Source organism: Bos taurus, chromosome 7, assembly GCF_002263795.3.
Source record: "Bos taurus isolate L1 Dominette 01449 registration number 42190680 breed Hereford chromosome 7, ARS-UCD2.0, whole genome shotgun sequence".
NCBI lineage: Eukaryota > Metazoa > Chordata > Mammalia > Artiodactyla > Bovidae > Bos > Bos taurus.
The window spans coordinates 49,055,531-49,542,078 of record NC_037334.1 but is presented as its reverse complement, the minus strand read 5'-3'; the positions used below and the strand labels follow the sequence as shown (position 1 = coordinate 49,542,078).

Here is a 486,548-nt window from a genome sequence, read left to right as displayed (position 1 = left end):
CTATTCATTATACCAAGAGCCTCTGGAGAAGAACCACTTGAAAATATTATCGTCATAAGCAGTTAAAAACCTCCACTTGCTGTCTTATTTGTGGTAGTAATTTAATAGTAAATCCCTGTAAAATATAATGTACAAAGAAGCTTCTGTCTGCACAGAATTCAAATTAGTAAAATCTAATCATAAGACTCTATGTACATGAAGAACATTTGACTGTTGGCTATTTTATAGGCTATCTGTTTCTAGAAACCAGAAGGTATTCTAATTTATTCTGTATGGCAATTGGTATGGGACATCTTATGAAGACCAGAACTGTCAGAATAGAGAAATTTAGAGGCTAGAAATAAAATTTTAGAATTTGAAAAAAAAAATTCATGAAAATCTAATCAAATTCCCTTCTTTTTTATAGTAAAGATTTTGAAACAGAGAAAGTGGCATAGCTTTACAGTAAAATCTGTGGCAAAATTAGCATCACTTTTCTCACAATACTGAATTACCTCTCTTGGTTACCTCAAAATTAAATTGTGTTGATTGTCATAGAAAATTGCAGGAATAAATCCTTTTGGAAAAATGTAAGACAACCTTCATGCAACTAAAATTAAACATTACCTTAATCTCTTTTGGAACACAAACCCCATTATTATTCAGGCAACTTCATTGCAAGTGCAGATTTTCTTGGCTTTTTGATAGTCCTTATGTATTACTGGTAGAATTGATTTTTCACCAGAAATATCAGAATTCAGAAAAAGAGAAAATGGAATTATTTCAGCTAAACAAGAACTTTGAAAATCTCCTGATGTGATGTATTCCAAAGTGGCCTCAATTTTTCAGCAACTTCTGAACATGGAGAGGAATCAGAATGGGAATCATCTCTAAGAGAATCAATAGTTCTTTTCTAACATCTTAGCCCTAGAGACAACAAAAATGTCTGGCTGTTCATTAGAACTTTAACAAAAATTTCATCCTTGCTATTTTCTTTAGGTTGTGGAGTGAGTAGGTATACCTATCGGAGCCCAGAATTTGAGAGAAATTTTGTATTATTGTTAATTTTTAAATAAAATTTCATTCTTCCCAGTTTATGCTCCTATAGATTCCTGCCTGGTTTTTTTTTTCCCCTCTCACACCATGCCACCCAGTCTGGATATGAGAAATCAGGATGAGAAGATGACAGTCAGCATATGACACAAGGGGGAAATGCATCCATACCCTCAGCTCAGCCCTACCCTTCAAATTCTGGAGATTGTTTAGAGTCAACCCCAGGACACTGGTGAATGTGGGAAGCTCTTGAGGGGCAAGAGGTGGGAGGGTGCCAGGGGCCTGAAAGATCATATGGAGCTCCCTGCCAAGCTGGCCTAGGATTAACCCGTGGTTTCCCAGCCAGAGCTAATCCAGCTGTTTTGCTTTCCTGGGGTCTCTCATCTTAATCTATGAAATTGACCAACTGAGTTTGACCGTGACTGGCTTTGTTTTGCAAAACAAAATTGGTAAGGCAGGCCTCACGCTGACTGACTGAATGGTGTCATCAGCCCAATTCAAGGGGTGCCACAAAAGCAAGGAAATGAAACTTCAATTTCCTCCTCATGTTAAATGATAGCTTATCATACCGATTATGACCCTTATGCAGCTCAGGGTTAAGTATTTTATTGCTTTTTTTTTTCCCCCCGCGAACAGCCATAAACCACTCTCTCCTTCCACTTTTTCCTCTAACCCCTGCCCCCAACAACACACCTGACTGAGGCTCATTGGAAAGGACTGCTCTCTGTTGTCAAAGGACAGACAACCCAAACATCCTTTCTTAACCCTACCAACCTGTCACGATTTTATCTTGATTCTAGGAAGTACAAGATATGTTTTAAGGCAAAACAGAAACAAGCCAACAACCAGGGTGGGAGGAAGTCTATCTGGCTTAAGAGTACCTTTATAATGTTCAGTTCCTCTCACTAGGATGAGCTCTCTTCAGTTCTGGGCCAGGCAGAGATGGCTTGCTTTCATCTCTATGTTCCTACTGTCCCAAATAAAAGTATACACTTTTATTTGCCTGTTTATCACACCACATTATTATAGGCACAGGTGTGCTTTCCTTTTTGATCAGGAAGAACTGTGTCCCTTCTTGTGTACCTCCTAGACAGGCACCTGGCACAGTCCATAGAAGACGTTCACTGAATGAACAGATGGATGGAGGCTCCCCACAAAGATTAGGTCATCTATTTCTCTACCTGCCAGCAAACCTGTACCTATCTATTCCCCAAATCAAAAAGAGGTTCAGTTGCTCAGGTTACTCACTGGGCACGTGTAGACAGCAATGGGAGAGGTGTGGTGTTTCTTTGGACTTAGACCTGTGCCCTCTTCCCTTCACTTCCTACTCCTTTTAGGAAATCTCATTTACTCCCATGGCTTCAGTATTGGTGACTCCAGAATTTGGATCTCCTTCTCAGAGTTCTTCTCTAGTTTATTTAGCCATTTTCCCCAGACTTAATAGCCAATTGCCTGCTTAATATTTCCACTTGAATGTCTCAGAAAAAATGTAAAGTTAATGTGTTTGAAATGGAACACTTGATCTGCATCTTCCCATTATCCCTAACCTGGTCCTCATTTTGCCTGTATCTGTAAATGGCACCACCTGCCACTCAGTTACTAAAGCTAGGAAACTGAAGGTCATCCTAGATCCTTCTTCTCTCACCCATCACATCTAGTCCATCAGCAACTTTATTGGTGCTACCTCTTTTATCTGTACTGTCCATGTTTCTTCTTGCCTCTGTTCACTTTATCCCTGCCTTAGTCTACTTCACTATCAGCTCTTGCCTGGCTTAATACAACTGCCTCCTTGTCTTCAGGCTTCCACCCTTGACCATCTCTGGTTCATTTTCCATACAGTAGCCAGCATGAGTTTTCTTACAAGGTAAATAGGAGCCTATCACACCCTAACTTAAAATCTTTCAATGGCTTTCAATTTCTCTGGAACAAAATTCAAACATTTTACTGTGACCAGCTGGGTCTTGGATGATCTGGACCCTGCTTACTTTTCTAAGTTCATCTCATGTCACCACATGCAAAGCATTCTCCAGTTATATCAAACTTTTTATCAGTTCTCAGAATTTCCCAAGCTCTTTTCTGCTTTGGGCCTTGCTGCTTGTTAATGCTTCTCTCTGAAATATGTTTTCTTAAAGCTCTTACAATTAATTCCTTTGGGTATGAGTTTAAATGTCAACTTCACAGAGCTCTGACCAGTTTTTCTTAAAATGTTGCTGCCTTATTGTAAGAGCCCTACAATTTCCATCATGACACTTATCTCAATCTGTGATAGCCTATTTTTTTTTAACTTATTCATTGTATGTGTCATCCATGAAAATGCTAGTTCCATGAAGGCAGAGACTTTGTCAGTGTCATGAACTTCTTTATCCCTCGCATTAGTGCTATGCCTATAACAGAGTATGTGACCAAGAAATGTTTATTGAATGCATGAAGTGAGTTATAAATAAGAGCACTATATAATTGCCATCAAACAGTACACTTTCTGGAATGAAAGGAGGCACAATTACAATTATACTTGGAATAGCATGTATAAACTATGAGACAATAGAAAGAGCACTGGATTTCTAGAGATGTCAGCATTCAAGGTGACTCTGATTTTGTGTCCTTCAACATTTTTATCTAGGTGAAGCCAATTTAAGGTGAATATGAAGGAGAGGAGAAGGGGTACGTACCATGAAGCTTAATGTAGCTGGGAGAATAGGCTGACCTTTTCCTTTGTCTTGGGCTCAAGTGATAACGGTATGTTTGAGAACCTCAAATGTTCTCTTTCATTCTCTTTAGACTTAACATTTTCTTTTTAAATATCACATACCATATACAGGGGCTTCCCAGGTGGTACTAATGATAATCTGCCTGCCAAAGCAGGAGATACAAGAGGCACAGGTTCAATCCCTGGGTCGGGAAGATCCTCTGGAATAGAGGCAACACACTCCAGTATTCTTGCCTGGATAATGTACAGAGGAGCCTGGCAGGCTATTCCATGAAACTGCCAAGAGTCATACATGACTGAGTGACTGAGCACACACATACCATATGCAAGCCCTCCCCCCATCAGTTAACCAGTCTAAAGTTACTGCCCCACTGATTGGTCCTGAGAGTAGTTTGGACCACTAACCCCAACTCCAAGAGCAGAGGACCTAGAAATTGATTACATTTGAAATTAGAAGACCTGAGGTCTATCCTCAGCTTGACATTTAACTAGGCAAATGACCTTGGGTGAATTTCTTTCCTCTTCTGTGAAGTGAGAGGTTTACAGGAGATGACTGCTAAGGTCTCTTTCGTCTCTGAAATTCCATGTCCTGTACAAATCACCCAGCAAAGGCAGAGTGTCATGAGAGGCTGGCAGAGCCACCAAGAGGGGTAACAAGGCCCTACTTCCAAAGAGGAGACTTGACAGCTCTATCACTGAGGCATAGAAAAGTACATAATGTCTAGATATCATAGGCGGTAAAATTTAGTTTGTATCAAATACAAGGCAGGCAATTTCAAAGAGCAGATAGACCTTAAAGAAGAAAATGGTTTTAACTGAGATATGGAAGTTGCATGGAAATGGTGTATACAAGAATTGTCATAACCTAGTCTAGCTGAAACTGAGGAAACAAGAGATAAAATTGAAAAAGCAAAATAGGCGTTACCTCTGGGAAGGGTGGTAAGCCGGCAGGAGAAGGGAGTGTAGGTATTACTATTACTCACTTTTTGGTCTGTGTATTTCTAAATTTTTTGGATTTTCATGAGATTATGTTCATGGGAATTTTTTTTTCAATATTTACAATAAGATTGTGTCAAATTTAGGAGACTTGAGATGTCAAGCCAGAGAATTGGGACTATATTCACTAGGATAGTGGTCCCCAACCTTTCTGGCAACAAGGACTGGTTTTGTGGAAGAGTTTTTCCGTGGATTGTAGGTGTGGTGGATGGTTTCAGGGTGATTCAAGTACATTACCTTTATTGTGTACTTTATTATTATTACATCAGCCCCACCTGAGATCATCAAGCATTAGCCTAGAGGCTGGAGACCTCTGCTCTAGGACACTGGTGGTTTTCTTTTTAAGTCAGGTTATGATGAAGATAGTGTCTTAGTAAGAAAGTATGATAGCATTGTGTTGGGTAGAGAGTTGAGCACAATATCAGTTATTGAGTTAGCACAAAATTCAGGTGCAATATGACAAGCTGAGCAGAGGGAGAAGTCGAGGATGATGCGTTAGTTAAGCCTTAGTCACTCAAAGTGTCATTAGGTTACTGATGGAAGTAGAGGACTCATTTCTGTCACTCAAATAGAAATGGCTTGTGGAATATTAGAGCTGTGGTGCCTGGAGCTTGCACAGAAACAGAGATTTTGGAATCATCAGCACAGAAATAAAACTGGGATTTTAAAGTAGCTAAATGCTTCACAGGTGAGAACAGAGAAGGAAGCGTGTCCTGACTGTCAGCTTCATGTTCTTGTCCCTGCGCTGCCTGCAGGCCCCTAGGACAGGAGGATCTTGTTGATTGAGGTTCTGGCTGAAGTGGAGGGGTTAGAAATGAACTTGAGCCATGGAGAAACACAAGTGGGGCCTGATGGGACAATCAAAGTTCTGTGACAGCCAAGAATAGGTAGATTCTTCAGATTCTTGAGGGCAAAGGTGAATGCAGTTGGGGTTTAAGAAGTGTATCTGGCTTACACCCTACCTACCTCCTCACCAAAACCCAAAGCTGGTGCATTTGAATAAGGTCAAGGAAAAAATAGTGTAAGAGAGAACTAGTGAAAAACTGAAGTAATTCAGTTATTCAGGTTGGATAAAAGGAATGCTTGAAGGCCAGAATCCATGATGAGGGGTCCTAGAAGATTTGGTAGACTTAAAACACAGCAGTGCTGATTCAGGTTAGGCATGCGGCAAATGTCCTGATAGGCACTTTATCCTAGTAAGGAAGTATTAGCTTCTCCCTCTATCCCTGATAGTCTTTGAAAACAGAGTAGAAGATGTGCTCCTCTTCACTAGGCCTTTGATTGGGAGCTCTCTTGTTAAGAAGCAGATAGCTGAATCAAGTGATCTCTTATAGATTGCCAAGAAATGTCAAGGGACCATCTCACCATCCCCTAGATCTGTCATAGGTATACTCTGGTACCTGGGAATCTGAGGGGAATGTGTACCACCTTTCCCTTACCCACATCCCACCCATCCCCTACCATATTCCACCTCACTTACCCACTGCCTACCTCCTCCCTCCCTGACCAAATGCAGTCTGAGGCTTCCCAGAGCCTTGGCCTAATTTCCTCAATGCTTTCATTGGTCATCATACATTCATTTTTTGATAAAAAGGGCAGCCTGGCAGGGTGGGCAGAATACCAGCCATGGAGAGTGTTCAGGACCTTGGAATCTAATGTTCAGCTATCTCGCTTGGTGATACTGGGGGTTGGGAAGCAGGGGGAACTTTCCTCCTCCAAACCTAACTTTCCTTCTGTGGTGTGAGTGTGCTCGCTCGGTTGTATCGACTCTTTGTGACTCCACAGACTGCAGCCTGACAGGCTTCTCTGTCCATGGGATTTTGCAGGCAAGAATACTGGAGCAGGTTTCCATTTCCTTCTCCAGGGGATCTTCCTGACGCAAGGATCGAACCCGGGTTTCTTGCATCTCCACTTTGGCAGGCAGGTTCTTTACCACTGTGTCACCTGGGAGTCCCTATCTCCTGTGGTAGGGAATGCAGTAGAATTAGAAGGATGTAGAGCACTAGTCTCACCCAGAGGTCTTTAACTTCTTCTAGAAGTCTTTGCTCTGATCTTTGTTTTCATCCCCCTCCCACCCACCCAAACATCTTTATCTAGGCCCTTGATCACTATTTTGAGATCAGTTATATGAGTACTTTGTGATCTGGGGCTAGAAATTTGTCTTTCTCTGGAGCCTGTATTTTTTCCCTCTAGCCTCTAAAGTAAACACCCCTCTTTTGACTTTTCCTTTGAAACTTTGACCTCTACTGTAGACCACACTGGTTAGCCTCTTTCTTTGAGTACCCCCTGGAGAACCAGGATTCTGCCCTCCCAAGTCAGCGGGAGCCAGGCTATCTGCTTTATCATTCCAAGGAAGGCCTTTGCAAGTCAAAAGTTAGGTTTCTTCTCTCTGGAGAAGGGCTGAGAAATGTGACTCTCCTACTTGTAGAAGAGGGAGGAAAAGGACACCTTTCACTGCATATAAATGGAGTCCTTCTACAAAGCTGTCATGACAGTTAAGAATGTTGCCAGGGATCCCTGGGGTCCCAGAGTGTAAGTGGTGTAAAGGAAGAATATAAAGTCATATGGTAGGAAGTCTGAATTCAAATCTACCTCCTTATGTTTAAGGTTGGTTGCTTAACTTCTCTGAGCCACACTTTCCTCAGTAGTAAGGGAAATAATTGTAACTCTAACTGGATTGTTCTGAGGATTGGAGATACATATTAAACATCTGACACTTAGTAGATGCCCAATTACTTCCTTTCCGCCCTTACGACCACACACCAGCAAGCCCTAAGGAGATTGGCAGGAGACCATGGGAAACTGGGAATAGGCCTTAGGGTTTTCTTGTTGTTGTTCAGTTGCTAAATCGTGTCCGACTCTTTGCTACCCTGTGGACTGCAGCATGTCAGGCTTCTCTGTCCTTCACTATCTCCCGGAGTTTGCTCAAGCTCATGTCCATTGAGTTCTTAGGAGTCATTAATTCTGCTCATGGCAAAGATGGGGAGAAGAGGGAGAAGGAAGAAGAGGTGAAGGAGGAAGAGGAGGAGAAAAAGCTTTGTAAGGGCCTGGCAAGCCTAGACTGAAAAAACAGAAGCTTCTATTCTCCAGGCAATGTGGAGCAGTGCCTGAATTTACTGAAATATGGGACTTGGCTCATGGACAGGTTTCCCTCATCGAGTTGATTCCTTTTTCAGCAGTTTTTCAAGATCCACTATCAGATTGTGACTGCCAACCTGCCTGTCTTGGGCCCTGAACCTATCAAACATGAGTTTTTACTGTTCTGTCACCTTAGTGATAGCCAGCTTGTTAAGGATGAGCCAAAAGGGTAGGAGTGTAGGGTTGTAACTATTGAATCTGAATGCCACTGTAATGCCTAGAAATGACCCCCTGACAGGAAGGTGATGGATGCAGAGAAATCCAAATTCCTTTAGTTTGTAGCCCAGGGTCCATGTGGGAAGATTGGTTGATTGCCATGAGGGTAAAATGAATGAGGTTGGAAGAAGCTTGGAAGGATTGGGACTATGCGCTTTGAGGGGAAGTAGGCAAACTGTTCATGGAATTCTCAGTTTCATTAGTGAAAATCTCAAATATAAACCCCTAGAAAACATAAGGCATGTTCTCCATGATTGACAGTTGGGTTGGGAAGATCTGCTGGAGAAGGGATAAGCTACCCACTTCAGTATTCTTGGGCTTTCCTTGTGGCTCAGATGGTAAAGAATCCGCCTGCAATGTAGGAGACCTCGGTTTGATCCCTGGGTTGGGAAGATCCCCTGGAGAAGAGAAAGGCTATCCACTCCAGTATTCTGGCCTGGAGAATTTCCACAGAGTGTATGATCCATGGGGTTGCAAAGAGTCGGACATGACTGACTTTCACTTCACCAGGCATCAGGAATGGTTTTATTTCTGAAAATCTCCCCTAAGGTCATTTGGGAATGTCAACAAGGTCCTGGAGAAAATGTCAAAGCATCAGATACCTGGGGTCTTTGGATGGAGATTCAGTTATGGATAAAGAGAAAAGTCTAGTTTGTTCAATTCCTTAGCAGTTTCATAACTCAGGTTTCATGATGAGTAATTTGGCATCTATATTTATTGAGGGTTTAACCTCAAAGTCAGATAACTGTTTTCCCTCTGAGCCCCAGGAAAATAATCTTTTCTTTTGGTTGCCTATTACTTCACCACAATTTTTGTACTTAGATGATATCTCTTACATCCCCCCCTTCTACTACCACCTCTCTCTCTCTCTCTCACACACACACACTTCTTTGTTGCTAACTGTAGTGTGTGTGTGTGTGTGTGTGTTTACCTTCCTTGAAGTGAGGTAGAGGAAATCTTCCATTTCCTTGACATAGGCTACTTTTATGGATTTCTTCTTGTCTCTGGTGTCTGACATCTGTGATAGTTGGTAGTTTTAAGTGCACAAATGATTGAGGGCAGGAGAAGGGGATGACTGAGGATGAGATGGTTGGATAGGATCACCAACTCAATGGACATGAATTTGAGCAAACTCCGGGAGACAGTAAGGACGGGAAGACTGATGTGCTGCAGTCCATGGAATCAGAAAGAGTCGGACATGACTTAGCAACTAAACAACAACAACAAAATAGAGATAAGTGTAGACTTGCAAAGCACCTGCTTATGGTTTTTCTTGAGATGCCAACTTCCTTAATAAATATTTTACCTTCTTTTTCACTTAAACAAAAACAATGGATTGGTTATTCCCTGTTGGCATTAAAAATTAATGTTCTATTAATTCTTTTTGAAGACAAAAAATTTGTTTATTGTGGACAAATATAAAAATACAGAAAAACACAAAAAGGAAAACAAACCACTCTATTTTGGTATTACATGACAGCTAAAATTTTTCTCTTTTTAAAACAAAATTGAATTCATTCTGAACATGCTGTTTTGTAACTTTATTTGCTTAATTGTATCATGCATGTTTTTCATGTTACCAAATATTTTTCCAGAATATTATTTTAATGGCTAATATTCCATTGTGCAGCCATGAGTTAATTAGTGTGCCCCAATGTTGAACATTTAAATTTTTTTTTTTTTTAATTTAAAACATTAAGAATGTTTCCCTACTCTTGGTGATCAGCCACTTTACTTATTTATTTAACATAGCTGAATATCTCTTCCCTGTGGGGTGTTTGGCCTTTGCAGAGAGGGAAGACTCTAAAGGCTGAGATGCTCAGATTTAGGAGACCAGTGGCTGAGCCCCTAGGGCTCTCCCCCCACAGATTACCAGTGGAAGATGTAGAAGTGCAAATGAGGAAGGGAGAATCCACAACTTTCCCAGTCTCTTGCCTTGGAGCCCAGCTCCTCCGTGTACAGACACCCCAGGAAGCCTAAGTTGAGAGAGCAAACACACTTTGAATATGGTTCAAGTTCAAAGGGCTTGCTTGTTCCTCAAGTTGCTTAGGTTGCATTAAAATAATACCTTCTAAATAGAGAAATCTGGGTTATTTTCCTATAGGCCAGTGCTTGCGTCTGAATTTTATTATCTGATATCTAACACTAATATCAAGGGGTTGGTATTTCCAGTTTCTCTTTTAGACTTGTACATCATTGGAATATAGAAGTGGGGTTTCTCATTCCATTTCTGATCCTAAGGTTTCCAAGGAGAGAAACAAAAAGTCTCAAATATGTATACTAGAAGGATTTATTGCAAAATGAAGTTGAGTTCCCAATTTGGGAAAATAACAAAAGAGAGTTGTTCTATAGCTCTTTTGGGAAAAATCCCTCTTGGGAGGCTTTGACTGGATAAGTTGTAGTCACCTGTCCACTTACTGTGCCAATCCCTTCTCCATGGCTCCAGAAATGGTTTCTGAGTTGGAAAAGTTGTCAGGTTATATGGACTGGTTTCCCCAGGAATGGGTAGGGAGAACTTTTCAAAAATGTGCATTGAGTTAAAAAACCCAATACCAAAAATACGTCGCTATAGGCAGGTGTGTAGTCTCTGCCTCACTTATCTCTGTGAACTTATAGTTGATCTTTCCGGAGCTAGCTAGAGTAGGGGAAGGTTACTCCTTCAGGAGTCTGGACAGAACTCTTCCATTTTTGGCTTCCATTCCCTCTGATTCTTAGCCATACAGCTGGGTTAGATGTGGTCTGAAACTCCAGGGGCAAGTATTTTGAAGGTCTTTCTGGATACAGACCCCAAATCAAGCTTCCCCTTTAGCAAGCTATAGAATTATAGGCAGGAAGACCAGGAAGTAACTTGCAGAAAAGATGAAATGGGGTCTACCCAAATTAGGAGGCCCAGATTCCCATTTCAGCTCTGTCAAGAACATGCTGTATCATCTCGGGCCTCCACTATCCCATGTACAGCAGATATCAAGAGGACAACAGATCAACCCTGTGGTTTTCCAATTGTTTTCCTTACCTCTTCTCTCCAGGAGAGAAGCTGTGCCCCCTCCACTGTCATACAACTGAGCAGTAAGTTCCTGGGGGGTGCTGTCAGGCACTGCCCTTGCCCCAGGACTGAGCACTGCCTGGGGAGCTCGTGCAGTAGTACTTGTTCACCACATGCCGACACTGCTCACACTTGACAGTGCAGCACCACTGGAATTTGCAGTTACAGCTGCTGATAGCCTCGGTTCTTCTCTCTTCCACCTGCAGGCCACATTCTGTGCACAGGCGCCCACAGCTGCATTGCTCCCATCTGGATGTGTTGCGGCTGTTCTGCAGACATTCCCGACCTTCTGTGCCATAGATGCCCAAGCTGGAATTGCGGGTACAGTAATCAGGTGATTCCTCTAAAAAGATCAGCTCAGCTTCTGCACTAGGAAGGAAGGCCTCGGTGGGTATCCAGTGGCCCTCGGCACTGTTCCCAGCCCTTAGCTGCTGTTTATCCATCTCAATTTTCAGTGCCCGTTCGTACTTGGCCTTTAGGTAGTTGCCCAACTCCCTGAAGTTAGCTAGCTGTAGCCAGCATGTCTGGATGCTACAGCTGCCTGAGATGCCGTGACATTTGCAAGTTCTCTTCATGGTGGCTCTCACTGCCTTCAGAGAAAGAAAGAGAGAGGGAGGACAAAAGGAGATTGGCTCTGGGTAGAGAAGATCAAAGGCTAGCAATTAATGGAATATTTTAGAGTTGTATTTCTTAACTTTAGAGTACATCAGAATTATGAGGGAGGCCTGTGAAAAATACTTATTCCTGGGCCCTACCTCAGATCTTCTCAATTAGGAAGTTCAGGGGTTTAAAGGCTTTGATATTGGTGATTTTAATGCTCTTCTGCGTGATTCTTATGGAAAAAGCCAGGCAAGTGTTGAGAAGGTGACTGGAGAGAGGAAACCTAGGCTTAAGGCCCAACTATATCGCTTGTGAGCTTGTTTCTCTTTCTGCCCATAAGATTAAGAATGATCAAGAAAGTACTTTGTTAAAAAGAAGATGAAGAAGAAAGTACTCTGTAAACTAAAAATGAAAAATATGATAATTGGTACTAAGTGTTATAGCTGGGGGCTTGAGTGTTTGTGTGTGTTTGGATTTGTTTTTTGGGCTGTCTTCCAGAGGGAAGGAAACCTGAAGTCTGAAGCCCTATCCCCAAGGTGATTACATTATTGTCGCTTTGAAAACCTCTTCTCTACACTGGGCAGCCAGGGCATCTAGGTATAGGTTCAAAGCAAAATTTTTATGCTCTTAGCTCCAAATACAACTAGAATCCAGATTTGAGTTCAGAACACTCCAAGGATTTCCATGCACCCCAGAAGTCTTTGGGGCAGTTGATCTTCCAGAGAAGCTTAGATCAGTCCCAACCTCTCCAGACCCAGAAAGACATTAGGACATAAGTTGTATGATAAACCCTTGTTAGTTTCCAGTTGAAATGGTTAAAATTTTAAGCCATGGAAGCAGGGCCTTGGATCTGTATTGTTATATGTTCTCAGAAACCTGCCTGTAGAAGGAGTTAGCATATAAGGTTTAGTGATAAAAGGACTAGATTGGAAGATCTGTGTTCATTGCCTGGTTCTGATGCTAATTGGTTGTATTGCCTTGGCCAAGTGATAGCTCTGCCTTAACTGGTTTTGTCATCCAGAGAACAGGACTAGCTATCCTAGTCCTGCTGGGTGGTAAGGGATGAAACATGTTTGAGACAGCTCTTGATAAGTTGTGAAGGTCTGTACAGATGTGAGACTGTTGTAAATGCTCAGCCTGTTGGCTCACTGGTCAACTCTTATACGTACCAGCCTGCCTGCTCTGTTGTTATGAAGATTCATCAGGGCTCTGGCATCCTTCCCTTTCTCCAGGCTGTCCACAAAGAGTTTGGAGATTCTTTCCCCAAATTCAACATTGTCACTACAACCTCCCCAGATCCAGCCATGGCCTCCTGCACATAAGGAAAGAGTAAGTTCTGTGTGTAGCTTCCAGCTGAGTCCTAGAAGAAGACTCACGGTCATTTTAGCTGACATAGCCAAACCATCCCCAAGAGTTGTAGAAGTGTGTAAAGCTATAGCTAAAAGTGTGACAGGGAGGGAATTCCCTGGCAGTCCAGTGATTAGGATTCCGTGCTATCACTGCCATGGCCTGGGTTCAATCCCTGGTCAGGGAATTAGGATCCCACAAACTGTGCAGTATGGTCAAAAAAAGAAAAAAAAAAGTAGGACAGGGAAATGGAGGTATTTAGGGTGGGAATGGGGGTAGGGGACAGTCCTATTTCTAAAGTCAACTGCCCACCCTCCAGGTACTCCCCAGCTCTAGACAATTCAACTCCATACCCAAAGTAAAATTAAGATGCTGGGGCTGGCCCAGATGATCTCAAAGGTTCATTGCTGTTCATTTTAGAATTCTGTACCATTACTGTACAGTAGTCTTATTAGACTATCTCCTCCCTCATTCGGAGAAGGCAATGGCACCCCACTCCAGTACTCTTGCCTGGAAAATCCCATGGACGGAGGAGCCTGGTAGGCTGCAGTCCATGGGGTCGCTAAGAAGTCAACTGAGCGACTTCACTTTCACGTTTCACTTTCATGTATTGGAGAAGGAAATGGCAATCCACTCCAGCGTTCTTGCCTGGAGAATCCCAGGGACGGGGGAGCCTGGTGGGTTGCCGTCTATGGGGTCGCACAGAGTCGGACATGACTGAAGTGACTTAGCAGCAGCCTCCCTCATTAGTGACAAATCTGAATAAGGATTTTCCAGGCAAGAATCCTGGAGTGGGTTTCCATTTCCTTCTTTAGAGGATCTTCCCAACCCAGGGATCAAACCCAGGTCTCCCACATTGCATGCAGACTCTTTACTGTCTGAGCCATCAGGGAAGGCCTATAAGTCTCTTAGGCTATCTGCAAATAATTTGATATCTATGGATTATGGACAAGCCATTCTAAGCCTGAAATACGAGGGTTAGCTTTAAACTCTCTTTGTCTTCCTCCTTCCTAGATGCCTTGTTGATTTTAGAGCTTGGTGCTACTTGCTTATCCTCTAATCATCTTAGCAGAGTCTTGATCTAGGAGTGGCCACCATGGAAATTTCTGCTGGGGTTTAGGGGTTTGAAGAAGCTGTGTCTCTCAGGCTTTCTCTGGAAGACTTTAGCTTATGCTCAGCTCTAAATCCCTTACCTTTTCCCACACCCATCAGAGGGCACAACTTACCTGTTTTACCATTTTTTGACTCATCACAGCCACAGTTTTCAAAGTCACCCATGCTACAGTTCTTGGTAATGGTGTACATGACTCCAGCAGAGCTGATAGCGTGAATGAAAGAAGTCTCCCTGGTAGCTTTGAAAAGAAAGAGGGAACTAGAAACTAGGACCCTGATGACCCAAAGCAGGCAATGCCATTTCATGTCTCTCTCCTATCCCCCTCCCTCTATGGGTTTATTAAGAGGATGTTACTCTGCTTGAGAGAACAGTACATGATTTCCCAGCATCCTTACTTCATACAGGCAGGAATGAGCATCCCCATGCTACAGATGGGGAAAGTAAAACCCAGAGAGAAAGTGATGAAACTGAGGCCACTGTCCTCACCAGTTATGGCATTGGGACCAGGACCCAGTTCCCCTGATAATCCAGCCTAGGCCTCTGTTCATTAGCCATTGCTTCTGGTCCTCAGGCATTAAGGATTCAGGGCTATGAGGCTGGCTTATGAAAGAGAGAAGGGCATTTTTCTTCTTTCTGAGGTGGAGCTGGAGCCATGTAATAATTATAATGATAGTACCTACCACTTACTGAGCTTGTATCTGACTAAGGCCTTATAAACATTGTCCCATGTTTTTCTCACCCTGTTTGTTGTATACGCCACAGGAAGATACTTTCCCCCTCATTTTCTTTACCCCATTCCTCTCAACTTTCCTCAGGAAACTCTTCATTAATCATTTCTACATAAATGACTTTCTTGCAAACTACTATACATAGTTGTAAACAGCTGCACAGGTACATCATGCACACACACACACACTCCACACACACACACACACTTCACATGAGGCATAGCTCAGTGTGATCTCTCAGCTTCTCTGTCGTTGGGATTTTATGACAGTTGAAATTCCCTCAGGGGCTACGAACACTGACTCTTTCCCTCATTTTTATTTCATGCAAATATAAGTGTGTACAAACACAAATACAACATGAATTGGAAAACAGAGTAATTACACTTGTATATAAATACTTTTGTATTCACCTCATTCAACCCTTACGACACTCCTGGTGAACTAAACAGCTGACCTTATTGACCCCAGGGATAACACTGAGGTTCAGAGAAGGGGAAATAACCCACAACAAGGAAGTGGCAGATCACCGATAACTTTTTCATTTCACTGCACACATACATGTTACACATACATACATACTGCACGCCCAACTTCATGGACATATACACCCTTGTACAGGTTGCACAAACTTACCACTTCTTAGCCTGTTGTGAGTGGAGAGCTGGAGAGCATTTTCAGGGCAGTTCCAACGTTCCCAAGCAAATTGGAATTTGCACTCCTCGATGCCACTCTGGGCGCCCAGGGCCACACTGGTGGTATAGGTCAGATAGGCCTGGCAAAGGGAAAAGGGTGCGAGCTTCAGCCCTGCCTCTCATCAGGTCGTCTGGGTCAAAAGGTACAGACAGGAATCAAATGGGTTAGCTCTCCATTAGGGAATGATTGGTCATAGGTTCCTCTGCGTGTCTGACTTCTGACACTGTCTCCCCTCCCGTCTTTTCTTTCCCCAGAAGAGTTCCCTCAGGAACATGAATGGGTAAAAACAGGAGCAGGAGACCATCCTACCTTGGGCCCTGTTATCAGGAAATTGTTCACTGACCTACCAAAAAGAGAAAAAGTGAGGCAGTTGGTGAATGGGGATGAGATAGTGGAAGCTTCCTTGGTGAGGAGTGAACAGTGGGAGGGAAGGACTTACCAAGCAGAGGCACTGAAGGTTACATAGCATATGCCCACAGCCACTCTGAGAATAAGTAGGTCCCCCATGGCCCTTCCCACCCCCAGAAGACCAAGTCTAGCCCAGGGCCAAGTCCAGAGAAGTGAGGAGAGGGCAGGGTCTTTCTCAGTATTTATGTAGGGAAATGCTGCATGGCCAAGGGGTGAAAAATCAACAGCTCTTCTCATTTGTCCCTCACTGGCAGGGCTGCAGGAGCCACTAACCCAATGAGGGGCCAGGGAGGAGGGATTCAGCCCAAAGCCTGCAAGGGAAACCCCGCCCTGCCCCGCCCTGCCAACTCTTCTTCCCTCCCAGGCTGACAGAGGAGCTGAAACCTTTCCCTACTCAGGAGGTTTCTACCCTCTATAAGTCAGACTTCTTTCTCTTCCTGCTTGAGGGCTCATTAATTGGAATTTTGTAGCCCAGAGAAGACAAGTTTCCTTGTCTCTGCAGAATTAACTCTGCTAATTCTGAAGACAGGTCACCTCTCCCTCAAAGTTATGGGGTTCTCACTCATTAATGAGACCCCACTCCTTACCTTGCCTCCCTCCTCAGGGTGTTAACAATTATAGAGGAACTCTATCTGGAGCTCTCTCCCACTTGTTCTACCCAAGTAATCAAGTGCACCATTCTTGCCTCCTCCCTTGGTGACTGTAAAGTGGTGTGGGACCCAGGAGCAGACACCTCTGCAACAGTCCCTTTTACCATATTCTACCAGAATAAGTGCAAGTAAATTTCCTTCATTCCTAGTAGGTCTGCTACCCACTCCAGTGTTCTTGCCTGGAGAATCACAGGGATAGGGGAGCCTGGTGGGCTGCCGTCTATGTGGTCACACAGAGTCAGACACGACTGAAGTGACTTAGCAGCAGCAGTAGGTCTGCAATTTTGTATTTGTTAGAACTCCAGTTTGTTATTGTTGTTCAGTCACTAAGTTGTGTCCAACTCTGAGACCCCATGGACTGCAGTTCACCAGACTTCCCTGTCCTTCACCATCTCCTGGAGCTTGCTCAAACTCATGTCCATTGAGTCAGTGATGCCATCCAACCATCTCATCCTCTGTTGTCCCCTTCTCCTCCTGCCTTCAATCTTTCCCAGCATCAGGGTCTTTTCTAATGAGTTGACTCTTCCCATCTTGTGGCCAAAGTATTGCACTTTCAGCTTTAGCATCAGTCCTTCCAATGGATATTCAGTGTTGATTTCTTTAGACGGGAACGGCTACCCACTCCAGTATTCTGGCCTGGAGAATTCCAGTATAGTCCATGGGCTCACAAAGAGTCGGGCACGACTGAGTGACTCTCACTCACTTCACTTCCTTTAGGATTGACTGGTGTGATCTCTTTGCAGTCCAAGGGCACAAGAGTCTTCCAGTTTGTTAACTGCCTGTATATGTAAGAATCAACCTTTGGGCCACCCAGGGCTATATTTGAAAAGACAGATGCCTTTCTTTCTGATACCACTTTGTTGCCTTCATAAGCTCAGCCTTAGGCAGGAATCTGTCTTTAAGATTCACTTTGCATTCTTAGTACTGAAGAAGATGCCTTGATGAATGAATAAATGAGTGAAGAAATAAACGAATGAAAGAACTTGTGACCCCTAGGAGAACCCGAGGCATTATTAGGTGGGGCTGGGTACTGCAGTGAAGGGATGGAGATCTTCCTTGCTTGGTGAAACTCTTTCCTGAGGCTGAGGAAGGCAGGCTAAAGGGATGCAGAGAAGTACGAACAGGAAGTTACTGTCCTGACTCAGTACTCTGTGACCATAATCCAAATCACTTCACCGCACCCTGGACTGGATTTGGATGAGAAAGGGAGGTCAGAAATCACCCACCAAAAATAGAAAGATCCCCCATCAAAGGAGTTCCGGGGGCCAAGACGTCCCAGAGCCTTTTTAGTGCGGTGTACTCGAAGTATGAACTGGGATTAGCGTCAGCCTGCAAACTGACAAGATAAGTACAGAAATGAGAATGTTTAGAGATTTTTGTAGCAATTTGACAGAGTGATTTTATATATGTTGAAGTCTAATAATAAGAAATTTGGGCTTCTATTCTGTCTTTTTTTCTATTTCATTTCTCTAGGAGGATGAGTGTGAATATCTCAAATGCAAAATGTCCTTAATGCACTAAAGCTCTGGCTCTTAACCCAGCATGTTCTCTTCTTTTGCTTGCTTGTAGGATTCTCTCCTTGGGGAAAAGAGATGTCCCACACTGGGTCACTTGGGAAAAGCTCACCAAATTTGCCTCAGTGGGCTCTTCTCTGTTTTTTACCTTTCCCAATCAAGAATCTAATGTTCATACCTGACACTGATATAATATTGTAAGTCAATGATACTTAAAAAAAAAAAAGAATCTATTGTGTAACTCTCACTTAAGACAGTGAGGTTGGTTTCCATGCCACTGTCTATGTGGTCAGAACAGGGGTCACATTAGACCTGAGGAATCCCACATTCCCCTTGAAAGAGTTTTAGGAGTGATTCCACATTCACTTCCTGCGTATGAGTAACTGAATCTTATTCTTCTGTGCTCCCCATAGCACTTGGCATTTCGTTGGTACTCTATAAGGATATTCTTTAATTTTCTAGGAAGGAAGGTGGTGGTGAGCCTTTTGTGTGTAAACTTTGTGCTTGTCCCTGCTCACATTTTCTGAAGATCGTATGATTTCTCTAAGTGGAATTCCTAAATGGAATGTTTAAGAAAGGTTAAAGAAAGGTCTTTCCTTCAGGTATTAGGAACTTTGGACATTGGCCATTAACTTGTTATGTGACCTTGGGCAAGCCATTTACTATCACGTGAACTCAGTTACTTCGTCTGTAAAATGGGGCAGTTGGGAAGATGTTGAATGTTGAATGACCTCTAAGGATTTTACCAGCTCTCTTCCATGCTATTATCCTAGTTTTAAGATTTACGAGATTTATTAATCTTGGAGGTGATTTTACGCCAGAGATGGGAAAGTCTTGTCTTCTGTGTCAACATGGTACTCTTATACATCTTTAAATCCTTCAGTTGGCCAGCTAGATAACACTGTAAGATAGATACCTAGAGGGCAACCAATGTCTTCTTCAGAGTCCTTTGGGACCCTGTCTACATAAGACCTCTGTGCTAGACTGAGCAATAGTCATTCACTGTGGTAGAAGGTCTCCTGGAAGGAGAGAAAGCCAGAGGTAGATACTCCACACTGAAGTCTACTTGCAGCCAAGTCTACTTACAGCCAACCTGTGCATCCATTTCCTTAAACTCAGCTTTATTATCTCATTAGGCTTTTGGGTTTTTTTTTTTTTTTTTATGTGAACCATTTAAAAAATCTTTATTGAACTTGTTACAACATTGCTTCTACTTCCCCTACCAGGGATTAAACCCATACCCCGTGCATTGAAAGGCAAAGTCTTAACCACTGGACCATCAGGGAAGTCCCTCATTAGTTTTTTTTTTTTTTTTTTTCTCCCTTTTTTAATATTTTATTTATGTATTTTTGCCTGCGCTGGGTCTTTGTTGCTTTGCATGGGCTTTCCTCTAGTTGCAGGGAGTGGGGGCTACTCTCTGTTGCAGCACATGGGCTTCCCATTGCAGTGGCTTCTCTTGTTGCGGAGCACAGGCTCTAGGCACTCAAGCTTCAGCAGTTGTAGCTCTTGGGCTCAGTAGTTGTGGCACACGAGCTTAGTTGCTCTGTGGCATGTGGAATCTTCCTGGACCCGGGATCAAACCTGTATCCCTTGCACTGGCAGGTGAATTCTTACCCCCTGAGCCACCAGGGAAGTACCCTCATTAGCTTTTAAATGATGATTCAATTCTTGGTTTCTCTCTTAGGAATGGAAATCAGGAACTGAAAAAGTGGAAACAGTGACAGATTTTATTTTCTTGGGCTCCAAAATCACTGTGGATGGTGACAGCAGCTACGAAATTAAAAGAAACTTGCTCCTTGGAAGGAAAACTCTGACAAACCTAGACAGTGTATTAAAAAGCAGAAACATCACTTTGCCAAAAAAGGTCCATATAGTCAAAGCTGTGGTTTTTCCAGTAGTCATGTACAGATGTGGGAGTTTGACCATAAAGAAGGCTAGGTTCCAAAGAATTGATGTTTTTAAACTGATGTGTTGGAGAAGACCCTTGAGAGTCCCTTGGACAGCAAGAAGATCAAACCAGTCAATCTTAAAGGAAATCAACCCTGAACATTCAATAGCAGGACTGATGCTGAAGCTCTAATACTTTGGCCACCTGATGCAAAGAGCCAACTCATTGGAAAACACCCGGAGGCTGGGGAAAATTGAGGGCAAGAGAAGAAGAGGTGACAGAGGATGAGATGATCGGATGGCATCGCTGACTCAATGGACATGAGTTTGAGCAAAGTCTGGAAGATAGTGAAGGACAGGGAAGCCTGGTGTGCTGCAGTCCATGGGGTCTCAAAGAGTCCGACACAACTTAGTGACTGAACAACAATGACCAGACAAACATGATAGTGGTATCTCTGAACTAGTGGTGTGCTGGTAGATATTCAGCAGCCAGTTTCAGCATGACAGGAGCCATGACTGGTAGTGTTTGCTGATTTGCATGGAATACATACTCCTACCATGGCCGACTTCAAACTGCCAATGTGGACTTAGAAAGAGATGAATAGTTGCACATTGTTATATAGTTATTTTTATCATAGGTATAATAGATGTAAATAACCTTACCAGTATAGATAATAGTGAAGCCTAGTAAAATAACTAGGAAATGATAAATTTTGAGTACTTATCTTTGTCTTTGTTTTTTTGGCTGTGCAATGTGACTTATGGAATTTTACTTCCCTGACCAGGGATCAAACCCTGGGCCCCAGCAGTGAGAGCACTGAGTCCTAATCACCAGACTACCAGTGAATTCCCCTTTTTCCCTTTGCTTTTACTATAATTTATTTATAAATTAATTATAAACAATTAATTTGTTTTTGTTATATATAATATATAAGTAAGTAAGTGTTAGTCGCCCAGTTGTGCCCAATTCTTTGCGACCCCATGGACTGCAGCCCACCAGGCTCCTCTGTCCATAAGATTTTCCAGGCAAGGATACTGGAGTGGGTTGCCATTTCCTTCTCCAGGGGATCTTCCCAACCCAGGGATCGAACCCAGGTCTCCTGCACTGCAGGCAGATTCTTTACTGACTGAGCTACAAAGGAAGCCCTATAATATATAATTTATTTATAAATATATATTATTATATAAATAATTTTATAAATAAATTAATCAGTCGTGTCTGACTCCTTGCCACTCCATGGACTGTACAGTCCATGGAATTCTCCAAGCCAGAATACTGATGTTGGTAGCCTTTCCCTTCTCCAGGGGATCTTCCCAGTCCAGGGATCAAGCCCAGGTCTCCCACCTTACAGGTGGATTCTTTACCAGCTGAGCCACAAGGAAAGCCCATTTATTTATAAGCTTAACTGTAAGTTTATATACTTTAACTTTAATAACAACTGTGTTTAACAAGCAGTTTGCAAAATTCTGGTCTGTGTTGTTGTTTAATCACTAAGTCGTGTCTGACTCTTTATGACCCCATGGACTGTAGCCCTCCAGGTTCCTCTGTCCATGGTATTTCCCAGGCAAGAATACTGGAGTGGGTTTCCATTTCCTTCTCCAGGGGCTCTTCCCCAACCAGGGATTGAAACTGCATCTTCTGCATTGACTGGTGAGTTCATTACCATTGAGTCTCCAGGGAAGCCCATATCTGACTATACTGTAGAACATCAAGCGGTAAGTGGGATGCAATTAGTAAATGCACTGTATTCCACTGGAATGGTATTCATAGAGCTAGAGAGGAGTAGGACAGGATAATCCTGAAGGCCCCTTCCACCTCACGTTCCAGGATGTTGAGATTCCAGGAGTCTCAGGGGAGCACTGGGGGCAGTAATCAATGAGGAGTAAACCAGAGTCACCCTTGCTGTGCCCAGCTTTCAGGAAATCTAGAGACTATTTATAGAGCCACAGAGTGTCTAAGCTATAGGGCCCCATTTTTACAAGGATATAACTGAGGCCCAGAGAAAGAGAGAGAATTTACTCAGGGTTACAGAGTGAATTGGAGCAAAGAGACCTTGAGGGTACCATCCTGGATTGCCCAGGATTGAGGTGTTTGCAATGGTGTGGGACTTTCAATGCTTAAACCAGAACAATCGTGGGTAAACCAGGACGGTTGTTCACCCTTTGGTGACTATAGTATGTATCCTAAATTAATGCTTTCTCTTAATGTGCTTTCTCACTAAACTCCCCAAATCCCTAGTTCCCCCTCATTTCTTTTCCGGGCTCCTTTGCCAGGACTCTGAGATTAGAGGGGCTGTTTAGACTGTGGAGCAAGTTGTGGGGTGTATGTGTGGGAGTTGAGTGAGAGGGTGGAGGTGGTTGGAGAATACCAGAAGAGAAAGAGATAGGATTTCTGACTTTTAACACTCTTCTGCTAATTAGATAAGGGGCGGAGGTGGGGGTGTGGAGAGAATGAGCCTCCATGCATATTCTTCTGAGCAGTGACACTGAGCAGACCTCAGGAATTTTTAATCTCTGATCTCCACCCCTTCTCTCTGGAAGCTTGTCTCTTCCCACCCCCTGGTGACTCCCAGTCCAAATGCCACAGCTGCTTGACCCTCCCTTTTAGCTCCTGATCCCCCAGTTTAGCCTCAATGACTTGCAAAGTTCCTCAACAATATGCCCAGGGAAGGAAGAGGAGAATATTTCAGTTTTCCCTTTGAGATCTCGGGTTCCAGGTGTGGGGAAGAAAACAGGCCTTCCTGTGTGGAAAATGGGAGCAGTTGCTGGAACACATGGGCCTGTGAGGGCTGGGACATGTGAGAGAGGATAAATCTGCAAGCCGTTACTGGATGTTTCTAGCCTGAAGATGTATTTCTTTCATCACTTGGGAAGCTCCTTAGGACTTAGCATTGTCAATCCCAACCATATAGGAATCTCTTCAAGGATAGTAGCACATTCTCCTGTCAAACTGAGGTGCCCAGATGGCAGAAGCTGCATCACCTCAGTTCAGTTCAGTCGCTCAGTTGTGTCTGACTCTCTGTGACCCCATGGACTGCAGCATACGAGGCTTCCCAGGCACCAACTCCCAGAGCTTACTCAAACTCACTGAGTCAGTAATGCCATCCAACCATCTCATCCTTTGCCGTCCCCTTCTCCTCTCTCCTTCAATCTTTTCTAGAATATGGGTCTTTTCCAATGAGTCAGTTCTTCGCATCAGGTGGCCAAAGTATTGGAGTTTCAACTTCAGCATCAGTCCTTCCAATGAATATTCAGGACTGATTTCCTTTAGGATGGACTGGTTGGAACTCCTTGCAGGCCAAGGGACTCTCAAGAGTCTTCTCCAACACCACAGTTTAAAATAATCAGTTCTTCGGCACTCAGCTTTCTGTGTAGTCCAACTCTCACATCCATATATGACTACTGGAAAACCATAGCTTTGACTAGACAGACATTTGTTGGTAAAGTAACGTCTCTGCTTTTTAATATGCTGTCTAGTTTGGTCATAGCTTTTCTTCCAAGGAGCAAGTATCTTTTAATTTCATGGCTGCAGTCACCATCTGCAGGGATTAGCCTGAAAAGATTTGAAATTGGAGGGGCTCATCCTAGGAGAGATTTCAGTTTATTATATCTTGTATTATCTCACTGTTCAAAATGCCCATCTCTGGACATTGGATAAAACACAGAAATTCCCAGTTAATGTTTCTTGATTGATTGTTGGGGAAGAAAGTATGGAGATGATTGGGGGATTTTATTAGTTTTCTGAGAATATACATCCATCTGTTTATTCTAAAGATAACTGCCTACTTAGTTCTGGCTAATATTCCACAGTTATGGTCTAAGATGAATTATCATTACTTGTTTTTTATCCTGGGGGAGCTCTTAGTGTGGTCTGAGAGAGAGGGGTTTAAACAATTCATACTAATACAGTGAGATAAAGTACTCTGGAAAGGTTTGCAGGGAGTAGGGATAATCAGTTAACGCCATAGACAAGGACTTCTGATAGAGACCTGCCATCTGGTGGCAATGAATGGTATAACATGGCTTTGCTGCTCTGATGAGGGATCAATTCAGTTCAGTTCAGTTCAGCTGCTCAGTCGTGTCCGATTCTTTGCGATCCCATGAATTGCAGCACGCCAGGCCTCCCTGTCCATCACCAACTCCCGGAGTTCACTCAAACTCACGTTCATCGAATCGGTGATATAGGACCTCAATTTCAACCTTTACTGAGCACCTGCTTAATGGGTAGCCAGCCCAATGGTTGGCAGTGTGAGGCATATACATATGCATATTGTTTCTAAGATGACATTGGTCTTTAAAAAATTTGCAGTGTGCTTGTTGATATAAAGTATAATTGAAAATGTTGTCACTCAAATAGCATTTTTATACATGTATAACACTTGATATACACACATGAACAAATGTACTTTAAATAATATATGTGATTAATACTTGTTACCAAAAAGATAAACAAAATGGAAATATGTAATGTAAAAAATGAGAGTCTCCCTGTCCCACTTCCTGTGAGTAACCATTATCAACAGTTTAGTATGGATTCTTTTCTCTGCGTATACAATGTTTATAAATACATACAAATTTAAAAATAGAATTGTGCTATAATTCCTCAATTTGGTTTTTAAGCCTTTTTAATGTTTATTTATTTGGCTGCACCAGATCTTAGTTGCAGCATGTGAGATCTTCATCTTCATTGTGTCAGGCGGGATCTTTGCTTGCGGCATGTGCAATCTAGTTCCCTGACCAGGGATTGAATCCAGGCCCCCTGCCTTGGGAGTGCAGAGTCTTAACCACTGGACCATCAGAGAAGTCCTGGTTTTTAAACTTTTACGTCATGGACCTTTTTCTGTGATACTACATATCAATCTAACTTGTTTTCCCTTAATTTTTATATTAAATCAAAAATTAAGCATGTTATAATGAGTAAATACTCTATAAGGTTTGTTAAGAAAAGCAGTGAAAGTGAAGTCGCTCAGTCGTGTCTGACTCTTTGCGACCCCATGAACTGTAGCCTATCAGGCTCTTGTGTCCATGGGAGTCTCCAGGCAAGAATACAGGAGTAGGTTGCCATTTCCTTCTCCAGTGGATCTTCCCGACCCAGGGATCGAATGCGGGTCTCCCGCATTGCAGGCAGTTGCTTTACCCTCTGAGCCACCATACCCCCATTGTCCTCTCAAAGAGCTACAACTTTCAATTCTTTTATCTGGTGCTATTAGCATTATCTCCATATTTCTAAAACAAACCTATTTGTGTCCTATTTATTGATTATTTTTCGGTTTTAAGTATTATTTGTTGTCTTCCCACCATGGATGATGAGAATTGGCCTCTGTTAACTTTTTGCACTTATCAAATCCAAATGCATCTTTCTCATCTTTTCTTACCCCATGGACTACTGTAGTCTACCAGGCGCCTCTGTCCATGGAATTCTCCAAGCAAGAATATTGGAGTGGGTTGCCATTTCCTTCTCCAGGAGATCTTCCTGACCCAGGAATTGAACCTGGGTCTCCTACATTGCAAGCAGTTTCTTTACTGACTGAGTCATCAGGGAAGCCCTCATCTTTTCTAGTTTAGTTAAATTGACTTAGGTCAGTATTGAGTTATTTACATTGTGATCATGTATACTATTTAGAGGAGAGTCATGTAACGAATCAGGCTTGCTGTTCTTTCTCTATATGTCTTTTTATTTTCCCTGGAATTAACAATACCATTTTTTGTTGTTGTTTGCTTAGTTTTCTATGTAGTTGTCAGCACTTTAGGCCCAAATTCTGCCCTTAGCTAAAAGACCTCTTGTTTAGCTCCTGGACTTGCTCTAATCTGGCTTAGTTACTTCTCTATATATTGCATAGCTATCACCTTAGTGTCTTCTTTCACCATCAGGATGAAGGTTCAGTATATTTCTTCACTTTGTTGCACATCTTGTTTCTTAAATTTTGTGTCTTTCTACTTTTGTTTACTCCCTCATTTTGGTGGATAACATTTTGGTAGCTTCCTGAGAAAGGGTCATAGGAAGCAAATTTTTTGAGAACCCACATACCTGAAAAATCTACTCTCACTTGATTGATATTTAAAATCTTTAAACTACTATTTTGGTAGAGTTTAGAATTATAGATTGGAAATATTTTCCTATAGAATGTTGAGGTAATTGTTCTAACGTCTTCTAGTTTTCAGTGTTGCTGTTGAGAAATCTTGTCTTGGATGCTAGTCTTTTGTAGCTTACCTGTTCTTCTCCCCTCCCCTACCCCTTTAGAAGCTTTTAGAAACGCTTTGTTTAGCCCCAGCACAGTGAAATTTCCCAATGATGTGGCTTTGGTTTAGAACTTTTTAGTTTCTCGTGTTTAGTACCCCTGGACTCTTCCAGTCTATAAAAATATCTCTGTGGCCTGATAAACTTTCTGCATCTGGGGTGGACTGAGTAAGATCGATTCCTGCAGTTGCTTAGCAGAGACCATCTTCCAGCAGGTGACCTCAGGTCCTCCTGCCCAACTCGGGAAGTAGAACCAAGGACAAATCAAGGCAAATAACGAAAGGACCATTCTTAAATACTTGAAAGTATTGAAAAATGGAGTAGATAAAATATTTTGGTATTAACATTATAGTGAACAATGCTTATATCTAAATGTTTACAAACTTCTCTTAACTTTTTCTTTCACCCTCACCCTCCCATTGAAACTGCTTTGGATTACCAGTGATCTCCATATTGTCAAATCCAGATTGATGTAGATGATGTAGATGATTCAGTCTCCAACTTGTAACTTCTTTTTCTTGCAGCTTCCAGGACTTCAGAGATGATTGGTTTTCCTTTTACCTCTGGGTGCTCTGTTTCCATCTGCTTGTTACTCATCATTTCTCTGACCTACTAATGTTGGAAAGTCTTGAGGCTCCTTCCTCAGACATTCTCTATTTTTTATCTGTATTTACTCCCACATGGTGACCATCCCAAAATTATATCTTTTTTTTTTTTCTTAAATTATCCCCTTTTGCCTTCAAGAGTTAGCCCTATTCTTAGGGCAGACCTCCTGAGAGGGAGATTGATGCATGTCCTGCCAGACTCCAGAGTTAAATCTTTATACCTCACCTAAGTTATATGTTTATAGCAGACCTCATCTAAGCTCTAAACTTTTTTTTTTAGCTCCAAACTTACAAAAAAATTTTGTTTATTTATTTTTGTCTGTGTCAGGTCTTTGTTGCAGCACTGCCATGTGAGGGCTTCTCTCTAGTTGGGGCTCTCTCTGTGGGCTCCAGAGAGCATACAGTTTGTGGCATGTGGGCTCTCTAGCTGAGATATGTGGGCTCAGTAGTTGTGGTGCGTGGGTTAGTTGCCTCGAGTCATGTGGGATGTTAGTTCCCTGACCAGGGATTGAAACCCCACATTGGAAAGCAGATTCTTAACCACTGGACCACCAGGGAAGTCCCTTTAAACTTGTATATCCAACTGCCTACTGGACATCCCCCTGGCTATCGAGCAGGCATTTCAAATGTGACATGTCCAAAACAGAGCTTCCTGTTCTCTTCCTCCTCACTCTCAATCTGATCCTCTAACAAGTCTTCCCATCTCGGTAAATGGCAACTTTATCCTTCAGTAGTTAAGGGCAATTCTAGACTCTTTTTCCTCACACCCAACATCTACCCGGATAGCAAATCTCAGCACTAACAGGCTAGATATTTTACATGCTAATCTTTATTGTCTGTTTCCTCTAACAGAATGTAAACATCATGAAAACAGAATTTTGTCTATTTTAGTCATGGTTGTATCCTCAGGGCCTACAATAGTGCTGGGAACATAGTTGACATTCAGTAGATATTTGTTCAATGAATTTTAAAAGATACACATTCTTAGGAATGTTTAAAAGTCAAGTTTAGTAAGGCATAACTTACACACAGTAAACTTTATCCTGTTTAAGTATTGCTATATAAAAAGTTCTGACAAATATACACGGTTATGTAGTAACCATCACAATCAACACACAGAACATTTCCATTACTCCAAATTCTTCTGTGCTCTTTATAATCAACCCCTCCCCCATCATAGTCCCTGGCAACCACTGATCTTATTTCTGTGTGCATTTACATATACACATATGTAATATTTTTTAAAGACTTAATTTTCTTAGGGCAGTTTTAGATTTACAAAAAAATTGAGAGAAAAGTACAGAGATTTCCCATATATCCCCTGTCCCTGTACACATGTAACTTCTGTTATCAGTATTGCTTACCACAATGATACATTTCTACTTACACTGACCCTTTGTAATCACTCAAAGTCCATAGTTTACATTAGGGTTCACTCTTGATGTTGTTCATTCTATGGGTTCAAACAAATATATAAGGACATGCATCCATCATTATGGTAGCAAACAGTATTATTATTGTCCTAAAAATAACCCACAAGAGACTGACCCAGACTTGCCGGTGAGTGTCCAGGAGTCTCCAGTGGAGGCAAGGGTTAGTGGTGGCCTGCTGCAGGATTAGGGGCACTGAGTGTAGCAGTGCATGCCTGGGATCTTTTGAAGGAGGCCGCCATTATCTTCATTATCTCCACCATAGTTTGGCCCCAGATAAATAGCAGGGAGGGAACACAGCTCCACCCATCAAAAGATCTTTGGATTAAAGATTTACTGAGCACAGTCCTGCCCATCAGAACAAGACCCAGTTTTCCCCTCAGTCTCTCCCATCAGGAAGCTTCCATAAGCCTCTTATCCTTCTCCATCAGAGGGCAGACAGACTGAAAACCACAATCACAGAAAACTAACCAATCTGATCACATGGACCACAGCCTTGTCTAATTCAATGAGACTATGAGCCATGCCATGTAGGGCCACCCAAGACGGACAGGTCATGGTGGAGAGTTCTGACAAAATGTGGTCCACTGGAGAAGGGAGTGGCAAACCATTTCAGTATTCTTGCCTTGAGAACCCCATGAACAGTATGAAGAGGCAAAAAGATAGGAGACTGAAAGATGAACTCCCCAGGTCAGTAGGTGCCCAATATGCTACTGGAGATCAATTCAGTTCAATTGCTCAGTTGTGTCTGACTCTTTGTGACCCCATGGACTGCAGCACGCCAGGCCTCCCTGTCCATCACCAACTCCTAGAGTTTACTCAGACTCATGTCCATTGAGTTGGTGATGCCATCCAACAATCTCATCCTCTGTCATCCCCTTCTCCTCCTGCCTTCCATCTTTCCCAACATCAGGGTCTTTTCAAATGAGTCAGCTCTTAGCATCAGGTGGCCAAACTGTTGGAGTTTCAGCTTCAACATCAGTCTTTACAATGAACATTCAGGACTCATTTCCTTTAGGATGTACTAGTTGGATCTCCTTGTAGTCCAAGGGACTCTCAAGAGTCTTCTCTTTGAACATCACAGTTCAAAAGCATCAATTCTTCAGCGCTCAGCTTTCTTTATAGTCCAACTCTCATGTCCATACATGACTACTGGAAAAACTATAGCCTTGACTAGACAGACCTTTGTTGGCAAAGTAATGTCTCTGCTTTTTAATATGCTGTTTAGGTTGATCATAACTTGTCTTCAAAGAAGTAAGCGTCTTTTAATTTCATGGCTGCAGTCACCATCTGCAGTGATTTTGGAGCCCCCCAAAATAAAGTCTGCCACTGTTTCCACTGTTTCTCCATCTATTTGCCAGGAAGTGATGGGATGGGATGCCGTGATCTTTGTTTTCTGAATGTTGAGCTTTAAGCCAATTTTTTCCACTCTCCTCTTTCACTTTCATCAAGAGGCTCTTTAGTTCTTTGCTTTCTTCCATAAGGGTGGTGTCATCTGCATATCTGAGGTTATTGATATTTCTCCCAGAAATCTTGATTCTGCTTGTGCTTCATCCATCTCCACTGGAGATCAGTGGAGAAATAACTCCAGAAGGAATGAAGAGATGGAGCCAAAGCAAAAACAATACCCAATTGTGGATGTGACTGGGGATAGAAGCAAAGTTTGATGCTGTAAAGAGCAATAGTGCATAGGAACCTGGAATGTTAGGTCCATGAATCAAGGCAAATTGGAAGTGGTCAAACAGGAGATGGCAAGAGTGAACATTGACATTCTAGGGATCAGCGAACTAAGATGGACTGGAATGGGTGAATTTAACTCAGATGACGATTATATCTACTACTGTGGGCAGGAATCCCTTAGAAGAAATGGAGTAGTCATCATAGTCAAATAAAGAGTCTGAAATGCAGTACTTGGATGCAATCTCAAAAATGACAGAATGATCTCTGTTCATTTCCAAGGCAAACCATCCAATATCATGGTAATCGAAGTCTATGCCCTGATCAGTATGCTGAAGACGCTGATGTTGAAAGGTTCTATGAAGACCTACAAGACCTTCTAGAACTTACACCCAAAAAAGATGTCCTTTTCATTATAGGGGACTGGAATGCAAAAGTAGGAAGTCAAGAGATACCTGGAGTAACAGGCAAATCTGGCCTTGGAGTACAGAACGAAGCAGGGCAAAGGCTAATAGAGTTTTGCCAAGAGAATACACTGGTCATAGCAAACACCCTCTTCCAACAACACAAGAGAAGACTCTACACATGGACTTCACCAGATGGTCAACACCGAAATCAGATTGATTATATTCTTTGCAGCCAAAGATGGAGAAGCTCTATACATTCAGCAAAAACAAGACTGGGAGCTGACTGTGGCTCAGATCATGAACTCCTTATTGTCAAATTCAGACTTAAATTGAAGAAAGTAGGGAAAACCACTGGAGAAGGCAATGGCACCCCACTCCAGCACTCTTGCCTGGAAAATCCCATGGATGGAGGAGCCTGGTGGGCTGCAGACCATGGGGTCGCTAAGAGTCGGACACGACTGAGCGACTTCACTTTCACTTTTTCACTTTCATGCATTGGAAATGCATGAAATTCCTTTCATGAGAAGGAAATGGCAACCCACTCCAGTGTTCTTGCCTGGAGAATCCCAGGGGCAGGAGAGCCTGGTGGGCTGATGTCTATGGGGTCACACAGAGTCGGACACAACTGAAGTGACTTAGCAGTAGCCGCAGGGAAAACCACTGGCCCATTCAGGTATGACCTAAATCAAATCCCTTATGATTATACAGTGGAAGTGAGAAATAGATTCAAGGGATTAGATCTGATAGACAGAGTGCTTGATGAACTATGGATGGAGGTTCATGACATTGTATAGGAGACAGGGATCAAGACCATCACCAAGAAAAAAAAATGCAAAAAGGCAAAATGGCTGTTTGAGGAGGCCTTACAAACAGCTGTGAAAAGAAGAGAAGCAAAAAGCAAAGGAAAGATATACCCATTTGAATGCAGAGTTCCAAAGAATAACAAGGAGAGATAAGAAAGCCTTCCTCAGTGATCATTGCAAAGAAATAGAGGAAAACAATAGAATGGGAAAGATGAGAGGTCTCTTCAAGAAAATTAGAGATACCAAGGGAACATTTCATGCAAAGATGGGCTCAATAAAGGACGGAAATGGTATGGACCTAAGAGAAGCAGAAGATATTAAGAAGATGTGGCAAGAATACACAGATGAACTATAGAAAAAGATCTTCGTGACCCAGATAATCACGATGGTATGATCACTCACCTAGAGCCAGACATCCTAGAATGCGAGGTCAAGTGGGCCTTAGGAAGTATCACTACAAACAAAGCTAGTGGAGGTGATGGAATTCCAGTTGAGCTATTTCAAATCCTAAAAGATGATGCTGTGAAAGTGCTGTGGCCACAGGACTGGAAAAGGCCAGTTTTCATTCCAATACCAAAGAAAGGCAATGCCAAAGAATTCTCAAACTACCACACAATTGCACTCATCTCACACTCTAGTAAAGTAATGCTCAAAATTCTCCAAGCCAGGCTTCAACAGTATGTGAAGCGTGAACTTCCAGATGTTCAAGCTGGTTTTAGAAAAGGCAGAGGAACCAGAGATCAAATTGCCAAAATCTGTTGGATTATTGAAAAAGCAAGAGAGTTCCAGAAAGACATTTACTTCTGCTTTATTGACTATGCCAAAACCTTTGACTGTGTGGATCACCACAAACTGTGGAAAATTCTTCAAGAAATGGGAATACCAGACCACCTGACCTGCCTCTTGAGAAATCTGTATGCTTGTCAGGAAGCAACAGTTAGAACTGGACATGGAACAACAGGCTGGTTCCAAATAGGGAAAGGGGTACGTCAAGACTGTATATTGTCACCCTGCTTATTTAACTTCTATGCAGAGTACATCATGAGAAATGCTGGGATGGATGAAGTACAAGCTGGAATCAAGATTGCTGGGAGAAATATCACTAACCTCAGATATGCAGATGATACCACCCTTATGGCAGAAAGTGAAGAACTAAAGAGCCTCTTGATGAAAGTGAAAGAGGAGAGTGAAAAAGTTGGCTTAAAGTTCAACATTCAGAAAACTAAGATCATGGCATATGGTCCCATCACTTCATGGCAAATGGGGAAACAATGGAAAGAGTGGCAGACTTTATTTTGGGGGGCTCCAAAATCACTGCAGATGGTGACTGCAGCCATGAAATTAAAAGACCCTTACTCCTTGGAAGAAAAGTTAGTTTGACCAACCTAGACAGCATATTAAAAAGCCGAGACATTAGTTTGCCAACATAGTCAAAGCTATGGTTTTTCCAGTAGTTATGCATGAATGTGAGAGTTGGACTGTAAAGAAAGCTGACCACCGAAGAACTGATGCTTTTGAACTGTGGTGCTGGAGAAGACTCTTGAGAGTCCCTTGGACTGCAAGGAGATCCAACCAGTCCATCCTAAAGGAAATGTTCATTGTAAGAACTGATGCTAATGCTGAAGCTCCACTACTTTGGCCACCTGATTCAAAGAGCTGATTCAATGGAAAAGACCCTGATGCTGGGGAAGATTGAAGGTGGGAGGAGAAGGGGATGACAGAGGATGAAATGATTGGATGGCATCACCAATGCCATGATGGACATGAGTTTGAGTAGGCTCTGGGAGTTGGTGATAGACAGGGAGGCCTGGCATGCTGCAGTCCATGGGGTCGCAAAGAGTCGGACACAAATGAATGACTGAACTGAACTGAACTGAATAGTCACTTAGGTACATTAAAACCCCAAAAGGGATTCAGGATGAAGATTAGGATGAGGCATTCTGTGCTCTGGGAAAAGTGACGTAACAGGCTTTAGATGGTTAGATATTTTCAGGATACATTTTTTATGAACCTGGATTCTTGGTTCTTCCCATATTTAGAAAAGTACTAAAACTACTAAGATATCTGTTCCTGTTACCTAGCAGCAATCTTCCACCAGACTTGTGTGCTTGCTTAGAGGTGACTTTTGCCTGTCCTGTATATACTAACTGCATCCCTTATTCTTTGAAACAGTCCTCGGAACTCTCTGAGAAACTCTCTCCCAGGTTATAATCCTCAATTTGACTCAAATAAAATTTTCCATTTCTTTCTTAGATTGCCTATTAATTTTTTATTGTTGTTGATAGTGCTTACCCTGGTCCCTCATCCTTGATCCCCACCTCAGTGTCAGCATTTCCCACCCTTTGTGACTGGGGAGAGGCTGACGGTGTCAACCTGGGAAGTCAGGGCTTCACTTGATGAGAAAGGTGATGGCAGCAGAGCCCCATGGAAATGTTTCTTTGGTAGGTGGAAATTTGGTTAGCAGCTGGGGAGAGAGTACAAAATTTTGAAGGTCTTGATTTGGGAGTCATCTGTGGGGAGGACATAGCTGAAGCTCTGAGACTGTGTGAGGCATCTCAGAGACGGAAGGAACTGAGACAAAAGAGCAGAAGGCCAAGGACCAGCTCTCAGCGAAGTGACACTAGCAAAGGAAGCAAGAAAATGAATAGGGAGTAAGGTTGGGCTACCAGGGCAGTATGGAATCCCAGGACAATTTAAGTTGAGGGGTGGAATGCCAGCTGAACGATGAATGTCGTAGCTGTGTCACAGGGAGGAGCCATGGTGAGCTGCAGTACTCAGGAAGGCTTGTGGCAGAAATAGGACTTGAAAGATAGATAGACTAAGTGGGTGGAGAAGAAAGTGGGGGAGCCATCACTGGCTGTGAAATCCCACCTTTGCAGGAACTGTCTACCTATACAGAGGCCAGTTCTTACCTTCCATGGGCTGTGAGGGACGCTATTTCACTCGCTGGATATCATTTGGACCAGTCAGGTTTTCTTGGATTTCTAGAGATGAAATTATTCTCTCTTAGTTCCTAAACGACCATCATCCTACTTGCCCTGCAAACTCTGCTTTCCCAGAGAAAAGAAGAGAGAGGGCATGAAGAGGAATGGGCAATATAGTAGGAGGATTCAGTCTTAACAATTCTGTGTGAAACTTGAAAGGGAAGTCAAAGGAAACAGACGAAGGTTTTTCCTGAGGCTGGGGCCAGGAGGGAATGATGCAGCATCGTGAAAATATTTTAAGAAGCAGTGGATAGCCAGAACTAAGAGTCAGAGTGACCAACTCACCCTGCTTCTCCCTCAGCTTGCCCTATGTTACACCAGAAGTCCCACATTTTGGGAAATTTGGGACAGTTGATCATCCCGTCAGGAGACCTCGGCTTTAGCTTTGTATCTGCCATTAACTTCATTCCCCTCTGAGCCTCAGTTTCCTCCTCAAGTGTAAAGTAAGGTACCTGGGCAAAATGATATCAAAGAGCCCCTCCAATCCTGATGGAGGAATCTGAAAATTTGCCCAAGCTGCCTTGTCATCCAGACTTTCTCTTGGAACCTGCCTTGAGTTTAGGCAGAAACATTCTCACCACAGAGGGTGCACCTGAAGGCTCCAGGTACAGCAAATTCCTATACAGACTCCAGATCCTTCTGTTAGTGACATAAGTTAATGTCAGCATACAAAGTACATCCCCAGCTGGTTCAACTTAAGATTTTTCGACTTTACAATGATGTGAAAGCAATATGCATTCAGTGGAAACTGTACTTTGAATTTTGCTCTTTCCCCAGGCTACTGATCATACTTCTTATGATGCTGGGCAGCGGCAGCGAGCCATAGCCCTGAGTCAGTCACATGATCTCAAGGGTAAACAACTTACAACCATTCTATACCCATACATCTGTTCACTTTCAGTATGATCGTCAATACACTACAAGAAATATTCAACACTTTATAAAATAGGCTTTATGTTGGATAATTTTGCTCAACTCTAGGCTCATGTTAAGTGTACTGAGCGCGTTTGGGTAGGCTAGGCTAAGCTATGATGTTCAGTAGGAAGATCCATATTATAATTGTTAGTTGTCACCTACAAAATAAACTGAAGGTGATTATTCCAGTTGTCAGATTTTCTCAAGGAATGTAAACTATATATAAACCCAAAATAAGAAACTTAGTAAGAAAAAGAAATTTCTTAACGCTCCCAACTGGTACTATATTATTGAAATTGTACCCTATACAATCATGCTGGAATGAAATGTGGTTATCATTTCTATTTAGAATTTAACTTGGCTACTAAAAGAATGTTTCTGTCTTTTGATTTCTATGAATATAAAACAGAAAATGTTTCTCTGTGTTGTAAATCTTCTCAGTACGTACTGTTCTGAAAGTAGCGTTTTATGTTAGCTTTACAAGGTCATCATCTTTTGGCAAGAATTTTGAAACCAATAAATTTGAAAATAGTTACCTTGGACTTTTCCAGAGTCAGTGGCGGCACAACATAAGAGCCTAGACCTTGAAACCAGAATGCCTGGGTTTGTATCACAGGTTTGTATCAAGCACAATTTGGTGTTTCTACGCCTCTATCTTCAGCTGTAAAATGGGAATGATGTTAATAGTACCTACCTCATAGAGCTGTCACGAGGATTAAATGAGTTGATATATCTACAAGTGCTCAGACCTCTTCTTGGCACAAGGTAAGCACTAAGTAAGTGTCCCAGTGCAACGCCAGATCCTTCAATTCAGAGATTTTCATCTGTTTTGTTCACTTATATATCCCCAGAACTATGTGTTCTATATGTGCCTAGAAGTATGCTTGGCTTGCAACAAGCATTCAATAATAATTTGTTGAATGAAAGTATGTGTCTTGGTAATAGGTATTCAACTTGTGGCTATTCATGAGGTTTTTTAAAGTCCATAGGATTTATCTATTTTAAACCTTTGATTTTTACAAAGGAAAACTGAGGCCCAGAGAGAATGAATCTTTTCAATGTCACATGAGCTTTGCTGGCAATAAAATTAAACACCAAATACTTGTCATAAGAGAAACACACTAGATAGAACCTCTGTTTTCCCTCTTCATCTTTTTTTTACCAGGTGCTCCTGTCTCAGTAGTTATCAGAACGTCTTACATAGAGACACTCAGCTTTTATCTGAAAGGATGCCATGGTACCTGAAGGCACAAGATCTGTTGCAGCAGGCAGAATCAGTTTATCCCACGAGAACAAAGTGCCTTGCACTGAAAGGATAAGGGTAACTATGTCCATGCTGTGTTCTTGGCTCCTACCTGCTCCTCTTTCCTTCCTCAACAAGCTTGGGACTCACATGTGTAGCTGAAACTCCCACAGCCAAGCCAGAAGCAAGCATGACACTGGTTTTGTACTAATCCTGGTTTCAAATCCCATTTCTGCTACTTACTACCTGTTGTGCTACTTGTGACCTTGTTGTGTAAGTTATTTCACTTCTGTAGTCTGTGCATCTCTAAAATGGGTATGTCAACATACAGTGGAGGTAAATGTTAGCAAGAATACAGGGCCTACTGATTTGTTCAACATGATGGATGCAAACAAGACCCACAGCAAGGCTTGTTGTAGTTGCACGTTGGGTCCTCTGGGAGGAAACTCTCTGATGAAGGGCAGGACACTTAGGAGAGTGCTCTTGGGATCATTGTCTGTGGAAGGAAGGGGAAGGAGAGGGCAGAGGAAGCAGTTGGGCTGTGGTTCAGGCCCAGTGAAGACCTTAGCTGACCTCTCACAGGGAGCTCTACAGCTGGGATGGGTCTGCAGAATTGTCGCCAGTTGAGGTGAGAAAGCTGGACCGTCACCCTTCCCCTGACTGTGTTGTCAGTTATTTGATACAGTCTGGTCCTGGACATTTTCTTCAGCCAAGGGATTCTCCAAAGAGGGCTGAAAGCTGAGGATCATGGCAGCATTCCCAGAAATTTGGGCAATAACTGTATTCTGAAGGGGTATCTGGTTAGTGCTACCCAGCTTCCATCACTTCCAAACTCCAGAACCAGGCATAAAGAAGAGATCCTGAAAGCTTCTAGATGGGAAACACAGGGCATCCACAAAGGAACAAGAATAAGAATGACATCAGAAGCTTTAAGAGCACATTAGAAGAGGCAATAGAGAAATGCCTTCAGACACTGCATAGAAATAAGTTTCTAAACTAGAATTCAATTCTGAGCCGAACTATCAAATTTGAGGATACAATAAAGACATTTCAGACATGCAGTTTTGACTTTTGACTTCCCATGCACTGTTCCTTAAGACGGAATTGAATAAGGGATTCAGGAAGAAGAGGATCTTCCAAGAAGACTTGAAGGGAAGTCTGAGTAGAAGTGTTGAGCCACAGCCTAGAGACAACAGGAGAGCCTGGAGTGGGAGGCTGGGCCCTGGAGGGAAGCTGTTAGTAGTCAAAACCACATTTTTCTTATGAGTGTCAATAGTTGGTAAATCTGTAAAGAAAAATAAAGAAATGATGATTATAAAAGTCAAGATAGAGTTCACCTCTAGAAAGGAAAGTGAGGGGAGGAAGAGCTTCCAAGGTGGTGATGTTTTGTTTTTTGATCTGAGTGATGGTGATATTTGCTTTATTTGCTTTATTAGTGGTGGTATAACAACACACACACACACACACACATATATATATACATACACACATATATGTGTGTGTTTTATGCCATTTTCTATGTATATATTTTACAATAAATTATTTTAAAATATTAGAAGAATATAAATAATAAGGGTAGCCCTCAGCACAGTTCCTGTTGGAGCTGTGTTCCTGGCCTCGAGCACATAGTACAAGTCCAGTAAGTGTTAGCTGAATATCATCATTATCATCATTATCCTGCTATCCATTCCTGAACAAGTACTTTCAGTTTTTGGTTTCTATAAGGGTGTGAGACATATTCCAAAAGAGCATGCAAAAGAGGGGACGATTAACACTTGGCCAGGAAATACTTTTATGTTTGCACTAACAAAGAAACAGGGCTTCCTGTTCTGAAAATGTATCACTAGCAGAGACAAAATTAAGATATTTTCTATTTCCCCTGCTTCTTCTACAGCTGTCAAATGGACAGGAGGATGGGAAGAGTTACCTCCTGTTTCCCCAACAACAGCCTCTGACCTTTGGTGGGCACATCCTTTGCCTCTGAGCAAATGTGAACCCCAACATGCAAACTTATTATGGGGCAGATGTGTCTTGGACTCACTGTCGCCTCCTCTTACACTCATCTATTAGGAAATCAGGCTGATTGGATAGAGAGAGCTCTCCATCAGGAGTCTGGGGGCCTGGGCTCCAGCTTAAGCAGTGTGCATCTTCTTTATCTGTAAAGCCAGAGTTCTGGGGCTAGGTCACCCCTGAGATTCCTTCCAGCTCTGATAGTCTATGATTGTAATATCCTTCAAAGGTAGTGAAAGAGGAGAGAGGTAGCATAGCTAAGAGGAAGAGCATGTGAGTTTTGAGTCAGGCAGACCTAGGTTTAGATCCCAGCGCCACCACCTACTACTTATGTGAACTTTGTACATCAGCCTCAACTCCCAGATCTATAAAATTGGAATAGTGCCTGCAATGCAGAAATGTGAAGATGAAGTGAAATGGTGTATGTCCATGGTTCCCAAACTGTATGTTGAAGCTCCCTAAGGCAATGCAGTGAACTTACATGGGTACCACCACTGGATATTTAAAAAACTAAGGGAAACACAGTGATACATGTTGGGTACCAGAAGAAAGAGCTTAAAAATTAGGTTGGCTACATTCTCTGATGTCTTATGTTGTACCCTCGCAAAGCTGGGTTTTCAGTGTGATAAAAATCAAGTGCCATGTAAAAATCAGCGTGGAACACTAAGTACGAGTGGTGGTGTCCCATCTGACTAAGACGTTGAACAGTGTGAAATAGGTGCACACGTCTCACTAATAACTAGGTGTGGTTATTTAAGAAGGAAATATAGACAACAGTTTCCTTTCAATTTTCACGTATCATTTTTTCAAACAACTTCTTAATTATTAGCATATAAATGCCTCTTTGCTTCTTTTGATGGAATTGTTTAGTAAATGGAGCTATTAGGTACTTCTTTTGGCCTAAGGGAATGGTGGAAAGCTTCCTGAGACACTGTGGGCTCTGGGAAAAGAGAAAGTTTGGGGACCTCTGAACATCATTCTCAGTGAATGATATACATTCATAAAAAGCAATATAATGTTCGTATATAATAACATAACTATACATTCTTACGGAGAAGGCAATGGCACCCCACTCCAGTACTTTTGCCTGGAAAAGCCCATGGATGGAGGAGCCTGGTAGGCTGCAGTCTATGAGGTCGCTAAGAGTCGGACATGACTGAGCGACTTCACTTTGACTTTTCACTTTCATGCATTGGAGAAGGACATGGCAACCCACTCCAGTGTTCTTGCCTGGAGAATCCCAGGGACGGGAAGCCTGGTGGGCTGCCGTCTATGGGGTCGCACAGAGTCGGACACGACTGAAGCGACTTAGCAGCAGCAGCATACATTCTTAAAGCAGTTCATAGTATCTCTTGATATTACTTCAAAAACACAGTTTTTACAACCACATTCTTATCTTTAGAAATTCACCCAAATAAATAATTTTTAAGGAATCAAAATTTGTATATATCAAATTTAATGAGAAAAGCAAGGCTAATTAAACAGTAATGCCTCTACAGCAGTTTACTTACAGGAGTGTGTCTTTGTTGTGATGGCCAGTTTGCCCCTTTTTCCTTTCCTTCATCTTATTTTGAGCAGATTTTGGTATCAATCATACACTTATTAATTTATTTATGTACCTACTCCCATAAAATAATTTCAGACAATTTATATTATTCCCAAGAATTGATGCTTTTGAACTGTGGTGTTGGAGAAGACTCTTGAGAGTCCCTTGGACTGCAAGGAGATCCAACTAGTCCATCCTAAAGGAGATCAGTCCTGGGTGTTCATTGGAAGGACTGATGTTGAAGCTGAAACTCCAATACTTTGGCCACCTCATGTGAAGAGTTGACTCATTGGAAAAGACTCTGATGCTGGGAGGGATTGAGGGCAAGAGGAGAAGGGGACGACAGAGGATGAGATGGCTGGATGGCATCACCGACTCCATGGACATGAGTTTGAGTGAACTCCAGGAGTTGGTGTTGGACAGGGAGGCCTGGCGTGCTGCAATTCATGGGGTCACAAAGAGTCGGACACAACTGAGCGACTGAACTGAACTGAACTGATGTATGGAAAAGTATTTGGTACACAGTAGGTGCTCAATAGATAGTAGAAATTATTAAGGAATCTTGCATAAAGGAACACTGAGTTGTCTTTTATAGTTTATGTAGTAGTGATGGGAGCCAAACTTGAATCAAGAGAAGTTGAAACATTTTTATAATAATAGCACATAGAAGACATTGATTAAAGGTCAGCTGAATGAGTGAAGATGTCAGATAAAAGGTTTTACAAGGCACCTGAGACATGACTATCAAAGAGAATAACCCATTTTTTTCAGAGTCCTTTTGTGTCCTCGTCATGGCCTATACATGAATAATTTGTCCCCGAATCAGAATCCATTCTCTCCAGAGGATTTTGGTCTTTAGTCCCATTTTAAACATGGGTAAATTGCTGGTATAGAATTCCAGTGTGAAGACTTTGCCACAGATTTCAACATGTTTGGAACCTGCTGATTACAGTCTAGTCTGGGCTCAAAGTAGGACTGGCTACAAAGCAGAAGAAATCTTGAGTGTGAATTACGTCATAGGTATGGTAAACTAGTCACTGGTTCAGACTACTTCACTAAAAAATAGCTGTTTTAAAGCCCCCAGGAAAACAACTACAAACCACAACAAATCTGCCCCTTACAGTCCATCAATTTTAAGTCTAAATCAGTTTAGAATAAAAGATTTAATTATGTTCCCAAACAGTCTGCCTAAGAGCTTCCCCGGTGGCTCAGCCTGCAATGCAGGCAACATCCACAGTTCGATCCCTGGGTGGGAAGATGCCCTGGAGGAGGAAATGGCAACCCACTCCAGTTTTCTTGCCTGGTAAATCCCATGGGCAGAGAAGCCTGGTGGGCTACACTCCGTAGGGGTCGCAGAGTCGGACATGACTGAGCACACATACGCAGCAATAATATGGAAACAGAACTCCCTTCTCAAATAGTCAACTCTCAATATTTGAAATTAGACTTGTTTTCATGGCATTCTTTATAGATCAGTTCTTAGGTGACAGCTAACTTTTATGTGATAGAAACAAATCTTAGATGTGCCTTCCTTTCCCTTTAACCACTAAATGCAAACAGTTTCTGAAGCACACATAAAACAAACTTTTGTTCTTGGTTCTGTTGAATATGGGATTTTGATAGTGGGAAGACAGGTCTACTGAGAGGTTTATTTATTACTGGATTTAAATCACAAACTAGAACTTTTGCTACTAATATTTATTTGCTTTAACAAAAAAACCAGGATAACTTTTGGCAGTTTTCATTAAAAATGCAAATTGTAGCTATGAGGATAACTGTAAAAATAAGTTGCAAAACAAGTCAGTGTCTTGTCAGTCTGCTCCAAGGTGTTTCAATTTTCCTTTTTCTTTTTGTTTCTTTGTCCCTCTGACAGCTCCCTTTCAGGTTCAGAACACAACTGATAATTCACTCTCTTTGCCGCCTCCTCTCCCACGCTCTCTTACCAATCTGTTGCAGGTGCCCCCCTCCCTTTTTTGTGTGTCCAAAAGGCACTGAATAATAATTTTGGGGGAGAGAAGAACTAAACCTTCTCATAACCATTGAATGCTTATGAAACATGTATGCTTATGAAACATGTTAGGCAAAGGTCTGTTCCCCATCTACCCCTTTTCTTACTTTTAAAATAAGAAGCAATAGGGAAGGAAAAGGGTCCCCAGTGGGGTTTGAGTTTCCGACAAGGGTTAATTTACTCCCATGAAAGCTTTGCCAATAGTAATTTCAGCCAATGGGAACTCACCCTGATGAGGTAATGCTTTCAACCCACACTTGATTGGTTGGTCTCTTTCTTACTTGGTGTACTCCCAGAGGCTGAAAAGTGAGGCTGGTTTGTTTTAGGAATAATGTGAGCTTTTTCCTCTGGCCATTCACTCAGCTCCACTAAATCTTTCTGTAGCATGGCTGGTGCAGGGAGCTGCTGAAAACAGGTGGTGCTTACAGAAATGCTTCGAGCCACTGGGGAAAATCTCAGGTTCTCCTTCTCAAGCAATTAGATATCCTGCAACTTGAGCTAGCTCTTTTACCTGGGGCTATAGGGGTGTCTTCTAGTCTGGCCCTTTATCCCCATCTTGTCAGTGACTAGAGTTCTCAACAATGAGAATGTGAGTGAGATGAGGCTGATGCTAGACTGTGAGGAGCTGAGAGAAAAGTCAGCCCATCCTGGGACAAATATATCCCATAATGCTTGTCACACACCAACTGTGGAGCGCAGCAGTGCTTCACTTCTTAATGTTCTTTGGCTTGGGAGCAGTAGTGCTGTCTGTGAGTCAGGCTGATTGCCTCTTTAGCTCCCCCACAATGCTAAAGGGGTGAGATTAGGGAAACTGGGGCTTCTTTCCAGCCATCTCACCTCTGTCTGTTGCTTTTTACTATGTTTAGCTCCAGAAACAGACCACTCTTGGGTTTCCCTTATGGTTCAGATGGTAAAGCATCTACCTGCAATGCAGGAGACCTGGGTTCGATCCCTGGGTGGGGAAGATCTCCTAGAGAAGGGAATGGCAGCTCAAACTCCAGTATCCTGGAGTATTCCATGGACAGTGAGGCCTGGTGGGCCACAGTCCTTGGGGTCATAGAGTCGGATATGACTGAGCGACTAAGGTGCGCATATCAAGTATGGCTAAGCTCTCTGAAATTTTTCAGGGCTAACTGGTTAAGAGGAAGACATTTGTACACATGAATAGGACCCTAAAACCACATGGGGAGAAATTAGTGGGGAGAAACTTTTAAAAGAGAATTGAATCAGAACACATTCTGTGGATTTTCAGAACTGAGGCTAACAGCATTCCAAAGGTAAATGTATTACTTGGAGAGCTCTGTGGAGAGGGTAATCAATCTGATTTGAAACATAATTTTGATATAAGCATCAGTCCTCTGCTCTTTGTATTTGAGCTTCATGGAATAAGATTCTAGAGTCAGAAGGAATGAAATTTTACTCCATTTTGTTATCTAATCCTGGGAGAGTAGCTCTTTTTCTGTGACCCACTTTAACAGTCTTCAAAAAGGAGTAACAACCTGAATTCAAGGGAAGATTTTTTGAGTGAAAGGTTCCCCCTAAGTGTTTAAAAGGGTGGAGACGGCACATAAGATTCTGATAATATTCTCTGAAACACCCTGAAACTAACTCCACCTACGTCCTTATCCACAGGATAAAGGTCTTTTCCTTATCTTGCTCACCCCTCCCACCCCCAGCCATTATCCATCTTGTTAGAGACCGGACCCTCTAGATTAGATTTATCCCAGAGAACAAAGACCAGGAAGAAAAGGAAGTATAAAAAGTAGGAGACTTCCAGGTTCAATTTGCAATTATAGTATGTTTACAGAATAAAGCAGCTAACACACATGAAAGTTAACATGGTAATGGGAAGGATTACTGTTCTCAGAAGAATAGGAGCTATGTTCTATTCATTGCTAGATATTCAGTGCCAAGCCCAATGTCTGACACATAGGTTTCTTTTCTTTTTAATTTTTTTAATATTGCAAACTTTTAGTTACACAAAGTGAGACAGAATGGTTTACTGCATTTCCCTGTGGCCAGTTTCAAACTGTTACCAAGTCATTAGATAAACATTTAATTAATGTTTTTTGAAGGAAGGGATTGTTGAAATTTCTTAGATTTAATTTACCCCATCCTCCTTTTCTTTAGAAGATTATGGTCAGTATCAGAATGAACAGTAATATCAGAAAATCATATTTCCTATAGTAGTTCTCATTATGTTAATCACATCTAAGAAAAAAAAGGGCAAAAGTCTTAGGGATACTTTTCCTTCTAGGTTATTTGATTAAGGAATTAAAAAATAAACATCTTGATTTTATAAAGCACAGAGCCTCAAGCTACCTGCTACTCATGCTTATTATTAATAGTTCATCCAGCTTCAGAGTTTTAAAAATGTTTTGGCATGGGAGGTGACTGAAAATTAAACCAGGGCTGACTTGTAGGGCGATCAGCTCTCTGCTTTGACTGTGATATGGATGGAATGGGGCCAAGGTCTCCACGTTTCTTAGTGTTTCTATTTTATTTATCTTCAACCCTTGTCCTGTGGGTTCTTTATCCTTAAGGACACAGATAACAAGCTGCTGAGTCTAACATGTTTGCTTGAACAGCCTTTTGGCAGTCTTCAACTTAATTTTCCAGGAAGACCAGTAAAAAGCCCACCAGTGATCTGAATTGAGGTGATCATCCAAGATACAAGACTGTGAGTGTTTGGGTAAGTTGCTTCCCTTAGGGGTTTCTATGTTTCAGTAAAATGAGGCTTTTTGGTATAGTGATATAGCGCAGAAGGTGCAGCCTTTAGAGTAAGAGAGACCAGTGTTTGAATTTCCTCTTCATGTTTTTCATACTCTTCATCTGTAAAATGGATTATTTCAAGAAAAATATTTATTTGAAAGCACCTACTACAGTGGCTGGTACATAGCCAAGTACTCAATGTATATACTCTTATGATCAAAATGAAGAAGTTGCAAGCAGAAAAATAGGAAATGGAAATGGATAGGTAATTCACTCAATAAGAAATACAACTGGGCAGGAAGCATATAGTACTTCAACCTCACTAGTACTGTTTTTGCTCATCAAATTGAACAGAATAAGAATATATACAATGTCCATTGTTGGTGAAATTTTAAGCAAATAAGCATTTTCCTATATGTTCATAAAACCTCTTCTGAGGTACTTTTGGTAATACCTATCAAAATCTAAATGCATTACTCTTCATCTCAGCAAGTTTGTTTCTTGGTATCTGTTATATACAAATATACATGTGAGTATACAAATCTTTATTGCACTATTGTTTTTAATAGAGAAAACTGGAACAGCTTAAATTTACTAATATGGACAGATTTCTATGGAATATTATGTGCAAATATTTATATATAAAATGTATTATAGAACATTATAGTATGATCTTATTTATGTAAAGAAAAGAATGTGTGTATTTAATAAATGTGTAAAAAGAGGTCTGGGAGGATATACTTCATAAGGTTTACCTTCAGGGAAGGAAGTAAGATTAGGGAACAAAGAAAAAATTTTACTTTCTATTCTTCTACATGTTTTGAATTTTCCCAATGACTATATATTATTTTTTATTTGAAAAAATAATCTGAAAAAAGGGCAATGGTATGAATTAGACCGTCCCTCAGCCCCATGGTGAGTACTTGTTTGGATCCAACTTTAGAGATGGGTAGAGTCAAGCACTTCTTAGATCTGGAAGGGTGGGCAGAACTTGTATTTAAGAAGCAAAACTTTCTCTTTATGGTTTGGGGTTTGGATTATTGAACCACTGAACCCAAGTGACCCTTTCTGAAGACAGTAGGACTGCATGGGAGTGAGGAGACATGTTTCAGGAAACTTGTATCCTACTCAAGGTGCTCTATTAAAAAAAAAAAAAAGATAAAAAGAAACAAAGAAAGGTCTTGGGCTTCTTTGGAAGAGCTCAGCCCCTCAGAGTCCAAGACTCCTGGGCTGGCACAGAACCTTCCAAGTTCATCTGTCTTTCTGCTTCTTCACAGGTCAGCATGTCAGGCATGCCAGTTCCCTAATGATGAAATTTCTCTTCAGGTCTTAGGGAGCTTTCTGGGATTACTGGAGCCCACCAATGTCACTGTGGTTGCATGTTTAGTTCCTACCACTGTGTACAATACCTGGGTGAGAAAACGGATAGGGATAGGAGGGGTTTCTCTGGTGGCTCAATGGTAAAGAATCCACCTGACAATGTAGGAGACATGGGTTAGATCCCCGATCCAGGAAGAACCCACGTGGAGTAACTAAGTCCATGCACCACAACCACTGAGCCAACTCACTAGAACAGACCCTGATGCTGGGAAAGATTGAGGGCAGGAGGAGAAGGGGGCAACGGAGGATGAGGTGGTTGGATGGCACCACCGACTCAATGGACATGAGTTTGAGCCAACTTCAGGAGACAATGAAGGACAGGGAAGCCTGGTGTGCTGCAGTTCATGGGGTTGCAAAGTTGGACACGACTGAGTGAACAACAACAAACCTTCACCCCGCTTAAGAAGTAGAATATTATAAAAGTTGGGAAGGTCCATGGTGGGGCTGCCAGCACTGTGGTACGAACTGAGCACTGCACAAAGGTCTTTGCCAAGGTGGGGTAGATTCCTCCTGGAGGATGGGACCTTTGCCTTGGGTGTAAAGGCTCTGCTGCTGCTAGGCTGTGGGCCCACAGAGAATGATCCTTTTTCTAGTTCCCAAAGAGACCACTTGCAGGCTTCTGCAGCCCTGTTCTGGGGAATGTTCTGCCTGTGTGCTCCATATCCTCTACTAGAAGCAACAGTTATACTGAATTTTGGAGTAGTTATTCTCTTATTTTTATTTAGCATTTTATCATATGTGTATGTGGGAGTTCCCAGGTGGTGCTAGTGGTAAAGAACCCGCTTGCCAATGGAGCAGACATAAGAGACGAGGGTTCGATCCCTGGGTTGGGAAGATCCCCTGGAGGAGGGCATGGCAACCCACTCTAGGATTCTTGCCTGGAGAATTCCATGGACAGAGGAGCCTGGTGGTCTATGGTCAATAGGGTCTCAAAGAGTGGGACATGACTGAAGTGGAAGCGTGCAGTCTTACCCACTGGACAGCCAGGGAAGTCCAAAAGTATATGTATTTTTAAAAAGGCATTAACTAGTAGCATAAGGGGAGCTGAGAACCCTCTGTTCAGTCTTTGTAATTTTTTATGTAAATCTAAAATTAAAAATACTATCTTATAGTTCTGTGGCAACCAGTATCTTACAGTTCTGTGGCTCCTGGTGGCTCAGAGGTTAAAGCGTCTGCCTGCAATGCGGGAGACCTGGGTTCGATCCCTGGGTTGGGAAGATCCCCTGGAGAAGGAAATGGCAACCCACTCCAGTATTTTTGCCTGGAGAATCCCATGGATGGAGGAGCCTGGTCGGCTACAGTCCACGGGGTTGCAAAGAGTCAGACACAACTGAACGACTTCACACACACACATCTTACAGTTCTGTGGGTCCAAAAGTGTAACTTGGGTCATGCTGGGCTAAAATCATGACTCTAGGGGAAAATCTAGGAGTCTCTAGAGGAGAGTTAGACTTTGGTGGCTCAGTGGTATAGAATCTGCCTACTAAGCAGGAGATGCAGTTTCGATCCCTGGGTTGGGAAGATCCCCCTAAGGAGGGCATGGCAACCCAATCCAATATTCTTGCCTGGAGAATCCCAAGGACAGAGGAACCTGGTGGACTACAGTCCATGGGGTCACAAAAAGTTGAATGCAACTGAACAACTAAACAAGCAGAAGCAGAGGAGAATTATTTTCCTTGCCTTGCTTTGCTCCTAGAAGCTGCCCAAATTCCTTGGCTCAAGGTCCCCTTCTTCCTCAAAGCCAGCTGCTAATGTTGAGTTGAGTCAGTCCCACATCTAATCACTCCAACCTCTCTCTTCTGCCTTCCTCTTCCATTTAAATGTAAAGACCCAGATAATCCAGGATAATCTCCACATTTCTCAGTCTGTTGATTAGATACCTTTTCTCTCCTTTGCCATGTAACCTAATATATAGGTTCCAGGGAGTAAACTGTGAATACCTTTGAGGCATTGTTATTCTGCCTCCTACAACCATCTTTGTGTGCTCCTTTGTCACATGCTTGTTCTGCCCACCATCTAAAAGACTATTATTCTTTTGTTTCTTTTTTACAAATAGCTCGTTCCATATTTGTCTGAGTTGTTTTCTGAACAAGCGAAGAGAATAAATACTCTTATTGTGATATATTGACAGTGTTTGGACACAAAATGTCATTAAATATACTCTCTGGATGTTAAACTCTGGGCATTTATCAATACCTTCAAGTCTGAACTTGAAAAGCAAGTAAGGTAATTCAGATACTACCAGTTAAGCCCCCTGTTGTTTCCAACTTTTTAAGTTGCAAAATGAATACATGTAAATAAATTTTAAAAAGAGTGGAAACCATAAATGTACAGTGTGAAAAGAATTCTAAAGCAAACACATGTAGCCAGCACCCAGTTTAAGAAATAAGACATAGACAACACCTCTTCCCCAAAGTTGCCCTTGTGATTCTTGTTTATCCCTTACCACCTCCTCTCTTCTTAGAGATAAACCACTACCCACTTTTATGGTAATAAATTGCTTGCCTTTTTTTTTGTAGTTTTACCACCAAAGTATGTACCTCCAAACAATATACAGTAGTTGAGTTTTGTCTCATTTTAAACTGTATAAAAGAGTCATACTCTGTTTCTTTTGTGGTTTATTTACCTTATATATTATAAAATTCAGCCATGTTGTTATCTGTAGGTTTAAGTCTGATTCATTCATTTTTCATTGCTGTATGTATTTCATTGCATGGTCCATTCTTCTGTGGCTGATGTTTTGTGTTGTTTCTATTGGGGCTATCACAATCACTATAGCTGTGAATATTTTTTGCATATATATTCTGATATCTATATGCACATAGTTATCCAGGGTGTGCATTCAGGAGTAGAAATGCTGAGTCAGAGTTTTTTGGTCTTCAACTTTAGTGGATAATGTTAAATTTTTTTCCTGCTATCAGTGAATGACAGATTCTGTTGCTCTACGTCCTTGCCAAAACTTGGTATTATCAAACTTACTAATTTTAGCCATTCTGGTGGCTGTATTGTTGTGGCTGTATAGTTGTATTTCATTTCAATTTGCTTTCCCCTCATTATTAATATCATTAACTATTACTCATATTTATTGGCCATTTAGATTTTCTTATATGTGCAGAACCTATAAAAATATTTCTTCTGGTATAATTTTATATTGGATTGTCTGTATTTAAAATTTATTTGATTTCTAGGAGTTCTTTATATAACATGGATAATACTCCTTTTTGGGTTGAATGCTTTGTAATTAACTTTTCCAGTTCTTTGGCTTGTGTTTTCACTCTTTTTATGGGGTCACATATAATGTAGTTGAATTTATTATGCCTTTCTCTATGGTGAGAGAATTTGTCTTTAAACAATTGTGAAGACATTCTTGTATAATTATCTTTTTTGAATATTGTTTTAAAATGTTTTTATTGTGAAATATTCATATAAAAAATGCCCCAAAGATATATACAGCTTAATAATAATTTATTACAAACACCCATGTAACTACCACTCAAATCAAGAAATAAAACATTGTTGACAACCCAGACAACTCATTCTTGCTCCTCCCTTCCAAAGGAGCCATTATCATGACTTCTATGTTAGTCACTTTTTGGCCTTTTTTTTTGCTGTGCTGGGTCTTTGGTGCTGTGCGTTTGTGGCGAGTGGGGGATATTCTCTAGCTGTGTTATGTGGGCTTCGCATTGTGGTGGTTTCCTCTGTAGTGGAGCCTGGGCACTAGGGTGCTTGGGCATCATTGTCTGCGCTCTTGGGCTCAGTAGTTGTGGCACGTGGGCTTAGTTGCCCTGCAGCATGTGGAATCTTCATGGACCAGGGATTGAACCGTGTCCCCTGCATTGGCAGGCAGGTTCTTAACTAGTGGACCACCAGGGAAGTCCTAGTCTTCTTTTTTAAAAAACCTTTTTCTATCTTAGTATGTACCCTTAAAAATGATGATCCTCTAGCTTTAATTTTAAAAAATGTAGGGAGCTAATTTTTATTTAAAAAATCTTTGAAGTATAAAATACATACAGAAAAGCATTAAAATCATGACAGCTGAATAAACTGTCTCTAAGCAAATATACTTGTATGATCGCCTCCTAAATTAAGACATAGAGTATTTCCTTATGACTCCTCTCCCAATCATTGACTCTCATCCTTGAAATGTTGTTTCACTGAATTTGAAGTTGATGGCAGTTTTCTCTTAATATCTTGAAGATACATTCCAATGTCTTCTGACTTCTGCTGTTACTATTGAAAAATCAGCTGTTGGCCAAAATGTCATTTCTCTGAATATTAATTTATCTTTTCATCTGCTTAATTTTAATATCTCCTCTTTCTCTGATATCAGGAATTTTCACTATAAGATGACTTAGTATGGATTTCATTTAAATTTTTTGGCATTGAAGTTTTTCATCTTTCAGAATTTAGAATATTTATCATCAATTCTGGAGAAGGCAATGGCAACCCACTCCAGTACTCTTGCCTGGAAAATCCAACGGATGGAGGAGCCTGGTAGGCTACAGTCCATGAGGTTGCAAAGAGTCAGACATGACTGAGCAACTTCACTTTCACTTTTCACTTTCATGCACTGGAGAAGGAAATGGCAACCCACTCCAGTATTCTTGCCTGGAGAATCCCAGGGATGGGAGCCTGGTGGGCTGCTGTCTATGGGGGTCGCACAGAGTCAGACACGACTAATGTGACTTAGCAGCAGCAGCAGAATCATCAATTCTGGAAAATGTTCAGCCATTTATTTCTTTGAATACTGCCTTCCTCCATTCTATTATCTCCTTCTTGAATTTTAATTAGACATTTGTTGAATCTTACCCTATAGGGCCTAGATCTGATAGACAGAATGCCTGATAAACTATGGAATGAGGTTCGTGACATTGTACAGGAGACAGGGATCAAGACCTTCCCCATGGAAAAGAAATGCAAAAAAGCAAAATGGCTGTCTGGGGAGGTCTTACAAATAGCTGTGAAAAGAAGAGAAGCGAAAAGCAAAGAGAAAAGGAAAGATATAAGCATCTGAATGCAGAGTTCCAAAGAATAGCAAGAAGAGATAAGAAAGCCTTCCTCAGCGATTAATGCAAAGAAATAGAGGAAAACAACAGAATGGGAAAGACTAGAGATCTCTTCAAGAAAATCAGAGATACCAAGGGAACATTTCATGCAAAGATGGGCTCGATAAAGGACAGAAATGGTATGGATCTAACAGAAGCAGAAGATATTAAGAAGAGGTGGCAAGAATACACAGAAGAACTGTACAAAAAAGATCTTCATGACCCAGATAATCACGATGGTGTGATCACTCACCTAGAGCCAGACATGCTGGAATGTGAAGTCAAGTGGGCCTTAGAAAGCATCACTATGAACAAAGCTAGTGGCGGTGATGGAATTCCAGTTGAGCTATTTCAAATCCTGAAAGATGATGCTGTGAAAGTGCTGCTCTCAATATGCCAGCAAATTTGGAAAACTCAGCAGTGGCCACAGGACTGGAAAAGGTCAGTTTTCATTCCAATCCCAAAGAAAGGCAATGCCAAAGAATGCTCAAACTACCGCACAATTGCACTCATCTCACATGCTAGTAAAGTAATGCTCAAAATTCTCCAAGCCAGGCTTCAGCTATACGTGAACCATGAACTTCCTGATGTTCAAGCTGGTTTTAGAAAAGGCAGAAGAACCAGAGATCAAATTTCCAACATCCGCTGGATCATGGAAAAAGCAAGAGAGTTCCAGAAAAACATCTATTTCTGCTTTATTGACTATGCCAAAGCCTTTGACTGTGTGGATCACCACAAACTGTGGAAAATTCTGAAAGAGATGGGAATACCAGACCACCTGACCTGCCTCTTGAGAAATCTGTATGCAGGTCAGGAAGCAACAGTTAGAACTGGACATGGAACAACAGACTGGTTCCAAATAGGAAAAGGAGTACGTCAAGGCTGTATATTGTCACCCTGCTTATTTAACTTATATGCAGAGTACATCATGAGAAACCCTGGACTGGAAGAAACACAAGCTGGAATCAAGATTGCCGGGAGAAATATCAATAACCTCAGGTATGCAGATGACACCACCCTTATGACAGAAAGTGAAGAGGAACTCAAAAGCCTCTTGATGAAAGTGAAAGTGGAGAGTGAAAAAGTTGGCTTAAAGCTCAACATTCAGAAAACAAAGATCATGGCATCCGGTCCCATCACTTCATGGGAAATAGATGGGGAAACAGTGGAAACAGTGTCAGACTTTATTTTTTGGGGCTCCAAAATCACTGCAGATGGTGACTGCAGCCATGAAGTTAAAAGACGCTTACTCCTTGGAAGGAAAGTTATGTCCAACCTAGATAGCATATTCAAAAGCAGAGACATTACTTTGCCAACAAAGGTCTGTCTAGACAAGGCTATGGTTTTTCCTGTGGTCATGTATGGATGTGAGAGTTGGACTGTGAAGAAGGCTGAGCGCTGAAGAATTGATGCTTTTGAACTGTGGTGTGGAGAAGACTCTTGAGAGTCCCTTGGACTGCAAGGAGATCCAACCAGTCCATTCTGAAGGAGATCAGCCCTGGGATTTCTTTGGAAGGAATGATGCTAAAGCTGAAACTCCAGTACTTTGGCCACCTCATGCGAAGAGTTGACTCATTGGAAAAGACTCTGATGCTGGGAGGGATTGGGGGCAGGAGAAGGGGACGACAGAGGATGAGATGGCTGGATGGCATCACTGACTCGATGGAGGTGAGTCTGAGTGAACTCCAGGAGTTGGTGATGGAAGGGAAGGCCTGGCGTGCTGCGATTCATGGGGTTGCAAAGAGTCAGACACGACTAACCAACGGAACTGAACTGAACCCTATCCTTCACGCATCTTAACTTCTTATATTTTCCATTTCTTTGCTTCTCTGTGTTATATTTTGAAATTCTTCAGACGTATTCTTTGGATCCCGTAATCTTCCAGAAAACAAATTCTTCCTTCAGCTGTCAAATCTGATAGTCAAGTTGTCCTTTGAGTTTCTGCTTCAATTGCCATTTAAAAAAAATTTCTGTAGGTTCATTTGGCTCTTTTCAAATCTGCCTGATCAAGTTTGATAGCTTATTATTGCCTCATTATCTTTATTTCATTTAATTCCTTTAACAATATTAATAAAGGAAAAACTTTCTCTACTCTTAACACTTTTGACACTAAACATATGGGTTTTCTGCACAAAATAATTCTTCAGTTCTCAGCAGACATCAACTGGGTATCCTATTAACACTACCTGGAGTTAACACAAACTTCATAGGTTAAAGGCTCAGTCCCACAAGATTGCTCACCTCCCTTCAGATACCAGTCACAAGTAGTGGCTCCTCAAGTTACCCACACTTTTGTCTGAATTGGCTACAAATGAGCGGTTCCCATGACCCGCTTCTCAAGTTTAATAATTTTCTGCAATGGCTCATGTAAACCAGGGAAACACTTTATTTTCTATTACTGGTTTCTTATCAGGGATATTTTAAAGGATGCACATGAACAGCCAAATGAGGTACATAGGGTGAGATCCAGAAAGCTCTTGAACTTAAGAGATTTTGTTCCTGGGGAGTTGGCAGTATACCATTATCCCAGCTCATTAATGCATCCACCAACCCAGAACTTCACCAAATCTTGTTCAAGAGTTTTTATAGAGCTTAATTTCCAGCTCCCCTCCCTCACAGGAGGTCAGCTGTAGGGTTGAAAGTTCCAACACTCTAATCATTTGGTCTTTCTGGCATCAGCCCCATCCTGAGGCTATAGGGGCCCACCATAAGTCATGTAATTAGCATAAACTCAGAGATGATGAAAAGGGAGTTGTTACAAATAACACGGAGGCTTCCCTGGTGGCTTAGACAGTAAAGAATCTGCCTACAATGCAGGAGACCCAGGTTCGATCTCTGGGTCGAGAAGACCCCTTGGAGAAGAGAACGGTTACCCACTCCAGTATTCTGGCCTGGAGAATTTCATGGATTTCACAGCCTCTTTGACCTCGTCTAGGCTGAGTAACACATCCCCATTCTCCTTAAGGGGGGATACCCCATCGTCTTGCCCTTATATCACATTGGAAACCTCCCCTAAACTAACACCTCCACAAAACTGAAGAGCTATGTCCTCAACGGGAGGTGATTTTCTGGGTCACACAGGTAGTTTGAAATTCTCACCCCCACCTCCCACAACAGTATGCTTGCAAACTTGTTCAGGAATATCCAGAGGAGAGTTCTTTTTTCCTATTCCATGCACAGTTAAAGTGGAGACAGTCAGGTATCCTTTCCCTTTCCCTCTGTGAAAGTGAAAGTCGCTCAGTTGTGTCCGACTCTTTGCGACCCCACAGACTATACAGTATGGAATTCTCCAGGCCAGAATACTGAAGTGGGTAGCCTTTCCCTTCTCCAGGAGATCTTTCCAACCCAGGGATCAAACCCAGGTCTCCCACACTAGGTCAGGTTTTCTCCCTCAATCTCCCATCGAGGACATAGTTCTTCAATTTTGTGGAGGTGTTAGTTTAGGGGAGGTTGCACTCCAGTACCCTTGCCTGAAAAATCCCATGGATGGAGGAGCCTGGTGGGCTGCAGTCCATGGGGTCGCTAAGAGTCAGACACGACTGAGCGACTTCACTTTCACTTTTCACTTTCATGCATTGGAGAAGGAAATGGCAACCCACTCCAGTGTTCTTGCCTGGAGAATCCCAGGGACAGGGGTGCCTCGTGGGCTGCCGTCAATGGGGTTGCACAGAGTCGGACACGACTGAAGCGACTTAGCAGCAGCAGCAGCACTATAACACTTCTCCCCTGCTTACACAATTTAGTTTCTCTCTCACTAGGAAAGGCTAAAATAAGGGTATAAGGCAAATCGTTACTCCCTTGTCTTTAATGGAAAAGACCAGTCAGGTGTAAACTATAAAAATGTGGTTGCAGTTTGATTGCAATGTGCAAATATTTGGGCTATCAGTTTGCCACAGAAGGTGTGGTCCTCATGAAAGGAGTTTGAGGAGCCAGGCTGGTCAGATGGTATGAAGGCTCAAAAATGTAAGGCCTCTAAGGAAGAGGTAGGGTATGCAGTATGGGAAGACCTTCCTACTTGAGTTTCTGGCTAAAGGGGCAACAGAAGGCCCCCGGTATTGTAAAGGCCCCAGTCTTTTTTCTTTCCTTTATGTGGATGTAGGGAGAGGGAAGAGGAGAAAGGAATATTCTTTATTTTTTCCTTTTTAAACAATGAAAGTTCCAATTGTGGAAAGAAAATCTAGTTGACTATAGGAATTTAATCAAGAAACCAAAACAATGTAGTCTTATAGATGATGATCTCAGTGACTTATACAACTGTCATATACTGAACTCTGAGATATCAGGCCAAAAATGTGGACTTGGCAAAGATGAGAGTTACTGTCAATTGTTCCAGCTCCCCAAACTGGATGGCATCAGTGGCTGTGTGAGTGATACAGAAGTTCAAATCAACATCATGCTAACTTCGGTTCTATTCTGAAAACATTCTATTTCAGATATATGTAAAAGGAAGCTTTTTCAGGGCAGAGATCATGGTTATATCCCGCAACACAGTGCCTGGTCTTTAATAGTTGCTCAGGAAATATGTGGTGAATAAATAAATGCACAAAGGTTACTCTGGGTTGCTAAGATCAGAACAGTATTTGCCATTATTTTGGATTTGGCGTGGGATTCGTACACCCTGGAACAGTTTCTTCTTTTTTCAGCTAGTAACATTTTTTTTTGTTTATGAAGAACAAGCATACTTGCACACTGGCACAGTGGTCCTGGGGAAAGGGGCACAGACAGACTTCCACTGTATTCTTTAGACGACCCAGCAATACCACTCTCTAATGGTGAGTGCTTCTTTATCAGAAGATTTAAATTTTCTTGGGGGAGAGGGGAGAGGTTTAGCCTTTTCTTTTTTTCCCAGCAGAGATGAATACTTCAAGAACAAAAGAATGAATTGGCCAAGTTTGATTGAATTTGATGGCATTTTACTGCTCTGGGGGAGTCAGGGTAGTTACAACCTCATCTCCCTGTGCAGTAGCTGTTCCCACACACAAAACTGCAAGTATCTTCTCATTCTTATCTACATGTATGTCTAATTCTCTTAGTGGGCACTGTAAATATGCTTTTAATTAGGGAGGAGGTGTGCTTGTATTTATTGTAATTCTCAAGGTACAAAAGATGTAAAAACAGTATCAAGAGTTTGGGAGTTTTGGGTGGTGCTTGGTTTTCATTTAAAAATAAACAGACAAGTATTTAGCGACTTCTGCTAAGGAAAATTTCCACAGAGGGCCTCATCCCTGACAATAAAAACCCAGATATGGTGGCAAAACATTTCCAGACACTTCTTTAGGTCTCTGAAAACAGTATAGGAGAGAGGAGTCAAAAACCTGTAGTATACGCTTTTATGTATGCCAATTTATTTCAGTATTCTTCTTCCTGTTCTACCAATGGGGCTGTAAGGTACGTTTAGGTTAAGCACCTTGACCAGAGTCACATGACTAGTAAGGACAGGGCTAGAACTCAAATGTAGGTTTTCTTATTACAAGGTCAATGGTGTTATTCCAAGGCCAACATTCGTAAGTATTCAATGTTTGTTGTGTCCATTTATAAATAATATCACTGGTAGGGGAGAAGATGATTGGACATGTCTCCCTGGGTCTTGCTGGCTAGTGTGGCTCAGTTTCTTAAGACCATTGTACTAAAAAAGATGATAGCAGCCTTGACTGAACAAATGTTAATTGATATGATAGTACTCAAATAGCCTTGGTCAAAGATGAGATCAGTAAGGGTGAGGAGGGCACCTGAATAATGAACGTTTCCTTATTGATAGCACAAGAGATGGACTCAACATCTTGCTACATCTAAAAGAGCCAAATTTAATCAAACTAATCCAGGTAGGGTTGGAACGGTAGGCAGGAAAGAAGACCATTTGCATTCGCTTTGAGTAATAAGGGTATCTGTTGTAAAGTGACTACAGAGAGCTACTCCCTGACTTCAAGTCTCATCTCAGTGACACTGGTGACATGGGGGAGGCACACATGCTGAAGTCTTCCTGCGTATCTAGGACATGGTCTGGGGTTGCAGGAAATATATTTCTTTTATAGGGATGTGACCCATGACTTGACTTCTGAGAAGCATAAAGCCTCTGATTAGACCAGCTGGGTAAAATGTTTGATTCCTTGGGCTATAAAAGTCATCTTGCAAAGAAATAACTAAAAAAACAAAAAAACCCCCCAAAACTCAACTCAAGTAATAATTTTCCTGGCAGGCCTAACCTTCAGGAGAAATCTTGGAAATATACCAGTCACTTCTTATCTTGGCCAAACAGCTATCTGAAATGCTGTTTCTAACACTAGTTATATATTAAATTGTGACCTCTACCCCTACCAGTAAAGCATTTGTAGGAGAAATGAAGAAAAAGTGATATAATCTTAAAGTAGTCTCTTAGTGACTGCCAAATGTAGACATTCTATTTGTTATAAGATATTAAATCTGAAGTTATGTTATCAGTCAGATGATTCTTTGTTGTGGAGAAGGCTGTCCTGTGTGTGGTTAGGATGTTCAGCAGCATCCTTGACCCCCATCCACTGGATGCCAAAAGTACTTCCCAGGTTTTTTCCCCCCAATAATTTATTTATTTATTTATTTATTTTATTTATTTTTCCCCCCAATAATTAATTTATTTATTTATTTTGTGCTGGGTCTTCGTTGCTACTCCCACGCTTTCTCTGGCTGCAGTGAGTGGGGCTACTCTTTATTGGGGTGCATGGGCTTCTCTCTCTGGTGGTTTTTCTTGTTGGGGAGCATGAGCTCTAGAGCATGGGCTCAGTAGTTGTGGTGCAAGGACTTAGTTGCTTCACAACATGTGGAATCTTCCCAGGCTAGGGACTGAATCTGTGTCCCCTACATTGGCAGGATTCTTATCCACTCACCACCAAGTAAGTCTGAGTACCTCCTGAGTTTTGACAACCAAAAACATCTTCAGACATGGCCATAAAAATTATCCCCAGTTGAGCACTACTGCTTTAACCAAAGCACTGGAGCTTGTGGTAAAGAATCTGCCTGCCATTGCAGGAGACTCAGGAGACATGGGTTTGATCCCTGAGTTGGGATCCTTTGGGAGTAGGAAGTGGCAACCCATTCCAGTATTCTTGCCAGGAAAATCCCATGGACAGAGGAGCCTGGTGGGTTACAGTCCATGGGGTTGCAAGGAGTCAGGCATGACTGAGCATGCTTGCACCAAGGTATTGCAGAGAAAAAAAACCTCTTTCCTCCCCTCCAAAAAAACTCTAAAGTGAATTCTGAAATGGACTATCCCTAGAAATGAGAGGATTCAGACAAAATTACGAGATGAATCTAAAAACTCACAAGTTGTGAAAGGTCAGGGGAGACTTACTGAGTGTTGTTTTGGAGACTGTTGCTGGTATGCTATGACTCTTAGCATAGATGCCTGCCTGCCTCTTACCTCAAGCTAAGTGAGAGGGATCTTCAGTGGAACTACTCAAAGTACTTGAGCTGTGTCTCTAGCGGTTAAAGGAAGCATGGTAGACTTGTGGTTGTCTCCTGCCTGAAAAATAGAGGACAAGAGACAGGCTGGGCTGACAGCTGGGCTGGTAGCTGTTCTGGCAGCAAAGAGGAACGCTGAAACTGCACTGGAATTAGCCTATTTTTCCAAGTTTGTTTGGGCAAGAAGTACGTGAGAGCTTCATGTGGACCAGGTGTGTGGACCTTACAAAGTTGGACTAGCCTAAACAGTGCCATCAGAAAAAAGCTCCCCCTCCTCCAGACACCTTACTTCTATTTGAATGGAAAATACTCCCACTAATTTGGTTTGGACCAAACACTTTACTGCCACCTACTGGAAAATTGTCAAAATAAATATACAAATCCACAAGGATGATGTGAATGGCATTCCCTCCGGTAAGAAGTGTATAACCTTGCACAATGTGGGGTGGTCCCAGAGCCACTTACAAATGGGCCAGTGTAAGAGCTACCTTAGATCCTACCTGACAGGGTCCTAACTGAGAAAAACAGTTTCAAGAGACAAGAAGTTGGAGGTGGGCTTCCATGGTGGCTTAGATGGTAAAGAATCTGCCTGCAATGTGGAGACCCAGGTTCGCTTCCTGGGTCAGGAAGATCCCTTGGAGAAGAGAATGGCTACCCACTCCAGTATTCTTGCCTGGAGAATTCCATGGACAGAGGAGTCTGGCAGACTACAGTGCATGGGGTCCAAAGAGTGGGACACGACTGAGTGACTAACATTCACTTTTACCAGATTCTTAGGGATGGAAAGAGAGAGTAAAGAACTGCCAGAATAAAACGCTTTTGTTCAGATCAAGGTTACTGTGATAACCACCAAAGAATGGAGATGGTAGTGGTTTCTGAAAACCATCAAGCATCCATTAGAAAAAAAGGCAGCTTTAATCACCTGCCAGGCCCAGAGTGTGAAACCACCACATGGAAGTAAAAGTTACAGATTTTCCTGCTACCCAATCTTTCCTCTCTCTTCTTCCCTTTCTTGGTTTGTAAGCTGGGAGAGAACAAGAAAGACCAGGCATAATGCCTCTGCAGGGCAAGCAGTGAGCCAGCTATCCTAAGACCGAAAAGATTCACTCTTTTGTGACTCAATGACCACAAGACTTTCTATTCCTAATAGGAACCACAGAACTCATGGAATCTGAGTCAGGTATATGACAGATCGACTCCACTGCACAGGTTTAAAGGGATGATGAAATTTAAAAAGAAAGCTCTTTTGTTCTGTTTTTTAAAGTTATACCCCTAAACTCTGTATGTTGAACATATTGATTACTTAAAGTAGGATCTGGAAAAGATATCTTCCAAGGACATGCTCTTGAGTTTTATGGGGAAAATGGTCTTTGAATCAGTTCATTTGTTGACAGCCCATACTTTGGGAGTAGGGCACATGAGCATGCAAGGGACTCTCTGTCATCTGGGAGCTTGCAGTCTTGGGTTTCATACTCAGAGTAATGTAACTATTAATGTCAGTTATGTCAACAAGAGCCTGTGTTGCATAGGCAGAGCAGGTTCAGGAGGGTTTTTACTCTAATGATTTCCTCTCCTATGAATTTTTTACTCACTTATGATTAAGCTTTAGAAGCAATCATGTTGCCCCCGTTCTTCAAGCATGGAATCACAGGTAAAGCTTCCATTTAAGATATTTAAAGAGAGGTGCAAGACTGAATGCATATAGGCTGCATCTTGATTGGGCTGCTTTGAAACCAGAATCTGCCTGGCCCTCAATTTGGCAGATTCAGACACTTATATTTCAATTTACTCAGGCTAAATTAGGCTCTGGGAATTTAATTTGGATAAGACAACTTCATAATTCACCCCAATGAATGGAAGTTGATTTATGAACCATGATGTGAATATACTGAGAAAAACTGTATTGCTAGTGTCACTAGTACCAGTCATGTGCTTTGGACAATTGCTTCTTACTGGGTTTGTTGATTTAGTTGAGATTTCCTAAGTGATGGGAAGATTACCTGATGAGTGTGGAATCAGAGCATGGGTATTTGTGTGTTCTTAAAGGCTAGCTTTAACTTGTTTATTAGGATACAAACTCAATGACAGGGCTCTTATTTTCTGATGTATTCTAAGAGACTAGAATATAATAAGCATTCAGTATTTGTTGAGTGAGTGACTGAATCTGACCTAAGTTTTTTTAAACTGTTCTGTTAATGGATGGGTTATTGGTCCTGGTCATTAAAATCATAGCCTCTCTCCTAGACAGAGAGCCCACTGCTGCTGCTGCTGCTAAGTCACTTCAGTCGTGTCAGACTCTGTGCGACCCCATAGACGGCAGCCCACCAGGCTCCCCCGTCCCTGGGATTCTCCAGGCAAGAACACTGGAGTGGGTTGCCATTTTCTTCTCCAATGCATGAAAGTGAAAAGTGAAAGTGAAGTCGCTCAGTCGTGTCCAACTCCTAGCGACCGCATGGACTGCAGCCCACCAGGCTCCTCTGTCCATGGGATTTTCCAGGCAAGAGTGCTGGAGTGGGGTGCCATTGCCTTCTCCCAGAGAGCCCACAATACATTCTTATTCAGATTCTGCAGGTTCTAGACTCTTTATGGACCCCACCCCTCTCTTATGACAGCATCAGTTGGGCATGTGACACTTAGGTGACAGATGGTTTATTTTACTCTAATGAAATTTGGGAGCCACCCTGTTCTTTATAACACATTTACAGATCATCTCACAGAGTGACTTTTCTTTTTTGTTGTTCCTTTTTTTTTCTTGGCCAATCTTGTTCCAAGTTCTAAGAGGTTTCTTCTTTTACATTTTCTGGGTTTCTGACTTCCAGCTCAGGCAGGTAGGGTAAAACTGAATTGTAGTGGTTTATATTTTCACAGGGGCCTCTCAGATGGCTCAGTGGTAAAGAATCTACCTGCCAATGCAGGAGATGCAGATTTGATCCCTGGATCAGGAAGATCCCCTGGAGAAAGAAATGGCAACCCACTCCAGTATTCTTGCCTGGGAAATCCCATGGACAGAGGAGCCTGGTGGGCTACAGTGCATGGGGTCGCAGAGTCCGACACGACTTAGCGACTAAACATTTTTACTGACACCCAGAGTTCTTTGTGCAGGCGTGGATCTACCTACCGGCTATCAAGGAATCTAAAGGCAGAAAACTGCGTTTTACTCAAAGCCCTTAACAGACTAAAGCAAAAAAAAAGAGAGAGAGAGAGACCGGCTGAATATTCATACCTTTGTGAAGGCGGTATGAAGGAAGGAACTGCACGGTCGATCTGGGTGGCTATGCAAGCAAGTCCAGATTCCCTAGGCTCAGAGAGCTCCTCATTCTTTCTGCCTTTCAGCTTTGCCTCTCAAATTCTGGATCAGTATAGGAAACTCTATGTAAGCATATGGTCTCTCGACTTTCATATTCCCCGATGCTTTCGGCACCAAAGGCATCTATATTATCTCTGGAGTCTAGGTCGTGTCCTTAGGTGAAGAGAAAGGGTGCGGGCGGACAAAGTCCCCAGTTTAATCTCCATCGCTGAGAAAGAGAACGTGAGTCACCGCTTCAATTTGCCCGGAGGTTTTCTGTTCAAGACTCCGCGCTCCTCACCTAGATAAGGGTACCCGGGTTTTTCTGGTTTCCTGCAAAGTGGCATGTTCCCTCTGCAGAGACCAGGAGTGACCTCGGGCTGCGGAATTTGCCCTTCATGACTCCTACGTCCCCTCCCCACTTTCCTCTTCTTTCCAACCTCTCCAGACTGAGGACCCCTAGACATCTCCCTCGGGTCCGCGCCCTGCTTCTCAACTCTTAACTCAGGGCCCAAATTTGGAGTGAGGGAACCCCCTTCACCCCCTACCCGGGCTCTTAAGTGCACAGACTTCAGAACTGCACCCAGCGTCTGTGGGGGGGGGGGTCCCCAGCTTTCACTGCGCACTCGCCCCGCCCCCGCCCGCGGGCCCGCCCCGCCCCCTCCCACGCACGTCACGTCCGGCCCGGCCCCAGCCCGCCCTGCGCCCTGCGCCCTCCGCCCTCCGCTCTCCTCCGCTTGCTGTTAGGGAGGCTCTGCGCCTCAGTCGCTGCCTCCGTGGCCGCTCCCGCCCCGTCTTCCGCGTCTCCGCCGCCGCCACGGCCGGGGGCATCCGGGGGTCGCCTACCGGGCTGGCCCCGAGCCACAGTCGTCGCCTCAGCCTCCCGCCAGTGGCCGCCACAGGAAGAGGCTCGCCGGTCGCGGAGTCACTTGGGGCCTCAGTTCTCGCCCTCTTGCAGTCGCCGCAGGTCCTGGAGAAGCGGCCGCGGCCGGGGAACGGGGCGTCGCGGTTCCAAGGGTAGGTGAACGGGCGGGTACCCCTATCTGCGCATGCGCCGGTCCCGTAGCCGCGGCCCTCACCCCTCTGCCGCCCCCCGGCGCCGTGTCCCACTCGCGCTGGGTTCTAGGGCTTTGCCCCTCTTGGTGCGTGGGAGACCGGGCAGAGCCCTAAAGGTGCGTCATTCGTAGAGAGGGCCCCCTTTCTCCTCTAGCAAAATACGGTGAAGCTGTGCCCCTGGCTTCCAGGGGGTGTGGCAGTCTTCGATATTTTCAGCCGCTGCGGTGCGCGTGAGCGGGTGTGAGTTCTCACCTCCTAGCTCCCGCTAAGTGGAAGCCACAGCTACCTACGCTTGTTTGCTAGCCTCCCCTGCACACCGGACCTGCGCCGCCTCCCTACCCTTTTCCTTCGTGCTGGGCAGTGAAGTTGATGCAGAAAAAAAAAAAGTGTGGTTTAATCCGGGCTCTATTGCGCCCCTTTTTAAGATCACGTGAGATGAGTGGTTGCTTACTTCCTTAAATCGTTCGAGAATATAGCCAAAATTGGGCTGTTGGTGCACTGGGGACTTGTCTAGAATGCACTCTGCATAGACCAGGCTAGGGAGGGTATAGCACTGTCTCAGGGCGCCTGGTTTCCTAGATAAGGTAGTGGGAAATTCAGTCAGTTGACACACTTGCCCAGTGGGAAGTTGGTATACTTCAATTAAATGTCAATTAAAAACCAAACTGACATTTCATTCGGCTCCCCATTATGCCGTCTGATCATTGAAAAAAGTACCTACGATTGGGCACTTACCTTATTTTCAAGTTGATGATAATCTAAAAATGGCAACTGGGACCTCAGTAATGCAGATTACGAAGGCTAAATAACTGAGGTGCACTTACCTTAAAAGGCGGGCATTAAAGGGTGGTGTTGAATTACTGACTTTCTGGGTTAATGTGGGGCTGTGTCTTCAACTTTCGTTTTTGTAACCTTGCATGCAATACTTGATGGCCTGGGTGTCTCTCAGGTACTGTGCTTTTAGTAAGTGCCCGTACTTGTTGAATGGAATTAATGAACTGCTTCTCATTTGTATATCTGTCGGTAGCTTCTTACTTTCTTAATCTCTGCTTCTTCTAAAATTTGGGCCGTATTTTCGACGATTTAATTGTGTTACCGGTTAGGGATCTGGGACACTTCTTAAATTCTGGGAAAGATGTAGAAAGGTTTATCAGTGTCGTAAAATTCTTCCTTAGGTGAAGTAAATGTTACGTTGTATATGTGTTTTAAACTACATATATACTGTTTTATTTTTTGGTATTAATATGAGTATAGAATTCTCGCATTTTCTATGTCTTTAAAATTTTATTTATTTAAAAAATTAGTAGGCTATTTTTAGAGAAGTTTTAGGTTCACAAAAAAATTGATCATAAAGTACAATTTTGCTATATATATCTTTTCTCCTGAACACAGTTTTCCCTACTCTTTATTGTTTTTATTAGAATGCCGTTTGTTTTAGGACAGAGATAATGACTGAAATGAGTGTATTGTGCCATGTCAGTTTCCCCCACCAATAAAAGAGCTATTTTTATTATCATCTATGAATAACCTCAGTCTGAGCATGGCTTCCCTTGTTTAGTTGCTAAGTCATGTCTGACTCTTTCGACCCTATGGACTGTAGCCCACCAGGCTCTTCTGTCCTTGGGATTTCTTAGGCAGGAATACTGGAGTGGGTTGCCAAAGCCCCTCCCTCTTTGTTGTACCCTGACTTTAATATTGGAGAACATAATAATATAAATTGTAGCTATATTTTGAAAAAAATTGTAATAAATGTGTATAATGTAAAATTTACCATTTCAACCATTTTTAAGTGTACAATTCAGTGGCATTAAGTACATTCTCAGTGTTGTACAACCATTGCCTTCATGGGTGCTCAGTTGTGTCCAATTGTTTGTGACCCCATGGACTGTAGCCCTACAGGCTCCTTTGTTCATGGGATTTCCCTGGCAGGAATCCTGGAGTGGGTTTCCTCCTCCAGGGGATCTTTTAAACCCAGGGATTGAACCTGTGTCTTCTGTACTGAAGGCTGATTCTTTACATTGTAGGCTGAGCCACTGGGGAAGCCTTTGTGCAACCATTGTTAGTTTCCATTTCTAGTGCTTTTTCATCATTCCAAACAAACTGTAGGCAGTAATTCCCCATTCCCGCTTCCTTCTAGCCCCTGGTAACTGCTCTTCTTCTTTTTGTCTCTATAATTTGCCTATTCTAGGTACCTTACATAGGTGGAATCAAATAGCATTTGTCCTTTTTTTGTGTTTGGCATATTTCATTTAGTACGTTTTTCAAGGTTCATTCATATTGTAGTGTGTATCAGAATTTCCTTCCTGTTTAAGATTGGATAATATATTCCATCGTGTGTATGTATACAACATTTCGTTTATCCATTCATCTCTTGATCAGTATTTCGATTGTTTCTACTTTTTGGCTTTTGTGAGTAATGCTGCTATGAACATTGGTGTACAAGTATCTGTTTAAGTTCTTGCATTTGTCACTCCTAGGTATATACCTAGGAGTGAAGTTGCTGATAATTCTGTGTTTAACTTTTTGAGGAACATCTAAACTGTTTTCCAGAACTGCTGCACCATTTTACATTCCCATTTAGCAATGCACAAGGGTTCCAGCTTCTCTCCATCTCTTCAGCAGTTGTTACTTCCCTTTCTTTGTTTGTTGGTTTATTTGGTAATAGCCATCCTAATGGGGGTGAACAGGTATCTCATTGTGGTTTTGATTTGCGTGTCCCTAAGACTGATGCTGAACATTTTTCATCTGTGTATCTTTGGAGAAATATGTTTAAGCCCTTTGCTCAATTTTTAAAATTGACTTTGTTTCTTTGTTTGAATTACTTTGAAAAAGTCATTTTGTAAATGATTTAAATATTTTATCTGAAAACTTTAATGGTTCTTAAAAATGAAGTACTGAAATTAAAAAAAATAGAAATTGGGGAATTCCCTGGTGGTCCAGTGATTAGGACTCTGTGCTTCCACTGCAGGAGGCATTGGTTCGATTCCTGGGTGGGAAACTAACATCCTACATGCCACAAGGCACGGCCAAAAAAAAAAAAAAAGGAGGGGGGAGAATTTCTGTTTACAGATGGATAAACAGGGAAGAGATTTTTCATCTGAAAAAGGTTTCCAATTATTTAGTAAGTCACACTGCATTAAAAAGATCTCAGTTAGGTATATATCAAGATGGAGAACTTACTTGTATAACCTCAGCATTACAAAAGTGATGCATTAAATGAAGATCCTGTCCTCTCCAGTGAGTAGGGTTAATGCTCTTAAACTTTCCTTTCTTTATATTCTGTTAACACAGCTAGGAGCAGAGGAGGGGATTACTGGGTGGAGAAAAAGAAAGTGTAGTATGTACACATGAACTTGACCTGAAACAATGTTCTCCAAGTGATGCAGTAGGCTCCTATGTGGGGTGGTTCACTTTGGGACGTAATAGAAGAGCTGACTTTGATTGGAAATGGGAATAATGAAGGATTTTTAAAATAGAATGTAATAAAGGTGGGTTTAATGCACCAACTCCCAATCACATAGTACACTGTAACTGTACTGTAAGTCACTTCAGTTGTGTCCGACTCTGTGTGACCCCATAAACGGCAACCCACCAGGCTCCCCTGTCCCTGGGATTCTCCAGGCTAGAACACTGGAGTGGGTTGCCATTTCCTTCTCCAGTGCGTGAAAGTGAAGTCGCTCAGTCATGTCCGACTCTTAGCGACCCCATGGACTGCAGCCTACCAGGCTCCTCTGTCCATGGGATTTTCCAGGCAAGAGTACTGGAGTGGGGTGCCATTGCCTTCTCCACATAGTACACTAGATAGGTACGAATTGTAATGGTATGAAGGATAATTCATTATCAGATTTATTTATTCACTCACTGGATATTTTTCTTTTTCTAAATGTAAGCTACATGAAGGAGCAAAACCAGAGCAGTTACTTGATCATAGTTGTATAACCGTACATTTATTAAACATTGAATTATGCACTTGAAAAGAGTGAATTTTATGATATGTAAATTATACCTTAATAAAGCTGTTTTTTTAAAAAAGCAACCCACCAGTGGACTCTAAGGAACTTATATATTCTCTTGGGGGAAAGAGACTTTAAACAGACACGGAAGGGGATATATAATAAAACTTATGATGATTGTTTTAGAGCCGAGGAATAACGTGCCCTAAGAAAATTAACAGGGGATATCATTAGGTTAGATGGGTTGGAGAACCCCCTCCAAGAATGAGACTTGAGTAAGAGTGGAAGATGAGAAAGAGGAAGTAAGGGACAGTGTTTGGGGTAAATGAACCAGCATGTATAAAAGTCTTAGGTTGAGGGATATGCAGTGGGTTGACAAGATAATTTAATGAAATTTATTAGATTTCTACTAGAGAAGTAAATACCCTAAATCTTTTTGGTTGGGTTTTTACCTAACTTCAGTATATTTTTTCTTTTGTATATGATGTGTAATAATTCTATTCTCTGTGGTTTTAAGCATTTTTCAGAGAAATGTATGTCTGGTTTCTATTATTGCCCTTTTCTGAAATGGAAAAATAGAAAAACTTGAATTGTTTACTTAAAATATGTATTTTTGTTTTTGTGTAGCAGGCTGCTGTTCCTTGTAATTGAAAAGGAAAAGTGAAAATAAAGCTCATATCACTTGCTGATTGACATAGTAGGTGCTTCATATTTGGGGGAAAGACTAGGGGGAGGTCTTTTGGATACCAGTCAATCCGCCTGCCAATGCAGGAGACTCAGGAGATGTGGTTCGATCTCTTGAGTCGGAAGATTCCCTGGAGGAGGAAATGGCAACCCGCTTCAGTTTTCTTGCCTGGAAAATTCCATGGACAGAGGAGCCTGGTGGGCTATAGTCCATGGGGTCACAAAGAGTTGAACTCAACGAGCACCACACACACACAGTGGATGAAAAATTTGGAAAAGTGAAGGAGGGCAAATTAAGGATCAGATAAGAAAATATTTTTATGTTAAAAGCAGACTATATTGTGGTTCATTGTAGAACCACTTTTGAAACTAATAATTTCGAAAGATATATATACAAGTGTTGGCATAATGGTTTTTGAATAGCAAGTACAGAATATTTGCTTTATGAATTACCTTTATGAAGTATCATTTCATACATTTCAGTAAAACTTCAGACAGTATTTTCAGTGTTGGCTGCAGTCATTGTTGTCTAACAGCGCGTTAACTAAAAGGCAGCAGACTAGAGCTTTACTGACTATTTTAGTGACCTACTCACTAGTCAAGTGACTTTAAACCAGTTTCTTAAGCTCTGAAATTTTTTTTTTGTTATTCTTTTGAGAAAGAAAACGATAATCTACTATGCTTATTTCACAGGGAATGGTTGTGAAGATTCAGTTGGATAGTGAACTGGAAAGTATACCAGAAATGATAGCATCATTTCAGATATTAGAATTCTGCTGTTGTATAATATTCACAACCTGGGAAACAAAGTTGAAATCTTTTTTTTTTCCTCTCCAAGTTCATAATTAAGTGGAAAAGACGTATACAGAAAATAAGTATAATCAGTGCTTTTTTGTTTGTATGTCACTCTTGCCCCATATCCCCCCAGCAATTTTTACACAGGTCTGTGCAAAAAGAGAGAAATGTTCTGCTCTCAAGGGATCCATTTGGTTAGAACAAGTTGTGGAATTACTTCCAATGGTTTAAAAAAAAAAAAAGAAGTATATTGTAGTTTGTTATTAAAGAGCAGCAAGAAATGATATGCTAGTCTTAAGATCATACTCATTAGTAGGCCCAAGGTGAGCATGTTTTCAGTGGAGGAACATGAAAGGTGAAAAGTTACTAGAACAGAGGAGTCTTGAAGAGTCAACATTTGTCACAGTTGAGATCATATGCATGATGTGATTGACTAGAATGTGTTCTCTTTAATGCATATATGCTTTCTCAGATATTTTGTGTCATCTTCTAAATTGTAGAGCAATTTTTTTTTTTTTTTTGAAAGGCTCAGTCATGTTGGTACTTAGTCAGAAGAACTAATTTAACATTTACTCAGTTTGACTTAGTAGAAAATCATGCTAAAGTAGTAACCAGTGACCTCGGAGTGCACGTAAAGGAATATTTTGGGAGCCAGCTTGCTCTAGCACACACTTAAACCGTTTCATGAGGAAACGTCATTTAAAGTGTCACATTTTCTCATACGTTAGGATTAAACATCACTCCAGCACTCTAACCTGTTTTTCATGCACTGTTATGTGAACTTTATAAAACTCAAGATCTGACTCCTGATAAATATCTTAAAAGGTCATCCTTTGAGGAAATTTCTTCATCTATCTTGGAGACTAACTTCAGGTACCTTATGGGTTCCTTGGCTTTTAAAATCAGATTTGTGGCTTATTTCCAAGTAGATGTGAGAGTAAATCTTTTTGCCTGTATAATACTGCTCATTTTCGTGTTCTAGTTTCTTAAGACTTAAATTACTTCTATTAGATTTGGAGTTAGATCCAGCAGCACATTCTAGCATCATTTACAAATTTTGAAGTTGAGCTCAGTGCCTTGAGGCTCAGTACCTGTAAAAGGGGAATAGTGCCTTTTATATTAAAAAAAATAGCATTTTTTAGGTATGAGAAATAACTTATGAAGTGCTTATAGATATAAATCAGAGTTTCTTTTCATTCTTTTAAAAAATTATAACTGATTTACAGTATTATTAGTTTCAGATATACAATAGTGATTGTTTCGTAGTTTTATATATTATACTCTAAAGTTATTATAAAGTGCTTTTCTTTCTTGCTTTGATTATCTTTGTTGCTGGAAGGAAATACGGCAGCCACTTTTGATGTTTTATTTAGTTTTTAATCACTTAAGGAGATGTTCAGTTCTTATTTATCTTCTTTGTGTAGCCAGTGTTATTCTTATTTATGTTTCTTATTTATGTCTTTATTCAACATATATTTTAAACTTTAGATTATGTGTTAGGGATTGTATGAGGCTATACAAAGATGAAATGACAGGGTCGCTACCTACAAGGTCCTCTCTTGAAAAAAAGAGACAGACGTATTTTTAGATTCTATGGAATCATTGCTAAAAAGGTAAGAAACACAATAGGAGTAAAAGAGAAGGAGAACTGTCTGCCTCAGGAAGTCACGGAGGGTTTGACAGAGGAAGTAAAGTTGAGACTTGATGGTGAATTGGAAGTTTGATGTACAAGATGAAATTTGTCATGGTGTTGAGTTAGGGCTCCAAGACAGAAAACAGAACGCACTCACAGCTTGGGAGGTGTGGTTTGTGAATTTCAAGTATTTAAATATTGTTGGAGAGTAGAGTGAGGTGGTGGAGAAGGCAATGGCACCCCACTCCAGTACTCTTGCCTGGAAAATCCCATGGACAGAGGAGCCTGGTGGGCTGCAGTCCATGGGGTCGCTAAGAGTCAGACACGACTGAGCGACTTCACTTTCCCTTCTCACTTTCATGCATTGGAGAAGGAAATGGCAACCCACTCCAGTGTTCTTGCCTGGAGAATCCCAGGGACGGGGAGCCTTGTGGGCTGCCGTTTATGGGGTCGCATAGAGTCGGACACGACTGAAGCGACTTAGCAGCAGCAGCAGCAGTGAGGTGGAGGAATGTCAGGAAAGGAGATTTTAGGTGAAGTACTTGTAGGCCGTGCAATAGAGTTTGCAGTCTATGGTGTATGTCAGAGGTTCATAAAACTTTGTATGTATTACAGTCCCTCAAAGAGCTGATTAAACATACAGAGGCCCTGGCCAGGTTCTCATGGATGCTAGGTTGGGGTTGTGGCTGTATACTGAATATCTGTATATTGAACAAACCCTTCCCCATCCCCAGATGAAGTTAGGAAAGCAATGCTGTAGGTCGCTGGTCTCAAAAGTGAGGTGCTGGCACTTTGAATGGGCAGGATGATCTGTTAAAATGTGTGTGGAGGTGGAGGAATACAGTTTACATTTCTGTTTATTTTTAATGTTAATTTTTTTTTTCCTTTTGCTGAGTCGTGCTGCAAGCAGAATTTTAGTTCCCTGATCAGGAATCAAGCTAGTGCCTCTTGGGTGGAAGTGCAGAGCCCTGACTACTAAACTGCCAGAGAATTACCTTTAAAAATGTTATTAGAGTGTTATGTTTATTATGTTCATAATATCTTAGGGTATTCAGTATTTTACCTTAGATATACATATGTATGAGAGGTATGGTTGTGATCTTTTTCCTGATTGAAAAATTTGGAGCCCAGGGCTCTAGGCATTGGAAAACAATTGAGGAATTTTGTGCAGGGAATTTAGTAGATTTGAGTATTGAGGATATCAGTAAGGAGAATAGATGAGGGGACTTAGTCACAGGGGATTTTATCTCCCTTTGTCTTTATTACTTTTCTTCTGATTTAAAAGTTTGAAATCATGTAGATTATAAAATAGTTGACTGTGGCCATGAAACCTTTTTGAGAGTTACTCAGAATGAATCAGGCTATTTACTAATAGATTTTCTCTAGGGGCAACCAGTTTTTAAAAGAGGGGTAAATGAGCTGTCTTAAGGTGAAATGTTTTGTTTAGTGGGTTGCAGTTAGTAAAATATATGTGTTGCATCTAGCTCCATGATTTAGCGAGTGTGGTTATACAAAATATACTCGATTTCATTGCTCATTGTAGTTCTGAAATCACAGAGGAGGGTTGGTTGGTTATTAGATGTCTTGTCCCTGAAGTTAATCTCTCTAAAAGATCTTACATAACTTTGAAGTCGTTTTTCATGTAAGAGACTACATGTTTTAGCAGGCATTTCAGGATGTTTTAGAAGTAATCGTCTACTAAACATTTGTTGTGGGAATGTGGTTTTCCTTCCCCTCCGTTTTTAATGTTCCTCCTGGAGGTATGTGTTACTATTAACACGTTTTTGAAAACCACACTGTATGATAATACTCTTCTGCTTACCTGAACCCTCTTGAGCAGGGACCTGCAGTGTACTGAGCTTATTAGAAGATTTTACATAGATTATTAGAATTTATAGAAGATGATGAGACCAAATATTAAACACATTGCCAACAGGTTTTCCCTGCCCTTCTGTCTCTCCACAGCCTCTTTTGCTGGCCTTTTAACAGTATGTAAAGAAAAGAAAGAAATTGATTTTCTTTCTAATGCATGCATGGATTTTCTCAGTAAAATGTAACATGTGTAGGTATTTTTTATATAAGGAAACCTAGGCTTAGCAACATGGAAGCTGTTCAGCATCACATCTACAGAGCTAATATTTGAATATGCACCTTTCTAGTGCTGTGTATACACGTTGCATATGCACTTTCTAGTTCTAGTTGGAAAACTCCTCTTTTCCAACATGCACTATTGCCTCTTCAAATTAGAAGGTGCGTACTGCTGTGTTCTGGATAACAGAATGTATCTTGTATACAAAGTAAAGTATGTAAGTGTGGTACCAAGCTCAAACTCATGTCTTTCACTCTGATGTAAAAGTGCTTCCATGTTTAGTTCTGAGTATATGAGTAAGGATGGAATAGGACTGGGTGGGATGTGTGTGGGTGTGTGCACAAATGAAGGGTCCATTGAGGAAAAATGTATTATGAGAATGGTGTAATCCCTGAAAATGTGTGCTGTCAAAGATTATCCTGTGCAATGCGTTTGTTTATCTTTAGCAGAAAGATTCATACCCAGGTTAGCCATCATAATTTGAAACCTTGTGTAAGATTTTGCCTCTTGTTCTCAGATTTTTTTAAAAATTATTCATCTATGTGGCTGCATCAGGTCTTAGTTGCGGTGTGTGGGATCTAATTCCCTGACCAGGGACTGAATCCAGGCTCCCTGCATTGGGAGCTTGGAGTCTTAGCCACTGGACCACCAGGGAAATCCCTCTCAGACAGATTTTTTTTAGGCAGAAGAATGCTTTTTGTTTTAGTCACCTTCCTGAATAGATTCACTGCTTATTCTAGTCTCTTCTCACAGTTAAAGATGTTATAGGAAATTAAAAGAATTTTTTTTTTTTCTTCTAGATTAACTGCTGAAGTACTGATCGAGTTCTGCGTTTCTTCAATGAGGAACTATAGGCTGATCTTCTGCCATAATCTCAAACAGCCATAAATGACAAAAGAATGCTTGCTCAGTGAGGGTAGCTGGTGCAGAAACCATTTTTTAAACTTAGGTGTTTAAGTACTCAAAGGTAAGTTTTCACAATAGTAATTATCCCATGCTTATATATCCACAGAGATTTTGGAATTAATTTCCTATTGCTGCTATTGACTAATTAACAGGTTTTGTAGTTATTAGCTGACATCAGATGTGTTAAAGAATGGATTTTGCTTGTCTGAAACTGTTTACATTTATGGCATTTTGCTGTCCCTAAGTTAATTTTTACTATTTATATAAGTTTCATTTGTTCTCCAGTGGGTTTACCTTTTGTACATATGGACATATACATATACATTTATTTGTGTAAACTTTTAGAATATTGAGCTTTTTTTTTGTTTTGCTCTTATCTTTCTCTTGTAGTGTGAAAGGAATTTTGTCTCTGGGGTGATGAAAAAAGCTCAGTTGGTGTCTTTTTGTTCATTATCAATTTTTGAAAAAGGTTTTTCTTTCCTTTATCCATATAAATTAATAAATTTTTATTTCATTTTTATTTTTTATTCCTTTGGCCATGCTACATGGGTTGTGGGATCTTAGTTTCCGGACCAAGGATTGAAACCACGCCCTCAGCAATGAAAGCACAGAGTAGTAACCACTGGACCACCAGGGAATTCCCATAAATGATTATTTTAGAAAATGAATATTTATTGAGATTATTTGTTCTTTGATGATTCAGAAATTGGAAACATTGTTTTTGCCCACTGATTCTTTATTGATCACAAGTCCTACAGAGTTAAGATGAATTATTTATTTCTTCTGGACTAGACAGACTGTGGAAGTTTTTCTTTTGAATAATTATGAAGCAGCAGGATTGATAAAAGAACATTCTCATTAAAGGTAGATGCCTAGAAGAAGAAGTGAAGTCACTCAGTCGTGTCTCACTCTTTGTGAACCCATGGACTGTAGGCTATCAGGCTCTTCCGTCCATGGGATTTTCCAGGCAAGAGTGCTGGAGTGGATTGATATTTCCTTCTCCAGGGGACCTTCCCAACCCAGGAATCGAACCCAGGTCTCCCGCATTGCAGGCAGACGCTTTACCGTCTGAGCCACCAGGATGCCTAGAGCTGAAGAATTTCCTTTGTTTATAAAAACATGGCTGCTCTGTCATGTAGAAGTAAGAACTAGTTAATCTTGTTCTTATTAGCCTATCATTTTAAAAAAAGATTCTCTCCTGTTAGGTTGCTTATGAATTGAGTGGTTAGATGAGCTTCATATACCAGAGTCCAGAAATGATTAGGTTTGACCTTTTACTTGTGTCATTATTAAGCTTGGTCAGTAAGGTCTTATTGGTGCAAAATTTGCCCCTTAATTTGTCATTGAGACATTAATATCCATTGCGAAGTTCAGTGATCAGTTTTGCCATTGTTTGATAAATAGGCAGTCATGGCATGGCATTAGTATTGGCTTCCCTGATGGCTCGGCTGGTAAAGAATCTACCTGCAGTGCATGAGATCCCAGTTTGATTTCTAGATTGGGAAGATCTGCTGGAGAAGGGGTAGGCTACCCTCGCCAGTATTCTTGGGCTACCCTGGTGACTCACCTGGTAAAGAAGTCTGCCTGCAATGTGAGAGACCTGGGTTCGATCCCTAGGTTGGGAGGATCGCCTGGAGAAGGGAAAGGCTACCTGCCCCAGTATTCTGGCCTGGAGAATTCCATGGACTATACAGTCCATGGAATCGCAACGAGTCAGACACGAGTGAGCAATGTTCACTAAAGGGAGCATTCAGAACTGACTTCACATAGTAGAGAAAATGTTTAGATGATTGTATTGAGCTTTAATTGTAGAACACACTTTGGGCCTGGTAACTGGAACATATTTAATAGATAAGAACACGTTCATGTGTAAAGCCTTCTTCTTTAATGTATGTAGTCATATTGCCACCAGTTAATCATTATAGTCTTTTTTTTTTTTTTCCTTTCATTTGGCAGAAAAGACAGCTTTGATTTCTGGCTGCAAAAAAGATATGAGGAAGAGCTCCTCCCCTTCCTTGAGTAACTGCAACTCCGTTCTTGCTAACAAAATATTTGGAATTCCACTTGATGAGCTGCAGCAGGGAGGACATCCAGACAATGAGGTTCCGTTCATAGTCCGCCATGTAGTGGACTATATTGAGGAACATGGTATATATTTCTTTACTTTGAGGGCTAGCCTCTGTTTTAATAGACACAGCTTATCCCTTTTGGACCTTGGATTATTTTTTTCCTCAGTACTCCATGTCTACAATATTGTGAGGAAAACTGATGGAAATTATTTTTTTTTAGTGTATCTTTCATTTAAAGTTATATGTTCAGATATGCCTGATTTAGAGCATATTTTAGTGGGAGGGATGATAAGAATATTTTTTAACGAATATAAAAGGGTGGGATAAAGTACAATATCCCTCTAGACAGAGACAGTGTGTGTTTTTAGATGTGTGATTTGAAGGTGTTCAGCCCAATCGGGAGACAAGAATGGCTTTCTGAAAGTATGAATATTTTAAGTTCACTGGAGAATGAATATATATAGTAGTTGAAACTTACTTAATTTTTGCCTTGAACTAATTAATGTAGGAGGTCTGGAGCAACAAGGACTTTTTCAAGTCAATGGAAATGCTGAGACAGTGGAGTGGCTTCGGCAGAGATACGACAGTGGAGAAGAGGTGGATTTGGTTAAGGAAGCAGATGTTCCCTCAGCTATTAGTCTTCTTAGGTTTTTCCTTCAAGAACTTCCTGAACCTGTTATCCCTGGAAGTTTGCATATTCACTTGATGCAACTTTCTCAAGGTAACATAATCTGAATCTTACCAATCAATCCCTTAACATTTAATTTCAAAATCTTTATCTTTTAGAAATCTTGACATGTAAGCAGTAACTATAGTAATTCTGAGAATAATTTCTTAAGTTCCCATTTGAATACATATGCTCTTTGGAGCTGTATTGTCTAGTTAAAGGAATGGCAACCTCTTAGATTCCTGTAGTAATGTTTACTTTTTATGATTGGTCTTAGTGAGCCTAAGATATAAGATGAGAAGGAGGAAAAGCAGGAGATAAGAACAAAGAGAAAAGAAGGAACAACAACAAAAAAAGATGTGTGGCAGAAGGTCCCATAATAGCCAGTGATGTTGGTTAGTGGTGATGTTACTATGTTTATCCTTGGTTTGATTGAATATTCTAGCAAAAGCCAGAAGATAGCTTTGATTCTAAGTTTGGACTATACCTAAAACTTGTTCTTGGACTCCTGAAGGAAAGTGAAAGTCTCTCGGTTGTGTCCGATTCTTTGCTACCCCATGATAAAATATCAAATTGGACATCAGATTGCAGACCAAGTCAAGAAATTCATTGGTCTCTGTTGGGTTAATTTTTTGGTGGTGACTGAAAGTAGGGCTTAGCTGGGATGGATAAGAAAAATAAAAGTGAAGTATGCAGAAAGGTAAAAGAACCAAGAAGCGATGAGGTGCTTCTGTTTCTTGAGCCAAATGGTATTCATGTGTGTATAATAGTGTGACATGTTTCATTACATAGGAAAATTTATGAAGTTGACATGTAATACAGTTGACTCTTGAGCAACATGGGTTTGAACTTACATTTTTTGTCAAAAAATTTGTACTACGAAAAAAAAAAATTTGTACTACGGTACTACATGATCTACGGTTGGTTGAATCGACACATGAAGAACTGTGGACTTGGTGGACCTGCTATAACGTTACACACGACTTTTCAGTCATGTGAAGGGTTGGCACCCCAACCCCTGTGTTGTTCAGGGATCAACTGTATTATCCATTTCCTTAGATTTTTTTTTAAATTTATTTATTTTAGTTGGTGGCTAATTACTTTACATTATTGTAGTGGTTTTTGCCATACATTGATATGAATCAACCATGGGTTTACATGTGTTCCCCATCCTGAACCCCCCTCCCTCCTGCATCCCCATCCCATCCCTCTGGGTCATCCCAGTGCATCAGTCCTGAGCACCCTGTCTCATGCATCAAACCTGGACTGGCGATCTATTTCACATATGATAATGTACATGTTTCAATGCTATTCTCTCAGATCATTCCACCCTCGCTTTCTCCCACAGAGTCCAAAAGACTTTTCTATACATCTGTGTCTCTTTTGCTGTCTCACATATGGGATTATCGTTACCATCTTTCTAAATTCCATATATATGCGTTAGTATACTGCATTGGTGTTTTCTTTCTGGCTTACTTCACTCTGTATATTTTTTTGGCTTTTCTTTGTATTGTGGAATCTCTCTAAAATTTTTTTCGAAATGGAACTTCTAGAGAAATTCAGTGATAGTAAGAAATTATAACTGCTTCCTTAATTCCTACTTGCTGTGAGAGCTGGATATTTTGTTTTATATCCTTAAGTTGTATATGGTTAGAAGAGGAGGATTTCTTTTTGAGAGTATTTTTCCATTTTATTTTTTTCTTAAATTTATTATTTTTTTTAAATTTAAAAGCAAGCCTAAGTTAATAGATGCCTCTTATTTATGTGTTAAAAGTCAATACAACGATAATTTATGATCCTGTTATGTATGTTTTTCTCTATACAGCTAGATGATTGAGCTCATTTTATACTTGATTTATTCAGGAATGGTTAGCCTGATTCAGTTTTGTTTCTTTATTGTGCCACCGGGATCAAAGAACAGGTTTCAGAATAAAGTATCAATATCGTCACCTTTTTTCAAAGTGTAATTTTCTTTTTTTGTCCCAAGAAATATTATTTTTGTTTTGAATTTCTGAATCTATTTCAAATTTCTTTTCTTGGAAGTAGGTATTTTTTCAAATGTTTATATTGAGTCATCTAATAAGCATTTTTGCACCCATTAAATATATATAATGAAAATGATGTGTTAGAGTTTTTGGAGCTTTTTTTATGTCTTTAGAGCCATTCATTTTGTTTTTATAATGATAGGATTCCATTTTCCCTGTGTTATAGAATTGTAAACAGGTCTTTTAAAGTTCTACGAATCTGATAATCTTTCAGTTTTGACTGAAAATTTATAAATGAATAAGTGGAATGAGATTTAGTGATAAAAAAGTTACTGCCTCTCACTGATGCTACCAGTCAGAAGCTGTTCTGTCAGTGAGATTGTCATTTTCACTGTTACTCATTTAAAAGTACGACAGTATCATGTACTGTGTTACTGATGGAGTTACAATATATATCTTACTAATTATTCTGTGTCAGTATTCACTTGTGAAGGAATTTAAGATGTGCAGAAATGCTTTTGGCCTGTTTTCAGAAAACCACCATTCGCCTCCATTGCCCATGTATATAACCATTAGCACACACACCCATATACACACACACATGCATGCACACACACCCATATACGACACCCATTTCTTTAATAGGTATGCAGGTAGGTGTGGCGGTACTTGAGGTGATATTTGTAATTCTGTTGTAATAAAATCTATTCGTTCATCCTTTAATCATTCATTTGGGAAGGTGTCTGGGTCTCTGGACAGAATTCTCTCCATTTATCATAGGTAACTCTTATGTTAATATTTTAATATTTCACAACCTTGGTACTCCTAATATTTTGGGCTAGGTAATTCTTTAGTATAGGGGCTATCCTTGAATTTTAAGATATTCAGTAGAATCCCTGGACTCTGTCTACTAGATCCACTGGTACCCCTTTCCCCCAGGTTATGACAATCATTCCACTCATTGGCAATGTTATCAGCCATTGGTTTAGCTCATGATAGTTTGTCCAATTGTTTATACATCATATTTTGGTAGAAAACACAATTCACAATTCTGTGAATTTGTTGTTACATTAAAAAAAAAACTGTTAACAATGGTTAAAAGATTTCCTAGTCAGGGGAATCTTCTTTGATATGTACATATATTTTTCTTGGTTATGATTTAACTAGGTAGTAGGCTTAAAATGGGGGAAGGCGGTGGCACCCCACTCCAGTACTCTTGCCTGGAAATCCCATGGACGGAGGAGCCTGGTGGGCCGCAGTCCATGGGGTCAGTAAGAGTCTGACATGACTGAGCGACTTCACTTTCATTTTTCACTTTCATGCATTGGAGAAGGAAATGGCAACCCACTCCAATGTTCTTGCCTGGAGAATCCCAGGGACGGGGGAGCCTGGTGGGCTGCCGTCTGTGGGGTCGCACAAAGTCGGACACGACTGAAGCGACTTAGCAGCAGCAGCAGCAGGCTTAAAATGGCACCCCACTCCGGTACTGTGGCCTGGAAAATCCCATGGATGGAGGAGCCTGGTAGGCTGCGGTCCATGGGGTCACTAAGAGTCAGATATGACTGAGCAACTTCGTTTTCACTTTTCCTTTCATGCATTGGAGAAGGAAATGGCAACCCACTCCAGTGTTCTTGCCTGGAGAATCTCAGGGACAGGGGAGCCTGGTGGACTGCCATCTGTGGCGTCACACAGAGTCGGACACGGCTGAAGCGACTTGGCAGCAGTAGAAGCAGAAGTTTAGAAGAAAACAGAAATTCAAAAAAACATTCATTCAGGGACTGTTTCAACCAATTATAAAGACAGAGTACCTGGGCAGTCGATAATGTTATGTAATGTAGAAGAATTGTTACTGGTTGCATTTTAAATTTTAAGTAAAACTCATATGACCATAGCCGTTTCTGGTAACTTCTTAGAGTTGTGTTATTTTGTAGAGATGACCAATATCATGGTCATAACCTTTTACCAATAATTTTTCCCCCCAATAATTATTTTTAAATTAATTTTAAGGACCTCAAGAAAAATACAGAATGAAAGATAATTGGGTTAATTTTCCCTATTAGAGCAATTAATTACTTCATTTTGAGGTACCTCTGAGAAATTACTTCTCCTCTTTGGGACCCTCACCAGTCAGTGGGTTGATACAGACCTAATTTCTGTTAATGAAAACTTATTGACGTAAACACAGGACCTGTCTTCTGGTAGCTGAAAATTCACTTGGTAAACCGAGAAGAGGAATTTGGGTTTTGTTTTTTTTTTTTGCTGCATCATGCAGCATGTAGGATCTTAGTTCCCTGACCAGAGATTGAACCTCCTGCATTGGAAGCCTAGAGTCTTAACCACTGGATTGCCAGGGAAGTCCTGGAATGCATCCTAATTTATTGATAGTTCTGTTGATATTGCTGAATTTAATTGTCCTTTTCAGAATGTTAAAAGAAGAAAGTGTTTTTTTACTCTGTTTCTTCCTTGTTTTTTTTTTTTCAGATACTGTTAGCTGGTTAAATTGCTTCTCATTTTTGCTTACTAGTGGTTGGTGTTGAATGGTATTGACGAGTACGTTTTGACTTCTTAGAGTTGGCACTAATTTGGAAACACATGTGCAGTCATGCAAAAGACAGTATTTTGAGAATTAAAATAAGCTCTAGGATTGGAGCCAGTGAATAATAGATGAAGAAAACATTCTCTAACAGTTGAGGGGTTGCATTCCTTCTCCAGTTCTTCCACTTAATAAGTGAAATGCAGAGCCCTAAGGCATTTGGCCTCTAGTAGAGGAAGTGAAGAGGTTTTGAATTGTTATAGTAAACTGGTGATGAAGGTGGAGTAATGTGAATCTGGCAAAATATCTGAGCTTTGCTTTTGCTTCATTAAGAAAAAACCCTGTCATTATGTTTTATAGATTATAATAATGAAGATGAATTTGGAAGAAAGTTGAGGTTCCTCTTGCAACAGCTTCCACCTGTTAATTACAGTTTGTTAAAGTTCCTGTGTAGATTTTTAGCCAATGTAGCATCACATCATGAAGAAATTTGGTCAGCAAACTCTTTGGCTGCTGTCTTTGGTCCAGATGTCTTCCAGTAAGTTTTTCACAAATTTTTGTTTTATTAAATAACATTGTATTTGTGAAATAGAATCATCATACTATCTCCCAAGGGTCATAGGTTGCTTGATGAACCATCATTTTTTATAGTAGATCTGATTAATCCTCCCAGTATTTCTGTGAACAAGGTACAAATTAGGTTGGCTTTACAGATGTTAAAACTGTGGCACAGAATGGTGGCATAAATCACTCAGGTCTATAAAGTGACTCAGTTTCTTCAGACTTTATCTGTGATGGATTTAAGGACTCTCAATTCAGTTTGGACTTTTCTTTTAGTATTTACACAGATGTGGAAGATCTGAAAGAACAAGAAATAGTAAGCAGGATAATGGCTGGACTTCTGGAAAATTACTATGAGTTTTTTGAGAATGAAGAGGAAGATTTTTCATCTAATGATTTGAGTTCAATTACTGAACAGGTGAGACTATTTTAAATATTCTACTTGGAGGGAGGTTTTTTTCATTTGGTAAAGAATATGCTCTTAAAGGTTTGGCCCAAAGTTATGTGGACTTTTTAAGTACTAAAAGTTTAGGACGTAATTTTCTTGGTTATTATACATTATCATAGGTGGTATTTCCATGTAGTATATGAATGTGATTTTTTTTCTGAACAACTTCTTGTCGTCAGTTTGGATAATATGGAAAAGGAATCGAAACCAGAGATACGCTAGAGCTTTTGTGGGTTTTCTTGTGTTTTTCTTTTGTTAAATTAAGCATTGTTTATTTTGTAAGAGTAGTGTGTTTTTGTTTTTGCAAAGAAATTGCTAGCATAGAGGAATGTAGGCAAAGGTTGAGAATTAGAAGGTAGAGGGAAAGGTGGTATATAAAATTGACACAAACTTTTAAAAATGTTTTTTTGATTGAAGTAGCAAGTCAGTGCAGCAGTGTAACCATCATCATATTAATTCCCATTAGGGAAGCATCAGGAGAGTAATAGTTTAGGTTGCAGATGTTTTAAATTTTGTGGCTCTTGAATATTAAAACCCATTTCTCAACAGTGTATTTTGTTGTTACTGTTATGCCTTAATGGTTGAGACTATAAAAGGGTCCTCATTCATTTCTTCTTTATGAAGTGAGAATATTGATTCTGAGTAATTGTTTTTGACTGTAAAGCCACATTAATCCAGACTTCTCAGGTTTAGAATTCATGCTTTAGGTCTGTCTGGAAGTTTTTCTTGTGTACTTAAGTGAAATGATTTGTCAAGCAAACTTGTATATTAAAACCTATAATGTTATTTATATTTTGAGTGTGGGGTGGGGCTGCTACCTTTTTAAAAATAATAATTCACCTGGTTAAAAATAAATAAGGTAAAATATATAGTAAAATGTCCTATTCGTACCTGTGCCCATCCTCTCCCTCTCATTGGTTTTTGAATGTGTTTTTCCAGAATTTCTTTATGCAAATGTAAGTAAATATTTCTTAGAATTTTTAATATTTTTAATTTAATATTTTAATTTTTATGGAAAGTAGCATACTTTACATAGTATTCTACACATTGTTCTTTTTTAATCATTTGACAATGTATCTTGGAGATCTTTTATTGGAATGTAAAGAACGTAGTCTTTTTTTTTTTTAATATCTGTGTGAGTAAGTTCTCTATTGTATGAATATAGCATATAATTTATCTGATTCATAGTATCTGTATCCACTTGAAATGGTGATAGCACATCCCAGTTTTCTCAGAGGCATCGTAGTTTATATCTGCTTTCTAATGTAATTATTAGAAAGAAATAATAAAAAATTATAATATAATATAATCAAATAATAAAAATTATTGTTATTTTAGTAGCTTCCCTTTTCACTTTCAAATGTATCCAAGTTTAGATGATAAATTATATGGTTATGCTGTTTATTGATGGACAATGGATTATTTCCCTTCATTTGTTCTTAAACTATAAAGCAGCATCTCTTGAATGTTTATCATACATATTTTCATTCATTCTTATAGGTGTTGGCTTTGATTATGTGAGGTAGGAGTTTTATTTCCTAGGTAGCCCAGCTTTTATTTAAAAGGGTTTCTATACCGTTGTGAACTTTTATAGATAAGTCTTTTTAATAATTGGGAATTATACTTTGCTTAGGTTTGTTTTGTGTTTTTAAATGAAGTTTAGTTAATTTACAGCATTGTGTTAGTTTCGAGTGTACAACATAGTGATTCAGTTATACATGTTACACATTCAGTTATGTAGCTAACTTTTTTCAGGTTCTTTTCTCCTTTTTCAGGTTCTTTTCTCTTATAAATCATTATGAAGTATTGAGTATAGTTTCCTGTGCTATATAGTAGTGGTACACAGTTGTCTCAAACTCCTAATGTATCCCCCCCCCCCCACCACCTTTGGTAACCATAAGTTTGTTTTCTATGTCTGTGGATCTATTCTATAAATATTTATTTTTTTTAAGATTCCACGTATAAGTGATATCACATGATATTTGTCTTTCTCTTTCTGGCTTACTTCACTTAGTATGATAATCTTTAAGTCCATCCATATTGCTGCACATGGTATTATTTTGTTCTTTTTTATGGCTGAGTAATATTCCATTGTGTGTGTGTGTATGTATCAGTTACATGTGTATATATGTATCAATCACATCTTCTTTATCCATTCATCTGTCAGTGAACATTTAGATTGCTTCCATATTTTGGCTGTTGTAAATGGTGCTGCTGGGAACACTGGGGTGCGTGTATTTTTTCAAATTAGAGTTTTTGTCTTTTTCAGATACATGCCCAAGAGTGGGACTGCTGGATCATATGGGACTCTATTGTTAATTTTGTAAGGAACCTCCATACTGTTTTCCATAGTGGCTGCACCAGTTTACATCCCCACCAAGAGTGTAGGAGGGTTGCTTTTTCTCTACACCCTCTCGAGCATTTATTTTTTGTAGACTTTTTGATACTGATCATTCTGACTGGAGTGAGGTTAATACCTCATTGTGATTTTGATTTGCATTTCTCTAATAATTAGCGATGTTGAACAGTTTTTCATGTGCCTTTTGGCCATCACATGTCCTCTTTGGAGAAATGTCTGTTTAGATCTTCTGCCCATTGTTTTTGTTTTTTTTTTTAATTTTTATTGTACTGTATGAGCTGTTTGTGAATTTTGGAAATTAATCCCTTGTGAGTTGCATTGGTTGTATTCCACCCCCCGCCCCCATTCTGTAGGTTTACTTTTTGTTTTGTTTATAGTAAGTTTAATTAGGTCTCATTTATTTTTGTTTTTACTCTCAGAAATGAAGCCAAAAAGCTATTATTACAATATGTGTTAGAGAGTGTTCTGCCTCTGCTTTCCTCTAAGAGTTTTATGGTATCCAGTCTTATATTTAGGTCTTTAATCCATTTTGAGTTTATTTTTGTGTGTGGTGTTAGAGAATGTTCTAATTTCATTCTTTTACACGTTGCTGTCTGGTTTTCTCAACACAACTTATTGGAGAATTTGCCTTTTCTCCATTGTTTAGTCTTGTCTCATTTGTCATTGATTAGTTAGCTGTAGGTCGGTTCCTTAAATTTTTTATATTTTCTTCATGTAACCATTTTTACCATTGTCTGACTTTCCTTCCCTCTTTTTCTTCTTCCTTTCCTTTCTTCCTCTCCTCTCTGTTTTCCAGTATCAGAAACTATTAAGAAGACAGTAATAGATATCAAATTATAATTTACCATGTATAAACTGAGGATGAATACATATGTATACACACACACATATATATATGTTATATATGTATTTGTGAGATAAATCAAGTCCGTAGAATTTGTAGCCTGAAACAGTGCTCCATGGAACTTCTGGCATATTTTTTTGAAGGTTTCCAACTATACAGTATGTGACATAAGAAACTTGATTAAAATAAAGAACTGACACAGCTGTTCAGAATTATTTTTGCTGAAAAGAAAATGACAAGAAGAGGACAAGTGAATATATGTGCCTTAAATGTTTAATGCTTTTTGATATCCATATGAACTCTCACCTTTGGGGGATTCTGTGTGCCACCTTTCTTTTCATTTTAGTTCAGTAGTTAATTTTTTAAAATAAAGTTAATGGCTGCTGAAAATGAAACAACATACACACATTTGTGTTACTCATTTTCTACTTTTCTGAGATGATTTGACTTATAAGAAACTGATGATGCCAATTTGATCTAAAGTTTGTATCTTGACTCTTCTAAAGTCTGCAGGGTATATTTTGATTATGTTTTACATTGTGGTATAATTCTCTGATATTTCTATTATCCTGCAGCTTTCTTACGTAAACTGAAATATATTCATAGCTCACATATATTGCATTTATATTTCTGTATTTTTTTAAGCACTATAAAAACTGACTCAAAATATATTGTGCTTTACATTAAATAGTTGTGGTCAATTAACACCTGTAAATAATGTTGAATTCTGCAGATTTGACTGTGAATAGAAAAGAGGATATTAGCATATTGAACAGAATATGCTCAAAAAACAGGGTAGTGTAATGAGTCCTGAGAGACAGCAAGGTATATCACTTATCTTGGCTCATGTTGCTAATCACCAGAATCTATTGTCTACTTTTCTTACAGTTTGAATTATAACTGGATTTCAATAGTACAGATTTCTGAAATTTCTTTTTTAAGGTAGATTTCATATCTTTCATATTTGACTTGTGAAGCTGAATTGATCAGATACTGAGTGAAAGTAAAATCTCCTCAAACTCAGCACCGTTTGGTTGCATTTTAAAGTTGTTATAACTTAAATGCTGCTAATTTGTTATCCACATACATAAAGAGGTGGGCAGACCCGGCCTGTCCTGGCAGTGCATTGGTTTTCCCCCTGATTTTGATATTTGAGGAAAGCAAAACTTATTTAGCACTCTCTACTTTCAGAGTTTTATCCCATTAATGCAAGTATTTGGCCATTAGGTCCTTTTCAAGGTAGTAGATTTTTTTTTTTAATAGTATGAGAGGTCTCCTTTGATTGGAGATGTTGAATAGGAAGTGTTTGAGTAATGACTCAGAGTCAGAGAACAGATTCTGTGTATGGGATCCTTAAATGATTGCAAATCCAGTAGAGTGGTTTGAAGATGTAGGTGATAATTATGTTTCTTTATACGTTTGAGAAGGCAGGTAGCAGCGTTCTCCACAAGCTGGAGTCTGGAGAGCAGGCATTTCACGAGGTCCTAGAGAAGGGAATTACAGCAGTCAAAGAAGGAAGAGATGTAAGTATGGCTGAGGGTTTTCCATAAGTGAAGTTGAGTCAGGTGCCTATATAGGGTAGGTTCAGAATAACTTATGAACAGAATATTGATAAGCAGAAGGTCAAGTTGATAAGAGGATCAAGAAGAACTTTTGAAGCTAAGTTGTGGAGTGATGGAGCATTTTTATCTAATTTTTACTCTTACCCAAACCAATTTAATGAATTTTTACTGCAAGAAATTACACTAGAAGGCCTGGGGTGAGGGGTGGGGGAGTGAGAAGAAAGACCCATAGGCAATTGATTGTGTTCATGTCCTATCTTAGTTGATGGTTACTGGTGAAAATGTTAGGAAATATCTATTAGTTTACATAAAGCTTATTGAATCAAATATATATTCATTATAATTGAGTGTAAAGTTTTAATGGAAAGAGCTATTGACCGTAGACAAACTGATTTTAAAATCGGTGATGTAACATTAAAATTGCAGTCCTTCTGAACCAAAAATGTGTGTACTGAATAGTTATCTATTCTCAGTTTAAATAGTCACGTTACTTTTTTTTTTTTTTTTTTGCAGTCATCTAATCTTGTACTCAAACCTAAGAACAGTATTTTCTTGCCAGTTTTTTTCCTTGGATTATCAAGTAGATATTAATTAAATACATTCTTGATTTTAAGTAATTTATTAAATACATAGATAGAGAAAGAGAGTAACTTTCCATTTCATCCAGTTTAAAAACTGACCTGTCATTTGAAATTTTCACCTTTATGTATAAATCTAACTTCTCAGTTAATCATTTCTGTGTCTGTGTTAGTCGCTCAGTCGTGTCCGACTCTTTGCGATCCTATGGACTGTAGCCCACCAGGCTCCTTTGTCCAAGGGATTCTCCAGGCAAGAATACTGGAGTGGGTTGCCATGCCCTCCTCCAGTAACCACTTAGGCCAATGATTTTCAGTACTTGTTAATTAGGAGTTGGTAGAGTATCAAAGTATAATTACCCTCTGATTCAAATTTTCATTTCTGAGAATCTTGTAGCAATTGTTGTATTTGCCTGTCAGGAAAAACACTAGTGTTACATGTAGCAGTAATCATTCTAGGTATTGTCAGCCCATTTGGCTAGAATGGATAGAACTATTTATGTTTACTGTTTAATGTTTTTAATGACTAGTATTAATTTATAAAAAATGGTGTGATTTTATGGCTAGTTTCTTCTATGGGATAGCTTAATAAATGTTTTTCATTTGAAAATATTTTGTTCGTTTTCCTTCTTAGATATTTGTGTCTTTTTAATTAGAATGATTATTTACTTATGTAGCCAGTTTGATAATAGAAAATGTTTTACAGCCCCTGACAGAAAGAGAATTATAACCTTGAGTTGTGCTTCATGGTAAAAATAGTGAGTTCTTCCTTGTTGTAAGGTCCAGTTTCTGCATGAAGAGCTGAGTCTGAACCATTTAGAAGTTAGCCATCATTTTCTAAAACATAGTTAAGACCTTAAGGCAAAATTTCTGTGCCCTTTTTTTTTCTACACTTATTCTGTGTTAAAATCACTTGTTCAGTGCACTTGGAAATTGGAGAGGTCAGTTGAAATCTTCATTGTAGCTCTTAGATTTACAAATCTGATTGGTTAGGAAATGAAGCTTTTTAAATGTTATAGTGTGCATGCTTTTTCATAGTTTGCAGTCTTATTCGTATTCCTAGTGATATACTAATATAATCATTACCTTCTGCTTTAAAAATATTATGTTTGGTTTGAAATTTTACTCTAATGTGGAGAAGTTGGCAGATACTTTGTAAGGGAAATTAGTCTTAAGGAAATGAAGCTGAAAATGAGTTGTGTTTAAATTTTTCTTAGAATAGTATGTTTTAGATATCAGTTAACAGTTTCATTAAATTTTAATTCTCGGTTTCCTCTTACTTATATAGGTTAATGAACTTTCTGAGGAAGAAGAAGAAGATGAAAAGCTGGAACATATAGAAGAACTTCCAGAAGAGGGTGCAGGAAAATCAGATGACATGCCAGAGGTGGTACAATTAAGGATGACTGAAAACATCCTGGAACCAAATAGTGTTACAGCATCAACAAGGTAGTATTTCATTTGAAAGGACTAATTTTTGAGCACTTCATTCTGGTTGTAAATTTACTCAAGCACTAAATTACACAGATTATAATGATATATGAAAGATTAATTTGTATATGAAAAAGAACAATAAGAATGTTTTAAAGAAATAAACTGGTTAAGGCGTTTTCAGCTATTAATACCTTCTAAAAAATAATCTCTTATGTATATTTTCTCTTAAAGTTAATTTGTTTTTGTATTATTAGTGTATTAGTTGGGTTGTGTAAAATTTCAGAACCTTTGAAAGTAGAATTGCTAGAGAAACATATAGTGGTTGAGTTGACTATATTTCCAGCTCCTAGGCACTAGATTGAACTAGGCTTTGAGAAGAGGACTCTGTGATTCTTTAAGATGGTGCTTTCCAATCCTTTCATGTGTAAAGTGCTATTAAAGATGGTAGGCTGGAGGCACTATCGTAGCACATGGGTAGGACCATTGGACACAATGTTTAGGAAGCATTAGAGAATTCAAGAACGCCCCATTCATAGCTCTAGGTTTGGTAAATTCTGTCCTAGTTCTCTGTAAAGCTCCATGGTTTTCTAATTAGGGGGACGGTTACTTGTTTAGGCCACTAGATGTTTTTCATTAAATTTGTGTTCAATAAAATAGTGATTTAAAAAGTAGAGAAAATAATTTGATTAAACAAATATTTAATTATTAATTTAAATATTTAATTACTAATTAATTCATTTAAATAGTAATTTAAGAGACAACAAAATATTTAAAAAATAACTAGTAATTTAATGAAAGAACTATTCATTGTCATCTAGAAAAATTATAAAGTAGTTTAAAGTGTATACTTGTAAACTTTTGTTTAGTTGCTAGGTCATATTTGACTCTTGTGATCCCATAGACTGTAGCCCGTCAGGCTTCTGTGTCCATGATATTTCCCAGGCAAGAATACTGGAGCAGTTTGCCATTTTCTTCTCTAGAGGATCTTCCCAACCCAGGGATAGAGCCCATGTCTTCTTTATTACAGGCAGATTCTTTATCACTGAGCCACCAGGGAAGCCCATACTTCTAAATACAACTATTAAATGTCTCTTTGGGACTCTATATTTTTATATTAGTTATAGTTTCTTCAGACAGGAAGATAATTTTGGTATATTAACATGTTTATTCACCTTTTTGGTTGTGGTTTAGTTGCTAAGTCGTGTCCAACTCTTAAGACCCCATGGACTGTATGTAGCCTGCCAAGCTCCTCTGTCCTTGGAATTTGGAATTTCTCAGGCAAGAATACTGGAGTAGGTTGCCATTTTCTCCTCCAGTTCACCTTTTTGCCCCTGGTATAATTTTTTGTTTGTACTTTTCTGTTTACATGATATTCTTAATTCTATGTTAGATATATATGAAAATACTTATAAGCTATATGCTAAAGTATTTAGCTATGTCTTAATTATGTATTTACTTTAATTCTTTTTTCTGATCTTTGAGTTATTCCAGCTTACTCTACAGCTTTTGTTCTTAGGTCCTTTTATCCTTCTTTTGGCTTTTTCCAAATAAATTTGGAAAATTCATTAGGCTCAAAGAGAAAATTTTCCTGTGACTTTTGATAAGTATTTCCAGACTGCTTAAAATACTTGTCTCAGTTTTCATTACTGTTAGCAGTATTTTCTTGAGCACCTGAAAACAATAGATTTAAACTGGTGTTCTTTATTTTCTTTGAGTTATGCTTGCCGATAATGTAACCTCTAGCTACATGTGGCTATTTAAATTTAAACTTAATTAAATAAAATTTAAAAAATTTCCACAGTTGTGCTAGTCACATTTCAAGTGCTCAATAGCCGTATGTGATGAGTGGCTAGCATAGTGGACAGTGCAGATATAGAGCAGTTCTATCACTGTAAAAATTTCTTTTGGATAGTGCTCATTTAGAGAGGTGAATTCGTTAGCCATATTATTTGTTTACCAGCAAGGTTAAATATTGTTTGAAATGCATGCTGCTAATAGTTTCTTTTTTTGGATCATCTGTCTAGCTTTATAGAGGATCCTCCTTCCTTCCAGCACAGCCATTTTTAGATGGAGTCATTGGAGATTTGAGGGTAGTCAGGATTCCTTAATTGCAAATCATAGAAACAGATCTTGGCTAATGGAAAGAAAAAAGATAATTTATTAGAAGAATGCTGGATAGGTACCAGATTTGAAAGGAAAAGCAGAGAGAAGAACATGAGAGCTCTAGAGAATTTAGTATAAAAGGGTCATGGAAGAATCTCTTCAGCATGTGGCTGTTGCTGTGAGATTTCAAACTACTTCCTTGCATCTGTCATTCTGCTCAAGATCAGATTCCTGTCGGGTAACAGGGGAGAGGATCTGGCATAAATTGGATTGTGTGTCCATTCCCCAACCAGGGTAGAGGTGAGTCATTGTAAATTATGCATGTATCAAGAGCATTGGATGGAGGGAAGAACTAGTTTGCCACTGAAAAATGGGGCTAATACCAAAAGAAAGGGGTCAGGGTATCAGGCAATACAAATAGATGTATCTGTCACAGTGGTCTTCTAGATTTAGTGCTGACCCCTATAAATTTCAGTTAGTATTTATACATTAAATTTTAGGTTTGGCTGATTGAGAGCATAAAGGCAAAGAACACATTCATCTTAAAAAATTTTTTTTTTAAAATTTTGTATTGGGGTATAGCCGATTAACAATATTGTGATAGTTACAGGTGAACAGCAAAGGGACACAGCCATACATATACAAAAATACATTCACCTTTGATGAAAGAAAGGTAGGCAAGAAATATCCTAGAATGCATAGGACCTAGAAAATAGGGAGCTCTTAATAAATTCATTTTAGGGAATTAATGGATACTGTGTTGCATGAAGCTAGTGATTGAACTTTTGCTAACTAAATGTCTTGTCTTTTTTTTTTCTTCTGTATTTTATGTATTTTGACTTTGCTGGGTCTTTGTTGCTGCACATGGGCTTTCTCTAGTTGTGTGCAGGGGCTACTCTTTATTGTGATGTGTAGTCTTCTCATTGCAATGGCTTCTCTTATGCAGAGCACGGACTCTAGGCTTGTGGGCTCAGTAGTTGAGGTCTGTGGGCTCAGTAGTAGTGGTTTGAGGGCCCATGGGCTTAGTTGCTCCATGGCATGTGGGATCTTCCTGGATCAAGCATCAAAGCTGGGTCCCCTGCATTGACAGATGGATTCTTAACCAGTAGACCACCGGTGAAGCCCATTAAAGTTTTGTCTCTTTGAGTTTTCCTCTGAGGTAGCTTACAAATATTTTATGGAAGTATTAGATAGCCTACTTTGTATTTCTGTGGGAAGATATGTTAGAAACCTCAGGGAAATAAACATTAAGTGACAATTGAGCAATTCTTAAACATTTTGGTCTCAGATGTTATACTCTTACAAATCATTAAGGACTCCAAAGACTTTTGTTAATGTTGATTTTATACCTTTGGATATTTACCATATTATAAATTAAAATAGCATAAACTGCTGGGTGTATTCTTTGTTGAGTTGTACTTTGAAAGATGCTTAGGATTTGTAGCTGAAGTACAGCTATTTATGATCCAACAGGTTTTGTTGTTGTTGTTGATAGATTTCTCCTCCTTTGTTAGTTTTAAGTCATTGATTCTCAGACTTTTTGGTTTAGTTTGTGGACCACAAAGAATTGTTACTATGGGTTATAGCTATTGGCATTTACTCTTTTGGGAACCCAAACTGACAAATTTCTTAAAGTAGTAATGAACTCATTACATGTTAATGTAAAACTTTTTAATCAAAAGTAGCTTTTTCAGAATCTTCCAAGAATCTTTAGTGAGAAATTTTTTAGTGGCATTGTTTACATTTTTACAAATCTTTTTCATGTCTAAGTTGATAGATGGTAGCTAGATTCTCACATTTTCTTTGGCATTTAATTTGTTGCCATCTGTTATTTTGGTTTAAGTATGTGAAGAAAATCTAGCATTATATAAGTAGGTAGCTGGAAAAAGGTAGAGAATTTTTATAGTCTTTTCAGATAATTGTGGATATTCTTTGACAGTACACCAAAACTCAATAAGTTGTAGTTTATTAAAGGTTATTTGTAATGTGGAACCCGAAAGCATATCTGAATTTTTCATACTCTGATCCATTGGTCTCTCCTGTACTTTGAGAGAATCTTTTAGCCATGCTTGATTTTGTAATATGGTATATTGGTATTTTGAAAAATACTGCCTTACTGAGTTATTCAGAGTTTCCAAATAGTGATATTATATCAAAATATATATTCTTTAATATCACCACTGATTATATCAAAAGTATCTTTAAGTATTAGTATGCTATTAAGCTTCTGGTGGAGGATACAGATTTTCCAGAATTCTAATTTTTGTTGGAAAACCCAAATTTTAGTAGTTCTGTCTTGCTTATTTTTGAGAAAATTTCTACCAGATATTCAAATTGGAGTGACTATAATCTGTCAGTCTATCTTTCAAGTAAAAATGAGTGTTTCATGCTAAAAGTTAAGCTCTCAACTCAAACAAGACAAGCATCATTGCAAGCTGTGCAGCAGAATTTGCTTTGTGTGTACTTCCTATTTGTCACACCACATATTGAAGTATGTTCAAGGGCTGAGATAAAATTAATAATATGTATTACTTCTTCATCAAGGACTTGTTCCTTTTAAAAAAAGATTGCAACTGAGTAGTGTTGAGGAATGCACTGGGCATGGTTTGTTTGGTACCACTTGCCTGAACCTTATGCTAAGACCCAAAGCAGTGTTCTTCTACCATTGATTTTGCATCATCATGCAAATATCAGCACAGTGAAATGTTATGAAAAAACAGTTTTGATCTTTGGTTCACAGACCACTCTTACAGAACCAGTTTAAATATTTTCTACTACTTGGTTTAAATATTTGTGTATGGGTTGTACTGAGTGACTTATTTATGCATCTGTTATTTCTATACATTGTTTGCCATTAGCCGTATTTTGTTAAGATTGAGCCAAGTGCAGAGTGGAAAAAATGGTGGGATTTAGGGTATGGGTAACCTAGGTTACACAAAAAAGCAGAAGTTTTGGTTACTTCTGAGGCTCAGTCTTACTCAAGAAGTACAAGGAAATCCCAAGCTTGTTTCTAAAGTGTGTTGTATCTGTTTAGATGAAAAATGATTGCTTTATATTCACACGTTTATATACGACTTGGCTTTATTTAGATATTCAAATGTTAGGGGACTCTTTACCTTTTAATAGAAAATAGAGAGTTCTGTAAGAGTTCTTTATTTTCACTGTGCTTTTCACAGTCTGTTTCCTAGACTGTATTGAAAAGGTTTATTTTGGCTTGAGGTTAGTTAACTTTTAATTTATATTGCTTCTAGAACTACAGATCAAAACCCCAGCTAATTGGCATTATTGTAAAGTTCATTTAAAATTGTACTTTTAATGCCTTGCTAAAACTTGGAATTTATAAAGAATAAAAAGTTTGATGCTCTTTTTCATGTGCTGTTGCTGCTAGGGCTTCATTTTTGTGAGCTCAATAGTTTATGATGGTTTGATTTTAGGTGTAATGCAGGAAAGAAGATGTAGTGGTTAAGGAAGAATTCCAAGTTGAGGAGTTTGAGACTGGTTTGCACTTCATTCTGTGGGTACCTTATATGTTGAAATCCCATGGACAGAGAAGCCTGGCAGGTTGCAGTACATGGGGTCGCAAAAGTCAAACACAGCTTAGCAACTAGCACTTTCCTATTGTTGAAGAAATGTCCCTTCAGCTGATTATAGGTGCACAAGAAATGTAGTAGTTACTTTTTCCTTTAAGCCCAGTAACTAAGCAGTTTGCAGAATATTTCAATTGGTAATCATTTCACCACATTTTCGCTAGCTAGGTTCCACTTAAAAGGGAAAAGAGGAAGAAAATGTACTTGGTGGGAGTGTCAGAAATGTTGGGTGGAAAAAAGTAAAATTTATGCTTTGGGTCAATAAGATAAATTGTTAAAGTAAAACAATTTTTGAAGTTTCAGAGCATAATAAGAACCAGACAGGTTCTCTTCCTCCTTCCTATTGCCCCGAAAATGATACATGGTATTTTAAAGACTTGTGGTTGTTATAACTTACTAACTTTCTAATAGTGAGGAATCTTTTCAATTTACTGTTGTCATAGGTATAGGGTATTCCCAGATTGATGGGGAAAGTGAAGAAATGGATTTTGCTTTTGATTGGAAAGGAATATGTGGCTTTTGTTTTGTTTTATATATTTACTTTCCAAAACTATAGTTTTTGAAATAGTCATTTAGTGGGGCTCTGGCATAAATTATCTGGAAATCATCCTTATTTTAGATTGTAAAAATTAACCATTAATGCCTTTCTGATTTGGATAATGAGTAGTAATAGTTCTCTATTGTTCATCTGTTTTAGCAATGTCATATTTGTCATAATTTATAGCTCTTGATATAGTAGTGATTAATGAAAACAAACAGACTTTTTTCCTTTATAGTAGGTTATGCTTAAATATTTTTATAGAATAAGCCAGATTCAGAATTTTGTCCCCCTTTCCCTACCTCCCACCGAGTTGCATAGTACTTGGGAAAAAATTTGTGGACTGTTGATTGGGTCCTTGTCAATAGTGACCTCATGTTGCAGCCTGCTTCCGTTTAGACTGCAGCTCTGATGGCTCAGCAATTTTTGTAAGCCCATCACCATCGTTTATGGTATTTGAAGTTGCTTTACTTGATGTTTTTGTTAGGAGTTCCACCGTGTTCAGAATGGCTTGCAAGGCTCTGTTACCCAGGTAAAGTGATCTTTTATCAGATTTAATTGAAACAGAGCTTCAATACTTTTATTGAAGTATTATTTGTAATATTAAATATTTACAGTTGGGAAATTAAAATAGTAGTAGTTCCCTATGATAATTGTATTTGATTACAAAAAATTAGTAATTGGAATAAATGGCTGCAAGATTGATTTTATATTCTCAAGAAGGTCCTGTGATTCTAGGCAGATTTTAAAATAGAGTTCACAGCAGAAGGGAGAAAAAAGGTCAGAGAATCACTATAGTCTTCAGCGTTACACTTAGTTGTAGCCTGAAATAACGTGTGACCCTTGTGATTTATTGTTTGTCCTTTTTGTCTGATATTCCTTGTCTGGTGGTTTAATAAAAAGAGATTTTTAAGTGGTCTTTATGGCATCTGTCTATAGTACCTGAGTAATTTGACCTTGAATTTGTCAGCATTTATTCTTTGTGTATCTTTACTAATCAGAATTCACCTACTTAACATTATTTTGCTTCGGCTGCAGATGCATAGCCATATTGATAAATCTTTTTTTTTTTTTTTTAGCCATAGGTTTGTGTTAGCTTTGGTTTGTACATAAGTACTTTATTCCCCACAGAACGTGGCAAAAATCTGAAAATAAAGAATAATTAAATTCTTTGAAATATGAAAACTAAGTCAGTCCTTTGCTCTTGAGGAATTTTGAAAACAGTTTTACAGTCAACTTTGTAGCCTCAATCTGACTCATTCAGTACAAAATCTATGTATTTGATTTGTTTACTATAGCTTTTTGGGGGTAGGGAGAAGGTTCCTATTGAAAATAGCTATTTATTTGATTGTTCTAGCTTGTTCTTCAGGGCCAAAGAATCTTTACTTTCATTCTAATAATCTGGCTTGCTGATGAATACTTTTACATATATTTTAATTCCAATAGCGTTTAAAAAGGAAAGGAAACTGAAAGATCAAATCCTCTGGCTGCCCTCCAAATTTAAGACCATTAGAACTTTTTTTCTGTTTGACTTCTTTGGATAGGTGGAAAATATGATTAAAGTTTAATCTTTTGGGAGGCTAGATAGCTCTTGGCCAGTGTTTCTTACATTTATTAGTATGGATAAGAATCATCACTGATGCTTCTTAAAAATGTAAACTCTGAGGTCCTACCTTAGGTTTGGAGAGGAACTGAGGAATCTCCTTTCCTTTTTTTTTGGAATCTCCTTTCTTAAAGCTTTTTTTTTTTTTTTAACTGAGAAAGAAATCAAAGTTACAGAAATGGGTGTAAAACAAATGTATATCAAAACACGTTAGTAAGAGCAAGTATTCAAATATTCTAGAGTTGGAAATAAACACTGAAAGCACCCCAATAGCTCTCACAATCCTGATCTCCTTACTTTTATGGCAATCACTTTTTTCTATATTTTGGAGCTTCATGAAAATTATATCTTGCTATATATGTTTTCTTGATCCAGCTTCTTTCACTGAACATTTTATGAGAGATTTCTCTATGTGGTCACATGTCACTGTGGTTTATTCATTTCATTTGTAAAGTATTCCATTTTATGATTACACCATAGTGATTCAGTTTACTGTTGCTGGGCAATTAGATTATTTTTATTTTTGACAATTGTGAGTAACATGCTATGTACATTGTTGTACACATCTTCTGGTACTCACATGCATGCACATTTACTGTCTTTATACTTGAGTAACTATTGATGAATTGTTTTTCATGGTGCTTCTCCAGTTCACATTCCCATTAACAGTGTGTGAGCATTCCCATTGCTTCACATTGAGTATTTCATTGTCATTTTAATAAGATTAATCCCCTTTTCATATTTGTGAGGTGCCTGGTCAAGCCTGTTTCCTATTTTTTATTGGGTTTTCTTTCTTATTGAAAAAGGAGCCCTTTTTAGGAGCCCTTAAAAAATAAGTGTTGTATTTTTCTCATTGTGTTATACCTTTTCCTTCTCATATTGTGCCTTCTGATGAATAATTCCCAATTATCTGCTAAACTGCTGCTGCTGCTAAGTCGCTTCAGTCGTGTCCGACTCTGTGCGACCCCATAGACGACAGCCCACCAGCGTCCCTGGGATTCTCCAGGCAAGAACACTGGAGTGGGTTGCCATTTCCTTCTCCAATGCAGGAAAGTGAAAAGTGAAAGTGAAGCCGCTCAGTCGTGTCCTACTTTTAGCGATCCCATGGACTGCAGCCTACCAGGCTCCTCCATCCATGAGATTTTCCATGCAAGAGTACTGGAGTGGGGTACCATTGCCCAATTATAATTGTAGATAAAAAATTCTGGCAGAATTCTGTTCTTTATTTTATGGCTGAGTAAGATTCCATTATATATATATGTGTGTATGTATGTATACATGTACCACACCTTCTTTATCCATTCTTTTCCCTTTGTGGTTAATGCTTTTTGTTCCCTGTTTAAGAAGTCTTTTCCTAACTATATACTCCTGTCTTGTAAAAGTTGCATCTTTAATCTTCCTTGTTTAGGTCTGAAATCTACCTGGGATTGATTTGTCTGCAGTGTGTGGCAGATGCCAAGTTACCTTTTTCATCTAGATACTGTTTTTTCCCTGCTTTCTATAGTGGCACCTTTGTTCTAAATCAGGCATGGGTCTGTTTATATTCCGTATGTCTGTTCTTGTGCCAGTGCTATACTGTCTTATTTACTTTGGTTTTATGGTTATTTGAAGTCTAGAATAGGGTCCAAATCTCCAATAAAATAACATTGTCACTTCAGGAGAGTCTGATATAAGAGGCCCATGGATTACATCCCTGTTTAAGGGGTAGTTAGAAAGCTTCCATATTCTAGTTTAATCTTTTATTAGTGTATGTGTATAATTATAAATAATTATAATTATAATTATAAAAGCATTTATTAAATATAAGCATTTTGATACATGGTTGCACACATACTTTATGTACTTTCTCATGTTATGTTTCCAAATTTTATGAACATTAGTAGTTTAAAAATGATACATTGACTCTGTGTAGCCTAGTCCATTTTATATATTTGCTGATATTTCTTAAAAATAATTATGCAAATATAGTAAAATTTTAAAAAGTTTTTTATTGACATATAGTTGATTTATAATATGGTGTTTCAAGTGTACAGCAAAATGATTCAGTTATATGTATATATATTTTTGTCCAGATTTTTTCCTGGTTATTACAAGACATTGAATATAGTTCTCTGTGCTATACAGTAAATCCTTGTCTGTTCTATATGTAGGGTTGTGTATCTGTTAATCCCATACTCCTAATTTATCTGTCCGTTCTCCCCTTTCCCCTTTCATAACCATAAGTTTGTTTTCTGTCTGTGAGTCTGTTTTTATTTTATATATATATTCTTTTGTATTATTTTTTATATTCCACATATAAGCGATATCATAATAGTATTTGTCTTTGTCTATATGACTTATTTCACTTAGCCTGATGCCCTCCTAATCTATCCATGTGCTGCAAATGGCAAAATTCTTTTCTTTTTTTATGGCTAACTAGGATTCTATGTGTGTATGTATGTATACATGTACCACATCTTCTTTATCCATTCATCTGTTCATGAACCTTTAGGTTTCTTCCATATCTTGACAATTGTAGATAATGCTGTTATGAATATTGGGGTTCTTGTATCTTTTGAAATCAGGGGTTTTTTGTTTTGGATATGTACCCAGGAGTGGAATTGCTGGGTCATATGGTAGTTCTGACTTTTAGTTTTTTTGGCATCCTCCATACTGTTTTCCATAGTGGCTGCACAAATTTACATTCCCACCAGCAGCGAGCTGTTGTTGTTTAATCACGTAGTTGTGTCCAACTCTTCTGCATTCTCATAGACTGTATCCTGCCAGGCTCCTCTGTCTGTGGGATTTCCCAAGCAGGAATACACGAGTGGGTTGCCATTTCCTTCTTCAGGGGATCTTCCCAACACAGGGATCGAACCCACATCTCCTGCATTGACAGGCAGATTCTTTACCACTGAGCCTCCAGGGAAGCCCTAATAGTATACTTGGGTTCCCTTTTCTCCTCATCCTCACCAATATTTGTTCATTTGTATTCTTTTTTTGTAAATTAATGTATTTTTTATTGAAGGATAATTAATTTGTATTCTTTTTGATGATAGCCATACTGACAGGTATGAGGTTTCTCTTTGTGGTTTTGATTTGCATTTTGATCAGTGACATTTTACTGAGTGATTGTTTATCTTTTATTTGATTCTTTGTGAAGTGTCTGTTGTGCACATATCCACTAGTATTCCATTGATAACCTAACCTAATAAAAAAGAGGAAGAAAATCTTTCTGGGAGGATGAATAGATAGCTAACAGTGGCAAATTTGGAAAAATACAGGAATGTAAGCCCTATGAAAAATTAAAACATGGCACAAGGCTTTAGTAACAGATTGATGGAGTAAGCAGTTGAGAATTAGAACTTTTGGAGAATTTGTTGTAATATAAAGAAGGAGCTCACCAGAAATCACAAATTAAATGGCAACAAGAATGATGTTAGATTTATAAATTTTCTTCACATCAACATATATCAACATGTCAGTTGATATATGTTGGTATTAAAAGGTATTAAAAGTAAAACGAGTGTTTCTAGATAGGTCAAAAATTTACTAAACTTAGAGACTGCTCATCTTACTGAGAAAAATATACCAGATTTAACTTTATGAAACAGCAACTCATAATCAATGAAAAATCAACACATCATTGTAGTGGAATGTCAGAAAAGTATCTGATATCCTAGTTGACATTTAAACACTCTTTGGGGAAAGCTTGATTTGCCATATTTGGTTTTTTTTTTTTTTCCCTGTAAGTCACTAACTTTCAGCTCATCTGAAACTGCTAGGAAGAAACTGATGGCTACACTGTTCTTTGTGCACATATATGTGATTCCCACCCCCCACCCCAGCTTTTCCTGATTTCAGAAATGAAAATGATGAAATGATTTCATTTAAATATAAAAAAAAATTAGTTACTTTACTTGAGGGTATCAGCATGAAAGCATTTTGCTAAAAATAATTCATTCATGAATAATAGATTCAAGGGATTAGATCTGATAGACAGAGTGCCTAAAGAATAATGGATGAAGGTTCGTGACACTGTACAGGAGGCAGAGACCAAAACCATCCCCAAGAAAAAGAAATGCAAAAAGGCAAAAGGTTGTCTGAGGAGGCCTTACAATTAGCTGAGAAAACAAAAGTGAAAGGGAAAGGAGAAAAGGGAACATATACCCATCTGAATGCAGAGTTCCAAAGAATAGCAAGGAGAGAGAAGAAAGTCTTCCTATAAGTGATCAACGCAAAGAAATAGAGGAAAACAATAGAATGGGAAAGACTAGAGATCTCTTCAAGAAAATTAGAGATACCAAGGGAACATTTCATGCAAAGATGGGCACAATAAAGGACAGAAACGGTATGGACCTAAAAGAAGTGGAAGAGATTAAGAAGAGGTGGCAAGAATACACAACTATACAAAAAAGATCTTCATGACCCAAATAACATTGATGGTGTGATCACTCACCTAGAGCCAGACATCCTGGAATGTGAAGTCAAGTGGGTCTTAGGAAGCATCACTATGAACAAAGCTAGTGAAGGTGAAGGAATTCCAGTTGAGCTATTTCAGATCCTAAAAGATGATGCTGTGAAAGTGCTACACTCAATATGCCAGCAAATTTGGAACTCTCATCAGTGGCCGTAGGACTGGAAAAGGTCAGTTATCATTCCAATCCCAAAGAAAAGCAATGCCAAAGAATGTTCAGACTATGACACAGTTGCACTCATCTCACATGCTAGTAAAGTAATGCTCAAAATTCTCCAAGCCAGGCTTCAACAATACATGAACCGAGAGCTTCGAGATGTTCCAGCTGGATTTAAATAAGGCAGAGGAACCAGAGATCAAATTGCCAACATCCAGTGGATCGTTGAAAAAGTAACAGAGTTCCAGAAAAGCATTTACTTCTGCTTTATTGACTACGTGAAAGCCTTTGACTGTGTGGATCACAGCAAACTGGAAAATTGTGAAAGAGATGGGAATACCAGTCCACCTTACCTGCCTTCCGAGAAATCTGTATGCAGGTCAAGAAGCAACAGAGAACTGGACATGGACCAACGGACTGGTTCAAAATTGGAAAAGGAGTACGTCAAGGCTGTACAATGTCACTGTTCATATTTAACTTATATGCAAAGTACATCATGTGAAATGCCCGGCTGGATGAAGCATAATCTGGAATCAAGATTGCCAGGAGAAATAAGAATAACCTCAGATATGCAGGTAACACCGCCCTTATGGCAGAAAGTGAAGAGGAACTACAGAGCCTCCTGATGAAAGTGAAAGAGAGTGAAAAAGCTGGCTTAAAACTCAACATTAAAAAAACGAAGATCATGGCATCTAGTCCCATCACTTCATGGCAAATAAGATGGGAAAACAGTGGAAACAGTGAGAGACTTTAATTTTTTGGGCTCCAAAATCACTGCAGATGGTGACTGCAGCCATGAAATTAAAAGACACTTGCTCCTTGGAAGAAGAGCTATGACAAATCTAGGCAGCATATTAAAAAGCAGAGACATTATTTTGCCAACAAAGGTCTATCTAGTCAAAGCTGTGGTTTTTCTAGTAATCATGTACTAGAAATGTGATGATGTGAGAGTTGGACCATAAAGAAGGCTGAGCACTGAAGAATTGATGCCTTTGAACTCTGATGTTGGAGAAGACTCTTGAGAGTCCCTTGGACTTCAGGGATATCCAACCAATCAGTGCTAAAGGGGAACAATCCTGAATATTCATTGGAAGGACTGATGCTGAAGCTCCCGTACTTTGGCCACCTGATGCGAAGTCTCATTAGAAAAGACCCTGATGCTGGGCAGGATTGAAGGCAGGAGGAGAAGGGGACGACAGAGGATGAGATGGTTGGATGGTATCACTCACTCGATGGACATGAGTTTGAACAGGGTCTGGGAGATGGCAAAGAACAGGAAAGCCTGGTGTGCTGCAGTCCATGGGGTCACAATGAGTCGGACATGGCTGATCAACTGAACTGAACTGAATTCACTCATGAAAAATAGCATAATATTGGCAGTTAAAAAAAACTTTTTTTTTAAACTAGAGAGGTTATGTGTGCCAAACCAGGTTGGTTAGTGTTGTCTGATAAAGCAGTTGTGCAATTTGCTATTAATGTGTTTAAGGGAGACCTGAAGATTATTGGATGAATGGTAAATGGTGTTCATTTCGTTTCCTACAGACAATCCTGATAATATTAACCTCTGATAGACCTTCTTTCTTCCTCATGTTGGTTAGAGTTTGTGTTGGCACATTTTACAGAGTATTTTCATAGAACTGATTTAAATTTACTTTTAAAAATGATTCTTTTCATTAAGGAATCACATGCATACAGAAAAGTTCACAAATCATAAGGTCATTGAATTACCAGAATGAACTCAACTTGTATAATCATAGCATGGGTTCTTGCTTCTGTCCCTTCTCAAGTGCTACCAATCTCTCTTCTCCCACAGTAGCCACTATCTAACTTTGATTATTGTACATTAGTTTTTTTCCTCTTACTGACTTTTTTCCTTAGAAAATTGACTTTACTGAGACATATTTTTCATACAGTAAAATGTATTCATTTTATAAGTGCTGATAGTTGCTCAGTCATGTCCGACTCTTTGCGATCCTATGAACTGTAGCCCACCAGACTCTTCTGTCCGTGGAATTCTCCAGGTAAGAATACTGGATTGGGTAGCCGTTCCCTTCACCAGAGGATCTTGGATCTTCTCGACCCACGGATCAAGCCCAGATCTTTTGCTTTGTAGGCAGATTCTTTACCATATGTGCCATGGATGTATCTATTAACAACCATAGCATTCAAGATAGAGACTGTTTCTGTCTCTTCCCTTACTTCTTTATAATTGTACTCCCCCTGCTCCCTGCAATTTCTGGCCCCAGGCAATTACTGATCTGCATTCTATCACTACATAGATGAATTTTGCCTGTTTTAGAATTTCATATAAATAGAATCTCACAGAGTAGGTACTCTTGTGTCTGGCTCTTTTTGCTTTGTATAATGTTTTTTGAGATTCATGTTAATGCATGTGTCAGTTATTCAAGACTGAATTCAAGACTAGAATTAAAAAAAATTCTAAGTATATTCCATTGTAGGGATATTCCACACTTTGTTTATGCATTTACCTATAGGTTGTTTATGCAATCAACCTATAATAGGATTGATGACTATTTTTGGCTCTTTTGAATAAAGCTGCTATGCTTTATTCATATATGTAGATATGAATAAATATATATATATGTATATGTATATTTACATATACATATATTTATTTATATGTAGAAGTCTTTGTGTGGACTTAAACTTTCATTTCTTTTGAGTAAATACCCAAAAGTACAATTGCTGTGTCACATAGTAGGGGTTTTTTTTTTTTTTTTTTTTAGTTAATTAATTAATTTTAATTGGAGGCTAATTACTTTACAATATTGTAGTGGTTTTTGCCGAACATTGACATGAATCAGCCAGCCACAGGCACACATGTGTTCCCATCCAGAACACCCCTCCCACCTCCCTCCCCATCCCATCCCCCAGGGTCATCCCAGTGCACCAGCCCTGAGCACCCTGTCTCATGCATTGAATCTGGACCAGTGATCCACCTCACAATATGATAATATACACATTTCAATGCTACCCTCTCAAATGATCCCACCCTGGCCTTCTCCCACAGAGTGCAAAAGACTGTTCTTTACATCTGTGTCTCTTTTGCTGTCTTGCATATAGGGTCATTGTTACCATCTTTTTAAATTCCATATATATGCATTTGTATACTGTATTAGTGTTTTTCTTTCTGACTTACTTTGCTGTATATAATAGGCTCCAGTTTCATCCATCCCATTAGAACTGATTCAAATGCATTCTTTTTAATGGCTGAGTAATCCATTGTGTATATGTACCACAGCTTTAGTATCCATTTGTCTGCCGATGGACATCTGGGTTGCTTCCGTGTCCTGGCTATTGTAAGCAGTGCTGCACTGAACATTGGGGTACATGTGTCTCTTTCAGTTCTGGTTTCCTTGGTGTGTATGCCTAGCAGTGGGATTGCTGGGTCATATGGCCGTTCTATTTCCAGTTTTTTAAGGAATCTTCACACTGATCTCCATAGTGGCTGTACTAGTTTGCATTCCCACCAACAGTGTAAGAGGGTTCCTTTTTCTCCACACCCTCTCCAACATTTATTGTTTGTAGACTTTTTGATAGCAGCCATTCTGACTGGCATGAGATGGAACCTCGTTGTGGTTTTGATTTGCATTTCTCTGATAAAGAGTGATGTTGAGCGTCTTTTCATGTGTTTGTTGGCCATCTGTATGTCTTCTTTGGAGAAATGTCTGTTTAGTTCTTTGCCCCATTTTTTGATTGGGTCGTTTATTTTTCTGGAATTGAGCTGCAGGAGCTGCTTGTATATTTTTGAGATTAATTCTTTGTCAGTTGCTTTGTTTGCTATTATTTCTCCCATTCTGAAGGCTGTCTTTTCACCTTGCTTGTAGTTTCCTTTGTTGTGCAGAAGCTTTTAATTTTAATTAGGTCCCATTTGTTTATTTTTGCTTTTATTTCCATTACTCTGGGAGGTGGGTCATAGAAGATCCTGCTGTGATTTATGTCAGAGAGTGTTTTGCTTATGTTTTCCTCTAGGAGTTTTATAGTTTCTGGTCTTAGGTTTAGATCTTTAATCCATTTTGAGTTTATTTTTGTGTATGGTGTTAGAAAGTGTTCCAGTTTCATTCTTTTACAAGTGGTTGACCATTTTTCCCAGCACCACTTGTTAAAGAGATTCTCTTTTCTCCATTGTATATTCTTGCCTCTTTTGTCAAAGATAAGGTGTCCATAGGTGTTTGGGTTTATCTCTGGGCTTTGTATTTTGTTCCATTGATCTATATTTCTGTCTTTGTGCCAGTACCATACTGTCTTGATGACTGTAGCTTTGTAGTATAGTCTGAAGTCAGGCAGGTTGATTCCTCCAGTTCCATTCTTCTTTCTCAAGATTGCTTTGGCTATTTGATGTCTTTTTGTATTTCCATACAAATTGTGAAATTATTTGTTCTAGTTCTGTGAAAAATACCATTGGTAGCTTGACAGGGATTGCATTGAATCTATAGATTGCTTTGGGTAGTATACTCATTTTCACTATATTGATTCTTCTGATCCATGAACATGGTATATTTCTCCATCTATTTGTGTCCTTTTTGATTTCTTTCATCAGTGTTTTATAGTTTTCTATATATAGGTCTTTTGTTTAGGTAGGTTTATTCCTAAGTATTTTATTCTTTTCATTGCAATGGTGAATGGAATTGTTTCCTTAGTTTCTGTTTCTGTTTTCTCATTGTTAGTGCATAGGAATGCAAGGGATTTCTGTGTGTTAATTTTATGTCCTGCAACTTTACTATATTCATTGACTAGCTCTAGTAATTTTCTGGTGGAGTCTTAGGATTTTCTATGTAGAGGATCTTGTCATCTGTAAACAGTGAGTTTTATACTTCTTCTTCTTTTCCAATCTGGATTCCTTTTATTTCTTTTTCTTCTATGATTTCTGTGGCTAAAACTTCCAGAACTATGTTGAATAGTAGCCGTGACAGTGGGCACCCTTGTCTTGTTCTTGACTTTAGGGGAAATGCTTTCAGTTTTTCGCCTTTGAGGATAGTGTTTTCTGTGGGTTTATCATATATGGCTTTTATTATGTTGAGATATATTCCTTCTGTTCCTGCTTTCTGGAGGTTTTTTATCATAAATGGATGTTGAATTTTGTCAAAGGCTTTCTCTGCATCTATTGAGGTAATGATACAGTTTTTATCTTTCAATTTGTTAATGTGGTGCATCACGTTGATCAGTTTGCGGATATTAAAGAATTCTTGCATCCCTGGCGTAAAGCCCACTTGGTCATGATGTATGATCTTTTTAATATGTTGTTGGATTCTGTTTGCTAGAATTTTGTTAAGGATTTTTTGCATCTATGTTCATCAGTGATATTGGCTTGTAGTTTTCTTTTTTTGTGGCATCTTTGTCTGGTGTTGGTATTAGGGTGAAGGTGGCCTCATAGAATGAGTTTGGAAGTTTACCTTCCTCTGCAATTTTCTGGAAGAGTTTGAGTAGGATAGATGTTAGCTCTTCTTTAAATTTTTGGTAGAATTCAGCTGTGAAGCTGTCTGGTCCTGGGCTTTTGTTTGCTGGAAGATTCCTGATTACAGTTTCAATTTCTGTGCTTGTGATGGGTCTGTTAAGATTTTCTATGTATTCCTGGTTCAGTTTTGGAAAGTTATACTTTTCTAAGAATTTGTCCATTTCGTCCAGGTTGTCCATTTTATTGGCATATAGTTGCTGATAGTAATCTCTTATGATCCTTTGTATTTCTGTGTTGTCTGTTGTGATTTCTCCATTTTCATTTCTAATATTGTTGATTTGATTCTTCTCCCTTTTTTTCTTGATGTGTCTGGCTAATGTTTTGTTTATTTTATTTATCAACCAGCTTTTAGCTTTGTTGATTTTTGCTATGGTCTCCTTTGTTTCTTTTTCATTTATTCCTGCCCTAATTTTTATGATTTCTTTCCTTCTACTAACTGTGGGGTTCTTCATTTCTTCCCTTTCTAGTTGCTTTAGGTGTAGAGTTAGGTTATTTATTTGACTTTTGTCTTGTATCTTGAGGTATGCCTGTATTGCTATGAACCTTCCCCTTAGCACTGCTTTTACTGAGTCCATAGGTTTTGGGTTATTGTGTACATAGTAGGTTTTATAAGAAGGCTGCCCAACTGGCTTCCAGGGTGGTTGAAACATTTTACATTCCCATCAGCATTATGTGAATGTTCTATTTGCTTCACATCCTTACCTACACTTTAATTTTCAGTATTTTAGTAGTATATATATATCTCATTGTGGGTTTTAAGTTGTATGTTTGATAGCTGTGGTAAAAATGAGTCTATTATCTAGGTTTTTATAGGTATCAGTAGATACTGTGGTATAAAATTTGCTAAGGAAAATGTTACCAGCACAGTGAATGATGTGGCCTGAATTTTTGTTTCTAATTTGCCTTTTCATTTTGTAGCTTGAGAATATCCTCTGAGTAGTAGTGTGTACTATTACTTTTGGCACGGAGCACAGGCCAGCATTGAGGCCTCCATACTGTCCTAGGTGAATACTTTTGTTTGGCCCAGAAGTCAGTTTTTTTTTTCCTTCAGGCTTAGAATAGGTCAGTGTTTTTCCAGGTTAAGCACCAGGTGAAGTAGTTGCATGCCCCTCCCCTCCACCCCCACCCCCCCCCAACACAAATGAACCAACACACACAGACAATACGTATTTTAAGGGTCTTCTGTGAGAGTTTCTTTGGAGAATTAGAAAAGTAAAACTTAGTGCACACTCTCCTGGGTGTATCAAGGTAGTGTAAATGTGGAGTTTTTACCACATTTTGTAGTCATTTAGTATTGAAAATTTTACAGCTAATTTTTTTCTTTGATTACAGTGCCCATACATCACCCATCAGCATGTTACCAGCCTCTGCAGAGTAAGTAGTATACTTATAGAAGACAGCTTAAAAAGCTTTTAAAAATATTAATAAGCTGTAGAAATTAAAAGCATGTATTTATTGTAAATACTTACTTTAGAGGAAAGATTGTACATAAGGTAGTGAAACTGGTTAGTATTTTATGTACTTTAGTCAGAACAAATGAAGAAGGAATGCATTGCACTGATACACAAAGATGAACTTTTTTTCAGATGATTTTTTTTTAATCTTCTGAAATGACTGAACAATGCCAATAGAGCTTTTTTTTCTAGTAAAGGTTCCATGCCCCACCCACTCCCCCCACAAATGGCTGCTTTATTAATACTGGCTATGGTGCATGGCATGTGGCATCTTAGTTCTCCAACCAGGGATTGAACCTGTGCCCCCTGCAGTGGAAATGCAGAGTCCTAACCACTGGACCACTGGGGAATTCCCTGAGAAGTCTTTTTAAATGGCTTTGTTATGTTGTAGGGAGGAATGAATTACTGGGACAAGTGATCATTCCTGCGTCAGTAGTAGTATTGACATGATTGATTTGTGTAATGTCTGGGCAAATTTCATTTTAAAATTTAAGCAATTATCATGTATTCCTTTTCTGTATTTCTTTTTCCACTCTAGCCTATTCATTTGAATACCATTGTATATTTTTTTAAACTGGTTGTACATTTTAAAGTTTGTGTTTATGTGACCAAATAACCTAGTTAGGGTGACTGCTTCTCACTAAAATGTGTTCTGTTTTATAGCATTTTAGAAAGAACAATTAGAGCAGCTGTGGAACAGCACCTTTTTGATCTGCAGAGCAGCATAGATCATGATCTTAAGAACTTACAGCAGCAAAGTCTCGTGTGTAATAATGAAGCAGGAAGTGTTAATTGTGATGGGGAAGGATCTAATAACCAGTAAGAAACTTTTAAAACATTTGACTATTTTTTATTGAATTATAAAATTGTTTCACCTTTTAAAAAACAGTTTTTTCTTTAATGATAGTGTCTGATCTTACTTGACCATTTCTGAAAGTCAGTGTGAAAAGTGACTTTGTATATACTTGCTTATAAATTGTATATACTTCTTCACATTAAAAATCTCATAAGTCTTCTGTTAAGATAGTAGACATTGAGTCCAGCAAAGTCTGTGAACACCAGATGAAGTAGCGGGCTTATATAATTACCTTTAGGATCTATGTTATGTGAAAAATAACTTTAAAAAGAGTAGACCTATATTCTGTTTTCCAGATGGTCACACCATGGCATGTAGTTTTCCAGATAGATAGGTACTGGGACAGCAGATTGACATCACTCCTAGTGCACATGGTCATTGAATGAATTGGTGAATGGAATCATCCTTTGCTATTTAACTTGTTTTCCTGTCTCCAGGCTTTGCCTTCCCTACCCTCTGTTGTTTTAGGTTAGCTGTTAATAATTGGATTTGTGCAAGTTAAAAGTACCCCATGTACTGTGTGGTGTGTGATGTTACTCCACTCTTCATCTGACTTGTTATCTTTAGGAGACGAAAGCTTCATATCCTTTCCTGTTACCTCAGCCCTAGAGGTGCTTTCTTCTGAGTCTACAGATGATTTTTATAGTTTGCATTGGTCAGTTTTTGTTTTGGGGACAAATCTATAGAGCAGCATAGATCATGATCTTAAGAAAGACGTACCCAAATTTGGAGAATTCATAGGAAGGCCAAAAAAAAAAAAAATAGATGACTAGGTAGAATTTTGTTTTTGTGTTAAGAATTAGATTTTTAAAGGCCAAATATGTCAAATACACCAGACTAGCTATCACATGTGGAATGAAACTGAGAAATTAATAGCTATAAATACCAATGCTGGGACTATGTTTATGGAATACCGGATTGTACAACTGCAGGTGTGCCATATAATCTGCATGGATGGCATCACCGCCAGCCTGTGCAGTGATGTGATGGCCCCGATTTTTGTGCTTTGAAGGCATTATTTGAACTATACAGGTGGATCTGTAGGAAGTATTTGAGTTGAATATGAAGGAAAGAAGCAGTATCCAAATGGTAGAAAGAGAAAAATGTTTCAAAGGATATAATATAAGCAGATTTCTTGGAGTTTGCCCTTTTGGCTTAGCTAGAGATCCTGAAAACCTATGTCTATGCTCAGATATTATTATAGAAATAACTCATATTCTCATGGTAGAATTCTCATATTGTCTGGTTGGGGTATCATCTTTATAAACAACCTGCAGTGTTTTACATATTCTAAATTATGTAAGATGAAAAAATCTGCAGTAGGAAGCTATTCCTGTTGTACTTGAAAAGGTGTTAAACACTGTTGCCCAGTGCTAGACTTGGGTTTTAATCTGCAAACAGGTCGTTACTATGATTTAGCATGTGCATTTGTAAGGGAGATCACTGTTTTGACACATAAATTATTTTTAAAGCCATTCATTTGCTGTGAAAATATTCAAAGTGGATAATAAATTAAGGTCCTTACAACATCCCATGGAGGGACAGAAATAAACTTTGAATCCTTTATAATCTAACTTGACATGCTAAATAAACTGGATCTTTATGAAAAAGATATGTTTTCTACTATGAGAAAAAGTTTCAGATTGTTACTTTTATTTATTTATTTTAAAGGCATTACATATTCAACATGTGGCTTGATCTGACTTTTTAATCTTCATTACTAGGGTTGATATTGCTGATGGTATTATTAATGCCAGTGAACATAACAGAGACTGTTCAGAACCTGTGGCTAGCACTAATTTAGACAATGAAGTTATGCAGCAAGATTTTGTATTTGAGGATGAAGAAAATAACCAGGTAAGAAATGTAGAGACTTAAAAATCTCTGTGTTAAGTGTACTAGATCAACAGTCCCCCACCTTCTTGGCACTAGGGACTAGTTTCATGGAAGACAGTTTTTCCATGGATTTGGTGGGGGGTGCTGGTTCCGGTGGTAATGAGAGCAGTGGCAGATGAAGTATTGCTCGCTTGCCTGCCTGCCTCTCACCTCTGCTGTGGGCTGATCCTCACAGGCCAGGATCCTAACAGACCGCAGCCCAGGTGGTGGGAACCCATGTATGTACTAGATTACAATTCTGATTGCTTTATGTGTTCCTTTGGTACCAGAAGCCTTAGTTCACTTTCTTTGCTGATACATGTGTTTGTCTTGATTCCAAGTCCCAAGAACATACATTGTTTCAGTGGAGATCAGGAACCATCATTGAATAGAGAAGTAGATGCAGAATACCTTATTTTTAAATACTTTTCTGGAAGGAAACAAATTACAGTGTCAGCTGAGGTGATTGTTGGTTTTATGGTTGAATTTTGTTCTTTTTAAAAGCCATGTATGTCCCAGATATTTTCTGAAGAACATGGACTCTTTTCATAATTATGGAAAGCCCATGAACATCATTTAAGAAGTAAATTATTTTCACTGTCAACATTTTTTAGTAATAACATTTAAAAAATAATTTCAGTGAGTGTACAAAGCATTTTTCTAAGACGTGTTTCAAAGTTTTGTTAACACTTTTTAAAATAAGATATTTAATGGATGAAGAAATTTTCTTCAGCATGTTTTCATTCTAAATCATATGCTAACATACATATTGTAACGAATCAAAGATTTGTGTTTAGGCTTTCCCTCTTAATAGCAGTATAACTTTGACTAGTTACCTAACTTTTCTGAATTTTTGTTTTTTGTTTTTCTTTATATAAGTGGGAGGTAATACCCACTCTAGAGGTTTGTTATAAAGATACAAAGAAGTAAAAGTACAAACCTATTTTATGAACTGGAAAACATTTCACAGAATTTAAGCTGCTCCTGGACTTAGTTTTATTGGACTCGTATGTAACTAATATTCTTACTTTCTTTCACTGGCATATTAATCTTTTTTCATCTGTTCATGGTTATTGATTCTGTTCTTGTCTCTTTGCTCCACTGATACACTTTCTTCACTTAGCTTTCAGGATATCTCACTCCTCTGTTGTTTTTTTCCCTCCTTGACTGGCTGTTGTATCCCTTTGCTGATTGCTTTTTGTGTTCTGAAATTTAATATGGCCCAGGGCCCAGTTTTCTCAAGTCACTAATTTTCATTACTCCAGTGGTAATCTCATTTAGTCTAATGGTTTTAAATACCATCTCTCAGCTAAAGGCTCCCAAGTTTATACTCTAGTCCAGATCTCTCTCTTAACTTTAGATTCCTATACCTAGAAGCTCTGCTCAGCGTTGAATATCTTTGTTGTTGTTCAGTCGCTAAGTCGTGTCCAACTCTTTGCAACCCTATGGACTGCAGCACACCAGGCTTCCCTGTCCTTCACTGTCTCCCTGAGTTTGCTCAAACTCACATCCATTGAGTCAGTGATGCCATTCAATCATCTCATCCTCTGTTGCCCTCTTCTCTTCTTGCTCTCAATCTTTTCCCAGCATCAGGGTCTTTTCAAATGAGTTGGCTCTTCATATCAGGTGGCCGAAGTATTAGAGCTTCACCTTCAGCATCAGTCCTTCCAATGAATATTCAGGGTTGATTTCCTTTAGGATTGACTGGTTTGATCTCCTTGAAGTCCACAGAACTCTCAAGAGTCCTTTCCAACACCACAATTCAAAAGTATCAATTCTTCAGCGCTCAGCCTTCTTTATTGTCCACCTCTCACATCTATATATGACTACTGGAAAAATCATTGCTTTGACTATATGGATCTTTATTGGCAAAGTGGTATCTCTGCTTTTTAATACGCTGTCTAGGTTTGTCATACCTTTCCTTCAAAGGAGCAAGTGTCTTTTAATTTTGTGGCTGCAGTCACCATCTACAGTGATTTTGAAGCTGAAGAAAATGAAATGTCACCATTTCTACTTTTCCTCCATCTATTTGCCATGAAGCAATGGGACCGAATGCCGTGATCTTCTCTTTTTCAATGTTGAGTTTTAAGCCAGCTTTTTCACTCTCCTCTCACTTTCATCAAGAGACCACATTCTGCCATTAGAGTGGTATCTCTATATCTGAGGTTGTTGATATTTCTCCTGGCAATCTTGAATATCTTAACATCTTAATTAAACATCTTAATATCTTAAAACATCTTTTTTTTTTTTAAAAAAAACTCATTTATTTGTTTATTTTGGCTGTACTGGGTCTTTGTTGCTGTGCAGGCTTTTCTCTAGTTACCAAGTGGGGACTGCTCTCCAGTTGTGGTGTGTAGGCTTCTGCTTGCGGTGGCTTCTCTTGCTGCAGAGCATGGATTCTAGGGTGCACAGGCTCCAGTAGTTTCCATGTGTGGGCTCAGTAGTTGTGGCTCTCAGGCTCTAGAGCTTGGGCTCATGGGCTCAGTTGCCCTGAAGCATGTGGCCTCTTCCTGGAGCAGGGATTTTATCTGGACCACCAGGGACCACTAGACCACCAGGGAATCCCTGATAAACATCTTATAAACATTTTATAATAAGCATCTTAACATGCTTAAACAAGCTGCATGGCAAGGTTTAAAAAAAAAATTCTATACCTTTATTATAAGCTAAATGCTTGCATAAATTTTATTATAAACTAAATGCTTGCATAAATTTGGCTGTTTCTCTTTCCTTCATCAACTGTGAATGATCCTTGCCAGTGTTTGGGATTTTGGCCATGCTAATAGGTATCTAGTGTTATCTCGTTGATACAGTTTACAATTCCCTCATGACATAGGGTTCAGCATCTTTTCTGAAAATATGCTTATTTTGCCATCTGAATATCTTGGCTGAGTTCAGGTCTCTTGTTCATTTTTTGATTGAGTTGTTTACTGAGTTTTAAAAGTTCTTTACTATTTTGAGTAAGTCTCTTATCAGATATAAAATATCAGGTCTTAGGAAATCTTAAGGATTTTTATATTGATATGATGAGATTGATCTCTTAAGTTTTTAGTTATAACAAGTTCTATAGTAATTTGTACTGTTTGAGGGTGGAAAGTGTCGGTAAATCAGTAGCCTGATTTGAGTTCATATCAAAATATCTGATGTTATCAGTAAATTTCTCATATCGTGCCGTGCCAAGATGCTTCAGTCATGTCCGACTCTTTGCGACCCTGTGGACTGTAGCCTACCAGGCTCCTCTGTCCGTGGGATTTTCCAGGCAGGAATACTGGAGTGGGTCTCTGTGCAGAGGATGTTCCTGACCCAGGGATTGAACCCACATCTGTGGCTCCCACAGTATAGGCGAATTCTTTACTGGTGAGCCACTGGGGAAGCCCAAATTTCTCATAAAAGCAGTTCATTTCCGGATTAGCAGACCTTCATGGCTGGCACCTTGCCAAATTTGCAATTATTTATATCTTCTGAACCCTATTTATATCTTCTGAACCCTGAGAAATTGCTGGAATTTAAGTACCTCCTTTCAGAAGTGAAGGCCAGAAGTATTTGGGAAGCTCTAGCAGACAACCAAGAGGAAGAAATAGCTATCAGTTTGACTTGAATTGTTATGAGACTCCACTTTCTTTTTTTAAACAGAAATACTCAATACCTCTGACAGGCAACAACCATTCAATAATGTGTTGTTTTTTAAATCAGTCTCTCTTTTTAAAACAGTCTCTCTTTTAAAATTAAAAAAATTGAGGTATAGTTGACATATTACGGTAGTTTCAAGTGCATAACATTGAGTACCTGTATATATTGTGAAATGATCACAAGTCTAGTTATTAGTATCTATTACCACACAGTTAAATTTTTTTTCTTGTGATGAGTCTTTTAAGATCTACTCTCAGTAGCTTTCAGATATGCAATATAGTATTATTAACTATAGTTATGATGATGTATGTTATAGTTCTATATCTTACTTATTTTTTATCTAGAAAGTTTGTACCTTTTGATTACCTTCACCCATTTTCCCCACTACCAACCCTCACCTCTGGCAACCACCAGATATGTTTTCTATATAGATGTTTGACTTTATCTTAAAATTCCATATAAAAGTGAGATCATATGGTATTTGTCTTTGTCTAACTTATTTCACTTAGTCATAATGCCTTCAAGGTCCATCCATGTTATTGCAAGTGGGGATGCTGGGTTTTTTTTTTTAATGGCAGAATAATATTGCATTGTGTGTGTGTTACATGTATACACACCCACACAGAAAATTATTCAGCTGTTTATCTATTGAGGGACACTTAGGTTGTTTCTGTATCTTGACTATTGTAAATAATCCTGCAGTAAACATGGAGGTGCACCTGTCTTTTTGAGGCAGCATTTTTCTTTGCTTCACATAAACATCCGGAAATGGAATTGCTAGTAAGCATGGTAGTTCTATTTTTGATTCTTTGAGGAGCCTCCATACCATTTTCCTTAGTGGCTGTACCAATTTACATTTCCATCTCCAAAACACGAGGTTTCCTTTTTATCCACATCCTCACTGGCACTTACTTTGTGTTGTCTTTTTGGTGATAGCCATTCTAATGGGTGTGAGGTAGTATCTCACTGTGGGTTTGATTTGCATTTTCCTGATAGTGATGTTGAGCACCTTTTCATGTACTTGTTGGCCATCTGTACTTCGTTTTTGGGAAAATGTCTATTTAGATGTTCTGCCCATTTTTTAATTGTATTATTTATTTTTTGCTATTGAGTTTTATGAGTTCTGTTTATATTTTGGAGATTAACTCCTTATCCAGATACATGATTTTGCAAGTATTTTCTCCCATTCTGTAGGTAATTTTTTCATTTTGTTGATGATTCATCTGCTGTGGAGACCTCATCAGTTTTGCCCACATTAATTCAGTGAAAGAAATTGGGCTAGATTGAAGAATATTTAATGTATTTTTATAAAACCTTTAAAAATTGTGGATCATTGTGCTATATATATGAAACTTATATAATATTGTATATAAACTATACCTCGATTAAAACATTTTTTTTAAGTCTTCATAACCTAACTGATGGGGCTTCCCAGGTGGCGCAGTGGTAAAGAATCTGCCTGTCAATGCAGGAGACATAAGAGACACAGGTTTGCTCTCTGAGTCGGGAAGATCCCCTAGAGTAGGAAGTGGCAACCCACTCCAGTACTCTTGCCAGGGAAATTCTATGGGCAGAAGAGCCTGGCGGGTTACAGTCCATGGGGTTGCAAAAAATTGGACATGACTGAGCACATACCTTTCACATTTAATCTAACTGACAGAAAAATATAATGAGTTGGCACTCATTTAAATGGAAAGTTGTTGTTAATTAAAAAGTTTTTTTCTGCTTAACACACAGCAGATTTTTGCTCCAATGTGTTTTTATATCTGTTGAACTATAAAATCAAGTTGGAGACTACAGTTTTAAGTTTTTCTGGGTAATCCAAATTTTTAGATTCTAAAGTTCTGTAGCTTTATTTCTGCCATCTGGTGGTTGAAAATGCTTTAGTAAGTTTTCTTATAAGCAGATGAAATGTGTAGAATAAAGCAGGGATAGTTAGCTTATCTAAAAGAAGTAGCTGCCGTACTTGAGCAAAACTAGGTCAGCGGAGATGGAAGGATGAGCGACTAAGCCATGTGGAAGTATCGTTGTGGATGGCTAAGGAATGGATGGAGACCAAGGAAATTACTGGTCTTTAATTAGCTCCTGTCAGGAAGTCCTGACAGCCCCTAATACCTTGGCAATATGATTGTGCTGTAGCTGCTGCTCCCACTGTTGCTGCCATTGCCACCACCTTTTTTCACCAAAGGGCTCTAGCTTTCCTGAATTGAGACCAGCGTGCCTTAGATGTCCTTTATGAGGACTCTGATGTTTGTGGAGAAGGGAGGGAAGACAGCACAGGCTGCTTTGTCATCTGATATTTTAGAAAAAAGAGCTTTTTTCTTCTTGTGTATAAAGGATTAAATATTTTATTTGGAATGAATTCTGAGAAAGTAAAATTTTTCTAAGTGATGAAGTATATTTTAGTTTCTAAGGAAAGTATTGCATATTTCCTGTATGTTAAATGAAGACTGGCTGTATTCTAACATGACTAATAACTTTTATTTTTCTTTGTCCTGAGATATTGTGTAGAGCACAGTTCTGCACTCGACTCTGAATTTCATCTGTCTTTTCCACTGCTGGGCTGTCAGCTTTTGCTGTTGTCACTACATTTTTTTATATTATCCCTAATTGAGATCTTGTTTAATACTTTTCACTATTTAAGAATTATGTTGCCTAAATCTGGGTGGAGGATATGTGGATATTAGTTATATCAGTGATCATATTTTATTTCAGTTATTTCATAGTAAAAAGAATTATAGGTTAAGTTAGGGTTGGTCATGTAATAGTATGCTTTATAATAGAGCTTTACAGTTTTTCTTATAAGCTCTTTCTTTTGATTCTCTGACAACAACCATAAGATAGGCACATAAGTGATTGTTACTGTCTTATTTTCCATCAGAAGGAAAGAACTGGGACTTGAATTTGGTGGAGTAAAGCAAAAAGGCTCGTTTTAAATATTGAATCTGTATAATGGTTTTTCACGGTTCCCGAAACCCTCATATTTAAGAATGTAAAGCTATATTCCAGAGCATGGAGGTTGTTGAAGTCTGATTTTTAGATCAGTGGTTCTATACACTTTGGGTCCCAAGGACCTCTTTATACTCTAGAACTCTAAATTATTCAGGGTCCCAAAAAACTTTTGTGTACCTAGGTATGTCTATTAGTATTTAGTATATTAGAAATTAAAACTGAGCAATTAAAATATTTATTAATTCACTTAACATAATAAACTCACTCAAGGTGACATAAATAAGATTGCTTTTTTTTCTTAATAAAAAGCAGCTATTTTTAAAAGAAGTTATTTTGAGGCATGGCATTGTTATACATACTTAGCGATCTTGCTACTGTCTGACTTAGAAGTCAGCTGGATTCCCATATGTGCTTCTGCATTCTCTCTGTTGCTATAGATTCTTTTGTTTCAAGTGCATGAGGCTAGTTAGCTTCACAGAGATACATTCAAAAAGAGAGTATTTTAATAACTTTTTACAGACTGTCTTTCACATTAAACAAAACTGCACAAGTAGTAGTTTCTTAATCTAGGAAGATCAAATCTTGATTTCTGAGGTGATCATCAAAAACACTAAAAGGTTTACATAGTTTGAAGTATGCACAGGACATTTGTATTAGACTTGATAGGTATTTATTTTAGAGAGGAGTAGGCATGGAATGGTATCTCAGAGCCCATTGGAAAATTAGGGAGCATTCTCATGTGCTTTTGAGTTTCAGAGTTGTTATTTCAAATATATGTCATAAAGGGATCTGGTGAACTGTGTGACTCCTCTGCTACCTGTTAGGAAGTTAACCAACTTGTATGTTCATTGCTGACGAGAAAGAGTAGTAACTGACCATCATTTTTAGAGGAGAAAATTCTAAGGAAGGAAAAAGAATGTGATAGTAGTAGCAGTAGCTCTTGCCCAGTAGGGTAGTAAGAAAAACAGGGTCCTCATTTTATACACATGCACCCCCATACACACAACTCAAATTTTGAGGAAGGTCAATTACTCTCTAAAAAAGGACATTAACACCTGCAGACTATTTTAAGTAGTAGTTAAAAGAGGGGCATTTGACTAATTTATAATCTAATATCCTAATTTGGATTGGAAACTTCTCAACTTTAAGGGGATGGGAACTCCTTAATAAGTGGTGTTCTTTTTGTCAGTGTGTAGGTATATTGTTAGAGCCATGCAGTGACCATGGTGATGGTGAAGATGACTGTCTTGAGAGGTAAGCATTTTTTCTTGTTGTTGCTAATTAACTATTCATTTTGAAAATTGGAGTTCTTTACAGATTCTGGGGTGAATTTTTTAGATGAAGCTTTCTGTTACAACATATATTTTAGGTGAGCAAACAAAACCAAACATCTTATTTTGATGATAAGTATAAAGCATATTAGAGCTTCCCAGACGGCTCAGTGGTAAAGAATCCACCTGCCAAAGCAGGATACTCAGTTTGGACCCCTGGGTTGGGAAGATCCCTGGAGAAGGAAATGGCAACCCACTCCAGTATTCTTGCCTGGGAAATCCCGTGGACAGAGGAGCCTGGTGGGTTACAGTCCATGGCGTCACAGAGAGTCAGATATGACTGAGCTACTGAGCAGCAGCAGCAGCATAAGGCATACTAAATGTCCATAAATATTCAGAGTAGATACAGGTTAAGACAGGTGTTATAAATTGGAAAACATTCAGAAATTAGAACACTGCCTTCTTGGAAACACTTCAAACTTTTCACTTGATTTGTAGAACAGTTTGGGAGTTTATTGATACTCTGAATACATGCTTCAGTGAGTTAATTCAGAAGTCTTGGAACTGTCTACAGCTAACTGAAAGATTGTAACATATTTGCCTGGACAAACATATAGGGATTTTTTACTCCTATTCCAGTTCCTCTGTGTGTCCTAGTACAGTCCGACGCAGTTAGTGCTTGTTTATGTCCTTGGCTTGCAGTAATGGAAGGGGGCATTCCCTAGGCAATAAGTCTTTTACGAAAATGGCAACCCACTCCAGTACTCTTGCCTGGAGAATCCCATGGACGGAGGAGCCTGGTGGGCTACAGTCCACAGGGTTGCAAAGAGTCGGACACAACTGAGCGAATCCTTAGTCACCATAGATACTTGATAGAGTCCCTTTGAACAGAAGCTTTCTAGAATGTTTTAAAGTTTTGGATATCATTACTCTTTTTATGATTTGTTAAGACATTGCTAAAAAATGTGGATAATTTTCTTAAGAATGACGGTTTGATCTTCTGAAAACATCAGTAATGAAGTTGCAGATTAGACTGTTAATACCGAGAAATCCCATACAACGTTACTGATTTGGTGGTAGCCTGTTGGCAAGGGTAAACTTGCATTAATGTTGTTATCTCTCTTAATTGTGAGTAGAAAACCTGTTCTCTTAGGGCAAGTAAATTCTTTGGAGCCGTATCTCTGAAGCATCCCCCTACACTGAAGGTCCACAGATTGCCTGCTTACAGCAGCTCCTTGTGCTTCCTTTCAGGAGGCAGGAATGATTCTCTTCCAGCCCAGGGAATATTGGAGCTATGGGCTGAAGATAAAAGATTAACAGCATTAACAGGCATCCCCAAAATGATGACATCTGGATTTGATAGAACAATAAGGATCCAACTAGTGAGGACTCAAGCTTTATCGAGAAAGCTCTTTCCTCTTCAACTTACGTGTAGATTAGCAAGCTGCTTTTTAGACCAAAAGATTTTCTTGGTTAGGTAGATTACATTTTGCTTGTTTAACCCTCATGTTTCTAAAATTTAGATGATTAGGTCTTTTAATCTGTTAGGCTAGAATTTAACTCATTCCCTCATTTGTTCCCACTCTAAGCAAAAGAGAGCCTTTGCTTGCCAGGGAATTTAGTTTGTTTTTCATGTTTAGCAGACAAGGTAATTATATATATATGAGGAGCTGACTTGCCACATTTAGATCAAGACCTGTCTTCTGAGTGCACACTTTTATGGCAGGGGAGGAGCAGCACCTATGAGTATCACTGTAGATTGCATTATCACAGTGTCTTTGGGGAGGAGAACATTCCTACAGTCAGCATATTGATAACTTACTGTGATACTAGATATTCTGTTGAGGTCAAGTAGGTAGAGATGATTTGTGACAGCTTGCTTTAACACTTGTTCTACATAGGGATTAGTTTTTATAGGGAAATAAATGAATTGAAATTTTATAAAATTTCCTTTTTATGTTGTTACCATTATGTTTTGAAGAAGGAGAGGTTTAGAAGTAGTAACTTTGTTTTGATTGTAATAGAATACCATCAGATTTAAAATTTAGGACATAGCTATACTTTAAAAAAAAATCTTTAAATGGAAAAAGATGTCCCAGAATATGGAAAAATGAAGTAAATTGGTTAAAACTATTACTTATTTTATAGAATCTTTTCCATTATATATTCATTTCTTTTGTTTTTTATTTATTGTGAATTATATTTTTCCTTTTAAAGTGTTTTTCATTTTGGGGAGTAGATGTGTAAGGGAGTGGTGAATGTACTTAATTTTTCTGAACATGAACTGATTCTCTGGATATTTTCAGTAGTGTGTGTTTTTCAGATATAGGGCTCCAAAGAATGGGCATATGTGCAGGTGTCGTTTTCTTTTCTCACACTGTAAATGCTAACTGTATGAGGAAGAGAGGAATCTAGATAAGAAATATGCAGTGATAGTAACCAATTTATTCTTAAAAGACTAATAACTTTACTTGATTTTTAGGAAAGAATATTTGTCATTTGACAGTGATAAATTGTCACACTTGATTCTGGTAAGAATTACTTTTCTTTATGGTTCTTTGAAGTTTGACTGGGTTTAACCTACCAGTTATGGTATCTGGCCTTTGACTCTTGTGTTTAACAGGTTTAAAGGAGATTTAAATGCAAATACTCTTACCAGTTGTTTTACAATCAAGCAGCAACTTGATTTGCCACTTTTGGTTTGTTTTTGCTTTTGTTTTCTAATTTGCCACTTTTGATTGCAAGAACAATTTCCTCAGTTTGGGATCCAAACTTTGTCTTGAATGGTGGGACTGGGACAGTTGCCTATGTAGGCACAGTAAACTCATGAGGACCACGCAAGAACATAAGCTGGTTGTTTTTAAATAGGGCATGGAAAGCTTCTTGTTTGTGAAATGTATTCTTTATTTTAAAATACAGGATTCTAGTAGCAAGATATGTGATTTGAATGCCAACACTGAATCAGAAGTGCCAGGAAGTCAAAGTGTTGGTGTTCAAGGGGAAGCAGCATGTGTCCAAATTCCACATTTAGATCTGAAGAATGTTTCTGATGGTGATAAATGGGAAGGTAATTTTACCCACACACATTATTTTCCTGATAATGTTATTTGTAACTGAAATTACCCAAGGCAGTAATGAGATTACTGCCCTTTTCTGAGCAACCTTATTCGTTTTTATTTGATTCATGTAAGAGTGAGTGACTATTTTTACTCAAATGCGCTAATGAAATTATGGGGCAGTTATCTCATTTGAATTAATTTTTATCCATTAGCTCTGAGGATGGATGTTAAAATATAAAGAAAATAAAATCAAGGGTAGGCTGTTGTTAATTGTTAAACCAAATCAGGTGCTATCTCCCAGTTTTTGAAAGTCCAGTATGCTAGGGTTTAGGGATCTCACCACTTTAAATAGAGAGCCTAGAATACAGCTACCTTTTCTTTATAATCATCAGAAATACATTTAAAAAGAAATTATCTTCAGAGGTATTTGTAAGCAAATATTGTACTATGTCCCTGTATCTCTGTTAGGTTTTGAAGGTATGGGAGCAGGGTCCTAACAAGTTTTACAAAGGAGAGTAATTTTAACTTAAAAGGCAAAACCACATGGGTTAAAACTCACAGATGTGTATTTAAGACCTTCATTTCATTGTATGTAAGTTTTTTTTTTTTAATCAAAAGGAGCAAAAACTATAAATAAATACCAAACTTCAGTGAATGATCAGCATGCAGAAGGGTTTATGGAGGAGTATATGAATATCTACTGTTTACTTTGAAATCCATGAAGAAAACAAGATGGTTAATGGAATGGAAATGTTATGAAGCAAGTATAGTGAAATGTTGGTAGTAGAATCTAGGGGATTGGTATATGGATGTCCTTTGTAAAATTCTCTAAAAACTTTGCTGTGTATTTGTAAACTTTGAAGTAAAATGTTGCAGTTGAGAAGTAGAAATAAGAAGCATATTTGGATCCAGGGGGGCTTCTGGATCATATCCTGTCCTATGTAAAGAGATAAGGAGACCACTCAGAAATCTTAAAGTTACATATTTGTTCTCTTGAATGAAGATCCCTTCGTAATCTCACCTTTGGCAAGTTAGCCAATGACATATGAGGAATTGCAATGCCAATATCATGTGCTCCTTTTGCCACCTCAAGTCTGCACACCTGATCACAGTTGGAGCATTTTTATTTATTTTTAAGGTATAGCCAATATTTTAAAAGCCCCAGCCAAGTCATTCTGCCAATCTTTACTGCTGTCTTTCAATCCCTACTCCTCCTCCCTTTTTGGTCTAGATGTTTGGCAGGCCCAGCGGTGTATTATGTGTCATAACTTGGACTAAATCAGGAAGTTATCTTCCATTTACTTTGTTCTGGGTTATTCAGGATGTTTGGGATTTATGAAGATGCTCCCCCAGGGTTAGAGATATATTAGCATTCTGGTGGCAATGAAGATCAAATGTCCCTTTAAGTTACTCATCCTGGCGTAGTTACTGAGAAGGAGTGGTGGTCATCAGAGCATCCTTTGAGCTGAAAGTTAGGAAAGGAGTCTCTGAAAGATGAAGCTGGGCTTCTGACAGAGTATTTAATGCTGTTGCTTTTTGGAGGATGCAGATAAATAGCCCTTTATAGTCCTTGGCCTGAGGGTCCTGATCTTAAGTTTTAAGCATAGAAGACCATTTGTTTTCCATTGTCTGAGGAGATAGGACATTCTCTGTCCAGCTTCAGCTTTCTGAGGGCTTCCCTAAAGAGAGCCTGATGCTAGGCTCTCTTTTGTTGCCTTGTTGGAATCCACTGACTCTTTACAAATTGTTGTGGTAGGGAAGGGAAGGTCACTATGTACTCCTGATCCCTGATTTTCAGTGTCTGAGCTGCCCTGGCTCAACAGCTGTGACAAGTCCACATAGACCTCCTCCTGGCTTTTCCAGGAATACGGGTCAGTGACTTGCAGAGAGCCAACAGCAGTCGACACCTGAGTGAACTTCTCAGCCATGAACTCTGCATGTGCTTGGGAGAGTGGCTGTTAGCAGACCATGTTGCTCCTTCCACTTGTGCCCACAATACAGAGACTGATTTTCCATAACTGGGAGTTTAGGATATTCTAAAATAATAGTCTTCCTCAAGAAACCAAATTACTTTAGATCTGCATACCTTGGAAAAAGAGATGTACCCCATTTGAAATGACTCTTAACAGAGAAGTAGGGTGACTTCAAATGGAGGACCATCTCATTCTTCCTAAGTATATGGGTCTTGGGTTTTTGTATTGTTCCAAGGGTAGTCAGCAAAATGCAGTTAGTGAATGGGTAGCACATGTCTGCCACCAGTATGCATTTGTAGCCATCCAAAGGTCTTGGTTTTTAATGGAAGTGGACATCTTCAGATTCTTACCTGCTGGCTCTTGTATGAGATAACAGTAGAATCTTTTTGTAGAGCAAACTAAGGGAAATATTTTTCTGTCAAATTGTTTATACTGAAAAGCTTCCACAGTACCTGATTAAGTTTCCATTTCTTCAGTTTTATGTTTGAGTTTTAATAGAACAGCACTACTTTAATTTTTTTGCCTTGCTTGCTGAAATGGAAATGTATGTTTGTGTTTGTTTTTAAAGTTTGGTTAGTAGTAATTTCTTTGAATAAAGTTTTTGAGCAGAATGCCTAACAGGTTTTAGGGAAATGTTTTTGGTATCTTTGGCTTTGTGTTAGTTATGTGTATGGTTTGTTCTGACTGTGCTGTGTGTTCACTTTAGTATTTTTTGCCATTTTTTCCATTTTATTAGCGTCATGCCCTATCACTTTTCCCCTCATTGATTTCAAAACAATGCATCTGCAGAGAGATGGGGAGGGTAAGTATGGTTCACCATAGTTTAGCTTTTTTGCCTTTTTATGGTTCACTTTGTTTGCCTTTTTATTAGCCCTTCTCCTGCTGTCCCCAAATATTAGGAAAACTGTTCTGGGTTAAAAATGATACCCAGAAAATACTGTTTTTTGTTAGTTCCCTCTTTTTCTTAAAACAGGAGATTTCTCATAAAATGTTTATTACCAGTTACTTATTTTCTGGGAAGCAGGTACAAGGGTTGCTTTGAAAATCACTTTATTGCTGGGTTTATTACGGGATTGCACGCTATGTACCCAATTTTTAGTTATCAGATAGATCTGGGCTTTAAAAAACGAAGTTGATTATGTTCTTATTATCCTGAAAAAATGTAATGCTTTAAATTGCTAATGCATAAAGTTAAACTAAATTAGTAGCAGTTCATAGGTATTGTGCAAAAAAAAAAAGTCATTCTTGCTTTTTGACACTGTCAAGCCAATTTTTGCATCCTAAAATATTTAACTCATTTTTGCTATTAAAAGCCATAGCATCAAAATTTACACTATAGTCATATATTAAGTTAATGTGTAGATGGAAAAGTCCCTATCCCCTCCCCAAATCAAGGGGGATACTTGAAGATAATTATGTATTTGGAGTATATTTGTGGGTTGTGTGTTTATCTGTATGTGTTCTGTATGTAATCAAGCCTTATTTGTGCAGAGACATCAGATACCTCAATATGGCTTCATATGAGAACTTATAGGATAACTCCAATAAAATAAATGTACTTAAGAAGGAGTACTGCTGTTAAATTTTGTGTTGTTAATACTTTTGGGTTTAATTATTAAAATATGTATTATACACAGAAATCCTGTAGCAGAAAATAACCACCTCTGTTTAATGTTAGAGTCCTGGTATTGTCAGGTGAATTAGCTGCTTGTTTATAAATCTAACAATTCTTTTGTTGGAGTCCAAGAGCCATTTGCTGAGTATTCTGAATAGCATGGGGAATAGCTTCCACTTCTTAACATAGTCACTTGACAGTGAGGGACAATTTATTCATCTGGCAGCATTTGGCTCAGTTAAATTCCCAATTAAGGACTGTTAAATGTTTACTGTTTCTAAATGAAGACTTTTCCCTACTGGAAAAATAGCATTTAGTATAATTTTGAAGAGCTTGACAGTGTCCCTTCTTGCTTTGTGACTGGGTTCAGAAATTTAAAGTGTAACTCCTTATGTGAAATTAGGACTGAAGTAAAAAGTGAAGCTCAGACAACTTTAAACAATAGTAGGCTGTATGAAGATCCTAGGAGCCCATAAATATTATATTATATGAACCACTACAGAATGATATGGTTTAAAGAACATATAGCTGATACTGTGTGACTTTTTTTCATACAGAACCAAGAGACCCATGGTACTATTCTTTATGTTTGTTTTCCAGAGCCATTTCCTGCTTTTAAGTCTTGGCAGGAAGACTCTGAGTCTGGAGAAGCTCAGCTGTCTCCACAAGCTGGAAGAATGAATCATCACCCCCTGGAAGAAGACTGTCCTCCAGTGTTATCACATCGGAGTTTAGATTTTGGGCAAAGCCAGCGTTTCCTACATGATCCAGAAATGTTGGATTCCTCATCTAAAGCACTTTCTTTTGCTAGGTAAGTGATGTTTATGTTTTTATGGGCAGTGAATCCTATCACATACCCAGGTCCTTTGAGAGATTTTAATCCTCTAGGCCTATAGTTGAAAGCTTTCTTCCCAATTTCATGAAGCATGCTTTTGTGGTTTATTATTTTGAGTGCCCCCAAATTGAGTTCTTTGAGCGTCTGTTAAGGTTTGCTCTCTAATAGACATCTTTCCGTGATGTATTTATTTATTCATTCATGACTGAAATTGATCCTGAAAGTTAAAACGTTTCCTTTACAGTTTGGACACCAAAAGAGCTCTAAGCTGCTTGGTGTCTTTGTGTTTTATCTGCATTTGCCCAAGCGCCTTTTGAATAATTCCAGATTGTTTTCATTGCTACTGTGTTAGCTTTTTGTGGTCTCTAGCGTAGTTCAAGTTTCTTTCTACCATTTGTCCTTCAGTGTTAGGGGTTTAATTGCACTTAAAAAATTTACTTCTTGATAATAGTGTGATGTTTTATCAGGGTAATAGGAGAGATGGTGTTGATAACTTGAAAATTTAACTACAGTGTTCACCTCTTGTTTTAATTCAGGATTCGAAGATCATCCTTTAGTTCAAAAGATGAAAAAAGAGAGGACAGAACACCATATCAATTAGTCAAGAAACTTCAGAAAAAAATCAGACAATTTGAGGAACAATTTGAAAGGGAAAGAAATGGCAAGGTGAGTTTGTAACACTGCCCATTGTAAAGTAGATCTGTTGGAACTTAGAGGACATTCTCCCATCTCTTACCTGGGAGAGAGAACTAATCTAAGACGTCCAGAAAAATAGCGCTTATATAGATCTGAGATTATATAGTTCCTTGTCACCCCACTCCAGTACTCTTGCCTGGAAAATCCCATGGATGGAGGAGCCTGGTGGGCTGCAGTCCATGGGGTCTCGAGGAGTTGGACATGACTGAGCAACGTCACTTTTCACTTTTCACTTTCCTGCATTGGAGAAGGAAATGGCAACCCACTCCAGTATTCTTGCCTGGAGAATCCCAGGGATGGCGGAGCCTGGTGGGCTGCCGTCTATGGGGTCGCACAGAGACTAAAGCGACTTAGCAGCAGCAGCAGCAGCAGCAGCAGCAGCAGCAGCAGCCGCCTTCTGATTCCGGACTAGTATTCTTGCCATTGTACCACTGAATTTTTGTATTCCTGTTGGAAAAGAGCTTGTTGAATTTTAAGGCAAATACTTTACATTGACAAATTATATTAATGCTATTTCTGCTCCCTCAAAAACCACAGGTAGCCAGGGGAGGTGGGCGTGAAGGGGTGAGATATTTAATCGTTAGAACATGTGAAGTAGGTAAAGTCTTATACTTGAAGTCAGAAGACGTTTAGTTAGATCTGCTTTCTGCCAGTTGCTAGACCCTCCTCTGAGAGAGCTTTACTTAATATCTTGCCCTGTCTACTTAAAGTAAGATAAATGAAGATTGAGTGAACTCTCTGCTGTGAACACTGTCAAATACTATTTGAGCAGAAATTAAAATAACCTTTGGGACTTCCTGGTGGTCCAGTGGTTAAGACTCCACACTTCCATGTAAGGAGGTGAGGGTTCCATTCCTGGTGAGGGGACTAAGATCCTGTATGCCACACTGCATGCTGCAAAAAAAACTCAAAAAAACACCCCAACAATAACAACAACAAAAAACCCCACGTTGCATACCCACAAAGATTTTAATGATTGTTTCTTATATTTTTTTTAGGATCTCATTTATTAATTTTACTGAGGTATTAACAGATTTCTTAAAAACATTATCTTTATGAAGAAACAGTGTCAATCTATGAGTAGATTTATAGTCGTAGAGTTGTTGTAGGTTGGATTATCTAGGAAGCATGCTGCGACAGAGATATCAGTGCATGCCATTTCCAAGGGAGTGTTTAGGGAGAATTGCAGCTGTAAGGAGTAAGGCAGCATGGTTGAGAGGAGAATGTAGACCTGGGATATAGTTGCATTCATGGCCTCAGCCTGATTCCACAGTGTTTCCAACTAGGATGGCTGAATTAATATGATTCAGGATTGACTGAATTAAGATGAAGAAGTCAGGCCTTTTTAATCCTATATAACCAGTCATGGATATGAGCTGCTCTGGAGGAGGGGTTTGTAACCTTGGGCCAGGCAGCTCATGTGGGCAAAGGCAATTCCTAGAGAGGGACTTAGCACAGACAGGGGTTGATGAGTGCATAATCTGTGATTCTGTTTTTCTAATTTTTCAGCCCTCCTACAGTGATATAGCAGCCAATCCAAAGGTATTAAAATGGATGACAGAGCTCACCAAACTGCGAAAGCAAATTAAAGGTATAAAATGGGCATTTTTTCAATATAATTGCATTTTAAAATATTCTTTATAATAATATCTGAGCATTATAGTTATAATTTTTGATAACTTTAAATCTTGAACACTGGCAAAATAAAAGTTCTCTTATTTTTTTTATTAGTTATAATCAAAGTTTAAATACTATATTGTATTCTTCCAAATGTCTTTCCTCTTCTTTGATTAATAATAGTCTTTTGATGGGTGCTCTAGATGGTATTGTATTGTGAAGTTTGTATGAGTATTTCAAATATTAAGCAGTTTTGAGTTTGGGTAGGTATTAAGAATTTTTGATGGGTATTTCATCTAAGATTGAGAATATCTAATCATCAATCATTTATACTACAAAGACTAAATTATAAGTTGTGTTGAATCAAAAACTGGGTCTTGTGTTACTGGGTGTCAGCCCAGTATAGCAGTTGCTAAGATATATTTACTTTGTGGGTATTTAGTGAATATGCTTTTTAATGATTGTTAGTACTTAAAGAATTATCTGTACCAAGTGTGGATGTATAAGATGGAGTATCACATTTGGTTTACTCATTTGAATTTATAAAACAAAAATTTTAATGTCTATAAGTACCAAGTACTTGAAGACATCTGAGGTTGTAGCGGTGAACAAGACTGAGTCCCTGTTGTCATTTAAGTTTATTTACATTCTTATGGTTAATTAAGTTCTCCTACCTATTTAGAATTTTCCTTTACAATTCTGTAAAAAATTTTCTCATTTAACACCAGTTTCCAACCATAAATGAAAATCACTACTTTTAATGTATTACTAATGAGTGTTATTAAATTATTAGCCTCCTAATTTCCCAGTTTTCTTTCACTCTTACTGTCCTACAGTAAGTGCATTCTCTGCATCCAGAATTATTTTTTATTAAAAAACTATGTACTGTCTTATTTATAGCTCTTCAGTGGGCTTCCTTTTCCACTTAGAACAAAGTTCAAACCCTTTGCTGGCTTTCAAGGCTTTTTATACTCTGCCCTTTCCCCCCATTTTATCACTTTTCCTTATTTTCTGTTTTTTAAAATATGTCATGGTTTAAGAACATTGGCTTGGCTGTTGCCTCAACTGAGCAGAAATGTTCTTCCCCTAAATCTTCTATACTAGGTTAGTCCCTTTTTATTCCTTGTTCAGCTAGGATGTCACCATCTCAGAAAGGCCTTCTTTATCAGTTCCATCCAAAGGAGCTGCTCTTTCAAAAAGCATGTCTCTTTAACATTGTGACATCATTCTGTTTTATCTTCTTTATAGCACTTAGCACTCACTGAAATTATTTTATGAATCTAATTACTTAGTTTTTATTTTTTACTTCCTGAGTATATGACAACAGAGACCATGTCTGTTTGTTTACTGCTGTTACGCTCATCAGAGCATCTTACTCTAGTAGGCATTGTATGAATATTGGTTGAAAGAAAAATCATACAGTTCTCCTGGTATATATATAATTTAAATATTTCATGTGATCTTGAAATACCTGAGCCTGTGTGTTGTCGATGTATACTTTCCTCTTGTATGTCTTGCGTCTCTTTTGATTTAGTTGAATTTTAGCTAAAATCAGTGGTACTGATTTATCCTCTTGATTTTAAAACGTAGATGCAAAACACAAAACTTCTGATGGAGAATTTGTACCTCAGACACGTCCACGTAGTAACACTCTTCCAAAAAGCTTTGGCTCTTCTCTAGACCATGAAGATGAAGAGAATGAAGATGACTCCAAGGTCATTCACAAGGAGAAGAAGCCATCTAAGGAAGCAACACTTGAACTTATTCTGAAAAGACTCAAAGAAAAACGTGTCGAGAGGTGTCTTCCAGAAGATATCAAAGTAATCTTGAGCTGTGGTTTTTGCCCAGGCTAGCCTTTAGAATCACTGAAATAAAATAATTGAGATAGAGGCATAATGATGTCTAGGTAATCTGCTGCCCTGAGTCAACAAGTTTGCAGTTAAGAAAAATGTTTTTATCAGCACAACATAAGTGCCTGAGTCACAATAATAAAACTAAAAAAACTTGAATGTGATCTGTTCACTTACATTGGAATCAGTTAGCAAGATGAGTGTGTTTGATATACCTGAGTTTGAATCTTGGTCTTGTATCTTAGTAGTTGCATGTATTAAACTCTTAGCTTATTATGCCAGTTTCTGACTGTGCATTCTTCCAGTGAATCCCTTCAGTAGCCATGTGACTGTGATTATGTCCATTAAAATGACACAGTATACAAAACGCATTGCCTAGGGTAGTCCTGGTCAAGGCACTTGGCACCCAAGATCATTTATCAGATGAAGTTTGCTGAAAGAGTGCAGAGGTAGATTGCTTGAGGTGAACTTTTAGTGATGAATCTTGATGTGCACCCCTCTTGACAACAGAGTACACCTCATGGTCTCAATATTAGAGTCTTTCTCCCTTCAAACAGAGCTGGCTTAGAAATTCTAGTAGCTGCCCTCCCCAGTTTTTCTTGGTTTTGCTTTTATGTTATACCAACCTCCTCTCCTCCCCACTCCCTTTCCTATAAATGATTTTGATTGGAGAAGGAAATGGCAACCCACTCCAGTGTTTTTGCCTGGAGAATCCCAGGGACAAGGGAGCCTGGTGGGCTGCCGTCTGTGGGGTTGCACAGAGTTGGACACAACTGAAGTGACTTAGCAGTAGCAGCAGGAGCTTTATTCAGATTCATTCTCCTAGGTTTAAGATTTAAACTTGAGGTTGTAATCAGTGTTTTACAAAGTTTACGCTACTCAATGTACTTAATATAAAATTCTTGTTATAGAAAGTACGTATCCTCTGAATTTTTTATTTTTACCTCTTATTTTCATTCTGGTGGTAAACAGGGTCGATGTAACCACTCCTGGTAGTAACTGGAAGGCTTCCCTGGTGGCTCAGTGATAAAAAAAATCTGCCTGCAATGCAGGAGATGTGGGTTTGATCCCCGGGTTGGGAAGATCTGTGGAGGAGGACTTGGCAACCCACTCCAGTATTCTTGCCTGGAAAATCCCATGGACAGAGGAGCCTGGTGGGCTACAGTCCATGGGTCACAAGAGAGTCAGACATGGCTTAGCGGCTAAACAACAACAGAGAGTAACTGGAGAGTTTGTTTGATTTAAAGTATAGTCTGTGGAACATTGGTTCATTGGTATGTTAAAGGTCATGCTGTCAAACAGAGGGAGAGGGGGTTATGGACAGATAAATTTGGGGCTCCTGCCTACTACCATTGGAGTACTAAAAAATGTCAGAAGAGTATCTTATTTTCAGTATTAAAAAAATGCCGGGTGAAGGGGAGCAGAAATCATAGCGTAGAAGTCTAGGGTCACAAATCGATATTGTTGAGCTCTTTTCAGGAGCTTTCCACTATACTAGTACCAAATTTTCTTAATAGTTTAGGAGAAATACCAAGTTATAAGATCTATACTTGTGTATGCATGCATTTTGAATATGTGCTCACACACAACAAAATTATAATGCTAATAAAAGATTATGTGCAAAATTAAGATAATAGGCATTTATTTTGTTTATTGTATGCTGAGAAGGCACTGTGTAAATGCCTTTACAATGTATTAACTTGTTTAGTCCTCATTGGAATTCTATGAGGTAGGTGAAAGTGAGAGAGGTGAAAGTGAAAGTTGCTCAGTCGTGTCCGACTCTTGGAGACCCCATGGGCTATACAGTCCATGGAATTCTCCAGGCCAGAATACTGGAGTGGATAGCCTTTCCCTTTTCCAGGGTATATTCCCAACCCAGGGATTGAACCCAGGTCTCCCACATTGCAGGCAGTTTCTTTATCAGCTAAGCCACATGGGAAGCCCTATGAGATAGGTGATGTTATCCCCATTTACAGATTAGGATATTGAACGAAAAGAAGGTAACTAACCCAAGGTCACTAAGCTCTTGTGTTCATAACTTATTCAGATAAAATATAAATCAAACCACCAGAGGGAATTGGTACCTAGTTACTAGAAGATCAGATTCTCTAGGAGACTGAAAAGCGTTGCCTACAAATCCATAAGGAAAAGATGTGTTCTTATTAACCTAAGGGCTGATCCTTTCAACCAAATTACTTACATTGCTGAAGGGAATGATGTGGCTAATGGGAGGGTTTTTTTTTTTTTAATTCTAGAAAATGACAAAAGATCATTTGGTAGAAGAGAAAACTTCTCTCCAGAAAAGTCTTCTTTATTATGAAAGTCAACATGGAAGGCCGGTAATGTTTCTCTTGATGAAAAGATTTGATTTCCTGTCTTAAAAGAACATGAATCACTTTTGTGGCCCACATCTTCGAGCTGTTTCATAGAGCATTGTTTCCTACATTTGGATGATTACCTGCCTATTTAAAATAACTTTTTAAAAATTGGAGGGAAAGTCATATTGCCTAATATTTTAGAAATTTTAGATTTCAGATAACTAGGTGATTTCCGTTTTTCTTGCTTCAGGTGACCAGGGAAGAAAGGCATATTGTTAAACCTCTCTATGATAGATACAGACTTGTAAAACAGATGCTGACAAGAGCTAGCATCACTCCTGTCCTTGTAAGTAAAACATGCGAGTATTTATCTAGTTCATTTTACCAAGACCCACTCTTTGCAAAAAAGTCCATACAGTAGTATATTGGAGAAATACACAGCCAAGATAACAAGGATTGTGTATGTAAGGTGAGGTTACTGTTTTTAAAATAACAGGAAATTAATAAGTGCCTACTACTATCTCCCAGGCACTCTTACAAGCATTTTAATCTATGATTATGTTATTAAGTCCTGACAAGTTAAGTTACAACAGATAGAGGATGGTAACCTCATTTCACAGGTGATGAAATTGAGACTCAGGAGTGATGTGCCCAAGGTCATCTACTTATAGAATTAAAAACTCAATATTTCAGACCCTTGCCTAATTTCTTTCCATTTAAATTCAAGTCTTTGAAAATACATCACTCTTGTGATGGCCATCAGTTCCCTTAACTGCAGAATAATATAAACCTATTTGTTCATCTTTTTAAATAAAAAAGTCTATTAAAATAATACGTATTCATATATGTGTGCATTTTTTTTAAAAGAAAATTCTTAATAACTTCGTGCATATTGAGTGCTATCTCCAAGTTAACCATTAGATGGTAGGGCTCTAGCTGTGTCTCAGGCTCAAATAGAAGACAGCATGTAGCCCATTCTGCATCAGTGAATTCATTCTTCGGAGCTTATAGTTTATGTAAACTTGCTGGCCATTTTTATGTTGATGGCCTCTTGAATAGCGGTTCCCTTTAGGCTTTTATATTTAACCCTTACAGAAACATTCTTTTTTAAACTGGCCATTTTTTTAGTTGGCTGTCACTCAACAGAACTTTATTTAGATATAAGCAGTTTTCTTTGAACAATGAATCATGTATAGTGTATACTCTTTTTCACACATAGCTAGTTTATTTAATACTGGTTTTATCTTTTGATTACAAAGTGTTTCTGTGTGTCTCTGATGTTTTCATAATTCCCTAATAGTATAAGTAGTCTTTGAATTTATTTATGAAAATCACCTTAGAATTCCACAGGTTTGTCTTTAAAAACTGAGTCTATAGGAAGCATTTCTAGATCTTATGGACTCCTAAATTTGACTATCATAAAGAGAAATTTGGAGTCTAAAAGTTAAGCCAAGAGAATAGGAGAGAATCGTTTTTCCAACAAATGGTGCTGGCAGTTCCTCAAAAGTTTAAACATTGAGTTACTGTATAACATAGCAGTTCTCTTCCTTGGATATACCCAGGAGAATTGAAAACATTTGTCCACATAAAAATTTGTAGGCATGTCTTAAAAGTAGCATTATTCATAATAGCTAAAGTGTAAAAAACTGTCTAGATGTGCAGCCAACTGATAGATAAACATGATGAGGTATGTCTGTATGGTGGAATATTATTTGCTATGCAAAGGGATGAAGTACTGGTACACACTATAACATGGATAAATCTTGAAAAACACTTAGGTTAAGTGAAAAAAGCTGGACACAAAGGCCACTTAGTATATGATTCCGTTTGTATGAAATATCTAGAATAGACCAGCCCACTGAGACAGAAAATAGATTGTTGTTTGCCATGGGCTAGGGAGAGAGGGCTAATGAATACAGTTTCCTTTTAAGGTGATGAAATGTTCTAGAAACAGATAGTGGTGATGGTTGCACAACTTTGTGAATATACCAAACACCACTAAATTGTATACTGTAAAAGAGTGAATTTTATGGTATATGAATTACATCTTAATGAACTGTTATTTTTTTAAAAAGAAATATAAAGGGGTCCTCAGACCAAGAAAATTGACCACTTTGTTAAAAAGAAAAAATGTTCCCAATTAAATTATCAGTGACACTTCTTTAGTTAGAATTTTAAAAGCATTTATTGAATGAGCTCTTTAGAATTACCTAGACATAAATTATCATTTATCACTCTTATGCATGCATAACAAGTAAAAAGCAAAAATATAGTTAGAAATTCCTACAAACTTTTAAAGCATATGGTTAGGATTTTGAAAATAAAGTTTAAGATCTGTTAAAATAAAGTTTAAGATCTGTTATACTTTATCTGTAATAGCAAAGTGAATTTTCCTTGAATAATAAAAATGTGTATGTTTATTGTCACAGGGATCTCCATCCACCAAGCGAAGAGGTCAGATGTTACAGCCGATCATAGAGGGAGAAACTGCACATTTTTTTGAGGAAATCAAGGTAGTCCTTAAGAGAAATAATTCTGTGATCTTTTTCCTAAAGGAAAAGTTGAAACCATGGCATATTTGATTCTCTGTTTGCATATATATATTTAGGAAGAAGAAGAAGATGGTGTTTGTCTGTCCTCTGAGTTAAATGATATCTTGAAAACTGCTGTACAGGCACAGTCATCATTGGAAAACTCAGAATCTGATGTTGAAGAAAATCAGGAAAAACTGGCTCTAGATCTCCGATTGTCAAGTACTCGAGCAGCTTCTATGTATGTATCCTGGTTTGTGATTTTAGTCTATTTATGTAAGAAATACTCAAAAATTTAGATGCAAAGAAATTTCAGTGTTAAATAATTGAATACTTGGAGAGAATGAATGTAGTGCTCAAGAAATAAAATGATTTTAGAAAGTGTGCTTTACAAAATGTGTTGTCATTCACATTTTCTGAATTGAAAATTAGTGTGTGATAAAAATTGAAAGAAACTAAAGTCCTGCATTTGCTGTATGACAAAGTGCTGGAACCAGCTGAGAGTTATCTGTTCATTTATGCTCTGTCAGCTTCTTTACCTGATGCGGCCTTGGATTCTAATTCTTAGCCCTGGCATTACTTTAGGATCGTGTGGGAAGTTGTTTTGTGTTTGTTTTAAGTACTTATGCTGAGCCCTACAAGCAGCTATTCTGATTTAATTGTTCTAAGGTGAATCTTAGACATTGGTTATTCCAGAAGCCCACCAGCTGAGTTGATTTTGCAGCCAGGGTTAGAAACACTGTTAAGAACATGGTGAATTTAAAGTACCCTTTCAGATGTTTTCTTCCTGTTTGAATTTTAGGCCGGAATTGCTGGAACAACTTTGGAAAGCCAGAGCTGAAAAAAAGAAACTACGTAAAACATTACGGGACTTTGAAGAAGCATTTTATCAACAAAATGGAAGGTTTGTTTGAGCATCACAAAATTTAATCCTCTTTCTTCTTAAGTCACATGTCCTGCCCATATGTTGAAATAAATAGATAAGAATAGAAATAAATTGTGCATATAAGGATGCTAGCATTGAAAATAAAAGTAAAAAACCTTCCTTTATTCCTTGCGGCCCTGCTGTTGATGGCAGAAAAAGCTAGAGCTGGAATAAACAACATCTGACAAAACAAATCAGTATTGTCCTAGAGAGGTGTGGTTGAGTGGCAGTTATTTTAGGTTTCTTAATTCAGTATCCACCCTTTTGGATGGAGAAGGCAATGGCACCCCACTCCAGTACTCTTGCCTGGAAAATCCCGTGGATGGAGGAGCCTGGTGGGCTGCAGTCCACGGGGTCCCTAAGAGTTGGACACGACTGAGCGACTTCCCTTTCACTTTTCACTTTCATGCATTGGAGAAGGAAATGGCAACCCACTCCAGTACTCTTGCCTGGAGAATCCCAGGGACGGGGAAGCCTGGTGGCCTTTCATCTATGGGGTCGCATAGAGTCAGACACGACTGAAGCGACTTAGCAGCTTACCCTTTTGGAAGTGTTTGTGAATGAGATCTCCTTTTAGAAAGGGTCCCAAATGTGTGTGTTGTTCTCAATTAGTTTGGATTCTTCTATTGAGACCATGGCTGCTTAGGTTGTGTGTTGTCTCTTTCTAGGACACATACTTCCAAGGTGTGTATTACTGTGGCAGTCTTGTGGCTCCTGTAATACAGTATGGCCAGTGCCTTTATCTAACTGGGTAATGCACAGTTGACCCAGTGGGACTTTTTTAAAAGTAAGGGAAATACATTCTAATTCAGATTATGGCCAGAAGTGACAATTAATTTATCTCAGGGCTCAGAAGAGACAATTTATCTCAGGGCTCAGAAGAGTTGTTCCATGTTACCAGATGATCTTACCAAGCCATTAACTCTATAGTAGTTCTCCCACATCAGTTTTATGTCTGTTTCAGTTACACCATGATTAACTGTGGTCCAGAAATATTAAATGGAATGTTCTAGAAATGAACAATTCGTAAAGTGTAAATCATGTACTGTTTTGAGTAGTGTGATGAAATCTTGTGCTGGCCCACCCAAGACGTGAATCATCCTTTTGATCAGCATATCCTGCCCCTTAGTCCTCAGTATCCATTTCGTTTATCAGATTAGCCAACACAGTATCTCAGTTCTTGTATTCAGTTAATCCTTATTTAACTTAATGTGTCCTAAAGCACAAGAGTAGATGTGTTAGCAATTCGGATATGCCAAAGAGAAGCCATAGAGTACTTCAAGTGAAAAGAGGGAAAGAAAAGTGAAAAGAGGGGTGAAGATACGGAAAGAAAAAGAAAATTCTTAACTCAGTCAAGGAAAAAAAAAAATCATATGCTGAGGTTGCTAAGAACTATAGTAAGAACATCTATCCATGAAATTGTGAAGAAGGAAAAATAAATTCGTACTAATTTTGCTATCATACCTCAGACTGTAAAAGTTATGGCCCAATGCATGATAAATGTTTAGTTATTAATAATATGAAAAAGGCTTTAAATTTGTACAATAAGATGTTTGAGAGAGACCACATTCGCATAACTTTTATTAGAGTGTATTGTTATAGTTATTCTGTTTTATTATTAGTTATTGTTAATCTCTTACTGTGTCTTAATTTATAAATTAAAATTTATTATAGGTATGAATGTAAAGTATATATAGGATTTGGTTTCAGGCATCCACGGGGGTCTTGGAATGTATTCCCATGAATAAGAGGAAACTACCATATTAGAGAGTCTTCTTTGTAGGGTGGCATATATGGTTAAAAAAAAATCTCAAGTGCATTTTCCAAGTGCTTTCTAATTCTTTGTCTTATTGGGAAAAAAACCTTTGCTTATAATTAGTATAATTCAATGTTTTACCTGATTATTAAACTGAATTGCATTGGATCCCTAATATAAAGTGAGAAAGACGACTTTTTTGCTGCCAGTAAGATGTTTTACATCTTAATTCACTGAAGCCAGAAACGACTCACTGTAATTCTCTAGAACTTACAATACACTTACAGACCTGACAGAGTCTAGCAATGCATGTCTTATTAAAATATTTGATTATGTTATAACCTCCAATTATCATTGATACTGATAATATCCATTAATGTATCAACACATTATATCCAAACACATTAATGGATATTATCAGTATCAATGATCAGAATTCGAAGTGTTTTAGGACTATTCTGTTGGGTTGAAGGGAAATAGTCCAATAATCTTTTCTTCTTGCAGAGCAGTTTTTTATTTGAGCTTATATTGGGTAATATTCTGCCTCACATTATGACAGCTTGTGGGATTTTATTTTCCAGATGATCTCTAAGTTTTATTTTCTCCCCTAGGAATGCCCAGAAAGAGGATCGTGTTCCAGTGCTTGAGGAGTACAGGGAGTACAAGAAAATTAAAGCCAAGCTTAGGCTTCTTGAAGTTCTTATCAGCAAACAAGATTCTTCAAAATCCATATAAAATATGGTCCTTGAAAACATCATAAAATCAGTTGTATTCCCTGAAGCTATCATCGTGTGTACTTGGCTGGTTCTTAAGTTCATTCTGTCAGGCACTCAAGAGAGTTTCATTTTATACTTGCTGGTGGTGCCACTAGAGAAATGATGGGAGGGTAAGTAGACCTTATCTAGGGAGTGCGATGTTCCATATTAACCACAGACTGTCCTCTCTACCTTTAGCAAACATCCACTTTTCTTCATTGTTTTGTACTGCAGATACATCGTGTTATTAAAAGACTAATATTTTATCTTTTCAACTTTAAGAACTTTGAAGATAGAAGCTTTTTGTTATTACCAACTTTATTATTTTGTTTCTCATTACTCAAGAAAATTGAGAGGAAAATCTTCACATTGAATTCTTCTTCGGTTGCCTTTTTCTTACAGAATGACTGAAAATTTGAAAGAAAAGCCTATAAATGTGCACATATGCAACTATGTTCTATGTTTTCTTAAAAAACCAAAATCAACTGAAATTTCAAGTCCTACAGTGGAACATATTTCTGTTAAATGCCCAAAGTGACGCTTTCTCATCCATAGTATGTTAGCAAAATTTTGCAGTTCAGTGGTCACACAGCTCCTGGATGAAGATAACAATGGCTAGACCAAAAAGTGACCTTGCTTATTAGTGTAGTGAAAATACACACCACACATCACACACAGAACTGAATTATATCACATGCTGCCTTTGGGACTTAAGTTACTCTTTGTTTCCTCAGTTGCAGTTTATCAGTTGGTGATGATGTGATTTGTCTGGATTAGATCCTTCATTTTTTTCCCCCTACCCACCTCCAGATAATGTGAGAAAATAGCCTTGTCAGCATGTAGGAACTGATGGTGCTCAGATTTGTGTGTTCAATCAAATGGGCTTAAATTGGCAAAAGAATCATTATGCCTGAAGTGACTCTCTTCTTAACAAGGGCTATACCACTGCATTTTTTCTTGTACCTTTGTGGGGAGGGTTGCATCTTTTTTTTTTTTAAATTAGCAAAATCCATAAAGAAAACATCCTCTAAAGGGATTTGCTCAGTCACATGCTATTTAAAGCACCTGGCTATGTGATTATTGTGGTATGCCCCTTGTCATACACTCTAAGCATATCTTTTTTTCTTTGGGTTTGCATGGCTTTTCTTCAGGTTCTTTCCTGATATAATTCTCTAATTAATTTCACACAACAGTGACTTTATTTGTGCTAACAATGTAATAGTCATTAACAGCATATTCTGATCAGGCTTGATCTAAGTGTTAATTTTTTTCCTGGTGCTTTTTTGGATTGATGTGTGTCTCACTTTGTGCCCATGTTTTGCATGCAATGACTCATGCATGGTTTTCTTAACTAGCTAATATTCGTAATTTGTTTCATACAAACACAGACTTTTGCAACATCCTTTAATAAGGTGAGGGAAGCATGAACCTCAGACTCCTGGCACTATTACATAGCACATGAAGTAGCTTGATAATAAGTAGCATTTCTAGTACTTCACATTTCACCTGTGTGTGCAATGCATTTTTTGGGGGGAGGGAATGTTCCTTGGTAGTGAACACGTTGGGGAATAAAGCACTAAATCCAGCCCTTTTCATGTGGTTTCCTTTTGATACAGCTTGGTTATTCATAATGTACACCTAGAATCGTGAAATTGAAAATACCAAAAGATGTTATCACTTTGATTTTGAATTCATCATGCAGTGTGCATTTAGTTAATGTTTTTTAGTCTCCACACAGGAGTATATCCAAACATCTTATTTAATGTGCACTGTGTATTGTTTTATATGAATGTTTTATTTTATATACCACATGCAAAAATGTCCATATGCACTATTTAAATGTTTTAAATAATATATTCCTTCTTTATAATGCTAAATCTATATTAGTACCATATTTTTATAAGTCATTGGCCTGACTGGTTTCATTTTAGAATTAACAGCTGCTTCATGATGTTGGTTATTCACTGTTAGTGTTTGGCTGTGAGTAGAATAGATAAAAAGTAGCATAGCAGCACGCATGCTGTGTGACAGTACTGTGTGTCATAGTTCAGCAGTAAGTGGTAGAATTAGGCGGTTTGTGATAATTTTACTTTGGTACAAGTAAAAACTGTATATCTATATACAAATAATATATAGATATATATGACTGTAAGTATCATTGCATTGCTGTGTCTGGCACCTCATTGTATAGACTTTTGTAATAAAAGAACTTTAATGTTCTAAGTCTCTGTAAATGTTTTTTGTTTTTTTCACTAGATGTTAAAAAAGAAAAAAATAGAAACCTCAGGTATTCCCTTGCCTTAATGTTCTTAGGCTCTGTTTGAATGACCCCAACCAGAAACCGTGTGGAGAGACTGCAGGGTTACTAAACCACGTGACTGACTATAGCTCTAGGGAGTGGTAAGACAAAGAAGAGCCATGTTGTTGATTCTCTTTGGAAATCTAGGGAGAAGATGCAGAGAGAATAGTCTTCATTTCTTGTTGCAGTCAGTTATCTTATTAAGAAAATTTGAAATACAGTGTTTAAGAGAAGAGCTTGGTTTGAGGAAGGTGAGTATATTTAATTCCTTGGAGTTTCACAGTCCAGGGACTGTTGAGCACAACGTGGGAGTCTATGGTCAAACAGTGTTGCTTAGGTTAAGAGAACATGTGGCTCTTCTAGGAGGGCTTAGGTAACCTCTATTAGAAAAGTTTCCTTGCAGTTTCCCAATGCCAGCCATTCACAATTTCCCAACCATCCAAACAGTGCTTTTGCAGCACCTTTATTTATACTTTCCAAACATGACTTGCATTTTTATAACCCTAAAGCTCCTGCTTTGCTCTTTTCTTTTCTTTTTCAAGGATATTTTGCTTTATAAAGTAATTGATGAAGCACTTTTGAGAAATTTCAAATGTGTTACTTTAGACTGTCTAGATGAATTTGTCATTTGAAGATATTAGTGAAATTTCTGTAGGTGGTTGGGATGTTTGTTCTGCACTTTGCCTTTTTCCAGGAGACTTCCAGCTAGGAAGAATGGAGGTGAGATTATTTTACCTGGGGTCTTATATATTGGTTTTTTAGGATTCTAAACGTTTATTGGCCCATGAAGTTAGAACATGGTGTGTGATGAGAATACCAGCAGTTCTTATACTCTGTGTAACACTGTGAAAAGTGTCTTTACTTACTAAACCATTTACTTAGAGACCTGCCCCAAGAACTAAAAGCAATATTATTTTATACTTTGCATTTTCATTCCTAGAATTTAATAATAAATCTCATTATAAAAGTCTTTACCTGTACCTGTGTGTATGTATTGTGGAGGCATATTGTAATGTGCATAGATTGTATATTGTGTCCCATTCCTAGAAATAATTTGATGATTATCTCATTGACCCTGATGATAGTTTGATGGTGGCTGGTTTTGTGCTTTTAAAATGTACCCGAAATGGGGACAAATTTAGGAACTGACTCAGTTCAGGAATAAATTGTGAGAAATGCGCCATGATTGTACCACAGATTCTCACCTCCACTTTTTTTCAGTATTGTAGAGCTGAAACCTTCCTCATCACTCGGTTTAGTTTTAAACTGACATAGTGTAATTCTTTCTCCAGCTCCACAGCATATAAAAAGAGGCTAGAGGATAATTTAGAAGGAGATAGAGAATGAGTCAGTAACATTTTTGTACCTAAGGAGACAGTAGATTATTAGTGCCTATTGTGAAATACTTTGGGAGGATAGTATTTTAAGGTCCCAAAACATGCCTAGTATGGTCAGTTACAGATCTAATATTCTAAAGCTGTGTGGAGCACAGTATTTGCTATGCATGTCAAGTATAAATGGCATTTCCTGTTATTTAGATATGTTAAGGACAAAAGCAATTGGTCTTCCTCTCACCTTCCATTTAAATAAATGGAGTCTTATGCTTTCTATGTTACTTTAAAATTGGGTAAAACTGGGGAAAAATGTGGCGTCTTAATAGAATAAGATTCTGGGTTCAGGAAAATTATGGGATGTCCCCAGTCCTCATATCGTGATATTCCATAGTACCCTGGTTAGAACAAATGCTTACTCTCGGAATTCTTGTTGAGTGACAGTCTGGTAGTCATCTTGAATTTCTGTAGAATAATACTTTTTCTCAAGCCTCTCTTTCCATTTTTTCATCTGCTCTGCACTTTGAATCTCCTGTAAAGTTAGAGGAAAAGCATGTGCTGCAACCTTTATATTTTTCTCTATTTCAGGCCTATGGCACATAAGCATCACAGGGTTGAGAATCTTAAACTTTACTCTCCAGGGCTGTGATTTTTGAGCTGCTCTGGCTTTTTTTGCCCTGCCTGGTTTTGAGGTTTATGCATAAGCAGAGTCACCAAGAGAACTTGGTGTTAAAACTGGTTAGCAGGGTTAGGGGTTTTTAAAATTATGAATATTGGCTTATTCCCATTCCACTTCCTGGTGAAATATACATCCTTCAAATCCTTCAAAAAACCCATCTCAACCATCAGTTTTCTATGAAGCTTTCCTTGACATTCATAGATAAATAATACATTTCCTCATAGAGCAGCAACTAGGTGGGGGCATTTGCACAAGCTCCTAGGTTCTAGTCACTCCACCTCTTCCCTGTAGGTGATAACTGCTTAGAATTGTTTGTGGATTAATTGGGCGTTCCACAATGGTTCTTGCAGTTCTTTCATGCTCAGAAATGAATTCTGTGATGTAACCCCTCTTTTTGAACTACGTAACATGTTTCTGTTTTTCGGACTGGACCCTAACTGATGACTGGTTGGTAACTGAGAAGGTCTAAAGAAACAGACCCTTGTAGATTGTGTACCTCCACCAAGGGACACAGTTGACTTGAGTTTTAGATCACCACCCGGCTATTTGGGATTCCTCAGGCTACTGAATGAGCAGGCAAAGAAGTCACTGAGGTGACTCATCCCAGTTACCAAGGAGAAATTGGTGTTGCTACAAAATGAGCTGAGAGGGCTGTGTTTGGAAGCCAGGGAATTCTTTGAGCAGTGCCTCTTAATACTTCCATGTCTAAAAATAAACTCGTTTAGTTTACACATTGAGTTCTTAAGGAATTGTGATCCGAGTTGAAAAGATCTTAATGTCATCCAGAGGTGGCCACAGTTACTCTTGGTACTTTGCTTCTCCCCTTCTGGGGAAAAAATAAGAGTGCTTTCATTTGTATATAGGATAGTTCCATCTTATTAGATGGAAACTAGAAATATTGTCATTTTATGGAAGTTCAAGTGTGTACTAAATTGCCAAAGGGGTGAATTGGGCTGACCATTCATCTAATATCTCTCAACTGAAAATTTGCCCTCTTATACTCTTACATATGCTCTTTTATATGCTTTGATGCTGGGTCTCATGCTTTGCAAACCTCATTCCCCAGACTCTCTTGCTACCAGATTTATTAGGTTCTGCCTTATTGGATGATGGCAGGGAGAAGGTTCTTGTTTTCTATCAGCATTGCTTCTGCATGTGATAGTATGGTTATCTCCAGCAGTGTTTGGCTCCAGGCTGCAATGGTCCAGCTTCTTTTGGCTTCCCCAGAATTAGATTCATCACACTCCCTAAGAAGTATCAGGAGCAGTAGAGGTGGGGTGGAGGTGACCCCAGAGGCCTGAACAACAGCTCCAGGCCCCTTCTTAAGTGTCTTAGGTTCTGATAAACCCACCTTTTGTAACCTTAGCCCTGGGAGTGGTAGTATCCTTCTACAGTTATTATTTGTGAGTTGCTTCAGTGTTTTTTACTGTTTCTGTCTTCCAGTACCTGTGTAACCAATTCTCTGTAATTTTCTCTGTTTGAAATACATAGTATCATTTCCATTTTCCTGACTAGGTCCTCACTCATACATGTAGTATGTCATTTGGTAAGGTGTTTTTTGTTTTTAAGGAATGTTTTCAATTTTTCCTTATCTTGGTTTTTAAATGTTTAAAAATTAATCCCTGGGCATTTTTATTTTGTTGCTCTTATAGATTCTTCTATTATTTAATGAACTGATTGATGTTTGCATATATGACATGACGACTGTATTTATGTAAATTATTTTTTCCTACTACTTAATGATTTTGTCATAATTTTTCAGTTCATTGTATACCTGAAAAAGAGAATCATATCTCAAATAGAGGTAGTTTTTACTTTTTCCTTTTCAACTCTTGTACTCCTCGTGTAATTCTCCTGCTTAATTCTTCTGACTGATCCTTCTAATACATCTTTGTCTTGTCCTTGACATGTCCAGTGTTTCCCTGTTAGGTAAGGTGCTAGCTTTGGGGTGAGGTAAATTTGTTTTTATCATGTTAAGTAAGAGTCCGTTGATTCCTGTTTTGTTTTCCCGCTCAAAACTGATGTTGAATCTTATCAAATACCCAGCATCTATGGAAAATAATAATGTGATTTTCCTGTTTTGATTTATAAATAGAATGAATTATGTTACTTAGTTGATTATATAGTTTTAAATCATCTTTACATTCTTAGAATAAATCCTATCTGAGTCATATGGTATTCTGTTGGATTCTGTTTGCTAATACTTATCTAGGATTTTTGCTTTATGATATATGTGATATTTTTTTTTCTGTTTTGTTTTTTGAAGAATACAACCTTTACCAGTTCTTAGAATCACTATATAGTTGCTTTATAAAAATAGTTTAGAAGTTTTCAGTTTTCTCTTCACTCTGAACAAATCAAATAACTTGAAATTATTTATTCCTTAAAAATTTGGTAAAATTCCCTTGTGAAACCATCTGGGCCTGAATTACTTTATTTATTTATTTATTTTTAAATTTTATTTTATTTTTAAACTTTACAGTATTGTATTAGTTTTGCCAAATATCGAAATGAATCCGCCACAGGTATATGTGTGTTACTTTATGTGTGTTACTTTAGAAGTAGTTCTTTGATGACTTTATTTCTTCTATAGAATGGATTTAAAAGTCTCTTTTGGGCTCAGTTTTGATAAATTTTCAATTTATTGAGGTTTTCTCTATGGCCCAAAGTATCTATTTTCATGAGTGGATTTTTGAAAAACCAGGTATATCTTCTGAGAGTACACAGGTTAATACATAACTGTACAATCACTTTATTCATCACATACGTATCTTTAAATCCTTTCATTTTTTTTTTCTTGATCTATTCTCTACTTTTAGTGCATTCTTAAGTGTTTTCCATTTTCTTAAGTCTAGTAGTCTTTATGGAAGTTGATGCCATATTATTTGGTGCATAGATAATCATGACTATTAAAGTTGATCTTAGCCTTATAAAGTGCCCTTTGTCTCATTTAGAACTTTTGGTTTAGAATTCTACCTTGACTTATATTATGTTGTATCTGCTGATAATTTTGCTTGCCTTTTTACCTTGGCTCATGCTTTTATACTTAACTATTCTAAGTCACTTTGTTTTAGGTATATATTTTAGGCTATAACATAGAATTAGGTGTTGCTCTGTGATTCAATCTGAAAACATTTTCTTTTAAAGTAAATTAAGCTTATTTGTCTTTACTGATACATCAGATATATCTGGTCACAGTTATATTGTTTTAAGGTATATTTAAAATCTTACCATGTGATGTATCTTCAGTTTCGGTACTGCTTCCTTTTAGGAATGTATGTATTTTTGTTTTTGTGGTCATGTATCTTTTCATACATCCTAGGTCATCCCTTTCTTGTTTTGGTTCCCTCCACAAGAACCAAAGAAGTTCAACAAAAATTGGGTTGTAATTTCTTCCTCTTCATTTCTTTCCTCTCTACTTCCCAGATATATTTAATCATATTACCATATTTTGTTGTATCTAAGAGATGGAGTCTATCATAAAACCCATTACACCATTCTATGTGCTATTTAGGAAAAATATTGCCACCAGCTAAAATATGGCACGTTATCAATTATAAGGTACATCCTAATTTCAAAGATATTAAAATATGGAAAAATGTTTTAAAATTAATAAAACAATATCGTATTTACTACTATACTCTTAAATATGTAAAGCTTCTTCTTTTTGGTTATTAACTCTAAATGAGAATTCTTCAGCATTTTAGCTATTACATATGAAATAAGTAGTCAGCTTTTTCTGTGTTGTATCTTCTCCCTTCTTTTTCTAAAATATCTCAATCATCTCTTGTTTGGCTGAAGATGATCCTCACATAGAATCCTCAGGAATACAGTGGTTTTCCCCAAGTTTTTACATTTCAAAACTGTTGGAGCCTTTCTACTTGAAGCACAGCTTTGCTGGATATAAAAAAATCCTGGCTTACATTTTCTTTCCTTGCATATATTGTAGGTGTTTTGTTGATTTATGGTGCTGAATGATGTGCTAATCTAATTTTCTTAGATTTCTAAGTAAATCTAAGTTTACTTGGATAAGTCTCATGTTCATTTTAGGTATTTTTTCCCAGGTACACAGTAGATGTCTTTTAAAAGTTTATGTTGTCTTTTATTTCCGAAATGGCTTGCTGAATGATAGTTTTGTTTTTTAAAAGAATCTCAAACTTACAGAAAAGTTGTAAGAACAACACAAATACTTTTTATCCTTTGAAGTATTTAACGTTGCCAACACAAATGCCTTATTACCTCTGAATACTTGAGTGTGTATTTTCCTCATATAAGGACATTCTTCTTTAGGCACACAGTATAAGCATCAGAGTCAGAAAATGAATAGTGATGGATTATTACCATCTAAATCCTCAGTTCCCCATTCAAATTCCCCAGTTGTGCCAGTGATGGCCTTTATAGTAAAAGGATCCGGTCCAGGATTATGCACTGTGTTTACCTGTTTTTTAATCTCAGTCTGGTGTAGATCCTCAGCTTTACCTTGACTTTCATGACCTTGACACTTCTGAAGAAGATACGCCAGTATTTTCTAGAAATGTCCCTCAGTTTCTTTTATGTAGTGTTTTGTCATGTTATGCATCTCTGAAAATTTTGTAGAAGAGATTGTGTTTTCTCTCAGTGTTTTATCAGGTGGCATGTGATTTTAGTTTAGTTCTGGTACTGTTAATGGTACTGATTCCAGACTTCTCTACCCTAACATTATTCCTTTTCTTTTGGTACTAAGTATTTTGTGGAGAGGTATGGAAATGTACTGTTCTTCCTCAGACTTTTATTCATGTAAATATTTAGATCAGTGTGGACTCATGGAATCCTCTTTTATTCATTACAGTGCTTAAATAGTCCCAGACTTGGCCAGTGGGAGCCCCATCCACATTGACTTTTTGTGTCCTTTTATGAAATCTCCATCATTCTATGTGGAGTATATAGTACAAAGCACCTGTACTTTCCAGTCCTGGAATTAACTGTATTTCCAAGGAGCACTGGTTCCTTTTAGAGGAGCATGGTATTTGGAAACCCAAGGTCTGGACACTTGTGTCATCGCTACTAGGATGTCACTCTAGCTTTCTCAATGTACAGAACTAGAAGATACATTCACATATAGACAGACACTCCTGCGATTCTAATCCAACATAACGTTCATTTTAACCTTCAACCTTTCCATTTGTGCAATTCCATTGTCTGATAATGAGAACCCTCACTCTAGCAGTGTACATACTTATCTCTCAATCTTGCTGTTCTCTTTCTCAGTATATTGGAGAGTGGGAAGCATCCAGAAGTAGAGCAGTGTTCTATTTTTTCACTTGGGTGGTAGTGGTATGTGAAGATTTGCTTGATAATTATTTAGTAAACATATATATGTTGTCATTTGTTGAATAGATACGTTACAACTTTGAAACACAGCAAAAATCATTGAAGTGATTCATCACATTAATGATTATAAGAGAATGATTACATAATTATCTCAATAGAATATACTCATTAAACTCTGTGTGCTAATCCCACAGTGAAGGGTACAGCTATAGGATGAGGGTGTCTGGCAAAGAGCACCGATAAGGGAGAAGGAATATCTGGAATCCAAACAATTTGTCCTAAATAAAAAAGGATCTAGATCCTGGGAAAAATCTGGAGGTAGCAACTGCTGCTCTGAAGAAAGCAAATCATTCAGTTCTTAATAAGAACTTTTTCTAATAAAGCTATCACTTCTTTATGAAAAAATTAAAATCTTACTTTTTCATCAAAACCTTCTCTTCTGGCTTTTTCGGCCAAATCTTTGTTTTCCATACTGAGAATATGAAATAAAAAACAGAGGCATATGTTAGTAAAAAGGAAAATGACAGTATAAAATACTGCCAGATCTATATTAAGGGTGAATTACATTTCTGTTCTTTCTGATAACACTAATTATTTAGACAGTGTTGTCATTAATAAGTTCTCTAAAGTATCATATCTCTGGCTGTAAAAACATGTTTATATTATGTCCCACTTCCAGAGATCTGTATTTGGGAAGCATTTTGACACCAAAATGATGAAATAAATGTAAGTATATTCTTAAATATTTTGTGTAAAAATTTCTTTACTTCAGTAGCTAAAAACGTGTTAATGTGCATGTACTAAAATAATTTCTTACCTTTTTAAGAGGAACATTACTTTCCTATTAAAGGTGTTAAATCCTGTTGCTATCTGTTAAAGCTTTCTCTGAGTGGCATGGCATGCCTTATATTCATTTTAAATTAGTTTAGAGTTTCATGACACTCAGAAATTATGAGGTGCTACTGATGTCTTAACAACTTATTTAGAATCAGCACATCAAATGGTGGTTGATAATCAAAACCTTACTCTCACTGTAAGTTTCTAATATAGAGCTTTAAAGTGGTAAGTTAAAAATTGAAGAAAAGTCATCTTACCGTTTCTTGTCTTCATCTGTTTCAGGTTTTTTTAGTTTGAGTTTTTCAAGAGCATTGTTGTAACTCTGGGCATAATTTAAAATAGTTTAAAAGTTCATAAGAAATATATTCTGTAGTTTTAATTTTTGTCTAAGGTAAAAGAAAGAGGGAATGCTTGCCTTTAGGGGCTTGCTGCCCTAAGAAATGTAGAGGCAAAGACTATGGTTATCCTTCTTTCACCTTGTCACTACTTACAGTTTCTGCCTCTGGTGAAAAAGTTGGCATCACACTTGAATTTTGGGGAAAATCTTTTAAAAATACTATTGTTTATTGCATTGATGATATTAATACTTTAGTGCACATAACCAACATCATAATCAAGAGATAAAAGATAAAAACCCCACAGTTAAGCTCACTGAAATGAAGTGAAGTGAAGTGAAAGTCTCTCAATCATGTTTGACTCTTTGCCACCCCATGGACTATAGTCCATGGAATTCTCTAGGCCAGAATACTGGAGTGGATAGCCTTTCCCTTCTCCAGGGGATCTTCCCAACCCAGGGATTGAATCCAGGTCTCCCGCATTGCAGGTGGATTCTTTACCAGCTGAGCCACATGGGAATCTCATTGGGGAACATATTAATAGATTACTTTCACAGATAAGTTCTTGGACAGAGTTCTTAAGCGCCCCTGAACCCCACAGCTAATAGGACATTTTGAATGTGAAATGCTATGGTTAGAGCTGAGGATGTGCAGAGATAGAATGGTATACACATGACTCTGCTACAATTCATAATACATGTTGAGAGGAAAAGGAAGATTCCTCTCTGACAGGGAGAATAGAATGTCAGTGAGAGAGCAGAGGGAATATTCCTGCAATGTCAGGGAATGACATGAGCAGAGGCCCAGAGGACACAATGAGAGCAAGCATGTGCTCAAAATATTAGCTGGCGCATGCAGTGCTGTAAATGGAAGCATAGAAAGTAAAAATTGTATACTTAAATGATAATGAATAAAGATACATTGACACTTTGAGACTAGAGAAGTCCCTTGAATGTTTGAATAAAGAATTTGAACTTAATTTTGACAAGCCCAGGGAAACTTTGAAGAATTTTGAGCAGAGAAGTGATATGATCCAAACTGGGCTGGCAAGGAAAGAGGCTAGAACTGATAAGAAGATATTTCCATACAGAAAATAGCGCTTTGCATTTAGTGATCAATAGCTTTTTGATATACTTGAACTCTGAAATACTTTCTGGTCACATTTTTAAAGCCAGAGAACATTTCTCCTGGTAGTGAAACAGTACAAATATGAGTAACACTGCTGCTGCTGCGTCGCTTTAGTCGTGTCCAACTCTGTGCGACCCCATAGACGGCAGCCACCAGGCTTCTCGTCCCTGGGATTCTCCAGGCAAGAACACTGGAGTGGGTTGCCATTTCCTTCTCCAATGCATGAAAGTGAAAAGTGAAAGTGAAGTTGCTCAGTCGTGTCCAACTCCAGCGACGCCATGGACTGCAGCCTACCAGGCTCCTCCGTCCATGGGATTTTCCAGGCAAAAGTACTGGAGTGGGGTGCCATTGCCTTCCAAAGCAAAAACCCAAAACCCCTCCCTGCACTACCACTTGGGGTATCAACCAAACAAGATTGGCCTCAGAATTCTGATGAGGAGCATTTGATATACATACCTTTTTAATCATTTTACCAAGTTGAAAATCTGGCCTTCTGCCTATTGAATAGTCAGCTTTCACTTCAGAATAGGTATCATTAATTATTGCCAAGAACATGTTCTGAGGAGAAATAGTCAAATGAAGTATTTCAGTAAAAATTTAGTTTAAAAGTTAATGGCTTAGACAGGTGCTGGGATTTGTAAAATTAGATTTAAATTTTAAAAGTAACATGCTCAGTAAGAGAGATGGCTCTCAGACTATATATAAAAAATGTAGTGGAATGGGAAATATTTAGTGTGTGGATATGGGCAAGTATGTTTATGATAAATGGGAAAAACAATGTAAAATAGTGCATATAAACTGGTTAATATATAGAAATTTATTAATGTTAGATATCAGAAGAAAACTTAGAATAATATGTGTTCATAGGGTTTTTTTTTTTTTTCCTTTAAAATTCTGTAGAGTGTTTAAATGTACAGTTTTACTAGGGCTCTTAAAACTACCAGTGTGCAGATTAACACAGAATTGTGGAGAGAGTATTCTTAATCTCAAGCCCACCTCTCCACATTTCTCTGTGGCCCAGATCTGTTGCTTTGAGGACTCCTGCCCACCATCAGGGTATAACTGCTGTGCATGACCAAAAAAAAAAAGTTGTCATGGAGGACAGTAGCAGTGCTTTGAGTAGAAAAGCAAGTTCCTTGATTAAGAAGGCCAAATAGGTTTGTCCCCAGCACATGTGAGAGACTCATAAATTCTGGGGACTCATAAAAATGACAGAGGTGTGAGCTTTCAGCCATAAGGGCCAAAAGCTGTTGTGATGGGCAGAATATGAATGACCTGATTCATACTTACTGGTGTGAAATATCCCAGGCTGGAGAGACCTGGGACATTCAAGTTATATGTGTAAAAGATTTAGGAACTCTTGGCATACAGTAAACACTCAGATGGTAACTATTATGGTCACATTCTCCATTGGACAACTTAAAATCACTTAGACTTGCTGGATTACTAGAAATCTACACAGTTCTTAATAAATGTAAGTGTTCTGACAACTAAGGAGTGATACTGTAATTTCTTCTAAATTAGTAATTATGTTTTTTATTCTGAAAAATATAAGCAAAACAAGGGAGTATATTCGATCTTTCTTACCAGCAGGACAAAGAACACGAAAAAGATGAAAGTGATGAAGTAAATGGGTCCCAAGATACGATTGGCTTGCTGAATGCCAGCAAAATTAAAATCTCCAAGAACTATACGAAATTGCGTGAATCTTTTATGGGGATAAAGAAAAGCATTAGAAAATATTATATCTCTTCATACATACATGACAACTAATGGTTACTAATGTGTCTAGGAAAAATACCTAACTGCATAAATAGTATGTGCTTTCTGGCTTTAGTTTTGTTAGCATACAATTGGGTGTAGAAAATTCCCCTGAAGGCAAGACTTAATAGCTGAACAGATAGTTTAGGAAATGATGGGGCTTCAATTTATTTAACCAATGTGAACCCAGTGTTCACCTCCAAGATTTGAACCTTGAGATTCCTCCTTACCAGCTTGTCTTGACAGTTACCTCCTTAGCCATTCCTGTGCCCTTATAAAACTTAGGATACTTTGACCTTCCCCAAAAGTGACTTTCATCTTGGAAATAGACCCGAGAACCCTACAACTTCTTTTATCAATGATACGCTTAATTTCTGCTGCTCCTCTACTGAAGTGTAAGGATGCCAACAATTTATCACTTGTCGAGTCTCAAGCAAGTGCTGGTAATGATCCTCAAACATGACCCTGAGTTTTGTTTTATTTTCTCCAATAAATATAAAAACTTGGCTTTGATGTGAAATAGCATTGAAAATGTTATAAAGCTTCATTTTATAGATGGAAAAATTAAGAAATTAAGGCCTCAAATGAACAGTAGTAGGAGAGGTAGAATTAGGATTTCATAACCTGAAGTCTTATTTTCTCATCGTTAATTTGCAGTGGTATTGCCAGACATACCAGAGATACGTTAAAAATTATAAAAATGTAATATATATGTTAATATATATGTATTTTAAGGGGAAACCTGGAAAGGAGTTTTTACTAGTATGTAGACACTTTACTATCGTTTTTCCAGTAGTCATGTACAGATGCAAGAGTTGGACCATACAGAAGGCCAAAGGATTGATGCTTTCCAATTGTGGTAATGGAGAAGACTCTAGACAGTCCCTTGGACTGCAAGGAGATCAAACCAGTCAATCCTAAAGGAAATCAACCCTGAATATTCATTGGAAGGACTGAAGCTGAGGCTCCAATACTTTGGCCACCTAATGTGAAGAGCCAACTCATTAGAAAAGACGCTGATGCTGGGAAAGATTGAAGGCAGGAGGAGAAGGGACGACAGAGGGTGAGATATTTGGATGGCATCACTGACTCAGTGAACATGAGTTTGAGCAAACTTCAAGAGACAGTGAAAGACAGGGAAGCTTGGAGTGCTATAGTCCATGAGGTTCCAAAGAGTTGGACAAAACTTAGTGATTGAACAACAGACACTTTGCATGATTTTTTTCAGTCAAAGGACTGAAAAAGAATGTTTCTTGTTTTTTAAGCCAATCACATGAAGGGAACCATAGCACCGTGTACAATAAAGGAAGAAAATGTATTCAAAGAAATCAGCTATTTGGAGTCCTAGGACTCGAGTTTTCTGGAATTTCATCCTTGGTACCTGAGACCTGACTAAATCATATGTAAAGTATTTATCTAGTTTCTAATACTGAATTCAAATGCTTTTTACATATGACAGAGAAATGCTGAATTAGGAGACCAAAGTTTCTTAGCAAATCAAACTTTTTTCTCTCTGGCATAGGAGAATATGAGGTTTTATTTAAGTGTTTTTAATTTGATTTTTTAATGCTTAAGTTGTATTTAAGAAATGATAAGTATTTGATACTTTTTCAAATATGCCACTTTTTACACTATCCTGTTCTCTAAAGATATTTTCTGACTTGTGTTTTATTTCTCTAAATATATTACTATTACTATATTTGAAGTCTATGAGTTTGTTTCTGTTGTCTGTTGTATCTGTTAGTTCTTATGATTTTTTCCTCCTTTTATATGAGGTTATCTTTGACCATGAGCAGAAAATTATACTTGAAGGACTTGGGATGAAGATACTATTTCCAGAGAGATTTGTATATGTGTCTGCAGGTGTATATGGACATTCTAGCTTGGGGCTATCTTAAACCAAGTTCAAGATAATGAGCTTCCCTGGATAGGTGAAGCTCATTTAATCCCTGGGTGATTAAACCCCGACTTCAAGTCACTGAGGGATTTATTTTTAACTTGAGGCTGTAGCACTTCAGATCCCTGCTTTATGTGTGGCGAGGTTATCACACACTGCTCTTCTCCCCCTGCCCCACTTTCCAACACACACACAAAGGCTCTGGGTTTCTCTTCTGTCTCCTCCTTGAGAAGTAACTAGGGACACAATTTCTTAACTTTCTCCTGGATCAGCAAAAATGCCTTCACAATGGAGATTTTGGGGAAGATGGAGTAAGGAGCACTAGGAATCTGTCTCACCACCTTGACAACAGTCTCACTGGCACAATCTGATGTAACATTTGAAATGAACTCTGTAGAGTCTGTTGGCTTGCAACATCTAGGAAAGGACTGGACAATTTGAGTAAATTTAAACTTTTAGTTTGACAGCAGCTACCCACCTCCTAGGCTTCCCAGGTGACTCAGTGGTAGAGAATCCATCTCCCAATGCAGGAGACTCTGGTTTGATCCCTGAGTTGGGAAGATAACCCTCGGGGAAGAATTGGCAACCCACTCCATCATTCTTGCCAGAAAAATTCCATGGACAGAGGAGCCTGGTGTATAGCCACGGATTATAGTCCATGGGGTCGTAAAGAGTTGGACGTGACTGAGTGAGCATGTGTGCGCGTGCACGTGCACTTCCAATCCCTCAGCCCGTGGCAGGTGGCCCTGCGTGTATTCCTGGAGCAGCTTGTGCATGGCTTGTGGGAGCCAGGGTGGGCAAGAAGGATTGGATTGTCCAAACATCAGGGGTCTGTGTTCTGATTGCTGCTGCTGATGAGGCAGGTATCTCACTACATTGGTTGCAAGTCCCTCCCTCTCTGGCCGAAGCAATGTCCTTGGGATTTAGAGGCTCAATGCCCTTTCCTTCTTCATTTTTTTCTTTCTTCCCTTTGGGAACCAGACATTAAAGACTAGGACACTGAAAAAATAAACACAAAACCCCCTGCATATGTGGAGGAAATTAGAAAATCACTATGCATGCCCAAGGAATGGCACAGGTTCAGAAGAGATCTGAGAAGACCTTTTAAGTTTACACCTCAGGCTGATCCTCAGCATGGAGACAGTCAACAATGAAAAACCACAGCAGAAAACATAGCAGGCCCTGGGGAAGGGAAATCAACTGATTTCCAAAATTATCACATTGTTAGACTTAAATGTTTCAGTTCAGTTCAGTTCAGTCAGTCGTGTCTGACTCTTTGTGACCCCATGAGCAGCACGCCAGGCCTCCCTGCCCATCACCAACTACCGGAGTTCACTCAAACTCAGGTCCATTGAGTCGGTGATGCCATCCAGCCATCTCATCCTCTGTCGTCCCCTTCTCCTGCTGCCAATCCCTCCCAGCATCAGGGTCTTTTCCAATGAGTCAACTCTTCACATGAGGTGGCCAAAGTATTGGGAGTTTCAGCTTTAGCATCAATCCTTGCAATCAACACCCAGGACTGATCTCCTTTAGGATGGACTGGCTGGATCTCCTTGCAGTCCAAGGACTCTCAAAAGTCTTTTCCTATACCACAGTTCAAAAGCCAGAAGGAAAAACATAAATACAGTATACTAACGCATATATATGGAATTTAGAAAGATGGTAACAATAACCCTGTGTACGAGACAGCAAAAGAGACACTGATGTATAGAACAATCTTATGGACTCTGTGGGAGAGGGAGAGGGTGGGAAGATTTGGGAGAATGACATTGAAACATGTAAAATATCATGTAAGAAACGAGTTGCCAGTCCAGGTTCGATGCACGATACTGGATGCTTGGGGCTAGTGCACTGGGACGACCCAGAGGGATGGTATGGGGAGGGAGGAGGGAGGAGGGTTCAGGATGGGGAACACATGTATACCTGTGGCGGATTCATTTTGATATTTGGCAAAACTAATACAATTATGTAAAATTAAAAAAAAAAAAAAAAAAAAGCATCAATTCTTCAGCACTCAGCTTTCTTCACAGTCCCAACTCTCACATCCATACACGACCACTAGAAAAACTGTAGCCTTGACTAGACAGACCTTTGTTGGCAAAGTAATATCTCTGCTTTTTAATATGCTATCTAGGTTGGTCATAACTTTCCTTCCAAGGAGTAAGCCTCTTTTAATTTCATGGCTGCAGTCACCCATCTGCAGTGATTCTGGCACCCAAAAAAATAAAGTGACAGTTTCCCCATCTATTTCCCACGAAGTGATGGGACCAGATGCCATGATCTTTGTTTTCTGAATGTTGAGCTTTAAGCCAACTTTTTCACTCTCCTCTTTGACTTTCATCAAGAGGCTTTTTAGTTCCTCTTCACTTTCTGCCATGAGGGTGGTGTCATCTGCATATCTGAAGTTATTGATATTTCTCCTGGCAGTCTTGATTCCAGCTTGTGCTTCTTCCAGCCCAGCGTTTCTCATGATGTACTCTGTATAAGATAAATAAGCAGGGTGACAATATACAGCCTTGACGTACTTTTCCTATTTGGAACCAATCTGTTGTTCCATGTTGCTTCCTGACCTGCATATAGGTTTCTCAAGAGGCAGGTCAAGTGGCCCATCTCTTTCAGAATTGTCCACAGTTTATTGTGATCCACACAGTCAAAAGCTTTGGCATAGTCAATAAGGCAGAAATAGATGTTTTTCTGGAACTCTCTTGCTTTTTCCATGATCCAGCGGATGTTGGCAATTTGATCTCTGGTTCCTCTGCCTTTTCTAAAACCAGCTTGAACATCTGGAAGTTCACGGTTCACATATTGCTGAAGCCTGGCTTGGAGAATTTTGAGAATTGTGCAGTAGTTTGAGCATTCTTTGGCATTGCCTTTCTTTGGGATTGGAATGAAAACTGACCTTTTCCAGTCCTGTGGCCATTGCTGAATTTTCCAAATTTGCTGGCATATTGAGTGCAGCACTTTGACAGTGTCGTCTTTCAGGATTTGAAATAGCTCATCTGGAATTCCATCCCCTCCACTAGCTTTGTTTGTAGTGATGCTTTCTAAGGCCCACTTGACTTCACATTCCAGGATGTCTGGCTCTAGGTGAGTGATCACACCATCGTGATTATCTGGTTTACAACAAAAAATGACAAGGCATACAAAGAAAGGAGAGTATGGCCTATTCAAAGGGAAAAAGTGAATCAACAAAAACTATCCCTGAGTGAGACCACATGGTAGACTCCTAGACCTAACCATTTTAAAGATTCTCAAAGAACTAAAACAAGTTGGAGAAAGTCAAGAAAACTAAGTATGAACAAAATGGAAATATCAGGAAAAAGAAAACCTCAAACCAAAAAGAAATTCTAGAGCTGCAAAGTACAATAACTGAAATGAAAATTCATTAGCAGGATTCAAAGGTAGATTTGCAGGCAGAAAAAAAAATTAGTGAATTTGAAGGTAGGGCCATTGAAATAACTGAGTCTGAGGAACAGAAAGAGAAGAGTTTACAGAAACAGTGAACAGGGCCTTAAGGGACTTAGGTGACATCATCAAGTGGGCCAACATATGCATAAGCATATGAAAATGCTCAGTATTGTAATTAGTAGAGAAATGCAAATCCAAGACACAATGAGATACTATACCTCACACCCATTAGGATGGCTACCATCAAAACAAAATAATTTTTGATAAGGCTGTGGAGAAAGTGAAACCTCTATGCACCGTTAGAAGAAATGTAAAATTCAGTGTCCACTGTGGACAACAGTATAGCAGTTCCTCAGAAAATTCAAAATTACCATATGATCCAAAATTCTACTTCTGGGTATATACCCAAAAGAATTCAAAGTAGGATCTCAAATCGATTTGTACACCATGTTCTCACCGTAACATTATTCAGAAGAATGAAAACATGGAAGCAGCTCAAGTGTCATTGACAGATTAATGGAAAGCAAAATGTGATGTGTGTGTAACACACAGTGGAATATTATTCAGCCTCAGAAAGGAAGGAAATCCTGACACATTCTACAACATTGTTGACGATATTATGCTAAGTGGAATAAATTAGAAATGGACAAATAGTGTATGATTCTATGAGAATTACCTCAAGTAATCAAAATGAGAGACAAAAAGTACACTAATGGTTGCAGGGGCTGGAGTAGGGGGAGAAATGGAGAATTCCTGTTTAATGAATATGAGAGTTTCAGTTTTGCAAGATAGATTTCTGGAGGTGAATGATGGTGATGATTGAACAATACGAATGTACTTCACTCTTAGAAATTGTTTTAAAAGTAGTTAAGATGGTAAATTTTATAACAGCTTAAAATCTTTATCAGCTTTAAAAAAGCCTTCAGGGAAGAATAGCTTTGGATGCTGGAGCTACTTCTCTGGGTTCTTGCTTTCTGATTTTGGACACTCATAAATTGTGAAGAGATTGATTTGAATAGCCTTGCACATCATTACCAAAAGCAGAAGTTCCCTCAATCCATTCTGAACCTTTCTGTCTGCTTAATTTGTGTCTTATACTTTCTTTCCTCCCATTATCCAAGGTAAGACACATTTCCAACCTGTAGATTATTACATTCATATTTAATGTCCAGTATTAATTAGTTTTATTACTACACTTAAGATCCTAGGAAGGGACCAAGAAGTTGTTGAAACTGCAAACATTGACTCAGGGTAAACTAGTTACACTTCTCATTTGTAGTTGGAAGGGACCTCTGGGAGAGATTTAGTTCAGCCCATTCATTTACAGACAAAGAAATTAAGATCTAGAAAAATTAAATAGCTAGTGGCAGACGTAGAAAGTAGAATTCTATCCTCTTTTTTAGTAAAGGATTATTTCAGAAAAAATGTTATTAAATTTCAAACAGTGGTACTTCAATTATTTACATGTGGATAATGAGATTTTCCCGACTAAATTCAGTTGCTCAGTCTTGTCTGACTCTTTGTGATCCCATGGAATGCACTAAAATTTACTCCCAATTGAGTAAAAGGACCATGGACAATTTGAGGAATTCTGAACTGAAGAAAGTAGTACAGTTTTTCTCAGAGCCCTATGTTACCATGGACTACAAATTTCCAAGAGTGATGGGAAATTTCTTAAACTTTCTTAAATATTAAACTATTTCCCCCAGAAAATCTTAGTCTAGATTGTACAGAACACATTTTTGAGACCTGATATTTTAGACCAGCAGAGCCCAAAGTATTTGGCACCAGGGACTGGTTTCGTGCAAGACAATTCTTCCATGGACTGCAGAAGCAGGGGTGGCTTCAGGAGGATTTAAGCACCTGGCATTTATTGTGCATTTTTTTTCTATTATTACATTAGCTCCATCAGATCAGAGGTTGGGGACCCCTGTGTTAGACAATCTCTCTCTCTCTCTCTCTCTCACACACACACACACACATATAATTATTTTTATACAGACAACTTGTTTTACCTACTCAAAAATGGAAGTCAATTTATTAAAATTACTCACTTCTAAAGAAGAGCCTGAATACTTTTCTAGGCATTCTACCTAGTCAGTTCTATAAGTTAGTTATCTGCTAATTGCTTTATGTGTATAAAGCTATTTTTAAAATTCAGCTTTACCAGATCAGCAAAGGACAATCAAGTCAATATCAATGAAAGGATTCTAAAGATGCCCTCTAAAGGAAACACTTCTTTTGCCCAGAGAATAGATACTATGGAGAAATGGAGCCAATATTTTTTAACTTAGATAAAACTTTCACTTCTAGAATAGTAAAAAATTATTTTTCTAACTTGACCTAGTGAAGAGTGGATAACACCTTCAATTTGGATCTTTCAATGTCTAACTGCACTTTGAGTATAACAGATATTTAGCCATCAGTGAAAATATCAAACCATTTTAAAATTTATTAAAGCTTATGTCACTACTTATAGGCATATTCATGATTTTTTGTTATAAACTGGAAAATATATTTATACTAAGAGCTTACATGGCATTTTGAAAAGTGGAAAAGTCGTCAACCTGTGATCCAAAAACAAGAAATCCTAACTGAGCGTAAGCAAAGAATATTATAAAAAACATGATAGCAAATCCTATTATGTCTTTGATACATCGTGACAAGGTTGATGACAGCTGAGACATTGTCTTATTAAAGCTTATGAATTTGAATATCTGAAAAAGAACAAAATTAATTGAGATAGAATACTAAAGATTATACTTAGAGTAAGTTAATTTCAGAAGAAATCTGCTTCAAATTAAGAGAGATGCTTAATGATGGTCAAGGATGTTTGAGGATTTGCCAGCAATCATCACAAAGCCAAACTACTTTTAAAAATTACTGTATAGTTAAGAGTATCTTTTTTTTTTCCCATAACTTTGTAGTTTGAGTTCTTATTATCTAATGTAATAAAGTGAAGTCGCTCAGTCATGACCAACTCTTTGCAACCCCATGGACTGTAGCTGCCAGGCTCCTCCATCCATGGGATTTTCCAGGAAAGAATACTGGAGTGGGTTGCCATTTCCTTCTCCAGGGGATCTTCCCAAGCCAGGGATCGAACCTGGGTCTCCCACACTGCAGGCAGACTCTTTACCATCTGAGCCACCAGGGAAGGCTTTTATCTAATGTAATAAAACATATCTAATCTGTTATATCTGATAAAATATAAATACCTTTATCCATGCAAAGAAGATGGTTATGGCAATTATGTTGTTGTAATAAATGTGCCAGTATGCAAGAAAATAGAAATCTGAATATTTTTCAGTATTTCTTAACAGTCGTCCAATCATGCGATAAATTTGCATATTAGAGTATAAGCTGAAGAAAACAGTCGAAAAACATAACTAAATGGGAAAATAAGAAGAGTTAGATATCATTTCTACCTCTAAATGTGTAGCCTATAAACAAATACATGAAAAACTTCATCAGAAGTTCAACCAAAAGGAAAGGATAAGACAACTTTATTTATTTATTTATTTATTTTTTAACCCCATGGACTGTAGCCCTCCAGGCTCCTCCATCCATGGGATTTTCCAGGCAAGAGTACTGGAGTGGGTTTCCATTTCCTTCTCCAAAGACATAACTTTAATGTAGCATAATTATCATAAAAGTAACAAAATATTGGCTATATATATTGGAAAATCTATATGCCTTTTTGTTTCTTTGAGGCATAAAACACAAATATATAAAATGATTATATAATTCTGACTAGGCTATAAGAGTTTTTGCTCCATTTAACTACATGATACCTAAGAGTTTAATTTTTTTCACTCTTAAGAAAAATTTTTTTACAGTTCCAAAAAAATAACCCCCTTTAGGACTCTTTAACAATGTTTTAAAAATTAAGGTTTTATTGAAGGATAATTGCTTTACAGACTTTTGTTGTTTTCTGTCAAACCTCAAAAAGAATCAGCCATAGGTATACATATCAGTTCAGTTCAGTCCCTCAGTCGTGTCCAACTCTTTGCGACCCCATGGACTGCAGCATGCCAGGCCTCCCTGCCCATTACCAACTCCCAGAGTTTACTCAAACTAATGTACATCGAGTCAGTGATGCCATCCAACGATCTCATCCTCTGTTGTCCCCTTCTCCCGCCTTCAGTCTTTCCCAGCATCAGGATCTTTTCAAATGAGTCAGTTCTTCGCTTCAGGTGGTCAAAGTATTGGAGCTTCAGCTTCAGCATCAGTCCTTCCAATGAATATTCAGGACTGATTTCCTTTAGGATGGACTTGTTGGATCTCCTTGCAATCCAAGGGACTCTCAAGAGTCTTCTCCAACACCACAGTTCAAAAGCATCAATTCTTCGGTGCTCAGCTTTCTTTACAGTCCAACTCTGACATCCATACATGACTACTGGAAAAACTATAGCTCTGACTAGATTGACTTTTGTTGGCAAAGTAATGTCTGCTTTTTAATATGCTGTCTAGGTTGGTCATAACTTTTCTTCCAAGGAGCAAGCATTTTTAAATTTCATGGCTGCAGTCACCATCTGCAGTGATTTTGGAGCACCCCAAGAATAAAGTCGCTCACTGTTTCCATTGCTTCCCCATTTATTTGCCATGAAGTGATGGGACCAGATGCCATGATCTTAGTTTTTTGAATGTTGAGTTTTAAGCCAACTTTTTCACTTTGATCAAGAGGCTCTTTAGTTCTTCCCTTTCTGCAATAAGTGTGATGTCATCTGCATATCTGAGGTTATTGATATTTTTCCCGGCCATCTTGATTCCAGCTTGTGCTTCATCCAGCCCAGCATTTCTCATGATGTACTCTGCATGTAAGTTAAATAAACACGGTGACAATATACAGCCTTGATGTACTCCTTTCCCAACTTGGAACCAGTCTGTTGTTCCATGTCCAGTTCTAACTGTTGCTTCTTGACCTGCATATAGATTTCTCAGGAGGCAGGTAAGGTGGTCTGATATTCCCATCTCTTGAAGAATTTCCCACAGTTTGTTGTGATCCACACAGTCAAAGGCTTTGGCGTAGTCAATAAAGCAGAAGTAAATGTTTTTCAGGAACTACTTTGCTTTTTCCATGATCCAACAGATGTTGGCAATTTGATCTCTGTTTCCTCTGCCTTTTTAAAATCCAGGTTGACCATCTGGAAGTTCACGGTTCATGTACTATTGAGGCCTGGCTTGGAGGATTTTGAGCATTATTTTGCTTGTGTGTGAGATGGGTGCAGTTGTGCACAGTTTGAGCATTCTTTGGCATCGCCTTTCTTTGGGATTGGAATGAAAACTGACCTTTTCCAGTCCTGTGGCCACTGCTGAGTTTTCCAAATTTGCTGGCATATTGAGTGCAGCACTTTTATAGCATCATCTTTTAGGATTTGAAATAGCTCAACTGGAAATCCATCACCTCCACTAGCTTTGTTCGTAGTGATGCTTCCTAAAGATCACTTGACTTCACATTCCAGGATGTCTGGCTCTAGGTGAGTGACCACACCATTGTGATTATCTGGGTCGTGAACATCTTTTTTGTGTAGTTCTGTGTATTCTTGCCATCTCTTGTTAATATCTTCTGCTTCTGTTAGGTCTGTACCATTTCTGTCCTTTATTGTGCCCATCTTTGCATGAAATGTTCCCTTGGTATCTCTAATTTTCTTGAAGAGATCTCTAATCTTTCCCATTCAATTGTTTTCCTCTATTTCTTTTCATTGATCACTGAGGAAAGCTTTCATATTTCTCCTTTCTATTCTTTGGAACTTTGCATTCAAATGAATATAGATTTCCTTTTCTCCTTTGCCTTTCACTTCTCTTCTTTTCACAGCTATATAAATAAGACCTCCTCAGACAGCCATTTTGCCTTTTTGCATTTCGTTTTCTTGGGGATAGTCTTGATCCCTGTCTTCCTGTATATCACAAGCCTCCATCCATAGTTCTTCAGGCACTCTGTCAGATCTAATCCCTTGAATCTATTTCTCACTTCTGCTGTATAATCATAAGGATTTGATTTAGGTCATACCTGAATGGTCTAGTTGTTTTCCCTACTTTCTTCAATTTCAGTCTGAATTTGGCAATAAAGAGTTCATGATCTGAGCCACAGTCAGCTCCCAGTCTTGTTTTTGCTGACTGTATAGAGCTTCTCCATCTTTGGCTGCAAAGAATATAATCAATCTGATTTTGGTGTTGACCATCTGGTGATGTCCCTGTGTAGAGTCCTCTCTTGTGTTGTTGGAAGAGGGTGTTTGCTATGACCACTGTGTTCTCTTGGCAAAGTTCTATTAGCCTTTGCCCTACTTCATTCTGTACTCCCAAGGCCAAATTTGCCTTTTACTCCAGGTATCTCTTGACTTCCTACTTTTGCATTCCAGTCCCCTATAATGAAAAGGACATCTTTTTTGGGTGTTAGTTCTAGAAGGTCTTGTAGGTCTTCATAGAACCGTTCAGCTTCAGCTTCTTCAGCACTTCTGGGCAGGGCATAGACTTGGATTACTGTGATATTGAATGGTTTGCCTTGGAAACAAACAGAGATCATTCTGTCGTTTTTGAGATTGCATCCAAGTACTGCATTTCAGACTCTTTTGTTGACTATGATGGCTACTCCATTTCTTCTAAGGGATTCTTGCCCATAATAGTAGATATAATGGTCATCTGAGTTGAATTTACCCATTCCAGTCCATTTTACTTCACTGATTCCTAAAATGTCGATGTTCACTCTTACCATGTCCTGTTTGACCACTTCCAATTTGCCTTGATTCATGGACCTAACATTCCAGGTTCCTATGCAATATTGCTCTTTACAGCATTGAACTTTACTTCCATCACTAGTCACATCCACAGCTGCGTGTTGTTTCTGCTTTGGCTCCGTCTCATTCTTTGTGGAGTTATTTCTCCACTGATCTCCAGTAGCATATTGGGCACCTGCTGACCTGGGGGGTTCATCTTTCAGTGTCCTATCTTTTTGCCTTTTCATACTGTTCATGGGGTTCTCACGGCAGGAATACTGAAGTGGTTTGCCATTCCCTTCTCCAGTGGTATACATATATTCCACCCTTTTGAAACTCCCTCCCACCTCCTTCCCCATCTCACCCCTCTAGGTTAATACAGAGCCCCTGTTTGAGTTTCCCTAGCCATATAGCAAATTCTTGTTGGCTATTTAATTTACATATGGTAATGTAAGTTTCCATATTACTCTCTCCATACATCTCACCCTCTCCTCCCCTCTCCCCATGTCTATAAATCTATTCTCTATGTCTTTTTCTCCACTTCTGCCCTGTAAATAAATTCTTCAGTACCATTTTCTAGATTCTGTATATATGCATTAGAATACAATATTTATCTTTCCCTTTCTGACTACTTCACTCTGTATAATAGGTTCTTGGTTCATTCACCTCATTAGAACTGACTCAAATGCATTCCTTTTTATGGCTAAGTAAGATTCTATTGTGTATTTGTACCAAAACTTCTCCATCCATTCATCTGTCGATGGACATCTAGGTTGCTTCCATGTTCTAACTATTGTAAATAGTGATGCAATTAACAATGGGACACATGTTTCTTTTTCAGTTTTGGTTTCCTCAGGGTATATGCCTAGGAGTGGGATTGCTGGGTCATATGGTGGTTTTATTCCTAGCTTTTTAAGGAATCTCCATACCGTCTTCCATAGTGGCTGTATCAGTTTACATTCCCACCAACAGTGCAAGAGTGTTCCCTTTTCTCCACACCCTCTCCAGCATTTATTGTTTGTAGACTTTTTGATGATGGCCATTCTGACCGCTGTGAGGTGATATCTCATTGTAGTTTTGATTTGCATTTCTCTAATAATGAGCGATGTTGAGCATCTTTTCATGTATTTGTTAGTTATCTGTATGTCTTCTTTGGAGAAATGTCTATTTACGTCTTTCTCCCACTTTTTGATTGGGTGGGTTGTTCTTCTGGCATTGTGTTGTATGAGCTGCTTGTGTATTTTGGAAATTAATCCTTTTTCAGTTGTTTCATTTGCTATTATTTTCTCCCATTTTGAGGGTTGTCTTTTCACCTTGCTTATAGTTTCCTTTGCTGGGTAAAAGCCTTTACGTTTAATCAGGTCCCACTTGTTTACTTTTGTTTTTATTTCCATTACTCTAGGAGGTGGATCATAGAGGAGCTTGCTTTGATTTATGTCATTGACTGTTCTGCCTATGTTTTCCTCTAAGAGTTTTATAGTTTCTAGTCTTACACTTAGGTCTTTAATCCATTTTGAGTTTATCTTTGTATATGGTGTGAGGAAGTGTTCTAATTTCATTCTTTTACATGTAGCTGTCCAGTTTTCCCAGCACCATTTATTGAAGAGGCTGTCTTTGCCCCATTGTATATTCTTGCCTCCTTTCTCAAAACTAAGGTACCCATAGGAGCATGGGTTTATTTATGGGCTTTCTATCTTGTTCCATTGGTCTATATTTCTGTTTTTATGCCAGTACTATACTGTCTTGATGACTGTAGTTTTGTAGTATAATCTGAGGTCAGGAATGTTGATTCCTCTAGCTCCATTCTTCTTTTTCAAGACTGCTTTGGCTATTTGGGGTCTTTTGTGTTTCCATATAAAATTTTTTGTTCTAGTTCTGTGAAAAATGTTGGTAAATTGATAGGGATCACATTGAATCTGTAGTTTGGATTTGGTAGTATAGTCATTTTCACAGCATTGATTTTTCCTACCCAGGAACATGGAATATCTCTCCATCTGTTTATGTCATCTTTGATTTCTTTCATTAGTGTCTTATAATTTTCTGTGTACAGTTCTTTTGTCTCCTTAGGTAAGTTTATTTGTAGATATTTAATTCTTTTTGTTGCAATGGTGAATGGGATTGATTCCTTAATTACTCTTTATGATTTTTCATTGTTGGTGTATAGAAATGGTGATTTCTGTGTATTGATTTTATATCCTGCAACTTTGCTAAATTCACTAACTAGCTCTAGTAATTTTCTGATCCTATCTTTAGGGTTTTCTATGTGCAGTATCATGTCATCTGCAAACAGTGAGAGCTTTACTTCTTCTTTTCTGATCTGGATCCCTTTTATTTCTTTTTCTTCTCTGATTGCTGTAGCTAGGACTTCCAGAACTATGTTGAATAGCAGTGGTGAAAGTGGACACCCTGTGTTGTTCCTGATCTTAGGGGGAATGATTTCAGTTTTTCATCATTGAGAATGTTTGCTGTAGGCTTATCATATATATGGCCTTTAGTATGTTGAGGTAGGTTCCTTCTATGCCCATTATTTGAAGAGTTTTAATCATAAATGGGTGATGAATTTTGTCAAAGGTTTATTCTGCATCTTTTGAGATTATCATATGTTTTTTAATCTTTCAGTTTATTAATATGGTATATCACATTGATTGATTTGCATATATTGAAGAATCCTTGCATCCCTGGAATAAACTTAACTTGATCATGGTGTATCAGCTGTTTGATGTGTTGCTTAATTCTGTTTGCTAAAATTTTCTTGAGGATATCTGCATTTATATTCATCAGTGATATTTGCCTGTAGTTTCCTTTTTTTGTGTTGTCTTTGTCTGGTTTTGGTATCAGGGTGATGGTGGCCTCGTAGAATGAGTTTGGAAGTGTTCCTTCCTCTGCAATTTTTTGAAGGAGTTTTAGAAGGCTAGGCATTAGCTCTTCTTTAAATATTTGATAGAATTCTCCTCTGAAGCCATCTGGTCCTAGGCTTTTGTTTTCTGGGAAATTTTTGATTATAGCTTCAATTTCAGTGCTTGTAATTGGGTTGTTCATAACCTCTATTTCTTCCTGGTTCAGTCTTGGAAGATTGAACTTTTCTAAGAATCTGCCCATTTCTTCCAGATTATCCATTTTATTGCCATATAGTTGTTCACAATAGTCTCTTATAATCTTTTGTATTTCTGCATTGTCTGTTGTAATTTCTCCTTTTTCATTTCTAATTTTGTTGATTTGATTCTTTTCTCTTTTGTTCTTGATGAATCTGGCTAAAGGTTTGTCAATTTTGTTTCTCTTCTCAAAGAACCAGCTTTTAGTTTTATTAAACTTTACTATTGTTTCTTTCACTTCTTTTTCATTTACTTCTGCTCAGATCTTTATGATTTATTTCCTTCTACTGATTTTGTTGTTGTTGTTGTTTTTCCAGTTGTTTTAAGTGTAAAGTTAGGTTGTCTTTTCAATGTTTTTCTTATTTTTTGAGGTAGGATTGTATTGCTATAAACTTCCCTCTTAGAACTGCTTTTGCTACATCCCGTAGGTTTTGAGTTGTCATGTTTTCATTGTCATTTGTTTCTAAAATTTTTTTAACTTCCCTTTTGACTTCTTCAGTAACCTGTTGGTTATTTAGAAACATGTTTTAATCTCCATGGGTTTGTGTTTCTTACAGTTTTTTTCTTGTAATTGATATCTAATCTCATAGCACTGTGGTCAGAGAAGATGCTTGATACGATTTCAATTTTCTTAAATTTACTGAGGTTTGATTTGTGACTCAAGATGTGATCTATCCTGGAGAGTGTTCCATGTGCACTTGAGAAGAAAGTGTATTCTTCTGCATTTGGATGGAATGTCCTGAAGATGTCAATGAGATCCATCTCCTCTAATGTATCATTTAAGACTTGTCTTTCCTTATTAATTTTCTGTTTTGATGATATGTCCATTGGTGTGAGTGGGGTGTTCAGAGTCTCCTACTATTATTGTGTTACTGTCAGTTTCTCCTTTTATGTCTGTTAGTGATTGTCTTATGTATTGAGGTGCTCCTATGTTGGGTGCATAGATATTTACAGTTATGTCTTCCTCTTGGATTGATCCCTTGATCATTATGTAGTGTCCTTCCTTATCTCTTGTAATCTTTATTTTAAGGTCTATTTTGTCTGATATGAGGATTGCTACTCCAGCTTTCTTTTGCTTCCCATTTGCATGGACTATATTTTTCCATCCTCTCACTTTCAGTCTATATGTGTCTTTAGGTCTGAAGTGGATTTCTTGTAGACAGCATGTATATGGGTCTTGTTTTTGTATCCATTCAGCCAGTATCTGTATTTTGGTTAGAGCATTTAGTCCATTTACATTTAAAGAAATTATTGATATATACGTTCCTACTGCCATTGTCTTAATTGTTTGGGGTTGATTTTGTAGATCTTTTTCCTTCTCTTGTATTTCTTGAGTATATAAGTCCCTTTAATATTTGTTGTAAAGCTGGTTTTGTGGTACTGAATTCTCTTAACTTTTGCTTGTTTGAAAAGCTTTTTATTTCTCCAACAATTTTTGAATGAGATCCTTGCCAGGTATAGTAATCTTGGTTGTAGATTTTTCTCTTTCAGTACTTTAAATATATCCTGCCTTTCCCTTCGGGCCTGCAGAGTTTCTGCTGAAAGTGTATAGGGTTTCTGTTAAGCGAATGGGGTTCCCCTTGTATGTTACTTGTTGCTTTTCTCTTGCTGCTTTTAATATTCTTTGTGTGTTTAGTCTTTGTTAGTTTGATTAGTATGTGTCTTGGCCTGTTTCTCCTTGTGTTTATCCTGTATGGGACTCTTTGTGCCTCTTGGACTTGATTATTTCCTTTTCCATGTTGGGGAAATTTTCAACTATATAATTTCTTCAAAAATTTTCTCATACCCTTTCTTTTTCTCTTCTTCTTCTGGGACCCCTATAATTTGAATGTTGGTGCATTTGGTATTGTCCCAGAAGTCTCTGAGACTATTCTCAGTTCTTTTCATTCTTTTTACTTTATTCTGCTCTTCAGAAGTTATTTCCACCATTTTATCTTCAGCTCACTGATTCATTATTCTGCTTCAGATACTCTGCTATTGATTCCTTCTAGAGTATTTTTAATTTCAGTAATTGCGTTGTCTCTGTATGTTTATTCTTTAATTCTTCTACATCTTTGTTAATTGATTCTTGCATTTTCTTCATTTTGTTTTCAAGGTTTTTGATCATCTTTATTATCATTATTATTCTGAATTCTTTTTCAAGTAGTTTGCCTATTTCATCTTCATGTATTTGGACTTCTGTGTTTCTAGTTTGTCCTTTCTTTTGTGTAGTATTTCTCTGCCTTTTCACTATTATTATTAATTTTTTTTTTAAACTTACTGTATTTGAGGTCTCCTTTTCCCAGGCTTCAAGGTTGAATTCTTTCTTCCTTTTGCTTTGTGCCCTCCCAAGGGTGGTCCAGTGGTTTGTGTAAGCTTCATATAGGGTGAGATTTGTGCTGGGTTTTTTTGTTTGTTTTTTCTCTGATGGGCAAGGCTGAGTGAGTTGGTAATCTTGTCTGCTGGTGATTAAGTTTGTATTTTTGTTTTGTTTGTTGTTTAGATGAGGCGTCCTGCACGGGGTGCTATGGTTGGAGGATGCTGGGTCTTGTATTCAAGTGGTTTCCTTTGTGTGACTTCTCACTATTTGATACTTCCTAGGGTTAGTTCTCTGGTAGTCTAGGATCTTGGAGTCAGTGCTCCCACTCCAAAGGCTCAGGGCTTGATTTCTCCAAACTAGTTCTGAAATAATGGAACATGGAAGAATGCTGTCATCATTTGGGATTCAGTGGTTTATGGCAGGTCTGGGCGGTTGGAAACCACCAAGTGGGACTGGAGGAAGGCAGATTTGGTTGCAGCTCTTTCCAGATGCATTCCAGGTAAACAGGTGTGTGTTGGGGCTGAATAGTGAAGGGCCATGCTGGGACATCGCGATCCAATTCTTTCTTCCTGGCTTTATCCCAGAGTTTACAAATACCCCATGCAGCACACGCCACCTGACTCTGGAGGATTCTGGAGCAGGGGGTGTGCAACTGCACTTACGTGATCCAGCTCTGGGCTGGCGGCTGTGTCTAACAGTTCTTTTAGGAGAGGATTTTAGGACCAGATTATCTTTTGTCTATTATTTATCTATTATTATTATAAAGCTATATGACTGTTATAACTATTATGAAAATTTTCCTTTGACTTCTTTTCCCTAAAATACTCAGTTAAACATTTAATGCTTATGCCCTATGTTAAGCATTATTGGGGGGGGGTACCAGAAAAACTTTCAATTTGGTTTTGGGAAACAGATTTTATATATATGTATACACACACACACACACCAGGTAGAAGGCCTGGCAAGTTTGTGAAGTTCTGCCATTGGGAACAGGTGACCTGGACCTGTCTTGTCACTGTCAGGCTGAAATATATACATATATATTTATATATAATATATATACACAAATACACAGACACACACACTCAATTGGCTATAACTAAGGGCCAATAAGAGTGAAAGATCAGATTGTATAAGCCCGAATATTTGCTCATTGTTCCTAAAACCAAAATCTTACAGTTTGTCTCACTCTGCCCTCTACGTTTATTTTAGTATTTTCTAGTTATAAAAACTGGCAGTCTTTGGAGCTTCTTTCAAGGACTATTCCCCCAATCCTGGTGGCACCTCTGCACCTACAAGCTACCCCTTCTGGCTTCTCAAACCTTATCCCCACCTTCAGTATTCTGCCTAGGCTTGTCTTTTACCTGTTTAAAAATTCAGGATAGCAGATTTAGGCAATGTAGAAGAATACATTTTGAAGGACCTTTCCCCCAAATAATCTTTATTTTCAACACATTCCTGTAAGGAATACATATTTTTGGGTGGGAATAGGGAGACTTAACTGTGCCAATTAAATCATAATACCTATGAAATCACCTATTCCTCTAGGTTTATGCTAGTCCTCACAAGGACCAAATCAGAGAAAAAAAAGACTTCTACCTTTTGGAGGCACACCATTAATATCTACTTTGACAGTTCATTTTATGGTTGATACTTACAGCTTTTAGAATAAATCCCAGATGAATAGAAAATTCTACTTTTTTTTTTTTTTACAGCTCCCTCATTTGTGAGTTCAGATGTGATTTCTATCAACCATATCTGTGAAAATATACTTACCACCAAAAGTAATAATTCTAGCCAGTTCCAAATACTTTTGAAATAGGCAAATTTAAATTCTTTCAGTTTTTTGATTTCTTGTATTGTGAAGACAATAATAAAAATACAAAATATGATTTCACAGGAAGCAATAAAATAATCATAGAAGCTAACGTATCTGAGGAGCTTCACAGAGTAAAACTGCCATGAAGTAAGTATTCCTCCAGTTGCAGGGAATTCTGCCACCAATCTGTAAAATGAGGTTTGTGAAAGTAACTGCATTTCAAGAATTTATATTTCAGTACCTAACTCGATTGAAATTTCCAGTCAGTGATGTTGTATACTTTAATAGTTATTTTGTACAAAATATGTTTTCTCAGGGTAACAGGCTCAAAAAATTCTTGTGGATTTACTTCTTTTTTAATGCTCCACTTTTTTTTTTTGGTGTTCTGAAAATTTACAGTGGTCAAAGACCAGTGTAAATGAGAAAGAAAGAAAGATGTGACGTTACATTCATTTTACTCTATGTTTTGATTGCTCATTCATAACTGGGCTGCTAATTTATCCCCACAGAATGAGGGGTGATGTTCAAGAACATGCTGTACTGTTAGTTACTGTTATTATTCAGGGCTCCCTAAATATTTAAGAGGAGGGAAATACACTCTCCCCCTTTAGCTTATCAGAGATACTTCTTGCTTCTAAATCTCAAGATAACATACTATACTAAAGCCAATGTTTTCTGTTTAACTTTAGGCACTGGATTTTGGATGCAAAGATCTATATGCAAGTAGAAGTATAAAAATTACTTCAGTACCAAATATAAAAAGATTTTTAGGTAATTCCCTGTATTCCTAGTTTTTTCCATAACTGCAGGTAATTAAGAATTGGCAGTAATTCAAGGAACCCGGGATCTCTATCACAAATTCATAATGTAATTATTCCTACCTGAAGGTGTTAGCAAATCTTATTGGTACAGGAATAAGGTGCTGCCCCCCTCAACCCCAAAAATACCTCACCAAAATCAAGAACAAAACATCCAGTTAACAAATAGAAAACAGGAATTTTTTTCACCTTGCATATAGTCAGTGTACAAATTTGAGCAAGTGAGTGAAGTGAAAGAAACTTAGTATTTTGACCTGAAGTGTAGACTAGTAAACAAAAAGCAAAAAATGATGAGCATTTAGTTTGCCAGATATGTGTACAAAAGGAAAATAAGTGGATAAGGTCATAGTGTAAGCAATATGCTCCCATACAACTATTGATTATACTACCAGTTAAAAGTTTCAAAATCTGCTGAAATTTCTAAAAAACATTTTAAAAGATAAATAAAAAGCATGAAACCTAGAGACAGAAAATATGGACTTAATGTAGTATTACAAGGAGTTCTTCGTATGACTGTAAGCCAATTACCCCATTGTTTCTATTCTTATTTAGGACATTGGAGTGATTTGTATTCTTTACTTTATCCCTACCAGGACTATCGGGAAAGGTGAATACTGTTGGTAAGAAGGTGATTCCCTGAAAGAAAATACTATAACATGCTGCTGACAGTAATTCATTTGCTTTCATTTTATACATTTTAAAGGCTGTGACCATCTTTCACCATCACTGTTGCACAAGGGCCAAGTTCCCCAGTCAGAGTAAAGGCTGATTCCATATTCCATTCAGAAGAAAAATGTAAAACTCAAGAGAAAAAAGTGGCTTACTGACTTCATTATCCTATTCCTTATTATCATTATCCTATTCCTCCTTTCTAACAGAACCTTAATTGTATCAGGCATTCACCCATTCCCAGATGGCTTAGAAGCTAATTCAGTCCCCAGGCAGATTCAATCACAGTAATGGTATTTGCTTTGCCAGTCCTCAGGCCTAAGCCAAATAGTATGGTCCGGGTTAGGCGGATTATCTAAGATAATCAGACCTACAGAAATAATTTTTTTCTCTTCGGCTGTTTCCTCCTCCTCCTCGTGAGAGGGGATGTCTCTCATTCTTTTCTTGGGTCCAACGGGTTAGCCCTGGCATGTTATTCTCATGCAATAGCAGGAGTGCGAGAGAGCAAGTTTTAATGTACAAACCCCTTTCAAATTTCTGCTTGTATCATGCGTGTGTGCATGCTAAATCACTTCAGTTGTATCAAACTCTTTGTGACCGTATGGACTGTAGCCTGCCAGGTTCCTCTGTCCATGGGATTCTCCAGGCAAGGATACTGGAGTGGGTTGCTATGCCTTCCTCCAGCAGATCTTCCCGACCCAGGGATCAAGCCCATGTCTCTTATATCTCCTGCATTGGCAGGCGGGTTCTTTACCACTAGTGCCACCTGGGAAGCCCTTGCTTTTGTCATATATGCTGACATTCCATTGACCAAAGAAAGTCACATGGTGGAGTCTAGTATCTAGTTCTGGGGTATTTCACCCTGCCCTGGGTGACAGGGTACTACAAGTTTACATGGCAAAGATGTGAAGAATTGGGGCCATTTGCAAATCACTGTCGGCTATAATCATGTCTAGGATGTTGGCTGCTGTTATATATTGTTTGAATCTTAAATTGTTCATTCTTGAGACAAAAATTAATAACTTAATAAAGAAGCTCATTGTGAAAGGAAATCAACAGATTTGAATGATCTGATTTAAAGGAAGAAATCGTTAGGGCTAAATCTTAGATTTGTTCAGCTGCAGAATGACAAGAAATAAGGCTATATATTCTTAAGTAATATAAAACTAACCTACTGTATGTAATTCTTCATGTTCTGCAATATATCCTGAAAGAGTAAAACAATGAATATGATATTGCTTTTTCTTCATCATTATTGGAGGAACTACATTATATTTATATTGGAACTTATGATTTTAATCTCAGTACAAACATGCACAAACTGGAAACTCTAATGAGGGCTCTGGATGCCTTTTAAATTCAATATACTAAGAGGTCTTGAGTCACTCACCTGATAATGCAGAATAGATTTACATTAGCATTGTATACTGAAAAATCAATAAAAATAACTCGAGTCCCTCTTGTGATCCAGCTGTTCATTCGGAGGTTAATGAACTTGTTTAGGGTTTCAGATTTTGATTTTGATAAAGTGAAAATATACCCCCCATTTTGGTAAACACCAACAAATCCCCAGTGCCAAGGGGAGTTCGTACGAGGAGAAGAGTACTTCCATCTGTTAGACATAAAAAGAATAATGGAGAGATGAGAAAGCTTGTCCGAGAATAAGATTTTAAGTTAACTTTTGGTTCAAAAGTAGTTTAAAAAAAGTAGTACTAAGTTCATAAGCATTACAGTAATTTTGAAGCAAGGTGGTGAGTTAAGGATTAAGCCAAAAGAATTAAGGTTGCATATGTTTTCATTTTTTAGTGCTTATTGTGGACAATACAAGTGCTATGAGAAAAAAACATTTTAATCCGTTGCCTCAGGGAACTTGAAATCTATAATACGATGATGAATTTTTTTTGTTAACATGTCCTTGTTGTCTTCAGTCTTTGAGGAGGACAAGAATATCCAGGGTTTTAATTCAGAAATGTCTGTCTCAGTGTGGGGAAAAAGATGCTTTACAGTTTGTCTTCTAACAATCATATACCATTTACAAATGTCCAATAAATAAAAACTTTATTACAATGTCTGTGTTGCTATATAGGTATCTTATTTTAATGAAAGTACACAAAGTACAATCTATATAAGTAAATTTTGTTTCCATTCTTTCTACTTTTAACTTAGTTGTGTGTGTGTGCTATGTGTGTTCAGTTGTGTCCAACTCTGTGACCCTTTGGACTATAGCCCGTCAGGCTCCTCTGTCCATGAGATTCTCTAGGCAAGAATACTGGATTGGGTTGCCATTTCCTCCTCCAGGGTTATCTTCCTGTCTCAGGGATTGAACCTGTGTCTCCTGTGTTTCCTACATTGCAGGCAGATTCTTTACCCCCTGAGCAGTTCAGGAAGCCCAGCGAACTTAGTGATGGGATATCAAAAAATTAAGCTTTGATTCTTCATTTCAGTTCCTATTTAGTCTCCCCAAAAAGATTTGAACAATTATCCAAAGATGCTCTGCTTAAACTTGTTTTCCTATTAGTAATACCATGTTTGCTTTCACCAGAGAAGATAAAAATGATTACACTAAGAAAAAATACTATTTAATGAAAATTCCATAGTTGTATGTTTGCACGTTTTCCACGATTGTTAAAATGAAACAAGAATGTTTGTTATGCTAACCCTCTCCTACTTCCAATTTTTAATACTAGTTTTAATTAATGAATGTTACATTTTAGAAAGAAATTGATTCGTATTTTGGTTGTTAGGAAATGACACATATTAAAAGTCTAAATCCATGTTAATTTTGGAATGTAAATTATTTGTAGTTGTTATAATTTGGAATGTTAGAATACCTAACAGATTAGTCTTGAGACCAAATTAAAATGTGTAATTAAATAATTGACTTCTCATTTTTTATTGAAAGGGAAATAGTGTGTAGTACTATTATAGCAGTATAATATTTAAGAGAATGTGTCACCATACTTAAGAACTTACATACAAAACAAGAGAATTATACAAGCACATTGTGGCCCTCAAGAACACCCAAAACTCATACAAAGAGAAAATAAGTTAACAAATCCACAAAGCAATGATCAGTCCTAGGGATACTGGGGAAGCTACTTAAGAAGGGAAATGTAGTTACTGTATTTATATTTATATAAATATAAAATAAATATTGACTAATGATTAACAAAAATTATGGTATAACCATAGGCTAAGAGGAATAGGAAGTTGGTTGGAGGAGGGAGTGGTATAAGAAGGATATATGACACACATTTTCTGTGACACAGACGATAGATATACAAAACTCTATGCATACTACATATAGTATGCATATAGTTTTATATATGTATAAAATAGTATACATATAGTATGTATATACAAAACTATATGCATACTACATACTACAGTAGCATATGCATACTATTTAGAAATATGAAGTATATATAAGAAGAAACAACTAAAAGCAGTTGCTTGTGGAATGGAAATTATAAGCAGGAAAGTGTGGACCTTTGTAAATGTTTACATCACTTTGATAAATATCAAATTCTAAAAAAGATACTTTGCCTTTATGATTTCATATGACCTTAAATGCAATGATACCAGCACCTTCCATGTTAAGGGTAGGTAGTGTCAGTGGCATTGGCAGTGGCATTTTCAATATAAAGTGTAGACATGAGTCTACTAGTACTAACCACAGCCACTTTGGAGAACAATGGCCAAAATATCTTTGGCAGGGATCATCCGATGCAGTGTCTGTAAACCTAACTGCCCCTTTTCGAGATGCTGTGCTGTGCTGAGTCGCTCAGTTCTGTCCGATTCTTTGCAATGTCATGGACTGTAGCCTGTCAGGCTCCTCTATCCATGGGAAAAGTACTGGAGTGGGTTGCCATGCCCTCCTCCAGGGGATCTTCCCAACCCAGGGATTGAACCGGGTCTCCGGGATTGAACCGGGTCTCCTGCATTGCAGGTGGATTCTTTACCAGCTGAGCCATTAGGGGAGCCCAAGAAAACTGGAGTGGGTAGCCTATCCCTTCTCCAGTAGATCTGCCTGACCCAGGAATTGAACCAGGGTCTGCTGCACTGCAGGGGGATTCTTTACCAGCTGAGCTACCAGGGAAGCCCTACTGGCAACAATACAAGATATCACTGAAGTAAGCCAGAGAGTGAGAAAGCAGCAGAGTACTTCAGAGACACTCCCTAGGAATCCCAAAAAGCATTTGGGATGTGTATGAGAGCATCTTGCCAGAGCCAGAGAAGCTGATTGAGTATTATAAAAGCAAAAATGGGCACTTTGCCTTGTGTTCAATGAGTTCCAGAAAAACATCTATTTCTGCTTTATTGACTATGCCAAAGCCTTTGACTGTGTGGATCACAATAAACTGTGGACAATTCTGAAAGAGATGGGAATACCAGACTACCTGACCTGCCTCTTGAGAAACCTGTTTGCAGGTCAGGAAGCAACAGTTAGAACTGGACATGGAACAACAGACTGGTTCCAAACAGGAAAAGGAGTACGTCAAAGCTGTATATTGTCACCCTGCTTATTTAACTTATATGCAGAGTACATCATGAGAAACGCTGGGCTAGAGGAAGCCCAAGCTGGAATCAAGACTGTCAGGAGAAATATCAATAATCTCAGATATGCAGATGACATCACCCTTATGGCAGAAAGTGAAGAAGAACTAAAGAGCCTCTTGATGAAAGTGAAAGAGGAGAGTGAAAAAGTTGGCTTAAAGCTCAACATTCAGAAAACTAAGATCATGGCATCCGGTCCCATCACTTCATGGGAAATAGATGGGGAAACAGTGAAAACAGTGTCACTTTATTTTTCTGGGCTCCAAAATCACTGCAGATAGTGATTGCAGCCATGAAATTAAAAGAGGCTTACTCCTTAGAAGGAAAGTTATGACCAACCTAGATAGTATATTAAAAAGCAGAGACGTTACTTTGCCAACAAAAGGTCCATCTAGTCAAGGCTATGGTTTTTCCAGTGGTCATGTATGGATCCGAGAGTTGGACTGTGAAGAAAGCTGAGCGCCAAAGAATTGATGCTTTTGAACTGTGGTGTTGGAGAAGACTCTTGAGAGTCCCTTGGACTGCAAGGAGATCCAACCAGTCCATCCTAAAGGAGATCAGTCCTGAGTGTTCATTGGAAGGACTGATGTTGAAGCTGAAACTCCAGTACTTTGGCCACCTGATGTGAAGAGCTGACTCACTGGAAAAGACCCTGATACTGGGAAAGATTCAGGGCAGGAGGAGAAGGGGACGACAGAGGATGAGATGGTTGGATGGCATCACCGACTCGATGGACATGGTTTGGGTGGACTCCGGAGTTGGTGATGAACAGGGAGGCCTGGAATGCTGCGGTTCGTGGGGTTGCAAAGAGTCAGACACGACTGAGCGACTGAACTGAAGTGAACACTTCATCTACCACAGCTATGGGGGAAAAACCCACTTTGTATCCTATGGTAAACAAAAAATTAACAGGTTTACTCTTCCTTTTCTCAACACTGCATCTCTGAGTCTTCCTTTGATACTATTATTGAAAGAGTTTCCTTACCTGCCATCTCTCTTGGTATCATTTAGAAAATAAATATATTTTCACAGTTGTTTGAAGATACAATGCTAAGTGCTACAAAAGTTATGTGTAATTTTACAGTACTTACTCAGTATGCTGTTTAAGGCCAAAATCAGCCGTATCTTCATTTTTAGAAGTGTATTTGTCATAACATTCATCCATCAAAGACCGAAAGAATGAATGGACTTTGCATGTGCCATTGCGGACTTTTAGTTGACGGACTCTGGGGAGTCCTAAAAGTATGTTCTCATAGTAGATGCGACTGCTGTTCTTTAAATCATACAGATTCTCATTATTGTACCATGAGTCCCAGTACAGACCATCCAAAAGGGGTCCTTCCATAAACTTCATATAGAAAAATACATGTTATGGGAAAAATATTTTCATATCAACTGTGAACAGAATCTACATTCATAATGTTATCCATAAGAATATAAAAATCAGTGATTTTGAGGACAAGTATGAAAATTATTAGCCAAGCCACCATTAATAATGGTAATGGTAGATGATGTTGATTATAATGAAGATGGTTAACATTTACTGAGTACTTTCTATGTACTGTTCTAAGCACTTAACAAGTATTAACTCATTTCTATAACCTTTCTTCTCTGATGGGTATACTGAAAACCCTTTGCCACAACATGGGCAAAGAATTTATTGGCAATTCAAGGAATTATTAACAATAATTTTCACCATATACAATTTTAAAGTTGTAAGAACTATATCACACTGAGAACACAGGTTCTCAATAAACACTGGTTGATTATAATAGTTTGAAGAAGTGACATTTATTTTTATTCATTCCGTCAATAAATATCAAAGTCCCTATGATGTGTGCCAAAGGCTTTTTTATGCAATACCTAAAACTATTTCATCCAATCACACCTTACCTTCCAAAAGTCAGTTATGCTGCGAATAGACTTAAAGTTGGTTCTTTCTTCACCAGCTACAGATGTGTCCAAAAATAGAGATGACATAACTTTGTTTAAGTAATACATATGTGGGTTTACCATCCCAAAAGTCACTAAGGAAAAGAATTTTTTACTTTAAAATTTATGTTAAAAGAACTCAAGTTTTTATCAGGATAAAAATGTACTTGTAATTTGTTCCTAATTTTGTTTTGAAAATTCAATTTTATTTTGCTAACTATAAAAGCAACAATAAAAAAACTAAAATATAAAAATACAAAACAGGAAGAACTTTCCTTTAACCCACTACTTAAGAGTTAGGTTTGGCATATATTCTTCAGATTTTTCTAAATGCATACACAGTATAGAGAAGACAACTTTAGTTTTACAAAACTGAGACTACATTTTACATACTATCATGCAAATTGGCTTTTTTTCCAACACTGGGAGTATGCAACACAATATAGTGAGTAGTTAAGGATATGAACTTTAAAATCAAACAGAATGGTTTGAGTCCCACCATAGGGATATTTCTAACATTTTGAGAAGTGAGATAGTTCATGTGGAACACTTAAAACTATGTTTTGGCACACGATAAGATTGAAAAGAACATTAACTAGTATTCTTTCTCACTCTTTCTAGGGTAGGTGGGTAGGTTTTAGATCAGTGAAAGTGTTAGTCACTCAGTTGTGTCCAACTCTTTGCCATCCCATGGACTATTAGATCAGGATATGGACTAAATATGTCTTTCTTTTTTGCTATAAGACCTTTATTTTTAGTAATAATACATCTTCCAACATTATTCCATGGCAAACATGAACCCGTGCCATTCTTTAATGTTGCACATTATGTCATTATATACACCAAGATATTTTAAAAATCCTCTGTTGGAGATTTGTTTCCCATTCTTCCTAATTATAAAAAGGTGTTTTCTTTTTAAATCCCTGAATAATGTGATTGAGTGATTTTAAATATTTTCCATTCCCCAAATGTTCTGTAATAAGCATTTAAAAACTAATCTAAGATAACTTATGAGATGGTTAAAGCTGTTTTTTAATCAATATCTGACTCAAGCTCACTCCCACATACCAATTAATTAGTTAACTGATAAATACCGGCTTGGCCAAAAAGTTGGTATGGGTTTTTCCATATCATCTTACAGAAAAACGTGAATGAACTTTTTTGCCAGCCCAATAACTGCCATACCAACATAAGTCCAGCTTACATCTACTGTATACTGGGTCCTATAAAGACAAAATGCTCTTTAATACTGATCATGCTATTAACTCACAGATAGGAGGAATGTAGGTTGAGATGTTTTCCTGGTCCTCCCTAAAGATTTGCACTGATTTCTATCTCCTGTAACTCAGAACTAGCATATTTTACTATTAACTGTGTAACATGCTAGGGAAAAGATCAAAGTAGACATCAAGACTAACTTCTTAGGCCTTATTTGTTGTCTGACCCATTTGTAGTCTGACTAGGGTGAAGCTGATGTATCTGTATGGCTCTAAAAGAAATCAAGAATTGGCAACTCAAGGGAATAATTATATTCAAGATAGAATTGCCAATAGGAGTAATTGACTCAACCAAAGTTGAGTACGAAAGCTTTTTATTACATCTGTGACTTAAACTTGTGCCCCTTAAGAAATATGGACATAGTGTTGATCTAAATGAATTTAAAGTGTTTAAAATGTGTCAGAAATCCCTTGCATTCCTATACACTAATAATGAGAAAATAGAAAGAGAAATTAAGGAAACAATTCCATTCACCATTGCAACGAAAAGAATAAAATACTTAGGAATATATCTACCTAAAGGAACTAAAGGCCTATATATAGAAAACTATAAAACACTGGTGAAAGAAATCAAAGAGGACACTAATAGATGGAGAAATATACCATGTTCATGGATCGAAAGAATCAGTCTAGTGAAAATGAGTATACTACCCAAAGCAATTTATAGATTCAATGCAATCCCTATCAAGCTACCAACGGTATTCTTCACAGAGCTAGAACAAATAATTTCACAATTTGTATGGAAATACAAAAAACCTCGAATAGGCAAAGCTATCTTGAGAAAGAAGAATGGAACTGGAGGAATCAACCTACCTGACTTCAGGCTCTACTACAAAGCCACAGTCATCAAGACAGTATGGTACTGGCACAAAGACAGAAATATAGATCAATGGAACAAAATAGAAAGCCCAGAGATAAATCCATGCACATATGGACACCTTATCTTTGACAAAGGAGGCAAGAATATACAATGGACAAAAGACAATCTCTTTAACAAGTGGTGCTGGGAAAACTGGTCAACCACTTGTAAAAGAATGAAACTAGAGCACTTTCTAACACCATACACAAAAATAAACTCAAAATGGATTAAAGATCTAAACATAAGAACAGAAACTATAAAACTCCTAGAGGAGAACATAGGCAAAACACTCTCCGACATACATCACAGCAGGATCCTCTATGACCCACCTCCCAGAATATTGGAAATAAAAGCAAAAATAAACAAATGGGGCCTAATTAAACTTAAAAGCTTCTGCACAACAAAGGAAACTATAAGCAAGGTGAAAAGACAGCCTTCAGAATGGGAGAAAATAATAGCAAATGAAGCAACAAACAACTAATCTCAAAAATATACAAACAACTCCTACAGCTCAATTCCAGAAAAATAAATGACCCAATCAAAAAATGGGCCAAAGAACTAAATAGACATTTCTCCAAAGAAGACATACAGATGGTTAACAAACACATGAAAAGATGCTCAACATCACTCATTATCAGAGAAATGCAAATCAGAACCACTATTAGGTACCATTTCACGCCAGTCAGAATGGCTGCGATCCAAAAGTCTACAAGCAATAAATGCTGGAGAGGGTGTGGAGAAAAGGGAACCCTCTTACACTGTTGGTAGGAATGCAAACTAGTACAGCCACTATGGAGAACAGTGTGGAGATTCCTTAAAAAACTGGAAATAGAACTGCCTTATGATCCAGCAATCCCACTGCTGGGCATACACACTGAGGAAACCAGAAGGGAAAGAGACACATGTACCCCAATGTTCATCGCAGCACTGTTTATAATAGTCAGGACATGGAGGCAACCTAGATGTCCATCAGCAGATGAATGGATAAGAAAGCTGTGGTACATATACACAATGGAGTATTACTCAGCCATTAAAAAGAATACATTTGAATCAGTTCTAATGAGGTGGATGAAACTGGAGCCTATTATACAGAGTGAAGTAAGCCAGAAAGAAAAACACCAATACAGTATACTAACCCATATATATGGAATTTAGAAAGATGGTAACAATAACCCTATATACAAGACAGCAGAAGAGACACTGATGTATAGAACAGTCTTTTGCACTTTGTGACAGAGGGAGAGGGTGGGATGATTTGGGAGAATGGCATTGAAATACGTATAATATCATATATGAAACGAGTCACCAGTCCAGGTTCGATGCAGGATACAGGATGCTTGGGGCTGGTGCACTGGGACGACCCAGAGGGATGGTATGAGGAGGGAGGAGGGTTCAGGATGGGGAACACATATATACCTGTGGCAGATTCATTTTGATATATGGCAAAACCAATACAATATTGTAAAGTTAAATTAAAAAAAAATATAAATGGGGAAAAAAAATAAAATGTGTCACTATGTTTTGAGAGGTTTCAGTAGTCTGAAAGCCTTTTTTTTTTTTTAAATAAAACCCATGTTTTATTTTTCATCTGCAGATAACTTTAGTTCAGTGTCTTCATCTACATCTGTGTACTTACATATACATAAGTTTATTAAAAAAATAGAGTACAGTAACAACTCCTGAAGTGTGGTTCTAATTTCTACGTCCTCTCTGTAATGCAGTTTATGTTTCGGAGTTCCTGTGAGACATAAAACAAAAATTTTCCTTAATTTATAATGTACGTAAATCATAGGGATGGAAAAGCACAGGCAATTTTAGCTGTTTACACTGTGAAGGAAAGCTCCAATAGCTTCTGGTTATGTTTTTACTCTCACTTTATGAAGAAGGAATAATTAGTAAATTTTCCCATGGTGATAGTGGGCAATCATTTTATGACTGTTCATAATGAATTTTATAACCCGGATGTTTCCTCACCAGTCTTATTTTAAACTGAAAAAGCAAAATACAAACCAAACAAAATCCCCTCATCTGTCCCTAATCGTTTTTCGCCATCCGTCAACACTGCTTTGGGATGGCTGGCTCCTGTTAGAGGAGGAAAAAGGACTCTGCCTGGGATTCTGCTAAGGTCACTACTCCTTCGATCAACAAAGGCCTTCTAAGGCTGGCTCAGCGAAGGCCAATGTACAGCAAGTGGCTGCACCCAGATCCAGCTTCGTGCAAGGGCAAGGGGTGAGATGTCTCCTAGAGGCTTCACTTTTCCTGTCACACACAATGAGCCTCTCCGATTCTCAAGAAGAAGCTATGAAGGGTAACCGATCTGGAGATTATATCTCTCATCAGAAATCATGCGGGGTTACAAACTTTCTTGCAGGGTATTTCGAATTGCCAGTTCCGCCCTGCCCCACCCTAGGAGCGCCCCTCACCGCCCAGATGCCACCGGGAAGCCTCAGCCATTGCCGACTTGGACCACGACGCCCGTTTCGCCTTCCTAGGCCTTCAGAGCCTGCGCGATACTCTTGTGCACGTGCGCCCTTAGCCTGTGTGCCTGAGAGTCCTCTGACAACGCGCGCATGCGGGGCTTGAAGATGCGAATGCGCGTGCGCACTGAGGGCTGCGTGGAAGGGCTTGGCATGAGGTATGATGCCGGCCTACGCATGGCGGCGTTTGTCTCCTGTCTGTTGTCGATTTCTAAGGCAAACTTGGCGTTAGGCCTGGGCATAATCATAAAAGTCGTAGTAACTAATTATAATGGGCTACTTTTTCTTGACTATTTAATATCTGCTGGCTTGTTTAGTCTTCATACTGCCCCTTCCTGAAAGGTAGGTGTTTTGTCCTCGTATAGAGTTGAAGAGACTGAGGAGAATAAATTACTACCAAAGTCGCATTGGGGCAAGGTTTGCTCAACGCCAACGCCCGAATTGTAACGGAGACCCCTGTCCGCCTCTGCAGCTTTCAGCAACCGATACTTCCTAATTGAGAGCTGTTGCTAAAAATAGCTTCCACCCCGCTTTCCACCCAATATGGTTGAAGAGAACGTTGAAATATATATATTGGGGGAAAAAAAAATCTGTTTAGCAGTGATGATGTAAAAGAGTAGGCCGAAACAGTAGTTCTTGGGAGCCCAGACTCATATCTGACACAGAAGCTTTGCAAAATGACATTTGTAAACTAGCTATAGATAGAAAACAAATTTGACTGTAAATTAAGGCATCCACAAGCCCGCCAGAATGTGAGACTGGAGGGGATTCTCACGTTGGTGAAAACGAAAATAAAAAGGAATAAACTGAAAAGCCCCAGGTTAGCCAGCTGAGAAACCCGTCAAGCTGTTTTGAAAGTAAGAAGTAAAGCCACTTTTTGTTATTCCTCTGGAAGAGATATAGAATAATGTTGATAAATGCTGTTTCATGTCAGGTAAAAAGGAAAACTAGGCCACACAGCAGCAGGGGTCAAAGACTATCAATGATAAAAGGAATAGGAGAGGTCTAGCAGAGGGCCAGCAGCCAGTGGAGTAGAGACCCGAGAAAAAGAGGGCTACTGGCCTAACTTAAAGATATACAGGATTTGCTCTTTCCTGTACTGGGACTCTCAGGCTGGAAAAATTATGTTTTCTAAAGTAATAGGTTATCTGAACTAGAAATGGAGGAGGAAACCCCCCTCCCATGTAAGTATTCAAATTTACATGAACTATAAGAATTAGGCAGAGGACTGCAGACTATTTTTAATCCATTGAGCTCAGTAATCTTGAAAAATTAGAAACCTATTTGGTTAAAACAAAACCACAATTTCAGGAGAGATAATATGCTTTAAGTTATTGTGATTGCCTTTGAGGTGCAAACATAAAAAGTCTAGTTTTGTATCAGGAGGAATAAACTGAGCTGGGAGCTTCACCAAGATAAACTGTTCTAGGATATAGTGTTGTTGCCCTTCTGGAGCTTGTTATTCACAGGTTTTGCTGAGTGTCATAAACCAGAAGTTTTATCTTAAAGATCTAGACTTTTGTGAAGAGGAGACAGTCTGTTTTAAATATTTGAAATTTTATTCTGTTTTGACATAAAACTAAGGAACACTCAGATAATCTATACCATGTTAGTATTCCCATCAGAAAAAACAGATAAAACAGTATTTAGAAAGCAGTATCAGTAAATCTTATTAAGCATTAGATGTGTTTAAAATGTTGATATTAATTTATAACCTGTAGGTGTGTGTATGACTTAAATGTTAAAATCTCACATTTGTCAAAGATCTTCTACAATTACAAATCCAGATTTTCTGTAGGCTTCACAAACCAGAGAGGTAAATAAATGTGCAGGAATCAAAGGATAAATGTATTATAAATATATATTAGTTGTATTACCTAATTAAAGCCATAATCTGTTAATACAGCTATGGATTTATTTCAAAAATTTAATTGAATATATTATTGATAGTGTAGTTGTTGTGTTTTCCAATGTTGGTAGAGTGGTTAAAGTTCTTCACTTTCATAGAGTCCAGATTGAGCTGCCAGCCGCTGAAACTCTCCTTCAGGGTTAAAAGCTTGTTTCACATTCAGACCTTTCCCGTTAAGTGCTAAATATTTGCTGAAAGTTGGTCGGACACGTAACTGTTTAGGAGCTGGAAGAGTTTGGTTTGGACGGGCTGAAATAGATCAAATAAAAGTTAATTTAGAAAACTTGTTCTAAACACATGGGTCGCACTAGGTAGTCATTATGAGACAGGAAAAGAAAAAATAGAAAACTGACTATGTATGAGAAGAATCCCTCAGATTTTATACTATGCTGGAATTTGTGTTTCTTACTAAATCTCAGTTAAGTTCTTTGTAACACTTGGCATAGCACTTTATAAGAGCGTGACATACCTGTAACATCTAATCTTGTGTTACATGTGGTCACTCCAGCTTCATTAACTGCAGACACAGTATACCATCCAGCATCTTTCTTGTTTACATCTTTTATCAATAAAGTAACTCTTCCAGAGTTATCATGATATAAACTGGAAAGAGATAATTACAAGTTGAAAGTAAAGGAATTAGTTTTTCTGTGAGAATTTACTTATGATGTCTCTGACCTACAGAGTCAGACTAGCAAGAAGAAAAAAAAGCATTTGGAAATTCTGAGTCTGTAGCCAGTCATTGCATAACTACTGCTTTTCTTGAATTAAACATCCGCCTCATCTTGTTTGTATCATCTATTTCCTTGGGTAATCTTCTTTTATTGTTAGTAAAAAGGTAAATCCTAGCCTACTTTAACTGCTAAATTTCTGATTAGTGCAATCTAGCTTAGTGAGGCTTATCATATTTCTATATATTTTTAAAGATTGAAGTATAGTTGATTTACAATATTGTGTTAGTTTCATTTATATATATATTTTTAAAATTAGACAAATTGACGTCACAAATGCATGCCATTTATAATGCATTTCAAAGGATAACTGGATTCACCCAAGCACACTGTAGTTAGTGTAACTAACTCTCAAAATACTTATCCTACCTTATTCGATCAGTGTTGAATTGTACCATTTCATTATTTCTTTTCCAGAAAAGCTTTGGTGGAGGTACAGCCGAGATCTGGCATTCTAGCTTCACTGATTCTCCCTCAAACACTTTTTTACTCTGTGGTTTGTAGATGAACATTGGTGCTCTTCTGTGTTCTTTTGCTACATATTAATAAAAAAATTCATGTATTTGAAATATTATAAAAATATTAATGAAAAAGTATTGTGAAGTTTGTATGCTGATATAAAAGTTTTAGAAAGTACTAACAACAGAAATGGAAGGTTTATGTTTCAGCTTTAGTTAAAATAATATGCAATTCTGTTGTATATTGTGATACTGTTTATAATTCTAAAACAGTAATGTAATGATGACTTTATAATCATGTTTCATTTGAAGAATTGAAGTTACATTGTCATATCATCTTACCTATTGGGAGACTGAGTGGTGGAAAGAGAACCAACAACTTGGGTCCAAATTCTGTTTGCCCCACCAGCCATGCGCATTGGGGAAAATTTTGTTTAGTTTTTCTGAGACTAAATTTTATTTATTATAAAGTGATACCCAAGTAATAGTGACTGCTGTGCCCACACCAAACAAAATTATGTGAGGATCAGTTGCGGTTATGAATGAAGAAGCACTTTGTAAACTATAAAATAATATACAAATGCCAGTAATTATTATGTCTTTACTTTTCTTCAAATACCTGAGGGAAAAGAGTAATTGGTACTATAATACTATAACTCTAGCTTTTCTGAAGGAGAAATGAGGAGATTGGATGAATGCCAGCTGAAGTCTTTTTCAGCTCTAACATTATAGTATTTTTGGAGCTATTGGCATAGAAAGGTTTTGCCCAAAGCATAATCCCTTGGATTCTGTGTGTGGTATGTATGTGTTTAAAATTCCTAGATCACTAGTTTTTCCCTTAGTCTGAGGTCCCTTATTATATCATAGAATAATCTTACAGCTTTTTCATTCATCTGGATAGAATACAAATTCAGGATTGCCCATCCTTTAACTTGGTCAAGCTTTTATACAATAAACAGTGAATTATAGCAAAATATCTCTGATGCAGTATATCTTAAGTCATTTCAAATGTGACATATTTAAAGCAGTTAACTTGTAATATTTTAAAACAGGGCATTAGTTTTATGAAAACTACTAAAAACAAATTTGAGACATGGGTTTTATTCTACTTTTTTTCTAAAGCAAGTCAGCTTATTTTTGTCATAATTAAAGACTAGTTTCTGGTAAAAAGTGCATAGCCTAAGGCTAAAAGTTAACATTTACTCTTCAATTTTAAACTATGTGTGATTATAACAACCTGTGAAAATGTGAATCAGATTGATTATTTTAGACTATAGACCAGAAATATGATTAGATTAAAAATTTTCATTTTAATGTTTGATCTACAAATACTGTACATCTAAAAATGTAACTAGAGTATACTGCCTTCTTTGGTCTTTCTGAAATGTTACCTTATTTCTCTTCCAGAAAAGCTTTAGGGGTAGATCTGTCATTCTAGTTTCTTTGAGTTTCCCTCAACCTCTGCCCACTGTGGCTTTTACATAAAAATTGATGTTCTACTAGATTCTGTAGTATAGACATGAACCTTAAATGTAAAGTCTTTTTCAACAGTTTCTTTTTTGATTTGACATGTTTTTAAGGAGCTCTCTGGTATCTCTCTGAAAGCTTACCCAGGACGTCCAGCTGCACAGTAAAGGTGGCTTCTCCTGCTCTGTTCTTGGCAACACATGCATAAGCCCCTGCATCTGAAGCTCTGACCACTTCAAAGATGAGTGAATGAAAACCCTTCTCAGACACTATCATTTTGTGAAAATCATCTGATTGAACTGGTCGTCCATTTAGATACCATGACACATCAGGAGCTGGTAGTCCACTCACCTAGAAAGGAAAATACAAGATGATAGAATTTTAAATTACAGATCACTGGATCCCCTTTGTCCATTTATGAATTTTAACAATTCAGTATCTGAGTGGGTTTGTGATTAAAAATGCAAAGTACGATCTTAAAAGATATTTTCTTTCAATAATTTTTAACAAAGTAGTAAAAATGATAATCCTTGAAATTAATATAGTATTTTCAGACTATCTCAAACCACATCTAGCTCTTTCATATACAACCTCAGGCCCCTTAAGATCTCTTAATTACTATATTAAGGACATTAATTTATGTTATATTGATTTCCACAAGGAATATGGAAGTCATATGGATTTTCTGGATAATGGCAAGTGCAAATGAAGTCCTAAAAACACATATATATGAATCTTGCTAATCTGATTAATAACCTTTCCAAAATAGAGTGTTCTTGAGCTATAGTTCTGGTGTATGAATGACATTTTTTAAGTGTTTTCATATAAGCCTTAACAGTCAAATCTGTACACTGAATTTCACTCATAAGGAATCTGGAAAAATATTTTATGAAGAAAAAGTTCTCCAAAATGATGATAATAAAAATGTACGCCTTTCTAATAAGTTATTTTAGCCTGAAGAATTAATTCTTCCAGGCCAAGAGAGGGCAGGGTAGCTTGAATTTCTTGAAGAGGCATTTTACTTAGGAAATCCTATTGTTATGAAAGCTTCACTTATACAGGGTATTAGGTGTTCGGCACTGTTGTAAGTACCTTATACCTATTTACTCAGTTTATCTTCAAATAGCTTTATGACATTGGTACAATTTTTATTCCCATTTTACAGGGAAAACAAAAGGGTAGTGATATTAAATGATTTGTCTCAGGTTACACAGCTGGAAAATGGCAGGGCCAGGATTCGAACCCAGGTAAACTTATGTATAGTGTTCTTATCCACTATACGTATTACTTGGGCTTCCTTGGTGGCTCAGACAGTAAAAAATCTGCTTGCAATGCTGGAGACTTAGGTTCGATCCCTGGGTCAGGAAGATCCCCTGGAGAAGGGAATGGCTACGCACTCTAGTATTCTCGCCTGAAGAATTCCATGGACAGAGGAACCTGCTGGGTTACAGTCCATGGGGTGGCAAAGAGTCGGACACGATTGAGTGACTAACTCACACACGTACATACATAAATACTACATACTACTTCTCAGGCTGTGTAGAAAGCTATGAAGAGGAGGAGACATTTTTCAGAATACTATCCCATTGTTTAATTTTTCTCCAATATTTTTGAACTTTTTTCTTACTTTGAAGTCCATTCTGCAGAATCTTCCTTCTTCAATTGACATGTTCTCTGGCACTTGAATGAAGCGAGGTGGGTAAAATTTCTCCTGGATTGCATCCTGATCATTCACGTCTCCTCTTGAAGATGATCTGCTTCTACAAAAACATTTTAATAATCATTGTGCAGAAGAATTGTCATTGCTCTTCCTTTCATGCAAATATGATTTAGCCATCACATTTGAAACCCCAGAGGCTATGCTGTTTGATCTGATAGTGTAGTAACAATGGAGAGAGGCTGCAGAGCTGTATTTATCTGTGGCATATTTGAGGACTGTTAGAAATGGTAGCAATTTAGAAACATCTGGGACAAATGATACGTCTTTGTTTCTTTTTTTCAGTGCCATGAATTGATGAAGAAACTAATCTATTAAAATGCATGGACAATTATAGTCACATGCAAAGACTGTATAATTAGGATTGGGTTTTCATTATGAGAAAGTTTAGTATGGAAACATGGTCCTGGCTTATTTGACCAAGACATTTAAAAAATTTCCTCTGAGACAGTTGTGATAATTAACAGATAAAATTTTTATTGTCATCTTGGACGTTAGAAAATTCACATTGTTCTTCTCTGTTGATTCCAAAGCAGTATAAACATTTTCTTTTTTATAGCCATATTTTTTATATGTGTGTTAGTTGCTCAGTCGTGTCTGACTCTGTGACCCCATGGACTGTAGCTCGCCTGTCTCCTCTGTCCATGGGATTCTCCAGGCAAGAGTATTGTAATGGATTGCCATTCCCTTCTCCAGGGGATCTTCCCAACCCAGGGATCGAACTTGGGTCTCTCGCACTGTGGGCAGTTTCTTTACCACCCAAGCATAGTTAATTTACAGTGTTGTGTTAGCTTTAAGTGTATAGCAAAGTGATTCAGCTATATACAGATATATCTTTTTCAGATTCTTTTCCATTGTAGGTTATTACAAGACATTGAATATAGTTCCCTGTGCTGTACAACAGGTCCTTTTTGTTCATCTATTTTGTACCCAGAAGTGTGTATATGTTATCCTAAATTCCTAATTTATCCACCCGCCAACCCGCTAATTCCTCCAGTGACACTGTTTTTTATAAAAGGTTTGTAAGAAACTTGAGGATTTTGTAAATATTACATTTAAAAAAATATGAACATGTTTTAGGTAGCAAAATACATACTTCTTTAAAATTAAAAACATTTTTTTACCTTACTTGTGATGTAGGAACTTGCAGTCGTGCATGTTCTATATTGTGCTGCTTGAAATTAAAACAAAGTGATAATGTTAACATGCCACTGTTAGCTTGAAATTAAGCAGAATTTAGTAGTTGAACATTTCTGTTGTGGTTGTGTTTGTATTGTCATATATAGTTCTATATATTTAGCTGTTAAGCATTTAAAATATGGTATACTAACTTTCTAGTATTCTAGCAAGAAATCTATACAGTTAAGACTATTCACTAGATATGGTTTATGAAAATTAACTAAACTTTGAATTTATGGTGGTTCATTTTTCAAATGACTGTTTTTTATGTCAAAGGATGATGAATCCTCCTGGTGTATTTGAAATGGGAGCACATAGTACAGATTGTCCTTTGGTAAAACAGTAATAGTCATGAGGTCACTTGTGTTGGCAGTAGATAACAGGGTATTATGCTTACTACTCATAAGTGGCACCAATAGCAATAAACACGTATTAGACTGGAAAATACTTTTCTTTTTGGCTCAGGGCACAAAATCCTGATGGACACTCTGGAAGCTATGTGTAGAGCTATGAATAGCCTTTGGAAAACAATATTACTTCCTGCTTAATAATGATGTATTTAATTTAAGCAACCATCTTTTAGGATTTATATCTGAGCACTAGCAAATTATTCATATTTGAGGATGAAATCAGGAATTGATGAATATTATAATTAATTGGTAAGATATTGTGTGCCTGTTTCTCATATTTCATTGTGCTTGGTATAGTGAGAGATACAAAGAAGTAGAAAATGTAGTCCTTACCTGGACATATGAAAAACATCTGTATAGCAACATAGCAAATAAATACAGATAATTTATTTTGGGATGAACTTTAATTTTGCTTGTGTTTTGTCACTCTAAAACAAAATTCTTATAACTCTGCAATGATTGTTGGTGAGGCTTTGAGTTTGTCTAAGCAAAGTGTCAAAAGAACAGTCAGTATGGCAGAAACCAACACAATATTGTAAAGCAATTCTCCTCCAATTAAAAATAAATAAAATATAAAAAAGAGCAGTCAACTAATTTTTTAGTAAAAAAACAAATCCACTTAAAATCATAATATCCAAATTAAGTTTTTTACTTTTTCCTATAGTGGTTTGAATATATATAGATTTGTATTCATAGGTATGATATTTTTGGTTATATGTACTGCATTGGCCAAAAAGTTCATTCAGGTTTTTTCATACCATTTTAGGGAAAACCCAAATGAACTTTTTGGACAACCCAATAGTTTGATGACATTTTGTATTATTTAAGTAGACTATTTGAAGTGTAAAATTTTTCTTTTCTGATTTCATAATATATTTTGCTGCTATCTCTTTTCTTGGTACTATCATCTTCATTTTAAAGTTTTTGAAGAACTAATGAGAAAAACAATACATCTTTGCCCTTGAAATCATACATTGAATTTGTAAGATAAACCATCATCAATATGATGTTACTTTGAGTTATTTATTCTTATAGAGATATATTTATGTCTTATTCTTGCTTTAATCTCCTATTTCAACTCCAGAGCCCAACACACAGTAGATGGTTCATATAAATTAGTTGAATAAATGAGCATGTGAACGGTTTAGTAGCTAGGAGAGATTTAAGTTCTGTTTTCAGGTTCTAGTTACTTGCTGTGCTAGATAGACCCCACTCTATCCTTTTTAGTAGATCTAGTCACATTTGGTGAAAAAGTGAAAGTGTTAGTTACCCAGTACTGTCTGACTCTTTGTGACCCCACGGACTGTAACCCACCAGGCTCCTCTGTCCATGGAATTCTCCAGGCAAGAATACTAGAATGGGTAGCCATTCCCTTCTCCAGGGGATCGTCCTGATCTAGGGATTGAACCTGGATCTCCTTTGTGAATAGTGAGAGATCTGGGTTTGATCCCTGAGTTGGGAAGATCCCCTGGAGAAGGGAATGGCTACCCACTCCAGTGTTCTTGCCTGGAGAATTCCATGAACAAAGGAGCCTGGTGGGCTATAGTCTGTAGGGTTTCAAAGAGTGGGACACAACTGAGTGATTAACACACAGTCACATTTAATAGAAACAATCTTATTTTCCTCTTATGCTTTAGAAGGATGCTTTTTATGAGGTTGGAATTTTTGAATGCCTGGTTTCATCCCTTTTGCTCCCAGTTTCTGTGGACTTTTTAGGAAGGACTAAGAGATAACTACAGAAGGAAGACAGGAAGCAATAGCTGTTCATTCTGCCTCTCCAGCAGTACACTTCTCTTTGCGGTTAACTTGTTAAAATAAAATTGGTCAGGAACATGCCTGTGGAATATTCACTTTATGTTCTCCATAAAGTTAATCCCTTCTTGGAAAGGATGCTTTTGTTAATCCTGGAGCCGTTATTCATAAGGTTTTTGTTGTCTGTTTTGTTTTTAATAAGCATTTCAAAATACATGGAACATGTCAAAGGAATTAGATGTTTCATTAGTACACGAGTTTATTTTAAAACTTTGAAATGATAAACAGCTTATGAGAAAAGGTTGCAATTACTTTCTTCCGAGTTTTAACTTCCGTCCTGTTAAAGATTTACAACTCATAAATTTTCTGTCCATGTAGACGTTGTAGGGAGAGTCCTAGGTCTAACTGACCCCTAAATGTCTAGATGAAAAGTGACACCATTAGCCTTCTGGTATTTTGACTTTGTAATATTTCATATGCAGATATTAGAACCACCAGAAAATAGGGTAAAGTTAAAAATTTTTGTGGATGTATTCAACCAGTCATGGCCTGTCCTTTTTTATATCTAATGCAGCATGGAAGTAATTGACTTTTGCTTCAAATGCTAGTTATAAATATTTAGAAAAGCATGCATCTAAAAATCACATGAAAGAAAAGTGCTCCAGTTAGATAAAGATTAGTTTAATTTACCTGTGCTGAATCTTGTGCCTCACTGTCATTTTGACCTTGAAACACAGCAGCTGCATTCTGTGGTCCTAGCAATCTGCGAGCCATCTTCTCCTCATATGTTAGCCGCTTTAAAGAAAGAATCATAAAGGAGATAGTAATGAGATTTAATAAAAGTTGTTTATATGACTTTACCTTAAAACCACCAAGAATTATAACAAAGAAACATAATTATGCCTATTGAATGATAGATACTGTATTTTTAAGAAAGCATTTTCTTTCATTCAAAGCGTTTCCACTTCCTTCATCTGTAAATATTCATCTCTGTTTTCTTTTTTCTCCTAGGAAAGACAAACTTTGTTGTTGTTCAGTTGCTAAGTCATGTCTGATACTTTGCCATCTCATGAACTACAGAGCACCAGGCTTCTCTGTCCTTCACTATCTTCCTGAGTTTACTCAAACTCGTGTTTTTTTTTTTTTTCTTTCAAGAAGCCCAAACAATTTTTTTGGCCAACCCAACAGTGGATTAAAGGCACATAGCAGTACTGTTTCAGATATCAGTGACTAATAATACAATGTGCAAAATAAGAATTGTAGCTGTTTTCCATCAATAGTATATACCAAAGTACATGAAGAAGTCAGGTTGACAGTTATTTCCCATTAGTTATTTGGTCATCAGACATTTTTATGGAAGGGCAATGCTTAAAACAGAATTTGAATTAAGTCATTCAGATTGTTTTTTTTTTTTTTTTTTCCATTTGCTTCATTCTTTTACTGCTGAACTCCTAGAAGGGATTTCATGCAGAGAAATACAGAATAGGATCCAAATATTCCCTCTTTTTAGATAATCCTATCCCTTGCTAATTATATGGACATAGCTCTGTGAGACAGAAACAACTGTCTTACTGAGATTAGATTTTATAGTTCTCTTGTCTTTTTATACAAAATAGGCATCTTGCTTACTTGGTTTCCATTGTGAAGAAGGCTGTCCTTGCATTTTAGCTTTCTCTCCAAATCTTGAATAAGAGCTTCTTTTGATCCTTGTATTTCGTGGTCAGGAGTTTTTGGTGTGAGCTTAGCATTTGCATTTTGGGATGACTTAACATTTATGGGTTGGCCTACTGAGGGTTGTTGATAGCTTTAAAAAAAATAAAAGATTTTTTTTTATTTATTTACTTCACAATGCTGTATTGGTTTTGCCATACATCAACATGCATCCGCCACAGGTGTACATGTGTTCCCCATCCTGAACCCCCCTCCCACCTCCCTCCCCATACCATCCCTCTGGGTCATCCCAGTGCACCAGCCCCAAGCTTCCTGTATCCTGCATCAAACCTGAACTGGCGGTTCATTTCTTATATGATATTATACATGTTTTAATGCCATTCTCTCAAATCATCACCCACCTCCCTCTCCCACAGAGTCCAAAAGACTGTTCTATACATCTGTGTCTCTTTTGCTGTCTCGCATACAGGGTTGTCATTACCATTTTTCTAAATTCCATATATATGTGTTAGTATACTGTATTGGTGTTTTTCTTTCTGGCTTACTTCACTCTGTATAATAGGCTCCAGTTTCATCCACCTCGTTAGAACTGATTCAAATGTATTCTTTTTAATGGCTGAGTAATATTCCATTGTGTTATTTTTTAAAAATAAGATCTTTAAGAAGTGGTAAAATAGAATTGGCATCTTTTTGTCAGTCACCTTTAGGTAGGTTGAATTTACCACTTAGTATTGTGGGTGTTATTAAAATACCAATTGCCTTAATAACAGTCAGGAAGAATTTTATAGGAATGGTTACCAGCTGTTTTTTCTTTTCTCTTTGTCTTTGCAAATGAAAATTAAGTAGCAGGAGGAGCAATTTAGATTAGACATAAGAAGAATGCTTTTCCCTGAGGATTTTCCCTGAAGAAGTGAGAGTGAGTCCGGTAAGTGGCAGCATGAGGGCTCTTCCAATATTCCAGTTGAATTTCCTAAGTTTGATTTATGAGTGGTTAGTAAGCATTAGTGTACTGGAGCTGACTCATATGGGCTTAAGAGAATGATTTTTAGTGTCTCTTCCCAACTCACTGTGATCTCATGTTGAAAGTCTGAAATTGATTGGTGAAAGTATATACACTAGGGAAATTGGTTAGTGCCACAATTACCACCTTCCTCCAGAGCTGATTGTTAAACATTTACCAGCATGACTACTGGTGTTCAATGAATATTCTCTTGCTTTGCATTGAATTTACAGTTTATATAATCTCTGGCTTTAATTTCTACTTCCTATTAATTTCATATTCTAGATAATCCAAGTATGGCACTATATAACAACTTCTAAAGTGATAGTTTCTTTAATGTTGCTAACGTGATTTTTAGAGAAAGAGATGATTAGAGGAGGAAGGAGAAAGAAATGTAAACTGAGAAAAAAGGAGGTCTGGAAAAAAACAAGTTTGAATGGCATTGGTTTAAATCCTTATTTCAAACTCCAATCCTAAATTTTATTCTAAGATGTCCTTGCACCTCTCAGAGTTTCCCTGCTGATTCTGATAGAGGACAGGGGTGGTGTTTAAGGAGTCCTGTATTTTTAGATCTGTTAGATAGCTTATGCTTTTATTCATATTTTACCTAGTTTATTTACTTAGGGTGCTGCAGGTGCTAGCTTATACCCGTTTAGTATAATAGATATTATATTGTGTGGGAAAATGGGCCACTGTCCTCTGAATATTTTACCATTATCATAATAAACATTCTGCAGATATCCAGATGAGGAAGCCTTGGTCTGTTCTCTGATATGTTCGTGTTCAAAAATTCTCAAGGATCATTAAAAGAACTTGTAAGCTAAGGGGAAATATATTTCCTCTGGAGCCAGAGATTTAATTTTTGCAGACTTTGGGAACTTGGTTAGTAATCTCTAGATTGTAAATATACTGAGGGAAAAAAGATGTTTTATTACTCACTGTTGTATTATTTGTATCTACTAACCCGAGGCTTTCAAAATAGTGAAGCGATACTATTATTTCAATGAATGAATATTTTTCATTGTATTCAAGATACTCTATTGAAAGTTGAATATATACGTTTTCCTTTGTTGTATTCCAGATATTCAGGATTGCCTATATCAGTCCTCAACTAAAGTCTGATTTGGTCCGTGAAGTAAATAGCCAAACAAAATGTTTACGTAAATAGTAAGGTGGTTTTGTTTTAAGATTGAATTCCCAGGTCAAAGTGTTAAAGTTCCCTTGGTTTTATAGATCTACTGTTTCTTCAAATGTATGAAGTTAGAATAGTCTGCCTGTTTTGTTTTTGTTTTTTTTTGAGCTAGCCTATCATTTTTTAAAAAGTTACATGTGTTTGGTAAAGTGAGTTAGCATTAAATAATAATTTTGTCACACTGTCATAGTGTAATATGTCTGAGAAATCCTAAAGGACTGTTAAAACCAAGGCTGAAAATTACTTATATGTATTTATGTAACTTCAGTCACTTTGTTCACTGAATACCTGCATTATTACCATTTTATATGGTTTAAGGGTTAGGACTTGCTATCTATTCATAATTAGAAACTAACGTTATACTTGCACAGTGCTTTATAGGGTTTTCTCCCCCTAACATTAATCACCCAAATCCTTAGCTTTCGTTATAGATCAACATACTGAATCACCTAATAGGTAAGGTAGTCATGCTGAATGTCACACAGCAAGCTTTTTGAAAGGAGTACTTAAAGGGTTCCTCTAAATTTCCAGTCTGTTGGTTCGAGCAAATGTATGAAACGTTTGCTTAAGGGTTCCTTACTGATGAAAAGCTAACTAAAGCTTTCAAGCTTCTCTAGGTCAGAATCCAAGGAATTATTTTAGAAGACAGGGCAAACTTAAGCCCATCATAACAATGAGGGAGTTGTGCACAAATGTTCAAAGGGCCAAAGCTTTCCACCTTGTACAGCTGGACACTGAATGGGTATCAAGTGGCTGTGGGAAGATTAAAAGAGTTATCTATGATTGCTGAAAATGGAACAGCTAAAGCTGGATCTTTGATCTCTAGTTTGGGGTCCTTCTATGCTTTATTTCTCATCCTCTCCATTTCATCCTTTTTTCCTCTCTTTAGTTCTATGCACAGAACTAAGTACATGGCCATGGCTCGCTAATATTTTATGGCCTTCTTTTCTGGACAGGAATTTGGAATAGGATTAAACACTTTACTAAGAAGAATATAGTAGTCAGAAAAGGTTATTTTAGATTTAAATATGCTTATACAGCAAATTTAGAAATAATTGAAAGCTAGATGGAAAAGATTATCTGGGTAAAATGTAACTAAGAAAAATCTACAATGTGTGATAATGGGTATAATGGGAATTTGGGATGGAAGAGGAGAAGAGGGCTCTTAATTCCTGAAGGCATCTTTTAAAATTTTTAGGCCAAACCTGTGAGAATGCCTTTTTGTAGGTTAAAATTTTTGTCAGCCATTTCAGATGATTCTACCTAGTATCTGTAGGATTCTAACAAATGTGTTTGACTTTCTTGGTTTTCATTTTTAAAAATATTGAAAAATTTTCTTTGCAAGTTGATTTGCTGTGGTTAGACCACTAACAATTGGAATCTTTTGAAAAATTAGCCTCTAGAGAAAACTGAGAAATTAGTGAATTTCAGCATATCTGTTGATAAGCCTGTAACCAACAAAACATATTCCATCAGTTTTTCAGATGCCTTTGATTTAATTCTCTTGATGTTCTAGCCAGCTGAGGAATAGGAAAACTGATAGCCCAAAGTTTGCATAAGCACAAAGTATTTAGTTCATGTTTTAAAAAAAGCACAACCACTATGTCCTTCTTCATATCAGTTTCTCCTCGGACAGTTTTAGGGCTGTGGAAATAGTACATGCTTGCATAAGTCTGCAGGTATTCTTCCCTGTATTTAGATTGGTCCTACCAGTTGGAACAAAGTGTGGTTTTAATGATCTTCGAAACTTTAAGGTCACGAACCTTTATCTATTCAAGCCTTTTTTTCTGATCATCGGGAACATTTACATACTTTAGTGTCTGAATCCCATATTTTCTTTTTAGCCAAGTGGATATTCAGGTTCAGAGGGGAAGACGGATAGTAAGAAAAGACTAAAACTGAGAAGAAACTTAATAGCTTCTGCTTATGTGAGAGGAAATCCTATCTGAAGAAGAGCAGACAGGTGTTCACCTCAGCTAAGCTTAGAATCAGAGGGATCAAATTTACAGCATGAGGAACTTAAAGCTGGGGAAATAGTTCACTGTTCTTGGGTATGTTAGAAATCTCTTTTGGAAGATGGAAAATAATAGGTAAGTCATTACCTATTATGTATAATATGTATAATTCAAGTATAATATGAAGTAAGAGGTGATTTGGGTTTAACTCAACCTGAACACTGGAGAATGGGTCAGATGATTTATTGCCAGTACCCTGGTTCAAGGTGTTCCAGGAGAAATATGGAATGAGACCATGAAGTCACATTGACTTTTTAGATAGTGAAGAATGACGTACATAACCCATCCCCCTTCTCCCCCAGATACTAGCTCCCAGGATTCACAGTTTTATCTAACTATGTCTCTCTCTCTCTCTTTATATATATATATATATTTTTTTTTTCTTTTTCTTTTAAGCTCACTTACTTGGAGTCCACCGTGGAAGGGTTTTTACTGCTGCTGTAATCAGGCTGTGATGGTAATATGGAGCTGAGGAAGCTGGCTGGAGACTGGTTATAAGTAGCTGTAACCCTTTGGGCTGGGTTGGAGCCAGCAAGCTGCTGAGGAGAAGCAGGGAAAGCAGAGGAGGACATAGTGATGTGAGAGCTCACTGTTGAGGAGGCAGAATATCTTTGCTCTGTGCACTGGCGGGGTTGGATGGTAATGGAGGACTGTTTGGTCTGGCTAGAGTAGCTGGAGATTTCCGGTCCGGGAGGCTGAAGTCTGGAGCCACATGGATTTTGGGATTGGATGAAGTGTTTTGGACGTTCGTAGTTAAACATGTTTAGCTGGTTTATGGAAGTTGAAGGCAACTTATTATTGTAATGACTTGCTCCTGAAGGGGTGGGGTCCTGAATCTGGGTCTGCAAGCCTGGAATTACAGAAGGTTGCAGTGAATCAGAAGCGACCTTGGTCTGTGCCTCCTTGTTGAGATCCTGGGGATACAGTGCTCCTGGCTTTGATGGAGTGGCCTTCTCTTGAAGAATATTGTTCCTTCAAAAGAAGAAAGTGATTCAGTTACAGTATTTGCATAAAAATGGTACTGTTTAAGATCTTTAGGAGTTTATGTGCTTTATTTTTTTTTCTTAAACTTATGTACTTCCATTCCTTTATGTGTTGTCTTTGCACAAATGACTTCCACTTGAGAATAAGAAAAAATAATTCATTAGTGTTTGTTTGCCTCTGGGTGATTCTTCAAGCACACCTGGGGGCTTCAAGATGTAGGAAAAGTTTTGATTTTGAGTTCGCCAAGTGTTTGTTTATGAAAAGAAAATTTGTGATGTTGTTCAGTGTGTTCATTTTATTTCGTGTTTAGCTTTTGACAAAAGCCTGCAGTTTCATTAGCCACAGAGAGTTACTGATTTAAAATTATTAGCAGTTAAATATATTAGCTTCTATTCAGTTTGAATTCTTCCCATTGCTCATCAATACCAATGAACAACTCTTCTGATGCATCGTTAATTCATGCCTTGGTGATCTGTGATGAATGACATGGTGAATCAAGGTGAGCAGTGTGCTTCTTTTCTAAAGAACATTACTGTCCGTATTTGCTCCTTCATCCTTTTACAATTTCACAAAGTACAGCAAACGCCCGTACTTCACTGTTGTCAACCATGAGTGGATTTCGTTTTACCTTATAATTCACTGGCTCTTTTTCTCCCTTTGATTCCCAATTGACCATAGTACCAAACTAGAAGATAATTAAGGAGTGACTGCATTCAAGTATCTCTCTGTATGTATATAAATTACTGTATTCCAGAACCCTTTGTAGTTTTTGTTATTTTTTGATTTTATTGGTTATTGGTTTTGCTGTTCTCTTAATTATTTGGTTTCACTTTAAATTATTTTTGTGTTTAGTATGTATTTTAGACTAAATTTTGAAATTGCTTTCATTCCTGTATTATTTTTTCTTTTGAAATGGCAAACAGTATGTACAGAAGGAAGTAAGGCAGCTTTGAAGCTAGCCTATACTTTTCCAAGAAAAGATGATTGCCATTTCTCATACTCAACACTGCATTGGCACTCCTGACTTTTGACAGTAGGTCCCCATTTTTCCTCTAATGGATCATTTGCCACTAAAATCAGCCTCAAAGAAATATTTTCACCTGATTTTTTCCATTAGTATGGTAAATCTGGGAAGGACTATATATATACTTTACACAAAAAGACTAGCCCCATAAATTGTTTTAACATTGATTCTGTCTTTATTCAAAATATCAACTAATTTAATTCAGAATATGTTTAGTTTGCTTCATATAGTATAAACCAACACTGAGGTAATGATAAATCAAACTTGTAGCTAGTAAAATTAACCAAATTGTCATCATTGAATCCTAGTCTTATGATTATTTAATGTCCTCTCTTGAATAAAGTATCATTTTTAATGAAAAATTTCTAAACCCATCAACTTGATTCTCAGGTTGTATGTATAGTTTAGAGTTACACAGTTTTAGGAAAGAACAAAAATGCAACTAAACAGCCAAGAGAAAGATTCTATTGAAAAAGGCACTTCAAAAGTCATACATTTCTTAATTTTGAGTTTATGAACACAAGCACATTCAACTAGGGTGCACTTTAGTAATTAACTATATTAAGCCTTGAAATTACTGGAGAAAAACATCCAAAAGGAGGCTTTAATTAGATATTCTTAAAAAAAGAGATTATTTCAAGGCAAGTAGTTTTATACTATGGGTTTACTCCATTGCAGAATTGAATCCAGTGTTTGATTTTAAATTCCTTTTTGGGCTGACAGATCATTCAGATTAATTTCAAATAGCAAGGAATAAACTGTTAAACAAATAGCCAGTAGATATTTTCCAGAAAGTTCCCTGTTTTTCTTTATGTGTATTTTTAGAATGTCAACTGTGTTGTACATTTTGATACCAGCTTACATAGTTAACAATTACTGTTATTTTTTAAAAAATTCAATTAAAAATATGTTCTTTCAAATGTTTCATTTTCATGTCTGAAGAAAATTTTGTACATATGTTCATGCAGATAACTCTGGAAGGTTTTTCTTCGTGTTTGTAGTTACTGTTCAACAATCAGTTCTATAATCCTTCTGTTTTATTTACAGTATCATTGTATTCCAAATAATGTTAAATAAATTTCAGAGATTTTATGAATAAAGTTCTATTAACTCTCCTGTTTAGAAAAATCTTAACTCTCCCCCCTATCTCTAATATACCACAAACTTAAACAGAAAACTGAGGGTATTTTGAAATATAGGACATTGCACAGTTACAGTTAGGCCAGGTGTCCTTTTTCAAAGAAAACTGATGATTGAAAAATAATGACACACAACTATCTTTCCTTCTACCTTTTTTAATGCCTTATAGTTTCAGTGGAATGAACAGGTCTCATTCTTTTCAAATCTTTGTGTAATGCCATTATGATCTTGTGGCTTTTGAACGTTTTATCTGAAGATCACCTTTTACATACTGTTCTGATTTGGACAAAAAACAAAAACAAAACCCCAAACTGAAGCAGGAATAAAGAAGGGACTTACCCGAGTTCCAGAGAGTGCCAGCTGGGTTAAACCTACTACTAAAGGGAAGGAAGAGGCATCCCCTTCCCTCGCAGACTAATCTAGTGGCTCTGTGCTTAGTATTATAGCACCACTGACTTTTATCAGCTGCCAAGCAGTGACATCTGATGTGCTTGCCTGTCCATCTACCTATGCTGGCATGTCAAAGTAAGAGTCCATGATCTAAACAATATCTCAGATGTCTTAGTGATATTTAAGGAGTGGGATTACATGAGCTTCTCTTGCAAGCCTCTTTATTTTAGATGTGAACTTTGACTAGGAGCTTTAGTAAGCACATGTAGGGGGGACAGCAAAGAACTGAGAAATGGGAAAAGGTGTAGAGAAAACTCATTTTCTCTTTTTGTGAAGGGGGCTTTGATATTCCTTGTTGAAAAAAGGGCTGAAAGGGAAATAGTATTCTAAGACTGACATTCTGACTACTAAGACTTCTCCAGAAATAAGACCACTGACGGGTGGGCTTCAAATTGATTTCTGTTAGATAGCTATTCATATGAAGACCTCTTTTTTTCCTCTCTTGCCAAATGGAAGGAGGGGTAGAGTGGGATTCAAGCAGTTTGCTTCAAGAGAAGGAGTGTGTCTAGGCGAAGGCAAGAGAGCAGAATGATGGTGTTGTGTCACTGGGAAGGTGGGGAAGTGGAGAAACATGATTTGGTCTGTATAGCAAGTTCTCTGAATCTGTATGGCATACAGATCCTTGACCTTATACTTTTAATGACCGTATACCTTTATACTTTTGTTCTAAAAGAGTTGAAACACTTAAGAAACTACCCATCAAGCAGTGTTTACAATTAGGGCTCTGTCCTGTAGCTCTCTCTATCTCCCTTACTCCTTATAGTTACACAATTTCCTTTCTCTTTTCACCAAGGAGACCACCTTAGCCTTTTATGTTTCCGTGTGTGTGTGTGTGTGTGTGTGTGTGTATGTGTGTGTGTGTGCGCAGAGAAGTATATAATTAGGAAGAAAGCTTCAGATCAACAAGAGGTGGTAGAGAGGGGTAGGTGACATGAGGATCAGGCTAATCAATTGGAATTATCCATATTTAGTGGCTTTAGCTTGGTGTGGTTCTGTTGTTTAAAACATAATTATTTATTCCCCTCTCTCATAGTCTTAGAACAGGCCCTGATTCTGGGAAAGATTGAGGGCAGGAGAAGGGGACAAGAGAGGATGAAATGGTTGGTTGGTGTCATTGATTCAATGGACATGAGTTTGAGCAAGCTCTGGGAGATGGTGATGGACAGGGAAGCCTGGCGTGCTGCAGTCCATGTGGCCACAAAGTGTCGGACACGACTGAGTGACTGAACAACAACCCCCGTGGATACTCCAGCCTTGGTGTAATTGCTGTGTACATCAGGGTCCAACAAATAGATAATTGAGCACAAATGAGCCACTTAAAATTCTTCACAGCTGACCATGTAGGTGTAACTTCCTTTGGTGTTCAGAGAAAGTTTGATGACTGCCACCTTAGTAGAAAAAGCATTACTTAGTAGAAAAAGCATGCTTGACTTGATGAATAGGCATTTGTTTACTTATTGTAAGGAGTCTTATTGTAAGTCATTTTATAAGGAGTCACCCAAAATATTTCTCCACTTCTGCTCACTGATATTTCAGTTTACATTAATACGGGCAAAGCCTTCAATCCAAATTAGACTTAAAATGTAAGTGCAAGTGACAATAACAAGAATAATAGACACATATAGCCTTTAGTTTGAGCAAGACCCTATTCTAGGCACTTTAAATGTGATGTATGTGACTGATACTTGATTCTTTCCAAGAACAGAGTTTGATTGAGATAAGCCCTACCAGCCAAGTGTGGTAGATGCCCAGGACAAACTTAAATCCCCAATTTTCCCAAGGGCAGATTCCAAATGTTCCATAGTTGAGGAAGAATTTTAGTTTTTATTTATTCTTTATCATTTACACTTTTCCTCTTCTTTTCCCTTGACCTTTGTAAGAGAAACTCTCATTACAGTGTGGTAGCTCCACGGTACATTGAGACTAAGGTTCTTGCTACAATTAGGGGATCAAGAGATGGTTTTGGAAAGGTAGATAAGGTGTTTTATAACACCATTCTCAAAAGTTAAGGGTCTATATTCAGTAATTTACCATGAATCTGTTTTTCTGCCTTTTGATATTTGGTGTGCTTTTTTAAATGGTGTTTTATGTTTTCTCACAAATATGGCTGTTTGAATGATTTGATGCTTATTTGAGAAAAATCATCCTAAAACTGAAAGAATTAAGATGTCTGGTGGGTGAACCATATTACAGCTTACCCACTAAAGACAACTTTCCCATTTCTGTCTCTAAATTATCAGTAAGGGCCTCTAGTAAATCATTCTAATACCTCACAAGATGTATGTAACTTCCTACTGTTGCAGGTGTTTCCTACTGAAATATTTCCTGCTACATGTCCAGGAAATTCCTTGTCTCATCACCCGTGGGTAGCTGTTTAACTGTCACTCATTAATCTCTTGTTTTTTAAAATGCGAAGTATATATGTGATTGTAAAAATGGTACTTTAAACTTCTGACCTTCTTCAGAGGTCAGATGTGTGTGATGAGGCTAATTTCTATCCTTCTCAGCTATATCAACTGAGAAGGAAAATGTCATATTGAAGATGAAAGGACAAAAGAATGAAGAATGTTTTATTGATTTTCAGGTTATGCATTAATCACTGTGATTTTTGAAGTTCTGCATAGACATATAGCAAAAGGGAATCGCCTTGGAGCAGTGGACTCAGTCTTATTCTTCTCAAGAAATAATGATGGATACTCCACTGGATTTGGAGTCAGACAGTACAAATGATAGTATTAATTTGGTTAATGCTCTGCAGCTTTCTAGACACATTAACCTTTTTATTATCGATTTTGGAGACCTGAGTGTAAGTACTCACTCTACTGCATATCTCTGAACTTTAATAATTAAGTGAAAAACAATGATAGTATCTATTTTACTAAATCAGTGTTGCAGAGACTCAAATGAAACAGGAAATCCTACAGTGGACTATTTTGTGGTATAATGTATCTCTTCAACTAGGTTTTTTTCTGAAGAAGGAACTCTTTATTACTTATTTATCTTGTCTAGGAGAGTATAGCTCTTGGTAGACATTCAGTAAAAACCTGCTAACATTCATGGAACTTTTACCTGATAATTTTCCCCACAAATGATTTTATTAATGAAAAAGATAGTAGTCTTAAATGAAAGATACTAATAGTAAATTCAAGGCCTTTTTAAGTCCTAAAGGCTCACTGATAAACACAGGTACTTATGGAGAAAAACTGTGGATGTGAGTATTGTCCATTTTACCAAGGCACAGAAACTGACAAACACATACAGTGTGCTTAACAAATGTTTGTTGAATAAATTGCGGTCTTATTTATTTTTCCACACACCTATTCTTCCTTGATACCGTGAGGAATCTATTTATAGGGGTAGCTACTGCCCAGACGACTAGTGATCCCATTAAGCTAAGGGGATTCCAGGAGACCAACTGAGAATTCACAGTTGTAGGCTGTTGCTGGAGATAACACTGACCTTGATATAAAGACAATGCAGTGAAGTAATAGCTCCTATTTATTGAATTCTTACTATGTGTTTCACACATTGTTTCAGGTCTGTTAGTTTCCAATGACTTTTAAGTATCAATTTTTAGGTTTTTAAAAAATCAGTATTTTGGTTTGGTGTTTGTGTTTGGGGGCTGGGGATGGTGATGGATTGTGTTGTTTTATTTTTAACTTTTTTAACTTTTTATTGTTTATTATTTTATTTTTTTTTATTTATTTTTTTACTTTACACTATTGTATTGGTTTTGCCATACATCAACATGCATCTGCTGTTTTAAACGTACAGGCTGCTTGGAAAGTTCACGTACTGATATATCTTTCTATTTATACTTTTGTCCTTTATATGCAAGGACAATTGTGTCTGTATTCTAAGACTGCTGCTGCTGCTGCTGCTAAGTTGCTTCAGTCGACTCTGTGTGACCCCATAGATGGCAGCCCACCAGGCTTCCCCGTCCCTGGGATTCTCCAGGCAAGAACACTGGAGTGGGTTGTCATTTCCTTCTCCAGTGCATGAAAGTGAAAAGTGAAACTGAAGTCACTCAGTCGTGTCCGACTCGTAGTGACTTGACTTGAGCCTAACCAGGCTCCTCCGTCCATGGGATTTTCTAGGCAAGAGTACTGGAGTGGCTTGCCATTGCCTTCTCCAATTCTAAGACTAACCATGTAGAAATCTGTATCACAAAATGTTTTACCTGTTTGTATTGAGATAGGACATTGAATTCTAATTTGGGAAAAGACTCCATTCTTCAGAAACTTTTGCCATTTCAGTGTTGTTGTTGTTTTTTCCCCAACAAGTCTCTGTAGCAAACCCTTAAATATGTATCTAAGACTTATTATTTCTTAGTATTTCTAAAACTTACATGACTTACTGTTTCAGCCTTGGTGAAATGCATGGTGGAGAAATGGCAGAGGTAAAGTGATTCATCCATGCAAGCTTGCCGAGGGCAGGAGCTTTGTCATGTTCACTGTTCTTTATATAGAGCCAAAAACGTTTGTTGGATGTGTGAATGTTAGGTCTGTCTGCCCTTACCATTGTGGTTGTAGCTCAGAAGAATTTTCATTGATGGTGCAGAACTCCTCCTTTGGAACCTGGATCTCATGTTCATTGTGACTGGCTGTTTCAGGAATAGTTTGCATAAGGTTTATTGGAGTATTGTCTGGATTTTTATCCTTTGTGTGGCTGTCACTGCTCCAGGGAGAGGAGACCAGTTTTGGAGGAAATTTTCTTGTGGGTGACTTTTGAGAACCCTCTGATTTCTCCACTTCTGAAAAATAGAATTAGTCACCAAAGTTCAGATAGAAACAGAGAGAGTCTTCCTCTTGGCTCAGGGCTGAATTTGAGCAGGGTGATCCTGGGGAGTAATTACCTGGAGAAACAAAGAGTCTTGCTGTGGAGACTGCAGTCCCAGCCTCATTTTCTGCAATGCACTTGAAGTCTCCAGAATCTTCAGGAAATGCTTCTGTGATAATTAAGGTGCACACTTCCTCTGGAAAGGGGAGAGATTCAACTTGAGCCGAGTATTTAGGTGCCCCAAATTAACAAACAGTGTGGGAGGATATCAGGGAGAGTAGGTATTGGGAATAAGTAGTGTATTCCTGAGATTAAAAAAATAATCCCTCTGATTAGATTTTTATCTTTGAGTGGGCTCATGAAGATAAATCCTAACAATGCAACCTGAAGTAACCCCAGCGTGGTCCCTAACACCTACTTCTTAGACACATCTGTTTTCTCTACTAGACTATCAGCTTCTTAAAAGCAGGGATTACACTTTACCTCTTGAATTCTAGATTTCTGTAACTTTAGTGCTTAGCATAAAGGTCCTATAAGGATGATTTTCTGAACTGACCTAAATGTTGTTATTGCCGTGGTAACTAGGCTTGATGGTAGGATAGTGATGGCCACTGTGTGGTGGCCATCGCATGTACTTCTTGGACAGCCAACAATTTAGATGTTTGATGTCAGGACACCTTCTTTCTGCCTCTGTGTGTTGCTCATGAGACACATGGAATAAGAGGACATCAAATGGAATTAGAGGAAGAATTCATGCCCTGTGAGGTCAGGGATTCCTCAGTGCCACGAATGGAACCTGGCCATTGCCTGTATCTAGTAAATGTTGAATGAATGAATAAATGAGCAAATATACTGATAAATCCCAGTATTCTTGCTTCTTCCATTGTAGAAGAGTTGGCATAAGGTAGCCTCAAAACTGTTTCTGAAGGCAAAAGTAGTTTAGGAGACAAAGTCTTCTGATGCTTATTTGGTTTAATTATTTATTATCAAGATGTTGAAAAATTGTGCTTACCAGGAATAGATGATAAACAAGTTTCTGAAAGAAAAAACAAGAGAATAGAAAATTTAAATCATGGCAGTTTAGTTGAGAGAAGGTGCCATGTGTATGCAAGAAATAACTTGAAACAAGTACAACATTGACTGAAATCTTGCATCACAGACCGTAAATTGTGTAGAAACTCAGAAAAGGTATGGAATGAATACTTGGCAGGATGCTAGAGCTGGAAAAACCGTATTTCAGTCCTGTTCTACAACTAGCTTGCTCTGTGACTTTGTGAAAATTACTTCTCTGGGCCTTAATTATTCATCTTTAATATGAGATAGGAACAGCTGTATCTCTTCTCTGAATGTAAACTGTTGCTGAAACATTAATCCTGAGGTGGCCTTTTTCTCCCAAGAAAATCCTTTTCTTTTACTCTCTCTAATTAAAGTTGAATATTACAGAAATACTGTAGTATTACTGCAGAAAAATACACAAAAGATTAATAATAGTTTTCTCTGGGTGGTAAGAATGTAACTTTACGTTTCTTCTAGATTTTATATATTTTTTATATTTATTGTAATAAATTTTATTACTTTCAAAAAATGCAATAAATGTGACTTTTAAAAGAAATACCATGTGGCATAATAGAGGTGTTTCTTCCTAAATGTGATGTGCAAATGTTCAGTTGTTTTGAATTAATATTTAAGAGAGTATATTTTCTTCACTTAGTGTAAGAAATATCTTTGGCTTGAAACTTGACTATAGCACTTACTAGCCTTGTGACCTTTGGCAAGGTGTTTAGCATTTCTAATTTCAGTTTTCTTGCTTATAAAATGGAGATGATAACACATACCTCAAAATACTGATGTGAGGATTAAATTAGAAATTGTTTATGAACTCAGTGTTTAGCATGTCAGACATGACTGGAGTGACTTAGCATGTATGCACAGGAAACTTAAACTGTAAAGTTTTAGAAAGCTATGCATCAGTTTTCATTTGTGTTACTCTTTAAAAAGTATGTTTATTCTCACATTTATTTTCTTGTTTGTATGCCAAGAACTCATTGGGAAAATAATTAAGATTAATCTGTGAAAACAGACTAGTCTTTTTTACAGCTATTAAAACTATTATTTCATCAGAACAAAGCAGCTGTCTTTTCTTTTTTGGTTGTTTATGTTGAGGAATTATTTGTATTTAAGTAATTGTTTAGCAGTAGCAATCTCTGAACCTGTAACAAATCAGTTATTAAACGTTAAAACATGAATTAGATTTCAAGGTAAATTGGAATAAAAAGTAAATTATAAAGCTTATCACTGTACTTTTTCTCAGAATTCGGAAGTCATCTGAGTCGGCTATCTGCTCTTTCTCTCTGTACCAATGAACTTGAACTGCGGCTGTGGCCTGGACTCGGCATTCAAACACGACAAACTGACCTCTGGTTGTAGAGATATCTTGAAGATGCTGAAGAACAAACACAGAATTCACAGAATGGAAGAAATTGTTTCACCATATACTGTGATTTGGGGTGTCAGTTGCAGTAAGTGTGCATGATTTTCATCATGATTATTGACAACTGATTATACCTTAATCAAAATAAGGAGCTTGCTGGGTATCTTTTGTGCTTTATAGTCAGCTGTATGTCTTTATCTCAATTTCATGGAGTTGTGTTTAATGAGAAAGCTTTTATTCTTTTCCCCCAAGAACCACTTTTCAAAATAGAAAACCGATTAGTTGAGAGGTCTTCACTTTTTTGTGTTATTTTTTTATTTAGTACCTATGAAGGTACAGATTTAATCTTTATTACTGGTTGAGCAGCATGGGAAGTATTGTAATTTGTTAATGATTCTGAATCATGACTTAGAGGAATTGGGCCAAAATCACAACTTTTCCACTAGAGGGTTGAAGCTCATCATAGGAACTTGGAAGACTTTAACCTTTGTGGAACTCCTGTTCTTTTTCTGTGAAATAGGGGTAGCAAAATGCTCAGCATACTTGAGGTTTTGAGGCTCATTTCAGAGACATAATCTGAAAACTTTCTTTAAAGAATGAAGAGTTATATTGATATATAAAAAGTATTTATTAACAACAGCTAGTACAGTCTCACAATTCATACATGAACAAGTGGCATTTGTGGTAAGTTTACTCCTTAAGTCCTAATCTCCCTCCTCTCCTGTTCTCAGCTCCAGGGTCCTCTGGAATCTGGAATCACATTTCAGGTTATAACTTGGCCCTCAGACCAAAGAGAGAGGACCTGAGGTCCTTCTGCCTGGTGAGACCTAGGTAAGACATAATGATCACCAGCCCAGCCCTTGAGCCTGATGTCCAGGGCTGCATATTATAAGAAGGAATGCAGCAGGAGAGAAGACTTGTGCCTAATAGCATCTGCTGAAAGTGGGCTTCCAGAATTGATAGCACTGCTCCTTATTCATAATGACATTGTTTCCTATGTCTCCCATCCTGTATCTGGGTAAGTTCCAGCTGTACTTCTCATACCTTAGGCCAGCAGTGGCAATAGTTCCAGTTCTGTTAGGTTTGAAAACTGGGAGACGGCCTGCAGAAGATAGCAACCTTAGCTTGGTTTGACTTAGCTGATTGAATCCTGCTGTTTCCAGTGAATGATAGAGGAGGCATCTAAATCCTGATCTCTGACTGTGACCCAAGCCAGAAATAGATATGGTTTTGCTTGTTGACTTCTTCAGAAGGGCATCTTGTGGCCAGTTAAGAGAATGTGATGAATTGAACCTTGAGGTCAGGCAGAGCATTGTCTGCTTGGAGAGAACCATCTAAGAACTGCCTTCCAGAGCTGGAGGATTGACATAGAGCAAAAGTCTAAAGAGCATAGGATGAACCATGAATTGCCCTGTGACACTGAACAATAATTTCATGTTTTCTGGGACTCAGTTTTCTCATATATAAAGAATTGTAATCCCTGAGGTCCTTTCTAGTTTTCTCTTTTCTTCTTCTTATACCTTTGACAAACCCTACAATTTGTCTATAAAATCTAAACTCCATTATGCACTGTGCATAGATTACCTTGGTAAACACAGGGGCTACAGCACAAGTGGATCCCAACAGGCTGCTGCAGGGACTCTGCATCTGGTTAAGAAACAGAAGAGACACTGTCATCCATGTTGTCAAGGCTCTGAAACCTTAGTTGAATGGTGGCCATGGGCTAGCTGTTACCACCCACACTATAAATTTACTTTATGAAAGGGGTGATATTCCTAAATTAAATGTCAGTTTGGATATCTGCTCCAATGCCACCCATTTTTCCTCTCTCCTACAGCATTCCATTAGTTGAGATGGTAAAATACAACACTAGGTGATTACATTTGAGAAATGAGTATTGGTGATTATTTAGAGACTGTACATTAAAGGTTTAAATAACTTCTAAATTTTACTCACTAGATTTTTTCCTTCCTCCTTACAGTTGTTCTTGTATCTTTTAGGTTTTTGAAAAACAACCCCCTCTCCTTTTTTAATTACAAGGGAATTCATTCCTTGGATAGTTGGAATATTCTATTATGGGACTGAGCTCCTAGAAACCAACTGTCCCTTATGGTCTGGCACACAGACAAATGGCCAACCCACAGAACTACCATGGAGTTATTTCTGAGACCCATAGATTTCTTTCTTGTTCCTTCTGAGGTCATGCAGCTGGAAGCTTTCCCTGTGTATACTTTTCAAGAAATTGCATTGATTCCTTCCTCTCTGGGACTGTGTCTCCATTACTGAAAGCCCTCAGAAAGCTTTTAAAGTTGAACCTACCCTCTGGGGCTCAATACACAGTGGTTGAACTAAGGTAGAATAACTTGATCTGGTGTTAGAGGCTTCATTAACGGGGGGACTGATGGTCAGAGACACTCTAGTGGTTTTCTTCTTTATTCTGTAGGGGAAACAAAACCGAACACAATCCAGTTAAAGAAAGATTAGAGCTGGCTTTGATACAAATGCCTCACTGAATACATGAGTATATACTAAATTTATGACATTTTTACCTTGAATTCTTATTTTTCTTTTGGTTTGCATAATAATTCAAGTGTTTTCTCTTTGAGCAAGTATTAGTAGATTATGGCTCCTAGTCGTTTTGGTTTAGATTTCCTTTGTCTTTTCCTCCAGCCCATAATCAGTGGGCTCTTACTGAACACTTACATTGCAGAAGAAAAAACTTCCAAAGCAAATAATCAGATTGCACTTTGGAAAGTTGATAAATAGATTGGTATATTTTTTTAAAAGTAGAATTCCCCCTATAGTCATACATGACAAATGCACATTCACATTTTGTACTTACTCTGACATTTCTGTCACATATGCCAAGCATAATCCCAGAGAAAAAACGTTTTCTCACTTCTCTGGGTACTTACCTATAAGAAAGGGAAAAAAGAAATTCTATCTAAATCTGCTGGGAATTTAATGAAATGTAGTTCAAGTATATTATATTCATACTAGGACCAGCAAATTAATTACAAATAGCAGATCTATCCAAAACATCTGAATTCTTGACTAAGGATGGAACTATTTTAATATCTGCAGTGTAAAAATTCCAGATGTTTGCCTTTATGAAGTTATGATGCCTGTACCCAGAAGAACTGCTGACTTATTTCCCAAAAATGTCATTTCAGAGGGCATATATTTGTATCTCTGAATTTGCATTTTGGTTTGAAGTCCTCAGCATATTTGTTATGATAAAAAATCCATTGAACCTAATTATACTTAAAAGCTTTCGCACAGCAAAGAAAATGGTTGATGAAACAAAAAGACAACCTACTAAATGGGAGAAAATGTTTGCAAATGATATGACTGATGAGGGGTTAATATTCAAAATATATAAGAAGCTCATACAGCTCATCAATAAAACAACTCGATTAAAAAATTAGCAGAAGACCTGAATAGATATTTTTCCAAAGAGGAAACACAGGCACATGAAAAGATGCTCAATGTTGCTAATCATCAGGCAATGCAAATCAAAACCACAATGAGGTATCATTTCATACCTGTCAGGATGGCTATCATCAAAAGAACCCAAATAACAAATGTTGGCAAGGATGTGGAGAAAAGGGAATCTTTATACCTTGTTGGTAGGGTATACTATGGAAAATAGTATGGAGATGCCTCAAAAAACTAAAAACAGAACTACCATATGACTTAGGAATATCCACTGCTGGGTAGGTATTTGGAAAAAACAAAAACAACAGTTGCCAAGATATGTAAGCAATCAAAGTGTCCATCAATGGATGAATGGATAATGATATATATACATGGAATGAAAGTGAACGTGAAAGTGAAGTTGCTCAGTCGTGTCTGACTCTTTGCGACCCCACGGACTGACTGTAGCCTACCAGGCTCCTCCGTCCATGGGATTTTCCAGGCAAGAATACTGGAGTGGGTTGCCATTTCCTGGAACACTCAGCCAAAAAAGGAATGAAATTTTGCCATTTGCAACAACACGGATGGACTTGGAGGGTATTGTGCTAAGTGAATAAAGTTCAGACAGAGAAAGACAAATACTGTATGGTGTCACTTATATGTGGAATTTATTACAGAAAACTAGAAGGCGATGGCACCCCACTCCAGTACTCTTGCCTGGAGAATCCCAAGGACGGAGGAGCCTGGTAGGCTGCAGTCCATGGGGTCGCTAAGAGTCAGACACGACTGAGCAACTTCACTTTCACTTTTCACTTTCATGCATTGGAGAAGGAAATGGCAACCCACTCCAGTGTTCTTGCCTGGAGAATCCCAGGGATGGAGGAGCCTGGTAGGCTGCAGTCCATGGGGTTGCTAAGAGTCAGACACAACTGAGCAACTTTACTTTCACTTTCATGCATTGGAGAAGGAAATGGCAACCCACTCCAGTGTTCTTGCCTGGAGAATCCCAGGGACGGGGGAGCCTGGTGGGCTGCCATATATGGGGTCGCACAGAGTCGGACACGACTGATGCGACTTAGCAGCAGCAGCAGCAGTGAATATAACAAAAAGGAGGCAGACTCACAAATATAGAGACCAAACTAGTGATTGCCAGTGAGGAGAGGGAAGGGGGAAGGGGCAATATAATAATAGGGAATTAAGAGATACAAGCTATTATGTATAAAATAAACTATAAGGCTATATAGTACAATACAAAGACTGTAGTCAATGTTTACAATAACTATTAATGGAGTATAAGCTTTAAAAATTGTGAGTCACTGTATTGTACACCTGTAGTAGTTTAGTCGCTAAGTTGTATCCAGCTCTTGTGACCCCATAGACTGTAGCCTTCTAGGCTCCTCTGGCCATGGGATTCTCCAGGCAAGAATACTGGAGTGGGTTGCCATGTAACTTATATAATATTCTACATCACTTGTAACTCAATTGAAAACAAAACCCTTTGAAACACATTGCTGTGTTTACTATAAGGAAGGGATGTAAATGATCATATTATCTCTGTGAAGACTTAGTAGAGAAATACATCTCAGTTCTTAGAATCAGGAATAATTGGGCTTCTCCTGTGCAACTGGTTTAGTTTTTCCTCATAGATACTGTGGATCTTAATATTGGTTATATTTCCCTCTGCATTAGCTACCTGAAAGTCTAATGCTCACTTCATGAAAGCCAGTAATTCAATAGCAACTAGAGTCAGAATCTTCTAAATCTGTAAGCTGATGCTTTTGTTCTTTTCATTTTATCTATGCTGACAGAATGTGGTCCACTGGAGAAGGGAATGGCAAACCACTTCAGTATTCTTGCCTTGAGAACCCCATGAACAGTATGAAAAGGCAAAATGATAGGATACTGAAAGAGGGACTCCCCAGGTCAGTAGGTGCCCAATATGCTACTGGAGATCAGTGGAGAAATAACTCCAGAGATGCTAAAGCTGAAACTCCTGTACTTTGGCCACCTCATGCGAAGAGTTGACTCATTGGAAAAGACTCTGATGCTGGGAGGGATTGGGGGCAGGAGGAGAAGGGGACGACAGAGGATGAGATGGCTGGATGGCATCACTGACTTGATGGACATGAGTTTGAGTGAACTCCGGGAGTTGTTGATGGACAGGGAGGCCTGGCGTGCTGTGATTCATGGGGTCACAAAGAGTCGCACACGACTGAGCGACTGAACTGAATTGAACTGAATGCTGATTATTTACCCACACCAGCATAGATCGCATGACCCCAACAAGAATCTTTATTTCTTGATAGAAGAGGTACATTGGAAGATGTAGAGTAGCTTGAATAACAAAATATTGTAATTTCCAAAAAGCCATTGGTTTATGGAAATGGGGTGAAATTGTAATTATTCCAAAAATCCAGGCTATATAGTCACTTTACACTACAATTCTTTAAGGGACATAAAATAGACTTAAAAAATCTTTTGCAGAAGTATTTGATACCATCATTAGGACTAGATTTATCTAATCTCCTTTTAAAAGTCATTATTTATTTATTTATTTTTGGCCATGCTGAGTCTTTGTTGCTGCACTGGCTTTTCTCTAGTTGCAGAGAGCAGGGGCTACTCTCTGATTGAGGTGTGTGGGCTTATCATTGTGGTGGCTTCTTTTGTTGGGCTCTAGAGTGCGTGGGCTTCAAAAGTTGTGGCTTAGTCATTGTGGCTCCCAGGCTCTAGAACACAGGCTCAATAGTTGAGGCACACAGGCTTAGTTTCTCTCTGACATGCAGGATCTTCCAAGACCAGGGATTGAACCCATGTCTCCTGCATTGGCAGTCAGATTCTTTACCACTGAGCCACCAGTGAAGCCCGTAATCTCCTTCTGATCTCACGATATAATACTGTAATAGTTGGTGTCTTTTTTTAGTCTTAAAACCCCCTTTATCATCTTAAGGTTTTATAATCATTTTAGAGTTAATTTACTTAAAACTTTTGATGATATAAAAGATTTGCTCTTTCATGTTTTATTTCCTATGGTGGATAATGGCTTCAGAGTATGCATTTTATTATTATTTAAAATTTACATATATATTATGTCTATTCCTTTCTATTTATATATAACAAATTCCTTTCTATTTATTTATATTATAAATTTGTAAACTTAAAATAAATCTGCAAACTGGAACTACTTTTTAACTGAGTTAGTTGTTTTTTAATTTTCAAGGAACAGATAGAATTTTTCTTTGGTTGTTCAGAAGATAGCTATGATTCTATGAGTGTATAAGGGCTGAAGGGATTGCAAACACACACAGATTGCCTTTATGTCCAAAACTGGGCACAAAAAGAGTCTCTAAATAGGGTAGAATCAAGTAGTGTTAACTGTATTTATTTGATTTGGATCATTTTTCTAATGAATGAAAGCTTCACAAACACTCAAACTTTTGAATTAGCCAAGACCCCAGGAGCAATACAAAAGAGTTTAGAGTTAGCTGGCACAATAAAAGTATATGAAACGCTCAATACTGCAAAAGATACACGGTAATATAGGTGCTGTCTTAGTAATTTATTTAACTTACATGCAGAGTACATCATATAAAATCTCAGGCTGGATGAATCACAAGCTGGAATCAAGCTTGCTAGGAGAAATGTCATCAACCTCAGATATGTAGATGATACTATGCTAAAGGCAGAAGAGGAAGTAAAGAGCCTCTTGATGAGGGTAAAAGAGGAGAGTGAAAAAGCTGGCTTGAAACTCAGAATTCAAAAAACTAAGATCATGACATCCAGTCCCATCACTTCATGGCAAATAGAAGAAAAGTGGAAGCTGTGACAGATTTTATTTTCTCAGGCTCTAGAATCACTGTGGACTATGACTGCAGCCATGAAATTAAAAGATGCTTGCTCCTTGGAAGGAAAGCTATGACAAACCTAGATAGTGTATTAAAAAACAGAGACATAATTTTGCTGACAAAGGTCCATATAATCAAAGCTATGGTTTTTCTATCCATAGTCATGTATGAATGTGGGAGGTAGACCATAAAGAAGGCTGAGAGCTGAAAAACTGATGCTTTTGAATTGTGGTGCTGGGGAAGACTTTTGTCTTGGACTCAAGATAATCAAACCAGTCAATCCTAAGGGAAATTAACCTTGAATATTCACTGGAAGGACTGTTGCTGAAGCTCCAGTACTTTGGCTGCCTGATTGAAAGAGCCATCTCATTGGAAAAGACCCTGATGCTGGGAAAGATTGAAGGTAAAAGAAGGGGGTGGCAGAGGTTGAGATGGTTAGATAGCATCACTAACTCACTGGGCATGAATTTGTGTAAACTCTGGGAGATAGTGGAGGAGGGAGGAGCCTGCTGTGCTACAGTCCATGGTATTGCAAAGAGTTGGGCATGACTTAGCAACTGAACAATAGCAACAACATCTTAGTAATACCACAAGACATCAAAAACACTAATATCAGAAGACATTTAATAATGCCATTGACATCACAAGACAGCATGTAATCACCCCACAGGCTGCTAGTAATAAGTGCTATGATTTCAAAGGAGACAGGAGCTTGACTGGTATAATCAAGAACCCCTTATTGTAAAATTCAGACTTAAATTGAAGAAACTAGTTTCCCTACTGGACCATTCCCCACTGGACCATTCAGGTATGACTTAAATCAAATCCCTTATGATTTTACAGTGGAAGTGAGAAATAAATTCAAGGGATTAGATCTGATAGACAGAGTGCCTGATGAACTATGGACAGAGGTATGTGACATTGTACAGGAGACAGGGATCAAGACCGTCCCGAAGAAAAAGAAATGCAAAAAAGCAAAATGGTTGTCTGAATAGGCCTTAGAAATAGCTGTGAAAAGAAGAGAAGCTAAAGGCAAAGGAGAAAAGGAAAGATATACCTATTTGAATGCAGAGTTCCAAAGAATAGCAGGAGATAAAAAGCCTTCCTCAGTGATCAATGCAAAGAAATAGAGGAAAGCAATAGAATGGGAAAGACTAGAGATCTCTTCAAGAAAATTAAAGATACCAAGGGAACAATTCATGCAAAGATGGGCTCAATAAAGGACAGAAATGGTATGGATATAACAGAAGCAGAAGATATAAAGAAGAGGTGGCAAGAATACACAGAAGAACTATACAAAGAAGATCTTCATGATCCAGATAATCACAGTTGTGTGTGATCACTCACCTAGAGCCAGACATCCTGGAATGTGAAGTCAAGTGGGCCTTAGGAAGCATCACTACAAGCAAAGCTAGTGGAGGTGATGGAATTCCAGTTGAGCTCTTTCAAATCTTAAAAGATGATGCTGTGAAAGTGTTGCACTCAATATGCCAGCAAATATGGCAAACTCAGCAGTGGCCACAAGACTGGAAAAGGTCAGTTTTCATTCCAATCCCAAAGAAAGGCAATGCCAAAGTATGCTCAAACTACCGCACAATTGCATTCATCTCACACGCTAGTAAAGTAATGCTCAAAATTCTCCAAGCCAGGCTTCAACAGTACATGAACCATGAACTTCCAGATATTCAAGCTGGATTTAGAAAAGCCAGAGGAACAAGAGATCAAATTTCCAACATCTGTTGGATCATTGAAAAAGCAAGAGCAATCCAGTAAAACATCTACTTCTGCTTTACTGACTATGCCAAAGCCTTTGACTGTGTGCATCACAACAAACTGTGGAGATTCTTCAAGAGATGGGAATACCAGACCACCTGACCTGCCTCTTGAGAAACCTGTATGCAGGTTAGGAAGCAACAGTTAGAAATGGACATGGAACAAAAAACTGGTTCCAAATCAGGAAAGGAGTACGTCAAGGCTGTATACTGTCACCCTGCTTTTTTAACTTATATGCAGAGTACATCATGAGAAACGTTGGGTGGGAAGAAGCACAAGGTGGAATCATGATGGCCAGGAGAAATATCAGTAACCTCAGATATACAGATGACACCACCCTTATGGCAGAAAGTGAAGAGGAACTAAAGAGCCTCTTGATGAAAGTGAAAGAGAGATCAGAGATCAGTCGATCAGTCGTGTCTGACTCTTTGCGACCCCATGAATCGCAGCATGCCAGGCCTCCCTGTCCATCACCAACTCCCGGAGTCCACCCAAACCCATGTCCATCGAGTAGATGATGCCATCCAACCATCTCATCCTCTGAGGTCCCCTTCTCCTCCTGCTCTCTATCTTTCCCACCATCAGGGTTTTTTCCAGTGAGTCAGCTCTTAGCATCAGGTGGCCAAAGTATTGGAGTTTCAGCTTCAAAATCAGTCCTTTCAATGAATACCCAGGACTGATCTCCTTTAGGATGGACTGGTTGGATCTCCTTCCAGTCCAAGAGACTCTCAAGAGTCTTTTCCAACACCACAGTTCAAAAGCATCAATTCTTATGCTTTCAGCTTTCTTTATAGTCCAACTCTCACATTCATACATGACCACGAGAAAAACCATAACCTTGACTAGATGGACCTTTGTTTGCAAAGTAATGTCTCTGCTTTTTAATATGCTGTCTAGGTTGGTCATAACTTTCCTTCCAAGGAGTAAGTGTCTTTTAATTTCATGGCTGCAGTCACCATTTGCAGTGGTTTTGGAGCCCAGAAAAATAAAGTCAGCCACGGTTTCCACTGTTTCCCCATCTATCTGCCATGAAGTGATGGGACCGGATGCCATGATTTTATTTTTCTGAATGTTGAGCTTTAAGCCAACTTTTTCACTCTCCTCTTTCACTTTCATCAAGAGGCTCTTTAGTTCTTCTTCACTTTCTGCCATAACGGTGGTGTCATCTGCATATCTGAGGTTATTAATATTTCTCCTGGCAATCTTGATTCTAGCTTGTGCTTCCTCCGGTCCAGCATTTCTCATGATGTACTCTGCATATAAATTAAAAAAGCAGGGTGACAGTATACAGCCTTGACATACTCCTTTTCCTATTTGGAACCAGTCTGTTGTTCCATGTCCATTTCTAACTGTTGCTTCCTGACCTGCATACAGGTTTCTCAAGAGGCAGGTCGGGTGGTCTGGTATTCCCATCTCTTGAAGAATTTCCACAGTTTATTGTGATCCACACAGTCAAAGGCTTTGGCATAGTCAGTAAAGCAGAAATAGATGTTTTTCTGGAACTCTCTTGCTTTTTCGATGATCCAGCAGATGTTGGCAATTTGGTCTCTGCTTCCTCTGCTTTTTCTAAAACCAGCTTGAACATCTGGAAGTTCACGGTTCACGTATTGCTGGAAAGATATGAGCATCTGGATGCAGAGTTCCAAAGAATAGCAAGAAGAGATAAGAAAGCCTTCCTCAGTGACCAGTGCAAAGAAATAGAGGAAAACAACAGAATGGGAAAGACTAGAGATCTCTTCAAGAAAATCAGAGATACCAAGGGAACATTTCATGCAAAAATGGGCTCGATAAAGGACAGAAATGGTATGGACCTCACAGAAGCAGAAGATATTAAGAAGAGGTGGCAAGAATACACAGAAGAACTGTACAAAAAAGATCTTCATGACCCAGATAATCACGATGGTGTGATCACTCACCTAGAGCCAGATATCCTGGAATGTGAAGTCAAGTAGGCCTTAGAAAACATCACTACAAACAAAGCTAGTGGAGGTGATGGAATTCCAGTTGAGCTTTTTCAAATCCTGAAAGATGATGCTGTGAAAGTGCTGCACTCAATATGCCAGCAAATTTGGAAAACTCAGCAGTGGCCTGTCTCCTGTACACTGTCACAAACCTCCATCCATAGTTCATCAGGCACTCTGTCTGTCAGATCTAATCCTATTTCTCTAAATCTATTTCTCACTTCCACTGCATAGTCATAAAGGATTTGATTTAGGTCATACCTGAATGGTCTAGTGGTTTTCTCCACTTTCTTCAATTTCAGTCTGAATTTGGCAATAAGGAGTTCATGATCCGAGGCACAGTCAGCTCCTGGTCTTGTTTTTGCTGACTGTATAGAGCTTCTCCATCTTTGGCTGCAAAGAATATAATCAGTCTGATTTTGGTGTCGACCATCTGGTGATGTCCATGTGTTGGACATCATCATTATTGTGATGGTGATTGCTATAGGTAGATCCAGGGAGATCCACCTGGATCTATAGGTAGATCCACCTTTCCTCAGAGGGTTTGAATCTAGTTGTCTTTGCTTTTTCTTCTCTTGCGAACTTACAATCCTTATATTAATAGTGCACTTCTGGTTTTTTTTGGCCATGCCATATGACTTTAAGGATCTCAGTTCCAAACCAGAGATTAAACTGGGGCCACAGCAGTGAAAACCTAGAATCCTAGCCACAAGAGAACTCCTATAATACACTTTTGTTTCCAGTTCTTTACTGTTGTGTACTTTCACCGTATATCAGGTTCCTTAAGATCAAGTGTCTTTCCGTGTGTCTCCCATCCCCAAAGTATTTAGTCCAGTGTTGAAGACATAATAGGCACGGAGCCGATTGATTTTATAGATTATTTCATGAGCAGATGCTGTTAACAGTTGTCCTAGGAGGTGTGTGTTAGTTTGTGTTATTTCCCTCAATACCACTCCACAAATAAAAGCAGTTGATATAGAAAGATTCCTCCTCTTCCAGAAAAGGGAAACCTCTGGACTGTTGGTGGGAATATAAATTGGTATAGCCACTATGGAGAGCAGTATGGAGATTCCCTAGAAAACTAAAAAATAGAGCTACCATATCCAACAATCCCACTCCTGGGCATATATCCGGAAAAAACCATAATTTGAAAGGATACATGCACCCCTGTGTTCATAGCAGCACCGTTCACAATAGCTAGGACATGGAAGCAACCTAAATGTCCATTGATGAAGGAATAGATAAAAAATATGTGGTACATATGCACAATAGAATACTACTCAGTCATAAAATAGAATGAACTAATGCCATTTGTGAGACATAGATGGGCCCTAGAGATTTTCATATTGAGTGAAGTAAGTCAGAGAAAAACAAATATCATATCATATCACTTATATGGGGAGTCTAAAAAAGTGGTACAAATGAACCTATTTACATAACAGAATTGAATCACAGACTTTGATAAACCTTATGGTTACCAAGGGGAAAAGGGGAGGAAGGAATACATTGGGAGGCTGGGATCAACATATACGTACTATTATATATAAAATAGATAACTAATAAGAACTTATTGTGTAGCATATGGAATTATATTAAATACTCTGCAATGACCTATATGGAAATAGAATCTAAAAAGAGTGGATATGTGTTTGCATATAACTGACTCACTTTGATGTACAGCAGAAACTAGTACAACATTATAAATGAACTATATTCCAATTTAAAAAAATGGAATATAGCCATCTTAGGTGAAGTTAACCAATCACAGAATTGCAGACTAAGACATGGGAAATCTTGTCTAACATCTTTAGAGAACAAAACTCTAAGGGTCCTAGAGGTTATGTATTTGCTGAAGGTCATGCAATCTGTTGGTGGAAGAGTCAGGATTAGAATCCAAATTTCATGTTTTCTAATGCAATCCATATAGGCCTGTAGCAAATGAACTCTATATTACTGTATAAATGTAGAACTGCAGATATTAGCCTGAGTAGTTGAGACGGCAGTGATTTTTTAATTTTTTTTTTATCAGAATAGAGCATTTTTGTGGTTCAGAATTCAATGGGTAATGGAAATCATCTTTTTAATTTGTGTGTTAGCTTCTCAAAGATCTGTTTTGTTTACTCTTGTATCCCTAGTACCTACAATAGTGCCGGGCACATAGGAGATACTCAGTAAATATTTGTTGAATGAATACGTTTGTTAGCAATCTTGGCTGAGACATCAGTTGAGAATGTTTGTGACTTCTGGAGATTCTAACCTTTAAGTATCAGACCCTGAAAAGAAACCCTAGAAACAGCAGGGAAACTATGGCTGTGGCAGGAAGATAAAAATGAAATGCTTCCCCTCATGGGAAGAGAAGAATTAAGAGAAAGTGTAAGAAACATTTGGAACTTCTTGGAAGAAACATACCTTATAAATAAAAGGTCATTTGGTTCAAGAGGCTAGAATTTCGTTTAAGCCTCTTGGCATATTTTGAAGGAGAAGCTAGAAAACATCAGCAAAATAGTTTTGGTGGTGAATGAAATTCAAGTTTTTGCCCACCTTCAAATTGTCCTATGCTCCCTGGCTAATGAGAAAAAGAGAGGAAATCCAATTCTTATAAAGGGAACCTGCCCCCCCCCCCCCCCCACCGCCCCTGCAACATCTCAGATGCTTCTTGTTCTAAGCATGAACAATGAAACTTCATGCACAAGGCACTAGACAGCCTGTGCTGTCATTTCATCAGGGGCATGAAGAGGCCAGGCAGGATTTCCCATCTTCTGGTCCGTGATCTTCCAGCTGACAAAAGGAGACAGTGATAACTAATAGAGCCGTGAGATGTCCTGAATCTTACTTTGGGATATGCTACTGGTTAGCGTGAATTAAACCATCTGTGTCTGAAGATGATATAGAAATGGATAAAAATATAGAGACACCAGATAGTGTGGGAGAGAGAGCACTAATTCAGGATTGAGGAAGTCTGGATTTTGGTTCTAGATCTATCATTAATTAGTTATATGCCTTGGACAAGACTCTTAGGTGTATGCATGTGCACGTGCACTCAGTTGTGTCCACCTCTTTGTGATCCCATGGATTGTAGCTCACGAGGCTGATCTGTCCATGAAATTTTCCAGGCAAGGATACTGGAGTGGGTTGCCATTTCCTATGCCAAGACCCTTTGGGGTCTTGGTTATCGCGTATCTAATAAGAAGTGAGAAGGTTTCTTCTAGGTCTGTTTGCATTTTCAAAATATTTTAGAAATTTGATCATAGCAAGATCCTCTATGACCCACCTCCCAGAGTAATGGAAATAAAAGCAAAAATAAACAAATGGGACCTAATTAAACTTAAAAGCTGTTGCACAATGAAGGAAACTATAAGCAAGGTAAAACAAGGTACCCTTCAGAATGGGAGAAAATAATAGCAAACAAAGCAACTGACAAAGAATTAATCTCCAATATATATAAGCAGGTCATGCAGCTCAATTCCAGAAAAACAAACGACCCAATCAAAAAATGGGCCAAAGAACTAAACAGACATTTCTCCAAAGAAGACATACAGATGGCTAACAAACACATGAAAAGATGCTCAACATCACTCATTATCAGAGAAATGCAAATCAAAACCACAATGAGGTACCATCTCATGCCGGTCAGAATGGCTGCTATCAAAAAGTTTACAAACAATAAATGCTGGAGAGAGTGTGGAGAAAAGGGAACTCTCTTACACTGTTGGTGGGAATGCAAACTAGCACAGCCACTATGGAGAACAGTGTGGAGATTCCTTAAAAAACTGGAAATAGAACTGCCATACGACCCAGCAATCCCACTGCTGGGCATACACACCAAGGAAACCAGAACTGAAAGAGACACGTGTGCCCCAATGTTCATCGCACTGTTTACAATAGCCAGGACATGGAAGCAACCTAGATGTCCATCAGCAGACAAGATGGATAAGAAAGCTGTGGCACATACACACAATGGAATATTACTCAGCCATTAAAAAGAATACGTTTGAATCAGTTCTAATGAAGTGGATGAAACTGGAGCCTATTACACAGAGTGAAGTAAGCCAGAAAGAAAAACACCAGTACAGTATATTAATGCATATATATGGAATTTAGAAAGATGATAATGATGAGAGACACAGATGTAAAGAACAGTCTTTTGGACTGTGTAGGAGAAGGCGAGGGTGGAATGATTTGAGAGAATAGCATTGAAACATGTATATTACCATGTGTGAAATAGATCACCAGTCCAGGTTGGATGCATGAGACAGGGAGCTCGGGGCTGGTGCACGGGGATGACCCAGAGGGATGGGATGGGGAGGGAGGTGGGAAGGGGGTTCAGGATGGGGAACACATGTACACCCATGGCTGATTCATATCAATGTATGGCAAAACCCACTACAATATTATAAAGTACTTAGCCTCCAACTAAAATAAATTAATTTATTTTAAAAAATTTGATCTTTTAAAATCTCTGATTTTCATATTTATTGGAATAGATTTTCATATTTATGGAATAGATTCCATCAGAGGATGAGGGAAAGGAAAATGAATGTTTGCACTAAAGGCAAAACCAGTCAGCACTTAGGACTGGGGCTTAGACTGCCATTCCAGAATGCAGAAGTTTGAAAGATGAGCTGTGCTTTAGGTAACAGCTTAAAATGTGATTTATTTATGCAAATAAACCTTTCAGAACTCGTTTGGGTAAGTTATAAAACCAAACCAAGCATGAGAACCACCCCTCTTCCTTCCAGAAAAAGAATATTTCTAAAAGAAAGCTCACTCTTCTCTTGCTAAAGCCACTGTAGTCATTACATTTGATACTCATGTATTTTCCTCTAGGAGATAGAAAAGGAGGTTTTCAGGAAGAAAAACCCTTTTGCTCAACTGCTGTGAAATAATATTATACTCTAGAGTTATCAAAATGATATGGTGAATTCAGAATATGTGTGGGCCCTATGTGTGACCTGTCCTGAAGTGTTCCTTCTTGATTTTAGGTAGCGCTGAGGATGTCCTTGAGAGAAAAAATAGCTAGGGATTTCACTTTGGTGATGAGTTATGCTAGCAGGCTTCACGTCTCACGTAAATGGTAACCTTTGCTGAGTGTAACCCTAGCTCTTTGTAAAGAGAACAGAATTAGACTCCACCAAATGAAGAGTCCAAGACCTTGGCAGTCTTACCCTGGAAAGATGACAAGATACATAGAGATCAGGAACAATGATGAGGTTCTCATAACACTGCCTGAATAGGATGTCTGCAGAGTTAAACTAGCTTCATGGATGTAATGTAAGTTCAGTGGTCTGAGAAGTAGAACATCAGGTTTGTTTAAAAGTACACAGTGAAAGAATCTGATAGTAGCTACAGTGAGGCAAAAATTGGGGAAACAGAAGGGAAGTCAGGCAGATTAGCAACATAAAATGTTTCAAAGTGTCACCTTAGTGGGAATACTTAGTGAAAATTCACACAATAAGCTTAATTTGGTGCATTCTTTTTAAGTGTTAAGTTATTTGATGGATCAGTTTGAATTTCCAGTTTTTTGTTTGCCTATTTTATTATTTAGTATATATTTTAAATAATAAGTTACCTTTATTTACAGAATGATAAGTAATATGAATTGTCCACAAGGGAACAGCTATTGTGGAAGACATGTATTTTTCATGCGTGATGAGGGAGGCAAAATAGTTGAGGAAGGAGATTACATGAGTTAAGTCAGAAAAGGTGTTGTGAATTGTGTGTGTTTAATGATTTCTGTCATTTTTGAACAAGTCTAGAGCTTCTATACTCTGTGGCCCACTGTTGTTAGTCTCTGCAAAAATGAATTTGACATATCAACATATTTAAGCTGTTTGAAGAGAGGATAGTATTTGACATAAACTGACCGTTTTGGTGATGGTTTTGAAAAGTTCCTGAGGATATTTTGGTACATAGGAAATTCTTTTTAAAAAACTTTTTATTTTATATGGATGTATAGCTGATTAACAATGCTATGATAGTTTCAGGTGAACAGTGAAGGGATTCAGCCATATATATACATGTATCCAATCTCCCCTAAATCCTGCTCCCATCTAGGCTCCCGTATAACATTGAGCAGAGTTCTTTGTGCTATACAGTAGGTACTTGTTAGTTATCCATTTAAAATGTAGTAGTGTGTACATGACCATCCCAAACCCCCTAACTATCCGTTCTCCCCATCCTTCCCCCTGGCAACCATAAGCTTGTTCTCGAAGTCTGTGAGTCTGTTTATCTTTTGTAAGCAAGTTCATTTGTATTATTTCTTTTTAGATTCCACATATAAGGGATGTCATATTAGTAATGATATTTCTCCTTCTCTGTCTGATTTACTTCCCTCAGTGTGACACTCTCTTGGTCCATCCATGTTGCTGCAAATGACATTATTTCATTATTTTTTACGGCTGAGTAATATTCCATTGTATATATGTACCACATCTTTTTTATTCATTCCTCTGTTGATGGACATTTAGGTTGCTTCCATGTCTTAACTATTGTAAACAGTGATGCAGTGAACACTGGATTGCATATTTCTTTTTGGATCATGTTTTCCTCTGGATATATACCCAGGAATGGGATTTCAGGGTCATATGGTAGCTCTATTTTTAGTTTTTTAAGGAGCCTCCATACTGTTTTCCATAGAGGCTGTACCAGTTTACATTCCCATCAACAGTGTAGGACAATTCTCTTTTCTCCACATCCTCTCCAGCATTTATTATTTGTGGATTTTTTTTATGATGGCTGTTCTGGCTGCTCTGAGGAGGTACACAGAAAATTCTAAAAATGCCCCTTATCATTTCTTCCCCAGCTGATCTAGACCATTCCTCAGTAACAGTGGGTTTTATTTTTCCAGATCTCTTGATCATTTATTATACTGTCTTTGTGTTTGGCTGTTTGTCTTTTGTTCTTTCTTGCTTTCTTTGTATGTATGTATATATGTATTTTTAAATTTTATTTATCAACTTTGGCTGTGCTGGGTCTTCATTGCTGAGTGTGGGCTTTCTCTAGTTGCACGTGGAGGCTGATCTTTGTTGTGGTGAGCAGGCTTCTCGCTGCAGTGGCTCCTCTTGTTGCAGAGCAGTCTCCAGGTGCTCAGGCTTCAGTAGTTTCAGCTCGCAGGCTCAGCAGTTGCAGCTCCCAGGCGCTAGAGCACTGGCTCAGCAGCTCTGGTACACAGGTTTAGTTGCTCCACAGCATGTGGGATCTTCCCAGACCAGGGATCAAATCCGTGTCCCTTGCATTGGATTCTTTTCCACTGTGCCACCAGGGAAGAGTCCTTTGTATTTATTTTTATGTATTTGTTTACTTGTTTATTTTGGCTGTACCACATGGTTTGCAGGAGCTTAGTTCCCCAACCAGGGCAACAGGGTCATGGCAGTGAAAGTACTGAGTCCTAACCACTAGATCACTAGGAAATTATCCCTCTCTTGCTTTTTAGAAAAATAAATCTCTTCTGTTTTCAACACACTAATGTTAAAGGTAGGATTATTTTCTAGATGACTGGAAATTTTACTTAATCACACTCAGTGTTTTACCTTTTCCTAATGTTTTGTCAAATTTCTCTATTTTATGCAGTGCCAAAGAGATTATCAATTACGTTTTTTTCATGTTAAAGTAAAATACTCACTGTCCTGGTTCTCATGATTTCTCCAGTAGCTAAATGGTATTTTGATATAAACCTGTTTTAAAGGATAACTGTTACATGCTAGCTATACTTACCAGGTGGCACAGTGGTAAAGAATCTACCTGCCAGTGCAGGAGATGTAAGAGATGTGGATTTGATTTCTAGGTTGGAAAGATCCCAACTAGCATACATAACTAGCATACAGATTTCTATTTGGGTATCTGCACCATACTTGTTTTCCTATTGTCAAGGTCCACATTGTTCATGACCTTTCTCAGACTGCTTCTCCATCAAAGAATAGGATGCCTGATCATGTGTTAGGAATGTTACTACTTCTTCCCCCTGATGCTGAGAAGCTAAATGGGCTTGGAAACAACTGGGACTTATCTTGAAACTCTTGCTCACTGAGGTGCTTTTTTGGGGCATATGGTCTCTCTACTGTGGCTTGATGTTTTAGGTCAGGAATTCAAGAAGCATCAACTGGGCAGTTCATCTCTGATCCATGTGTTTTCAACTAGGGCAGCTGGGCCTTGAGAGTACATTTATCCAAGATGGTTCCTTCACTCACAAGTCTGGCATCTTGGTGATAGTTGGCCTCTCTCTCTCTTTCCACGTGATACCTTTTCCTCTTGGGCTGGGCCTTTCTGTACGACTTGGGCTTTTCATAGCATAGTGACCTCAGGGTAGTTGGATTTCTCACATGGAGGCTTAGGGCTCTAAGAGCAAGTATTCCAAGAATATCTCTCTTTTAAAGAAAAAATTGGTTTTGTTTTTATTTCTTGGACCCTTATTTATGATGGTATAGGAACCAGTTTTAAAAGACCCAGTTTATAAAGTTCTTCTATACAAAAAATTCAGACCTTAAGGCTCAAATACTAAGATAAACAGATATTTGGTTTGAATTATATGGCAAACCACTTTTTACTTTGTTAGAGAATTTTCAAATTTAGCTAAAGATTGGACTTGACATTTTTTCTCTTATTTGAGGATAAAATACTGAAACAAGTTTTCAGTGGTGACAGAAACCTAGACTCCAGGAGAATAATTTGCAACACTTCTGGTCTTATTCTTCAGCACCTACAGTGACTGCTGGACAGAGATTGTTGCCGAGAGTTAAGAGTCCTACTGTTTTGTAAATAGCAACTTTCAATCCAGCTTTGGCAGATTGACAAAATTTGTATTTTGCAAACTCTCCTCACCCCCAGAACCCTTTTTTTTTTAAATTTATTTTAATTGGAGGCTAATTACTTTACAATATTGTGGTGGTTTTTGCCATACATCAACATGAATCAGCCACGGGTGTACATGTGTCCTCCCATCCTGAACGCCCCCTCCCACCTCCCTCCCCACCCCATACCTCTGGTTGGGGTTGTCCCAGAGCACTGGCTTTGAGTGCCCTGCTTCATGCATCAAATTTGCACTGGTCATCTATTTCACATATGGTAATGTACTTGTTTCAGTGCTATTCTCTCAAATCATCCCACCCTCACCTTCTCCCACACAGTCCAAAAGTCTGTTCTTTATATCTGTGTCTCTTTACATCTGTGTCTCTTTAAACCTAATGTTCTTTACATCTGTGTCTTGTATATAGGGTCGTTGTTACTGTCTTTCTAAATTCCATATATTTATGTTAATATACTATAATGGTGTTTCTCTTTCTGACTTACTTCACTCTGTAACAGGGTCCACTTTCATCCACTTCATTAGAACTGACTCGAATGCGTTATTTTTTTTATAGCTGAGTAATATTTCATTGTGTATATGTGCCACAACTTTCTTATCCATTCGTCTGCCAATGGACATCTAGGTTGCTTCCATGTCCTAGCTATTGTAAACAGTGCTGTGATGAACATTGGGGTACATGTGTCTCTTTCATTTCTGGTTTCCTCAGTGTGTATGCCCAACAGTGGGATTGCTGGGTCGTATGGCAGTTCTATTTCCAGTTTTTTAAGGAATCTCCACACTGTTCTCCATAGTGGCTGTGCTAGTTTGCATTCCCACCAACAGTGTAAGAGAGTTCCCTTTTATCCACACCCTCTCCAGCATTTATTGTTTGCAGACTTTTTGATAGCAGCCATTCTGACCGGCATGAGATGGTACCTCATTGTGGTTTTGATTTGCATTTCTCTGATAATGAGTGATGTTGAGCATCTTTTCATGTGTTTGTTAGCCATCTGTATGTCTTCTTTGGAGAAATGTCTAGTTCTTTGGCCCACTTTTTGATTGGGTCATTTATTTTTCTGGAATTGAGCTATATGAGCTGCTTATATATATTGGAGATTAATTCTTTGTCAGTTGCTTTGTTTGCTATTATTTTCTCCCATTCTGAAGGGTACCTTGTTCCACCTTGCTTATAGTTTCCTTCATTGTGCAACAGCTTTTAAGTTTAATTAGGTCCCATTTGTTTATTTTTGCTTTTATTTCCATTACTCTGGGAGGTGGGTCATAGAGGATCTTGCTGTGATTTATGTCAGAGAGTAGAACCCTTTCTTGTACACACTTTATAATTTTTTTTCTTTAGATTTCCAAAGTTATCACACCATCAGGGCACATCAACACTGACTTGTTTTATACCAATCCTTTGATAGACTGGTTCAGACAAAGACATAAACTTCTCTGTGAAATTTGGACATTCCAGTCCTCCCATTTGTCTTTAAACAGGAAGAGCCATTACTTTAACACAAATGACACCCTCTCCAGTGGTGGCACTCTGAAGCAGACAGGCCAGTTGTCGAGTCATCTTAGAGGTGGGGGAGATTAGATTCCTTCTAATGTCTTTCACATCCTGCTAAATTCATAAGAGACTGATATTTAATCCTAAAGTTTTTATTTCCTTTGATATTTAGCCTAAAATAGAAAGAGGATGTTTGTCCTTTTTGATACCATTGGCTTAAGTACATAAGTTTTTATGTTATAAGATCATGCTCGGTTTTTAAAAAAGGCTCTTCCATTTCTGTTTGTCCTCATCACACACATGCAGAGTTATTGCCAAGAGGAATGTTGTGTGCACAAGGACAGTTAAGACCACATACTGTCCTTAGCTGAGAGTCAGATTACCCACCACATGGACAGCAGCATGTGCTAGAGCTGTGTGTAACTAAAAGAGTCCCAGAGAGGAGAATCTGTAGCATTAAGCAGGCTTTGCAAATTAGAGAAAAAAAAAAAACAAAAAACTGATGAAACCAGATCATGTACAGTAGTCCTCTCTGAGCTTGATTTTAACAACTTAAAATGAGATTGATCACTAGCACTGTACTAATCACATTATATACATTATTACATTCACTCCTACAAAAATTCCAAGATGTAGACATATTTTTATATTGGGAAACATAAGCTTAAAGAGGTTATACACATTGCCCAAACCCACATAGCTGATAAACAGTGAAGTCAAGAATAAAATCAACACAGTCCTTTTCTAGAGCAGTGAGCTTTTAACCTCTACTATATGAAATATACTTTCTTGACCTGTGTACTTCTTGAGAAATAGGAGGAAAGGGGACCTAGGTTCCAATGAAAAGCCTAGCCTTTGTCAAAATTCAGGTTTGTTTTACTTGTATGAATCTATTTCATGATTTTCTCTTCTGTGTTTCTCTCTTCTAATACCCCCACTGTCTTGCTTATTGTATCTATATAGCTTTGGGTTTAGGAGGGACCTTATAAGCATATGAACAGAGATGTCCATTAATAATCTTCTCATATACAGGACACTGGGTCAGAAACTTAACTCAGACAGTGGTCTTGTTTATTAGAATAAACAAGATATATAAGAAATCTTAGATACATATGCTTAGATATATAAGAAATTAGATGTGGTGTTGAGATTAATCAAACTGGGTGGTGTATAAAAAGCTAATTCCAAAGTGTGAGAGAGATGTGTGGTTAACTGTATTGATTTCATTTGGGAGATATGAAATAGGTTTGGGTCAAAACTCCAAAGACCCATATCAGAGAGCTTGGGAGAGGCAGAGCTGAAAGTGTGTTCAATAAATAAAAATATTGAGACCCAAAGGACAAATTCTCACTAGGTCCAGTCCCTGCCCCAGAATATGGTATAATGATAGCCCAGGTCAGTTCTCTCAAGAAAATTATCAAAAATGTTTGCAAACAATGCAACTGAAAAGGCTTAATTTCCAAAATATACAAACAGATACAACTCAGCAACAAAAAAACAACCCAATCAAAAATTGGGCAGAAGCACTGAAGAGACATTTCTCCAAAAAAGAAATGTAGATGGCCAATAGGAACATGAAAAGATGCTCAACATTGCTAATTATTAGAGAAATGCAAATTAAAACTACAGTGAGGTACCACCTCAGGCCGATCAGAATGGCTATCATGAAATGTGGGTGTGGAGAAAAGGGAACTCTCCTACACTATTGATGGGAATGTAAGTTGATGCAGCCACTGTGGAAAACAGTATGGAGGCTCCTCAGAAAACTAAAAATAAAATTACCTTATGAATCCCACTCCTGTGCATATATCTAGACAAAACGCTAATCTAAAAAGACAGTTGCATCCCATGTTCATAGCAGCGTTTTTCACAATAGCCAAGACATGAAAACAACCTATTATAAATGTTCATTGACGGATGCATGGATAAAGAAGATGTTGTGCAATTAATATGAAATCTTTTGAAGTAGAAAAGGTTGTTGTACATATATACAGTGAAATACTATTCAGCCATAAAAAGAACAAGATAGTGCCATTTGCAGCAACATCAATGTGACTAGAGATTATCATACTTAGTGAAGTAAGAAAGAGAAATACCATATGATATCACTTATGTGTGGAATTTAAAATATGACACAAATAAACCTATCTATGAACCAGAGACAGAATGAGGAACATAGGGAATAGACTGGTGGTTGCCAAAGGGGAGAGGAGTGAGAGAAGGTTGGGCTTGGAGTTTGGGATTAGCTGATGCAAACTGGTATATATAGAATAACAACAAGGTCTTATTATATAGCACAGGAAACTATATTCAATGTCTGGTAATCAACCATAATGGAAAGAATATGAAAAAGAATATATATATATATATATATATATATATATATGTATATTTGAGTCACTTTGCTGTACAACAGTAATTAACACAACATTGTGATTCAATTATGCTTCAGTAAAAAATAAAAACAAAGAAAGTTATCAAAGAATGCACAAGGGGAAGGGGCAAAGGTGATTAGCATAGGTTAATCAGGACATAGTTCTTCCCTAACTTCCTTATTTTAGCACAGTTTAATTAGCTTGTTGTCACCTTGGCAATGTTGAACCCTGTGAGAGACCAAGAAGCTGAATAGAGAGTAGGAGAAAGAAGTGTTGACAGTGACAAGCTCATGGAGGCAAGGGCAGTTAGACATGTCAGGAGATGAAGGTGTCAAGATAGTAGACACATGTGTAGAGCAGAAGTTTTAGAGGAGGTTATAAAGAAGCTGGGGTTTAGAGAGGACCGAGACAGGAAGTCAGGCTTTGCAGCTTCATACTTAATCTCAGGGCTGTCCTTGGTCCCTACAGTCACTTCTGGGACTGTAAAAGTGTTGTTCTCTGGAATCATAGACTATTGACCATGACCTGGGAGTACATCAAGTAAATCTAGCTGCTCAGTTTTAGTTTAAAGGGGACTTACAGTGGCTGTCTAATTGATCTCAAAACAATTTTGATATTCATGTCAGGCTTTAGCATACCTTTCTTTCTTTTTTTTTTTTTTAATTTATTTGGTTGCACCAGTCTTAGTTGTGGAATGTGGGATCTAGTTCCCTGACCAGGGAACAAACCCAAGCCCCCCACACTGGGAGTACATTCCCAGCCCCTGAACTACCAGGAAGTCCCTGACATTCCTTTCTTTTGCAATTTCCTCTCCTGCTAAAAATCCTATTAACAGAAGATCCTATGTGTGTATGTTCTTGTGTGTTTGTGTGGGTGTGTTGTTTGTGTTGGGTCTGGTTTGTCAGACAATAGAGTGAAGGAAGATGATTCTAGTTACCTTTTTAGCTGCAGAACTGACACCAAATTAGTCAATCCAGTGTAGTCCTTTGTTTCTGAGGGCTGAACAGCATGATTGGATAACATAATTTGGATAACCCTTTGCTTTCTAAGTGCATACGTGTTCTGTAGGGAAACAAATGATGATAACAGTTCCTTAAGCATCAGAGAAAAGCACTTTATAATTTTACAGTGGTTCTCAAAATTTAATGTGCAGATGCATCACTTGAAAATCTTGCTAAAATGCATATTCAAATTGAATAGGTTTGGGTGAGGACCTGAAATGGTGGTTTTCTCACAAGTTCCCAGATAAAACTGATTCTGTTGATCCATAGAGCACATTTCGACAAATAGCAGGGCAAGGCGTCTTAACATTGGTTAAAGTGTGAGGCATTCATAAAAAGTATGCTGCTGCTAAGTTGCTTCAGTCGTGTCTGACTCTGTGAAACCCCATAGACGGCAGCCCACCAGGCTCCCCCGTCCCTGGGATTCTCCAGGCAAGAACACTGGAGTGGGTTGCCATTTCTTTCTCCAATGCATGAAAGTGAAAAGTGAAAGGGAAGTCGCTCAGTCGTGTCCAACTCTTAGCGACCCCATGGACTGCAGCCTATCAGGCTCTTCCATCCATGGGATTTTCCAGGCAAGAGTACTGGAGTGGGGTGCCATTGCCTTCTCCGATAAGTATAAGTAAGTCTTTTGACCGGAGACAGAAAGTTGGAAGGATTGGTTAGTATCAAATCCCTTAGAGCCTTGAATGTCAGGGTAAGGTTTTAGATCATATAATGAGCTAAGAATCATTGCAGGTCTGTACTGGGTATAGAGTGACCTGATAGGACTTAAGGGAGATTTATCTGTCATCATGTATAGAACAGATGGGGTAAAAGTTTCTTATTGGGTATCAAGTAGCAGAGACTCAACTCTTGGCCCTTTAATGCTAGATGAAGAAGACTGCAAAAAGGAAAATGGAGGAGGTTGGCAAAAAGGAAGCCACTTGCTTAAAAACTGGCCCTGGGAAGTTGTTTGGATCATAGATCTCTTTGTCCAAATTGCAAGAGATTCCCTGCCAATCCCTTCTTTATTTAAGAATGCAGCCATGTTATATGTACTTGGTAAATTTTTTGCTTGATCCAATTCAGCGAAAAATATATTGAGTGCCAGGTACAGTGCTTTGCTATCTCAGGTGTTTGTATATCTCTCATAATGTCTAATGCAGAGTCCTGCCCTTCATCAAATTCATTGTACTATTAATGGATGAATGAATTTATTCTGCTTAATTTTCCTATTTTAATTTAAGGTACAGTAATATACCTTGATAAGACTGTTTAAAAAGTAAAGATGTAATACACACAAAAATATGATAGTGGTAACAATTGAGGAACAGTGAGGGGAAGAGATAGAGGAGGAGCACATAGATATTGTAAGTTATTGGTTTTATTCCAGTTCTTGGGTTGAGTAAAGGGTTTATAACATTAAGCAAATAAACCAGTAAAAAGATAAAGTAGAAGAGTACCATGTATGTTAATTCATAGTTTCAAAATATGAGTTATTATGTGTTATGCACCTGATGTCTGTTAAAAAACCACACACACACACACATATACTGAAAAGAAATAGAGAATCCATCCTATAGGGTCTTCCAAAGGAAATTAAAATCGCCACATCAGCCTACATCTGTGGTGGGATTTTCTCTGGAGTAAAATTTGAGTGATGATCCTATGTCCAGCCTAAGGCTTGGTGAAATCAGGTTAGGCAGCAGCCCCAACAAAATATTCTGACATTCTACTACCTAAATTTCTATTACATTTTGTAATCTACAGAGTGCTCTCCCACATCAGAACATGCTTTCTTGCCGTTTACTCAGTGTTACCTCCTTGGATTTTTGAACCTGAGATCATAGGTCCCTTTATGAATGTCTTTGGTGATTTAATGTGCTCAGAGTATTGTTATACTTAATATTCTCCTGAAATTAGATTGTGTGATACTAAATCGTTCCTAATCATTGAAATGACAACAAGGCATAAATATAACCTGGAGGGTCAAATCCATTTTCAAAATATAAGGGCTATATGAACACAACTCCCTCTTTGTTATCTGTCCTAGAAAGTGAATGAAATTCTGGCCAATTCTACCAAGCTATAGGAATAACCAATTTTCAGAGAAGCAGGATATACTAAAATGTATTGTTGTTTTAGTCTCTAAGTCATGTCCAACTCTTTGTGACTCATGGACTGTATCTACCAGGCTCCTCTGTCTATGGGATTTATCAGGCAAGAATCCTGGAGTGGATTGCCATTTCCTTCTGCAGGGAATCTTCCTGACCCAGGGATCCAACACGCATCTACATTGGCAGGCGGATTCTTTACCACTGAGCTACCTGGGAAGCCCAGGTGCTAAAACTACCTTGTTCAGTTCAGTTCAGTTCAGTCGCTCAGTCGTGTCTGACTCTTTGCGACCCCATGAACCTCAGCACACCACGCCTCCCTATCTATCACCAACTGCTGGAGTCTACCCAAACCCATTTCCATTGAGTTGGTGATGCCATCCAACCATCTCATCCTCTGTTGTCCCCTTCTCCTCCTGCCCTCAGTCTTTCCCAGTATCAGGGTCTTTTCAAATGAGTCAGATCTTATCATCAGGTAGCCAAAGTATTGGGGTTTCAGCTTCAACATCAGTCCTTCCAATGAACACCCAAGACTGATCTCCTTTAGGATGGACTGGTTGGATCTCCTTCCAGTCAAAGGGACTCTCAAGAATCTTCTCAAACACCACAGTTCAAGAGCATCAATTCTTCTGTGCTCAGCTTTCTTTATAGTCCAACTCTTACATTCATACATGACTACTGGAAAAACCATAGCCTTGACTAGATGGACCTTTGTTGGCAAAATAATGTCTCTGCTTTTTAATATGCTGTCTAGGTTGGTCATAACTTTCCTTCCAAGGAGTAAGTGTCTTTTAACTTCATGGCTGCAGTCACCATCTGCAGTGATTTTGGAGCCCCCAAAAATAAAGTCAGCCACTATTTACACTGTTTCCCCATCTATCTGCCATGAAGTAATGGGACCGGATGCCATGATCTTAGTTTTCTGAATGTTGAGCTTTAAGCCAACTTTTTCACTCTCCTCTTTCACTTTCATCAAGAGGCTCTTTAGTTCTTCTTCACTTTCTGCCATAAGGGTGGTGTCATCTGCATATCTGAGGTTATTGATATTTCTCCCGGCAATCTTGATTCCAGCTTGGGCTTCTTCCAGCCCAGCGTTTCTCACGATGTACTCTGCATATAGTTAAATAAGCAGGGTGACAATATACAGCCTTGATGTACTCCTTTTCCTATTTGGAACCAGTCTGTTGTTCCATGTCCAGTTCTAACTGTTGCTTCCTGACCTGCATAGAGGTTTCTCAAGAGGCAGGTCAGGTGGTCTGGTATTCCCATCTCTTTCAGAATTTTCCACAGTTTATTGTGATCCACACAGTCAAAGGCTTTGGTGTAGTCAATAAAGCAGATTTTTTTCTGGAACTCTCTTGCTTTTTCGATGATCCATTGGATGTTGGTAATTTGATCTCTGGTTCCTCTGCTTTTTCTAAAACCAGCTTGAACATCTTGAAGTTCACAGTTCACATACTGCTGAAGCCTGGCTTGGAGAATTTTGAGCATTGCTTTACTAGCGTTTGAGATGAGTGCAATAGTGCGCTAGTTTGAGCACTCTTTGGCATTGCCTTTCTTTGGGATTGGAATGAAAGCTGACCTTTTCCAGTCCTGTGACCACTGCTGAGTTTTCCAAAACTACACTGAGTATAACTTAATTCTTTTGATTCCTAAAGTATTTTTAGGAACTTGGGATATTCTATGCAACTGAATCTTTCAGAGAATTGAAACAAACCTGTGAGTGCCAAAAGATTTAAAATGATAAAAGTAGTAGATGCTTAGGGCAAAAACTCTAAAAATTCAGAGTATAGAAAGTATAAAATGAAAAAATAAAAGTTGATCCTTTCCTCCTTAAACCTACTAGAGGAAGAAGAACAAACAAAACCCAAAGTTATTAGAAGGAAAGAATAAAAAAAGATAAGAGCAGAAATAAATGAAATAGAGATTGAAAAAACAATAGAAAAGATCAATGAAACTAAAAGCTGATACTTTGAAAAAATAAACAAAATTGATAAACCTTAGTGAGACTTATGGAGAAGGCAATGGCAACCCACTCCAGTACTCTTGCCTGGAAAATCCCATGGATGGAGGAGCCTGGTAGGCTGCAGTCCATGGGGTCACGAAGAGTCGGACACGACTGAAATAACTTAGCAGTGAGACTTATTATGGAAAAAAGATGAGAAGCCAAATCAATAAAAGCAGAAATGAAAAAGGAGAAGTTATAACTGTCACCACAGAAATACAAAGAATCATAAATGACTTCTGTGATCAACTGTATGCCAAAAAAATGGACATCCTAGAAGAAATGGACAAATTCTTAGAAAGTTTAAGTCTCCCAAGATTGAATCAGAAAGAAATAGAAAATATGAACAGACCAATCACTAGTACTGAAGTTGAACCAGTAACTTAAAACCTCACAGCAAATAGAAGTCCAGTCCAGATGGTCTCACAGGTGAATTCTAACAAACATTTAGACAAGAGTTAATACCTATCCTTCTGAAAATATTCCAAAAAAATTCACAAGAAGGAACACTTCCAAACTCATTCTATGAGGCCACCGTCACTCTGATACCAAAACCAGACAAAGCTATCATAAAAGAGAAAATTGTAGGTCAGTATCACTGATGAACATAGATGCCAAAAATCCTCAACAAAATACTAGCAAACTAATTCCACCAATACAGTAAAAGGATTATACACCATGATCAAGTGGGATTTATCCCAGGGATGTGAGGGATTTTCAGTATCCAGAAATTAATCAATGTGATATACCACATTAACAAACTGAAGAATAAAAACCATGTGATCATCTCAGTAGATTAAGAAAAAGCTTTGGATAAAATTCAATATTCATTTATGATTAAAAAGAAAAACTCCAGATAGTTGGCATAGAAGATACCTGACTCAACATAATAAAACCCATATGTGATAATCTCACAGCTAACATCATACTCAGTGATGAAAAGCTGAAAGAATTCCCTCAAGAGAAGAATGCCCATTCTTGACACTTCTATTCAACATAGTTTTGGAAGTCTTAGCCACAGCAATCAGGGAAGAAAAGGAAATAAAAGGAATCCAGATTGGAAAGGAAGAAGTAAAACTGTCAGTCTTTGCAGATGACATGATACTATACATAGAAAATCCTAAAGCACCACCAGAAAACAAACTATCATCAGTTAATTTGGTAAAGTTGCTGAATACAGAATCAATATACAGAAATCGATTGCATCTCTGTACTCTAACAACAAAATAGCAGAAAGAGAAATTAAGGAAACAACCCCATTTACCATTGAATCAAAAAGGATAAAATATCTAGGACTAAACCTACCTAAGGAGGCAAAAGACCTGTATTCTGAAAACTACAAGATGCTGATGAAAGTAACTGAAGACCACACAAACAGATGGAAAGATATACCATGTTTTTGGATTGGAAGAATCAGTACTGATAAAATGACCATTCTACCCATGGCAGTCCATAGATTCAGCACAATCCCTATCAAATTACCAATGGTGTTTTTCACAGAACTGGAAGAAAAATTTTTTAAATTTGTATGAAAACACAAAAGACCCCTGATAGCTGAAACAATCTTGAGAAAGAATGGAGCTGGAGGAATCAGGTACCCTATGGTTTTTCCAGTAGTCATGTACAGGATATAAGAGTTAGACCATAAAGAAGGCTGACCACCAAAGAACTGATGCTTGAAAATACAATAATTAAAACAATATGGTACTGGCACAAAAGCAGACATATAGATCAATGGAACAGGATGGAAAAAGACCCATGCACTTTTGGTCAATAAATCTGTGGCAAAGGAGGCAAGAATATACAATGAAGAAAAGGTGGTCTCATCACCCTGATAACAAAACCAGACAAAGACAACACACACATACACAAACTACAGGCCAATATCACTGATGAACATAGATGCAAAAATCCTCAACAAAATTTTAGCAAACAGAATTAAGCAACACATCAAAAAGCTCATTCACCATGATCAAGTTGGGTTTATTCCGGGGAAGCAAGGATTCTTCAATTTACACAAATCAATCAATGTGATATACCATATTAACAAATTGAAAGATAAAACCATTTGATAATTTCAATAGATGCAGAAAAAGCCTTTGACAAAATTCATCACCCATTTATGATTAAAACTCTTCAAAAAATGGGAATAGAAGGAACCTACCTCAACATAGTAAAGGCCATATGTGATAAGCCTACAGCAAACATTATTCTCAATGGTGAAAAACTGAAAGCATTCACCCTAAGATCAGGAACAACACAAGGGTGTCCACTTTCATCACTGTTATTCAACATAGTTCTGGAAGTCCTCGCTACAGCAAATTAGAGAAGAAAAAGAAATAAAAGGAATCCAGATTGGAAAAGAAGAAGTAAAGCTGTCAATGTTTGCAGATGACATACTGTACACAGAAAACCCTAAAGATACTATCAAAAAATTACTAGAGCTAATCAGTGATTTTAGCAAAGTTGTGGGATACAAAATCAATACATAGAAATCACTTGCATTTCTATATACCAACAATGAAAAATCAGAAAGTGAAATTAAGAAATCAATCCCATTCACCATTGCAACAAAAAGAACTAAATATCTAGGAATAAACTTACCTAAGGAGACAAAAGAACTGTACACAGAAAATTACAAGACACTAATGAAAGAAATCAAAGATGACATAAACAGATGGAGAGAGATTCCATGTTCCTGGGTAAGAAGAATCAATATTGTGAAAATTACATCCAGTAAATGCCCTATCATTTCATGGCAGAGGAGATGGGGAATGGAAACAGTGACAGACTTTATATTTTTTGGCTCCAAAATCACTACAGGTGGTGACCTCAGCCATGAAGTTAAAAGATGCTTACTCCTTGGAAGAAATGCTATGACCAACGTGCTACTGTTAAGTCACTTCAGTCGTGTCCAACTCTGTGCGACCCCATAGATGGCAGCCCACCAGGTTCCCATCCTTGGGATTCTCCAGGCAAGAACACTGGAGTGGGTTGCCATTGCCTTCTCCAGTGCATAAAAGTGAAAAGTGAAAGTGAAGTCGCTCAGTCGTGTCCGACTCTTAGTGACCCCATGGAACGCAGGCTACCAGGCTCCTCTGTCCATGGGATTTTCCAGGCAAGAGTAGTGGAGTAGGGTGCCATTGCCTTCTCCTATGACCAACCTAGACAGCATATTAAAAAGCAGAGACATTGCTTTGCCAACAAAGGTCCATCTAGTCAAAGCTATGGTTTTTCCAGTAGTCATGTATGGATGTGAGAGTTGGACCATTAAGAAAGTTGAGCGCCGAAGAATTGATGCTTTTGAACTGTGGTGTTGGAGAAGACTCTTGAGAGTCCCATGGACTGCAAGATCAAGCCAGTCCTCCTAAAGGAGATCAGTCCAGAATATTCATTACAAGGACTGATGCTGAAGCTGAAGCTCCAGTATTTTGGCCACTTTATGTGAAGTGCTGATTCAGGGAAAAAAACCCTGATGCTGGGAAAGATTGAAGGCAGGAGGAGAAGGGGATGACAGAGGATGAGATGGCTGGACGGCATCACTGACTCACTGAACATGAGTTTGAGCAAACTCTGGGAGATGGAGAAGGACAGGGAAGCCTGTTTCTCTGTAGTCCATGGAGTTGCAAAGAGTTGGATGTGACAGAACAGCAACAACAACTAACACCAAATACAAAAATAAACTCAAAACGGGTAAAAGACCTAAATGTAAGACTGGGTACTGTAAAACTTCTAGAGAAAAACTCGGACAGGACATTCTTTGACATAAATCACAGCAATATATATTTTTTGGATAAATCTCCTAGAGTAATGGAAACAAAACCAAAAATAACCAAATGGGACCTAATTGAACTTACAAGCTGCAGCACAGCAAAGGAAACCATAACAGTATAAAAAGACAACCTACACAGAGAAAACAAATATGAGAACATATTTGCAAATAATGCAACTAACAAGGGATTATTTCCCCAAATATACAAACAGCTCATGCAACTCAATATAAAAAACCAAACAGCACAATTAAAAAATGGGCAGAAGATCCAAATAGACATTTCTCCAAAGAAGACATACAGATGGCCAAAAGGCACATGAAAAGATGTTTAACATTGCTAATTGTTAGAGAAATGCAAATCAAAACCACAGTGAGGTATCATCTCATACCAATCAGAAAGGCCATCATCAAAAAGTCTACAAATAAATGCTGGAAAGGGTGTGGAGAAAAGCAAACCCTCCTACACTCTTGGTGGGAATGTTAGTTTGTGCATCCACTATGGAAAACAGTATGGAGGTTCCTCAAAAAATAAAAAAGCAGAACTGCCATATGATCCGTAATCCCACTCTTGGGTATATATCCAAAAAAGATGAAAACTCTAATTAGAAAGGTACATGCACTCCAGTGTTCATTGCATCTCTACTTAAAACAGCCAAGACATGGAAGCAACCAAAGTGTCAACAGAGGAATGGAAAAAGATGTGTATATAAATATAACTGACTGTTACTCAGTCATTAAAGAACAAAATAATGCCATGTGAAGCAACATGAATAGATTTACAGATTATCATACTAAGTGAAGTAAGTCCACTAAATGAAATAAGACAGAGAAAGACAAATATCATGTGATATCAATTATATGTGAAATCTAAAATAGTAATCCAAATGAACTTATTTATAAAAGAGAAATAGACTCACAGACATGGAAAACAAACTTATGGTTGCCAAAGGGGAAAGTGGGGGGAGGGATAAATTTGGAATTTGTGATTAATAAATACACACTATTATACATAAATAAACAACAAGGACCTACTATATAGAACAGGAAACTATATTCAGTATCTTATACTGACCTACAATGGAAAAGAATCTGAAAAAGAAACTGAATCACTTTGTTGTACACCTGAAATATTGTAAATCACATATATTTCAATAAAAAATAAAAATTAAAAAAGCTTACCCCTTCTAGTCTCTCATTTTTATTTTTAACAGTTTTTAATATCCTTTATGTTCTGTGCTGTGCTTAATCATGTCTGACTCTTTGTGACCCCATGGACTGTAGCCTGATAGACTCCTCTGTCCATGGGGATTCTCCAGGCAAGAACACTGGAGTGGGTTCTCATGCCCTCCTCCAGGGGATCTTCCCAACCCAGGGATCAAACCCAGGTCTCCCGCATTGCGGGTGGATTCTTCACTGTCTGAGCCACTGGGGAGCCCTTATATATGTAACTATACATTCATACAGCTCTCTTTATTTATATATATATATATAATTTCATTTTATTTTTTCATAAATGCAATCATACTATTTATAGTATTCTACACTTTGCCTTTCCACTTAATATGTCTGGGTCATCATTTGATAATAGCACACAAAAATCTAATTCATTCTTCTGAATTCCTACATAGAATTTTTATATGGTTTATAATAGTTAATCATTTTCCTGTTGAAGAATATCTGGATTGTTAAAAACAATACTTATATGAGCATCTTTATAAATACACCTTTGAATGCTTTTGTAAGTTTACTTATAGCAGTGGAATTACAGGGGAAAAATATGCATTTTGAAGTTAATCAGTTCAGTTCCATTCAGTCGCTCAGTCGTGTCTGACTCTTTGTGACCCCATGAATTGCAGCACGCCAGGCCTCCCTGTCCATCACCAACTCCCGGAGTTCACTCACACTCACATCCGTCCAGTCAGTGATGCCATCCAGCCATCTCATCCTCTGTCGTCCCCTTCTCCTCCTGTCTGCAATCCCTCCCAGCATCAGAGTCTTTTCCAATCAGTCAACTCTTCACATGAGGTGGCCAAAGTACTGGAGTTTCAGCTTTAACATCATTCCTTCCAAAGAAATCCCAGGGCTGATCTCCTTCAGAATGGACTGATTGGATCTCCTTGCAGTCCAAGGGACTCTCAAGAGTCTTCTCCAACACCACGGTTCAAAAGCATCAATTCTTTGGCGCTCAGCTTTCTTCACAGTCCAACTCTCACATCCATACATGACCACAGGAAAAACCATAGCCTTGACTAGACGGACCTTTGTTGGCAAAGAAATGTCTCTGCTTTTTAATATGCTATCTAGGTTGGACATGGAGAAGGCAATGGCAACCCACTCCAGTACTCTTGCCTGGAGAATCCCAGGGACGGGGGAGCCTGGTGGGCTGCCATCTCTGGGGTCACACAGAGTCAGACACGACTGAAACGACTTAGCAGCAGCAGCTAGGTTGGACATAACTTTCCTTCCAAGGAGTAAGTGTCTTTTAATTTCATGGCTGCAGTCACCATCTGCAGTGATTTTGGAGCCCCAAAAAGTAAAGTCTGACACTGTTTCCACTGTTTCCCCATCCATTTCCTATGAAGTGATGGGACCGGATGCCATGATCTTAGTTTTCTGAATGTTGAGCTTTAAGCCAACTTTTTCACTCTCCTCTTTCACTTTCATCAAGAGGCTTTTTAGTTCCTCTTCACTTTCTGCCATAAGGGTGGTGTCATCTGCATATCTGAGGTTATTGATATTTCTCCCGGCAATCTTGATTCCAGCTTGGGCTTCTTCCAGCCCAGCGTTTCTCACGATGTACTCTGCATATAGTTAAATAAGCAGGGTGACAATATACAGCCTTGATGTACTCCTTTTCCTATTTGGAACCAGTCTGTTGTTCCATGTCCAGTTCTAACTATTGCTTCCTGACCTGCATACAGATTTCTCAAGAGGCAGGTCAGGTGATCTGGTATTCCCATCTCTTTCAGAATTTTCCACAGTTTATTGTGATCCACACAGTCAAAGGCTTTGGCATAGTCAATAAAGCAGAAGTAGATGTTTTTCTGGAACTCTCTTGCTTTTTCCATGATCCAGCAGATGTTGGCAATTTGATCTCTGGTTCCTCTGTGTTTTCTAAAACCAACTTGAACATCAGGAAGTTCATGGTTCACATATTGCTGAAGCCTGGCTTGGAGAATTTTGAGCATTACTTTACTAGCGTGTGAGATGAGTGCAATTGTGTGGCAGTTTGAGCATTCTTTGGCATTGCCTTTCTTTGGGATTGGAATGAAAACTGACCTTTTCCAGTCCTGTGGCCACTGCTGAGTTTGCCATATTTGCTGGCATATTGAGTGCAGCACTTTCCCAGCATCGTCTTTCAGGATTTGAAAGAGCTCAACTGGAATTCCATCACCTCCACTAGCTTTGTTCGTAGTGATGCTTTCTAAGGCCCACTTGACTTCACATTCCAGGATGTCTGGCTCTAGGTGAGTGATCACACCATCGTGATTATCTGGGTCGTGAAGATCTTTTTTGTACAGTTCTTCTGTGTATTCTTGCCACCTTTTCTTGATATCTTCTGCTTCTGTTAGGTCCATACCATTTCTGTCCTTTATCGAGCCCATCTTTGCATGAAATGTTCTCTTGGTATCTCTAATTCTCTTGAAGAGATCTCTAGTCTTTCCCATTCTGTTGTTTTCCTCTATTTCTTTGAAGTTTAATAGTTAGGGCCAAATTCCCCTGTGCTAAAATGATACATTCTCAGTAGTGTTTTGAGAATCATTCCTTACAATCCTTATAATTTGACATATTATCATTTTGTAAACCTGCATTTCTTTAATCTTGAATGAGGTTGTATATCTTTTGTGTGTTTATTAGTCACTTTTGCTTTCTACTCTTGTAAAATGCCTGTTGAGAAATATGACCTTCCAAATTGCACATGGACTTCCCTGGTGGCTCAATCAGTAAAGAATCTGCCTGTAGTGTGGGAGACCTGGGTTTGATCCCTGGGTTGGGAAGATCCCCTGGAGGAGGGCATGGCAACCTACTCCAGGATTCTTCCCTGGAGAATCCCCAAGGATAGAGGAGCCTGGTGGGCTGCAGTCCATGGGGCAGCAAAAAGTCGGGCACAACTGAGCGACATAAGACATACAAATTGCACATAAAACATTAATGATGTGTTTTTACAACTATACTTTTACAGTTAGACTTCATTCAAAGAGAATATTTAATAATCTTTTAGAATCTTGAGATTATTTTTCATTATTTTTTTAATGCAATATGTTGTCATACTAAATGTCTAATGTCAAGATGATGACATTTAGTCTTTCTGTTTGATTTAATGAACAGTTGTATCTTACCTAGACTTCAATCTTATTTGAGCCTTGTGCAAGTTTGGAAAATTCCTGGAGTGGAAAGCTCAAAAAAAAAAAAAAAAAGAAAAGAAAAAGTAAGGGGGTGGGTATGTGTGATAGGTGACTTCATTCCCTGCTCTGTCAAAATGATACATACCTTCCTCCCGCTTTGGTGAGAAATAACCTTGGGAATAAATTTATACCCATGGGTACAATTCTGAGTTTAGGGCTTATGCCTTGTGTGGTGTATGCTGTTTCTGCCACACTGTGGCTTCTGAAGAAATGTCCAAGAAGAACAACAATAATGCTGGTATTTGGTTTGTCATTTGTGGCTCAGGGCATCAGTAGGGCATAGAGCAGAATTCTTGCTGAGGAATATGATCCTTCCTTGATTCTAAATTTATCTTTGTGGAGCAGCTTTTAAATATGAGGACAGCTGGTGTTGGATAAATCTGTCCTCACAAGCTGTATGAGATTGAAATAAAGTTAAATATTTGGGGTTAAATCCAAATGGAAAAATGTGGAAAGTACTGATTAATCTTTGATGCTTCACTTTCTGCATCTTGGTAAACAAGCACTAACTATTCATTGTGAACTCCTAGCAACAGTCCAATTTGAAATTTAAGATAGGGAGAATGTGTGCACTAGTTTAAGTTCTAACATTTCATAAAAGGTCAAACACAATTCTTTCTTTTCATGCCATCCTCTACCCTGCTAGTAAAAATGATAGGCTATCCATATCTGTTTTTGTTAGCTACCTTTCTTTCGTGTCTTTCTCCTCTGAGTAAAATATTGCTACCAATGATATAGTGAGGCCCACATTTCCACTTGGGTTAGGATAATAAGCCTCTGTGGCTTTTAAAAATCTGTGAGTGATGGGACCCCAAACTCCTAATAGATTCTCCCCAGGTGATTAAATGTCTTGCTAATTGCTAAGGGATAAATAAGGGTGGTGAGCTCAGAGAGCAGTCCGTTGCTAGCTTTTCTTTAGCTGACTGGATTACTAAGGTAGAAAAGCACTAAAAATAAGTCAGGGCACAGATTCTTCTGCCAGGGTTTGAGTATTGAGATAACTTGTCTTCTCGGCTGGTGTTGACATCATCTATTCTAATGTGCACTGGAAATAGGAGCCAGAATGAGAAACATATTTGGCCCTGGACTAGTGTCAGTAAAAGTCTGTAGCCCTGTACTTATTGCTGCTTCTTGTCAGACTTAATTAATTAGTTTCTCCAACTCCTGTGGGAGAGAGCTAAATACCTCAGGGTGAGAACTCGAAACAAACACAGGGCCAGTCTCAGGGGAAATCATTCAATCTCTTCCAGTTTCAAACATAACTTTGCTAGGTCTCTTCCATGTCAGTTGGGATTCAGTGTTTCGCCCAAGGTATCAGAGTCCACCAGGGTTGAAAAGTGGGAAGACCTCTCACATATTCAATTCTAGGACTTGAAGGTTTCACAATCACCAAGTTACCTGACATGGAATAGATTCTTGATGCTGAATTTCTCTTTCTGTTGTTGCTTCAGATGTTTTGAGGAGAGAGCTTTTGCTGGTCAGAATTATTCTGTGGATTTTGTTTGAACTCAGATGGAGGGGAAATTCATGTAAATCACTACCTTCTTTATATTTATCCCTATTCTTTTTTCATTTTATAGAAAGTTGTCTTTTTGGAGTAATACTGGAATAATAACTGTCTCACACTCATTAAGTACTTGATACTCAAGAAACACTTTCACACATTTGTCTTGTGACCTTCAGAACAAGTCTTTAAGGACGGCAGATGTTGTTATCCCATTATTAACTGCTAGACTTAGAAAAGCCAACAGATTGAGACATTGGCAATGATTGGTATTAAGAGTCCAGGGAGCTCTGGAATTTCTTGGTCTACTCAGCAATGTGCAGACTGACCCAGGGCCCTTTCTCCAAGCCTGGAGATTTGCTCTATTTTTATAAAATAATATATTTAAATGTTTCTATAAAAATGCGTTTTAATTTTAGAAAACTTGAAAAATATGGCAGAAAAGTGAGAGAAAAAAATCAGCCACACACCCAAGTACACAAAAACAAATTCCTTTGGTTTCCTTAGGTTTTTTGACTAAATCTGTGGGCTGGAAGGAGAGATGAAACAGATATTCAGTAATGCTGATGTCTATCTACCCATTTCCCTGCATTTGGCATAATATATATTATAGACATTTTAGTTAATCTGCTTCCAAGGATCCTTTGCAGGCAGGTGTTTGTACTGAACATTTTGAACTGAGCTTTAAAAAGTGGCATCCCAGGTAGAGACCAGCTATTCACTGTTGTCCTTTCATTACTTTTTTTTTTTTCCCCTCCACAAACCCTCTTCCTTTCCTCTGGCTATGTCAGTACAACCTCTCTTCATCTTTCCCCCTGCTAGTTGTCATTTCCAGTCTTAAAGTCACCAGCAGCATTTTTGCAGACATTTCTTCAAATTCTGCCTGGCTTCTTCAGAGTAGAGTGAAGGGCCAGGTAACACTGATGCAATGAAAGGGCTGTTCTTTCTCTGGTATGCCATGCCCTTGACCTGGCACTGAAAAGGTACATCTGACCAAGAGGACTGCTGGAAAGTGCAGGGACTTTAGCAGCTCCAGATGTTTGGAGCCAGGAAATGTTGAGTTCCAGTATATCTTTGAACCCTCTCCTGTGTTTTTCTTAGTGCTTTAATAATAGATTTTAGGCAGGTGTTCTTTGACAAGTGTATGAGTGAGTGAGTGAGTGAGTGAATATATTTGGTCCTGTGAGTTGAGATGGGAAGTCACTGTACTGACTTCCTATAAATTAAAAGCATGGGGATTATATTCCCCATGTCCTGAGCCCAAGGAATTAGAATACTTGATTTTCCTCATCTGTAGGATCACTATGATATGAGAAAACCCAGCCAACCAGCAGCCTTGGTTTCAAAGGTACTCACAGCCTCCACGTTGTCTGTCTGCTTTTCTTCTCCTGTTGTCCTCACAGGAAGAGCCCCTCGCGGCTGGGTTTGTTTGAGGTAGATAGATCCCTGCTCTCTGGCAAGGAGGGGCATAAACTGGGATGACAGCTGTCAGAAGAGAGGCTAGGGTATCAACTGGAAGGACTGTGGAAGGGTCTCCCTATTCCACTGTATTTCTATTAATCACACTTGGGGAGTGCCCATCCTTGCAACAGAAGACTGAAGAATATGTGACCCTGAAGTTAACCACTGATAGTTATACATCAAATCTAAATGGAAATCAGGGTATAAAAGACAGGGTAGAAGCCAAAGTCTCATGGTGAGTGAAACATTTTTAGCTGGAATGTAAAGAATTTTGGTATTGGCATTTCAAGGAAATTCAAGCTGCCCTTCCTCTCAATCCAGAAGACAGGAGATAGCTCACAGTTGCTTGGGTCAGGATTACAATTTTACTGATTTCAGAAATGTAATATTAATCTCAGTATTGACTTTGGTGGAGGATCTATGCAGGGGTTGTAGATCTTTTTGAGGTGGTATGTGAAACAGCACATATTTTCTTTGAAGCTTAAGACTTCTGTTTTACATGCCGTTTGTAGATATGCTTTTGATTGTGCTGGATTGATCAATATACCTAAAATACAATATAAAGAGTTTAGATCCAATAAATGAAGAAACTTCTTATTATCATGAATAAGCTGAAAATCTCTGTGATAAGTATAGACTTTCACTCTGTCATAAATTATGGTTAAACAGTAAGCTTTCTTGAGGAGCTGCTGTGTGCCCAGTACTGAGCAGCTAAATAATGCTATGGAAGAGCTAACAAAAGGAAGAAACATAGATGTCATGCTACATTTACAGTAAACTAAGTGAATCCCAAGTTCAGTCCTTAGTGTCCCTGAGTAAGTAATCCAAAAGTAAATAATGCAACAGTACTATAGTACAGTACAGTCAACTACTAAGTACAGTTGATCGCAACTCCACATGCAGGGTATAAAATTTCCAAAGCCATTCAATTCAGCCAGTAGTTTTTGAGCATCTCATGTAGGTCAACTACCTTCTTTTCTTTTCATAGCTCTAGACTACTTCTCTGTCTAGTTTTATTAAGCTGTTTAAAAATTAAATGGTGCTTTTTGGTTGACAGAAGCTGGAGGAATTTAGTATAATCCTATTTCCAGTAGTAGTGCAAAAAGGCAAATTGTTTTGGAATGATTCATTAGAAATATGGTCTCCCTCATCAAGGGATGGCATGTCCCATCAGAAGGGAAGTAATTTATGTGATGTAATCATGAGTGCTGATGGCTTAAAGGGCTCTGTTAGCTGTAGGAATATGTGACTCAGCATCTGGCCCCTGGAAACTGGTTCTTACCAGGCTGTCAAAGATCAAGGCAAGCTTCAGGTCATCCAAGCCAACTCCTCTTTAAAAAACTTTTAAAAAACAGACAAGGGCCTCAAGTCCAAAGAAGAGAAACCATTTACCAAAGTAGTGAATTACCTTGAATGCCAGAAGAATGTCAGGAAAAATTATGAAATTTGTAAAAAAAAAATTACTGAGAATCCTTTAGAATGCTATACATTGACTGTACCTTCTTCCAGGTTATTTGCTCCTGTAGTGATTTGTACTTTTCAATGTCTTTGAACTGTTTTAAACTCTATGAAGTTGTAGAAAACTGAGGGTAATGCAAATTATTCTTGTTTATAAAGAAGTAAACCAATTTTGCTTTGTGGAGGTGCAGTTGACCACTCCCTTCAAGAGGCTAGTTTTGCTAATTAACAAATTAATTTCAGCATTTCTGGCTATCTCTAGAACCAGTTTTTTACATTTTCTGATTCTGTCTTTAATTAAGTAGTTAAAATCGTTGACATATATTAATTTTATATTTATCTGAAAGTCATAATTTTACCTTATAATTATCCTTCATTAGGAAGGAACTAGGATTTTAGTAAGGGCTCTCTGTTCCTTTCCTGTGAATAGATGTAGGCCCTGTTTACATGGGTTTCTGAGATGGCCAAGCTATCACTTATAAATTCTTTTGGTCACATTTTTATGTTTAAAGGCCACTTGGATAACATCTTTAAAAAACCTCACTGAAATCAATTTCATATAACATAAATATAACTTTATTTTCTTTTTTAGAATGTTTGTTATAACACTAACCATTTAAAAATGAACAATTCATTGACATTTAGTACATTCACAGTGTTGTACAACCACACCTCTATCTAGTTCCACAACATTTCCATCACTCCAAGTACTGATAGAACACCTTATCTATTAACCTGTTTCCCCCCACTTTTCCCTCACCTTTACTCCTGGAAACTACAAATCTGCATTCTGTGTCTATGGATTTATCCATTGTATATATTTAATGTAAGCATAATCATATATTATGTGACCTTTTGTATCTGATTTCTTTCACTTAGCATAATATTCTGGAAATCTATCCACACTGTCCATATAATAAAAGTTATGGTTTTTTCAGTAGTCACATATGGGTGTGAGAGATGGCTGAGTGCTAAAGAATTGATGATTTCAAATTGTGGTGCTGGAGAAGATTCTTAAGAGTCTGTTGGATAGCAAGATCAAACCAATTGATCCTAAAGGAAATCAATCCTGAATATTCATTGGAAGGACTGATGCTGAAGCTTCAGTACTTTGGCCACCTGATGTGAACAGCCAACTCATTGGAAAAGACCCTATGCTGGGAAAGATAGAGGGCAGGAGGAGAAGGGGGCGACAGAGGATGAGATGGATGGTTGGATAGCATCACTGACTCAATAGACCTGAGTTAGAGCAAATTCTAGAAGATAGTAAAGAAGGTGTGCTGCAGTCCATGGGGTTGCAGAATCAGACATGACTTAGCGACTGAGCAACAGCAACTATCCATGTTGTAGCATATATCTCTAATCCATTCCTTTTTATGACTGAATAATATCCCATTGTATGAGTATTCCACAGTTTGTTTGTCCATATGTTTATTGATAAACATCTAGGCTATTTCTATGCTTTTGTCTATTGTGAATAGAGGTATTGTGAACATGCATGACCATCTACTTGTTTAAGCATCTGTTTTTAATTCTTTTGGGTATGTATCATGGAGCAACAGTGTATAACATCATATGGTAATTCTGTGTTTAGCTTTTTGAGGAACCTCCAAATTGTTTTCCATGGAGACTGAACTATTGTACATTCCTACCAGCATTGTATGAAAGTTCCAATTTCCCCACACCATCAATGACCCTTATTATTTTCCATTTTTAAAATCATTGCCACCCTACTGGGTATGAGGTGGTATCTCATTGTGGTTTTGAGTTTGATTTCCCTAATGACCAAAGATGTTGCATATCTTTTCATGTTCTTGTTAATTTTGAACAACAACATCATGTTTTGAATATGCTAGGTAAGCTGGCTATTAAAAAGAAATCTTTGATAACTCCCATTACAATGTAACTAATTATCCCTTAATTTATGTTTTTTTAATTTAAGATTTTATACAGTAAGTTTATTAAATGATTCTATAGAGAAAGTTATCATTTTTGTACAAAATTAGAGAGGATTTTTTCCGCTCCCCACATGATGCTGTTTATAGGGTGTTTTCACAGACCATGCCTGAACCTTCACAGTACCAAGCAAGAGCTCTTCAGGAACTCAGAGAAACGTTGCCATGGTGATAATATCTGTCCTTGTGAAACACCACCATGTGAGCTGTTTCATGCATTAAAGTGTTGCTTGGAGCCATCTCTTTGTAAGATTTATTTGCTAATTTGCTTTTTAAATGTGAGTAAGTAGTATATTTTGAATAATAACCATAACAATGACTAACATTTGTTGACTATTTATTGGGTACCAGACTCTCTGCTAGGTATTTTATGTAGATTATATCACTTAATCCTGGTGGATTTTAGCTTCTAAGAGTTGATTCTCATTTTTCTTGTCCATGCTTCTAAGAGCATCTAACAGAGTACCTGTTACAGAGCAGGTTTTCAACAAATGTCATTGAATTAATAAACAACCCTTTGAGGTAGTTTCTGTGATTATTTCATTTTACAAATGAGGAGGCTGAGACTAAGAAATGTAAAGCAGTTTTCCCAAGATCATACAGATGGGCAGTTCAGTTCAGTTCAGTCACTCAGTCATGACTGACTCTTTGTGACCCCATGAACCATGGCACGCCAGGCCTCCCTGTCCATCACCAACTCCCGGAGTTCACCCAAACTCATGTGCATCAAGTCGGTGATGCCATCCAGCCATCTCATTCTCTATCGTCCCCTTCTCCTCCTGCCCCTAATCCCTCCTGGCATCAGGGTCTTTTCCAATGAGTGAGTTCTTTGCATCAGGTGGCCAAAGTATTGGAGTTTCAGCCTCAGCATCAGTCCTTCCAATGAAAACCCAAGACTGATCTCCTTTAGGATGGACTGGTTGGATCTCCTGGCAGTCCAAGGGACTCTCAAGAGTCTTCTCCAACACCACAGTTCAAAAGCATTAGTTCTTTGTCCAACTCTCACATCCATACATGACCACGGGAAAAACCACAGCCTTGACTAGACAGACCCTTGTTGGCAAAGTAATATCTCTGCTTTTTAATATGCTATCTAGGTTGGGCAGTGGTGGAGCCTAAATCAGAACTCAGGCAGCCCACGCCAGAATCTATAGCAAGTTCCCTTTTAAGCCATAGTAATCAGAGCCCTACTTTCACCTCTTCCTTCCACATTCTACAGGGTGGCCAGGTATTTTTGTCAAACAGGGAGGAAGCAATAATTCATTTCAGTTCAAGAAGATATTTATTAATAGCCATCTGTGTGCTCAGACATTTGTTGGGTGTAATGTTGAGAACTGGGGATTAAGAAAATGAGATTCTATTTTGGATTTTGACACTCACTTGAATAAATTATATACTCTTTCTAGATTTTGGATTCCTCATGTGAAAAATGGAACTAGATAATCTAAGTGTGCTCCTGCAATAAACTATGATAACTTTAAGAAATGGCACTGATAAGGCAACAACGAACTCGTTTGCTGAGGATAGGGGTAGTGGGGAATGTAATTGGTGTATATATCTTAATCTTTAATCAACAAGGAGTGAAAAAAGGGAAAAGGCAACAAGGTGATAGATATATGATGGCAGTGGCAGAGTGTATCATCTAGAAGAGAAAATAAGGCAACTATCCAAGTAACAAGGAAGCCTCAGCTTACCCTTTAAGATAGGATTTGTTTCTATCTTAACCCTTACCTTTGAGAAACATAATCAGTTCAGTTCACTTCAGTCATTCAGTCATGTCCAACTCTTTTCTACCCCTTGGAGTGCAGCACTCCAGACTTCCCTGTCCATCACCAACTCCCAGAGCTTGCTCAAACTCATGTCCATCGAGTCGGTGATGCCATCCAACCATCTCATCCTCTGTCGTCCTCTTCTCCTGCCTCCTTCAATCTTGCCCAGCATCAGGGTCTTTTCCAATGAGTCCATTCTTCACATCAGGTGGCCAAAGTATTGGAGCTTCAGCTTTAGCATCAGTCTTTCCAATGAATATTCATGGTTGGTTTCCTTTGGGATTGACTGGTTTGATCTCCTTGCTGTTCCAGGGACTCTCAAGAGTCTTTTCCAACACCACAGTTCAAAAACATCAATTCTTCGGCACTCAGCTTTCTTTATGGTCCAACTCTCACATCCATACATGACCACTGGAAAAACCATAGCTTTGACTAGATGGACCTTTGTCGGCAAAGTAATGTCTCTGCTTTTTAATATGCTGTCTAGGTTTTTCATGGGTTTTCTTCCAAGGAGCAAGTGTCTTTTAATTTCATGGCTGCAGTCACCATCTGCAGTGATTTTGGAGCCCAAGAAAATAAAGTCTCTCACTGTTTCCATTGTTTCCTCATCTATTTGCCATGAAGTGATGGGACCAGATGCCATGACCTTAGTTTTTTGAATGTTGAGTTTTAAGCCAACTTTTTCACTCTCCACTTTCACTTTCATCAAGAGGCTCTTTAGTTCCTCTTCATTTTCTACATTAGGGTGGGGTCATCTGCATATCTGAGGTTGTTGATATATCTCTTGGCAATCTTGATTCCAGCTTGGGCTTCATCCAGCCCAGCATTTCATATGATGTATTCTGCATTTAAGTTAAATAAGCAGGGTGACAATATACAGCCTTGGCATACTCCTTTCCCAATTTTGAACCAGTCTGTTGTTCCATGTCCAGTTCTAACTATGCTTCTTGACCTGAATACAGATTTCTCAGGAGGTAGGTAAGGTGGTCTGGTATTCCCATCTCTTGAAGAATTTTCCACAGTTTGTTGTGATCCACACAATTTAAGTCTTTGGCATAGTTAATAAAGCAGAAGTAGATGTTTTTATGGAACTCTCTTGCTTTTTCTGTGATCCAATGGATGTTGGCCATTTGATCTCTATTTCCTCTGCCTTTTTAAAATCCAACTTGAACATCTGAAAGTTCTTGGTTCACATAATGTTGAAGCCTGGCTTGGAGAATTTTGAGCATTACTTTGCTAGTGTGTGAGATGAGTGCAATTGTGTAGTAATTTGAAGAATCTTTGGCATTGCCTTTCTTTGGGATTGGCATGAAAACTGACCTTTTCCAGTTCTGTGGCCACTGCTGAGAAGCATAATAGCCTACAGATATTCAGTATTTTATATAGCTTCTTAATGCTTTCCTTTCCTTTGTGTCTTATAACATTGCTGAGAAGTAGCTTGGTCCTTGGACTGCAAGAAGATCAAACCAGTCATTTCTAAAGGAAATTAACCCTGAATATTCATTGGAAGGACTGATGCTGAAGCTCCAATACTTTGGCCACCTGATGTAGAGAGCCAACTCACTGGAAAAGACTTGATGCTGGGAAAGATTGAAGGCAAAGGAGAAGGGGGCGACAGAAGATAAGATGGTTAGATAGCATCACCAACTCAGTGGAGTGAATTTGAGCAAACTCCGGGAGATAGTGGAGGACAGAGGAGCCTGGAGTGCTGTAGTCCATGATGTCACAAAGAGTTGGACACGACTTAGTGACTGAACAACAGCAGAGGATTGGGGATGATAGTTGGGAAAACCAAGGGCCTAGCCAGGTTTATACAGTTGTTTAATGATTCTCAATCTTGAGTTTTTGATACTACCTTTTCCTGGGATTTGAAGAAAATGTGAAATTATTAATTTTTAATAATGTGAATTTTTTAAAAATCACTTGATTAAAAAAATATATAAAATGTATGCTACATGACACTTTCCCTTTGGTTTCTAAAAACAGAGGATATTGCCTAATAAAACATAATAATAGAGTACCCAAACTTCCAAAACAATGTGTTAACTTTTTAGGGAAAAGATCTTATAGACAAAAGGCTTACTTAAAGGTTCACTTGTTTTATACTTTAAATTGGGTCAAATGATCATATTACTTATTCTGCAAAGTTTAACCAGTAAAGGCACTAAACGCTCATCAGATACCTGCTGTGTACAAAGCACTATGTTAGATGCTGAAGAAATTCCAAGATGACTCCTTCCCTCAATCTTGTAAATGTTATGAAACCTATACAGCTAACCACAGCATATGATATAATATCACGAGTGCCTGAAGCTAAATCTGAAGTGTTAAAGGAAGTAAAAAAGACACCCCTTTAAGCTATAGTGATTTAGAAAAGCCTCTTGGAAGGGAAGATATGGAGCCAAGTCTTGAAGGATGTATATATTATATTAAGATTAGAATGAGAGAAAGAGATGGAAAGAGAGAGAGAGATTAACAGAGGGAGGGAACAGCATGAAAATTGCTCTGGAGGAAGAATATTCAGGGTGTATTTGGTAGTTTATGGGAGTGGAGGAAAGTTTAAAAAGATGCATAGTGGGAAGTAGTGGGAAAGAGGGAGAAGAAAAGAATTTGAAGTTGTGAACAAGTTTGTACACCCTGACAAAAACGGATTTTTCCACCCATTATTTCTCTGTGTGCTTATCAATTTTTCTTTCCCATTCCTGCCCCACACTAATAAAACTAAAGAACAAACAGTTAATCCCTTCATTGAGCAAATATTGTTGAGTACTTCCTCCGTCCCAGGTGTTATGTTAGGAGCATAGGCTATAAACTAGACACAGTCCTGCCCTCAAGGAGCTCACAGTCTGGTGGGGAAGACCAACTGTTGGTTAGAAAAGGGGTACAGTCAAAGTGCTCATTATATTTGAAATGGAGCCACCTTGAAAAAGAATGATGTTGGCTGCACTGGGCTAATCGCCTGAACTCTGTTTTTAGCTCTTGGGAGCAACCTCAGGATGTGTGGCATACCAGAAGAACAGCTGCATACTATATTCTGAAAATGATGAAAGTGACGCTTCTGTTTTTCCAAGACCCAGAGCAGTGACTCTGAGAAGGAGAGCCAAACTCTTTCTTTCCTGGCTTGTGATAGTGGACACATTGTTCCAAATATTTTTGAGGGGAAGTTTCAGATTTTCCTGCCTTTGTCCCAAAGAAAGGAGATAGAGAGAAGGAAAGGATAAGGGAATAGTAAAGTATAGAGTCCTTTCATTAAGAAAATAGAACTCGTCTATTGGTATTTCTTAGATGCAGCAATAGATGGTAATAATAATGATAGATGATATTTATTCAGTGCTTACTTTGTGCCAAGCACCATGATGTGGGCATTAACAGAGTAATTTAACTAACACAGTAGTCCCAAACACCAGCTACTTATTTTCATCACTTTTTACAGATAAGGAAACTGAGGTGTAAAAAGATTAAAGAACTTTCTAATGTTACGTAGCTCATAAGTAGATATATGGAAAGTATATTGGAATGGGTTTTACATTTCATATTGTGCAGAGAAAATTAAAGCATAGAGAGAAGAGATTGGTCTGTAGGTGTAGAGCAGAATGATGTCAGAGCCAGATATAGAACTTGTATCTCAATTTTATGTCTTAAAAAATTTTGTAATTCTTTTGTAATAGAAAATGTTCAATTCAGTTCAGTTCAGTCTCTCAGTCGTGTCCGACTCTTTGCGACCCCATGAATCGCAGCATGCCAGGCCTCCCTGTCCATCACCAACTCCCGGAGTTCACTCAAACTCATGTCCATCGAATCGGTGATGCCATCCAGCCATCTTATCCTCTGTTGTCCCCTTCTCCTCCTGCCCCAATCCCTCCCAGCATCAGGGTCTTTCCCAATGAGTCAACTCTTTGCATGAGGTGGCCAAAGTATTGGAGTTTCAGCTTCAGCATCAGTCCTTCCAATGAACACCCAGGACTGATCTCCTTTAGGATGGACTGGTTGGATCTCCTTGCAGTCCAAGGGACTCTCAAGAGTCTTCTTCAACACCACGGTTCAAAAGCATCAATTCTTCGGCACTCAGCTTTCTTCACAGTCCAACTCTCACATCCATACATGACCACTGGGAAAACCATAGCCTTGACTAGATGGACCTTTGTTGGCAAGGTAATATCTCTGCTTTTCAATATGCTATCTAGGTTGGTCATAACTTTCCTTCCAAGGAGTAAGCGTCTTTTAATTTCATGGCTGCAATCACCATCTGCAGTGATTTTGGAGCCCCCAAAAATAAAGCCTGACACTGTTTCCACTGTTTCCCCATCTATTTCCCATGAAGGGATGGGACCAGATGCCATGATCTTAGTTTTCTGAATGTTGAGCTTTAAGCCAACTTTTTCACTCTCCTCTTTCACTTTCATCAAGAGGCTTTTTGATTTGAGGCAAATACTAAAGATTATATTATTTCATCTGTAAATATACCAGAATGTTTCTCTAAAAGATGAGTCATTCAGAGAGCATAATCATAATACCATTATCTATATTTAATAATTTAGGTGAACCAAAATTATTAATATTTTAACTATGAAATATTTATATAATTATTTAAATATAAAAATACTTAAATTAAAAAATTGGTAATATTTTGCAAACTAAAATTTGAAACTATCTTGTCTGAGTTCACACTTCCAATTGTCTGTAAAGTGTTATAATTTTTTCTTACAGTTTGTTTGCTTAAATCAGTATCCAAATAAGGTTTACACATTACAGTAGATTGATGTACTTTTTAAGTCTCATTTAATCTATAGCTTTACTTTCCCCTTTTAAATTTTCTCATAATTCATGTTGTTGAAAAAACTCTCCTAGAGTTTCCTGCAATTTTTATTTTGTTGATTGTATTTCTGTAGTTTAAGATATTCCTTTGTCTTCTTCATTTCCTATAAATTGGTAGTTGGATCCTCTTCTTTTCATCCTTGAATCTCTTATCCACTCTTAAAGGGGACTCCATTCCCTCCTCCACTTGTTGTTGTTGTTCTGTTGCTCAGTTCAACTCTTTACAGCCTTTGGACTGCAGCACGCCAGGCTTCCCTGTCCTTTACCATCTCCTGGAGTGTGCTCAAATTCATGTCCATTGAATCAGTGATGCCATCCAGTCATTTCATCCTGTGTCGTCCCTTTCTCCTCCTGCCTTCAGTCTTTCCCAGCATCAGGGTCTTTTTCAATGAGTCAGCTCTTCCCATCAGGTGGCTAAAGTATTGGAACTTCAGCTTCAGCATCAGTCCTTCCAATGAATATACAGGGTTGATTTCCTTTAGGATTGACTGGTTTGATCTCCTTGTTGTACAAGGGACTCTCAAGAGCCTTCTCCACCACAGTTTGAAGCATCAATTCTTTGGTGCTCAGCCTTCTTTATGGTCCAATTCTCACGTCGGAAAACCGTAGCTTTGACTCTAAGGACCTTTGTCAGCTAAGTGATGTCTCTGCCTTTTAATATGCTGTCTAGGTTTGTCATAACTTTTCTTTCAAGGAGCAACTGTCTTTTAATTTCATGACCGCAGTCACCATCTGCACTGATTTTGGAGTCCAAGAAAGTAAAGTCTGTCATTGTTTTCATTGTTTCACCATCTATTTTGCCATGAAGTGATGGGACCAGATGCCATGACCTTAGTTTTTTGAATGTTGAGGGTTTTTTTTTTTAATTTAAAAACAGGTGCAGTGATCACTGCAGTTACAAAGCACAAGAATATTCTTTATTTTGCAAATTAAAACTCTGAGTCTCAGGAATCAAGAGATTTCTAGGACTTTGTTTTTTGTTCTGTTTTGTTTTTTTTTTTAGTGTAAATTTATTTATTTTAATTGGAGGCTAATTACTTTACAATATTGTATTGGCTTTGCCATACATCAACATGCATCTGCCACAGTGTACACGTGTTCCCCATCCTGAATCCCCCTCCCACCTCCCTCCCTGTACCATCTCTCTCGGTCATCCCAGTGCACCAGCCCCCAGCATCCTGTATCATGCATTGAACCTGGACTGGCGATTCGTTTCCTATATGATATTATACATGTTTCAATGCCATTCTCCCAAATTGTCCCACCCTCGCCCTCTCCCACAGAGTCCAAAAGACTGTTCTATACATCTGTGTCTCTTTTGCTATCTCACATAAAGGGTTATCGTTACCATCTTTCTAAATTCCATATATATGCATTAATATACTGTATTGGTGTTTTTCTTTCTGGCTTACTTCACTCTGTATAATAGGCTCCAGTTTCATCCACCTCATTAGAACTGATTCAAATGTATTCTTTTTAATGGCTGAATAATACTCCATTGTGTATATGTACTACAGCTTTCTTATCCATTCATCTGCTGATGGACATCTAGGTTGTTTCCATGTCCTGGCTATTGTAAACAGTGCTGTGATAAACATTGGGGTACATGTGTCTCTTTCAATTCTGGTTTCCTTGGTGTGTATGCCCAGTACTGGGATTGCTGGGTCATAAGGCAGTTCTATTTCCAGTTTTTTAAAGAATCTCCACACTGTTCTCCATAGTGGCTGTGCTAGTTTGCATTCCCACCAACAGTGTAAGAGGGTTCCCTTTTCTCCACACCCTCTCCAGCATTTATTGCTTGTAGACTTTTGGATCGCAGCCATTCTGACTGGTGTGAAATGGTACCTCATAGTGGTTTTGATTTGCATTTCTCTGATAATGAGTGATGTTGAGCATCTTTTCATGTGTTTGTTAGCCATCTGTGTGTTTTCTTTGGAGAAATGTCTGTTTAGTTCTTTGATCCATTTTTTGATTGGGTCATTTATTTTTCTGGAATTGAGCTGCAGGAGTTGCTTATATAATTTTGAGATTAATTCTTTGTCAGTCGCTTCATTTGCTATTATTTTCTCCCATTCTGAAGGCTGTCTTTTTAACTTGCTTATGGTTTCCTTTGTTGTGCAGAAGCTTTTAATTTTAATTAGGTCACATTTGTTTATTTTTACTTTTATTTCCAATATTCTGGGAGGTGGGTCATAGAGGATCCTGCTGTGATTTATGTCAGAGAGTGTTTTGCCTATGTTCTCCTCTAGGAGTTTTATAGTTTCTGTTCTTATGTTTAGATCTTTAATCCATTTTGAGTTTATTTTTGTGTATGATGTTAGAAAGTGTTCTGCTGCTGCTGCTGCTAAGTAGCTTCAGTCGTGTCTGACTCTGTGCGACCCCACAGACGGCAGCCCACCAGGCTCCCCCGTCCCTGGGATTCTCCAGGCAAGAACACTGGAGTGGGTTGCCATTTCCTTCTCCAGTGCATGAAAGTGAAAGTGAAGTTGCTCAGTAAGTGTCCGACTCTTCATGACCCCATGGACTACAGCCTACCAGGCTCCTCCGTCCATGGGATTTTCCAGGCAAGAGTACTGGAGTGGGTTGCCATTTTTCTAGTTTCGTTCTTTTACAAGTGGTTGACCAGTTTTCCCAGCACCACTTGTTAAAGAGATTGTCTTTTGTCCATTGTATATTCTTGCCTCCTTTGTCAAAGATAAGGCGTCCATAGGTGCATGGATTTATCTCTGGGCTTTCTGTTTTGTTCCATTGATCTATATTTCTGTCTTTGTGCCAGTACCATATTGTCTTGATGACTGTGGCTTTGTAGTAGAGCCTGAAGTCAGGCAGGTTGATTCCTCCAGTTCCATTCTTCTTTCTCAAGATTGCTTTGGCTATTCAAGGTTTTTTGAATTTCCATACAAATTGTGAAATTATTTGTTCTAGCTCCATGAAAAATACCATTGGTAGCTTGATAGGGATTGCATTGAATCTATAGATTGCTTTGGGTAGTATACTCATTTTCACTATACTGATTCTTTCGATCCATGAACATGGTATATTTCTCCATCTATTAGTGTCCTCTTTGATTTCTTCCACCAGTGTTTTATAGTTTTCTATATATAGGCCTTTAGTTCCTTTAGGTAGATATATTCCTAAGTCTTTTATTCTTTTCATTGCAATGGTGAATGGAATTGTTTCCTTAATTTCTCTTTCTATTTTCTCATTATTAGTGTATAGGAATGCAAGGGATTTCTGTGTGTTGATTTTATATCCTGCAACTTTACTATATTCATTGATTAGCTCTAGTACTTTTCTGGTGGAGTCTTTAGGGTTTTCTATGTAGAGGATCATGTCATCTGCAAACAGTGAGAGTTTTACTTCTTTTCCAGTTTGGATTCCTTTTATTTCTTTTTCTGCTCTGATTGCTATGGCCAAAACTTCCAAAACTATGTTGAATAGTAGTGGTGAGAGTGGGCACCCTTGTCTTGTTCCTGACTTTAGCAGAAATGCTTTCAATTTTCACCATTGAGGATAATGTTTGCTGTGGGTTTGTCATAGATAGCTTTTATTATGTTGAGGTATGTTCCTTCTATTCCTGCTTCTGGAGAGGTTTTATCATAAATGGATGTTGAATTTTGTCAAAGGCTTTCTTTGCATCTATTGAGATAATCATATGGCTTTTATTTTTCAATTTGTTAATGTGGTGTATTACATTGATTGATTTGCGGATATTGAAGAATCCTTGCATCCCTGGGATAAAGCCCACTTGGTCATGGTATATGATCTTTTTAATGTGTTGTTGGATTATGATTGCTAGAATTTTGTTAAGGATTTTTGGATCTATGTTCATCAGTGATATTGGCCTTTAGTTTTCTTTTTTTGTGGCATCCTTGTCAGGTTTTGGTATTAGGGTGATGGTGGCCTCATAGAATGAGTTTGGAAGTTTACCTTCCTCTGTAATTTTCTGGAAGAGTTTGAGTAGGATAGGTGTTAGCTCTTCTCTAAATTTTTGGTAGAATTCAGCTGTGAAGCTGTCTGCACCTGGGCTTTTGTTTGCTGGAAGATTTCTGATTACAGTTTCAATTTCCATGCTTGTGATGGGTCTGTTAAGATTTTCTGTTTATTCCTGGTTCAGTTTTGGAAAGTTGTACTTTTCTAAGATTTTGTCCATTTCTTCCAAGTTGTCCATTTTATTGGCATATAATTGCTGATAGTAGTCTCTTATGATGCTTTGTATTTCTGTGTTGTCTGTTGTGATCTCTCCATTTTCATTTCTAATTTTATTGATTTGGTTTTTCTCCCTTTGTTTCTTTATGAGTCTGGCTAATGGTTTGTCAATTTTATTTATCCTCTCAAAGAACCAGCTTTTGGCTTTGTTGGTTTTTGCTATGTTCTCTTTTGTTTCTTTTGCATTTATTTCTGCCCTAATTTTTAAGATTTTTTTCCTTCTACTAACCCTGGGGTTCTTCATTTCTTCCTTTTCTAGTTGCTTTAGGTATAGAGTTAGGTTATTTATTTGACTTTTTTCTTGTTTCTCGAGGTATGCCTGTATTGCTATGAACTTTCCTCTTAGCGCTGCTTTTACAGTGTCCCACAGGTTTGGGGTGGTTGTGTTTTCATTTTCATTCATTTCTATGCATATTTTGATTTCTTTTTTGATTTCTTCTGTGATTTGTTGGTTATTCAGCAGTGTGTTGTTCAGCCCCCATATGTTGGAATTTTTAATAGTTTTTCTCCTGTAATTGAGATCTAATCTTACTGCATTGTGGTCAGAAAAGATGCTTGGAATGATTTCAGTTTTTTTTTAATTTATCAAGGCTAGATTTATGGCCCAGGATGTGATCTATCCTGGAGAAGGTCCCGTGTGCACTTGAGAAAAAGGTGAAATTCATTGTTTTGGGGTGAAATGTCCTATAGATATCAATTAGGTCTATCTGGTCTATTGTATCTTTAAAGTTTGTGTTTCCTTGTTAATTTTCTGTTGAGTTGATCTATCCATAGGTGTGAGTAGGGTATTAAAGTCTCCCACTATTATTGTGTTATTGTTAATTTCTCCTTTCATACCTGTTAGCATTTGTCTTACATATTTTGATGTTCCCATGTTGGGTGCATATATATTTATAATTGTTATATCTTCTTCTTGGATTGATCCTTTGATCATTATGTAGTGTCCTTCTTTGTCTCTCTTCACAGCCTTTGTTTTAAAGTCTATTTTATCTGATATGAGTATTGCTACTTCTGCTTTCTTTTGGTCTCTATTTGCATGGAATATCTTTTTCCAGCCCTTCACTTTCAGTCTGTATGTGTCCCCTGTTTTGTGGTGGGTCTCTTCTAGACAACATATATAAGGGTCTTGTTTTTGTACCCATTCAGCCAGTCTTTGTCTTTTGGTTGGGGCATTCAACCCATTTACATTTAAGGTAATTATTGATAAGTATGATCCCATTACCATTTACTTTATTGTTTTGGGTTCGAATTTATACACCCTTTTTGTGTTTCCATCTAGAGAAGACCCTTTAGCATTTGTTGGAAAGCTGGTTTGGTGGTGCTGAATTCTCTCAGCTTTTGCTTGTCTGTAAAGCTTTTGATTTCATGGCTGCAGTCACCATCTGCAGTGATTTTGGAGCCCCCCAAAATAAAGTCAGCCACTGTTTACACTGTTTCCCCATCTATTTCCCATGAAGTGATGGGACCAGATGCCATGATCTTAGTTTTCTGAATGTTAAGCTTTAAGCCAACTTTTTCACTCTCCTCTTTCACTTTCATCAAGAGGCTTTTTAGTTCCTCTTCACTTTCTGCCGTAAGAGTGGTGTCATCTGCATATCTGAGGTTATTGATATTTCTCCCGGCAATCCTGATTCCAGCTTGTGCTTCTTCCAGCCCAGCGTTTCTCATGATGTACTCTGCATAGAAGTTAAATAAGCAGGGTGACAATATACAGCCTTGACATACTCCTTTTCCTATTTGGAACCAGTCTGTTGTTCCATGTCCAGTTCTAACTGTTGCTTCCTGACGAGCATACAGATTTCTCAAGAGGCAGGTCAGGTGGTCTGGTATTCCCATCTCTTTCAGAATTTTCCACAGTTTATTGTGATCCACACAGTCAAAGGCTTTGGCATAGTCAATAAAGCAGAAATAGATGTTTTTCTGGAACTCTCTTGCTTATTCCATGATCCAGCGGATGTCTGATGTTGGGAAATAGTGGAAACAGTGTCAGACTTTATTTTTTGGGGGGCTACAAAATCACTTCAGATGGTGATTGCAGCCATGAAATTAAAAGACGCTTACTCCTTGGAAGGAAAGTTATGTCCAACCTAGATAGCATATTCAAAAGCAGAGACATTACTTTGCTAACAAAGGTCCATCTAGTCAAGGCTATGGTTTTTCCTGTGGTCATGTATGGATATGAGAGTTGGACTGTGAAGAAGGCTGAGTGCCAAAGAATTGATGCTTTCGAACTATGGTGTTGGAGAAGACTCTTGAGAGTCCCTTGGACTGCAAGGAGATCCACCCAGTCCATTCTGAAGGAGATCAGCCCTGGGATTTCTTTGGAAGGAATGATGCTAAAGCTGAAACTCCAATACTTTGGCCACCTCATGCGAAGAGTTGACTCATTGGAAAGACTCTGATGCTGGGAGGGATTGGGGGCAGGAGGAGAAGGGGATGACAGAGGATGAGATGGCTGGATGGCATCACTGACTCGATGGACGTGAGTCTGAGTGAACTTTGGGAGTGGTGATTGACAGGGAGGCCTGGCATGCTGCGATTCATGGGGTCGCAAAGAGTCGGACATCACTGAGCGACTGAACTGAACTGAACGCTTTTGATTTCTCCTTCATATTTGAATGGGATCTTTGCTGGGTACAGTAATCTGGGCTGTAGGTTATTTTCTTTCATCACTTTAAGTATATCCTACCATTCCCTCCTGGCCTGAAGAGTTTCTATTGAAAGATCAGCTGTTATCTTTATGGGAATCCCCTTGTGTGTTATTTGTTGTTTTTCCCTTGCTGCTTTTAATATTTGTTCTTTGTGTTTGATCTTTGTTAATTTGATTAATATGTTTCTTGGGGTGTTTTGCCTTGGGTTTATCCTGTTTGGGACTCTCTGGGTTTCTTGGACTTGGGTGATTATTTCCTTCCCCATTTTAGGGAAGTTTTCAACTGTTATCTCCTCATGAATTTTCTCATGGTCTTTCTTTTTGTCTTCTTCTTCTTCTTGGACTCCTATGATTCGAATGTTGGGGCATTTACCATTGTCCTGGAGGTCTCTGAGATTGTCCTCATTTCTTTCTTTTTTTAAATTTATTTTATTTTACTTTATTTAACTTTACAATATTGTATTGGTTTTGCCATATATCAAAATGAGTCTGCCACAGGTATACATGTGTTCCCCATCCTGAATCCTCCTCCCTCCCCATACCATCCCTCTGGGTCGTCCCAGTGCACCAGCCCCAAGCATCCAGTATCGTGCATCGAACCTGGACTGGCGACTAGGTTCGATGCATGATACTGGATGCTTGGGGCTGGTGCACTGGGACGACCCAGAGGGAGGGTGTGGGGAGGGAGGAGGGAGGAGGGTTCAGGATGGGGAACACAGGTATACCTGTGGCGGATTCATTTAGATATTTGGCAAAACTAATACAATATTGTAAAGTTTAAAAATAAAATTAAAAAAATTAAAAAAAATAAAAAACACTGCCCTCATTTCTTTTAATTCGTTTTTCTTTTTTCCTCTCTGATTCATTTATTTTTACCATTCTTTCTTCTACTTCACTAATCCTATCTTCTGCCTCCATTATTCTACTATTTGTTCCCTCCAGAGTGTTTTTTATCTCATTTATTGCATTATTCCTTATATACTGACTCTTTTTTATTTCTTCCAGGTCCTTGTTAAACCTTTGTTGCATCTTCTCAATCCTTGTCTCCAGGCTATTTATCTGTGATTGCATTTTGATATCAAGATTTTGGATCATTTTCACTATCATTATTCAGAATTGTTTATCAGGTAGATTCCCTATCTCTTCCTCTTTTGTTTGGTTTGGTGGGCATTTATCCTGTTCCTTTACCTGCTGGGTATTCCTCTGTCTCTTCATCCTGTTTGTATTGCTGTGTTTGGGGTGGCCTTTCTGTATTCTGGCAGTTTTCTCCTTATTGTGGAGTTTCCTCACTGTGGGTGCGGTTGGACAGGTGGCTTGTCAAGGTTTCCTGGTTAGGGAAGCTTGTGTCAGTGTTCTGGTGGGTGGAGCACTCTCTTTGGAGTGCAGTGAAATGTCCAGTAATGAGTTATGAGGTGTCAGTGGGTTTGGAGTGACTTTGGGCAGCCTGTACATTGAAGCTCAGGGCTGTGTTCCTGTGTTGCTGGAGAATTTGCATGATATATCTTGCTCTGGAACTTTTTGGCCCTTGGGTGTTGCTAGGTTTCAGTGTAGGTATGGAGGTGTTTGATGAGCTCCTCTCGATTAATGTTCCCTGGAATCAGAAGTTCTCTGGTGTTCTCAGGATTTGGACTTGAGCCTCCTGCTTCTGGTTTTCAGTCTTATTTTTACAGTAGCCTCAAGACTTCTCCATCTATACAGCACCGTTGATAAAATATCTATGTTAAAGATGAAAAGTTTCTCCATAGTGAGGGACACCCAGAGAGGTTCACAGAGTTACATGGAGAAGAGAAGAGGGAGGAGGGAGTTAGAGGTGACCTGAATGAGATGAGGTGGAATCAAAAGAGGAGAGAGCAAGCTAGCCGGTAATCACTTCCTTATGTGGGCTTCACAGTCTGGACCGCTCAGAGATGTTCACGGAGTTATACAGAGAAGAGAAGAGGGAGGAAGGAGACAGAGGTGGCCAGGAGGATAAAGAGGGGAATCAAAAGGAGAGAGATCCAGCCAGTAATCGGTTCCCTACGTGTTCTCCACAGTCCGGAACACACAAAGAGATTCACAGAGTTGGGTAGAGAAGAGAAGGGGGAAGGAGGAGATAGAGGCGACCTGGTGGAGAAAAAGGAGAGTCCAAAGGGGGAGAGAGCAGTTAAGCCAGTAATCTTGCTCCCAAGTAAAAATGGGTACTGACGGTTGGGTTCTTAAAGGTACAAAATTTATAACAAATACCAAAAAACAAAGATTAAAAATCTAGAGTAGAGGTTGGATTTTCAAAAATACAATATTAAAGAAAAGAAAAGAAAAAACAAAGTCACAAAAATTATAAAATATATATATATATGAAGTTTGCTTTAAAAAATAGGGTCTCTTTTTTTTTTTGCAAAGTAATAATAGGTTATAAAAATGAATAATAACAGTAATAGAGGACTTAAAAATATTAAAAAAAATTTTTTTAAATGATAGTAAAAATATATCTAGGACTTTCTCTGGTATTGTGGGCAGTGTGGGGTCAGTTCATTTTCAGATAGTTCCTTGGTCCGGCTTATATTTTTCAAGATCTATAGGCCCCTTCCTATGTAGTCGGTGCTAACTATAGGGTTTTAATCTATTGCACCTGTCACTTCCAAGGCGGTTCCCTCTGTTTTAGCTTCTTCTGTTTGCTGGTCTCCTCAGTGTCTGATTTCCGCCCTGACAAAAGGTGGGCAGTGGTGGACACTTTTTTAGGCTCACTTGTTCAGTCACACTGTGGGGAGGGAAGGACGCGCAAACAAATTACAGTGGCATGTGCTCGCAGTGTCTCAGCCACACTGGGCCTGCCCCCACTCACGGCGCGTGTACCCTCCCTGCCCACACTGCTCAGGCTCTAGGTTGCTCCTCTGGGAACTGTCCAAGGCTGGCCCTGGGCTGCATGCACCTCCCAGGTCTAAGCTGCTCAGGTTCAGGCACTCAGGTAGTCCTCAGAGGCGCAGACTCCGTTGGGCCTGTGTTTTGTGCCCTTCCCAGGTCCGAGCAGCTTAGGTGATGAGGTGAGGTGTTTGGCGAGCATGGTTGCTGCGACTTTCGCCTCCCCTGTCCCTGCTGCTCAGTTTTCTGAGTGTACAACCGGCGCACCTTCTCAGGCAAATGTTGACCGACCAGAACCCCAAGAAGTCTTAGTTAGCAAAGAAGTCTGCTTGCAGTTTGGTAGATAATCCCTCTCTGGGGCTGCGATTGCCCCCTTCCGGCTCTGGATGCCTGTCACTGGAGGGGGATGGTCTGCAGCTGGCCAGCTCTGTTCAGTCCTTTGTTCTGTGAGCGGGCCTGACGATGTCTTAGGTTAGGGCTTTTCGCGTGGTAGCTATCCCACAGTCTGGTTTGCTAGCCCAAGTCAGTTCCCTCAGATTGCCCTTGGGGTATTCAGGCCCAGTCCTTAGTCTAAGCAATGCAGCCCATGCCTCCCTGCCCAGCCCCTGCTTACTAGTGGCAGGTGCAGGCGTCTGCGCTGCTTCTACACTGGGGGAGTTACCGTTGGGCACATAATCTGTGGGTTTTAATTATTTATTTATTTTTCCTCCCAGCTATGTTGCCTTCTGTGGTTCCAAGGCTCGCCATAGACTTGGCAGTGAGAGTGTTTCCTGGTGTTTGGAAACTTTATTTTTAAGACTTCCTTCCTGGGATGGAGCTCCGTCCCTACCTCTTTTGTCTCTTTTTGTCTTTTATATTTTTTCCTACCTCCTTTTGAAGACAATGGGCTGCTTTTCTGGGTGCCTGATATCCTCTGCCGGCATTCAGAAGTTGTTTTGCGGAATTTACTCAGCGTTTAAATGTTCTTTTGATGAGTTTGTGGGGGAGAAAGTGGTCTCCCTGTCCTATTCCTCTGCCATCTTAGGACCACCTCCCTAAATGTTGAGTTTTAAGTAAGCTTTTTCACTCTCTTCTTTCACCTTCATCAAGAGGCTCTTTAGTTAGTCTTTACTTTCTACATTAGGGTGGTGTCTTCTGTGTATCTGAGGTTATTGATATTTCTCCTGGCAATCTTGATTCCAGCTTGGGCTTCATCCAGCCCAGCATTTTGCATGATGTACTCTGCATATAAGTTAAATTAGTAGGGTGACAATATACAGCCTTGATGTACTTCTTTCCCAATATTTAACCAGTCCCAATTAAACCAGCGATATTTAACTGATCTCTTGAAGTATTTTCCACAGTTTATTGTGATCCACATGGTCAAAGGCTTTAGCGTAGTTAATAAAGCAAAAATAGATGTTTTCTGGAATTCCCTTGTTTTTTCTATGATCCAATGGATGATGGCAATTTGATCTCTGGTTCTTCTGCCTTGTCTAAATCCAGCTTGTACTGAATTTCTCAGTTCACATACTGGGTGAAGCCTAGCTTGATGGGTTTTGAGTGTGACCTTACTAGCATGTGAAATGAGCACAATTGTGCAGTAGTTTGAACATTCTTTGGCATTGCCCTTCTTTGGGATTGAAATGAAAACTGACCTTTTCTAGTCCTGTGGCCACTGCTGAGTTTTCTAAATTTGCTGGCACATTGAGTGAAGCACTTTAATAGCATCATCTTTTATGATTTGAAATAACTCAGCTGGAGTTCCATTACCTCTGTTATCTTTGTTCATAGTAATGCCTCCTAAGGTCCACTTGACTTCACAGTGCAGGATGTCTGGCTCTGGGTGAGTGATCACACCACTGTGGTTAACTGAGTCATTAAGACCTTTTTTGTATAGTTCTGTGTATTTTTGCCCCCTCTTATTGATATCTTCCACTAAAGACCCCCAAACTGCCCTTGGCTACCTGGGGAAGTCCCGCACCTGTTTCTTGAGCATCCACCTGGGCTCCAGGCTTCTTCTATTCATCTGTGCAGCCACCTCAGCCTTAACTAATGAAATTTTGACCCACTTTGGTCCAGTCAGCCTATCTTAAGGATGGTGCTTGATGCTCAGTTCTAGTTGTTTCCAGTGGTTTAGTGTACAACATTAATAGGTTAATATTCACATTTAAAAGTCCATTCAGAAATATGCTTTAATTCTTACTTATTTGTTTAATGTCCAGTTCAAATATAATCTTATTTATTTAACAATAATTTCTCTAGTGGACCCATGAGTCATGTATTATGCTAGGTGCTAGGGTATAATGAATAAGACCTAGCTTCTGCCCTCTGGAGCCTCATATATGTGAAAGACAGACTTATAAACAAATACAGGTTGACATCATATAGTCAAAGCTGTGGTTTTTCCAGTAGTCATGTACCAATGTGAAAGTTGGACTATAAAGAAGGCTGAGCACTGAAGAACTGATGCTTGAGAACTGTGGTGCTGGAGAAGACTCTTGAGAGTCCCTTGGACAGGCAGGAGATCAAATCAGTCAAGCCTAAGGAAATCAGTCCTGAATATTCATTGGAAGGACTGATGCTGAAGCTGATGTTTCAATACTTTGGCTGCCTGACACAAAGATCCGACTCATTGGAAAAGACCCTGATGCTGGGAAAGGTTGAGGGCAGGAAGAGAAGGGGGCAACAGAGGATGAGATGTTTGGATGGCATCACTGACTCAGTGGACATGAGTTTGAGCAAACACTGGAAGATAGTGAAGGATAGGGAAGCCCGGTGTGCTGTAATTCATGGGGTTGCAAAGATCGGACACGACTGAGCCACTGAACAACAGGTTGACTTCACAAAAACAGGTATGAATGAAGGTTCATCTCAGTGAGGTACAGCTAGCAGGATCTGGGGCACTCAAGAAAATAGACTTTTGTGATGGATCTAAAGGAGAAATAGGGGTAAAACAGTTGAGAAGATGAGGAGAATCTCGGGCAAAGAAAACCAGATCAAAGGCACAGAAATAACTAACAATATTGATTGCTATGTTTTTACCGTTTGTCAGGCACAAAGTTAGGTGCTTTGCATGCATTATATCAGTTGACTCTTACAAAAACTGTTTAAAATGAGGATTATTGGTTTGGCGAAAAAGTTCGTTCAGGTTAAGATGCTTGTGAAAGTCACTCAGTTGTGTTAGACTCTTTTTAACCCATGGACTGCAGCCTGCCAGGCTCACCATCCATGAAATTATCCAGGCAAGAATGCTGGAGTGGGTTGCCATTTCCGTCTCCAATATGATACTTGGAAAAACCCAAACAAAGTTTTTGGCCACCCCAATATTATAATATCCATTTTGCAAATAAGGAAACTGAGGTTGGGAAAGTTCCAGCCTTGCCCAAGATTGTCTAATGTGCCAGAGATGGGATTAGAACCCAGATCTATCTGATTCCAAAGGCTAAACCCTTAATCCTTAAATTACTGAAGATATTTACGTTCAGAATATGATAGGGTAGGAACAAAGTCATAACTGGAGAGAGGGCAGGGAAGGTTTGTAAAGGCCAGACTGCAAAGGTTTTTGTGTTCTGTATCTGTGAAATTATTCTTTATCCACTTTTTTATTGCCCCCAACCCCCTAACAACCAAGCCAAAGGAATTTTATTTTTCCCTTTTAACCCCTGTGTACTTAATATTTATATCTCACATGCATTTATAATTATGTTTTTTCCTTATTTTCCTCTGTTCATCACTAGGCAACAAAGTCTTAATCAGAGGATTATCACAGTGCCCTACTCACTTGGTGAATGTGCTCTACTCATTTTGGGAGTGAATGAACCTAAAAGAATGCCTATGGTAGTGTAAGGTTTGGGCACTGGGCTTTGTAATTCCATATCAAAGAAGTTATGGTTGCCTTGAAGTAACTGGAAACTCAGATTAATTTTAGGCTATTCCTATATGCCAGTTGGTAAATCATATAACCCGAGCATTGCTGCTCAGCTTTCAGTGAGCATGACATCATTATGAGACAAGCCAATTGGCTTCCTATGAAAACTTACAAGGAGATTTTTGTCTGAGCCACAAATTTTATTAGTCTAACCCAGGGACAGAGTGGTGTTCCCAGTAGTTCTTTGTGATTTCTGGATGTTGTGGCTCCCTTGCCTGGGATCTATTTGGTGCTCAGCATTTAGCTATAAATAAGTCTTGAGCCCCAGTGTCTAGCCTGGGGTTGGGGAGCAGAAGGAGGGAGGACAACTGGAGAGGCTAGAGGTGTTAACAAGAATGTGAAAGCCCAAAAGGAAGACAGGAATCCAGTCTTATTTGCTTGCTTTTTTTCTGTAGACATACAGCCTGATTGTAGCCTTTGGCCAGTTGTGTCTGCAGAAGAAATTGAGCTTTCCTTTTCCCAAGTCTCTCTCTCTCAAAACCTAAACCTGTTTCATAGCCACTCCCTGGATGGTGCTAGTGATTTAGAAAAACCTGCCTGCCAATGCAGGAAACATAGGAGTTCAATCCCTGGGTCGGGAAGATCCCCTCTGGAGAAGGATGGCAGCCCATTCCAGTGTTCTTGCCTGGAGAATCCCATGGACAAAAGAGCCTGGCAGGTTATAGTCCACAGAGATGGAAAGAGTTGGACACAACTGACGTGACTTAGCACAGAACATACCTAAACCTGTTTCATCCCTGCCCCTACACAGTAGTGAATGAATTGCCTCATTTAGAGTCAGGAGATGTATGTTCAAGTCTTGACTGCCGATTTCTGTGACTCCAGGTAAATCACATTGTCTGGTAAAGTGGTGTTATACTTCCTTCCTGTCACTCCACATAGTTACTGGGAGAATAAAATGAATCATAGGGTTGAAAGTATTTTGTAGGTTATCAAGCTCTGTGTAATTGTAAAGGAGAAAGAAGACGTGTTTTTTTTAATTTTATTTTATTTTTTAACTTTACAATATTGTATTGGTTTTGCCATATATCAACATGAATCCGCCACAGGTATACACGTGTTCCCCATCCTGAACCCTCTTCGCTCCTCCCTCCCCATACCATCTCTCTGGGTCATCCCAGTGCACCAGCCCCAAGCATCTAGTATCATGCATCGAACATGGACTGGTGACTCATTTCATATATGATGTTATACATGTTTCAATGCCATTCTCCCAAATCTGGCATTTTAAACTAAGGAATCCAGATTGAATAAATTTTTCTGAGCTGTCCAGTGTGCCACAAGGTGGCAGCAGGAGCCTGTCTTAGCACCTATCCTTAGCAAAGGGGGAAAAAAGGAAAGATTTGGATGCTGCTTTGCCCTTTTCTGCAAAGTTGAAGAACAGGATTTATTCCTTTATCACTGCCTAAATTCCTAGCTCCACTAAATCCTTCAAGTCCATATTAAATAATTTCTCAGAGGGCTTGTATCCCGTTTTGTTTTTTTTTTTTTTTTGGTTCTTGGCCACACCATGTGTGTGACCAGGGATGAAACCCATGCCTTCCTGCAGTGGAAGCACAGCGTACTAACCACTAGACAACCAGGGAGTTCCCTGACTTGAATTCTTAAAGCGAAATCCCAGGGCACTTTCCTTCCTCCTTGTTGAAGTTAAACCAGCCCTAATAGGTTTCAGTTAATGGTTGCAAATCTGTTCTGGGCTTTGGGCTTTCATACAACTGTCTCCCCACCCCCACGCCTGCTAGGGATGGCAGTGCTGTAGACTCCAAACTCACTTTAATTTTCATCCTAGAGTCAGCTCTAGTGGACCTGGAAAACCATCTAATCCAGCTGCTCATTTTGAAGAATAGGAAACTGAGGCACAGAGAGGGAAATAATTTGTCCAAGATGAAATAAGTGATCAGTTTATTGAAGAGTGAAAACTTCAATCCCAATTTCTTCCTGTGGGTTCAGTTTCTTTATAAACGTGAATATTTCCCAGGTGTTTTGGGAGGCTCAAAGCAGCTTTTGTTTCGCCAAGTGGTGAGAATTTTGAGCACTTTCTGAGGTAAAGGGAAATAGGAAATCTTTTGGTAGCAAACATTTGAAAAAATCTTCAGAAGAAGAGTTGCCATAAGCACCTGTTTTAGGAATCCCCAACTATCTGAAAGGTAGGCCTTAGAGACTCTCAGGTACACATGCTTGAAGGACTATGACACGTAACGCCTCTGGAGAAAGAAAATCATTTTAAAGGAAACATTTCAGTCTATGGGCTTTCATGTTAGGCTTGCCTTCCCAGTTATATTCTTCTCAGAGCCATATGTTAAAAGACAGTTCTCAGTATCCCCTGAGTTATGGAAAAAGGCAAGAATGAGGGAAGCCAGCCTTAACCATTTGCTACCTATAAAGGGCATTCTCTGTATGCAGAAAATCCACATAAAGCTGGCAGAGAGGTAGAACAAAATAATGTGGATTAAGAGTCTAAGGTATTGATTCAAAGCCTGCCCCAGTTAGTTACCTTTATAGGCAATTTTCATTAAGTCTCAATTTTCTTATCTATACAATAGATATAATAATATCTACCTTATTAGCTATGTAACCTTGGACAAGTTCTTTAATCTCTGTGTACCCACTCCAGTATTCTTGCCAGGATGATTCCATGGACAGAGAAGCCTGGTAAGCTACAGTCCATGGGGTCGCAATAAGTTAGACATGACTGAGCGACTGAGAAACTGAGCATGCACTCACCTCCATTATATCATCTAGTAAAATGAGGATAATAGTAAAATGAACAGCCCTATTTCATAGGTTTTATAATGATTAATGACTAATAAATTATTATCTACAACCATGCATGGCACATAATAAACAGTTTGAAAAGTATTAGTTATCACTGTTCTTTTTATTAATGCTACCACCATACAGGGTTGTTGTAGTGATTAAATTAGTGTATGTAAAGGTTTTCTAAAAAGAGAATAGGCGCTCAATAAGATGGTATTTATTTTTATGTGAAAGGTCCTCTGGAGAAAGAAATGGCAACCCATCTAGTATTCTTGCCTGGAGAATCCTGTGGACAGAGGAGCCTGGTGGGCTACAGTTCATGGAGTTGCAAAGAGTTGGACATGACTGAGCAACTGAGCTTGCACATGCACCATATGCAAGCCGGTCTTGACAAATATATTCTTCCTGTACGTTTTTCTCCTTATTCTTCTCTTCTTTCTTTGGCCTTAGCAGAAGCTTGGATTCACCCCTAGAGTGTAGGGTGAAAGGGTTGTAGAACTATGTTTCAGATGGAGAGGTGAAGGAGAAGAAGGGATAAACTAAGAGATCTGTACAATCTGTTCATCATCTCCATGGGTGTTATGCTATCTGCACAGGTTTTCCCACGTCCACCTCTTAGCCTACCTACGGAGACCTTCTCCTGACAAGGCTGTGAGTGGTGACTGAGCAGGAGAAAGCTGATCTGTAAGCTTTGACACTTAAATTCATGGTCAGCAGAATTTCCAGTGGCTCTGACCCTGGTGTTCACAGAATTGCTTTGAAGGCTCACTATGGAGGAATAAACCAGCTCATCCAGCTCTGTTTCATGTGAAGTTTCTGTGTGAATTTAAGAGTCCTCAACTATTAATCACTAAAGTCAGCTTAGGTAGGGGATTAATATTGTTATAATGCAGTTTACTCCAAAAATATTTCTCAACAGAAGTCAGGGGCCAGCGTGCTCAATTAAGTTCTGCCACTGACAAGCATTGTGGTAGACAGCAAGTCACTTCCCTCCTTGAGCTTCATTCCTCCCAGTAGATTGTTTCAGCCCTAATGTTCCAAAGTTCTGAGATGAAGGTGTGTAGAAGAATGTTCCCAATTTGGGGGCTGAGAATTCTAGAGAGAGAGAGTGAAGAGAGTTAACTCTGATCCATGCTTTATCTTTTGGTTCTTCGCACTATCAGAGGCTGCCCTTGTTTCCTCCCCTCCCTCAGAGGATGGTGACAGGGCAGTATGTTCATGAAATTGCTTTCAAGCTTCCTCTCTGGAGGCTTGAAGTGCTTTGAGGACCTGGTTTCATTTGTCTCTGCCCTGTCCTGTGCCTGGCATTGTTCTTGCCACAAAGTAGATGCTTAATAAATGTTTGCTGACTTGAAATGGAGTGAATACTTTGTGTTCTTAAAATTTTTTTGAGGTATATTAACATACAATACATACATTTAAAGTGTGCAATTTGATAAGTTTTGACACACAGTGTGTCTGTGAAACCATTAGTGCAGTCAAGACAATTGACATATTCCACACCCCCCAAAGTTTTCTCATGTCTCCATGTGTAAAACCTCGCTTTTATCCTGTATCTTCAAACGACCACTGACTGGCTGTCAGTGTAGTTTAGTTTGCATTCTCTAGAGTTTTATGTAAATGGCATGTAGTATGTACTCTTTGTTTGGGGGGAGGATGTATCTTTTTTCACTCACTGTAGTTATTTTAAGATCCATCCGTATTGTAGCCTATATTAATTGTTCATTCTTCTTTATTGCCAAGTAGTATCTGTTATATAAATATACTGCATTTGTTTGTTTATTCATCTGTCAGACTTTGGATTGTTTCTGATTTTTGGCTATTTAATGTAAAGCTTCTGTGAACATTCATGTATAAATCTTTGCGTGGATGAATGCTTTTATTTCTATTAGGTAAACGCCTAGGAGTGGAATGGCTGCATCAATTGGTAGTTGTCTGTTTAACTTTTAAATGGTCAGTCAGTCAGTTCAGTCGCTCAGTTGTATCCGACTCTTTGCGACCCCGTGAATCGCAGCATGCCAGACCTCCCTGTCCATCACCGACTCCCGGAGTTCACTCAGACTCACGTCCATCGAGTCAGTGATGCCATCCAGCCATCTCATCCTCTGTCGTCCACTTTTCCTCCTGCCCCCAATCCCTCCCAGCATCAGAGTCTTTTCCAATGAGTCAACTCTTCGCATGAGTTGGCCAAAGTACTGGAGTTTCAGCTTTAGCATCATTCCTTCCAAAGAAATCCCAGGGCTGATTTCCTTCAGAATGGACTGGTTGGATCTCCTTGCAGTCCAAGGGACTCTCAAGAGTCTTCTCCAACACCACAGTTCAAAGGCATCAATTCTTTGGCGCTCAGCTTTCTTCACAGTCCAACTCTCACATCCATATATGACCACTGGAAAAACCATAGCCTTGACTAGATGGACTTTTGTTGGCAAAGTGATGTCTCTGCTTTTGAAAATGTTATCTTGGTTGGTCATAACTTTCCTTCCAAGGAGTAAGCATCTTTTAGTTTCATGGCTGCAGTCACCATCTGCAGTGATTTTGGAGCCCCAAAAAATAAAGTCTGACACTGTTTCCCCATCTATTTCCCATGAAGTGATGGGACCAGATGCCATGATATTCATCTTCTGAATGTTGAGCTTTAAGCCAACTTTTTCACTCTCCACTTTCACTTTCATCAAGAGGCTTTTTAGTTCCTCTTCACTTTCTGCCATAAGGGTGGTATCATCTGCATATCTGAGGTTATTGATATTTCTCCTGGCAGTCTTGATTCCAGCTTGTGCTTCTTCCAGCCCAGTATTTCTCATGATGTACTCTGCATAGAAGTTAAATAAGCAGGGTGACAATATACAGCCTTGGCGTACTCCTTGTCCTATTTGGAACCATTCTGTTGTTCCATGTCCAGTTCTAACTGTTGCTTCCTGACCTGCATATAGGTTTCTCAAGAGGCAGCTCAGGTGGTCTGGTATTCCCATATCTTTCAGAATTGTTGTCTGTTTAACATTCTAGATCCCACCAACACTTTATAAGGGTTCAATTCCTCTACATCCTGGCTGCTCTTTCTGTGTGTCTCTCTTTTTAATTTTAGCCCTTCTAACAGATGTGTAGTGTTAGTATCATGTGGCTTTCATTTAAATTTTCCTGATGACTAATGAGCATGGGCATCTTTTCATGTTTTTATTTGTCATCTATATATCTTCTTTGGTGAAATGTCTCTTCAGTTTTTCTGCGCATTTGAAAAACTGGGTTGCTTTCCTGTTATTGAATTTTGAGAGTTCTTTGTATATTTTCAGCAGAAAGTCTTATATCAGATATGTGCTTTGCAAATATTTTCTCCCAATTTGGCTTGCCTTTATCGGTGCCTTTCAAGAGCAGAAGCTTTAAATTTTGATGCAGTCTCGTTTATCAATTTGTTCTTTAAAGGAGAATGTTTTTAGTGTTGTATCTAAGAAATCTTTGTCTAACCTAGGTTCTTAATTTTTTCCCTTGTTTTCTTCTGTAACTTTTAGAACTTCTTTTTATATTTAGGTCTACGATCAATTTGACTTTTTATATGGAATAAGGTATTGAATCACTGTTCTTTTTTGCATATGAACATCCAGTTGTCCCAGCCATTTGTTGAAAAGTAACTTTATGTATATTTTTTTCAGATTAAGAAAAATCTCTGTTAATCCAGATCATTCCATTTTACAGATAAGAAAACAGACTTAGAGAAGTGACTTGCCCAAGGCCACATTGTCAATTAGAGTAGATGTAGACCCAGAACCCGAGTCTTCTGATTCCCAGTCCATTAGTTTATTTACTATTACCGTCTTTTTACTTTACCCTTCTAAGGATGCTGTTCTTGAGTATTACCATTGTGCAATTCTTTAGGAGAACTGAGGCCTAAAAGAGGACTGTCACTTAAAGATCACATGTGAAGGTCCTCTCTTCCTGGACCTCATACTCTTATTATTCTCCCCTCACTCACTCTACTTCAGTCTTCTTGCTGGTCCTTGAATCCACCAGGTGTACTCCTGCTTTAGGGCCCTTACAACTTATTCTGCTCTCTCCCTAGACTCTCTTCACTCAGCTATCTGCGTGTCTTACTTCGTTACTTCTTTCAAGTCTTTTTCAAATGTCACCTCAGTGAAACCTTCCCAAACCACGTATTTAAAATTTTGCAACCCCTTCTGCCAACAACCTACATGCCCTTTCCCTGTAGTACTCTGTTGTCAGGATATGAAGCCAGGTCTCATGGAGTGACAAGAGTTCGCTTGTCAGAGTGATACCAAGACCATGGCTGAGTGAAGGTGGAAGGTCTTTTTCTATGTGCCCAGGGTTGAGGAAGGATACTGAAAGCAGTGTGGAATGGTCTGCTTTTTTCCCCCCATCATCTTTAGGATGTTAGATTCCTCCATAGATTTTATATCCCAATTCTCTGATTTGTAGGCTGACTCTGACTGGTGTGAATTTGTAGAAGAGTGCCCTCCTCTAGGTTTAAGTAGGTGTCAGAAATTTTAATGTTTCAGCTATTTCTTCAGTCCCTATTTGTGCCTGGAACCATGCATGTATTATCTTGAATCTTCACAACAGTCCTATAAGGCAGGAATTATTCTCTATCTTATATGTTTAACTCCAGTGTCAGAGATGTTAAAGCTTGTCTCATTTCACACAGCTGGTAAGTGGTAAGATCAGAATTCAAATCCAGGCATGGATGCCTCAAAACTTTTTATACTGTGCTTTGATAATGTGTTTCCCCTTTCCTGCTCATCCCTTTCCACCTGGGAGCAATATCATCAAGTAATGACTGAAGCATGGAGGTGTATATTCCAGTGCCATCTCTATATCTCTTGTGGAAAGGAAGGCAGCAGTAATCTTTGTCCATAGATGGCAGAACTGAGGTGGCATAGAGGGGTTATAACATGCTTAGGGCTACAGATAGGTTCTTGGAAGAGTTGGGGTGGGAGTCTCAGAAATCCTGGCTTCTGGGGGCATTGTTTGACAGTCCATGTCCCACCAACATCAGAGACAATTTTATTGTTAAGTCTGAATGTACGAGCAAGTAGCTGCTTCTTGTGGCCTTTCAGGAGGATGAGTAAACATCTGAGCTCTGTGACCTGTTTCCCACCAGCTGCTCTGAGGAGGAATTGAAGTCCCTCCACACAATACTGTAGGTTTAGGTTCCACTGAATCATTGACTCATGAGCTATATCCCAGACTCATTCTAACATATTATTGATAGATGGCCGAGCATTTTATTAGGCTCCAAAGTTAGATTTAACTTCTAAGAGATCCTGGTGGAAGCTTTTTTAGAAACAGCTCTGAAATCCTGTTTTGTAATTTCTTTCTCAACTCCCTGGAATCAGAGAGCGAGGGTATTTTTTTTTAAGAAGACATATGAAGAAGTAGGGGATTTGCCTGAAAACTTTGATGAAGTTTCCTGTGATTACAGCAGACATGATTTAGCTTCTACTTGTCTCTCTCTAGGAGCCCCTAATGCTACTGCTGAAGTTCCTCCTCAGTTTGAGAAGTGAGAGCATGCTTATTCTATGTAGTAAGGTGCATGGGTACCATTCGGACACCCATTCCCCTGGAAAATTTTCATCTGAACACACTGGCCAAGTTTAATGGTATAGAAGTCTGAGTTGCTGGTCAGTGTCAGTCAGGGATGCCAGGCTTCAGCTACAGCTTTGCAAATTTTCCAATCTGTATAGTCTTTGTCAGTGATCATATATCCTCTCAGTGTCCTTGGGGAGCTAGAGAATTAGCTAAAAAGACACAGTCCCACTCTGTCTCTTTCTAAACTGTTAACCGTGTTGTAATTGTTTGGCTTACAGTGCACTCCTCAAGAATAGGGGCCCAATCTTAGTCATTTCTTTATGACCAATGTCTGGCAGAGAACTGGGTAGGTACTCATTAAATGCTAGTTGAATGATGAATGAAAGATGATAAAATTTTGAGCTGGATAGTTAGGATTTACTACTGTGTGACTTTAGGCAACTGTTATAACACTTTCCTGATTTGTAAACTGGAGTAACATCTACCTTCAAGAATGTTTTTTTGGGGGGGTGCGGAGATTAAGTGACTTAATGAGTGAAGAGACAGAATGGCCCTCTGGACAGCTTAGAACACAGAATCACAGAATTACGAAGCAGCTTAGAGCATAACCAGTCTCATCCCTGCCTGGCTAAATCCTAATCACCCTTTGGATCTTAGTTTTAACATTTCTTCAAGGAAGATTCCCTTATCTACTTCCTGTTCCCATTGTGCCCCGGATGAAGTTAATTCCTTCTGCTACTGCTAAGTCACTTCAGTCGTGTCCAACTCTGTGCAACTCCATAGACGGCAGCCTACCAGGCTCCGCCATCCCTGGGATTCTCCAGGCAAGAACACTGGAGTGGGTTGCCATTTCCTTCTCCAATGCATGAAAGGGAAAAGTGAAAGTGAATTCGCTCAGTCGTGTCTGACTCTTTGCGACCCCATGGACTGCAGCCCACCAGGTTCCTCTGTCCATGGGATTTTCCAGGCAAGAGTACTGGAGTGGGTGGCCATTGCCTTCTCCATCCTTCTGCTAAGTGCCCTCTTAATGTTACATTTTCTCTTTTATATCACTTGTCACAATTTACCTTTTTAAAAAGTATTGTCTTTGATTATAAATTCCAAGAGAATAAAGAACTATGTCAGTCTTGCTCATTATTGTATTTAATCAGTTAGTAGATGCTTCTTAAATGTTTATTCAATGAGTGATGCATTTGATAGATGAGGAAACTTGAAACTTAGAAAGGATAAGCAATTTGCCCAAACTCCAAGCTAGGCCCATGTCTCTTAACTTCTTGTACCACATCTGCCTCATGGACAGTTACTTTGGATTCTTAGGTTTTTTTGTTTTTTTTTTTAAGGGTTTTACCTTTTCTTACCCATTTGAAAAAAATTGTACAAATAATGCATGTTCATAGTAGACTATTATAAATTATAGATAAGCAAATTGACCAAAAGAAAGAGAGGGGAAGGGAGGTTAGAAGATGGAACAAAGAAGATAGATGACCCCAAAGTCTTATCACCTGGAGATAAACACTGTTAACATTTTGGAGTGTTTCCCTTTCAGACATTTTTCTAAGTGCTGTTCACAAACGTGTGTGCACACACATGCAAATATTAAAATATTTGTTTTTTAAAAATATTTATTTATCTATTCATATTTGGCTGCACCTGGTCTTAGTTGTGGCATGTGGGTTTTGTTGCCCCATAGCGTGTGGGATCTTAGTTCTCTGACTAGGGATTGAACCTGCATCCCCTGCATTGGAAGGCAGATTCTTAGCCACTGGACCACCAGGGAAGTCCCTGTCTTTGTTATTAAATTGAGAAAATTTGAAGGGAATAGAAAGGTGTAAACTTGAATCTTCAGGAGATGACTGACTGGTGACTGTCTAGGAGTCAGGGACTCCTGCTGCTGTTAAAAAAATAGAGAGCATCTCCTGGGATTCCTGGATGACGAAGACTGCCTCCAAATCAGTAACGCAGTAACTTTTGCTTTTGGGTTTTATGTTCCCTTAGAGAAGAAGATGGAAAAGGACATGGCAACCCACTCCAGTATTCTTGCCTGGAGAATCCCACGAACAGAGGAGCCTGGTGGGCTGCTGTCCATGGGGTCTCAGAGTTGGACACGACTGAAGCGACTTAGCATGCATGCATGCATTGGAGAAGGAAATGGCAACCCACTCCACTATTCTTGCCTGGAGAATCCCAGGGATGGAGGAGCCTCGTGGGCTGCCATCTGTGGGGTCACACAGAGTCGGACACAACTGAAGTGACTTAGCAGCAGTAGCAGCAGAGAAGAACAACGTGGCTCATTGAAAAAGACAAAGTTCTGCCCTCCCTTGGCCTTTTATAGAGAGTATGGTTTTTCTTCTAGTAGTCATAAAGAGGCCCACTCTCCTAGAGGCTGGTTGCCATGGAAGACTTGCCTTTCATTTCTAAGAGCTGTTTGCTCAAAGAACTTTGCCAGTTTAGTTAATTGAAAGTTAATAGGGCATTTTCTTCCACCTTTAGGACCTTCTCAGTTAGCTGATTCTCTTTGGTACAACTTGTATAGACGAGTAACACGTGGGCCATAAACACGCATCTTACCCTTGAGGTTTCCTTGGAACCATGATGTTTATGTTTACTCTCCTATTCATGCAGATTTTCTGAGCACTGGCTCTTGTATTTCAGATAGAAGTTTGACATTCTGTTTCTTTAAGTACTGAGTTCCAGGAATACAGGCTCCACTTAGTATTCAGGTCCACACACCACTTCCAAGCAAAGGTTTGTTACACCCTGATTTATTCTGTCAATACATCTGCAGTTTGCAAATACTGATTGAACTCCTCCTTTGTGCCAGAGTCTATGCTTGGTACTAGAGCCCCTACTGTGAATAGGACCCAGTTTCTTCCTTCTGCAAGCTCATGTCTTGCAGATGTAAACAGGCCTTCATCATTCTGCATAGTAGCTCTCTATACATAGAGTACTGCAAGAGCAGTGACTAGAGGATTGTCACAGGCCTGGGTGGCTAGAGAAGATTTTTGAAAAACATTTAAGCTGAGACCCAAAGCACTAGGGATTTTGCAGTTTGTTGATATTACAATAGTTTGTGTAATGAGACTTATGTCTTTACACTCTCATTGGATAATTAATAAAACATAGGTTTGAGAACATTCGGGCATTCAATAATTTGTGAGTAATGACTGCCTACCTTGTGTTTTAAGAAATAATTTTAAAAATCTATATTAAATGCTTTTCCTTGCCTGTTGTTGTCTGCTAAGTCATGTCTGACTCTTTGGGACCCCATGGACTACAGCATGCCAGGTTCCTCTGTCCTCCACTATCTCCCAGAGTTTGCTCAAATTCATGTCCATTGAGTTGGTGATGCTATCTAACCATCTTATTCTCTGCCACCTCCTTCTCCTTTTGCCTTCAGTTTTTCCCAGCATCGGGGTCTTTTTTTTGCCTAGTCCTATCTTAAATACTCTGAGTGTGGGGCCAGTATAGAAGGAATAAAAAATGTAGATCAAAGTCTCTGAAAGTTCACAGTCTAGTTTAGAAGGACAGATTTCTCTACCTAAAAATAGAGGATCACAGAAAACGGTCAGTGACCAGATGGAAGATGGATGCGTTCCTGTCATCAGTACCACACATCCTTTTACTTCTCCCACAGGGCAAATACCATCCCAGCGTCAACAAAGAGTTTGATTTGGGCACATAAACAGGGGAAAGTGCCTTCCTTCACCCACTGGAAATTCTCATCATCTTATTTCTCTGGTTTATTGCATGAGCACATTTATTTGCATAGGTGACTTCAGGGAGGATTTTAGGAATTCCTGGGCTTATTAGTCTTGAATACTTCTCCCTGACCCCTCTTCTAGAATACTTCCTCTTTTCTTCCCCAGTATATTCTTACTTAGGGCTTCCCAGATGGTGCTAGTGATAAAGAACACACCTGCCAATGCAGAAGACATAAGAGATGCAAATTCGATCCCTGGGTAGGGAAGATCCCCTGGAGAAGGGCATGGCAATCCACTCCAGTATTCTTGCCTGGAGAATCCTATGGACAGAAGAGCCTGGCAGGCTACAGTCCATGCGGTTGCAAAGAGTCTGACACAACTGAAGCGACTTAGCATATGCACACATCTCACTTATGGGTATAAAGATAAAATGAGTCCTTCTTGATATCAACTCTGCCTTCATTTACTCTTAACTTTTGTTTTGGCAGTTTTCTACTTGGCCATAAGGAAAGCCTTCAAAACCAAGACATGAAATTACTCCTTGGTATATTGTAAACTCTTTAAAGCCTCAACTAGATTATAAACTCTTAAAGCTGTGTCTTATACTTATTCTGTACCTAACACACTGCTAAAGACATAGTGAGGACTCAATATATTTTTTTGATTTATTATTCTACAAAAACAAAGCTTATAGGAAGAGAGGTTGACTTTTTACTGGGCTGATGAATTATATACTGTTCCTCGTGAGTACCGAGTAAGGAGCAGCTTCTTTAAATTGAAGCCTCTGTAATCAACTGTACTCCAGTATAAAATAAAAATTAAATAAAAACTAATGACTATAAAAAAGGAAATACTAAAAGCAACAAAATGGAAAGGCAGCCTATAGAATGGAAGAAAATATTCATACATACACAAAAATGAAGCCTCATGCTTGTTACTCTGTCAAGTTATTTACACCTTTTTCAGAATATTACATTTCCTTTTTCAGAATATTATATGTTGAAAAATATACACCATATTTTATACCCACAGTTGGGTATAAAAGCCCGCATTTGGGTGTTCTTTATGTTGAATCATTTATGTTGTTGATTCTCTGTTAGAAATTGTCTGGGAGATCTTCAGAGGCAATCAGACAGAAAATCTACGGGACTCTGCTGCTGCTGCTAAGTAGCTTCAGTCGTGTCCGACTCTGTGCAACCCCAGAGACAGCAGCCCACCAGGCTCCCCCGTCCCAAGGATTCTCCAGGCAAGAACACTGGAGTGGGTTGCCATTTCCTTCTCCAACGGGACTCTGGCAGGATATATTAGCATTTTGTCATTCAGCTCTGGTTAAGTAGGCCGAAATGTACATCCCACTAATAGTCATGTTTTCTGGAAACTTTTAAAGATAAGATAAATTACTGTCAATCCAAAATGATTTGAGATCAGGAGACGGGAAAAGATACTTGGAACACTGGCTAGAGGGAACTGTTTTTGGACGTCTATCAGGCAAACACCATCAAGTTTCAGTCTCAGATAGATTGATGGCAAGGAGAATACAGGCACATCTGGCAATGGGGGAGAGGCAAATGAGAAAATGAGGTCTTATTTCATTCACCAAGTAGTTCAACCAAAGACCAGTTGGTATGCACCATCCACAAATACTGTAGAAACAGTATGGTGGACTTTTCTGAAATCTTTGTTTACTCTCAAAAATATGTTTTGTCTCCACTGTGGCCCCACAACACTTGGTTTTACTCTCATTATATCTTCCTAAGTAGCTACCTATAGACCTGTGCTTTCCCACTTCTCAGACGTGTAAGTCCCTTACAAGTAAAGGCATGCATTAAAACTAGTTAATTCACTACTTTATGAGATAAAAATAAGCCAAAGAAAGACTATTATTATTTTTAATTAAAATTTATTTTATTTTGGAGTATAATTGATTAACAAGGATGTGTTAGTTACAGGTGTACAGCATAGTGATTCAGTTATACCCATACTGATCCATTCTTTTTCAAATTGTTTTCCCATTTAGGTTATTATAGAATATTGAGCCAAGTTTCCTGTGGTATATAATAGGTCCTTGTTGGTTATCATTTTAAATATACTAATGTGTACATATCAATCCCAAACTCCTAATCTGTCCCCTCCCTTTCCCCCTGGTAACCATAAAGTCATTCTCTAAGTCTATGTTTCTGTTTTGTAAATAAATTCATTTGTATACACGATATCATGTAATATTTATCTTTCTCTGTCTGGCCTTCTTCACTTAGTATGATAGTCTCCAGGTCCATCCATGTCACTGCAAATGTTGTTATAAGAAAAACTACTATTGATATCATTAATGACTTTTGTTTCATTAAAGTTCAAGAAAATATCCAAAGTAAAGACAGAATGGACTTTTTAGGAGAAGGAAATTGTTCTTATCATGGAGCCAAAATGGACACTATAATATTTAGTAACAGACTGGAGATCTCTTTTGAGTGCTTGGGATGGAGTGCTAGGGTTAGAGAAGCCAGGGTATTTGTGTTTGGGTGAAGGGAGAGGGTGATATCAGAGTTTGATTAAAGTCCTTTCCTGCTTTCAGTGGCTTGGTCTAAATCTTTTTAGTAATGGAAACTAGTTTCAACATATCTTTATAAGTAAAATATCACATTGGATCTTAATTATAGTCTTAACCACTGTTTGTCAGAAGAGATAGAAATGGTATCTAGGGAGAGACGTTTTCTGGGTTAAGGAGCTGCATTTGTACTTTTAGGATTCTAAACTGACAGCATTTGAAGTTGGTTTTTAGATAAGAGGTTTTATCTGTAGCTAATACTGTGATGGATGCATGCTTGCATGCTGAATTGTGTCTGACTCTTTGCAACCCCATGGACTGTATAGCCCGCCAGGCTCCTCTTCTCCAGGCAAGAATACTGAAGAGGATTGCCATTTCCTTCTCTAGGGGATCTTCCTGACCCAGAGGTTGAACCTGCGTCTCAAGCATTAGTAGGAGGATTCTTTACCACTAAGTTACCTGAAAAGCCCAATACTGTGATACTGTTACATTTTATTTCCTCTAGTTATCCTGCTGTGCTTTCTTATTCATTTTCCCCAAAATGATGTAACAGAGAGACCAGAAATTCTGAAGACAAGGAAAAGCTAGATGGGGGGAAGAAACAGAGACAGAGGGAAGTAGAGGGGAGAGAGAGAGAAAAATTTTTCAGGAGGGAAAATATGGAGGCTAATGTGGAAACAATGCTCAAACTACCACACAATTGCACTCATTTCACATGCTAGTAAAGTAATGCTCAAAATTCTCCAAGCCAGGCTTCAGCAATACGTGAACCATGAACTTCCAGATGTTCAAGCTGGTTTTAGAAAAGGCAGAGGAACCAGAGATCAAATTGCCAACATCTGCTGGATCATGGAAAAAGCAAGAGAGTTCCAGAAAAACATCTATTTCTGCTTTATTGACTATGCCAAAGCCTTTGACTCTGTGGATCACAATAAACTGTGGACAATTTTGAAAGAGATGGGAATACCAGACCACCTGACCTGCCTCTTAAGAAACCTGTATGCAGGTCAGGAAGCAACAGTTAGAACTGGACACGGAACAACAGACTGGTTCCAAATAGGAAAAGGAGTATGTTAAGGTTGTATATTGTCACCCTGCTTATTTAACTTCTATGCAGAGTACATCATGAGAAACGCTGGGCTGGAAGAAACACAAGCTGGAATCAAGATTGCCGGGAGAAATATCAATAACCTCAGATATGCAGATGACACCACCCTTATGACAGAAAGTGAAGAGGAACTAAAAAGCCTCTTGATGAAAGTGAAAGAGGAGAGTGAAAAAGTTGGCTTAAAGCTCAACATTCAGAAGACGAAGATCATGGCATCTGGTCCCATTACTTCATGGGAAATAGATGGGGAAACAGGGGAAACAGTGTCAGACTTTATTTTGGGGGGCTCCAAAATCACTGCAGGTGGTGACTGCAGCCATGAAATTAAAAGACGCTTACTCCTTGGAAGCAAAGTTATGACCAACCTAGATAGCATATTGAAAAGTAGAGACATTACTTTGCCAACAAAGGTCTGTCTAGTCAAGGCTATGGTTTTTCCAGTGGTCATATATGGATGTGAGAGTTGGACTGTGAAGAAAGCTGAGCGCCAAAGAATTGATGCTTTTGAACTGTGGTGTTGGAGAAGACTCTTGAGAGTCCCTTGGACTGCAAGGAGATCCAACCAGTCCATTCTGAAGGAGATCAGCCCTGGGATTTCTTTGGAAGGAATGATGCTAAAGCTGAAACTCCAGTACTTTGGCCACCTCATGTGAAGAGTTGACTCATTGGAAAAGACTCTGATGCTGGGAGGGATTGGGGGCAGGAGGAGAAGGGGATGACAGAGGATGAGATGGCTGGATGGCATCACTGACTCGATGGACATGAGTCTGAGTGAACTCCGGGAGTTGGTGATAAACAGGGAGGCCTGGCGTGCTGCGATTCATGGGGTCGCAAAGAGTCGGACACGACTGAACAACTGAACCGAACTGAACCAATGTGGAAACAAAAGGGCTTCCCAGGTGGCGCCAGTGGTAAAGCACCCACCTGCCAATGTAGGGGACATAAGAGGGTCAGGAAGACACCCTGGAGGAGGAAATGGCAACCCACTCCAGTATTCTTGCGTGGAGAATCCCATGGATAGAGGAGCCTGGCAGGCTACAGTCCATGGGGTTACAAAGAGTTGGACATGAGTAGCAATTTAGCAAACATGCATGTGGAAACAAAAACTATACACACAGTAGAAAGATGACCTTTTATTCAAAAGAAAGAAGACAACATATTGTGTGTTATATTTTTAACATACAAGTAAGGTGCAGCCCCAAGTTTAATAGTATAAAGAAGTATAAGGAATATGTATCCGAGGAAGAGATAAAACTGGTCATCATTTGTAAAAATCACTGAGCTAATTTGACCAGTAGCTTAGTATCCTTTCTGAAGACAGTCTAGCAATTCTCCAATAGAAATGACTCTGTAGGGATGAGAGATATTTTTTTAAATGTTTAAATCATAAGCTATGCAAGAGGTTTTAAAAAATCTGGAGCTAACTATGTGTGTTACTGATGAAGTTCATCAGACTCAATGATAGAGTTGTAATAACCCCTACTTAATACATATAAAGAGTTAGAGATAAAAAGTCATTTTGTAATGAAAGATATATCTACATTGGCCATTAATAGGTTAGTTTAAAACATAATTGGAGTGCTAAAGAGTTTGTGACCAATTCGAGTGGCACTAATAGCATTGTTAGTGAAGAAAATGTACTATTGCCATAAACTGGAGAATCTGACTCAGGCATGTGAATTAATTGTATTTAAAATGCTTAGTTTAAATATTAAGTGAAATCGACCATTCCTTCAACTTCCAATCCAAACTCAGTTATTTAGCTAATTAGTAAATTATAATGAGTCTTTCTGACATTGCTAATTAGTTAAATAGTTACATGGTTATAAGTTACAGTTTCTATTTCTGAAAGTGGAATTGCTTCAACACTAAGGAGATACAGCATTGTTTTTAGTGGACATATCATTAGTAATAACTTTTGTGGATATTCCATTGAATAATAATATCTGGGAATTTTGTTCCCCAGCCATCAGTGTTCCTTGTCTCTCTTGCTTTCTTACTGTTATTTTTTGCCACAAATGATGACAGCTGGGTGTTTGAGTTATTATTCTCCTAAGAGAATAGGGTGGAGAGAGAAAGAGAGAGAGTGTGTGTGTGTGTATATTTGCATTGGGTGGATATATGAGACATATAGATCTGGCCTAAAGCAAAACTGGTTAGCATAAAGTTACATTTTTTTCCTTTTTTAAAATTCTGGCTTCCTTGGCATCTTGCCCAGCTCCAGTCATTACCTCTCCATCTCCCATAAAAGAAGGCCTATGGCATTAAGTGTTACCAGTTCTTATCTACTTGTTGATGTATGGGCTAATCTTAATGATCCCTTGTATTCATCTGTGTGCACACTAGAGATGGCAATATTTTGATATCTTTTCTTAGGTGCAAATCACCAGCAGTGGTGAATTAGCAACAGCATGTCCTTCTGGAAATTTTTGTTGAGAAAGCCATGGAAGAGAGGATTTATACATGTAAAAGCCATAGCATTCAAGTGGCATGCTACAAACACCAGGTCATAGAGGCAGCTCATTGGATCTCATGATACCTGTCAAAGATGACATTGAAAATGTTCGAGAGAAGTCAGCAGACCCCAAAGGTTACCACAATAGAAATCAACATCATGTTGATCCTCTTGTTTTCCCTGAGCCAGCTCTCACTTTCTCTCTTCTTGTCTATTTTCCCATTTCTCCTGTGGAGACAGGTAACAATCTTCAGGTAGCAGACAAGGAAGAAGCTCAAGGGACACCATATTGCAGCATAAACAGGGAGGTGGTAAAGAGGAGCTGGTTCATTTTGGAGGGCTAGTTCTCTACACAGGCAACCCAGTGTGTGTAGAGGTCAGTGGGAAGAGAGAAGTTTTGAAAAGGCTCATTGGTGAGGAAAAAGGATAGGAGGAAGGAAATAGGTAATAGAAGGGAAAATAGTCAGATCAACGTGATAGCCCAGTAGGTGTGAGCTACCCTGATTTTCCAGCCCCTGGGTTTCATCAGTTTAGTTCAGTTCAGTCACTCAGTCATGTCTGACTTTGCGACCCCACAAACCACAGCACGCCAGGCCTCCCTGTCCATTACCAACTCCCAGAGTTTACCCAAACTCATGTCCTTTGAGTCGGTGATGCCATCCAACCATCTCATCCACTGTTGTCCCCTTCTCCTCCACTGTCGTCCCCTTCTTCTCCTGCCCTCAATCTTTCCCAGCATCAGGGTCTTTTCCAATGAGTCGGCTCTTTGTGTCAGGTGGCCAAAGTATTGAAGCATGAGCTTCAACATCAGTCCTTCCAGTGAACACCCAGGACTGATCTCCTTTAGGATGGACTGGTTGGATCTCCTTGCAGTCCAAGGAACTCTCAAGAGTCTTCTCCAACACCACAGTACAAAAGCATCAATTCTTTGGTGCTCAGCTTTCTTTATAGTCCAACTCTCACATCCATACATGACTACTGGAAAAACCATAGCCTTCACTAGACGGACCTTTGTTGACAAAGTAATGTCTCTGCTTTTTAATATGCTGTCTAGGTTGGTCATAACTTTCCTTCCAAAGAGTAAGCGTCTTTTAATTTCATGGCTGCAGTCACCATCTGCAGTGATTTTGGAGCCCTCCAAAATAAAGTCAGCTACTGTTTCCACTGTTTCCCCCTCTCTCTGCCACGAAGTGATGGGACCGGATGCCATGATCTTCGTCTTCTGAATGTTGAGCTTTAAGCCAACTTTTCACTCTCCTCTTTCACTTTCATTAAGAGACTCTTTAGTTCTTCTTCACTTTCTGCCATAAGGGTGGTGTCATCTGCATATCTGAGGTTATTGATGTTTCTCCTAGCAATCTTTATTCCAGTTTGTGCTTCCTCCAGCCCAGCATTTCTCATGATGTACTCTGCATAGAAGTTAAATAAGCAGGGTGACAATATACAGCCTTGACGTGCTCCTTTTCCTATTTGGAACCAGTCTGTTGTTCCATGTCCAGTTCTAACTGTTGCTTCCTGACCTGCATACAGGTTTCTCAAGAGGCAGGTCAGGTGGTCTGGCATTCCCATCTCTTTCAGAATTGTCCACAGTTTATTGTGATCCACACAGTCAAAGGCTTTGGCATAGTCAATAAAGCAGAAATAGATGTTTTCTGGAACTGGGGTTCATAGTCAGCTGATATCTTTCAATAGCAATTAACACAAGTGAGAATATGGACACACAGATGGAGACTCTCTGCACATAGGAGGTGACTTTGCATGTGATGTCCCTAAATATCCAGTGATCCATCAGAATGTAGATGATAGTAAAAGGGATACACATGACACATACTATGATGTCAGAGAGGGAGAGATTGGCGATCATTATGTTGATGGCATTCTGAACTTCTCTCTGCTTCATAAAGATGATAGTAGTGAGAGAGAGAGGTTTCAAAAAAAGTCCACAATTAAGACTACTGTAGAGACTATGAGTAATAGGAGCAAGGCTAGGAAGGGGAGCCTACAGGACTCAAAGTAGAAAAATGCAGAGTTGTTGCTCTTTATATTGGTTTTGGATAGTTTAGGAAAAGTTTCATCATGTCAGGGTTGTAAGAAGAGCTTTTCTAAGCTTACTTGTATTATGGCTGGATATTTTGACCATCAGTTCTTGGAAAGAACTTTGCTCTGAATCTTCCAATGAATAGTTATTAGGATTTAGTCTTCCTCTTTGTCTGCTTGATGGAAATGCATGAATGACTTGAGTAAGCTCTTGAATCTTAAAAAATTAAACAGAACCCTGAAAATTAATCCAAGTTCTTAATAACCTGGACAGTTCTGTAGGTGGAAGAATATCCCTCAGAGGAAATAGAATAGAGAGATATCCTTGCCTTTCTTTCATCTCAGGGTGTTTTATTTGTCCCAACAGTATAGCCTTTAGAGATAATGAGGAAGGGAATGTAACATCATTCTGTTAGCTGTATAAGGTAGCTCAAAGGTATCTTTCCATCTGTATCACCTTCTGTCTTTTTTTTTTTTTTTATATATGTGTGCTGTAGAGGCCAGAGTACTATGTTTAGAATTGAATTCTACTTGAAGCATCACTGTTTGGTGTCTGTATGACTTTGACATAAGTTAACTACCCTTCTGGCTCCATTTTTAAACTCTATAAAATGAGGATAAACAATGTCTTTCTGAGTCGTTGTGAGGTTTAAATGAGATAATGCAACTGAATTTGTTGCTCACAGCCATCATAAAGCATGTAGTATGTGTTTAGTATTTGTGTGCAGAATAAAATTTGTCAGTTTCATTCCCTGCTACTGCTAAGTCACTTCAGTCGTGTCCGACTCTATGCGACCCTGTAGACGACAGCCTGCCAGGCTCCCCTGTCCCTGGGATTCTCCAGGCAAGAACACTGGAGTGGGTTGCCATTTCCTTCTCCAATGCATAAAAGTGAAAAGTGAAAGTGAGGTCACTCAGTCATGACCGACTCTTAGAGACCCCATGGACTGCAGCCTACCAGGCTCCTCTGCCCATGGGATTTTCCAGGTGAGAGTACTAGAATGGGGTGCCAATGCCTTCTCCAGTTCCATTCCCTAGAGCTAATCTATATCACTAAGTCTGGGGGTTAGACTCCGAGACCATGCCTGCTTATGAAATAGCATATGCCTTCCCCTCTTTTTCTTTCTTTCATTTTCTGGGGCTGGAGCCAGACTTGGCACAAGCAGTTCCTGGGTACATTACTCAGATTCTAGAGATCAAGCAGGGTAGGTAGTGCCTAGTGAGCTATTACTCAGAATTAACTTTATTTAGAAAGCATTCCTTTAGTTTCTTTTCCTTTGGGTCTCTTCCTTTTCTGACTTCTAGAGGAAAGAGGGTCCCTAATCCTATGGCTCAGCATAGCTTTAGGGTGATCATATTCAGTGAATTATTTATCCCAGGATACACAATAGGCATGGTGAATGCCCTGCCATTCCAAGTGGTGATACTTCTGGCCCAAAGAGAATGTGTTGAAAGAGAGCAAATGAAAAAAATACCCCTTATCTTGGTTTATTATTTAGAAATTTGAAGAAAACAGCATAAATGGTATTGATAAAAAGCTGAGCAATAGGAGTGAAAGAGAACAAATTTTTGTTTACTGTTTGAAATTACCCTGGTCTGCTCTCACGTTCTTTCTGAGTTCAAAGGCTTAGAAGATTCTTATAAGGAAAGAAATCACTGCAAGAATACTTGTGTCTGTTGTGGTTTCAACAATAGATACCCACAATGAGAAACCACAGATGAATTAAAAGTGTTGACAGAGACAGTATATTTGATATAGAAGGGCCCAAGGAGCTGATCTATGGCTCAGATGTGCTGTGGTGATAAGTAGAAATAGCAAAATTTGTAAATAGAGGTATTTGAAATGCAGTTCAGGACTTGGATGATTCAGGGGTTCAATAGAATTAGAGTTCACAGGTATTCCCTGAAGGGAAATGTCAAGATAGATTTAAGCCCTTTATGACAGTCAGTGGACTAGAACTATAAATGAGAAATAGAATACTTTGAGTGTTTACTTGCCACAAAACAAGCTTTGCTTGGAGGAGGAAAGAAATGAAAAAGAAATAGGCAATGTACAGATACGTATGGGTATGCTAGAATGAGCACTGTTCTGTCAAGAGACTTGTCCTGCTGCTAACTAGCTTTTTTTGATATTGGGCAAGTCACTCCGCATCTCTGAGCCTCAATTTTTTCATCTGTCAAATGAGATTTTATTTTATTTTTATTTTATTTTAATTTATTTATTTTAGTTGGAGGCTAATTACTTTACAATATTGTAGTGCTTTTTGCCATACATTGATATGAATCAGCTATGGGTTTACATGTGTTCCCCATCCTGAACCCCCCTCCCCCCACCCTCCCCATCCCATCCCTCTGGGTCATCCCAGTGCACCAGCCCCCAGCATCCTGTCTCATGCATCGAACCTGGACTGGCAATCTGTTTCATATATGGTAATACACATGTTTCAATGCTATTCCAGCATCAGAGTCTTTTCCAATGAGTCAACTCTTCGCATGAGATGGCCAAAGTACTGGAGTTTCAGCTTTAGCATCATTCCTTCCAAAGAAATCCCAGGGCTGATCTCCTTCAGAATGGACTGGTTGGATCTCCTTGCAGTCCAAGGGACTCTCAAGAGTCTTCTCCAACACCACAGTGCAAAAGCATCAATTCTTCGGTGCTCAGCCTTCTTCACAGTCCAACTCTCACATCCATACATGACCACTGGAAAAACCATAGCCTTGACTAGACAGACCTTTGTTGGCAAAGTGATGTCTCTGCTTTTGAATATGCTATCTAGGTTGGACATAACTTTCCTTCCAAGGAGTAAGCGTCTTTTAATTTCATGGCTGCAGTCACCATCTGCAGTGATTTTGGAGCCCCCCAAAAGAAAGTCTGACACTGTTTCCACTGTTTCCCCATCTATTTCCCATGAAGTAATGGGACCAGATGCCATGATATTCGTCTTCTGAATGTTGAGCTTTAAGCCAACTTTTTCACTCTCCTCTTTCACTTTCATCAAGAGGCTTTTTAGTTCGTCTTCACTTTCTGTCATAAGGGTGGTGTCATCTGCATATCTGAGGTTATTGATATTTCTCCCAGCAGTCTTGATTCCAGCTTGTGTTTCTTCCAGCCCAGCGTTTCTCATGATGTACTCTGCATAGAAGTTAAATAAGCAGGGTGACAATATACAGCCTTGACGTACTCCTTTTCCTGTTTGAAACCGGTCTGTTGTTCCATGTCCAGTTCTAACTGTTGCTTCCTTACCACTAGTGCTGCCTTACAAAGTTAGGTCTGAATAAGAGTTTTCTCTTAACAGATGTGAAAATTCATACAGTTTGCAGATTTTCTAACAGATTGGTAGTAGAGATGGGAATAAACATTAGAAACCTTTGTGTTGCCCATTCTTATTGATCTGGGTTGTCTGGGCTGAGTGAATGAGTATCACTCACCACCCTGCAACGGCAGGTTTAAAACTTAGTAGAGGTCCCTCTACTCTCCTCTATAATGATTAGTTGCAAAGTATAAGTTCTCCAGTTTATAAATTCCTATGGAGGCTGGAAGCCTAGAAAAGCCAGAAGAAGGTCAGATGATCCTCATGTGGGAGGGAATTGAAGGGAAGTGCTGGAGTTATATTATCCAGTGCCCTTTGCACAATTTAGAGAAGATTAACAAGTAAATCCCCATTGTGGACTTTGAATGGCAATGTGGGATTTACACTTTATGTAATCGGTAACTATTAAGTTAAAACATTTAAATCTTGACTATCTGGAAACAATGTAATACTGGGCCTTGATTCATAAAAAAATTCTTGGAATTTTTGGAAGGGTCATCTTTGGCCTGTTTGGTTGGAAATGACCCAAAGATGTGAAATCTCAAATTATCAAGTGGTATTTTGCCCCCAAATATGAGTAACATATGGTAAAGATAGGTAGTCTTCAATCTTTCAGCTTGATTGTATCTAGATATGCTCATGAGGCACATGCCTTGAACTGGCTCTATTTATGCCTTTAAATGCAAAATTATAGCATTACATTACACATTTTTTGGTAATTTTGTGTTTTAAAGTTTCAAGGTGAACAAAATAAGAGCATTACTCTGCCAAAGTCTCCATATGCATATTTATTTCTATATCCAATTGTCTTTTTGTTAGTTTATGTCTTTGTCTCTATTGGTACAACTCTATTTGTGGCCGAGGAGAGTTGTTAGGGGTAGTTTATGTGTGTCTGCCCCTTGATCTCTGTGTGTTTTCTCCTTACCTCTAATCATCTTCCTTTCTTTCTGCCTATCTGCCTCATTGTGTTCTCTGCTTCCTCCTTTCCCTTAATTATCCACAACAAAGAAAAACTAAAGCATATTTTAGATTATCTCTTCTATTTCGTTTGGTGCTATTGTGCTTTGACCTAGAAGAAACTCTATAGGTATTTTAATACCCACCTCCAATTTGACAGATATTGTGACTTTGTAGTTAATTACTGGCAGATCAGGAACAACAGTCTTAGTCCCCTGCTTCTTGGAGAGTTTCATGTTCTTTCTATTTTCTGCTGCCTCCTATTTTATACTTCTTGAAGAAATTTCTGTATCTGTTGTTCTTAATTTTAAAAGCAGGTGAGTAGAACATTTTCTACTTCTTTTATATTAAACAATTTCCTTATGTAACTCCAAAGAGTCTGTGTCCCTGGGTAAAGTGAAACTTTACACTCCCTCACCCTCTAAGTATGTATATGAGGGTCCCAAAATAAGGCAGGATCATCCTACAGGAATTCTCTCTCCTTTTCCTTAAGCCTCTAGGAATATAGATTCTATGGGTGTGTTGATGCAAATAATATCTCACATTTTGCTTAGGGCTTAATTATTATAAGTACTGCATGCATGCATCCTAAGTTGCTTCGGTCACGTCTGACTCTTTGTGACGCTATGGGCCATAGCCCACCAGGCTCCTCTGTTCATGGGGATTCTCCAGGCAAGAATACTAGAGTGTGTTGCCATGCCCTCCTCTAGGAGATCTTCCTGACCCAGGGATTGAACCAGAGTCTCTTATGTCTCCTGCATTGGCAGGTTGGTTCTTTACCACTAGTGCCACCTGGGAAGCCCCATTTAAAGTACTACCCCATTTATTTATTCGCTCAAGAATTTACATGCTATGAAAAGATGCTCAACGTCACTAATTATAAGAGAAATGAAAATGAAAATCAAAATGAGGTTTGACCTCACACTTGTCAGAATGGTTATCATCAAGAAGTCTGTGCTGTGCTGTGCTGTGCTTAGTCACTCAGTTGTGTCTGAGTCTTTGCGACCCCAAGGACTGTAACCCGCCAGGCTCCTCTTTCCATGGGGATTCTCCAGGCAAGAATACTAGAGTGGGTTGCCATGCCCTCCTCCAGGGGATCTTCCCAACTCAGGGATCAAAGCCAGGTCTCCCACATTGCAGGCAGATTCTTTATCAGTTGAGCTACTCTGGAAACCCCATCATCAAAAAGTCTACAAATAATAAATGCTGGTGAGGGTGTGGAGAAGGTGGAACCCTGCTACACTGTTGGTGGAAATGTAAATTGGCACAGCCACTATGGAAAACAGTATGCTGCTAAGTCACTTCAGTCGTGTCCGACTCTGTGCGACCCCATAGACAGCAGCCCACCAGGCTCCCCCGTCCTTGGGATTCTCCAGGCAAGAACACTGGAGTGGGTTGCCATTTCCTTCTCCAATGCGTGAACGTGAAAAGTGAAAGTGAAGTCGCTCAATCGTGTCCGACCCTCAGCGACCCCATGGACTGCAGCCTACCAGGCTCCTCCATCCATGGGATTTTCCAGGCAAGAGTACTGGAGTAGGGTGCCATTGCCTTCTCCGGGAAAACAGTATAGAGATTTCTTAAACTAACAATACAGCTACCATGTTATCCAGCTATCCTATTCCTAGGCATATATCCAGAAAAGATAAAAAACTCTTAATTTGAAAACATACATTCACTCCAGTGTTTACAGCAGCACTACGTATGGCAGCCTAGAACTGGGAACAACCCAAGTGCCCATCAATGGTTGATTTAAAAAGATGTACATATATAAAATGGAATATTACTTAGCCATAAGAAAAAAATGAAGCAGTGCCATTTGCAACAACATAGATGAACCTAGAGAATATCATACTCAGTGCAGTAAGTCAGACAGAGAAAGGTAAATATCATTTACATGATAAATATCATGTAAAAAATAATGCAAATGAATCTATATACAAAACAGAAACAGACTCACAGATGTAGGAAACAATCTTATGGTTACCACAGGGGAAAGGGAGAGGGTGAGGGATAAATTAGGAGTATGGAATTAACAAATAAAACGATTATACATAAATAGGTATAAGTAACAAGAATTTACTGTATAGTACAGGGAACGGTAGTCAATATCTTATAACCTATAATGGAAAAGAATCTGAAAAAATGTTTATATGACTGAATCCCTTTGATGTATACTTGAAACTAACACAATATTGTAAATAAACTACACTTAAATTACAATTTAAAAAAAGAATTTAATGGCCAACAAGGTGGGCTGTTTTGATCTCAACAGCAGTCTTGTACTCTAGATCTGATTTTACAAACATGGCAACCAAGACCCAGTGACTTGCTTATGGTTACATTGTTAATAGCAGGGCCAGTAATGAGACTTCTGCTTTCCAAACCACACACAAAGTAATATTTCTAGTTTATTTTGTTCATTTCTTAAAAATCAATCAAATTGACTATTTGTGTTTCATGAAAATAAGTAGAACTAGAATCTTCATAAAGATAATCTTGGGCTTTCCCTAAGAACAAAGTACAGCATTAAGTAACCCCAAGAAACCGAAGAAACAAAAGTTTACCTTTTCACAGCCTTATAAAAGTATAATTGGCTTAGTTATTCTGTATTGTTAGGTCCATTCCATTTCTGTCCTTAAGTTGTGCCCATCTTTGCATGAAGTGTTCCCTTGGTATCTCTAATTTTCTTGAAGAGGTCTCTAGTCTTTCCCATTCTACTGTTTTCCTCTATTTCTTTGCACTGATCAGGGAGGAAGGCTTTCTTATCTCTCCTTGCTATTCTTTGGAACTCTGCATTCAGATGGGTATATCTTTCCTTTTCTCCCTTGCCTTTAGCTTTTTTTCTTTTCACAGCTATTTGTAAGGCCTCCTCAGACAACCATTTTGCCTCTTGGCATTTCTTTTTCTTAGGGATGGTCTTGATCCCTGCCTCCTGTGCAATGTCACTAACCTCCGTCCATAGTTCTTCAGGCACTCTGTCTATCAGATCTAATCCCTTGAATCTAATTCTCACTTCCACTGTATAATTGTAAGGGATTTTATTTAGGTCATACCTGAATGGTCTAGTGGTTTTCCCTACTTTCTTCAATTTAAGTCTGAATTTGGCAATAAGGAGACCTAACAGAAGCAGAAGATATTAAGAAGACGTGGCAAGAATACACAGAAGAACTATATAAAAAAGATTTTCATGACCTAGATAACCATGATGGTGTGATCACTCACTTAGAGCCAGATATCCTGGAATGCGAAGTCAAGCGGGCCTTAGGAAGCATCACTACGAACAAAGCTAGTGGAGGTGATGGAATTCCAGTTGAGCTGTTTCAAATCCTGAAAGATGATGCTGTGGAAATGCTGCACTCAATGTGCCAGCAAATTTGGAAAACTTAGCAGTGGCCACAGGACTGGAAAAGGTCAGTTTTCATTCCAATCCCAAAGAAAGGCAATGCCAAAGAATGCTCAAACTACCACACAGTTGCATTCATCTCACATGCTAGTAAAGTAATGCTCAAAATTCCCCAAGCCAGGCTTCAGCAATACGTGAACCGTGAGCTTCCACATGTTCAAGCTGGTTTTAGAAAAGGCAGAGGAACCAGAGATCAAATGGCCAACATCCCCTAGATCATCGAAAAAGCAAGAGAGTTCCAGAAAAATATCTATTTCTGCTTTATTGACTATGCCAAAGCCTTTGACTGTGTGGATCACAATAAACTGTGGAAAATTTTGAAAGAGATGCGAATACCAGACCACCTGACCTGCCTCTTGAGAAATTTGTATGCATGTCAGGGAGCAACAGTTAGAACTGGACATGGAACAACAGATTGGTTCCAAATAGGAAAAGGAGTACATCAAGGCTATATATTGTCACCCTGCTTATTTAACTTCTATGCAGAGTACATCATGAGAAACGCTGGGCTGGAAGAAGCACAAGCTGGAATCAAGATTGCCAGGAGAAATATCAATAACCTCAGATATGCAGATGACACCACTCTTATGGCAGAAAGTGAAGAGGAACTAAAAAGCCTCTTGATGAAAGTGAAAGAGGAGAGTGAAAAAGTTGGCTTAAAGCTCAACATTCAGAAAATGAAGATCATGGCATCTGGTCCCATTACTTCATGGGAAATAGATGGGGAAACAGTGGAAACAGCATCAGACTGTATTTTTTTGGGCTCCAAAATCACTGCAGATGGTGACTGCAGCCATGAAATTAAAAGACACTCCTTGGAAGCAAAGTTATGACCAACCTAGATAGCATATTGAAAAGCAGAGACATTACTTTGCCAACAAAGGTCCATCTAGTCAAGGCTATGGTTTTTCCAGTGGTCATGTATGGATGTGAGAGTTGGACTGTAAAGAAAGCTGAGCACTGAAGAACTGATGCTTTTGAACTGTGGTGCTGGAGAAGACTCTTGAGAGTCCCTTGGACTCTAAGGAGATCCAACCAGTCCATTCTAAAGGAGATCAGGCCTGGGTGTTCCTTGGAAGGAATGATGCTAAAGCTGAAACTCCAGTACTTTGGCCACCTCATGTGAAGAGTTGACTCATTGGAAAAGACTCTGATGCTGGGAGGGATTGGGGGCAGGAGGAAAGGGGATGACAGAGGATGAGATGGCTGGATGGCGTCACCAACTCGATGGACATGAGTTTGAGTGAACTCCAGGAGATGGTGATGGACGGGGAGGCCTGGTGTGCTGCGATTCATGGGGTCTCAAAGAGTTGGATGCGACTGAGCGACTCGACTGAACTGAACTGAAGTACAGATTGCCTGAATTGGCTTTAATTTTCTATGAAGGTTAATGAATGACTTTTCATTATTGGAAATGTTGAAGTTTTTAATTCTTAAAATAAAAGTACATTAAATGTATCAAGAAAAGAGAGATAAACTCTTCCAATACATATGTTTACCAGTTTTAAGTTTATTACAAAAGATAAACAAAAAGTAGTTAAAACTTCATTTACCAATACTAACATTTGTTGATTTCTTTTGATAGTTTCCTTACAATGGTGCATTTTAAAGTTGTGGCGGTGTTTTTCAGATCACATGAGCAAGAAGACATCCAGTATAATTAGGCTCGAACATACAGCAGTTCTAATTTTTACTAATCCTCACATGTTTAAAAACTGGATTATTTTAACATGAAAAAAATATTTGAAAAATACACTTGCAAGATTTTTATTTAGCATTTTAGAGATTTGTTTCCCAGTTTCTTACCTGTTGGAAATTTCTGACTCTGTTCCTATTCTTTTCATCTTTTACATGTTTTCTTTCTTCATTTCCATGATTATTTTTCTAAGTTTATTTTTATGTCAAAAGATGACAGACATGTCAGCCACCTGTCCAAGTCATAACATCCCTATAGCTTCATTTCAGAAGCTGCTCCCAGAGTTGAAATCATTGTACAAAAGATCAAACTCTGGAATCCAGTAGAATCTTAAGAACTAGAAGGGAGGAATCAGAAATTGCAGCCCAGTGATATTAGATGGAACTGTTTATAAAATGTGTTCAAAATGTTACTTTTAGTCATCTTATGGAGATGATAATAAGAGTTCATGTTGATAATCTGTGGCATTTTCTGGCATATATATACATATATATATGTATGTGTGTATATGTATATATAATACTTAAAAAACAATTGGTTTTGCCAAAATCACAAATGTTTAAAAAAATGTGTCATTTTAGTTCCAGCACTCAGCACTGGCAGAGCATACCTTGTAATCCAAACATTTAAAGACTTAAGACCCTAACCTAACCCTAACCCTAGCTTCCAGTCCAATCCTCGCCCCTTCTGGTCTAGGCTCTGCCCCTTCCTGATATTGGTTATATGTGGAATCTAAAAAAAAAGATACAAATATCTAAAAAGATATAAGGAACTTATTTATAAAACAGAAACAGACTCACAGACTTAGAGAACGAACTCATGGTTACCTGTAGGGAGGGATAATTAGGGAGGTTGGGATTGACATGTATACACTGCTATATTTAAAATAAATAACCAACAAGTACATGCTGTATACAAAAAGTAGAAGGGGACAAGGAAAAGATACAGATGAGATGAGATTGGCCATGTGTTGATAATTCTTGAAGCTAATTGATGATTCATGGAGATTTATTATACTGCTTCTTGTTTTGTGATGCTTAAAATTTTCCATAATGAAAAAGTTAAAAAATAAGGTGCTTGTCTAGTCTAAGATGTTAAGAGTTTGCCACCTTTAACTAAGGGCTGGTCTTCTTCAAGTATATGAAAAAAAATTTTTTTTTGGTATGTAGGAATATATTCTTTGCTCTTCTCTGCCATCTGGTGGTATATGGATGGAACTTTGCATTTGGAGAGAAAATAAGGAATTTCAGCTATTTTGAAATAATATTATATTGAATATATATCATATGATACTGAAAAATATGTAACATAATAGTTACTATACTGAAAACATGTTATATACTGAAGAGAAGCAGTAAATTGTTGAAACCACCAAATCACAACGATAGTTTGAGGGCACAGAAATTTGTCTGTCTGTGGAATGTTTTGGCTTCTCTACCTACTTTATTTTACCTTGCCCTGCTTCAGCATCTAGCATTTTCAACCTCAAATGTAGTGCTAAATAAACTGAGTAATCAAAGTTAAATTTTTCCTTCAGTGCCTCTCTTAATTAAATCAGTGTTGGCTTTATGACCTGTACAAATGTGTGGCCTCCTTTACTCCTCCCTGTGCTTGTTCTCCTCTTCTGTGTCTGTAGCCCTGTGCTAGGAAGAATAATGACCCTCCAAAGGTATCCACATCCTAATCCCTAGACCTGTGAATGTGTTACCTTACATGGCAAGAAGTACTTTACAGATGTGATAAGGTTAAGGACCTTGAGATAGGGAGACTATTTTGAATTTTCTGGGTGGGAACAGTCTAATCATATGAGCTACTTTGCTGGTTGTAGTCAGAAGCCACAGGGAGAGAGAGAAAGATATAGATAGATAGATAGATAGGACAGTGAAAGAAGCAGTAGGAAAAAATGGAAATGTGAAAGGAAACAGACTCACCAATGCTGGCTTTGAAAGTTGGAAGAGAGGGGCATGAGCCAAGAAATGTAAAGGGCCTCTAGAAGGAAACAATTTCTCCTCTAGAGCCTTCAGAAGGGAATGCAGCCCAGCTAACACTTTAATTTTAGTCTAGTTTTGACTTACAGGACAGTAAGATAATAAGTTGTGCTATTTTAAACTACTTGGTTTGAGATAATGTGTTATGGCAATGATAGATGTGAGTGAGCTCCCCTGGAAGCAGGTCTTCCAGCCCTGGCTGACATCTTGATGACAACCTCTTGTGAGACCCTGAGCCCAGATCACCCAGCTCAGTGCCTCACAAATTCCTGACTCACAGAAACTATGAGATAATAAATTTTGTCATTTTAAACTGCAGAGTTTAGGTGATTTGTCATAGGGAACTAATACAGATCTTGGCACCTGGAAGTACCATTCCTCTACCTAAAAATGTGGAAGTGGTTTAGGAAGCAGTAGGCAGAAACTGGACAGACTTTGAGGAGAATGTTGGAGAATAGTTGAAGTGTCTTGACTAGTTTGTTAGAAAAAGCATTATGGCCTTTCTGAAGACTGTGGGTGAAGTCTTAAAAAGTAAGGAAGGTATCAGTGGAAAATGAAGGAAAGAGGGTCATATATATGTAGGCAGAGAGTTTAGCAACACTGTCAGCTGTGTTAATGTGGAAGGTAACAAATTACATAAAGAACTTGTTAATTTAGCTAAGGAAAATTTCCAGGCAGACTTGAAGGTGTTTCCTGGTTTCTTCTTGCTGCATAAAGTAAAATGTTGAGAGAGAGAGGCTAAAAAAAAGCTGGTTAAACAGAAAGAATCCAGGACTTACTGGTCTTAAAAATATTTCTAGCATCTCCAAAAAGCAAATGATTCTAAGTTTAAGAACTGGCTTCTAGGTAAAATCAAATCTAGGAAACTGTGGGAAGAAAAACATGATCTCATGAGCTGCTGAGTTTGGGGGAGTAATTTTGTTATACAGAAATATAAGTAATATACTTTCACATCCTTACCCTAAGTTGGTCACCTTGCTTCAGGCCTCATGTAGAAAATAGCAGCACACCTCTCATCTTCTTAACAGTATCCACAGTCTACTGACATGAATGCCTCGGCTGTCTGCCTTCTCCCTGTTGAAGTCTGAAGGCATGCCAGCCTTCAGACTTTTGTGCTTTTTAGTCATCCCTTTCTCATGGACTTTGATTCAACAGTACACTTTCTCTCTTTCAGTACACTTTCTCTCCTTCCACATTGATTCATTCTCAGTAACAAACATGCGGCATTATCTCCCATCTTATGAAAACAAACCCTCTCTTTACTTCATATCCCTCTGTGGCATTAACCTGTTTCTCTGCAATCCTTAACAACAAAACTTCTTTGACTCTTCTTCCTCACTTCTTATTTCCTCTCAGTCCACCCTGTTTGCCTTCTGTCTCGAACACACCACTAAACATTTGTTTGTCAAGGTTACACATGACTTTGATGCTGATAGAATGGTCTCTACTTCATTCTAATCTTGGCTGATTTGTCAGCAGTATTTGCTTTAGGTAGCCTCTCCCTAATTTATATACCATGCTACTTACCTGTTTAAACTGTACAATTCAATGTTTTTAATATATTCACAGGATGGTGCAGCCATCACCCACTCTAATGTTAGAACATTTTTGTCTCCTCTAAAAGAAACCTGGGACCCATTAGCATTCACTCTTTATTTCCCTCTCATTTCCTGTGCCAGCCATAGAGAGCCAGTAATCTACTGTTTCTGTAGATTTGTTTATTCTGAACATGTCATATAAATAGAGTCATATAATATGTGACCTTTTGTATGTGACTTCTTTCACTTAGCAAAATGTTTTCAAGGTTCATCCATGTTGTACCATGCATTAGTACATTAGTACCATGCTTCATTCATTTTTATTGTAAAACAACATTCAGTTGTAAGAATATGCCACCATTAGATGATCTGTTCATCAGATAATCTATTTGAGATATTTAGATTGCTTTCATTTTGGGGTTCTTAAGAATAACACAGCTCTAAACATTTGTATTCAAACTTTCATGTGGACATATGTTTTCATTTTTCTTGGATTTATACTGAGGAGTGGGGTTTTTGGGTCATATGGTAACTGTATGTTTAACCTTTTAAAGAACCACCAGACCTTTCCACAGTGGCTGGACCATTTTACATTTTTATCAGCAATGTATGAAAATTCCAATTTTTCCACATCTTCACCAATACTTAGAGCAATCTGGTATATACTGAATATTTTGTCCTCAACATTTGTTCTTCCCCAAATGCATATGTGGAAACCCTAATTTCCAATGTGATGGTATTTGGATGTAGGGCCTTTGGGAGATAATTATGGTTACATAGATCATGAGGGTGGAAACCCCATGATATGATTGGTACTCTTGTAATGGGATGAAGAAATCAAAGTACACACTGTCTCTATCTCTGTGTCTGTTGGTCTCTCTCTCCTCCCCTCTTCTGCTCTCTCATCCAGTCACGTGAGGAAATAGGAAAGACTTGCACCAGAGTCCTCTCACCAGATATCAACCTGATGGCACTCTGATCTTGGACTTCCAGCTTCCAGAATTATGAGAGATAAATTTCTGTTGTTTAAGCCACCCAGTCTGTGGTATTCTGTTACATCAGACTTCATTCTTCAAACATTTTCTTATTTTGGCTTCCGTGACATTACACGGTCCGGGGTTTTCTCCTGTCTCACTCCCTCTTTCTCGTACTCATTTGTGTGTTTACCTCATATTCCTCCTCTATTTTCCTTTTTTCTTCCACTAAACTTCTAAATGTTGAAGTGCCCTAGGTCTCTGTCCTGAGGTATCTTCTCTGTTTACATATTCTTGCTTGTCTCGTGTCATTAAATACTGTGTACAAATTGCTTCCAAATTTATATCTTTAGCCCTGACCCTTCCCTTGTCTCCACACCCCTATATCCATTTGTTTACTTAACAACTCTTCCTAGATTTCTAATAGGAATTTCAGATAACATGTCCAAAAGAGAACTTGTGATTTCACCCGTAGACCTGCATCTTCTCCCAGTCTTCCAAATATCAGTAAGTGGGATTCTGTCTACATGCTTGTTCAAGCCAGAAGGCTATGAACCATTCTTGATGATTCTTACTCTCTTATACCCTATATCATGTCCATCAGCAAGTTTCTTTTGACTCTGCTACCATAGTGTATTTGAATTCAACTCTTTGTTTTCATGTCTGCTGATACTACTACTGGCCTAGTCTCAGATATCCTTGTCTCTTCCCTGGATTACTATGGAGGACCCCTACTGGTTTCCCTGCTTCTATCCTACAGTTCATAATTCATGTAGCCACCAGTCATCTTTTAAATTTTAAGTCGTCACATCATGGAACCTCCTTGTTTAAAATCTGTGAGTGGTTTCTATTGCTCTTAAAATCTAAACTTGTGTGCCTGGCTTATGGCCCTGCATGATCTAGCCCTTGCTAGATCTCTGTCCTCATTTCCTGCCACTCTTCTGTCAGCAGGATGCACCCCACTGGTCTTCTTTCTTCCTTGAGACCTTCACACTAGCTGTTCCTTCTGTCTGGAATGTTCTTCCCTGGTTCTTCACATGACTGGCTTCCTGTGTTTCTGTACCTATCATTTCTAATTTTTTTGTGTGTTTATCTGTTGTCTGTGTGCTCTCCCAGTACCTGCTTTACTAGCTGTAAAATCCTTGCAATCAGGGCTTTGTCTATCTTGTTCAGGGCTACATTCTCAGAATTTAACAGACACTTTTAAAATATTTGCTCTAAAAAAAATGTTATTGAGATGTAATTGACATAAAACATTGTACTAGTTTTAGGTGTACAATCTGTATGTGTATATTATGAAATGATCACCAAAATAAGTTTAGTTAATATCCATCACCACACATAGATACATCTTTTTGTTTTTTTTTCTTCTCATGAGGACTTTTAAGATCTACCCTATTGGTAACTTTCAAATATACAGTGAGCTTCCCTGGTGCCTCAGATGGTAAAAGCGTCCGCTTGCAATGCGGGAGACGTGGGTTCGATCCCTGCGTTGGGAAGATCCCACGAAGAAGGAATTGGCAACCCACTCCAGTACTCTTGCCTGGAAAACTCCATGGATGGAGGAGCCTCGTAGGCTACAGTCCATGGGGTCACAAAGAGTCAGACACAACTGAGTGAATTCAGTTTTCTTAGGTGTCTCAGCAGTAAAGTATCCGCCTGCCAAGCAGGAAATGTGGGTTCGATCCCTGGGTTGGGGAAATGCCCTGGAGAAGGAAATGGCAACCCACTCCAGTATTCTTGCCTAGGAAATCCCACGGACAGAGGAGCCTGGTGGGCTACAGTCCATGGGGGTCACAAGAGTCAGACACGACTTAGTGAAACAACAGTTGTTAACTATGGTCACCATGCTACGTCCCCAGCACCTTTTGACCACTTTTACGTATTCCACTCTCCCCATACCCCCTACTTCTGCTGCTGCTGCTAAGTTGCTTCAGTCATGTCCAACTCTGTGCGACCCCATAGACGGCAGCCCACCAGGCTCCCCCCGTCCCTGGGATTCTCCAGGCAAGAACACTGGAGTGGGTTGCCATTTCCTTCTCCAATGCATGAAAGTGAAAAGTGAAAGTGAAGTCGCTCAGTCGTGTCTGACTCTTAGCGACCCCATGGACTGCAGCCCACCAGGCTCCTCTGTCCATGGGATTTTCCAGGCAAGAGCACTGGAGTGGGGTGCCATTGCCTTCTCCGACCCCCTACTTCTGGCAACCACTAATATGTTCTCTGTATCTGTGTTTGTTTTATTTTTCTTAAACTTCATATATAGATGAGGTCATACAGTATTTGTTTTTCTCTGACTTATTTCACTTAGCATAATTCCCTCAAGATCCATCTGTGAACACAATTTAATTCTTTTTTATGGCTAGAAAAATTTCCACTATGTGTATATATACACACCACATTTTCTTTATCCATTCATCTATCAGTTTACATTTAGTTGTTTCTTCATCTTGGCTATTGTAAATAATGCTGCAGTGAGTATGGGAGTGCACATATATTTCTGAGATAGTGATTTTGTTTCTCTCACAGGTAAAATTGCTGGATGATATGGTAGTTCTATTTTTTATTTTGCAAGGAACCCCCGTACTGTTTTCTGAATTGGTTGCATCAATTTACATTCCTACCAACAGTATATAAGAGTTCTTTTTTCTGTACATATTTGTCAAAACTTATTTCTTTTCTTTGTGATGACAACTATTCTAACAGGTGTGAGGTGATAGTTCATTGTGGCTTTGATTTGCATTTCCCTGATGATTAGTGATGTTGAGCATCTTTTAATGTACCTGTTAGCTATTTGTATGTCTTTTATGGAAAAATGTCTATTCAGATCCTCTGCCCTTTTACAAATCAAATTGTTTTGTTTATTTCTGTTGAGCTGTATAAGTTCTTTACATATTTCAGGTCTTAACCCCTTATTAGATAAATGATTTTGCAAATATTTTCTTCCATTTTGTAGGTTTCCTCTTCATTTTGTTGATGGCTTTCTTTACTGTGCAAAAGCTTTTTAGTTTGATGTAGTTCCACTTACTTTTGCTTTTGGTGTCAAATCCAAAAAATTATTATGAAGACTGATGTCAGGGAGCTTACTCCATATGCTTTCTTTTTATTATCAGGTCTTATATTCAAGTCTTTAATCCATTTTGAGTTGACTTTTGTGAATGTTAGATAGTGGTCCAGGTTCATTCTTTTGCATATGACTACCCAGTTTTCCCAGTACTGTTTATTGAAGAGACTGTACTTTATTGTTGACTCCTTTATTGTAAATTAATTAACCACATATGCATGGGTTTATTTCTGAACTCTATTCTGTTTCATTAATCTGTGTGTCTGTTTTTATGCCAACACCCTATTTTTTGGATTTTAGTATAGTTTGAAACCACAAATTATGATGCCTCTAGCTTTGTTCTTCTTTCTCAAAATTGCTTTGGTTATTCAGGACATTTTGTAATTTCATAGAAATATTAGGATTGTTTGATCTATTCCTGTGAAAAATGTCATTGGAATTTTGATATGGGTTGCATTGTTATCTATAGATTGCTTTGGCGAGTGTAGACATTTTAACAATATCAATTCTTCCAATCCATGACCACAGAATATATTTCCATTTATTTGTGTCTTAAATTTCTTTCATCAGTGGCTTATAATTTTCAGTGTACAGGTCTTTTACCTCTTTGGTTAAATTTATTCCTAGGTATTTTATTCTTTTTGATGAAATTGAAAATTGGATTATTTTCTTAATTTCTCTTTTAAAATATTTGTTAATTAAATGAATGAATGAATGACTTTGAACTTCTAAACTGAGTTCTGAATAAGAATAAGAGTTGTCTAGGCATGAAAGGGAAGAAAAAGAAGCCAAAAATATCCCGTTAGTTTGTTTCACATGGATTATAGGCATGCAGCAGATGTTAATCACTTCAGCCCTTGATATACTCAGGTACAACCTGGCAAAATGACAAGAGCATTCCTATGCTGAACTCCTTAGAGGGTATTTGTGATGGATCAGTGTTTGGCCACAAGATTCTTTATCCTCGCAAATAGGAAGTATTTTTAAGGATATCTGGCATTTACTGTTGTTATGCTAGATGCTGAGTGGGGCCCAAGGATGTTCAGGAGTCAGCTGCTGCCTGTTAGGGACAAGAGACAGTGGAGTCAATGGAACCCATAGTGATCCAAGAGTCCAGTGAGTATAGTGTATAGGGGTCTGGAATATGAAGCAGAGGATCCTGGTGGACACAGCTTGGGATGGTGGCCCTGAATTATTATCTTCATATATAAATCAGATACTTTTGTCTCTACATTTGGGATATATACTTTCAGCAGGATCTAAGGGTAACTACAGTGTAACTATAGTCTACAGTATAGATGTCAAATAGAACTTCACTACTTTAAAAGTCTTAATAATGAAAAGTTTGATTGAACTGGAAATCCTTTTGCAGAAGAAATCTCCCCTGTTACTCTCTTGCTCTGTCAGTAATCTCTAGCTCACTGGAATACTACTTTCTCCCTTGGGATCTTTACACTAGTTGTTCCCTCTGTCTGGAATGTTTTCATTTGCCAGTAAAAGAAAATGCAGAAATACTAGATTTTTTACAGTGTGATTTCAATTGTGGTTCATTTTAGAATGGTTATAAAAGATGTTTTATATTTTCATCTACCTACCCATAAATAAAGTTTCCTGTGGATGGTGATTGTCAAAAATTGAAGAGAACTACCTGGCCATTTCAGTTATAAAACCAGTTTTATTCCTTCCCTTTTTCTTCTTCCCCGCTTCCCTTCTTCCCTCTGATCTTCCCTATATCCTTCCCTTCTTCTCTTCCTCCCTGTTTTTCTACCTTACAATCTTCCTACCTTCTTTTCATTCTTCCTAAATAATCCGATTGAAAAATCACTCAGTAGGGTTTGCAGTGTAGGCATCTATCTGCATTGGAGTGTGGAGCACTGTTGGCTGCCTGGCATGGTATATCAGAGTCCAAGTGAACTGAGAGGGAGGATGGTAGTAGCCTTTGATTGTTGGGAGCTTGAGAGAGGTAAGGAGGTTGTCCACACAAGATGGTGGTGACAGCAGCAGCCTGGCCCAAGATGTTGGAGACTGAGTGAAGTGAAGGGGGCATCTGGTTATCATGGCCACTGGAGTACCATGCTGGTAATTTACTCTCAAGGAGAAAGTAATATATAGTATTGTCATTGAAATTCTTTTTCAAATTTGGGATTATTTTAACATGAAAAGAATAAAGTTATGTTTAAATGAGCAAGCTAAAGTTTCTCATTAAAATGTTTTGGTATCTTATTTTTATTTTTTATAATTTATTTATCTATTTTTGGTTGTGCTGGGTCTCTGTTGCTGCACGTGGACTTTCTCTAGTTGCAGTGGTGGGGGCTGCTCTTTGTTGCAGTGCATGGTCTTCTCATTGAGGGGGCTTCTCATTGCAGAGCACAGGTTCTAGGCTCGTGAGCTTCTGTAATTGCAGCTTGCAGGCTCTAGAGGGCAAGCTAAGTAGTTGTGGTGTAAGGGCTTAGTGGCATCCTCCCTGGACCAGGGATCAAACTCATGTCCCCTTCACTGGCAGGTGGATTCTTATCCACTGTATCACCAGGGAAGGTAAAAAGTGAAAGTGTTAGTTGCTCAGTCATGTCCAACACTTTGTGACCCCATGGACTATAGCCCCCCCCCTAGGCTCCTCTGTCCATAGGATTTTCCAGGCAAGAATACGGAGTGGCTTGCCATTCTCTTCTCTAGGTGATCTTCCTGCCCCAGGGATTGAACCCAGGTCTCCTGCATTGCAGATAGGTTAAGGGAAGGGACTACCAGGGAAGTCCTTCATATCTTATTAAATATCTTCTCTGTTGAATTTTCTTCTAACAAGGCCCATATAGGTAATTCCAAATTCCTTCCAGTTTGTCCCTGTTATATAAACATTATCTCTCTCTCTCTTTTTTTTTTTTTTTTGTCTGCAACATGAAAAAAGGCTGCGGAACGTTATTTTAGGCAGAGGGAGTCACATATGCAAAGGCCTGGAGCTCAGAGAACATGACTTTTATGAGAATTGCAAGCAGTTCAGCACATCTGGAGAGTATGAAATTGATGATGGGGCAGCTGTCAAAAGAGAAGACATCTAACACCCTCAGATGATTGATGGTAACATTCACTGACGTAGGAGATGTACTCACTTCTATGACCCTAAAACTGACAACCAAGAGCAAAGTGTCAAGGAGGATGCTCCCTAACTGGTACAGATAACCATTTGTCTAAAAACTGCACAAGGATGCTTCTTGTGCTCAGAATTCAGTCACAAATTGCCCTAGACTTGTGCCTGCAGGAGGCCCTCCTCAGAAACATGAAGAGGGATGGAAAATGCAGCCTCTGTTGTATCAAATCTGCTTTCAAATAATGTGTTAATAAGAAAAAGGATACCTTACAATAGACATATGTTATAGGATGATTCATTGAAATATCAGTTTGCTTTTTATTCTGTTTTCCTGCCCTATTCCAAAAATATTTTTCTACTTTCTTTTTTTGAGCTTTTGTTCAGCAGGACCAATGCAGAAGTTGAAACCCCTTTTGTTTTTTAAAGCCTACAGGAACCTACTGTGTAGCACAGGGAACTCTGCAACCTAGATGGGAGGGGAATTTGAGAAAGAATGGATACATATATGCATGTGGCTGAATCACTTTGTTGTACACCTGAGGCTAGCACAGTATTGTTAATCAACCATATTCCAATATAAGATAAAAAGTTAAATTTAAATAAAAATCTCATCCTTTAGTTCTGCCTTAAAAGAAAGAAGACAGTCAAGTTTTGATGTTTAGTCTCAAACTTAGTGATACTATGATTCATGCATTCTTATTGTTTATTTGTTGGAATAAAGAGATAAAATTTTTTTTAAAAAGAAGAAAAAAAGAAAGCCTGAACTTATTAAAGGGCTTTTGCCAGGTATTCCCAGAGGAGAGGAGAGACAGGCAAGAGCCTCAGAGTGAGAGTCTACTATGGAGACCCCAAAGAGAGATTTATTTGGGGAAGGAGGGCTCCATGGAGTGGCAGGGTCCAGCATCCAGTCCCTCTGTGCTGCTCTTTTGTAACCCCCTGGGGATGCAACCTCTTCTCAGCATGGAGAGGCTTTGTGATATAGTGGGAAGCTGAACCTTTGGGATTGGGATTGCTAGTTTTGGTGAAAAAAAAAAAAAAAAAAAAGAGTCCCGGCTCAAGCTGAGAGGCGAGTTTCAGGAAACAGCAGTCACCTTCCTGCAAGGGACCCTGTAGTCTTGGGTAAAAAGCCTGTCAGCAGGGACCAATCTGGACCAAAGATCAGAGGACTGTCCCTAAGTAGTGTACTGTGTATAACCTGAAGTCTTTGTCCTAGGAATAGCACTTGACCCTAGTATTGATTGAGGTTAAATTTCTATCAACTTGAGGAGTGGTGGCTTAAAATGAGATTTGATAAAAGAAAAGGACTATGATACTTCTATCTCCTAGACTATGAAGTAACTTTAATACTCACTGTACACATTTCTAGCTTGCAAGATCTAGGGGAGATACTTACACATGAAAAGAATTCTTTCCCCCAGAAATATTCTGTTTAAGTCTTTCATTGTATCTTTTCTGCAAAATAGCTATTTCAGTTTGATATGTGCCTCCAGAAATTAACGCTAGATGGACTCAGGATGCCTCAACAAGCTTAGTTTTCTATTACTTTTTTCTGCCCCAGAAGCTGAAGTGGTAGGAAGGAAGGAAACAGCTAGCCCCACATTTGATAGATGCAGGTCCCTTTCTGTTCTCTACATTTCCCCAGTACTCCTGCGACTGACTTGGGCCAGAGAGCAGCAATGGGGTGAAGACTGGTTTAATTCCAGTTTTATTATAGCTTTATCTTTCAGATGCAAATTGTCATTCAAATACCCAAACTTAATATTTCTTTTAATTTGAGCCAGGTGAAATTGAGCTCTGAATTGAGCCTACTTCATTAGACTTTGGATAAATGATGACTAAAAGGATAGAATGACAATCCAACTCCTTCATTAATGATGTTTTTATTTTCCAAAGAAGAAAGCCTATCCAGAAACCATACAAGGAAAAGTGTTACAGTCTTAGCCATATATGAAGAAGTCAGTTGACTGCAGATTAGACTTTGTAACTTTGCCACTACCCATCTGTGTGGCCCTGGGCATGTCATTTTAAGTCTCTGGACCACATCTGCACATGGAAGTTTTGGAATGGATAACCTAAAATAAATTTCATGCTCTATGCTTCTTGTGATTCTAGAATGTATAGTAAGATTATTTTAAAGTAGAGATACAGGGTTATAAAGGAGCTTTATTGACATTAAATGCTTAGATATAATGGGACTTATTTTTCGTAGAACTTTTGAATGTGCCTGTAAGATCAGTTCAGTGTTTTTACAAAACCATTATTAAAACCTTGTGATGAAACTTAGAAATTGTATTAGTATATATTTTGGCTGTATGCAGTGGATAATCATATCAGAGCTTGGTGAAAAATAAATCCTCCCAAAACCAATGATGGGAATTAGAAAATTATTAGAATTTGAACTGAATTATATACAATTTTAATCCTTGAAAGAAATTCCTTTATTTGATTCCTATGGATGAAAAGTGCTTTCTATGTTATTTCAGAGGCTGGAAAATTGACCATATTTAGAATCCTGGGCAGCAAAGTAAAACAGATTTCAGGTAAATTATGCTGTACAAATAGTCTATCCCAAGAAAATAAATCACTGCTAAATTTACTGAGAGATCTCTTTCAGTGATTATCATATGGAATAGGTTCCTCAGGAAGCATTTGAGTCTTGATTTCATAGATGCTGCTGCTGCTGCTAAGTCACTTCAGTCATGTCCGACTCTGCGTGACCCCATAGACGGCAGCCCGCCAGGCTCCCCCGTCCCTGGGATTCTCCAGGCAAGAACACTGGAGTGGGTTGCCATTTCCTTCTCCAATACATAAAAGTGAAAAGTGAAAGTGAAGTCGCTCAGTCGTGTCCGACTCTTAGCGACGCCATGGACTGACCAGACTCCTCCGTCCATGGGATTTTCCAGGCAAGAGTACTGGAGTGGGGTGCCATTGCCTTCTCCTTCATAGATGCTAATCATTTATATAATGTTGCTTGTATAAATCTTGGCTAATTATTTTATTTTTTTCACTGCTTTTCTAGTTTTATTTGAAAAAAAAAAGGATGCGTGTAATTTCCTTTCTCTAATATTAATGTATTGAAATTATGATAGCAAATACCATTTAACTAAAAATGTTTAGATCCTGAATGATCCAGAAAGGCTTTATACATAATCTGAACTCACTGACCAACTACAACTGAATACCACTCTTACAGCTTACTGAGTAGACTAAGCTGTTCTTTATTCTCTTTAGTGTATAATTAGAAATTAGGTAGGATCAGATTCCTAAGGACTCAAAATATATATGGTGGTATGAATGTTACTTAATTCACAGGTCTTGAGTATTGAACATTTCACAAATTAAATCTTACTCTGAGTTGCCACTCTTTAGGTTAATGGAAGTTTGATCTCAATGAACACATTTTACTTTTTATATAAGTGAGGAAGAGAAGCTTTATTAAGCAGTTACACACATTTTGAACCATACTGTAGGCTAAAACTAGAAGTTGAAATGGACTTAACAGGTAAGATTTTAAAACTTCATTTTTACATGTCTCATGGAGAGGAAAATATCCAGTATAAATTTTGCTGAAGAAAATGAATATTTAAAAATTGAAGTTCTTATTGCAACTTTAAGAGTAATAGAAATAAAAGTCATAAAATTCAAAACCAAATGATGAATAATTTATGTAATTTTAAAGGAATGCGATTCTGTGACCTTGTTATGGAATTCGTAGGTTAAACAGTAAATCTGGTGTAATCTTACCTAGGCAAGATGTGATAGGAAGCTTTGCAGGAACAGATGAGTTAGGTCTGACTCCCTGAATAATGGACGCTGAGAGCACGTCATTTCTAGGTGGGTACTGCAGTATTTGCTAGGGCTGCCATCACAAAGTGCCACACACTGGGTGGCTTCAACAACAGTTTCATTTTCTCACAACTCTGGAGGCTAGAAGTCCAAGATCAAGGTGCTGTCAGAATTAGTTTTTGGTGAAACCTCTCTTTCTGGCTTGCAGACTGCTGCCTTCTTTGCTCCTAGTGAGGAAGAAAAGCTTTATTAAACTGTTATACACATTTCGAACTATACTATAAGCTAAAACTAGAAGTTGAAATGGAACACAGCCCTGCCAGCACATTGATTTTAGCATAGTGAGACATCTGTCTGATTTCCTTACTGTAAGATAATAAATTTGTGTTTTTTAAGGCAATGAGTTTGTGGTAATTTGTTACAGCAGCAACAAGCCAATATACCGTACACTGTCATGTGCTATGTTGTGCTCTGCTTAGTCACTCAGTTGTGCCCGACTCTTTGCAACCCCATGGACTGTAGTCCGCCAGGCTCCTCTGTCCATGGGGATTCTCCAGGCAAGAATACTGGAGTGGGTTGTTATGCCTTCCTCCAGGGGATCTTCCTAACCCAGGGATCAAACCCAGGTCTCCCTCGTTGCAGGGGGATTCTTTACTGTTTGAGCCACCAGGGAAGACCAAGAATACTAGAGTGGGTAGCCTATCCCTTCCCCAGGGAATCTTCCCAACCCAAGAATCAAACTGGGGTCTCCTGCATTGCAGGCAGATTCTTTACCAGTTGAGCTACCAGGAAGCCCACACTGTCAGAGCCTTGATCATTTACTTGTGTGACTCCAAACATAACATGTATGCACATTGTTTCTTGTACTTGAAATGCTATTACCTTCTTGTATGCCTAACTAACTCTTAAACCTACTTCTGAAGTTACCTTCTATTAGGAGAATTTGCTGAACTTTGGGTTTCTGTCCATTTCTATCTCAACACACTATGTTTGCAACATCTGTTGTACTTCTCTGTTATTGTTATTACTGTCATTGATTTCCCCTCTTTTCCAAGACTGTTGACCTCTTGAGAGGCTTGAGACTTTATTTACAGCATCTAGCCCATGAATGAATTAAGTGGAATGATGAATAAATGAAAACAGAATGTCCTAAATGTTTTTAAGTTGGAAGGCTCATATTGTGTGTGTGAATCTGTGGGTATGTTTGTACTTGGGTGTGTGTTCTTTACAAAGAGGGAGTCTGAGAAACAACAATTTGTTAAGTCCTCTGTCTTAGTCTATTTGGGCCAATATAATGAAAATACCATAGACTTGGTGACTTATTCAGTTCACTTCAGTTCAGTTGCTCAGTCGTGTCTGACTCCCTGCGACCCCATGAATCGCAGCATGCCAGGCCTCCCTGTCCATCACCAACTCCTGGAGTTCACTCAGACCCACGTCCATCGAGTCAGTGATGCCATCCAGCCATCTCATCCTCTGTTGTCCCCTTCTCCTCCTGCCCCAATCTCTCCCAGCATCAGAGTCTTTTCCAATGAGTCAACTCTTCTCATGAGGTGGCCAAAGTACTGGAGTTTCAGCTTCAGCATCAGTCCTTCCAATGAACACCCAGGACTGATCTCCCTTAGGATGGACTGGTTGGATCTCCTTGCAGTCCAAGGGACTCTCGAGAGTCTTCTCCAACACCACAGTTCAAAAGCATCAATAAACAACCAAAATTTCTCATATTTGTAGAGGCTGAGACGTCTAAGACCAAGGTGCTGGCAGATTCAGTATCTGGTGAGGGCTCACTTCCCAGTTTATAAATGGCCATCTTCTTGCTGTGTCCTCACATGATGGAAGGAGAGCTAGAAAGCTCTTTGGGGTCTTTTTATAAGGGCACTAATCCCATACTTTCCAAAGTCCCTGCCTCCACATACCAGCACACTGGGGATTAGGCCTCATCATATGAATTTTGGGGGACACATTCAGTCCATAACATCCTTTAATTCTGCTCATCTTTTCCCAACTTCCCACCCAGATGGTTGGCAATTAAATATGTTATTACTAAAGTTTAGTTTCACATGTAAGGATTCCAAGTTTATTTGGAGTTGCTCATGTGGATCTGGTCCCAAGACAAAGGTGATATATCTTTTTTCAAGATAGTGTTCAGCCTGCACAGTTATCCATGTGTGTATGAGTGTACAGAAGGAGGATAAAGTAGATTCATAGGGCTTACACTCGCTGGGTCACTTTCCTCCGATGGACAAAAACCCAGAAGCTTTTGGTCATGTATTTTATTTTAAAATTAATTTTAAAAATTAATTGAGATATAATTTAGACACATAACATTTTATTAATTTTAACTGTACAACATAATATTTGCAATATATATATTGCAAAATGATCACCACAGTAATTTTGAGTTAACATCCATCATCACAGTTCCAATTTTTTTCTTGTGATAAGAACTTTTCAGATCTACTCTTTTCAGTTCAGTTCAGTTCAATTCAGTCACTCAGTCGTGTCCAACTCTTTGCGACCCCATGAATTGCAGCACGCCAGACCTCCCTGTCCATCACCAACTCCCAGAGTTCACCCAGACTCAAATCCATCGAGTCAGTGATGCCATCCAGCCATCTCATCCTCTGTCGTCCCCTTCTCCTCCTGCCCCCAATCCTTCCCAGCATCAGAGTCTTTTCCAATGAGTCAACTCTTCGCATGAGGTGGCCAAATTACTGGACTTGCAGCTTTAGCATCATTCCTTCCAAAGAAATCCCAGGGCTGATGTCCTTCAGAATGGACTGGTTGGATCTCCTTGCAGTCCAAGGGACTCTCAAGAGTCTTCTCCAACACCACAGTTCAAAAGCATCAATTCTTCGGTGCTCAGCCTTCTTCACAGTCCAACTCTCACATCCATACATGACCACTGGAAAAACCATAGCCTTGACTAGACAGACCTTTGTTGGCAACGTAATGTCTCTGCTTTTGAATATGCTATCTAGGTTGGTCATAACTTTCCTTCCAAGGAGTAAGTGTCTTAATTTCATGGCTGCAGTCACCCTCTGTAGTGATTTTGGAGCCCCCCAAAAGAAAGTCTGACACTGTTTCCACTGTTTCCCCATCTATTTCCCATGAAGTGATGGGACCAGATGCCATGATCTTAGGTTTCTGAATGTTGAGCTTTAAGCCAACTTTTTCACTCTCCTCTTTCACTTTCACTGAGAGGCTTTTTAGTTCCTCTTCACTTTCTGCCATAATTAGGTGCAGTAAAATATACCCTTTTTACTGTTCAGTTCTTTTGAGTTGTTTAAACATCATATTCAATTAGATCTTGTTATCACACTTGCCGGAGGGATGGAAAGCAAAGGTTGTCTAAATTTCAGTTGCATTTTTAAACATTTGTTTTGGAAGGCTGAGATACTTGTAAGCAAGGAAAAGCCAAGAAACATACTCAGGAAATGATCTAAAAGGTAAAGTAGGAAAAAAATTGTTTTTCCACCTGAATGATCTCAGAGGTAGCAAAATGACAGCATCATTTAAGTGTTTATATAATACTCTTTATTCACTGTCCTTACTTTTACCAATCTAATCTTGAAAAGAGTCTTCTATCCCAGTTATCTTGGACTTATCCTGACTTTCTAAATGTCTCTCAAACATGCTTTGTTGTTTCCCATCATCCCTACCCTCTTTCTGTTGTTGTTTAGTCGCTAAGTTGTGTCCCACTCTTTGTGACCCCATGGACTGTAGCCTGCCAGGCTCCTCTGATCATGGGAGTTCCCAGGCAAGAATATTGGAATAGGTTGCCATTTCCTTCTCCAGGGTATCTTCCCGACCCAGGGATTGAACCTGCCCCTCCTGCATTGGCAGGTGGATTCTTTACTACTCAGCCAACAGGGAAGTCTGCCCTCCTTCTATAGGTAAGGCTTATACTAGACATATGCTTCTATGAAGCTTTTCTAGTCAATAGTAATTACATCAGTAACAGATCCTCAATAAGACTGTGTGGATGATTATTTTAAAACAATACAGGAAAAAAATGTTACTTTAGAATTTACAGTTTAGATGACAAAATAAGTTACCGTCTTATTCTGTTTCAGAAATTCATCTTTTACTGTTTAACATTTATTTGAGTGACTCTAAAATAAACTTCTTCAGGTCTGATCTTTCATGAGAGCTATAATCTTGGGCATCCCAGAACACAGTGCCCCGAGACCCCAGTTTCACCTTAAACATTAACAGCTATATTCACCATCACCCATACTTCCTCTAAAATAGTTTCTTTTCCTAGATTTTTGTAGTTCTATCATGTGGCAGTTTTAGGCTTCCAGATATCAAACACTGGAATGCTTTTATTTTCCTCATTATTTATCATCAGTCGGTTAGCAAGTCCTGACATATCTGAATTGTGTTTTGTAATAAGGTAATACTTTGCTATTATCCTTCTCTTTGAATTTTTTCAATGGCATTTATTGCTATCTAACATGCTATATACCATTCTTATTGTTTGCTTCTCCCCACAAGAATGTCCGTTCCATGAGGGCAGACATTTTTGTCTGTTGCTTACTGCCCTGTTCCCAACCCTTGGTATAGTAGTTATTGGATAAATTGAGAAAGTGAGCACTTACTATGTGCCAGGCACTGTGCTCTGCATTTACATGCAGAATCTCATTTAATTTTTGCCACATTGGGTAGGTGTTTTATGTTCTAATTTTAGATAATAAAATCTATAATTTTAAAAAGGTTAGGTGACCTGTCCAAAGTCACACAACTCGATGGTTACACGGTTTGTAGGTAATAGAGACATAGTTTCTCCCCAAACCTTGAAGCCTATCTATATGCCTTTGAATTAGTATTTATACTCCTTAATCTAAATTTCAAGACATTCCATAATACCAAGACCTCGGCCTAACTTAGTTTTTCTCTATCAAAAACCTCCTGATCCAATCAAACGGGTCCACTTTCTGCTCCTGGGAGCTTATAAATTTTCTCCAGATTTTGTTCAGGTAAACTCTCTATAGAAATCTTATCTAGCCTTTGACTCTGTGATTCGGTGCAAGTTCTACCTCTTTAATCATTTCTGAATACATTCCATTCCAGGATACAGTGAGGAATTTCTAATTTGCTACATGATTTTGGGGCTCTCCATCACATGCCATACACATGTGGCAAAAGTTTCAGTAGATGGAAGCCATTATAAGTTTCTTGTATTCCCACCTGGGTCAATATGGCAGTTATCAAGGGTGTGCGATACTTACATACAGTACAGTGTTCATGTGTTTAACTTGGCTCCCAGTCCGATTGAAAACGCCTTAAAAAACCTAACATTTTAGTTGGGAAGGAAGCTCGTACAGATAACAGGGCCTATGAAAAGATGTGTACAGCGGGGGAGTATGAAAACATCCGCTGAGAGGAGCCTCGTAAGAGGGTTCCACTGACAGCACTGGGGTAGCGGGGGTCTCGCGCCAAGCCTAGGTCGGAAAGTCTGAAGCGCTTTCGGCGCGCTGCTGTCCTTCCACATGGCCTCGGGCTCGCTTTTGCGCAGGGCCACGTGCCAATGTTTGTCTAATCGCGCCTCTGGCCCACTACAAACGGTTAATAACCGCCTTGCCCGACCAGGCCCCTACCCTCCATCTTTGTGCGGACGGGAGGGGCGAGGACGCCAGGTGTGGTGGCCCAGCCGAAAGGCGGCGGGTAAATCCAAGACCCTAACCCCAACAGTCAAGTTTTCAAAAAACCCGCGCGTGACGCCCCAGGCCGCATCCGTTGGGAACGGCCCCCAGCGCGTCCCCGCTCACTACCACCCTCGGCGCCCCGCTCCGCCCCGCCCCCGCGGCAAGCCCAGGGCGGGAGGCGGCGTTTGGGTAGCAAGAAAACTCTGCACACGGGGGGCGCCGAGGCCAGCGCGCACTGGGGAGCGCGCCCGTCCAGCAGCTGCCGAAAACGGAAGTGGATGCAGGCGGATGGCTGTGATTGGCTGAACTGACATGTCTCTCAAGGGGCTGGCGCGAACGCCACTGCGGAGCTGGGCGAGGGGATACGGCTAGGGGAGGGGGAAAAATCACTGGGAACAGCCGCGGGGGCTGGGGGCAAATGAATCGCAGAGGTTCGCGAAGGGCAGAGAGAGTCCCTAGTGAGGGCGCACTGGAGATCCTGGGAGTGAAAGCAGAGCGGTAAAGGCTGCAACAGGAGCAGCGCAGGCCGAAGGCTTGAATAGACCGCGGAGGGCGGGGAGTCCGTGACCGAGAGCGGCGCTGCAGCGCGGTAGGCGGGACTAATGAGGTCGAGGCGAGGATTGGTGGACTGCCCTGCGCTGCCGTACGCGGCGGTGACGCACGCCTCGGGGAGGGTGCGCGCGCGTTCAGCGGCCTCTTTGTGTGGTGCACAGATACGGGAGCGGAGGTGGCGGTAGCGGCGGCTTTGGTTGCCTTCCAGTTTCCTCGGCTCGTCCTCTAGCCGGCACCTCTCCCCTTCCCTCCCCCTTCCTCTCTTCCTTTTTCCCTTCCCTTTCCCTTCTTCCCTTTTCCGCCGCTGACCGGCGGGGGCGGCTCCAGCGACGGCTGGGCCCAAGTTGTGAAGAAACCTTAGCCAACCATCACGGCGACGGCGAAACCTCGGAGCTCCCAGGGCGGGGGCAAGGCCCGGGCGGTGGAGATGGAGAATTCCCAACTGTGTAAGCTGTTCATCGGCGGCCTCAACGTGCAGACGAGTGAGTCCGGCCTGCGCGGCCACTTTGAGGCCTTTGGGACCCTGACAGACTGCGTAGTGGTGGTGAACCCCCAGACCAAGCGCTCCCGTTGCTTTGGCTTCGTGACCTACTCCAATGTGGAGGAGGCCGATGCCGCCATGGCCGCCTCGCCTCATGCGGTGGACGGCAACACGGTGGAGCTGAAGCGGGCGGTGTCCCGGGAGGATTCGGCGCGGCCCGGTGCTCACGCCAAGGTGAAGAAGCTCTTTGTCGGGGGCCTTAAGGGAGACGTGGCCGAGGGCGACCTGATCGAGCACTTCTCGCAGTTTGGCACCGTGGAAAAGGCCGAGATTATTGCCGACAAGCAGTCCGGCAAGAAGCGTGGCTTCGGCTTCGTGTATTTTCAGAATCACGACGCGGCAGACAAGGCCGCGGTGGTCAAGTTCCATCCGATCCAGGGCCATCGCGTGGAGGTGAAGAAGGCTGTCCCCAAGGAGGATATCCACTCCGGTGGGGGCGGAGGCGGCTCTCGGTCCTCCCGCGGCGGCCGCGGCGGCCGGGGTCGGGGCGGTGGTCGTGACCAGAACGGCCTGTCTAAGGGCGGCGGCGGCGGTTATAACAGCTACGGTGGTTACGGCGGTGGCGGCGGCGGCTACAACGCCTACGGAGGCGGCGGCGGCGGCGGTTCGTCCTACGGTGGAAGCGACTACGGTAACGGTTTCGGCGGTTTCGGCAGCTACAGCCAGCACCAGTCGTCCTATGGGCCCATGAAGAGCGGCGGCGGCGGCGGCGGAGGAGGCAGCAGCTGGGGAGGTCGCAGCAACAGTGGACCTTACAGAGGTGGCTATGGCGGTGGGGGTGGGTATGGAGGCAGCTCCTTCTAAAAATGTCTTTTTAATGCTTGGGAGTGGCTATAGGGGTAGCTCTTCGCAACCACCCACCTAGGGTCAACTCCTAAGTCCTTTTCACTCCCACCGCTTTCCCCATTTTGCCCTTGGGGGAGCCACTTCTAAGGCTGCTTACCCTTGGGGGTGTTGCCCTATATGCCTGCCACCTCTCTCGTCTCTCCCTCTGAAGATGGACTTGGCTCCACATACACATTTTTGTGTTACAGTCATTGATGGACTCTATTTTTTTATTATTACTTGGACTTTGGTCGTTTTTATACTAGCAAAATGTCTTGTTTTAATTTGTGTTTTTTTGGGGGAGGGGGAGGGAGTGAACTTGCTGATTCTGTAGCAAAACCTGGGCGGGGGTTGGGGGGTTTAGTTTACTTTGTTGTAAGGACTTGATATCTGGCTACAGCGTTTTCTATAAAATCTCCTTGGATCCCATGCCCGAAATTTGGAAGCATATGTACAAAAATCATTTTTACGTTTTATTTTTAATAAATCATTGTGTTTGACCGTACATGTCTAACATTTTTTCCTAGGGTCCATTCCGTACCGTTTTAAGGGTAATTTTTCTTGTTAATTCTTAATGTGTATTTAGAGAAACTTTTAAAAGGTCCTGTGAGGTTTTTTTTTTCTTCTTGCTGTTACCCAGGTAGTGATGTGTTGAATTTTATCCCTTACAGGTAAAACATTTGAAGTGGTGGATGTGGCTTTTTAAAATCTTTAAAGTTTTTCCTACATCCATCTCTTGTACTAAGTGATTTGCTTATCATCTTGACATGGGTGGTCACTTCTATGAGAATTTGCTTCAAAATATGTACTGTGTAGTTCTAAAGAAATAGTTTGTGTTAAGCATGTGTTTTCATTCATATAAACTGTTTTAAAAAATTCAGATGGCCTAATTTCATCCCTCTTACTGGTTTGTCTGTAATGAATGGTTACAAATAAGGGTTATATTTTACCCTCAAACTTTAAGTGCATTTTTGTATTTTCAGAGCAGGTTTAAATGTTTTTTTTTTTCCCCTATAGCTGAACTGCTGTCCTCCTGGAAATCCTTCCCCTTACTTTTGTGGCACCATCTACTGGCAGAATGTCAGTATATCTGCAAAACAGTTGGTTTAAAAACTTGTTCAGGACAGTTGCATCAGATTTTAGAAGTTTTGCCATCAAAAATCTGTGCAGACTTTGGTTATACATTTACTTGTAACTAAGATGGGCTTTACAGGAATGTAGTTAATGGTCCATATCACGACTGCCCTTTCTACATGAGGTTTGAAACTGTAAAACTGCTATGCATAGCTTGGGCAGTGGCCCCAAATTGCTATGATAACTAATGAACCAGCTTCGTGTACTGGTATCTTAGGTGCAAGTTGTAAAGCAAAATATCTGTGTATTCTGCTTGGTTAACAAATGTATATTTGTAGCCCTTTCATGCAATAGAATTCAAGTTGTTGTTTATAAAAAGTAAAACAAAACAATGGTATAGGAGAAAATTGCCTTCCTGGATAGACGTATAGAATAGCAACGTTTATGGATATCACAAATAAAGAATTCAATTCTTTACATGATTGAGTGAGAGTATGTATAACCTGGTGGGTGGGTTCAGAATACCTTTTAATCTAGTACCTGCATTTGATTTACTGATACGGTAAAATATTTGGAATTTTGCTTAGTGAAAGTGAAGTCGCTCAGTCGTGTCCGACTCTTTGCGACTCCATGGACTGTAGCCTACCAGGCTCCTCCGTCCATGGGATTTTCCAGGCAAGAGTACTGGAGTGGGTTGCCATTTCCTTAGTCACTTTGACAAAGGGTAGCTGATACTTGGTACTTTTAGTACCTCTACAACAAATGGGATGATATGTTTGCATATGGAATAAATTAAAAAGATAGTCAAGTTTTGCATTACAAATTGTTTTACAATTTGTTTAAATTTCTGTTTTCACTCTTATTGAAATACATCATACTGCGTTTCTTCACGTGGTAATTTGGTCTAGCTTTTGCAGAGAGTAGGGCTCTAAGATACAGAAAATGATATCTTAAGTTTTTTATTATAATTATTGTGTTTCTGTTTTACTCAGTTTTAGGAGGAAGATCTGTTTCTTCTGGTTCAACTGGAATAGTCACCTTCTGGAGGGTTTTCAGAATTTAATAAGGTTATTGTCATTTTGTATTTCCCATGTAGTGATGTGTGAAAAGTTATGTAAAAGGATTTCCTAATTAGAAAAATGGCTTAGTGTTAATGGTATATCATCGCTTTGTTGTCATGTGTCTACCTTTACAAATATCTTATCTGGATTGGTATTCAGTGAAGGCAGAAATAGAGGTCTTTAGTCTTTGCAGATTTGGCATGTAGGACTTGTTTGTTATGGTTTCACTTTTTTCACCTGTAAGATTTACCTGAACATTATTACTTCAAATATAATCAAGACTTCATGGGAGGAAGTAGTACAGAACCTGGTCAGCATTGAATATAATTTTTGTGCAATGCTTGAATCTAATTTTGAAAGATTAGCAAAATAAATTTTTTTTGTCTTCCTGTTGTGAAGAACTTCTGCATTTACAGTGTTGTAGTAAAATTCAGTGGTAATCATTAGTTGGAAGAGGTTTGAAAGATTGATAGTAATTTCAAGTCTTAAAAAGCTTCCAAACGGTTGACATTCATAGTGGTAACAAATCAGAATGATATACTGATTGCTTCGGTCTGTAGCTTAGTGATTTAGAACAGATTTAATATTTAAATCTTCATAATGAATTTTTGTTTTCAAGTTAGGTTAAAGCATTGAGGATACTTAAGAATTTGCTATTTCTGTTACCTCAGGAATAGAAATGGTAGTGTCAGTTGTTTGATTTGTAGCTTTGTTTATCTTAAGTGTGCTTAATACTCTCAAATTTGAGAATTTGCATTTTAAACTGAATTACCTATGTTTTTGCTGATTAAAAGTGGGCATTTGGATGTTGAGTCAATTTAAGCAAAACTGCATCTAGGTAATGTAAGGATTATTCCCCAAAAGACAGTATTTGCACTTAGAAGAGGGTAAGTCTCTTTCTTCTATTTTAACCAACTTACTGCATCAGTGTTAAGATTTTGGTTACCGGGAATATAATTTCTCTTCCCTGTTTTAGAAGGCTTTTTTTTTTAATTAAGTGGAGCAACAAAGATTGCCTCTAAACCAGGGTAAGATAATGAATGCGTTTTCCTTAGTGTCTTATTGCAGGTTGCTTTGCTGTACCTTTGTCTAATGTTTTCTATTAAAAGTGAATGTTGTAAAAACTTCTTTCCAATAAAAATTCCCTTTCTACCTGTTATTTTAAAAATTATAACATTGCATGTTTGGTCAAATGTTGCCAAGTATCATTTGGCAATGTTACTAGGAAATAGGAAAGAACTGTACTGAATGTTGAGACTGGTGTATTTTTAAAAATGAGAATTAAACGTTTAAATAAATGCTTAGAAACTAAACAAAGAATGGTAAAAACCCTAAAGAGGAAATCCTCTTCTCAAGGACAATCCTTGTTAATAGGTGTATGTTCAGCAAACTCTTTTGTATGTACCTACATTTTAAAAGTAGGATGAAATAGTTCAGCAGTTTATATGATTGGCGTTCTCATATCAGAACAAATAGACCTTCCTCATCCTCTTTAATGCCTGTATAATGTTCTATAGCATGGCCGTTCCATAATGGTTGATGGACATTTCTTGCTATTATGAGTAATGCAGTGATTGTTGGAATGGCAGGTCATGTTCTTGCTTACCACATATACACTTAGTTGATGAGATGGCTTACTCATATTAAATGTGCTGGATAACTAGAACACAGCAGTTCTTTGGTATCATGGGTATTTTTTTTGTTCTCAGTATATATTCAGGGAAAGGTACATGCTCATTGGCAGCCTTGTTAAAGCCTTAGGGTATATTCAACTAAAACATTTTACTGAAAAATTTCAAAGCTAGATAATACATGATAAAACAGTTAATGGCCTATAAAGACCCTCATGTTGCTCCTTCCCTGTTTTCTCCCAGCACTTGGAGATGACGTATGTTAACAGTTTGCCTATTTCTAGGTCTTTTTATTTGCAGGGAGATATATTTATCTTTATTTTAGGAACAAATACTGGGTTGTTTTATATATACATACATACATACATATGTAAGTATTTTAACTTCAGACACCCATATGTGTACATAATCGTTCTGTATCATAAAACTGGTATGCTATAGTATAGATGCACCATGATTTATTGTTTAGTATGTTTCCAAACTATTGCAGGCTTTGTGTTGCCATTTGCAACATACCAAAAAGGATCTGCCCCTGCTCACAAGGTACTCGCAATTTTTGTTTGAGTGGTGGGAATTTCAATAATTGTAATAGATTGTGGGCATTTTCATTAGAGATGAGTATAAGCAATTGTGTCGACTTGGTGGGTCAAGAAAACATTTGGGCTGGTCTTGACATTTAGACTAGATGAGTTGGCAGAGGGCATGCTACTAACATGCCAATACACAGCATGATGGATGGGCTTCTTATGTTTTTTCTTATGTTGCTAGGCCACAGAGACTTCAGAGGTACATCATCCATTTTTATTGCTTTGCATTGTTTTATGGCTTAACAGTTTTTGGTAAGTTTTTTGTTTTTTTTTTAACAGTTTCTGCTAAGTTTTAATAGCAAAATCAGCTTAAGGGATATGGGACACATTCAACAACAGAAGTACAAGTCAGGTGATATCTTGAATGGGAAATGATAATCACTGTATGTTAAAAGGTTTCTGTGAAAAGTATAATTCATAGTTTGGAGACCCCCTTTATTAAGCGATAGTTAGCAATATTCTCACTCTTCTATTTTTTTCCTTTAATATATCTTCCCTATATTTTCACTTACTAGCTAGTTTTAAAATATAATTTTGTTAGAAAACGTTTGCACTAAGTAAATCAGTTTCTGACGTATTTGCTATAATTAGAAACTTAATATGTTTTGTAAATTTTGTTTTAAAAATAAAGCTAACAGTTGTATAATTTGGCAGGGGGAGGCAGGGTTAGTTTGAAGAATAAGTGGGCATGAATTACTAGCTTCAAATTAAATTTGAGTTTAGCACATTGTGAATGTTCTTGATGCTTAAATTTAGTCGCTTACTAAGTATAATGTATGGAAGTATATTGTTGGGAAATAGGATTTGTTGCTCATTTTTAAGACAGGCATGCAACTGGTTTGGGAAAATTGGTCTTTGACATTGGAACCTGCTTGTGGGTGAACTTCATATTCTTCCTAAATGAGAAATTAAATGCCATGGGATAAACAAAAAAGGAGATACTAGAAAGCTGCTTTTTAAAAAAGATATATTAGAGAGGCTAAAAGGGCAGATGAATCACTTTTGTACTGACTTATCCCACATACTTATTTATTAATAACACTTTTATTGATAATTTATTAATAAGCTTGCAGTTGGAGCTGAATGATTTGCATCTTCAGAGAGGAAAATGATTAAAGATTTCCTTTTTTAGCTGCGTGCTCTCTTCTCAGGCAGATTTTCTTTGGCTCCTTTAATTGTTTTATCACTGCATATGGTTTGTTTTTTTTAAAAAAAAAAAACCCGAAAACATGTCTGAAATGGGTTTTGTTCTAAAATTATCTGATGTGAACTTGTACTGTTTTGACAATATGCTTATATCCCAGCATTTTCTGTCAGTTTCATCAGAGATTGATTACCTCTTTGTGCAAAACATCTGGGATCTGGAGATAACTGCAGTGGGACAAACACGGTTCCTGTCTTCAAGTAACTTGCATTCTGTTGGAGATTCTGTTTCTTTTGAAATTATGCATCCTTTTCAGCATTGTGGGATCGTCTCAGATTGTTCACACTCTACAGACAAATTGGAGTTTGTCCCATCATCATTTAGTATATACTCTCTGATTAAAGTGAAGGCTTCACTCTTACACTGGTTTTGTTATTTGGATACCATATGAAAGGTACATTTTTTTTTGATGCTTTTGTTGCTAATGTAATTAGCCTCAGAGTAGGCATCTGACTTAGTATTTCATAGTCCTTAATGGTGGAGAAGGCAATGGCAACCCACTCCAGTACTCTTGCCTGGAAAATCCCATGGGCGGAGGGGCTGGTAGTCTACAGTCCACGGCGAAGAGTCGGAGACGACTGAGCGACTTCACTTTCACTTTTCACTTTCATGCATTGAAGAAGGAAATGGCAACCCACTCCAGTATTCTTGCCTGGAGAATCCCAGGGACAGGGGAGCATGGTGGGCTGTCGTCTATGGGGTCACACAGTTGGACACGACTGATGCGACTTAGCAGCCGCAGCAGCAATAGCAGTTCTTAATGACATAAATTTTGGTATCAAATAGATCAGGTTCTTTTTTTGACCCAGTCACTTTCTTGTTCCATGAGTACATGGTCCTGAACCTGTTTCCTTGTTTTTACAGTCGTGTCTGACTCTTTGTGACCTGATGGACAGTACCCTGCACCAGGGTCCTCTGTCCATGAGTTTTTCTAGGCAAGAATACTGGAGTGGGTTGCCATTTCCTTCTCCAGGGAATCTCCCCAACCCAGGGATTGAACCCAGGTCTCCCACATTGTAGACAGACGCTTGACCATCTGAGCCACCAGGGAAGTCCTTAAAAAGGAGAGACTACTGTTAATATCTGTCTCACAGGATTGTGAACAAATTATACTTTAAACTGAACAAATTATACTTTGAACAAATGAAGTGTAACTATACATGTAAAGGGTATACTATCATTGTTGGTACCTAGAGATGTTAATATTACAACTTCGTTTAAGACATATGAGTGTACCTTTATTTCATCCCCCCTCAACCACAAGGTATTTGTGCAATTAATGAGGTGAATGAATAGCCATCTTTTAAAAAGTACTGACATAAGTCATAGAGCACTCTTAGTAATTGAGATTTGGTTTTTAACCTAGGCTTTGCTCTTGATTTGCTGGGTGAGCTTGGATATGGGAGCCCTTTATTCCTCTACTGCTTCAACTCTAGTAAGAGGTATGAACCATGTTAGCTGTGTTTAAGTATTTCTTATAAGAAAGTTACAAGTAACGTGTTAAGAGTGCCTTCCAGGTAGGAAGAAGGATCAAGAAAAGCATTATGACAGATGTATTTGACTTAAAAAGTTGACTGTATAGAGAAAGTGAGGGGAAAAAGTAAATTTCAGTAGAGGGACAAATAGGCAGAAACATGGGGCACATACAGAGAAGTATGCCTCAGTTCAGTTCATTTCAGTCACTCAGTCGTGTCCGACTCTTTGTGACCCCATGAATCGCAGCACGCCAGGCATCCCTGTCCACCATCTCCTGGAGTTCACTCAAACTCACGTCCATTGACTTGCTGATGCCATCCAGCCATCTCATCCTCTGTCGTCCCCTTTTCCTCCTGCCCCCAATCCCTCCCAGCATCAGAGTCTTTTCCAATGAGTCAACTCTTTGCATGAGGTGGCCAAAGTATTGGAGTTTCAGCTTTAGCATCATTCCTTCCAAAGAAATCCCAGGGCTGATCTTAAGAATGGACTGGTTGGATCTCCTTGCAGTCCAAGGGACTTTGAAGAGTCTTCTCCAACACCACAGTTCAAAAGCATCAATTCTTCAGCTCTCAGCTTTCTTCACAGTCCAACTCTCGCATCCATACATGACCATTGGAAAAACCATAGCCTTGACTAGACGGACCTTTGTTGGCAAAGTAATGTCTGCTTTTCAATATGCTATGTAGGTTGGTCATAACTTTTCTTCCAAGGAGTAAGTGTCTTAATTTCATGGCTGCAATCACCATCTGCAGTGATGTTGGAGCCCCCAAAAATAAAGTCTGACACTGTTTCCCCTGTTTCCCCATCTATTTCCCATGAAGTGATGGGACCAGATGCCATGATATTCGTCTTCTGAATGTTGAGTTTTAAGCCAACATTTTCACTCTCCTCTTTCACTTTCATCAAGAGGCTTTTTAGTTCCTCTTCACTTTCTGCCATAAGAGTGGTGTCATCTGCATATCTGAGGTTATTGATATTTCTCCCGGCAATCTCGATTCCAGCTTGTGCTTCTTCTAGCCCAGCGTTTCTCATGATGTACTCTGCATAGAAGTTAAATAAGCAGGGTGACAATATACAGCCTTGACGTACTCCTTTTCCTATTTGGAACCAGTCTGTTGTTCCATGTCCAGTTCTAACTGTTGCTTCCTGACCTGCATATAGGTTTCTCGAGGCAAGTCAGGTGGTCTGGTATTCCCATCTCTTGAAGAATTTTCCACAGTTTATTGTGATTCACACAAAGGCTTTGGAATAGTCAAAGCAGAAATAGATGTTTTTCTGGAACTCTCCTGACTTTTCGATGATCCAGCGGGTGTTGGCAGTTTGATCTGTGGTTCCTCTGCCTTTTCTAAAACCAGATTGAATGTCTGGAAGTTCACAGTTCATGTATTACTGAAGCCTGGCTTGGAGAATTTTGAGCATTACTTTACTAGTGTGTGAGATGAGTGCAATTGTGCGGTAGTTTGAGCATTGTTTGGCTTTGCCTTTCTTTGGGATTGGAATGAAAACTGACCTTTTCCAATCCTGTGGCCACTGCTGAGTTTTCCAAATTTGCTGGCATATTGAGTGCAGCACTTTCACAGCATCATCTTTCAGGATTTGAAATAGTTCCACTGGTATTCCATCACCTCCACTAGCTTTGTTTGTAGTGATGCTTTCTAAGGCCCACTTGACTTCACATTCCAGGATGTCTGGCTCTAGGTGAGTGATCATACCATCATGATTATCTTGGTCGTGAAGATCTTTTTTGTACAGTTCTGTGTATTATTGCCACCTCTTCTTAATATCTTCTGCTTCTGTTAGGTCCATACCATTTCTGTCCTTTATCGAGCCCATCTTTGCATGAAATGTTCGCTTGGTATCTAATTTTCTTGAAGAGCTCTCTACTCTTGCCCATTCTGTTGTTTTCTGCTATTTCTTTGCATTGATCAATGAGGAAGGCTTTCTTTTCTCTTCTTGCTATTCTTTGGAACTCTGCATTCAGATGTTTATATCTTTCCTTTTCTCCTTTGCTTTTCACTTCTCTTTTCACAGCTATTTGTGAGGCCTCCCCAGACAGCCATTTTGCTTTTTCGCATTTCTTTTCCATGGGGATGGTCTTGATCCCTGTCGCCTGTACAATGTCATGAACCTCCATCCATAGTTCATCAGGCATTCTGTCTATCAGATCTAGTCCCTTAATTTTATTTCTCACTTCCACTGTATAATCATAAGGGATTTGATTTAGGTCATACCTGAATGGTCTAGTGGTTTTCCCTACTTTCTTCAATGTAAGTCTGAATTTGGCAATAAAGAGCTGATGATCCGAGCCACAGTCAGCTCCTGGTCTTGTTTTTGCTGACTGTATAGAGCTTCTCCATCTTTGGCTGCAAAGAATATAGTCAATATGATTTCAGTGTTGACCATCTGGTGATGTCCATGTGTAAAGTCTTCTCTTGTGGTGTTGGAAGAGGGTGTTTGCTATGACCTGTGCGTTCTCTTGGCAAAATTCTGTTAGCTTCTGCCCTGCTTCATTCCGTATTCCAAGGCCAAATTTGCCTGGTACTCCAGGTGTTTTTTGACTTCCTACTTTTGCATTCCAGTCCCCTATAATGAAAGGACATTGTGTTTGGGTGTTAGTTCTAGAAGGTCTTGTAGGTGTTCATAGAACCGTTCAACTTCAGCTTCTTCAGCGTTACTGGTTGGGGTATAGACTTGGATTATTGTGATATTGAATGGTTTGCCTTGGAAACGAACAGAGATCATTCTGTCATTTGAGATTGCACCTAAGTACTGCATTTCGGACTCTTTTGTTGACCATGATGACTACTCCATTTCTTCTAAGGGATTCCTGCCTGCAGTAGTAGATATAATGGTCATCTGAGTTAAATTGACCCATTCCAGTCCATTTTAGTTCGCTGATTCCTAGAATGTCGACATTCACTATTGCCGTCTCCTGTTTGACCACTTCCAATTTGCCTTGATTCATGGACCTGACATTCCAGGTTCCTATGCAATATTGCTCTTTACAGCATCAGACCTTGCTTCTGTCACCAGTCACATCCACAACTGGGTATTGTTTTTTGCTTTGGCTCCATCCCTTCATTCTTTCTGGAGTTATTTCTCCACTGATCTCCAGTAGCATACTGGGCACCTACTGACCTGGGGAGTTCCTTTTTCACTATCCTATCATTTTGTCTTTTCATACTGTTCATGGGGTTCTCAAGGCAAGAATACTGAAGTGGTTTGCCATTCCCTTCTCCAGTGGACCACATCCTGTCAGACCTCTTCACCATGACCTGCCCGTCTTGGGTGGCCCCACAGGGCATATCTTAGTTTCATTGAGTTAGACAAGGCTGTGGTTGTAGTGTGATTAGATTGACTAGTTTTCTGTGATTATGGTTTCAGTGTGTCTGCCCTCTGTGATTATGGTTTCAGTGTGTCTGCCCTCTGATGCCCTCTTGCCCTTCGTCTTACTTGGGTTTCTCTTACCTTGGATGTGGGGTATCTCTTCATGGCTGCTCCAGCAAAGTGCAGCTGCTGCTCCTTACCTTGGACGAGGGTTATCTCCTCACCGCCGCCCCTCCTGACCTTGAACGTCGTGTAGCTCCTCTAGGCCCTCCTGTGCCCGCGCAGCCACTGCTCCTTGGACGTGGGGTAGCTCCTCCCGGCCGCCACCCCTGGCCTTGGGTGGAGGGAGCTCCTCTCAGCCACCGCCCCTGCCCTTGGACGTAGGGTAGCTCCTCTCGGTTGTTCCTGCACTGTCGCAGCCTGGCGCACTTGGCTGCTGCCCCTGACCTTGGAAGTGGATCTCTCGGCCGCGCTTGTGCGCCGTCGAAGCCGTCCACGCTTGTGAAGTATGCCTCAGTTCAGTCGCTCAGTCGTGTCCGACTCTTTGCGACCCCATGAATCACAGCACGCCAGGCCTCCCTGTCCATCACCAACTCCTGGAGTTCACTCAGACCCACGTCCATCGAGTCAGTGATGCCATCCAGCCATCTCATCCTCTGTCGTCCCCTTCTCCTCCTGCCCCCAATCCCTCCCAGCATCAGAGTCTTTTCCAGTGAGTCAACTCTTCCCATGAGGTGGCCAAAGTACTGGAGTTTCAGCTTTAGCATTCCTTCCAAAGAACACCCAGGACTGATCTCCTTCAGAATGCACTGGTTGGATCTCCCTGCAGTCCAAGGGACTCTCAAGAGTCTTCTCCAACACCACAGTTCAAAAGCATCAATTCTTTGGTGCTCAGCTTTCTTCACAGTCCCAACTCTCACATCCATACATGACCACTGGAAAAACCATAGCCTTGACTAGACAGACCTTTGTTGGCAAAGTAATGTCTCTGCTTTTCAATATGCTGTCTAGGTTGGTCATAACTTCTTCCAAGGAGTAAGCGTCTTTGAATTTCATGGCTGCAGTCACCATCTGCAGTGATCTTTGGAGCCCCAAAAAATAGTCTGACACTGTTTCCACTCTTTCACCTTCATCAAGAGGCTTTTTAGTTCACTTTCTGCCATAAGGGTGGTGTCATCTGCATATCTGAGGTTATTGATATTTCTCCTGGCAATCTTGATTCCAGCTTGTGCTTCTTCCAGCCCAGCATTTCTCATATGCCTACTGTGTGCTAAATATTGTATAAAGTACATTTGCAAATGTTCTCACTGGATCCATTTCAGTAACCCTCTGCTTCACAGTAAGGTAGCTGAAGCTCGTCTCAGAAAGGTTAAACTTTGCCAAGGCCACCCAGTGGGTGAAATGATTGAACTGGGAGTTGAATCCAAGCCTTACTGATTTTAATGGCCATATTCTGCATGAAACTTCCAGATACAAGTGGATAACTGTGTGAATCACAATAAACTGTGGAAAATCCTGAAAGAGATGGGAATACCAGACCACCTGACCTGCCTCTTGAGAAATTTGTATGCAGGTCAGGAAGCAACAGTTAGAACTGGACATGGAACAGCAGACTGGTTCCAAATAGGAAAAGGAGTACGTCAAGGCTGTATATTGTCACCCTGCTTATTTAACTTCTATGCAGAGTACATCATGAGAAATGCTGGGCTGGAAGAAGCACGAGCTGGAATCGAGATTGCCGGGAGAAATATCAATAACCTCAGATATGCAGATGATACCACTCTTATGGCAGAAAGTGAAGAGGAACTAAAAAGCCTCTTGATGAAAGTGAAAGAGGAGAATGAAAATGTTGGCTTAAAACTCAACATTCAGAAGACGAATATCATGGCATCTGGTCCCATCACTTCATGGGAGATAGATGAGGAAACAGTGGAAACAGTGTCAGACTTTTTTTGGGGGGTCTCCAAAATCACTGCAGATGGTGACTGCAGCCATGAAATTAAAAGATGCTTACTCCTTGGAAGAAAAGTTACGACCAACCTAGATAGCATATTGAAAAGCAGAGACATTACTTTGCCAACAAAGGTCTGTCTAGTCAAGGCTATGGTTTTTCCAGTGGTCATGTATGGATGCAAGAGTTGGACTGTGAAGGAAGCTGAGCACCGAAGAATTGATGCTTTTGAACTGTGGTGTTGAAGAGTCTTGAGAGTCCCTTGGACTGCAGGGAGATCCAACCAGTGCATTCTGAAGGAGATCAGTCCTGGGTGTTCTTTGGAAGGAATGATGCTAAAGCTGAAACTCCAGTACTTTGGCCATCTCATGAGAAGAGTTGACTCATTGGAAAAGACTCTGATGCTGGGAGGGATTGGGGGCAGGAGGAGAAGGGGACGACAGAGGATGAGATGACTGGATGGCATCACTGACTCGATGGACGTGGGTCTGAGTGAACTCCAGGAGTTGGTGATGGACAGGGAGGCCTGGCGTGCTGCGATTCATGGGGTCGCAAAGAATCGGACACGACTGAACAACTGAACTGAACTGAACTGAATTTATATTAAGGGTAAAGGAGAGTTGTGGGAAATTGGGAGAAGTTGGGACCATATTAGTGTTTATCTGGCAGCCAGTGAAAATTACTAATAAAAGTTTTTGAGAAACAATAGTGGTAGCCAGACTGTAATTTAGAAAGACTAATTAGTAGCACTGAGTGAAATAGATGGCATTTGAGTGGTAAGGCTGCTATTGACAGCTTATGTTAACCATGAGAGCATGAGCAAAGAAGGAGCACTGGCAATAGATGCAAATGGAATATAAGGGAAGTTGTAAAAGTTTAATTAGCAAATGATTGGATATGGCAGGGAGAAATAAAGAAGAGTGAGTAGTTCAGTCAGAATTACTGTGGTAAGTAGGAGGGTGGTGATGTCACCAGAAATGGAACAAGAAGATTTAGAAGGAAGGTTTGAACAGACTGAGTTGAAGATGCTGGTAAGTGCATTGAAATGTTATGTCTTTTGTAGATAGCTTTACAAAATGGTTATGGGATATTCTCTTTTTGCCCTTTCTGATCCACTCTATACCTTTCTGTTCCTTGCTCTGTGTTGTCAGAAATTTGATTGTTAAAGAACTATACTCTCTTCTATGGCTTCATGTTGGGTTTGACAGTGGGAGAAACCAGCAGGAAGTCTAGAAGAGTGAGAGAAAAGTGAGGTTAAGATATTTGTTCCCCTGTCTCCAAAGTATACATATTGAGCAAATAGTTTATCAAGGCCTCTTATCAAGCTTTGCTCCAGTGGCCAGCTATAGGTCTTCTCTGGTAACCACTCCCTCCTACTGCTACTTCAGGCTTCCTTTTTCTAGCCCCAAGATGGTTTACCAGACCTTGTTGGTTTTCCCTTAACTGTGCCCACATCCTCGTAAATAGTTCCTTTTATTAAAACTCCAGTAACCCTGTTTGAATGTGCCATCTGCTGTCATCTCTTCAGTGAAAAAAAAATCCCACATTTTCTAATGACTTGGTCTCCCAGAAACCAACAAACTTGGAGAAGATCTAGCTGTTTACCCTCCTCACCTGTCAATGAGTTTTTCCACATTGATATTCAGTATCTTCCTGTTTCCTCCTGTGTCAGGTTAAATGTTTGACTCTTCTATTTCGTGATTCAGCTGGAAATGCAGCAAAGAAGAAACAAAAATCCTTGCCCTCAGTAGAGCTTATGTTTTAGTAGGGGGAAACAGATAATGAAGCATAATAAGTTGTATGGTATTTAGAAAATAATGTGTGGATAGAACAGGGTCAGGAGCCAGCAGTGCTGCAGGGCAGGATATTTGTGAAGATAGTGCAATTTAAAATGGGGTGATGGCCTTCCCTAGTGGCTCAGTGTTAGAGAATCCACCTGCCAATGCAGGAGACACGGGTTCGATTGCTGATCCAGGAAGATCCTAGATGCCACGGAGCAACTAAACCCGTGTGTCACAACTATTGAGCCTGTGCTTCAGAGGCTGGGAGCCACAACTACTGAAGCCCCCATGCCCTAGAGCCTGTGCTCTGTAACAAGAGAAGCCACTGTAATGAGAAGCCCGTGCACTGCAACTAGAGAAAAGCCCATGCAGCAATGAAGAACTAGCACAGCCATAAATAAAATGCGGTTAATGGGGTAGTATGAGTAGGTCTTTGAGAAGTATTTAAACAGAAGCTTGAAGGAAATGTGGGACTAAGCAGTGCAGATGTTTAGGGGAAAAGCATTCCAGGTAGAGGCTTAGGAAGAGCAAAAGCCCTGAGGCAGGATTGTACCTGGACTTTGAGGAAGAGCAAGTTGGTCAAAGTGGCTGAAGTTGAGTAAAGAACAAAGGAGTAGCTGATGATGTCAGAAAGGGACTAGCTCATAGTAGGGCTTTGTAAAGTATTGTAAGGATTTTGGCTTTTACAGCATGATTGGTCAACTATTTCAGGGTTTTGAGCAGAGGAATATGCTCTACTTGAATTTTTAAAAAAGATTCTCTGATTTTCTCAGGACATGATTCTTTTAGTTGATGTGGTTGGTTTTGGTGAGGCTTTATGAGAAAAGCAATCAGAACAACTTGGATTAAGGTATTAAAAGACCTGCAGTCTCCTAATTCTGTTACAGGCATCTGCATTTTTGAGGGAGAGATTATTCTCTGGCCAAAATGAATCTTTGATTATGATGTGCTGTCTTTAGAAGGGACTACTTGCAAGGTACTTGCAAGGTTGGCCCTTGTCTGGGCACTTGGATTTAGGTAGTGTTCCTACCATTCCCTAACTGGTAAAGGTGGTCTAGACTGTGCAAGCAATAGGATTTAGGCTAAATAACCTTTCTTCTGGGACTCTGGAATTTGGATATGTGCTAAGCAGTGGGTACCTATAAAACCTGGAGTACTTAGTCCTTGGGCAGAAACATCACTCACAAGTATAGTCTTTGTGACCCTTCATGGTAGGGAGAGAGCATAAACAGGCCTGCACTTGGGCTCCTCCAGACTCTTGTGTCTTTTCTCCAAATGATTCCACTGTGTATCTTCATTATGTGTCTGTAGTAAACTTTATTTGTGAGTACAAGACTTAGCAGTGCTGAGTTTTGTGAGTTCTTTTAGCTCATCTCTGAACCTAGCATTGGTCTTGGGAACCACTGGAAACAGCTAACATTAAAAATTTTTTTTTCTAAATTTAATATATATATATTTAGTATAACTAAGTGGAAAACATCACGTTGTGGACAGAAGGTGCAGTTTTGGAAAACCTGTCACATAGATCAGTCAGCTCTGTGTCTAGTGAAGAGCTCTTCTGAGCAGTTTCTGCTTTGTTAATTTCACTTCTTCCAAAAGCTCTAGGTCTTTTCATTATTGCAGCTTCTAGTAGCTCAGCTGGTAAAGAATCCACCTGCAATGCAGGAGATCCTGATTCGATTCCTGGGTTGGGAAGATCCATCCCCTGGAGAAGGGATAGGCTACTCACTCTAGCAATATTCTTGGGCTTCTCTGGTGACTCAGATGGTAAAGAATCCGCCTGCAGTGCGGGAGACCTGGGTTCAATCCCTGGGTTGGGAAGATCCCCTAGAGGAAAAGGCATGGCAACCCACTCCATTATTCTTGCCTGGAGAATCCCCATGGACAGAGGAGCCTGGTGGCTATAGTCCATGGGGTTGCAGAGAGTCAGACACAACTGAGTGACTAAGCACAGCACAGCAATTTTGAACATGTGGAGACTCACTGCCATCATGTAAATCTGTTGTAAGCAAGTTTAGAAAAAGGACAGCCTCATAAAGATCTTTAAAATAATCTAAGTGAAGGCAGTTGTTGACATAGGTGCCTGTTGACAGAGATGCCATGAATAATACCTTAGGGAGAAAGGAAGTATAGCTACTAGAAGCAACAGCATTTGACAACAGGTGTAGGTACGTCAGTATGTTAGAAGGATCGTGCTTTGCTTGTATACACTGCAACGAGATGTGTAGCAAGCTGGTCTGATTGAACTACTCTGTATTACTCCCCTTGGAAGGAAGTTGTTCTGTTCTGATCGTATAGTAAGACTTTGGTTCACAGGATATGAAACTTCAGTCACAGAAGGGAGATTGTGGCAAAATTACTCATTTGACATACCTCTTCTGATTATCTGTTGCTGACTTCAGAGTCACAACCAGTTCCTTTGAGTCTCTGGATTCATGTATCCATGATCGTGAAAGCTTTTATTTTCATTTGGTGGAACTATTTGCTTCCCTCCAGTTGAGTTTAATCACAGTTTTGTACTTTTATAACTGAAATTGCAGACAGTAACTCCCCGTTAGGTTGGAAAAAATGATGAGTGAGGAGGATAAATATGGATTTATTTAGTAGGAACCATTAATGTATCCATCCCTTGGCTCTAGGACTACAATACTAGGAATTTAACATAAGAGAACAATTCAATGAAACAAGTTATTGCACAAAGATGGTGATGAGAACATTTATAGCAAGAGACTGGAGGCTATAAATGTGAAATGTTAGGGAAATGTTTACTAAATTGTGCTCTATGAAAATGTGAAATATTAAAAATACATCATCCATCAAAAAGTGAATGGATAAATGTAATGTGGTATATACACACAATGAAATATTTATTCAGTCATAAAAATGAATGAAATTCTGATCCATGCTAATACATGGATGGACCTCACAAACATTACGCTCAGTGAAATAAGCCAGACACAGAAGGGTATGTATTATTTTTTTGCATGTATATGAGGGATCTAGAATAGGCAAATTCATAGAGGCAGAATGTAAGATAGAGGTTACCTGGGGTTTGAGGAAGGAGGGAATGGAAAATATTGTTCGCTGGGTACAGAGTTTCTCTGGAGATAATGAAGTTCTGCAGATGGGTAGTAGTGACTGTCGCATAACACTGTGAATGTACTTAATGCCACTGAATTGTGCCATTAAAAGTGGTTGATGTGGTAAATTTTATGTATATTGTCACAATAAAAGTTATAATTGAATATGCAATAATGATATGTATTTAGTGTAATATGAGTATGTAACTATATTAAAGTAGTTGAGTTTAAACAATTGAACCTTTTAAATTTTAAAAAATTTTAAGTGAAATCATGAGAAATTGAAATTATCTAGTTGCAACTATTTACAATTATAAATAGTCTTTTTTTAATACAAATTTTAAAAACTCATTTATTTTTGGCCAGGTCTTGGTTGCTGCGTGTTGGCTTTCTCTAGTTGTGACAGGCGGGAACTATTCTCTAGTTGTGGTGCAAGGGCTTCTCATTGTGGTGGCTTCTCTTGCGGAGCACATGTGTGTGCTCTTGTTGCCCGGACTTCATTAGTTGTGGCTTGAGGGCTGGAGGGTGCTGTCTCAGTAGTTGTGGTACACGGGTTTAGTTGCCCAGCAGCATGTGGAATCTGTGAAAAAATCGTCAGTGGGAATTAATTCTCTTTCTTGTGTAGAATGTTCTGTGAAGGAAGCAGATTTTTGGCCCTTTTCTAAACCATTGGTATAGTCATTAGATTTCACTTTTCTTACAAAGAGATGCACAGATTTACCAGCAGAGGGCGTAAGTTGCAGGTTGATGCTTAAAAGATGGGATTCTTAGGGGGAACCTGGAAAGACAAGTGTTTGCAATGTGCAAGCCTGTGTGAAACACTCTGCTTGCTGCTGTAGTTGGTCTGGCTTTTCTTTGACTCACTGGGGTCCAGTGGTGTGTTTCCAGCTTTCCCCAAGAGCATTCTTTGGCTTGGTGTGGTTAGCTAAGGGACCAGAGGAATGGGTAAGGACTTAATAAGAGTAGGTATTGGGAGCCTTGGATGTTAGTATCTTTTGGGGTTCAGATGCTGTTGCTCCATTTCTTCAGGTGAGGTGGAGAGAGCATGAGGCCAGGCATCTGATCATCCATACCTTGCTTGGCCACCAGCTCACTGAGTGATCTTGAGCCAGTTGCTTTCTGTCAGTCTCAGTTGGCTTATCTATAAAATGGAGGTAGTAAGATAGGGATAGTGTCCCCAAGCACAGTAGTTAATAGTGGTCTCTGAAGTCAGGCAGATTGGGTCTCAGATATCTGGGGTTGTGATCAAGTCATTTAAGTCTCAGAACCTCAGTTTCCTCATATTTATTTGTTTACTGATGTTCCATGTTTCAGTCAAGCTTGTGTTTACTGCAGTACTTTTTTTAAAAATTTATTTTTGGCTGTTCTGGGTCTTCACTGCTGCATGCAGGCTTTTTCTAGTTGTGGTTAGAAGGGCTGCTCTCTAGGTATAGTGCACAGATTTCTCCTTGCAGTGGCTTCTCTTGTGGCAGAGCACGGGCTCTATAGTGTGTGGGCTTCAGTACTTGTGGCGCTCAGCCTAAGCAGTTAATGGCACATGGGCTTAGTTGCCCCTGGCATGTGGAAATCTTCCTGCACCCAGAATTGAACCTGTGTCCCCTACATTGGCAGGCGGATTCTTAACCACTGTGCCACCAGGGAAGTCCTGCTGCACTACTTCTGAAGAGACATAGTTTTTTCTTTTTACCTTTTGTCCCCGTTAACCCATTTCTTCTTCCCATAACCCCCTGCCTCTGGCAACCACTAATATGTTTTCTGTATGAGATTTTTTTAAAATAATTTTTTAAAGAGTCCAGATATAAGACAGATTGTACAGTGTTTGTTTTTCTCTAACTTATAACACTTAGCATAATGCCTATGATATCCCTCCCTGTTGTTGCAAATGGAAGCATTTTAATGTTCTTCGTGGTTATATAATACTGTTATCTGTGTGTGTGTGTGTATCTTCTTTATCCATTCATCCATCAATGGACACAAGTTGTTTCCATACCTTGGCTGTTGTAAATAATGCTACAGTGAACAATGGGGTACATACATCTTTTTGAGTTAGTGTTTTCATTTTCCTCAGATACATGCCCGGAAGTGGAATTACTGTATCATATGGTAGTTGAATTTTCAAGTTTTTGAGAAACCTCAGTACTGTTTTCCACAGTGGCTACCCCAGTTTAAATTCCCACCAGCAGTGTACAAGGGTTCCCCTTTTTCCACCTTCTTGCCAACATTTGTTGTTTCTTGTCTTTTTGATATAGCCTTTCTGACGTATCTCACTGTGGTTTTGATTTGCATTTCCATAATGATCCATGGTTTCCATGATATTGAACGTCTTTTCATGTGCCTGTTGGTACCCGTATGTTTTTATTTGGAAAAATGTCTATATTCATATGTACTGCCCATTTTTAAATCAGATTTTTTTGCTATTGAGTTATGTGAATTCTTCATGTATTTTTCATATTAACCTCTTATCAGATATATGATTTTGAATCTTTTCTCCCATTTCATAAGTTGCCATTTCATTTTAGGTTGTTTCCTTTGCTTTGCAGAAGCTTTTTAGTTTGATGCCATCTCACTTGTTTATTTTTGCTTTTGTTACCTTTGCGTTTTCCCCAGCATGTATTTTTGGTTCCTTTGTTGTAAATTAATTGACCATTTATGTGTGAGTTTATTTCTGGGCTCTGTGTTCTATTCCATTATCTGCCAGAATCATACTGTTTCAGTTGATAACATCTGATCATGTGCTGTGCTGTGCTTAGTTGCTTCAGTTGCATCCCACTCTTTGCGACCCCATTGACTGTAGCCTGCCAGGCTCCTCTGTCCATGGAATTCTCCAGGCAGGAATACTGGAGTGGGTTGCCATGCCCTCTTCCAGGGGATCTTCCCAACCCAGGGACTGCACCCAGGTCTCCTGCGTTGCAGGTGGATTTTTTACCCTCTGAGCCACCAGGGATAGCTAATCATACTGTTTTAATTGATATCGCTTTGTAATAAAGTTTGAAATCAAGGCGTATGATGATGCAGCTTTGTTCTTATCTCTCAAGATGGCTTTGGATATTTTTTTTTTTTAGTTCCATACACATTTTAGGATTATTCTATTTCTGTGAAAATGCCATTGAAATTTTGATAGAGTTTATAAAATCTGTGGATTGTTTTGAGTAGTATGAACATTTTAACAATATTGATTCTTCCAGTCCATGAGGATGGAATATGTTTCCATTCATTTGTATCTTCTCCAGTTTCTTTCATTAATGTAGTTTTCAATATATAGGTCTTTAATCTCCTTGATTATATTTATTCCTAGGTAATGGGGATTTTTTTTTTGGATGCAGTTATAAATGTGGTATTTTTCTTTATTTCTCTTTCTTATACTTAATTTTTAGCATATAGAAACACAGTAGACTTTTTTGTATTGATTTTTATATCCTCTTAACTTCACTGAATTTATTAGTTTTAACAGGAGAGAACTCTACTAAACTCATTTTATGGAGCCAGCATTAACCTGTTACCAAAACAAGGATGCCACCAGAAAAAAAATTGTAGACCAGTATCCCCAATCAACATAGATGCAAGAGTTGTCAACAAAATATTAACGGCAATATTATTGCTGAATGCAGAAATACATTTAAAGGATCATTGGCATAATCAAGTGAGATTTATTCCAGGTTTCAATATCAGCAAATCAATCATTGTGGAAGAGCAAATCAACAAAATGAAGGGTAAAAATCATATGATCATCTCAATAGAAGCGGGAAAAGCATTTGACAAAATTCATCATCCGTTTATGTTGATAACTCTGAACAGAGTGAGTGTAGAGAGATTGTAACTCGGCACAATAAAAGCCATATGTGTCAAGTCCACAGCTAACGTACTCAAAGGTGAGATCACAGACAAGACAAAGATGCCCACTCTTGCAACCTTTATTTGACATAGTATTGGAAGTCCTAGCCAAAGCAGTTAGGCAAGAAAAAGAAGTAAAAAGCATCCGAATTAGAAAGGAAGAAGTAAAACTACCATTATTTGCAGGTGATACTATATATGTTAATGGAAAACTCTAAAGGTTCAATCAAAAAACTATCAGAGCTAATAAAATTAAGTAAAGTTGGCAGGATCCAAAGTCAACATACAAAAATTTGTTGCATTTATGTGTACCTCAAATTTAAAACAGGGATAATAGTTGCTTTACACAGGGTTATTGGGAGGATTAAATGAGAGGGCTACATGTAAAGTCTTGAATACAGAGTCTGCTGCTGCTGCTAAGTCGCTTCAGTCGTGTCCGACCCTGTGCGGCCCCATAGACAGAAGCCCACCAGGCTCCTCTGTCCCTGGGATTCTCCAGGCAAGAATACAGAGTCTGGCCCAGAGTAAAAGGTCAAGGGATGGGAGCTGTTATTACTGTTCAGTGGATGTTTTATCTTAAGTCCAAGGAGTTGAGGGACATGAAGAACTTTGTAAGCTTTAAAGTGCAACATAACATGCCACAGGTGATTACTCTCTTGAATATGTTCAGGGCACGGGTTCTTCTCCCTCACAGGAGGAGTCCTGAGGGAAGCCAGGCATCTCTGGATAAGACGCTGTTCTCTTTACCTTTTGACTTTTTTGGACCTTGAGTTCCTTTTCATTTTTTGCCTGGCTTGCTGTGCTGGGGGCTTGCTAAGCAGCTACAGGAAGAGTCTACTCATAAAGTAGTCAGGAATCTGAGGGGAAGTTTTGGTGATACAGGTGTGGGTGGGCCTTAATTTAACTTTAGTGTTGCCTGGTCCTTGGTGACCTGTTGGTAATAGGGACCACTGAATAACTCCAGGAGAGGCCCTGGGCTATGCTTCCTGGCACAAGGTACCCTGTCTGACTTCTCGACCTCAAAACTAAGGACTCACAGAGCTATAGTTTGGTAGCATTGGCATAGGCAATGCAAATTATAGCTGCTAATGGTTACTCAGTGCTTATTACAGTCCAGGCTCTCTGCTAAGTGCTTGATAGCCTTGAAACCTAACAATCCTGGGGGGTAGGTACTATTATTATCCATTATTATCTTCTTTCTGCAGATGAGGAAATTTAGACTTGTACCTTGCTAAGGGTTATATTTCTGGTAAGTATATTCAGAGCCTGGTCTGACTGATTCTAATGGCCTGAGTTCTTTTCTTTGTGGGCTTTCCATTTAGCTGTGCATTAGTGTCACCTATGAAGTTCGCTGGCCACCTCATGCAAAGAGTTGACTCATTGGAAAAGACCCTGATTCTGGGAGGGTTTGGGGGCAGGAGGAGAAGGGGACGACAGAGGATGAGATGGCTGGATGGCATCACCGACTCGATGGACATGAGTTTGGGTAAACTCCGGGAGTTGATGATGGACAGGGAGGCCTGGCGTGCTGCAATTCATGGGGTTGCAAAGAGTCAGACACGACTGAGCGACTGAACTGAACTGATGAAGTTTGCTGAAATTCTTGCTCCTTTGGTCCCAGTTCTATAGATGTGTGGTGGAGCCTGGTACTGTGGTATTTTTCTTTTTCCCGGGTTTATTGAGGTATAATTGCCAAAATTCACCTCCTTCAGTGTTTAGTTTGATAAAATGTAGTAGTTGTATGCAATTGTATCGTCACAGTCAAGATATGGAGCACTACCATAAGCCTAGAAAGTTTCCTTATGTCTTTTGATCCCCTGATGCCTATACTTTCAACCAGATGGCTTTGATGCACATGTATGTATTCTGGTGCCTGCAGTTGTGAGGAACTGAGGCTTTGAAAGTGAAAGTGAAGTCACTCAGTCATGCCTGACTCTTTGCCCACCCCATGGACTGTAGCCTACCAGGCTCCTCTGCCCATGGGATTTTCTGGGCAAGAGTGAGGCTCTGAAGAAGGAGGATAAAAGCAAGAAAAGAAGGAAAAAACACTTAGAAGGAAGACTGATGGGCCGTGCTTACTGCCTCCAGGTAAGCTGTGCTATACAGGCTCCCAGTGGATAGATAGAGTGTGGAAAAAAGAACTCTCTAGACCAAACCTACTTATAAAGTTTCTTCTCCTCACATGATTTTTTTCCTCAGCCACACAGAGCTGGAAGGTTCTGAACAAAGTTGATGTACATGGTTGGGTAAATGGTTCTGGAATGGAGAGGTGGGGACTGTTGGTAGGCTATGGGAGAAGCTTTGGGTATGGGGAGGAGGCCCAGCAAGGAGGTGAGACCCTACTGCTGGAAGTTCCAAACATGGGACCTCTTCCTCCAGGAAGGCACTACTTTGGTTCCTTTGGCTTTCCTCTATTGCAAGAATCTAATAGTGACTCTCCTTAATCTGAAATCCAGTTAGGACAGTTGGCCTTGAGCAAGCCTGTGGCCCAGAGAAGGCTTGGATAATAAAGTGTAAAGTGTAAAGTATATCACTGATAGTAGAGGAGCTTCTGATGGCAACTTTGTGCCAGGAGTCTGGAGACTTTGATTCTTGGTTCAGCTCTGACCCTGGCTTTGCCTTTCTTTTCTTGATGCCCTTCTCCGAGAAGTCTGTTCAGCTTCTCTCTCATGGATAGAGTGGAGGATAATGTGCAGGTGAGAGCAGTATGGCTTCAACATATGCATTGTGGTGACGTTGGTTAGCACTGCAAAAGTAGGTTGCAAGGAAATTGTGTAAAGATTTTATACTGGCTCTCAAGAGTTGTAATATATTGAGACCTGAAATATGCTTGGTCCTTTAGTATTTACTTTTCTGATCTTCAAAAAATTTCTCTCTGGTTTGTTTCATGTGACACTCGCCACCGCCCCCCCCCCCCTTTCCTATATGGTGAGGTTGTAACTAGGGGTATGAAGTTGTGAGAGACTTATCTTAGTCTCGTATCCCTTTTATGAATCATCCACTCGTCTTCCTGGTTGATGTCTGCACTCTGGCATGGATTCTGGGATTCATATTCCTTATTTGTGATGTTAAATTTCTGGTCCCTATGATTCACCTCAAGAGGAAATATCTGGAGCAGAGCCACAAGGCTGATTAGAAGAGGAAGGGGCAGAGGGAGAAAGATAGGAGGGGTATTGTTGTGAAAGGAAGAAGTAGTGATACAGGGCTGTAGGGTGTAAATAAAATCTCCTGAGCCCCTTCTCACTTGAGAAAGAATGAGTTGGGTAGTGGTCTAATGGCCTTATTTAAGAGGACTTTGTGATGTCAGAGGTGGGGAGTAATCTTTGAGAGTAACATGCTAGCCAGTTTGAGTTCAGGAGGCTGTGTAAAGTTTAAGTTATTCCTAGTTTCTGTTACCTCAGTGTCTGGCTTCCCTCATTATGGTCTCAAGTCTTTCTGGCAGTGAAGAAATTTAACAGGTCAAAATTACAACTATAATAGGTTTACTAAGTATCCCTCATGGAGAAGGCAATGGCACCCCACTCCAGTACTCTTGCCTGGAAAATCCATGGATGGAGGAGCCTGGTAGGCTGCAGTCCATGGGGTCGCTAAGAGTCGGGAACGACTGAGCGACTTCACTTTCACTTTTCACTTTCATGCATTGGAGAAGGAAATGGCAACCCACTCCAGTGTTCTTGCCTGGAGAATCCCAGGGATGGGAAGCCTGGTGGGCTGCTATCTCTGGGGTCGCACAGAGTCGGACATGACTGAAGCGACTTAGCAGCAGCAATAGCAGGAGCAAGTATCCCTCATACTTTCACATACTTCATATTATCTTCCTTAAATCCCCCTCAAAACTTTACAGTCAAGTAAAAATTTCTTCTTAAACAATCTTACAGGCTAACGAGAAGGAAAATGGAACATTTAAGACATTTTTAGAGTCATGTGATTTTAGAGCTGAAAGGGACTCTAGAGTTTGACCCTACGTTATGGATGAGGGGCTGAGGTCGAGAGTAGGGAAAATACTTACTGAAAGTCACTCAGCTAGTGGTAATATGGGTCTTGAAAAGCAGAGACGTGACACAGAGGATTCCAAGAATAGAGATGCTCACATGTGGTCTTTCTGAGGCATCAAGGAAGTTTCTTAACCCATTTTTGTGGCTAAGCTTCCCAGGTTGGCTCAGTGGTAAAGAATCCTCCTGCCAGTGCAGGAGCTTCATGAGATGTGGGTTTGATCCCTAAGTTGGGAAGATCCCCTGGAGGAGGAAATGTCAATCCACTGCAGTATTCTTGCTTGGATAATTGCATGGACAGAGGAGCCTGGTGGGCTACAGCCCATAGGGTTGCAGAGTCGGATACAACTGACAGGGACTGAACACGCAAACACCAGTGGCTGATTGCCCCAATTATGCCCCTTGACTGTGGCTATGAGGTACAGACCAGCCTCCAGCATGCCCCCTACATTAGGTTTTCGCATAGGTGGGTCAGAATTGAGGCTTGAAAGGCAATTGGAGATGCCAGGGTGTGAGAGGTCTTTGACTGGAGATGGGGGATTTAGTTGGAGACTGACTGCTTGGAGCTACAGCGTAAGTCAGATTTTAACATGAGAGACTTTAGGAAGGTGTTTTAGGGTTGTGCTATGGACTTGTGGTGTTTCTTTATGGCCTGGGGAAATAAATGCATGTGGTCCTATTGTGATGGCTTTACTGCAGTTTAGCCTCTTGCTGTCAAATAGTATTTGTTTCAGTTCCCCTTTTTCTTACTTCCTTCTGTATTCTTCTCGGTTCCATCAGGCTCTTTTACCCTAACTTCTCTTCATCTATCAGACTCTGAGAGCTGCTGTAGAGTTTGGGAGGAGGAATTGGAAAATGAGCTGTGACCTACAAGTCAATTTCCCCAGGTGGATAAAGTCCACTGGAAGCCACAGAGGGGCCTCCTCATTCCAGCAATCTGGCCAGGCTGACAGACTCACAGCCTATGCGGGCAGGGGAGGAGGAGGGGACCAATATTTCTCGGGCTAGTGAGGAACTGCCCAAGTCTTTTCAGTCTAGGCAGAGGAGGCAGGAGGTACTGGGGTCGGCTGGTCGCCTGGGGATGCCTGGGCAGATGTGGAAGCGGCTGGAAAGGTGGCCTTGCACTTGGGTTGCTGTTGCTGCGCTGTTCCTAGGAGACGGAGGAGCAGCAAGCCTGCGGGGGAGGGGGAGCAAGTGGGTTGCTGCTTTTAGCAGCTGAAAGGGCTGCAGGGAGCTCTGGGTAAGACGTTTTCTGCTGCTGCTGATTCTGCGGTAGAAGCTGCCGAGAGTAAGTCAGAGGAAGGAGGATCGAGAGGGAGGTGGCTTCATTTGCAGCCATGCTGAATCACTGCTGCTGATCAGATCTCCTGCTGGTTGGCTGGGAGAACCGAGCAGAACAGAGCTAGGATCCTCCGGTACAGGCACAGCTCAGCAGCTGCCACCCCGGCTGGGCCTCACACAATGGACGGGGAAAGGTATGTATGTGTGTATAAGTGTGTGTGTATGTGTGTTTGTGTATGTATACACGCACTCACGCTGCAGCCACCAGCTTTTGTATTGACGTTGGTTAGACAGGGTTGGAAGACCTGGTCACTGATGGATCCCAGCCGGCGGCAGAGTCAGACCAGGGAAACCCCTTTCCCCAGAGATCTGGCTTCTGCAGAGACAGGTCTGGGTTTGCAGGGCAGTGGAGCACCCTGAAAGAAGTGACTTCCTGACTGGTGTTTGGGAAGAGTTTCAGCATGGGCTGTATCAGGCTGTTTCAAGGAGGCGTTTCCCTTTCCTGGCTACTTTCCCCGGGGTGTTTTTTCTTTGGTGGGTGTTTTTTCATGTCATAGCAGGGCTGACCTGGCATAGAGTACTTGCTCAAGTTGTCAACAAGCATGCCAAGCTGATGTCTTTCCTAGAAGTGTGTGTATGTGTGTGTTTGTATACCTGTATGCACACACAAGTTCAAGTAAGAAGGAGAGAAATCCATTCAGGTGACACTTGCTCGGAACTTTCCATTTGCATTGAAAAGTTTCCTAATGATAGTGGAAGTTATATTCTTTAGAGAAACTGTTGCTCCTTTCATCAGGGGTTTATGAAATAGAAATTACCAGAAGGGAATTTCAGTACTTCTGTTGAGCTGGATCTAACTAGCGAGAGATTTTTTTCCTGGCAGTCCCATGCATTTTAATACATTTTAAGGCTGTTATCTGAGGCTCTGATTCGTTAATTGTGAAGGTGCTGAGTGTGGTGCAGGGGCGGGTCACTTCTCTGTGTGCCAAAACGTCTCTTCTTCATTCTGTGAGTCTGCGGCTGGTGGAGAATGAGGCTTGCCTTTTCCTTGAGGTGAGAAGACTAAGAGCCAGTGGACCCCTGAGGGAGGAGGGCTGGTGCTCTGAGTCGCCAGTTTGATTCAGGTGGTGACCAGCTGGTTAAAGGGTAACAGGTCAACTAAATCAGCAATGCCTAGAGTGTACCTCAATAAACAATTTCTTTGGCATGGATTGTCCCCAGTCTTACATCTCATGGGGGCAAATGATGTCATTAAACCTCTCTAAACCCCATTAGGACTGGCAGGATTGCATAGTGTCCTCTTGTCTGAAGAGGCCCCCAGGGGCTGTCTCTCTTGACGTAACTCCTGGGAAGAGAACTGGGACTTTTTAGACTGAATGTACTGCTGGTTGAGTGTCTCTCCTTGAGTGTCCTTTGCAACAGGAGCTTAGTGTTGGATTCTGTGTAGCCCCCTGGGTGACAGAGCATTTGAAAGCCTGCTTCCTTAGGGCAGAAGTGTACAGTGTCCTCACCTTCTCTTATTGGTCTAGTAGCTAACAGAGGGCAGGGGTGATATGAATGGAGGTTTAGAGATTCTAGATCAAGCCTGTTTGCTTATATATTAGGACTGAAAGGTCCATTTGAGACTAGCAACAGTAGATCAGAACACTGCTTCCCAAGCATTTTGGGGTACTTACTATGTTCTCAGTTTTATGTTCCAAAATGTAATGAGCCCTGGCCTCCTAGGAGCTCTCTTGTTCTTCAGCACTCTGGTGCCTTTCAACTGGGATGGCTGAGGTTTTTGGCATTGCAACCTCTAGTTTTTACACGTGTTCTTTTGCTTTCCTTCTATCAAAAGCAGAGAAATCCAAACCTTGCAGCTTCCAGTGTTCACCAGGTCACCGAGCTCACTACCTTTTGTTCCCACTCTAAGACCAGCTTACCCTGCCAGGCATTCAAGTCTTCTGAAATCTGGCTCCAGTCTCCATTCCTACTGCTCACTCATATACCCCTACTGAGAGATCTATGGGTCTCTCTTGTGATTGCTCATCCTGTGCACTACTACATCCAGACTCAGATCCTTAGCTTCCAGAGTTTCTTTCGCCTGGAATGCCTTTTGCTTTCACTTTTCCAAAAGTTATTCATCTATCAAGGCTGTTTTAAAATTCCACTTTGTCTTGGAAACTTAAGCTCTTCTGGTTCTGGCAGATGTTCTTCCTAATTTCATTACTTCTAGTTTGAATCTCATAGTTGGGTACTGAATAACAGGCCCACCCACAAGATGTTTTTGTGCTTTTGTTTCATATATCTTGTAAGTTCCCATAGTGGGGGATAGGTCCTCAAGGACAAGAATGTTGCTTGTACCTCTGAATACTCCACATTATCTACAGTGTGGCTGGACACATAGTAGGTATTAGATAATTATTTGCGGATTAGCTGACTTTTGTGAGAAGCTCCAGTAACTAAAAATTGCCTCTCCAAGAGGCAATTGAAACCTCTGGCCAGTAGGTTCATCCTTGGCTATCAGCCTTATTATCTCAGCATGGGTAATTGACCCCATGGAATGCTTTGAGGTAGGGGAGAAAAGGAGGAAGTAGGCTTCTTTCACAAGTTCCCTGGGAAACTTGGGGCCAGAGAAACTGGGTGACTGGCCTAGGATCACATGTCAGACCTCCAGAGACTGGAGGGATCCTAAGTCTTGTTCTACATTTAACCTGATAAAGCTTAATTGGGGCTGTTTTTAAGCATTAAGAATTTTCAGCCAAGAGATTTCTAATGAACAATTTTCTTTCTTTGCCATGAGGTTTTGAAAATAACTTCTACCTTAAAAGGCTATTAATTAAAACATGGGCTTAGGGGTAACATAGAGTTTGCGGTGAATCTATTTCATAAACTTGACCTTGAGTGTGTCACATTTTTTCAGAATTAATATTTCTTTTTGATGTAGAGAGACAGTATCCATATCTCGTAGAGTTGTTGTGAAGATCAAAGGAGGCAATATAGATAAAACACTTAGTAAGTTTTTCTGGCACAGAGTAAGTTTTCAGTAAATGGTAGTTGCTATTATTGTTAGTGTTCATCTATTACCCTGCTGTACTCCATGATTTGTTCTTGGATACTAACCAAGGCTTATTTCAAGGCCTTCATATATTTATAATCCAAAGCAGATTTTGTGGGACCATTCCCATGAGAAAATTAAGAGGCTATCAGGTCATCATCTTGCATCCATCTGAACTGTCTCCTCACAGTGAGATACCACATAGGGCTTAGCACTTCCTCTTGTAGGGTTCATCAGCACTTGTGTGTGTGTGTGTGTGTGTGTGTGTGTGTGCACACGTGTGTGCTCAGTCCTGTCAGACTCTGATTCCTATGGATTTGTAACCCACAAGACACCTGGAATTTTCCAAGCAAGACTACTGCAGTGGATTGCCATTCCCTATTCCAGGGCATCTTCCTGACCCAGGAATTGAACTCGAGTCTCTTGCATCTCCTGCATTGGCAGGCAGGTTCATTACCACTGTGCCACCTAGGAAGCCTTACCTTAGTCCTCTTTTTTATAGACACCCTGAGGCTTCAGATGCCTTGGTGGTTTGGAGCCATGACATCACTACAGTGACAAATTGTGTGTGTGTGTGTGTGTAGAACACATTGAAAATGACAGTAGCTTGGCTACTGGGATTTCATTTAAGTTCTAGAAATTAGCCTTGTGGATGGATTACAGTAAATTCCCAACTTATACGAGGTATCTAGAATGGTCAAATTCATAGAGACAAAAAGTAGACTGGTGGTTGCCAGGGTCTGGGGAGAGGGAGAAATGCTTAATGGGCATGGAGTTTTAATTTAGGGAAATGAAAAAGTTCTGGAAATAGATGGTTGCACAAGAACATATACATACTTAAAGCCTCTGAACTATATTCTTAAAAGGGTAAATTTCAAGTTACATGTATTTTACCACAGTTAAAAAAATTTCCAGGCATAGTCTCTGGGATATTCACAAGAATTGCAGAGAACCACAACTTTTAGAAGAAGCATCACAAAAGGGGGATGTTGGCTGTCCATTTTTATTAAAATTGTGGTGGTTTTATTTATCAGAAGCATCAGGATGCCTCTTATTGCAAGGGGCATTGTGTGCCCAACACTGTGCCTTGAATTTATGAGAGCAGTCCTAAGAGAGAGAATGGCTCATCCTTATGGAGGACAGCCTGCTCCTAGAACCCTGAGAGCTTATTTTTCCATCCTTGATCAGGAACAGATCTTATTAAAACAAAAACAAAAACATGATGTAGGCAGCTAAGTCTCTCCAAACGCTGAGTTTACAACACCCAGTGTATCCCTGGAAAGACCCAGGGAAGAGCAAGTGTTCAGCGCCCCAGGCTTTCTCTTCCTCTCAGCCCTCTCCCACCCATAGAAGGCATGGGTGGAAACTTCTGTAGAAATTTTTGGGCATCACTGCCGCCTGAAGCATATGTGCATTTCAACCATGATAATTGAAACCAAACTTTCCATTTTGGAAATAATTCTTGGTGAAGCAAGGTTTTCAACTGCAAGAAAACAAAGTCAGTTGGAAGAAACCTCTTGATTTCCCCATACCCAGGTTTGAGCTTTTAGGTTTTTGCTGCTTGCTAGGTTTTATATTGTTAAGACACATCTATACAAGAACATTTTGGGGTAAGTTTTCTAAAGCAAGTATTTTATTTGATGAAATTTGCCATCATAGAATTGACCTAATTTTTTTTTTTTTTTCAATTTCTGGATAAACCTTGAAACTAGGTTAGACTGAAAAGAGCATTGATGCACTGTGTAAAAAATAACTTGAACATGTTTTGTTCTTAAATTTTTTTCTCTATCAAGTTCAGTGGTGGTCAAGTTACAAATCTCTAACTTTTTATAATTTAAAAGGGTTTTCAGACTCTCAGCCCTGCTTTCATGGACTTTTCTTTTTAACTTGTGAAAGTCTATTGTAAACTCTATCAAAACCACACACATGGAAGAGTTCAGCTGTCCTATTCAAACCTAATAGAAGTTTGGCTTCCAAAAGGCCACATAATGAGGGCTGTGTTTTCTTTCAGTCTTTCTCTCCCCTTGTTTCATTCTGTCTGTCTGAACTCATGTTTTTCTTATACTTTGCATTTTTACCCAGCCTGCTGAAGTGATTGCCTTCTTGGTTTGGAAGGAAGCTATTTGTGAATTGGACTGTTAGGAATGTGATTAGTAACATACCTGTTCTTGAACTGGTTTATGAAAGAGCACATTACAAGAATGGCAGCAGCTGCTGACTAGCTTTGATGCATCATGGCAGGCTTGTCTGAGTTCTGTCCAATTAATAATATTAACTCCAGTACATACTGTAGTTCCCCACAATCAGTGAAGTGAAATAGTGCCATGGCACAGGTCCTAGGGGATTCAGTCTTTTTCATTGGCTTAGTTTGGCCACACCATGAAGAACCTCAGGGAGTGGATCATAAGGATTGAGTCTCCCTTGGCCTGTTGGGCTGTGTACATTATCCCAAGACAGTGGACATTGCTATGAAGAGCATAGGCCCTGGAGTGAATTAGACATGGGTCTGGAGTGTCAGTTCTCCACTTAGTAGTTATGTGGGATTTCTGGACAAGTTTATCTCAGTGCCTGAGGAGGTTATACTTTATAGGGTTGTTCTGAAGATAAAATGAGATAGTAGAGGTAAAGTAAGCTTTCAGTAAACTGTTAACTGTTACTACCCAGGAACCATAGCTTACTGATGCATTATCTTCCCTGGGTCCATGTGGCCTGTTGCGGGGAATCAACTGATGCTTAAACTGAGGTGGCCCAAGTGAAAAAGTAGGAGAATATGGAGCTCTGTAGCAGTCTGTGTGTGGGGGTGTTCCTTGAGGACAGGGCGGCACTATCACACCCTGAGTCCTGTTACTTGGGTATCTTCAAGTGCCAGGTCGTTCATTCATCCAGATGCAGAAATCTCAATTGGGTCATTTTGGCCTTGAACTTTAGGATTGAGAAATATGCTAGTTCTCCCAGAGCTAGTTTACCCAGAGCCCGGTAGGTTCCAAAATTTTCTCTTGTCCTTTGCCGCCCAGACCTGAAGAAGTGGAGTCATGCTGATGAACTCATCATGAGAAACTGAGGTACAACAGTCAGAGTGTCATTTTATTAATTTGTGATGAAAAGTATTACTGGCACAGTGTTCCTGAGGGCCTGCTACCACACTTTCTTGCTTCCTAAAGGAAAGCCACAAGGGAAGCCAACTTGATCAAGAGGCCGCATTTGGGAGTTGGGAATGAGTAAGGTCATTTGAGTGTTTATAGGCTTCAAGTTCCACAGCAGGGATCTGACATGAGGCTGAACCTAATGATTATCTGATGGTTAAATAATTTCTTCCATAGTGTGGGGTGAGCTGGACCAAGAGCTTTCTCAGCCTGATTCTTGTTTTTCAATTTCCCTTTCTAAAGGAAATTTTCTTACCTTTTTTTTTTTAAAGGACATTTTCTTTATTGAGGGATTTTAATGCATTCGGCATAGCCTTCCTCCAACTCACAGAGTTGTGTTGACCCCTGTAGGTGACTTTGCCTCTCTTTATTCTGTCTCATTTATAGCTTGACCATCATGCGTTTGGACTCTATCAGTGTGGCCCATGCTGCCTGAACTTTATTTGCATCTCTTGAAGACTTTCAGCAGGGATGCAGTTCTTAACTCTCAACAGTGTTTCTTAGACTCCCCTTTCCTCTCCTCTCCATTCTCTCACACCCTGGATGCTCCAGAGTTCCTCATTTGGCAGATTCCCCAAACACATCTGGACAGTTAGATGCTCAGAGGTTTCTATTTCTCCTGCTTTGCTGACATGCATGCTATTGTCCTTTCTATTCATTGCCTGGATTTTTCTTAGTGATGGAAAGAGCCTAAGAACTAATGCAACAGGCAGTAGCTCTTCTTGCTTTCTTCCTTCTTCTCTAGAGGAGTGTGACTTTCTCTTCTACCCCTGCCCACCCCGCTTCCTGTCAAGAGCTTCCTGATTCTGTATCACCAATGCAGGAAACTATTTTGGCTAAGAAAGCTCCTCCCCTCCCCCTACCACCTCCTTTGGGGAAGGACAGAGAGGGAAGTTGAGAGGGATAAAGCTATAATTATTTTAGAGGATATGAGAAAAGATGGGACAGTTGGTAGTTATACCTCATTTACTTGTCCGTCCATTCAGTTACTCAATAATAATTTACTGAGTACCTGCCATGTGCCATAGGCTGATAATATAGAGGGAAATAAGATACCATCCTGGTTCTTATGGAGCTCAAAATCTAGGGTGGGCAGTGGTATGCAAGAACCAGCATTCACCCACTTGCTAGAGCTGCTTGCTAAATTTTTAAGGATTTTGTGAGTCAGTCATTTAAATACAGCCCTTATTTTAAAAATTATGTGATTTACTAATAAATTATATTAAAGACATAGTAAAGACTCATCTCTTCCTAATTATTTTACTAATGGGCTTCCTTGGTGGCTCAGATAGTAAAGAATCTGCCTGCAAAGTGGGAGACCGTCAGCAAGAGGTCTGAGGGTTGATGAAAATGAGCTAGACATAGGGGACAATGGGTGGGGATAGGGCAAAAGAGCTTGGTATATTTAGGCAATTGTGAATATTTTAGTACTTGAGTAACAAAAAGTCTTCAGGACAGCAATGAAATGAGGAAGCACCAGGCTGGGTCTCTGAGATTTCTTCTGTATGCAGTGAGGAACCAGTGAGAGGTTTCACATAGGACGTGCCATGCACACTGACATTCTGTAAAGATCATTCCGAAGTCTTTGAGGAGGAAGTTACTGTAGTAACCAACCCAGGTAAGATCCTGATGGCCTGGACTGAAGTCGTGGCAGTGACTAGGGAATGGGGTAGAGAGACATTAAAGGACCTAGGACTGATGGGACTTGTGGTAGTATGTGAAGTGAGAGAGGGAGGGAAGAAGACATCCAATGATATCCCAACTTCTGCCTTGCGTAGGTGAGTGGGTAGTTGGGTATGACTCTGAGACAGAGAGTACAGAAAGATGAGCAAGCTTCAGAGAAGGTGGGGAGCATCAGTTTAGTATAAGTTACTATGAAAAATCTAAGTTGGGGAATCAGTTCAGATACTAGATATATAGATCTGGACTTTAGAGGAGAGGGGAGGGTAGGAGAAAAGGCTGTGGGAGGTGGCATGCCATGAAAGAGGGCCTAATGTTTACAGTTTATGTATTTTTGTTTATAACTCATAACTATTATAAGATTTTATGTGTATTAATTTATAGTTTAATTTTGAAGACCAACTTTCATTTTTAAGATTGTTAGGGTTGGGGGCAGTGTTTGGGGCAGACCATCCCCACTCTGCTCTACTGTCCACCACCCACAGGGACAAAGTGGAGGGTTTTCAGATCAGATTTCATTGATGGTAAATAGCCACAGTTATCAAGACAGTATGGTACTGGCACAAAGACAGAAATATAGATCAATGGAACAAAATAGAAAGCCCAGAGATAAATCCACGCACATATGGACACCTTATCTTTGACAAAGGAGGCAAGACTATACAATGGATTAAAGACAATCTCTTTAACAAGTGGTGCTGGGAAGTCTGGTCAACCACTTGTAAAAGAATGAAACTAGACCACTTTCTAATACCATACACAAAAATAAACTCAAAATGGATTAAAGATCTCAACGTAAGACCAGAAACTATAAAACTCCTAGAGGAGAACATAGGCAAAACACTCTCTGACATACATCACAGCAGGATCCTCTATGACCCACCTCCCAGAATATCGGAAATAAAAGCAAAAATAAACAAATGGGACCTAATTAACCTTAAAAGCTTCTGCACATCAAAGGAAACTATTAGCAAGGTGAAAAGACAGCCTTCAGAATGGGAGAAAATAATAGCAAATGAAGCAACTGACAAACAACTAATCTCAAAAATATACAAGCAACTCCTACAGCTCAACTCCAGAAAAATAAATGACCCAATCAAAAAATGGGCCAAAGAACTAAATAGACATTTCTCCAAAGAAGACGTACAGATGGCTAACAAACACATGAAAAGATGCTCAACATCACTCATTATCAGAGAAATGCAAATCAAAACCACTATGAGGTACCATTTCACACCAGTCAGAATGGCTGCGATCCAAAAGTCTACAAGCAATAAATGCTGGAGAGGGTGTGGAGAAAAGGGAACCCTCTTACACTGTTGGTGGGAATGCAAACTAGTACAGCCACTATGGAGAACAGTGTGGAGATTCCTTAAAAAACTGGAAATAGAACTGCCTTATGATCCAGCAATCCCACTGCTGGGCATACACACTGAGGAAACCAGAAGGGAAAGAGACACGTGTACCCCAATGATCATCACAGCACTGTTTATAATAGCCAGGACATGGAAGCAACCTAGATGTCCATCAGCAGATGAATGGATAAGAATGCAGTGGTACATATACACAATGGAGTATTACTCAGCCATTAAAAAGAATACATTTGAATCAGTTCTAATGAGGTGGATGAAACTGGAGCCTATTATACAGAGTGAAGTAAGCCAGAAGGAAAAACATCAATACAGTATACTAATGCATATATATGGAATTTAGAAAGATGGTAACAATAACCCAGTGTACGAGACAGCAAAAGAGACACTGATGTATAGAACAGGCTAATGGACTCTGTGGGAGAGGGAGAGGGTGGGAAGATTTGGGAGAATGACATTGAAACATGTAAAATATCATGTAAGAAACGAGTTGCCAGTCCAGGTTTGATGCACGATACTGGATGCTTGGGGCTAGTGCACTGGGACGACCCAGAGGGATGGTATGGGGAGGGAGGAGGGAGGAGGGTTCAGGATGAGGAACACATGTATACCTGTGGCGGATTCATTTTGATATTTGGCAAAACTAATACAATTATGTAAAATTTAAAAATAAAATCAATCAATGCAAAATAAATAAATAAATAAATATGTCATGAAGACCTGCTGTGGGCATGGCCTTCTGCTGGGCAGGCTAAACTGTTGAGAGTCCTTGGACACATTGTCCTTGCTTACCAGGAACATGGAGACTAGCATGGGGGGCTGGGTGTTCAAATATGTGCTATGAAAAGGTCATCAAACGCATTCGTATCCTATGTGCAGTTGGGTTACAGGCCAGAAATACCACAACAGTTTAGGGGAGGCAGGGATCACTTAGGAATGAAGTAGTCAAAGGACTTCACAGAGGAGGCAAAACTTAACCCAGGCCATCCTGGAAGACTGGAAAATTCAAAGACTAACACAACAAGGAAGAGCAAGCTTCCCAGTTACTAGTCACAGGAGAGCTGTCAGTGCTTCCAGAATGTCTCTCTTTGATCTACATCTGTCCCGTATATGTAAAATAGAACTAGTAATGTCTGTCCACTGGCCCTTTATGAGCTCTAATCTCATAAAGTTTCTGTCAGAAACCTTTAGTTATTCTCTGATCAATACCAGATATTTTCTCTTCCTGGCTTTTAAGTCTCTGCAATTTGAAGACAGTATTTATAATGAATATTTGTGCAGTGTTTTACAGTTTCTAAATTTACTCCAGGAATGCAAATATAGTTTAGTATTAGAAAATATGTCATATACCACATTAACAGATTAAAGGGAAACATCCATATGATCATCTCATTAGATTCACAAAAAGATTTGATAAAATTAATATAATTTATGATTAAAATTAAAATGTGAGTTTAATTTGATAAAGCCCATCTACAAAAATCCTAAAATTAACATACAATGAGGAAACATCACAAACATCTGTTTTAAATTTAGAATGAGAAAGATAACAAGAATATTCATTAGGACATTTTATGTTTATCATTCTATGATATGTGTCTAAAGGTGGCATAACAAAGTGAGTAGGGAAAAAGAAAAAGTATTCAATAAGTGGAACTTACAGGAAAAAATTAGATCCATATTTCATATGGTGACATAAAAATCAACATTAGATAAAATAAGGGCTTAAATATCAAAAGAAAAATCATTAAACTTTTAGTATAAAATAGAAACATATCTATCTGGCCTGGAGTAGGGAAGGACACTTAAGTTATGAAAGAAATTATACTTGTGGGATTTTTAATAGGAAGTTTTTAATTTTTACTAAGTCCTCCCTCTCCTTGATAACTTTCTCTGTTTTGAGATTTTCTTAATGTTTTTAAACACATGATTCTGCCTTGATATTTATCATCCTGTGCTTAGCTAACTTCTTTGTACCTAGAATGCAAACAGTCCCACAGTTCAGATGTCTGTGGCTTACATTTTTCTGCTGAACTAAAAGTGGGAAGGAAGCCAGTAGAGGCGAGTGTCCTGGTTAGACAAGCTGTGGCTCTGGCATGCTGGTTATATTGGAATGTTCCAATGTTACCAGTCCCAGTGTGAGATCTAGAGAGACTCTCAGGTCTCCGAAACGTTATCTTAACCATAGCAACCCCTTTCTTGAGCCAGTTTGCAAGGCTACGTGGTTACATCAACAGAGGCCCACTAGAGAAAGGCAAAGGAAGTTACTGTCAGTGTCTTAGAGTTGGTGTGAACTGTGGGTCCCCAAATCTACACCAGTGGAGAAGGTTCTGGTTTTCTGTGAGAAGGCAAAGCTTAGTCTGGTCCAAACAGACATAACTCCAAGGTCCCAGACTTGGCTTGGAGCTGAATAGTTTTATCAGTTTGGGGAGAAAGTCCTTTTCTTGCTCATTTTTTTGATTCTTCTTTCCCACCCCACCATCAAGTTGAGACTTGTTGCTTGGAAGTGATTGAGCACCTTGCTGGCATCCCACAGGAATGAGTGTTTTGTCTTTGGTGTAGAAGCCTTTGAGATTATAGGTGCCTCTTGCTAGTCACCACTTGCTCACCTAACCCACATATAGTCATTTTATAACAGTTACAATCCCTTGTCTTTCTATGGGATTATGGTTTCTCCAAAGCTTTCACTCTTATGCCACTTTTCTCCACGCTGTGGCCAATGTGATCTTCCTAAAGCACACATGTATTCACTTGCTTCCTGCTCCACTTCTTAAAACTCTGAGGGTTTCTCATTGTTTCAGAATGAAATCCAAACTCCTTAGCTTTGTTTTTATGTGGCACTTGTAAGACCACTTTTAGTTTTACTGAACTTGTAGTGCTCTGATTCCACTGGACTCCTTTTCTCTAGGTCTTTGTTCATATTGTTTCCTCTGTTTCCCCATCTTCCTTCTTACCTGGTTAATTTCTGCTATTCCTTAAGATTTGTATTCTTCCTCAGCTTCTAGCAATTTTTTCCTCAGCCTGCCATCACTGAGATAGTTGCCTATCCTTTGTGCTTCTGTGTGGGCATGCACGCTAAGTTGCCTCAGTTGTGTCTGACTCTTTGCGACCCTATGGACCGTAGCGTACCAGGCTCCTCTGTCCATGGGATTCTCCAGACAAGAATACTGGAGCGGGTTGCCATTTCCTCCTCCGGGGGATCTTCCTACCCAGGAATCGAACCCGCATCTCTTATGTCTCCTGCATTGGCAGGTTCTTTACCACTAGCACCACTTGGGAATCCCTTTGTGCTTCTGTAATTCCAATCAGATCATAATACTCTGATATGTTTAAATGTTGACTTGGCTTTCTCCATCTCTGAACTCTAAGCGTTATGAAAGCATGATCTGTGACTTACCTATTATGTTTCTCTTGAATTTAAACACAGTGCTTGGCATGTAGTAAGCTCCACTAAATGTTTGTTGAATGAACCTACATCCCTGTGAAGTGAGTGGGGTACAGTGCTTAGTCTCCCCTCACCCCATACCCTTTTAGGGATGGAGAGATGGAGAATAAGCATCATGACCTCCCAAAAAGTCACACCAGTGCTTGATGGAAGAAGCTGAACTAGGGTCTGAGGGGTACATTTTGCACTGGAAGATCCTGAAGAAATTCCTGACCCAGTGATTTCCTTCCCTTCTGGGCCTGTGGTGAAGGAAAAGACTGACAGAGATGCCCCTGGTGGGTGGGCAAATGGATGGGTTTGTGACAGTTGGATCAATGAGTTTGCCAACATGTGATCCTCTCTCTCCTCTCCCACTCCCTTCCTGTTCACAGCATCAAACCGAGCTCCCAGCCTCTGATACAGACTGGGGATGATGAAAAGAACCAGAGGACCATCACTGTCAACCCTGCCCACATGGGGAAGGCGTTCAAGGTTATGAATGAACTGCGGAGGTACTTTTCCTATTTTGCCCGTGCCCTTTTGGAAGGAACTTGCTGGGTGAGCGTCATCATGGTTTGAGAACAGAAGTCAGAACACCACCACCTAGTGAAGTCTGACTCTTCCCCACCCACTCTCAGTCAGTTGGCTTTCCCTTTCGAATTCTGATAGAGACAGAATGACTCCCCCAAAGCTCTCTCTTTTCTTTGTATTTATTTAACACCTATCATTTTAGTGCTTAATCACTGGGGAAAAATCCTTTATGGTTGCACCAGTTCTGTTCATAAACTTGATTTCCAACTGAACCAGCTGCTTGAAGGCCAATAATAGAGTGATTGCAACACCTACACACAATTGCAGAGTAAAGATTGCAGATGCCATGCATTTTCTTTTGGCCTCTCTCTCTTTCTTTGGTCTCAACTTTGTCTTTGTCAAGGCAGCCACAGGACAGGGAGAATACCTAGCTTCTAAAATGCAATTTAACTTAAAAAGAAAGAAATGAAGTGCAAAAGCACTCATTCTCACTGAGCTAAACAGTGACGGGTATGCAGACTATTTGTAAGGCCAAGGTGCATGTTTGCTGAGCTTTGTTGCAAGACAGGTTCAGGACATTGAATGAGTTTTTTTGTATGAAGGCTGTGCATACAACCTCTTCTTTATCAGAGCTTCCTTTGCCCATGCCATTATTTTTCTTTTTTATTGAAATACCGTTGATTTACAATGTTGTGATATTTTCAGATGTATAGCAAAGTGATTCAGTTATATATACTTTTTCAGATTCTTTTCCATTATAGGTTATTGTAAGATATTGAATATAGAGTTCCCTGTGAAAGTGAAAGTCACTCAGTTGTATCTGACTCTTTGGGACCTCAGGGACTATGCAGTCCATGAAATTCTCCAGGCCAGAATACTGGAGTGGGCAGCCTTTCCCTTCTCCAGGGGATCTTCCTAACCCAGGGATCAAACCCAGGTCTCCCTCATTGCAGGCAGATTCTTTACTGGCTTATCCACAAGGGAAGCCCAAGAATACTGGGGTGTATAGCCTATTCCTCCTCCAGCAAATCTTCCTGATCCAGGAATTGAACCCAGATCTCCTGCAATGCAGGCGAATTTTTTACCAACTGAGCTATCAGGGAATTCTGCAGGCCAGAATACTGGAGTGGGTAGCCTTTCCCTTCTCCAGGGGATCTTTCCAACCCAGGGATCGAACCCAAGTCTCCTACATTGTGGGCGGATTCTTTACCAGCTGAGCCACAAGGGAAGCCCCATCGTTCCCGGTGCTATAAAGTAAATCCTTGCTGTTTATCTATTTTAGATATAGAAGTGTATATCTGTTAATTCCAAACTCCTAATTTGTCTCTCCCCGCTACCCTTTCGCCTTTGGTGACCATAAGTTTGTTTTCTGTGTCTGTGAGTCTATGTCTCTTTTGTTAATAAGTTCATTTGAATTGTAATGTTAGATTCCACATCTAAGGTATATCATGTGATATTTATCTTGCTCTCTCTGACTTTCTTCACTTTTAGTATGACAATCTCTAGGTCCATCTATGTTGCTGCAAATGGCATTTTTTTTTTATGGCTGAGTAGTATTCTGTTATATATATAATGTTTTATATGTATACACTCATACACACACACACATATAATGGAGATCTATGTGAAAGTGAAAGTTGTTCAGTTGTATTTGACTCTTTGCGATCTCATAGACTACAGTCCATGGAATTCTCCAGGCCAGAATACTGGAGTGGGTAACCGTTTCCTTCTCCAGGGGATCTTTCCAACCCAGGGCCTGAACCCAGGTCTCCTGCATTGCAGGCAGATTCTTTACCAGCTGAGCCACCAGGGAAGCTTATATATCTATATCTATACGTATATATACACATACACACCCACACCCACACGCATACACACCATATCTTCTTCTTCTTTTTTTTTTTTTTTTACTACAACCAGCACCTATTTATTACCTTGAAAAAGTCTTAAAGACATTTATCATTTGTAAAATGCATCATTATCAGTGATTTTCCACTTAAAAAGAGAAACACTGCCATTAAGCCATAATATGCCATTAGCTGCTAGATGCCATCTAGTTTTCTATGATGTTAACTCTGCAAAAATGTACATACGTACATTTTATGGATGTTAACGTATGGAGAAACAAAATACAGTTAAAAAGGGAAGGAAAAGGAAAATTAACAAATTTCTGTACATATTAATGAATATATATATTCACAGGATGAAAAAAAATGTATATACCATATCTTCTTTATCCATTCATCTATCAATGGACATTTAGGTTACTTTTATATCTTGGCTATTGTAAATGTATCTTTTTGATACATTTGATACATTGATAAAGTACATGTATCTTTTTGAATTAGAGTTTTTGTCTTTCCTGGATATATGCCCAGGAATGGGATTGCTGGATCATATGGTAAGTCTATTTTCATTTTTTAAGGAATTTTTATGCTGTTCTCCATAGTGGCTGTACCAATTTACATTCCTTCTGACAGTGTAGGAGGATTCCCTTTTCTCTACACCCTCTTCAGTATTTATTATTTGTAGATTTTTTGATGATGGCCATTCTGATCAGGGTTAGGTGATGCCTCATTGTAGTTTTGATTTGCGTTTCTCTAATAATTAGTGATGTTGAGCATCTTTTCATGTGTTTGTTGTACCAATGCCATTATTTATCACATATTTCATCTTATTGTATGTTATAACTGTTTATCTCCTCTTTTCTCTGTAGTTCATGAGCTTCCTGAGGGCAGGAACAATTTCTGAATCATTTTAATCTCTAGCACCTAGTACTTCATAGGAGCTTTGAGTTATTCACTAAAGATCCCCAGACACACTGGCTAGGCTCTGAGATGTGTGGGAGAGGGTGCAAGGTAAAAAATGATAATAGGTCAATGAAAATGGTCTTCCTACAGTGCAAAAAAGTGTTATGAAGGAAAAATGTATCAGGTGCCTGCCAGGTGGCAGGTGTGCAGTAATTATTAGTTTCTTAAAGGGTGTCATGAAAGAAAGCATGTAAAACTGCAACTTTGGAGAACACATCCTAAGGGGAAAGATGCCTGAGCTAAATTCTAAAGGACAAGTAAGAGTTAGAGAAATGGAAAGTGGTAAGGTTAGGGAGATGTCTTCCAGGCAGAGAAAATGGCATGAGCAAAGCACGTATAGCTGAAGATGTAATTGTTGCGTAGGGGTTTGAACTACTTGTAAAAACAATTCTATATCCCTTTACTTGTTTTTCTTTTCTGCAGGGTCTAGGCTTTGGCATTAAAAACCAAGTTAAATTAGATTTGTCTTATGCTCTATTGCTCAATTTTTATTAATATTAGGCTTCCTGCCAGATTTCCTAGAAGCTCCATCCATAGTTGTTTTAGGCGGTGGATAGTGCTAACATTCATGCCTAATGTTTCTTTGTCACTAAAGAATTTGTATTGTGTTCCCTAGACACTATTGAAGTTCCTCATTTTGTTCCCTTGAGTATGGCTTGTGTCCTTTATCTGATTTAAGGCTTCAGGTCTCCAAATAAACAACCTAACATTACACATGGAGGAATTAGAAAAGAAGTTTAATCAAGGCTCAAAATTAGCAGAAGGAAAGAATTAATAAAGATTAGAGCAGAGATCAAATGAAATAGAGATTAGAATGACAATAGGAAAAAAATGAAGCTAAGAGTTTTTTTGAAAGAATAAACAAAATTGACAAATCTTTAGCTAAACTAAGACAAAAGAGAGAGAACACAAAATTATAAATGAAAAAGGAGACATTACAACTGTTATCACAGAAATACAAATGATTGTAAGAGGCCACTATGAACAATTATATGCCAACAAATTGGATAATCTAGAGTAAATGGATAAATTCCTTGAAACATATGAACTACCAAGACTGAATCAAGAAGTAGAGAATCTGAACAAACCAATAATAATTAAGGAGATTGAATCAGTAAGCAAAAATCTCTCAACAAAGAAAAGTCTATGACTGGATCATTTCACTGGTGAATTCTACCAAATTTCAAAGAAGAATTAACACCAATCCTTCTCAAACTCTTCCCAAAACTCGAGGAGGATGAAACACTCCCAAACTTATTTTAACAAGGCCAGCATTACCCTGATATCAAAGCGAGATAAGGACACTACAAGAAAAGAAAACTATAGACCAATATCCCTGACAAGTATTAACGTAAAATTTTTAAACAAAATACTGCTGCTGCTGCTAAGTCGCTTCAGTCGTGTCCGACTCTGTGCGACCCCATAGACGGCAGCCCACCAGGCTACCCCATCCCTGGGGTTCTCCAGGCAAGAACACTGGAGTGGGTTGCCATTTCCTTCTCCAATGCGTGAAAGTGAAAGTGAAGTCTCTCAGTCATGTCTGACTCTTCGTGACCCCATGGACTGCAGCCTACCAGGCTCCTCCGTCCATGGGATTTGCCAGGCAAGAGTACTGGAGTGGGTTGCCATCGCCTTCTCCTAAACAAAATACTAGCAAACAGTATATGTATGATCTGGTAAAATATGATCTGATGAAAGGATCAAATACTATGATCAACTGAGATTTATCCCTGGGGTGCAAGGGTGATTCAAGGTAAATCAATAAAGATGATACACCGTGTTCATAGAATGAAGGATAAAAGCCATAACATCTTTTTAATAGAGCAGGAAAAGTGTTTAACAAAATTCAGCATCCCAACAAATTGGGTATAGAAGGATTATACCATAACATGTTAAAAGCCCTATGTGACAAACCCATAGCTAACGTCATATTGAATGGTGAAAGTTTGAAAGCTTTTCCTTTGAGGTCAGGAACAAGACAAGGGTGCCCACTTTCACTACTCTTTTTGATCATAGTACTGGAAGTTCTAGCCAGAGTAATTAGGCAACAGAAAGAAATAAAGGCATCCAAATTAGAAAGGAAGAAATAAAATTGTCTCTTTGCAGATAACATGGTTCTGTATATAAAAAACCCTACAAGACTCCACCAAAAAAACTGTTAGAACTTAAAAACAAATTTGGTAAATTTGCAGGATACAAAATCAACATACAAAAATCAGTTGCATTTCTATACACTGATAGTGAGTTGTCTGAAAAAGAAATAAAGATAACAATCTCATTTTAAATAGTGTCAAAACAATGAAACATTTAATAATAAATTTAACCAAGAAGGTGAAAGATCTGTACACTGAAAACTTGATGAGAGAGATTGAAGAAGACACAAATGAAAGATGTCCTGTGTTCTTGCATCAAAAGAATAGCGTTAAAATGTTCATATTCCCCAAGTTATCTGTAGATTCACTGCAATCCCTATCAAAATTCCCATGGCCTTTTTTCACAAAAATAGAGAAAACATTCTTAAAATTTGAATGGAATCAACAAAAGACCCTGAATAGCCAAAGCAATCTTGTAAAAGGAGAACATAGTTGGAAACATTACACTCTCTGATTTCAAACTACAGTTGGCCCCTGAACAACATGGGTTTGAACTTCGAGGGTCCACTTATGTGAATTTTTTTTTTTTCACTAACTGCTATAGTACTGCACTATCTGTGATTCCATATCTCGGATATGAAATTGTGGATATGGAGAGCTGATATAAAGTTAGATGTGGGTTTTCCACTGCATGTGGGGGGAAGTTGGCACTCCTAATCCCCACATTGTTCAAGGGTCAAGTGTATGTGACAAAGCTGTGGTAATCAGAACAGTATGGTATAGACATAGGCCAGTGGAACAGAATTGAGAGCCCAGAAATAAATCCACATGGATATGGTCAACTCATATTTGGCAGGGGAGCCAAGAGTATTTAATGGGGAACGGATAGTCCTTCATCACATGGTATTAGGATAACTAGATGTTCACCTGCAAAAGAATGAACTTGGATGCCTATCTTATATAACTCAAAATGGATTTAAAACTTAAATGTTAAGACCTGAAACCATAAAGCTCCTGGAAGAAAACAGGGGAAAAAATAAATAGGACTCCATTAAACTAAAAGCTTCTGCACAGCAAAGGAAATGATCAACAAAATGAAAAGGCAACCTATGAAAGGAAGAAAATACTGGCACACCATAAATTTGAGGAAGGGTTAATATCCAAAATATATAAAACATAGAACTCAGAAAAAAATGGTTAAAAATGGGCAAAGGACCTGAATGAACATTTTTTCCAAAGAAGATACCCAAATGGCCAACAGGTACGTGGGAAGGGGCTTAACATTACTCATCATCAGGGAGACTCAAATCAGAACCACAATGAGGTATCACCTCACACCTGTTAGAATGGCTACTATCAAACAAATAAACAAAAAACCCTGAGAGATAACAAGTGCTGCTGAGGCTGTGGAGAAAAGGGAACCTTTGTGTGCTATTGGTAGGAATGCAAATTAGTACAGCTGCTATTGAAAACAATATGGAAGTTCCTCAAAAAATTAAAAATTGATCTGCTGTACAATCTAGCAATCACACTCTGGGCATGTATCTGAAGAAAATGAAATCACTTTCTCAAAGAGATATCTGCACCTCCAGGTTCATTGCAGCAGTATTCACAGTAGCAAAGACATGAACACAACGTCAAGTTTTGGTCAGTAAATGAATGGCTACATAAAATGTGGTATATTTACACAATGGAATATTATTCAACTGTAAAAAAGAAAGAAGTCCTGTCATTTGCACCAATGTGGATAAACCTTGAGGGCATTGTATTTAGTGAAGTAACTCAGAGAAAACCAAAGATTCTATGATTTCATTTATGTGTGAAGTCTTAAAAAGCTGAACTCTCAGAGAGTAGATTAGTGGTTGTCAGGGAGTGTAGGTTGTGGGAAATGGGGAAGTGTTGGCCAAAGGGTACAAACTTCCAATTATAAGAAGAGCAAGTTCTGGAGATCTTATGTATAATGTGGTAACTATAGTTATCAATACTGTATTGTATACTTGAAAGTTGCTAAAAGAGTAGATCTTAAAAGTTCTCACCAGAAGAGTGAAAGTTGTAATTATGTGTGGTGATGGATGTATTACCTTATTGTGGTAATTATTTCACTGCTGCTGCTGCTGCTAAGTCGCTTCAGTCGTGTCTGACTCTGTGCGACCCCATAGACGGCAGCCCACCAGGCTCCCCCATCCCTGGGATTCACACAGTATATATCAAATCATTACATTATACACTTGGAACTTACACAATGTTATATGTCAATAGAATTGGGGAAAGACTTTTGGTCTCTCACCATACCTTATTTTGCCTTGTTTAGCTCACTCCAGTAACTACTTAAAGGCAGAGCTCAGGAAATAGATATGCCCACAGAATTCCCCCCAACTCTCACTTTATATTATTAGTATTTCTTCCTTTTGCTTAAATAACTGAAAATCCTGCTATGTCCCCCCATCTTTTTTTTTTTTGTGCAAGTTACCACACTTTTGCATTTTTCCTTAAAAGCATCGACTTGGATTTAACCTCTTCCAGCAGTCCTGGTGCTTCTCTTTTGTGTAAATTACCATTTGCCAGTCTCTTCTGAGAAACATTTTCTCAAGGTGCTCTGTGGGAAAATAGATCTGAGCCAAAATGAGTTTTAAAAATGCTATATAAAACTGCTATACTCCTCTCCAAGATTCAAAATATATATAGGTAGATTAAAACCTCTGAGAAGTCATACAATAAACTTGTCTAACTGAGGGTTTCCCTCATGGTTTTGAACCCTCTTTGGTTGTTATGTACAGACCAAGTGTTTTGTGAAACTTATTTCGGAAAACACTGGTCATTTGCTGAGACTTAAGTGAATAATCTTTGTATTAGTCAGGGTTTTTCAGAGAAACAAAACCAATAACATCTATTTTTATTATTATTTATATATATGTTATTGGTTCTGCTTCTCTGTAAGAGGAGATTTATTATTGGAATTGGCTCACTTGATTATGGAGGCTGAGAATTCCCACAGTCTACTGTCTACATGCTGGAGAACCAAGAAAGCCAGTGGTATAATTCAGTCCAAATCTGAAATCCTGAGACACAAGAGCCAGTGGAGTATGTCTTGTGGTCCAAAGCCTGAAGAACCAAGACCTCTGATGTCTGAGGGCAGAAGATGATGTATAGTCCATCTCAAGGAGAGAGAAGATTCACCCTTCCTCCACCTTTTTGTTCTATGCAAGCCCTCCGTAGATTGGATGTTGCCTACCTACATTGGTGAAAGGGATCTTTTCTCAGTCTACCAGTTCAAAGGCTAATCTCTTCTGGAAAGTCCTTTGCAGACACATCCACCAATAATATTTCATCAACTATCTGGACATCCCTTATCCTGGTTGAATTGGCACAAAACATTAACCATCACAATCTTGTTTTCCTCATTTTGTTTTTTTTCAAATGGACCGCAATCTATTTATGTTTTTGTTGGGAAATTTTAGTTCAGGTTTGGGCATGATTTCCCTTTAGTTTTCCTTTAAATTAAAAAATTTTCTTTTAATTTTTTTTTTGTAAAAAGAATATATTGTAGAATATTTAGAAAATACAGGTGAGGGAAAAGTCACAGTGGAAACCATTATTAACATTTAGGAGAAGATCTTTTTTTCTTTAAAATATATGTCTCAGCTGGATTTTTTTTTCTATGGGTGATTTTTAATTTTAAAAATATTTTAATTTTATTGGGGTATAGTTGATTTACAATTGTGTTAGTTTCCAATGTACAGCAAAGTGATTTAGTTATACATATATTCATTCTTTTTAGGATTTTTTCTCTTATAGGTTATCACAGAATATTGGGTAGAGGTCCCTGTGCTATACAGTAGGTCCTTGTTGATTATCTGTTATGTAGTGTGTGTGTTCAACCAGATTTTTATTCTTAACATTTTGTTGAACAATTTTTTTAATGTTACTAACTGTTCTACAACTTCATTTAAAGTGGTTGAATGATACTCTATTTTTGTTTTTTTAAAAGCAGTTCCCTGTTGTTGGATGTCTAGGTTTTCCAGTTCCTTGCATAAATGATACTCACAGTGGTTTTGCGTAGGGCAGGATAGTGCTCTGGTCACAAGCATAGACTCTGGAGCCAGACAGCCTGGTTTTAAACTTTGGCTCCAGTGCTGATTAGCTATGTGACCCTGAACAAGTTAGTTAATATCCCCAACCTCACTTTTGTCAGCCATAAAATGAGGCTAATAATAGTTCCAGTCTTGCTGGCTTGTTAAGAGAATAAGTTAAGTGCTTAGAACAGTGATAACACATCAGTGCTGTCACTGTTGTTAAGTACTTGTGCACATATACATTATTTCTATAGAATTAATTCCTAGAAGTAGAGTTGCTAACTGAAACAGAAAGTAACATAATAATAGCTATTCCTTAGATATTTTATGAGTTCCTGCAACAAACTGAACATTCTGTGTTAGCTTATTTGTTGATGATGTGCTTCAGGAGTGTGGCAGTAGGTGGGACAATCAAAGCCTTGCCCCTCAATCTCACTTGCATTCTAGTGATGTTCAAGATTATATCAAGTTTTAAGGTGTTTAGATGACCGACTGAAAAAACTAGGGTGGAATGGGTGATGCAGGGAGAGAAAGGGGACCTCAATAGACATTTTATTGATTTGGGCAATTTCAGTCGGAACTGGGGAGAGGCATATTTTGTTAGGAGAAAGGCCAGGGTGAAGCACCTGGACATCCAGGGGTCAGGCTAATGAAATGTTACCTGATATTCCAGGGACCTGGGATTATTTCCTGCATTATTTTCACATTCCCCTCCTCCAATTTTAAGCTTTTTTTGTTCAGGCACACATGTTCTTTGCAATTTATGAATCACACAATTCACCTATTTCCTATTCTTTATACTTCCATGATAGAAAATGAGCTGCTGGCATGGTAACCAAGCAGCCTTCCTCCTCTTTTTGTACTTCATCACTCTGCTCTGGTCAGACCAACAGCTGCTTCTGGGCAGCAGAACCCTGATGGCTGTTTGTTTTCTGACTTACTGGCCAGCCAGCAAGTGGGCACGTGGTCCTTGTTGGAAAAGCACCTCCTGATCAGGCCTGAAAATGAGAGACAATCTTCTATCTCATCTTTACAGTTTTAATTTCTTGTCTATCCACTGCAAACAATTCTCTGCTTCATCTTTTTTTCTTTTTAGATTATGTCCAGTATGGGTTTTTTTTTAAACTATAGTAATAAAGACAGTAATGAGATACTTTAGTATACTGCTTTCTGTTTTTCTTTTGAAGTGTATCTTTGTTTTTAGCCTTTACATTAATTTTGTACTTCTTGCTTTTAGTATAGCTTTTTAAAATTGAAGTTTACTTGATTTACAATATTGTATTATTAATAGTTTCAAGTATATAGTATACTGATTTTTTTTGCAGATTATATTTCATTTATAGGTTACAGGATATTGAGTATAATTTCCTGTGCTGTACAGTAAATCTTTGTTGCTTATCTCTTTTATGTATAGTAATTTATATATTTTAATCCTGTATTCCTAATTTGCCCCTTTCCCCTCATCTTTGGTAACCATAAATTTGTTTTCTGTGTCTGTGCGTCTGTTTCTGTTTTGTACATACATTCATTTGTGTTATTTTTTAGATTTCACATGTAATATTGTATAGTATTTGTCTCTCTCTGTCTGACTGATTTCACTATGCTAAGTCACTTCAGTCATGTCCGACTCTGTGCGACCCCATGGACGGCAGCCCACCAGGCTCCCCCGTCCCTGGGATTCTCCAGGCAAGAACACTGGAGTGGGTTGCCGTTTCCTTCTCCAATGCATGAAAGGGAAAAGTGAAAGTGAAGTCCCTCAGTCGTGTCCGACTCTTAGCAACCCCATGGATTGCAGCCTAACAGGCTCCTCCGTCCATGGGATTTTCCAAGCAAGAGTACTGGAGTGGGGTGCCATTGCCTTCTCCGGACTTATTTCACTAAGCATAATATTTTCTAGGACCATCCATGTTGCTGCAGATGGCGATTTTTCATTCTTTTTTATCACTGGGTAATATTCCAGTGTGTGTGTGTGTGTGTGTGATCTTCTTAAGTCAATCATCTGGGCATTTGGGTTGCTTCCATGTCTTGGCTATTATAAATAATGCTATTGTGAACATTGGAGTACATATATCTTATTGATTTAGACTTTTCATTTTTTGCAGATATATATGCTGTTTTTTAAATTTTGATAACAGCTTCATCAAGATATAATTCATATAACATACAGTTCACCCATTTAAAGTATACACTTTAATGGTATTTATTATATTAGCAGACTTGGGCAACCAACAGTCAATTTTTGAATATTTCTATCACTTCTCCCCGATCCCGTATACTTTAGCAGTAATTCCCCCATTATTCCTATCCACTCACCCCGCCCCCCCACCCCCACCCCCAGTACTAGACAATCACTAATCTACTAATCTACTTTCTGTCTTTATAGATTTGCCTATTTTGGAATCATATAATATGTCTTTAGTGACCCACTTTTTTCACTTATTATAATGTTTTCAAGGTTCATTCATGCTATAGCATGTCTCAGTATTTCATTCATTTGTATTGCTGAATAATATTTCATTGTATGGATGTACAAATTTGAGACCATTTTGCTATTGTGAATATTGCTGCTGGGAACATTCAGAAACAAGTTTTTGTGTCCATGTGTGTTTTATTTCTCTTGAGGATGGGATTCCTGGGTCAAATAAAACCTATGTTTAACCTTCTGAGGAACTATCAGACTGTTTTCTGCAGCACTTTACATTTCTATCAGCAGTGTATGAAGGTTCCAGTTTCTCCATATCCTCATCAACACTTATTATATCCTGTGTTTTGATTATGACCATCCTAGTGTGTGTAAGGACTTATCTCATTGTGGTTTTGATTTGCATTTCTCTGATAACTAATGATGTTCAGCATCTTTTTATGTCATCATTGGCAATTTCTATATCTTATTTGGAGAGTTCTATTAAGATACTTTGCCTATTTTATATTGGGTTATATGTCTACTTATTATTGAGTTGTAAGATTTCAAGTTCTTAATATATTCTAGATACAAGATGTTTATCAGACATATGATTTACAAAGTTTTTCTTTCATTTTGTATGTTTTCTTTTCACTTTCCTGATGTCCTGAAGCACAAAAGTTGTGAACTTTGATGTCTAATGTATTTTTTGTTTGTTTGTTTGTGCTTTTGGTGTCCTATCTAACAAATCATTGCCTAATCCAAAGTTGTTAAGATTTACCCTAATGTTTCTTCTAAGAGTTTTCTAGATCCAGCTCTTACATTTAGGTCTTTGATCCATTGTGAGTTAATTTTTGTATATGACGTTAGGTAGAGATCCAATTTCATTCTTTTGCATGTGGATATCCAGCTACTTGGGCTTCCCGAGTCGATTTAGTGGTAAAGAACTCACCTGCCAATACAGGAGATGTGGGTTTGATCCCTGGGTCAGGAAGATCTCCTGGAAAAGGAAATGACAGCCCATTCCAGTATTCTTGCCTGGAGAATCCCATGGACAGAGGAGTCTGGTGGGCTCAGTCCATAGGGGTCACCAAGAGTCGGACACAACTGAATCGACTTAGCAAACAAAGCACATCCATTTAATCCTAGCACCATTTGTTGAAAAGACTATTCTTTCCCAGTTGAATGGTCTTAGCATCCTTTCAGAAATTAGCTGACTATGAATGTGAGTGTTTACTTTTAGACTCTCAGTTCTATTCTGTTGATCTGTATGTCTATCTTTGTGCTATTACTATGCTGTTTTTAGCTTTGTAGTAAGTGTCCCAGGTGGTTCAGTGGTAAAAGAATCCACCTGCCAATGCAGAAACTGCAGGAGATGCAGGTTTGATCCCTGGATTGGGAAGATCCACTAGAGGAGGAAATGGCAACCCACTCCAGTATTATTGCCAGGATAATCTCATGGACAGAAGAACCTGGCAGGCTACAGTCCAGGGGGTTGCAAAGAGTTGGATACAACTGAGTGACTGAGCATGTATGCACATAAGTTTTGAAACTGGGATACCTGAGTTTTTCAACTCCTTTCTTTTTCAGGATTGTTTTGGCCATTCTAGATTCCTTGCATTTATGAATTTTAGGTTCAGCTTGTCCCTTTCTGCAAAGAAGCAGCTGAGAGTTTGATAGAAATTGTGTTGAATTTTGGAGGAGAATTGTCACCTCAACAGTATTAATCTTCTAATTCATGAACACTGGAGGTCTTTCCATTTATTTAGGTCTTCTTTAATTTCCTTCAATTGTGTTTTATAGTTTTAAGGTATAGGCTTTGCACTCATTTTGTTAAATTTATTCCTAAAATATTTAATTCTTTTTGATGCTATTGTAAATGGAATTTTTAAAATATATCTTTTGGATTGTTCACTGCAAGTATACAGAAATACAATTGCTTTTGTATACTGACCTTATGTTCTGCAACCTTCTTATACTCCTTTATTTATTCTTCTAATTTTTTAGTGGATTCCTTGGGATTTTGTATGTACAAGATCATATCATTTGTGAATAGAGATAGTTTTATTTCTTTCTTTCCAATTTGTATGCCTTTCATTTCATTTCCTTGCCTAATTGCCCTGACTTGCCACATTAATATTATCTTTCTTATTAGCGGTATTTGATACAATTGATCGTTCCTTCTTTTTTGCAACCTTCTTTTCACTGGGCTTTTTGGGCACCACACCCTTTCTCATCTCTTTTGTTGGTTCTTCTTCTTCCCCCAACTTCTTAACCATTTCTTGCCTGTAAATTCCAGACCCTAGTATCCACTTGCCTACCTGACAACCCCACTTAGATATCCAAAAGGCAGCTCAAATTTACCATGTCCAAAACTTACTCTAATCATAAATGAAGTATTTTGTGGAAAAAAGGGAGACAAGAAATCAATTAATATTTACTGAATATTTATTATTAACACTATTCATTATCTTGTTTACAGCACATGTCAATTCTATGATTCTCAGGGGTCATGAATCCTGGTCAGTTTGATTCCAGGGTCTGAGCTCCTTCCTAACATCTCTACTGTATTTCCTTTAGACACATTGTGTATAACTCAACTTTCTCTCCTCCAGATTGTCCTTTGGAGTAGTATATGATCACTCAGAAAAAGAAATCTCACAGGATCTCTGGTGACTGGCCTCAGAAGTGCTTATAAGCCATGCAGTGCCTCTGGAGCTGCACCTTCCCTTTCCTCTGTGTAGTGGAGACAAAGACGTCTCCAGTGTGAAGGCAGGTGGTGGGAAAGCCTACTTTGAGTGTTTGGCAAGTTTTTATTGGTTACTTTCCCTGGTGGCTCAGATGGTAAAGCATCTGCCTACGATGCAGGAGACCCGGGTTCGATTCCTGGGTGGGGAAGATCCCCTGAAGAAGGAAATGGCAACCCACTCCAGTACTCTTGCCTGGAAAATCCCATGGATGGAGGAGCCTGGTGGGCTACAGTCCATGGGGTCGCAAAGAGTCGGACACGACTGAGCAACTTCCCCTCTTCCTTCCCAGGTTAGAGTTTCTCTGGCCTTGAGATGTACCTCCTGCTTCTCAGAACTGCTCTGATTTATTTGCTGACTGGATTCTCCATCTTTATTCCTTTTTCCTTCTTGTCTCGTCTTCATTTGTTCAAGAATTATCAGCCTTTCTGGGTTTGTGTAAGATATCCCACTTTATTTGCTTTCCCAGTTCCTGACATTGAAAATTTGTTCAGCATCTGTGACTCATCTATGTCAGTACTTTCCTTATCAAAATATTAATACTAGTTACCAAAAAAATTACTTGCCTTTTTAAATAGCCCTGATAACTCTATTTTCTCTCCCAAATCTTTAACAGAAGTGAAAATGTCCAAGATGAATCTATTCATGTTGGGAATACATTTTTAAAATATATTTTATCCAAATTTAAACAAGTAGTACCTACAATCTCATTTGGCCCCCACGGTGTATGTCCCAAGGCAGCTAAGAAAGCTGAGAAAATTGGTGGGGTCAATTTGTTCATGTTCTTATAGCCTGTTGAGTCAGAGCCAGTTCTGTTACCAGTTGAGCTGGTTTATTCTGATAAGGTTTGCGTTTAGGGTGTGCTGTTCACTGCAGGATGAGGTCCCACCCCCAGGTTTTGCCTCTTGGTGCCCAGAGGTCTGACCCTTCCCAGAAGTCCCCTCACTGGTTCCTTATTCCATGTGCTGGATCTTTCCTGATCCCCTTTCCCTTTTGGAGCTAACCTAGCTTCTGTCTTTTCCCATTCTAAGTATCAACCAATCATGAGGCAGAAATGGTACTGCACCTGGAGTCAGAACTGGATTGAAGACTAAGGCTTTTGTGGTTTTGGGTCACCTCTCTGAGCATCATAGGGTGATCTCTAAGGGCATTTGCAATTCTAGCCTTCTCAGGCTTTATGACTCTATTTCTCTGAAAAGTGAACCTGGACTAATATCTGAGTAGTTGGCTTAATATGCTCTACCAGGGAGGGCAAATATGTAGCTTCTCTTCCATCTGCTTACCATTATCTCATCACTGTCATGTGGAACCCAGTCATGACCTCAGACTTCTCAATTCAGTATCAGTTCAGTTCAGTTGAGTCACTCAGTTGTGTCTCACTCTTTGCGACCACATGGACTGCAGCACCCCAGGCCTCCCTATCCATTACCAACTCCCAGAGTTTACTCAAACTCATGTCCATTGAGTTGGTGATGCCATCCAACCATCTCATCCTCTATCGTCCCCTTCTCCTCCTGCCCCCAATCCCTCCCAGCATCAGAGTCTTTTCCATTGAGTCAGTTCTTCATATCAGGTGGCCAAAGTACTGGAGTTTCAGCTTCAGCATCAGTCCTTCCAATGAATATTCAGGGCTGATTTTCTTTAGAATGGACTGGTTGGATCTCCTTGCAGTCTAAGGGACTCTCAAGAGTCTTCTCCAATACCACAGTTCAAAAGCATCAATTCTTCAGCACTCAGCTTTCTTTATGGTCCAACCCTCACATCCATACATGACTACTGGAAAAACCATAGCTTTGACTAGACAGACCTTTGTGGCAAAGTAATGTCTCTGCTTTTTAATATGCTGTCTAGGTTGGTCATACCAACCTTTTCTTCCAAGGAGCAAGCATCTTTTAATTTCATGGCTGCAGTCATCATCTGCAGTGCTTTTGGAGCCCAAACAAATAAAGTCTCTCACTGTTTCCCCATCTATTTGCCATGAAGTGATGGGACCAGATGCCATGATCTTAGTTTTTTGAGTGTTGAGCTTTAAGCCAACTTTTTCACTCTCTTTCACTTTCATCAAGAGGTGCTTTAGTTCTTCTCTTTCTGCCATAAGGGTGGTGTCAACTGCATATCTGAGGTTATTGATGTTTCTCCTGGCAGTCTTGATTCCAGCTTGTGCTTCATCTAGCCTAGCGTTTCCCATGATGTACTCTGCATATAAGTTAAATAAGGAGAGTGACAATATACAGCCTTGATGTATTCCTTTCCCTATTTGGAACCAGTCTGTTGTTCCATGTCCACTTCTAACTGTTGCTTCCTGACCTGCATACAGATTTCTCATGAGGCATGAGGCAGGTCAGGTGCTCTGGTATTCCCATCTCTTTCAGAATTTAAGTTTGTTGTGATCCACAATTCAGTATAGTGTGCATGTAACTACTGCCAGTGGATCACGGTTGAACTGTGTTTAATCTCCCTGTCTTCCCTCCCACTTCTAGCACTTCAAGCTGAGGGAGGGACTAGTGGTGACCAGGATACTATAGAGGTTAAGAACGTGGGTTCTTGGGTTCAGCTCCTTATATTCAAATCCTGTCTCTACTGCTCCCTTTCTGTGTAACCTTTGGAAAGTTACTTAATGTCTCGGGGTCTCAGTTTCCTTATTTTGAAACATGGGACATAATAATAGCTAAACATCTTAGGGTTGTAGAGAGGATTAAATGAAATAATATGTATTTTAAAAAGTGCTTGGAACAATGCCTGGCACATGTAATTAAAAAAATGTTAGCTATTGTAATGATAATAGCCATGATAAGAATTTGAAAGGTTGGTAGAGGAAAAACTCTTGAATTGGTAGGGCTTGTAGTATCCTTGCAGTCTTCAAAGTAGTCAAATTTTCATTCCCTCTCTGAGTGTAGAATGATCCTGTTTAAAATGTCATTCCTTCCTTCCTTCATTTATTAGTAAAAATTGGAGCCTTCTGTGTGCTATGCATTCAGCCAGGTGTCTAGGATATGACAATAAATAAGTCCTTTTCAAAGGTTTGTCACCTTGTTTGGGATGAAAAACAAGTAAAAATGTGGTTACAGTTTTCTTAATTGCAGCGATTGGAGTTTGCACAGGGTCTTTAGGGAGCACTGTGTATATACGTGGAGTTTCTTTGATGATAGTGTTAAACCTGGGTGGGAAGAGAAATATACTCAAGTCCTCCAGACATGGCTGGCCCCTTACCAGTGTTTCATAGGCAGTGAGTGGACCGCTTGGGGAATAGTTAATACCTGTTCTCAATGGTGGCACATCTCAGGGGCATGCTCATGCTCCTTGGTGCATTCAGTCACTCAACTAACAGCCCAAAACTGTTCCCACTGCTCATTGAGCTGTCCCCCTGTCTCAGTTGCAGCTGATAGAGTTGGGGAGCAGAAATGTGAAGACAGATGGAGGAGCCCTGAATTTGCAGCTACATTGTAGTTGGATCTCTGCAGAGTTGAGCGCCTCAGGAAAGCATGAATGTCAGGCTTATCAGGGACTTGGAAAAGGTGATGAGTCCATCCCACTGCCTGACTCAAGATATGGCAGATCCGTTTGCAGCCATAGACAGTGATAGTATGGAATGTGGGTGGGAAAAAAAAGTACCCTTGTATGGCTGGGGGTGGGTGTTTGTGCTGTGACCCATCCTTTCCCCTCACTGGTGTCTTACAGCAAACAGCTACTGTGTGACGTGATGATTGTGGCAGAAGATGTCGAGATAGAAGCCCACCGTGTGGTCCTGGCAGCCTGCAGCCCCTACTTCTGTGCGATGTTCACAGGTATGAGGGGCAGACAATAAACCCACACGTGTGGGACTGTAGTCCCAACTGGGAGAACGTTGAGGGTGGTGGTGTGAGTGGGGGAGGAAAGAGAAGGCTCCACCCTGAGGAGCTTTTATGTGCCGGATTCTTTGCTCTGCACCATGGAGGTACCAAGAATTGTGATGGACTCATAGCCTCAGTCAGGCCTGTTGAGCATGCAGCCCCTATTGCAGTTCTCTCTGAGGAACAAAGGTAGAATCACAGTCCATGAATTCTCAGACTTTGCTGTGTATTGTAATCATGTCGGGGAGCTTGTTAGAAATGTAGACTCTTGGGCTCACCCTCAGGCTTCTTCCCTCTCATTTTGCAGTTTGGGGACACTGAGACTGAGAGAAGGAAGGGACTTGCCTGAGGTCACCCGGTGAATGAGGGGAACTTGGCTTCTGGACTCCTGGCCCAGGGCTGGCTGGCCTAGCTGTTTCACATCTTGTCAGTCCTTTGCCATTTCTTCCAGGCAGGGGCCCTGAGCCTCCTCTAGCCTTTTTACAGGAGTGTTGGGAGAGAGAGTGGCTCAGATAGTAAAGAAGCTGCCTGCAGTGTGGGAGACCTGGGTTCAATCCCTGCGTTGGGAAGATCCCCTGAAGAAAGAAATGGCAACCTACTCCAATATTCTTGTGTGGGGAATCCCATGGACAGAGGAGCCTGGCCCGCTACAGTCCGTGGGGTCGCAAGAGTCAGACATGACTTAGCTACTAAACCTGGGAGAGAGTTGGGAGACGTGATGGCGGGGCTTGGGGTGGAAAGAGTAAAACAGAAGTATATTCACCATCTGCATTCTGTCTCAGCACCTTTGCCAGGTTTCCAGGGAGTCCCTGTTTTCTGGACATGTCAAACAGCCTTGTCCATCTGTTGCATGTGTGTTACTTCTGAGCCCAAATTCCCTTAAACCCATGGGCTGAGCTTCCTGACTGCAGTGCCTCGCAGCACCTCCCCTGAGCCAGGCGCAGGCGGTGCTGTATCTATCATGGCTGACTGAAGGCCAGCTGGCCCGAGTGTGGCCCCTGGATGAGGTCTGCTGTCCCTTCCACATGTTCACCCGTACCCTGTGCTTCCTCTGAGTGTGGTCACTAATCGTTCTGCACTCCTGTTTCCTGGTGTCTGCGGTGCCTACGCTCTGGAGTCTCATGTACTCACCGCTTATCACCCTGCAGTTTATACTTCAGGTGCCACCTCCTCTCTGACCACCTGAGCCATAGTTCCATACTAGGTCTCCTTCTACTCCATAACTCATCTCTTTTTCACAACTCATCACTATCTGAAAATCATATTGATTAGTTGTTTAAGTATTTTTTTTACCTATGTCTCCTTATTGGAATATCAGTTCCATAAAGATTGGGATCTTGTTAGTTTTGTTTGTTTCCGTATCCTGAGTACCTGGTACACACTAGCACTAAAATATTTTTTAAATGAACAAAATGTCTCCCACCCTTGATTGTGAGTTTTTGGGCGCTCAGGGACCATGTCTTGTTACTGTCGAATCCTTAGTGCCCACTCCAGGGCCTGGTGTTTAGGAGACAGTGAACAACTGAAGGTTAAACGAATGAATGTGGGATTGCTAAGGATGGGTGAGTACAGGCACATTTTTCCTGAATAGGCTCTTGTCCTTTTCCTAATATAATACACAGCCTCTGCTGGGCAGGAGTGGTTCTTGATGGATGGGTGGCGGTGGGGGCTTAGAGCTTGTTATTTGAGAGTTCCCCATATGTGTCCTCTCTTGGCTCATCATGTGAAGGACTGATCTCAACCTGGAGCATTGCTTTTGCTAAGTGCACGAAGCCACGCTACCTCACTTTGAGCCTTGTACTAGGAATTCCATAATGCAGCCTGGAAAAACAGCTACTTTCATTACCTGGAAATTTTGAGCCACTTCTCTTTGAAGTAGTCTCAAACTCTAGTAGGAAGGCTTTTATTTCTTTATTTCCTTGTCTTTCATCCATCTTTCTTTCTTTTAAAATAATTTATCTTATCTACAAATTTAGTTGCAACTTCAGTAAATAGCTCTGCCAGTCATTTTTCTCCATGTATTTGATTTAAAAAAGTGCAGTATTGAAAGAGGAGTCCACTTGCAATTGCAATGAATTATACTTTTGGCTCCATTTTTTTTTTTTTTTTTTTGGCTAATGAACTTGCCTCTGGGTTCATGGAAGTGCCTAAGCAAAAACAAAGTGATTTTAAAAAGGGAGAGAAAATATGCTTCTGGATCAGATCTAGTAATTGAAAGGAGAAGAGATTCAAGAGAAGAAAGCAGTCTAATGTGTGGCCCAGCCCATGGCTTCCATAGAATCTGGTTAATATCTGTCCTCCTATCCTTCTTTCCTTCCATCCATTGTCTGTCTGTCCATCCATCCACCCACCCATCCACCTATCCATATGTTCATCCAAACACTATTCATATATGTTCATTACAGAAAAAAAAAATAGAATAAGTAATACTTGATTAAAGTGTGTACACATTTTGAATCCTTGTGAGACATGTGTCTCAACTCCACAACACTTGAAACAGTTGTACCAGCATATGCTTCCATCAGCACTGTATCAGATTTGTATATTTTTTCAGGCCCTTTGATTTTGCTTAAATATTGGTAAACAGGTACAAGAAAAAAGTAACTGCAAAATTCTGTTCTCATTATCAGGTTCAGCTTTAAAATCCATAAAATTAATAATGAAAAGGTCCAGCTGATTCATGTTAAGTCTGTTTCTATCGGCATGTTTAAGGCCCCAAAGAAGAGAAAATATATATGGCTTTCTTCTGACTTGAGTGGTGTGATCAAGATCTTTTATTCAGGCTTAACATGTTTTTATTTGTTTATCTGCTGAGTTCATATTGCCCAAATGTCCGTCGATGGTTCCAATTATCAGCCCCACTCCTTGACAGTGTCCTTCCCATAACTTGGAATAAATAGGAAACTGAGGTGTGAGTGTCCACAGGAGAGTGTCCAAAGGCAACCAGCCTGTGAGAGGATCTGGGATGGGCAGTCACCTGAATTGCAGTCTACTCCTTTAGAATAGTGTGATTGGAGAGGCCAGCAGGGCTGACCCTGTCCTTTTCCCTGAGTATGGAATACTTAAGATTCCCCTCAACCCCTTTCTCCCCATCTAGCACCTCCATTCTAGGGGAAGATAATTTCCCCAAAACAGCCCAGTCACTTTATTCCCCCTGTTTTTAGCGTGCCCTTTACTATGGGTTCTGTGTACCTATAGTATTGGTACTCCATACAGATCCCTACATATCATCCAGGATTTTAAAAGCAGTCCCATTTTATGCTATTAAAAGAACCGAGTCCTAAAGAATATGTGGGCTCAGGAAAAGACATGTGAGCTCCATCCCACAAGAAGCCCTGGGAATAAGCTGTCTAGTGTATTGATATTACACACTGAGGCTGATTAGATTGGCTTCTTTTTTTTTAAGAAAAGTTGCTTTTAGATGCAGGTTGATATTCAACTGGTGTCTTTGAATATATGGTGACTAGAAATGAGGAGAGTCAGGAATGTCCTGGAGGTAAGAGGCAAGGGACTTGGAAGGAGTGGACACCAACCAGCCACAAGCAGAACAGTCAGGGCCAGGCTCTCTTACTCACCTTTAGGCATGCACTCATCACATAGAACCACTGTTTCGGGCTTTCTTCATGCCTGACTCCACCAGGCCTTGGACCATGTCTGTGTTCTGAGTGTCTGAATGATGTATTGATGTCTTTGAAGATCTTTGCATATCGTGCAGTTTAGCATGACTTAATCCAAAGCAATGGAGCAGTGAGGGAGGGAACACTAGGGAGTAGAAGCTTTTCTTTGTATTAAGAGGGCCTTGAGGGAGTAGTCAGAGTAGGTAGGGTCTGGCCTCTGAGGATTTTGCCCCTAAGGAGTTAGAAGTTGGGTAGAACAGTTCAGGGGGGTGGAGAAAAAGGAAGGTCAGAGTCTGTATGGGATTGAGGAGAAATGGTCTGGTCTTCCATGTTTCTTTTAGAGTTGGTTACCTCAGGGCAGAAGCTTACAGTGTCATAGGATTTCTTCTTCCTGTCCCTAACATACCACATCAAAGTCAGATGTCCTTTTGTGGCTTAAGTGTCCTAGATTTGAGGGTGATGGGTGCGGTAGTCATGTCTAAAAATATGTTGCTCTTGATATAGAAATGGTGACTTTTTTTCAAGAATTGATTTGGATGTCGTTCAAGCCTGTGTTGCAGAGAAGGCAGTGGCACCCCACTCCAGTACTCTTGCCTGGAAAATCCCACGGATGGGGGAGTCTGGTAGGCTGCAGTCCATGGGGTCGCTAGAGTCGGACACAACTGAGCGACTTCACTTTCACTTTTCACTTTCATGCATTGGAGAAGGAAATGGCAACCCACTCCAGTGTTCTTGCCTGGAGAATCCCAGGGATGGGAAGCCTGGTGGGCTGCTGTCTATGGGGTCGCACAGAGTCGGACATGACTAAAGCAATGCAGCAGCTGCAGCAGCAAGCCTGTGTTGATGTAGTTCAACACAGGCTTGTGTAGTGCCCTGGAAAAGAGACTACTGTTCAGACACCTACCAGCATCCAATTACGTGCAACTGATTTGACCAAGATGGTCTGGGGTAGACTTGTCTGCACTTGGCATAGCTCAGTCTTGAAATTTCAGATCTTCACTGAAGAGAACCACTGGACGGAAATTTTTTTATGAGTGTTCATAGAGGAGGTTTGGAGTTGTTGATGCAAAGGCCTCTTTGGTAAGGATTAAACACAGGGTGGTAATGGCACCTTCATTAGGGGATGGTGTGGTATCTTAGAAAGCCATCATGACCTGACTCCAGCAACTGATAGGTTTGTAAGCAGTTACTTAACCTCTGTGATCCTGTTTTCTTGTTTTTGAGACTGGAATAATAACAGTAAAACAATAATAACAACAAGCAGGGAACAGATACAGGTAAGGGAAATAAGACACCCAATACAGAATGAAATTGTGAAAGTGTTAGTTACTCAGTCATGTCTGACTCTTTGTGACCCCATGGACTGTAGCCTGCCAGGTTCCTCCATTCATGGGATTCTCCAGGCAAGAATACTGGAGTGGGTTGCTATTGCCTTCTCCAGGTGATCTTCCCAACCCAAGGATCGAACCTGGGTCTCCGCCTTGCAAGAAGACTCTTTGCTATCTGAGCCACCAGGGAAGAGCACCCGACACAGAATAGGTACTTAATAAAGCTAACTCTTATTATGTGTAGAGCCTGTCATAGTTTATACAGCTCATGTGGATGTGTGGGGAGGCTCTGATACCTGCTGCCCTGGTGGTGGTGAGAGTTGACATGAAACATCTCTGGCTACATAGGCATTTCCTTCCCGATTTGGTACTCCACCTGAGGAGAAAGACCTCTCCAGGTGGAGGAAGGCTGAGATTCCAGGGAGGCTGGGTGCTGGGGTGATCTCCAGCACTGCAGCTCTGCTGAATCCTGCTGCTGCAGTTCTCACACTCTCATTATCTCCTTTGAATGTCGCACAGCTTTGGCATAAAGGCAGGGCCAGGAACGTCCTTATTTCACAGGAGACAGAGGTCAACCTTTTGCAGTTATCTGGCATAGATGGCTCACCTACAAACCTTACCTGCAGGAGGCTTGGCTGGGATTCAGCAAGGTGGCAGGTTATTTCTTTTCCTCATGTGATGCTAACATGTGGCACAGGTCTCAACTCTGGCCAAATGAGTTGGCAGCCTAGATATCAGGACTTAGACAGATGAAGGTTAGGGGTGAGAGAGTATAATAGCCATCCTAACACCCAGGATCATTGTGCAGAAGGTAAGGATCTTCTGTTTTCTTTTTACCCAGATCATGAAACTAAATTTCAACAGTAAGGACTCAATTGAGGAGTGAAGAAGAGTTCTGTAACACAAGGACTCCTGAATGCACTTTTTCTTCCCTTTGCTGTACAGCTTTGAGGGGTGGCTGGTGGTCTGTGTCTGGCTCTTTGGAAAGACCTCACAGCCATTCTACCATTCCTTTCTTGTTCCTTTGGCTGAATAATGGGGTTGGGTTTCTATCAGCAATCTAGGATATGAGCCAGTGATTTTCTAGCCCCCCTGTCTTATGTGGTGGTGAAAGATTTTCCCCCATGGCTCCTCAAGATGCACCTCTTCCCCCCTTTGGGCAGTCTTCCACCTAAAAAGAACTCTGTTGTGCATGTGAGCTTCTCTGGTGGCTTTGACAGTAAAGAATCTGCCTGCAGTGCAGGAGACTCAAGTTTGATTCCTGGTTTGGAAAGATCCGCTGGAGAAGGAAATGGCCACCCACTCCAGTATTCTTGCCTGGAAAATCCCATGGACAGAGGAGCTTGGCGGGCTGCAGTCCATGGGGTCACAAAGAGTCAGAACAACTGACACTTTCACACTTTGGTGCCTGTGATGTGCTAGCTAGGTTGAGACTATGCCTTGCTCTCCTGGGCTCTCTATGCTTCTTGGAGACTTCTAGGTGCTGGTCTGAAGGTAGAGTCTGAAGATTTAAAGAAGTTTAAGACGTAGTCCCTTAGTCTAGCTGCCATCGTCTTTCACCCAGTTTACTGCAGCAGCCTTCTAATTTGTCAACCTGCCCCCATTTTGTTCCGTCAGTCCCAACCCATTTTCTACACTGTAGCTATAGTCATATTTACTAAATAAAAATCTAATGTATTCCTTACTTGCTTAAAGTCTGTCAAGGGTTCCCCATTGCCCTTAGAATGAAGTCTAAACTTCTCTGCATGGTGCACAAGGCCCTCAAGTTGTCCAGAGCCTGCTTGTATCTTCAGCCATCTCTCCCCCTTCCTCCTTTTATATGCTGTGCTTCTGCCAGACTCAAATTTTTATGGCCCCAGAATAGGTCAGGTTCATCAGTCTGATGAAAACAATGGATTCTTTCCACAAAAAAGTAAATATGTGCTCCTGTATGCTCATTATTTTGCATACAGTTCAGGGTAGAGGAATCCCTGCCTAAGAACCTTTTAAATTAAGTCTCCTTTTCTAGCATTTAACACATTTTGAAATTGCTGGTTTACTCATCTTTCTACTAGTTTGAGCTCCATGAGGGCTGGGAACATGACTTGTTCACCACTGTGTCCTTGGGCCTTGCCCATAGGGACTGTTTGATACTTGCTTATTGACTGAATGAACAAACAAACATCTGCCCTTGCTAGGTAGATCAAGATCTATCTGGAAGAACAGGATATGATGTTAACAGAGGACAAAAATGTTCAACTGACGTTTTCTTTCTTTTTCTCTTTTAAATTCAAGTACAGTTACTGTTACAACATTATGTAAGTTACAGCTGTACAATAAAATTCACAATTTTTAAAGCTTATACTCCATTTATGGTTATTATACAATATTGACTATATTCCCTGTGTTGTACAATATTAATTTACGTTAAAAATATTTATTTATGATTTTGGCTGTGCTGGGTCTTCATTGCTGCACGGGGGCTTTCTCTAGTTGCAGAGAGTGGGGCCTGCTCTCTAGTTGTATGTTGGCTTCTCATTGTGTGGCTTCTCTTGTTGCAGAGCACAGACTCTGGGCGCATAGGCTTCGGTATCTGTGGCACGTGGGCTCAGTAGTTGTGGCTCGTGGGCTCTAGCGCACAGGCTCAGTAGTTGCGGCACACGGTAGTCTTGCTCTGCGGAATGTGGGATTCTCCTGGACCAGAAATCGAACTGGTATTACCTGCACTGCAAGGCAGACTCTCAACCACTGGACTACCAGGGAAGCCCTGGAGCTTATTTTATCCCTAATAGTTTGTACCTCTTCATCCCCTCCCCTCTTCCTTCTCCACTAGTAACCACTAATTTGTTCTTTATATCTGTGAGTCTGATTCTTTTTTGTTATATTCACTAATTTGTTGTATTTTTTATATTTCACATATGTGATATGGTACAGAATTTGTCTTTCTCTGTCTGGCTTTTTCCACTTTAGCATAATACTCTCCAAGTCCATCCATGTTGCTGCAAATAGCAAAATTTCATTCTTTTTAATGGCTAAGTAGTATTCCATCAAATATACAGACCACATTTTCTTTATTTACTTATCTGTTGATTGACACTTTAGTTGCTTCCATATCTTGGCAATTATAAATAATGTTTCTGTGAATACTGGTGTGCATGTATCTTTTTGAATTATTGTTTTTGTTTTTTTGGGGGGAGGATGGGATATACAGCCAGGAGTGGAATTCCTAGGTCATTTGGTAGTTCTATTTTTAGTTTTTTGAGAAACTTCCATACTGTTTTCCACAGTGGCTGTACCAATTTACATTCCCACAAATAGTGGTGGGAGGGTTCCCTTTTCTCCACATCCTCACCAGCTTTTGTTATTTGTGTTCTTTTTGATGATAACTGTTCTGACAAGTGTGAGGTAATATCTCATTGTGGTTTTGATTTGCATGTCACAGATGATTAGTCGTGTTGAACATCTTTTCATGTACCTGTTGGCCATCTGCATTTCTTCTTTTTTGAAAGTTCAGAGTCTGCGGTGGCTGGGCTGGGCCTCTTGGGAAAAATCAGCAGAAGAGGGCTCTTGGGTTAATCTTGAAGACAGAGGGACTTACAGGGCTTATGTTCTGTCCTCTAGAAATATTTTGTCAAAGTAGCAGAGGTGAGTGAAAGAGCAAGAATGAAGAAGCCTTTGATGATTTCTCCTTCTTCAGAATTAACTATAGTCTGTGGACTTATGAGATGTCAAGAGAAAGCCTCTCTTTTTTCTTTCTTTCTCTGCTCCAACAAGTATTTAAGTGCTTGTTATATGTCAAATGGGCTTCCCTCATGGCTCAAACAGTGAAGAATCTGCCTGCAATTCAGGAGACCTTGGTTGGATCACTGGGTTAGGAAGATCCCCTGGAGAAGAGAATAGCTACCCACTCCAGTATTCTTGCCTGGAGAATCCCATGGACAGAGGAGCCTGGCAGGCTACAGTCTATGGGGTCGCAAAGATTTGCACAGGACTGAGCTACTAACACTTTCACTCTTCACTTTATGAATACTTTTGTCAAGGTCATTAGTTAGGGTCAGGTTTAAATTATAGAGGGATTTATTAAAAATGACATGAGGTCTAAAGTTAGGCCAAAGGTTGAAATCCCAGCCCTGCCCTCTTACTAGCTGTGTGCAAATGCCTCTTGATATGCCAATTCTATAATTTATAAATTGCAAGCAATATCTCGTACCTCCTGGGGTTGTTACAAGGACTAAATGAAATAATGTATGTAAACCCTGAGGGTCTGGCATGTAGTAGCAACTATTATTACTACCACGTTCAGGGTTTGTTTAAGCTGACATCTTTGTTTGATGCAGTAATTTCTACTGGTTCACAGAGATATTAAATTGGATTTTACAAGTCCTTATGATTTATATTAATCTAAGTCTCCAATTTCCTATAAAGGAAATTTATCAGAAAAGACATGGTCTTTGAGGCCCTAGATTTTTTTTTCCTTCAATTTTTTCTTGCTTGTTAGAATTTTAAGTACTTAGTGCAGAAATTTTTGATTCATATAAAGAAGCAAGGAAAAAAAAAAAATCCCATCGTCTAGAAAACTGTGTCTTAACATTTTCCGGGTATTCAACATCATGAAAATGATTGTTCATCTCATCAGAAAATCAAACTTTTGCCCATATGTACAAATATTTTCACACAATTTCAGGAGATTCCACTTGTTTACCCCCAAGATACAAAACCCTAACCTGACTCCCAAGCTCTACTTCTATAAAGAGCAAGCAATCAGGCCAGGCTCTCTCTGACTTCACACTCACTAAAGACTTCTGAGTCTCTTGGTTCTTGTAGTCAGGTTGCTTTTTTTTTCCCCCCAGCCTTTTTTCTAAGGTCCAAGTTCTTAAACTGAGAATTGGCCATCTTTGATGATCTTTTTGCAGTATAATTACCCACTGGACCTTTGCTAGTGAACATCTTCATAGCTGTTTGGAGAGAGGAATTTAACTTTTGATTTCCTTATGTATGTGTTCATGTTTGTCGTGGAGTATATTCAAGAGAGAGATTGTGAAAGCTTGTTTTATGGGTAGAGGAGAAACTCACCATCTTTTCCTGTTTCCTCTTTGCCTCTTTGTCCTGTCTCAGGGCTCTTTGTGCTGAGGCCATTTTGCTGCTTTCTACCAGCAGTCAGAGAGAAGAGAATCGAATGGGGGTCACTGGGCTGCCTGATCCGTGGGAGCCAGCAGGGTTTGGAATAGGTCTCCCCGCCCCCATCTTTCTTCCCTCTCTGGCATCACTCGTATCTAGAGCTGTGTCAGGATGGGAACTGTGGATTGGTGGGGGAATCATGCATAGTCCATGCAGCTTGGAGGTGGGCGTCTGCAGCCCACGGGCTGTACTGTACTGTATTTTCTTGGCTCCAGTGCACAGATTCCACAGACAGAAAACAACCGCCCAGGCTCTGTTTTCACACTCATGTAAGGACTTCTGAAGCCCCATTTCTTGCAGTCACGTCGCCCTGCATTTCAGTCTACAAGGACATATCTTGCCTGTCTTTTCCTCCTGAAACCAGCAACCTTTGTTGAATGAGCCTGGCTCTAAACAGAGCTGTGTGCGCTGTATAGAGAGAGCAGGCTGCGGTCAGGGGCCTCAGGACTGTGCTCTCGTGGTGCCTCTGCTGCCCTAGTTCACAGGCCTGTGTTCTCTCTTTCTTGGATGGTTATCAGGGCCTCCCATCTGTTCTCCCTGCCACTGGTCCAGCCTCCCCCAATGTGTCCAAAATTTCATTCAAAGACACCCATCTGTTGATGTCATTCCCTCGTTTAAAACTATTCAGTGGTGCTACTCTTAGGATAAAGTCCCAACTCATTTGCATGGTTTACTGGGCTCTGCGAGTCCTGGCTCCTAGCTGTCTCTCCAGCCTCCTTCCTCTCACTGTCACTCCACATACCAGCTATGCTACCCTCTTACTGTTCCCCACATTTATCCTTTTGGTACTTTTCTGTCATTGCACTCATGGTTCCTGCATCCAGCTCATCTTTCCTCACCTTTGCTGCACGAGGAATAGCCAACTCAAATGTGACTTCCTATCAGGAGGCCTTCCAGGATTCCACAAATAGGGTGTGTTGCTCTATCTTCTGCATTCTTTGGATTTAGCATACCACAGTGATTGCTAGTGTGGACTCTAGAGTCAGACTGCTGGCTTTCAAGTCTTGCCTGGCCCCTTCCCACATGTGTGACTGTAGGCAAAATGAATTACCTTTGCTCCTGTGCCTCAGTTTCTTTATCTGTAATACGGGGATGTTAAGAATAATGCTTTTAAGTCATTGATTAAAAGAGGCAATAGTTTAAAGTGCTAAGCCCAGTGCTTAGCCATAGTTAGCACTCAATAATTGGTTAAAAAAAAAAGTTGTTCTACTGGTACTTTGCATATCTCTCATCATCTCATATAGTTTAGTATATCTGCCCTACTAGATCAAGTGCTCCTTGAGGACAGGTTCATATCTTGTTCACTTTCTCTGGCCCCCTGTGTACAAGTTTGCAGGAACTTGGTTGAATGCTTTCTCATGATAAATTTGCCTTCAAAATGAAAAGGGGCAATGGATAGAGTTAGGGAATGCTTGAGAATGATCACAGACCTGAAGTTGATGTGACCTCGATGTCCACTAGTGTGTCCTACGCTGTGGCCGAGTGTTCCTTTTGCTGGCAGCACAGGTAGTGCTTTTATTTTGCCAAGACAGGGTAGGAGACCATGTGAAGGTTAAGCACTTCCTAGGTTCATGTTCATGTCCATTTTGTTTTTGTTTTGAACTGTAGGTGACATGTCTGAGAGTAAAGCCAAGAAGATAGAAATCAAGGATGTGGATGGGCAGACCCTGAGTAAGCTGATTGACTATATCTATACGGCTGAGATTGAGGTGACTGAAGAGAACGTCCAGGTAAACTCAGCTCCAGCTGATAGCTCAGTGTATCATATACTCAGCCCCTCCCCCCCCCCCGCCCCCCATTTACATCATCATTTCCTTTAACCCTCACAACAATTCAGTTGGTAACTGTAGAGGAAACCGAAGCTTCAAAGAGAGTGGGTGACTTGTCCTGAGATACATGGCCAGGGCGAACGACCCTCATATCCTGCCTGCCTGACCATGGGACCCATGTTTTTAACCACCAGGCCATAATCCCTCAGAATGAGCTTGAGCCCCAGAGCAGAAAGTCTTTAACTCATGCTGGTTCAAACTCTTGGAGTCTGGGTGACCCTTCTCCCCAGTCATCATCTCATCTCGGGGATTTTGAGTATCAGCTTGTGAGGCTGTTTAAAGTTTTTCTCATGTCAATGTTAGTCAATGAAATGCCTCTGAGCCCATGGAGGTGCCAAGCACCAGCCTTGAGTGTCAGCAGGGGTGTGTGGCTGTGAGGTGGATTGTCTGTGCCTCTGCCTCCTTTTGCCGACCTGGTCTCTTTCTCAGCCATCTGGAGTCTAGAAAAGAGGAATCAGCAAAGACACTGCTTCACCCAAAGGTGTGTGTCCTTTCTGTGGGGTGTAAGACATCAGTGTCGTGGCACTGAAGGTGGGATGGTGGAGGGTGTGGCCCACTCTGGAAGCTTGTGAACAACCAGGTCAAATGCAGACACAAGATGTGCTATTTCTTATCATTAAGGATCTTGATATTAAAATAATGGAAATTATATGGGATATGAAAGGTTTTTCTTCCTTTTTTTGTTTTTTTAAAGCAAAATTCTACCTTATTTATTGTGAGAGAGATAAATTAAACTATATGAGATGATGAGAGATATGCAAAGTACCACGATATATTTCTCTTATTCAGAACACCATGCCCTTTTTAGGGTTGAGGTGTTTGGGAGGCCAAATTGGTAATTGTGTATTCATTCCATCTGGCCAGAATGTTTGAGGGCCTCTCATATGCCAGACACTTTGTTGGGCACTGTGTATGTACCAGTGAGCAGAGGTGATTCCATTGTCTCCTTTCATGGAATTTGTGTTCTAGGGTGAAGACAGACACTCATCAAATAGGCACACAAGTAATGTTTATGTATAAATTGTGGTAAGTCCTTTGAAGGAGAGGAACAATTTGCATGAAGTGGGGAATCTAGGAAGGGCTCTTTCATGAGATAAGATTTGAGCTGAGGACTGAAGGATGGATAGAAGTTGGTTTCGTGTGGTAAATGGTCCTCTGGTAGGGGTGTTAGGGTACCCGCAAACTGAGGGTCTGAGGCACCCTGCATTTGGACCTGTAGAGCCTGCCCAGGGTATAGCCTGTTTTTGTCTCTGGTTCCTAGACAGACTTTTGGGTGGTATAGTTTCTACAGTGATCTAGTCTAATCCTTCCTCGCCCTTTTAAAACTGAAATTTCTTTTATGCACAGTAAAATGCATAGCCATTGCATTATTTCTGGTCTTTCCCATCCAGAGTGGAGTGGGCAATGCCATGGTTACATACTAGGTCAAGCAGCAGAATTTAAGCAGCTGAATAACTTTTGGGCAGTAACAACAAGTGCAAAGTAATTTAGTATAAAATATGTATAGGGTATGTGTGGAAAAACATTTTTTTAAATGGGTGATAGTTATATGAAATCACCATGTCTTTTAAATTCATTTAGATGCTTTTGAGACTAATATAAATATTGAGATTTACAAAATGCAGGAAATTATATCCTTTGCAACTTTAATGAAAAATGCTAGATGTCAACCTAAAAAAAGTGTAGGGGGTAAATATATATTTTTTAAATCTTGTATTAGAGATACTATAAACATGAAAGTGATAGAAGAATGTGCAGAAAAGAGATAAACATAGCAAGCCTGCTTGCTTTCTTCAGAAAGGCTTGCTTACAAGGTCAGTCTTCATCCGGAGTCTGGCAACTTGGATTTTGAGAGAGTTCCCACTCCTCTAGTGATAATGGTAGTAGCTTGCACTGCTTAAACTGTTTGTGCAAGCAATATGGTTTATGCCGATCACCTGCTTTCCTTCTGAGAGTTTGGAATTTCAGTCCACGCTAGGCAGAAGGTGCCTGTGTAACTGACACCTGACACACGTCTTGGCCTCTCAGAGTCAGGCTAGCTTTCCTGGTTGGTAATGTTTTGCACATGTTGTCACTGTTCATTGCTGGAGGGATTAAGTGCGTTCTCTGTGACTCTATTCGCAGAGGACTCCTGGAAGCTTGTGGCTATTGTTCTCCAAAATTTGCCCCATGTACCTTTTCCCTTTGCTGATTTTGCTTTGTATCCTTTCAAGGTAATAAATCTTAGCTGTACTTATAGTGAGGAAAACTAGAGCTTCTCTGACACCCCCACTAACATTCTGCCTCAAGGATCAGTTTTCTCATTTGTAAAACAGGAATCATAATAGTGCCCATTCTGTTGGGTGGTCATGAGTTAGACTGCCTGCCTTTAAATCCCGGCTCCACCATTTTCTAGCTGTGTGATCCCAGGCAAGGTACAAGAACACTGTGCCTCAGTGTTCTTGTCTGTCTCATGGGCATAATAATAGCGCTTAACCTCTTAGGGTTGGCGTGAGCATTAAATGAATTACTATAGGTAAAGAACTTAGAGGAGTGTGCCACAGACAGGGTAGGCACAGAGAGCACTGTGAACACAGAAGCGTTTTCACCAAGGGGCACATGTCTGAAGGTGGAGACAGGTGGCCAGGCAAATGGGTGCCCTCCATTGTGGTAGGGGCCAGAGTGGAGGTACCCAGGAAGCAGAGAATGTTCATCATCACCTTGATGAGGGTGGTTAAGGGCAGACCTCACTGAGGATGCATGGTGTGGACTGGGTGTTGAAGGAAAGTCTTGGAGGTCAGGCCTGCCTCCTCTTCTGCCTGTCTGTGACCCCGCTGGCCTGTGAGCCCCTGGAGGGACCTGCTGCGTTCAGTATTATCTGGGAGTGAGGAGAGGCTGCATGTGCAGGGACTCCCCTGGGAAGCACAATGTGGAATAAAACTCTGCAAAGCACAACGTGGAATAAAACTCTGCAGTTTGGAATCAATCATATATGTGAACTATTTTCCTTTTTTTTCCTTAACTTTATGGTTTGGTCAGGGATGACCTTGGGGGAAAACCAAAACTGGTTAAGAGAAAGTTTTAGATCAACATGTGGCTGCTTCTTCCTGCTGTGATGTATGTATCTGCTGAGAGTTGCTCACAAGCTGTCTATGAAGACAGTATGTGTGAGGATTCATTGCACTGAGGATGTGTACGCAGAGGTTCCTGGGAAAACAAGGGTTAGAGACTTGGGGCTTGGTTAAATGGCTGGGAGATTATGTCCTGCTTCTCTTTCCAGCCACACATACCTTGGAAAGACTGAACTGCCCTTCTACAGTGGAGGCAACAATTCGTAACTGATTCTTATTAATACTCACTGTAAGCAAAGCACGTGTTGATCACTTCACATGCATTATTTCGTTATTGTAACCACTACTGGAAGGTTCTACTATGATTCTTCTCTTACAGTTGAAGGAACTGATGTTGCAACGAGTGAAGTGTACATTACCCATGGTCACACAGGTAGTTAGTGGTGGAGTTGGGATTTGAATCCAGCTCTCTCTAACTTGCTGTGCCCTGTTGATGTGATCAATTCGAATTTCTTATGAAGTGGATGATCAGAATCTTGACTTCAGCTTGTATTAATGAATAATAAAAACCAGTGTAACTAAGGATTCCCTATGCACCAAACACTGTGTTACTTGCTTTAAATGTATTATTTCATTTGAGTCCAATGACAAGCCTTTAAGGCAGTACTATTATTACACCTTTATGGCAGAAAGTGAAGAGGAACTAAAAAGCCTCTTGATGAAAGTAAAAGAGGACAGTGAAAAAGTTGGCTTAAAGCTCAACATTCAGAAAATGAAGATTATGGCATCGGGTCCCATCACTTCATGGGAAATAGATGGGGAAACAGTGGAAACAGTGTCAGACTTTATATTTTGGGGCTTCAAAATCACTGCAGATGGTGATTGCAGCCATGAAATTAAAAGACGCTTACTCCTTGGAAGGAAAGTTATGACCAACCTAGATAGCATATTCAAAAGCAGAGACATTACGTTGCCAACAAAGGTCTGTCTAGTCAAGGCTATGGTGTTTCCAGTAGTCATGTATGGATGTGAAAGTTGGACTGTGAAGAAAGCTGAGCGCCAAAGAATCGATGCTTTTGAACTGTGGTGTTGGAGAAGACTCTTGAGAGTCCCTTGGACTGCAAGGAGATCCAACCAATCCATTCTAAAGGAGATGAGTCCTGGGTGTTCTTTGGAAGGACTGATGCTAAAGCTGAAACTCCAGTACTTTGGCCACCTCATGGGAAGAGTTGACTCATTGGAAAAGACTCTGATGCTGGGAGGGATTGGGGGCAGGAGGAGAAGGGGACGACAGAGGATGAGATGGCTGGATGGCATCACCAACTCGATGGACAAGAGTTTGGGTGAACTCCGGGAGTTAGTGATGGACAGGGAGACCTGGCGTGTTGCAATTCATGGGGTCGCAAAGAGTCGGACATGACTGAGTGACTGAAATGAACTGAACTGATTACTATCTTCATTTTACTGTTGAGGAGTCAGAGGCAGAGAGAGGTTAAGTAATTTGCCTTTAGTCACATGGCTGGTGAGTGGAGAAGTCAAAATTCTCAGTGACACTATACTTCCATAAAATTTTTTTTCTAAATATTCTAAGTGACACATTTAATCACAGTGTAGTTCTGCTAACTCTCCTGTATACCGCCCACACCCTTCTTCTTTCTCTCAGTAATTTTTTGTTTAGCACTGTTTCTGTGCCAGGACTCATGCCTGGTGCTGGCAGAGGCAGAACTTGCTGTGTGTGTGGGGGCAGAGGCCCTGGACACCCTTGTCACCTGGTCTTCTGACTGGTACCCTCCCTCCGTGCATGGCCCTGCTTCCCTGAAATTCCAGGAGTAGGTGCTTTCTGAGGCAGGGCATTTCCTTTTGTTTTTGTTAAAGGAAACAAACTCTGTGACGGGATATCCTCTGCTGGGTTTTCATGTTATCTGAGGGAGAGAAAAAAAAACAACAGAGCCTTTGCATGAAAAATGGAGGGGAAGCCATTTGCAAGCTGGAGGGGAACCTGTAAACTCTTTGCTGAGGGTCATTCCAGGGCCTGTTTTCCCAGAACCAAAATGCTGAGACGGCGAGAGGCAAGCTGAAAGCTTTTAACCCAGGGTCATCTTCCCTTCCTGCAGTGGTTCCAGCCAACTTCTCCTTCTCAGGTCTTAGCCTCCTTCCAGGGGCCAAGCCACACAGCCCTAGCAGTTCCACCAGGACAGCTTGCTTCCAAGCTGAGGACTTGCGCTTGGCCTCTTGTTCCTAATCTTGTTACTGCTACCGCTTGAGGGAGTCGAGCTGCAGGCAAGAGAAGGGAAGAGTAAATCATTTTCCAGCCTTGGCTGTAGGAGAGGGAAGTGAAGACCACCTCCTGGATGTTTTTCACTCTTTGTAGCCTCTGAGAATCTGTGTTGCCTCTCCTTGTGTGCAGCCCCCAGAGCCCCACTGGACCAGGCCCCTATTTATCCCTGAGACTCAGCAATTGAGCAGTGATACAGCATTCTGACTCCCTTGGCTCTTCTTCATGCCTTCCTGTGTGAAGCAAGCAGTGGGAAGATCACAGCATAAGATCAAAGAGAGGGAAGGGGCAATTAGAGAAACCACCAGCCCCGCTCATTTTGGGATGTCAGCTTGGGAACACTTTAGAGCAGGAGTGGACCCAAGCAGGATGGGGGAAGCTCTGAAAGTTTTTGTCTGCCACATGGGTTTTGTGAACAGTGAGGAAGTTGAAAGCTGTGTGGGTAGCTGTATCCAGGGAGGTTTTAAAAACTGAAAGTGTAATCTAAGGAGTGTGTTCAGTAAGTATTTATTATTTCATTTTTGGGGTAGTTGTCATGAGGTTGAAAATTTTAGCACCAAACTGTGCAACTGACTTTGTGGTAAAGAAGAGGGCAAGGGAGAGGGGGTGTGTGTCCCTGGCACGACAGCATTTTGGCTTGGCTGGGATGCAATCTCGGGGGTGGGGATTGGACTCTCAGAAATTCCTTCTCTGTGGTGCTAAAGGGCTGCTGTCCATTGCATCCTCTAATCACATCTGACCCTTGGGGGCTCCTGCACCCGAATAGGGTGTGTGCTGGACAGCATTGGATTACTCTTCCCCACCAGGGCTTCTCAGTGTAACTGAATACAAGTTCCTTGTTCCTGGGGTGAACAACTGTCCCAGTTTGTCCAGAATTGAGGGCTCTCCTGGGACACAGGATTTTGAGTCCTAGAACTGGCAAGGTCTCAGCAAACTGGGATGGTCGGTCAACTCATGGCCTGGCTTTAGGGTTTGTAGCTGGTGTTGGTTTAGGGCACGTGTTATGGAGGTCATGTGGGGAGTTTGGAACACAGCTTTCCTTTCCTGGTATGTATTCAGCAAGAATGGTTAATGGTTCTCCACTTTACTAGCAGGCCGAGACTAATCTGGTCCTGGAATCTGTTTGGCTAGGCTGAGCAAGCGCACAGGTTAATTGAGTTCCCCAGTTTATAGCTGCTTTGTGGGAATGGAGCTTAGGTGGTCAGATTTGGAGCCTGACTGTGTTCACTTACCGTCTCAAACTCTCCAGTGGGTGATCTTATCTTTTTCCTTCTCTGGAATGAATCAGTGGTTCAGAAAATACCAAGAATTTGATGGTAATATACAGTTGTCTTGCTGGTAGAAGAGAGAGGGGAGAGGAAGGAGAGAGATGTTTTCTAGAACTCAGCTGTCATGAGGGAGAGGTCTAATCTTGCAGGCAGGATGAACTTCCCTTTGAGAGTAGGCACATAGGTCTGGAGCGGGACCACTGATACTAGAGGCTCTTGGTGGCATCTCTGTGTGAGCAGGAATGAGGAAGGGAGCCAACAACCCCAACTTTTGCACTGAAAGTCCTGTGTCCTGGGAAGTCTTTCAATCCTGGGCAAACCTGGATGGCTGGTTACTCTAGTGATGAGACAAGGCCCAAGAATGTGGCAGTGGGGCCGAGTTTTTAGCCTTAGCCCATGGAGGTGAGGAGAACTAGAGATGAGGTTCAGAGCTGTTTTCGGGGACAATCAGTCTCTAAAATTTAAATCACTCAAAAAAAAAAAAAAAAAAGAAAAGAAAAAGATGTTTATAGTGCTCTGAGTCAAGAAATCAAATGCATCTGCAGCCCATGTATATCTTCCTGGGCAAGCCTGGGTGAACGCGAGCAGCTGGGGTCTGGCTGGCCCAGACACTCTCCCTGAGAGCCAGGGGAGCAGCTGAGATCAAGGACTCAGAACATGGGGGTTGTTTTGGGGTGAAATGAATGCTGGGGGCCCCAAGCAATGCAGTCTGAAGCCAAACTATTCACAGCTATCTGATATATTTTTTTTTTTTTTCCCCTTAAGTCGCTCTCAGATTGTCTGTGCCTCCCACAGGGTAGGGGAGAGGAGGGGTAGCAAAGCTGGGTTGAGGAGGACTTTACTGACTACCCTGGTTTTTTGATCTGAGGGCAGGCTTCAGGAGCTGTGGCAAAGTACAAAGGAACTCGACCAGGGTTGATTGTCTGAGCACCCATCTGGCCTGTTCAAGCTGGTCTTCCCTGGCTTTTAGGAAAAACACATGCACACACACTCGAGCAGGAACTTGTTTCTGTCTCCCAGGGTACAGTGTAAATACTCATGTGTCTCATGACCTTTCAAAAGGAACCTTAGCTCTCCTTTTGCTGAGAACCTTCCCCAAGATGTTCTTTACTATTTATCTGTTGGATGGGAGAGTAGAGTGTGTTTGTTTGAGTCCCAGTGGATTTGGGGATGATGCCCTCATTCCAGTAGATGCTAGAATAAGATCAGATTCCTGCTGAATCTTATAGGCTGGCACATAGGTGCTCAGTAATTAAATGGTGAATGAGGGTGTTAGCTATTCAGTAAATATCTTTCTGAGTAAAGATATTAACTAAAGGCTACAGGGCAGTGTTCTCAACTTGACTATACATTTACAAGCACCTAGGGAACTTCAGCAGTATCTCACTGTCCAGGCTACACCCCATTCCTATTGAGTTGGATCTTTGGTGGTGAGACCCAGGCATCAGTATTTTAAAACTTCTCCAGGGGATTCTAATATATAGCCATGTAGGAAATCAGTCTGTCTTAGCTTGGGCTGTCATAACAAAATACCACAGAGTGGGTGGCTTACACAACAGAAACTAATTTTCTCACAATGTTGTAGGTGCTAGATCTGGGTTCCAGCTGATTGAGTTTCTTGTGAGGGCTAGCTTACCAGTTTGCAGAAGGCCACCTTCTCCTTGTGTCCTTGTATGGTAGAGAGAGAGAACTCTGCTATGTATTTTTCTTCTTATAAGGGCCTTAGCCTCACTGTGAACTTCGAGATGTCCAAGCTGGATTTAGAAAAGGCAGAGGAACCAGTATCAAATTGCCAACATCCGTTGGATCATCAAAAAACAAGAGAGTTCCAGAAAAACATCTACTTCTGCTTTATTGAGTATGCCAAAGCCTTTGACTGTGTGGATCACAACAAACTGTAGAAAATTCTTCAAGAGATGGGAATACCAGACCACCTGACATGCCTGTTGAGAAATCTGTATGCAGGTCAGGAAGCAATAGTTAGAACTGGACATGGAACAGCAGAGTGTTTCCAAATTGGGAATGAAGTACATCAAGGTTGTATACTGTCACCCTGCTTGTTTAACTTATATGCAGAGTACATCATGAGAAATGCTGGGCTGGATGAAGCACAAGCTAGACTCAAGATTGCCGGGAGAAATATCAGTAACCTCTGATATGCAGATGACACCACCCTTATGACAGAAAGTGAAGAAGAACTAAAGAGCCTCTTGATGAAAGTGAAAGAGGAGAGTGAAAAAGTTGGCTTAACACTCAACATTCAGAAAACTAAGATCATGGCATCTGTCCCATCACTGCATGGCAAATAGATGGGGAAACAGTGAGAGACTTTATTTTTGGGGGCTGCAAAATCACTGCAGATGGTGACTGCAGCCATGAAATTAAAAGACATTTACTCCTTGGAAGAAAAGTTATGACCAACCTAGACAGCATGTTAAAAATCAGAGATATTACTTTGCCAACAAAGGTCCATCTAGTCAAAGCTGTGGTTTTTCCAGTAGTCACGTATGGATGTGAGATTTGGACTATAAAGAAAGCCGGGCACCCAAGAATTGATGCCTTTGAACTGTGGTGTTGGAGAAGACTCTTGAGAGTCCCTTGGATTTCAAGGAGATCCAACCAGTCCATCCTAAAGGAGATCAGTCCTGGGTGTTCATTGGAAGGACTGATGCTGAAGCTGAAACTCCAGTACTTTGGCCACCTGATGCGAAGAATTGACTCATTGGAAAAGACCCTGATGCTGGGAAAGATTGAAGGCAGGAGGAGAAGGGGGCGACAAAGGATGAGATGGTTGGATGGCATCACCAGTTCAATGGATACGTGCTTGGGCAAACTCTGGGAGATGGTGAGGGACAGGGAAGCCTGATGTGCTGAAGTCCATGGGGTCATGAAGAGTTGGACACAACTTGGCAACCGAACAACAAAAAAGGGTCCATGCAGTGGAGAGTAGCGGAAACTCAGGCTGGGGTTGCCTCAAAGGCCAGGCTGGGAAGTTTGGACTTACTTGGGCAGGCAGTGGAGAGCCATGCAAAGGCCTTGAGCCTGGCCGTGGTCTGATTAGAGCACCGCTTTGGGGAGATGAGACCTTGGTGGTGGGATCCTGCTACTCAGAATGTCACCTTCTCTTCCAGGTGCTGCTCCCAGCCGCCAGCTTGCTACAGCTCATGGATGTTCGTCAGAACTGCTGTGACTTCCTGCAGTCTCAGTTGCATCCCACCAATTGCCTGGGCATCCGCGCTTTTGCAGACGTGCATACCTGCACTGACCTGCTGCAGCAGGCCAATGCTTACGCAGGTAATGGGGAACAATGTAGCTGCACCTTTCCAAGCCTGTGAATTTAATAACCTGGTCTGTGGTGGACTCCTCAAAGATTATGAGGCTAGTGTGTTCTACTGAGAAGCAGTTACGATTTAGTCAAGGAGATAAGACACAGGTGGAAAGATAATTAACAATAGGGGAGTTCAGCTCAGTGCCAAGTGGAATATGACTAATTGCCAGATGAAAAGTTCAGACAGTAATTTTCATGAGAGAAGAAGAAGGAGATCTGAGAAGACTTCGTGGGGGAAGAATAATTTCAACTAGGTCTTGAAATAATCTTTGTTTAGGAAAATTTCTATTTTGATCAAAGTGTTCTGTGAACACCATTTGAAAAGTCAAATAATGTTGCAAGTCTCATAATGATAAGAGTCTCCTGCTGTTTTTCCACCCCAAGTCTTGCTCTCTAGAGCCACTCACTTGCCTTTCTGAAAGAATTAAAATACAGGTGCTGATTCAGCCAAAAGTTGCTTCATCTGATATTTACCTCTCTTGCTGTAAATAAAATGTTATACGACTGGTTTGGGGTTTATTAGTTTTAGATGTTGTCTGTTGACTTCTCACAGAAGAATAACTGCACTTTCATAGATGTCCCCTCATATACATTCACTGTTCCCCTCTCTTTATTCTTCTGTATCATTTCTACAGTTGAGCTAAGTTATAATTGGTTTTTTATCAGAAAACTTTTGTTTTAATTAGTAAGGCAGTGAATAGATGCTTTTTCTTTTACACAGTATTATGATCACTAACTCTTATAAGACAGGTACACTGAACAGTCTTCTCAGTACATCAGATAATCTGTTGAGTCCATTTTATTTTTTTTGGAGACATTCTCCTCACTAGAGCCTATCATCCTGTGATTTTTTATAGGGAGTAGTGATTTGAGGATGAAGGTCATGAGTGACCTAGGAAACAGGTCTGGTCATATGAATTGATAGATCTAGTCATGGCCACCTCCTTCCCTTGCAGTAAAACCTCTCATTCTTCCCCTGCCCAAGTGCTGGCATGGCTGCTGTCTGTTCTGTCTCCTGTTCAGGAAGCCAATGTCTGGGAGTTAACTGAGGGCCTGCTAGCTGCTCACATGCCAGCTCCCTGCATTGTGTTAGCCCCTTGGTCCACAAGTCAACAAGCATTTCTTCTGTTTTTCAGCATCCTCTTTTTGCTCTGATCAAGACCCCAGGAGCCTATACAGACTCTCACTTCTTGAGGTCTGTTTCTGAGGACACAAATAGGACCAGACGTTAGGATGTCAATAATGATGATTTTTGTGAAGGACATTCCCCAGTCTGCCTAATGCTGAGTTCTTCTGACTCTTTCTGACCGTAATCCTTGACTCTCCTGTTTCTCTGCTGTCCCTCCTGTGCCTGTATTACCTGGCTTGATACCCTACCTCCTTTCTGTTCTCAGGGAGTGGTCACTAGTCCAGCCTTCTCTAGTCTAGCCACTCTTGAGGGATGTGCACAGACTTTGCTTCAGCAAAAGCTGAAGGCTTAACTGAGGCTGAGGTCAGTGTGTGGACATCTGCTGGTGCAGAGGTGAAGGGAGAATGCTTAGATGCCAGGAGGTCTCTGTCTCACCTCCCCAGTCCTCTCTCTAGAGTGTGCATGCTTGCATCCATACACAGCACGTATCACACCCTTTTGTAGTTGGCTCATGAGGGCATCAGAGGTTTGGGCTGTGTATTGAACTCCCCACATTTAACAAAGGCTCCTAGGTCTTGTGTCCTGACTTCCCTCCACTTTCAGAATCTTTGTTTTCTCCCTTGCCCTTCTCCCTGTCTGATGGTGAGACTCACCTGTGGGAGAGTGGGAAGGAGGCGGTTTGGAGCACGTTGTGGTTTTGGTGCTCCCTGATCCTGAGGGCATGGTGATGTGGTTCCGCAGCATCGTGGGTGTGTGCTCTACATGTGTGTGTGCAGTGTCATGGTGGATGACTCTCAGCTAGTGTTTACTGAGCTTTCACTTTGGGTCACATCCTAGACTAAGCATTTTATGTTCATTTAAAGCATACAGTAGCTGAGGAAAGTAAAGCGCAGAGGGGTGAAGTCATTTGTTGGGGTTAGTTAGAAGAGACAGAGACAGGATTCAAACCCAGACAGTGTTTACTCCAGAGCTATGTTTATAACTACTCTGTTCTGTGGCTTCCAGGCCCAGCTTGGACATAGGGTGGCCCTGTGAATCAGAAACTGTGGAGTGTTGGTGGCTAGTGCTGGCATTTTCCATCAGAAGTGTGAACCTCAAAGTCTGTGCCATGCAGTTACCAGATTCCAACAACCAGACATTGTAGACAGATGGCCAGCTGTCTCTGCTAGATGCGGGGTGTTTAGTCATCTTGGGGTGGGAAAGTGAGGCGTGGATGTCTTCTCTTCCGTGTTGGGAAGCTGCCCCTCACGGCATGCGTGAGTCCTCCTCCTTCTCTGGCTCGGTCAGTGTGACTGCAGGCTGAGAGCCTCCTCCCTGTTGTGCAGGCCTTCCGGGGAACCTGGGACCTGCTCCAGGATAGCTTTCTTTGTAGCCCTCATCTGGGTGAAACTGGGAAGATAAAAATCATATTTTTAAGGTGGTGTGATAATACAGAGGTCATAAGACTATGATGAAGAGACATTAGAAGAAGCAGTGTGAAGTTAAGACTTCACCTTGTGTGGTATATAGAGAAGAAAAACAAGGCTAATCTGTGCTTACTCCATTGCACTCAGCCACCGCTGTGGGCCTGCTTTGTGACTTTGGTCTTGCACCCCCTGAACTTAGATGGAGCCTGGCGGCTCTGCCATTGCTGCCTCCTGAGACAGAGCTGCTGTCTCGCCCATTTAAGTGTGGGCATGTGGGTACTGACCAGAATCACACACACAAGGGGCAGTGTTGCCCCGTGTGGTTACAGGCTTCCATGGCCCCATGCCTTGAGTCAGGAGGTATCTGAGCCCACAGACTACAAGGAGACCCTCCAGATCAGGGATCACACCAGCCAACACTTTGGAGCTGAGTGACCCTAGGCCTGTTTGCTTTTCTCCCTGATGGGAGGTTGCTCCTCCTGCTTTGTTTTCAGCATGGTTTAGGGGATTGGGGTCGGTGTGGGAGGGACAGGTAGGAGAGCCTCCTGCAGAAGTAGGTGCCACCATAGGGCCATGCCCTGGATCCTCCCAGCTGTTCATGCCGTCTGTGGCAAGAGAGCCTCAGAGCCCCACGGGACCTGGTGGAGAGACGGGACTCCTCGGGTCAACACCACGATCCCTGCTGAAGACTGCATGCGCTTTGCGGGAGAAGGACCATTTCTGGAGCTTCTGATGGTGGCTCCTCTGTATACATATGCACAGCTGGGTATGTCTGCCTTCCACTTCTTCCCTATCTCTGGCCAGCTGGCCTCTGCCTTCGCCTGTCCACAACCCCAAACTGCCTCTGAATTCTGTTCGTGCTCCTTTTCTAAGATGAACTTTCTGTGCTTATTATTGTTGCTATCTTAATATACAACCATCTGTGATTATTGCAGGAAAGGCCCCACAATCCTATCCAGAGGGTGTCATGGGCAGCACCCTAGTGTACAGCTTCCCCTGTCTCTCATTCCACATATATATTTTCCAGCCCAAAAAATCTTAGCAGTATATTCTGAACATCTTTCCATGTTAGCAGGCATATTTCTATACCACTGTTTTTAAAACTTTAGAGAATGTATTCAATAAAAGCAACTTGTATCCATGATAAAAATTTCAAACAAGATCAAAGGTATGAAATACACAGTTGATCTCTCAGGTCCTCTCAAGGGAGCAGGGAACTGTCTTGGATATCCCTACAAGATATGTATATATTACACTTTTTAACTTACACAAATAGAAGACTTTTGTACTCATTATGCTTTTTTTTTTTAACCTAGTGCAATATCTTGAAGTTCTTTCCAGACTTTTGTGTATGGCTGTTCTTACTCTTTTTGTCTGCTGCATCATAGGGATGAACTATAATGAACTATAATTTAGTTAACCAGTCCTCTCTTAATGAACATTAATGTTACTAGTTTTTTTTTTTTTTTCTTTTACATCAAATGCTTTAACAGTAATTCTTGTACGTAATGTTTTGGAGTATACTCGCTGGTATGTAAGTAACCGTGAAATTGTGCTTGTAGAGTGCCGTCTTAGTATATAGCACAAAGTAGCTCGTAGAGAGTACACATTAAAAGATACTGCCAAATTGCTGTCTAGAAAGAGTAACTATTTTTAAGGTTGACAACTGCCTTCTGATTAGTCTTCAGCCCCCCGGGGCGAAGGAGGGCACAGCGTGACTCTGGGGGCTGGAGTACCAGCTCTTTCCACCTAACTGCGTGGTTGATTTCCTGTTTGTAATGGGCCTGTCTCTTCTTCCTGTGGTAGTCCTTTCTGCTTCCTCTGGGTCCAGTTTCCCCCTTAGGGTTATGCCCCCATATTTTTGCTGTGATGTAAGTTATGCTGGGCTGGGGAAGGGTGAGTCCCGTAGTTAAAAGCTGACTGGGCCGGGGAAGACCCTTGCCCCCAGCTGCTGATGTCATAGTTCTTCTGAGTACGAGATAATTGGGAAAAGGACCCTCATATTTTGCATAGCCTGTTTCTTATATCTCACTGTTATTGTTTGCAGGGACTGCTTAATCTTTAACTTCAGAGGCATGGGCCAAGGTTTATGGGGATTTTGTTGTTTGGTAATTGGATGACCATGCCTGGGCCATGAGCAGAGCTAGTTGAGAGGGATATTAATGGGACCCTATTAATGAAATGGCAATTAAAATTCTTTGAACAATGTGTTTACATCAGCATGCCAAAGCTGAGCTGAAACCACCCAGCCATGGAATGGAAAAACCATTGAATTTCACATGTTTGTGGAGAGAAATGGCCTTTTTTCGATTGATTGAGGCATTTAAGACCATGGAATGAAGTGATTAAACTAAAGACAGCAAAAAACTTCGACAAAGCACTTGAAAAAACACAACCCTCTGACTTAGTGAGGGTTATCTGGTGAAATTGCTGCCTCCAGCTTGGCATCATAAGATAATGATGATGGTGATGGTCACGGTGGAAGTTTCTGCCATTTCTGAACACTTGCAAGGTACCAGGCAAGGTGCTACACACTTCAAAACTGTAAGAGGTAGTTATTACTTTCTTAACTTACAGATGAAGAAACGAAACCTTGGAGAAATTTAGTAACTTGCTCCAGATCACAGTTTGTGAGTGGCAATGCCAGGATTCACGAAGAGGCTGCCTGACTCCAGGGCCTGTGCTCTGATCCCACAGTTTGTTTTCACAACTCCACAGGCCAGTTCAGCCTCTCTGCCCATGGCCGCTGCCTCACTTCTGCCTCCCCTTGATTTTCTGCTTCTGCCTTGAAGGTGGCAAATGAAGCATTAGTGTGGTAGTTTTTATTGTTAGTTGTTCTCCTGGGAATTTTAGGAGACTTCCCTGTTCCTTCCATTCTCTGGAGAACAGGGAACTCTGTTGTTGAATCAACAACACTGATAACTGGGCAGTTTTGATACAGCCCTTTGCTCTGTGTGTATGATAGCAAGGGGAGGTACAGTACATACACTTCTGGAATTAAGTCAGCATGGCAAGAGAGCTCTTATCCCACCATCACAGGGAGAATGGAGGCAGTGAAAATTAGAGTCTGAGGGCTGGTGGTTGTAGCCCTTGTGGGAAGTAGTCAGGTAAATCTGTGTTATTCTCTGTGGCAGCTGAGCTTTCTCCCTGGAGCAAGGAAACTATGGGCCCTGAAAGCCAAGAACTGATCAAGAAAGCTTACCTCTGCTCTCCAAAAATAGAGTAATAGAGGGTAGGGGAGAGAGATTTAAAGTAGCTCTGTTTTTTTAAAACCCTACTAAAATGTTTTGATTCTGTTTATGTGTCCACCTTTCATTAGCAAATCCTGGGGCCTGATAAGTGGTTCCATTCAGAGGCACTCACTCATACCTGTTTGCTGGGCCGCTGGCCCCGGAATAACTGGGTTCATCTCATCTCTGCAGGTCAAAGAAGTCATAGATGAGTTATCACTTCCATTTGTTCTGGGCTTGTAGTTTAGATAAACCTGATCAAAGCTTTAGGTTTATTTCACACCATCAAGAGGGAGGAATGGACTTGGGACTTGCTTGAGAGGTTGCCTGAGGCCTAGGAAGTCTTGAAGAAGCATGGGAAGGGAAGCATGGTATTTTCAGAGCTTGATATCTGCAGACACTGAGGATTCACATTCAAGCAAGACAGACTCAAATGAGACAGAGCCTCCCCTCATGGGGGTCATCGTCCCAGTATGAGAGAAGGACCTCAGGTGGGTTGATGAGCACTGTGATTTTAATTTCTTATCTTGGTGACTTTGGGAACACAGAAGAATATCACGTCATCTAGCCTGATAGGTGGGTTAGGGAAAGATTTCTATCCAAGGGTCTGAAATTTGAACCCGGCTCTGATGCCAAAATGTTTGAAACACTACTACTCTAAGATTGTTTTTTTTAAAAGAAATATAGTTAGATTCATATTTTCTTTCTCTCTCTGCAGTATCCCTAAGGGATTCTTAGGATGTTCTGATGTCTATATTGATTTTACCAAAATAGCCTGCTTAGGACAGGCTTTTATTATTTTGGAAACTAAGATTCTTATCAGAATATTTGTTATTATGTATAGATAGCATTAGTTTATTTTTTTGTGTGTGTACAAGAAACCCACTTTAATTATGAAGATTCATAGTCAGTGACAAGTAAAGATGGAGAAAACAACATCATGCCAACACTAGTCAAAAGAAAGCTGGAGGGCTATATAGATAGCATTAGTTCAATACCAGGCTCTACCACTTACTGCCATGTGATACTGAGATCATGACTTAGGCTTTCTGGGCTTCCATTTCTTCATCTGTAAAGTGGAGATATTGATATTCGCTTCAGCTGGGCTTTTGGAAGATATAAGTGACATAATATATGTAAAATACCTAGTATGTTAGCTGTTTTTAGGAAAAGCCCTTAACTTTGTCCAGGCATGCTTTTTTAAAAAGACCCAGCTAGTCCCCCTTTCCTGGGAATGTGCCACCCAGTTTCCTTATCCTTTCCACACTGGGAAGATATATTTATGTTGCTTGGTGGGGAAAGGATTTACAATTGTCTGGTGCCCCTCATCTTCTCTATAATTTCTCATCCAAATAGGCAGGAACAGTTCCGTTATGTTTCATTAATCAAAATTTGGACTTTTTTTTTTGCTGGAGAAAAAAAATTATTATTACTTGCAGCAAGTAGGGAGAACACTGAGGATCTTTCCCAATGCAGTGTCTCTAAAACTTACATCTTAGACAGTGTTTGCTACTTGTAGCAAAGCCTGGTTAATTGGAACTCCTAACCAGATACTAATTAACTTTTTTTGTTTGTTTGTTTGTTTGTTTACACTCCTCCCTAAAGGGGAAAAAAGCAAGAAGATAAGAAAAGTTTAGATAAGTTTAGATAAGATGAAAGTTTATTTTGGAGAATCCCTTTCACGGGGCTTGCCTGTGGTTCAAAGATGCTATGCCCTTGCACATTCCACCTGTCCCCCAAGATTGAGCCTTGCCTGCCTCTCTACCTCCCCGGGAGCCTGGCACAGTTCCCCATACTTGGTGGAGGCTCTGTACGTATTTGTTAGATGAATGAAGATACAGCCTAGGCCCTAGCTAGACTGAGCTGTTGCTGTTTTCTAGATATGCTCTGAATTGGCCTTCTTTTATTGAATGTGGAGTGTGTTTCCTGGCATGGCCCTGTGGACTTCGGGTTGAAGTCACTGGTGTCTTGTGTTACCCTTTTGTAAGCCAGTTGTCTCCTTGTAGACATCAGCTCTATTTTCTTCCCTTTTGAAGAAACACTGCTTTTGGCCCATAACATATGAACAGTTATTGAGCACTTGCAGTGGTCTCAGGAAATGGGAATTATTGTGCATATATTTTATCTAATGCCCATCACACCTTTATGAGTTAAGTGCTATTATTAGCTCCATTTAATGGATGAGAAAACTCCACCCTTAGGAAATTCAATACTTATATCACTAGAAAGTTTGTGGAACTCAGTGGAATTAAAGTGGGATTCTGAGACCTTTGAGGCCACAGCCTCACTGGCAGGTCCTGCAGTCTCAAAGGATGACTGATGCTGTGGAAATGGCTTCTCCGTTGAGAGCAGTGCTGCCTGCAGAACTGGGCTTCGTCATGCGGGTACACGTGCACGTGCTGTTTCTCCTTCATTTCTAAAGAGTTTCTTATAGATCTCAAAGTAGGCTAATATATGTTACCATTTTTGAACTTCAGAGCAACCTGGAGATCGAGGTCAGGCTTTATGGTCCCCTTTTATGATTAATGAAGTCAGAGCCTGAAAAGGGACTGTAAGAGGTGGAGCTAGGTAAACCCAGGTCTTCTGACTGTTAGCCAATTAGTCACTACATTCTCCGTTAATACACTAACAGGAAAGCAAAAGAAATTTAAAAAATTTCCAAACAAGTGTTAAAGGCAGAAGCTGATTCTCAAGGTGTATCTTGCGGGAACAGAGTGGGTTCTTTCTAGGAAGTGCCTGAGAAGAGCGCTGACCTGAGTACAGAGTCTTCTGGGCAACTCCTGTTTCCCAGGAAACTGAGTTAGCCAGAGGAGCCTGTTCCTGTTTTTTCTACCCTGTTGTGTCTTGAGTGTTGCTAACAGAAAGGGGTCTCCTCTGGGGCTCAGCGCTGTGTCCCAGGCTGAAGGGAGAAGGGAAGGAGTTTCTGGGCCCTTCTTTGTGTCCTGATCATGCCTGGCAAGTCTCCTTGGTCTCTGGGTGTGCCAGCCCCGAGTGAGAGAAGCTCCTGTCCAACACCTCCCTTGTTGTCTCCTACCCACCAGACGCTGCTTCCTGGGAGGATTTCTGAAGGGATTTCAGTGGGAGGTTCCAGATGGGCAAAGAAGCAGCCAACTTCAGAGAGATGGGACCCAGACTCCCATGCTGCGATGCCCCAGGGTGTGAGAGATACGGAAGTGCGGAGGGCTGACTACTTTTTGCCTTGCTTTATCTTTGAGTACTTCTTGTTTGTCCACCAAGTCGTCTAGGATATGCATCATCGCACTTCCATTTTCTTCCTTTTCAAAACCCAAGTTTATCTCTTGGCTTTCTGAGCTCTGATGAAGAATTTCTTAAACCTCAGAATTTTACTTCCTCACCTCCTCTTACACCTCCTCTTATTCTTTTCCCTCTTCTGAATGTTAGTTTTTTTTTTTTTTTCTATGGTATGGCTCTGGGACACAGAGATGTTGGCGTTGGCTGGCCTGCTTCCCCTGCTGAGCTCAGCCATGGCTGGTCCGCAGGAACTCCCTGCCCTACACTTGGTCAGTTTTTCTCTCTGCTATTTTTTGTATGTTGTCAATGCATCTGGCGACTGGTCCAAAGACTTCTTGGGCCAGAAGAGTGTATAAGGAGAATCCTGTTACTTTCCAAGCCTCCAGGCCAAGAATGAATTCCCATCATCCAAAGAAATGGGATGTTCACTTTTATGTAAAAATCTTTAAGAATGGATACTTAAAAAAATAACTACAGTCTTAAATATTCTGAAAGTTAGATAGTTGAATCTCATACTTAAAATCTACACTTTAACAAAAGATTTTTTTTCTATTGATGTGTAGAGAAGAAAGACCAACTTCTTATGTTGTGACAGTTGCTTCCATCTGTAACGGATCTGACTTTTAACTTTGTGTTGTTATGTACAAACATCCCTGAGCCTCAGGATGGGCAAGCTTTAACTGTGGCTTCAGTTATATTATTAAGCTAGTGGAGAGCAAGTGGGGAGCCTTTTTTGCCCAATGAGACATGGAAAAGATTATTTATAACTCAGACTTTGAGAGTAAAATATTGACATTTAGGGACTCTGGATGAAGGGTATATGGGAATTGTTTGGATCTGAAATTCTTTCAACATATAAAGTTCAAAATGATTTTTACAAGAAATGGCTTAAACCTTAAGTTCTTTGTTTGGTTTTTAAGAAGTTGATGAGTGTGATTAGCATGCTTTGATTTTCATTTTCCTTGTGCAGCTGTGGCAGAGTTGATGTTTCAGCATGGCCTCCCAGGCATGGAGGCACTCGGAATCTCACTCCAGGGGCAAGCCAGACCAAGTTGGTGGGGGTGTGGGTGGGGCTTCTGGAATTATCCAAGAAGCTCTCAGGCTAGAGCAGGACCACCAGAGAAGAAGGGGAAAGGTCTGGAGGGCAAAGAGCTCAGGTGCTCCTGGGGTGATGGTGCAGGGTTGTGAGACCTGAGGAAGGAGCAAAGTCTGGGGCAAATGACAGAGGACCCTGTAACCTCCAGAGACTCTTGCACCCGGAGTTGTCAGCCCTTGGGCTGGTTCACCTTGAAGCAGCTTGCAAAGCATGTTCTCAATTCCTTTCTCATCAGAGCATGGGAGGGAGGGAGACATGGTTTTTATCTCCATTGTACACATGAGGATAGTGGTGCCACAGGACACAGCTCTTAAGTGACACAGCCGGGACTTGAATCTAGATTCCTTCTTTCGGAAGTGCCTGCTCTTTCCCTGGTATCTCTCACTGCCTCTGTAATAGCAGGATGGTGGCCTGGGAGAATGTCAGGGTCAGAATTGTCCTTGGCATTTCCCTCATGTGGCCCTTGGGGCTTTGAGATTTATCTCATTCTCATTGTCCCAAACTCCTCTCTATATTACAGCCTTGGAAGGCCTGGCCACTGTGGACCATTCCCAGCAGTGGTCTTGGCAGCTGTGTTGCCGCCACACCCAGACAGAAGCTTAGTTGAGCCTTCTTGTGAACCAGAGATAACAGGCTTGACTTGGGCAGGAAGGGATGAAGCCTTCTGCCAAGCTTCTAGTGCTGACTTCCTACCAGAACCCCCAGAGACTTTGGCCATGCAGCAGTTCTGACCCACTTTTGTTTGCCTGAGCGGCAGGGGGCACCGTCTGCAGCTCTGCCAGCCTGTGCCTTGAGGGGAAATGAGCCCAATTAAATAGGCAGGCCCCTGCGAGGTTTCTCTGCAGCACCATTATTAATCTCATGGAGCATGGAAAAAATACAACCTCACAACTCAGTGACCAATTTTCCTCTGTGATGAAGTTCAGGACAGAGGGTTACACAGGGGGATGCCTTCACTGCTGAATTAAAAGGCTGGTTTCCCTCCAGCCAGGATGTCTACCTTTCTCTCTCCCTCCCGCCTCCCCCAGAGCTCCCAGGACTCTGCTCTGAATCCCACAGATTGTCATGGCCTTGGTTCCTGGATAGGCAGGAGCGTGTTATAACTTTGTTTTCTGAACTTATGCTTTTTTTTTTTTTTTTTGGAACAGAGCAGCACTTTCCAGAGGTGATGCTAGGGGAAGAATTTCTTAGCCTAAGTCTGGACCAGGTGTGCAGCTTGATATCCAGTGACAAGCTGACCGTTTCTTCAGAAGAGAAGGTATGGCATGGCGCTCTTTGAAACAGAAGCCTCTCTCATGAGGCGGTTGTGGGAAGGACTTGTGATTCAGTGAGATCTCTTTTCCAACTTAAAAAAAAAAAAAGGTTTATATATTTTTTGTCCCTTAAAAAAGACTTTCTGGCCCATGATCACTATATATGCTTTATGGACCCTTTAAAGAAGATGTAATGGTGATGATGATGATGGCTTCAAAATGGCTTCCATTTCTTAAACCTTTACAGTTTGCCAAGCCCTATGCTAAGTGTCTGATGTTCTTCAGCTCGTTCAGCCTTCACCTCAGCCCTGTGAGGCAGGCATCACTGTTGTCCTCACATTACAGATAAGGAAACAGACTCAGAGGCATTAACTGTCTGTTCACTCAGTTGGTCTGCATGTCACTTGATCTTAACCACTGTCCCACACGGCCTCTTGTGAATATCCAGTGTTTAAGCCCCAGCCAACCTTTGGGGAACATCTAATTCCAATCACATCAGATCAGATCAGTCACTCAGTCGTGTCCGACTCTTTGCGACCCCATGAATCGAAGCACGCCAGGCCTCCCTGTCCATCACCAACCCCTGGAGTTCACTGAGACTCACGTCCATCGAGTCAGTGATGCCATCCATCCATCTCATCCTCTGTCGTCCCCTTCTCCTCCTGCCCCCAATCCCTCCCAGCATCAGAGTCTTTTCCAATGAGTCAACTTTTCGCATGAGGTGGCCAAAGTACTGGAGTTTCAGCTTTAGTATCATTCCTTCCAAAGAAATCCCAGGGCTAATCTCCTTCAGAATGGACTGGTTGGATATTGGAATTTTTACTGAGGAAACCGAGCCCCACAGAGGGGTTAGGAACTGCTGAAATCACACAGTTTTGCGGTAGCCAAGCCAAGAGTAGAACCAAGGTCTCCTGACACCCAGTCCTCTAACTCACTGACCACACACCTCTTCATTTGTGCTGGAAGCGTGACTTCTGCCCCTGCTTAGCTGACCTGTGACTGCTGATCTGTCCTGCCTCCCAGCCTTCCTTATCTCTGACCCTGTCCATTCAACAGGGATTGCCCCTTAGTCGTGCCCACTCTTCTCGACCCCATGGACTATAGCCCGCCTGGCTCCTCTGTCTATGGAGTTTTTCAGGCAAGAATACTGGAGTGGGTTGCCATTTCCTCTGCCAGGCGATCTTCCCAACCCAGCTGTAGAACCTGCATCTCGTGTTTCTTCTACATTGGCAGGTGGATCCTTTACCACTCTGCCACCTGGTAAACCATTATGCTAGGAATATTCTCTACTTTGCTCTTCATCTAGTTGAATTCCCAAACAGTTCAGATTCTTTTTCTACCAGGAAGAATTCTTTACTCCAGGAGGTATAGTCTACTACACTGGAAATAACACAAACTTGAGTGTTGGCCACTGGAATCCAAATCTTATCTCTTGTATTTACAAATCAGTGATTTGATGTTGGGCAAGAGACTTTGCTTCTCCACCTCTTTCCTCATTTGTGAAATGTAGGAAGTAATAGAGCATGTTCCACAGGGTGGTTGTGGGGATTGAAAGAAGTAAGGTATGTAAAATGCCTATTATAGTACCTGTTATCTTGTGGGTGCCTAGTCAATGTTAACTGAATTGACTGTTGACTGGGCATCCGAAATTAATTATTTTCTCCTCTGTGTTCCAGGAAAACACTTACCTTGTTCTCCTTTTTACTGTAATTAGTTCTTAGCCAGTCTTACCTCCTTCACTCACTGTGAGTTCCCAGATGGTACAGACCACACCTTATTTGGGATTTCAGTGGCTCAGTGGTAAAGAATCTGCCTACAGTGCAGGAGACATGGGTCTGATCCCTGGTTCTGGAAGATCCCCTGGAGGAGGAAATGACCACCCACTCCAGTATTCTTGCCAGGAAAATCCCATGGACAGAGGAGCCTGGTTGGCTACAGTCCATAGCATCACGAAGAGTTAGACACTACTGAAGTGACTGAACACACACACACACACACACACACACACACACACCCCGCGCTTACTCATCTCAGTCCTCAGAGATGCTCAGTAAATGTTTCTTTCTTTCTTTTTTTTTTTTAGCAGAATGGGTTTTTTTTTTTTTTTTTTTTAAGTTTTATTTTATCTTATTTTTTTTTTAATTTTTATTATTATTTTTTTACTTTGCAATATTGTATTGTCCTGGTCCACCCTTAGTGTTCAAGCTTTAGGCCCTTTCTTGAGGGAGTATTCAAAGAAAAGCCCTTGAGGAGGATTTTATGTTGGATATTAAAAGGTACCTGTCCAGAGAATGCGGTGAAATTCACAAGGCCCTGCCTGTCATCCTGCAAAAGTTTGATCAAGAAGAAAAGCAGTTGTTGGTTGGAACTATGGGCAGTCCTGGACTTCAGAGGGATCCTCAGAAGGTGCTTGCCACAAGCTGAACTCTCCTTTAGGTTTAGGGACATCTGTGCTTCTGCTGGCTGATGTGAACAGCACCTCTGCAGGCTTCTTCCTGCCCCAGCCTCAGAAATGGAGAGGCCTTCCTCACTTTTTGCCAAGCCTCCGTACTGTCTTCTCTGGACTGTGCTACCAACTTGGCACAATTTGAAGGAATGAACCAATTAACCGGTGTATGAATGTTGGTCTGTTGGCCAGTTTAGGGCCTGCTCAAGCATATGTCAAGTGTAGCTTGAGAAAATGAAAGCAGACATATAAGCAGCAGGATTTGAATCAATTTAGGGGTGTTGAATTGAGAGGGAGACCCTCCTATCTTAAATTCATGGTGGTCCATCCTGTTCTGAGGTCATAGTAAATTTTCTTCAAGTGAGGGCTTATCTATGCTTGTTGTGCCAGGACAGACGTGGAGATGGTTGTTGGTAGGGGGGTGGCATTATAGTCCCCTGGAAACTACTTGGGTTTTGGACGTGGGCAGAACTGGTTCCACACTCAGCTTGATGCTTACTGGTTGTATGACCTTGAGAAGTCACTAGTTTCTCTGAACCATAATTTACTTACCTGTAAAACTGAAATACTACGAGTGCCTCCCTTATAGAATTGTCCTGAGGATTAGAGATAACGGATTAAAAAATGAAAATACAGTTTTGGTAGGTGCTCAATAAATGGCAGCTATCACTGTAATTATCATAGTTCTCTATTTGGAGGTACCATTGATAAATGGCAGTGCTATCGATTTTGACTCAATATGCCAGCAAATTTGGAAAACTCAGCAGTGGCCACAGGACTGGAAAAGGTCAGTTTTCATTCCAATCCCAAAGAAAAGCAATGCCATAGAATGCTCAAACTACCGCACAATTGTACTCATCTCACACGCTAGTAAAGTAACGCTCAAAATTCTCCAAGCCTTGCTTCAGCAGTATGTGAACCGTGAACTTCCAGATGTTCAAGCTGGCTTTAGAAAAGGCAGAGGAACCAGAGATCAAATTGCCAACATCTGCTGGATCATTGAAAAAGCAAGAGAGTTCGAGAAAACCATCTATTTCTGCTTTATTGACTATGCCAAAGCCTTTGACTGTGTGGATCACAATAAACTGTGGAAAATTCTGAAAGAGATGGGAATACCAGACCACCTGAGCTGCCTCTTGAGAAACCTATATGTAGGTCATGAAGCAACAGTTAGAACTGGACATGGAACAACAGACTGGTTCCAAATAGGAAAGGGAGTACGTCCAGGCTGTAGATTGTCACCCTGCTTATTTAACTTATATGCAGAGTACATCATGAGAAATGCTGGGCTGGAAGAAGCAGAAGCTGGAATCAAGATTGCCGGGAGAAATATCAATAACCTCAGATATGCAGATGACACCACCCTTATGGCAGGAAGTGAAGAGGAACTAAAAAGCCTCTTGATGAAAGTGAAAGAGGAGAGTGAAAAAGTTGGCTTAAAGCTCAACATTCAGAAAACGAAGATCATGGCATCTGGTCCCATCACTTCATGGGAAATAGATGGGGAAACAGTGGAAACAGTGTCAGACTTTATTTTTTGGGGCTCCAAAATCACTGCAGATGGTGACTGCAGCCATGAAATTAAAAGACATTTACTCCTTGGAAGCAAAGTTATGACCAACCTAGATAGCATATTCAAAAGCAGAGACATTACGTTGCCAACAAAGGTCTGTCTAGTCAAGGCTATGGTTTTTCCAGTGGTCATGTATGGATGTGAGAGTTGGACTGTGAAGAAAGCTGAGTGCCGAAGAATTGATGCTTTTGCACTGTGGTGTTGGAGAAGACTCTTGAGAGTCTCTTGGACTGCAAGGAGATCCAACCAGTCCATTCTAAAGGAGATCACTCCTGGGTGTTCTTTGGAAGGACTGATGCTAAGGCTGAAACTCCAATACTGTGGCCACCTCATGCGAAGAGTTGACTCATTGGAAAAGACTCTGATGCTGAGAGGGATTGGGGACAGGAGGAGAAGGGGATGACAGAGGATGAGATGGCTGGATGGCATCACCCACTCGATGGACGTGAGTTTGAGTGAAGTCCAGGAGTTGGTGATGGACAGGGAGGCATGGTGTACTGCAATTCATGGGGTCGCAAAGAGTCGGACACGACTGACCGACTGAACTGAACTGAATGGTAAAATAAACCATGGTGTTAACTGCATCTTTTCAGAAACAGAAACATGGCAATGATATATACACTTAAAACTTGCCTGTAGTAGCTTTCATTTATTCATATGCTTACATATGAGTTGCCCTTTCTGTAGAATCAGTTTGGAGTGTATGTGTTTTTCACATTATTGATTTTGTGTATCATTTTTGGGTCTCAGAAATTATGTGTAACTTCAGAGTTATGCTTTTCAGAAAATATGTTACTCATGGTATGTTTAAGGTTGGCCATGTAATTTTGAGGCTTATTAATTAATAGTGGATTTTGCCTATATTTTCTCTTTGGCAAAACCCATAAGTTTTTTCCTCCTTAATTGATTGCTTATTTCTGGAAATTTAATAGCTGGAAGCTTTGACAATTAGGTGTTTGTCATTTGAATGCCAGCCTTTTAAGCTTTGAAGATTCTGTAATCTGTTCCAGGAGATTTGGTGATTTCTACTCCTTTTAATCACATTGTGTGATAGGCATAATTGCTTGCACGCACAATGGCTTTTTCTTGCAATATTGTGTTATAGCGAAATTTTTTTGAGTGTATTCAAAGCAGTATTAGGGATCGTCAGTTAAGTTAAAATCCAGCTTCATTTAATGTTAGCATTTGCAGAAAATTCAGTTGCATCGGCAGTCAAATAACCTGTATTCAGCAAAATTCAAACCTGAACAGCAGTATCAGTTATATTATGGCTTACTTCTCTACTTGCAGCCTGCAAGTTTCTTTCAACATATATTATAAAATGCAGCCAGGTTTCAGATGTGTCTTACAACTATGCATCTTGAAATAGAGGAAATGTGGTATTTTACTATTAATGATGATTTTCAGTGTCTGTGGCTGGGCCCAGACAGCTTGTTTGCTGGAAGTTTGAAAGTATAGGTTCTGCAGCCAGAATAACTGAATTCGATCCTGGCTCCAGTACTTTAACAAGCTGAGCAACCTTGAACAAGTTACTTATCTCCTACCAGAATGCACACACCATAATAATCAGGAATTTTGTCTGTCCTATGGTTACTGCTAGAGTGGCATCAGGTCCTTGTGTGCTGTGGGCTTAGTAGATCATTCGTGTCTGACTCTTTCCAACCCCACAAACTGCCGGCTCCTCTGTCATGGGGATTCTCCCAGCAAGAATACTGGAGTGGGTTGCCATTTCCTTCTCCAATGCATGAAAGTGAAAAGTGAAAGTGAAGTCGCTCAGTTGTGTCTGACTCTTAGCGACCCCATGGACTGCAGCCTACCAGGTACCAGGCTCCTCCATCCATGGGATTTTCCAGGCAAGAGTACTGGAGTGGGGTGCCATTGCCTTCTCCCCATCAGGTCCTTGGTAGATACAAAAAATGTTTGTTGAATGAATGAATAGAAGAGCCCTTCTAAATCTCAGTTTTCTCATCTGTGAAAGGGGGGTTGATGATAGTCTGCTGCTGCTGCTGCTGCTAAGTCGCTTCAGTTGTGTCTGACTCTGCGCGACCCCATAGACAGCAGCCCACCAGGCTCCCCCGTCCCTGGGATTCTCCAGGCAAGAACACTGGAGTGGGTTGCCATTTCCTTCTCCAATGCATGAAAGTGAAAAGTGAAAGTGAAGTCACTCAATGGTGTCCGACTCTTAGCAACCCCATGGACTGCGGCCCACCAGGCTTCTCTGTCCATGGGATTTTCCAGGCAGGAGTGCTGGAGTGGGGTGCCATTGCTTTCTCTGGATGATAGTATAGTATCTATCTTATGGTGTTGTTCTAGGGATGAAATAAGATGATACATGTACCCATTGATTGGGGCCTTTCTCAAGGGGAAGCTGTTCCCAGGTCCTGTGTTGGTCTGGGTGGTTGGCATGACCTGTGCCTGGCAGGAGCTAGGCTGGTAGCTGTCTTTTGGTCCATCATCCCCAGCACCATCTGGGCCTCTCCCAGAACTCAGATGCTGTTTTTCCTCATAAGCACTTGCTTTTGCCCATGGCTCATCTCTTCTGCTATGCTCAAGCTCCTTGAGGGCTATGAGGGTACCTTAGCCATCCGTGTGTCACACACAGTCCTGACGCAGAGCCCTGGGAGACGCTAGGAGGTGCTCAGCAGACATTTCCTGAACAAGTGACAAGGCAGACTGTGGTTGGACTCTGCCCTGAGCCAGCTGAGATTAGGGGGACAATTTTAATATTTTTCCAGAGAATAAGGACAAATGTGGGAACTAGAGGTCAGACAGGGGCATGGATCTTTGCCATTTTCTCTCCTGTTTTTCCTCCTTGTAGTTTTTGTTTTAAAATTCCTGTTATTTGAGAGAGGACAAATGGATGTGGTAGGGATCACAGAATCAGTAGTTCTTTGTGATCACGTCCCCGCCCCCATCCTTGCTCAGGCAGAGGAATGACGCAGAGAAGCAAGCCCCTCCTAGTCACCTGAGTCTCTCCTATGGGAGGTGTCTCAGGGGCTAGAGCTAATCCTGTGAGCAGATAGCCTGTTTCTTGCATCCCCTTTGAGACACAAAGTTCAGCTCTCACCACATGCAGCCTTGTTGACCCAGGGGCAGGGTAAGCAAGCTTCTGGGACACACATACTGTGAGGAGAAGGGATATGACTAAGTTCTACTGCAGTTTGACCACTGAATTTCTGGATACTAGACTTTTCTGAATCTTTGCTTTTTCTGCTGGTAAATATGTTTCTACTTCTCAAGATTTCCACTCCTTATGAAACTCTGTTGAGGCTTTTCAGAGTGAGAACTAACAGAGAACTGACCCACATTTCAGGTATAGGTCAGCAAGAAATTGGTTGGATCTCTTCAAAAAATTAGATTAGTGTCAAGTATGTGTTAGAAAGAGAAGTACAGATTTGTTTCTTTCTGCATGATCACATTTTATGTACTATTATCTCCTAAAACTATCATCAGGGGCCAAATTCTGATATTGTATTTCCTGGAAAGAATTGGACCTTGTCTCCTGGGATCTTTAGTGTTGTGGGCCCTCCTGTCTGAATTCCTGGCCTCTCCAGGGATGGGTCTGGGGTACAGGCAGGCGCTCCCTGGCCAGTAGGCTGAGCTTGAGTGCTTGCTGCCAAGGCACCATCCAGGGACCAAGCAAGTATATCCTGTGCTTAGGCTGGGCTCTTGGCAGCCCTACCACACTCTGAGGTCAGCATTAGACCTGCCAAATTCTCAGCCTGCAAACAATGATCTGGCCTGGACCCCTGAGTCAGTGATACTCATTTTTACTTTTCGCCTCTGAGAGCGCAGTTCACTAAGCACCTGTGACTGGAATTCTACCACACTACGACCAAAAACCCACCTTAACTACTCACTGTGATTATTTCACACACTGTTTTAAAAAAGGTGTTTATGTTGCAGTAAGCTCAGAGACATGAGCAAATGAAAAGTGCACGGCTCAACTTTTACAAAGCCAGCATCCGGATCAAGAAACAGAACTCCAGGTCTTCCTTCCAGTCGCTACCTCCACTTCAAGAAGCCAAACTACTATTTGACTTCTTATAGATCAGTTTTATCAGCTTTTAAGCTTGGTATAAATGGAATCTTGCATGCTTTTGTGCCTGACTTCTTTTGCCCAGAGTACTGTTTTGCACATCATTCTAATTCTTACAACTCACAAGGCCATTTTGCAGAGGAGGAAACTGAGGCTTATTTACAGTAGATGGTTCTATGATTTGAAGCTGACTATGTCTGCTGCCCTGCTTTTTATTAAGGAACCTCCACCCTGATGGGGAGACCCTTAGTTATTACCATTCAAGAACTTTGGGGGAGTTCCCTGGTTGCCCGTGGTTAGCATTCTGAGCTTTCACTGCTGTGGCCCAGGTTCAGTCCCTGGTGGGTTCCTGTAAGCTGCGAGGCATGGCCAAAAAAAGGGGAAAGAGCTTACAATCTGGGGGGCAGACAGACTGGTAATGTGGCTGAGAAAAGTAGCTGGCTGTAATCTAAGTTCAAGGAAAGCACCCTAGAGTATTTTATTGCAGATTTTGGGGGTAGGAAAGGCCTTATAGGAAAGGGAATATCTGAACTAAAACTTGGAGAATGAAAAGTTGGGTTTTTGGAAATCCATTCAGGTTGAAGGAACTGTAGGAATATAGGCATAGAAGTTTGAAATAACTTACTGAGGGGAGAATAATTTGTGTAATGCCAATCAAGGATTTTTGGTGGGGGAGCTGGAAGATAAGGCTGGGAGGGGAGTAGGAGTTGTGGAGAAGGTTAGGAAGTGAGGGCTTTCTTCGGGCTTTCTTCTTTAGTATTTACCCAACTGCATGCTATAAAACCATAATGGTATGAGACAGTTTTAGGTAAAAAAAAAAGTGTTCAGATGAGATGCACTTGGGAGACAGTGGCTAAAACAAAGGAACCAGGTTAAGAAACTGTGGGACTTGTCTGAGCGTTTATATATTATGAGGATCATGAATCTCTAAAAGGGATTTGTAGTTGTATATGATGTGCTCCCCAGGCTCTTTTGGGTCCTAGAACCTCTTTACTATAGAATGTCTCTGGCTTCTAGTATTTTGAGGAACACGTTAAGGAAGCCACCTTTCTTTGGTTGCCCCAAATAATTTTTGATGATTGCATCTGTCGATTTTCCTTTTCATTTTATTAGTGATCTGTATTTTTTGATGGTGAGACCATCTTCAGAGGATGTTATATCCATGGGAGTCTGGGTTATCCTGGGCTGTGAAGGTGCCCTTTCTAGAACAAGTTTACTGGTTTGGAAATAGATTTTGTATTTTTGTCTTGAGTAGCCCCTGTACCACCTGGGTAGTATTAATTCAACCCCCGCATCTGTATGTGACATGAGCCTTGGGTTCTGGTTTCTTGAAGATGAAGTTTTCACTCCCCAGGCCATAGGAGATGGTGAACTTCCTTCTACCTTCCCATAGCAGATGGTTGGAGTTCATCTATTCCTGGTTTTACAGCTGAGGCTACACTGTCCTCAAGGAGCCTGTGGCCTACACATTCAACCTGATGGGATACTTGTCCTGAACCATTAAAGCCCATATCGGAATTCTGCAAGCCTGTGAGCCATTTTGGTCTCAGCTTTCATTCAGCTCCCAGACTTAAATCCTTTGTTATTTAAAGCACTCAGCATTTACCTCTTGCTTCTGAGTATGGCTCAAATCTATTTTTTGGTTTTTTACCATTTTTTCATGTGTTTATATAGGGGAAGATTCCTTCTGAGTCAGCTCAGTATGCCATGTTGGCTAGAAGTTGTTGTCCCTCCTTGGGTCATGTTCCCGTCCTTTGTAGGATTAGTACAACTGAAGTAGTCTGTCAGCTTGGAGGCCTTTGTGTCAAACCATTGTGCTTCAGTCCTTTCCCTTATCCTTTGTATAGTGAATCATAGTGGAAGTGTTTTTGCTGGCTGTAGACAGTAGTAGAAATATGAAGGACAATTTCCAGGCAAGGTGCTGTTATTGTTATAGTTTTGTCATTGTTTTTGTTTATATGAATTCAGATTTCTGGCGGTGTGCTGTTGGAGGAAGAGAAAGAACCACGTGCCTAGTCATTCCTGCTTTGATTAACCTATTCATTCTCTCAAGAAATACTTCTTGAGTGCTTTCTGTGTGACAGATACTACGTTAGCCATAGGAGAGACATTGATGAACAGATAAACACAAGATTCCTAACCTCATGGAACTTACAATTACATGTAGGGAGACAGATATTGTCAAGCTAAGCTAAGCTAAGCTAAGTCACTTCAGTCGTGTCCAACTCTGTGCGACCCCATAGACAGCAGCCCACCAGGCTCCCCCGTCCCTGGGATTCTCCAGGCAAGAACACTGGAGTGGGTTGCCATTTCCTTCTCCAACGCATGAAAGAGAAAAGTGAAAGTGAAGTCGCTCAATGGTGTCCGACTCTTAGCGACCCCATGGACTGCAGCCTACCAGGCTCCTCTGTCCATGGGATTTTCCAGGCAAGAGTACTAGAGTGGGGTGCCATTGCCTTCTCCGGATATTGTCAGACACACATGCAAATAAATATGCGGCTACAGACCGTGAGCACAGGGTGCTGTGAAAGTGCAGACTGAAAGCAGTAGTTGTGATTGCTGCCCTGACATCATGACTGGGTAGACCACTTTCTCACTGTCTTACCTCAAGTTCTCTTTTTGTGAGTGTCTCTAGCTGTTTCACAGGACTCTTGTGGGTCTGAAATGAAGCAACTATAAGAAAGAGCTTATTCAGTGTCAAACCTTAAGATGATGATATTATCTGAGAGACGAGGGCAACTAGATGAGGTTTTCCTAGAGTCTGGGGAGCCTTCAGACCAGTGATATGCTGGTAAATGTTTAGCAGTTGGCTCTCCAATAAAAAATTCCAAGAGCTTTGATTTGTTTGCTGATCCCTTTGCTAATTTCCATGGTGTAAATATTTCCACCAAGGTAATGTCACTAGACACTGAATTGGGACCAGCTCCAATCCATCACTGCTCCCAGCTGTGTCCCATGCTGTGTGTGGCCAAGAATGGGAATATAGTTAACACACCTCTTGTTAAGTTTTGATTTGAGAAAGAGCACAGAAGTGTGACAGGATCACTCTTGTGTCTGGATATGCTGTCTTGTCTTTTTTAAAAAAGTAATCTTATTTAAGTTTAAAACGTTTTTATTAAAATATAGTTAACATACAATATTTTGTTAGTTTTAAGTGTACATCATAGCAATTTGACACTGAAATACATTATGAAATGATGATGTTAAATCTAGTACCTGTCTGTCCCCACACACTTATTACAATATTATTGACTGTATTGTTTATGCTGTATATTGCATCCCCGTGACTTATTTTATAGCTGGAAGTTTGCACCTCTTAATACCCTTCACCTGTTTTACCCATCCTTCCACCCTCCTTCTGTCTGACAACCATCTGCTTATTCTCTGTCTGTGAATCTGTTTTCGTTTTGTCTTGTTTGTTCATTTGCTTTGTTGTTTTTTAGATTCCATATATAAGTGAGATGATATGGTATTTGTCATTCTCTGACATTTCACTAAGCATAATATCCTCTAGATCCATCCATGTTGTCTCAAATTTCACTCTTTTTTATGGCTGAATCATATTCTCTGTGTGTGTGTGTGTGTTTCACATTGGAAGTGCTGTCTTCTTGATTTAAAATCATGGCAGTGCATTTGGCAAATGCTATTGGCTCAGTCCCTAGGAAAGAAAAATGTACCAGGGGATGTTCTAGGATGACAGGGAGGGTGCAGTTAGGATTTTGGATTTAGAAACATAGTTTTCCAGCTCAACAGTGTGCCCAGGTTTTTCAAATCATTGTGCCTCTGAGATGCTATATTGGATAATGTTAAACCTGAATTTTTGGCATTAGAGGTGAGTCCATGTCTCAGATCCACTGCTTCCTGGCAGAAGGGTCTTGCACAGGTTGCCAGCCTCTCTGAGGCTGTTTTCTCATCTATAAAATGTGAGCAGTGGTACCTCCTTCGCAGAGTCTGCTGCTGCTGCTGCTGCTAAGTCGCTTCAGTTGTGTCCAACTCTGTGCGACCCCAGAGACGGCAACCCACCAGGCTCCCCTGTCCCTGGGATTCTCCAGGCAGTAACACTGGAGTGGGTTGCCATTTCCTTCTCCAATGCAGGAAAGAGAAAAGTGAAAGTGAAGTCACTCAGTCGTGTCCGACTCCTAGCGACCCCATGACTGCAGGCTACCAGGCCCCTCCATCCATGGGATTTTCCAGGCAAGAGTACTGGAGTAGGGTGCCATTGCCTTCTCCGTCACAGAGTCTAGGGTGGACTAAATGAGGTCATACATGTAAAATGCTCAGCACTGTGCCTGCTGTTATTGCTGAAATTAGTCCTTCTCAATCTTGAGTAGCAAATCAGGTCCAAAGAATCTAGGTTTTCCCCTGATGTTCTCAAAGGTTGCTTATTTCCCCATCCCGTGTTTGGCTGAGAATCACCCTTAACTGGACCTTTCCCCTTGCCAAGTCACTGCCCTGCCCTATTTTAATCTGAGTCCCCCTCTTCATTCTCAGAACACGTTATTTTTCTTTTATTTATTTTTAATTGGAGGATAATTGCTTTACAACATTGTGTTGGTCTCTGCTGTACGTCAGCATGAATCAAGCGGGGCAGAGTGCCCCAGGGCTACCCTCTTTGCTCAGGATGCAGGTATGTCTGTCTTGGCTCCCTCTATAACTTAGGGGGCAGAGTGGAAGGATTGGGTCATCTAGTGTTTTCTGACCAAGGCTTGTGCTTACATCGGAGGTGTGAGCTGAGGACTATAAAATCCGATTTTCTCCATCTCCTTTCCATGTAGCAACCTTGTAGCACTCAAAAATTGGTTCTGAAACATGAAGCAGTGAGGAAATGATACTGTGGACTTCCCTTGTGGTTCAGCTGGTAAAGAATCCGCCTGCAATGCGGGAGACCTGGGTTCGATCCCTGGATAGGGAAGATCCCCTAGAAAAGGGAAAGGCTACCCACTCCAGTATTCTGGCCTGGAGAGTTCCATGGACCGTATAGTCCCTGGGGTTGCAAAGAGTCGGACACGACTGAGTGACTTTCACTTTCTTTGTCTAAAAGTGAAACACTAAGTGTGCCTTGGGGGCAACTGGTTATTTCATCATGGGGTCCACAAAAAAAAAAATTTTTTTTCATCTGAGTAGACATTACCCTGTCCCATGATTGAAACCACAGGGTTGCTGCTTAGATCTAACAGACCAAGGGTTTATGCAGTTTTCCTTTAAAGGGCCAGAGAGTAAATATTTTAGGCTTCGTGGGCCACAGCGTCTCAATTCAGCTCTGCTATTAAAGTGTGAAAGCAGCCGTAGATGATTTGTAATGAGTGAGCGTGGCTGTGTTCCAAGAAAATTTTATTTACAAAAACAGGTGCATGTGGCCTGTGGGCTGAGGTTTGCCAACTGGGTAGCTACTGAGAATAACGGGAAAGAGTCTGAGCATTAGAGATGGGAGTATGTGGACCTAGCTCTGCTGCTTTCTGGCTCTGGACTTGGGTGAGTCACTCAGTACGGGGCTGGAGTGTATACTCACTGGCTGTCAGGAGAGTCTGTGGTTATGGTATCCCTGGAGAGTGTGGTGCTGGGCACGAGCTGCTGCTGTTTCTACTTGTTGCCCCTTTGCCTTGGCCACTCTTTTGACAGCAGGGGCTGTTGGGAACGATCATAGGCCCATAGGCTAGTTGGAAGTTCATTTGCTTATTTTCCAAGCATGACATCTAAATGAAAAAAATATGCGACCTCCTCTAGCTGTGGAGAAGGTCACCGTTGCTGCCAAGTGCTATGGCTTTCACAGCTGAGTAGGTAAACAGTGCAACTGAGCGGAACCAGTTAGACAAGTCAAGCCAAAAATAAAGATAAGGTTAAATATCGACTTCATTAGACTCAGCCTGCATTGCAGCTTCTATAGCAAAGACTATGCTGATTGGCAGGGAAGGGTGTGACCAGCGAATCCCACCTACTCAAGGCCCTGTTGTTCATTCTTTAGGAAAGCGTTCTCATCCAGCCATGTGCTCTGGGCCTGGCACTGTGCTTGGTGGCAGGAAGTGCAGAGATAGAGCTGATACCCTTCTCACCCTGCAGGAATCACAGTCCAGTAAAGGGAAGAGGAAGGCAGTGTGAGCAACCTAGGTGCAGAGCAGGTGTGGCTGTCCGTCACCTAACCCAGCAAAGTCAGGCGTCTCTGGCATCCTTTGGTTCTAGGGCCTGGCTCTGCTTCCCTAATCCTGCTGCCTGCTCCAGCCTGCTTACAAGCTCATTCTGAACTCTTTTGTCCATTCATTCTTTAAATACATTTGAATGTATATTATGTGCCAACAAGTAAGACAAGATCCCTGTTCTCATGAATCTTAAGGGCTAATTGAAGAAACACACAAGTATTTACAAAATAATGCAATAAGGTTGAGACACATAGCTCCGTGAGTTAATACTTTTTAGAAATGAACTAGACAAGGAGGATTTCCATGACGTGTGTGTCTATGTTTGTACACATGTAGGTTATTTTATATAGAAATGGGAGCAAACTACACATGTATACTGCTCCTTCCCTTCTGTTCCATTCCACTCTCCTCTCTTCCTTCTCTTCTCTTTCTGATGGATTCCTTTCTGATATCTCATCCAATCCGAGTATTCTCAGCCTGACTTAAGTACATGTTTAGGAAATAGGGCCAAAGCATTAGTAACATATCAATACGCACAAATACACAGTTAGAATAAGAAAAATTGGAGGTTTTTAACCCACACTGGGAGATATAGCTTTCATTTCAACTTGTGAATTTTGAAATTGTAAATTTTTCTGTAGTATTTACCTTTTCCCTTAGGAATTCTTTTCTTCTGCCTTCCACTTTTTATTTTGAAAAATTTCAAACCTATGGTAAAGTTGGAAAAGAATGAACATTCATATATTCCTTACCTAGATTCACCATTTGTTAACATTGTGCTTCATTTGCTTTCTCTCTTTCTCTCTATAATCTTTTATTTTGTTGAATATTTAACTTTTATTTTTGACAGTAAATTGTAGACATCACGACACTTTACCCTTAAGTATTTTAGCTTGCCCTTCCCAAGAACAAGGAAATTCTCTTTCTGAGCCGTAAAACCATTATCATACCAAACAAATGTAACACTGACACAGTAATATTTTCTAATATACAGTCAGCATTCAAATTTCCTAACAGTCTCAAAAAAAGTCTTTGATGGTTGTTTCTTTTTAATCCATGACCAAATAAGGATCATGCTTTGCATTTAGTTCTGTGTCTCTGAAGAAAAAGATTAAGCGTGCATGGTGTCATGACCGACTCTTTGAGACCCCACGGACTGTAGTCCGTCAGGCTCCTCTGTCCATGGGATTTCCCCGGCAAGAATGCTGGAGTGAGTTGCCATTTCCTTCTCCAGGGGTTCTTCTGCTTCCATTCCATTTTTAGTGTCTTTCATAATGCTAACAGCTTTTTTAAACGGCAATTAAAATTTTGTTTGTTTGTTTATCTTTGACTGTGCTAGGTCTTTGTTGCTGCACTTGGGCTTTCTCTAGCTGTGGCAAGTGGGGGCTGCTCTCTGGTTGTGGTTCTTGGGCTGCCCATTGTGGTGGCTTCTCTTGTGGACCACAGGCTCTGGGCACGTGGGCTCTGTAGTTGTGCGACAGACCACTGGCTTCGTTGCCCCTCAGCATGTGAAGTCTTCCTATGCGAGGGATTGAACCTGTGTCCCCTGGATGGCCAGGGAAGTCCCCAATGCTAACAGTTTTGAAGAATCCAGGACACTTTATGTTGAAGAGTGTCCCACACATGGAGTTGTCTGTTTCTTTGCTATAAGGTTCAGGTTTAACATTTTAGAAAGACTACTGCATAGGGAATGCTGTTTCCCTCTCATTAAGTCACATTCAGGAGTGTAATATAAATTTGGCCTGTTTACTAGTGGTGTTAACTTTGACCACTAGTTAAAGGTGGTATCTGTCAGATCAACCAATCTGAATCTCCCCCACTCTCCCTATGTAATTAATAAGTATTCTGTCAGATGACACTTGGAGAACTGTAAATATCTTGTTCCCAACAGTTTTTCACCCAGTGTTTTCAGCATCTGTGGTCGACACTGACTGAATCAGTTATTATACTGGTGGTTGCAAAGTGATGTTTTTTTAATTCTGTGCTTTTACCTTGTTAGCTGGCACTTTTCTGTGAAGAGCAGCCTTCCCATACTTTTTTTTTTTTTTTTTAGAAGCAATGACAACAGCTTTATTGAGATATAGTTCATATATCATGAGTCATCCTTTTAAAGTATACAAGTCAGTAATATTTAGTACATTCACAGAGTTGTGCAACCTTCAACACTAATTTCAGAACATTTTCATAAAGTATGGATTCTTTTTATTCTTTGGGTTTTGATTCATTGCTATCTTTTTCTTTTAACTAAATATATTTTAAATGAGGTATGATTTACACCGGAGAAGGCAATGGCACCCCACTCCAGTACTCTTGCCTCAAAAATCCCATGGACGGAGGAGCCTGGTGGGCTGCAGACCATGGGGTCGAGAAGAGTCAGACACGACTGAGTGACTTCACTTTCACTTTTCACTTTCATGCATTGGAGAAGGAAATGGCAACCCACTCCAGTGTTCTTGCCTGGAGAATCCCAGGGACGGGGCAGCCTAGTGGGCTGCCGTCTATGGGGTCGCACAGAGTCGGACACGACTGAAGTGACTTAGCAGCAGCAGCAGCATGATTTACACACGGTGAGATGTATAGATATTAAGTGTAAGATTTGATTAGTTTTGACAAATGCACTTGCCTATATAGCTCCCTCTCTATTAAGATATAGAACCTATCCATTATCACCAAAAGCTTCTTTGGCCCCTTCCCAGTCAGCACTGAATTATTTCTTCATTATCCTGTTAGATGTTTGAATTGTCCCAAATGTTGGCAATGAAAAAGCCCTATCTAGCTCGCTCTGGTCTGTCTGTTGTGTCCCCTTGATCTTTGAGCACTTTCTTGCTTTCTGGCACAAGAAAGCGTTTTGTCTTATTATTAGTTGTTGTTATTATTGTTTTTAACAGCTGAAAATATCCCGTGTCAAAACTAGTTTAATAATTTCTCCACTGGTGGACTTCAGATAGTTTCTGTATCCTCTTAGAAAAATCCTGCAGCAAACATCTTGGAACACATATTCTTGTACCACTTGCGTAAATATTTTTGTTGACTAGAGCTCTGGAAGTTCTATTTCTAGGTCAAAGATACGCACATTTGAATTTTTGATTGCTATTGCCAAATTCTGCCTTCCCCTCTTAAAAAGCCATGTTAATTAAGCTTCCATAAACAGTGGTGGTTTCCCCGCTATGTTACCAATGCTGACGTTTATGCCTGTCTGTGTGTATGGTGGTGCAGGCTTTGAATCTGAACTTAACCTTGAGTAAGGCGAACATTCAAACCATAGATTCCCCTTTTTGGTTCCAAGACCTGTTTTGATTTGTATAGAAATGAAATCTCTCCTCAAAGGAAAGGTTCAATCCAAGGAGAAATTTTTGCCATTCTCTGTCATTCAGTTTCAAATTCACCATTATTACCAACTTTTGTGGGGGACATCTTTATAGTTTTTGTTCTGCATTAAATGAACATGGGAAATAGATGAAGAGAGGGATTTTTGTGATGAAGACATTGCCCCCAAGGCTTCTGGTCCTCTTGGAAAGTCTTTGTAAAATTTGATTCAGAGTTATTGCTCTGCATTTCTACCCTGGGGTAACTGTTGGAATTGATTTTTATTTTGCAGTGAACCTCGATGATTCTATGTTTGGGGTAGCAGGTTTTTCTTAGTGTACATTTGTGTGTGTGTGTATGTGTGTGTGTATGAGGGAGGCAGAGAGCACTCTCTGACATGACATCAGGTAGTAAATATATTCTGTTTTTATTAATATTTTCAATATTAGACCTTAGGTTAAATGCCTTTGTGGATGACTTGTAACTTTTCTTTCTTTTTTAAGGTTGAAGAAATTGTTTGAAAGCTATTTTAAAGTTATTATCTCTTTGCTAAAGTTCCCTATTTCGGTTTTCCTTACAGGTATTTGAAGCTGTGATTTCATGGATCAATTATGAGAAAGAGACCCGTTTAGAGCACATGGCAAAACTGATGGAACATGTCCGTCTCCCTCTCTTGCCGAGGGATTACCTCGTCCAGGTGAGTGCTGGGTGAAGAATCAAGTGCTTCCCTGGTCAGCCCGGCCTCTAGGAGTAGCAGTGGGCAACACTGGTTGTATGGAATGGTGAGGAGTTTCATGGGTCTTTGGTGTGGAGTGAGGGCACTGAGCCACTGATCCTCAGTGTGAGGATGTGTTAGTGTAAGGTTTAAGAGCATAGGTTTGAGAATGAGACACTTAGGTTTAGTTCCTCCTCTCCCACTTCTTAGCTTGGAGTCTCAGTTTCTTTTTCTCTAGCAGGGAAATTGTACTACAGCCCAGTGGGGTTGTTATGTGGACCAAGGAGTTGTAAGTATGTAGTTCAGGTGTTTAGCATGGAGCCCAGGGACAACATGTGTTCAACAGAAGTTAGCTGCTGCTGTTGTACAGGACTTCAGCTAGGAGGGGCATTTCTATGTTCATGTTTCTATGTTCCCTTTTTGCTTCATGTTAGGCAACTTGGGGCCTAATTCAGAACATAAAAGCCAGCTCTTCACAGCTGCCTGGATTACATACTGCATATATGGGCTTGCCAGGTGGCTCAGTGGTAAAGAATCCGCCTGCCACTGTAGGAGACACAGGAGATGTGGGTTCGATCCCTGGGTCAGGTAGATCCCCTGGGGGAGGGCATGGCTACCCACTCCAGTATTCTGGCCTGGAGAATCCTCATGGACAGAGGAGCCTGGTGGGCCCATTCCGTGGGGTCGCAGAGAGTCGGACATGACTGAGTGAGCACACACTGCTTCGTCTAAAACATGGCGCCATATGTTTTTTCATTTAATCCTATAACAACCCTGTGAGCAGAGGTTATAACCCTCTTTTTACAAATGTGGGCTTTGAGGCTTATGGAGGTTGGGATTTACGCAGAGTCTCCAGCTAATAGGTAGGTGGCAGGGTCAGGATTCAAATCCATGTCTGTCTGGCTCCAGAGCACCCCACATTCCCTAAGCAGGCGCCACCTTTAATACTCTCTGTTCTGTTTGTGCATTACACAACTGACTTTGTAGCATAAGTGGCATTAGATGTTTTCCAAATAGGCAGAAGATAAAACTTAATAGATAAACAACAAGTGTCAAGGCAGAAGGCCAGCTCAGCCGTTCTCAGGAAGTCTCTGGGAGGAATGGCAGGCGTAAAGCAAGGATAAGAGGAGGCTCAGTATCCAGCGGCAGAGCTCTGTCACTTGGCCATAAGACGCCGGGTAAATCCTCAACCTTTTTAAGCCTCTGCCTTCTCATCTGGTGAAAAGAGCCCCTGCCCTTATAGGATCATTTGAGGATCAAATGAGATAAATCACGTAAAGCCGAATATCCAGCGTTCAGTGATACTACTACTCTCGTCACACCACTGCTGCTGTTGGCACTAGTGGGAGACAGTATCCTTACCAGCCCTTGTAAAGTCCTCAGTTTGTGACAGTGTTGACCACAGGCCTCAGAGGTCAGTGGAATGTTCTCTGTATGTCTGAACCTCAGCCCTCTTCTCAGGGTGTTGAGCCAATCACTCAGTCATGTCCGACTCTTTGCAGTCCCGTGGACTGTAGCTCGCCAGCTTCCTCTGTCTGTGGAATACTCTAGGTGTGAATACTGGAGTGGGTTGCCATTTCCTTCTTCAGGGGTCTTCCCAACACAGGGATTGAACCCGGGTCTCTTGTATTGCAGGCAGATTCTTTACTTTCTTGGCCACCAGGGAAGCCCAGGGGCCAGAGTGCATACTCAATAACCTTCAGACGTGCCCTGCGTTTTACACTGTGGATGGTACCACTGCCACCTGGTGGTCACACATTCTTCCTGTAGGAGAGGCCCCCTCAGCAGAGGAACCAAACCCACCCCAGCTCCCAGTGTCGGAACCAAGCCTCCCACGGAGTGGGCCCAGCCACCTGTAGAGGTGGATGCTTGGCCTCCAGCACAGTCTCACCTGCACAGGGACCAAGGGCAGCCCGTGGCATTGGGTTCTGGAGAAAGCTAAAGGGCCTTAGAGAACCCATACTCACCACCTCCATCTGGTGCCTGCAAGGGAAACTTAATGAAGACTTTAGGAAATAGTTCCTGGGTTATTAGGGCAAGGTCAGGTTTAGGTCTGGAGAAGAAGGAAGACAGAGACAATGAGCGTGAGATCTGTGATGTGGGACTATTTTTTTAAGGGTTTTTTTTTCAGAACACCTTCGGAAGGAGATATTTCATTAACACTCATTTGACCTTGAAATGTCAAACAGTTCTAACCACTGAGGATGACTGATGGAGGAAGAGAGAAAGGAAAGCTCTGGGCAGACTTGTACCAATATTGATTCCTAGGGGAGGTGTTTTTTTTTGGTTGTTTTTGGTTGGTTTTTTTAAAATAGCTAACATTTATTAGGTTTTCATTAAGTATTTAAAAATATTGTGCCAAGTGTATAACATGGTATATCTTATTTAAAAATTTGTTCTTGTCATAAAATATGTATGATATAAACTTCATCCTTTTAACCATTTGAAGGGTATAGTATAGTGGCATTAATTGCATTTATTGTACTCTACAACCATCACCATACCCATTTCTAAAACTTTTTCATCATCCCAGATTGAAACTCTGTACACATAAGTACTCTCTGAATGAGTGCTTTGGGAGAAGTAGCTACTCATGCATTTTTCCTTCTTCCCAAGCTTTCCTCTCCCACCCTTAAAAATTTTTTTAACTGACCCTAAATGTTTATGATTTGTCCCAATTCGCCTTAGGCCCTCAGTGGGACAAAAAAAAAACCTTCCCAGAAAAGGGAGTGTTCCTGGGGATTGTCTGTGGGGAAGGAGGCATCCAGAGGTAACAGAGGTGTTTTCACTGACCCTCCTTTTCCTGGCATTTCTGACACTGCTCTGCAGATGATGGCCCTGGCCACATTCCCATTCCTAGTTACAGGTAAGGACCCAGGAGAGGCTCAGTCAGGCCTGTGCATGACCACTCCAGGGCTGAGAGAGTTGAGATGGAAAGGCCCTTCTCATTCTCTGACCAGACCTGAGGGCTCATGGTCAGAACCCTTGTTTTGATCATCATTTTCTCCCCTGAGGTTCAGCACTGAGCTGCTGAACCAGGAGACGTTCAATCACTGTCAGCTGCTGAAAGGAACTGACCTTTGCCGATAACTCCCAAACACTCCAGCAAAGAAAACATGAAGTAGCCTTCAAGGATCACACTACCCCTTACAAACATGTCATGTAGCAATCTGACCTATACCCAAGGGCAGAGATTTGAGAGTTGGGATACCAACATGGTTCATGCTTAGCTTTGTGCATGAAATATTTAGGCTTAAGTCCTTTCATTCCCACTAACAGTGCAGGAGTGTTCCCTTTTCTCCACACACTCTCCAGCATTTATTGTTTGTAGACTTTTTGATGATGGCCATTCTGACCAGTGTGAGGTGATATCTCATTGTAGTTTTGGTTTGCATTTCTCTAATAATGAGCGATGTTGAGCCTCTTTTCATGTGTTTGTTAGCCGTCTGTTTGTCTTCTTTGGAGAAATATCTATTTATGTCTTTTTCCCACTTTTTGATTGGGTTGGTTGTTTTTCTGGCATTGAGTTGTGTGAATTGCTTGTATAGTTTGGAAATTAATCTTTTGTCAGTTGTTTCATTTGCTATTATTTTCTCCCATTCTGAAGGTTGTCTTTTCACCTTGCTGAGTTTCCTTTGCTGTGCAAAAGCTTTTCCGTTTAATCAGGTCCCACTTGTTTACTTTTGTTTTTATTTCCATTACTCTAGGAGGTGGGTCATAGAGGATCTTGTTTTGATTTATGTCATCAAGTGTTCCGCCTTTGTTTTCCTTTAAGAGTTTTATAGTTTCTGGTCTTACATTTTGGTCTTAATCCATTTTGAGTTTATCTTTGTGTATGGTGTTAGGAAGTGTTCTAATTTCATTCTTTTACAAGTAGATGTTCAGTTTTCCCAACACCATTTACTGAAGAGGCTGTCTTTGCCCCATTGTACATTCTTGCCTCCTTGGTCAAAAACAAGGTACCCATAGGTGCATGGGTTTATTTCTGGGCTTTCTATCTTGTTCCATTGGTCTATAGTTCTGTTTTTGTGCCAGTACCATACTGTCTTGATGACTGTAGCTTTGTAGTATAATTTGAAGTCAGGAAGATTGATTCCTCCAGCTCCATTCTTTTCCAAGACTGCTTTGGCTATTTGGGGTCTTTTGTGTTTCCATATGGATTGTGAAATTTTTTCTTCTAGTTCTGTGAAAAATGCCATTGGTAAGTTGATAGGGATCACATTGAATCTGTAGATTGCATTTGGTAGTATAGTCATTTTCACAATATTGATTCTTCCTACCCAAGAACATGGACTATCTCTCCATCTGTTTATGTCATCTTTGATTTCTTTCATTAGTGTCATCATTTTCTAAGTAAAGTTCTTTTGTCTCCTTCAGTAAGTTTATTCCCAGATATTTAATTCTTTTCGTTGCAATGGTGAATGGATTGATTCCTTAATTTCTCTTTCTGATTTTTCATTGTTAGTATATAGAAATGCAAGTGATTTCTGTGTATCGATTTTGTATCCCACAACTTTGCTAAATTCACTGATTAGCTCTAGTAATTTTATGATAGTATCTTTAGGGTTTTCTGTGTACAGTATCATGTCATCTGCAAACAGTGAGAATTTTACTTCTTTTTTTCCAATTTGGATTCCTTTTATTTCTTTTTCTTCTCTGATTGCTGTAGCTAGGACTTCCAGAACTATGTTGAATAATAGTGGTGAAAGTGGACACCCTTGTGTTGTTCCTGATCTTAGGGGGAATGCTTTCAGTTTTTCACCATTGAGAATAATGTTTGCTATAGGCTTATCATATATGGCCTTTACTAGGTTCCTTCTATTCCCATTTTTTGAAGAGTTTTAATCATAAATGGGTGCTGAATTTTGTCAAAGGCTTTTTCTGCATCTATTGAGATTATCAAATGTTTTTTATCATTCAGTTTGTTAATATGGTGTATCACATTGATTGATTTGCATATATTGAAGAATTCTTGCATTCCTGGAATAAACCCAACTTGATCATGGTGTATGAGCTTTTTGATGTGTTGCTGAATTCTGTTTGCTAAAATTTTGTTGAGGATGTTTGCATCTATGTTCATCAGTGATATTGGCCTGTTGTTTTCTTTTTTGTGTGTTGTCTTTGTCCGGTTTTGGTATCAGGGTGATGGTGGCCTCATAGAATGAGTTTGGAAGTGTTCCTTCCTCTGCAGTTTTTTGAAGGAGTTTTAGAAGGATAGGCATTAGCTTTCTCTAAATGTTTGGTAGAATTCTCCTGTGAAGCCATTTGGTCTTGGGGTTTTGTTTTTGGGAGGATTTTTCATCGCAGATTCAATTTCAGTGCTTGTAATTGGGTTGTTCATAATTTCTATTTCTTCCGTGTTCAGTCTTGAAAGATTGAACTTTTCTACGAATCTGTTGATTTCTTCCAGATTATTCATTTTTTTTTTTGCCATGTAACTGCTTTTGCTGCATCCCATAGGTTTTGAATTGTGTTTTCATTGTCATTTGTTTCTAGAAGTTTTTTGATTTCCCTTTTTATTTCTTCAGTAACCTGTTGGTTATTTAGAAATGTGTTGTTTAATCTCCATGTGTTTGTGTTTCTTACAGTTTTTTTTTCAGGTAATTGATTTCTAGTCTCATGGCATTGTGGTCAGAGAAGATCCCTGGTACAATTTCAATTTTCTTAAATTTACTGAGGTTTGATTTGTGACCCAAGATGTGGTCTATCCTGGAGAATGTTCCATGTGCACTTGAGAAGAAGTATTCTTCTGCGTTTGGATGGAATGTCCTGAAGATATCAGTGAGATCCATCTCCTCCAATGTATCATTTAAGACTTGTCTTTCCTTATTACAGAGAAGGCAATGGCACCCCACTCTGGTACTCTTGCCTGGAAAATTCCATGGACGGGGAGCCTGGTAGGCTGCAGTCCATGGGGTCGCTAAGAGTCGGATGTGACTGAGCGACTTCATTTTCACTTTTCGCTTTCATGCATTGGAGAAGGAAATGGCAACCCACTCCAGTGTTCTTGCCTGGAGAATCCCAGGGATGGGGGAGCCTGGTGGGCTGCTGTCTATGGGGTTGCACAGAGTTGGACATGACTGAAGTGACTTAGCAGCAGCAGTTTCCTTATTAATTTTCTGTTTTGATGATCTGTCCATTGGTGTGAGTGGGGTGTTCAGAGTCTCCTACTATTATTGTGTTACTGCCAGTGTCTTCCTCTTGGATTTATCCCTTGATCGTTATGTAGTGTCCTTCCTTATCTCTTGTAATCTTCATTATTTTAAGGTCTGTTTTGTCTGATATGAGGATTACTACTCCAGCTTTCTTTTGCTTCCCATTTGCATGGAATGTATTTTTCCATCCTCTCACTTTCAGTCTATATGTGTCTTTAGGTCTGAAGTGGGTTTCTTGTAGACAGCATATATATCGGTCTTGTTTTTGTATCCATTCAGCCAGTCTGTGTCTTTTGGTTGGAACATTTAATCCATTTACATTTAAAGTAATTATTGATATACATGTTCCTATTGCCATTTTCTTAATTGTTTGGGGTTGATTTTGTAGATCTTTTTTCTTCTCTTGTATTTCTTGACTATGTAAGGTCCTTTAACATTTGTTGTAAAGCTGGTTTGGTGGTACTGAATTCTCTTGATGTTTGCTTGTCTGAAAAGCTTTTTATTTCTCTATCAATTTTGAATGAGATCCTTGCCAGGTACAGCAATCTTGGTTGTAGATTTTTCTCTTTCAGCACTTTAAATATATCCTGCCATTCCCTTCGGGCCTGCAGAGTTTCTACTGAAAGTGTATAGGGTTTCTGTTAAGTGTATGGGGTTTCCCTTTATGTTGCTTGTTGCTTTTCCTTTGCTGCTTTTAATATTCTTTCTTTGTGTTTAGTTTTTGTTAGTTTGATTAGTATGTGTCTTGGCATGTTTCTCCTTGGGCTTATCCTGTATGGGACTCTTTGTGCCTCTTGGACTTGATTGACTATTTCCTTTTCCATGTTGGGAAAATTTTCAAAATTTTCTCATACCTTTTCTTCTTTTTTTTCTTCTGGGACCCCTATAACTCGAATGTTGGTGTGTTTGATACTGTCCCAGAGGTCTCTGAGACTATTCTCAGTTCTTTTCATTCTTTTTACTTTATTCTGCTCTTCAGAAGTTATTTCTGCCATTTTATCTACAGCTCACTGACTTGTTCTTCTGCTTCAGATATTCTGCGATTGATTCCTTCTAGAGTATTTTTAACTTCAGTAATTGTGTTGTCTGTCTTGGTATGTTTATTCTTTAATTCTTCTAGGTCTTTGTTAATTGAATCTTGCATTTTTTTTCCATTTTGTTTTCAAGGTTTTTGATCATCTTTACTATCATTATTCTGAATTCTTTTTCAGGTAGTTTGCGTATTTCCTCTTCATTTATTTGGACTTCTGTGTTTCTAGGTTGTTCCTTCTTTTGTGTAGTATTTCTCTGCCTTTTCATTTTTTTTAAACTTATTGTGTTTGAGGTCTCCTTTTCCCAGGCTTCAAGGTTGAATTCTTTGTTCTTTTTGGTTTCTGTCCTCCTAAGGTTGGTCCAGTAGTTTGTGTAAGCTTCATATAGGGTGAGATTTGTCCTGAGTTTTTGTTTGTTTGTTTATTTTTCCTCTGATGGGCAAGGCTGAATGAGGTGGTAATCCTGTCTGCTGATGATTGGGCTTATATTTTTGTTTTGTTTGTTGTTTAGATGAGGCATCCTGCACAGGGTGCTACTGGTGGTTGGGTGATGCTGGGGCTTGTGTTCAATTGGTTTCCTTTGCATGACTATTTGATACTCCCTAGGGTTAGTTCTCTGGTAGTCTAAGATCTTGGAGTCAGTGCTTCCACTCCAAAGGCTTAGGGCTTGATCTCTTTATAGACTGTTCTCCATGGATTTCCCTTCTTTGCTGAGCTTCAAAGCTGGTTTTCCTAATAGGCAAAGTCCAAGGTCACAAGCAGTAAGTGGAAGAGGCGAGGTGAAAATCCACGTCTGCCTCCCCACCGAGCCTGTGCTCTACACAAACCAGTGCATATGATGACATCCACAAGGAAACAGCACGAAGGGATTGATTTCTTTTGCAGTAGTCAAAATGTCTTTAAGATACCAGGTAGAAAACATTTTCAGTCCACCAGATGCTTATTTAATTTTGAAAAATCAATTTCTATGAAGCTGCTCTGAGAAGTAGTTTTGTGTTTGTTAATGCCTGGTGATATTCTTGAAAAAGTAGAAGCCAACTTCAGGCCATAACAGGTAGAAACTGAGAAGAAAAAGGCTCTTTTCTCTAATACTTGGTCATGAAAACCATGATTCATTCTTGCAAAAATTGTACTGGATCATTACTTACATATCTTACCAAGAGTTCATTCTAGAAGTCATATGAAGGGGAAGACTGATCAAATCAGAAAGTACCTACAGGATGGTAACCAGAATGGTGGGGCTTCTGAACTTCACATAAGGAACAACTGAACTAGCTGGGAAATAGTCAACCTTCCAAGATCTTGGCAGCTGAGAAATAAAAGGCAGAGGGAGGGAGCGTGGAGCAGGAACAGCACCTAGGCATGTGCCCATAGGGGTGGCTGCCTGAGGTTCCCAGGAGCAGAGGGCAAAAAGTCCTGTGACTGGACAAAACATCTTTATTAATCAAAATAGAAACCATTACCATCAACACATTTTTGCCAGTGAGAAATGTTTGTTTATTCCTGTAGCATAAAAATCCATGCTTCAGGATTCAAAGAACTCTTGGAAAGCGTTTTCTGCCTCCTGCTGGTGGTGGAAGTGTTTTCCCTGCAAAAAGTTGTCAAGATGCTTGAAGAAGTGGTAGTCAGTTGGTGAATATGGAGGATGAGGCAAAACTTCATAGCCCAATTTGTTCAACTTTGAAAGTGTTGGTTGTGTGGTGAGTGGTTGTGATTGAGTATTGTTGTGGAGAAGAATTGGGCCCTTTCTGTTGACCAATGCTGGCTGCAGGCATTGCATTTTTGGGTGCATCTCATTGATTTGCTGAGCATACTTCTCAGATGTACTGGTTTCACCAGGATTCATAAAGCTGTAGTGGATCAGACTGGCAGCAGACTACCAAACAGTGACCATGACCTGTTTTTGGTGCAAGTTTGGCTTTGGGAAGTGCTTTGGAGTTTCTTTGTGGTCTAACCACTGAGCTGGTTGTTGCCAGTTGTTATATAAAAGCCACTTTTCATCACACATCACAATCCAATTGAGAAATTCATTGGATGTTCGTTGTTATTGTATAGTATAAGAGACGACGACACTTCAAAGCAATGATTTTTTTTTTTTTTTTTCATTTTTGGTCGGCTCATGAAGCACTCACTTATCGAGCTTTGTCGCCTTTCCAATTTGCCGAACAACCATAGAATGGTCGGCATTGAGATCTTCGGCAACTTCTTATGTAGATGTAAGAGGATCAGCTTTGATGATGGTTCCCAGTTGGTCGTTGTCAACTTCCGATGGCTGGCCACTGTGCTCCTCATCTTCAAGACTCCTGTCTCCTTTGTAAAACTTCTTGAACAATCACTGCACTGTACGTTCATTAGCAGTTCTTAGGCCAAATGCATTGTTGATGTTGTGAGTTGTCTCCACTGTTTTACAACCCATTTTGATCTCAGATCACTCAAATTTGGTTTTTGTCTAACATCATTTCTATAGTCTAAAATAAATATAAATAGCAAGTAATTAGTCATTAGCAAAGAAAATATAAAGCGAGAAATGCACATTAAAATGATGTATAACATAACCACATTTATCTAAGAATGTATTCCAATATCAAACAGCAAAGTTCAGCAGTGCAAAACTGCAATTACTTTTGCACCAACCTAATACATTCCAATCAGGGGGCATGTGGAAAGAAGCCTTAGGGACAATAAATTGTCTTTATATTATTTACATTTACAAGAAAATACAATGTGTGAGGTTGTGGGGTACTTTAATATGCCTGCCTTGCATCTTACAGATGAGGAAACTGAGGATCAGAGGAGGTAAGTAGTAGAGCTGGGATTTGATGCCAGAGCTTCATCACTTACTCCATTGCACTCTTGAGATGCAGGAGGTGGGCACCAGGCCAGAACTCTGGACCTTGGTCTTGGGGTTTGAAACAATGCGATGTGGGAATGGATGAGTGTGGGAGCACAGGAATGTCTCAGCCCAGGGAGATGGCTTGGGAAATGGGGCTGAACTCTGCCCCGGGATCACCTGTGGGTTATTACCTTTAGACAGTTGAAGAAGAAGCTTTGATAAAGAATAACAACACCTGTAAAGACTTCCTCATCGAGGCCATGAAATACCATCTGCTCCCTCTGGATCAGAGGCTCTTGATTAAAAACCCAAGGACCAAGCCCAGGACTCCAGTCAGCCTGCCCAAGGTAAGTCCCAGCCCACTACCAAGAGTTGAGACTGTGACCTGGGAAAATGGCCTTGCACACCTGTCTCCAAGTCTCTCCTCACCCGTGGCTGCCCCGCATCTCAGTTGTATTTACCACCTAGGAGATGGAGTCTGCTGGTTCTTCTCGATTCTGCCGGCACCTCTCATTTCCAGGGTCTTCCTTTCCTAAGAGTGTCAAGGTAACTTTCAGTGTCACCAGGGAGGTTTGAGAAGAACTCAGGCTCTTGTCTTCTTCTCTCTTTCTTGTTTCACACCAGGGTTTGGGCTCTATTTCATTTGGAAGCAGAGGAATGGCTGTGCAAAACTTGACTTAGTGGTGGCTACAGCAATCTTTTCTCTAGGCCATTCTTTGAGTCAGAATAGCCCTAGTCTGGTTTCTCCCCTCATCACAGAGCCAATAGGGACAGTTAGGGCTGCCAGAGGAGAGAAGGGCCCTTGAGGAGCCTGACAGGTAATAAGGCAGGGGAAAGGAATGGGGGAAATGAAAGCATGTGAGGGAGCCAGGGGAAGGGAAGGGTGAGCATAGCAGAGGACCATGATGGAGAGTCTATGCTGGGTGCTGGCTGCTCTGGTTCCCTGTGAGTCCCCTTCTCTCCCTGGTCCTCAGGTCCCTCACCTCCAGAATGAAAAGGATGCTGCAATATATAGTCTGTAAAGTTCTTTCTGGCTTGGCATCTGCATCATCTTTCCAGGATCCTAACATACGAAGTCTATGGGGGAGGTCCCAGCCAACCCAGGAAGAAGGGTGGAGGAGAGGGGTGAGTCATGTTGGCTCATCCATTACAAGCAGGTGAACTCGGGGGTTATGTCGACCCTCGCCTTGCCCTCTCCTTCCCCTTTGCGGTTTGCCTTACTCCTCACCTGCTGCTTCCAGGAAGGGTTTCACAGGGCTCAAGAAGCATGTTGTCCGAGACTCAGTGTTTGGATTTTCCAAGGTTTGCTGCTCCTTCTCTCCATTCTGCTGTGTGACACCAGATCATGGAGAACATAGTGGCTGCAATGTGAATGTCCCAGATAATAATAGAAGCATCTGGCATTATTGAGTACTTACTGTGCACCAAGCAGTGAACTGAAGGCATCACATAGAAGGTAGAAGTAATTGTCCTAGTTCAGCAAGGAGGAAGCTGAAGGCCAGAGATATTAAGGAATTTGCCTAAAGTCCACACAGCTAATGTTGTAGAACCTGATTTTGATTTGTGTTTTTCTCCCCCTCCAAACCTATTCTTGAACCCATACCATCCTGCACCTGCTCCACCTTTGTAAACCTGAGAGTTTTACCTACCTGTTTGCCACCTGTTGCCAGTGCTGGCTAGAAGGGCAACTACAGGGCATGGACTGCTGTCTGATAGACCATTTGCCTTACTGCATGTTGATGTGTTTTGTTTTGTTGGAATATTGCATTGAAATGTTTTCATGTTTTTCAAAGTGAAAATAACTTTATTATAGAAATATGTGTTCATTGTAGGTTATTAAAAGGATACTGCAATTTGGAAATAAAGTAAAAACCACCTGAAACCCCTCCACCCAGGGACAATGACTTTGGTGAATTTTCTTCTGGACATATCTCTGCACACTTATTCACAAATAAATCAAAACACACACTTTTAGATAAATGGACTCTTGCTAACGGATTGAAATCTTTTTGTCTACTCAACCAAGTGTCACAGACTACTTTCAGTGTTATCAGTATGGGTAAAACCAGCATTTAAATTGTAATGGAGTACAGCATTTAATTATATTTATGTACTGTTATATATGTAACTATATTGATGGGCCTTTCAATAATTTCCAGTTTTAGATATCTAAACATTTACGTGTCAGATGTCCTTTTAAAGAGGGCATCTTGTTTTGGTTTGCTTTTCTTTAGTTGTGAGTAAGGTTAATCTTGGTTTCATGGGATTTTTGGCATTTATTTTGGGTGGGGCATGGAACTTCTCTGTTCATGTCCTTTTCCCATTTTTTTTTTTTTTGTTGGACTGTATTTTTTTTTTTTATTAATGGTTTTTAGATGTGCTTTTAAAAGAGTTTAGGTCTTTGTATGTATTTTAATATTTTTTTCTTAGTTTTCAGTTTGTCTCTAAATTTGTTTATAACATTTTGAAATCCTGAAAAAATAATAGGTAGTCAAATTGATCTATCTTCTGCTTGATGCACTTAGAATTGGTTTTTGTGCAAGGAGTGAGAGTAGGAATTCAGCTTTGTTTGTATGGTAAGTCATGAGCCAGTTGCCTCAAAGTTATTTTATTCAAAAGTCTTCCTCTTTCCGATGGACTTGAATGTCACCTTCGATTATGGTCTGAATTTCCACCAGCTTTGTTTCTGAAGAATACTGATTCTAAGGTACACTGTTGTATTGTTTTGTGTGCAGGCTGTTTCTTACACCCTGGGTTTTCAGCTGGCCTTGTTGCTTGTCTGTGACTTTTCTCTTTGGAAGCTGAGTTTCTCATCCTTTCTGGTATCAGGGTAATGATGTGTTTTCCCGGTGAGTGTATTCTGGAGCTAATAAGTGGTGCATCACTGGCCCATTTTCTTTGTGTGGTAACCATAGCCAGTGACCTCTCCTTTTTCTAGGCTCCCCATCTGGGTGTTACGACATACACCCACAAAAAAACAGTTTTGAAAATCAAAGCCAAGTTTGTGTCTGGGTCTGAACTAAACAGCCTGACCCCCGGCCTCAGCAACATACCTTGTGCCCCTTCCCAGATACTTTGTGTATAGTTGAGCAGAGTCCACCCCTTGTTTCAGGAAGCCAAAGATGTCCCCATGTTGCCTCTACTCCTTGAGAACCATTTATTTTCCAATGAAATGTTTAGATTTCTGGGCACATAGCCTTCTACAGGCGACTGGAACCATGATTTCCTTTGAATCTGTTGAAGGGATTTAAAAAAAAAAAGGGCATGGCTACTCTTTGCCTCATTGTTCCCCCAACTTTAATCCTTGAATGATGTAAGATTGTTTTGTCCACCCTGCTTCTCAAACTCTTACTCCTGTCACCACTGTGTGGGCACTTATGTTAACAAGATCCCTGCTGCAGGGTTGAGGAATGGGGTGTGCTGAGGGGAGCTGTCACTGTGAAGATTACAGACTGTGCTCATTAAATTGTGACAGTAGTAGGTCAGTGTAGTCATATCCCTACTTTACAGAGTTTACTCAGACAGGTTAAGTAACTTGCCCAGTTACACAGCTAGAAAGTATAGAGCTGGGGTTTTAACAAGGTCTGTTCCATTACAAATTCTTGTGCCAAACTGCTTCTAGGAACAGGTTGTCAGGTTTTGGTGACAGGTGAAAAAAGATTCTTTTCTTTCTCCTCCTTTTATTTTTTTTCTTTTTCCTTCTTTCCCTGCTTCTGTTTACTCTTTCTTCTCACCTTCCCTTCATTTTTCCTTTCTTTTTTTCTTTTTCTTTCTCAGCAAGATATTCTTTCATTACAGCACTATAATATCTCATTCATCTTATTAAGAGATGCATTTCTAATACATTTATTTCTTTAAGTCAAGACTTTATATTTTTAGCACGCTTTTAGATTCATAGCCAAATTGAGGGGAAGGTAGAGATTCCCCGTGTACCTTCTTCCCCTACAGTGTGTAGCTTCCCTCATTATCAATATCCCAGATCATTTTCTTTTAGGTTTATTGAGGCATAATAATTTATTCACAGTAAAATTTGCTTTTTTGGGGGGATGCAGTGTGATGAATTTTGACAACTATACACAGTCATATAACCATCATCTTCATCAAAATATGAAATATTTTAATCACTCTAAAAAATTCTCTGTGGTGCTTTGTAGTCAAGCCCCTTCTCCCACCCCCACCTCTTGATGGCTACTGATCTGATTTCTGTCCTTATAGTCTTCTCTTTTCTAGAATGTCATATAAATGTAATTATGCCATATGGAGCTTTTTGATCTTGCCTTATATCTCTTAGCATCATGCTTTTGGGATTCATCCATGTTGTTTCATGTATCAGGAGTTCATTCCTTTTTATTTCTAAGGAATAGTCCATTGTATGAATGTATTATACTTTGTTTATCCATTTATCAGTTGATGGACGTTTGGTGTCTGGTCTTTTGGCTTTTACAGATAGAACTGCTTTGAACAGTCACTTATAGATCTTTGTGTGGACATATATTTTAATTTCTCTTGGGTAAATACATTCTCTTGGGAGTAGGATTATTGGTCTGAGTGGCAACTATATGTTTAACTTTTTAAGAAATTGTTAAACTATTTGTTTAGATGATGGTGTCATTGTGCTTTCCCAGCAGCAATGTATGTGAGTCTTTGTTACTCCATTGTCTCACCATACTTGTATTATCTATTTTTTTAAAAATACAAATTGGCCATTCTAGTAGGTATGTGGTCGCATCTCACTGTGGCTTTAATGTACATTTCTCTAGTTATTGATGTCAAACATCTTTTCATGTGCTTATTTGTCATTTGTATGTTTTCTTTGGTGAAATCTGTGTTCAAATCTTTTCACATTTAAAAAATTATTTTCTAATTATTGACTTCTAAGAGTTCTTTATGGGTCTGGTCAACTCAAAGTCTTTGCTTTTGACCATGACATGGTACTAACCCCACACGGATGTTGGTAGCAGGTCTAATTGCTGAGCATGTGCCAAGCACTGGGCTGAGTGATTTACATTTATTATCTCATAGGATTGTCAAACCTGTCATCATCCTCCTTTTATGCATGAGGAAACTGAGTCTCGGGTTATGTCACCTTCTCGCCATGTATTATTATCACTTTCTGCATTATAGATTACGCTAACTTCGGTGGCTTAACACAGCAAGCATTTGTTATCTCAGTTTCTGTGGGCAGGGATCCTGGAGGGGCTTAGCTGTATCGTCCTGGTGCAGGACCTCTTGTTAGGATGTAGTCAAGTTGCTGGTTCCCACTGCAGTCCCCTCCAGGCTCGTTTAGGGAGGATCTGATTCTAAGCTCACTCTTGTGCTTGCTAGTAGGCATCAGTTCCCCACCCCATGGCCTTCTCCATAGGCTACTTGGGTGTCCTCACACATGGCAGCTGACTTCCCTCAGAGTGAGTAATTTCTACAGTAAAAGAATGGGAAAGCTCACCCGTGACAGGAGCTGTAGTCTTTTAATAACTTTCTCTCAAAGTGATATTCCATTACCTCTGCTATATTTTATTTGCTGGGAGCAAGTCAGCAAGTCTAGCCCACACTCAAGGGAGGGGTGGTGATTAGGTTCCATGTCTTGAGTGGAGGAGTACCAAAGAATTTGTGATGTGTCTATAAGCATAGCTAGTAAATAGCTGAGGTGAGATTTAACAGAGTGATTCCAGACCATGCCTCCACACTTTACAAAAGCATTTTAGCTGAATACTGGGTAGAAAGAAACCCAATTCTTACCCTCTGAGAACTTTTAAAAAGTCCTTTTGAGAAAGTGAGGTAGAAATATAGAAGTGGCCAAATGAGGAAGAAGAGAAGTTAGGAGACAATGGGGCTCCCTGGAAGAGTGGCCACAGGAATTCCAGGGGCCAGCAGGTTTGGGCTTTCATGAGTTCAGTCCAAGTTGGCTTTCTGACAAAGCTGACTTTGAGAAACTAAGTGGTGGAGAGAGATTTGTACTGTTCTCAGCAGTTCTCAGCAGTGAACTGTTTGCCAGCCAAATCTCCTCCCTGGAAGAAGCAAGACTCTGCCTTGAGATAGCTGCAGAGGGTAATAAGGGATTTTTTTCTTGTGCCTCATACACACTGATCATACTGACACATTCAAGCCGGAACAGCTAATAGCCTCATCTGAGCTCCCACACATTCACCGCCCAGCACTTTCCCCGCGGCTGGGTTGCCATGGACAACTAGGGGCTGTCTCCCAGACACTCACAACACTCCTACGTTACCGTGTGCTGCAGATGGTGGCAGAGAAATGAGATTTCAGGAAGATGGAAATAAACCCTTTAGAGATGTACTGAATCTGGCCCTTTTCACTGTCATCTCAGTTCAGCTGACATCTCTATTAAACTTTTAGATGACACCAAAAGCTCATTTGGGCTGATAGTGGGTGGCTTCCTCCTAGGTTGGGCTGTCAGAAGATAGTGTTGGAACCAAGGCTTGTTGGCAGGGTGGGTCAGATGACTGCTGTCCTGGGCCAGGCTGGTGAGTGGCACTGCTCTTCCCTCATCTTGATCCTTCCAATAGACCCAGGCTGTACCTTGGAAAACGCTCTGTGGTCCTGAAAAAGCCCCATCAGTATTCCTGGAGTTATTCACTCTCCCATTCACAGATCATAAGTATCCTTTTCTACTGTTTGTTGAGAATCTGTTTTTTTAGCAACTGTTTTAAATGGTAGTAATGATGCTGGTGTTGATCTAATAATAGAAGCTAACATTTAGTGTGTGCTCTTTACCAAGCGCTGCGCTAAATGACTTATATCATTTAAGCCTCCTGACACCCAGGAGGAAGTATCCTGTCATCCTGGTATTTTAGGTAGTGGAAGTGAGCTTGGCAAGGGTAAGTGGCTGCCCATGTTCGCACAGTGAGTTAGTGATGGGGCTGGTGTTTGAGCACAGATGTGTCTGACCCCAAAGTCCATTTCCCACTCGTGTTCTCCTCCCCCGGATATTGCTCTTGCGTTGCTGCTTCTCCACCCCTCATTTTTGCATCCTGGCTGTCAGTCCTTGCCTGGAGCACCTGTTGCTCAGGAACCTGCTGGGACAAGTCTCCTGCCTCAACCTCGACCTGCTCCTTCGGATGAATTTTTGGTGTTAGCCCTGCGGCCCCACGCACCAGGGTAAGAGAGACTCACTTCCTGCCCTGGCCCGAGGGACCGACTGGCTGGGCCTGCCTTCTGCCCAGGTCACCGGTCGTGGAAGAGAGTTTGGACACACACTCTACCTTTGCCTGATGAACACAGTGTTCAGAGCCTAGTTCATTCCACTCACCTGAGTGCAGAGTCTATGAGTTAGGGTCTGGGTCCTGCTGGGGAGTTCTGTGCTGTTCACTTACTGCCCTTTTCCTGGCCAGTCTCTGCTCCCTAAATGGCTCTTTGTATAGAGCAGTTGTTAGATCCTAAGGAGGGGCAACAGGCTTGGCTCCCAGGTCACACTGGTAGAGTCAGACTCATCCAAGTGAAAGAAATAGTATGACGTGTTTTTGTTTTTAAAAGCCATCTTGTTATGCTGGGAATGAAGTTTCCTTCCTAAGAAATCAGATAGTCTGTCCGTGGTCTCTCTAACATCCCTGAAGCAAACGACCACTTGGCTTTTATTTTTTTTTTTTTAATTTAATTCATTAATTATTTATTTATTTAAAATGAGGGTGTTTTCCTTGGGAGTCTATCCAGTAGCTGTGCCCTGTCGAGTCTGGCTCACCAATGTTGTGTCACCCAGAACTCCCTCCTCACCAGGAGATCTGCAGCCTTCTACACAGTGATGACTGAGACTTGGAGTCAGGACCCGGGGTGTCCTGTTGGACTCCCAAGTACACTGCTGATCTTGAATGTGATTAAGTTTGGTCTAGCATGATTGTTAGCCTGGAACCAGTTCTTTAGTTATTTTGTGATTCCCATATGACCACTGATAGTTCTTAACTCAGAGTTAGTTGCCTTGAAGGACAAATGTTGAAAATAGTGATCATTAAACAAGCTGATTTGATTCACTAATTTGTGTTAAAGACATTACACATCTTTAGTAAAGTGAGACTTAGGATGTTGGGGAAAGAAAGAAATATGCCTATTGGACTCTTTGGGCCTGAGTTTTTCTGGAAATGTCCAACGTGGGCTTAAAAGAAAGAATGGATCAAGTCTCTTCTTGCCCTGACAAACTGTGGTTTCTTTAGGTAGCTGGAAGTTTACAGTTTCAGAGATTTAATACACGTAGACTCTGGGGAATACTCGTTTTTATCTAATTGGTTGCTAGGTTCAGGTATCTATGGAAACAACTATCCATTAGTAGTCAAGATAGGAAATTTGTTCTTTTTTACACTGCACAATTACATGGCAATGAGCATAGTGCTCCATGTATGATGGCTTTTTGCAAGACCTGCCATAGAAATCGGGTTTCTTATGCTTACGAGAGAAGCAGAAAGCACACCTATTCCTCCCTGTGCCTTGAGCTGCCTCCACATTTTCAGAAACCAGTGATTTGCAAAAACCTCATAATTGCTCTTCCCAGATCATTGTACAGCCTCTCATCAGTGGTTTTATGAGCTCAAAGGCAAGTTTATTTTGAAAACCTTCTTCTGTATCATTTTTGTCTGTGTACATAAAATTTTTGCATTTTCTTTAGTATTGTTTCTGTGTTACTATGGAAATTCTCAGAGACGAGTGCTGGATTTTCTCCAATGTGAATGTACTGATATCTCCCTACTTTGGTGGAAGATAGTTTCTGGGACATGGTTAAGTCACCCGAAGCTTTGCCTTTTTTTGTTTATGTCAGAAGCCTTGATAGCTTCTACAAAGAATTGATAGCTTCTGTCTTCTGGTGGTTGAATCAAAAGATGGGAAAAGCTCCCCCTTTCTCTTTTTGTTTGTTTGCCTCAAATTCTGTCGCTAGAATTGTAATCTGGTGTCCAACATGTCTTAATCCAAGAAAGAGATATTCTGGCTAATTTTTTTTTAAACTGTGTGTTTTTTCACTTAACTCTTTGCATGTGGTCTTTACTATTCATTTATTCTAAATAAATATCTGAGTCATTACTTTTACCTGGTACCCTAAGGCCCAAGGATTATCTTTAGTAATTGGGGCAGATATTTTTTTGTTGTGCTGGCAGGGCTAACTGTTTAGAAGGGGAGACAAAGTTACCAGACAGAGCATAAAATTGGGCACTTTTAGTGGGAGAACCCTGGGTGTAAGTGATCTTGGGGAAGGACCTGTGATTCAGCTTTGGAGGTCAAGAGGTTCTCGTGGAGGAGGTGATGTGTAAATTGAGACCTGAAAGATAAGCAGGTGTTAGAGGAGGGGGATCAGGTTGGGGAAGAGTATTTTAAGGAGAGGAAACAACTTGTGTGAGAATTTTGGGTACTTGAGGTCATTGCAGAAAGAAAGCTAAAAACTGGTTTTATTCCTGCTGCTAAGTCACTTCAGTTGTGTCCGACTCTGTGCGACCCCATTCCTACTTAGCCCCCAAATCAGATATCAAAGAAAATCCTTGAAATGGTTTGACTTCGTTTGAACTTTATCAAGGCAGTACAAATTCTAGGTATGTTTATAAACTCAGGTCATTCAACCCTGGAGGAAGAAGTTGGGAATTGTCTGAAGTTTGCCAGGAGGCTGTGTTCATTAACGTCCCCTCTTGAACTATTCGTGGATCTCAGCCAAGAATTACCGATAGGAAATAGTGTAGAATTCTGCATCTCTCTGAAAAGGACTGCTCCTGACACAGAGCAGCGGACCTCCTGAGCACAGGAAAGGCAAATGCAGAACATTTCTTTCTGGAGGCAACGGCATCCCCGAGCCTGGACTGTGTGTCCTGGGTTCCTCTGGGATCATCCAGAAGTCAGAACTGAATTCTGAGTTTTTGAACACTGGTCACTCACATTTGGTCACAGAGGAGCTGCAGACTAACTCTGATGACCATTGACCACCCACATGGGCGGTGGGTGAGCCTGATTCTAGAATCCTGGGGCATAAATAATTGATCTTGAGCAATGGTGGTCAGCCCTATATCTGTCTCCCTCTATGGTGGATAATGTTCAGCTGAGGGATGTGCTTCTGTGTGCTGACACAGATTTCAATGATCACTCTTCTCCCCAAAATCACTTTGAGGAGGAGTATATAACACTATGATAAGTATAATGGCAAAAATGGTTAATGGCACATCATCAGGAAATCCCTATATTTGCGGGAGTAAAACAGTGGCTATCAAAGTATGACTCTTGGAATTGCAGCATCAACATCAACTTGTTAGAAATGTGTATTCTCAGGCCCACTTCAGACCTACTAAACCAGAAACTCTGCGGGTGAGGCCCAGCAGTTTGTGTCTTAACAAGCCCTCAAGGGGATTCTGATGCACACTGAAGTTTGAGATCCACTGGGGTAAATAAGACAAGCCTCAGGTAATGAGAAGATCCTGTGACTTATATTGATTGTCTGCCTGTGACTTCATCTCTTTCTCTGCACTTAAGAAAGCATATTGGAATGAGTGAGTGAGAGTAATGTCATTGTGGGACAGCCATGAATTTTGTATAAGCTTATTGAAATATGTAAAATTTTGTTAACTCTGGTGCTTTAATTTTTATTTATTAATAGCTCATGACAATTGTCATAGCAATGGGGATACCACAATGGAGTGATGACGTTCTGTTGCTACAGCCAAAACAGTGACTTTCATTTTTTTGTTTGTTTTTAAATACTACATCCTACACTAAGAAATATGCCTAAATTGCTTTCCAGGAGACACATACATGTATGTATAACCAGAATAAGTATTTTATGAGATAACATCCTTATGGTATTTTCTGTGCTGTTCTATTAAAAGTGTGCTGATTGAAACTTTTCAAAATTGATTTCATGACACACCAAAGAAATGTGACCTGGAGTTTGAAAACCATTGTGTAGTGAGCTGTCCTGGCATAGACCCTGTCTTTAGAGCGGGGCAGTGAGTAGCGGGGAGGGGCTGCCTTCACCTCTGTCAGATGCACTTGGCTTTCAGTCTCTCTTCTGCTGCTCTTAGCTGTGTGACCTTGGGCAGTTTCCCTATATTCTCTGAGCTTTACTTTCCTGACCTATCAATGTGGATGGTAATATCTACCTCACTGAGTTGTGGTGACAGGAATGACAACATACTTCACATGATGACTGGCAGTGGCAGCTACTACCTTACTTGTAGAAATAGTACTAGTAACATTATTTTCAGAACATCATCAGTTACATACATTTTTGTGGTAACCACCACAAAACAGTGTTTTACAAATTTTTTCCCATACTCCAGTAAGTACCCCCTACAGTCTATGCATTCAAAAGTACTTATGAATTAATTTTATCTTAAACATGCATCCAAATTCTATACTCTATTCCAAGATATATTCAGATGTTGAGAGATATATATGAATATGTTGTTTCAATATAAAGTTTAGTCTCCTTGCCCCTGGTCCTTAAGGACATGCAGATTGTAGAAGATGCCCCGAGTGGCTGCACATGCCCTCAATACAACTGTGAGTAGGGACACTTGGGAAGCATAGACTTAATGGTTGTGTTTCTGTGGGAAGATGTTCACTAGATTTTTCTGGAATATTCATACCTGTTGGTGATCACGGGCAGCATCTTCATGTATGTAGCCATGTAAACTGGCATTTCAGATCGTCCACGGACCCTGAGCAGTGAGCATGTATGTAGCAGGGGTTGGTGACCCATGAGTCTGGATGTTGGGGCAGCCAGCTAATGTCCACTTGTCTCTCTGGAGGTCATGATCGTGGTTGGTGGCCAGGCACCCAAGGCCATCCGCAGTGTGGAGTGCTATGACTTCGAGGAGGATCGCTGGGACCAGATCGCTGAGCTTCCCTCCAGGAGATGCAGAGCAGGTGAGCCACATGGTCTCCCAGTGTGCCGGCTGCCCCCTAGCCCCCACTCCCACACTGCAGATCTCTGTTCCCTGTTTCTGAAAACATTGTGCATTCCACACTCCCTTCCTTTCCCTTCCCAACCTGCGCACTTTCTAGCTGTACCTTCTGGGATCAGTTCTTATGTGCTTAGGGACTTTAGGCTAATGCAGATATTTGCTTGACACAAACAAAATTAGCAATGCAAATCCGAGAAGAAATCCAATGAGTCCCATAGCGACTTCCAAATATCACAAGTTGGAGATCACCTTCTTGTTAAACTATCAGTATTTACATGCCTGCCTCATTCCCACTTTGTCACTTATCGAAATGTGAGTCATCAGCCATTTGAGATGACCCTGATGCCTTGGTTTCCTGTGCCTCAGGTGTGGTGTTCATGGCTGGCCATGTGTATGCTGTGGGCGGGTTCAATGGCTCACTGCGTGTGCGGACAGTGGACGTGTATGATGGGGTGAAGGACCAGTGGACGTCCATCGCCAGCATGCAGGAGCGCCGGAGCACGCTGGGTGCAGCTGTGCTCAATGACCTGCTCTATGCCGTGGGGGGCTTTGATGGCAGTACTGGTAGGTCCCAGACTCACTCACCATCCAGCCTGAGACATGCACTCCATGTTACTCTGGTTTGAAGCTTCCCAGGTGGCACAGCAGTAAAGAATCCTCCTGCCAATGCAGGAGACATAAGAGACACAGGTTCGGTCCCTGAGTTGGGGAAAATCCCCAGGTGTAGGAAATGGCAACCTACTCTGGTATTCTTGCCTGCAGAATTCCATGGACAGAGAAGCCTGGCAGGCTACAGTCCAAGCGGTCACAAAGAGTCAGACACAACTGAATAACTGAACCCACAAGCCTGGTTTGCTTAGCCAGCTCTTGGGCCAGCCTTTGGTCTCTCTGTAGCTACTATCCCAAGAACATACCCATCCTTCCTCCGCTCCCAGCTTGTGTGTCAGAGTCCACCTTCCTACATACACAGTACCATCCATGTGCTCTCATTTCTAGGTTCCAGGAAGTACCCCACCCTCAGAAGAGGCCCTTTTGTCCTTTCTAGTGTCTGGGAACTCATTTAATCCACAGATAAAACATAGAGCAAGCTCAACTGGAGGGTGTCTCGGGACTGTGATCTGAACCCTCTGCTGAACAGACGGAAGAGCTGAGGTTCAGTTGTGGGAAGAGGCTTGGCTTGAGTCACACAGCCTTTGTCCCTTGCCCTTTCTGCCACCCCACCAAAGCTGTGCAAGACTGTGACACTGCAGAAGCGTCTCCTTGCTCCTGGTGTCCATCTCGTTCCAAAGTCAGAATCAGAAACTATTAATGCTAGTGGACATGGACTTGGAGAAATTATCTTCTCTCTTCTTATATCTCCAGGTGGATGTCTCTGTAAACACTTAACTCTTTTGGTCCCCAGTGACATGAAAAACAATACGCTATATCCCTCTGAAATTTCATTTCTGTCTTCACTAGTTGGTAACCTTTTTCAACCTTCTCTTTGCCTCTTTCATGTAATTCCAAGTTATATAGCCCCTCCAGAGGCTGCTTCTAGTGAGGGGGGACTAGGAATAAAGAGAACAAAGGATAGTGGGGCATTGTTTCTTTTAGGCATTACTTTTGACTGCTAGTGGAAAACGTGACTAAACCACAGCTTAAACAAATGAGAGCTTTTGTTTTACTTGTGAAACAAAGTCAGAGGTTGGCAGTTGCTGACTTGGTTTAGTTGTTCAAGGATCTTGGGCCACGATCTTGCAGAGTCTCTTAGACTTGTCCTCATGGTCACAAGGTGGCTGTTACAGCTCTTGCCAATACATGTGTATTCCAGGTAGCAAGAAGTAGTGGGGTGGGGGGAAGAGGGCAGGGCTGAGCAGGGGGCCTCTTATTAGAAAAGCAAAGGCTACTTTAGAAATCCTGCTTAGATTGGATTGACTTGGTCACCCCCGGCTCTAAGGAAGTCTGGGAAGACAAGTTTTCATCTTTTTAGCCACTAAAAATTGAGGAAGACAAGAGGAAAGAGGGTTGAAATAGGTGTTCAGTGAGGCAGTCTCAGGTATTTAGTCCATTCTGTGGTTTTATGATTTACTTCAGACCCTCAGTCTTCTCACAGCCCACTCTCTAGGTCAGGTCTTAGTGGTCCCCTTAGGCAGACACACTGCAGGTGTGTTTATGGAGGTGCCATGGGATGCATGGGGAGGCAGAGGTAGTGCTGAGTCATACTCCCCCGGGTTTTCAGCCCCAGGTCTGCACTCTTCCCCCATCCTCACTCCCAGCCCAGCAGGGTGAGGCCTGGCACCATAGAAACCTCACGAGTCACTTGTCTCCCAGGCCTGGCGTCGGTAGAAGCCTACAGCTACAAGACCAACGAGTGGTTCTTCGTAGCCCCGATGAACACGCGCCGGAGCAGTGTGGGCGTGGGCGTCGTAGAAGGTGAGGAGCGACAGCGGATGGCTTCTGTTCCTGCCCTGGCCCCCCGGCCTTCTTCCCGTGTCCTGGCTCTGTTCCTCCCCTTACTGCTGAGTTGGGTACTAGTACCCTGATTAGCGGATGAGAGGAGTTGAGACTCAGAGAGGTGTAGCTACTGGCCCAAGGCTAGAAAGTAGGTGAGCTGGACTGCGGGTACTAGGAGGAGCCTAGAGGAAAAATGCTGGGCTCTCGTTTTGGCTACTTATCTATATTACAAGCTGGGGAGTCCAGAGTCAAGATATAACCCAGGAGTATAATGTGTTTGGGAGGGTGAGAACCAGTTGTTTAATCAATTTTGTCCTCATATTTTATGTTGAGCATTGTCAGCAGAGCCCTGAGTGAGGCGGGTGCCTTTCCCCAGTTCTGATTAGTCACTGAAGGGAAGGTTGGTGCTGGGTCCTGCTGTCAGGGAGGATGTGTGTGGTGAGGTAGGAAGAGGGGTGAGGTCTGGGGCCTGGTTAGACAGTGCACTGGAACTCCAAGTACCTTCATATCCAGTTTCTCATTTTGTTCCTAAAACTCTCTCAAAGGAGAAGGACAGGACTTGGATTTTCTCCATTCTCCAGAAGGGGAAACTGAGTCCCAGAGGAGTAATCAGTGTGCCTGTCCCACACTGGTAAACAGCACAGCCGCTCCTTGAAACTAGGTCTCCAAATTCTAACTCAGACCATTGGCAAATGTTATTAATAACTGAGAGGAGTTTTAGAAATATGTATGATTTCAACATATTAAAGCATAGAATATTATTTGGACTCAACTGTTATACTTACAGGACAACACTGACTTATTAGCCTGTCTTGAAGTGGGAATTTAGCTGATAATCTGTGCATTCACAGGTACACAGGCATTTTCTCTTTCTCACGTGTACACACAACTCACACACGTGCTTCAGGGAGAGTATCAGGCAGGGAGTTAGACCTTAATAGAAATGTAATTTTCTCTTGCTGCATTTCTTGGTCTGTACCAGTATTACATAGTTTAAATTTTAATTTTAAAGTATATTGTTCTAACACACAGAACAAGTCACCTTAGTGAGTGCAAGTATTTTGTCCTCCTACCAAGATAAATTGTTTCTTGCAATCTCATTCTCCTGGTGAAACAGAAATTGATTTGTCTGCCAAGCATAAGTGCTTTGTCTAGCCACCTTCCCATTTCCCCCCTTGCTCCTTAGTCAGGAATATCAAACAATAGAGTAGGGGTTAAAAATAGTGTATCCCTGAAAGGAGAAACCTTGAGTGGGTATTTATTCAGCTGACACAGGGTTGAGATGGTTGATGGGAGTTAGAGGAGATGCCTGCATGATGCTCATCAGAAATACTCCCCCTGACCCCCTTGACAGAGGCTTCTGTAAGCATGTTCTACATGGCAGAAGTGCTGTGTGGTAGCACACCCCGTTAACACGGAGGACAGACTGGGGGTTTATTTATCTTGTCCATCCTGAATTTGAAGCTGTTTCGGCTGCTGCCTCCCTCTCCTCATCTCCTTACCACGGCGTCACAGCCTGACCGACAACTAGGGACAAAAACAGGAAAACCAGGATCTTGAGCTACCGGCTGTCCTGAAGAATCTCTGTAGGAAAAGGGACAGTGAGGCTGAGAGATGAGGCAGAAGCTCGCAACAGAGCAGAGATGATGTATTTCAGAGACTGGGGTTGCCTTCAGGAGCGTCTTGTCTCCTCCACACCCCTGGCCTGTCTCCTCCCTTGTAAGGGATAGCTGGCCAGGCAGGTGGTTACCTCTGAGCCAGCACACCCCAAGAGTAGCCTGGGTCCTGGGGGAGCCTATCTGAGTCAGGGTTTTGCTCTCTGGCTGGAGAGCAAAAGGGCCGGTTGAGAGGGCTCTGAGGCAGAAGACAAAACCAGGCTCAATGATAGAAGAAATAATTTTACATTTGATGCAGTAAAGTCTTGATGGTAAAACATGGTTCTTAGCCTGAGAATCTCTTTCTGATTTTAAATAATTGCAGATTTTTCACATACTGGTTGTACTCTTGGTGTCTTTCCATTAAGAAAGTACATATTGACCAAAAAGAATCTTTTGATTAGGTAACCTTTTAAGTAGATTTGCATCTGGTGGTATTTATGTAGCCTGCAGCTAGTATACATCCTTATTATACACTTATTACAGTGTAGATCCTTATTATAACTCCAGGGTCCCCCATTGAACTGAGAGCTCAGATGAAGTAGGACCCCCCCACACCCAACACACACACACACACACACACACACACACACACACACACACGGAATCCCACTGCATTCTAAGACTACATGTTAAACCCAAATGTTCAAATCTCTCTGGGAGAGCTCAAATACCAGTTTCCTGCCCCCTTGCCCAACCTCACCACCATCCTTAGGCCAAAATGATGCTCTTCGATAATAGCTTATGGTACTTTATTTTAAAAATAGGTGATGGTCAGTGGAAAGTAACACAACATTGTAAAGCAATTATCCTTCAATTTTTTTTTAAGTTTAACTTGAATGTAATCCAATAGATCAATATTTTTCTTTAGGATTACATTTTTTGTTTTTGGTTAAATAAACCTTTGCCTATTCCAAGATAAAGAAAAAAAAAATAGATGATGGTACTTCCAGGTTCTTGTGCATGGCTCAGAAATTGTAAGGGGATCTGCAGATCAATTCCAGCCACTCCAGCCCAGAGTGCACACAGAGCACTCCATTCACACATTTTGCCTGCCTGGGTTGTGGACAGAGTACAAAGCATGGGAAGACAACGTTTGGGTTCCTGTTGGAGAATATCTTTCCATATTTGTTCTGTCTGCTGTTGTGAGTCTTTAGCCAGAAAGTCTGCCAGCCTGGCTGCACGAGGGGCCCTTAAACTTTCCATCTCCCCGGTGCCTTGTTCTGGAGAAGATCTAATATAGTTCACCAGTGAGAAAATGTTGAGCCCTGGTGATGCCAGGCCATAGCTTTGCATTGGGTGTTGAGGTGCTTTTTGAGATAAAGCTTCTGTACTGCTTTGAGGAGGAGCCCAGGGCTTAAGAGGATGTAGGAGGCAGAATCATGAAGGATGCTTGCTCTGGTTGGGAAGTAAGTTGGTTGGTCTTCCTGGGGAAGGAGCTCTGAACCCTGATGGAGGTGAGGGTGTGCCAGTGGGTTACAGGCAGAATTTCAGCTATGCTCCAGTTCCATGCCAGGGTCTGAAGCACCCCCGACCCCTGGCCACTTTGTCTGTTGCAGGGAAGCTGTATGCTGTTGGGGGCTATGATGGGGCCTCTCGCCAGTGCCTAAGCACCGTGGAGCAGTACAACCCAGCGACCAATGAGTGGACATATGTGGCAGACATGAGCACTCGCCGCAGTGGCGCAGGTATGGGATGGGGGTTGGGAGTTGGGGTTCAGGGGGCAGACCGTGTTTGTTCTCACTGGTGGGTCTGGAGGCCAAAAGCTTAACATTCTACCTTATTTTCCCTCCCTCCTGTCTGCTTTCAGTGTATATAATCCCACTCGCACCTTTGCAGTGAGTTAACCTTTCTCAGGGGGATCCCTTTGTAGAGAACCAATGGGATCACATTCCCTTCGTTGTCATCTCTTCCATTTGTTTGGAGGTGTCCACATCTCTTGAAAGTGAAACTTGCTGTGTGCCAGGTGCTGTCCTAATAAGCACTTTCTATGCCTCATTTACGGAGAAGGCAATGGCACCCCACTCCAGTACTCTTGCCTGGAAAATCCCATGGATGGAGGAGCCTGTTGGGCTGCAGTCCATGGGGTCGCTAAGAGTCAGACACAACTGAGCAACTTCACTTTCACTTTTCACTTTCATGCATTGGAGAAGGAAATGGCAACCCACTCCATTGTTCTTGCCTGGAGAATCCCAGGGACAGGGGAGCCTGGTGGGCTGCTGTCTATGGGGTTGCACAGAGTCGGACACGACTGAAGCAACTTAGCAGCATGCCTCATTTATGTTTAATCCTCATCACAACCCTGCAGGGGTTCACAATATAGCTCACACAACGTAACTCCACTCAGCAGGTTTAGAAAGTGAGTCAACCAGGGGTTAGTTAGCCCACGGTCTTGTCATTCGTCATTTTCATTAGTCACTGGCAGAGTCAGGATTCCTACTCAGGTCTGTCTCCCTTCAAAGTTAGCTTTTTCTGACCTCAGGTTATCTGAGTCTCGTTCTTATGAAGTCCCAGTCTTCCCTGGAAAAGCTAAAGCTTGCCTGTCTTTGTCTTAGGGGGTCAAAAGTCAGGTTTGTATTTGGAGATAAACTGGTGTCTCTTCCCCAACTTTTCTTCAGATCAGCCCCCTTCCTGACGTGGGAGGAGAATAAATCCCCATGTGTGGCCCACTTTGGCCTCCTGGGGGAAGACCAGGAGCTTTGGGATTTTCCAGGAAGTGGAGCAGCAGCCCCTCCTTCCCTGCTTTGTCTGCTCCATTCACGTGGGGGCCCAGGGGAGAGGGTCTGGGAGGGCAGACGGAGGCTCTGGGGGCTGGGCACCGGCTCTCTGTCCCCGGTTCCTGTGGCAGTGGTGACGGATGACCACCCTGGCTGGCGGGTAGGCCATGTGACTTCTGGGAAGGGAAGCCACAACTGAAAGCTTTTCCCCACAATGTTATTACTTTATCTTTTTTGTATTTTTGAAGATTGAGTTGTGATCTCATTTATACCACCAAACACATGACCACATCCTCAGCATTCCTTGAAAATTAGGCTGTTTTATTTTATTTTATTTATTTTTTTTACGCTGTTTTAATGTTTTTCAAGAATCACTGTATACTCACTCACTAGTTAGAAAAAAAAAAGCTGTATGATTCCATTTAAGAAGCATTTGTGTTTGGAAGGCTATTTTTAGGGAGCTCGTCTCTGCCGATCCTGACAGGTTGGTCCTTCCTGAACACGCAGCACATGCCTGGAGGGCAGGAGGTCTGGACCTTGGTTCTGGGTCCACTCGAGTGTGCTATGTGGTCTTGGCCTCCACTTTTTCAGGTGTGAAATGAGTGGGTTGCAGTAGGTATTCCTGAGGGTCCTGTTCAATTCACGTCTCCTGGTTCTCCTTCCTTCACAGGGCTCTTTTAGCAATTTCAGTTGATAGTATTGCTAGAGTCTTCTTTTTCTTACTGGAAATCCTATGTGTGACTGAGGTGTGAGAGCTAGTGGTCACAGCCCAGGGAGCAGGGGCAGCTCCTCAGGAGCAGAGCAGCACCCTGAGGTGTGTGGCTGTTCCCAGGAACACCTGGAGCAGAAGGTGTGGAGGGGCGGCCCTGAGCAAAGCCAAGCACAGAGCCACCTCAGAAAGTTCAGCCTCCTTCTGTGGATAGAGCTGCCTCTGGAGGCCTTACTGCTCTGTGTTGGGCTGCCCAGGGGTCACTGCTGAGTGGATGTCCCTCAGGTTATTCGTGCCTCTCACCTGGGCCAGAGGCCCTGGATGGTGACGAGGGAGGCACAGTGACCTCAATTCAGGGGGCGTCTCCTTCCCCGAGATGGATTCTTTCCTCAGTGCCCTGGCCTCAGGATCCCGGGGCAGCGTTTCTTTAGAGCTTCACCTCCCTAAGATCCGGGGACGCCTCCCCTCTGGAGCTGGGCACCCACGTACTTGTCCTAGTAGGTGTTCTCTAAAGACCCAGAGACCCTGGCACGTGGGCCCCGGTGGCTCACACTGTTTACCTCTGCGTGAACTTTAGCAGAGGAGGCCGCAGAAGGGCTTGGTGTCCCTGAGTGCCTCCTCAGCAGGGGTGGGCAGTGCCAGCAGATGTCTGTGCAGAAAAGAGGCCATCTCTAGGTTCCAGCATGTGCTTGTTCCTCTGAGCATGGAGAAGGGGAAGGTGAGGCAGCTTGGGAACACAGTGAATTGTGTTTATTAACAGGAGTTCATCAGATAGCCACTGTTGATGCAACACCACCATCTGCTGTTAGTTTAGGGCAACTGCGAGGAACCATTTGCACACTCGCATAATTACTGGTGGGATTTTATGCGTCTTGTCATTCAAGCAGTATTTGTTGAGAACCTACTATGTGCCATCAGGCACAGGGCAACCGACATGATAAGGCAAGCGTGGTTCTTGTCCACGTGAAGTTTATATTCTGGAAATTGAGACCTTGGGTCTGAAACCTGTCTGCACGTTGCAATCACCCGAGGCACTTTTTCTGATTCCTGGCCACTGTCTCTGGGAGTGAGGCTGTGGAAATCTATGTTTTCAAAAATTCCCCAGCTAATTGAGCTGCAGCCTGTCCATGGAGTGGAGTAGTCGGTGGTCCACTGAAACTACCCATCTAGTCCGGCTCCCTCACTGTACACATGCGAGAACCAAGGCCTTGAAAGGGCAGCACCACCTGGTGGGCAGGTTAGAGACACAGGTCCAGAACCCAGGTATCCTGGCCACCATGTCAGCTGCCTTTTCTAGGGCACTGTGCCACCCACCTGCTTTCTGGATTTTATTTCCTTGATTGTATTGTTGTTGTTGTTCAGTCTTGTCCGACTCTTTGTGACCCCATGGACTGCAGCACGCCAGGCCTCTCTTCCTCATCCTCTCCTGGAGTTTGCCCAAGTTCATGTCCATTGCATGGGTGATGCCATCCAACCATCTCATCCTCTTGTATTAAAGGATGACATCCTCTTGGCTTGTATTAGAGAATGTCAAAAGGTTATGCTGAAACCTATAAACGATGCAGTCCTGGCCCTCAGCTGAGGCTTATCACTACCGAGAGTGGTTCAGGGCCCCTCTGCCACTTAGGAGAAGAGCCCAGGGGCAGAAAGGATGGCTTCTGATTCCAGATAAGCAGGGAAGTCTCAGCAGTCATGATCTCAGCACACCTGCTGTGTCGTTTCCATTTGAAGTCTCTTTACTACACACACACACACACACACACACACACACGTGTATTATGTATATTTTTACGTGTCTCTAAATAGAAATGAGGTCATATTTGCCTTCTATTTGGAGGTTTTCTGGTTGGCGATTTTATGAGGCAGGCAGGGTGTCATTATACTTGTTTTACAGACGAGGACCCTGAGTTCTAGAGAGACAAAATAGCACTCCCCCTGTCACCCTGCTGGTGATGACTGTCCAGGACGGGTGCCAGGCCTCCTGGTTTCTGGTCGTGGCAGCCAACCTGAGGCTGGGACTCTGTGCTCTGCCTTTCAGGGGTTGGGGTCCTCAGTGGGCAGCTGTACGCCACAGGTGGGCACGATGGGCCCTTGGTGAGGAAGAGTGTCGAGGTTTACGATCCTGGAACAAATACCTGGAAGCAGGTGGCAGACATGAACATGTGCCGACGCAATGCAGGTAATATGATGGCTCCTTCCTGTTCTCCTTATGGGGAGGTTGTGGGTGTTTTCTCCTTGCAAACACTGGCCGTAAAAGAGGCAGAACGGAGAGCTCCTGTGGCCTGGGGCTGAGCTTGTATCCTGAGCAGGGAGTATCCATTTGCTGGGCAGGGAGAGCATGGAACCCCCAAAGCTAGCCAGAGGGCCCCCTCTTAGAGGCAGAAGGTTCCTTCCCTCCCAGTGAAGCATGAGGACTTTCACTGCACATGGATGGACTCAGACCCAGAGGAGCAGTGTGCCCAGGCCCAGTGGCTTTGTTGGGCAGCCAAGCCTAGAGCTGTGTGGACAGGGCCACACAATGACACTTGGTTCTATCTTTTCTTTGCCGATGTCTGAGAACCTCTCACTGCCCCCCAGAAACCGATTTCCTTCCTTTCAGTGGCATCCATGAAAGGATTTGTGATCCATTCTCCAAAAGGACCACTTTCCTTATTCTCTTGTTTGTATTTCTTGTCTCTCCTTCCCTTCCCTTCCCTCCCCTTTTCCTTCCTGTAGGAATGATTTTCCTTAGAGTGTTGAGAGTTTTGTTCCTGGAGATTGATACCTCTATTAAACCATTTCCTTTTAGACCTTTGCCCTATGGGTCATGTCTTATGTTGGTATATCTTGCTTTATGCCTTCTCACTCTATCCAAGTGTTAGCTTAGCCCAACTTCCCTGGCTGGAAATACAAGCAGGTGACTTTCAGGCATACTTATTTCCTTTATACTCAAATTACCTGTTCGCTAAACCCATTTGCAGCTGACTTGTTGAAAGTGTAAATAGAGGGGAGTTTATTCATTTGCTCATTGTCTAAGCCTGCTGTGATATAACCTGGCATTTGGCCTTGAGCCACATGAATGAGGAATTACAGAACCTTCAAGGCAGCTAATGCAAGGATTAGGTTTAGATGTAAATGCATGTGTAAGCACACATTCGCATATAGATATTTCTATTTTTTATAACAAAAATAGAATCTTGCTGTAATACTGCTTTATTAAAACCTGCCTTTTTAGATCCACTTTACAATCTTTTATGAATATCTTATTATAACACTAAGCCTATTTACATAATATTATTGTAAATGGCTGTAACATAATTTAAAGAGCCAGGCTGCTATTGGACATTTAGGTCATTTCCATCTTTTCTGTAAGTAATGCTTTGGCTATTATAAATAGCCTTTATAGCTAATTAATGCACACATTTAAAATTATTTCTTAGAATAAAAGGTCAGAAGTGAAATCTTGGATTCAGAGGGAGTATGTGTGTTTTTGACATCACCTAGGAAAGTGGTGCCTTTTATGCTCACCAGTATTTGAGAGTATGTTCACCAATACTGGTTATAACTACTTTGTGAGTATCACTCACCCCTGAATTGGGCTTCCCTGGTAGATCAGGTGGTAAAGAATCCATCTACAATGCAGGAGACCCCAGTTCAATTCCTGGATCCGGAAGATCCCCTGTAGAAGGGATAGGCTACCCACCCCGGTATTCTTGAGCTTCCCTGGTGGCTCAGATGGTAAAGAATCCACCTGCAATGCAGGAAACCTGGGTTCAGTCCCTGGGTTGGGAGGATACCCTGGAGGAGCGCATGGTAACCCACTCCAGGATTCTTGCCTGGAGAATCCCCATGGTCAGAGGAGCCTTGTGGGCTATAGTCCATGGGATCGCAAAGAGTCAGACATGACTGAGCAACTAAGCACACAGCACAATCCCTGAATTAGGGCTTCCCGGGTGGCAAAAGTGGTCAAGAATCCAGCTGGCAGTGCAGGAGACATGGGTTCAATCCCTGGGTTGGGAAGATTCCCTGAAGGCGGTCATGGCAACCCACTCCAGTATTCTTGCCTGGAGAATCCCCATGGACAGAGGAGCCTGCTGGGCTAAAGCCCATGGGGTCGTAAAGAGTTGGACCCGATTGAGCATCTGAGCACATAATCCCTGAATCTTATTTTGAAAAAAAACACAAAATATTTGACTGTGGCCTTTTAAAATCTTAATGAGCAGTACTTACATTTCCTATTCTTGAGTCCCTGTTATATGAGACCTTGCCCCCAAACCAGCTGCCTCTGAGATCAGGGTGGGTGGAAAGCCTTTTCCCTGAAAACTGTATGTGGATTTAGACACCAGTTGTATGAAGCGATTACAAGCACAACCGTTAGTGCCCCGCAGTGTTGATGAAACACGGCTTATCAGGGAACCAAGCAGAGTAGAAGTAGTGTGGGTGAGATCCCCTGAGCTGTCTTCTTTCTTAGCTCAGACTGAGTGTGGGAGGCCTGTGTGCCTGTGCAGTAGAACGGGGCCTGTACCTATGGTGCTCTGTGCCAGAGCAGGGAACATCTGTGGGCCTGCATCATTGTGAAAGCTGCCTGGTCAGAGACATGACCTTGTTAGGAAGGGGGCTCCTCAGAGCCCAGTGACTGTTGGGTATTCATTCGTTGAGCAGAGTTAAACCTGAGGAGCCAAATATCTATTGTGCTACCACAAAGGGAAGGAAGAGCGCCCCCAGGGCAATCTAGACTTGTCTCTCGCCCATTCTCTGTGCTCCTGCTCTCATGCCTCCTCTGGCCTCTATTTGATTCCCAGGGGTCTGTGCAGTGAATGGGCTCCTGTATGTGGTTGGCGGGGATGATGGATCCTGTAACTTGGCTTCGGTGGAGTACTACAATCCTGTCACTGACAAGTGGACACTGCTGCCAACCAACATGAGCACAGGGCGGAGCTATGCAGGTCAGTGTGCTCCACCCTACCCGCACCCCCACACTAGGGCCCGGGATGGGGTGGGGCAGGTGGGGCCCAGGTCAGGTCAGTTTGCTTAACTTGGGACCAAGTGCCTCCTCCAGGGATGGCAGATGATTGTCACATGTCACCACTCCTTCATGCTGTGCCCACGGCAGATACCTGTAATTAACACTCATTTCCCCAGTGAAGTTGAAGGTAGCCTCCGAACTCTTAACAGTGTTCCAGGGAATCCCTTCCAACTGATCTGAGTTGTCATAAGAGGTTTTAGAATTTCATTGCCCTTCCTGACCAGCCTCCAAAACCAGGAAATACAAGATAATGTACATGTAAGTGCTAAAAGAAATGTGCTACACAGGCTTTAGGACATGACATGCGAGAAGTGGCAGAGTTAGGGAATACTTCCTGGAGGAGACAAAGCCTACCTAAACTTAAAGGCTGGGTCACAGCTACACAGATAGCTGTTTTTTGCTGGGTACCCACTCCCTGCACCACAAAGCGGTGTGTTAGATATGGTAACTATTTCACAGCTTAGCTACTTCCCCTCATGTCAGACATTAAGTAGTTCTCAGAGTCTTCTTTTGCTATGATAAGTAATGCTCTAGTAAATAACTTTGTTTATAAATCTTTACCTACAAGATATTCTTTTCAACAACCCTCTGGTTGAATGAGACTGTATCCTTCCATTTTATAGATGATGAAACTGAAGTTTGGAATGTTTAAATAATCTGTCCAGGATCAAGTGACTAAAAAAAGTGTCAGAGTCAGAATTCAAACCCAGTCCTAAGCCCATGCCTTTTGTGCTACCATAACTCAGGGTTGGGGGATGAAGCAAGAGGCTGGAGGGAGGGGGGAGGAAAGAAGCTGCTGTAGAAGCTTTTTTTTTTTGGCGTGTGAAATCAGTTCCCTGACCAAGGATTGAACCCATGCCCCTTGCACAGGAAGCACAGAGTCTTAACCACTGGGCTGCCAGAAAAATGCCTATGGTAGTGGGTGTGTGTGACAGTTTTGGTGAGGTGTAGGGCACAGGATCAGAGTTGGTGGGGCTGAGGTCAAGGGTCTCCAGGGAGACAAGCAAATATATCTATGTAGCTCAGCTCCTTGTATCTGGTTCTCCAGAAACTGGAAGAGTTAGAGCTAACATTTATTTATTGAGCACATACAATATGCCAGTAATTGTCCTAAGTATTTGATGACCATTATCATTCACTATGACTCCAGTGGTATTCTTATTCTATTTTACATTAGAAAGGTCATTATTTCATTTTGTTTGGCTCTTAGTGCAAAGGAAGACTATGCCATGCAGGCTCAAAGGGCTTTGTATTGCGTTCTGTCTGCCCAAAGCTTCAATTAATGAATTTATTTTACCTTTTTTTTTTTTCCCCTCATTGAGGATTTTTATCAACTAAATAGAAAAGATTTCAGGGCATTTTGGTCCTAGAGTGATTCTGTTCTCACTGTTACTTATTAAAACCAGCACTCTCATTTTCTCTCCAAAGCTGAAGTGAAAAGTGCAGGACATTTTCCTATATGAGGCAGGGAGGCCAGTGAACGATGCCCCCTTGGCTCCATGTGAGTCTTAATGAGAGGGGAAAGTGCAGGTGTGAGTGGTTAGAGTTTTGGGTATCTGCTGAGTATTTCATGTCCATTTCTTTACTGTTTGCTTACTCCAGAAGTAGGTGGCAGGGAGACGAGCAGATGTGCAGTTTATGTTCAAACCCATTGACTGAGTGAATCTGTTATCTTAGAATCGACGGAAATGGCCTGACGTGCAAAGATTTATGGACAAAGTTATTTATTGGAGCATTATTTATCATAGCAAAAAACTGAGAAATACTTATTGTCAGACGTGAGGGACATAGCTAAATAAGCTGTGGAATATTTATACAGCAGACGTGTTTTTAATATGAGAATATGTTTGTGACAGGCTATTAGGTTAAAAAAAAGGATGATGCAAAGTATATGTACCATGTGAGCTTGGTCGAGCAGTCCTGAGTCACGGGACTTGGACTAGCTCCTGCTTACAGAAATGGATATTGGAGTCACATCTGAATTCAAGTCCGATGCAAAGTATATGTACCATGTGAGCTTGGTCGAGCAGTCCTGAGTCACAGGGCTTGGACTAGCTCCTGCTTACAGAAATGGATATTGGAGTCACGTCTGAACTCAAGTCCCAGCTTTGCCACTAGCCCTGGGCCTCTGGGCAAGTCAGTCAGTCTGATTGAACCCCTGTTTTCTCACTTGTGAAATGAAAATAAAATCATATCAAGCCTCTTGGGGCTGTTGTGAGAATGAAATGTGAGAATATGTGGAAAGCGCCTAGCACAGTGCCTGTCTGGCAGGTAGAAACCACTCAGTGGCTGATTATGACTATCATTAGAAGTCAGGATATATTCCAAAAAAGAGAATGGTGATTCTCTTTGTATGTAGGGATTAATTTTTTTTTCTTGGTGTTCTTCTGTGTTATCTAAAATTTCCATAATGGGAATATTTTATTTTATAATCAGAAAGCTTATATAAAAAGCAGTACAGGAGCCTGCTTTTTAAAGAAATGCTACCTTGAGAAGGAGGAGCCTCAGGTGCAGGCAGGATGTTCTGAAAGGCAGACAGCACATCTGGGTCTGAGGATGTGGATTCTGCCACCTCTGATCTTTTCTGTCTGAACCTTTATCCAGATATTGACATGAAATGCGTGTCTCAACAGAATCTCACCATTTGGGTGTCCTGGGCTTTCTTTTAGCGATGTTCCCTCAATCTTATTTTCAACCAGATTTGATAGTCTAGTCATGGGAATATGTTAAAGTAGGGCCCCTAGTTATACCTTACCTGTAAGTTAGAATTTGGTTCAGCTGCAGGTACCAGAAAACCTGTCAGGTACTTGCTTAAATAAGGAAATATCTTATTTGTATGTATGTATTTGTCCCAGGCAGAAAAGAGTCCCTGGCTAGCCTGGAGGTTCAGACTGTTATTGAAGAATCAGGTTCCTCCTGTCTTTTCTGTTCTGCCAGCTTTATGAATAGCTCCTGCTGCCCCTTGCACCTTACGTGAGCTTCTTCCGGCAGGTCAAGGGAGAAAGCCAAAGCTGCAGTACTGGCAGACTTGTATTTACAATTGCATAGGCCAGGATTGCAGCACCTCCAGCTGCAAGGAAGTCTGGGAACCTGAGCTCGAAACTTGCTACTCTCAGTAGCAGAGGACAGCAAGTAGAAGGGGTGTTGGGTGAGTCAGCCTGCAAATGTCTGCTGCACAGCTGCAGCCCATTACACGTAAGATTTTAGGCTCATAAGTTAGCTGTTGAGTGTGGTTCAACTTGGCTAAAACAGTAACACATACAGACATGTTTGGAATGTTTATCCACGCGTAGAATTTAGCATTGGAGGGATCTTTCAGTTAGATGGGCTTCCGTTGATAGCTCAGTTGGTAAAGAATCTGCCTGTAACGCAGGAGACCCCAGTTCAATTCCTGGGTTGGGAAGATCCACTGGAGAAGGATTAGGCTACCCACTCCAATATTCTTGGGCTTCCCTTGTGGCTCAGCTGGTAAAGAATCCGTCTGCAATGTGGGAGACCTGGGTTCAACCCCTGGCTTGGGAAAATCCCCTGGAGAAGGGAAAGGCTACCCACTCCAGTATTCTGGCCTGGAGAATTCCATGGGGTTGCAAAGAGTCAGACACAACTGAGCGACTTTCACATTCAGTTAGATGACCTTAAATATATGGGAACGGAGCCTAAAGAGGTACATGGACTTATCTGAAGCCACAATGCAGCTTGAGCGGTGGCAGAGCTAGGATGGGAATTTACTTGTTCTTGCTGCCATGAAGTCAGTCCATTGTTCTTTCCAGTTCATTTCCATGTCTGCTAAAAGGGGGCATGAATCACTCATCACTTCTCTTAAAGTGATACAAACTTAGAGCTGTGAGGTTTCCAGTGAGGGTGCTGAGTGCTGGAAAGAGGAGTCATTACAGTATGAGATGAGTTGGTGTGATGATGCGAGGTGAGACCTCTCATCTGTGGCGTTGAGGGACTGTGCTTTATGTTTAAGCATCTTGTGGGGACTTAGCTGTTACAGCAGGAAGCAGCAGCTGCTGACAGGCCCTTCAGTGTTTGGTCATGCCCATTTCCCTTGACTGTGGCTTGGGATGTTGTTCATGAACTCCTTGAGACTCTGAATAAGTTTGCAGAAACTATTAATAATATGGTAACTTTCTCCCCCTTTCATCTTAGGTGTTGCTGTGATTCACAAGCCCTTGTGACCCCAACTCCCACTGCCAGGAGGTGGAGGAAGGGAGGGGTGCTGCCTGTGACTCAGCACAGCAGGACCACGCTGGTTGGATGCCACTCGCTGCCGGAGTCTGCAGTGGGGTGGGAACTGCCCTCCTCCAACTTGGCAGTATTGTCTGGGTGGGAAGACAGTGGTTGACTCCTGGCTTCCATGAGGTGTTTTGTCTCCTGCCTTGAGCAGTGGGTTCCTGATAGTTCTGGCTGCACCTTTGAGCATTGTGTGTGTGTGTGTGTGTTTCTATAGGGGTATTAGAGAAGCTGGAACTTGTGTGTGTGTGTGTGTGTGTGTGTAGGGGTGTGTGTGTGTATGTGCGTGTGCAGAACGTTTTGCTTCACTAAGTTGGGGGATGATGACGGTCTACTCCATTTCTGTACTACTGATCCTTCTGCTATGCTAAAAAACAAGTCACAGAAGCCTCTCTTCTGGATTGGCCCCTGGGGACCTTGGGACTACGAAAGCTGCTGTCTACTGGAAGTGCAGTTGGACACACCAGGAATGTCCAGAAATGACCAGGCCCACGTGCTGGCCTAGACCACTGGCACTGTCTGCAGAAGAGTGGGGCTGTCCTGAAGCTGCCCCGTGTCCTCTGTGCGCTAGAACTAGGACCGTGGGTTCTCCAGCCCCTTGGCTGGGTGCTCTTCCTTCACCTCTTCTCCCAGAAGTTCTCATCAGAACTGCCTGGTCTCCAGGCCCCTGGTCTTTGATGTAATGGATTCCAAGTTTGGGAGATTTTGTGTCTCTTCAGCTGAGAAAACTAGCTCTTCAGTGAAGCACTGAAAAACACACTGGAGAAAAAAATACATGGGAAATAAAAGCAACAAAACCAAGTGGTAGGGCTTTGGTCCTTGCCCATAGCAGTCTCAGAGAAGACCCTGCTTCTGGGTTTTCCTGGGATAGGACGCCTCTGTTTATACTTATTATCCAGGTTTAATTATTCAGAGCATCCCATTTTACTCTCATAAGTGTTCTGGTTTGGTGGTGAAGTAAAAGGTCACCCTACCTCCAAACCTAAAGATAGGTTTTTCCTTGCACTGGATGGACTCGTGTGATTCAAATGGACACGGATGACTTTAAAGGGGTGTACCGGCTGGCCCTGGCCATCAGCAGTCTGTGATGAAGGTCCTAGTCTGTCTGACACCCTTGTCCTCTCCCCCATTCCAGGCCTATACCGTCTCTCCAGCCCTCAGAAATCCCACTCCTTGCTTCCGTGAGGGGAGACATGGTGCTAGGCCCTGGATGTGTGATGTCTCTCAGGAATACTTGCATTTTGAGAGAGGAGCTTGATGAAAGGTTTGCTAATTCACAGGTAAAATGATTAATGACAGAACTTCAGGCATCTGGAGAGGGGTATTTGAGGGTGCACAGACTCACTTGCATTTAAAAAAAAAGAAGAAGAAAATTAAAGCTGTACTGTTCCTGAACTAGCAAGTTGTTTATATTGGAATTTCCAGCATAAGGAGGGGAGATCTTATGTCTGGAGCAGCCTCACAACTTGGGGACTGGGATTTACCCTCCCTGTTGTCAGGGTCCACCCTTAGGGAGCCAAGGAGCTTTATGAACCCTGACATTGGACTTCTGATACAACTGGGCCCCTTCCAAACAGATTTTGCAGGAGGCTGGCATTCTTCCCACTTCACCCCAAGTTAGAAACCCAGGACTCTCCCCAGCGAGTTGGCCACTCTGTGTATTTACTGTATATTTATTGTGCACGAACCACTCAACTCTCTTGAGGGGGAAACATCTTCCGATGTTGAGCAGATATTATATCAGTGAGATGTTTGGAGAACACCAAGGCACCCAGGGTCTTTAGCAGCCTTGGGAAGGGGCTGAAATATCCAGCTTTGATGGACCTGGAAGAACAGTTCCGAAGATCCAAAGAGATCAAGACATGCTGTTAGCTGGGCTTTCCGCCCTTAACTGGCATGGAGGTGGCTGTGGTTTCAGAGCCCTGCCTGACTCTGGATCAGAAGCTGAAGGAATGTGCTTTCTGTTCCAAATGTTGTTCTCCTCCCTCTCTGAGGAAGGTTTGGGACTTTGTTTCAGGGTGCGTGTGTGAGTGTGTGTGTGTGTGCACGTGTATTGGTGATAAGGTTGGGGGTTGGGGTCTGATGCGTGCCGTCACACAGCTCCTGATTTCAGATGAAACGTGAAGTACCCCCCAACACTTAGAAGCTGAACTTCCATGCTTATCATGCTTGTGTAGGGGAGGCTCCTGTTCATGGTCATCTTCCCAGAGAGGGTCCCCTCCATGAGAGCTAGCCAGCGTGTTTTCTGCTTTTGGATTTTTGCTGTTGGCCCCTTCTTACGTCTCCCTGCCCAGGAAGTGCTGCCCCTGTTGGCAGTGTTCTGAGGCTGTGTTCATCTCACCTCCATGCGTCCTTTCTCATGGGGACTAGAACACTGGTACGTCATCACCAAAAAGCCAATGTGCTGTATCTGCCCGCAGATGCCGTCCAAAACTAGCTCTCCCTTTACCACCATATGATTTTCTCCCTACAGTGGGCACAACAGACTTATTTTCAAGTCTGTGCTGGTCATGTGGCAGGTGAGCCCCCCATACCCCTATTCTGACAGCCACAACTGCTTGTGAATGCAGCTTTGCCAGTGGTGTATCTGAAGTCTGATCACAGTGATGAAATGGAATTGCAGCCCAAGGTTAGAAGCAGCTTAGACTCTACTTGGATACTGATTTGGACAACAGAGAAGTCAGACTGAATTCCAAAGTTATTTCTCTTAAGTACCCAATGGCATCTCTCCATCTAAAAAGTTGCAGTATTATGCAAATGAAAGTGACCTCATTTTCTGCTATGCAATAAGAATACTTAATTCTTTTTGTGACAAACCAGTTGCAATATCCCCTAAGATGCTTTCTGAGCTGTCTTACTTTGATATCTGTTGTGTAATGTTTGTATCTTCCTGAGCCAGATGCTTTCAAAGATTGCCTTTTTATAAAACTGAAGCTATAGCTTTCAGGCTAAAATTTTAATGTAGATATTTTTATAAAATAATTTTTCACAATATTTGAATTGCTTCTTATTATCCATGATAATGAAATGTTACGTTCTATTGTGCCATTCACTCGAACATCATCCATGCCTGTAGGTATTTTCCCTTTGTTTCTCACCTTACCCAAACTGATTTTTCAGTAGCTTCAGGCTGACTTGGAGGCTTCTTTCTTACAACACATGCAAGGGAGATTGCTAAAAAACACATAAATCACTGGTGTTTTTTTAGTTGTTCAGGGTTTAACAGTAAGCCTAATGCAGCACTTACCCATCTATGATGCCTGTCTGCTTTTTCTGGAGACAGGCTTTCGGCAGGAGTGAGGCAGGGTGAGTCTGGTTGGCCCATCTCCTGGCATCTCTCACAGTCTGGCCTGGAGTCTGGCATGGAGAAGCCCAGGGAAAGGCCTGCCCTTCAGCATATATTCCAAGGAGGTTCTAGGTCCAGCTGACTAGTCTTCATTCTTTCCTATATCTTTGTTCTTCAGAGCTTCAGGCCTAAGCCCTTTGCTGCTGGATGATGTATGTCTCTTGAGAAAGCATCTTGTCAAGGAACTTGCAAAGAGTGGTCATGGACCCTGCTAAGAATGTGATCAGCGTGTGCTTTGCAGATGTTCATACTATACTTACAACTTACTCGTCTCTTGAGCTGTGTCTACACTCCAGGCTCTATTTTGTGTATTTATCTGGCGATTAGTCTCATGTAAAGAATCTTTATTATTTTTGGGACAGGTGCCATTTGACTTGCCTCTGTGCTCCCCATTCGTACCTTGGTGGATCAAGTTGGGAAGCTGAGCAAACTCATAATCCAATTAGCTGGAGTTTTTCTGTTTGCCGAGAGAGGCGAGGAGGTTAGAATGTATTTTTTTTTGTTTTAAGTTTTTGCACTATTTAGAGTCCTAAGCCCCTCATATTCAGCCATGCTGTGTATCTATTGCCCAAGCAGGAGAGCTCGCGGCACCTCTGACATTTGGGAGTGTCAGAGGTCTCTTCCATAGTGGATAATCACAACCTCAGAGCCCCTGTGCACCCCTTGTCATGGGGCTCATGACTTACAGATTCAGCATTGGCCAAGCAGTAATTCATGGGACTGGAGCATTTGGAGCAACAAAGTGCCCCGGTGCTACGTTCTCACCTTTGGTTATGAGATTTCAAGTTATTTTATCCCCTTTTCAGTGGCAATAAGAACCTTTGTTGGACTTCTTGTTTAATTCGTACATAATGTGTAAAACACTTTCTTTGAAAGCAAATTCAAGGCACTGAATCTGTATGTCTGTGTGGGTGCTGTGTCCATGTGGCTGTCCATTGGCAGGCAGACTTGATCCCTGACGCCCTGTACACCACACTGCATGAGTCAGGCCCTTGATCGGGTGTTCTCTGCTTGGATGGTAGGAACCACAGAGCTTATGAAAGAACACTTGTCACCTGCTCCATCGGTTACAGTGCTAGCTGAGGAAAACAGTTCCTCACATGTATTCTTTTAACAGGACTCGTGTTCTAGTTTCCTGTAATTTATGTTCCTTTAATTTTAATAAAAGCTGAACTGTGAGAACCTTTCTCAGTATTTTATTTCTGTCACCCAGGCTGTCTATCCTGTCTCAGACATGAAAAGGACAGACCCACTCCTGCGTGCTTTTAGTTAAAAAATATTTTTTCTTCAAGATGTACTGGACAGAGTCTGGGTTCCTTTGGTGTCTATTGTCTGGCACAGTGCCAGATCCATGAAGCTCTTCAGTGAGGCCCAGAGAGGCCAGTCCCCTCAGTGGGTATGTGGACAACTGCCGGGTGATCACTGAGAGGTGAGTGAAATGGTGTCAGGCACCAGAGGAGGAAGCAGAGATTTGGCTATAAATAAACTGATTTTTTTTTTTTTAAGTTTATTATAAGAACTAGAGATTGTATAGATATTTTGTTATGTTTAAATCATTAAAAATGCAAATATATTTTATCAGAGATACACAGCTGTTTATTAAATATGTTGACTTATAAAATATCAAAACCCATGAAATAATAGTCATAGCTAACATGTACTGAGTATTTGCTATGTGCCAGCACTTTTCTAAGTACTTTGCTTTTATCCACACATTTAATCCTTATCATGGTCTTCTGAGTTACTACTATTATCTTCATTTTACAGATAAAGATGTGAGATGCAGAGGGGCTAGACCACCGCCTGAGGTAGCAGTGCTGCAGGATACTGGTCACTCTCCCGAGCCTGGGTCCTTAGTCTTCTCGCTCCAGCTGTGAGGAGGGGAGGAGGGTGTGCTGAGAAGCACCAAGGAGAGGGAGGCCCCAGGGGTCCCTGGGGAAGTACAAACCTGGCTCAAGAAAAATACTGCAGCCCAAGTTTTCAGTCATTTGGACCAACAATGTCCCAGTGTTACATTAATGGCGAATAATCACATTTGTTACTGTAGTGCCAATGGCACTAACCGCTATTGATTATATCTATCCTTGGACAGAAGCCTAGAGAGGTGAATCTAGTTGTCTGAGGGTGTGTTATAAGCGAGCCGGGGCTCAGACCCAGATAGAAGCTATTTTGGTCCACAACTGAGTTTGAGAATCAGGCTGAGAAGAGGGCTTAGGATGTGCTTGTTTCCATCATCATAGTGGCAAGCGTTTATTGTACATTTGCTTAGCAGCAGGTCCTGGGCTTTAATGCCCACAGCACCTCATAGAGAGGAGTGATGCTCAAGTCACAGGATCGCAGGGGCTAGTTAAGTGGCCTGCAGTCAGACAGAACCTTGAGAAGTGATGCAGACCCTGTCCTCCTGCTAGGCTGCTTGTGGAGCTGTGGCACCCTTGATCCCAGTGGGCTGGACCTTATGTGAGCCTCCTAGAGTAAGGAAGTTGCCAATATCTGGTCCTCCAGGGCCATCAGAGAGGCAGAGCCGTATGCCAGCCTGCCATGGAACCACTCCTCGGCCTTGTCACCCCCGCTGAGAGGATCCTGGGGAGGGACGGATGAGCAAATGGCTGCTAGTTGGAGCACACACACCTTTCCCTCCCGTTGACCCTTTGACCTGGTTTCTTCTTACCCAGAAATTCCAGAGTGAAATCATATTTGGTAGCTTTTCTACCAACTTATTCTTTTACAATTTACAAATAGGGTCTTTTGACCCTACCTAGTTAGTTTATTTTAATACAAAATCTGTTGTTTCTGTCTGCCTCCTGAGATTTTCACGGAGTGGCCTGCGTCTCCTACTGACCACTCCTTTCTGCCCAGGCAACTTCCCTATAAAGTTCTATATCAAGGCCTATGGAGGAGGGACATCTGGCTGGGACTCTGGACGTCTTCTAATCCAGCCTCTGTGTTTGCAGAAGAGGAGCCTGGGGCTTGGAGCTGTAGACTGGCCTGAGCTCCTGTGGCAGAGCCAGGTACCCGTGGGGTCCAGAGAGGCTACAGGGCCGTGCCTTCCCACCTGTACCTGAGGAGGCTCTGGGGCTGAGAAAAGACAGTGACTGCAGGCTTGAGGGCCACCACCCTCTCTGGGTTAGGAGAGAGGAGAGGTAGGTGGTCCTGTCATGGCAGGCCTGGTCTTTCTGAGATTACTGCCCTGTGGTCACTCCAGCTTCAAGGCTTGTTCCAGATGCTCCCTCAGCTGTCTTTGTCCTTCACTAGCTGCAGATGGGAGGAACCCCTGCAAGGGGGGGGGGGAGTCCCTGCAGGTGGCTGTGTGGCCTGCATGGAATCCCTTCCCCCTCTCTGGGACTCAGTTCCTTATCTGTAAACAGAGGGCTCTTGTGTCCTTAGGAGCATTTACTCTACTTGCAGGGTCTTGTTCTTGCTCCCACCTGATTGGGGAGGAGATGAAACTCGGAGAGGCCAAGCTACAGTGGGGAGCTAGGATCTGAACCCATATCTTCCACGGAAGTAGTTTTGGATGACCCTGCTGCACGTGTATTTAAGCTCTTAGGCCACTGGGCCCTGCCAAACACATGCATGATCAGGACTGTTTGGTGAGTCTTCTAACTGTGAGTTTTTATAAGGACTGGAAAGTTGGCTTTAGATCTCTTTCCTTCTCTGTTTTCCTTCCCTTCCCCTTCTCAGTTCCCAGCTGCCTCTGAGAGAGACCACCCCTACCCCATCTTTCCTAGTATGGGGGATCTTTCATCCTCCTTTCACAATATGTTCTGCAAACATTTATTCATTCAACAGAAATGCATTCAGCACATTGTGTTGGCTACTTGAGATACAACTGCCAACAAAGCAGGAGGTCCCTGAGGACTGGAGGCTGGAGTTGTGTAAGGGACACAGTTGGTAAACGGGTACAGTATAGTGTGCTAGTCGGGGGTGGGCAGAGAAACATGCTCACCCAGAGAAAGACAAGCTCATAGAGACCTAGGGAAAGGGTGTGAGATTCACACAAAGGAAGAGAGATAGAGACCAAGAGAGACACTGTGACACACAGAGATAGAAACAGAGGGAAACAGAAACACAATGAATGAGATGCATGCACATTGCCGGAGGAGATGCCATTTTTATAGAAATACATAGGCAAGCCAGACAGAGCCAACATCATTTCTTAAAGTGACAGGAGACACGTCAGTTTAGAGCTTCATATCAGAAGCTTCTGAGTCTGGAAACATGAGTTCAAATGTGATCTTGGTCAGGTGGTCTTGTGGTTTAAAGCCAGTCTCTTTGCCTCTTAGCTGCAGTGCCCTCAACTGTAAGATACAGATGGTAGTACCAGTTTTGTGAGCTTTTGCAGAAGGTTACATGAAAAGGCCCTGAAACAGAAGGCAGTCACTCAAGGTTCCAGGGAGACTGGGCCTGGCAGAGCAGCCTCTGGAATGAGAAACCCAGTTTCTGCAGTGACAGCACAGAGAGCATCCTGACTGCATGTGGTCACCGGACCAGGTACGATGGAGGGGAGATAGACAGAAGAGAGGATGAAGCTCTCTACCCTGAGTCTTGTCTGGGCTGGGGATGCACCCAGGGCTTAGCTTCTGAAGGAGGCCCCCAAGGGAAACAATGCAGACGGGGCCTGCTTTCACCCGGCAGTCACGTGGCTTCTGTTTGGCGCAACTGTTGTTTCAACTCCTTTTGTTTTCTCCTTTCCTCTGGGTGGTGATGGGGGCTTGTCTCATGAGTTTACTTCCTGCTCCAGGAGCAGAGCATCTCCCTTGATTTGATCCCACTGACTGCACAGAACATGGGATTTAGTAGGAACCTGTGTAACCCTTTATTCCCAAGGAATTTCAAATGTGGTCTCATTTGATTCTCAAAAAAGGTCCAATGAAGTGGCCACAGCAGGTATTATTTTGGGCAATGTGTCTCTGCCCATTATATACAGTGGTCACTTTCTCAGTGCAGTGGGTGGGGAATTTGAAACACTGCTTGGTGCCTGCACATAGTGGGTGATTTAACCCACTCCAGTGTTCTTGCCTGAAGAATCCCAGGGATGGCAGAGCCTGGTGGGCTGCCATCTATGGGGTCGCACAGAGTCAGACACAACTGAAGTGACTTAGCAGCAGCAGCAATTATTACTGTCATTGTTCTCTTTATACAGATAGGGGAAATGAGGCTAGAAACAGGTGAAGCAACTCTTTCAAATTCTGAATCAGTTAAAGCTTGGACTTTATCATCCAAGACTGTGTTTGGCTCACTGTAACAACAAAATTACAATAGTGGCTTTAACCAGAGAGTGGGTTCCCCCTCCCCCTGCCCTGATAACCACAAGTCCAGAGATAGGAGTTCCAGGGCTGGCATAAGCAGTTCCATGGTGTCATTGGGATCCCAGGTCCTTCTGCCTTTCTGCTCTTCCATCCTTAGCGTGTTGTAAGATAGGGGCTCCATAGTTCTTTTCATATCTGCAAAAGGCATGGAAAAAAATGAAGGGGAGGTAGAAGGTACAGTACTCATAAAAGGAAAGGAAAGTCTTTCCAGAAACTCCTGATAGTGTTCTTCATAGCGCCCGCAGCTGCAGGAGAGTCAGGGGAGGTGAATACTTTTAACTGGGCACATTGCCATTCCAATCAAACTCAGAGTTCTGCCTGGGATAAAGAAGGGTAGAATGGACATTGGGTAGATAATTGGCAGTGTTGGCCACAGTCAAAGCTCCTATTAACCAAGTGCCATATGGCTCCTGCTCCAATGGTCAGTCTCCTTGGATCCAAAGCCTATGTCCTTTAGGTCCATTGTCCTGCAATTATCTTGGCTGGACACTCAGCATGTGCAGGACCCTTGTCAGTGAAGCACAGTGATGCTCCATGTGTGTTCAGCATCCGCTGAGGGGGTGCAGAGCAGGGGCTCTGGGGCAGGGCTGAGTGGGGAAGGCCCCCTCTCCCACTTCACTCACCTGTCTGCCTTGCTGTGTTGGCATCGAGGGTGAATATGCCTCTTGCAGGATGAAGGAGACATTCTGAACAATGGAGACCTTTAAGAGCCTGTCACCGAGGCTTTAGGGACAGCTCATTTATCAGTCAAGGATGCTTTCCTGAAGCTCTGATTGAGGAGGCCTGTCAGCTGCAAGATCTAAGACCTTTATCTCAAGAATGACCCCTGTATGCAGGGTCATAAATCTTGCTGGGCCACAAACTGGGAGGTGGAGATGGGTGAGATTTGGTGTTGGCTTTTTGGAGGCACTTACACAACTCCCTTGTCATCCTGCCCACACCCCACCCACCGCAAGCTATCTTCACATTTAATCGTAGCCCAGCAAGTGGCGTCTGAGCCATGCTAAACTGAAGGAGGTCAAGGAAATGATGTGCCAAGGGGCTGTCCTATGTCTGTTGTTGCCAAGTGAGGCTCCTGCTCCACCCTGGCAGTAGCGTGGAGGGGATTCTATCTGAGCTTGAGAGGGGCTTGGCCTCTCCCTGAACCTAGTGAGGGGGTTGTATGGCAGCGTGGAGAGGGCCATAGAAAAACTGGATGATCTAGTTGCAAAGTAGAGCTTGACAGGGTGGTACAGTGTGTAAGAGCTAAGGCTCTAAGTTGGAGAGTGTGGGTTTAAACCCATGCCCACCAAACACTAGCAGGGGGACCCTGGTAATAAAACCAGGCTCAGGCCCAGTCCTTCTGAGGATGAGGACATGGACAGACAGGATGGCACAGGCATTGCCCCCCAGTCCTGAGGGAGCCTATACTCTTGGGAGCTAATAGTCCCCTTGAGGGTCTTCCTTTGGTCCTGGGCTTTATCTCTCCTTCAAGCTGCACCCTGGATCTGGGAGGATGGTATCCGGGTGGGGGGAATGGCTGAGCCTACAGAGGGCATTCCAAATTATTTTTCAGGCATAGATCCATCATTTTAATGTACCCCAGCCTCGTATTTGAATGATTAACTAAGGAATGGTCTGTCCTATTGCCTATGACTTCTGCAGTGCCCTGATAAGGCAACCCATAAAACCCTCTTCAGGCAGCTAGATGAGGTTTTATACATGTCTCAGAGTGGTTTGATTTCTAGCAGCTTCTAGCAGAATTTTTTTTTTTTTTTTTGCGTGGACCTGGGAAAATGTTAGGCACCAGGATCCTGTGAATGCAGACTGGGCGGGGACTGGAGGGGGCACTGGGGGGACTCAGGAGGCCTAGGTAGAGACAGTAGGGTGAGCAAGGGAATTGGGCTCTGCTGTGGTCTGAGTGCATAGTACAGGGATGCCCAGGGGCACTGCTGGCTGTGGAGGGGCTTCAGTGGAGCCCTCCCCCTGCTGGCCTGGGTGGAGGGGCATGGGGCGCCTGTGCACTCTGTACCCTGTACAGGAGCTTCCCTTCCTGAGACTGTCCCTAGTCAGTCACTGCATCTTCTGGGCTGCTTTTGCACGTTGTATGTATTCAATATGTGTTTATTTATTCAGTGCACATTAATCGAGCTCTTCTTGGATGTCAGGATTTACACCAGCTCTACAGACATGGAGGTAAATAAGAGGGTCTCTGCCCAAGGGGGGTTCATGTCTGGTCATGCAGACAAAGCAATAAAGAAGGGATTAGAATCTGTGTGGTGCGCATAAGGATGGGGTGAATAAAGGGGCCTATGGATGCACACAGAAGGGTCAGGGGCAGTGTCCTGGAGGAAGTGGTGGCCAGCTAAAGTTCTGCTTTGAATGGATGATAGATGATAGCAAGGTTAGTGTGGGGGAGAGAGGAAGAAGTTATAGCAAGTATAAGGGCCAAGAGGCTACAGAGATGGCCTTTTTGAGAAAACATAAGTTTTCAATATGTGTTTCAATATTTCACAACTTCAACACAAGTAGTTCAATATGGCTGGATCATAGCATGTGAGGAGAATGTACGGGAAGGATGAGTCTGGAGAGGTGGGTAGGAGCCGTGTCACAGGAGGACTTGAAACCATGGGGAGGAGGTAATTCTCTTTCTTGAGGTCAGTGGGAAAACAGTTGAAGTTCCTAAACTTGGGTTCTCCCCAAAATATACTCCTGTGTGCTGAGACATTCATTTAGAGTGTCGCTAGTCCTATTAGCTGAAACCCCTTTGAAGGAGAGAGGGAAGCAGGAGGAGGAGAGGGAGAAGTTGAACCATAATGTGATTGCAACAGAGGCCTCAGCCATTCAGCTGGGGATCTCTGGAGCTGGGAGGATCTTTCAGTACCGCCTGGTGTTGATACAAGGGGACTACTTTTTGAATCTTTGCAAAAATCAGTCACTGATCAAAAAGAAAAGGGCCAACTTGGCTCCATCAAAATTTAAAACTTTTGTCCTTCAAATGATACTATCAAGAAAATGAAGAGAAAACCCAAAGAATGGGAGAAAATATTTGCAAATCAAATATCTGCTAAGGATCTAACATCCAGAATATATAAATAATTCTTATAACTCAACAAAAGAATCCTTACAACTCAAAAACAAGAGTCTGAAATGCAGTACTTGGGTGAAATCTCAAAAATGACAGAATGATCTGTTTGTTTCCAAGGCAAACCATTCAATACCGCAGTAATCCAAGTCTATGCCCCAACTGTTAATGCTGAAGAAGTTGAACTTGAATGGTTCTATGAAGACCTACAAGACCTTCTAGAACTAACACCAAAAAAGGATGTCCTTTTCATTATAGGGGACTGGATTGCAAAAGTAGGAAGTCAAGAGATACATGGAGTAATAGGCAAGTTTGGCCTTGGAGTACAGAATGAAGCAGGGAAAAGGCTAACAGTTTTTCCAAGAGAGCTCAGTGGTCATAGCAAATACCCTCTTCCAACAATGTAAGAGATGACTCTACACATGGACATCACCAGATGATCAATACCAGAATCAGATGGATTATATTCTTTGCAGCCAAAGATGGAGAAGCTCTATACAGTCAGCAAAAACAAGACCATGATCTGTGGCTCAGATCATGAACTCTTTGTTGCAAAAAAAAAAAATCAGATTTAAATGGAAGAAAGTAGGGAAAAACCACTAGAGCATTCAGGTATGACCTAAATCAAATCCCTTACGATTATACGGTTCCTCGCTGTAGCTCAGACAGTAAAGAATCTGCCCACAATCTGGGAGACTTGGGTTCAATACCTGGGTCGGGAAGGTCCCCTGGAGAAGGAAATGGCAACCCACTCCAGTATTCATGCCTGGAGAATTCCATGGACAGAGAAGCCTGGTCTGCTATAACCCATGGGATCACAGAGAGTTGGACATGACTGAATGACTAACACTTACTTACGATTATACAGTGGAAGTGAGAAATAGATTCAAGGGATTAGATCTGATAGATGGAGTCCCTGAAGAAGTATGGACAGAGGTTTGTAACATTGTACAGGAGGTTGTGATCAAGACCATCCCCAAGAAAAAGAAATGCAAAAAGGCAAAATGGTTGTCTGAGGAAGCCTTAAAAATAGCTGAGAAAGAAGAGAAGCGAAAGGGAAAGGAGAAAAGGAAAGATATATCCATCTGAATGCAGAGTTCCAAAGAATAGCAAGGAGAGATAAGAAAGCCTTCCTCAGGGATCAGTGCAAAGAAATAGAGGAAAACAATAGAATGAGAAAGACTAGAGATGGCTTCAAGAAAATTAGAGATACCAAGGGAACGTTTCATGCAAAGATGGGCTCAATAAAGAATAGAAGTGATATGGACTTAACAGAAGCAGAAGATATTAAGAGGTGGCCACAATACACAGAAAAGTGAAAGTGAAGTTGCTCAGTCGTTTCTGACTCTTTGCAACCCCATGGACTGTAGTCCACCAGGCTCCTCTGACAATACACAGAAGAACTATACAAAAAAGATCTTCATGACCCAGATAACCATGATGGTGTGATCACTCATCTAGAGCCAGGCATCCTGGAATACGAAGTCAAGTGGGCCTTAGGAAGCATCACTACGAACAAAGCTAGTGGGGGTGATGGAATTCCAATTGAGCTATTTCAAATCCTAAAAGATGATGCTGTGAAAGTGCTGCACTCAATATGCCAGTAAATTTGGAAAACTCAGCAGTGGCCACAGGACTGGAAAGGGTCAATTTTCATTCCAATCCCAAAGAAAGGCAATACCAAGGAATGTTCAAACTACCACAAAATTGCACTCATCTCATATAACAAAGTAATACTCAAAATTCTTCAAGCTAGGCTTCAACAGTATGTGAACTGAGAACTTCCAGATGTTCAAGCTGGATTTAGAAAAGGCAGAGGACCCAGAGATCAAATCGTCGTCATCTGTTGGATCATAGGAAAAGCAAGAGAATTCCAGAAAAACATTTGCTTCATTGACTACACTAAAGCCTTTGTATGGATCACAACACACAGACTGTGAAAATTCTTCAAGAGATGGGAATACCAGACCATCTGACCTGCCTCCTGAGAAATCTGTATGCAGGTCAAGAAGCAACAGTTAGAACTGGACATGGAACAATATCCTGGTTCCAAATTGGGAAAGGAGTACGTCAAAGCTGTATATTTTCACTTGCTTCTTTAACTTAATGCAGAGTACATCATGCGAAATGCTAGGCTGGATGAAGCACAAGCTGGAATCAAGATTGCCGGGAGAAATATCAATAACCTCAGATATGCAGATAACACCACCATTATGGCAGAAAGCAAAGAGGAACTAAAGAGCCTCTTGATGAAAGTTAAAGAGGAGAGTGAAAGAGCTGGCTTAAAACTCAACATTCAGAAAACTAAGATCATGGCATCCGGTCCCATCACTTTATGGCAAATAGATGGGGAAACAATGGAAACAGTGACAGACTTTATTTTTGGGGGCTCCAATATAACAGCAGATGGTGACTGCAGCCATAAAATTAAAAGACACTTGCTCCTTGGAAGAAAAGTTATAACCAACCTAGACAACATATTAAAGCAGAGATGTTACTTTGCCGACAAAGGACTGTATAGTCAAAGCTATGGTTTTTCCAGGAGTCATGTATGGATGTGAGAGTTGGACCATAAAGACAGCTGAGTGCCAAAGAACCGATGCTTTTGAACTGTGGTGTTGGAGAAGACTCTTGAGAGTCCCTTGGACAGTAAGGAGATCAAACCAGTCAAGCCT

The 486,548-nt window shown here is 40.2% G+C and overlaps 6 protein-coding genes and 4 non-coding genes across 30 annotated transcripts; 5 read left to right on the top strand and 5 right to left on the bottom strand.

The window, feature by feature from the left end:
• Positions 1–11,176: 11,176 nt before the first annotated feature.
• On the bottom strand, positions 11,177–16,121 carry WNT8A (Wnt family member 8A). Its single transcript, NM_001192370.1, has 6 exons — positions 16,054–16,121; positions 15,924–15,957; positions 15,555–15,693; positions 14,306–14,431; positions 12,902–13,044; positions 11,177–11,722 (listed from the first exon to the last, which is right to left on the bottom strand). The coding sequence occupies exons 1-6, from the start codon at positions 16,119–16,121 to the stop codon at positions 11,177–11,179; spliced, it is 1,056 nt and encodes a 351-aa protein (NP_001179299.1).
• A 10,912-nt stretch (positions 16,122–27,033) lies between these two features.
• Positions 27,034–27,168, bottom strand: LOC112447619 (small Cajal body-specific RNA 11). The gene has a single exon (XR_003035812.1). It is a non-coding gene; the product is annotated as a small Cajal body-specific RNA 11 (non-coding RNA).
• Positions 27,169–44,470: 17,302 nt separating this feature from the next.
• FAM13B (family with sequence similarity 13 member B) lies at positions 44,471–140,060 on the top strand. Of its 15 annotated transcripts, none has more exons than XM_024995185.2 (25): positions 44,493–44,631; positions 72,807–72,973; positions 74,869–75,060; positions 75,490–75,702; positions 80,527–80,704; positions 81,004–81,145; positions 85,806–85,901; positions 87,804–87,964; positions 107,202–107,243; positions 107,987–108,142; positions 109,904–110,036; positions 117,826–117,890; positions 120,390–120,438; positions 120,827–120,974; positions 123,676–123,741; positions 125,155–125,365; positions 125,926–126,055; positions 127,595–127,676; positions 129,293–129,522; positions 131,808–131,891; positions 132,121–132,216; positions 134,300–134,383; positions 134,479–134,642; positions 135,204–135,305; positions 137,694–140,060. In XM_024995185.2, exons 3-25 carry the CDS (start codon positions 74,904–74,906, stop codon positions 137,815–137,817), a joined length of 2,913 nt encoding a protein of 970 aa, XP_024850953.1. In that variant the 5' UTR covers positions 44,493–44,631; positions 72,807–72,973; positions 74,869–74,903; the 3' UTR covers positions 137,818–140,060. The 15 variants fall into 15 exon arrangements, with proteins under 15 accessions (XP_024850962.1, XP_024850957.1, XP_024850953.1 ...); XM_024995186.2 differs by lacking the exon at positions 44,493–44,631 and adding an exon at positions 62,515–62,813; XM_024995189.2 differs by lacking the exon at positions 123,676–123,741 and having other exon boundaries at positions 44,491–44,631.
• Positions 107,600–107,672, bottom strand: TRNAG-UCC (transfer RNA glycine (anticodon UCC)). The gene has a single exon. It is a non-coding gene; the product is annotated as a tRNA-Gly (tRNA).
• On the bottom strand, positions 138,138–183,443 carry PKD2L2 (polycystin 2 like 2, transient receptor potential cation channel). Of its 2 annotated transcripts, none has more exons than XM_024994258.2 (15): positions 183,281–183,443; positions 182,494–182,595; positions 178,683–178,816; positions 177,881–178,137; positions 173,623–173,844; positions 170,703–170,931; positions 160,038–160,208; positions 159,358–159,539; positions 151,344–151,464; positions 150,213–150,314; positions 148,551–148,615; positions 147,874–147,928; positions 141,887–141,999; positions 141,342–141,450; positions 138,138–138,244 (listed from the first exon to the last, which is right to left on the bottom strand). In XM_024994258.2, exons 1-14 carry the CDS (start codon positions 183,309–183,311, stop codon positions 141,354–141,356), a joined length of 1,881 nt encoding a protein of 626 aa, XP_024850026.1. In that variant the 5' UTR covers positions 183,312–183,443; the 3' UTR covers positions 138,138–138,244; positions 141,342–141,353. The 2 variants fall into 2 exon arrangements, with proteins under 2 accessions (XP_024850026.1, NP_001033641.1); NM_001038552.2 differs by having other exon boundaries at positions 178,683–178,738; positions 183,281–183,339.
• A 1,429-nt stretch (positions 183,444–184,872) lies between these two features.
• MYOT (myotilin) lies at positions 184,873–202,418 on the bottom strand. Of its 3 annotated transcripts, none has more exons than XM_010807298.4 (10): positions 202,323–202,418; positions 199,241–199,685; positions 194,587–194,761; positions 193,648–193,752; positions 190,741–190,790; positions 189,527–189,659; positions 188,043–188,250; positions 186,344–186,509; positions 185,713–185,846; positions 184,873–185,492 (listed from the first exon to the last, which is right to left on the bottom strand). In XM_010807298.4, exons 2-10 carry the CDS (start codon positions 199,594–199,596, stop codon positions 185,320–185,322), a joined length of 1,500 nt encoding a protein of 499 aa, XP_010805600.1. In that variant the 5' UTR covers positions 199,597–199,685; positions 202,323–202,418; the 3' UTR covers positions 184,873–185,319.
• Positions 199,714–476,682, top strand: KLHL3 (kelch like family member 3). Of its 4 annotated transcripts, none has more exons than XM_059888747.1 (17): positions 199,714–200,318; positions 209,524–209,731; positions 210,375–210,474; positions 363,975–364,094; positions 381,916–382,022; positions 393,778–393,899; positions 403,723–403,885; positions 415,181–415,290; positions 433,364–433,480; positions 443,715–443,864; positions 455,244–455,361; positions 455,766–455,963; positions 457,710–457,811; positions 461,047–461,175; positions 464,952–465,092; positions 467,695–467,838; positions 472,071–476,682. In XM_059888747.1, exons 2-17 carry the CDS (start codon positions 209,572–209,574, stop codon positions 472,097–472,099), a joined length of 2,010 nt encoding a protein of 669 aa, XP_059744730.1. In that variant the 5' UTR covers positions 199,714–200,318; positions 209,524–209,571; the 3' UTR covers positions 472,100–476,682. The 4 variants fall into 4 exon arrangements, with proteins under 4 accessions (XP_059744730.1, XP_059744731.1, XP_059744732.1 ...); XM_059888748.1 differs by lacking the exon at positions 199,714–200,318 and adding an exon at positions 207,129–207,395; XM_059888749.1 differs by lacking the exons at positions 199,714–200,318; positions 209,524–209,731; positions 210,375–210,474 and adding an exon at positions 331,557–331,651.
• On the top strand, positions 323,435–326,203 carry HNRNPA0 (heterogeneous nuclear ribonucleoprotein A0). The gene has a single exon (XM_002689195.4). The coding sequence runs from the start codon at positions 323,714–323,716 to the stop codon at positions 324,629–324,631; it is 918 nt and encodes a 305-aa protein (XP_002689241.1). The 5' UTR covers positions 323,435–323,713; the 3' UTR covers positions 324,632–326,203.
• On the top strand, positions 378,317–378,388 carry TRNAR-ACG (transfer RNA arginine (anticodon ACG)). Its single transcript has one exon. It is a non-coding gene; the product is annotated as a tRNA-Arg (tRNA).
• On the top strand, positions 450,608–450,683 carry MIR874 (microRNA mir-874). Its single transcript, NR_031218.1, has one exon. It is a non-coding gene; the product is annotated as a microRNA mir-874 (primary transcript).
• Positions 476,683–486,548: the final 9,866 nt, after the last annotated feature.

Bases quoted from the DNA above. Each gene is read 5' to 3' on its own strand.
- WNT8A (NM_001192370.1), bottom strand. From the start codon at position 16,121: ATGGGGGACCTACTTATTCTCAGAGTGGCTGTGGGCATATGCTATGTA. The intron at 15,694-15,923 runs GTAGGATGGTCT...TCCCTTTGCCAG, and splicing joins TCCTGATAACAGGGCCCAAG to GCCTATCTGACCTATACCAC. The intron at 11,723-12,901 runs GTACGTATAAGA...CTTTCTCTGAAG, and splicing joins ACAACAGAGCAGGCAGGCTG to GCAGTGAGAGCCACCATGAA.
- FAM13B (XM_024995185.2), top strand. From the start codon at position 74,904: ATGAGGAAGAGCTCCTCCCCTTCCTTGAGTAACTGCAACTCCGTTCTT. The intron at 108,143-109,903 runs GTAAGAAACTTT...CTTCATTACTAG, and splicing joins GGGGAAGGATCTAATAACCA to GGTTGATATTGCTGATGGTA. The intron at 134,384-134,478 runs GTAGTCCTTAAG...ATATATATTTAG, and splicing joins ATTTTTTTGAGGAAATCAAG to GAAGAAGAAGAAGATGGTGT.
- PKD2L2 (XM_024994258.2), bottom strand. From the start codon at position 183,311: ATGGCTGAGGCTTCCCGGTGGCATCTGGGCG. The intron at 160,209-170,702 runs GTAAGTATATTT...TTTCCCATTTAG, and splicing joins TAGAATTATTACTTTTGGTG to TTATGTTTTTCGACTGTTTT. The intron at 142,000-147,873 runs GTAAGATTTTAA...CTAACTTTACAG, and splicing joins GAGAAGGTTTTGATGAAAAA to GAGATTCAAAGTGCAGAGCA.
- MYOT (XM_010807298.4), bottom strand. From the start codon at position 199,596: ATGTTTAACTACGAACGTCCAAAACACTTCATCCAATCCCAAAATCCA. The intron at 193,753-194,586 runs GTAAGCAAGATG...CTTTCTTTAAAG, and splicing joins TTCTTCACAATGGAAACCAA to CGGCTAACATATGAGGAGAA. The intron at 188,251-189,526 runs GTAAGAAAAAAG...TTTCCTTTCTAG, and splicing joins TCTGCAGAATGGACTTCAAA to GTGAGTGGACTACCAGCTCC.
- KLHL3 (XM_059888747.1), top strand. From the start codon at position 209,572: ATGAACTTGAACTGCGGCTGTGGCCTGGACTCGGCATTCAAACACGAC. The intron at 209,732-210,374 runs GTAAGTGTGCAT...TCCTGTTCTCAG, and splicing joins GATTTGGGGTGTCAGTTGCA to CTCCAGGGTCCTCTGGAATC. The intron at 467,839-472,070 runs GTCAGTGTGCTC...CTTTCATCTTAG, and splicing joins CACAGGGCGGAGCTATGCAG to GTGTTGCTGTGATTCACAAG.
- HNRNPA0 (XM_002689195.4), top strand. From the start codon at position 323,714: ATGGAGAATTCCCAACTGTGTAAGCTGTTCATCGGCGGCCTCAACGTG.